Genomic DNA, 576,716 nt, shown 5'->3' with positions numbered 1-576,716 from the left:
TGATTATCGGATGTGGCCTTCTTTTTTTTTTTTTTTTTTTAACTACTAGTGCTATGGAAGGTTTTTTGTGCCGGTGATACCCTTCCTTTTCCATTTTGCAAATCTGGTTGGAATACTAAACAAACAATTGCAGTCATACATATCTTTGTGGTTTAAAATCTGTTGGGGGACTTTGACAAAGGAGCTCTGTAGGGAATGGTAATGCGATTAGGACAGTAACTGGCTGGGGCAGTATGAACACCCAAACCAGGCAGCCCTCCCTCCAGGGTTTCTTTTTTTTTTTTTTTTCTTTTTTAAGATTTTATTTATTTATCAGAGAGAGAGAGGGAGAGCGAGCGAGCACAGGCAGACAGAGTAGCAGGCAGAGGCAGAGGGAGAGGCAGGCTTCCTGCTGAGCAAGGAGCCGGATGTGGGACTCGATTCCAGGACGCTGGGATCATGACCTGAGCCGAAGGCAGCTGCTAACCAACTGAGCCACCCAGGCGTTCCCCCTCCAAGGTTTCTAAGAGATGTGTGTCAGAGGCAGGTTAAGAGCAAGGTGTCTGGCTCGTGTTGCCTGGATTTGAATCCCAGCTCTACTATTTTCTGAGTGACCTTGCAAATGGCTTAACCTCTGAGAACCTGATTTCACATCCATAAAATAGAAACTATAGTACATACCTTATAGGGTTACTGTGGGTAAATATATGTAAAATGCTTATATATAATACAAGTGAGTGCTAAATAAGTATCAACTATTTTTTAAGATTTTATTTGTTTATTTGAGAGAAAGCATGAGTGGGGAAGAAAAGAGGGGGAGGGAGAAAGAACCTAAAACAGACTCTGCATTGAGAGTGGAGCCTGGAGCCCCAAGTGGGACTCTATCCCATGGAGCTGGAGACCATTACTGGGAGACCATGACCTGAGCCGAAACCAGGAGTTGGGAACTTAACCCCCTGAGCCACCCATATGCCCCAGTATTTACTGGTAATACATGCACACAGTCATTGCCAGCAAAGGCATGTCCTTTGGTACTAGATAAGCCTCCCCAGATAGCAGTATACCCCTGGGACAGATGGAGGACTCATTTTGTCTAGGCCAGAGGTTTATAAGTAATATAGGTCTAATTGGTTACTCCTCTCTTTCCCCTTTTCTCTAACGCCATAGCCAAGGCTAAGAAAGGCTAAGAAAGGTAGACCCAGAACTCGCCAACTTGATAAAGATAAAGGCAGTGAGTCTGAGTGCTGCTTGGGTCTGCCACTTGGATCTTCCAGGGCTGGTGGAGTCATTCCCAAAGAATTTGTTCCCTGGCTTATTTTGCCCAGCTGGTAGAGGAGAGGTGGGGAGTAGATGGTAGGAAGGAGAAGGATGAGAGATCCAGCCCAGCAGCATGGGGCTCTGTGCTCAGCAGGGAGGCTGCTTGAGATTCTCTTTCTCCCTCTTCCTCTGCCCCTCTCCCTCACTTCTCTTTCTCCTTCTCTTTTTTGCTCCCTAGAATAAGTAGATCTTCTTAAAAAAATTAAATACATACAGATCCTGATGCCTGAAAAGGCCACTGATGACCTTACAAGCTACTATTTGCTCATGGAAAACACTTTTCACTCATTTAGATTGCTTACTATATGTTAGAACTAGAAGAATAGCAAAATAAAGAATTAATTTTTGTGGAAGATAATAAAAATACTGTGAACCAGAAAGGAACGAAATCTGAATTAATTATTAAGTGCCAGCCATGGAGAGTACCTCATATAATTTTGTTAATAACCTGTATAGTAGGAATGATTATGAAGACTTTACATATAGATGAGGAAACCTAGAGCAGTTAAGTAACCAACCTGAGAGCCAAGATGGAAGCACTTCTCTCCAGGTTCCAAAGCAGGCAGTGCTTATCCTACCTGGCCTGCCTTACTCTAGAATGGCTATTAGCCAAGCTGCAGGAAGTCCATTATTAATGTTCTTAAGAAACCTGCATTTTCGTAACTCCAAAAGAATCTGGGTAGTCAGGCAGAGTAGCAGCTTGACAAACCAGAAAACAATCTTGAGCAAATTTTTTAAAGATTGATTTATTTATTTATTTATTTATTTATTTATTTATTTATTGGAGAGAGAAAGAGAGCGAGCATGTGTGCAAGCAGCAAAGGGAAGGAGAGAGAATCTTAAGCAGACACCCCACTGAATGAGGAGCCTGACCAGGGGCTTGATCTCACAACCGAGATCATGACCTGAGCTGAAATCAAGAGTCGGATGCTTCACTGACTTCACTGACTGAGCCGCCCTGGGGCCCCAAACCTGAGCAATTTAAAACAAATGCAGGGTTTCACATTCCTCACCTCTTCCTTACACCGTACCTTTAAACTTTGAATTCACTCTTAGGTCACCTGGCTATTTGTTGCTCTGAGCCCTATTTGGCTAATATGCTTAGACAAAGGATTTGGTGTTACCACAAAACAAAGTAGCCTCAGTAAGTAACTGCTCCTGATATTGTAGAAAGAAGAACTGAAACTAAAATCTAAAAATTAAAATCTTTGGCATTGACACAATTTCTTAGATATGTGGTTTTGAGCTGATTCATTTAGTGATCTTAAAAGGTGTGAGGTTTTTTTTTTTTTGAATGTCCAAGGGAGCTTTTTGGATAGTTTGGAACAATAAATTTATAGATTCTTGGGTTTCAAATTAACATTCAATTTATTAAAGTCACAATTTTTTTCTCAAGATTTCAAGTCCAATTTTCAGAACTTCTTGGTCAATTTTTAAATCTAGAAGTATTTGAATAAAATAAGAGTACTTTTACTTGATCTCTGATTAGTGCTCTATTAATTTTAAGCACATAAAATTTGTCTAAATAATCTCATATAGGAATTAAATTCATTAAATATTTCAAACCATATTCTTAAATTTACTATCATTAATTCTCATAAGAATTTTATTTTGTTTTAATTTATTTTTCAGATTTTACTTATTTATTTGCTTTTTTTGTTTGTTTGTTTTTAAAGGCTTCTGGCCCAGCAAGGAGCCCAACACAGGGCTTAAACTCAAGACTCTGAGATCAAGCCCTGAGCTGAGATCAAGAGTAGGATACTTAACCAACTGAACTGTGCAGATACCCCAAGATTTTATTTTTAACTTATCTCTACACACAACATGGGGCTTGAACTCAGAACCCCATGATCAAGAGTTATATGCTCCACCAACTGGGCAGCCAGGCAACCCCTTCCAGGCATTTTAAATACTCGAAATTGGCAAATTCACAGCCCTAACATGCAAGTGACATTTATAAAACAGCTATCAATCTTTGGAGCTAAGAAGGGCTTCACTTTCTCTGAGAACCTGGCATTTTTCTCTTTTCTGATGAGAATTATACAACTAATCCTGTTTCTCTATATGCTCGAGCTGCCAGGAAGCTCAACATTAAAATTAAAGCTCTGATTAAGAGATACTTAGTGACACTGCTGGTTATCATATTTGTTTTCTCTTTTTTATTGACCCTGGTTTTTATTTCAACTTATAGTTCACTATTTTATTACATATGACTCAAGTCTTTGTGAAAAGAAAAATGTTATCAATGAAAATAAATAAGGAAATAGAGCTGAATATTATTATTACTAGCTTTTCTTGGGATAGTTGAGAGAATCCATAACCATCATTAAAAAATCAATGCTTGCAGCTACCAGAGAGAGTAAATGCTTATAAAATTTGGGGTGCCCTCAGAGATGTACATATCTCTAACCCCACTCCTGGTGAATTTGATAGTTTGTTTTAATTCAAACCATTCCAGATAGCTTCCAAATTTGGTATAAAACAATTCCAGTTATTTTGCTGTGACAGGGTTACTTTATTTTTACAAACCATGTACTGAAACTTCAAAGTTCACTGAGTGAATAAATTTGTATTGAATACTTAGGACGATCCAGGCATTATTCTGCACATTTAGGCTTATGTGTACTGGACAGGAAAGGGGTGGGTTGTGGAGGTGTAGAGGGTGGGTGAGGAGATAATAATCCAGTCCTACTCTAGAGGAGAAAACAGCTCTACCTAAATAGTACAAAAGGTATCTTAACCATGTATAAAGAATATTTTAATGAACTAGGAAAAGCAATGACTTAGGTTAGTATTATCCTTTCTGAAATTGGTTATAAATAGATTATACAGACTATATGGCAAAGAACCAAAGACAAATATTAGCAATATAAATGATAAGCAAAGGCTTAAAATTATCATATATATTCAGTTCCTAAAAATTGATAACAGAAAAACAATACCACAAGAAATTAAAGAGGCAAGGGTAGGAATAGAATATTTGCTGCAGTGGGAAATGCACGTGGGTACTAAGCAAATGCAAAGAGGCTCAACCTCTCTAGCAGTCAGGTAAATTCACTCTTCACCCATTAGAGGTGTAGTAATTTACAAGGCCGGGAATAATCAGTGCTGAAGAAATTATAGGGAAATGAGTACTCACACTTACCAGGGGCATTTGTGAAATGAAATAACTTTCTGTACAATGATCTTACTGTATGTGATTTAAGTATGCATACACCTAGCGATAGCATTCCCACTGCTGGAAATCTTTCTGCTAAAATGAAAATACTAACCTAAAAGACAATCTTTGCAAGTACCAGTACAAGTAAGTTTATTGCAAATTGTTTTATGGTGGGGTGAAAATAGGAAACAACTTGAGAAGTTATCAGTAGGGGTATTTTTATTGGATATAATATATTCCTATCATAGAGCAGTAAGATCTCTGAAAATAGTGATTTTGATTTCTGTATTTTGAACTGAAGATATGATCATTATATATTAAGATTAAAAAAAGCAAGTTTGTATATGTATATGTATCTATACGTCACATCCATACATGAAATTTTACATTAAAAAACACACATTATACATATGTATAATATATGTGTGTAATATAGAAAATTCATGTAAGCCAGATAAAAGTGAGGAAGCGTTTACCAATTTGTTATTACTGCTTAGTGTTTGGAATGGAGTTAAATGGAAAGAGGGTTTTACTCTGTGTTTGGCTTACTGCAAATAATATCTCTTAGGAATGATATTAATAATGATTAGAAAAATACAGCAAACATTTAATGAGAGTTTAAGTTGTGGCAGAGACTGTCCTAAGAGCTTTTAATCTCTTAAGATGGTAATCTTCACCATTTTCTAGACAAAGGAATGAGGCTCTGAGGGGTTGGTCACCTGTCCAAGGCTGCACTTTTAGGAACAGGCAGACCAGAATTTAAATCCAAGTTGTTTTTTTCCAATGCTTATCTCCTTAAGCCAAAATCCAATGAAAGATTTTTTTATTAATAAAAAATATAAGTAGCACCTGGCTGGCTCAGTTGGTGGACCATGTGACTCTTGATCTTGGGGTTGTGAGTTCAAGCCCTATGTTGGATGTGGAATCTACTGAAAGTAAATAAATAAATAACAATAAAAATATAAGTTGAATATATGAAATTGGCATGCTTTGGAAAGTTACACTTGCAAACACACTGCGCATCTGTGTTTCCATGATGTTTAATCACTAAGTTTATACACAGTGTGAGGAAAATTTATCTATGTCTTAACTACCACACTTATCAAATATCTTTCATTTTGTGGCAACAATGAGCCTCATTATACTCCTTTACACATACAAATTAATATAAAAATTAGATACATGTTTATATTATACCCATTAACTACTAATAGCTATAAGGGAATTATGTTATAGCTATAGGGGAATTATACTATACCCATTAACTACTAATAGCTATAGGGGAATTAATTATGTTCTCATATAAATTAACAATAATTATAACTGGGTTAAAATCACAAATATCACACCTTTAAAAATCAAGTTAAATCTGAAGTTTTACCTGAGTAATCCATGAAACAGCTGTAAGTGTATATGAGGAACAGCAATGCCATCAACTCTTGATAGAGAAAACACAGTCTGAAGATCTATCTTTATTCACTATTTGACAATGTTAGTTACAAATACTGTAATGGCTTTAAAAGGCCTACACATGTATAGTCATCTCTTCAACCCATTCCCCTATAAATGTTCTATATCCATGTCCCAGATACACTACAATTAAAATTTCCAAAACTTTCTCTGCTTCCTGAAAACAATTATTATTGGTACTTAAGGTACTATTTTAAAGGTTTTTTGGTACACTACCAGGGTTTTATTATGGTCTCCTAGATGTACTAACGAAGCTACTTGTTCTCTACAAAATATGCTCATTGCTTCTATGCCTGTTTCATAATTGGCTACCCTCTCAGTTAATACACTTTGAAGCAGAGGTGCATGTTAAACTTTGACCTTTCCCTGATTTGGGGTCTCTTCAGACTTCTGCTTTCTGTTTCCCAAAGACGAAAATGAAGTTGTTTAACAATTATTTCAGTAAGAAGCAGGACATTTGGAATTGGTCTCTTTCATTCAAGTCACCTCTTATGTCTGGCCCTTGGTTTCTTTTCTGGTAAGTATCCTCTGGAGCTGCTTCTATCACATTCATCTGTAAGTATATTTATTGAAATTTTACTAAATGTATCATCTGCATTGTAGGGGATTAAAGCCTTGGCCTTTGCCCTCAATGAGCTAAGGGCCACACTGGGGGCAGTGAGGGAGGGGGGCACAGAGGAGGGTGGTGGTTTCATTGTGATGGTGTGAGCATTCAAGGGTTATTGATTGAATGCTCAGTTGAGAAACCCCCAGTCCTAGAAAGCAGGACCAGGAGATATTTTGTATCTTCTTTTTGTATCTTCTTTGTATATTCTTCCAAATATAGACCAAGAGTTGATTTAGGAATGCAGAGCAATGCACAGGATAGTTACCTAGATTCTAGACTTGTTCTGCAGTATAATTGGAAATATGAACTTTCTGCTCCACAAAGGTGATAGGGAGGGGAAAAAGAAAGTCCATAGGACACTGTTCTTTCAAATTCTGAAATGTTACTAGAATTTTTTTTTAAGGGGCCAGAGTAGGAAGAACTAAGTATTTTTTTTTCTTGAAGCTGTTTCAGTTAATGTAATTAATTGATATTCAACTAATACATATTAATATGGCTCTAAAAGCTATTGCCCCTGGACAAATGAAAAGTGTCTAAGGTGTCTAAGTCACCTCCCCATGCCCAATCTTGTTTCTCCACTCACTGGAGCACTCTACCCAGCAACTATAGGGGTAAGATCTGGCAGGGGGCCTTGAAGATACTGGTTAGATCATGGAGGTAGTGTTTTATCTCAGTAGTCAGTTCTCAGTGTTGTTAAACACTTTTAATAAAAATGTTCATTTTTCTCTGTGTATGTGTGTGTGTGTGTGTACACATTGGGTCATGATAAAAAAAAAAAGTGTGAAAGCCACTGTTCTCTAGGCAATATGAATGTAGAAAGGAACCTTTTTAAACCAACTACTTTTCCAATGAAAAGACTACTCTGACCAGCCTAAGGTGGGGAATTTTGTTGAATTTATATTTATTTTACCTACATAGAGAATGATACTGGCTTTCCATCTATCACGTTGATATCAACTTCTTTAATGACATTAAGACTAAAAGTAAAATGATTTAAAAGAAAATTTAAGTATATCATAGTATAGGTGTTTCATAGCTTTAAATAGGAAGGTGGTATAAGAATAAACTGTACATCTAGCTAAACCTTCAGGTAGATAAAATGATGGTACCTGAGAAGTAATTAATTTCACTCCCTGCCCTAATGACTCAGCCATGGTCTTATGGCTCAGCCATGGATGAGAAGCTTTGGGTTAACTATTGAAGGGTAGCAGAATATGACATATTGATTATTTTAAGCTGTATGCACTTGAAAAACAGCAAAAGCAGAGAGAGGTTCTCTCAACTCACCTTATCTGCCTAAAGACAGATCTCCTAAAAGGAACTCAGTTATCATAAATCTCCCAGGGAGTTTCATCAACCATGGAAAAGACGCATAGGAGAGGAGACTACAAGTTAAAGCATACCCAGAAAACTTTTTCACAAATTATCATGCCTTCCAACTAACTGGCTACTGGCCAGTTTGTCTGCCCTAAAAGTTACTTGCCTTCCCCCTAAAAGGCCTACATCCCCTTTCCCTAGTGAGATATTTAACACTGAAAGAAAAAAAGAAAAGATTTAACCTTGAATTTTAAGCCATTTTGGGGAGTTAGTCATTTTTTCCTGGGTTTCTCCCATGCATACATGAGGTATACATGTTAATAAAATTCTGGTTTTGTTGTTATTGTTGTTGTTGTTGCTGTCAGTTGTTACTTAAGTCTCTACTAAGAAACCAGAGGGGTTTTCCTCCTCTATGGTGTGTTTCATGAATACCAGCAATACCACTAATCCATAGGGTACAGAATATTTAAAACACTTCGTAGATCTATACTAAATGGATAAGCATTCTTTTTTAAATCGGTGGTTCAGAGCCAGTGACACTGTCCCTCTAAAGGAGGTTTTGTAAGGTAAGAAAACTGCCAAGGAATGCCCCAATTCATAAGACTGCAAAATGTCTTCCTTCATTTATCATAGTGAATAGAAAAAAAAAAGATTCAAGAATAGACGGTTTATCTGTAAACGCAAGAAGCACTTTTGAGCTGCTATTTTGCACATAGTATGGGGGGGCAGGTTATTTAAGGATCTTAGTCTCATTTTTTAAAGAAGCGGGTAGACAATACTATGTAATTCTTTATTTGAAATGCTTTGTCTTTCTGCACTGCTGGCTTTGTCATCAGCCAATGTTGCAATTACTTTAACAAGCAAAGGAAATGCCAGTCAAGTGCAGCACCTGGGACCTCCTCACCCTTGCAACATATTAAGCCTCACGCAGGAGACAGAAACCACTCAAGGCTGTGTGTGGAGGAGCCCAGGTGAAAAAGGGAGTGGGTGACTGTGAGCCTGGGTGTGTAAGAGCGCCTTGTCCCCAGGGCCAGTGTTTATATTAGCAATTCACTTCCACCTTTGGTACACTTAATCAGGCGCTTATTGTATTCCATGGTGTTATCCTGACTTCAGGACTTTGAAGGACAGCTTTGAAGACTCCTCAAGTGCATTTGACATGAAAATGCTTTGTGCAGCCAGATGTCAATCCCACCTGTCCAGAAGCTTATGCTGAACTGTGACCGGGGCTGACGCAGACGGAGCTGGATTTTACTTCGCCCCCAGAACCTTGTGAAAACGGTAAGAGCCAGAGGTCCGCCAACCACAGGGGCTACTGGGCAAAACACGGTGAGCCTTAGAAGGTGGGTCATTGCTCTGTTCCAGCAGCGAGCCAGAGACAACAAATAAAATGGAAGATCCTTCTCTGTGGCAGAGCAGGCCTCTTATTTGAAACGGAAGGCCTGAAGGAGGGAGGCGAGCAAAGAAAGGAAAGGCAAAGGCACTGCTCCTGGAAACCGGGTTCATTCAAACCCGGAGGACAGCAAACCCCGCCTCCCCACGCCGCCGCCCGCTCAATCGCCAAGCGCTCCGGGTGTGAGCTCGCCCCGCGGGGAGCGGCTTGGAGCCGAGGAGGCGGTGGCAGAGGTGGTTTGGGCAGCCCCGCGCGGCGGATAGGCCCAGACAAACAACACCCATTCCCCCTCCCCCTCGCTTAGTTCAACTCCCACTCGGCCCCGGCCACGCCCTGCCGCCACCGCCCCCTCGGGCAGCTTTCCGCTCCGCAGCCAGGCCTCGGTCGGGGGCGGGAGAGAAGGCGGTGCCTCGGAGGGGCCGCAGCGGCTGGCGGAAACTACAAGGGCCGAGAGGCTTTGCGGCAGCGAGCCGCCCCTTTTCTCCCACCACTCAGCGCGCGTCACCAGGGGCTCAGCCAATGGGGAGCAAGCCAGGGAAAAAGGGCGCCCGGGTCCGGATGCGCCTCAGGAAAGCCATGCTCCCTGCGCAGGGGCAGCAGGCAGTTCACCCGGCACGGCGAGTCGTCGGTGGTCCGCACGCCCCCTCATCCGACCCACTCGCTTCCCTTGAGCGACAGCCCTCCTTTTTTCTTTAGTGGCAATTCCGAGGATGCTGGAGCCGGTTTTTGAGGGGAGGGCGCTGGGAAATGAGTAGGGGGCGGGATATCCTGAGACAACAAGTTTGGCTGTATGGAGGGCCTACCGGCAGCGAGCCGGAGCTAGAACGCCGAGAGAAAGAGCACCGGAGAATCCAAGGGAGGAAAAGAAAAGCGGCTGAAACGATAACCCCGAGAAAGGGGGTGGAGAGGAGGCGGCCCCAGCGCCCCGGCCCCCGGCAGGTCGGCGGCCAATCCGCTGGGGGAAGGGGTGGAGAGTCGGCGGCTCCGGCGGAGAGAGGCCGAGGGGGGTGGGGAGTCGGCCGGGCTCGCACCGCCCTGGCCCCGCCCCCGGCCCGCGCCGCCGCCCGCGCCGCGCGCCGCCGCTGTCAATCAAGGGCGAGTCAGCCGGGCTCGGGCGGAGAGAGGAGCTGCTACGCCACAGCCCAGCGGCGGCCATTCGCGGAAAAAGAGGCAGAGCCTGTGCCAGCTACAGCCTCCTCCGAGCCACCGCGGGCGGGCGGGACCGGCCTCTCCTCCCGCCTCGCCCCCACCCCCACCCACCTCTATCCCTGTGTCTCCGTCTGAGGGTTTGTCCTGTTAATGCGGGATGAGCGGTACGTATTCTCCACCCCCCTCGGTCTCCTTCACCGCCTCCCTCCCTCCCTCCTTCCCTAGACCCTGCTCGGTTCTCCCCCCTCCCCCGGGGCCGCTGAGATGCTTTAAGGGGAGGAGGAGAGGAAGGGAGGGTATCAGGGGGTGGGAAGGAGGGTTGTGTTTTGTCTTAATGTCTGAGAGAGAACAACCTTCTGGGTGTTGCTCTGGAGCGGATGGGTCGGGTTTCAAACCACGTTTTGTGGTATCCCCCTCCTCCCTTCCCTCCTTCTCCCCCACCCCCTGCCGGTGTGCGTGGATCGCGGGTTTATGGAGATTAATGTTCAGGGGGAGGGGGAGAGGAGTGGGGGGGAAGACGAATAATAATAATCCTAATAACCTGTTGTCGTTGGCCGCGGGGGGGGGGGTTTGTTGCAGATCAGAAGAAGGAGGAGGAGGAGGAGGCGGCGGCGGCAGCGGCAGCAGCAGCGGCGATGGCTACAGAAGGAGGGAAAACCTCTGAGCCAGAGAATAACAATAAAAAACCCAAAACCTCAGGCTCTCAGGTAAAAGCAAACATATAAAAAAAATTCATCACGAAACGTTAGGGGAGAGAGGGAGTTATGTCCTTTAATTGCCCAGAACTGAAGAACAGAATACAAATGTTCATCCACTCAAAGCATCTTTCTGAGAGTGAGGAAGTTAAATTGTAAATTCATAAGATTTCACACGTTTGAGGGATAACGTTGATTAAAATTACACCAGGAACTCAGACTAGTAGAAAAGGGTGTGTATTTTCCCAAGGGCATTTTGAATTTATGGGAATATACTTGAAGAAAGTTTGTTAGAAATTTCCTTTTATTTGAACTTTATATTACAGTATCTGCGTCCTTATTCTTGTCTTACTGCTTTTGTTACTATTTCTTTTTGATTTCTGTCACTTCCTAAGTTCTAAAACATAGAGCTGTCTAAATAAATAAATAAATAAACCCCCTTCCAACTACTAGCTCCACTAAATCCGCCCACTTTTTTTTCCCCCCTCTCCTTTACCATCTCATTTTTGGGTAGGACTCTCAGCCCTCTCCTCTGGCTTTACTGGCAGCTACTTGCAGCAAAATAGGGACTCCTGGTGAAAATCAAGCAACTGGACAACAACAAATAATTATAGATCCAAGCCAAGGATTGGTGCAACTTCAAAATCAACCACAACAGCTAGAACTGGTAACAACACAACTTGCTGGAAACACTTGGCAACTTGTTGCCTCCACTCCTTCTGCTTCAAAAGAAAATAACGTTTCTCAGCCAGCTTCTAGTTCATCTAGTTCTTCCAGCAGTAATAACGGGAGTGCATCTCCTACAAAAACTAAATCAGGTAATTCTTCCACCCCTGGTCAATTTCAAGTCATACAAGTACAAAATCCAAGCGGTAGTGTGCAGTACCAAGTGATTCCACAACTTCAGACTGTGGAAGGCCAGCAAATTCAAATCAATCCAACTAGTAGTTCATCTCTACAGGATTTGCAGGGTCAAATTCAGCTCATTTCTGCAGGTAATAATCAAGCTATACTCACAGCTGCTAACAGGACAGCTTCTGGGAATATTCTTGCTCAAAACCTGGCAAATCAGACCGTTCCAGTCCAAATTAGACCTGGTGTTTCAATACCACTGCAATTACAGACCCTTCCTGGTACTCAGGCTCAAGTTGTAACAACCCTACCAATTAACATTGGAGGTGTGACGTTGGCTTTGCCAGTGATAAACAACGTGACTGCCGGAGGAGGGACTGGACAGGTTGGCCAGCCTGCTACTACTACTGATAGTGGGACTTCCAATGGGAGTCAGTTAGTTTCCACACCCACCACCACCACTGCTTCTGCCAGTACTATGCCGGAATCTCCCTCCTCCTCCACTACCTGCACAACCACTGCTTCAACATCTCTGACGAGCAGTGACACGTTAGTGAGCTCAGCAGACACGGGCCAGTATGCAAGCACATCAGCCAGTAGTTCTGAGCGCACTATTGAAGAATCTCAAACACCTGCTGCTACTGAGTCTGAAGCGCAGAGCTCCAGTCAGCTTCAGTCTAATGGAATACAGAATACACAGGATCAATCAAATTCTCTTCAGCAGGTGCAAATTGTAGGCCAGCCTATCTTACAGCAGATCCAGATCCAACAGCCTCAGCAGCAGATCATTCAGGCTATTCCACCGCAGTCATTTCAACTTCAGTCAGGGCAGACAATTCAGACCATCCAGCAGCAGCCTTTGCAGAATGTTCAACTTCAAGCAGTAAATCCGACTCAGGTGCTTATCAGGGCTCCAACTTTAACACCTTCAGGGCAAATCAGTTGGCAAACTGTACAGGTTCAGAATATTCAGAGTCTTTCAAATTTGCAAGTTCAGAATGCTGGGTTATCCCAACAATTAACCATCACCCCAGTGTCTTCAAGTGGTGGCACAACTCTTGCTCAGATTGCTCCTGTGGCTGTTGCTGGTGCCCCAATAACTTTGAATACTGCCCAGCTTGCATCAGTGCCTAACCTTCAGACAGTGAGTGTTGCCAACCTGGGTGCTGCAGGTGTTCAAGTGCAAGGAGTTCCAGTTACAATCACTAGTGTTGCAGGTAAGCTACTGCTGTCTTTTCTCTATAACATTCTTTCATGCAGTTTTTAATAACAATTAGTTAAACTTTTTCTTTGCTAACTCTTAGGTTTGATATAGACCTCTGAAGTAAACATCGTAAGAAATCTAAAATCACTGGAATATTAATTGCCATAACTTTTGCCATCAGTGTGACCCATTCACATCTGTACGTTTTAATACAAGGTTTTACGTGTGAAATTTGCTAGACACTTTTTTATAAATTTATTCTTCCATGGAGCAAAACTTCCTAATTAGAGTCATAATTATCTTGTGTAATTTAGAGATTATATTTGAATACACTTGAACTCTTCAGAAAGAACTCTAATGAAAATGACGTTTACATCTTCTTTAAAGGAAAGTAGGTTTAAAGCTGAATTAGTGTACAGTTGTAAATCTGTTGAAGTTTTAATTCTACTTGGTAAAAAGGCTAACTTTTTCTTAAATTGGAAGTTCTGCTTCAGTATCTTGTTGTTCGTGCTTTTGGGTTTTATTATACAGTGTTCTTTAAAAGTAGATGTTCATGCAGTTTTGAGATACAATTGTTAAGTTACAAATTGATTAATTTTTATATCTGCTTTTCTGCTAAAACCAGGATTTTCTCAGGATTTTTGAATAATTATTCACATATAAAATTATACTTAAATCTTATGGTGGTTATATTATTTATCGGTATTTTTAGTGTGAAGCTGTTGAAAAGCAATTAAAAATGAAAATAGTAGAATGTGGCTAATTCGAATTAATTGTAGTAAGGTCATTTTAAAACCAATTATAAAGGAGTTATTTGTTATGCATTTGAAGTCATTTCTGAAGTATTTGGAAAAGTAGTCTTACTAAGTATTTTAAATTTTCTTGATTTGTCTTATTTTACCTAATAATACCTTTTGTTTTCAGTAATTAAACATTTTTTACTGATTTTGGTTCGGTGAAAACCTAGTTGTGGTTTTAGCGCCTTTGATACTGTCAGATATGTTTAATCAAATATTTTTATTTTGATAATCTGAAATGAATAAACACATAACTTTTAATGACCTTTCTTGAAACAAGTTTCAGAAGAACTATGCAAGGGCTTTTGTTTTGTAGTTAATACCTGATGTATATATTTATATACAGAGTATATAAGTTCTCTTTGCCATCAAAAATAGATGTATATATTTATAATTGAGTAGATGTATATATTTATAATTGGATGTTGCCAGATAGAGTTCTCTGATAACGAAGAACAGAGATTATGTGTTTTATTTAGATGCCCATTGCCTCTAAACTAGATCTATCCAGTAGACTTTTCTGTGATGTTGAAGTGTTGTATATCTTATCCAGTGTGTTAGCCACTAGCCACGTGCAGCTACTGAGCATTTAAAATGTGGCTCCTGGAACTGAGGAACTGACTTTTAAATTTATTTAATTTTAATTTAAATAGCCGCATGTGATTAGTGGCTTCTGTATTGCTAAAACAGTAACCTAATCAAAGTATTTTGTGTGTGGTGCTTTTCCCCCTAAAGCTATTGCAGCACAATTTTAGAAGTATTTCTCTGGATTACAATCCATAGCTTGCTTTGTTCATTCTCTTTTCCTAAAAATTGACAGTATATTAAGTATTAATGAAAAATGTCTGTTTTTGTTTGGTTGGATGACAGTTTGCATTACCAAAAGTTATTTCACTTATATTTTTGATTTGCCCTTTACGCATTTGTGAATTATGATTAAGAGAATTGAATAATTTGTAATTTAGGTTAGGAATAGTTAATTTTTCTGTACTGTAATTGGTATCAGTTACAACCCAGAGTTTCCCCCCTTAACCATTGTGAGGGTAAGTCATTGATAGGAATGTGGTTTTCTGACTACCTAACTCAGATTTACTTGAATGATGCATTGTTAGGAAGGCAGGATCCACTTTCTGGACCTGTAACTTTTGGGGGTGTGGTCAAGGAATTTGCTTTTCACACAAACTTTCCAGGTCATTCTAAATCTCACTGAAATTTGAGAACCAAGGATCTGGACATCAGTAGTGAAACCTAAAGCAAAATATGGCAGCAGATGGGTGTTGGAGCTAGTTCATGTGTGCCTCATAGAATGGATTTTTGATGGCAAAGAGAACTTAAGAGTTATTATTTCACAAGCATATATTGACTAGCCACATGCTGCGCACTCCCAATAGGTATGTTTAGTCTTCATTTTCAGAGCTAATATTTTTTTATTTTTTTATTTAAGAAGTTTAAATTATTTGGGTGTTACCGAGTATTTCAGGAGATTTAAACTTTACCTAGTTGATTTTTTTTTTCTCCTGAAACCAAAGATTTTAAATTTGGTTGATGTTAAAGAGTTTATGTTCTAATAGGTATGCTCAGTCATTTTAAGAAGATAGCCATGTTATAAAGACCAGAATTGTACTAACTTCTACAAGTCAATGCAATTAATCTGGTCCTAGTTGCTCATAGATTTTTACCTTACTGTTTAGTATAGTAGGTGTTTGACAAATGTTTGTTTGCTGAGTAAGGTGTAGAAGGTGATGGAGAAGATAGCAGTTTGGAATTGGGAGCAGTGCCCTTGGAGTGGTTTTAATGAAGCTGATTAAATGGCTCTATTTTCATTAATTTCTTTTGGCTTTGAGTTTTTCAGACATTAAGAGTGGGATACCAGGTACTTTACTCTCTCTAGAAGAGGGAGAATGAGCAATAAATGTCCATATATCTCTTTTATAAATGAGCCCTGGAAGTTCTGAGCTTTTACTTTATGTCCCCACCTTTTGGTACTTTTTGATTATTTTATGTGTCTATTCCTTCCCCCAAATGATATTATTTAATTTTGTTTAATGGAAGATTTTTGCTTTAAATAGTTATGACAACCATTAACCAGACTTGAAAAAAAATTATTAATAGCTGACTTTGAGAGAATGTAATGACTAGCTCAATAACAGTGGGCTGTAAGTTATCATGCATCCTCATGTCACTCTTCAAGAGATACGGGAAGGGTCTGGATGATATGGACAGGAAAAACAATTTTATATGGTAATCAAATGAAACCAGTTCTTGAAGCTAAGGAGCTTCATACTTGATTTTATGAAATGAGAATGTTAGTGACAACCTAGGGGGAGTCTCTTTCCTTGATAATGAATTCCACATAATGTGTTTTTGTGATTTGGTCTCCTCTCAGAATTCTGACTTCCAGGCTGAGTATCTAGCATTTAATTAGTTGGAATTGTAGTAGGAACTAAGTACATGCTCCCCCTACATACTTAGGGTTTATTCCTTACTGCGATTATGAGTTTGACTGTGACTGAAGGAAAAGCAGAATTCCCTTTTTAAGAACAAAGGTAACATCATACTGCTGGTTTAAGAACATCCTTTGTTTTAATTGATGAAAGATTTTTGCTCTAAAAGAACTACCTGTTTGCACAGTGTACTCGGGTAGCTAACGAGCCCTAAATAAAACGAACTTAAGGAGTTATATCTCCTTAGTTAAAGAATTAGAACATGTAGGGACCATTGATACCTAAATCTGTAATTAACTTGCACTGACTGAGGATTTGATTTGGTTTTGGCTTTAATTGTCATCTGTCGTGACAGATCATGCTTTTGGTTGATGGATGGATATTTCTTTCTTTTCTTTCTTTCTTTTTTTTTTTCCATTTCAGTGGCAGTTCACATTTTTAGGCTAATTCCTATGCAGAGGAAGTTCAAACTCAAATATGTTGCTGGCCCTTGACAAACTTGACTATCTAACCTTCATTTTGGGGGATTTAAAGTATGAAACCTGGGGATGTAGCACAATCAGGAAAGGAAAGCCAATTCTTCATAATTAGGGAAAATGGGGGCCAAACAAAAGAAAATGGGGGCCAAAGAAAATAATTGACATTTGTATTTAATTTAGAAACCTAACAATTTAGTAGAATCAGCTTCTTACACCAGACTTTTACAGAGCTACTAAAAGTAGAAATTGGCTAGAATTTTAGTACTAATATGATTTTTCTTAGCTATATATGTTAATTTGGGTTTTCTTAGTAGGCATCTTAAAATAACATACATGTGTTGTACATATATACAGGTACATAAACATATATGTGTGTTTGTGTTTGTAACGATACAAATACCTCCTTTGGTTGTTACTTCTGTTTTTAAAAAAAGTCAGGTGTGCTCTTATAATTTTATTTCTTTAAAATCTTATAGCACTGTTTGTTACATATGGAATTTGTTATGGAGAACTTGTATCTTGTACCCTAAGTAATTTAGATTCTGAATTAACAAGTTGGTTTTACCCATTAGATGATGTATGGCACGTAACATTTGTTGATGATGTAACAATATCATTACCAATTTTTAAATTTTTCACAGAAGATGAAAACATATCCATTGTAAAGCTACATTAATTTTTAGAAGGGCACCTTTGAGAAGGATTTCAGGATAGAGAGAGGTGCAGAGGAAAATAAGAGTTTTAATTATGTTTTTTGAATCTGAATCAGGGAACAATATAATAAGTAATACTTAAGGATATTGGAACGCACATAAAAGCAAGTTGAAGAGGAAAAAGAAGGAAGCTTGATTAAGAAGGAAGATGGGGAAAAAAAAAGAAGGAAGATGGGGGAAAGCGCTGTACATTCTTATGTGCATTCTTAAATAACATAGATTTACAGGATGACAGAATTTTAGTTTGAAAGTATCGTTGAGTTTACTGCTCACCAGTTGTAGCCTTTTGGTATCGCTGCTAAAGTCTCTTTATAAAGGAATTTTGTATTTTATTTTTCTCTTATTAAGTAAGAGCAGAAATACGGATCAGAGGTTCTACAGCACTACATGAAGTACTTGGGGATGACATAGTAATAATTGAGGGGGTATGGATGGGCTCTTCTGTACTCTTAGTTTTAAGATTGGCTATTCATAAAGCCTGTCAGTTTGCTACCTAATGAATGAGCAGATTGTGGCAAAGGGAAGCCTGTTGAATCACAGATTGCTTATGTATGTTTGTGGTGAGATAAGAACTTAATGAAATTGTAGTTAACTAATATAATTTAAAGGTAATTGAGTGTCTCTTCCCCTCCCTCATTCCTTAATGGTATTTTAGAAATGAAGAAACTGAAGCCCAGAAAAGTTCAATTTCTTGTACTTTTTGGCAGAGTGACGACTAGAATCTTGACTGCTGCTCCAGTTGTCTTTCTGCTATATTGCTGGCTTTGTTAACCAGTCTTTTGCTAGTAAACAAGTAAATGTAGTTGAAGTTTAGGGACCAGAGAGTATCTTGACTTTGTCTTTTCCAGGTGGACTGTGTCTGTTGTCACTGGATATTCAGCTTTAGTAATTTGGATATAGTGTTGGTAAAGGCACAATTCCCTAGATCTCCTTGTTACTGAGCTTAATGGTGGAGTCTTAGTGGTATTATTTCGTCCTTTCTTGAAAGAGCAAATTCAGAACTAATGAGATTAGTAAATTCTATATGTAGGTAAGCACATCCTCAGGCTCTCCAGATACTGAATCTTGTCCCAAACTATATTTGGAAATGGCTTTTTTTTTTTTTTTTTAAATGAGACTTGTGGAGGAAGAAAGCAAACATTTATTATTTACCTTAGAGTGTGTTAGGTGCTAAGATAGGTATTTTATATTATCTCATTAAAACCCACAATATCTTTGTAAGATGGTCTTACTGTGCCTGTTTTACAGATAGCCTCATGAACTTTAATTTCTTTGAGAAAATTTGCCCTCCAGTAAGTGGTAGAACCATGATTTAAAGTCATCTGTGATCCTGAGGTTTTTGTTCAGGAGACATAAGGTAGAAGGATGAGTTCACAGGTAAAAGCTATTTTTTATCCTTTTGTGTCTGATATGTCCTTATATCCCATAAAGGTTGGAAACAGAAATGTTGACTATATGTAGTTAAAGTTTGTTCTAGTCCTAACATTCTGTGGCACTGACAGACAATTATGACTAAAAGTAGTTAAATGGTGAATAGAAACTGTTGTGGCTGCATGGAGAGCTCTGTGTTAAACTGACATTTTAAAATACTATATGTGGAAGGTAGAAGGAAGGACATAGGATTAAGAATGAAAACAAAGAGCAGCTTGACATTTTAAGAATAATGTCAGGAAAGGGGCACCTGGGTGGCTCAGTGGGTTAAGCCTCTGCCTTCAGCTCAGGTTATGATCCCAGGGTCCTGGGTTCGAGCCCCACATTGGGCTCCCTGCTCAGCAGGGGGCCTGCTTCCTCCCCTCTCTCTCTCTCTCTCCTCTCTGCCTGACTCTCTGCCTACTTGTGATCTCTGTCAAATAAATAAATAAAATCTAAAAAAAAATAATAATGTCAGGAAAGCAGAAACTATAATAAAGTAGGCTTTTAAAATAAGTAAGGTTTCAGATCACAGCAAAAGACACTGCTTGAGCAAAATGGTGCAATATGAAGAAAAGACGGAGATGCTCCATTATGCTTCTGTTAACCAGTAAGGAAAATGCACTTCCAGCTGAAATGACTAGACTTGTAACTCACTGAGATTATTTGCCCAAGGTAAGTAAGGAGATAAGGGACATTTAGTTGCTTTTTGGATGTCAGAATGATCCAGATAGATGACATCCTTGGGTCAGAAGGAACTTTCAAATTCAGTTTCAAGCTGGTATACATAACTTAAAAGTTATGCAACATGGAAAAAATGAGCATGAACTAAATACCTCACTTTTTGAAAACAATCTCTATTGCAGACAGATGAATTTGATAACATCTTTAACAAAGTCCCTGAGTGGATTATCCAGCAGTTGGTTTCTGAGCATTTAAAAAAGATTTCAGGGATCACTGGGAACTCTTATGGGTTCACTAAGAAAGTATGTTTATATATTCTTCCTCTAGGGTGTCCAGAGGTGTATAGAAAAGAAATAATAGCACCACAATGTATTTTGATTCCAGCGTTGATAGTCATGATTTCTTTAAAGGCTCATTCATACCTGGTTGCTCAGTTATGTGAAAAATGACTGTCTACTTTAGTAGAAGTCATTGGTGTTACATAAGGTTCTATCATTGATACAGTCCTGTTGAATATTTTTTACAAATACTATAGTGAAAATGACCTATTTAATAGATGAGGCAAAGCTGGGAGACTTTGTTAATAATTATGATGGGGATAGACTTGAGATTTGAAGTGATCCTAATACTTTGGAATGCTGGGTCAGAATTAGCAAGATAAATACAATAGATCCTCTGTTTAAAGGGGTAGGGAAAATCGTATACCCACAAGATGAAAAACCTAGGTTGGCAGCAGGACATGTGAAGGTGATTTAGGATTTATTGGCTTAATATGAACTAAGTAGAGTAAAGCTCCTCCTTTACTTTGTGTTTGTGAGACCATTTTTGCAATATTGTGTTCATTGCTAGGTGTGGCACATTTTAAGTGAGACACTGACAAGCATATCAAGAGAGATTCCTGGAATGCAGAGTGTGGAAAACATTTCATTAGCAATAACTTAAGAGTGAGGGGTTTAATTGTTAAAACAAGAGAAAGTGTGACCACTGTCTGCCTTTTTTTTTTTTTAATCTGTTTTGCTTGGCCTGGGAAACCAATAGAATATGTATATTACACACAAGGAATAGTGCTGAAAATAATGAAAGGGTTTGTTTCACAGAGTAGTGCTTTTCCTGTTTCAGATGCTAGATGTCCATCTATCAGAGACACTGCAGAATATAGAAGAATTTCTTGTATAGAAAGTTTGATTAGGTAAACTGTAAGTCTCCTAATCTAAAATTGAAGATTCCATGAATATTTGATTATATGGTCCTATTCTGGGTATTTCCATCCAGCATATGGTGAGAGGTCTCTGTCTTAGTTAAACTTACATGACTGACCAAATATTTAGGGATTGGGGATGGTGTTAAGGGGCACATTTACAATTTTTCTTCCTATAGAGGGAGTATATTTAAGGTGAATTCTATTAAATAATAAGTATAATTTAATTCATAAGAGTAGATTTCTGTTCTTCACAGTTAGACTTAACTGCATTCTTAGATGCTATTTTTCTATGTCACTTTGCACTTTCATTTGGTCGTGCCAGAGTATTAGTATTTTTAAACATACATTTCATTGTCCAACATTGATTTGTAGTTAAGATATTTTATCTCAGTAGGTCTTGAACCATGTTATGTTTCTGATACTGTCAGTTTAGTATGAATGATGTGATTACTTTTTCTTTAGTGAAATTGGAGAGAGTTTGGAAAATCTAGGATCCTTAACAGTGTTCAAACTCTGGAAGCACTCACAGCTTCGAATTTGTTAATTTACCCTATGAAGTGAACAGATCCAGTATCTCTTACTTTTTGGCTCAGAATATCCAGGACGTAGGTGTTTCTTAAAAAATTATGCAGAAAATACTAAACCCATTAGGCACTGTGTGTTGAAGTATTTTCATATCAAAATAAAATCACAGCATTCTACAATCCATTGCTAAAATAAAAAGGAGAAAGGCTTAAAAACAGTCATTTGAGACTTGAGACCTGTTTAAATAGAAAACGTATTAACTGAGTATGAAGGTTCTCCTTTCCTTAGGTATGGTAGTAAAGTTAGGAATAGGGACTATCTGTTTTATCGGAGAGGTATGGTTCAAGTAGTAGGTTTATTCCTACTGCAGGCATCTGTACTGAGAGGCTGCCTAGAAGACAGGTATTTTGTGTTCTAGGTGATAGTTAGGTGTGGCTGAAAGAGGAAACAGGAGAGGCAGAGGAAAAACAAAGTTTATTATACTCACATATGCTAGAGAGACTGTCACTGTACACTGAGAGGGGATCGCATCAGAGGGAGTGCCAAGGGAGCTGGCTCAGCTAAGCAGGTGGGGAGCAGAGAGGGAGGACCCATGGGCATATGCTTTTTTGGGCCGGGGGAGGTCAGGATGGAGTACACAAGAAAAGGCATGAGGGGATTTCATTTAAATGTTACTAGGTCACAGTCAGGGGAAGGTAAGAATGGAAACCATGTGGCAGGAGGCCCCCTTCCCATGCTGGTGCACGTGATTGCCTGGGCTGGGTGCTTACAGCTTGCTTGAGAAGATGTAAATGCTGCAGTAAAACACTTTAAAATTTATAGTACAACAGGACTAGGACTTAGAACGCCTAAATTTTTGCTCAGGTGCTGCTCCCCATAAGCTTATCCATCCTGGACAAACATGTTAAAATTGGAGTTTTGTCCTTTTCTCATTTGTAAGTTAGTGGTACTAATTCCCTTTTTACCTCATAGAGTTACAAAGATCATTTGACATAGTATGTACAAAAAAGGTTTGAATATTCTAAAGAAAATTGTACAGTTGACCCTTGAGCAGCGTGGAGATTAAGGGTGATGACCATCACATAGCTGAAAATTAGCATGTAACTTTTGACTCCCCCCAAACTTAACTACTAATAGCCTATTGTTGCCTGGAAGCCTTAGCTATAACATAGAGTCACTTAACACTGTTTTTTATGTCGTATGTATTATGTATACTATATTCTTAAACAAAGAGAAAAGTAAACGAAGAAAATTCTTAAAGTAAAAAAGAAAAAATCATAAGGAAGAGAAAATACAGTGGGAGAATGAGTAGTTTTAGATGTGGATATTAGCTTGAGTTAAATATCAGATACAAAAGAGAAGGTTGTATAAATGGACTATCAGAAACCTTTGAAGTTCAGCTAAGGATGGAGAGAAGTGTATCTATAGGTGAAAAAAAATGTGATTCATTGTAGAAGAGCTAAGTGTCTGCTGCATGCTCTGTGTTAGACTCTGAAAGTACTCACTTGTCTTAAAAAGGTGCTCATGTGGGGAGGTGAGGCTTACATGTGTGAAACAATTACAGAGCAGCTACAATTGCATGTGAAAGTTTATACTTAAATACTGGGCTTTGAGATATGGAAAACAAGTTACAAGAATTTGGAGACAGCTGAGATCAGTGGATTGGAGTCAACAAGGAAGGTTTTCTGTGGTGAAGACTTGAAACATGCCTTGAAAATTGTTGTGCAAAGTGGACATTTGAGACTGACGACTGAGAGGTGAAGAGAGGATGTCTTGAGCTAAGCAAGGCTTGAGATAAAAAGCATGAAGTCCTCAGGTGGAAGCACTAACCCAGCAAGTGGCGTTTTCTCATCTGTGCTCCTTAGTGTAGGTCTCAGAGAGTAGCTCAGAGTACCCCGAGTGAGCAGCCTGCCACCTCTGCTTCAGGGAAGTTGTGTGTTTATTGGACTGCTTCCTAACGTTTTGTTTGAAGAAATAAAAATAAGTTTGAAAAACAGTCTAGTGGATGGAAGGGTTTTGAATGGAAAGATTGGCAAAGCAAATGATACTACTAAAGTGTTTCTCTATAGATAAAAATGTGGAACAGTTAAAATCAGGAGGTCAGTTAAAAAAAACACATTTTTGGAGTAATTTAGTTGTTGAATTCACAGTGGCCTTTAGAAACACTGGCAGTGAACTTGCTTAATACAGAAAACAGGTTGTCAAACTTCCCTGTAGTACTGAGAATGTTGACCTGAAATAAGTGGTAAGGGATTAGGCAAAAACATCAGCTTTGCTGGTTCTTTTTTTCTACTCCATACCAAGTATAGTAACAGGCATTCAGGAATTGAAGATGAAGTAAGACATGTTTGCTGCTCTCACAGAATATATTATCTGTTGCAGAGACATACTGTATTTTATTTCTTTGCTTCTAAGACGTACTTTTTTTTTTTAACATTTTAACATCTTTGAAATTGAAATGCATCTTATAGTCAAAGACATGTCATAATTTTATTAGCAGAATTTTTTTGTCCTTACAGTCACTTGCATCTAGGACTCAATGGGATGTGATGAATATATAGTTAATTACAACATAGCATTTGGTTTATGAAGGCTATAGTGAGGTGTTCTAGAAGACCACAGGAAAAAAAAAATGGTTCTGCTTCTAGGGTTCCAGAAATGTTTTCATGGAGAGGGTTATAACTGAGCAAGGCCTTAATGGGTTATTGAAGTTTTGCCAGGTCAGGATGAAGAAGGCCGTTTTACATGGTTATGTTGGATTTTACATAAAGTTTGGAGGTCCGTTTAAGAAGTTCTCTACAAATGTTACAAAATTCAGACTGGGATCAAGAAATATTAACACACATTAAAGGTCAATTGTAAACCGATGGCAGGGGCTGTGTCTTTTAACAGTATTTTTCAACTTGCACATTGATGAATATTGCTTGGTACCTTATAATCCTGATAATTGAACTAGGGGAAAGGACACAGGTAGAGAACTTTGATTTCCTATGAGAATGAGATCAATAGGTCCTTGGAATAGATTCAAGATACATATTTAAAAAAGGAAGGAGAGGGTTTATATTCGTAAAAGGAAAATTGATTAGTAAAATGAAATAGAAGGAACTTATATCTGACTGTTTCATATGTTGTGGTAGATAGTTACAGGTGAGAATCTTAGCAGTGAAGGGAGTTTTGAGGAGAATCCAAAGGTATTTAAAATTTACAGGTTGTTTCTGTCCCTCTGAATTTATTATGTAGGTGCCTCAAAATGTAGCCAGAGAGGTTTTAGAATAGTTCTGTAAATAATGAGTCAAGTCACCATAGCTTTTTGTTCACAGAAGCGGAGCTGCTTTTGCACAGAAGTATAGGAACCAGATAGTGATCTGTGCTGTGGTAAGTTGGTACCTGTCACGGTGTGGGGGTGGGAAAGGGGGTTGGAACATCCTTGTTTGCTTGTAGTTGAGGGTGCCTAGGCCAGGGAGCTGAGAAAGAAGAGGGAAGAAGAGTAGGTACATATGGTAACAAGTACTAACTGAATTTATATAGGAGAAATGATTATACTTAAAGTGGTTTGTAATTCCTATACAGTTTCCCATACATTTAAATCTACATGTGAACCTATTTGAGATGTTAACATTTGACGGATATTTTTCAGAAGTGCCACAAATTATGATAATATGCTTGTTGAAGCAGTAATTTGATTATTTTAATTTTATCACAGTTGTGATTTTATTAATACAGTTTTATAAAATTAAAACACATTTTATTTTTATTTCTAGAATTTCTCTCGTCCTTTGTTCTCATTGGCCAGGATATCAGTACCTAAATTGATTCTTATCGTAGGGCAGATATATGGTTTTTGTAATATCTTGATAAACTTTTATCCATTTCATGAACTCTCAGCTAGGAGACTACATTCATAAATTTAGTAACTGGGTACTCAGCATCTGTATTGTGAGGCTTGATGTGTTCCTTCTATGATCAAATAACATGGGGCTGAACTCCCTTTTCCATAATGTTCTAATGGGGAAAGAAATTAGTTCATTTTTCTTTTATGAATGAAACGAGTAAAAGGGTTCTTTAACTCTTACATTTGGCTCATATTTACTGCATATTTGTAGTGTGCCAGATACTGTATGCAGCACTTGATTTATTAACTCATTTACTCTTCAGAACACTGTATATAGTTAAGCATTGTGGTCATATCCAAAAACTAAGGCCTAGAATGGTAAATAACTAGGTCACATAATCTAAACTCTTTTTGTCTCTTTATGCACAGTGTACTTTGTCCATTACCGCTTAAATTGTCTCTCACTATATACTCCCCATGTTCTACAGTGTGTGTTTCCTGTGATCATTTGTGGAATTAATTCATTGTCTTATATGTCAAACACTGTGCTTAAACATTTTTTTTTTTTAATTTTTTTTTTTTTTTTTATTAAGATTTTTTATTTATTTATCAGAGAGAGAGGTGGGGAGAGAGTAAGCACAGGCAGACGGAGTGGCAGGCAGAGGCAGAGGGAGAAGCAGGCTCCCTGCTGAGCAAGGAGCCCGACGTGGGACTCGATCCCAGGACGCTGGGATCATGACCTGAGCCGAAGGCAGCTGCCCAACCAACTGAGCCACCCAGGCGTCCCTGTGCTTAAACATTTTATGCATATTAACCCGTTTAATTTTTGCAATTCTATGAAGAAGGTAATGATGGTGACTTTAGTTTATATAACAGGAAACCAAGGCTATCAGAGGTTAATACCTTGGCCAAGGTTATGCACCATGTATGTTAGATGGCTACTAAGTGAAAGTACTTTTGATAAGGCTGGTCTGGGTGAACAGCACCATCACCTACCTTTACAGCGAAGCAATACTGTTTTAAGTAATTTACTGTAATTCGTGTAGTATATTCAGTAAGGCATTGATTCCTGTATCTTTAGCTGAGCACTCTACTCTTTAGGGGCACAGGGCATAAATGCCACACAGAGGATTAGGGGGAAAAAAAAGATTTTATTACTTTGTGTGTCCTATATTGATTGGGAATTTGAAGTTAGCAAGAACATTTCCTTTATTAACTATATGTGTACCATAAACAATTTTGAATGAGTTTTTTTTTTTTTAAACATTCTAAGAATATAAACTATAGAGGAGTCTTATATTTCATTTTCACTAATACTTATGATACAGTAATACTAATATTCACTGCAATGTATTAACAATATTTAATATGTAACATCACTATATTAAGCCTTACTAAATACAATTAATATAGAGTAATTATTATATATATTAATTTTATGTTATTATACTGATAGAAAATTTGATAAAATTATCAGCTATGTAAAAAAGTGTATGCTTTATGAGGCCTATATTTTCTGACTTGCTTCCTGATCAGCATGTGACATGTCAGTAGATAGGAATTTAATTTCTGAAGGTAATAATAAGAAATGACTTTAGGAGACCCAAAGACAATAAAAATTTTATGTGTTGAATTTGTGTTCTTCACATAATTCTTTTGTCATTTTTGTGTACCATTAGTTCAATTGACAGGTGCTTTAACTTTATTATTGTTGTCTAGTGGATAAATAATAATAAATAGTTGAATATCTGCTATTGTATACCAGACATTGTTCTAGGTGCTAGGGAAGCAAAACAGACATGTTCTGTAATCATGGGTCCTATTCTTTATTTTAGGTGAATTTTGTTTTATCTCAGTGTTAGATTATTGCTGTTTTTTAATAGATGAGGAAATCACAGCTCGGAAAGGTTAAATGATTTACCCAGTGTTGGAGAATTAGTGCATGGGCATATTGGGAAAAGAACCCAGATTCCATCTGGCTTCAAAACTCTTACTCCAGTTTAATCCTAAATCTTTGCAGCTAGGAAAATTCGTTTTTAGGAAAAGTTAAAAAAATTTTTTTTTCCTCTTTTTTGAAGTAACCACCTGGATGGCTTTGTTGGTTACACTTCTGCTTTCCGCTCAGGTCATGATCCCATGGTCCTGGGATCAAGCCCCACTCTGGGCCCCCTGCCCAGTGGGGAGTCTTGCTTGTCCCTTTCCATCTGCTCCCCCCACCTCCCACTCGTGCTGCTCTCTCTGTCTCTCTTGCAAATAAACGAAATCTTGTTTAAAAACTAAAATGAAGGTGCACCTGGGTGGCTCAGTTGTTAAGCGTCTGCCTTCAGCTCAAGTCATGATCCCAGGGTCCTGGGATTGAGCCCCGCATCGGGCTCCCTGCTTGGCGGGAAGGCTGCTTCTCCCTCTCCTACTCCCCCTGCTTGTGTTCCCTCTCTCACTGTGTCGCTCTTAAATAAAGTCTTAAAAAAAAAAAAAAAAACTAAACTAAAAGTAACTGGCAATGAAAATTAAAGACCAGTTTACGTTTTACAAGAGCTGGATAGATACGAGTGAACTTACAGTCAATGAGAATGGAGTAAATTTAGTTTAGTCTCTTGATTTTGAAAAGATATGATTGAGTTCATTTTGCCTATCTCTAAGTTTGTGTGTGTGTACACATTTACATATATACATTCACTCGTAAACATTGAGTAAAAACTTCAGGAGATTATATTCTATATTTGTGGGCCTATTCTTCACCTTCCTTGTTCTCCCAACACTGTCTTTTATTAAAGATACCAACTCATTTTGGGGTAGTTCTAAAAAATTAATGTGTACTTCCTCACACTCCCACCCCTACCCCAAATCACAAAGAAAACTTGATTGTTGAGATCAAATTATTCACAGCTTTTATGTGCTTTTAAAAAGATTCTCTGGTAGTTCTCTGAACAGGTAGTAATAACTATGTATAATTTTCAAACTGGAAGACAAAGGTGTTTCATTCCATAAGCAGTTTGATGAGCAGAGGTAACCATGATATATTTAAGAAAAGAGTTCTGTTGCTGGGTAGCAGATTAACTCTGCCACTAAATAGTTGTGTAACCTTTGAGAATGGAGGTCTTAGGTTTTTTTTTGTTTGTTTTGTTACAATGAGATGTTTGTTTATGTATTTTGTAAAATAAGATATCTGAGATATTTTTTAGTGTTAAAATTTAAAAATTTTAAGCACAAGCATGTGAAAACCAAATTGAACTTAGATTTCATTTTATTTCAGTGAGCCAAGAGGAAAACAGGAAAAATATCATTTTACTGTGTTTCTAGTTTTTAAGTCAAGTGATTAGTTTTGGGAGTAAAACTGTTAATGAGATAGGTCTGTATTTCTAAATATGTAAGATTTTGTTTTTGTTGTGGCAGATTTTTGAAGCCAAATGTAATATTGAGTCTAATGTTGTTGTCCTTTAAAAAAAGGTCAGTCATTTAAGTTTGAGTCATTATTAAGGATTTGCAGAATATTTAGAAAATGGTAAGCTACCATCCTTTTAAACTAAGCACATGCCTAGCCTTCAGCAACAGCAAAAATGAGGGCCAGGGCTCTATACCCTTGGGCATTCAAATTGCCATCTGGGAGCTCATCTGACTCCTCAAAATGCCCTTGCCAGTAGATATAGACATTAAAGATGCCTGGTCAGAGACCAGCTGCCCTTTAAGCCAGGGAGTATGCTTGCTTAGGACTGAGCTCTTCTGGCCAACAAGCAGAATAGATACCCCTGTGAGAATAAATGTTGTAGCCACAGTTAACTTCACAGAGAGCTCCCTTGCCCAGTATTACCTCCTAACTTTTCCAAAAGCTAGATCCTTATCTTCAGACCAATGATTTTACTGCAGTCCTTGTTACCTCATGACTTAGACTTTCAGTCAGCCTGCCCCAGGGATAATAGAATCCAATCTAGAAATATAGAAGTAGAATAGTTAGGTGGATCTTTATATCTTAGTTTCAAAGGAGAAAACTTTTTACTGCCTGTTCTGGAAAGTGGAGGATATGACAGCTGATTTCTAGTCCCAAGTTGTCTCATAAGAGCAGAAGTATCTTCATCTGCTGGAACATTAAAATTTTAAGCTTAAAAGTGTTAGAGCAAGAAGAACACCATTCTCAGCCCCATTTTCAGCGCAATTGGCATTTAATAACAGATTCCAGTTGTTACCTTGTGAAGAAAGTACTTTAAATGCTGGATCATGCTAATGTCAAAATGCATTTGTAGGATGTCTCCTGTGGAGGTTTTTTTTTTTTTTAAGGGTGGAGGGGCAGAGGCAGAAGGAGAGAGAATCTCAAGCAGACTCTCTGCTGAGCTCAGAGGCTGATGTGGGGCTAGATCTATCTCTTGACCCTGAGACCATGACCTGAGCTGAAATCACGAGTCAGACAGTTAACTGAGTGAGCTACCCAGTGCTTTTTTTTTTAATTAAATAGTGACAATATGGATTTTTCTTAAAAATTAGTTTCAAAGGCACTTATAATATTTGCTTGATTTCATTTGGTAAGTTCATTTAAATTTTATGGAAACACTCAAAAGTATTTAGTTACTCCTGATTACTAAGAAATAAAAGGTACTTTGGAAATTATGTCTTAGGTTATATGGGGTCGAGCACTCTACTATCGTACAGAAGTTTAAAACATACACACACACACACACACACACACACACACAGTACCCTCAAATACTGTTAAAAATACCCCAGTAAGTTATTTATGTTTTCTTTAGTTATTAAGAATCCTGCATGCTTTTCTGTGTATTAGAGGCCATCGAGCAGTCAGTTCTCAATGGTTAGGTTAGCATTTTTTTCTACATGATAATACAGTAGCTTTCACTTAAAATTAAGGAGATGTTGTGAGTGCTGGTGAAAATAGCAATGGATAAGAATCAAGACCCGGCTCTGGTCCCCTGGTCTGCCAGTTACTGCCTGTGAGATGGTGATGTCCTTTAGCTCTCTTGAGCAATTAGTAAGCACCTGTAAAATGAAGACTGTGCCTATTGCACAGGGTTTTTCTGAGGATTAAATGGAATAATATGTGAAAATGTTTTTATAAATACCAAAGCACAAAATAGATGTAAAGTATTATTATTATTATAAATTTACCCTTATTCTTTTCTTCTAAATTAATAGTGTGTGTATTCAGCATTTTGCGGTCTCATTTTCTATTACAAGGTCATTTTTATATCTGTAGCATATAGTACAGTGCTAGTATATATGAGTGTTCAATAAATACCCAGAAGAAATGAGACTTCTCTGTTACCCACCTTAATTGGATATGTTAACTGTGGTTTTATTTTCTGTATTCTCATGTTTTGACATCTGGGGCCTTGCTGCCTCTGGAAAGGACTGCTCCTTCCAGGATTAATCATTTCATAGAGATAGTAAACAACTGCCTCTTGTATGTGCTTTTCAAATACCAACCAACCAGTCCCCGATTTATCCTTTTTCGGCTCTCAGATTTCAGGCTACCCTCTACCTGCCCAGACCACCAGGACTGCCTCAGTGCCCCAGGGCCCTCTGAAATTATTCAAACTAGCCAATTCTAAACCTGTTTTCCCCTGTCTTATCTTGTCCTTCCTGTGGGAATCACAGTTAAGGCTCTTGTCCACTGGTCCCCCACTCCCTGCCTTGTAAATAATTCTGGTGTTTCCCTATGTGGCCCCCTGTGGCATGGCTTGCCCCCTCCTCTTGGGAATTGAACAACTGACTTTTCAAGGCCGCCTTCTCATCTACCAGCCTTACTATACCCACATTTTCTATTAACACATTATATTTTAAAACAGTGAACTCCTGATTTCTTTTATAATGCTTACAGCAAAGAATCTTATTAAGAAAATAGTATTGGGGGAATTGGAAGGGGAGGTGAACCATGAGAGACTATGGACTCTGAAAAACAATCTGAGGGTTTTGAAGGGGTCGGGGGTGGGAGGTTGGGGGAAGCAGGTGGTGGGTATTAGGGCACGGATTGCATGGAGCACTGGGTGTGGTGCAAAAACAATGAATACTGTTACGCTGAAAAGAAATTTAAAAAAGAAAGAAAGAAAAAAAAATAGTATTGGGGTTCCTGGATGGCTCAGTGGGTTAAGCGTCCGACTCTTAAGCGCAGGTCACGGGGCGCCTGGGTGGCTCAGTGGGTTAAGCCGCTGCCTTCGGCTCGGGTCATGATCTCAGGGTCCCGGGATCGAGTCCCGCATCGGGCTCTCTGCTCCGCGGGGAGCCTGCTTCCTCCTCTCTCTCTCTGCCTGCCTCTCTGCCTGCTTGTGATCTCTCTGTGTCAAATAAATAAATAAAATCTAAAAAAAAAAAAAAAAAAAGCGCAGGTCACAATCTCAGGATCATGAGATCTAGCCCTCTGTCAGACTTCTTGCTCAGTGTGGAGCCTGCTTAAGATTCCCTCTCTCCCTCTCTCCCCTTCTCCCTGCTTAAAAAGAAAGAAAGAAAGAAATAGTATTAAAATGGAAGTTTTCTTTAGAAGTAACTTGAATATTCAGGATGATACTGAACTATATGTGCGTGTAGGGAATGTGTGCCTCTGTATATATATATATACACACACACACACACAAATACGTATGTATGTGTATACAACTATTTTTAACCTCATTGGATGATGACAAATTCTCATTTCCAAGCTACCTTTACAGATCATCTTTGGTTCAGCTCGTATTTGTAAGTGAAAAAAAACCAAGGTCCAAAAGAGATACATAGTTTACCCAAATCATACCTTTAGTTGTTGGCAAACCCCAGGTAACTTAGATCTAACTCTTTAAGGCTTAAATAGACATACAAGTTTTTTTTATTAGAAAGAAAATTACAGGCAAATTTTTCTTCCCTTTCTCAGAGGAATAACGCCTTAATTTTGTTTTTCTCTTATCCCAAGTGGCAATGGTTTGGTTGCTAAGTAATTGTTCCTATTGATACAGTATTTTTAATCTAGCAAAAGTAAAACTTAATATATTTATTTAAATTTTATTTCATAAACTATTTTAATAGATATTTTATGTCCAGATCCATACGTTTTATGTCCAAAATTCACCGATTTTTCTATCTCTGCTCTTTTCTCTTTTCTCCCCCCCTTAATTTTACTTTTGGTATTAGAGTCACAAACTTAGAAATTGTAATGGCCTTTACACTAGTAACTACTTTCTTTCTTTCTTTCTTTCTTTTTTGAAGATTTTATTTATTTATTTGTTTGTCAGAGAGAGAGAGAGAGCGAGCACGTGCGAGTGCACAAGCAGGCAGAGCAGCAGGCAGAGACGGAGAGAGAAGCAGGCTTCCTGCCGAGCAAGGAGCCCGATTCTAAGACCTTGCGATCATGACCTGAGCCGAAGACAGCGGCTTAACCAACTGAGCCACTCAGGTGTCCCTAAGAGCTACTTTTTTGTAAATATTTTCCCATTTTCCAGTATTTGTACTTTTATGATACATTTGATTGGGTCAAATGATCATACTATGAATGAGATAATATGGGGAAGAATTGTTGAGAGTGGTGACTTTAACAAAGAATGGGTTAGGGCTTTTCATGGGTTTTTCTCTTAGCAGGGTATTTTGTTTGTTTGTTTCTTTTTTGCTTTTTGGTAAATATAATATTAAGAGGTAAGTCAACAAGATTTGGGATGAAATAGTTTTCTGCTGTGTTCGTTTTGCTGGATCTTTATATAAATACTGTATCAACTTTGGTTTTCCACATCAAAGAAACAGAAAGGAAGGAAAGCGTGAGAGGTGACTTTAAATTGGTTCTCTGTACAGATACTAGTGATAGTTCTCCATATTCTTAGAAAACTGAACAAAATGTAATTATATTGGAAGGTGAAATTGAGGTTAAATTAAGGAAGTATATTAAGTAATTGAACAAGATATAACTTACTGAGGAAGGTTGTTGAATCTGCCCATGGAAATCTCGTATTCTTACTACCTTCTAGCTTGTTCTAGAATTGGATGTCACCTGCTCCACAGGGATCTTCTAATTTTCTGAATAAGAGAAATTATACTTTTTATCCTAGAGTAAAGCACTTAGCAACTTTTTATAGTATGACCTTAAATCATGGAGGAGTGATCTAGAATAATCTGGTTCATTTGGATTTTCAAAAAAATGTTCCATTCCTTGTCAGATTTCCTCTCTACCCTTTTCTTGCCAATCCTTGTACCTGATCTAGAGGCCCTGAGATGCTCTTATTGCCAAAGCTTTTGGTTTTTGTAATGGCAAACAGTTTGGGATGGGAAGGTAACTAAGTTATGGTCCACCATGCTACTTCTGATAGCACTGTGATCATCTTGGCTTCCTCCAGTGTGCATGGATAATGCCTTGCATATAGTTGGTATTTGGTAAATATTTATAATTCTTTTAAAAAAATTGCTTTAATGATTTGATTTCATTTTCCGTAAGTATATGGGCATTCTTTAAAATTTTGTCAGTTATTTCAAGGACTGATACTTATTTTTATTTCACTTGTAATGTACAGAAACTTTGAATTTCACCATTTGGAATGCTTTGCCTTTTTTGTTAGTTGAATAAAAGATAATTATTTGGGGGCGCCTGGGTGGCTTAGTTGTTAAGTGTCTGCCTTCAGTTTGGGTCATGGTCCCAGGGTCCTGGGAGCTAGCCCTGTATCAGGCTCCCTCCTCAGTGGGAAGCCTGCTTCTCCCTCTCCTACTCCCCCTGCTTGTGTTCCCTCTCTTGCTGTGTCTCTCTCTCTGTCAAATAAATAAATAAAATCTTTTTAAAAATAATTATTATATTAATCCTTTGATAGTATTAAAAAATACCAATATTCTGTTACTGTAAAATCCTCTGAATTTATATAATATGTATCAGTTTTAAATTGACCTTGTGTTTTATAACTGCTAATAATAGTTAATGTTAAATAAGTTTTTTCTTGTGTTTTAGCATTATAGTTCCTTTTTGTACTAAGGCATTAGATCCTCAGCTGGACAGCTATACTCCAGATATTGAAATCAGTCAAAATTTACATTTTCTTATTGAGGATTTTAAAATCATTCACAGTTTTTTGTATATTAATTGAAATAAAAAATTTTAATATGGTACAATTCTGGTAGCCTTCAAAAGAACCTAACTTAAAAACTTTTTAGGCTAAGAAATAATTAAATGCTTTTTTCCCCAAGCTGTTCTCTTAGTTTATATGGTGTTTACTAGATCTAGAAATGAATGTGTTCCTTTCCTTTTCAGAATCATCAAGGATATTCTTTTTTTTTTTTTTTTTTAAGATTTTATTTATTTGATAGAGAGATAGCGAGAGAAGGAATACAGGCAGGGGGAGTGGGGGAGGGAGAAGCAGGCTTCCCGCAAAGCAGGGAGCCCGATGCGGGGCTCCATCCCAGGACCCGGGGATCATGACCTGAGCCAAAGGCAGATAATTATGACTGAGCCACCCAGGCACCCCATCAAGGGTATTCTTTGATAATGGCAGAGTATTTTTTGATAATGACTAGATTATTACCTGTCCAGACTGATAGAGCACATTGAATTCTTCTGGGACAGCCAAATAGAAATATAAAATAATAAACTCCCTAATGTGATAAAGGGGAAAAGGATACAAATGTGATGCAATGTTTCTTCTTTTCAGTAGTTCTTTCACTTTATATAGTTTCTGTCTGTTGCCGTATAGCATTAAGCATTAAGTAAGCATGTATGTGGATAGAATCTTGAGATCTAATAATCTTAAATATGAGCAATTACTGAAATAAACCACTCATTGAAAAAACAGTAGTAGAGGTATTATAAATTCATTGTCTTCTGAGCTTTATTGTGATGGAGAAACTGAAAGGATAAAGTAGTTAAACTGAAGAATTCTTATAACTTTTAAAGATTTATTTATTTATTATAAGAGTGACATTGTGGGGGGTGGGGTGAAGAGCAGAGCAGGAGGCACAAGCAGAGCCTATGTGAAGCTTAGTCTCAGGTCTCTGAGACCATGACCTGAGCCACAACCAAGAGTAACTGACTGAGCGACCCAGGCACCCCTGGGTGTATAAGAGTTCTTATACCTTTTGAAGAGAAAATCTAAAGAATATTTGTTAAAAGTATTAGGCTTTGACTATAATTTTATGGGGAAGTGTATTTTTTCCTTGTCATACGTCTTTATTTAAGTTAGTGTCTTCTATCAACTGCACAGTTGTCTTAACTTAAGGTTTATTTCTATAAATGAGGTTTCTTTTAAATCAGATAGTGAATTTATGTAAGTAAATAAAACTTTTTCTTTGTATTCTACCCTCCCCCCAAATGTGCCGAAATTTATACCCAAGAAAGTTAATGTAATTAAAAAAAATCTTTTCCCTACAAAGATGAACTTCTAGTTTTCTCATCTACATGGAAAGTGAAAAGAGATGACTAGAACTGAATTCCCCCACAACCTTAGATGGGTCTGGATTGCATGGCAGACAATGTATGGTTCTTATATGGTTGGAATGATCTGTCCACGTTTTTAGAGATCTTTGGCTTGTTCATTTGCATTTGAAAGTAGAAAACTAGTATTTCCTGATGTTCAGTTTGCTGTTTAGAGATGTAGCTTAAAATAGACGTCTGTGGGGTTAGACTGATCCATGACAGTCTAACAGTATTGGCCCAGTCTCCATTGGCCCTGAATTGCATAACTATTTTAAGCTGTGACCTTAAGAGCTGACAGGGCATACTATACCCTCATAGCGCTGAGTGCCAGTTCTGTATTTCCAGGGCTGGACAGATCAGCTGTAAATTTCTATGCAATTAAGGCTATCATTCTAATATTTTGGGAATTCTCATACCCACTTATATATACAAACTGCTAGCCTGCCTTGATTTATATGATTTCGTTAAAATAAATACCAGTGTAGGAAGAAAAAATAAAACACAAATCCAGTGTTTTACCTATTTATTTTGAGCATTGCTTGTTTGAGTGAAGTGCCTATAAAACAGGAAAACCTGAGTCATTAGATGATGACCATTATAAGATTTTGCTATTTTTAGGTGGTTATTGCAACTGTTGCCTCATTTTCTGATTGTCTTTGCCCGTGTTCTCGGCTCTTGTGTTAGGTTACTTATTTTCCCTCTTATTTCCCATTTTAGCCATTTAGTAGTTAGTGTCCTTGGTTGCTCATTTTCCTTTTGTCTTATTACTTTACAACCTCTCAACATCATATCTGTTTTTTGTGATTATTCCTTAATTCCTACTAAGTGTAGGCACAAGGTTAAGTTCCTAGAACAGAAAGGTGGTATAAGACACAGTATTTGCTTCCAATTTTAGTATATGTGCTGCCGAAGCGAGCACCAGTATTTGCTTCCTAAAAGCTTCTGTTCTAATTGAGGAGAGAATATTCATTAAAATTAAAGATAATCGCGATTCACAGGCCTGTACTCCTGGGGATAAAAATACAATATATGTTTATAAAAAAATTAAAAAAAATTAAAAAAATCAAAGATAGTGCATAGAAGTAATATGCAGTGGTATATGCTAAAAGCAGACTGAATGGTAAAAGGTAGCAGTGTTGAAATTAGGAGCAGGAAAAACGAGAGCCAGGGCAGAAATGAAAGACTTTGAGACGCTTAGGAGGCATGAACTGATTCTTGAGGGAAAGGAAACCACCCCACCCGCCAAAAAAACATGAATAAAGGAGGAAGGTAGTATAGGCTCAAGAAACAACAGGTACAAAAGAGGAAGCTGGAATATGCTTTATGTATGTAAGAAAGAGTTGGTAAGCCATTTGAGTTAGTGGAGACTTTGAGGAAAATAATAGAAAATGAAGTTGGCAAGGTTGATAAAATCTGATTTTAGAATGACAGGTGACAAAGACAGGTGACAAAGCATTGAAGGTATGTGTGACTGTGTATTTGTGGAGGGTTAGGGGAAGGGAAGTTTCATGTTTAAAGTGGTATTTTTGTTTTATTACTTAGCAGACATAGGAGATACAGGAAAGCCAGTTTTGGGGCCATAGAGTTACTTCAGATATGAGAGATAGGAAGTTTGAACTTGGCTGTAAAGCATGTGACTGAAGACTTCACGAAAACAGTTGACAAGATTTAATTTGTGAATATAGAGAGGAAAAACAACTTAAAGGTAATTCTTAAGAATTTGAGCCTACAGTGAGAGTGATTCCACCATTATAAGAAATGACATTGAGAAAAAGAAGGTGATAAACCTGAATTTTTGTTTGTTAAGTTTGACATCCATTAGAGGTGTCCAGTTTGTTTAGAGTGTGAATCTGAGAAGAGGACCCAGACTCAGTATCTGGATTTGGAAGTCTTGTACATATGGGTGGTGTTAGAAATTATGGCAGTATATGAAATTGATGAGGGAGTTAGTTTTGGGTTTGAAGTGCAGAAGGGTGCGACCTAGCTTTAGGGTTACACTCAGTCACTTAGGGACAAAAGGAAAATGTTGAGTCAAGAAAAGTGAAAATAGAGATAGGAGGAGTGCAGGATGGTATGTCAACAGCTAACAGGAGTCTCCGAGAGTGTTGAATGCTGGAAAAATGACTTGGAGAGTGAGCATTGGGAAAAGTTCATGGATTTTGTTTGGATCATTTGATGAGACCCGAGAACAGTGCTGTTCATTATGAAAGCGATCAGCCACGTGTGACTAAGGTAAAATTAATAATAATTAAAAATTCATTTCCTCAGTGGCATTGAGCATCTTTCTTTCTTTCTTTCAATTCTTTCAACACTTTGCTTAACTTTAAGTTAGTTAACATAGAGTGAGTATTCATTTTAGGGGTAAAATTTAGGTTTCATCGCTTGCATGTGACACCCAGTAGTCATTACAGCAAGTGTCCTCATTAATGCCCATCACCCATTTACCCCATCATGCACCCCTGACCCCTCCAGCAACCTTTAGTTTGTTTCTTATAGTTAAGGGTCTCTTACGGTTTACCTCCCTCACTGTTTTTTTTTTTTTTAAATCTTATTTTATTTTTCCTTCCCTTCCCCTATATTCATCTGTTTTGTTTCTTAAATTCCACCTAATGAGGGATGCCTGAAGGGTTTGGTTGATTAGGAATCTGCCTTTGGCTCAGGTCCTGATCCCAGGATCCTGCGATTGAGTCCTGTATCAGGCTCCTTGTTCAGTAGGGAGCCTGCTTCTCCCTCTACCTGCTTCTCCCTTTCCTCCACTCATGCTCTCTTTCTCTCTCTCTGCCTCTCTCAAATGATAAAATCTTTTAAAAAAAAAATTCCATGTATGAGTGAGATCATATGGTATTTGTCTTTCTCTGACTGACTTACGTATAACACATCTTGACACATTCTTCAGTTGGTGGACATTTGTGCTCTCTCCATATTTTGACTATAGTGGGTAATGCTGCTATAAACATTGGGGTGCATGTGCCCACTGTTTTTGTATCCTTTGGATAAATGCCTAGTAGGATAATTACTGCTGGTTCATAGGGTAGTCTGTATTTAACTTTTTGAGGAACCTTCATACTGTTTCCCAGAGTGGCTGTACCAGTTTGCATTTCCACCGAAAGTGTGAGAGAGTTTGCCAGCACTGACCACATTTCAATAGCTAATAGCCATATGTGGCTAGTGGCCACAATATTGGACAGTCCTGATTCAGAATATTTTCATTCTTGTAGAAAGTTTTACAGGATAGAACTACTTTATAAAATTTAGGGAATACTACAGCAAAACTGAAAGCATTTGTGTGAATGAACGGTGAAAATACTGACCTGGCAAGTATAGGATACATTTGGAAAAGATTGATGAAAACAGGAAAAGGATAACTATCATCTTGGGAGCAAATAAAAGCTTTTTAAGAATATGATTTATGTTTATTCATATAATAAGTATTTATTGAGGGCCTATTATTTACCAAGTACTTTGCTAGGTATAGATATCACAAGCTTAAGTTACTAAGGAGTATATGCTCATATAATTGGAGCAGGAATTTGGGGGGTTAGAAATCAGATGAGTTATGATATACTGTGATAATGCTTTAAATGCAGGACCCATCTTCTGTGAAAATCAAGTGTTCTGTTTAATCAGATGAGGGAACTTGTGAGGAAGGTTTCCTCGAGGAGGTGATTGATATAGGTTAGCTAAGGTAAGATGACTAGAAATTAGCCTGGTTGGCAGAGAAAGGATATTCCAGACAAAAGGTTAGAGTCACGTAATAGCAAGATGTGATCAGGGAAGGGAACACAGTTTTATGTGTTCAGACCAAGACTTCATGTGTGGTAGTCATGGTGGCAAGCACCACGTGGTAGGAGATTCTTCCCTTGCCATGATGAGGAATTCAGATGGTATTCTGAAAGCAATGGGAAACCTTCAAAGGACCTTAAGAAGTAGAATATCATGGTCAGATCTACATTTGGATTGCAGTTTGGACATGGGTGAGAGGAGGCTTATCTAGTTTCAAGGAGGTTGATTAATTCAGTAGGAACACAGAAGAGCGGGAAGGACTAGAGAGAGAGTGGAGACTCAGAGAACAACTGAGTATGTTTTCTGAAGCAGCAAGTGATAGGAGATGAAATTGTATTGTTTCCTAAGGCATTTCTGAGGAGAATTGCTACTTGATACGACAAAAGTTCAGAGAGGCAAGGGATTAGCAAAGGATGTCAAATGAAGTCAGGAGGGTTGCTGGATTGAGTGTGTGTCCAGTCAAGTGACAGTGGAACGAAGTGAGGATGAAGTTCAAGAGTATTGGAAGAGAAGATGGTAGAAGGTTAAATGATAGTGGTCAGAGAAGAGGCAGTGCTGAAATTGAGTTCTTGGAGGTGGAGTCTAGCTGGTGACGAAGTTTGGTTGGGGTTCTGCTCGTTGGGAGACATTTTGAGCATAGAACTGATTTTCCTTCCCAACCTGCTTTCGCTCCTTAGTTCTTTTTCTCAGTGGAAGTGCTCATCCTCTTTCTTGTGATCCAGATCAGAATTCTTACAGAGCGATTTGATCTTCTTAACAGTGATTTTAAATGAAATTTTTAGTTTTAGGTCTGAATCCTGCAGTTAGAGTTAGACCTTGATTCAAGTCTTGGTTTTACCACTTAAATCTTGATCACGTGTTTTCTCTAGGTATGAGTGTCATCTGTAAAATGGCAATAATCAGTGTTGCTTCAGTGGGATAATGTATGTAAACACAGTGCTTAGAACAGAGAAAAGTTTATAATAATAATAATAATAACTATCATTATTATTATTTTATCTAGGTCTTTCTCTTGTCAGTGTTCTTTTTCAGGCCCCTATTATCTAGAAGGTAGAATAGCTTCTTACTGGCTTCTCGGCCTCTAGCTTTTCTGTCACATATTTGACATCCCAAAGTTTTCCTAAAACCCAGATATGATCATGTACTCTTTTTCCCTTCCTCAGAATCTTCCTAGGTTTCCAGCTGTAGACTTTACAAGGTATTAAACTTTTACACATTTCATTTTCAAGAAGTGGAAGAGTTAATGTGAAATAGAGGTTGTGATAGAGGCTATTATATCCGTTCAGGATGATCTGTGGTAACTCAATTTACCGCTGAAGAACTGAAAAAAGCTTCAGATCTTTAGAAACTATGAAAGTTCCATGTAGAAGTAGGCAGATTTTCCTTTGATTTTTTTTTTTTTCTTTCACTTTCTTAAGTGGGTATGGTTCAATAAAGAATGAATAGGATGCTAGGAAGTTGGATTTTTTCCTTAATTTGCAGTTTTAAAGGGGATCTTCAGATCCTTCTGGTTAATTTTTTGCCTCTTGGGAAGGGTTTCTGTAACTAAACTTTTCCCTGTGTAGACAAAGAGTTGAGAAGAGTTGACCTTTAATTTGGATTAAGACCAGAATAAATAGAAATAGAAATAGAAATAAGTAGGAGTTGAAGACAAGTGTATGTCTTTGTTTTGATTGAGCTTTTCTCTCCAACTCCTGTGTTACTCATCTGTGTATTCCTCATCTATGAGAGGCACTCAGTAAACACTTACTGTAGTAAATTGAACTGAATACATGGAGTGGAGCTGCTTTTTATGTTGGATTATTTGTGTGTCAACCTTCTAAATTATGAAGAGGGAAAATACAAATTGAGTCCTTTTGTTTGTTTGCCAGTTATTAATTTGTAGCCTAAGAACTGCCTAATATTCTATAATCAAGTAGTGTTAGAGGAAACTGTTTTATTTGAAAATGTGAATTTTTATTACAAAGTAACATCAGATTTTTTTTTTTAAGGAAGAATTTTTTTTTAAGATTTTTATTTATTTATTTATTTGACAGAGATCACAAGTAGGCAGAGAGAGAGGGTGGGGGGTGGGGCGAGGGGGTGAGCAGCTCCCTGCCAAGCAGAGAGCCCAATGCAGGGCTTGATCCCAGGACCCTGGGATCATGACCTGAGCTGAAGGCAGAGGGTTTAACCCACTGAGCCACCCAGGTGCCCCACATCAGATATTTTTATTATTAAAAAATCATTATCTGTGGTAGATCATAGGAACAGTACTGCTACAAGTTAAATATAAGAAAATACATAAGGTGTTCTGTGGAACATGGGCTTTAGGAAATGAGTGGGACACACTTAAATTTATTTAAAAACCAGTGTCATATTTTTAAAATTAGGCATTTAGGGAGGTCTGTTAACTTTCTCATGACACTAGGGTATTAGTAGTTGCTGTGGCATTAATTAGGGGGTCCCTACCATTGTTTTCCCAGAGTTCTTATATAGGTGCATTGAATCCTTATGACTCAAAACGTATTTTGTATGTTTCTGCGTAATTTGAAAACTATTTATACTTGGTCATATAAACTTTTAAAGTTGTCAGCCTGCTTTTAAACTGATTTTTTATTATTGCATCATTGAAGAGTGTATGTATGTGTGTGCGTGCATACGCATGTAATTGTTGGTAGTTAAGATGATTAGGTACTTTTCCTCTTTTAGAGTATGGTTTCCTAAAGTGTTCTGTGATAGAGTCAAAATAATCTATGATTTAGTTTTTGCAGCTTTGAAATTTTAAGACTGGTTTTCAGGTTTAGATCCTAGAGAAATCATTTTATAAAATCAAGATTGACAAGAGACTGACTTATAAAGTAGAATACTGTTTTTTCTTTCTAATATAAGCTAAGAGATAAATCTCTCCAATTACTGGAATGCTGTTAATCTAGTCCTGGTATCAAGGCACCTGAGAGACCAAGTAATAATCAGAATTAATTGGTGAGCATGGAATCAGAGCATTAGGGGGTAGATAGTCTTTTGGAGTAATAACCTGTCTCAGCAGGTTATGTGTGAAATAGTGGAAGTGCTTAACACAGTGCCTGATGTGGTTATGATTTTCCTTGGAATTGAGGCTGTATCCATCTTTCTACATCTAGTAACTAGGATACTGTTTCCTTCCAGTTAGTGTTTTTCCTTAATATGATTGTTAACAATAAATAGTGATAAATTCTTCTTGTTGGGTTTTCCCATATTCTAAACCAGACATTAAAAATGTAATTAGATTCCCTCAAGAAGAACATCTTAAAATTAAACTTTTTAGTAGGGGCGCCTGGGTGGCTCAGTGGGTTAAAGCCTCTGCCTTCGGCTCGGGTCATGATCTCAAGGTTCTGGGATTGAGCCCTACATCGGGCTCTGCTCGGCAGGGAGGCTGCTTCCCCCTCTCTCTCTCTGCCTGCCTCTCTGCCTACTTGTGATCTCTGTCAAATAAATAAAAATCTTTTAAAAAATTAAACTTAAGTTATAATGCTGCTTATGAAATTCTGTAGGAAAAATTATTTTCTCATTGACTATTTTAATGTTTCTTTTTGTCATAAGCAATTTTACATGCTGATTTTATTTTAGCAATGTCCTCAAATTTTGGTGTGACATCTCTGGGAAATATACAGTCTCCTGTGATGACTGGGCTGCTTTTATTACTTAGCTATTTATTCAGGTGTAGTTGACACATGTGTTATATTAGTTTCAGGTATACAACAAGGTGATTCCTACAGCTCTCTAGATAACTCTATACATTAGGGTTTATGCTCACCACAACTAAAGCTACCATCTGTCACCATATGACGCTATTACAGCGCCATTGACCATATTCCCTATCCTCTACCTTTCATCCCCGTGACTTATTCTATAACTGGAAGCCTGTACCTCCCACTCTCCTTCACCCACTTTGCCAGTGTCTTCATCCCCCTCCCTTCTGGCAGCCATCAGTTTGTTCTCCGTATTCATGGATACACTGGTTTTTTTTTTTCCTTAGCATTTTAGATAGATCTCAAAATCAAATCATAACCATCTCAAACCATATCAATACAGTGGGTTTTGAGCAGCCTTAGTGTGAGATTTTAGCAGTTTCCCTGGGTAAACTTTTGCCAGTGTGTGTCTAGTTGGGTTTTATTTGTTTTTTAATACTTCTCTGTTTATATCTTATTCATGTTGTTTGGAAGGACATTGATCTCCAAAACAGGAAGTAGAAAGAAAATATTAGAGTTTATTTTTCTAATCAAATAACTGCAAATGTCTGCTTCTTGTATTATAGTATAATGTTTGCATAGATACGCACTTACTGTATGCATGTAATTAATAAATAGATTGTAAAATTAACATATTTTTACTGTTGGGGTTATATAGTAAAGAAAGTTTAGAGTCCACTGGTGTCTGTTTTCTTAAAATCGGCATTCTCTGTGCTTGCTTCTTAAGTCTGCTTAGATATCCCTCGTAAGTGTATCCATTCTGTTAGGAATATGTTAGTTCTTTAAACTTTCTTGAATTTGATAAGTATCAAAGCACTCATGAAGTTTAGGCTACATTTTCAAAAATGTCCACATCTGCTCTTCATGGACCACATCTGCTCTTCATAAATAATGGCAACTTCTCTGGGACTTGAAATGGGAAGAAAAAAGCTTAAGTACCACCTACCACCCCTCATCAGGAGCAGATTCTAAGTGACTGGAATTGCCTTTCCTTCCTGGTTTGAGGCTCAACAGAGCAGTGTCTAAATGAGTCAGAATTGATAAGCAGGTTTTGCCCACGTATACCTCTGAGATATTTGCTCTAGAAATGCAGCCTACTGTGTATTAGGCATTGTTGAATTTCTGATCCTTAATTTTAAGAGGTGTTTGGCCTGTAAGTCAAGCTTGACCTAGTCACTTTTTTTTTTTTTAAAGATTTTATTTATTTATTTGACAGAGAGAGATCACAAGTAGGCAGAGAGGCAGGCAGAGAGAGAGAGAGAGGAGGAAACAGGCTCCCCGCCGAGCAGAGAGCCCGATGTGGGACTCGATCCCAGGACCCTGAGATCATGACCCAAGCCGAAGGCAGCGGCTTAACCCACTGAGCCACCCAGGCGCCCAGACCTAGTCACTTTTTAAATAAAAGATAATGAAAACCCCACATCTTGAATTTATGCATATTTTTGGTCAAAGCAACTTTCCTATCTAATCTAAGATCATATAACCACACTGATTTAATCATGTCTATAATGTAATGTAGAGGATACAGTAGATCTTCTACAGGTCTTATTTAAAAATGATGAATAGAACTTTATATTCTGTTCCATTCAGAGCAGTTGGCAGTGTTGTATCTATAATGTGGATTTGAATCCATTAATTCCTACTTAAAACCATTTATAACCCAGTTGCCTCCAAAGCCCAAATAATATCTGTGGTTCCTAGGGAGAATGGTATAGCCTATAGATGAGTAGAGGGCTTGGCTTTGCTACGTGACAGTGAAGTTTATATAATCTCTCAAAGCTTTAGGATAGAGCACTAGATAACAAAGTTAAGTGTAAACTAGTTGAGTACAGTTCTGGCCACTTAGTAAATTCAGTAAACACAAGTGATTATTATATGGCAGGTATTGTCTGAATAGTCTGAAGTGGGAGGGATGGGCATGATACCTTAATAAGAACCCACTCCTCAACTTCCCCCAAAAGTCACTGCTTTAAGAAATTGAATAAGATCCTTCTTGATCTCCCTCCAGTTCTGTCTTTAGCGCCTCACTTCTTTGAACTTTAACTCTGTGGGCATGTTGTCTCAAAGTTAGGCCTCTTTTTTTTTTTTTTTAATTTATTTATTTACTTAAAATTTATTTGTCAGAGAGAGAGGGGGAGAACACAAACAGGCAGAGCAGCAGGCAGAGGCAGAGAGAGAAGCAGACCCCCTGCTGAGCAAAGAGCCTGATGCAGGACTCGATCCCAGGACCCCGGGATCATGACCTGAGCCAAAGGCAGCGGCTTAACCAACTGAGCCACCCAGGCGTCCCAGAGTTAGGCCTTTAAATATACTCTTCCTGTGGCCTTCCTACTTGCTTTTACTCTTGATAAGTTAGTGGTTTCTTCTCTTCCATGAAGCCTTCATGTTTCTTCTTGACAGTGAATTGTTTTCTTCTGTACTACTTAAGCATCTTGTGCTTTTTGTTGTTGTTGTACATATTACAATTATTTGCTTGTCTCCCTTACAGGCGAGAGTTTCAGGTCACATCTTATTTACCCAGCGGTGTTAAGCACACAGCAGGTATTCAGGAAATGTTTGTTGAATGAATCAATCTTACTTGTACCCTGAGTTCTCCTTCAAAGATCTAAGACTTACAAAAATCTGAATGGCTCTTATAGTTATTTGTACTTAATAAATTATGTAATTTCAAATGTATTGGAGTTAACATTTCTCTTGAGTGTTCATCTTACTGCAGGCATCACCATAAGTGTGTTACATACATTATCTCAGTTAATTCCCACTACTCGGAGGTCCTCAAAAATGGAACTGTAGAGAGAATTAGAACTCAAAGACAGGCCTGCCTGACTCCAAAGCTTTGTTAAATTTATATGCTTTGCTAAACTGTCTGTTGTGCCTACTCAGAAACTTGATATTAGTTTAAAATATTTATTTTGATATTGGTTTACATGTTCCATGATGTGTAAATAGTCTCGGAAGTCATTGGGTGATATGGTTCATCTTCATTTAAAGAATGCAGACAGCACTAAGTTATTTCTTAATATTCTCAAGTTATAGTTCTTCTGTGGGAAACACTTGTTACAGCTTTTTGAATAAAGAAGTATTTTGTAACTAATGAGCATAATTTCCAAACTTAGGATATTATTTTTTGTATTGACACTGTAATATGCAATCTATCCAAGTCATTTGTCAAAGCTGTCAAAGCCCATTCCCAAATTTATATTACTCTCTTTGTAAAGGCTTTAATTCAGTCATGTAGTTTCTCGGTTTTTTTAGTGGACACTCATAAGGTTTTTTATAGTTTTTATGGGTACCATACAAATGTGCCATATTTTAATTTTTTGTCATTTCAATTTTGGTTATAGTTGTTTATAAAGATATTAATCTATGAGAGCCACAAACGTTAGCTCTTTGGGAGCTTAGTTTAATCAGAGTTTTTTAATCTCAGCACTATTGACATTTTAGGCCAGATATTCTTTGATTTGGGGGTTTGTCCTGTATATGGTAAAATGTTTAGCAGCATCCCTGGCCTCTACTCACTAAATACCAGTAATGATCCACCAAGTTGCAACAACCAAACATGTCTCCAGACATTCCCAAATATCCCCTAAAAGATAAAATTATCTCCCGTTGAAAACCATTATTTTGAAAAGATTCAGAACCAGAAAAAGTACTTTTTTTTTCCTAGTTACCCCTGTTTAGAACAATTTTCTTGAGGTTTGATTCTTATAGAGGACAGCCAGTTAAAACTTACATTCACTGGTTTTTAGTGTATTTACAGAGTTGTGCAACCATCCCCACAGTCTAATTTTAGGACATTTTCCTAGCCTCATAAAGAAACCCCAGTCATATTAGCAGTCACTTCCCATTTCTCCTGCCTGTCCTCTACCCCTAGACATACCTGGTTTTCTTTTTATGTTTAGGAATATACACTCTCCTTGTCTTATAAAGCAAACTAGCTGCTGCTTCTTTTTTTTTTTTAAGATTTTATTTATTTATTTGACAGATAGAGACCAGAAGTGGGCAGAGAGGCAGGCAGGGAAAGAGAGGGGGAAGCAGGCTCCCTGCGTGCGAGCAGAGAGCCCAATGTGGGGCTAGATACCAGGACTCTGACATCATGACCTGAGCAGAAGGCTGAGGATTTAACCCACTGAGCCACCAGGTGCCCCTATACAGAGACTTCTGTTTTTTCCTGTGTATAACTTTAAAGGCCCTTAGATTTGTTTAGGTAGACCCCAAATTAATCTCTAGAGGAGATAAACCTAAATAGGCTGAGTTGAGAATCATTTTAGTATTATTCAGAAAAGTAAGACGTCTAGGGCACCTGGGTGGCTCAGTGGGTTAAGCCTCTGCCTTTGGCTCGGGTCATGGTCTCAGGGTCCTGGGATCGAGCCCCACATTGGGCTCTCTGCTCAGCAGAGAGCCTGCTTCCCCCTCTCTCTCTGCCTGTCAAATTAAAAAAAAAAAAAAAAGAAAAAGAAAAAAGTAAGAAGTCTCCCTGGCCCTCTGTGGCAAGTTTTATGTTATAGAAATAAACAGTTTTGTTTTTTTCTGATTAGTTCTAGTAGATAAACATGATTTCTAGTCTATGTGTAAAAAACACAACTATGAAACACATATACCTAAAGTAGCATCATGAACCTGTTGCTTCATTATTATTAAGTAGATTATTTTCAGAATAATTTAGAATTATTAGTTGAATTGGTAGTTAGCTTAATTTTTTTTTAAAAAGATAGATTTTTCTGTTTTTCAAATTTGTGGGTCTATTTTACCTACACAGAAATGTTACCTGGTGTTCACTCTGAGAAAAAAATATGTAAAATTTTTTTTTTTCTTATAAGAAGTAAGGGCCAGTTGGATTATTTTGAGTCTGATTCTTATCAATAATGTGGAAATATTAATAACTGCCCTGTTTACTTCAAAGGGTTGGTAGGAAATGCTAAAAGAATTAAGTCAGTAATAGTTGAAGGAAGTGGATGGTAAGATTGTACCTTCATTTTGTTATTTCTACTTGCCCCTCATGTTTCTCTTACTTTTAAATGTTATTATGGAGTCATAATTTCTTTAAATGTCATTTATAGCCGACTTCATAGGGATTGACCAAGCCCTCTTTCCTTTGGTTTTCATGTCTGTGGTTACAAATTATATAAAATATTTTCAACAAATAAGACAAAGTTTCCTTAATAAGTAGAGCTATTCAAAAGGAGAATCCAAGTAGACAAATGGCAAAGGACATGAACACTTAATTCAGAAAGAGTATTCAAATAGCAAGTAAACATTTCAGCTCCATTAGGAATTTTTAAAAATGCAGATAAAAGCAATAATGAAATGCCATATTGGGTTTATGAATTACCCACTTTTTTTTCTTTTAAGATAAATCTTTAATTATGTTACTAATACATGGAAACATTGTCTTTGTTTTTAAAAATGTACCTAGGGTAAGTAAAGCTAAAAAAGCTCCTGCTGATTAATTCCATTCTTCAGATACCCTTTTGGAAGTAAGCACTCTTAATCAGTTTGTCACATGTCCTTTCAGAACTTTTCCCTTTTATTTATTACATGTGAATATCATTGTAGGATATCTGTAATGCTTGTAATGTAATCATCAGGAACTTTGATTGTTTAACTCAGTCATATGTTTTAGAGATCTCTCTTAGGTTTGTATGTAAAGATTTTTCGCATTCTTTTTAACTACTACACAACATTGCTGTAGTGTTAACTATTTTACAGTTCCTCAAGTATTCCCCAATTTATAACTATTTAGGTAGTTTCTGATTTTTTTACTGTCCTAAACACGGATACAGTGTATTCATATTTTCGTAGTCTTTGGAAAAAGAAAAGCTAAGCAGAACAGGATTGCTGGAGAGGGAAGGCCATAACTGTTATAAATAGAGCATTCTGGGTATAGAACACATGGAGAAGATGATACGAGAATAAGGACTTGAAAGAAGTAAGAAGGTTGAACATACATGTGCTGAGGCAAAACTGTTCTAGGCCGAAAGAACATGTTCAAGGGCCATAAATTGGGATTATGCCTAGTGTGTTCAAGGAATGGTAAGGAGGAGCCAGAGCGTGAGATTGAAGAGGTGATGGGTGTATGTATAGTTTATGTGTAGGACTTCATAGGTGATTATAAGGCCTTTGGCATTTGCTCTGAATACAGTAGGATGCACTGTAGGATTTTAGGTAGAGAAGCAACACTGTCTTTCTGGGAACTATGTTAAGAGTGAATTTATGGAGTAGGACAGTGGTGGCAGTTAACAATTAGAGTAGTCAAGCAGGAGAAAAGCTTGGATTAACTAGCTTAGAATAAGGTGCAAGTAGTGGAGTGGGGTGGAGAAGTGGTTGGATCCTGGATCTGTTTTGAAGGAGCACTCAACAGGGTAGGGAATAAAGTATGAGAGAAAGACAGGAATCAAGAATAAGGATTATTCAACAGGTTTTGATCTAAGCAAAGATGAAGATACATAGGTAAAGTTGTATCTTTGTCTTAAAAATTACAGAATTCTGATAATGATCAAGTCTATCAATATTTTCCTTTGTTTTAGAATCTTGCTTAAGAAAACCCTGTAGTTTGGGGCACCTGGATGGCTCAGTTGGTTAAGTGACTGCCTTTGGCTCAGGTCATGATCCCGGAGTCCTGGAATTGAGTCCTGCATCAGGCTCCCTGCTGGACAGAGAGTCTGCTTCTCCCTCTAACCCTCCCCCTTCCCATGTGCGTGCGCGCGCTCACTCGCTCGCGCGCTCTCTCTCTCTCATTCTTTCTCTCTCTTACTCTCAAATAAATAAATAAAATATTTTTTTTTAAAGATTTTTATTTATTTATTGAGAGAGAGGTAGTGAGAGAGAGCATGAGCGAGGAGAAATCAAAGGGAGAAGCAGACTCCCCATGGAGCTGGGAGCCCGATGCGGGACTCGATCCCAGGACTCCGGGATCTGACCTGAGCCGCAGGCAGTCGTCCAACCAACTGAGCCACCCAGGCGTCCCTAAAATCTTTTTTTTTTTAAAAAGAAAGAAAGTAAACCCTGTAGTTCTTCTGTATTTTCTTTTAATATTTTTTGTTTGTAGTTTTATTTTGCTTCTACTTTCAGTTTTTTTTTTAAATACCTGTTTGCAGTTTACTTTCGTGAATGGTGTCAGATTGAGATCTGAACTTTCTCACCCCACTCCCATCCGCACAGCACACCAGATAGCCAGTAGTCCCAAGCCAAAATAAATAATTTTCTTCTTTTCCCTCTGATTTAAGACATCATTTTTATCATAAATTGAAATCTCGTATGGACATGAATATATTTTAGAACCTGTATTCTAGTTGCTAATTCTCTTTCTAAGCCATTATTACTTTGTTTTTAATTACTATAGCTTTGTAATACGTTTTTATTCTACTATTTCACTTTTTGAGAATTGTCTTGCCTGATCTTTCACATGTTAAATCACTTAGTAGTGTTTCTTGGAAAATTTATTATTTTAATTTATTATTGTGTTTGTATGAGTTGATTTTAGAAAAATTAACACATTTATAATAAGGAATCTTCCCTGTAAGAACATACATTTCTTTTATTCAGGGCTTACTTTATGTTTTTTATGTCTTCTTCCCCAAGACTTGCACATTTCTTTTTTTTTTTTTAATTTAAATTCAGTTAATTAACATAAGGTATATTATTAGTTTCAGAGACAGAGTTCAGTGATTCACATCTTAAATTCCACATGTGAGTGAAATCATATGGTATTTGTCTTTCTCTGATTTACTTCACTTAGCATAATACCCTTTAGTTCCATCCTGGTCATTGCAAATGACAAGATTCACTCTTTTTAATGGCTGAGTAATATTCCATCTCTCTCTCTCTCTCTCTCTCTCTCTCTCACACACACACACACACACACACACACACACACTCTTTATCCATTCATCTGTTGATGAACATTTGGACTCTATATAAATAGTTCGGCTGTTGTGGACATTGCTGCTATAAACATTGGGGTGCAGGTGCCCCTTTGGATCGCTACATTTTTACCTTTGGGGTAAATACCCAGTAGTACAGTTGCTGGGTAGTACAATTGTTGGGTCATAGGGTAGCTCATTTTTAGCTTTTTGAGGAACCTCCATTCTGTTTTCGAGAGTGGCTGCATTGGCTTTCATTCCCACCAACAGTGTAAGAATGTTCCCCTTTCTCTGCATGAGACTTGCACATTTCTAATTACATTGATTCTTGGGTATTCATGGTTATTGTTGCTATTACAAATGGAATTTTTTTCTTTTTTTTTAATTGAAAATTGCTGTTATAGAGGAAAGCTGTTGATTTTTTATGTTTATCTTGTATTTGGCAGTCTTGCTGAAATGTCTTATTTGTTCTAATAATTTGTCAATTTTCTAGAGTTCCCTTCCTCATTTACTTATTTTATCTTATTGGATTGACTTGCACCTTCATGATATATAGAATATTAAAGGCAGGAATTGGAATCACTTCTGTTAAAAACCATAGTGAGATATCAATTTTTTGTCTATTAAAGGTTTTTTTTTGTTTTCATCTTACTGGAATTTCTCTTGTGCATGAGATGCAAAAGTACTCTTGTATACTTCTAGTGGAAATTCAAATGAATGCAGCTCTTTATATATGCTCCTGTGGTTTTTTAATGGGTATGTAAAGTCTTTTAAGAGTGTTTCCATATCCTTTGACCTAGTAATCTCACTTCCAGGCCTTCATCTCTTGGAAGTAATAAGAACGAATATTTTTGTTCAAGTTGTTTATTATTTATATAGCTCTGGGTTACTTGTGTGTTTCAAAATAACCTTAATGTTGAATACCAGGGTAAGGGTTTTGTATGTTCTGGTATATGTGTATGATGGACTATTATACAATCATTATACTATTTTAAAAGGATTTGTAATAACTTGGAAGCATTTACACTATTAAATAAGTAAAAAAGAACAGAATACAACAGATTGTTTATGCAGTAGTGTTGCATCATTATCAAAATGCAGAATAGATTAGACGCAGATACACCAAAATGGTAATAGTAATAATCTCTGGGTAATAAATATATGCATGATTTTATTTTCTCTTTAATATTTTTCTCTGGTAAGTATGCATTGTTAAAATCAGAAGAAAAAACTTAAAGTGTATGTATCTGTAATACTAAACTGTATTTACCCTCTTCGAAATATGTGGAAAGGAAGAAATCTGGGCCCATTTCATTAAATGTCAAGGTTGGTTATAATTATTTTTTAAAGTATATTCTATTATACAGCAGGTTTTGCTGAATGTCCTAACACCTGTCACAGGCTAAAGAATGAATGTGAGAGAAAAGAAACACAGTAGTTTCAGTGGCAGGTTCTGACTTACACTTTGGGATGTACACTTAAATGATCTGAGCTCCGTATCGATGAAGCAGGAGATAATTGTGGTATATGTCCACCTAACTCTTTTTCTTACTGTCTTGCCACCCATGTTAACGGGTCTTTTGCAAGCTAGATATCATCTAGTAGCTTTGTGACCTGCTGCTGGCCTACTTTAATAAGAAATCTTGTTGTGTTTATATGGATTTTAGATTGCCATTCACTTTATTTAAGAAACATTCATCGAGTACTTCCAGTGTGCCGTGAAGTTTGCTAGCCAAAGGACATAAAACCACACAGAGGCCCTCTGTCCTGAGCAGCTTTGGTTAGAAATAACTTGTGATTAATATTGTGATGGCATGAGAGGGTATCTAATAAGAGAAACCAGGAATACTCAGATTCTAATTCAATCCCTAAGGTCTCTTACGGAGCTAAATATACTGAAACTCAAGTCAGAGTAATACATTTATGGCTTAGGTGTAGGCCCCCTGTCTCAAAATTCAGAGAACTAGGTTACAGTTTATGGAACATGCTGTTTTTCTTTACTAGTTAGATCTACATTCCTTTCTTACTTTAAGCTTAAATTCAAGTCTCTTAGTACTGTTTTGAGGCAAAAGACCACTCTTGCTGTTGCTCAAGGAACATGTGCAAGAAACAGAGTTTCTTCTTCTATTTAGAAGAAACATTCTAGATGTTCCTGAGTATCTAGTGACCTAATATCATGTCACCTACCAAACAACTGGTGCCCGTTACCCTTGGCCCACATTTTGTACTTGGGGAAAAAAAAAAAAAAAAGGAGCAGAACAAATAAGGAAAGGAATAGAAAAGATGGCCTGGTTGTTCCAAGCAGCCTTGGAATGGTTTTTTTGTTTGTTTGTTTTTACCTCTGATAGCATGTAAGGAAAAGATAAGAAGGGTCACTCTCCATTCCATCATGATGCATAGTTTGCATAGTTACAGCACCAAGAAATCTCGAGTTATATGTAAGATTATGTGGTAACAGAAATTTTACAGACTAGAGTTTCAAAAGGGCATTAATTTTTTCTTCAGACATTTTAGTAACTATGTATAGTTTGTTTCTGTAATTACTTGTCTTTCCCATTTTCATCAGCACTATCATTGGCACAGCTTCTTTTATTTTTAAATCTTTATTATTATTAATTTTTCCTTGACAAATTGAACGCAAAGTCATTGCAACAAACCAACTGCTTTTCCTATGTAACAGCTTTTTTGTGTGCTTACTTTTTTTTATAGTCCTAACTTTACAGATTGCATTATAAGTAAAATAGTGGTCTTATTGATACAGATTTCATTGTCTAATTTATAAGTCATCCCGTACCCAGCTTACCCTATAAAAAAAAGTGACACTTGAGGAGAAATTTCTGTACTCATAATTTCAACTCAAAACAGTGACAACATCCACTACCACATGGACCAGTCATTTGTTCTTAAGTCTTAGCATTCTCAGGCAATCCATTTTTAGGAATGGAAAAAACGGGAGTTGTATTTTGCTCCTCAGAGACAAGAGTACATGATCTCTTGGGAAGACAAAACAAACATTTACAGTATATGTTCACCATGTAGTTTGCCCATTGATATAATGAAATTTATGCACAGGATGTTATGAAAAAAGAAAGAAGAGGTTTCTGACCTAGATTCAGGAGGACACCTGTCAGGAAGACTTCCCGAAGGGAATGACACATGAACTGAGTTCTGTAAGATGAATTGAGCTTTTGTCAGACCAACAGAGATAGAGATTTGGAATGGGAAAATATGTTGGATACTGGCTACATAAGTCAAAGGCCCAGAGACAATAAAGCATGGAACATTAGAAGAAGTAGTTTAGTGTAGCTGGTGTTGAGATTGGGGACGGTGGAGGATTCCTGAGCTGAAGCTATAAAAGTAAGCAAAAGCTAGATTATAAAGAGCTTTTTTACATCCTGTGCCAAGAAATGTTGACTTTACTGTGAATGTATTGAAGACTCATTGGGGAACTAGATTTGCATCTGCATTATGAAATTGGAAAGGGCAGAACTGGCATAATGGTGATAAGAACCTGTTCTAATGTATAGGCAATAAGGATGGAGAAAATGGACAAATCTGAGATACCTTGAAGAGGTATACTCAACAAGGACTGCTGATATTATAAGTAATGCATGCAGGGGAAAGAATAGCTTCTGGAGTTCTCTAGACCTGGATTCAAATCCCAGCTCTGTCACTTACCTGTTTTGTGACCTTGGGTGTTTTATGTACCTCTCGGAACGTGAGTTTTCCTTTTTCTTTTCTTTTTTGAAATTTTGTTTATTTGAGAGAGAGTAAGTGAGAGAGAAAGTACAAGTAGGGGAAGAGGGAAAGGGAGAAGCAGGCTCCCCCACTAAGCAGGGAGCCTGATGTTGGGCTTGATCCCAGGACTTCGGGATCATGACCTGAGCCGAAGGCAGACACCCAACCAACTAAGCCACCCAGGTGCCCTCAGAACTTTAGTTTTCTTAACTTAAAATAGGGACAGCAGTACTCAATCTACAGGGATGTGAGGAGTAGGTAAAATAACAGATAGGCATCCAGTAGCTAATTATAAAATTATAGCTCCTATTGTGGGGGTAGAAGGAGATGGAGGAGAGTTAAGAATGGCTTCAAGTTTTCAGTTTGGGCAGTGAGAAGGAACTAGTTTACGAGAGTAGGATAATTGGTCTGATTCCTAGACACATTGCATGTGAGAAATCTGTTGGACACATTCCCTGCCAGATGACAGTAAGAGTATGACACTTGAGAGTGATTTAAGCAGAAGATACAGATTTGAGAGCCATCAGCTCACACATAGTAGTAAAATTTATGAAAGTACATGAGAAAACCCAAGGAGAGAGTAAGAATGGGAAGAAAATTCAGAAAACTGGAAAAAAAAAAAAATCAGTGTGGGGATGGTTAGAGAAATAGGAGGAACACCAGTGGTGAGTAGTTACCAGTGAAGGACAAGGAGAGCATTTCGAGGAGAGTGTAGCATAAACAGCTTCACATGCTCCAGAGAGCTGAAACAAGATCAAAGAGTATCTTTGGGTTTACAAATTATGAATTGTTAATTCTGATTGTCATGATTTTAGTAGAGTGATGGGTTGGCCATACAGTTTTCATAGTTTGAGGAGAGAATGGGAAATGAGGAGTAAAGGCAACAAGTGTGGATAAATCTTTTAAATATATGACACAGGTGCCTGGCAAGCTCAGTCAGTGGAGCATGTGACTCTTGATCTGCAGGTTGTGAATTTGAGTTCCATGTTGGGTATATATAGAGGTTACTTTAAAATCTTTTAAAATATTAAAAATGTCATAAAAGCCTAGATTTAAATGCTTATAATGGCTAACAGAGAGAAAGGGGTTTCTCAGAATGTAAGGAGCTAATAGCTCATTCAGTCAAATTTTAAGGAAAACAGAATGGTTGATTGTGTCAAATGCAGCAGTGAGAAAATACACATTGGATTTGACTGTTAAGGAGGAAGTCTGCGAGCCAGGAGTTAGGTCTTTGTGGTGGAGTCCTTTGAATGCCAGACTTTGTCTGATGGGGAATGACTAAAAGTTAGTGAGCATGGAAGTGATATGATCAGAACGGCATTATAAGATTTTCTGGGAACAGTTTGAAGGATGAGGTAGGAGGTGTGAGTCCCATGTAGGCTAGTAGGGCGTAAAGTAATACCAACCTGGACCAGGGTGATGGTTCTGAGGACAGAAAGATAAAATGAATGTAAGAGCTATTATTATGCTTTTATGTGCCTTTTAACTTGGCTATCATATGGATGTAATTAATGGGTAAAGGAGAACTTTAGTTAAAAGTTGATGTTTTAATGTTTCAAGTGTAGGTATTAAGGAGAGTGATAGTTAACATTTACCAAAACAGAATTATTAGTAGAAGCAAGTTTTTGAAGATGTATTCATTTTTAAACATTCCTTTAGTAAGCTTATGTTATTGAGTGGGTACTGTGTGTTGACTAGTGTTCCATATGCTGGAGACAGCAGTGAACATGACAGGCAAGATCTGTGTTCTCATGGAACTTAACATTCAGAAGTGAGGTGAAGACAAAAAAGTTTAAACAAGGACAAGATAATCTAATCCAAGTAAGATGAAACTTGGTGATGATACAAAAATGGTAGTCCATTTTAGATGATGTGATCAGGAACTTAGAATATTACTAAGGAGTCAGTGGTGCAAAGATTTGGGTGCCTAGGCATTCCCACCCAGACTGGAGAGGATGTGCAGAGGCCCCAAGAAGGGAATGAGCTTGATTTGTTTGAGGGCTAGAAAAAAAGGCCAGTTTGTCAGGAACAGAGTGAACAGGAGAGAGACTGATAATATGTGATGGGGTTTGAGGGTGTGTAGCATTAAACTTGAGTAACCTGGAAGCTTTGGTAAAGAATTTGGTGATTAGGGTCACCTAGGTGGCTCAGTTGGTTAAGTGGCTACCTTTGCCTAAGGTCATGATTTTGGGGTTCTGGGATTGAGCCCTGCTCAGCCAAGGGCCTGCTTCTCCCTCTCTCTGCCACTCTCTCTACTTGTGCTGTATCCCTCTGTCAAATAAATAAATTCTTAAAAATAATAAAATAAAATGAAAGAATTTGGTGATTTATACTTGACTGGTAGCAGTGGAAATGAAAGAAACTAACACTGAGCTATGTTGAACTGATTAGTTCAACATAGGACAGCTAGGTGAAGAAGTCCAGAGAGTTGTCAGGCTTAAATATATAAATTCAAATATGACTGGCTTAGTACTATTCATTGAAATAACTTGCCAGGTTGTTTAGGCGTTGAACAAATAAATGCTCATAATATGAAGGGTTGAGAAATAGATCATGGAAATGGTCTAAGGAATGGGATCTAAGGGATCTAAAGATCTATGGAAGGATCTAAGAATGACCAGGCAGTGATCGGGGGATTCCTAGCACTTCTTTGATGTAGTGACGGACATTTTAAATACCACTGCAGCCTGAAAGGAATGACCTAGTGTTGTATGAACAGCAGGAAAAATTAAGTATTCAGAAGATACATAGAGATATAAAAATTAAACTTTACATGTGTGTATTGTTTTAAAGTTTACAAAGTCTTTACCCTTTAGGAAATCAACTTGATCTTCATAAAGAACTCTGTGAAGTAGATGGGAGACAGAAATTTTAGAGAGGTCAGCATTATTAAGAAGTGAGGAAGCTTGAGGATATTCAAGTGCATATCTTTGAATGGCACATGAATTTACGACATCTGACTTTACTTGCGCTGCTTTACCTATCACAGTATGTTAATTCAAAAATGATCAGAAATTTAAATTTAGTAGAAAAACAAAAAATGTATCCTTACTAAAACAGTACAAAAGACATATATTTTTTATTTGTATTATAGTTATTGGTGCTATCCAAAGGTTTCAGAGTGTTTCGAATACACAGGAGAATGAGACTGACTTTGGCTGAGACAATGAGAGGTTTAATTTTGTTTAGAAAGTGTGTACTCTTTCCTCATGTACTAATTTTTCTTTTCCTGGTTGCTCTGTGTGTTTCAAGTATTACATATGCAGCTTTGAAATAAGCCCTTTTATTTTACACTCAATTCTCACGTGTTTATTTCTGCTACCATATTTTACTCTTGTGTTGCCACCCAATTCAGTGGTAACTCAGCAGTAATGCTTAACAAATGAAGAGTTCTGTGCCAGGCACTGTGGTAAAGGGTTTGTAAAAATTAACTTGTTCAATTCTTACATCAACTCTCAGAGGTGGGAGTTTATAAATTGGGTGTTTCCTGCTATTCCAAACCTAATACAGAGAAAGAACCATGATGAAAGAAAGGATCATTATAAGGCATACTCACTTGCGCTTCAGGGTCAGTTTAAACCATAAAGTAGATGGGGCTTTTTTGGTTATATTATATATTATTTATCATAGTTTGTTTGAAGTGAAAAAGCCAAGTTGGTATATGTACTAACCTGAGAAATAAAGTCCTAAGCTACATGAGTGAATAAAGTAGTAATACCCAAAATGTCTGTTTTATGATTATAGCAATAGTATGTAATAATCATGGATGGTTTTACATTTTAAAAAACTACTTAACTCACTGTGCATAATTAAAAAAAGATTCCTAAATAAAGAGATGTTTGCTTAATTTTAAATTATGGAGGAATGAGAAATATCTATAAAACTTAATCATTTGTTTAGTTAACTTCTCATTCCTATATTTTCTTGGAGTGAATGGGTCTGTTGCTTACTGTGGAAATGGCTACAGCATCTTTCATCTGAGGATCTCAGAGTGCTTTTCAAATAATAACTCATGAATTCCCAGAGCACTTTGGTGAGGTAGGTAGGTGGCAAATATTATTATCTTCATTTTACAGATGGAGAAAGTAAAGCCATCAGGGGGTTAAATGATTTATGTATAGTCCCACCAACCTGATACAGAGGCAGCCTGAGCTACTTAAATGAGAATATTATAATTTAGGAGGATTGGCGTAGTAAAAATCAACCCCTTTGCTGTTGTATTTTACACAGATTAACTATTAGAACAAATATGTTAGCTTAAAAATGTCCACATGGATTTTTTTTTTAATCCTTTCTTTAGAAATAGAAAACATTATAATACTCTTTCCCCCTCCCCCCCAATTTTTAGGTCAGCAGCAAGGACAAGATGGAGTAAAGGTCCAACAAGCCACCATAGCTCCTGTAACTGTAGCAGTTGGAGGAATTGCTAACGCAACGATAGGTGCTGTTAGTCCTGACCAACTCACACAAGTGCATTTGCAGCAAGGCCAGCAAGCTTCTGATCAAGAGGTGCAGCCTGGCAAGAGGCTTCGAAGAGTTGCCTGTTCCTGTCCTAATTGTAGGGAAGGAGAAGGAAGGTAAATGCTCTATTACCAACTTTATCTCTCTGGAAGGCATAAAGTAGTTAAAACGAAGCCATTGGCTGGGTACTTTGATCACTAGAATATCACTAATTTTGTACTATGAAGTTGAGATACAGTGTTGTTATGACAGGGATTAAATTGAGCTAGTCTAGGAGTGGAGTACCTGCCATGTACCTTGTACTTCTTAAAATGGTTTTCTTGTTTCATTTATTGTGTAAAAATTTTAATTTTATTGATATAAAATTCACATACCATACAATTCCCTCAGTCTACATTTCATTAGTTTTTAGTATGTTCACATAGCTGTGCACCCATCATCACAATTTTAGAACATTTTCATTACCTCAAAAAGAAACCCCTGTATTCCTAAGACCTCACCTCCTCATCCTCCAGTCCTCCCAGCTCTAGGCAACCATTGAACAGATTTCTATCATTATACATTTGCCATTTTGGACATGCATACAAATGGAATCACATAGTATGTGATTTTTTCGTGACTGGTTTCATTTACATAACGTAATATTTTTTAAGGTTTATCCATATTATAGCATGTATTAGATATTGGTACTTCATTCTTTTAAATGAACAAATAACAAATACTGTGTATGGATACACAGTATTTTACTTATCTATTTATCAGTTGGTAGACACTTGGAATTCTTCCACCTTTTGGCTGCTGTGCTGCTGTAAATACTACAAATTTTGGTGTGGACATAGGCTTTCATTTCTCTTGGGTATATACCTACAAATGGAATTAATGAGCCATATAGTAACTCTAAGTCTAACCATTTGAGGAACTGCCAGGTTGTTTTCCAAAGTAGCTATACTGTTTTTACATTCCCACCAGCAGTGTATGAGAGTTCCAGTTGTTCCCAACACTTGTTCTAATTTGGCTTTTTGATTACAGCTTTCCTAGCGTGTGTGAAATGGTATCTCAGTGTGGTTTTAGTTTGCATTTTTTGATGACATCGTTTAGTCAAGTATGTTTTCATGTGCTTTGCTTATTGGCCATTTGCATATCTTTGGAGAAATGTCTCTTAAGATCTTTTGCCCATTTTAAGAAAAAAAAAGTGGGACGCCTGCATGGCTCAGTTGGTTGAGTGTCCAACTCTTGTTTCAGCTCAGATCATGATTTCAGGGTCCTGGGATTGAGCCCAGTGAGGAGCTCCACGCTCAGTGGGCAGTTTGCCTGAGGATTTCTCTCCCTCTCCCCCTCCCCCTGCTTGGGTGCTCTTTTTCACTAAAATGAATGAATGAATCTTTATTAGGTTTTTTAAATTAAATTGTAATAGCTCTTTATGTATTTCAGATACAAGTCCCTTATCAGTTATATGATTTGCTGATAGTTTCTCCCGTTCTGAGAGTTGTCTTTTTACTTTCTTGATAGCGAGAGAGACAGTTGTAATTTCCCTGTGAATTTTAGAATCAGCTTGTTAGTTTCTACCAAGAAGGCAGATGGAATTCTGACAGGGGGTGGTATGGAAGCTTTAGATCAGCTTGAGGAATATTGCCAGATCAGCAGTATTGTCCTCTGATACTTTCCATGGTATGTGTTTTTCTGTTTACTTAGATCTCTGATTTCCTTTGACACCGTTTTGTAGTTTACAGTGTATAAGTTCTGTACTTGTTTTGTTAAATTCATTCCTAAGTATTTTATTCTTTTTGAGGCTATTGTAAATGGAACTTTTTTCTTTATTGTTCATTGCAAGTTTATAGAAATACAGTTAATTTTTGTTTACTGATTTGTATCTTACGACCTTACTGAACTCTTTTTATTAGTTCTAATAGTTTTTTAGTGGACTCATTAGGGTTTTTCTGTATGTAAGATCATGTCATCTGCAAATAGAAATAGTTTTACCTTATCCTCTCCACTTTGGATGATATTTATTTCTTTTTCTTACCTAATTGTTTTGTCCAGGCCTATTGTATAATGTTGAAAAGAAGTGGTGAAAATGGACATCTTTGTTTTGTTCCTAATCTTAGGGGGAAAGGGTCTAGTCTTTCACCATTAAGTATGATGTTAGCTCTGAGCTTTCCATATATGCCTTTAATTAAGAACGTTCCCTTCTATTCTTACTTCATTGTGTTTTTGTCATGAAAGGTTGTTGGATTTTGCCAGATGCTTTTCTGCATCAGTTGAGATGATCGTGTAGTTTCTGTGTTTTATTCTGTCAGTATGGCGTGTTATATTGGTTGTCAGATGTTAAATACTTTTGCATTTGTGAAATAAATCCAACTTAGTCGTGGTATATAATTTATATATTGCTATTTTCAGTGTGCTAGTATTTTGTTAAGGATTTTTGTGTTCATGTGTTCATGAGGGGTAATCGGTTTGTTGTTTTCTTAAAATGTCTTTGCTTTTGGTAAGGGTAATACCAAAAGCTTCATAGAATGAGTTGGGAAGTGTTCCCTCCATTTTTTATTTTATTTTTTTTTAATTTGGGGAAGAACTGGTAATAATTCTTTAAATATTTTGCAGAATTCACCAGTGAAACTGTCTAGGTCCTGGGCTTTTTTTTATGGGTATTTATTTGACTACTAATTCAGTCTCTTCACTCTTAAGGGTTTTTTCTGATTGATTGATTTTTCTTACTTAGTGTCTTTTTGGGAATTTAATCTATCTCATCTAAGTTATTTAAGTAATTGCTATACGGTTATTGGTTATTCTTGGTATTCTTTTATAACTCTTTTTATTTCTGTGAGGTTGATGATGAGTTTTCTTTGATTTTTAGATTCTGATTGTGTCTTCTCTTTTTTTCTTGGCCAGTCTACCTAAAGGGTTGTTCAGTTTTGACTTTTTCAAAAAGTCACATCGGCTTTTGGTTTCATTGATTTTTCTCTGTTGTTTCTGCATTCTCAATTTCATTAGTTCCTTCTCTATTCTTTATTATTTCCTTCCTTCCGTTTGCTTTATTTAGATTTAATTTGCTTTTTCCATTGTCTTAAGATGGAAGGTTAGTGATTTAAGATCTTTTTTAATGTAGGCATTTACAGCTAAAAATTTCTCTCTAGGTATTCTTTACATGTATCCCTTGAATTTTGGTATGATGTATCTTCATTCATCTCAAAGTATTTCCTGCTTTCACTTTGGATTTCTTTTTTGACCATTGGTTATTTAGGAGTGTATTGTTTAATTTCTAGATATCTGGGAATTTTCCAGTTTCCCCAATAGTTGATTTCTACTCTCTTGGCAAAGTGGTCATACTTTGCATTATTTCTGTCTTTTATTGAGATTTCATAGCCTAGTGTATGATTTATCTTGGGAGAACATTTTATGTGCACTTGAAAAGAATGTGTATTTTGCTGCTGTTTGGTGGAGTGCTTTGTGCATGTCTGTTAGGTCCAATTTATCAAGTCTTCTGTTTCCTTACTGCTTTTCTGCCTAATTGATTTACTTTAATCTACCTGTATCTTTCTGTCTTTAAGTGTGAACTGTGTCACATGTAGACAGCATGTAGTTGGATCTTGGTTTTTTTTTTGTTTTAAGATTGATTTATTAGAGAGCGAGAGCGGGTGAGAGTGAGGGAAGGGGTAGAGGGAGAGACTCTTCAAGCAGACTCCTGGCTGAGTGTGGAGCTGGATGTAGGCTAAATCCAGTGCCCATGAGACCATGACCTGATCCAAAACCAGGAATCTGATGGGCTCTTACATGACTGAGCCAATCAGATGCCCCTGTTGATTTTTTTTTTTTTTTTTTGTTAATCCAATCTGACCAAATGTGTTTTTTGATTGGATTGTATAATCCATTAGATGTTGTTGTTATGGTTGAATTTATGTCTTTCATTTTGCTTTTTGTTTTTTTGTGTCTCATGTCTTTTTCTCTCTTCCTCCTTTACTGCTCTCTTTTGCATTAAGTGAATATAATATAGCACTTTAATTTGTAGAGTAGTATTTTAATTTTGTTAATAATTTTTTCACTGTATTATTTTAGTTATTTCCACAGTAGTTGCTCTTGACCTCACCATGTATGTCTTGTCATAATCAACTTAAGGTTAATAGTAATTTACTTCCAGTGAATTATAGAAGTTATTTCTTTTAGGTCTGTTCCCTTTTGTTTCTTCTTGTGATGTTATTTTTATATATTATGTACTATTATGTGTATTGTTACAGTATATATTATGTCTATAAGTGTTACCAATTCAATAACAACATTGTTATAAATTGTTACTTAATATAATGTTATGTCTTTAAAAGAAGTTGAGAGGCCAGAGGGTTATCAGGATCACCAAGAATAATTTGGAGGTTGCTAAGGACTTTTTTCCAAGTGTTTTCACATTTGACCAAGAACTCTGACATTTGGGTTGGGGGGCAAGAAGTTGAGAGAAGATTAGCAAGTATATATAACTTTTCCTATGTTTATTTTATCACTAAAATTTTATCACTTTTTCTTTTTTCCTGATGCTTGAGTTCCTTTCTGGCATCATATTCTTAGCCCTCTGCAGTTTTGCTCCCACCTTCCTGCCTTGTGCTGTTACTGGAAAAATATTTAATATATACATTTCTGTAATGTTATGGGTTTGACAATACATTTTACACATATTATTTTATAAAATTACTTTTTAAATCTGCTAAAACAAGAAATAATGCACTTACGCTATCCTCTGTAATTACATAATTACCCTTGCTGGTGCTCTTTTGTTTCTTTGTGTACATTTGAATTACTCTCTAGGTTCAGTTGCTACAACCTGAAGAACCTTAGTTTCTTGCATAGCAGGTCTGCTCAAACTCTCTGTTTATCTGGGAATATCTTTATTTCACCTTCATTTTTTAAAGGTAATTTTTGCTGGGTAGAGTCTTCTTGTTTCAGTTTTTCTTTTTTTTTTTTTCTCTCTTGAGTACTTTGCACATGTTTTCACCCTGCTTTTTGACCTCCATTGTTCTGCTGAGAAGTCAGTTCTTTCTTTTACTGCGGTTCCCTTGTAAGTGAGGAGTTATTTTTCCTTTGCTGCTTTCAAGATTTTATCTTTGGGTTTCAGGATTTTTAGCATATAAAGTATCTCTTTGTGGATCTGTGCATTTACACTACTTGGAGTTTGTTGAGCTTCCTGCATGTGTACATCCATGTTTTTCAGTAATAAGTTTTCAGCCATTATTTCTTTGAATATTTTTTTTGCTGCATTCTCTCTCCCCCTCTCTCCCGCCTCTCGCCGCTCCCTCCTCTCTTCTCTGCTTCCCTCACTCATTACTTGGTGTCCCACATTTCTTAGGTACCCTGTTCATTTTCCTTTGTTCTTTTTCTCGTCTGTTTTTGGATTGCATAATCTCTATTGATCTATGTTGATTTTGGTTATTTCTTCTTTTGAGTTCCTCTAGTAAATTTTTCATTTCACTTGTACTTCTCATCTCCACAGTTTCCCATTTTTTTAATCATTTGTAACTCTTCATTGATATTCTCCATTTGATGTGACATTGTTCTTATTCTTTGCTTCTTTAATCATGGTGTCCTTTAGTTCATTATAGCAACTTAGTACTGCCTCCCCTGCCTTTCCTCATCTCTGGCTTATTGTTATTGTTCACTTGCTTACTTAGTGACTGGCTGGGTTATTTTGGTGAAGACCCCTTCGCCCCCCCATCAAGCATGTTGCTCCTCAGTGGATGCAGAATCAGGTTTGCTTAGTGACCCTTGATGACAGTGGTTTGGGCAAGAATCTTTGACAGTCCTGTCCCTGACCACACCCAGCTATTAAACTCTGCTAATTGTCAACTGATTGCTCTATTGTTTTCAACAGTGCCCTGTAACATATATTACTCTACAGACTGATCTGTTCAGATTCTTTTTTTTTAATTTATTAACATAATTACATATAATATATTATTTGGTCTGGGGTACAGGTCTGTGAATCATCAGTCTCACACAATTCACAGCACTCAACATAGCAAATACCCTTCCCAGTGTCCATAACACAGTTACCCCCTCTCTCCTTCCTTCCCCACCCCCCAGGAACCCTCAGTTTGTTTCCTGAGATTAAGAGTCTCTTATGGTTTCACTCCCACGATTAAGTCTTTTATGGTTTGTCTCCCTCCGTGGTCCCATCTTGTTTCATTTGTTCCCTCCCTGCCCCCCATGACCTCCTGCCCTGCCTCTCAAATTCCTCCTATCAGAGAGATCATAGTAATTGTCTTTCTCTGACTGATATATTTTGCTTAGCATAATACCTCTAGTTCCCATCTACTTCATTGCAAATGGCAAGATTTCATTTTTTTTTTAAAGATTTTATTTATTTATTTGACAGAGAGAGATCACAAGTAGGCAGAGAGGCAGGCAGAGAGAGAGGAAGGGAAGCAGGCTTCCTGCTGAGCAGAGAGCCCGATGCGGGACTCGATCCCAGGACCCTGAGATCATGACCTGAGCCGAAGGCAGCGGCTTAACCCACTGAGCCACCCAGGCGCCCAAGATTTCATTTTTTTTGATGGCTGCCTAGTATTCCATTTTGTGTGTGTGTGTGTGTGTGTGTGTGTGTGTGTGTGTGTGTACACCACATCATCTTTAACCATTCATCTGTTGATGGACATCTAGGTTCTTTGCATAGTTTGGCTGTTGTGAACATTGCTGCTTGTAAACATTCGGGTATATGTGCCCCTTCGGATTCCTGCATTTGCATCTTTAGGGTAAATACCCAGTAGTATGATTGTTGGTCCATAGGGTAGCTCTGTTTTCAACTTTTTGAGGAACCTCCATACTGATCAACAGGTCTGTGTTTGAGATTTATTCTGACTCTAGAGGACTACTCCCAGCTGCCTCTTTTCTCCTTTCTGACAACCTAGCCAGCCTATATAGTTCTGCGTGTTTCTCCAGTGTGTCTATTAGTCTCCTCCCATTTGTGTTTTGCAACAGTCTCCACTATTTTTAAGAGTGCCCTTAGGCTCAAACTTTTTCACACTTTGTTTGCAAATTAATTCAATTCCTTGGGAAGAAATTTGGAGTTCTGTTTTATGCTGTGTTCTCTCTCTGGCTAGGATCTCTTTGTTAAGGCTCCTGAACTTGGGGTTGGGATAGTGGCACATTTTTATCTTGAGAGTCCCTGCTCTAGGAGCTGAGTGTTTGGTGGCAAGGGAGAAGCAGTAGCTCAGGTTTTCTTGGCTTGCTTCTGTTGATTTCACAGTTCTAATGTATACACTAAAAGTGACCTTGGTCAAGGATGATCTGTACTGCACTACTCTCATTGGGCCCTATCTGAGGCAGAGCCAAGGTCTCAGGAGTTGGGTTTGGGCGGGAGAGGAGAGTTCCCTGTTCCCTACCTGTCAGCCATACTTGCCTAGAACTTAGCCTCAGCAACAGGTAACTGGGAGTAGAATGAGAAATTCTGATGTCTTGCCCCTTCCTGGGAGGGAATTCTGATGTCTTGCCCCTTCCAATTGGGAGGTGAGAAGAGGAAACCCTGCTCTTGGTTGTACCAGTCTAGAGTGTTTTATGTCAAAGGAGGTGACAGGGCAGAGGGAGAGAGGGTTGGGTTTTGGTTCAAATACCATAGACCATCACTGTTCTTACTCTTTTTTTCTTGAATATTTATTTGTTTATGTGCTGTATGCTCATGGAACCATTTCCAGAGACTGTACATGGTATTTGTTTTGTTTTTTATAATTTTCACTGGGGAGTAAGCCCATGGAGCTCTTCATCCTCTCTTGCAGGAAGTGAAACTCTGAACCTTACTTTTTTAAATGGGGATTACCATTCTTTTTGGTATTTAGACAAGAATTTTTAAGTGTCTTGAAAAGCTTACAGATTCCCATGCCCCCCCCCCCCCGCCCGCAAGGGAAGAGCCTATTAGGGAAGGAACATGAATTCCATGGTGAACATGAACTCTGTGGGATAAACATGTTTTCACAGCAATTTTGGGTTTAGTACATAACTCTTTTTTTAATTGAAAATTTTCTGATTTTTAACTACAGTTGCAGCATCATGATTTGAAAAACACATTCAGATATGCATCATTTAAAAACCTTGATTCCCTTTTATTTTTCCATAATTACAAGGTTGGTGTTTGGGAGTGTAATTAATGTTTGGTTTTTGTTTTTGTTAGAGGCAGTAATGAACCAGGAAAAAAGAAACAGCATATCTGTCACATTGAAGGATGTGGAAAGGTTTATGGCAAAACATCTCACCTACGAGCACATCTTCGCTGGCATACTGGAGAAAGACCTTTTGTATGCAATTGGATGTTTTGTGGCAAAAGATTCACAAGGAGCGATGAGCTTCAGAGACATAGAAGAACCCATACAGGTTAGTTGGTTTATTTTAGGGCATGTACATTTTACTTATTTTTTAGTGTTTAGATGAAAATTGTAGGATAGTTTAGCTGTCAGTTTTGAAATACACAAATTAAAGAATTCACTTTAGTGATTTTATGAAAAATGTCTAAAATCAAGTTTTTTACCTCATTTCTGAGATATATTTTATTCTGCTTTTTTAGGTTTATCAACATAATGATATAACATGAAGTATATTCATTTCCATTTGCTTATCTTGTGTATTAGCAGGTTGAATTCACATATATTATTTTTTATGAGTATTTAAATAACTGAAGAGAATTAAATTATGATGTTATTGGTGACCTTTTACTTTTGGGTTTTTTTGTGTTTTTTTTTTTAACAATTTAGAAAAGTAAAGTGTCAAGGATAATGTAACAACAAATATATACCTGTCACTTAGAACTGATAGCTGTTAATATATTATTTTTTAATAAGACAAATTATACAAAGTTGACATTATCTTTGTCCCCTCAAAGTCAATAGCTACTATGAATTTATAAGTTTTTAGTACAGTTGTAATACTCTTACATATATTATTTATGGATATATATGTAAAACATTATTTTATGTGTTAAAGTTTACATAAGTGTTACAGTATCATAATTTTATTTATCATTATGTTTTAAGATCTGAGTTCATATATGTGTACATATAAATGTATGTATACATGTTTATAGTACTTTCTAACTGCTATATAGTATGCTGTTACATAACTGTACCATACTGTGTTAATCCATTCCCTCTACTGCTTAAATTGTCATTAGGCTTTTTGCTACCACTTTATTATGTGAACATACAGTGAACATGTATGTGAAGTAGAATTATTGGATCATGGAGAATTTATGTGTTTTGCTACGTAACTGCTAAAGAATCTCTGAAATGGCTGTTAACACCTCTGCCTCACTAGCAGTGACTGAGAGTTTCCCCTTTGCCATGTGTTCATCAGTACTCAGTAGTGTTAGCCTTTGAAAATTGATAGTCTGGGGCACCTGGCTGGCTCACTTGGTAGAGTATGCAACTCTTGGGGTAGTGAGTTCAAGCCTCACATTGGGTGTGGAACCTTCTTTAAAAAATAAATAAAACATGCTTACTGCTTAAAAAAAGGAGAAGAAGAAAAGAAAGTTTTTGTTTATCTAAAATGATTTCTCATTTTTTTAAGTAGCAGCTTTCTTGGTTATCTATGAGATTAAGTATCTTTTCATGTTTATTGGTCAGTTACATATATGTTTTTGTTGATTATTTCTTGCTCATTTTGGGGGGGTGTTTCATTTTTCTTTCTGATGTATATGTTGTCATTTCCCCCTGTATTGCTGGTCTTTTATCTTTTTGCTATTTTTTTGTTACATGAAAGCTTTACATTTTTGTTTAGTCAAATATATATTTTCTTTTGTCCTTTGTTTTCCTTATTTTTAGTGAAATCTTCTCTTATCCCAAGATCATAAAGTTTTTTTTAAGTATTTTATTTATGTATTTGAGAGAGAGAGGGAGCGTTCAAGTGCATGCAAGATGCAAAATTTGTCTCTTTTTCTAAGTCTTACATAGAACAACTACCCTCTCTACTTAGAATGGGTTTGATAGACATTCAAGTTTCAGTATTTAATTATTGAATAAATTAATGCTTTGGATAAATTTTCTAATTAGACCTTAACCTTTAACTAATACCAGGGTACATGTGGGAAAGAAGAGGAACCAGATTTGTTATGTATTGATCAGCTACTAGGCATCACACATTTCAAATAAATTATCTCCTTTGATTCTAACAGTAACACTGAGATAGATAATAGCTCCATTTTACAGATTAGAAAATGGTCTCAGAGAACAAAAAATAGTTGTTAAATTTAGTAAAAGTTTAGTTTGATATGTACATAAATAAGTAGGCAGATGAGTCTTAGTATACTGGCTGAATCCCTGAGTTTGTATAATACTAAAACTAAGAATTTTAGTTTTTTAAAAAAAAAAGCGTTAATAGGTTTCTTGTGGCATTGCATTAATAATGCCACCTCACCATTGATATTGGCAGCCATTGATATTGGTGTGATTAATCCTATAACAGTGTTGATGTCTGTTTTTTAAAAAAAAAAAATACTCTGCTGTTTGTGTCGGTATGATAGGATGCAGTATTTCCACTCTGGATTAGCAGTGGGTCAAGTTAGGGAAGACAAGAAAAATTGCCACTTTCTTTGATTTAGAACCTCACATTGTGATTTCATCGTTTTTTTTTTTTTGAGAAATAAGTGTCTCTAAAGTCTCTCATTGCCTATGCACACTCATAGAGATCCACAAAATAAATTTATCCAAGGATTTATATACACATATACTTAAAAACCAAATTATTAATGGTTTGAAGGCATATTTTCCTCTTTTTAATGATTCACACCATTATAATCTTCTGCAAGCCTAAACAATTCAGAATTAAATGTATTTTAAGCTTACTTTCAGTGTTTCAAACATCTTGAATACATTATACACAAAACTGTGTAAGTAAACATGTTACATTGAAAACAGTTAAGCTTAATATCAGTATACTTAAATTACTTTTAGTGACTAGAATACAGTAACTTCTAAGTATTAAAGTTTTTGAAGAGAATATGAAACAGTATCTTTTGAAACAAATAAGTATCGATTAAGCATATAGTACTTTAGTTGAAAGACTTGGTCATTCATTGCAAGAACGGTGTTTTATTTAAAGGGCAACCACTACACTAAGTAGAAACTCAGTACATACTCTGAATGAATATATGAGTTATTTTTATTCACTGCTGAAAATAATGCCAATATTTTTGCTTTTTAGAAATAAGTGTTTTAATTTCCAAATGATACATGTATATGGTACTTAAAATTCAAATCATAGGGACACCTGGCTGGCTCACTTAGTAGACCACATGACTCTTAATCTCAGGATTGTGAATTCAAGCCCTACGTTAAGCTTACTTCAAAAAAAAAGAAAAGTATAAAAAAAATTAAATCATAAAGAGGTTATAGTATTAAGGGTCTTTTTAAAATTAATTTTTATTTGAAGTATAGTGGACATTATATGTTAGTTTCGGGTGTACAACACAGTGATTTGACATTTGTATACATTATGAAATGCTCACCACAATAAGTAGTTATTGTCTGTCACTGTACAAGGTTATGACTATATTCTCTGTGCTGTACTTTACATCCCTGTGACTGACTTACTTTATAACTGTAAGTTTGTGCCTTTTAATCCCCTTCACCTATTTTGCCCGTTTCTACCCTACTTCCGTGTTGCAAATACCAGTATGATCTCTGGATTTATGAGTCTGTTTCTGTTTTGTTTTGTTCTTTTTTTTTTTTTTTAACATTTTTATTTATTTATTTGCGAGAGAGAGAGAGATCACAAGTAGGCAGGGCAGCAGGCAGAGAGAGAGGGGGAAGCAGGCTCCCTGCTGAACAGAGAGCCTGATGCAGGTTTGATCCCAGGACCCTGAGATCATGACCTAAGCCAAAGGCAGAGACTTAACCCACTGAGCCACCCAGGTGCCCCTTTTTTGTTTGTTCTTTTGTTTTGCTCTTCAGACTGCACCTACAGGTGAAATCCTATGGTATTCATCTTCTGTCTAACTTAGGACATTTCTCTTCAAATAGTGTTCTCTGGTTTCATCCATCTTTTGCAGAAGGCAAGATTTCATTCTTTTTTGGGTTGAGTAATATTCCATTGTCAACCTATACCACATTTTCTTTATTCATTTATCTGTCAGTGAACACTTGGGTTGCTTCCAGATCTTGGCTATTGTAAATAATGCTGTAGTAAATGTAAGGGAGCATACATCTTTTCAAGTTAGTGTTTCTTTTCTTCCCAGAAGAGGAATTACTAAATTGTATGGTATTTCTATTTTTGTTTGTTAAGGAACCTCCATATTATATTCCACTGTGGCTATGAGAATTTATATTTCTGCCAGCAGTGCACAAGGATTCCTTTTTTTCTACATCCTCACCAACAATTATTATTATTATTATTATTATTATTATTATTATTATTATTATTTGATACCAGTCATTCTGACATTTGTGAGGTGATAGCTCATTGGAGTTTTTATTTGCATTTCCTTGATGAATGATGGGTGTTATTGAGCATTTTTTCATATATCTGTTGGCCATTTGTTTGTTGTCTTTGGAAAAATGTCTATTCTTGTCCTCTGCCCATTTTTTAATCAGATTGTTTGGTTTTTTTGGTATTAAATTGTATGAATTCTTTATATATTTTGAATATGTCATTTACAAATATTTAAGGGTACGCTTTGCCCCATCCCTTGTTTAATCCACAGGAGAACCATACTTAATTTTGTAACTGTTTTTGCATTTGTGTTCTTCCTGTGATGATTGTTATATATCTAAATATGCTTATATTGTTACTGATCTATCAATAGTAGACACTAGCTCTTGACTTCTTGCATTGAGAGTTAAGAATTTACTCACTTTAAAAACAATTATCATATCATCTCTCTGATATGAAGAGGCAGGGTGGGGGCGTTTGGGAGGTAGGGAAGGAAAAAGTGAAACAAGATGGGATTGGGAGGGGGACAAACCATAAGAGATTCTTGATCTCACAAAACAAACTAAGGGTTGCTGGGGGTAGTGGGGTGGGGTGAGGATGGTTGGGTTATGGACATTGGGGACAGTATGTGATACGGTGAGTGCTGTGAAAGGCGTAAGCCTGATGATTCACAGACATTACCTCTGGGGCAAATAATACATTTTATATTAATAAAAATAATTTTTTTAAAAAAGAATGTACCTCACTTTACACCATCTGATGATACTCGGATTTTTTACCTGACTGCAGCCTAACACTGTCAAGATCTTGACTCAGCACTCTGGTACAGATTGTGGTACAGATATTAGCATATATGTCTCATTCCTCATTGTTTCACCTCTTAACTTCTCTTACATAGATTTTATTATCTCTCTTCTCTTTCTCTTGATGTTAAAACATTTACTTTCTCTCCAATAAGCACTGTTCCTTTTATTTAGTTGTTTTGTTTTTTTAAGACTATTTGAGAGAGAGAACGAGAGCATGAGCGGGGTTGGGAGGTGGGGTAGGAGGAGAGGAGGGGCAGAGGGAGAGAGAGAAGCAGATTCACTTGCTGAGCAGGGAGCCCTGCCTTGCTTCGGGGGCGGGGGGGGGGGGCTTGATCCCAGATCCCCCCAGAGATTATGACCTGAGCCAAAGGCAGACCCTTAATCGACTTGCCACCCAGGCACCCCAGTAGCTTAGTTCTTAAAGTGGAAAACCAATAAACAATAGTTACGTTATGACTCTGATGTGATGAGTGTGAATACATATCCTTTGGTCGTTTTTCTTGAACTTGCTAATTGCCTATTCCCCCCTTGCATTGGCTAATTTTATTTCTCCCTTTTGCTGTTTTCAAGAATAATAACAGCTCCATCCAATTTTTCCTTTTTTTTGGAAGTTCCAGCTTTATAATCAGCCTGATTCTTCTCTAAGGCTGCTACATAGGTATAATCTTGAGACTTCTGTTCCTGCTCTATTGGTTTTGATCCAGTGTTCTCAAGATTGGCCTTCATTTTTCTTGGTTTATTTGGTTCCTGGAAAACATTCTGAAATGCTTCCTACAATAAAGTTCTAGGAAATGAATTGGTCTAAAAGTGTCTTTATATTGCTTTCCAACTTAACTTAATAGATGGCTAATACAGAATTTTAGGTTGAAAATGATGCTCAGAATATTAGTGGCAGTGTGCTCTCATTTTCTTGCAACTGTTTTACTAACATGAAGTACAGTTATTCCTTTTTTGTAGGTGACTTAATTTTTCCTCCTCAACTTTTAAGAGCTTATTTACTTACTTGTATTTTTACTTTGAAATAATTTTGTATTTACAGAAATTGTGAAGGTAGTATAGGGAGTTCCCTTCATGCAGTTTCCTCTAATACTACATCTCTTGCATAATCCACATAATTTATGAAAACGAAGCTAACTTTGGTATAATACTAGTAATTAAATTATTGACTTTTCCACAAATAATACTTTTTCTGTTCAAGGATTCAGTCCAAAATACCACATTGCATTTATTTATCATGGCTGTTTAGTCTCCTGTAAATCTGAAATTTCCTTACTCTTTTTTTACTTATTCTTTTTGTTGTTGTTATTGTTTTTGTTTTTTCTTACCCTTGGCTGTTTTGAAAGTTAGGTATTTTGTAGAATATCCCCCAGTTTAGGTTTATTTTCTTATAATTAGACTGAGATTATGAATTATGAATTGTTGGTCGGAAGAATATCCCAGATATCATTGCCCTTCTTCCTTTCATCATATCTGCAAGTATGTCAGTGTGTCTTATTGCTGGTGAATTGGTTAAGATAGTGTGTGCCACCTGTCTCTACTGTGAAGTTGTTTTTTTCTTTCCATACACTGTTTTGTAGAAGCAAGTCACTAAGGTCCAGTCTACACTAATGGGGCGGTGAAGTAAGCTCCACTCCTGGAGGGAGGAGTGGCAGAGAATTTATGGATGTACTGTAAAACAACAACTGTAATTAGTAAATGTGTGGGGCAGGATGGGGAGGGCAAATTCTTTGAGTCTATGCAAATATCCTGTTTCTCTGAAAAGAAAATTCTAACGTTTTCCTTTTAGCATTCCACATTGTTTCTTGCCTATAGCAATTACTTTGTTGTTTTAAAGGTCATCTTCTGTTTCCCTCTTTGCTTGTACAGTTTTAGTTTTGATTCTTGTACAAGGAAGAACTTCTTCCCCAGTTATTTGTTTATGTAATCATTTATTTATAATCTAGTAAAGACCCATGAATATTTTATTTGGGGGGTTATAATTCAATATTGTCATTATTTTCTTGCTCAAATTGTTCTGTCTTTGGCCATTTGGAAGTTGTTTTATTTTCTTTTTATTTTTTTAAAAGATTTTATTTATTTATTAGAGAGTGCACAAGCAGGGGGAGTGTCAGGCAGAGGGAGAAACAGGCTACCCATCAAGCAAGGAGCCTGATGTGAAACTCCATCCCAGGACCTGGGAATCATGAAAGGAGCGGAAGGCAGACTCTTAACCTGCTGAGCCCCCCAGGGGCCCCGGTTGTTTTAGATTGCCTCCTCTGTCCTTATGACATACTCCTATTCTGGTTTTTGTTTGTTTGTTTGTTTGTTTTAAGTGAAGAGCTTCTATTAATCTTTATGTTCTGTTAGTTTCATAGATATGTATGTTGCATAGTTTTTCATTTTTTTGTGCAAACTGGTTGGACTCTTCAATTCTCGGTTCTCCCCCATATTATGTCTACCCACTCCCATTTTCCCCTTTTTATTCTCTATTCTTTTTTGCAGTCTTACTTTGTGTAAGTTGAACTCCCTATATTGATCTTTTATATTTTATTTTTTGTGAGATTTCTTAACTTTACATAGTCTTATATTTCTTTTGAATTTTCTCTTGATTTCCAAGAGTGCTTTCTATTGTTTTCTTTTTTATAGCATACTCTTTTCATTGTAGAGATACAGGAGCTCTCTGAAAAATCTCTGAGTTTTCCAATTAGATTTTTTTTTTTTAATGTTTGTTTTTCCTCCAAGGTAAATTTTTCTCTGTACCTTGCTTTTTTCCCAATGTTGTAGGCTTTTCCTGAATTATCCAGTGGTCCTTGGCTTTTATTCAAGTTGATGATGATGATTGATAACTATGTTTAAGTAAAGGAAAAAGCTTCATGAACTGGTGACTTTCATTTAAGGCAACTGGGCAGGAATACTGTGAGTTATACTGCAAGATACCTAATTACCAAAATACAGTAATAAACTGTGGGACCACATTTCTCCGGATACAAATCATCAAAAATTCTGACAAATTTTTTATAGTAGGATAAATAATCAATGCACAGACTTTAATTTACTATTACATGTTGTACATCTCCCCCTCACCATTTTGAGTCAGACTTCTGCATAATTCTACAGAAGACAGATCAGCTCTCTTCTAGATATATCCTCTTTCTTAATAATCTCTACTCTAGTCTGCAGAAATTTGATACAGTTAAAACTTGTAAAACATTGCATAACATGAGTGAGTTTCACTGGATTTTTTCCTCCTTTGTCTCCCAGCATTGACCCTGTGGGCCCTGAATAGTAGTGTAAACACCATATTTATCCAGCCAGAGGACTGAAAAAGAGGCTCCTGTGCTCTAAGGCCAGCTGTCTTCGTATGTTCCACTGTAGTAGTGGCAGCAGGGACACCTAAAAACCCAAGAAAATACTCATATCTCTGACCAAAAGAATCCAGAACCTTCTTTTCCATTGAATGTGAGGGAATCACTATTACTTTTCTCTTGCCATTTTACTCTGAAGGTTGTGGCAGTCGTATGTATATGTGTAGAATGGCATAAGAAGCCCCAAGAATTCTTTATGGCCATAGGAACCAAAAAGAAGGGACACTTCGGGGTTGAGAAAACATGCGGGAGATTCTGCAGAGATCTGTAAAAGGTGATCCCAAATTTCATTAAAGGAACAAAAATTCAGGGCTCACCCCCATGCTGCGTGTAATAGAACAGACCAAACAACAGTAGCAAAGGCTTCAAGAACTCAACTCTCTTACAAACCATCACCTAATTGCTAGCATGTGCTGAGCAAAACAAAGCATAACAGAGTCCTTGAAAATGAATTAATATTGGAACTCATGCCCAAAGAAGACAAGATAGAACTAATCTGAAACTGAATGGGTCAAATACCTGCTAAAACAAAAACTTAACATTTCCCAGAGGATTCTTTAACAGGACCAGAGTTACCGCAACATAATATCCAGAATGTCTAGGATACAACCCCAAATTATTCAACATAATATGAACCCAAGTAAATCTGACAGTGTCAAGATGATCCTCGTGTTGAAATTATCAGACAGTGCCTATAAAGCAACTGTTAAAACCACCAGCCATGGTGTAAAGGTAAATATATTTGAAATAAAAAGAAAGACAGAAATTTTCAGAAGCAAAATTGAAACTCTAAAAATGAACTAAATGATAATTTTGGAAATGAAAAAAATGCATTATACAAAGTTAAAAATTCCTTATATGTATTCAAGAGCAAATAGAAGTAATAGAAGGGTCACTGAAGTTGGAGACACATAACTAGAAGTTATACAGTCTGAAGACCAAAGAAGAAAAAGATCAGGGGGAAAACGTTAATTGGGTCTCAGGCAACTGTGGTACTTACAAAATTAGTGACATTTGAGTCCCAGAAGAAAAGGAGGAAAAGATTGATGTAGAAAAATACTTGACAAAATAATGGCTTAGACGTCCTCTATTAGGTGTAAATTATGGATTTAAGAAGCTTACTGAATCCCAAACAGGAATTGACAGGAAGTCATGCCCAGATACATGAAATCAGTCTGCTGAAAATTAAAGAAGAAGAAAAAATCTGGGAAGTAGCCTAAGGATAATGACACATTATGTATAGAGGAATACAAATTTGAATGATGAATCATTTCTCCTCAGAAACTGTGGAGGACAGAAAAGGAAAAGAATTGCCAGCTCAGCATTTTATATCTAGTGCAAGTGTCCTCAGTAAGAAAGGCAAAACAAAGGGTTTTCAGATGAAGAGAAACAGAATTTCTTGTCATCAGATCTACTCCAAACTGGCTTATGCGGTTAGGTGGCTACCTTCAGCTCAGGTCATGATCCCAGGATCCTGGGATCAAGCCCTGCATCGGGCTCCCTGGTCAGCAGAGAGCCTGCTTCTACCTCTCCCTCTGCCTGCTGCTCTGCCTACTTGGAATCTCTCTCTCTCTCTGTCAAATAAATAAATAACATCTTTAAAAAAAAGAAAAAGAAATGCTAAAAAGTTTTTTAGGATGAAGGGAAATGATACCAGAGGGAAATTGGGAATTTAATATGGAAGAACAAAATAAATGGCAACTACCTGTGTAAATATAGCAGGCTATTATTGCTGTGCTTAAATTTTTATTTTTATTATTATTTTTTAAGATTTTATTTATTTATTTGAGAGAGAGACTGAGAGAGAGCATGAGCGAGGAGAGGGTCAGAGGGAGAAGTAGACTCCCCATGGAGCTGGGTACCTGATGCAGGACTCGATCGTGGGACTCCAGGATCATGACCTGAGCTGAAGGCAGTTGTCCAACCAACTGAGCCACCCAAGCGCTTCTGTGCTTAAATTTTTAAAAAATATATTTAAAGTAGCGGTAGATTTTCAATGTTATGCAAATATAATATATTTGGTAAATATAGAGTAAAGGAGGAAGAGTAATGAAACCTGTATGGTTGAAAAGCTTCTTTATTTTAGTGTAAAAATACAGAACACAGTGTATATGTACTGTGAAAATATATATTACATATATATATTAAAATATAATATAATTACTGTATAATATTGTAATATAATTAAAATATAATTATAATATATATATTGTAATTCCTTTATCAAGTACCAAAAATACAGAGATTCAGGGGGGAAGGGGGAATAAATTAAAACAGAATGCTAAACAATATTCAAATAATCCAAAAGAAAGGAGAGAAGGAAAAAAAACAAAAATGAAAAACAGGACAGGAATGGAAAACAAAATAATAGACTTAAATCTAATCAAATCAGTAATTATATATTAGAAGATAGAGCTTGTTGGATTGCATTTAAAAAGAACAAATTATATATTGTGTACCCAAAAAACCACTTTAAATATTATCATATGGATAAATTTTAAAGGGTAGAAAAAAATACATGACATACAAAGGCTAATTGAAAGAAAACTGAAGTTACTATGTTACTATAACAGGCAAAATAGACTTCATAAGAACAGTGAAAAGTACTAGCTATGACAAGTCATTCTATAATGGAATGGCTCACTTTACATGAAGCTATAACAATTCTAATTATAATAGGTACCTAACCATAGAGCCCTAAAATATATAAAGCAAGAATTGACAGAACTAAAAGGTAAAATAAAACAATCCACAGGTATTCTTGCAGAGTTTGATACTCTTTTCTTAGTAATTGATATGACAAGTAGACAGAAAAGTAGAAAGGGTATAGAACATTATCAGTTTGCCCCATTTGACATTCATGGAGTACTCAAGCCAACTGCAGCAAAGTACTCCACTTTTTCTTTTTATAAGTACATGGAACATTCTCAAAGATAAACCATGTTTATGCTATATGTTACATCTTAACAAAAGAAATCATACAAAGTATATTCTCAGATCATAATAGAATTAAACTAGAAGTCAGTGACAAAAATAACTGAGAGTTCCAAATTTTGGAAATTAACCACCACATTTCTGATTTACCTTGTGGGTCAGAAGAGAATATCTTAAGGGAAATTAGAAAATATTTTCAGCTAAATGAAGATATGTGTCAAAATTTGTGGGCTATAGGTATGACAGTGCTTGGAGGGAGTTTGTGGCAGTGTTTTCATTAGTAACAAAGGTTTTAGTCAATAATTTTTTTATAAGTTTAATTTATTTATTTGCCAGGGATGGGGAGAGAGAGAGTGCACAAGCAGAGGGAGAAGCAGGCTCCCCACTGAGCATGGAGCCCAGTGCAAGACTCGGGATCATGACCTGAGCCTAAGGCAGACACTTAACCAGCTGAGCCACCCAGGCATCCCTTAGTCAGCAGAAACTTACTCTTAAGTAGAATAAGTTTCTATCTTAAGTACTAGAAAACAAACTAAATGCCAAATAGGAAGTTAGGCAGCTATAAATAAGACAAATAAATGAAATTGAAAATAGAAAAATCTAATAGAGAAAATCAAATCAAAAAGATAGAATTAGTCTTTAACTAGACTCTCAAGAGAATTTATCAATCACTGCCAGGAATGGAAGAGGGGAATATCACTAGGGTCTTTAGACTATATAATAATACAAGAATGCTATGAATAACTCTACACTCTGAATTAGGGAACTTAGGTGAAATGGACCAACTCCTTCAAAGACCAAATTAGCCAATAGTACTATATCTATTAAAGAAACTGACTTTCAGTGAAAAACTTTGGATAAAGAAAACCATAGGCTCAGAATGGTTTTATTGAAAAATTCTTTATTAAGTAATAATGATACCCATTTGCACAATCTTTTTTAGAGAATAAATGAAGGGATACCTGTTAACTATTTTATGAGGCCTCATTACCATGATACCAAAGCCAGACAAAGACATTACTAGGGAAAAAGAAAAAATTGATCAGTATTCTCATAAATACAAATGTCAAAATCCTCCACAGAATAGCAAACCAGGTCCAGTAGTAACAGTAAAAAGTAAATAGTTAAAAAAAAAAAAGTAAAAACAGAATAGTAAAAGTAAAATAATAGTTAAAAAAAGTAATAATAGTTAAAGAATAATGTATCATGACTCAGTTTTGTTTATTCCAATAATGAAAGGTTGATTGAAGATTCTAAAATCAATCAGTTGATGTAATTTATCATATGAACAAGAGAAGGAAAGAAATCACATGATTACTTAAATATATATATACAAAAAGTATTTGGGAAAATCTGCATTTAGTTTGATAAAAATTCTCACATACTAAGAATCAAAGATAATAACCTTATAACCAAGTAAAGGTATTTGTTAAAATACTACAGTTAGCATACTTACTGATGAAGGACCTAATACTTATCCATAGGATCAGGAATAAGGCAAAGATGTCTGATTTTTTTTTTTTTTAAATTTGGCATGGAGCCCAATACAGGGCTTGAACTCACAACCATGAGATCAAGACCTGAATTGAGATCAAGAGTTGGACACTTAACTGGCTGAACCACCCAGGTGCCGCAAGATGACGGATTTTTATCACTGTCTTAACCCTGGTCCTGGAAGTCCTACCTAGTACAATAAAGCAGAAAAAAGACTCAACCTAAATTATAATGAAAGAAATAAGTGTCTTAATTTGCAGACACCTTGGTTGTCTATTTAAAAACACCCTGGCATCTACAAGAAAGCTGTTCATAATAATCAGTGTTTGCAATATTGCAAGAATGCAAAATACAAGGTTATTGTACACAATGAATTGTTTTACTCTATACTAGCAGTGAGCAACTGGATACGAGAAGCTTAATAGTGTCATTTTTAATAGGATGAAAAGAATAAAACACTTTGCTGGGACTCTAACAAGATATATGTAAGATGTATACTGAAAACTAAATATTGGTGAGAGAATTAAGGATGACTTACATTCATGTAGACATACACTGTGTTAGTGGATTCCCAGTATTGTTTTGGTATCCCTTCTCCCAGATACATATATAGAGATCCAATATAGTAGTCCTTCTCACAATTATAGCAGTATTTTGTAGAATTAGCAAGCCGATAATAAAATTTATATGAAAGGCAAAACAGGATGTCAAAGGAGTTTTGAAGAAATACAAAAAGTTGATTGACCCTCAATGATTTTAAGATTTCCTATAAAGCTACAGTATTAGAACTAAGAGAGGTTTGGGTGAAAAAAAGGACACATGGATAAGACCAAATAGAGAATTCAGAAATTGACTCACATACATATCATTTAAAAGTAATTCTATGGAGAAACAGTAGTCTCTTCAGTAAATGGCTTGGAAGAATTGCCACATGCAGGAAAAGAACTTTGAGCTACATACCTTGTATCTTTTACAAAGGCTGACTCAAAATTACTCAGACTAAAACCTGAAAGTATAAAACTTTTTGAATAAAATATAAAAATCTTTGTGACCTTGGGTATGCTAGAATATTTAATACAACGCCAAAAGTGCAGTCCAGAAAAGAAAAACTGATAAATTGGACTTGATAAAAACTACAAATACTTGAACTGTTAAAGATCTGTTAAGAAAATGAAAAAATAAGACACAGACTGAGAATGAAAAAATATATCTGACAGTGTACTTTCATCCAGAATATATAAAAAACTCTCAAACTCAGCAATTTGTAAACAACCCAATTTTTAAAAATTGGCAGAGGATATGGACATTTCACTGAAGAGGACAGAAGAGGACATATATCTGACTAGCATGTGAAAAGGTACTTTGTATCACCTTATTTGAGGAATGCAAATTAAAATTGCAATAAAATATCAGTACACATCTATTAAAATGGCCAAAATTAAAAACGACACCAAAATCCTGACAATTAGAAGTACTGGCAAGGGGCACCTGGGTGGTTCAGTGGGTTAAGCCTCTGCCTTTGGTCAGGTCATGATCTCAGGGTCCTAGAATCAAGCCCCACATCGGGCTCTCTGCTCAGCAGGGAGCCTGTTTTCCCTCTCTCTGTCTGCTTGTGATCTCTTTCTCTCCTCTGTCAAATAAAATCTTTAAGGGGGGGGGGGGAAAGTAGTAGTACTGGCAAGAATGCCAAGCTGGTGGGAATGCAAAATAGCACCGCATTTTTGGAAAACGTTTTGGAATTTTCTTAAAAAAGTTGAACATATACTCTGTTTATGATCTAGCAATCCACTCCTGAGTATTCACCCCAAAGAAACAAAAACTATATTCACTCAAAAAGCAATGAATATATATAGCAGATTTTACTTATAATCACCCCAAATTGGAAACAACCCAAATTTTCTTCAACTGGTTGAATGGTTAAGAACTGTGGTATGTTGCTGAAAGAGGTAATCCAGCAGACTTGACTGCTGGTAGAGCTGCAGGTTGGATCTGGATAATCCGAGGCTTCTCACCCCTTCCTCTGTCCCTGGAATATATTTTCTGCTCACTTTTCCCATAATGGGAGCTGTTAGGATGACGCCTTGAGAGAGAATGATGTTGAAACCGTCTAGACAGTGTATGTGACTGAACCCAGTTAAGACCTCTGTTGTAAACTTTTAGATTTGGCAGGTAGATGTAGAGATATATTCATCTGGTGGCTATTCAAAACAAGCCTCTTAAGTAAGTTTCCTTTCTCGTAAGTTAAAATTCCCTTTCTTACAAGTTAAAATTTCCACCTACCAAAAGAGGTGTTTTCTCCTTTCCCTTTGTGTACAGGGCCAGTTGGTGATCTATACAACAGAGTACTGCTCTCCAACTTAGAGGAATTAATTATTAGTATATACAACCACAGTGATGAAATTCAGGTGTGTTGGTGAACAATCCCAGCATCAAAAGGTTACCTATTGTATGATTCCATTCATATATGACAGTTGATGGAAAAATTAAAACCATGGGGCACCTGGGTGGCTCAGTGGGTTAAAGCCTCTGCCGTCGGCCCTGGGATCGAGCCCCACATCGGGCTCTCTGCTCCTCAGGGAGCCTGCTTCCTCCTCTTTCTCTGCCTGCCTCTCTGTCTACTTGTGATCTCTGTCTGTCAAATAAATAAAATCTTAAAAAAAAAAATAAAAACCATAGAGACAGAGAATAATTATTGTCTAAGGCATAAGGGAAAAAGAATTCAGCCATGAAGAGATACCATGAAGGAATTTTTGGAAGTGATAGCACCTTCCATATTTTTATTTTGGTGATGACGAAATGATTTAATACATTTGTTAAAATTCATAGAGCCATGTTCCCAAAATAATAATTTTACTTTGTATAAGTTGTTATTTTAAGTGTTAAAACCTGTTTTAAAGTGAGAGACAAACTCATTTTTGAGACATTCTAATGTGAAAAGGGAGAAAGGGGATTGTTTTTTTTTGTTTTTTGTTTTGTTTTTTGTTTTTTTGAGAATCAAAAACCAGTTTCTTTCCAACCTTCTGCATATGCCTCAGTATCATACAGCACTTCTCTTAACTCTTCCAAGGGTAATAGTATTTAGAGCCAGAGGAATTCCTAAAAATGATTTTGTGCAACACTATCATTTTATAAATAAAGCCTACACTGAAGTCTTAGGAGGCTGATTGATATTTTTACTAAGGCCCAGACTTAGTTCCTTGAGACAAGTTGAGTTATTAGTGATGAGTAAGAATGAGCCATGGGAGCAGTAGAGTGAACAAATTCAGACAGGCAATAACAGTCACAGCTAACATTTCTGAGTCCTTTCATTGTGTAGGGATTTTTCTAAATGCTTTTTTTTTTTTTCATTCATTTTCTCATTTAATCCTTTGAACAGTAACACAACATAAGTATCTCTGTTATTCCTAGTTAAAAATGAAGAAACTGAGAATTGGAGAGAGAAGTTGCCCAAAGTTACATGGCTGGTAGGTAGATCAGAGTCAAAACTTTTATTCTGAGCTAGAATCCAATTCCTACAAAAAGAAGGTATCATATGTCAGGACATGCATGTCCAAACACGTGTTTGGAACCATAGTATTTGTGACAGTAGATTAAAAAAAAAAAAAAAAAAAAGGTAGGTGAGAGTCAGTTACCATTATATGTTATGAACTATTTAATTTTGTTTTTTCCACAGCCTTAAGAAATGGGGAACCACTGACAGTTTTCAGCAGTTAATCAAATTGGTCATCTTTTTATTTTAGACCATTTGGTATTTGTAGGGAGAATAGATTTATAAGGAATAGTTTTGAGACCATTTAGTAAGTTCAACAGTGATTGTTGTCGAGATCCTAACTAGAACAAAAATTGTAAGAATATGTGCAACCAGATCAAGAAATGATGATGTTAATAAAATTGACAGGACTGGTGATTTTTTAAACGGGAGAAAAGAAATAGTAGGTACCAGTGATAACTACTATCAGTTGAAATGGAGATTACAGGAGAAGGATAAGTATATTGTAGAATTGTCTACCTTCCTTCAGTTCTCTCAGTTTTGTTTCTCGTGGTTGTTTTTTGGGTGGCTCTGTTGTTAGGTGCATATATGTTTATAATTGCTATGTTTTCATGATGGAGTGAGTCTTTATCATTGTAAAGTGTTTTTGTCTATAGTAACTATTTTTATCATATTGGTCTGTTAATATATAACTATTTCAGCTCTTTTTTGCATGGTGTTTCTTTTTTCCATCCTGTTATGCCTATTCTTGATGAGTTTAAAGTGAGCCTCTTTTAGACAATGTATAATTGGATCATATTTTTCTATAATTCATTCTAGTAGCCTCTGCTTTTTAATTGGAACATTCAATACATTCACATTTAATGCAGTTACTGATGAGGACTTACACTATTTTCATATTTGTTTTCTAGGTGTTTTCTTTTTATTCGGGTATTTCTCTGTTACTAGCATTTGGTGTTAAATATTCCTTGTGTGTTATTTTAATCCCCTTGTTTTTCTATAATAATAATATAATATTTTCTTACTAGTTGCCTGCTTTGGGGATTACAGTTCACATCTTAATCTAGGTACAAATCTGCTAGCAGTAAATTCTTTCCATTTTTATTAATCTGGGAATGTCTGAATTTCTCATCTTTTTAAAAGATTATTTATTTATTTATTTATTTATGAGAGAGAGAGAGAGCGCGCGAGCAGGCATTGGGTGTAGGGGCAGAAGGAAAGAGAGAATCTCCAGCAGACTCCCTGCCAAGTGAGAAGCCCAATAAAGGCTCAATCCCATGACTCTGAGATCACAACCTGAGCCAAATCAAGAGTTAAACACAGAACTGACTGAACCACTGAGGTACCCCTATTCATTTTTGAAAGATAGTTTTGCTGTATGTAGAATTCTTGGTTGACAAGATTTTCCTTTCATCTTGTATCATCCCACTGCTTCTGGCCTCTATGAGCTCCAGTAAAAAATCAGGTGCTATTCTCTGACAGTCCCTCATAGGTGATGTATCGCTTCTCTTGCTGTTTGTAGATTCTCTTTGGTTTTGACTTTAAGCAGTTTATATGTCTCAGTGTTAATCTCATTGCATTTAACCTACTTGGCGTTTATTGAGCTTCTTAGATGTGTACATTGTTTTTCATCAGTTTGGGATGTATTCAGCTATCCTGTCTGCAAATATTCTTTTTTTTTTTTTTAAATTAATTTATTTATTTGACAGAGAGAGAGAGAGATCACAAGTAGGCAGAGAGGAAGGCAGAGAGAGAGAGAGGAGGAAGCAGGCTCCCCGCTGAGCAGAGAGCCCGATGCGGGACTCGATCCCAGGACCCTGAGATCATGACCCAAGCCGAAGGCAGCGGCTTAACCCACTGAGCCACCCAGGCGCCCATGTCTGCAAATATTCTTAAATATTCTGCAGATGGTCTTAAATATCTTGGATCAGTAAATCTCTCCCTCTTGCTGAGAGGTTTTGTGTGTATGTTGGAATGCCTGGCAGCACTTGGACAATTGTCAACTCTGCCTTAGCCTTCACTTCCTGCCTATGCACACTCTCAACCGTTAAACACACACGAGAGTTTGAGGCTTCTCAAATCTTTCCTGGGCATGTTCATAGCTTTAAAGCATATATGTGGGCATCTAGATTCCAGGGAGTATGCCAGAACTTTGTAAAGCCACTATGGATATTTTATCTCCCAGTTTTTCCTTTTAAGCTTTTTGTTTAGTCTTTTTATTTTTTTGTCCCAAATATTATCCATTGCCCTGGGCATCCATGAAGTTAAACACTTACTACAGTTGTCTTAGACAAACACATATTCCTTTCTGTCCCTGGAAAAAGACTTTCACATTGGGCTGCCTCCAAGTCAGATTCAGTAAAATAGTCTTTTAAGTGAGGTCTTCTGAAGAACCACAAGACAGATCACATAATGATAATTCCTTGGACATGAGGTTTTGAAAGCATTCTAACTCCATTCTGTTATGTTTGGTAGCTGCTAGCCTTCTGGAGAATTTAAAATGGAATTAGGAAAGTTAAAATAGCATAAAATTTGCTGTTCTAATCAAGATTCAGCCATTTTCCTTTAATAAACAGTGATGAATTTTGTTTGTAACATGTTGAATGATGTGTATGGCACACCTAAGGAGTGTGGAATTTGCAGTTGAATTTAGGAATCTGGATCTTGATGCCATTATCCATTTATAGATCATAGTTAAAACTATTAGAGTAGGTGGGATTGCTTTTTTTTTTTTTTTTTTTAAGATTATTTATTTATTTATTTATTTGACAGACAGAGATCACAAGTAGGCAGTGAGGCAGGCAGAGAAAGAGGAGAAGCAGGCTCTCTGCTGAGCAGAGAGCCCGATGTGGGGCTCGATCCCAGGACCCTAGGACCATGACCTGAGCTGAAGGCAGAGGCTTTAACCCACTGAGCCACCCAGGTGCCCCGTGAGATTGCTTTTTAAAAAGGCTTCGTGATAAAATTGATGAAATGATTTCTATATTCAACTAGATAGTGAAGGAAGGAAATGAAAAATTAGTCATTGTGCAAATTGATGTCCCTGTAAAGTCATACTCTCTAATCCAGCCCGTCAATCAGAATAGCATTGTATTTTCCTATTTTTTTGGTCAAATTCCTCATTATTTTAATAATTATCTAAATCTTTTTTTTTCCTTCTTTTTTTTCTTTTTTTTTTTAATTTTTTAAAAATTTATTTATTTTCAGCATAACAGTATCATTATTTTTTCACCACACCCAGTGCTCCATGCAATCCGTGCCCTCTATAATACCCACCACCTGGTACCCCAACCTCCCACCCCCCCGCCACTTCAAACCCCTCAGATTGTTTTTCAGAGTCCATAGTCTCTCATGATTCACCTCCCCTTCCAATTTACCCCAACCCCCTTCTCTCTAACTCCCCATGTCCTCCATGCTTTTTGTTATGCTCCACAAATAAGTGAAACCATATCATAATTAACTCTCTCTGCTTGACTTATTTCACTCAGCATAATCTCTTCCAGTCCCGTCCATGTTGCTACAAAAGTTGGGTATTCGTCCTTTCTGATGGAGGCATAATACTCCATAGTGTATATGGACCACATCTTCCTTATCCATTCATCCGTTGAAGGGCATCTTGGTTCTTTCCACAGTTTGGCGACCGTGGCCATTGCTGCTATAAACATTGGGGTACATATGGCCCTTCTTTTCACTACATCTGTATCTTTGGGGTAAATACCCAGGAGTGCAATTGCAGGGTCATAGGGAAGTTCTATTTTTAATTTCTTGAGGAATCTCCACACTGTTCTCCAAAGAGGCTGCACCAACTTGCATTCCCACCAACAGTGTAAGAGGGTTCCCCTTTCTCCACATCCTCTCCAACACATGTTGTTTCCTGTCTTGCTAATTTTGGCCATTCTAACTGGTGTAAGGTGATATCTCAATGTAGTTTTAATTTTAATCTCCCTGATGGCTAGTGATGATGAACATTTTTTCATGTGTCTGATAGCCATTTGTATGTCTTTATTGGAGAAGTGTCTGTCCATATCTTCTGCCCATTTTTTGATATGATTGCCTGTTTTGTATGTGTTGAGTTTGAGGAGTTCATTATAGATCCTGGATATCAACCTTTTGTCTGTACTGTCATTTGCAAATATCTTCTCCCATTCCATGGGTTGCCTCTTTGTTTTCTTGACTGTTTCCTTTGCTGTGCAGAAGCTTTTGATTTTGATGAAGTCCCAAAAGTTCATCTTCGCCTTTGTTTCCTTTGCCTTTGGAGATCTATCTTGAAAGAAGTTGCTGTGGCTGATATCGAAGAAATTACTGCCTATGTTCTCCTCTAGGATTCTGATGGATTCCTGTCTCACACTGAGGTCTTTTATCCATTTTGAGTTTATCTTTGTGTATGGTGTAAGAGAATGGTGGAGTTTCATTCTTCTACATACAGCTGCCCAGTTTTCCCAGCACCATTTATTGAAGAGACTGTCTTTTTTCCACTGTATATTTTTTCCTGTTTTGTCGAAGATTAATTGACCATAGAGTTGAGGGTCCATATCTGGGCTCTCTACTCTGTTCCACTGGTCTATGTGTCTGTTTTTATGCCAGTACCATGCTGTCTTGGTGATCACAGATTTGTAGTAAAGCTTGAAATCAGGTAACATGATGCTGCCAGTTTTATTTTTGTTTTTTAACATTTCCTTAACGATTCGGGGTCTCTTCTGATTCCATACAAATTTTAGGATTATTTGCTCCAGCTCTTTGAAGAATACCGGTGGAATTTTGATCGGAATAGCATTAAAAGTATAGATTGCTCTAGGCAGTATAGACATTTTAACAATGTTTATTCTTCTGATCCAAGAGCATGGAATGGTCTTCCATCTTTTTGTGTCTTCTTCCATTTCTTTCATGAGTGTTCTGTAGTTCCTCGAGTACAGATCCTTTACCTCTTTGGTTAGGTTTATTCCCAGCTATCTTAATGGTTCTTGGTGCTATAGTAAATGGAATCGATTCTCTAATTTCCCTTTATGTATTTTCATTGTTAGTGTATAAGAAAGCCACTGATTTCTGTATTGACTTTGTATCCTGCCACGTTGCTGAATTGCTGTATGAATTCTAGTAGTTTGGGGTGGAGTCTTTTGTGTTTTCCATATAAAGAATCATGTCATCTGCAAAGAGAGAGAATTTGACTTCTTCATTACCAATTTGGATACCTTTTATTTCCCTTTGTTTTCTGATTGCTGTTGCTAGGACTTCTAATACTATGTTGAACAAGACTGGTGAAAGTGGGCATCCTTATTGTGTTCCTGATCTCAGTGGGAAGGACGCAAGCTTTTCCCCATTGAGGATGATATTTGCTGTGGGTCTTTCATAGATAGATTTGATGAAATTCAGGAATGTTCCCTCTATCCCTATATTTTGAAGCGTTTTATCTTGTTGGGACACCTGGCTAGCTCTGTTGGTGGAATATGTGACTCTTGATCTTGGGGTTCTAAGTTTGAGCCTTGTTTTGGGTGGAGATTACTTAAAAATATTCAACTCTTAATTCCATTGCCCTTCCCACTAAGCCTCCCTTTACTCCCAGTTCTTCCACTTCAAGAAAATTTAAGCCATGTGACTTCTTGGAAATTATCATTGCTCCCCCTTTTAATTTACTTTTATCCACAGGTAAAGATAGAATTGAGGGTACTCATGAAAAGATTCATTTAGATATTCTAAGCTGTGTATGTTAAAACAGGTGTCCAAGATGGACTAATAAGTTGAAAATGTTGGAGGAGAGGGTTTGAGGCACCCAGTAAGTCTCCCAGTTTGAATAACTAGACTTCTCAGAACAAATCAAAAAATTACTCCTTTAATGTGGGTTATGAAAGTTGTTATTGTTACTAAAAATTTGTAAATAGTTGACCCTTGAACGGTACAGGTTTGAACTGTGCAGGTCCATTAATACATGGATTTTTTTTTTTAATACTTAAAGTTCTGCAAATGGATTTTCTCTTCCCTTTTTTCTTAGTTATGTTTTCTTTTCTCTAATTTACTTTATTGTCAGAATACTATATATAATATATATAACACAAATATTTGTTAGTTGACTGTGCTGTTGGTAAGGATTCCACTCAACAATAGGCTATTAGTAGCTAAGTTTGGGGGCAGTGAAAAGTTACACACAAATTTTCAACTGTGCAGATACGAGGGTTCATGCTTCCAACACCTTGTTGTTCCAAGGTCTGCTGTATATGCTACACATGGATATATGGTAAAAGTTATTCATAAGCCAAGGGGTATGTTTTTTACTTAGCTATATCAAATGCTAGACATTTAACAGTATCCCTGTAGTGAGTTAAATTGTCTCTCTTAGAGATGTTCAAATGCTAATCACTGGTGAATAAGACTTTATTTGGAAATAGGTTTTTTGCAGATTAAATTAAAGATGATGTCATACCATGCCTACTGCTTAAGATTTAGAACCCACTTAAGATTTAGGACCTACTGGGTTCTAAATCCAATGACTGGTATCTTTGTGAGAAGGGAAGAATACACAGAAACATAGGGTGAAAGGCCATTTGAAGACACAGGCAGAGATTGGGGAGATCCAGCTGCAAGCCACTGAATGCCAAGGATTGCCAAAAGTCACCAAAACTAGGACAAGGCATGGAAAGACTCTTCTATATAGAGTCTTTGAAGGGAGCATCGTCCTACTGACACCTTCCTTTCGGACATCTAGCATCTAGAACTGTGAGAGAATAAATATCTATTGTTCGAAGCCACCCAGTTTGTGTTACTTTCATACAAAAGCCCAGGGAAACTAACATAGTCACTTAGTCTGCTCCTGAAATCAATTTTAATTTGTGAGTTTTGATTTATAAATATGTTATCATGACAGAAATAACATTAATTCATAAAGTATGTTCTATGCATTTTATTAGCTTGATTTGAGGGCAACATTTTGAAAACAGATTGTGACAGCAAGATAGTTGGCTCTTGATGGTACTTCAAAAAAAATAAAGCTTAAAAGATCTGATTTATTGCATTTATTCAGATCTAAGGTTCCATTGAAAATCTCAGCAGCTTTTTCTGAGAGAAATTACTCTTACTCTAGGAAATAATTGAATATGATTTCTAAATATGAATCTTCTACTTAGGTCCTTTTAAAAGACCACTATATTTTAACAGTCATGTAATATAACAAGGCATTCTCTTAATAACCTAGGTCAAAGTAGCAATTCTTTTTTTAAAAGATAGATTTATTTGTTTGTTTGTTTGTTTATTATTTAAGAGAGAGAGAGAGAGCGTGCGCATGAGTGGGAAGGGTGGAGGGAGAGGGAGAGAGAATCTCAAGCGGACTCCATGCTGAGCATGGAGCCTGACTTGGGACTCAGTCCCACAACCCTGAGATCATGACTTGAGCTGAAACCAAGAGTCAGATGTTTAACCGACTGTGCTACCCAGGCACCCCAAGCAGTTCTTTTTTCTATACTCATTTTGTTAAACCAGAGTTTGGGTTATGTTCTGGGTATTTTCTAATAGAAGTAAAATTTGATATTTTGCTTTGGATACTTGTAATGAAGATACTTCATAGATTTTGGATCATGTAATGAAATCAGTTATCACTTACTATCTTATTAGGCCTTAATTTTTTCAGGATTATAGCTTATATAACATTTAGTTTTCTATTGCTGCCAAAACGAACTATCTCAGATTTAACAGCCTAAAAGAGCACACATTTATTAGATCACAGTTTCTTTAAGTCAAAAGTCTGAGTAGGCTAGCCCTGGGTCCTCCACTTAGCATCTCACAAAGTCAAAATCAAGGTGTCAACTGGCTATTCCTTATCAAAGGCTTTAGGGGAGAATCTGCTTCCAAACTCATCGACTCTGTCAACCAAATTGTTTTTGCTGTTGTAGGACACAGGTCCCTATTTCTGTTCTGGCTTTCTTCTGGGGGCTACTGTTTGTTCCTGGAAACTGTCCGTATTTTTTGTCATATTCTCCATGGGACACCTTCCCAGCAATAGCAGATAAAGTCCCTTCTGATTCTAATCTCTCTGATTTTTCCTGCTGCAACTCTGATTGACTACAGCTGAAGAAAACCCAGCTGTTTGGAGCTCCTGTGATTAGATTGGGCCCACTCAGATAAATCAGAGTAATCTCTCTGTGTTAACATCTGTAATCTTCATTACATCGCTTTTGCCATGTAATAAAACATATTCTTAAATTCCAAGGATTCGGGCATAAACATCTTTGGGGGCCATTCCTGCTTATCATAAGTAACTAATACCAAGTTTCAGTAATTAGTTATACTAATTACAGAATTATTAACCTCCTGAGAATAATTATAAAATAATTAAGATAATTATACAAGGAAGATACTGTAGTCTATTAGCATAAGAATTCTGACCAGTTTGCTAACAGTAAGAAATTTAGAAATTGTCTGACACTACAGAAAACAATACTTCAATATGGAAAAGGGCAGCAAACTGAAATGTCATTTCCCTAATGTTAGTTTAATTGTGCAATGTAATTTACTTAATTTAAGATTCTAGCCAACTTTTATTGCTTAAAATTAACTGACACCCATAGTTTAAGAGTAGGCAGACTAAAAGGTCCACATACAAACCATGTCACAATGATATCCCATACAGTTTGTCATTAGATTGGCTGGGACTTGAATTTTTTTTTTAATTTAATTTAATTTAATTTTGTGTGTGTGTGTTCCAGAATTCGTTGTTTGTGCTCCATGCAGTATGTGCCCTCTTTAATACCCACCACCAGGCTCACCCACCCCCCTAGCCTCTCCCACAAAACCCTCAGTTTGTTTCTTAGAGTCCATAGTCTCTCATGGACTTGAATTTTTTAATTGGTACTGGTAGCCCTGCATGGTTGCAAATGACTATTTCAAGACAATAGAATCTTCTTAAAGTGTCAGACTCTCACTTGTTCATTTTTGTATCACTAGTGACTGGTACATTGTAGATGTTGCAGAAGTATTTGTTCAAAATGATTGAAATCGTGAACATTACAGCTAACGAAGACTTACTTCTATGCTGCTATGTACAGGTTGATCACCCAGTTGATTCAGTGCTTACTAAATGATCTGGTGTCTTCCAGCCATCGCCATCTGAGTTTTTTCTGATTATTCTTGGCTATTGCTGTAATAAAAGAAAAGAGATCTCCAATTGTACTTTGATGATTAGCATAAAAAGCCTAAACCAAAAGTATAGTGCCTTGAATCCTGCTGTGACATTAATAAGTTGTATGATTCCCAAGAAGATTAATTGATTTCTAAGCTTCAGCTTACTCATTTATAAAATGAAAAATGTAAAATAAGATCTTTAAGATTTCTTTTAGCTTTAAAATTTGTAAGCTGTGAATTTTTCTTTGGAAATAAAATGGGAGACTTGAAAGGTCAGAGGACTTCAAGATCAGTCTTAACCTTAAACCAACATTTAATCGTTTTTTGCCCTTGTCTAAGTATCAGCATTCAGAAAATGCAAACATTTTTGAGAATTTTGCCTAAACCATGTATTTATCCTTCCATTTAATTTTTCAAGACTGAAAGAGAGAAGTTTAATCAAATATTGTCAGTGTAATTTTTTTTTAAATAAAAGCAAACAAGATGGTGGGTTATCTGATATGGATAGAGTTGAGCCTACAGATTTTCTGCTGATAAGTCAAAAGCAGGGCGAAGTAAAGAAAAGAAGTCAGCCAAACTGAATTTTCTTATGTTTGGAATTCTAGTGTCAGACTTGGAAAACATTTCTTTCCCTTAAATAACAAGTTTTAGAGGGAAGGACTAAAGAACATAGTTGATCAGTTGTGCACATGATGGTATACCACTTAACCAAATTTTTGTGCACTCGACCTGTTAAACACAGAAGTGAAATGCATTTTTTTCTTTATAGTTAACATTTAGTTTTTATTCTAGAATAGTTCCAGATAGTTCCAGTGGAACTATCTTACATCTTAAGGAGAGCATAGTTAAGGATCACTTTGTATACAAGAACCTAACAGCCTTGTTCAGTGAGACCTCAAAACTCTATTAAATCTGAAGTAGAATATTTGCCTTCTCAAGAAACTCAGTACACTATTACATTATTAACTGATTTTATTTTAAGTAGTTCTAACGTAGTTTATGCCTCTAAGCATTATAATTAAAATGGAGACTTAGTTTTTAAGGAAAAGTGGACTTAAACCTTGAACATTATATATTGTTACACCAGGGATCGTCTATTAGAAATCCTCATATTTCGGGGCGCCTGGGTGGCTCAGTGGGTTAAGCCGCTGCCTTCGGCTCAGGTCATGATCCCAGGGTCCTGGGATCGAGCCCCGCATCGGGCTCTCTGCTCAGCAGGGAGCCTGCTTCCTCCTCTCTCTCTGCCTGCCTCTCTGCCTGCTTGTGATCTCTCTCTGTCAAATAAATAAATAAAATCTTTAAAAAAAAAAAAAAAGAAAAGAAATCCTCATATTTCATAGATGGGGAAACTGAGTGGTTACTTAACTTTCTCCAGCTTTTACTTGTAGGCCTTAGCAGAATGAGGACTTTAACTCAGGTCATTTATTCCCAGTCACATGCTCGTTCTCCTTTACCACACTGCTTGTTCGATAATAAACTGCTTGTTTATTTTTTTGAAGACTTATTTATTAGAGAGAGAGCAAACAGGGAGCAGAGTGAGGAGAGGGAGAGAGAAACTTAAACAGACTCTACGCTGAGCTCAGGACCAGATCAGGTGCTTGATCTCACAACCTGAGCCAAAACCAAGAGTGGATGCTTAACTGACTGTGCCACCCTTTGTTTGATGCCATTTTAAAATAAAAACAGAAAAAGGGTATTTTGTAGTAGTCAAAAGTTAAAAGTATAATATGCTCTGAAGAGATATTATTTAAAATTTTTTCATTTAAGTAAAATGTGTATGACTTCATTTACTATTTTTTTGTTGTTGTTTAGGTGAAAAGAGATTTGAATGCCCAGAATGTTCCAAAAGGTTTATGCGGAGTGATCATCTCTCCAAACATGTCAAAACGCACCAGAATAAGAAAGGTGGTGGGACAGCTCTTGCCATTGTTACCTCGGGAGAACTGGACTCATCTGTTACAGAGGTGCTTGGCTCCCCAAGAATTGTCACAGTTGCAGCCATTTCTCAAGATTCAAATCCAGCAACTCCCAATGTTTCAACCAACATGGAAGAATTCTAAAAAGTTATTTATAACAGAGACCTCTAGTGCTGCACTTAAGTTTACACACCTTTGAAAATCTGGAAATGGGCTGGTCAAGTGGATTACAGAGTAGGAAATCATGTTTTCATTCTTGGCATCTTTAAGTATTCCAGGATTCTGGGTCAACATGTGAAGTGTTGAATTTTTAAAAATACAAAAAGCAAACTGATGTACTGGAAACAGATAGAAAAGTATTTCCTCCATACTATAAGTTGTAGTTACTTGGAAATAGGATCACATAATCCTTAAACTGAATCTTCCCCCTCTTTTAACATCATGTGTTAACATGTTTAAAAAAGACAGACCTCAGTAGTTTGCAGGCTGGACCTTAATTGGACTTGTTTTCTTTGGAAGTACTTTGTTACAAATTCGGTCAGTAATAATCTTATGTATTTTTTTTTCCCCTATAGCACAGAAAACAGATAGCTAACTGATGATAGGGATAATACTTTATTTCCTTAGCTTGTTTTTGGAAAATTAACTGAAAATAGTTTTGGCCGTCTTTTCTAAATGTTAGAAATTCTTCAACAGTTGAATTAGGTAAGTTCCAAAAAAGTAATCTGAGATGCAGCTCAGATCTTTATTACCACTACATTATAGTAGTGTGTATGCAGACAATCAGTGAAGTCCAATTACTTTCTCCTTTTGGAGACCCAAGAAGAACATAGAGCTAAACTTTAGGTTAAATTTTAGATTGAAACCTTAGGAAAATACTGGGGTGGGGAGGGTGGTTAAAACAAAACTCATAATAGCTTCAGAAAAATAAAAGGAGGCAACTTAACATGTAAGGTTTTGAAGTTAGGATTGATTATATTCCTAACCCTAGGTTGAACCACAAAATTCATTTTAAATGTTTATATTGGAAATATTTGCATAGAGTATAAATCATTCTGTAGTTTCATATTCTGTAAATATGAGTTATGTTGACAATGTGCAGAATTCTTTATGCTTTGACTTGGTAGCCAAAGAAGGAATTATCACACCTTTTTTTAAGGCCAGCAGAAAATTATCTTTTAACTACATTACAATTTCCGTTTTCCTCTCTACTAAAATTTAGCCAACCTCATTTATTTCTAGAACTGTGTTAGAAGGCTGGTTACTAATTTATAGCATAGAAATGTATTTATGTTATGCCGATAACTGAGTTCTCCCTAAAAAGACAGCCTAACAAACACATAACAATGTGATATTATGAAGCAAGTTATTTTTTAAAAATCAGAATAATGTTCCAATAAGTGACTAAAGGAAAAAAATGTATTGTTTATGCAAGGGTCTTATAGGAAAGATGGCCAAAAGTCTTGTGAAAAAAATTTGGATTATACCAACAGCTTAAGTATTAGTAAAATATCTCTGACTTTAAAAATGTATTTACGTGGAAGCATAATGGAATTGGAATTGACCATTTGAAAACTAAAATTTTTAACTGCCTGGTTTATTAACATTATTAGTTTGGGGACCGTTTGAATAAAGGTACGTGTTTTCTTGTGCATTCTCTATTATTTCAGGAAAAGTACTACTCATGCGAATTCTCTTCCAAAATTGTGATGTTTCTTGTATTTTTGATGAAGGAGAAATACTGTAATGATCACTGTTTACACTATGTACACTTTAGGCCAGCCCTTTGTAGCGTTATATAAAACTGAAGGTCTTTTGTGCTTTCAGTTTGTATAAAAAGCTTTGAGATTAAAGGAAAAAAATTTTTACACTGTGGTTATAAATTTCAAGTTTCTTAAAGCTTTTGTAGACTTGTAACAAAGTCTTTAAATTTTAGTTGGATTTTGTAAATTGTTTTGTATATTTTATTTAATGTACTCTTAACAACTGATGTATCTGGCTTTAAAACATCAGAATCAGTTTGTTGTTTTGTTTGGTACAGAGGAGCATTTGGTAGTGTTAATTTTAATTTTATTATATAGGAGCTGAAACATCAAATATATATTTTATCTATCATTATGCTACACAATCAGTGCTATAAATTTTTTTATGCAAAGAAACTTTCCTAATGTTCGAATCATGTTTCCTCAAAGTGACACTTTCTGTTGTTGTTAATACCAAGTATGAGCTCTCTGCACCATTATTCCAAGAACCAGTTTTAATGCATACCTGTGTATGCTCATCAAAAATGGAAGTTATTTTTTAATCAACAATGAGGCCTATTATAAATTTAACAAACTGAATCTGGATAGCTTTATAGCATATAAAATATATTAATTTGTGTTAGCAGGTGCACATTTCACCACTGAAATTAGAAATATTTTGACAGTCTGTTCTGCATACCATTCTGAATCCACTTTTCTGTCTTATAAGAATCGTAAATTTCAGTGTCCTTTATTTGACTCAGTGGGATATAGCTGTTATAAGTAATAGGGCACAGATGTGCAGTAGAGTCATATTTAATGGCATTTCACTGTTCATTCCCTTTGCCACCATTATAAAACTTTTCTTTATTGTAATTATCAGTGCAAAGCTATGTATTTATCATGGTAGAACTCCAGTGTTAGAATAGTTTTTTCTTACAGTATACTTTCTTTGGTTAGGTTTGTGTATGTGTTGCTGATTACATTAGAACTCGATGTTAAGTCATTATTTATCACACTCTCATGAGAGCAGTAATAAAAGTGTGTAATCTAGGAGAAAAAGTTAATTTGTCAAACTTAGATAAGCATGATGTTTAGGTCCTATTTTTCAATTTTATAACTGTTTTATTGCAACAATATTTGTATTTAAGTCTTCATTTTAATGCCTTGTGGTGTTTTTTTATGCATGTCACTAAGTTGTCATCCCACATAAATTGATGTGCAGCATAGGGTATTAAATCTACATAATGATTTTAAAACAGAAATAGTTGATGGTAAAATGTAAATGTTTTACAAAAATTCCTTATAAAAAGTTTTGTAGTAACATTTCACTTGTAAATTTTTTTTGTAAAAAAAAAAAAAAAGAAAAAAAAGAAAAAGAAAAAGATGAATCCAGAAAAAACCTGTTTCCCATATCCTAGAATTTAGACAATTATTCTGCCAGCAAAGCCTCTGGGGCTGTAATTGACATTTTTACAGTGCTGATTTGTATAAAATTTGTTTTTTGTGGATTTGGAAATAAAATCATGTACAAGTTGTTGCCTGCAATAACAATTGCAAGTAACTATTAAAAATTCCCTTGAGTTTAACATGTTTCTTCATTTAATTATGTATACTATAAAGCAGCAATAAATTATTTGAAGTATCAATCTTCTTATCACGATGAACACTAGGAAGTAAATGCTTCTCACTAGAAAACGTATTGGCAACTCTTCATAATTCCTGGTATTAAGATCTGGTCACCATTTCTCTGAACATACTGCCAAAGAACACCAATGCAGATTTCGTGTTAATTTGTAGCCATTGCTCTAGACATTTATGGAAATTAAAATTTGATTTAGGGACATTTTTTACTTAAATATTTTTAAGCAATAAATGTTAGGAAATTGTAGGAAGAGCTAAAAATGAAAAGATAATTAAAATATTATTTAGGCTCACAGAAACACTAAGAAGCAGAGTGTACCACATAAATGCCACAAAAATCTGAAAGCAAAAGCTGTTGTCTTTTCCTCAGGGGAGAGCCCAGCAAATCTCATGAAGAACCTTGCTAACATAGTGAATACATTACTGTAACAAGTTCATTTATCAGATTTCCAAGCCCAGGCCAGATTAGATGATACAGCCACATGAGGGGCTGGGGATGTTAGGCAGCAGGGGAAGTACCCCGACTCACAGAAGACCCCACAAATAATCTTTTTTACATTTCTAGTAATTGAGAGCTAAATAGTGTATGGGGAGATTGCCTTGTACAGGAAAGCCCTAAGGTAATGGTATGTTTATGTCACAACTTCGTATAGTGTAGTATGTACTCATAACAATGACTGAATCAACTTAAATGTATGCTGTTCTTCCAAACAATACCAGTAAGAAATTTTTCAAAAAATTTGTATCAAAATGAAAGATGATCAAATTACCAGAAAAGTTCACATTTGGAAGCTAGGATAATACTACATAAAAGAGGTGATAATGGAGAGAGATAAAATTTTACTGTTTTTTTTTTAAATTATTAATATATTACTGGTTTGATTCTTGGGCCTTCTAGGAACTTCAACCATATAACTATGAACAAGACTGAACAGCAGAAAAGACCACGAAGTAATGCTTTTTACTTTCCTAGATTGTGGACATGAAACCATTGGTATTATAAGCTGGGAAAGTGGAAGCAGTGCTAAGAACAAGACTGTACTATAATATGGTATGATTCACAGTGCTGTTGGTGAGGATAACCTCAAGGCAGGGAAAAGATAGTATCATTTGCTTAGTATATTTAAAAATTCAGATGCTTAAGGCGTGCAGGACTTAAGGTGTGTGCAAGAAACACAAAGGAGTTTGAGAGCTAAATAGTGTATTCCTGAATACATGAATCGTGGTAACTGTCTTAATTGCCCAAGCAATAATATCTGTTTAATATACACACAACCAACTTGAAATTGTGTAGCAGGGTTTTAGAGGTATGTATTTTCATTCTTTTCAGATTTGCTAACTAACATCTTCGGCCATGTTCTCCTAGTAGCAGGTGGCAATGAAGTAATTATTTCTGGATACCTACAAGTAATCTCAAGTACAAATAAAAGGAGAGGGGAAGAGAGCAAAGAAGATAGATCTTGTAAACCTCTATTTTTGTCTAAGGTAATAGTTTGGATAAGGCTTGGATAATTTTTCCTGAAAGAAAAAGTATTCCAATTAATCAGGTTACTAGATTTCAGAATTTTAATAATACTCACAAGTTTTCATATATTTAAAAAATATGTATATATGCTGCTTGTAATACTCTGGCCCAGAAAAACAATTTGTGTATGCATGCACATATAGTCAACTATTTACAATAAGGTTTTGAATTAACAGTACATGTATTAGACCATACAGGCATAAAAATCTGTTCTTTTTAAACAGAAAAGCTGCCCACAATCAAGTGCAGATACTGAAGCCTTAAGTACATTGTACATTGCCTAGCTAAGTCAACCAGGAAAATTGGGTAACTGTCAACAAAATTTTCACATTAACTTATATATGAAATATTCTATAAAAAATACAGTAAAAAATTTTATTCAGGGAAACAATAGCTGCATTACCTGCAATTAACAATACTCCCTTTGTATAGCTGGCATTGTTTAAAATTTTTGTTCAATCAATGTAAACATAATTCATAGGGTTTTTTGTTCCCTATATCTATTTTAAGAGATTATTTATTTGAGAGTTGGGGCAGAGGGAGAGGGAGAGAAAAACTTAAGCAGACTCCACACTGAACATGGAGCCCAACCTGGGGTTTAGTCCCACAACCCTGAGAGAATGACCTGAGCCAACTGCTCCACCCAGGTGCCCCGATGTTCCCTATATTTTAATAAAAAATACATTTATATAGATATATATCATAATATTTGGATTGGATTAAGAAGTTAAAACTTAAGGAATGTCTGTGTGGCTTAGTCTGTTACGTGTCTGCCTTCAGCTCAAGTCATGAGCCCAAGGTCCTGGGATGGAGTCTGGCATCAGGCTCCCTGCTTAGCAGCAAGCCTGCTTCTCTGTCTGCCTGCTGCTCCCCCTGCTCTGCATACATGCTCACTCACTCTCTGACAAATAAATAAAATCTTTGAGGAAAAAAAAAGTGTTAAAACTTCAAAATACAACTTTTGTTTTTAAAGATGCTTTAGGAAAAACCATAAGAGATTATAGTGAGGCTTAAATGTATACATATTTAATGCTATATGAAGATTTGTACCAATAGTTTCCATGAAACTACCTTTTTTATTTCTGAACATTAATTTGCTGTAGGACTTAACAATAGCAAAGGCTAATAGGTTGAGTTTTGAGTCTTCACTCATCGAACACCTATTACCTACTTTGTGCCAGGCACTAATGCCAGTGGCAGAGAGAGACCGAGAAAGACCAGAAGCCCTATCACTGACCTCCTAGAGATCATACATATTCCAGAGTGGTAAGGGCGAGGGAGGACAGGAGGAATAAAGGTGAGGAGAGCTAAGGCTGCAGTTGTAATTAGGGTGATCAGGAAAGCCTTCCTGAAGTCATGTCGGAGCAAAATGGAGTGAGGAAGCGAGCCTTGCACAGGAGCATCTGAGAAGTTGGAGGAAGAGGACTCCAGCAGGAGGGATGAGCCCTAAGATTGGACTGTGGCTAAAGCATGATATCCAGAGGAGCCAGAAGGCAGCAGGAGATAAGACACAACAGTACAGCAGTGTCCTACACACTGGAGTGTGAAGACCTGTTGACAATCAAGTGAGTTGATCTCCCTGGTCCTAGCAAAGCTCTGTGACCCAGAGATCACAAACTAGGAGCCAGAGGAGTGTGGGCTTTGTTCCTGGTTTGGCCGCTTACTAGCCACACCACCTTGGGCAAATGAACCTTTCTACATCCCCTCTTCCTCCTTTGCACAATGGGGATAAATACCTCACAGATCTGTTAAAGGATCAAATAAGATAACTACCGAGCTCCTAAGACCATAGTGTTCAGTAGAAGTTATCGTTAATTATAAATTAATCCAAAAGGGAAGGGAAGGGACATGGAATATTTCTCAGTTGGACCAATGCTGAAAAGCTTTGGAAATGGATGATAATACATTGAAAAGTTAATTCTCAGTATCCCATAAAGGAAAGACGGAAAAAACTCATTGAGAATTTGGTTCAATCATATATTTTTCTCAAACTATCTGCTTATGAGCTAGTTTGGGATGCTCTATCTCAAAATTAGAGGATAGTCATGTTTCCTCAGTGTAAACAAAATTGAAGTTTCAAGTCATTTTTTTTCCTGTAATTTTAAGATTGATTTATTTATTTGAGATCGAAGGAGCCGGGGGGTGGGAGGGGCAGAGAGAGAGAGACGCAGACTCCCAGCTGAGCACAGAGCCTGATGTGAGGCTCCATCCCGTGACCCTGAGACTGTGACCTAAGCCGAATAACAGTTAGACACCCCTATTTTTTTTCCTAACTTTAAAATGTTAATTCTAACTACAATTTGCCTACCCCCAAAGTAATAGCAGACAACCAAACAAGTGAACAGAAACAGACCAATTAATGAAAAACAGAAACAGCTGCCCATGTATTCAATAACCTTTTTTTTGGACATGTTTGGAAAATGTTCTATATTTGAAATCATTCCCTATATTTATTAAATAGATGAAATGAATCCGAACTTAAAGGGCAAAAGTACTCCTGTGTTTTCAGCTGCCTACCAAATTCCAGCCACAAAAAGAAAATGTGCAATTTTGTGTCCAAAGGTTTTCTTACACTAGACAACCACTTTTCGGACTTTATTCAGAAAAAGAATAATAGGATGCTTTACATTTATGAGCTCCAAGCTACTTTCACCCAGCTGTCCAGATTATTCGTGGAATAAGATAGGATATAAATAAATAAATTGTCCAAACTGGCTTAGTGTCCTGCCAGGCTCAAGGGCACCTCGGGCTAGTTCCTGCTCTCCACTTCCCCTGCCTTGTCCTTTTACTCTCTTACCTTGACTTCAGATCCTGTTCTTAATTCTGACTTGCCCCTTCCATTCTCAAGCTGACTTTTGGAGATGCTTTTTCCCATCAGCCAATACTTTATTGAGTAACTCTTGTATGCCAGGTTCAGGCACAAAGGGTGCTATTCCTCTTTTCTGCACTAACCCTGATTCCTTGGATCTGTACCTCAGCTAGATTTCTAGAGCACCTCAAGATCTTCTTGCCACAATCCTAGGGACCTGCTGGCCAGCAGTTGCAGAGATGGGAGTATATTAAAATAGTCTGCATCTGCAGAGAGGAGCCAAGGCTTAGATCATGTTAGGCTAAGTTAAGATGAACAGGTTTCATGTCACAGTCAGCCAAGAAACCAGACCCTGGAAGCAAAGATCAGAAAAACAGCAAATTACAGGGAAGAGGAGGAAATTAAATGTAAGCAGTTGTCTCAGTCACCCATTCGTCTTTGAATCATGCATTTCTGGATGGTTGGCTTGGCTCAAATTGTGTTATTTATTATCTTGCTCTGAAATGTGATGTAATAAATATTTTATTGATAGTAGTAGTATTTTTGAGATGTGGGAGCCATAATAAAGGTTATATCTTCTGGTAAAATCATTTCTAGCTTGAATTTTATGCTAGAATTAAATTTTATGCTAGAATTAAATACATCAGTAATTCATTGTGCTATGGAGAGGGTATCATGGCTTCCAAGAGTTTGGTCACCCTAACAAGTTTGGAAAACACTGTTGAGAAAAGTAATTTAAAGGCAAACAATAAGTTAACTGGAAAAAATATTCCAGCTCAGTTCAGTATTGTGAATGGTTACAACTTTTTTTTTTTTTAAAGATTTTTTATTTATTTATTTGAGAGAGAGAGAGAGCATGAGAGGGGAGAAGGTCAGAGGGAGAAGCAGACTCCCCATGGAGCTGAGAGCCCAATGTGGGACTCGATCCCAGGACTCCGGGATCATGACCTGAGCCGAAGGCAGTCGCTTAACCAACTGAGCCACCCAGGCGTCCCTTACAACTTTAACTTAACTATTTGACATCTTTGAAGCTCTCTGTATATCAGCTGCTTCTTTGTCAAATATAGATATGTATATATGAAATGTGTGTGTGTGCATGTTTCTTGAAGCATCATGTCTCTTTCCAAATACAGTCAGAAGTCAAAAGTAAATTTACTAGTTATTGTGGTTTTGTATTATAGTTGCTTCTTCTCGCTTTCTATAATTATGTGGACAACAAGATTGTGAGAAAAATAAGCCCTATTGTGATGATAATATCTAACCTTATTTTAATCCTCATTTTTGTGGAATAAATTATGACTAGAAAGGGGTTTGGGGACCTATGGAAAGAGCCTCAGTTCTTTTTTTTTTTTTTTTAAAGATTTTATTTATTTATTTGACAGAGATCACAAGTAGGCAGAGAGGCAGCTAGAGAGAGGGGGAAGAAGCAGGCTCCCTGCTGAGTGGAGAGCCTGATGTGGGGCTCGATCCCAGCACCCTGGGATCATGACCTGAGCTGAAGGCAGAGGCTTTAACCCACTGAGCCACCCAGGCGCCCCAAGAGCCTCAGTTCTTGATATGTTTTTTTGTTTGTTTTGTTTTTCAGAACACCTGGGATGCCAGTTTGCATTAAAAGTCTTCGTAAGTATATCCACTAAGTCCTTTCATTTTACTTTTTATTCTTGCATCAAATTGTAAAAGTAGACTTTGACATAAAAAAAAGGAGAAGGGAGCATCTGGCCAACTCATTCAATGGAGTGTGCAACTCTTAATCTTACGATTGTGGGTTCAAGCCCCACATTGGATATAGAGATTACTTAGGGATAAAATCCATTTAAAAGGCAGGGGAGGGCAAACCTACCTAAAGATTTTTTATTAAATTGGTCATTTTGCAGATATAAAATATATTTTCTGTATTTTTAGGGGAAATGTTACCTTATTTATAAAATGTTTAGAAAATATTTATTTTCCTTTAAGTATTATCATTATTTAATAAAATCCATGATCTTGAAAAATTCTTGAAGGAATTACTGGTATGAGAAAAGAGCAGAGAATCATCAAAGAATATATTTAAAGAAATTATTTGTCTTCAGTTTATGCTTCACATTCTAAGAGAAACGCTGGTCAGATTTATGATTTAAATACTTAAGTCTCTTATTTAGAAAAATATGTTTTTTAACTCTGGCTTTGTTCAGAATACTTCCAAAACAATTATGATCTGTAAAAACATCAAGTAACCCTCCTGCTTTAATTTTTTGTAGCTGAGCTATAACGACCTAAAAGACATCCAGCTCATGAATCCTGAGGACAGTGCTTTGTTTTGAGGAATCTACAACATCCAATCAAAATTCAGACATATTTAGATGTCAGACTAAGAGTTTTTACCATGTTCCAAGTTCAGTACATTCCTCTTAGGCAAAAATATAAAAGTAATTACTGGTTCTCGTTGCCGTAGATACAGGTTTGATAATCAAAGTATTAATAACAGTCATGGCACAGCATGCCTCCGTCAGAAAAGATACTAGACATAGTAATGGAGGAAGGTCCCAGAGTCCCTCCTACCCCTCCATCCCCACACACCCCTACCCAACCCCTTGTGCCAGGCAGTACTCTTCAGTTCTGGATCCTAGGGAGGTCATGGGATGGTAAGAGAGGGATTAGGAACCACAGTGCCCATATACTTCTTGGTATGCAATCATCTCAATATCTTAATAACCATTATGCTATACTGCTGAATATGAGCCAGGGACAGTGCATTGATACTCTGACCTATAAATATATGGATAGAAAACCCTGTCCCAAAGTTATCCTTTTAATTGCTGAATTCAAGAAAAAGCTCAGGCAGTTACATAAGCATTTTACTAAGACACACAAAAATCAAAAGAAAAATGCAAGTGGAAAAGCCATTTCACTTAAAGATGAGACTGATTTAAAAACTTGCTGGAATATTCGTGTAAGTCCAGTTTCAGGGGGTTATGATAACTTAAATAATTTAAAAAGCAAGTCAGAGAAAGGGCTTGTTATAGCAACAAAGGTGATTGCTTCCTAAACTTTATTTTCACTGGTTTTTAAAAGCCTGTTAACTATATTTATTGAATCTGAGACACAATTGATTATTTTACGTTTATTAATTTATATATTACAAAAAATGTTTGCCAATAACACTACAATACAATGCTTTAATGTTACTTAGAAGTTTTATTTTACACTTATGAAAGAGCTCTAATAGACTATTAAAAGACAGATATTTTCTCATATATCACTCCTGTGCATACTTTAAGAATCCCCGTGAGGGGCTCCTGGCTGGCTGTGTCTGTGGAGCATGTGACTCTTGTTCTTGGGGTTTTGAATTTGAGCCTCACATTGGGCATAGAAATTACTTTAAAAAAGAAGATCTTTAAAAAAAATAAAGTATCTAAAGAGAAGTTTCTTCATATGCAGTGACTCACTTTTCAATCATGTTTGTGCCCAAGAGTAGTAGTTTTAAACTATAAATTCTTTGATATTCCTTCCTTCAATGAGTGAAGCCTAATTCCCTCCCTTGAGTGTCGGCTTGACTTTGTGACTTGCTTCTAATGAACAGAATAAAGTGGATGTCATGGTGTGGGACTCAAGCCTGGGATACAGAAAGTCACTGTGGCTTCCTTCTTAGTTCTTCTCTTGGATTATTCTATTCACTTCAGAGGAAACCAGCTGCCATGTTGTAAGCAGTCCTAGGGAGGGGCTCACACGGTAAGGAACTGAGACCTCCGACAGCCGCCACATACGTGAGCTTGAAGTGGATCTTCCAGCCCAGTCAAGCATTCAGATGACTACGGCTCCCAACGTCACTGTGACTGCAACCTCATGAGGGACTCTGAGCCACAGCACCCAGCTAAATGCCTTTCAGATTCTTGACCAACAGGAACTGTGTGAGCTAACAAAATGTCTGTTTTTTCAGGCTGCTACATTTGGGGAGTTGTTTTGCAGCAATAGATACCTAAGACACCAGGAGTCATGAATTTTCAACCAATATCACTTTCTGTGACATTAACAGCATTACTGATGCAGCATTTATAAAAGAATGCTTCACTTTTATTCTCCAGGAATTTCTCTGCAAGCTTTGCTGTAGATGTGTGGTGGGGACACTGATAACAGACACAGTTCTGTCAGTCCTCAAATGTAAGACATACCTCAATCTCAGAGATGTGAAAATATGTGCACCACACAATTGATGAAATATACTTTCAACTATATTTGTGATTTCCCTTCTGCTCTCACCCACCCTCTTTCTTCTCAAAGCCCTTGTTTTGATCTTGCCAGAGGCAGTTTTATTGACCATTTCAGGAGAAGAGTACTGAGCGTCGCGGTGGGGGGATTGCTGTATTTGCACTGTTGTTTACATGGGAAATGAGAGGCTTGGGTGGCTGAGAAAGGGGCTGCTGGTGTGAACTGAAGAATGCTTTATGAACTCTATCCTGTCACAGCCCAAGCAACCCTTGGAGAGTCACAGAGGATGTGACTCCTCTTTTTGTAGGAGGCAGGAATTGCTGGGAAAGTGGTAGGGGCTTTTTGGTGCTGGCAAAGTTTGGGCATAAAAAGAGAGCATGACCATTCTTGGAGATTCAAGAATATTCTAGTTTTATGAGGATTTCTATCTCCTGGAAAAATTCACTACCAGCCTATTAGGAATGTAAATGTATATTTAGGAAGAAAAGCAAATAATTGCTTACTGGTTTAGAAAAATAACCTTAGCAACATTATAGGGGGCACATCAGCAGTGTAAATATGAAAGGAAAAAGGAGATTTATCTGACCTAAGCACATTGCTCTCCTCCTTAAATCTCTCTGCACTAATTAGGATATCATATATGAGAGGGCTTTGTAAACTGTTGAGTGCTAAACTTGAGCATAAGGCTTAATTACATACGTGTCTGCTGCCTCCAGGCTGGGAGGGATCACTAATCTTCATTTAATTCCCACCTGCACCCTGAGCTGAGCACTTTCTCTAGGCTTTCTCCTTATTTCTGATCTCAAGGAAAGGTTTAACAAACAGTAATAGAAATAATAATGTTTAAGGTGATTCAGAAGATATTCTAAAATAATTATGTTTATACCCCCTACAACTTGACTACCTTTCATATTCTTTTGATGAATTTATTTAATCTCTAAATCTTCCTCCTCTGGAACTTGTGCTCCTAACTTAAAGCTGCTTTCTTGTTCTGATCACCTGTAATTTAATTAATCTCTTTTTACAGGTTTATTTTTTTCTTCTTCAAAGACTCTGACTTTTTTCTGGCTAAAATTTCTTAGAAAACAGAAGTGCTTCCTTTGCTGACATTTTTTTGAAGGGCCTGTTTCAAGTCAACAAATATTTGAACAATAGTAATGCTAGAAGGTCTATCCTAGATGCTGTAGGGGATAAATAAATTAATAAATGGTCCCGTCCCTGATAGTTCCTGTCCTCAAAGGGCTTAGTTGCCAATAAGAAAAAAAATAAGAAATCTCCACCAGTAACTGTAATGTCGAGTGGAGTGCATGACCACTGGAACAGGAAGAGATTATACCAAGTACAGGGTGAGGATTTCCTCTTCTGAGTCTGATGGTTGTTTGCATCCTCACTTGCTTTTGTCAGTCATTTCCAGTACAACTCAGTATTTTCTAAGTATTATGAAATTATTCTTTCTGTAAATCCTTTCGTTTTCTACTGTATTTACACCGTTAGCTCTTACATTCAGGCTTATATTCTGGAAAGCTGACTTAAGTTGCTGTTGTTTTAAATTAAACCCAACAGTGGTTAAGAAAACGGAACTAAACTATTGCTTTAGATCTGCTTTGAATGATTTGACCTTAGGGGTTTCCATTCCTGTCTGATTTGCATATGTCTCTTCGCTGGCGTTTCCACCCTCTCCACGTTACATATATTAGGGCTGAGACAGCAGCTCCCTGTTATAGTTGTCTTTCTCCAACTTTTTTTAATGTCATGATGTCTCTGAAAATCCAGGTAATAAATTTCCTCAAATCGCATGGTTTTCTCAGTTTTACCCTGTTTTTCTTTTCTTCCAAAATCTTAAGATGGCCTCAGTCAAGGGATTCTCTAAGAATAAATTTCCTTAAATGTGTAGCTACACTTAAAGAAAGAATAAGGTGACAACGTCTTTGTGATTCATGGGAAACTGTGTTAGCGTAGGGTCGTATTTTCGATGATGTTTTAGATTATCAGTGGCTTCTGAGGAAAAAACACCTTCAATATGTCTCTTGGTTAACAACCAAATGGACACTTACTTGTTCCCATTTTCCTCACCAGCAGAACCCAGATTTTGCTCAGGCTCCTCCTAGTGGTCATGTCTTTAAGAGGAGGCTGGAGGTGGATCTTAATGAGCTAAACAGAGGAGTTCTCGTGTCCTTTGACAAGTACAGCATTTAGACGTGGGCATGAGATGTAATTCGAGCTGATTTGATGTAAGGGGAAGTAAAGTTTTCTCCATTCAGAAATGAGGATATTCCCGGGCACCTGGGTAGCTCAGGGGGTTAAGCCTCTGCCTTCGGCTCAGGGTCTTGGGATTGAGCCTGACATCCTGCTCTCTGTTCTTCCCCCCCTCTCTCTGCCTGCCTCTCTGCCTACTTGTGATCTCTGTCAAATAAATAAATAAGATCTTTAAAAAAAAAGTGAGAAATGAGGATGTTCTCTTTTCTTCCCTTTGGACATTGTCACCTACACGCAGCACTTAAAAGCACAGTTTCCACTGAACAGCCATGATACAAAGAATCACTGACCTACTGGAGACCACAGAAAAGAGAGATGAACAGTCTCATCCCGGAGTCACTGAACTAACGAACCAATGACCTCACTACAGTGAGACTTCTGTGAGGTTATAAATGTCCTCATTCGATGCCACTATCAGTTGGGGTTTTGGTGAGCTGGAGTTAGAAGTGAAGCATCCTTCTGATGTTCCTTGTGATGAGATTGTTAAGTTATTTTTCATTTTCACTGTTGCTCTCCTCCACTCTTCTCCTCAAGGCACTCCTTCCTCCTTCATTTGTTGGGTATCCTCCTGCTGTTTTAAATACTCTATTCATTACACTTGAAAAAAGTTGTGAAATTGGATCACTTACCCTCACAGAATAATTGTGATTGGAGCAAACGGGTTGAAGGGATTTCGGGCATTTGCAAACAGTAGAGGAGACCTTTTAAGGAAACTGAAAACAGTCATATACTATTACTTATGAGGCTGGTCCTGAAGGCTAAGTTTGAATTCATCCTTGGTGGTATTTAGCAGAAATCCCACTTTCCCAGAGGAGAAATTGAGTATTTACACACTCTAGGCAAGTTACCCACCCTTCTCCCTGTCAGAATCCATTGTTTCTATCACGTTTTTACTGCCCCTTCACCCCTCATTTCTCTCCTTACTCGGCGTAGGTACCACAGTAAAGTATTTTTTCCAGCTTTGTTGACAGGTAACATTGCGTAGTTTTAAGACGTACAATGTCATGATGTGATACATGTATAGATTGTGAAATGATTACCGCAACAAGGTTAGTTAACACCTCCATCATCTCACATAAGTACCTTTTTTGTTGTTGTTTTAGGTGTGGTGAGAACATGTAAGATCTCTCTTAGCCACTTCCAGGATTACAATACAGTTTTGTTAACCATGCTCCTTCCGCCACTCTTCAGAACTCATTCATCCTGTAAGAGTGGGAATTTACACCCTTTGACCATATCTCGTCATTTCTCCCAACCCCCAGCCCTGGTAATCACTATTCTCCTCCTTGTTTCTATGGGTTCAGCATTTTTGGATTCTACATTCAAATGGTATTATACCGTATGTATCTTTCTCTGACTGACTAACTTGCACTCTGCATAATGCCCTCAAGGTCTATTCATGTCTCAGAAGTCAGGATTTCCTTCCCCATATGTGTGTGTATATAAATATACAGATAAATCTCAAATTTTTTTCTATCCACAGATGGACACTGAGATTGTCTCCATGTCTTGGCTACCATGAATAATGCCTCACTGCTCATGGGGGTGCAGATGTCTCTTCAAGATAGTGAGACGGTGCTTGCATTTCCTTCAGATACATACCCAGAAGTAGGATTTCAGGATCATATGCTGGTTCTATTTTTAATTTTCTGAGGAACTTCCATACTTTTTCCATAGTGGCTACATCAATTTACATTCCCACCAGCAGTGCCCAAGGATTCTCTTTCCTGCACCTTCTCCCCAATACTTGTTATCTTCTTCCTTTTTTTTTTTTTTTCTTTACAATAGACTTTTTAACAGGTGTAAGGTGATACTGCATTTGGAGTAAAATAGTAATGGCTAATTTCTGTATACCCTCAACTCCCCTGCCCCAATCTCCCTTCATCAAACTACCCTGGCAAAAAGCAACCGATTAAGAGTAAATCCAGCCAATTTAGCTTCAAAAACCATGTAGCTGAAAACGGCTGAAGAACAACACCCAAATTCATACCAGTTAAACTCAAGTAGGCCTTTAGTGCTGCTCTCCAAACCTACTATTTCTTCTATAGTTTATTCACTTTTCCAGTCTCCCAAGCCACTTTCACACATTCACTGGTCTCAAACCTTGAACCCCTCCTCCCTATTTGGCATTCTCCAATGACAGCTTTGCTCCTACTTCATCAGAAGATAGGCACAATCAATGTCCATCTATAAATTTCCATCCCTATATGTATTAAGCTTCTTCTGCCTCTTCTTCTGCTGTTAATGAAATCTTTGTGTTCCTATTTAAGGCAAACCCCTATTTAAAGCTATATTCCTTCCTCTTCCTACCTGCACAAAGATGGCAACCTCTTCCCTTTCTCTCCAGTGTCAGCAAACTTTCCCTTTCTATTAAACTATTCCTATCAGAAAAAAAATGCATTGATATATTTAGAAAATAAGAAAATATCTAGAAAAAGAAAACTCTTCCCACACCTACTTCCTACTCCATTTCTCTGCTCCTCCTAAACAGAGTTTTCCATACCCACTGTCCAAATGTTCTTCTTCCATTCTCTTTTAAACTCATTCCAACCAGGTTTTGGACTTCACCACTCTTTGACAAGCCTCTTTTCGATGTCGTTAATGACCTTTTGTGTGACTAAGTCCTACAGCTGATTTTCAGTCTTCACTTCCACCTCTCAGAAGCATTTTGTACAGTTGGCTATACTCCTTTTCTGGAAACATATTCTTTTCTGTCTTGGCTCCTAGAACTCTGCTTCCCCTTGATTTCCCTCCTACATAATTAGATTCTCCTTATTCTTCTTTGCTGATTCCTCCTCAGTCCCAGGGTTTGGTCCTCAGATAACCCCAGGTGAGCTCCTCTAGTCTCATAAATTTATTTCTTTTTCAATGAATTGTTTATTTTAGAGAGAAAGAGAGCAGGAGAGTGAATGGGGGAGGGACAGAGGAAGAGAATCTGAAGCAGATTCCCTGCTGAGCTTGGAGCCCTACCCTGGGGCTCAATCCCATGACCCTGAGATCATGACATAAGCCTTAACCAAGAGTTGGACACTAAACGGACTGAGCCACCCAGGTTCCTCTAGTCTCATAACTTTAAATATTACCTCTATGCTGATGATTCTAAAGTTTATTTCTCTAGCTTCACCTCTCCCCCGAACCTAGACTGTATATCCAACTGACATTTCAGTATCTCAAGCTGGACATTTATTAGATATCTCACATTTAACATGTCTAAAACTAGTCTCTTGGTTTCCTTCCTCAAATATTTTTATCTCCATGAGCCTTTATTTCAGCACATCTCAAAGACACCTCTCATCTTATCAGGAAGAAAGAAAATTCTTTTAATTTTTTTCTATAAAATTAATCCATAATTATTTTCTATAAAAAATTAATTAATCCATAATTATTAATCCATAATTATTTTCTATAATTTTTAAATAATTTTTTAATAATTATTTTATATTTATTTTTCCACATCCAAACTTTCAACAAATCCTGTTGGCTTTACCTTGAAAAAATATTCAAAATCTAACCACTTCTCAGAACTTCTTACCACTTCCACTACTAAATATCACCATCAATATCCTTCATCTGGATTATTGTTATAATCCTTGATTTTTTTAAAAAAGAGTTTATTTATTTATTTGCGAGAGAGAGAGAGAGAAAGCTTCAGAAGGGGGAGGGTCTGAGGGAGAAGCAGACTCCCTGCTGAGCAGGGAGCCTGATGCAGGACTTGATGCGGGGACTCCAAGATCATGACCTGAGCTGAAGGCAGTCCCTTAACCAACTGAGCCACCCAGGTGCCCCTATAATCTTTGATTCTTTACAATATCCCTCATCTGGATTATTGCTATAAGCCTTGATTTCTTATTATATGGTCACAGCAAACAGCTAGAATCATCCTTTTATTTTTTTAAGATTTTATTTATTCATCAGAGACACAGAGAGAGGGAGACAGAGGCAGAGGGAGAAGCAGACTCCCCACTGAGCAAGGAGCCTGATGCAGGACTCGATCCCAGAATCCCGGCATCATGACCTGAGACCAAGGGAGACACTTAACTGATTAAGCCACCCAGGCATCCTAAGATCATCCTTTTATAGCTTTAGATCATGTTACTCTTTTGCTTAAAGAGCCCTGACTCTCATCTGCACAAATTAGAATATAGGCTAAAATGTTTTAAGAGAGACCCAAAATACAGTTAAAAAAAAAAAAAGACTGCCCTTCTTTTTTTTTTTTACCCATTGTTAATATTTATTATTTGAGGAGATTATATTAAATTAGAGTTTTCAGGGTTGAGTATTTTTTTTAATCTTTTTTTTTTAATTTTTTATTTTTTATAAACATATTTTTATCCCCAGGGGTATAGGTCTGTGAATCGCCAGGTTTACACACTTCACAGCACTCACCAAAGCACATACCCTCCCCAATGTCCATAACCCCACCCCCTTCTCCCAACGCCCCTCCCCCCAGCAACCCTCAGTTTGTTTCGTGAGATTAAGAGTCACTTATGGTTTGTCTCCCTCCCAATCCCATCTTGTTTCATTGATTCTTCTCCTACCCACTTAAGCCCCCATGTTGCATCACCACATCCTCATATCAGGGAGATCATATGATAGTTGTCTTTCTCTGCTTGACTTATTTCGCTAAGCATGATACACTCTAGTTCCATCCATGTTGTCGCAAATGGCAAGATTTCATTTCTTTTGATGGCTGCATAGTATTCCATTGTGTATATATACCCTATCTTCTTTATCCATTCATCTGTTGATGGATATCTAGGTTCTTTCCATAGTTTGGCTATTGTGGACATTGCTGCACGTGAAGCAAACATTCGGGTGCACGTGCCCCTTTGGATCACTACGTTTGTATCCTTAGGGTAAATACCCAGTAGTGCAATTGCTGGGTCATAGGGCAGTTCTATTTTCAACATTTTGAGGAACCTCCATGCTGTTTTCCACAGTGGCTGCACCAGCTTGCATTCCCACCAACAGTGTAGGAGGGTTCCCCTTTCTCTGCATCCTCGCCAGCATCTGTCATTTCCTGACTTGTTGATTTTAGCCATTCTGACTGGTGTGAGGTGATATCTCACTGTGGTTTTGATTTGTATTTCCCTGATGCCAAGTGATATGGAGCACTTTTTCATGTGTCTGTTGGCCATCTGGATGTCTTCTTTGCAGAAATGTCTGTTCATGTCCTCTGCCCATTTCTTGATTGGATTATTTGTTCTTGGGGTGTTGAGTTTGCTAAGTTCTTTATAGATTTTGGACACTAGTCCTTTATCTGATAGGTCGTTTGCAAATATCTTCTCCCATTCTGCCAGTTGTCTTTTGATTTTGTTAACTGTTTCCTTTGCTGTGCAAAAGCTTTTGATCTTGATGAAATCCCAATAGTTCATTTTTGCCCTTGCTTCCCTTGCCTTTGGCAATGTTCCTAGGAAGATTTTGCTGCAGCTGAGGTCGAAGAGGTTGCTGTCTGTGTTCTCCTCAAGGATTTTGATGGATTCCTTTCGCACATTGAGGTCCTTCATCCATTTTGAGTCTATTTTCCTGTGTGGTGTAAGGAAATGGTCCAATTTCATTTTTCTGCATGTGGCTGTCCAATTTTCCCAACACCATTTATTGAAGAGGCTGTCTTTTTTCCACTGGACATTCTTTCCTGCTTTGTCAAAGATTAGTTGACCATAGAGTTGAGGGTCTATTTCTGGGCTCTCTATTCTGTTCCATTGATCTATGTGTCTGTTTTTGTGCCAGTACCATGCTGTCTTGATGATGACAGCTTTGTAATAGAGCTTGAAGTCTGGAATTGTGATGCCACCAACTTTGGCTTTCTTTTTCAATATCCCTTTGGCTATTCGAGGTCTTTCCTGGTTCCATATAAATTTTAGAATTATTTGTTCCATTTCTTTGAAAAAGATGGATGGTACTTTGATAGGAATTGCATTAAATATGTAGATTGCTTTAGGTAGCATAGACATTTTCACAATATTTATTCTTCCAATCCAGGAGCATGGAACATTTTTCCATTTCTTTGTGTCTTCCTCAATTTTTTTCATGAGTACTTTATAGTTTTCTGAGTATAGATTCTGTGCCTCTTTGGTTAGGATTATTCCTAGGTATCGTATGGTTTGGGGTGCAATTGTAAATGGGATTGACTCCTTAATTTCTCTTTCTTCTGTCTTGTTGTTGGTGTAGAGAAATGCAACTGATTTCTGTGCATTGATTTTATATCCTGACACTTGACTGAATTCCTGTACAAGTTCTTGCAGTTTTGGAGTGGATTCTTTTGGGTTTTCCAAATATAGTATCGTATCATCTGCAAAGAGTGATACTTTGACTTCTTCTTTGCCGATTTGGATGCCTTTAATTTCCTTTTGTTGTCTGATTGCTGAGGCTAGGACTTCTCGTACTATGTTGAATAGCAGTGGTGATAATGGACATCCCTGCTGTGTTCCTGACCTTAGCGGAAAAGCTTTCAGTTTTTCTCCTTTGAGAATGATATTTGCAGTGGGTTTTTCACAGATGGCTTTGATGATATTGAGGTATGTGCCCTCTATCCCTGCACTTTGAAGAGTTTTGATCAGGAAGGGATGCTTTACTTTGTCAAATGCTTTTTCAGCATCTATTGAGAGTATCATATGCTTCTTGTTCTTTCTTTTATTAAAGTGTTGTATCACATTGACTGATTTGCGGATGTTGAACCAACCTTGCAGCCCTGGAATAAATCCCACTTGGTCGTGGTGAATAATCCTTTTAATGTACTGTTGAATCCTATTGGCTAGTATTTTGGTGAGAATTTTCGCATCTCTGTTCATCAAGGATATTGGTCTATAGCTCTCTTTTTTGATGGGATCCTTGTCTGGTTTTGGGATCAAGGTGATGCTGGCCTCATAAAATGAGTTTGGAAGTTTGCCTTCCATTTCTATTTTGGAACAGTTTCAGGAGAATAGGAATTAGTTCTTCTTTAAATGTTTGGTAGAATTCCCCCGGGAAGCTGTCTGGCCCTGCGCTTTTGTTTGTTTGGGGATTTTTAATGACTGTTTCAATCTCCTTACTGGTTATGGGTCTGTTCAGGCTTTCTATTTCTTCCTGGTTCAGTTGTGGTAGTTTATATGTTTCTAGGAATGCATCCATTTCTTCCAGACTGTCAAATTTGTTGGCGTAGAGTTGCTCATAGTATGTTCTTATAATAGTTTGTATTTCTTTGGTGTTAGTTGTGATCTCTGCTCTTTCATTCATGATTTTATTTATTTGGGTCCTTTCTCTTTTCTTTTTGATAAGTCTGGCCAGGGGTTTATCAATTTTATTAATTCTTTCAAAGAACCAGCTCCTAGTTTCGTTGATTTGCTCTATTGTTTTTTTGGTTTCTATTTCATTGATTTCTGCTCTGATCTTTATGATTTCTCTTCTCCTGCTGGGCTTAGGGTTTCTTTCTTGTTCTTTCTCCAGCTCCTTTAGGTGTAGGGTTAGGTTGTGTACCTGAGACCTTTCTTGTTTCTTGAGAAAGGCTTGTACCACTATATATTTTCCTCTCAGGACTGCCTTTGTTGTGTCCCACAGATTTTGAACCATTGTATTTTCATTATCATTTGTTTCCATGATTTTTTTCTATTCTTCTTTAATTTCCTGGTTGACCCATTCATTCTTTAGAAGGATGCTGTTTAGTCTCCATGTATTTGGGTTCTTTCCAAACTTCCTCTTGTGGTTGAGTTCTAGCTTCAGAGCATTGTGGTCTGAAAATATGCAGGGAATGATCCCAATCTTTTGATACCGGTTGAGTCCTGATTTAGGACCGAGGATGTGATCTATTCTGGAGAATGTTCCATGTGCGCTAGAGAAGAATGTGTATTCTGTTGCTTTGGGATGAAATGTTCTGAATATATCTGTGATGTCCATCTGGTCCAGTGTGTCGTTTAAGACCTTTATTTCCTTGCTGATCTTTTGCTTGGATGATCTGTCCATTTCAGTGAGGGGAGTGTTAAAGTCCCCTACTATTATTGTATTATTGTTGATGTGTTTCTTTGATTTTGTTATTAATTGGTTTATATAGTTGGCTGCTCCCACGTTGGGGGCATAGATATTTAAAATTGTTAGATCTTTTTGTTGGACAGACCCTTTGAGTATGATATAGTGTCCTTCCTCATCTCTTATTATAGTCTTTGGCTTAAAATCTAATTGATCTGATATAAGGATTGCCACTCTTGCTTTCTTCTGATGTCCATTAGCATGGTAAATTGTTTTCCACCCCCTCACTTTAAATCTGGAGGTATCTTCGGGCTTAAAATGAGTTTCTTGGAGGCAACATATAGATGGGTTTTGTTTTTTTATCCATTCTGATACCCTGTGTCTTTTGATTGGGGCATTTAGCCCATTAACATTCAGGGTAACTATTGAGAGATATGAATTTAGTGCCATTGTATTGCCTGTAAGGTGACTGTTACTGTATATTGTCTCTGTTTCTTACTGATCTACCACTTGTAGACTCTCTCTTTGCTTAGAGGACCCCTTTCAATATTTCCTGTAAAGCTGTTTGGTGTTTGCAAATTCTTTCAGTTTTTATTTGTCCTGGAAGCTTTTAATCTCTCCTTCTGTTTTCAATGATAGCCTAGCTGGATATAGTATTCTTGGCTGCACGTTTTTCTCGTTTAGTGCTCTGAAAATATCATGCCAGCTCTTTCTGGCCTGCCAGGTCTCTGTGGATAAGTCAGCTGCCAATCTAATATTTTTACCATTGTATGTTATAGACTTCTTTTCCCGGGCTGCTTTCAGGATTTTCTCTTTGTCACTAAGACTTGTAAATTTTACTATTAGGTGACGGGGTGTGGGCCTATTCTTATTGATTTTGAGGGGCGTTCTCTGAACCTCCTGAATTTTGATGCTCATTCCCTTTGCCATATTGGGGAGATTCTCCCCAATAATTCTCTCCAGTATACCTTCTGCTCCCCTCTCTCTTTCTTCTTCTTCTGGAATCCCAATTATTCTAATGTTGTTTCATCTTATGGTGTCACTTATCTCTCGAATTCTCCCCTCGTGGTCCAGTAGCTGTTTGCCCCTCTTTGGTCAGCTTCTTTATTCTCTGTCATTTGGTCTTCTAATCACTAATTCTTTCTTCTGCCTCATTTATCCTAGCAGTGAGAGCCTCCATTTTTTATTGCATCTCATTAATAGCTTTTTTAATTTCAACTTGGTTAGATTTTAGTTCTTTTATTTCTCCAGAACGGGCTTTTATATCTCCCGAGAGGGTTTCTCTAATATCTTCCATGCCTTTTTCGAGCCCGGCTAGAACCTAGATCTGACATATTACCAATGTCTGTATTGATTAGGTCCCTAGCCTTCGGTACTGCCTCTTGTTCTTTTTTTTTTTGTGGTGAATTTTTCCGCCTTGTCATTTTGTCCAGATAAGAGTATATGAAGGAGCAGTAAAATACTAAAAGGGTGGCAACAACCCCAGGAAAATATGCTTTAACCAAATCAGAAGAGATCCCAAATTGTGAGGGGGGAGAAAGGGGATAAAAAGAGGTTCAAAAAGAAAGAAAGAAAAAAAAGAGAAAAAAAATAAAAGAAAAGAATTTAAAAAAAGAAAACGAATAAAGAAAAATATAAAAAGAAAATATATATATATTGGATAAACTAGTTTAAAAACATTAAAAAATAAAAGGGTAAAAGTTAAAAAAAATTTTAGCAGAAGAAGAGAAAAAAAATGAAAAAGAAAAAAATTAAATTAACTGCAAGACTGAAAAAATCACAGGGAGAAAGCCATGAGTTCTGTGCTTTGCTTTCTCCTCCTCTGGAATTCTGCTGCTCTCCTTGGTATTGAAACCGCACTCCTTGGTGGGTGAACTTGGTCTTGGCTGGATTTCTTGTTGATCTTCCGGGGGAGGGGCCTGGTGTAGAGATTTTCAAGTCTCTTTGCCCCAGGCAGAATTGCACTGCCCTTACCAGGGGCTGGGCTGAGTAATCCACTCGGGTTTGCTTTCAGAAGCTTTTGTTCCTGAGCGCTTGCAGTAGAGTTATGGAGGACAGGAATACAAATGATGGCCTCCTGGTCTCTGGCCCGGAGGAGCCGCGAGCCCGGGGCCCCAGTCCTCAGTGCGCCCTCAGAGAACAGCGCCCAGTTACTCCCGTCTGCCTGACCTCCGCCTGCGCTCCGAGCTCACCGAGCCTGCGATGAGCCTGCGACCGGTTTAAGGTAACCCCGAGCTGTGAGCTTACTGTCGGCTCTGTCTCTGTAGCCGGTTTTCCCATTCCAATACCTGCAAGCTCTGCCACACTCAGACACCCCCGATCCTTCTGTGACCCTGCGGGACCTGAGGCCACGCTGACCCCGCGTGGGCTTCACCCCGATTTAGCCTCTGGAGTGATGTCCCTCAGCGGAACAGACTTTTAAAAGTCCTGATTTAGTGCTCCGTTGCTCCACCGCTTGCGGGAGCCAGTCCCTCCCCCTGGGGTCTATCTTCCCGTTGCTTTGGATTCACTTCTCTGCCGGTCCTACCTTTCAAAATGTGGTTGTTGTTTTTTTTTTTAAGATTTTATTTATTTATTTGACAGACAGAGATCACAAGTAGGCAGAGAGGCAGGCAGAGAGAGAGAGGAGGAAGCAGGCTCCCCGCTGAGCAGAGAGCCTGATGTGGGGCTCGATCCCAGGACCGTGGGATCATGACCTGAGCCGAAGGCAGAGGCCTCAACCCACTGAGCCACCCAGGCGCCCCAAAAAGTGGTTGTTTTTCTGTTTCCCGAATTGCTGTTCTTCTCTTCCATCTGCCGATGGATTTGCAGGTGTTTGCCATCTTTAGATAAGCTATCTAGCTGATCTCCTGCTAGCTGATGTAGTCTCAGCCTGCTATTTCTCCGCCATCTTGACTCCTCCCCTGCCCTTCCTTTTTTATGTAGGAGTCAAAGTCATGAGGGAAGTTCAGAAGGATGTGCAGTGCTACTCTATCAGTTGGTCCTGAAAGCCACGTTTTGTGTCTCTTATTCTGCCAGCTTCCTGTAGTTCAAGTCTGCTAACAATGAGTTCTCTTGGTTTTTATCAGAGAAAGTTTTTTTTATTTCTTCTTCATTTTAGAAAGATATTGTTACCAGCTATAGAATTCTGACTTAACTCTTTTTTCTCCCTTGTCCTTTAAAGCTGTCACTCCTGGGGCGCCTGGGTGGCTCAGTGGGTTGGGCCGCTGCCTTCGGCTCAGGTCATGATCTCAGGGTCCTGGGATCGAGCCCTGCATCGGGCTCTCTGCTCAGCGGGGAGCCTGCTTCCTCCTCTCTCTCTGCCTGCCTCTCTGCCTACTTGTGATCTCTCTCTGTCAGATAGATAAATAAAATCTTTAAAAAAAAAAAAAAAAAGCTGTCACTCCACTGTCTTATGGCCTGAAAATTAATCTGTTGTTCTTTCCTTTACACCACTTTTGTTTTTTCCCATTCTGGTTGCCTCTAAGATTTCTCTTTTTATCTTTTGTTTAAAACAGTTTGAATAGAATATGTCTATATGTATATGTGGGATTTTGTTTGTTTCATTTTGCTTGCTTGGTATCTATCCTGCTTGGTGTTCTCTGAGTTCCCTACCACTATGGTTGGTGGTATTCATTAGTTTTGAAAAATAAGTCTCAGCCATGATTTAAAATGTATTTATTTGGCCTCATTCTCTCTCTCTGAGATTCCAACCACATGTTTGAGACTATTTGGTAATGGCCCACAGCTTTTGGATGATCTATCCTGTTTTTGTAGGAGTTAAGATTTATTTATTTGAGATAGAGACAGCGTGCACATGCATGAGAGTAAGAGGGGAAGAGGGAGAGAATCCTTAAGCAGACTCCAGCTGAGTGTCAGGCGTAATGTGGGGCTCGATCGCAGGATCCTGAGATCATGACCTGCACCAAAATCAAGAGCTGGGCGCTTAATCGGCTAAGCCACCCGGGGCCCTGTGCTCCTTTCTATACTCTTTTCTCTTCGTATCTCATTTTGGGTAATTTATATTAACCTGGTTCACTTCATGTTCACTGATTCAGGTTCACCGATGCTTTGCTCGGATGTGTTGAGTCTTCTGATGCACTTACAAGCCTTCTTCATCTCTGTTATGGTATGTGTGATTGACCTAGTTTGAGATTTATTGTTGCTATGGTTATGCTTAGGGCACCCCAAGTTTCAAATTCTTATAACATTAGTTTGTGTTTAGAGTGGAGCTGATTTGCCAGAAAGTATTTTTTAGTGTCTTGGTCACCTTTAGGTCTTTCTACCACATTCTGTTCAATAGAAGAGTCACTAAATCTAGTCAAACCTTCAAGAAAGGGGGAATTAGGCTACATCTTTTGGACAGAAGGGATATTAATTGATCAGTTAATTAGTTAATTAATTGTGGGGTCCACAGAGAGCACTTATTTATTTACTTATTTATTCCATTTATAAAAATCAAAATGTAATTCATGTATAACACTGGGTAAGTTTTAAGTGTATGATTTTTTTTTAAAAGATTTTATTTATTTATTTGACAGAGAGAGATCACGAGTAGGCAGAGAGGCAGGCAGAGAGAGAGAGAGGAGGAAGCAGGCTCCTGCTGAGCAGAGAGCCCGATGCGGGACTCGATCCCAGGACCCTGAGATCATGACCTGAGCTGAAGGCAGCGGCTTAACCCATTGAGCCACCCAGGTGCCCTAAGTGTATGATGATTTATATATTTATATATAATTATGTATTTGTATATTATAATATGATTTTCTTTTGGGGGAGGAGTCTGGTGGAAACTACCATAGAAGAGACAGAAGAGAAGGGTTCAGGTGGGGTCTTACTCCCATTCCCCAGGCCTGATCTGCAAAGGAACTTCTCTCAGGGCTCTCACCAAATTTCTTTAGTAAGAATTCTGCTATGTCCATGGAAGAAAGCCAATGAGTGGGTGGGTACACGTTCTCCTTGTATTTGTGGCCCCAGCGGTCTCTATATTCTCTAAAAAGACCACACACATTATTAATAGTAATTTGTGAAATAAATTGTTGCTCTTTTTTTAAAGATTTATTTAATTTAGAGAAGAGAGAGTGCATACACATGTGTGTGACTGGAGGGGGGAGCAGAGGGAGAGAATCTCAAGAAGACTCCTTGCTGAGCATGGAGCCCAATGAGCATGGAGCTCTATCTTGTGACCCATGAGATCTTGATCTGAGCCAAAATTACATGTTGGATGGTCAACTGACTGAGCCATCAGGCCTCTCAGCTAAATGTTTTCTTACCAATGTCTAGAGGTATCACCTCTAAGTAATCAAGGGCTCAAGACCCATCTCTTCAAAGTCTTCAGAGTCCTTCAGATTGCTTTGCAATCTGCAATCTCAGATCTCTGATGAATGCAAGTGAAGTTGTGATTTTGCAGATTTCTCAACATATTTTGCTATTGTAATAATGGGGGGAGCAAAGCTCTTCTCAAATTTCTATATCAACAGCAGAAGCTGAAAACATACTTCTATCACACATTCATAGACTGCCATATGCTTGAAGTATTTCAAGCTATTGTAGCTTTTATTTTTATTAGGGCTCAAATTTAAGGTGGTGGAAGCCTCTTTAAGGTGGCTCCTAAATGTTTTTTTCACAGTCTCCTAAGTATTTGATAGCTTTTCTGATTTTTGCATGTTCCAAGACCACCCTGCACTTTTTCTGCCTCACAGCTGGAATCAGCCATTTCTCAAAGTTTCTCTGTTTGTATGAGAGGAAAATGGTGTTTAGAAACCAACATCTAAGCACTAGGGGTGCTCATTGCAAAGGGTTACTTCTTGTTTCAGACTCTTAAGTGAGCAAATATTTATTAAAGACAAAAGAGATCATTACTATAATTGAAACTTTAATTTCAAAATCAGATGTAAAGGATTTTTACTTAATCTCATCTATCTTATATCTGTTTCTCTTTTTCACTGGTTTCCAAGGACACCAGCACAATCATTCATTTGCTTAAAGTGCATGTTGCCTAGATCTTTCTCCTCAAGAATAAGGAACCCATTGCCCCCTCTGCTGGAAATATTTCCTGTTGAGGCATCATGCTGAGACTTTCCCCAGGAATTGTCCTCAGCCAGAGGATGATGACTTGGCCAAGATTATATCTCTTCTACCAGTGCAATATGGAGCTACAATGGTGTAGTACTCTTGCCTCAATTTGGAACATATTTAAAGGGCCATCACAGTTTAAGAGTCCCCCAAGGTGGTGGGCCCTGGGTGGCTCTGTTGGTGAAGTGTCTGCCTTCAGCTTAAGTCATGATCTTGGGGTCCTGGGATCAAGCCCTGTGTTGGGCTCCCTGCTCAGTGGGGAGTCTGCATCTCCCTCTGCCACTCCCTGCCACCATTCATGTGCTCTCTCTCACACACACAAATAAATAAAATATTAAAAAAAGAAAAAAAGTCTCCCTATAGGGGGTAACTGGGTGGCTCAGTTGTTTAAGTGTCCAACTCAGTTTTGGCTTAGGTCATGATCTTATACTCATGGGAATGAGCTGCACATTGTGTTCTGCATTCATCAGGGAGTTTGCTTCACTCCCTCTCTCTAATCCCCCACTCCCTGCTCTCTCTCTCTCTTTCAAATAAATAAATAAATCTTTAAAAAGAAAAAAAAGAGCACCCCATGGGATCAACTGAAGCTTCTCTTGCAACTGTCTGACAGTTCAACTTCTCCTTCTGCCCAGTCCTTCACAGGTATTTTTTTTTTTCCTGAGCACACTTCCTAATAAATGATCTGTATGCAAATTCTAGAGTCTTAGAATCTTTTTACCTAAGAATCAAATCTGTGATAGCTTTGTACTCACAATGCATAGTCATTTTTACAATAATATTACCCACAATATTATTAGCAACAATACTTACAGAAAAAAACTTAAAATTATTTGTTTATATCATTTTTATTTTGTGTACTTCTTTTGTTCTTAGATTTTATCTTTTCAGGAATTCACTAATTACCTTTTTGAAATCACTTGAAATAGTTCTTTTCTGTGTGGTTATACCAATAACTCAATATACAGGTGAGTTCTTTTGGTTCATTATGTTTTTTACTTTTAGAGGTTTAAATTTAAACTAATATTTTAATTATGCAAAATAATTACATGGTTCCTATAAAATATAGAAAATGATGTATATTTTCAGGAATCAAACTTCTCTCCTTTTTTCCCCATGCTTTCTCATGTGTAAATATTTTAAAAGCTTTTGGATTATTCTTCCATTGTGATAATTATATTTTCACATAAATGGATACTGTGGGGAGGGTATGGGTACACCATCTCCACTTCATAGATGAATGGTAGCAAAATATACACATTTTTCTTTCCCTTTCATTTTTCACTTGAAAATGAATCTTGGAGGGGCACCTGGGTAGTATAGTTGGTGAAGCCTCTCACTCTTGATTTTAGCTCATGTTATGATCTCAGGATTGTGAGACCAAGCCCCGTGTTGGGCTCCATGCAGAGCGGAGAGTCTGCTTGAGATTCTCTCTCTCCCTATCCCTTTGTCCTTCCCACTCATGTTCTTTCTCTCTCAAATCTTAAAAAAAAAAAAAAAAAAAAGAATGAAAATATGTCTTGGGGACCATTCCACAGAAGCTTATAGAAGTATCCTCCTCCTTTTTGTCGCTGTCTATTCCTCCATTATTTGGGTGTTCTGTACTTTATTTAACCACTCAACTATTCCTGGGCATTTAGGGAGTTTCTAGTCTTTTCTACTTAAAAATGTAGCGCTGTGATGACCCAGCCTTCTGTACAGATTCCCAGAGGAAAGACTGCTGAGTCAAAGAACAAATGCATAGGTAATTTTTCTAGAAATTGACTAATTCACTGGGATTGTATCATTTTGAATTCCCAGCAGTGATGTGAGTGCCTGTTTCCCCACTCATACCAAGAGTATGTCAATCTTAAAGCTAGTAATTAAAAAAAATAGTATTGTACTATGGTTTGAATTTGTATTTTTCTTTTGCGAGGGAAGTTGAGTATCTTTTCATATGCTTAAGGATCATTTGTGTGAATGAATGTGACTCAGCATACCATGTTCATATACTAGCAAGCAAGCTGGAAAGACAAAAGAAATGGAGGGTTGGCAGATTCTTTTTAAGAACATGACATATGAGTTGTACCTCATAACTTTCACTTCCCATTAGTTACAAAAGAAACTAGGGAATGAAATTTCCAGTTGGGTGACCATCAGTTCCATTAATTCCTGGAATGGGGAAAGTGTTCTATTACCTGAAGAAATAAAGGGTGAGTGGACAGGGCTGGGGACAGTTAGCAGTTTCTACCACACCATCTCATTTAAAGAAAAAAACAGCCATCACCATTGTTGTACAAGATTTGGTCATATGTTTTCTTCTTCTTCTTTATTTTGTTTTAATTTTTTTTCTTTTTAGAGAGGGAGAAGGGGTGGGGTAGAAGGTCAGAGGAAGAGAGAGAACCTTAAGCAGGCTCCATGCCCGATGTGGAGCCCCATGTGGGAATGCCATGGGGCTCAATCTCATAACCCTGAGATCATGACCTGAGCTGAAATCAAGAGTCAGACACAACCAACTGAGCCACTCAGGTGCCCCAACATGTTTCTTCTTTATCCTCGTCTCCTATTATTTTCCTTCTTACTGGTCTTCCTGTTTCTCCAAAAACCACGCATCATCTCCATGGGTCTATTTGCTTTTCCATCTACCTGCAATAGTCTTCTCCCAGAATCCATGGCTCACTTCTTCACTTAAATTTCTGCTCAAAAGTGAGGCTTTCTTGAGCATTGATACTGATTAGTATTGTCCTTCCCAACTCTTCACTCTCCTTTGCTTTTCTTCTTAGAACCTGTCATTATCTGATGTAATAAGCATATTTCACCTTTGCATGTTCAGTTTCTCATGTTTTGTACTCTTCAACCAATGAAAAACTCTTTGTAATGCTCCAGTGCATCAGGTACTGGCCTAAGTGTTCATGATTTCTCTATACTTAAACTGAGTTAGTTCTCAGGACAACCCTCTCATTGACTATTGCCATGCTATTGCTACATAACAGATCTACAACAATTATAAGGCATAAAACAATGATCATTTATTATTGTTCCTGTATCTGTAGGTTGACTGAGGGTAGATTGATTTAGAGCAGGTTTAGCGGGACTTGCCTCTGAGCTCAAGTTGGGTCCAGGTTGGTTCCTTTCAGCAGAGAACTAGGTGGGGATGTACTGCCCATGACAATGGCAGGGGCATAAAAGGCCAGGCCCCACCATACAGACACATTTCAAGCCTTTGTGTCATGTCGGCTAACATCTCATTGACCAAAGAAAGTCATATGGCCCAATACAACTTGAAAGGAACAGGAAAGGATACTCACTCATGAAGGCAGGGGAAGGGAATATTTACTGAAAAAATAATCAAATCTGCCATTTTATTATTCCTGTTTTAGATGTTGAAACTGAGACCCCTGGAAGGTAAGTAGCTGTCAAGGTCACATACTCAGGACTGGTAGAAGTGAAGGCATGCCCAGTTGGTATCGTTCTCCTCTTGCCAATATTACTCTAGTTTATACCAGTGATATGAGAGCAAGAACTTAGTCTGTTGTATTTTTCAGCACCTAGAACAGTGTTTAGCACTTAGAAGGCTTTCAGTAAATATTTGTGGTGCAAATAAATGAATTCAGCACAGTACATAGCCCTTGACTGGTTGGTACTTGATAAATGCTGGCTATTTTTTTTTTTTAAGATTTTTTAAAATTTATTTATTTGACAGAGAGAGATCACAAGTAGGCAGAGAGGCAGGCAGAGAGAGAGAGAAGAGGAAGCAGACTCCCTGCTGAGCAGAGAGCCCGATGCGGGACTCGATCCCAGGACCCTGAGATCATGACCTGAGCCGAAGGCAGCGGCTTAACCCACTGAGCCACCCAGGCGCCCAATGCTGGCTATTGTTAAGAAAAATTATTAAAAACTTGAGAAAAAGGTCAAGGAAAAGCAGCCTGTCTTTTCCATGTCACGTTGGAACATCATTTAACCAAGAGATTACTTAATTATCTAGGGAAATGTACCTCTTTTGATTAATTTTTTCTTAAGATTTATTCGTTTATTGAGGGGTGAGGACAGAGGGAGAGAGAGAGAGAGAATCTTAAGCAGACTCTGTGGAATCCAGTGGGGCTTGCTCTCAGGACCCTGTTATCATATACTCATTATTTACTACTGATCTGAACTCTATGAAGTTATATTTTTATTTATAGATTTTTGTTCATTACAGATTTAAATTATTTCTAAAATCAAATTATTTTTAAGAAGAGCTCCCAAACAAAAGTTAATGTTACAGTGTTCTGAAGGACATTAAGGAGTATTGTATGTATCCTAGTATCTATTCTAACAGTCTTCCTCCACGGACAAGAAATCTTTTTCTCTTATTCCCTGTGGAACAACTTCACCATTTTCTTTCCTTAATAATGAGTTGAATATATGTTTGCAATGTCTTCATTCTATATTTTGAGTTATGTATTTAACTTTTGAAAATTGTACTTTAATCTTAACATTATCTAGTTTTGTTTTTTCCCCTGAATGTGAAAGTGGGTGCTCACTATTTTTTTATTTTTTATTTATTTATTTGACAGAGAGAGACAGGGAGAGAGGGAACACAACCAGGGGGAGTGGGAGCGGGAAAAACAGGCTCCCCGCTGAGCAGGGAGCTCTGTGTGGGGCTCCATCCCAGGACTCTGGGATCATGACCTGAGTGGAAGGCAGAGGCTTAACATCCGAGCCACCCAGGCCCAGGTTTTCAATTTTAAGTCAACTCTTATTTACAGAATTTCTATTTCTCTAGGGTAAAGGATGCAAAGCTGGAATGGGGTGGGGGTGAGAGGAGAGATGAAGAAGCCATAGGTGTTTTCCGGGATTCCCAGACTTGCACCCTAGCCACTGGAGGATTGCTGTGGCCCATACCCAGAGCGCTTGACTGTCTGAAGTTGTTACAAAGGCTTTCCAGGAGCCTCTATTAATTCAAGAATCTGATCATGTCACTAGAAAAGCTTACAGATTGTCATCAGACTCAAATCCCCCGAAAGAGAAATTACTGAAGCTCCAGACATTGCTAGAAACAACTATATATCAATAATCACTTATTATAATGGATCATTGAGGGCAACACTCCTTCAGAGCTACTATGACAGAATTGGGGTTTGAAGTTTTTATTTTGACGTGAACAAGTAAAGGGGACCCATTAAAAAAGTTTAGTTCGAGGAACCGTCCTCAAAATTCTGGCTTCTTCAGTCATCAGAATTTCCTTAATAGTCTCAATAGATGTCATTTATTGATAAATACTGAAATCCCATTGCAATATCGTGGAGACTCTTCTTTAATCTGGAACTTTTCTCCCCAGACCTTTTACTCTGGGATTGCGGAATAACTCTAAGTACTGCTTTGCAGTGTACAAAGAGCGCTATGCATTTTCTTATTGGGCGTATTAACATTCTAGTAAGTGGCCAGTGAGGATCAGATTCAAGACTTCTAATACCTAGCTCTCGTATTTCCACAACTAGGAAAGTTGATTGCCGGGTTAGCTCTTTCCTGGTAATATTGGGACAACCTCCAGCAAGGGGAATAAAAGCCTGCAGCGCGGGGCCTGAATTCCTGTTCCACTTGCCCCTCGTTAAGCACCTACTGTGTGACTCAGTTTCCTTGCCCACAGAACAAACTGACCAGTCGGAGCCCTGACTTTTTAAGGATTATATGAAATAATCAAGGTGAAGGATTTAGTATGGAGCTCGGCACGAGACGGCATTGCTTAAACCATGATCAATCAGTGCTGGGCTTTTACTTTCGCTGGCTAGGAGCTACACCAAACATCCCGCAGGCCCAGCAGCGAGAGGGCAGAAGCGGCGGCCCACCCAGGGTCTCGGAACCGTGGCCCTCGCTCCCGCGGAGTTCAGAGCCCAGAGCCCGAAGGCCCCACCCCCGGCGCTGACTCCGCCCCCAGCGGCTGGGGCGGGGACGCCGTCTCCCGGGAAACGGGACGCGCAGCTCTACTCCAGCCGGCGCCTCCGCGGGCGGAACTCGCCCTGCGAGCAACACCCTCCAGCCAAGTAGCCCCAGGTGGGGGCGAGGGACACGCTGCTTGCAATCTCCCGAGGAGGTGGGCGCCTCTCGCGACGCGTGTGGGAGGAGAGAGGAGTCCTCGCCCACCGCAGGCTGGGCAGGGGCGAGCGCCGGGAGCCGACCGGTCCCGCATCCTCTCGGACGCGCGGGATGGCAGCCCGGGAGGCGCGCGGCTTCCCAGAAGGCCCGGCCCTTCGCCTAACCCCGGGCGCTGACCTGGAGGTGGCGGGCCTGATAGACCTGGAGGAGGAAGAGGAGGATGAGGAGGCGGCGGCCGCCAGAAGAGCGCTGAGTTTCGCCCGAGACTCGCGGGTGCGCTTTCTCGGCGGCTGCCTGGAGCTGATGCTGGCGCTCCCGGCGGAGAAGTGGAGCCAGTATTTGGAGAGCGAGGACCACCGGCAGGTGCTGGGGGAGTTTCTGGAGAGCCCTAGTCCCGCCGGCCTTGTGTTCAGCGTCGCCGCCGCGGGGCGGCTCGCGGTCTCCCGGGAGGTAAGGAACGACGGGCAGAGGGACCCGGTCTCGCCGTCGGCTCTGCATAGCGGGGACGGGCCAGTCGCGCCTCCTTGGGTTCCCGTGGAGCACGCACTCGGGCGCTTTAAAAAACTTTCTTTCGAGCTCTTGCTATGGATTCTGCAAAATCCGCACCCCGCCCGGCCCCCACGTGCACCCACTCTGCAGTTAAGCATTAAGCAGCTGTAGTTTAGTTTTCTGGAAGGTCGGCTTGTTCGACCCACCGGGAAAAGCTGTCTGGGCCTTAGGCGAAAGGTGGGTTCTTGAAAGGTGGGTTCTTGGTTTTCCGCAGCTACCGTTTCAGTCGCTCTTGGGTCTGGGGACCTGTCTTTAAAAAATGTTTCGCAGAGCCTGAATGATTTGTCCTGTGCTCAGTCTGACTGCTTGTCAAGTTTCATCTCAAGTAAAATACTTCGTCCTTAAAAAAGGAATGCCCGCGCAATCAGCGCTCACATGGTATTTACCAACCGTGGAGGGGGACAATCCCTTCTTTCTCTCCAACTTTTCCCCCTTTTATTTCCTCTTTTTCTTTCCTTTTTAAAATTAAAAAATTACTGCTCCACTTGAAGAGCTTGAAGATTAAGGTATCACAGCGTGCCTTTTTTTTTAAGTGGGAAAAGTTTGGAACAAGATTTACAGTCTTCAGTGTTGTACAGTGCCTCAGTGGAATGCTGTAGAAGTGTTTTTTGTTGCTGTTGTTGTTGTTCTATTTTTGGTTTGTTTTTGTTATCATCAGTAAAGGTGGTCACTTTAATAGTTGGGAAATGGAATCCCAGTGGAGAAAGAGACTAACAGGAGTTTGCCTTAGGATTTTGAGTGTTGAAATTTTTTGTTCTACTTTCACAGTTATAAATAATTAAAAATGTGTCAGACAAGGAGGTAGGACACTTAACTCCAGTATTCCCCAAGTTAAATGACAATATCTGAAGAAATAACTCAATAGTTGGGGAAATGATAGAATATCTTCATTAAACATTTTATCTTGAGAATAGAAGTAAATATTAACTTTCTGTGCCTGGTCTTCATTTCAGTTTGGCTTATTTCCAAACAACAACAAAAAGATTATAAAAAGGAATAAACCTTTGCTGAGATAGAAAACTTTTAAATTTTCATTATATTTGTTTTTAATTAGGAGATGTTATGGGATGTAATGATCTTGGCTAAATGGCTTGCCCTTTAAAGGTGATATTTCCACACCAATAATGCCATAAAATTAGCATTATAAAAGAACAAAAGTGTATACATTTTGTAGAAAGGGGGAAGAGCAGCGGAACTACTTTATGTATAAAGATAGGCTAGATGCCAGGTTTTTTCTTTTTCTAGCACTCCAGCTTCAAGTAAGATACAGCAAATCCTGTTTTTTTTTTTTTTTTTTTTTTTTAAAGATTTTATTTATTTGACAGGCAGAGATCACAAGTAGGCAGAGAGGCAGGCAGAGAGAGAGGGAAGCAGGCTCCCTGCTGAGCAGAGAGCCCGATGCGGGACTCCATCCCAGAACCCTGAGATCATGACCTGAGCCGAAGGCAGCGGCTTAACCCACTGAGCCACCCAGGCGCCCCGCAAATCCTGTTTGTTAGTGTGGAAACTGTACTGTGAACTTAAACTAATCATCTTGCTCTTGTTTCAGATTCCAAGAGACGCAAAACATAAACTTGTCTATATTGCCAAGAAGATTACCAAAAATATTGGAGTACATGATTTTTCTCAAATGGTTCTATTTGGAGAGTTAACTGCCTCACCATTTGGACATGTAACTGCTTTTTTAGATGAGGTACTAGGCTATCTTTAATATCTGAATCTTTAATTCATCTCTATGACACTTGGAATTATTCAGAAAAACTCTGGCTATTAAAAAAATGTAGAAGCCAGTAATCTTTTTAGCGAGATAGTTGGAATATGATAACAGACTCTTTCTGAAATGAGATGATACTGGTGCTAATATTCAACGGACAGTAATTTGTAGGATTATCCTTTTTGTTTCTAAATAATGGAAGTAAAAAGCAGCTTAAATTGAATAGCCTTTTGTAATTAGCTCTAGTTTAAATTCCACATTGAATGAAGACAAACTGACTCTTTGTAAATGAGTATTACAAGTTTTTCAGATTTCCCTTAGTTTCTGTGTCCCTCAGGTTAGATAAAGGGGAAAAGGCAATGGAAACAAAGTTTTTGAAATGATTGCTTTAAAATTCCTCTTTCTCTCCCCTTAGAGAAGAGCTCTCTAAACCCAGGTTACTTAAACTTTTAAGGTAGGATGTTTTAATGTAGGGTTTTTTAAAGGTTTTTTTTTTTAAGGTTTTTCAAGGTTTTTAAAGTGGGGTTTAATGTGGGATCTGGGGGATTTTATTAAAGGCAGTCTGCTCTAGGAGGTCTGGGGTGGGACCGATATTCTTCCTGTCTAACCTTATACTTTTGGTGGTTGTTCAAAGACCAGCTTTGAGGAAAGATGTACCAAATGACCAGGTTCTCTAGAACTAGAGTAGTGGTTCTTAAACTTTGCTGAACATTAGAATCACCTGGGGAACTTTCTAATCTCCCCTTGCCCTGTCACTCCTAATACCAATAAATGAGAATGGAGTCGGAGCCTGGTGGGAATTGAAGATCCCCAGGTGATTCTAATGTGCCCAAACTTCGGGAAACACTAGATTATATATCAGAGCTCCATGATCAGTTCAGACCTGCCAAAGCCGATGCTTAAGGTAGGAATAATTACTGGCATATGTATCAGGATTTGCCAGTCTCCCTGTAGCATGCCTTTTCTGCTTCCCGAGCGTTGCTCTCTTGGGACCATCCAAGGTCTCACTCCCAACTTCGGTATCCTGCCTCGGTTTCCTGCCTCAGTTTCCCTCTCCTCCTATTGAATTGACTTGCTTTTTGATGATTTCAGGGAGATGCTAAGAGAGTTTTTAATCCCCCAAGCTTCTGGGGCACTTTTTGGTCTGTAGCAGGAGCTCAAGAAATTTTTATTGAACTGAACCTGATGAAAGAATTTCACATGACATGTGAATGGATTTTGGTCATTTGAACCCAAATTGCCATCCACTGGGGCTTGGAAGGGCAAGGTTGCACTCTTCATTGGAGTTTTTCGCTACCATCAGTGTCTTGCAACAGAAGATACACAGCTCTCTCAGGTTCCTCTTTCTTACCTTTTTCTGGATTTGTATCAGTACCAGGGTCTGCATTCTGCTCTGGAAAACGTTAAATGGAAGAGCATATGCCATCAACAAGTATGTTTATTGTAGGTATAAAACATTCAGAACCTCAGAGTTTAAGTGGCTTAGAAGATTGATGTAATTATGCTTGAGAATCTGAGTATTAGGGGAAAAAATGTGAGAATACACTTATGAAGTCACTTGGGTTTGTTTATGAATAAGATTTAAATTCGGTATGAACAAAGCAGTAAGGCATGACAGTATGTTAGGTTAAAAGCATTTACAAGGAGGGCCCCTGGTGGCTCAGTAGGCTGAGCATCTGACTCTTGATTTCAACGGATTTCAGCCTGGGTTGTGATCTCAGGGTCGAGGGATGGAGCCCTGTGTCAGGCTCTGTGCTCAGCGGGGAGTCTGCTTGAGATGCTCTCTCTACCTCTGCCCCTCCCTGGGCACGCTCACTCTCTTTAAAATAGTTTTTAAAAGGATTTTTGTGAGGATTGTCTTTGCTTAGTATCCAGTATAGCTCACAAAACTGGCTGATTGACAGTGGTTTATGCTGGGCAAGGTACTCCCAAACTTCTTTCTAGCTGAGAGTTCTCTCCCAAATTTCAAACTTGGAGATCCACTTCTTTTCCTGAAATTCATGCTTGTTGGATAATAAACATCCCAAACCTACTATTCAACATTGAACTCCTCTTCCCCAACCTGCATTACTGATGGTTACCTCCAGAACAGTGGATGTGAACTCCATCCTTGCAGTTGCTCAAGCCAGAAGACCTCAGAGTCAACCCTGACTCCTTTCTTTGTATCCATTCAGCCACGAAATCATGTAAATTCTACCTTCAAAATACCTTCAGAATCCACCTTTGTACTCTCCTCCACCTCTGTGATTCTGGGCTGGTTCACCTTGGTCTCTCAATAGTCTCATAATGGAGGTCTCTGCTTTTGCATGTTTCCCATCTAGAACCTATTCCCAACAGAGCTGCCGGAGGGATTCTGTTGAAGCATGAGTCATAACATGTCACTTTTCTGCTCAGACCCTGCCCTGCGTCCCCTTTGACTCCCTGTCATGTTCTCTGTGGATCAGAGCTCTCAGTATTAGCTAGACAGTTGTTACCACTCTAGAATCTCAGGACCTTCTTCAGAACTCCTGAATCCTGATTCAGGTCATCAGGTCATTCTTAGCCTTACTATGGAATGAAAACCCTCGTCCAGAATCTGTGATCTGACCTCTCCATGACTTTTTTGCTCTTACTTGTCTTAGGTACATTGTCATTCCTGCTGTTTCTTTATCTTCCCCAGAATTCAGTGAGCACCTTCATGTCCTCCACGTCTTTCTGCTCAAATACTCCTTTTCGTAAAGCCACTCTTTGGGGGGCAGGAACCTTTGCAGGGTGGAGATTAGAGGTAGCAAATGAGGCACTCAGTTCAAGAGTGAAATTTACAGGTGGGCAAGGAGGAAAAACAAGAACCCAGTAATCAAGATGTTTAGTGTAGCATGTTAAAAAAAATTTTTAAAAATCAATACTTTAAATAAAAACTGGATAGTTCAAAGTGCCGTACTAGATCATATTGGAGCCTGGAGCAAAAATAAGTCAGTAATATCGGTTGCTGTCTTTATTTTGAAATGTCGATAATTTGTTCCTCATTACTTTCTTTGCATTGATTTTGATTTAAAAATGCCTTAAGGGGTGCCCTTTTGGCTCAGTCAGTTAAGAGTTGACTCTTGGGGGCACCTGGGTGGCTCAGTGGGTTAAAGCCGCTGCCTTTGGCTCAGGTCATGGTCTCAGGGTCCTGGGATCGAGTCCCATATCGGGCTCTCTGCTCAGCAGGGAGCCTGCTTCCCCCCCCCCCCCCCGCCTGCCTCTCCATCTACTTGTGATCTCTCTCTGTCAAATAAATAAATAAAATCTTAAAAAAAAAAAAAAGAGTTGACTCTTGGTTTTATCTCAGGTTATAATCTTAGGGGTCATAAGATTGGGCCTAGTGTTTGTCTCCATAGTCAAAAGGGAGTGGGCTTGAGATCCTTTCGCTCTGTCTCCCCCCACCCCACCTCTACACTCACGTGTGAGACTGCACACTCATTTGCTCTCTCTCTCAAAGCCTAAAAAAAGCAAAACAAACTTAAAATATTACTCATCTCCATTCCTAAATTTTTGGTACCCTTAGATATTCAGCTCCAATAATATCCAGTAGATATTCAGCTCCATGAAGGCCTCACTTGCCTTACCCTAGCCCCTGCTCTGAGTCTTTGTTTGGCTCCCAATTGTGGCCCAGACACCTAAGACCTTGCCTGACTCATGGTAGGAGCTCAGTACTTGTTCAGCGAATCAAAGTCAGTTAAGGGCTACTTGACATGCTGTTCCCATAAGAGACAAAACACTGAGGCATCAAGGTATTCCTTTAGAGAAGAAGCACTTGGTGTATGATCTCTGATAGTCCATTTTAATCTTTCTGGACATGTGAAAAGGACACTTGGGGAATTTCATGCTAATCTCAGTTAATAACCTATATTTACTGAAGACCTACTTAGTGCTGGTGACAGGACAGACGTGGCAACTAGTGATGTAGTTTGGACCCTCAGGAAGTATGCAGTCTGTTCAGGGAGGTAGACTGCTGGGTCTGCCGTAGGAGGCCACAGTGGTCATGTTGTGGGAGCCTAGGGGCACTTGCCATACCTGGAGGGCTGGCAGGGGTGTGCGGACTCTGGAACAGGATGATCATAGATCTCACTTCACCTGGGATGCTTTGGGTTTCCACCTGTTACAGATCAGTTAAGGTCTGTTAATAATTTTCCTCTCAATGTACCACAGCTGTATGGTGAATTACTTGGTCCCCACAGTGTGGAAGGACAAGGAGGAGAGAGCTAGGTGGAGGAGGAAGGGCATTCTGAGCGGAGGGAGAAACAGTGTGAAGGCACAGAGGTGAGGAAATGAAGGTTGATTTTATTTTTATTTTTTAATTTTTTTAAAGATTTTATTTATTTGACACACAGAGAAAGATCACAAGTAGGCAGAGAGGCAGGCATAGAGAGAGAGAGGGAAGCAGGCTCCCCGCTGAGCAGAGAGCCTGACGAGGGACTGGATCCCAGGATCCTGAGATCATAACCTGAGCCCAAGACAGAGGCTTAACCCACTGAGCCACCCACACGCCCAAAGGTTGATTTTTTAAAAAGGAGTGGATTATTGTAGCTGGACAGGGGAACCAGAGCCAGAAGGTGGTGAGAAACAAAGCTGGAGAAGCTGATTAGAAAAAACCAAATGGACAAAGAGACAAAAACAGCCGTGTATTTCAGGTAGTCGCCAGAAAAGACAATGGCCAAGCCCATACTCGTGTGTTGATTGGAAGATGGTTGTGGTAATGCACATTCTGGGAAGGTTTTTATCAGGGCAGCCTTAATTAGGAAGTTGTGGAGTCGAATGGAATGTCAGTGGTCCTTCATGCCTTTCATTCCAAGCTAATCAACTTCTAACTTTCTGATTTGTACATTAACGATAGCCACACTACATGCAAGGACTAGGAACTGGTGATTCTGTTGAATGAAGGAGAGACTGATACGGTAATTGCTTTGGAAGGTACTGAGGGAGATTTCTGGTGTTTGACTTCTTTAATGGGATAGAATAAGGAAGGAATGGACCAAGTGTTTGAACTGTAGGTAGGGAAAGTCATTTGTGCCTTCATAATTTGTTTTTTCCTCTTTTAAATGATACTCTCGCTTACAGTCAATGGTGAGCAGTTTTTGGAGTTTGACTCCACTCCACAGAGTAATGGGAATTGATGCTGAGGTTCTCGGGGCCTCCCAGACTTCTGTCTCCAGCCTGGCTCTCTCCTAAACTCCAAGCTCAGATGTCCACCTTCCTTGTGGATGTAGCCACTTAGTGTGTAATGTCTCAGATCTAACCTGTCTCAAGTTGAACTCCCAGTCTGCTCAACATCATTACGTGTTGCCATACAGTGTGGTTTGTAGCTGTATTATATTTAGCAAAACTATTTAAAATGTCATGTAGCTCTTTATTATATTGACCCAAATCCTTAAGGAAATAATAATTGTGAATTATCCTCATTACTCATTTGGCTTCAAGCCCAAATGGAAATATGATTTGGTTTTTGAGGTTAGTGTCTAGGTCCTATCCTTGGGCATTCCAATTTAAGAAGTCTGGGAGACTATGGTGAGTGCTGTGAAATGTGTAAGCCTGATGATTCACAGACCTATACCCCTGGGGCAAAGAATACATTATATGTTAATTAAAAAAAAAAAAGTAAAGAGGGAAAAAAAAAAGTCTGGGAGAAGCCCTGTCTCCTGAAAGTACTGCCCAGGTGACAGTCTCTGTTGACTTAAGAACCATTATGAAAAGAAAATCCCCAGTTAAAAAAGGATTAAAGAAGGGGGGACACCTGGGTGGCTCAGTCAGTTGGGTTCTTGACTCTGGATTTCAGCTCAGGTGCTGGTTTCCAAATTGTTGGGTTGAGCCCTGGGTTGGGCTCCGCAGGCATAATGGAGTCTTCCTATCCCACTAGCTCTGCTTCTCCCTCCACTTGTGTTCTCTCTCTCTCAAATGAATAAAATAAAATCTTAAAAAAGATCAAAGAAGGTAAGTAGAGAAAACCATCACTAGGCCCCATAGTTCTTTAATTTGTAGTTACACATGGTACACCTATTGAATATGTAAACAGTCAAATTATTTTAGTTTTCAGGAAAAGCTTGGAATTTTTCCTCTACACCCCAAAAAGTAGGCAAAAAAAACTTCCCAATGGAAACAAAATAAAACCCCAACTAATTGAATTACTCTGTATATAGTATAATAAGACGTACTGTAATTAAATAGCACATCCCAGGTCTATTTGTTTTAAACGAGGTTTATAGTGATGCTCTAGCTCTTTGACTAATCGCTCTGCAAAGCACATGGCTCAGAATTTCACAGTTTTATCTGCAGTGTGTGACAGAAATACTTTAAAAGAAGCTGGCTTTGTCATAGAATCATAAGTGGAGTGAAAGTTTGAAACCGTACCCAGTAAATTAGCTATGCTGAATAACCAGAATTTTCCTCACGCCTGATGTTCAGAAATAGTTGTTGAAATCTGGGATTTAATTGAGAAAGAAGTTTTCCAATAGGTCAGTGCATGTTCCGCCCAACAAGCTTTGACCCTTCAGTGTGATTTCCAAAACTCTTCATGAGCAACTCTGCCTTTCCTGAAGCTAATTCTGGGCAGGCCAGACTGGCAGTTTTCCAGAAGCATTTTGCTTCTGGAGTCCTGAATGATTTTTACAGATCAGTGTGTTTATCCTGTGTTTCCACTTCGCATCCTGAATATGCCTCAAATCATGGCAGTTCTTGGAGCAAAGGACCTAACCCACTGAGCCATTGCAAGCAGAGACTGTTTCTTACTCTGCTCTTCTAGCTTGACACGTAGAAGGCGCTAAGCAGGAAAATGTAATAATGTGATTTGGAAAGACTTGTTTCAACACCGTTAGAAAACAAAAGTGATTGTATTGTCAAAATAGACTTTGAAAAGGGGGAGTAATTATATTCTGAGCATTTTAGCTAATGGAAATTTTATGGTATAATGCTGGTACACCTGGAGGATTATCAGAAAAATGAAAAGTGTTGGAAATTAGTCGATACTAGAAAGGAGTGGGAAAGCAGAAAGAGGCTAGAAACTTCATTCACTCAACAAGATTCTTATTAACGTATGCTAGGCACTGGGAACACAAACACGATTGTTGAAGGCTTTCACATGCTTGGTATCCCATATGTGATGCTTCCATTTCAGTGGTAGAGGGAATTCCAAAAAAGGGCCATATGATTAACAAACATTTTTTTTTTAAGGTTTAAGATTTTTTAAGATTTTTAAGATTTTATTTATTTATTTGACAGATCACAAGTAGGCAGAGAGGCAGGCAGGGTGGCCGGGGAAGCGGGGTCCCTGCCGAGTAGAGAGGCCGATGTGGGACTCTATCCCAGAACCCTGAGATCATGACCTGAGCCGAAGGCAGAGGTTTTAACCCACTGAGCCACCCAGGCACCACATAAACATGTTTTTGACTATGAAACTTGAATGCACTGGTGTGCCCCCAGGGGTTGAGAAGATTTATTCACTTTTGCTTTGATGTGATTCAAAAAGATTTTTTTTTTTCATTTATGTACCTGCCAATGTGCTTGGTTTGCCTGAAGAAAGCTATTTGCCTGCCCGATGTGACTGTGCTTGGTTTATGCAGTGTTTGAGTTATTGGGAACCTCCTCGAATGCTTGATGAATGGGTTAATGAACCAACAGGCCGCGTCGTATTTCCACTTTGAAAGATCTTATCTAATTGATGAAGTCTCAATGGGATACTGATGGTGTCCTGTCTTTGTAAATTTGATATCCTAGGAAGGTATTGAACAAATAGAGTGGTTTTGTGGCTGATTTTGTGTGATAAGAAAATCTTTGAAGGAGTATGTTGTCTGCAAATTAACCTCTTTTTGAAAATGTTTCTCTTTCTGTAGATTTTAGTGCCCATTCTTTCTAATAGGAACAACCATAAATCCTGGTCCTGTTTCATTTCACAAGATGTGGAACGCCATGTAGAAGTCATGAAAAGTAAAATGCATGTTTTTCGGGGCAAAATGCTGAGAAGAACTCTTCTACCAATTCCCACGATAGCAGGGAAAATGGACCTGGATCGGAAATACTCTGAGACCAAGTATATAATGATATGATATACATAGGTTGTTAAAATGGAGATCCCACATACCCGATTAATATAATTTCCCCAGAAAACTATTTGTAAGATAATTATTAGAACTATATAATTTTTTAAAGTTGTGCAGAGCACCTATTACTTACAAAGTATCCTTCTTGGGCTCTTGTGTGGCTCAGTCAGTTAAGTGACTGCTTTCGGCTCAGGTCATGATCCCAGAGTCCCGAGATCGAGTCACACATTGGGCTCCCAGCTCCACGGGGAGTCTGCTTCTCCCTCTGACCTTCTCCCATTTCATACTCTCTCTCTCAAATAGATGAATAAAATCTTAAAAAACAAACAAACAAACAAAAAATCCCACAAAGTATCCTTTGCTGTTACAATTGCAAAAAGCAAGCTGTAACAATTGCAAGATGTCAGCCAAGTTCTTTGGGTAGCAATGGTGTGAGCATATGATCATTTGTTATACAGTGTTGATGCCACAATTAAAATTGAGGCTGTAAAAATAAAAGATCTGATTCTGAAATACTTAAATTTGGAAAGCTAGTTCATGTTAAAAGTACTGCTACCATCCGAGTCCTCTCTTCCTTTGGGCGACGTAATTGGTTTTTGAATTATTCTGTTGATCATTTCAGTGTTGGTACGCTAGACATAAATGAAAGGATGCTACTCCATGCAATTGAGACTGTGGTTATTAAATGGTCACATCAAATCCAAGAGATTGTAGAAAAAGATTTTGTGCAGCCTTTGCTGAGTGGTCTTCACTCGAATCCTCAAACTGAACTGGATTTCTGGATGATGAGGAGAGAGAATCTGTCATGCGTTTATGATCAAGTAAGTAGACAGTTCCTCCACATGGCTTGTCAACTAATTTAGCCAAGTCCGTTGTAGAATCTGGTTTCTGGAACAGTGTTTTTTAATCACTTTAACAGTTTAACATACTGTCTTTGACCTAATAGTCCGTTCTCATTCCGAAGTTCTGTATCATTTAAAAATGAATGGGATGGGGGCTCTTGGGTGGCTTAGTTGGTTAAGTCATTCTACTCCTGATTTCTGCTCAAGTCATGACCTCAGGGCTGTGAGATGGAGCCCCACCTCAGGCTTGAAGCTGGGCATGGAGGCTGCTGGAGATTTCCTCTTTCCTCTCTCTCTGCCTTACCCCCAACTTGTGTGTGTGTTCTCTCTCTATTAAAAAAGAAAAAAAGTAAAAATGAATGGGAATTAAAAGTAATTTTGCCTTTTTGAGACTATTTTGACAGCTTTTGATAATTGGAAACACTGTGGCATAGAGAGTGGTTCCCCCGGGGAAATGTTGAAGATGGTAAAATTTAATTAATCTAGTTGATTGAATTGATTTAAGAAGGAGTGGAGTGTTGCTTGGTGGAGAGATGCGGCTTTGGAAGAGCTAACTTTGCTTCCTCTGGTGTTTGCCTGACGTAGTACTTAATTTAATGTTCGGAAAACTAAGACATTCATTTGCATGTTCACATGTCTCTCAGATTTTCTGAAACATAGCAAGAGATTTTATATGGAAAATTTAACATTTTACACATGAAGTGTAAATTGACACACATTTTGAAAACTCAAGAGTTATAAATGTAAAATAAAATTCAAGCTGAAGGAAGAAATGCTGTTAAAAATTATTTTCAACCTGAAACCATATACGTCTTTGCGTATGAAATGCTGTGTGTATCGTGCATGATTGGAATAGAACTTAAGTATTTCATTACCAAATGCATCTATTTAGACATTATTACAGCTTCTGCTTCATTTTCTTTTTCTATTAGCTTCAAACTCCTGTTGTCCTCAACATGGTTAGGATCCTGGAAATTAAACAGAGCAGCTATTTTCCAACTTTGAAGGACATTTTTACGGCTGTGAAAAATGGTAAGACTCTTGTTTTTTGGTCTGGTGTTGGTGTCCCACTTTATCTTACCCCATCTGCTGCCGCCCAGCCTCATCTACCCTTCACCATTAGCATGTGCATGAGGTGATGGCCCTTGGCTCTTCTAAGGATAAATTAATCTTCATCAGTACTTCGTTCTCCAGTGATATTAAACTACTTTTAGGATAGATTGTAGGGACCTAGCAGACAGGCTCCAGATGGAAGTTCTAATCAGAATGTATGGGAGCAAGGCCTTTGCGGGGGGTGAATGGAAGCCCAACATGGGCGTTTCTTAGTCAATGTGGGACTACGCTTAGTCCAGTAACTCTCTGATAGAGTCTCTGGTACTTGGCATTCACCACACACTTAATTCAAAAGAGCTCAAATTCTTCATCGAAGTTTCTGTGAGGATTAAACAGAGAGGACAGTCTGTTTGCCGAATTTTGGACAAGTGCATGCACATGGTGAAAAACCAGGAGTTTCAATGAAAAGTCTCCTTGTTCCCTCACTGTCCAGTGTTAGCTCCACCCAGGGGTGACAGCCATCTTGTTTCTTGACTTCTCTTCTTGTTTCTTGAGGCATATTTAAGTGAAAAGGAAAACACATGACTGAAGTTTTTAATGTTGCAAATGGAAGATAATTGGAAGATAATAACTTTTTTGGTTTCTAACATTAGAAAATGACTGTTTAATTTTTTAAAATTTATTAATTATTTTTATTAACATATAATGTATTATTTGCCCCAGGAGTACAGGCTTACACATTTCACAGCACTCACCATAGCACATACCCTCCCCAGTGTCCATAACCCAACCACCCTATACCTACTCCCCCACCCCCCAGCAACCCTCAGTTTGTTTTGTGAGATTAAGAGTGTCTTATGGTTTGTCTCCCTCCCATCTTATTTTTTCCTTTCCTTCCACACCAAAGCCCCCACCCTGTCTCTCAAATTCCTCCTATCAGGGAGATCATATGATAATTGTCTTTCTCTGATTGACTTATTTTGCTCAGCATAATACCCTCTAGTTCCATCCATGTTGATGCAAATAGCAAGATTTCATTTCTTTTGATGGTTGCATACTATTAAACTGTATATATATACCACATCTTCCTTATCCATTCATCTGTTGATGGACATTCAGGTTCTTTCCACAGTTTGCCTCTTGTGGACATTGCTGCTATAAACATTCGGGTGCACATGTGCCTTCGGATCACTACATTTGTATCTTTACGATAAATATCTAGTAGTGCGACTACTGGGTCGTAGGGTAGCTCTGCTTTCAACTTTTTGAGGAACCTCCATGCTGTTTTCCAGAGTGGCTGCACCAGCTTGCATTCCCACCAACAGTGTAGGAGGGTTCCATTTCTCCACATCCTTGCCAGCATCTGTTGTTTCCTGACTTGTTAATTTTAGCCATTCTGACTGGTGTGAGGTGGTTTGTCATTGTGGTTTTGAATCAGTATTTCCCTGAGGCCAAGTGTTAGGGAGCACTTTTTCATATGTCTGTTGGCCATCTGGATGTCTTCTTTGCAGAAATGTCTGTTCATGTCCTCTGCCCATTTCTTGATTGGATTATTTGTTCTTTGGGTGTTGAGTTTGATAAGTACTTTATAGATTTTGGATACTAACCCTTTATCTGATATGTCATTTGCAAATATCTTCTCCCATTCTGTCAGTTGTCTTTTGGTTTTGTTGACTGTTTCTTTTGCTGTGCAAAAGCTTTTGATCTTGATGAAGTCCCAGTAGTTCATTTTTGCCCTTGCTTCCCTTGCCTTTGGCGATGTTCCTAGGAAGAAGTTGCTGCAACTGAGGTTGAAGAGATTGCTGCCTGTGTTCTCCTCAAGGATTTTGATGGATTCCTGTCTCTCATTGATGTTTTTCATCCATCTTGAGTCTATTTTGTGTGTGATGTAAGGAAATGGTCCAGTTTCATTCTTCTGTATGTGGCTGTCCAATTTTCCCAATACTATTTGTTAAGGAGACTGTTTTTTTTTTTTTTTTCCATTGGACATTCTTTCCTGCTTTGTTGAAGATTAGTTGACCATGGAGTTGAGGGTCTATTTCTGGGCTCTCTATTCTGTTCCATTGATCTGTGTGTCTGTTTTTGTGCCAGTACCATACTGTCTTGATGATGACAGCTTTGTAGTAGAGCTTGAAGTCTAGAATTGTGATGCCACCAACTTTGGCTTTCTTTTTCAACATTTCTCTGGCCATTAGGGTCTTGTCTGGTTCCATGTAAATTTTAGGATTATTTGTTCCATTTCTTTGAAAAAAATGGATGGTACTTTGATAGGGATTGCATTAAATGTGTAGGTTGCTATAGGTAGCATAGACATTTTCACAATATTTTTTCTTCCAATCCATGAATATGCAATGTTTTTCCATTTCTTTTTGTCTTCCTCAATTTCTTTCATGAGTACTTTATTGCTTTCTGAGTACAGCTTCTTTGCCTCTTTGGTTAGGTTGATTCCTAGGTATCTTGTGGTTTTGGGTGCAGTTGTAAATGGGATCAACTTCTTAATTTCTCTTCTGTCTTGCTGTTGGTGTATAAAAATGCAGCTGATTTCTGTGTGTTGATTTTTATATCTTGACACTTTACTGAATTCCTGTATGAGTTCTAGCAGTCTTGGAGTGGAGTCTTTTGGGTTTTTCACATAAAATATTATATCATCTGTAGAGTGAGAGTTTGACTCCTTTGCTGATTTGGATGCGTTTTATTTCTTTTTGTTGTCTGATTGCCGAGGCTAGGACTTCTAGTACTATGTTGAATGGCAGTGGTCATAGTGGGCATTCCTGCTGTGTTCCTGACCTTAGGGGAAAAGCTCTCAGTTTTTTCCCCATTGAGAATGATATTTGCATTTGCTGTGGATTTTTCATAGATGGCTTTGATGATATTGAGATATGTACTCTCTGTCCCTACACTTGAAGAGTTTTGATCAAGAAAGGATGCTGTGCTTTGTCAAATGCTTTTTCAGCATCTATTGAGAGTATCATATGGTTCTTGTTCTTTCTTTTATTAATGTATCACATTGATTGATTTGTGGATGTTGAACCAACCTTGCAGCCCAGGAATAAATCCCACTTGGTCGTGGTGAATAATCCTTTTAATGTACTGTTGGATTCTATTGGCTAGTATTTTGGTGAGAAATTTTGCTTCTGTCTTCATCAAGGATATTGGTTTGCTTTTTGATGGGGTCTTTGTCTGTTTTTGGGATCAAGGTAATGCTGGCCTCATAAAACGAGTTTGGAAGTTTCCCTTCCATTTCTAATTTTTGGAACAGTTTCAGGAGAATAGGTACTAATTCTTCTTGAAATGTTTGGTAGAATTCCCCTGGGAAGCCATTTGGCCCTGCGCTCTTGTTTGGTGGGAGATTTTTGATGACTGCTTCAATCTCCTTACTGCTTATGGGTCTGTTCAGATTTTCTATTTCTTCCTGGTTCAGTTTTGGTATTTTATACCAAAAAGTATCTAGGAAAACATCCCTTTCTTCTAGATTGTCAAATTTGCTGGCATATAGTTCTCATAATATGTTCTTATAATTGTTTGTATTTCTTTGGCGTTGGTTGTGCTCTCCTCTTTCATTCATGATTTTATTTGGGTCCTTTCTCTTTTCTTTTTGATAAGTCTGGCCAAAGGTTTATCAATCTTACCAATTCTTTCAATGAACCAGCTCCCAGTTTCATTGATCTATTCTACTGGTTTCTGTTTCATTGATTTCTGCTCTGATCTTTATTATTTCTCTTCCCTTGCTGGATTTAGGCTTTCTTTGCTGTTCTTTCTCTAGCTTCTTTAGGTGTAGGATTAGGTTGTGTACTTGAGACCTTTCTTGTTTCTTGAGAAGGGCTTATATCACTATATACTTCCCTTTCAGGACGGCCTTTGTTATGTCCCACAGATTTTGAACAGTTGTGTTTTCATTTTCATTTGTTTCCATGACTTTTTTTTTTCAATTCTTCTTTAATTACCTGGTTAACCCATTCGTTCTTGAATAGGATGCTCTTTGGCCTCCATGTATTTGACCTCTTTCCAATTTTCCTCTTGTGATTGAGTTCTAGCTTCAAAGCAATTGTGGTCTGAAAATATGCAGGGAATGATTGCAGTCTTTTGGTACCAGTTGGGACCTGATTTATGACTGAGGATATGATCTATTCTGGAGAATGTTCCATGTGCACTAGAGAAGAATGTGTGTTCTGTTCCTTTGGGACGGAATGTTCTGAATATATCTGTGATGTCCATCTGGTCCAATGTGTCATTTAAGGCCTTTATTTCCTTGTTGATCTTTTGCTTGGATGATCTGTCCATTTCAGAGAGGGGGTTGTTGAAGTCCCCTACTAATATTGTATTATTGTTGATGTGTTTCTTTGATTTTGTCATTAATTGGTTTATATAGTTGGCTGCTCCCATGTTGGGGCATAGATATTTAAAATTGTTAGTTCTTTTTGTTGGACAGACCCTTTAAATATGATATAGTGTCCTTCCTCATCTCTTTTATAGTCTTTGACTTAAAATCTAATTGATCTAAGGATTGCCACCCCATCTTTCTTTGGATGTCCATTAGCATGGTAAATTATTTTGCACCCCCTCACTTTAAATGTGGTGTCTGGAGGTGTCTTTGGGTCTAAATTAGTTTCTTATAGACAGTATATTGATGGGTCTTTTTTTTTTTTTATATCCATTCTGATACTCTGTGTCTTTTGATTGGGGCATTTAGCCCATTTATTTTCAGGGTAATTGTTGAAAGATATGAATTTAATGCCATTGTATTGCCTGTAAGGTGATTGCTACTGTATATTGTCTCTGTTCCTTTCTGGTCTACTACTTTTAGGCTCTCTCTTTGCTTAGAGGACCCCTTTTATATTTCCTGTAGGGCTGGTTTGGTGCTTGCAAATTCTTTTAATTTTTGTTTGCCCTGGAAGCTTTTTATCTCTCCTTCTATTTTCTTTCTTTCTTTCTTTTTTTTTTTTTTAAAGATTTTATTTATTTATTTGACAGAGAGAAATCACAAGTAGATGGAGAGGCAGGCAGAGAGAGAGAGAGAGGGAAGCAGGCTCCCTGCTGAGCAGAGAGCCTGATGCGGGACTCGATCCCAGGACCCTGAGATCATGACCTGAGCCGAAGGCAGCGGCTTAACCCACTGAGCCACCCAGGCGCCCCCATCTCTCCTTCTATTTTCAATGATAGCCTAGCTGGATATAGTATTCTTGGATGCATATTTTTCTCATTTATTGCTCTGAATATATCATGCCAGTTCTTTCTGGCCTACCAGGTCTCTGTGGATAAGTCAGCTGCCAATCTAATATTTTTACCATTGTATGTTACAGATTTCTTGTCCCAGGCTGCCTTCAGGATTTTCTCTTTGTCACTAAGACTTGTAAGTTTTACTATTAGATGATGGGGTGTGGACCTATTTTTATTGATTTTGAGGTGGGTTCTCTGTGCCTCCTGGATTTTGATGTTTGTTCCCTTTGCCATATTGGGGAAATACTCTCCAATAATTCTCTCCAATATACCTTCTGCCCCCTTCTCTCTTTCTTCTTCTTCTGGAAGCCCAATTACTCTAATATTGTTTCATTTTATGGTATCACTTACCACTCGAATTCTTCCCTTGTTGTCCAGTGTTTGTCTCTCTTTTTGTCAGTTTCTTTATTCTCTGTCATTTGGTCTTCTATATCACTAATTCTCTCCTCTGCCTCATTTTTCCTAACAGTAAGAGCCTCCATTTTTGATTGCACCTCATTAATAGGTTTTTTGGATTTCAACTTGGTTAGATTTTAATTCTTTTATTTCTCCAGAAAGGGATTTTATTTCTCCAAAGGGTTCCTCAAATATCTTCCATGCCTTTCTCAAGCCCAGCTAGCATCCTGAGAATTGTCATTCTAAACTCTAGTTCTGATATATTACCAATGTCCATATTGATTAGGTTCCTAGCCATCAGTACTGTGTCTTGTTCTTTTTTTGTGTGGTGAGTTTTTCTGCCTTGTCATTTTATCCAGATAAGAATATATGAACAAGAGAATAAAATACTGAAAGGGTGGCAAAGACCCAGAAAAGTGTATGCTAACCAAATCAGAAGAGACCCAAAACTGTGGGGAGAAGATAGGGGAAAAAAAGAAATAGATATAAAAAAGTTAAAAATTAAAATATATATGTATATATATATTTTAGACTGGTGAATAAAACAGAGACACCCACTTGATTTTGGATATATTCTTGTCTCTTAGAAGAAACCACCTCCCAACATTTAAAAGAAAAACTTATATATATACACAAAAATAAGGGTAAACACGATGAAGGGATGGAATATGACTGTAAAGATGAAAATTAAGAAAAAATTCTTAAAAAGGAATTGATAGGATAAGTTGGTTGGAAAAAGAAAAAATAAGAGGAGAGAATGTGCTCAGGCTGGAGACTAGAACAAAGGCATGTGCTAGATTTAGGGTATATTTTGATCTAGTAGAAGAAATTGTATTCCAAAATTTTAGAGAAAAAACTATATACAAAAAATAAGGTTAAATACCAATGAAGGGATAAAATATGACTATAACAATGAAGGTTTAGAAGGATTTTTTTAAAAAAGGCATTGTTATGATAAACTAGTTAAATGTTAAAAGAGGAAAGAGGAAAAGTTAAAAAAATAGAATAAGGAAAAAATAAAATTAGAAAAAACATTTATCCAGGACTAAAGGATCATGACTAAAATCCATGAATTTTATGCGTTGCTTTCCCCTAGCTCTGGAGTTCTGCTCTTCTTGATTGGTGAGCTTGATCTTGGCTGGATGTGTTTGCTGATCTTTTGGGGAAGGGGTCTTTTGCAGTGAGTATCAAATGTCTTTGCCTGAGATGGAATTGCACCACTCTTGCCTGGGGCCAGGCTAAGTAATCTGCTCAGGTTTGCTCTTAGGAGCTTTCCATGGAGCTTGAGAGGATGGGAATGAAGATGGTGACCTCCCAATCTCCAGCCCATAGGAGTTGAGAGCTCAGGGCCCCGCTCTTCAGTGTGCCCTCAAAGCAAAACAGTCAATACCTCCCACCTCCCTGGTCTCTGGCTGTGCTCCATGCTCACCTGGCCTGTGACTGAGCATTTCTGTCTCTGGTGCATGGCCCATTTGGAGTCCTCAAACCCAGCAGATTCCTGCCACCTGCTCCCATGCTGTTCCTTCCGGAGGAGGAAGGTGAGTCTCTCTGGATCTGCCACTTATGGAGTCCCTGCTCAGAGAGCACTGGCTCAACTGTGCCTTGGATCACTGTTTAATGTAAACCTGAGCTGATAGCCCACTCTTCAGCCCCATCTCTGCAGCTGGCTTCCTTTCGGATACCTGGAAGCTCTGCCACACTCAGACACCCTGGTCTTTCTGTGACCCCATGGTGCCTGAGACCACACTGTCCCCGTGAGGTCTCCACCCCTGCTTAGCCTCTGGAGTGATGTCCCTTAGTGGAGCAGACTTCTAAAAGTTCTGATTTTGTGCTCTGCTGCTCCACCACTTGCTGGAGAATGGCCCCTCCTGCCTCAGTCTATCTTCCCGTTGTTTTGGATTCACTTCTCCACCCGTCCTACCTTTCAGAAGGTGGTCGATTTTCTGTTCCTAGAATTGCTGCTCCTCTTCTATCTCTTGTTTAGTTTGTAGGTGTTCAGAATGGTTTGATAACTATCTAGCTGGACTCCTGGGTCCTGATGTCATTTTTGGCTGCTACTCCTCCGCCATCTTGATTCTCCTAACGGCTCTTTAATTTCTTCCTATATGATATATGTAAGTTAGGAAATACTTAAAATACACTTCAGAGTTAGATGATCTCTTCAGGGTTTTCCCCAAGAGCTCTCTTGGGAAGAGGACATGAGGGGGAATATTTGGGTTTGAAGGTCTGTCAGATCAGAATTCCTGTCCCAGCTCCACTTAGTACATCTTAAATTTGCTGAACCTCCGGTTTTCATCAGCCAAATTGGCATATTAACACCTTCCCTGCAGAATTGTTCTGAGGATTAGAGCAATATTTCTCAACCTTGTCATTTTTTTAAATTATTCTTTTCATGGTTTATCACCATTGACATTTGGGACAGGATGATTGTTGGTTGTGGGGAGCTGCCCTGTGCTTTGTTGGATGTTGAGTGGCATCCATGGCCTCCGCCCCTCCCACCCCCCACCCCCACCCCATTGCATCTGTGACCATCAAAAATGTCACCAGACATTGCCAAATGAGCCCTGGGAGCAAAACCTTTCTTGGCCAAGAACCTTTGGATTGAAGATAAATTATACAGGGTACATAGTTCTAGGCACACAGTGACATATCTTCAGTGAGCCAAAAGTGCTCAAATTTTTTTCTGTCTTGGTATAAGAGGAAAATTTTCTATGGATAAAGTTTCTGCAGGAACAAATCCCAGGGGGTACTCAGGGCCTTAGGAGCACATGGATTTTGAGATTCAGACATAAACTCAGTAGAACAAGTGGCCCGAAGCCATTGTCAGTTAGATATGCAAGACCCCTTCTCAAGGATGTCCTTGAGGCCTTGTGAAATCACCAGATGTGCATATTGTACTTGAAAGGCACTTATCAGATATGATTATTTAATTTTGAAATTAACATTGATTAAAAACACTAATTTGAAAGCATGAGTACAACCGGGGAAGAAAACAGTTCTTGGATGCTCTCTTTCTTCCAAGGTCTTTATTGTTTAGGTGCACAGAAAAATGGGTTATTGTTAAGTGGAGTAATAGGAGTGGTGCATTCCTGACCCTGACAGCTCAAAAAAGTTGGCAGGTTTGTGTTGCTTTGTTTTTTGCCCCTGACAGGAATCTTTCCTGTCTTATTTTCTGGGGTTATCTCAGGATAACCCCAGAAAATAAGAATTTACTTAATTCCCTACCTTCATAAATAAAGCCTGATTTCAGTTAATCAAAGGTATTTGTAGTCTCAGAAGCAAAATCCAGTTGGTTGGAGATCTATTCAGGGTGCATTAAAATGACTAGTTTGTTTTGTTTTGTTTTAGTGAGCAGTTTGGGTGAGGGGTGGAGGTTAGGGGCAGAGGGAGGGAGGGAGGGAGAGATTCTCCAGCAGGCTTGCTGCCTAGCACAAAGTCTGACTCAGGGCTCGATCTTACAACCCTGAAATCATGACCTGAGCAGAAATCATGATAGGTGCTTAACCAACTGAGGTACCAAGATGCCTGTTTTTGTTTTTGTTTTTTTAAGTTTTTTTTTTTTTTAATTTTATTTATTTGACACAGAGAGAGAGATCACAGGTAAGTAGAGTGGCAGGCAGAGAGAGAGAGAGAAGAGAAGCAGACTTTCCGCCGAGCAGAGAGCCCGATGCGGGGCTCGATCCCAGGACCCTGAGATCATGACCTGAGCTGAAGGCAGAGGCTTAAACCACTGAGCCACCCAGGCGCCCCATGAGATGTCTGGTTTTTTTTGAAATAAACTCTGCACCTAGTGTGGGGTTTGCGCTGCTCATCCCGAGATTGAGTTGCATGCTTTACCAACCGAGCCAGCCAGGAATCCCTGAAATTACTAATTTTAATCAAGAGGAAATTTGGATTACATCAAGCAGTAATTATTTTCTTCATGTATATCACGTTTTGGGGAAATATTCCTTATTCATCCTGCTTAATGATTTTTAAGATGGAGATAAAATTCATCTCACATAAAAATAACCATTTTGAATGTAGTGTTGAATGACACTTACTACATTCACAATGTCCTACAGCCTTCACCTCTCTCTAGTTCTAAATTATTTTTTTATCACTTATATGGGACAATTTTAGTAGTTACATTTTTGAATAATATAAAATTCCACAGTCATTGCCTGAGTTACTCTCATAAGACATTGGGATGAGACACTGAAATTGTCTTGATACCAAGTACCTAAGAGGAATTAACATTGCAGTGATGAGCTTGTAACCCCAACCATAAAGTGACGACAACTTTGCAGACCTGTTTTATTTCTGTAGTTTCGTGCAGTTGGGTAAATATCCTTAGATCTTAAAGGTGTATTTTCCCAGTGAGTGTTGCGTCATGCTTTCCTTGGGCTCTGTAGGTAACGACACCAGGGCTTGCTTGGATGGCTGCTACATGCAGACTGTATATAAGTCTTCCAAATCCATAGTGGCTCAGTTGTGGGGTCCTTATTTAAGTATAGCCATGTTCTTTAGCTTTGTTTGCTTGAACTTGTTAAGTAAATTTAGAAAAAGAGACTGCAGCCCATTGATGGTGGTTTTCGTTCCTCTTAGCTCTCCTGGAAGCCCAAGATGTGGAGCTTTACCTGAGACCCCTGAGAAGACATGTTCGGTGTCTCCAGGAGACAGAATTCCCTCAGATCCGTGTGCTCATCGCCCCGTTATTTCATACCACCTGCCTCATCTGGAGTCATTCCAAGTTTTATAATACTCCTGCTCGGATTATAGTCCTATTGCAAGAGTTTTGTAATCTCTTCATTAACCAGGTATGTGGTATTAAAAAAAAAAAAAAAAAAAAAAAAAAAGAAGAAGAACCATCATTGCTATGTGGTAGGTTTTAATAAACCAATGACGAGCAAATAAATGTAGTCTTTAGTAAGAACACCATTTTCCTTTGTTTTTTTTTCCAGAAAGGATCTTTATGGTAACAAAGACCAGGTGACTTTTTATTCTAAATGGCAGAAAAGCTCTGGAAATACGTCCAGTGCATTCAAATGACAGTTTATTACTGGATTGAATACTCTACCTTTCTTCAAAGAGATTGAAGGCAGCTTCTAATAAAAGGCAGATAGGTAGGGCACCTCGGTGGCTCACGTGGCTAAACATCTGACTCTTGATTTTGGCTCTGGTCATGATCTCAGGGTTGTGGGATTGAGCCCTATTTCGGGCTCCAGCACTGGGCCTGGAGCCTGCTTAAGATTCTCCCTCTCCATCTGCCCCCCTGCAACTCCCCCTTCTCAAAAAATTAAATAAGAAAAGTCAGATAGACCTAGTCCCTTCTTTGCAGCTTTCTCTTTTGTTTCCACAGGAACACTAAATGATGGGAGACTTTTGGAAAATAAAGTAAGAGAACCTGGCTGAGAAAGAATGCTGAAAAGTAGTAATGCAATTTATTAAAAAAACTGATTCGGGGCGCCTGGATTGGTCAGTGGGTTGAGCCTCTGCCTTCTGCTCAGCTCATGATCTCAGAGTCCTAGAATTGAGCCCCATATTGGGCTCTCTACTCAGCAGGGAGCCTTCTTCCCCCTCTTTCTTTGTCTGCCTCTCTGCCTACTTATGATCTCTCTCCCTCTGTTAAATAAATAAATAAAATCTTCAAAAAAATTGATTCATAGTTAACCTTTAACAATCTCTGGTTTATATTTGTTTCTCTATTCTTCACTTGGAAAATGTTTTTAAAAAATTGGACTGCATCCTTAAATATTCTGTATGAATTTTAATTCTTCATGTGCCCATAAAATCAGAGAATATTATATAATTTGAGAGCTAAAAGATAGTTGGAGGGCACATAACCCCGTGGTTCTCATTTGGGGCTGTGTCTGAGTCTGCTCGAGCTGCTGTAATGAAATACCATAGACCGGGGTGGCTTTATTTTCAGAAATGGTTTTCTCACAGTTTCAGAGTTGGGGACTCAGATCAAAGTGTCAATATGGCTGTGTTCTGTTGAGAGTTTTTTTTCCTGGCTTGCAGTCGCTATGTTTTTCTCTGTGTCCTCACATGGGGTGGGGGTGGGAGAGCTCTTTTTCTCTTCTTACAAGTCACAGCCCTATGACATGAGGGTCCTGCTCTTAGGACTCCATGTAACCATAATGATCTCCTAAAGACCCATTTCTAGACAGTCACGTTGGTGAATAGGGCTTCAGCATATGGGCTTGGGAAGAGAGACTGTTCTTGGGGTAGCAAATTCCGTATGCAGGAAGTGTATCTGAACCACTAAGGAGTTCTTATAAAACAAATGCCAGAGAAGCAGGATCTGTGTCTGTATGGCTTGGACTGCGAGTTGTTAAGGTTGCTTTCCATGAGAAGTGGATTGCCTCCAGCTGCCGTGGACAATCTGAAGGAGAAAAAAACAGTATAAATTCATGTTAACTGGAAAGTTAAGAATGCAGTGGCTTCTGGAACAGCTTGTTTCAGAGATCTCAGATGATAATTTCAAAGCTCGCTGCCATCCTCCGCTTTATTTTGGACTTTATTCTCATCACTTGTTAAGTAAGATTAAGATGGCTTTTAGTACTCTAGATATGTCCCCTTTTCATACACTAACTTCCCTGGAAAGGGACTGTCCTTCTTGCTTAGTTCTGGTCCAGTGGGTTCTGATTCCATTCTGGGAGCAATCTTTGTGGCCGAGGAGATAGGCTACTTGGGACAGTTCTGGGTCACTTGCTTAGAGGAGGTTGGATGACTGTGATTGACCTAAATCTCGGATCTAGACCAATGCCTCCCAGTGGTGTTGACGCTGTGACTCACATGGAAAATAAAAATGCTTTACTGTACAGTTGGGTGAGTTGGAGAGCATTTGGAACCCTGGAAGTGTGGTCATAGACCAGGCGAACAGCTTGAAGCTTCTGCTGCCCCAGGCCCTAGAGCCTTGCTGTTACAAGCAGTAGAGAGAACATGGTGGTAGGATGAACAGCAGTGGTTTGGGAACTGTATTTCAATCCAGTCTCTGATATTTTTTTAGACAAATTACCTGAGACTTGAAAAATGACATTATTTCCTGAATTACCCTGAGAATTTAGGGTGAAATCCAGATTAAAGAATGGGTTTCCTAACTTGTGAGATGGAGTTCAGTGGTGTGTGCGTGTGCATGTGTGTGTTTCTCTCTGATTTTAAAGAGGTGGAGAATATGGAGAGGGACTTTGGCCTCAGACCAACCTGAATTCAATTTTAATCGGAATACTTAAGGCAGAGTGAAATTGGTTCTTGAGAACTCAGTTTCCATATCTGTAAGTGAGGGTAATGTCCAGTTCATGGACTGTTTTGAGGATCAAGAGGTAACCTAAATTGAGTGCCCAGTGTGACATTTAACAGGGGCTCAGTCGAAGCTAGTTCTAAGCTATTGACCTTCAAATTAGTTGCAGCTATTGATGGGAGATAACAATGGATCAGTTCCTTGCTATATTCTCTCCTCTGACTTTGTTCTATTTCTTTCTTTGTTGGTCAGCAAGTATGCTAGGTCCTAATGGCTTTGCATCTCCATGTTAAAGACCTTGATCCCTATTGAAAAGTCAGCAATGTATTCTCACAACTTCTGCTATACCCATTTTAAAGGATCCTCATCACATTTTAAGATTTACTAAAACTTAATGCTACAAAGCCCTGCTAATTTATCAACTCCAGAGGTGGTTATCTATTGCAGTAAGTAGCTTTTAGGAAGTCCTTTAAACCTGTGCTCCCTGGCCTCTAGTCTATGGCATGGCCAGTTTGCCAAGCTCCAAGCAAATAATGTAGCTTTCCTTGTTGCTTAGTGTTTCTGGCTCCTGTCCAAATGTTCTGATGACCTGATTTCCTTGATTCTCAAGTGGACTTGGTAGTGAATGTGCCCCAACATGTTACGAATCACAAATCAGTAATGAGCCAACTTTCATACCTGGGTCCACTGAAGAGCTGAATTCTCCCCAAGTCTTCCCCAGTGATCTGCTGTCTAGTTTATTTCTTATGTTAACAAGCAGTATATAGTGCCTTTTATTTTCGAGGAACTCTTCTAAGCCTTTACAAAAACTAAAAATGTAATTCCCTATCAATGCTGTGACATAGAGATGCTATTAGTAATTTGTTTTATAATTTTAAAAAAACCCCTTGAACTTAAGAGAAGATAAATAGCTTTCCTAAGATCACCCAGTTTTTTAAAGTGGCACAGTTTCTTAGCCATTACCCTAGGCCATTACACTACATTAAAATAACAGTTTTGATTTTTAATAACAATGTAATATGTGGTATACTAATGATAATTGTAAAATATTTTCATTGCATACAATTTATAATAATAGAAATAGTCCTGCACATCGATCACCACAAAATTCAGCCTTTTTTATATTTCATACTCTCAAAACTTACTTGTATTTATGCATTTTATCACACATGTAATTATTTTTTTATTAGCTCCTTGAAAAATTATTTTATTGTTGGATATTTAGGCTGCTTCCAGTCTCCTCTGTTATACACAATATGCAGAAAACAACTTTATATGACAGTCCCTTTTTCCTTAACTTGGGTCATCAGTTTAATATAAATTCCTGGTAATGATCAAAGGGCGCAATGTTTTCATGACCCTTGAATAATTTTTGATATTTACAAATTTTTTTAAACGTTGTATCAATTACATTGCTATTACTGATGAGGGAGCATGAGGCTGGCTGAAGACAAAGCAAAACCTGGCGCCTTGTACCTCCCCCCCATCCGCTTCCCCTCTGTCATATGTGTAGCATCCCTCAGGCAGCCCTGACTGCCATGAACAATAAGCAAATAGTTAACTTGCAGAGCTCACAATCCTGCTAGACAGGAGTCTCCCTTGGATTACAAATGTCCTAAATCTCACTAACAAAGACGATTGATAGCAGGATTGTGACACCCCACCAAAAAGTCTCCCAACTATCTTAATGTTAATGGCTGGTCTAAAGACAACATTGATCCAGCTGCAAGGGCAAGGCCTGGGACTTCCTGGCACCTTGTAGGCCCTCTTTAGCATATGAAAACTCCACTGAAACCTCCCTTCCCCTCACCTTCCCCCAACTGCAGGGTACATAACCTGCCATCCCTCACAACCCGGGGCAGCCGCAGCTCTTCCTGCCCACCGGTCCTGTCCCCATGCTTTAATAAACCACCATTTTGCACCAAAGATGTCTCAAGAATTCTTTCTTGGTCATCGGCTCCAGACCTCAGCCCACCGAACCTCACCTAGGTTCTAGAACTTCATCATATGGCGCCCAAACGTGGGGCTGTTGAGTCTTTACATTTGGACTCTGAGCTTCAGTGCAATATGTAAAACATTTTATTATAATTCACCAGCTTTGAACATTACCTTTTTTTTTTTTTAAGATTTTATTTGAGAGCAAGAATGAGTGAGCATGAGTGCGGTGAGGGGCAGAGGGAGAAGCAGACTCCCCTCTGAGCAGGGAGGCCAATGTGGACTCCATCCCAGGAACCCGGATCATGACCTGAGCTGCAGGCAGATGCTTAACCAACTGACCCACCCAGGCACCCTGAGCGCTACAATTTTTTTAAAAAATTGGGGCGATTTATTGGGTATATAGTGGTAGCATCTTGTTTAATTTGTACCTTGCACAATTTTTTTTTAAGATTTTATTTATTTATTTGGCGGAGATCACAAGTAGGCAGAGAGGCAGGCAGAGAGAGAGAGGAGGAAGCAGGCTCCCCGCTGAACAGAGAGCCCGATGTGGGACTCGATCCCAGGACCCTGAGATCATGACCTGAGCCGAAGGCAGAGGCTTTAGCCCACTGAGCCACCCAGGCACCCCAGTACCTTGCACAATTTATGTCATTACACATTTTGTGTTTTTTATAATTTCATAATGTAGCTTTCATGTACTTTGTATATACTTTGAATATACTTTGTATATACTTTGAATCTATTGACCTTTAAGTGTTTATGAAACATTTGAACTCTTGCTGTGTTAAACATCAGAGGTAATAACTTGGCATTCTATCATATGTATTTGACTAATACATCAATGCAATCGTTTTAATTTCTGTGGTATTTTAAAATTTTAGAAAAGTATTGTTTAAATTGAGGAGGTCTCACTTAAATTTTGGTGTTCTACCCTCCACTGAAAAGTTAGAGATCTCACAGCACTGGCTGTGTCATGGCCATTTGCACAGTCTGTTATAGGAGCTTTGGGTACCCCTTTGGAAAGGTCATGTGCTGTCTAGATGACTATGGTCTCCACCATTTGCTGTTATTCCTGGTTGGTTCCATTCATTTTCATTCTATGACCGATCTTTCTAGGCATTCCAATTTCAGATCTTTTTTATTTTAGAAGTAAATACGTTTCTCTTCCCTTGTTTTCTAACAGTGACCATTAACAGTCATTTAGGCTGTATTTATAAAAGGCATCATCTCTTCATCTGGCCACCTGGCCACCTCAGTTGATGGCACACCAGAGTTTTGATAATGGGGTCTTTTTTTTTTTTTTTTTTTTAATGGCTTGCTTCTTTTCTCTGGTAACCTGACTCCATTCCCTATTTTTTGTACCTCATTACTACTCTAGGCCCACCACTCTGTTTCATGGCTCGGTATCTCTTTGTCGATATTGTTCTTAAAGATCCTAGATGAAGAGGCGTGCCCGGGTGGCTCAGTCTGTTAAGCATCTGCCTTTGGCTCAGGTCATGATCCTAGGGTCCTGGGATGGAGCCCCACATCAGGCTCCCTGCTCAGTTGGGAGTCTGCTTCTCTCTTGACCTCTGATGTTCCACCCTGCTTTTGCTCTCTCTCTTTCTCTCTTGGTCAAATAAAATAAAATAAAATAAAATCTTTGTCAAAAAAGATCCTAGGTGAAGAAAAGTTTTAAGTGTGAGAGGTCAGCTTGGAAAAGAGATGTTGTGTTTGAGCAAAAATAAGAATCCATAAAAGCACATTTTAAAAAAGCAGCTGAGAGATAGGCATCCAGCTAACATAGTCTTGCAGATAAATTGCTTAATTAATAATTGATTAATTGGCTTATTGATAAATTGGTTAGCAGTATTTTAGTATAAGGTCTCTGAGTGGGGACCAGTTCATCCTAAATCCCATGGGTTTTTGGTGTGTGCTGAGACCCTTGAGTATGAGAGAATAGAGTACTCATGGTCGGGCGTGCTCCAGAGTGTTGCTGTAGGAAGCAGAAAAGAATTCAGAGTTTAAGAGCTAAGAGGAATTTGGAGATTCACTTAATTCATCTCGCTCCTTTCATAGATAAGGAAACTGAGATCCTCTGAGATAATTTAGCTAATATCACAAAAGCAGTTAGTAGCCCCTAACTGGATCATAACTGCCTCCTGCTGATCGCTTTTACCTCACACACCCTGCTGCCCATTGAAATGATATAGACTAGATTTTCTTAGGGTATTTAGTACTATGAGTACTATATCCTTGTCTTTGGGAGATTAATTGCTGTGATTGTGTCATTTGTGCGAAGGTCCATCAGGAAGAATAAGAATGAAAATAAGAACAGCTTGCCTGGACGTTAAGTTAGACGCAGGTAATTAAGTCACTGGGGGCTTCTGAAACAGAGAAGGCAATTGAGGCATTGCCACAGATTTTTTTTTTTTTTAAGCTTCCTGAAAGGACACAGGGCACATTTTTTTATAAAGCACACATAAAGATAAAGGTCTCTGGAAATCCTAGCTTGTCCCAATATGTTGACTCCTTTATAACACGCATTGCTAAGGGATTACTGGTGGTTCTCTTCAGTGTTCTCTGTGCAGTGTTAGCAGCATACAGGCCATGTATGCTCTTCTGGGCAGCCGCAGTGGGAAGTAAGAGCACAGATGGGCGATCTACAGCTCAAACTCAAAGAATTCTAATCCGTAGGGGTTTTAGAAGCTAAACATGAGTTTCTTACTTACAGATTATGGCACAGTCTATATTACATGTAAAACTGTGACCATTAATGGGGGAAGAATACTATGTCTACATTTAGAAAAAAATCCTTCCATCTGTAGTGAACTCAATGGCTTTCATTACGTACTCGACTGGGATAGGTAACAACGTTCTAAGCAACCACCACATTCAAGGAACAAAATTTAAGCCTATGATTTATGTGAGTTGAAGATGCTTCGGGAAGAAATAGTGTACAAAAGAGCCTATAGAATTTATATTTTCTTGAAGTCCTTAAGGAGGGAAATTCTGAATATTCCTAACAAATATGGGTAGGGAAGGTCTGGAAGGTACCTAGATGTGACTGTCCTATGAGAAATTGACCAGTGTACATGAATCTACTACTAGAGTCTTTTTTTTTTTTTTTTAAATAACTAGTTTCCATGCTGAACATGGGGCTTGAACTTTTGCCTCAGATCAGTGGTCATGTACTCTACTGACTGAGCCAGCCAGGTGCCCCTGCATGGGTCTTTCTTTTAAAAAACCCCTCTTACCTTTCCATTTCCTCTACTTAAAACTCATTTATATAGCATTATTTTCACTAGATTTTATGTCCTGTAATGTTAGTAGAAGAGATGCTTGCTACCATAAGAAAATTGCTGGTGTGACCCTTAACTATATGAGCTCTTTCTCACCTTTACAGATGACCCACTGCTACCAGGTAAGGTGACCGTATTTTTTAAAGCCCATGGTCTTCAAGAGTTCCCCTTCTGGTTTGTGTATTTCTTTATATGAAGGAAAAATTAAGCAGAATATTTGTAGTGAGAATACCCATGCAAATGCTCATTATACAGTTGTCATACCTGCAAAGCTTAGCAAAAACTTAGTCATCGCTAGAAAGTGTATTTGGAAATTGTACAGTCTCCTGTAAATAATTCTAATGTATACAAGTATGTCATTGAAAACCCAGTGTCAAAAAAAAAAAAAAAGAAAGAAAGAAAGAAAGAAAGAAAGAAATCCCAGTGTCTGAATTTTTAGAATTTTTTGTCTCACAGCATTGCTAGCCCAATTCTAAGGATGTATCATTTAAAACATGCGTTGAGGGGCGCCTGAGTGGCTCAATCCACTCCATGTCTCACGCTTGGTTTCTGCTCAGGTCATGACCTCAGGATCATGAGATCCTGCCCCAGGCCAGGCTCAATGTGGAGCATTCTTGTCCCTTTCCCTCTGTCCCTCTATTTCCCCCCAGTGCTTCTCACTCTCTCAAATAAAATCTTAAAAAGCAAAAAAAACCCCAAAAGATTGAGGGGTACCTGGGTGGCTCAGTCTGTTAAGTGTGTCTGCCTTCTGCCTGGTCATGATCCTGGGGTCCTGGAACTGAGCCCCATGTTGGGCTTCTTGCTCAGCGGGGAGCCTGCCTCTACCTCTCTTCTGAGCCTCGCCATATGCTTTCTCTTAAGTAAATAAACACAATCTTAAAAAAAAAAAAAGATTCATTGAAAAAATCCATTGAAACTGGTGTTTTCACTAAAAAACCTTTTTTTTAAAACATATTTTTGATCAGAGTTTCCTTTTATTAAAACCTAGGCAATAGCTTATCTTTCACCTGAAGACCTTTTGAAAGGAGAAGTTGAAGACTCTTTGGAAAAGATTCAGGTGGCCATTAACATCTTAAAGACTTTCAAAAAGTCTTTTTTTGACTACAGAAAAGAATTGGCAAGCTATTTTAAGGGAAACAAGGAGCTAAAACCGTGGGATTTCCAGTCTCAACTGGTGTTTTGTAGATTTGACAAATTTCTGGACCGTTTCATGAAAATAGAGGTATTTATTGACTTGTGATTTATTTGTATTGTGGATGGGTTAAAAAATCTTGTTTTCTGTATCATTTGGGAGATAGTTTATTCTGTTTGGGTGGGAGAGAGGAAGGTCTCCTTTCTGGATTATTATGAAGTGCTGACAAGGCCAGTGCTGTTAAGGTTATTTTTATAAACTTTACTTTGATTTCTTTCTTTCTTTTCTTTTTTAAATTCATTTTTTATTCTTTTAGTATACTGAACATAAGTGAGACTCTCTTATGTATTAGTGATCTTTGACTTCTAACTTAATAAGCTCTTGGAAGACCATTGTAAATCAAAAATCTCTACTATACATGGAAAACCTATTTGATGACCTAAAACGCCACACTATCTTTCAGAATATCAATATATGGACTATAAAAATACTAAAGCCCATCGTAAAAAAAAAAAAGAACATGGAAATATGTGCTGTGTGTAAATAGTTTTTCAGATACTTTAAAAACAAACAGTGAATACACGCATGTACAAACATTCACACACGTAGTTGGAGCCAACTGGCTAAGCGTTTTTTTAAAGCAGGGGATCTAGCGGCAGTGCCTTCAGCTCTTTGTAAAACTCTTTCAAGTTTGGACTTTCTTGTTATCATAAAATTTGTTGTATTTCATCCAAAATTAGAACTGTGTGTTTTGAAAATTCCCATCCCTTAATCAGCCTGAATGCCTCTCAAAGTCTAAGAACTAAATGCCTAACTAGGGGCGACTGGTCCCCTTTCCTTAACAGTCTTATGCCCCCTCTCAGTAAGGGAGGTAATTCACTGCAAAATGGAAGCTGAAGATAGGATTTTAGATATGACCTTGGGATCTGAGGTAGGATTAGAAGGATGTAAAAGTACAAAATCATATGTTTAGCTCTGCTAAAGTAGGTGTTGCCTGGACTGCTGGAAAATTCTCAGGAAATGTGAAAATGGGAATATGATTTTAAAACCAGTAACTTTGTTCATTTAAATCATTTATAATTTTCTGTCATGTAAGTGTCCATTAAATCACTGATTTTTTTTGAATACTTGAAAGTGTTTCATCTTTGCAACTTTAAACTGCTCCCATCCTGTTCGAGGTGGTGGAAAGATCTTTATTATACTGTGTTTTTACCAAGGATATATTTGTCACCATATTGGAATTTGAAAAGCTGGAAAGACTTGAATTTGGTGGTACCAAAGGAGCGATTTTAAATGGACAAATCCATGAGATGATGGAAGAATTTATGGAACTATGTGAAGTTTTTAAACAGAGCACTTATGACCCATCTGATTACAATAATACGGTAATATTATACCTTTGCATTTCATTGCATAGAACCTTATAATTTTAAAGCTAGAAAGGATGGAAGGTCAGAGTGGTAATAGGTTCCGCCTTGTAGAATCTCTCTAGGATGAAAGAGGTTAAATGACTTGCCCGAAGTCTCTCATTTACTTAGTGGTAGATCAGGGACTGGAACTTAGGCCTTTGTATTTAGAAGTTGAGAACATTGACAGCTGTTTCTAATGTAACAGTGGACTCAGTCAGGATTTGTTTCTGGCTTATGTGTACTTTGAAAAGGAAGTTTTCAGATTAACTCATTTCTGTATGACTGATGTCTCTGTAATTTGTGTGTTTTATTTTGTCCTTTTCTTGAATCACCGGATTATTTTTTGGTCTATTTGAACATTCCATTTCAGCCTATTCACTACATATATTATGAAGATGTATATTGTCTCTCACATATTTTTGCTTTCTTCTTTAGTGTTCTTTGTAGTTTCATAATTTCAGGCTCAAGGAAATACGGGGAAGCTTTCAGACGTAGGTGCTTCTGTTTTCTGCCACTCCCAGCGTGTTAGTGGCCAGGGAGTTGCCTGGGAGGCTCCCTGCAGCTCTAGGATAAGAATAGCTTCATTTCAGTTGTCGGCCAAGAGCGGTGAAGTCTGGGTACCAAAAAAAGAAAAGAAAAAAAAGGATTTCACTCTTGTCTTCTTTTTTTTTATACAGAATGTGAATTTCTTCACTGTTGTGCTTATATTTGGTCAAATAATGGGTTATGTGTAATGCACAAGTGCAATGAGTTAGCCTTATTAAAGACAAGGTCAGCAGACTTAATCCTTTTGAACTCTAGTCCGCTTTTGGGGAGTGGAAGTAACGGCAAGAGGATGCAGCCGTTATGTGTCCTATTTTGTGCAAAAGTAGGAGGAACCTAGGACCCTGGTGAGTAAGAGCCTGAGATCATCTCCAGAGCCTGTAAGATGTCTGTCCCACGTGGTGGGCATTCCAGGAATCTGGATGGAATAGAACTCTTGCAGTGCATTGGCTTAGCTCTCCTGAGCAACTTGGCAGAGGAGTGTGAGACCCACCTCGCAGGGAATCCTCGGGTGCACCTGAGTAGCTAAATCTGGATTTCCCCGTGGTGGGAACACCTGGCAGGTTTTCAGAGCACAGGCGTTGGAGAAGGAGGTGAGGTTTAGCTGATGTCACTACCTTGGCAATGCCAGAGGTCCTGAATTTATCCCTCTGTCTTCCCAAAGCCTGGCACAGTCGCAAACAAGGAGGAATACAATATTCATTTGCTCCTAACATACGTATTTACTTAGTATTTGTATTTTGGTATTGAGTATTTTGAAGTCCTATTCATTTTGTGAGTAAAATGGACAAGGCTTACTCCTTTATTTATTTATTTATTTAGAAAGATTTATCTATTTCTATTTAGAGAGAGTGCATGCACAAGCAGAGGGAGGGCCAGAGGGAGGGCCAGAGGGAGATGAAGAGAGAGAATCTCAAGTAGACTCCCTGCTGAGTACAGAGCCCACCACGGGCCCCTTGGTCTCACAACTGCAAGATCATGCCCCAAGCCCAAAACAAAGAGTGAGACCCCCAGCCAGCTGCATCCCCCAGGTGCCCCGGGGCTTACTTCTGATGTCCGTGTCTGGGTTGAGACGTTAATAACCTGCCCTTGAAGTTCTTCATCCTCTTCTCTGGGTATTTCTCTTTAGAAGAGAACCTAGAAGCTCCTTGACTTTGGGCCTTCCTTAAAATTAAAATACTAATTAACTAAAAGTTCATTTAATTGCTTTTTTTATGTTGAAGAGTTTTGCCTTTTGTTTCTTTTGAAGATTTTATTTATTTGTTAGAGAGAGAGACAGAAAGTGCAAAAGCAGGGGCAGTGGAAGGCAGAGGGAGAAGTAGGCTCTCTGCTCAGCAGGGAGCCCGATGTGGGGCTCAATCCCAGGTCGCTGGAATCATGACCTGAGCCGAAGGCAAACCCTTAACCTACTGAGCCACCCAGGTGCCCCAAGCTTTGCCCTGGTTATCAGTGTTGCCTCAGAATGTTGCAATGATTATGTATTTTTAGCTTAATAAGCTTTATCTGGGGCTTTTTAGCTGAATTCATTGTATTGATTTTTATGATGAATTCAGTTGGTAATTTTTAGGAGACATTTTCTGAAATTATTTCCAGCCTAGTATATTCATACAGTCATATCCACATGCCCACCGCATGCCCTTCTCTTCCCACTGCATATACTTTTGCATGTTCCCTGGTCCCCAGTTGATATACACGAGCACTAACATAGCAGTTGATTGTATCATGACTTTAGTATAATAATGGTTCAAATATATTTCAGTAAATTAAAGAAATAATTGCTGATTTGCATTTGGATGTACTAGTATTTGTTTCTTTCAATCACTTTCAAGCCTATAATCAGGCAAAAGAGGTGTGCCACTGTGGTCCATTTATAGAACATAGGGATTTTCTCAGGCATATCCTTAAAAATATTTCTAGGTTTCTCAATTATTTTTGAATAGAAAGATCACTTCAGGCATTTCTTTGGCTTCTTCCTATGGAATTTTGAGATTTAGACAATAAAGGGGAGAGACTTGGATTATTTATTTGTTGTTGAAATTGATTTGACTTTTAACATTGTGTAGATTTAAGGTATACAACTTGTTAATTTCAGACATTTTATATATTGTGATACTGTCATTGTAGTGAAAACCACCACCTCTCTCACACCACGTAATTATATTTTCTTTTTGGTGGTTGGAATCATTATGTTCTAGTCACTCAGCAAGTTTGATATTAAATGAATATAGACACAACAAGTATTGTATTAAAATAACAAACTTGCTAAGAGATTTGCTCTATTAGTTGTATTTAATAGCTAGTCAGATCACTTTCCTTTGCTGACATTTTGAGGTGTTACTTGCGTAGTTATCTGGAGAATTTTCTTTAATCAGGGGTAGTGGCTATTTGTGAGAGGAATGTCCTGGCTCTACTTAGTCTCTGTTAATCAGAGTCCATTAATATTTACTGAGTAATCGCTAGGTACCAGGAGTTATGCCGAATCTTCACACATTGCTGTTTCATTCTCACTATAATCCTGAGAGTGATGTCCAGACGGATAACAAGCAAATTACCTGAGACTCCACGGTCCCCTGGGAGGGGACCCGGCTCCAGCCCCGAACTCTGAAGCCCATGCCAGCGCTCTCCCCTGTGCCACTCTGACTCTTCAGTATTTGCCTCCCTTGTTGTCTCCTCATTGAAATGAAGGGAATAAGTTCATCTGGGCAAGGGGGGTGGTGCTGTGTTTGGAGGAATCAACCTGAGCACCTGTGCCCCAAGGTGAGCTGATCCCAAGATACAGTATCTTTTGCTTCCAGTCTGTCATTATACCAGAATCTAAAATACATTTTCCAAGTTGTTGTTTAGTTAATCCATACTAGGTTGTATTCCAGTTCCTACAGTTCATCCTCTGTTCTGCTCTAGCCTACCGAATGATTAATTCTTCTATTACTGTATGTAACATTTTCTAATTTTAGTGATAAAACTTGTTAGCCATCTACAGGATTTTCCTATGTCTCCCCTGCTTATTTGTCGAGATAAAATTTATTCTTTAAAAGCATGACACTCTTTTGAAAACATATCATGCAAAAAGTCTCCTCCTTCTTATCCTGCTGTCTTACTCCTTAATTTTCCACTTTTTTCTCTCCAAAGGCATCTACCATTAGGAGTTTCTAGTATAATATTCCAGCGATACTTGGTTCATGCACTAGCAAATCCATGGGTGGGTTCTCTTGCATTCTGCTGTTTACACACCACTTACACCTTGCTTTCGTCACTTAATGTACTTCGGCAGTCATTTTGTATCACTACAAAGGCATTGCCTACTTTTTAAAGAATTGCATCTTATTCCATTGTATTTATGACTATTTATTAAAGTAGTAGATAACATTCTTTAAAGATACATTTAGGAACTTCTGCTTCTGGGAAGATGAAATAGACATACTTTTCCATATACCTTTTAGTAAGTAGGGCTAAAGCATTTTTATATAAAATTGTTACCAGAAATTTACCTAGACATGGGACTGGGAACACCAATGAGCACAGACATAACTAGCCCCAGTAAAAGCCTGATCTCTCTTAAGAAGGGAGAAACATAGTAAGAAAACTTGTAGACCTAATCTCTCTAGTTCAGCCAAACCCTACAGAAGAAACTGTATCCTACCCCCATTCATGCCAGCAAAGACCGAGTGGGAAGCCTAGACTTAAAATCAGTCTGGGGATGCCTAGGTGGCTCAGTCAGTTAAGCATCTTCCTTTGGCTTAGGTCCTGATCCTGGGGTCAAGTCCCACTTTGGGCTCCCTGCCCCTTCTTGCCTGCCCCTCCCCCTGCTTGTTCACTTTCTCCCCCTCTTTCTTTCCTTCTCTCTGTCTGTCTCTCTCTCTGGCAAATAAATAAAATCTTAAAGAAGTCTGTAATAGGTGCCTCACCATCATCCCCACCCCCCTCCCGGGATGGTACCAGAGATTGGGTAATTGGAGAGCTGTGATGGTCATCCTGCCTGGACACTAGAGAGCTCCCACTTTGTGGTGTCAGTGGAGACCCCATGAGAATCCTGGACTTTCTTCCTCATCCAGTAACATACTAACCACACTGGGGTAGTGTCAGAGGAATCCTGCTGGAGAGTCAGGACTTTGACCATGGCCAAGTGGTAACCAAGTCACCTGTACTGACATCAGTGGAGACCACATGGGGAACTTGAATACCCAGTTATGGTAAAGAGCTCCCCACACTTCGGTATCAACCAATGCCAAGGGAGAACCTGGATGTCTATCTCTACATGAGGCTGGAGCAGTATTGGAGAAAATCAGCGAAAACAAGTTTCAAGATCCAGTGTCTCATAATATGAAAATGTCCAGAATCAATTGAAAATGACTTATTATACCAAGAGCCAGGAAGGTCTCCTCTGAATAAGAAAGACCACTAATAGATGGCAACATGGAGATGACAGAGATGTTAGAATTCTCTTACAGATTTTAAAGAGCCATACTAAAAATGCTTCAATAAGTAATTATGAACATGCTTGTAACAAATGAAAAAACAGCCTCAGTAAAGAAATACAAAGTTTCAACAAATAGATGATAGAATGAATGAATTTTAGAGCTGAAAACAGAACAAAATATGAAGCACTGGGATTTGGAATTCTGTGGCAGAATGGAGAAATAAAGAATTCATGCACCGGAGGGCGCCTGGGTGGCTCAGTGGGTTAAGCCTCTCCCTTCAGCCCAGGTCATGATCTCAGGGTGCTGGGATCAAGCCCTGCATCGGGCTCTCTGCTCGGCAGGGAGCCTGTTTCTCCCTCTCTCTCTGCCTGTCTCTCTGTCTACTTATGATCTCTCTCTCTCTCTGTCAAATAAATAAAATCTTAAAAAAGAAAACCAAACACACACTGGAAGGTAGAGCAATAGAGACCCCTCAGTCTGAACACTAGGGAGGGCTAGAGAAAGAGAAAGAGCAGAGCCTCCGGGGCTTGTGGGAGTGTACCAGACCTAGCATTTGTGTCACTGGACACGGAGAAAGACCCTGAAGCTGAAGGTCTCAAAGAGATAATGGCTGAGAACTTGCTGACTTTGACGAGATAGAAAACTACAGATTCAAGAGGAAATAAGAACTCAAAAGTAAATCCAAGGAACAACCCAGAGAATTCTGTGCCAAGAGACTTAATTAAACTTTAGAAAACGGAAGACAAAAAAATCTTCAAAGCAACAAGGAAAGTCTTGCCTAAGGGGAAAGATGATTTGAATGACAGGGAATTTCTAATCAGAAATCATGGGGGCCAGAAGGAAATGGCAAAATATTTTTCAAGCCCTGAAAGAAAAAATCCATTAACTCTGAGTTCTCTATCCGGTGAAAAACACCCTTCAGGAATTCAGGACAAATCAAATTCTCAGAAGCACAAAAGACCCAGAGAATTTGTCGTGAGTAGACAACCTAAGAGAACAACTGGAAGAAGTTCTTCTCACAGAGAGGAAATGATAAAATGGGGAGCCGTGGGACCCCCAGGAAGAACATGGTAAGGGAAAATATGTGTAAAGATAAGAGACTTTCCTTGTCCTCTTGCGTTTTCTAAATTGTTTGACAGTGAAAGCAAAAACTAGAACACCGGTTTTAAGTGTATGTGCTGAAAATATTTAAGACAATTGTATTTTAAAAGAGCATGAAGGGATCGAAATGGAGGTGAGGTTTGTTCTGTTTTTGCCTCTTTAAAAATTGTGGTAAGACATGTTTTACATTTTACTTTTGTGTCCATTTTTAACTGTCCGGTTAAATCGCATTAAGTATATTCACAGTGTTGTACAATCATCAGTGTTATCCACTTCTGGCACTTTTTATCATCTCGCATGAAAACTCCACCCATTAAATGACCATTCTCCCTTGCCCCTCCTCTCAGTCTCTGGTGGTCTCTAGACTGCTTTTTGTCTCTGGACATGTTTATTTTATATATCTCATATTAGCGGACTGATACGATGTCTTTTGTGTTTGGCTTATTTCACTTAGCATAATGTCTTCAAGGTTCATCCAGTTACAGCGTGCGTTGAAGTTTCATTTTTTTCAAGGCTAGATAATATATGTAAATGCTGAAATTCATTTATTGATGAACACCTGGGTTGTTTCTATCTTTTGGCTCTTGTGAATAATGGTGCTATACACAATAGTGTATTAAGTATTTGTTAATCCTTTCTCTTCTTTGGGGTATATACCTAGGATTGAGATGATTGGTTGTGGGGCTCCAGGGTGGCTCAGTTGGTTAGGTGTCGGACTCTCAGTTTTGGCTCAGGTCATGATCTCAGGGTCCTAAGCCTGAGCCCTGACTTGGGTGCTTAGTGGGGAGTCTGGTGAGATTCTCTTTCTCCCTTTCCCTCTCTCACTCCCTCTTCACTTCCCCCACGCACTCTCTGTCTCTCAAGTAAATCTTTAAAAAAAAAAAGCTCAATCATGTGGTAATTTTATATTTAACTTTTTTTTTCCTAAAGATTTTATTTGAGAGAATGGGAGTGTGAGCACGGATTTGGAGGGGCAGGAGTAGAGGTAGAGGGAGGAGCAGACCTCCTCCCTGAGCAGGGATCCCAATGCGCAGCTCAATCCTGCAACCCTGGAATCAGGACCTGAGCCAAAGGCAGGAGCTTAACCAACTGAGCCACCTAGGTGCCCCTATGTTTAACTTTTTGAGGAATTTCTAAACTTTTTTCCATAGTGGTCAAACATTTTTGCTTTTCCACCAGCAGTGCAGAAAGATTCCAAGATTACCATGTCCTCACCAACACTTACTGATTTTTTCTTTCTTTTCTTCTTTTTCTTCGCCATCCTAATGGCTCTGAAGTGATAGCTCATTGTGGTTTGATTTGCATTTCCCCAATAACAAGTATTGTTGGTCTTTTTTTTTTTTTAAGTACCTATTGGCCATTTTTATATCTGTGAAGACATGTATGTTAGAGTATTTTGCTCTTTTTTTTTTTTATTGGAGTCTTTGTTGTAGTTTTCCCTATATTTTGGACATTAATCCCTTCTTAGATATAAGATTTGCAAGTAGTTTGTCCCATTCTGTGCATTGTCTTTATACTTTCCTGATAGTGTTTTTTGATGCCAAAAAGTTAACTTTGAAGTCACATTTATCCATTTTTTCTTTTGTTGTTTTCCTTTTGATGTCATATCCAAGAAATGGTGTCCCAATCCAATGTCGTGAAGATTTTCTCCAGTATTTTCTTATAAGAGTTTCATATTTTTAACTCTTACATTTAGGCCTTGATCTACTTTAAGTTTATTTTTGTATATCTTGGGGCACCTGGGTGGCTCAGTTGATTTAATTTCTGCCTTTGGTTCAGGTCGTGATCTCAGCGTCCTGGGATCAAGTCCACATCAGGCTCCCTGCTTTCAGGAAGCCTTTTCTCTTCCCTACCTATGCTCACTCTCTCTCAAGTAAAATCTTAAAAAAGTTTTTTTTAAATATCTTGTAAGGATTGCCTTTATTGTTTGTCAGTAAAGTATGGAAATGCAACTGATTTTTGCATGTTGATTTTGTATTCTATGACTTTGATGAATATATTACTGCTGAAAGTTTTTTTGGAGGAAGGTTGCAGAATCTTAAGGGTTTTCTGCATATAAAATCCTTTAACCTGTTAAGAGATCATTTCACTTCTCGATTTCCACATTTGATAATTTTTTTCTTACCTAATATTTCTAGCTAGTACTTGTTATGTTGAGTAGAATTGGCAAAAGTGGGCATTCTATTCTGTTGCTGATCTTAAGGGAAAAGATTTTAAGGTTTAAGCATTGAGTATGATATTACCTCTGCAGTTTTGATAGATGGCCTTTATCATTTAGATAAAGTTTCCTTCCATTCTTAACTTTGTTGAGTGGTTTTATCATAAAAGGATGTTGAATTTTGTCATGTTTTTTATGCATCAATTGAGATGATTGAGGTTTTTTTCTTACATATGATTAATGTGGTAACTACATTGATTTTCATTTGCCATCCTTGAATTCCAGGAATAAATCTACTTGGTCATTGTGTGTGATTTAATATGCTGATGGATTCTGTTTGCTCATTTTTTTTGTGAGTATGTTCGCATCATTACTTATGAAGAATACCAGTCTAGAGTTTCCTCCTCTTGTAGTATTTTTGTTTGGCTTTGCTATCAGGGAGATGTTTGTCTCACGGAATGAGTTAGGAGTATTTCCTTTTCTACAGTTTTTGGAAGATTTTAAGAAAGATTGTTTTCTTAATTTTCCTTACTGCTGGTTTGTTATTATAATATAGAAGTGCAACAGATTTCTGAATATTAATTTGGTATCCTGGAATTTCACTGAATTCATTTATTCTAATAGTTTTTTGTTTTGTTTTGTTTTTGGTGGCATCCTAAGAGTTTTCTCTATATAGTATCATGTCATCTGCAAATACTGACAGTTTCACTTCTTCCTTACCAATTTGGATGCCTTTTATTTCTTTTTCATATCTGATTGCTGTGGTGAGGGCTTCCAGTACTATGTTGGATACTAGTGGTGAGAGTGGACATAATTGTTTTGTTCCTAGTCTTAGAAGAAAAGCTTTCAGCATTTTACCTTTGAGAATGATGTTATCTGCAGGTTTGTCATATAGACCCTTTATTAATGTGAGGTGTGTTCCCTCTAAAAGAGTGAGTTATGGGGCGCCTGGGTGGCTCAGTGGGTTAAGCCGCTGCCTTCGGCTCAGGTCATGATCTCAGGGTCCTGGGATCGAGTCCCACATCGGGCTCTCTGCTTAGCAGGGAGCCTGCTTCCCTCTCTCTCTGCCTGCCTCTCCATCTACTTGTGATTTCTCTCTGTCAAATAAATAAATAAAATCTTAAAAAAAAATAAAAATAAAAGAGTGAGTTATGTTCCCTCTAAAGCTACTTTGTTGACAGTTTTATCATGAATGGATGTTGGATTTTGTCAGATGCTTTTCCTATATCTATTGAGATGATGATAAAATGATTTTTATCCTTCATTTTGTTAATGTATCCATGATCATGGTGAGTCATCCTTTCAATGTGTTGTTGAATTTGGTTTGCTAATTTTTGCATCTATGTTCATCATGGTTACTGGTCTGTTATTTTCTTTCTTTGTGGTGTCTTTGTCTGGTTTTGGTATCAGTATGCTGACCTCGTAGAAAGAATTGGGAAGCATTTCTTCCTCTTAGATTTTTTTGGAATGGTAAGAAAAGAATAAGTATTAACTCTCCTTTAAATGTTTGGTAGAAAAAAAAAAGTGTTTGGTAGAATTCACCTGTGAAGGTGCCTGCTCCTGGATTTTTGTTTGGGGTTTTTTAGGTTTTTTAGTTACTGATGGATTTTTTGTTACTAGTAATTGGTCTGTTCAGATTTTGTGTTTCTTCCATATTTAGTCTTTGCAGATAGCAGGTTACTAGGAATCTTTCCATTTCTTCCAGGTTGTCCATTTTGTCGGTGTATTGTTTTTCAGAGTAGTCTCTTCTAATTCTTTGTATTTCTGTGCTTTTGATTACTTTTCCTCTTTCACTTCTGATTTTATTTGAGTTTTCTTTTCTTTCTTTTTTTTTTCTTTAAGATTTTATTTATTTATTTGACAGACAGAGATCACAAGTAGGCAGAGAGGCAGGCAGAGAGAGAGGGGGAAGCAGGCTCCCTGCAGAGCAGAGACCTGGACCTGGGGTTCAATCCAGGACCCTGGGATCATGATCTGAGCCAAAGGCAGAGGCTTAACCCACTGAACCACCCAGGCACCCCTTATTTGAGTTTTCTTTTTTCCTTGGTGAGCCTGGCTAGAGGTTTATCATTTTTGTTCATTGTTTCAAAGAACTGCCTCTTAGATTCATTGATCTAATCTTTTTTCATTTTTTTTAGTCTTTATTTTGTTTCTTTCCTCTCTGATCTTTATTTCCTGCTACAAACTTTGGGCTTTTTTCTTTTTTTCCTACTTTCTTTAGGTGGAAGGGTAGATTGTTTGAGATTTCTCTGGTTTCTTGAGGTACGCCTGTATTACTATAAATTTCCCTTTTAGGACTACTTTTATTTGCATTGTCTCAAAGATCTTCAACCATTGTGTTTCTATTGAATTTGTCTTCAGGTATTTTTTCTATTTCCTCTTTGATTACTTATTCACCCATTGGTTGTTGAATAGCACCTTTAGTCTCCATGTGTTTGTAATTTGCAGTTTTCTTGTAATTTCTAGTTTTATACTGTTGTGGTCAGTAAAGATGCTTGATTGGATTTCAGTCCTCTTAAATTTATCAAGACTAGTTTTGTGGCCTAATATGTAATCCATCCTGGAGAATGTTCTGTGTGCGCTTGAAAAGAATGTGTATTTGGCTGTATTTAGATGGAATATTCTGTACATATCTGTTAGGTCCATCTGGCTTACTGTGTTGTTTAAAGCCACTGTTTACTGATTTTGTCTGGATGCTCTATCCATTGATGTGAGCAGGGTGTTAAAATCTTCAAATGTATTACTGTCAGTTTTTCCATTTATGTCAATATTGGCTTTATGTATTTCTATTTATATGTGAAACATATTTAGGTACATAGATATTTATGATTGTTTTATCGTCTTGCTGGATTGATTTCCTTTACCATTATGTAATGCCTTTATCTCTTATTAACAGTCATTGCTATAAATGCTGTTTTGTCTGCTGTAAGTATTGCTACCCCAGCTTTTTTTTTTTTTTAACTTCCATTTTCATGGAATATCTTTCCAGCCCTTCACTTACAGTTTTATATGTCTTTAGGTCTGAAGTGAGTCTCTTGTAAGCAGATTAGTCCCATTTTATTTTCCATTCAGTCACCCTATGTCTTTTGATGGGAGTATTTAGACCATTTACATTTAGAGTAGTTATTGATAGGTATGTAATTAGTGCCATTTTAATTGTTCTTTGCTTGTTTTTGTACTTCTTTATTCTTTTGCTCTCTTCCCTGGTTATTTAATGACTTTCTTTAATGTTATACTTTGGTTCCTTTCTGTAAGTTTTTTGTGTATTATATTTATTTGGTTTGTGGTTGCAATGAGATTCATATTTTATATCTTGTATATTGAGCAGTTTTTATTAAGTTGATGGTCAGTTAAATTTGGACTTTTATTCCCTACCAAATGTTTTATGTATATGATGTTTTATTTTTTGTCTTTTATTCTTTGTATCCCTTAACTAAATTTTGTAGCTATAATTGATTTTACTTTTAATCTTCATGCTAGCTTTTTAAATGATTGGTCTACTACTTTTACTTCTGTTTTTACTGGTGAAATTTTTTCTTTTCATAATTTTCTTCTATTTCTGGTTTTGTCTTTCCTAATTAAATAAAGTCCTGCTAATAATTTTTTAAGGCTGATTTAGTGGTGATGAAAACTGCCTTTGTTTCTCTGGGAAACACTTTCCTTCAGGGTTGAATGATAACCTTGTTGGTTGAATATTCCTGGTTGTAGATTTTTGCCTTTCACCTTGAATATATCTTGCCACTTTCTTCTGGTACAAAGTCTCTGCTGAAAAATTAGTTGATAGCTTTATAGATTTCTCTTGTACATTGTAATTTGTTTCCTCTTTCTGCTTTTAAGATTCCTTTGTCTCCTTTTCCTGATTTTTTCTCAGGAAAAAATCAGTGGTGCTATTTAGAAGGCATCCTGTTCCAGGTAGTCCGGGGATATCCCCTGTGTGGGCTGTATGCACCCTTCTGTTGTAGCTGGGCTGCAGCTGCTGCAGTTGTGCTGGTGGTTGCTGCTGGCCCCCAGCCCCACTGTCTGCAGTAACTGACCATGACTACTGCCCTGCCTGTGAGCTGGTGAGCAGGGCTGGCCCCAGGCGTGGCTGGCTGCGAGGCCTGGCTCTACCTACTGTAGACTTGCTGCTGGGTAGGATTAGCTCCTGGCACTGCTGGCAGAGAGGCTGGACTATAGTTGCTGTGCGTGTGTTCCCCCCTCCAACACCCCCCTCCCCCCACTCCAGGAGCTTCTTGTAGGGGTGCCAGTCCTGGCCAGAACTGCCTGCCAGGTGTGTCAGAGGCAGGAGCTGCTTTGGAGGGATACATGCCTGGGCAGGTGGGTCTGCAGGGGAATGCTCAGATGAAGTGGACAAGGCTAGCAGTGCAGATGGAGAGTGTCAGAACTGGCTCTAGCAAGCAACCAGCCAGCTAGACTGGAGGAGGGCAAGAAAAACGGCACCCACTTGCCATCCATTCTCTGAAAAAGTCCTTGTAGATCCCTGTCATTTCACATATCCTAAAGCAACTCAGTAAATCTTCTTCACTGAAGTACTCACAAACTGCTGCTCTGTGCTGGTCCTTGGACAGGGTGGTACAGCATGCTGGCCCTTTAAGAAAAGTCTCAGTTTCCTGTAATACCCTGGCTCTCCTGAAGTTAAGCCCTGTTAGAGCCTTGTGTTATGGGAACTGGTCTTTAGGTACAGGTTCCCAAGACCTGGGTGCTTCATGTGTGGCTTGATTTCTTCCTTCCTAGCGGAGGACCTTCACACCTGTGATATCCTTCTTTCTTGTGGGTTCCTACACCAGGGTTTTGGTTCCTAAAGTCCATCTCTGCCCCGCTTCTTCCCTTCTCAGTGTGGCTCCTTTTTTGCCTATGGCCATGGGTGATCTGTTCTGTTCATCTTCAGGTCATTTTCAGAATGACTTGCATTATATGTACCTGTTGCCTCTGTGTGTCATGGGAAGAGGTGAGCTCAGGATCCTTCTACTCTGCTGTCTTCCTAGAACTCTTGTGTCAACATAGTTTTCATTTCCTTTTCGATATCTTCCTTGAACCATTGGTTATGGGAGGAAAGATATTACTTGAACTGGTGAAAGATGATGACATTAGACATTAGATAACTGATGTACCTATAATGTAAAAATATATCTATGTATCTAGATATGTAATATCTCGAGCATTACAAAGAGATACATTTAAAACACTATAGATACATCAAATGTAAGTCTAAAAAAATTCCCAGAGAGTTGCAGAAAAAGGCAAGAAATGAAGAAAAACAACTGAAAAGAAAAAAGAAAGGGGCAGAATTAAGCCTTAATGTAGCAATAATTACCTTAAAAGTAAACGCTCAAAATACGCCAATACAAAGAGCTTGCCAGAGTGGATTAAAATATAAGACCCTACTGTATGCTTTTTTTCAAACACTCCAAATATAACCATATATGTAGATTAAAAGTGAAAGGACAGGAAAAGGCATATCATGGGAATGTGAATTGAAAGAAAGCAGTAATGGCTATCTAAATATCAGATAAGGTAGATTTCATAGCAAGAAAAAATTAACAGAGAGAGACATTATATTAATGATAAAAGGGTCAATCCACCAAAGAGATCTAGCAATCCTAAATGGGTGTGCACCAAATAAGATAGCAATAAAATATGTGATTCAAAACAGACAGAACCTAAAAGAAAAATAGACAAATTCACAGTTCAAATTGGAGATTTCATTGCTCCCTTTGAGGAACTGAAAGAACAGGCAGATAGGAAATTAGCAAGGATATGGAAGGGTTCAGTACCATCAGCCAGGAGTATCTAATCAACATTTATAGAACATTCTGTGCAACAATGGCAGAATTCACATTGTTTTCAAATACTCATGAAACATAGACCATGATATGTTATATCCTGGGCCATAGACAACCTTAACAAATATAAGAGATGTGAAATGGTACAGAGTATGTTTTTTTGTTGACAGTGGAATAAAAAAGAAATCAGTAATGGAAATCTAATAGGAAAATTTAAACTACTTAGAAACTGAAATGACATCTTTAAGTAGTGACTTGACTTTTTTGTCTTTTTTTTTTTCCATGAGTCAAAAAAGTAGGGAAATAAAATGTAGAGAACTTAAAAAAAAATGAGCTCCGGAGCCCGCGCTTTCTGAGCGATTCAGCTGATCAAGATGACAACCTCCCAAAAGCACCGAGACTTCGTGGCAGAGCCCATGGGGGAAAAGCCAGTGGGGAGCCTGGCCGGGATTGGTGAAGTCTTGGGCAAGAAGCTGGAGGAAAGGGGCTTTGACAAGGCCTATGTGGTCCTTGGCCAGTTTCTGGTGCTAAAGAAAGATGAAGATCTCTTCTGGGAATGGCTGAAGGACACATGTGGTGCCAATGCCAAGCAGTCCCAGGACTGCTTTGGGTGCCTTCAAGAGTGGTGCGACGCCTTTTTGTGAGGCTCACTTGGGGAGCCCCCAGCCCCTAGCCCCAGCATCGAGTCTCCAGAGTTTGCAGCTGCGTGGGGACTCCTCCCCTGTCCTCTACAAAGGAAGAGATTGCTGTTGTCGTACTCACTTTTGATGTACTTCAAGGTCTTTGGGGAGTTCTCTCCCCCACCATTTCAACTTTTTTGCATGCATCTCCCTTCTCCTTCCCCTGCTAGTTTCATGTCAACAATTATCGGCTTTTCCGAGTGGATTCCTGGCCCTTCCCTCACCCCCACCCCCACTGGTCTGTTTTACGCTATTTGGCTCCTTTTTTGGCGGAATAGTCACTGTCCTTGTAAAGTTTTTTAAATCAATAAAGTCAGTGGCCTTCAAAAAAAAAAAAAAATGAAAATATACCAAAATTTGTGGGAACAGACACAGTAGTTCTGAGAGGGAAATTGATAGCTATAAATAAGCATATATTAAAAAAGGAAAGTCTCAAATTGGTAATCTGAGTTTCCACTCTACGAACCTAGAGAAAAGAAGAGCAAAATAGGCACAAAGCAACTAGAAAGAAAAAATAAAGAGCAAAATCTATGAAATTTAAAACATGGAGAAAATTCAATGAAACTAAGAGTTAATTCTTTGAAAAATAAAAAAGTGAGAAGGCAAGTTACCATATCAAGAATAAAATGGGCTACCACTACATCCTCTGCAGACATTAAAAGAATAACGGGAATATCAAAACAAGAAATAACCTCTAAACACGTAATTTGACACCTAGAAGAAATGGATCAATTCCTCAAAAACCAGAACTATCATAACTCATTCAATAAGAAATAGGTAACTTTTTAAATTGTGATATAATATTGTATTAGTTTTGGTTGTGTATCAGTAGTGAGTTGACATGGGCATATATGGAGAAATGATTATCACAATTTTATTTATTACCCACCACCACACATAGTGATTTTTTTTTCTGTGATAAATGAAGTAGAAAATTTGAATAATACTATAACTATTAAGGAAATTGGACTTGTCATTTAAAAAAAATACTCTCTGAAAGGAAATGTCAAGGCCCAGACTGTTTCACTTGAGAATTTCTCCAAGTATTTAAGTATTAAGATCATTTCTACACAATGTCTTCCAGAAATGCCAGAGGAGGAAACACTTCCTAATTTGTCTTGTGAAGCTAGTAGTTACTGCCCCAAATACCCAAACCAGAGAAGTTAATGCAAAAAAAAAAAAAAAAAAAAAATTTTTGCCTCCCTAATTTTCCCTCCTAAATATAGACATAAGAATTCTCAAAGTATTAGTAAACAGAACTTAAAGTATTAGTAAACAGAATTCAGCAATATGGAACAAGGGCACATTTTATATGTAACTGAGGTTTATTCCAGGGATGTGAGACTGGTTTAATATTTGAAAACCCGCATATTAGCAGGTTAAAGAAGAGAAACATGATTGTGTTAACTGATACATGAAAAACATTTTACCAAATTCAGTGCCCATTTCTGGTAAGAACCCTTGGGAAAAAGAAACAGAGAGTAACATCCTCAAGTTGCGTAAAGAACATATACTGAATGCCTATAACACATGACATGTTATGGTGAAGGGTCTTCCTAAATCCCAAACCCATAGTATATAGTCAGCTGCCCACTCAACGTCTGTGCTTAAATATTTGATAGACATCTCAAACTTGCAAAACTGAAACTCTGGCTTTACTCAAACCCCTTCCCTTTCTTCTCTCCATCTCCTAAAATGGCACACCTAGTGGGCTACATGGTGCACAACCTTGGAGTCATTCATGATCTTGTTCTTTCTCTCATGATAAACATCAGGTTCTGTCAGATAAACCCTGAAAATATATCCAGATCTCCTCTCTGACCTGAATACCTCCATTTGCCCTGAAACTGCCTCCTCAGCCCCTTTCTTGACTCCATCAGGCTCTGTTCTTCCCACAGCAGCACGAGTGCCATTTTGAAGCTAAGTCAAGCCAGCGCATTTCTCTAGCTAAGACTCGTCAGTAATTTCCCACGTCACTAAAAAGGACAATTTTAGAGTTGTCAGGATGAAAAAGAGAAGATGTTTATAATGGTCTTTGAGTAATACCAGCATATCGTTGATGCTTTAATTAGTATTTATTGAGAAGCAGCTCTGTGCCCTAAGAACCCCATTAAATACTGGTACTGTAACTCTGGAAACCAAACCTGTTCATTGGACTCCCAGGGCTGGGAGTCCAGGGGACAATACAGGTAGGCAGTTACCCAGGGTGCTCAGTGCCAGGGTCTCTGAAGTACAGGGCTCTGGGAGAGTATTTGTGAAGGGCCCCTTGCCAAAGGAGGTGCAAGGAAATTCAAAAAGTAACTGAAAGAGACATAGAACTAAAAAATAAATAGAAATTAAGCCAGTGAAAAGTAGGTAGAAAGGGATGAGTGGGAAATTGTATCCTGCCACGCGAGAGAGTATATGACAAGGCAGGTGTGACAAGATCCTAGTGTGGAAAGGGGGGAAGGTGCTGGAATAGTTCAGGGCAGTCAGTACAGCCCAGATCACACAGGGTTTTGTAGAGTATGGTAACAGTTTGAGACCTTATCTTAAAAAATAGGGATTATGAATTGGAGAATTAAAAATTAGAGTGCCGGGCTGCCTGGGTGGCTCTGTTGGTTAAGCGTCTGCCTTTGGCTCAGGTCATGTGGGATTGAGCCTCACGTTGGACTCCCCGCTCAGTGGGGAGCCTGCTTCTCCCTTTCTCCCCTGCTCATGCTGATCTCTCATTCTCTTTCTCTCTCTCTCAATAAATAAAATAAATAAAATCTAAAAAAACTTGAGTGACATAAGACTTATATTTTAGAAAGCTTATTTCAATGATACTTTGAGGAATTATTCAGAGAGATAATAATAGAGACAAAGAAAGTAGTTAGAAAGTGGTTAGCAGAAATCCAGGTGAGTGGTGACGGTGATCTGGACGGAGTGACACCTCGAGTCGGGAAGCGTAGTAGGTGTGTTCATGAGGAGACAAGAGATTCCCGTAGTGGGTGTGTTCATGAGGAGACAAGAGAAGAGATAGACGGCTCCTGACCTTGCAAGATGAGCTTGACTTCGCTGTGGGAAGGAAGGGGGAGAGGTGCCTCTGGCCGTTCTGAATTTGGGTTGGATGAGTAAAACCGTTTGGGAGAGAGGGAGAGAGAAGTGGGATAAAGATTTGCATTTCCCCCTTGCTGAGGTGTTAAGCACTAACTGTTTAAGTAATATTTGAGCATCTTCAGTTGTAAGTTTCTTGTTGCCTTACTGAGAGGAGGGATAAATTGGGCTTGTTACGACTTGTTGGGAGGTTGTGTTTACTTTCACAAGTCAGTGATGCTTGAATGAAGAGACTGTCTCTCATTCAGACCTGGAGACTTCCTCTTGATGCTCAATATAACATTGTGGTGTGTAAGACACTGTGCCCTGGGACGTTGCGTTCTCAGGGCGTGTTTGAGTCCACACAAGGGTCAGTCCTTCGTAGCAACATCAGAACATCAAAACGGTTACCAGGCTTTTAAATTCTGGTTCTGCCAGTTAGCAATGTTGTGGCTGTGGGTAGATGACTAACCTGCTCTGCGTTCGCCTTGTCACCTGTAAAATGGAAGCCGTATGACCTACATCCCGTGTGGTCGTGCACATCAAGTTAACGATGTAAAGCATTTAGAACAGAAAACTGCATGTTCGCTGTCATCATTATGACTGTTACTAACAGACGAGGCTTACTTGACAGAGGAGAGGACTTCATTCCACTAAATGTGTGGCGGGCACTCTCCCCGCGGCCTGACTGGAACGCCCAAGGGGTGTGTGTGTGTGTTTCTGGGACTTCTTCACCGTGACCTGCCCTGCTGTGGAGATGGTAGTTACTCTCTCGTGGTTTTGTTCTTTGTGTTGATGAGAGCTGCAAACTAACACGTGGGGGAAAGGGAAGAGCGTGGTGTCTCATCTGCGTCACTGGAGGACGCTTTCTTACAGACCTGTGATGCTACTTCTCACCTGAAGAAAGAGTGCCACTTGCTAGGTTTTCTGCTCCATGAAAAACAAAACAAAACATGTTCCTACTTAAACGGACACTGACGACGTGATGAGAGTGTGGTGTTTTTTGTTTGTTTGTTTTGTTTGGAAAAGGTTTGCTTTATCATTTATAATCAGAATGGATTGGGAGAGGGCAGAGTGCTGTTGATGGGGTCTGAGCCAATGAAAACACCCGGGCAGACGCGGACTCACAGGGCTCAAGGCTCTGTGCTCCTCTAAGGTTGCCGTTTTGAATGGTTAGTCAGAGCTCTCCATCTTCCCCAGAATCCTGCATTGGGAGAGATGGGGCGGGGGAGGGAGGGAAGGGGTGCAGGGAAGGGTGAGACAAGGAGCCGGGAGGGAGAGAGGAGCCACGTGGCTCTGTGATGGCTGTTTTCAGTGTTGGATACTTTGCTGTAAACTCTTTCACTTTGAATCTTACAGGAATTTGAAAGTGATTATGTTGTGTTTAAGTCCAAAACCGTGGATTTTGACAGAAGGCTTGGGATGATTCTCTGTGAAGCTTTCTTTAACTGCAGTGGTTTAGAAGCTGCATTTAAGGTTGGTTCTGAAGAAGCTATCATTAAAAAATACTTTACTAATGAATAATTTCAACTGTTAGATGAAAGGAGGGGATACATTCCTTTCTGACCCAGGTAAACTATTAACTGGTCACATTCTGTTGGAACTAAATTTTACACACTGCTCTAATGAATGATGTTTACTTAGGGACAAGGTCAATTTTAGGACTTTTGACTATTGATATTTTTTCAGATTCAGTAGTTTAGCTCTCATTACCTTTAGAGTGACTTTGGCCTGGCCTGTGAAATCCTAATTCAAAATTAAGCCACCGTGAAAAGAGAAAAATACCTGTTAATGCAAGATTTTCTCTATAGCATTGTTTGCATGTGTTGGGTTCACCTGCCCACTTCATTACTACGACTGAAACAAATAATAATTTGTATAATACTTTCCATCAGGCATAAGACACCCTTGGTGATCAGACATACCATTATTTTGTATATAAATAAAATGCCCCCAAAATGATGATTCCATTATTATATAACATAGTCCATTTTCAGATGTTAAGACACAAAGAAATGTTGGACAGAGCATTAAAGAAATGCAGTATGGTATTTCTGTATTCTGAGTTGCATAAAAGGAATGCATCTTCTTAGACGTCCCACATGGATAGCTTAGGATGTGGGGAAGAGGGACACCATGTGAAACTTGCTTATCAAAGCAAAGAACTGCAAGTAAGGTATAGAACCAAATGATGTCCCAAAAGAGGAACGGAGACTTCTGTCTCTGAAGAAACACACCTAGGGGATCATGGGCCCAACTCGTTGGAAATGGCAGTGCAGGGGCGCTGCTTGGCTTTAATGCCTTCATAAATAACAGAAGGAAAGCGTGTAGATTGTTCCCTTCACAGAAGCTCCTACTGGGTCTAATTCAAGTCTCTCTTCCCGTAGCACAACTATTGGTAGGGATTCTGTTTGAGTCCATGCCACTTACTTTTTTCTAAACAATCTTATCTTTTTGTCATGTATTTTGTCTTTAACTTTGTAACTGTTTGTATCTTGTCTGTGGAAACATGCAGCACGAGCCCCTGCCTAGTAGCTCTGCAGGGCTGGGACATCATTTCACAGTTTGTGTTCTAGTTAGATCCCCTTCTTCAGTGTCTTCTAGAGCAGACATCTAATAACTGAGGTTGGGGTGATGGACTGGTCAAAGTCCTGGAACGACTCACAGATGAGGGTAAAATGCAGCAAAAGTCATGGTAGAAGAAAAAAAAAATCACAGGATGGCGTGTTAGGGGAAAAATTATTTCTACCCTGGATACAGGGTGATGATCTCTGACCACATGCCGTTGAGTCCCAGGGAATAAATATTTGCAGACCGTTCTCTGGAGACCATGGTTCATGCCTGCCCTCGGCCAAGACATGACCAGGAGGGGCACTGGGACCAAGCACTGTTCTACTCAAACATGAAACTGTAGTTCAGAGCCCACAGTGTTGGCACTCAATAGAAAACAAAACAAAGCAAGACACTAATGGATGTTCCTCTAAACTTAAACAGTATGTCTCCATGAAGGTAGACTGGAGTGTCCCAGATGAAGCATCCAGAGAAGTCTTCAGGCAGTAAAACTGAAAGCTATAAAATTGTAAAGTGCACGAGGTTTCAGACAGCAACAGATTTAAAATGTCTTCATAAGAGGCAAACCCAGAAAAAATATAAATAGGTGATGAACAATGAATTTTGGAACACTGAAAAAGAAATAAAATGGAATGGAAAAAAAAAAAATAGGTACTGCTTGAATAGTGGCAAGGGCATTATCCCAAACCTTGAGGAGTGGAAGAAAAGGTAGACCACACAGATCTCAAAAGGGATGGTTAGGGAAAGAAGCATGTGGTAGGGGCCCACTTTTAATCTTTGGAGGTCGAGATGAAGGAAAACATCTATTCTCTTCCCAAAATAGCTCTCGGTTTCCTGAGGACAAGGAAGCAAGAGGTCCACTTGACCCTTGTTCTCTTCCCAGAGAGTAGTTTTTCTGTAACTATGATGCTGAAAAATTACAACAATGTGTACTACCTGAAAGGTTAAAGGCTATCCTTACTACTATTAGCTGGCTTTACAGCCTCCCCAAAGAATATTTTTTCTGTGTCTTTTTTCTCTTCTACTTGGAGTTCAGTCCCACTAAGCATATCAAGTAGGCAAGATGAGATGCAGCTGGGAAGCTTCGGGTATTTCAGTTGTGGTCAGTACATTAAGTGTTTGAAAAGAACAAATCATGAAGTAAATACATTTCCCTGGTGTTGGTGGCCCGCTCTTTGTTAAATCTGTGAGTCAGTGTTTGCTTTTGACTGTTAACATGAAACCCAGAGTCAACAAAAGAGTGGTTCAAAGAAGAAAGTTAATAAGCATTTTGCTAGGGAGCAGCTAACTAAGCAGGTTTAAAAATATTTAGCAGTTTCTCTACTGCTTATAATTGATATTACCGGGGTGAGAAGCCAAATGTATCTAAACTGACCTCTGAGATATGGTTTGATTTACAATTTTACTTTGTACAATTTTTTCACTGTTTTTTTTTTTTTTTTTTTTTTTAGTGAACATAGTTGATATAAATATTTAGAGAATGTTAATAATAAAGCTGTTTTTAAAGAAACAGGTATTTCCCCTTTATTTTACTTAAATTCCATTATAATTAATATAGTGATAGGTTAGTTTCAGGGGTACAATAATGAATCAGCAGTTGTGTACATTACTCAGTACTCATTGTATAGGTGTACGTCTCTAATCCCCATCACCTGTTTCACTGCTCCCCCCACCCACCTCTCCTCTGGTAGTCCTCAGTTCTCTACAATTAAGAGTTTGGTTTTTTGTTTCTATTTTTCCTTTGCTTTATTTCTTAAATTCCACATATAAATGAAATTGTATAGTATTTGTCTTTCTCTGCATGATTTGTTTCTCTCAGCATTATATGCTCTAGATCCACCCATGCTAAAAATGGCAAGATTGCATTCTTTTTTAGGGCCGAGCAATATTCCATTGAATATACATACACCACTTCATTACCATTCATCTCTTGATGGGCTCCTTCCGTATTTGGCTGTTGTAAATAGTACTACAGTAAGCATGGCGGTGCATATATTTTAAAATTACTGTATTTTGTAAATACCCACGAGTTCAATTACTGGATCATACAGTAGTTCCCTTCTTAATTTTGTGATGAACCTCCATACTATTTTCCACAGTGACTGTGTCAGCTTGCATTCCTTCCAATAGTGCATGAAGGTTCTTTTTCTCTCCCATCCTTGGCAACAGTTGGTATTTAAAGAAAACAAATTGTTAAAGAAAACAAATTTGAGGAACACTTATTTCCTTAAGAGGAGTAACAAAACTTTCTTTTTGGCCATGTTGCTAACAAGGCACAGAGCTTGGTATATGGTTTTCTGCCATCTTGATTACATTTTACTTTGAAGGAGGTATCATTTTTTGTTATTTTTTTAGAAGATTTTATTTATTTGAGAAACAAGCATTTTAATTACACTATTGTGCTTGCAAAGAAAGTTGTCTCACACTGGCACACAGAAGGAGCCACATGGGGCAGAGAATAAGGCAGGAGGCTAATGGAAATCCAAGGTTGGGCTCCACAGGTAGCTGAGCTTTGTGGAAGCTAGTGGTGAAGGTGAGTTTGGATCTGGGTGTGGGGCGGGGCATGGACTGAGTGAGGAGAGCTTCAGGACTTTTACTTTCCTGCTTGCTGGTAGTGTGTCACCGCCCCCCCCCACAACCCCAATACCCGTCTCCCTACTCATTGGCTTCCTCTGCTTGCTAATAGTTGTTGCTCACTCCTAACTTGCTGTCTTAGGTTCAGCCTGCCATGCCCTGGTTCTCTTCCTGGGGAGGAGAGAATGTGATTAGTTCAAAGCATTAGTTTGAGGTAGGACATTCCTGTCAAAGGAGCTGTCTGCCCGTGAAGTGGTTGTTCTTGCAACAGGTCACCGCTACTGCCCCAGGCCATGGTTTTGGGGTGGCTAGTTGGTGTGGCATGGGATGTGGGCTGCCAATCCTAGTAACTGATCCATTTGGTGGATCAGTTTTTTTTTTTAAATCAAAATTTTTTTAACGATTTTATTTATTTATTTGACAGAGAGAGACAGCAAGAGAGGGAACACAAGTGGGGGGTGGGGTGGGAGAGGGAGAAGCAGGCTTCCTCCTGAGCAGGAAGCCTGATGCGGGGCTCGATCCCAGGGCCCTGGGATCATCACCTGAGCCACCCAGGCACCCCCATTCGATGTAATTATTAATGGTGTGACTTGAAGGTCCTTGACGTGGATGTTCTACATTGAAAGAGCACCTGTGGGGCGCCTGGGTGGCTCAGTGGGTTAAGCCGCTGCCTTCAGCTCAGGTCATGATCCCAGGGTCCTGGGATCGAGTCCCGCATCGGGCTCTCTGCTCGGCGGGGAGCCTGCTTTCCTCTCTCTCTCTCTGCCTGCCTCTCTGTCTACTTGTAATCTGTCTGTCAAATAAACAAATAAAATCTTTTAAAAAAAAAAAAAAAGAAAGAGCACCTGTGTAGGAGGGCAGAACAAAGAAAGAAGATGTACATTTTGCTTCTGATTTTCTTTTTCTTTTAATGTTCTGCATATTTTTTAAAAATTTACTTGGATTTTATTTTATTTTTTTCAGTGATCCAAAATCCATTGTTTATACTTCTGATTTTCTATCTGCAGACCATCTTCTCAAACTTTCCCTGGCACCGGGCAGGAGGAAGTGGTGGTATCTGTGAGCAGGGATTGCTGACAGATAGTAGTTAATTTCTGACTCCTCTTATTTTCTGCTGAGGAAGGGAAATTACATTTAGTATTTGTCTTATTGGAAACGTGTCTTAGATTTGGAGCTATTTCAGGATTCCTGCAGGGTTCTAGATTTTTGTTTAAATTCTAGGCACGTAAAAATTCATGGTCCTTAACCTTTTAACTTTTGATTTTTACAGCTTTTGACCATATTTGGGAATTTTCTAGAGAAACCAGTTGTCATGGAAATTTTCAGCCCACATTACAGCACGCTACTGCACATGTTGAATGCAGAGTTGGATATGTGCAAGCAATTGTATAATGAACACGTGAAACAGGTAAGCAGGGGTTGACGCTGAGCACATCCCAGCGTCATTTTTGTGGGTAATGGCCATCGGCTAGAACTTTATTGAATGGTACCTGAAGACTGAAGATAAGGACAGTAAACCTTTCATGCCTTTATTTAACTGGTTTCCTTATGCAGCTGAAGAACCTGCTTTAGGGCCCCAACTCTACTAATCAGGTTACTTAACGCATACATTTTACGTCTTTGTACTGTGAAACTGCCAAACTGAACAGCTGCTTTCAAGGGTTCGGAATGCACTCTGATGAAACATTCCCTTCCTTCCTCTTCACCAAAATACGATTTTTCAGATCGAACATGGAAATGTAGTTCTTCACAGGAATATGCCATTTACCGCCGGCAACATCAAATGGGCTAAAGAGGTCTCCGAACGACTTCAGACATTTTGGTCCAACTTTGCATCTCTCCGGTATTTGTAAGTTATTAGGCCTATTTCATGACAAAATTATCCTCATGAGACAGGCAGTTATTATAGAGGGCAGTGAACTGTTCATTTCAACATTTGACAAGTCATTGCCCTACTTAACGCTTTTCCTAGGCTGGATTCATGGAGAAGGTTTCATCCCCGTGGTTTTAGAATTCATGCACTGGAACTCTTAAAACCTCCATGTTTCCCTGTCACAGGTCCTTAGATGTTTTCTTCTCACTTTTCCTTGGCACCTACAGTATGTTGGTAGTTTTTGGTTCCTTTTCTTCAGTAACTAGCTCTCCTTTTATTTTCCAGATTTGTTTCTGTAGGAATTGTAACTCAACATCAGTAGCAGAAAGTTACCATCTCTGGTAGTTCCATTCATTTCATAACTCTGTCTTTTAAGACAAAGACCATTCATAAGTGTTATTTGGCTTTTCTTGTTTCTATTTCTGTTTTTTATAGAGCATTTTATTATACTTTCTAGTGTATATTTCCTTGTAAAGTAGTTAAGCTGAAATCTAATATGTAGGAAAGTAGAAAAATTCTATTCCTACAGATTCTTGGAAAGTGCTGATGATGCCCTAGTTTATCAGAAGTACATTGAAATGACTGCTCTGCTAGACCAATTTGAAAATCGTATCTATAATGAGTGGAAATGTAATGTGGATGAAATCTGTGAATTCAATTTGAATCAACCCTTGATTAAATTTAGTGCTATAAATGGGCTTCTCAGTGTCAACTTTGACCCAAAGGTAGGGGTGTTATGTTTTTAAATTGTTTTAAAGATGCTATTTTAATTACAAGTATATTCCTATATTTACAGTCATTTATATTTAATTTTGGGAGAATGTCAGTCCTATGAGGATTATAACTGAAAACAACTTCTAATAGCCCTTTGTTTGAAATATTTGTTTTCCAGATGCTATGCCTTACTCTTTTTTTTTTTTTTTTTGCCTTGTAATTATTTACCACTTCTACCTTTAGTAGATAATGAGCTGAGAGTAGGGTGCGTTTTATCTTATCTTTGTGTTCTGTGTTTCTAGCATAGTGTTGGGCACTCGGTAATACTTAATAAACATTAGCTCACTTGAATGTAATCATTAATCTTTTCTAAGAGTTTCCTGGCTGGAATTATATTTGTAGCATATATACCAGTGGTTTTTGTTAATTAAAATTTTATCATGTGAGATTTGGGGAGTCCACAAAATGTATGGAATGAGAATAATCTTCAGAGGGGCAATAAACTGTAGCATGTCCATTAGATTGGTAATTTTTATAAAACAGTTTTCTGAAAAACATAAAACAACATATAAATGCCCCCAAATAATAGGAACAGTTAAATATAACTAGAATGAAAATTACCTTTATTGAAGATACCTTTTTTATCCTATGATAAACCACCTAACAGAGGAATTTCATAGATTCTCTAAACAAGTTTATTTTCTTAAAATGTCATTACATGTTATGTAATAATGAAAGTGGAGGAGCTTTAATAGCAATTATATATGTGCCTGTGTGTGTATTTATAGATAATGTACTATATGTGCATGTATCTGATAAATGATATCCATGCAGGTATGTGGATATTTTAACCTGTCTCCGGCTCTGAGAGTTTGGTAGGGAGCACAAAATAAACTTTCTTCTCTATTGACCTCAAAGAATATGCTTTACAGGAAAGAGCAAACATAGGAAAGTATCTATTTGTAAGTTGCCATTACAAAAAAATTAGTAAACATTTGGCTAATTTTTTGATAGTGAAGATTATGTGCTGTTTTTTAGCAATTGCCCTCTCATGTCAGTTTGAACATATGTCTAGGTAGGAAGTGAGAAAGTTAGCTTCCTGGATCTGTTTGTCATAATCTGCCCCCAAATTCTCATGTATTGTCCTAAAATAGTACAAAGAATAGCATCATTTAATTATATTTACAAACCTTAGCCCACGTTTATGAATATATGACCGAGAGAACTTCGTTTCCTCCCACCTCTGATTTCATGGAACCAACTTAAGGAAACTAAATTCCTAAGGTGTTTTGGGGATAATTCCTGTGATTGTTCCTGAAGGAATTCTAACAGCACCAAAAGTATGGTACCAGCTCACCAGTGGTGTGACAGCCTAAGGAGGTGAACTGGTTTACCTTCTAAACATGTTACGCAGTCTTTTCCTCAGAACCTGTGATTTAGAGATATAGTCCCTTCTGCTACACCGGACATGCGTTCCTAAAATTCACTGTGCTGTGAAAGAATTCACCATAAAAAGTACAGCACTTAGGGGGAAAACAAGGGTTTGGGCTCTCGTACTTAAAAGCTGTCAGCGGTGTATTAGGAAAATAGGAACCTAGGAAAAACAGCATTTTACACATTTCATTCAAATGGCTAAATAATACATAAGTACTGCAGTAAATATGACACTTTGCCCTGACACAGACCGGAAGTTTCCTCACGGAAGTGGGTGTTGGACAGGTGATGACTGTGCGTTAGTGTGCAGTGCCAGAAGGAGGGTTATCTGATACCAGGCAGGAAGCTGTACCCCTTGACGTGAATGCATGTGGCTTGTTGTACTTGAGGGAACTATGGTCATGGTGGCTGCTGGCATGTGAGCATTTTGCTTATTTCTAAGCCTTTCAGTGGAGTTGGGCACAGTTTATGGCATTTACCTAGTGTTTCTTGCTAATGAAAGTGCAGATTAGTACAGACAAAATTTATGATATGCCCACATTACAAGTCTATTAGTTGTATTGGAACAAATTTATCTTTTCAAAACAAACATTGTGACAGAAAGAACAGTCCTGGGAAAGGATTGAGGTCCATGTACACCCTTCCATCTCACAGCTCAGTGTGCATGTGTCTCTGTCTTTTGCCTGAATTCTTTCTCTGAGGGTAGGCCATAGCCGTAAGTAACATTGTTATTCATACTTCTAAGAATGTATGATGACTCCTTTTAAAAGCCGTATGAAGCAACAGTTTCTTCACCTTGACAATTTGGAAATATTGCAATCGTTGACTGAAATTTTAAGTGTTTGGGTTTGACATGTGTTAAAAGAGAATATCATTCTTAAAATACAAATAATCCTTGATTTTCTTTTAATAGCTCATGGCTGTTTTGAGAGAGGTGAGATACCTTTTGATGATGAAGAAATCCGACATACCAGATTCAGCATTTGCCATCTTCAAAAAGAGAAACACTATTTTAAAGGTGAGTGTTTGGGGCTCCTCGGTGGCTCAGTGGGCAAAGCCTCTGCCTTCGACTCAGGTCATGGTTTCAGGGTCCTGGGATCAATCTCTCTCTGTTAAATAAATAAATAAAATCTTTAAAAAAAAAATGAAGGTGAGTCTTTGTAGGTATGAGGGCATTTCTGAAAAAGAAGTATTTTGATTCATAATTAGGAACACGTAGACCTATAACACTTCAGTGCCTCTAAGACAGATAACTTTAACGCGTTTGGCACTTTCTGTTTTGGGATTTCCTTCCACTCAGTACATTGGGAATCTGGAACTTCTTGTGCAAGGATATAACACGCTGAAGCAGACTCTCCTGGAAGTGGAATACCCTCTGGTGGAGGGTGAGCTGAGGGCCGTGGAGGAGCAGCTGCAGGCCGCCGCGACATCGCTGACCTGGCAGCGTGACTGCTGGGCCTACATCGAGAGCGTGAAGGCAGCCACGTTGGAGTTGGCGCGCAGAGTGGAGCGCACGCAGAGCAACGTGAAGGTGATCCAGCAGACCATGAAGGCTTGGGCCGAGTGTACGCTCCTTCCCAGGAGGGAGCCCAGAAGGGAGGCTGCCTTGACTTTGGAGGACAAGGGCCATCTGTTTGCTAAAAAATACAAGCAAATTCAAGAAGATGGCTGCAGGATACATAACTTGGTGGAGGTAATGGCGTTTCAGGTTTGGAAATTGGCAGAGGGTCTTTTCAATTAGTTGAGAAAAGAGCAGGCATACCCAAGCTAATGATGTAGGATTCTTTTATTGGGCCTGAGAGAGCTTTGTGTATGGTTTTATTCAGCATTTTAAAATGGAGGAATTTGCATGACTTGCCTCTAACTTCTGCAGCCCTTCTTGTTTTCATTCCCGAGGGAAGAGATTAGATCCTAGAGATGGGATCCTTGTCTTTGTCCTAGCTCTGTGCTCTCCTGCATGCTGTTCATAGCTCACAGGGTTTGTGGAATGCCTGTAAGTACCAGCTGACTTGTCTGCATCACCTCCTGCAACCCTCCCAACCTTCTCCTGAGGGTGCACAGGAATCACTCTCCTTTTAACAAATATTTGAGTTTTTAAAACAGCAACAAGCACTATTCTAGAGTTCTCAATTGTAGAGGAGACAAAATAAAACAAAGGAAACAAGATAGAAAATGAAAATGGAACCAAACAAAAAGTCACTTATTTCTTGAATCTTACATTCTAGTTGGAAAAGGTAGAGAAAATAACATACACTGAATAGGAGAAACAGTGGAAAATACAGCAGGTAGGATAGGGAATCATTGGTACAGGTGTATTTTATATGAGATGATTTGAAACATTTCCATACTAAGGTAGCTGTTCTGCATAGTACTGGAAGGGAAAGAGAATGAACCACACGGATATCAGGAGAAGGATGCTCTAGGCAGCAAAAAGTACAGAAGTTTGAGGAAAGAGATAACAGAGATAAAAGAGATAACAGATAACGTTGGTATCTGTTAGAGAGCCTACCTTCCAGAAGCAGAATTTGCAAGGGGAATTGTAGTAGTTGAAGAAGCTTGGGAGGGACTGAGGACACATATGTGGGATTGACATTCTGTGAACTTGGGTTTTTACCATGAGGTGAAGTGGCAGCCAGACACTCTCTGCTCAAAGGCCAGCCCTACTGAGTATAAATCAGAGGTGGGCAAGGAGGTGGTAGGAGGTCCAGAGACCTTTGGGACATAGTTTTAATAATTTAGGTGATAATGGCTTGGGTCAGACGGTGGGGATAGACGGCGTCATGCTGGATATATTCTGAAGGCAAATATTCTGGTCGAGCAAACAGGATTTGCTGTGATGAATCAGGGGAGAGAGGGAGGTCAAGGATGAGTTCCAGTTTTTTGGTCTGAGCAGCTGGAAAATTGGAGTTTGCCTTTACTGATATGGGGAGAACTGTGCTAGGTGGATTTTGTATGGAAAAGAGAGGCTTTGGGTGGTTAGGCCATGTTGGTTAGAGATACACGCCCAAGGGAAGATTTCGGGTAGGCTGGCACTGCAGCCAAGGCTGGAGTTTGGGCTAGAAATCCAGGCCAGGGACCTAAACTTGAGAGTCAGGAGTATGTATGTCATATGTGAAGCCATGGACCTTGATGAATTCACATAGGGATTAATTAGAGATCCAAGGACTGACCTTGAAGTCCTCTCTGAAGCCAGGGAGAATGGGAGGGTCCAGCACAGGATGCTGATAAGGAGGCCAGTGAAGCAGAAGGAAAATTCAGAGAGAGGCTGTCCTGGAAAGCAAGCCAAGAAGACATTCCAAGGAGGAGGAAGCATTTGACTTTGTCCCATCCTGATCCAGGACCTGAAAATGAGGGCCAAGGTTGGCAGTCAGATATTGCACCATGGACGCTGTTGGTGACTGTGACAGAGCTAACCTGGTACAAGGGAAGCCAGAATGGAGTGGCTGACGAGAAGGGGAGCGATGGGATCCAAAAGCTACTCAGCTCCTGAGGAGCTCCGAGCTGGCAGAAACTGAAAACTCCACAGTGCCTGGGGCGTGTCAGGAGGGGGAGGATTTTATTTTTAATGTTGGTTGGTCTTTCCCAGTGATGGTATGTTGACCGGAATGATCCAGTAGAGGGGAAATAATTGTTGGAGGAAAGTCCTGGAAGGAAAGGGATTTCATAAATACATGTGGAAGTTGGCTGTAGATAGGAAATTGGAGAGTTCATCTGTAGTAACAGGAGGGAGGGGGGCCAAGGACAGGAATGTGGTGCTCACAGGGGGGTAGCTCCGATTAAGGTGATGTGGGGAAGTTCATTTTTGATTCTTCCTAAGGGAAAAAGGATGGGGAACAAAAGAATACAGTTTGTATTTCTTTCTGAGCATGTTTATTATATGGAATTATTTCTGTAGATCAATGCAGTCCTCAACCATGACACTCTCCTTTGGGCAGAGCACCAACACCCCTCACCCCTACCCCACACCCCCATACCCCCACACCCCTACCCACCCCTACCCACCCACCCACCCCACCATCACAAAGCACCATAGTCAGGGGTTTGCCCATGGTGGAGGTCAAAAACCAGGGTTTTTAGTCTTGTGTCTTCCAGAAACCACGCCTGAATTTCCTCATGTGTAATGTAAAGACACTTTTCTCTAGGCTAACTTTCAGTAACAGAATGAGCAATGGACTTACGGTTTTTCTGCTGAAATAGACTATAACCAATTATGTAGTTTAATGTTCCAGTATCCTTCACTTCCTCAAGAAATACTTCAAGCGAGCCTCTTATGGGCCCAGTACCAATTTAGCTTCTTGAGATACTTGAGTGGACAGAATAGGGACCCTTGCTTCTGTGGTGTTCCCATCCTAGTGAGGAGAGAGATGTCAGAAACAGTGGATGTGAGGCAGAGGTGGTAGAAGTGGTTGAGTGCTGCGGAACAAAGAGGAAACGAGAGCAGGGTGCAGGAGTTTCTGACGCTGGGCTCGGGGTTGGGGGGTGGGGGTTTAAACAGGATGATCAGGATGAGCCTAAAGGAGAAGGTAAGATGAGAGCCAAGTTACAGAGTCAACACAGCGGGCGGGTGGGAAAGGAGTGTTCCAGACAGAGGAAATGGGCATCAGGGAGGAAGGTGCTGGGTGTTTGGTGCGAAGCCTGAAGGCGAATGCAGCCCCTGCTCAGGGGTGTAGGGGGGTGCAGGGGACAAGGAGCTCAAGTCAGATGCTCAGACGCTCATGGGCCATGAGGAGGGGTGGAGTGGCCCGGCACTTCAGGGAAGTCCTCACGGGCCTTTGTACAGACTTTGGCTTTTACTCCGGGCTCCTTGGGGAGCTCGTTGCAGGACTTGGAAGAGAAGAGAGTAAACATGATCTAACTTTGATTTGGAAGAGAGTCCAGCTGTCATGTTGAAACTCAAGCACAGGGGAGGCGGGGGTCTGGGGGGGTTACCATGACTGTAACCTAGGTGACAGAGGCGTGGCATCTGGCTGTAACCTAGGTGACAGATCCCTGGTGTCCGGACTGGGGTCGTGAGGATGGAGGTGATTAGGAATGGTCGGATTCTGGATATATTTTAAGTTGAGTATAACAAATAGAATCTCCTAACAGGCTGGATGTGGAGCTTCATAAAAGGAGGCTTGAAGATTATTCTAAGAATTTGGTCCCCTCAGAGAATAAGGTTGGAGTTTTTCCTGCTAATAAATGGACTCAATTCTTTTTTCCTCAAGCCAGAAACTAAGCACCTCTGGAGTCCTTGTTCTCAGTATGAGAACAGAGGAGAGGTTCCAACTTGAGAGAAGTCAACTTCAAAATAGGGTTGGAATGATTGTTTCTAGAAGTTGTATCTTTGTGATTTCCTCCTGTCCCTGGGATCAGTCCATGATTTTGAGCCTGGCTGTCAGACTTCCTCTGAGGAGTGTTATTTGGGGGAAAGCTGTGGAAATACTGCAGAGGGTAGGTCATTTCTGTCTTTTTAAGCTGCACCCTGTGTGGCTGAGGGGATTCCAAGGGATAGTTTGCAGGCAGAGTCTAAGATGAAGAGAGAAGAATGGAACCCTGAAAGATTAGGTTTGGAAGGGACCTGAGCCATGCCTAAGTGACCCAAAGCTCTTCTTCCCTTTTCCTCTTTATGTTAAATTGTTGAAAATAAAACAATCCCTATAAATGGCACTGCAGTATATAAACTGGATATCTTGGGATGGAAAAGTATAAACAGGGTGCCTGGGCAGCTCATGAGTTAAAGCCTCTGCCTTCGGCTCAGGTCATGGTCCCACGGTCCTGGGATCAAACCCCACATCGGGCTCTCTGCTCAGCAGGAAGCCTGCTTCCTCCTCTCTCTCTGCCTGCCTCTCTGCCTACATGTGATCTCTCTGTCAAATAAATAAAATCTTAAAAAAAAAAAGTATAAACAGTGAGGCAGTCACAGTGATATGTTTAGAAGAGCCCTACCCTGGGCGGGGTGGTGATCAAAAGGTCCTATTTGTAGTCCTAGCTTGGGTGCTAACTTCCTAGCAGTGTGACACTTGGTGTGTTTTAGGTCTTTATTTTTATACCTTTCTTTTTTTTTTTTTTTTAAGATTTTATTTATTTATTTGACATAGAGATCACAAGTAGGCAGAGTGGCAGGCAGAGCGGCAGGCAGAGAGGGAGAGAGGGAGAGGCAGGCTCCCTGCTGAGCAGAGAGCCCGATGTGGGGCTCGATCCCAAGACCCTGAGATCATGACCTGAGCTGAAGGCAGCGGCCTAACCCACTGAGCCACCTAGGTGCCCCATATTTTTTTACCTTTCAAATGAATAAACTTTTCATTTGAATGGTCTTTAAGGATTTTTTTTCCTAGGTGTAAGATCTATACTTCTCCTTTCTAGTGACTACAAAGGATCCAGGTCTGTTCTGTACAGATGACTAGGATATCTACTGTACAACATGCTCCAGGGGTGTGGGCCACATATACTACAGATATATACAGATGTGAATGGTTCCAGCTAGATAGGCAAGACAGCATCCTTAAAGGGAGGGGTCCTTAAATTTGTTGAGGGCAAGATATCCCTCTAAGAACTTTCCAATCTAGGTCCCATTTTATCACCTCTATAGTTGTGGTTCTTGCCTGTAACACATATCTTTTGAATCGTGGATCATACATCCATAGCAGCAAATGATCAAAGAAAAGGCAGAGTATCATCTACCTTATCATCAGCCCTCATCCAAGTGTCTCCTTTGCTCTGTGATCTCGTTTCTGCCTTGGGCATCTGCCCCTTGGACTGGAGGGACTATGTAACCTTTACCACTAAAAAGGTATCTCTGGAATCTACCCTTGCTGCCCACCTGACCTTTTTAAATCTGTGTCCCTAGTCCTGCTACACCATATGCTCAGCCTCCAGCAGTCCTAAACAGTATTCATGTCTGACCTTGTCATGCCCTATCGACCTATTCATTACCCATACTCTTGGGAGATGTCAAGGTAGAAGAACTTAATACTGTTGAAGCACAAAGGGAGCTTTGCCTTCACCAGCCTGGTTTTTCTCAAGCTGAGTTACTGTTCTATAGGCTGCTTATAGGTGGTTTGCACAAAGTGTTTGTCATTTGGTTGCTTGTTTTGGTTCAACCAAGTTAAGCTTTCAATAGTAGCACAGTGAATCTCCCAGAAAGGCCTAGACTACATAGCACTTTGCAGACTATGTGAGTTTGGATATTCCAGAACAGTGTTCTCTGAAAGACCATTTTGGGAAACCTCATTTACACATAAGGCCATGGAAGACAAAGCCCAGGGCCACACAGAGTTCAGATAGAGCAAGAGCTGGAGCCTACATCCAGAACATAGAGAATGCATTAAAAAAAAAACCCAAAAACCCCTCTATCTCTAGTACATACTTGAAGAGAGCATTTTTCATTATGATTTTTCCTTTAAAGGATGACTTTTGAATGTATGTTATAGTTGATCTAGGTGTTACAAAATCCTGCTGAGATAGTTACTGTTCAGCTTCAGGCTCTGTGACCTGGCATTTAAATGTTCCTGTCTCATGCACAGAAATGCAGTCACTTCTTTAACAAAACATTTCAGTGGAAAGCTCTCATTTTTGTAACCACTATAGTTGATACCCCTCTGTTACTATTTATGTTTTAGGAAAATAGGAAGCTCTTCAAAGCCAATCCTTCTCTGGATACCTGGAAGATTTATGTGGAGTTCATCGATGACATGGTGGTAGAAGGCTTTTTTCAAGCCATCATGCATGACTTAGACTTCTTTCTGATGAATACGGAGAAACAACTGAAAGCTGTGCCATTTTTTCAAGTGCAGATGATCTTAATGCCCCCTGAGATTCTCTTCAAACCTTCTCTAGAAAGAGAGGCAGGGGATGGCTTCTACGATCTCGTAGAAGAAATGCTGGGCAGCAGTTGTAGGATGTCTGCCCAGATGGAGCGAGTGGCTGCACATCTGGAAATAGCAACTTATCAGGTATTGTCCCCGAAAAAGCATGTGACCTTTGGTATTAATGATTGAAACATAACTGGAGATAATGGGGAGCACATGGAAAGGAGAAGTGGGAAAAAACCAACAACACAGTTTATGAGTTCACCAAGTACTCTCCCTTTGACAGATGGCCTTCAGTGATGTTACCTTGCTTGTGATTGACAAAGTGAGGTGCGTTCTAATGAATGTTTGATTTTCCTTTCATTTAGAATGACATGGAGAATATGTTGGGCCTGGTAGAGGTCAGGCAGGAGATCATGAAGAGAGTGGCAGATGTCATCAGCAAAGTCCTGGACTTCAGAAACACCCTGGACACGTACGCTTACCTCTGGGTTGATGACCGAGCTGAGTTTATGAAGCATTTTCTCCTGTATGGCCAGGGGGGGTCATCTGAGGAAATGGACACTCACGCACTTGAAGAAGTCCTTGAACAACCACCGAGTCTGGAACAGTTCAAAGAACAGGCAAGGAAAACCCTCAGTGTTCCCTGTAGTTTCTCCTGTCTGACTGAACTGTCCAAGGACTTTTTTTTTTTTCTAATTATAGATTGACATTTACGAAGCCTTGTATGTTCAGATGAGCAAGTTTGATGACTTCAGAGTGTTTGATAGTTGGTTCAAGGTGGACATGAAGCCTTTCAAAGTGAGCTTGCTGAACATTATTAAGAAATGGAGCTGGATGTTTCAGGAGCATCTTTTGAGATTTGTCGTAGACAGGTAACCTTCTCTGCTTTTGGGATTTGGAATTACAACTCTTAACACCTGACTGCTTTCTGAAGCTGAGACATAAATTTTAAGAACATTAAAACTACCACTTTCTTAGAGATAGAGTAATGTTTAGAAAGAATCTTATATTCATTGTTGACTATCAGAAGTCTTCTGAAGGTTTTAATGTGTTTACTTTGGGTTTGTGTGTGTTCATGTACGTATATGTTTGTGTGTATCTATATATGTATGTACTAGTCTGAATGAGCTCCAAGAATTTATAAAGGATACAGATGCTGGACTTCAGAGAGATTTAAGTGAGGGTGATCACGATGGTTTAGTTGATATCATGGGGCATCTTCTGGCAGTAAGAAACCGACAGAGAACTACGGATGAACTCTTTGAACCACTAAAGCAAACCATCATACTCTTGGAGAACTACGGCCAGAAGATGCCTGAGCACGTCTATATTCAGCTGGAAGTAAGTGTCATGGTTAAGTACCCAAATTAACATACATTGGGCACCTCCTTTGGCCAAGTTCTTCATGTGACCTCTCTGAGAACATCCTAGAACAACCTATACTGGAGACAACTGTTGGCATTCTGCAGGTTAAGAATCTGAAACTTAAAGAGATATAATATGTTTTTCAAGGTCACACAAGTCATTTCAGCCTGGATGAACCTAAGTGTGTTTTATGCCAAGATATTCCATCTCAACTGCTGTGCCTGTTGCCTTCTTGCTAGGATGTATTTAGCGAACGGCCTTGGGGCTGCTCCTTGGAGTTCCCCAGCCTTTCCTCCCAGACATGAAACATGCCCCTGTTCTTTTTCATTGAAAGCTGCTTCTCAATTGAGAAGTGTCCTAGTCTTCAGAAACATATCATGGACATTTTAATAAAGAATAAAGAAAGCCCAAGTGACGGAGAAATCACTGTTTTCTAAATAGGAGTTCTGTGTTGTCCTCCTGTTTCTATGCTCTAGAAAGTTGGTGGCTGCTCTGTGCCCAGTGACAAGCGAAGTCTTTTTAGTTTGAACTGGAACCATGAATCAAAATCTCATAGGTTTCTCTCTGCACACCTGTGTGGAAGATGTATAGATCATATATTTCCATTCTCCATCAGCTTCCAGCCTGGGCTTACATTTAACTTGGCAAGTGTGAGCAGTGGACACATTCAATACAAGAAAAACTTGTATTAAATCCTAGTTCAGTGATTCGAACCTGGAACCCAAGTACAGTGTGAGGCCATCCCATCTGCTTGCCTCCGAGCATGCTTCCTCTTCCGTAAACTCTCTCTCCAGACGCCTCGCTTCTAAAATGGGTATGGTCTCCAGCTTCCCACTTCTTTGTTGAGGTGAAATTCACAGTTCACGTGCCATGAAAGTAATCCTTTGAAAGTGTGTGACATTTAGTATGGACTTAATACTGTGTAACCACCACCTCTGATCTCTAAACATGTTCATTGCTGTGACAAGAACCTCTACATCCACTAGCCATCCTTCTGCATTCTTCCCCACTCTTGCCCTGCCACTGGTCCTTGCTGCCCCCAATCTTTGCCTGTATCTATGCATTTACTTACTCTGGACACTGCACATAAATGGAATTATCCAGTCTGGGGTATTTTGTGTCTGGCTTCTTTCACTTGGCCCAGTATATTGGAGGTTCATTGGTCTTGTGGCATGTAAATGCCATGTTCATCTCGTGTTTGAACACCGGCTCATTGTGTTTGCATCAACCACAGCTTGTTAAGCTTTTCATCGGTTGATGGACATTTGGACATCTGGTGGTTGCCATCTTTCGGTGATCATGAATAACGCTGCTGTGAGCAAGGGTTCACAGGTGTTTATTTGGGTATTTGTTTCTTTTTCTTTCTTGCTTTCTTGCTTGCATGCTTGCTTTCTTGCTTTTGTATCAGTTTTCAATTTCTTCTGTAACACAGTAGTGAAATGCAGGGTCTTGGAGTGATTCTAAGTTGCCAAACTTTTCACAACTGCTGCTGCCTTGTGTAACTCCTGTTTTGTTTTGTGAGGATGAAATGCAACAGTGTATTTACAGGTGGAATCTTTTGAATCTGGGGACTATAAAGAATTAATACAGATGAATTACTCAGTTCTCTTTATGAAACTGTCCTTAGATCTGAAATCCACTTAGACACAGAGATGAGTTGTGGATACATAGCTACATAACAAGAGTGAGAGATGAAATGGTATAGGGCACAATGTAAACATTTGTTTTTAGAAAGCTCTGGATATTCTTTGAGCCAGGTCTTGGACCTTAAAATAGAGAAACGAGTAGGAACACAGGTCATGGATACCAGGGATTTTAACTACAGCTAGAATTTGTACTGTAAGAGTTTGGCTACTTACGTGAGGTTAATGAATTATTGAAAGCGTTAGGGTTTTTAATATTTCAAAAGTGGGCCACACTTCTAGCTATGTGTGTGCCTCCATCAGTAATTCAGGCTAGTCAAGAGAAAAAATAAGACTCAGAGGCAATGCACATTTCAGTTGGAGGCTAACAGTGCCCAAATTTTATTTTTATTAAAGCAGTTTGTGATAGTTAGTGTTTCTTCTTCATAATCGTTAGGAGTTAGCAGTTTCATTTCCCTTATACTTGCCTGTGTTGGGTTCTGTGCTAAGAAGCCCCTCGGTGTGGCTGTGTCCTCACTCCCTCTCTACGATACAGTCTGGAAGCAGGATTAAACTTTAGTGTATAGATTTGTATCAAGTCCCTTCTTGTTAGGAAGCCTTCACTGATGGCCTCTAGCCTATGAACCCCAACTCGTTGCCCTCCGAGCACTCTTCTACCCCCAGCCTGCACTGGTCATCTTACCTTGCAGGATCTCAAGGATCTCGCCCTAGTTTCTGCCTTCTAGAACCCAGTCTTGTCTGGGTTCTGTGCTACCTCTTTGGGGGAATCCTATCATTTAACTTCAGAGATTGTCTGATCTGTGGTTTTCAAGGAACATCTGTTTGGATCAAGTGGAGGCTTATTTGGAATCCCTAAACAAGAAGCAGGTAATAGCACGTTTACTGTGTCAGTCAGGATTAAGGGGTGTGACCCAGGGATGTGACCTTTGTACCTGTTACTCCCCAGGGTCCAGGAGATGGTTAGGTTCCTGGGCTCAATTGGAAATGCGAAGTGAGAGTGCAGAGATGAGGGTGTGGAGTTTGGATGAGAAGGGTAGAAAAAGGAGATAAAGGACTAGGAGGGTTTAAAGCCCAGGTCTCTTGGTCTCTGTTCTGTTTCGGTAATTCCATCAGGAATGTCGCCTTCCAAGCATTCTGTCCCATAGAATAGTTCGTGGGTGCTTCTCATTGACTCTGACAAATTGCAAAACAATTTAAGTGGAAGAACGTGTTTTATCTTTCCAGTACCCCTCCCCCACACGGATACAGTTGACACTTAGCACGGCGTACTCTTCATAATTGGCAGCTACTCAATCATTCATCAAATATTTATCGAGGCTTACAAAATAGTCTTTAGAACCTTTGTTTTTGCACTTGAGCTACACAAGTAGAGTCCCCTCACTATGGGTGGTTTTGTATGACAGAACAATTTCAGTGTCCTAGGAGATCACCCAGAGAAACAATGCTTTGTTAGTCTGGGCACAAGGAATGCTTTTCAACAGCATGTATGCACAACGGCTCTTCAAAGAAAATAATTTGCTGTTGTCCTGTTTGCATTGTAGTCAGGCAGTGCAGAGCTGAGTTGCTACCTGAACTATTTATTGCTGCTTTTGTCCTACATCAAGTAGAAATTAACCTTCCCTTCCCTTGGCTTCTCTTCACTTCGGAAATCCTGGTTACTTGCAATGAACCTGACCTAAATGCTCGAATTCTCTGTCAAGACAGAGTACACACAGAGCTTTGGAAGCTAGAGGAAAAGGCAGGAGATTAACTTTACGCCTTCCTCTGTGCCCCCACCAGATTCAAAGCATCTTTCTTCACTTGCTAAATTGCTAAACCCGGCTCCCATTTCCACTTGTTAGACAGCTGGGAAGTCCTTTCTAGAGCCCCTGAATTTCATTCCCTTAACAGCAAAACAGTTTGGAAATTGATGTGTATTTGGAAAAGACTTCCTGTATTCTGCCATAAATCTTACGCCAGAGGACAAATCTGGCTTATGCTTGGAAGAGATGAATCCCATGGTGCCAGTGGGTCAGCCTGGCCGGAGCCTTTAGCCACTTGCATCTTTCTGGGGATAAAATCCTTCTGTTCCAGAGGAATGTGGAGATGTCATGGGTTAATGTATAGAGGTGGGAATAATTAAATCCTGGGGACTTCATTTAATGCAGTCGCTGAAGTATTTTCCCATCTGTACCTTTGTTTCTGTAGGAATTACCCGAAAGATGGGAAACTACCAAAAAGATTGCAGTGACTGTTAGACATGCTGTCTCGCCTCTCCAAAATGCAGAAGTCACCCTCATAAGGAAAAAGTGTACTTCCTTCGATGTAAGCAAGCTACCAAGTTTTAGGGGTGTTAGGTTCGTTTTCTCTTTGTTTTAGAGAGAGTTTTTACAAGGGTGACTGAAGCTGCTGTTGGTAATTCACCTTCAGTGTTTTCTGCCCTCATCAGCGGAAGCAGGCCGAGTTCAGAGAGAGATTCAGACACTACGCTCCTCTCAGTTTTCATGCAGAAAATCCGTACACAGTGCTTGATAAGGTAATGCTGATCTCAGTTGTTTTTTGCTACAATAGCCCTTGTAGAAAGTCGGATTAGACCCTGACTTACTGAGATATTTTGCCTTAGTTTGGCACTTAGGTAGGCAGTTGAGAATTAACTGTTAGAAACCGGGTTATGAACCGTTCACTCCAGTAGTATTTTAAATCATGTCTCTCAAAATGACCATCATTATCAAAGTGATCACGATAGTGAAAGTAACAACTATTTTTAAGTACTTACTATGTAAATGTGCCAAGAACTTTAGATGTATTGCTTAAATATGGTTTTTATAATATTCCTATGATGTAGTTTCTCTTCTTTTCAGATAAATCATCATGTGTAGTTGAGTAACATTGGGGATTACATGGTGGCAGAATAGTATTAAAATGCTAGCTGTCCAAATTTTTTTTAATCAGGAATTTTATCCTCTATTATTGTTGGCCCTGTGATACTTTCCTAGCGACTTTTAACCATAGCGAAGAAAGCCCATAACTTAACTTTTAACTTGGGATACGAATATTATGGAGTCATCCAGCCCTAGTTTCTAATGAACTGCTTTATTGTCGTTGCCTATAAGGATGAACTTAATGGGCATACAACCCAAAATGGTGAGTAGTTCACACGAGGCTTGAAAAAAATGTATTAAAAGATTATTAGAAAAATAACACTTTCATTTCTTTAGGAATTCTTAACCTAGGAGCCAAAAAGAGCAATGACCGTGAAGTTTAGATTCAGGAGCGGTGCAGCTTTCTGAGATCTTCACGGAGGCTGCCATCCTGTTTTTACTCCAGAGAGAGGCTTGACTCCTTAGACTGGTAGAAAACTCAAGCGCAAACAGCTTGTACCTCCCTGTCTCATGTTCTGGGTTGAGTTTAGTTTTATCTGCTTTATGCTCTTTCAGAAAGCACCGTACTGGAGCAGATCTCCTCCTGCACTTGGCTGTAGAAAACTGGTTAATGTATGCATTGTGGGTTAGAATATGCTAATAGAGTTGTGGGGTTTTTAAAGATTCTGTCTAAATTGCAGGTGGTCCGAACAGATTGTGGAAGGGGAGGCATTTTTACTTGAGTAACCAATGTGCTGTATGTAAACATTTACTACAGATATTTATTGAATGCTACCTTTTTTCATGCTGTAATGTAATGGTATAGAGTTAAATATTTAAAAGTCAAGAGATATTTATCTTGATACCTACAGAAAGTGTCAAGGGATGTTCTGAATATAGTAGGACTGGGGTACCTTTATTTTGAAGTTGTTTGTGTGTGTGCGTGTGTGGGTCTGTGTGTGTGTGTGTGTGTGTGTGCGCGCACACATGCACGCACGCGCTCACGTATACACCTAATACTTACTGAAGCAGATTCATCCAGAGGCATGTATCTGCTTGTTCTGGGAGGGTGTGGTAGACCCTTGTACTCAAGGCACCTCACTCCACCAGACAAAAACCTTTGACCCTCCAGAATCAAAGGGAGTAGTATGGTGAATCTCTCCTTTATAACTCGTTCTGTGGTAAACTTAGATTATGTGCTTTTGTTTCCTCAAAGCCAAAGACATAGGACACACTTGAATTAACATAACTAGGTGTGTATATTTAGGAATAAGTTAGTATAAGAAATGGAAAAAATGCTGACTGGAAGGGCTGTTGACTTTGGGGAGCATGGTACTCTAGATGATTCAAAGAATCCTTCATTAAAGCAGTTGCCAAAACACATGCACGTTTGTGCAACCTGAAATGCATTGCTGAGCTCCCCAGAAAAGAAGAGGAAGCTCCTAAAGGGCAGGCAGGGAAAGAAATGGAGGAGCTAAATCGAGGGTGGAAAGCAGCAGCAAGCATAGAAGCCTGCACCGCTGCGGGGGCGCATGCAACGTTTCACACCACAGGGACAGGGAGATGCTTGGGAGCATGAGCACTGGTTACCTGGGGGGCCTAAATGACCATCAGAAGCAGACAACAGTAACTGTGTTATCTATCCAAGGTAATAAATTAAATGTAGTATTTATGCAGGGTAATGCTTACACAGTAGTAGGAATCAATGAATTTCCCACAGCCTCATGAATATATATAAATGTGCCTCAAAAATAAAGATGAATTGGAATGTCTTAATACAGAGTATAAAATTATTCACATAAACTTCAGAAATAAACTTTAATATTTTAGTATTTAGCAGTGCATACATAGGCTATTAAAAAAAAACAGGAATATTAAATAAAAATTAGGTGGTTAATTCTATAGTGGGAAGGAGGGGAATAAAACTGAGGAGTCCATTAAAAGTGATTGATAACATAGCCCTAAGCTGGATGGTGTGCGCACACACCCTTTGATGTTCATGGGATTTTCTTTCCTCCCAGAAAATGGGTGAAACTAAGAGAATTGTGGTTCTTGTTTATAAAGGTGTGACTTACAAAAATGAAATCCGTAACTCCTATAATGAAAGAAGATGAAAGTGCTGATACTCCTCTTGGCATAGTAGGGAATCAAGAGTTAAAAACTGATGAAGCAAAAAGGATTAAGTATGAGTATTTAAATTAAAAAAATCAGAAGAACTAAAGTAATAGTTGGGTATTGAGAGGAAGATGGGAGAAAATATAAGTGGAAAAATAAAGTCAAGTTTTTAGTTTATTTTTTTTTTTTTACAAAGCCGGTAACCTATCGTAGTGGCTCAATTTGGTAAATGAAGAAGGAGTGGCCTGTGCACAGAATCGAGAGTTAGAGAAATGGCGCCCAGAAGAACTGGAGAGAGAGCAAGCTGCTTCTGCCCCACCGCCTCCTCCGTGCTCTTCTAATGTGGACCATGTGAATACACTGCTATGTTCATAAAAACTAAAATTAAGAGTTGGCTTATCGAGAAAGAAAAAAAGACTCCACTTACGTTTGGCACAACAGACTCTCCTCCATCGCTGGGATGATAGACCAGTTGGGGGAAAGATCGTCGTACAGTGAAGCTTCTCCTCATCTGCTGTCTTTAGCTCCAGGGTTATATTTCGTGAATTCTCTTCAGTACAGTTTGTGCGGTTGATAATCTCTAGGATATTTTTTAGATCCGAAACTTTTTTAAAGAAGTGGTTGCTTCTTCAATGGACGCTCTAGAGCCTCACCGTTGGCTCTCTAGGGCCGAGTCTCCAGCTGTACAATGAGAATCGGGAAGACAGTTGTCCCAGACGTCTGTTACCTGAGCAAATTTTGTTGAAGCAGGCGTGGGGACATGATTGCTGGCATGATTGGGTTGCTGACTAGTCTCCTCTCACTTTCTGAGTAGCCGTGAGTTTCCTCATCAGAACCCTACAGTTTACCAATAATTACACTGCCAGCTTCTTTTAATTTTCATTTTAAAGTAGAGGTTGCAAATGTGGACCTAGCCAGAGGTTCACAGAGCTGTGTGGCTTCTCTCTCTATGGCCGTTCACTGAGCGTGAAGGGTGTTGAGGTACGTGTGTGTGTGTGTTTTCTCCTTAGGCAAATCAAGAGCTTGAGGCATTGGAAGAAGAAATGTTACAGATGCAAGAATCGACCCACCTTTTTGAAGTGGCTCTTCCTGAGTACAAACAGATGAAGCAGTGTCGCAAAGAAATAAAATTGCTCAAGGGCCTCTGGGATGTCATTACTTACGTTACAGTAAGACACTGCCTTTCTTTTTTTTTTTAATAGTTCTTTTGTATAAATAGGCAATTGTTAGTATCTATCTCAGTCTTTGGGGGCTTTATACTGTGAAATCTGTGGGCATTATAGTCTCCTCCCCCCCGAATTAGAATTGTCTATCCCTATGAGAAGATTCTTCTCCGAATTATCATTTGTTTTCTTTTTGGATCTGAATGAAACTGTATAGAGAGTTGACTGCTTCAGATTCTTTTCAGGGATTATGTAGGGTATAAATGAAAATAACACGTAACTATATACTACATGTATATGGTGACCTGTGCGTGCAAATTCATGTATACACTCCTACCTACATGTATGTGCGTACGGAACAGACCTGACTGAAGTTAATTTGCATGTTGTTAATTAAGTCCCAAACTTAAGTGAGTGAGTTCTGGGGAACCAGGTATATTGCAACACGTATTATACATAATTTGAAGTTAGTCGAAAGCCATATAGAAATGTGTTCAGGGACATAGAATATGGTCAAGAAGTTAACGAGCATTTTGTCAATAAGGGACGAACACTGTCTTATGGAAGCTGATTTCGTGTTACATGAAGAATTTCAAAACCTGGTATTTAATGATAATACACTTATCAATTCAGAGTCCTCAGGATTAAATGATAATGATAGTATGTAAACGGAATTTGTCACTGCTGCTGGAAATTAATACATCATAATGTTTTCACCTTAAGTTTGACATGTCCTGACAACTTTTTTGTTTTGCTGATAGGGAAGTTTTGACAAGTGCAGTTAATATTTAAATAATTGACTTTTCACTGGATGATGGAATCACTGTGTATCATCAGTTTATGTATTTTGCTGTGGAGACTTGCTTTCACCAAATGTTGTTGACACTTTTATCTGCTTGTGCGTTTTCAGAGAAGCATTGATAATTGGACTAAAACCCAGTGGAGACAGATTAATGTGGAACAGATGGATGTAGAACTCAGAAGGTTTGCCAAGGCAAGTTCCATAACTGTCGATTACAACCATTTCTCTTTCTCAGCCCCACCTCCTTCCATCCTGCCTAGCCGAGGATCTGGTATGTTGGGCTGCGTGTCCTTATTTACTTCAAACAGGATGATAGGAGACAGTACTTTTTTTTTTTTTTTTAAATCCTGAGCCAGTTGCATTTCTAATCAAGCCTGCCTTTTTGTGAATGAGTGGATGAAAGCATATTAGGGCAAATGGATTCATGAGTAGCAGCTATGATCTTGAACTTCCTCTGGCTATCTAGAATGGTGGATGTTAAGATTTAAAGTACTGGGGCTAAGAGGTTAAGATTATGAAAACTTTTGAGTCCTTTCCTTGGCAAACATCATTTTATATTCAAATACAGCTTTTGATTCTGGGATTTGGGGCAATAATTGAAGCATGCCACTTGGGAATATATATGGAATACTGGGATCTTTGTTCTTGTTGACTATTCTGCTATCCCAAAGGGGCTCAACATATACAGAACAGAGCTGATTTGAATATAGTGCTTTGATGTCTAGTCACGTGCCCTCTAAAGAGGGTAGAACCTCTTCGGATAAAGCCAAAATGCACAGAAGTGAAAGCTAAAAATTGGCAGGGCCTTTGCTTTTTTTCTCAGAACATGTTTGCCTCAACTCATGAGGTTTCCTCATGGGATACCGGCGAGAGCCTGTGAGTAAGAAACCAGTGTCTCCAAGTGACTTGTAGGCAGAGGACTTGTGATAGACAGATGAGTGGATCCTTTTCTATTTCTCTGGCTTTAGCCCTTAACCAATGGGCTTAAATTCTTCTACTCTTTCATAATCTAGGGAAAGGTACATTTATTCTTTCCTGGAACACAAATTATGAAATGTACTAATATATATGGGTTTTTTTTTTTTTTAATTTAGGAAATCTGGTCATTAGATAAGGAAGTCCGTGTGTGGGATGCTTATGCTGGCCTGGAAAGCGCGGTGAAGGAATTGGCGGCCTCCCTGAGAGCAGTCATGGAGTTACAGAGCCCTGCACTCAGAGAGAGGCATTGGAACCAGCTGATGAAGGCCACTGGGGTCAGTTTTCTGGGTCTTGTTAATTATTTTTGTGACTGTGAAGTGTTATACCTTGGTTTACATTATTCATCTGGGATGAAGTGAAAAGACTTCAAGTCAAATGGGGGAGGTCAACTCCTCAAGATAGAACCAACAGACTGATCATGCAAAGATCCTCCTGCATCCCCCACTGTGAACTAAATGTCATCCCCTGACCCGTCCCAGCCCACTCCCCACCCCAGTTCATACACTGAAGCCCAGGTCTCTAAGGTGAGGGCATTTGGAGGTGGGGCTTTGGGGAGATCATTAGCTCAGGAGGGTAGAGCTCTCATGAATGGGATTAGTGCCATTAGAACCAGATGGAAAGACTGGAAATTTCTACCCTCAGCCATGTGAGGCTACAGGAAGAAGACAGATATCGATAAACCAAGAGAACCTTCCTCAGGAACCCGTCCACGCTGGCACCCTGGTGCTGGACTTCCAGCCTCTTGAACAGTGAGCAAGTAAATAAATGTTCATTGTTTAAACCACCCCGTGGATGGCATTCTTTACAGCAGCCTGAGCCAAGACACCCTCCTTTGGTCTTTTACAGACTCTGTAACCTCAAAGACTCTTAACCTCTCCCTACTTTGCGTTTTGTTTTTTATTACTACAGTGAGAGGATGCTGTGTGCTCTCATACATCAGAGGATTCTCGTAAGCATCGAGTGAGAGATGTGAAAGCCTTGTATAGAGCACAGCGTGGCCACAAAGAACAGTAGTCGCAGGCTGGGGAGAGCCGGAGAGGCTGCAGTGACCAAGAAGCAGGGACTGGGTATTAGCAGCTGTGGGACAGGAAAGGGCTTTCCTGTAACCACCAAAGCAGAGTCAGCTCCTCAGGGGTGAGGGTTGTGGTTGGATTTGAGCACTTAGGAAGAGTAGAGAGCTTCTTAGCAAATACTGGGGTTGTGGGGGTGGTGAGGGGCAATAGTCAACAAGATGATGAGGAAATAAATGTGAAATATTTTGTCACATGGTAAATATGAATAATGATGCTATGAGTAAGGGTATTTTTTTTGCAAGAAACTCAGATTAAATTAGTGAGAAAACTAAGTTAAATCACGGAAGCAACTGGGAATTATGTCCAGTGAATAGAGTACTTGAGGAAGAAAAGACAAATGAGCTACTCCCTGATTCCTGGGATTTCAACCAAATTAAAATAAATGAACATGTGATTCTCTTTAAAAATGGGTTTTGTGAGCAAAGAGGTAAGAAATGAGCTGACGAAGGATATGAGACAAAAGAAAGTAGTGAAGTATGAACGTGGCCTAAGCCTTAGCTTCTGGTGGGTGATGCCTCAGTAACTCTGAGGTAAAAAACAGTAATCGTTCCCACCTTCTAGAACCAGAGGTTGCTCAGCACCTGACTTGAATATATTTAGCTGTGATTCAGCCTTCTGGCCATCAGGCACAAGAACCATTACTACACGTTTAATGTAAATTCTGCCCTTTTCTCTTCCTAATTAGGTCAGATTTTCAATCAACGAAGCCACAACTTTGGCAGATTTGTTAGCATTGCGGTTACACCAAGTGGAAGATGCCGTCCGAAGCATCGTGGACCAAGCCGTGAAGGAGCTGGGGACAGAAAAGGTGGTGTCTTGGGGCTGTTCCCGGTTACACTGAACTAGTTCTGTGCAGTAGCTCCTGAGACTCAAAAGTCCCCGTGCCATGAGTGTGTGGACACCTGAGGCCCGTTTTCTCCTCTGCTGCTTGTGTGTGTGTGTGTGTGTGTGTGAGAGAGAGAGAGACAGAGAGACAGACAGACAGACTCTGGCGGGGAAACTAAATCCTCCTAAACAGGAGGGTGGGCCCAGTCGTTGGTGACAGCGGGTGCTGGTGGTGGTGGGTGCCCGTGATAGCAGAGAACACGCCCTGTCATTTAGTTTGTTGCAAGCACTGCTCCGAGTGCTTTATATGATTTCATTTGATTCTGAGGTTGGTAATACTCTTGACCCTGTCTTACAGATGAGGAAACTGGGGTGCAGTGTGGTAACTGACTCACCCCAGTTCACATCGCGTCTCCAAGCGCGACCAGGCTCCTGAGGGCTGACACGTACAAGATCTCTGTTAACCCTTTAGATGAGTTTTGGAGTCCCTTTCATCTCTGGCAGTCTGTGTCAGTGAAGGATGTAAAACTCAGATCCAGCAGAAGTTTGATAATAGAGTGATGCTTGTTTTTGTGAGATGGAATTCATTCTCTGAACATCATCACCATGAATTATTTGCAGGAAAATAATGAGGCCAATAATATTGGATAATGGTTTTTATTTATTTATATTTTTTTTTAGAATTTCAGAAGGTTTTTTAAAAATTTCACTTGATAGCCTAGATGTTCATCACAAAATAAACTTCGGTGCACATAACTTAATGCTGTTTATGTCTAGGCTATTACTGAAATCAGTCAGACCTGGACTTCCATGGAGTTCTCTTATGAAATTCACTATCGGACTGGCATTCCATTACTAAAATCCGATGAACAACTTTTTGAGACTCTGGAGCACAACCAAGTAAGATGGGTGTTTTGATTATAGATTTTTTTCTTTTAAGTGGCAATTTTGGGCTTTTTCCAAGTGCCAGTACTCAGTATTTATTCATTCATCAGGTGTCTACTTGTCCCAGACTCTGGGCATGGTACTATTTGGGATCAAAAGGTATGAGCACTTATTCTCAAGGAACTTGGACTTGAGCAGGGAGACAGATGGTAGGGCTCCAAGGGATCTAAGAAGTGACAGAGAGGTTTTGTGTTGGGGAGGGTAAGAGATTCAAGGAGAGCGTTGTGAGTTGGGCTGGTAAATCAGTAAAGAATGATGATCAGAGTCGGGTGTTTGGGGCACTGGGGACAGCAGTGGTTGTCAGGGGCTGGGGAGTGAGGAAATGTGGAGATGTTGGTCAAAGGGCACGCATTTCCAGGGATAAGATGAGTAAGTTCTGGGGATCTAAGGTATAATGTGGTGACTACAGTTAACACTACTGTATTGTCTACTGGAAAGTTATTAGGAGACTAGATCTTATTACCACACCCGCAAAAGTTATTCCATGAGGAATGGAGGTGTTAAGGAACCTATTGTGGTTACCATTTTGCAATATATATATATGTATTCAGTATCACATGGTTCACTTTAAACTTCATGTAACATGTTGATAATAGCTTAATAAAATCAATTCTGGGGGAGAAGAGTCAAATGTACTAAGTAGTTAGAGGTGAAAGAGAATGAAAAGTGTCCTTTCTACTCAGTGACTTTGTGAGATTTCAATGTCAGAGAATGGAGAGAAGTGCTCACCAGACTGCTTGCCATCCATGCTTGGTAGTTGACAGAGAGGGAAGGAAAATGGAAGCCGAGAGCTTAGGAAGCTGCAGAGAAGTTGCTTTTATATTTTCAGTATTGGGGAAAAGGTATTTATAACCTTGCAATGGTTAATAGGCAGGGACCTCAAGGAGAGAATGAGAGAAGGAAAAGGAATAAAATTTAATTCTTAAAGCTGTACCCTGGAGCACAAGGTTTTTTTTCTGCCTGTGAAGAGATATATGGTCTTCTTATAGAAGATACAGGAAATGCAGTTGCTTGTATTTCTCTCTTTTTTTTTTAAACATGTCAATATGAGTATTTAATGCCATCAGTTGATCTCTGTAGCCAATACTGAATGCCTGTTCCAGGTATTGCATGGTAGATCATAGGAATCCGGGAGTCAACAGAAGAGGTATGGTCCCTCCCTCATGGTACTTGCAGTCTACCAACTGACCTAGTACTTCAAGCTCTTTGTCTTTCTCTTAGGTTCAGTTGCAGAGTCTACTTCAGAGCAAGTATGTGGAGTATTTTATTGAGCAAGTGTTAAGCTGGCAAAATAAATTAAACATAGCAGACTTGGTCATCTTCACTTGGATAGAAGTCCAGCGAACTTGGTCTCACCTGGAAAGCATCTTTGTTTGTTCAGAAGATATTCGAATCCAGCTCGTGAAAGATGCTAGAAGATTCGATGGAGTAGATGCTGAATTTAAGGTTCACAGCAGATACTGTTTTGTATCCTAGCAGTTTTCCAAACCATCTGAAAATCTTGTAAAGAACCATGATTTGGGGTATCGTATTTATAAAAATACATGGTTGCATTTTAGGAAGGTGAAGCAGGAAGCTCGCTCTTGTGAAAGCTCAGACAGTAAGTGTTCTAGGCTTTGCAGTTGCGTATGGTTTCTATCACAACTAGTCAGTGCTGCCATTGTAGTGTGAATGAAAACAGACACTATGTAAACAAATGGGTGTGGGTATGCGCCAATAAAACTTTATCAACACTGAAACTTGATTTCTTAGAGTTTTTATGTGAGAGAGAATATTAAGCTGCTTTTAACTCTTTTCCACCAATTAAAAATATAAGAACCAGTTTTAGTTTCTGGCCACACAAAAAGCAGCAGCAGGCCCAATACTTTCCTTAAGCCCTGCACTAAGGTGCGATAACATTAATCTTCATGAAGTAATACTGCGGAGGGGATGCCGGTAACAAAACTATTAGTTACTTGTTTGTTGATTTTATAAGGGCCAAAGAAAACACCCAGAGATGCACGTGTGATCATGATGAATGATTTGAAATCCTTTCAGTGAAGAATAATGGCTATACTTTTTCATATAGAAATGAGGAATAGCCTTTTTTTTTCTTTTCTAAAGAACACCCAGAGGAATCCTATTTTAACTCCAAAGGAAGAAAAAATAGACCATTCAGCGTTCATCCCCTTTTCATATGTCAATGTCCTGCTTAAGATTCTGGGTTCTCTCTCTCCTTATTCTTTTTGTTCGTTTGGACCCAGAATGGTCGGAATTCCCATCGAATTTATTTTGATAAAAACTGTGTGATTCTACTTTGTTTTGGATCTTCATTTAAAAGCTTAAAAGGAGATGTGGCTAGGCCTGGTGTTAGAAGTCCCTTTAACCATACTTTCTTAGAGCTTGTTCTTCATTTTTAAATGCCCCAAAGGATGAAGAATTGAGGAACGTAATTTCTAATACCAATGGTTCCATCTTACATTTTCATACAGGAGTTAATGTTGAAGACAGCTAAAATAAAGAATGTTCTAGAAGCAACATGCAGACCTAATCTCTATGAAAAACTTAAAGATTTACAGTACAGGTAAGAATAAAACTATAAAGTGATCAATTTGTCGTAATTTTATGAGATTGCTTTCAAGTATCTTACAGTATCTAACATCGTGTTATTGTAGGTAGACCTGTATTAAATTACTATACAGTTTTGCTTAGAGCTGTCTAGTTGCCTTGGACATAATAGATGGTGTGTATATAATGTAAACGAAATACATTTCTCTTGGCTGAAAAGACTACCATAGTAGTAAAACTGGAATATTATCAAGAGAACTGATATGATTGATTGATTACTTTTTATTGAAGTATCCTACAAATATTTATTAAGCATCTACTCTATTCCAAGAACTTGGTTTGCTCTTAATGATTGCGAATTGTTTATTTTGTATATAGTTTATACTAGAAATTACCCTTAGAAAGCCTGTTAGTACTTAGGTAATCCTTAAGGGCCATTTGTAATTTCTAACCCAGAAATCTACATAGCTAATGGTGGTTATGATATTCTGGCTTTTGATTAAAAAGAGGCAGTCAGCTACTGAAAGAAGAGGTTTATGCAGAATTCTGATCACTTTTTATTGCAAGGTAGAAAAGAGCTCTAGATAAAAAATATTACATAAGCAAAATTATTGCATCATCTGTAGGCTCTCTAGATATAAAGTTACCCATAAGTTTTAAAGGGTATTTCTATAGAAGTTAATTCTTTCTTTTTTTTTTTTTTTTTAGAAGTTTATTTAAGTTATCTTTATACCCAGTGCAGGGCTTGAACTCATGGCCCTGAGATCAAAATTCACATGCTCTTCAGACTGAGCCAGCCAGGAGCCCCAGAAGTTAATTATTTCTTAGTGATCTTGGGGGCGTGTGGGTTCTGCCTCTGGATCATCTCTGCCAAGAATGATAAAGCAGAAATGATTCTGAGTCCTAGGATGCCTCTGAATACCAGAGAGGGCTGAAGCCATGTGTGTTTTGTAGGCATTCAGTGGGTAAAGGAAGACCTTGAACCAAAGACATCTTAAATAATGCATTTAGTGTTGAGGAGGAGTGATGCCGAGCCTAGTTGACCTTGCTGAGTAAGAGTGTATTTAAGAAAAGTGACGAGTGGGGCACCTGCGTGGCTCAGTTGGTTAGGCATCCGGCTCTTGATTTCACTTCAGTTTGTGGTGTCAGGGTTGGGAGATCGAGCCCCACATGAGGCTCTGTGCTCTGCTGAGAGTCTGCTTGAGATTCTCTCTCTATTCCTCTGTCCCTCCTCCTATGCTTTCCTGCTCACTCTCTCTCAAAATAAATCTTATAAAAAAAAAAAAAAGGGAGTGGTATCAACCTAAGTCTAACCTCTGTTTAGCCTCAGCCCATGGTGTGGTGTCTGTGCGCACCTGTCTCCTACTTGACAATATTTGTAGATTAGTCACGAGCAAGATGATGATCAAAGCGGAGTGAGGCTGCGTGTTAGGCAGTGAGCTTATTATGGTGAGTGGACAGACGGGAGGAGCTGGTGTTAGTTTTGTTGGTGTTTTAACAACTGAATGTGAAAGAGAGGCTTAAAAAGCGTTTCGATTCCCATAGGCTTTCTCTCTGTGAAAAAGCTCTCGCTGAGTACCTGGAGACCAAGCGTGTGGCTTTCCCGCGGTTCTATTTCATCTCTTCTGCGGACTTACTTGACATTCTCTCAAAGGGAGCTCAGCCTAAGCAGGTAATGTATATATTTTTGAAGTGTCATATTTTACTATATCAGCTAAGGAATGCTACAGTTTCTCTGTCGTTGTCAGATGCCACCTACGTAGCTTGTCACATGCGTCAGGAACTAGAAAATCAGCAATAAAAATTCATAATGCAGCAACAGAAGGATGTCAGAGCTGGTGCTAAAGGAACCAAGTCCATGGGGCATCTGGGTGGCTTGTTCAGTTAATCGTCCAACTGTTGATATCAGCTCATGTTTTGATCTCAGGGTCATGAGTTCAAATCCCACACTGGGCTACATGCTAGTTGTGGAACATACTTAAAAACCAAAACCAAAACCAAAACAAAACTATATCCTCAGTAAAGGGAAAGGGTATCAAATGTGCAAGGCTTAGTGACCTGCAGGAAGTTAGTAGAAGAAACATTGGCTCTAAATCCCCAGAATTCCGAGACAAGGGCTGGAGCAGCTCTTGCCTGGTTAGCGGCTTTCCTAGCACAGAATATCTCCCTTGGAACAAGGGATGTCACAATGATGATGTCAAACTGGTCCTCAGTGGTGCCAGAGGTGGACAGGCGCCCAGTTGTGCACCTCATCAACCTAACCCTCTCATGAAACCCTACTTGTGCAGGAACAACAGCCCACCCATGACAGTATTTAAAGCAAACAAAAGCAGTTGCCATCTGCAGTCATCTGAATGCTCAGATCACAGAACAGACGTGGTTCCATCCCAAAACCCTCCTTCCTGCAAACTTTGAGAGGCTGTCGCCTTTGACTTGTGTCTCTTCAGTTTCTGACATTCACTGAGGTAGTTCTGGGGTGACAGCTGACAGGGGCTCTTCCTTCTAGAACAGACCGTATAGAAGAGGATGATAATCCCTGAAGCTGTGCTTTATTGTTGAGGATTTCTCTTCATGATCTTTCTCGAGATGTTTTTATGCATAGTCTTGGGACCCAGTAGTTTTGCTGAATTCTGCTCTTCTTTGGACACAATATCTTGATTCTTTCTCTCCCATTCATCATTTCTCTTGGAACCTAACTTTGGTGGGATGGCTTTGCTGTCCAAGTGCAATCATGCTATTGATGACAGACTTGTTCATCAAACTTGGGCAACATTTTTGGGGTCAACCCTCAGTCATGGTTTCCTATATCCATGCTAACTTCCAGATGGCCTTGTGAATAAAATCCCTCCGATTTCATTGACTAACAACCTGATATATCCATCTCCCATTATGTATCACACAACTGGTTGTTTGGGGTGTTTTTTTTTCCTTGAATTAGTCTCAGAGCTGTCATAACATTTGCATGACCAGCAGCTGGACCCTTGAGCATGATAGTGAGGTAGAAGGTATCATATTCCATTACAGGTCTATGTTCCTGAAGATTTGGAAATCCAAAATACTTACAATTCTGAATTCTCAGTGTGAAAATTAGAAGGGCTGGATAAATCTGTAACTGGGATAACATTGTTTTGCCTTTAATTACATTCTTTAAACATAATAAATGTTTGTATGATTGGTTTATCGAACGGCGTTAATTACAGAGAGTATAGACATGAAGTTTTATTTTCTATGACTATTAATTGCAAACGTACCCTGTCGAATCTCCTTGAACTGAGTAGCAAACCACTTAAGAACACTTGGGGTAGGTATCCTACATCCCGGTCTCTTTTCCTTATTTTAAAAATAAAACAACAGCAGCAGCAGCAACAGAAAACAGCTCAGCAAGGTCTAGTTACAAATCCAGTCTTACCTCTGTATGGAGGCTAGGCTTTCACGGAATAAATTTGGAGGTGGCAAGGAGATACCGATTATTTTATTAGCTATCCCCTTCCCACCCATTTGTCTTGGAGAGGAAGTGGAGCTACCATCTGTCAGTCACTTGCATTTCTTAGTACTCACTCTTGATTCCTTCACCAGCAGTGATGGACTTTTCTCTGCCCTCAACAGCAAGCATCTACGTGTTGGGTCTCTTGTGGAAAATGGGTGTCGGGCCTCAGGGGACAGAGAGGAACCTCCTAGGGGATGTATACTACACAGTCAACTCTGTCTTGGCACTTCCAGTTATTGCTCTGGGCAGTGAAATCCGCCATTGGCTTACATCTTCTCTTTCTTTTCTACCTCAGCAGGCGGCCAGCAAGGGACATCTCACAGATGGACCTCTGGCAGTCACCTGTAGCTTCTATGAGGGATTCTCCCACACCTCTCTCACTTGATGACTCAAGGATGGGGGCTGAGCAAAGCAGTCCTTCACCTGCCCCATAAGGAGTGAGGAAAAGCCACAGCTTCCCCTCATGGGCTGAGAACTTGCAGCTGTGAGAGGGTCACCTCTTGTCCCCTCCATTCTGCGGTCCTGGCTATAGAAAGGGCGGATGGCAGTAGACGATGGTAAGGGGCTGAGCTGTGGTTTACAGGCCCTGGAGGGACTAAGCTGTCCCGACCCGTTTGCTGTCCTCAGAAGATGTGCCTACGCGGTGCCGCTCGGTCCTTACTGGAAGCCCTAGGCTGCTGCTGGGGGCACAGTCACTACCGTACTTCTCACTTTATTTCCAAAGAATCAAGCAGTGCTTTGTGCCTTAGCCGGATGACATGTTGGGTTGCCGGTACCTGCGTCCGCCGTGCCAACTTTGTTTTTTTCCACTATCCTTTCTAAGTCCTAGGACGAGTTGTTTTTTATGTATATAAACTTCAAAAGTGTACCTTTGAGATCATTCTTTGTATGTTTTCAGTGTCCCTTTAATACTGGAGTGTCCTCTGACATGGCTGGCACTCACCCTCTCACCCTTCCTTCCGAGCTCTGTAGTCAGAAGTTGGACATCTCCAGTTCGGGAACATGGCTCGGTCCTAGTACTGCTACCGCTCCTTAGTGAATGACTAGATAGTATAACACGGTAAAAAGATTTTAAATTAGAATGAAACCGAATATTTAGGCTCCTGCACAGAAGTCTCCAGAACTGCTCACAGCCGGGCTGATCAGTGCCACCGGCAGCATTGTCCACCGCGTGCTTCTGCTCGCCAGGAGAAGGGTCCAGTGAACGGCACCTGGGTGGTGCAGTGAGTTAAGTAAGCATCCAGCTCTTGATTTTGACTTAGAGCAGAGCCCTGTGTCCAGCTGCACACTCAGCATGGAGTCTTCTTGGGAGACTGTCTCTCTCTGCCTTTTACTGTACCCTGCCCTGCTCCCGCCAAGTAAATGAATCTTTAAAAAAGGGGGGAGGGGAGTCCAGCCATGTGGTTACAATGTAAACATGGTTTATAGATGTCCTGACCTGCCAGCTTTTGGAAGCGTTAGGTTATTTTTTTTACCCTGTGGTTTTCACCTTAATTCCATAGTACTTTTATAATTTAAATTCAATTAATTCACCTCTAGTGTATTAATAGTTTCAGAAGTAGAGTTCATTGATTCACCAGTTTTGCCTAACACCCAGTGCTCATTGCATCACATGTCCTCCTTAATGTCCATCACCCCGTTACCCCATCTCCCCAGCCCCCTCCCTCCCATCCAGCAACCCTCAGTTTGTTTCCTAAGATTAAAAGTCTCTTACAGTTTGTCTCTGTGATTTCATCTTCTTTTATTTCTCCCTCCCCCATGTTCATCTGTTTTGTTGCTTAAATTCTACATGTGAGTGAGATCATATAATAGTCTTTCCTTGATTGACTTATTTTGCTTTGTATAATACCCTCTAGTTCCATCCACATTGCAAATGGCAAGATTTCATTCTTTTTGATCGCTGAGTAGTATTCCATTGTATATATACACCACATTTTCTTTATCTGTTCATCTGTTGATGGACATCTGGGCTCTTTCCATAGTTTGGCTTTGGTAGACATTGCTGCTATAAACATTGGGGTGCATGTGCCCCTTTGGATTCCTACATTTGTATCTTTAGGGTAAATACCCAGTAGTATGATTGCTGGGTCATAGGGTAGCTCAATTTTCAACTTTCTGTGGAACCTCCATGCTGTTTTCCAGAGTGGCTGCACCAGCTTGCATTCCCGCCAATGGTGTAGGAGGGTTCCCCTTTCTCCGCATCCTCGCCAGCATCTGTCATTCCCTGACTTGTTCATTGTAGCCATTCTGACTGGTGTGAGGTGGTGTCTCATCGTGGTTTTGATCTTTACTTCCCTGATCCCAGTGATGTTGAACATTTTGAAAGGATTAGATTTTTGCTATTTTTTGAAATTGGTATTTTAAATCCTACTCAAAATGTGATCCCACTGAGTTTTTGTAGTTACATTAATGAAACTTCTGACAATTCACATTCACATAAAATGGTATCCTACTGTTAGTAAAGGTGCATTATTAGAAAAGGTGTTTCACTTACTCTGTGGTGCAGATAACCACTCGGGAGTGACTAAGGTGGGCAGGGAAGTGAGGAGGAGGTAAGGGCAGCCTGAGATGGCTAGCACCACGGTCAGCGTCTTTCCCTCAAGCAGTTCTACAGAGTGAAGGTGCTTTCAGAGTTCTTGGTCACTTACTAGGGAATAGTTAGTTGATGGTTTTGGCAATTACACCAAAGAGCCTGACCTTGCTACACTCTTACCTGCTTTTCAATATCAGAATCTGTTTTGGACCACCAGACACAGCTTTTCCGTCTTTGCCTTTTGTCCTTAGAATACTGAATGTGCTCCCTGCAGTGTGACCAAAATAACAAGGCCACCACGGCCTGTGGAGTAACAATGCAGTTTGGCCAGGAAAGAAACCCTTTGTGGGGAGATAACTCATGTTGACATCTTGTGAATGACTTGAATTCTTTAACACCCCTCCCCTCTGACCGTCACACTCGATTTGACAGCGTTAGCCAAAGTGGGAGTTTCTGCAGTTCATTATGGAATTCTATGAGCCTGTACCCCTTAGCCAGGGAGGTCTGATGGCACTACGACCTCCGTCTCGTAAGCAGAAATTCCCTAGTAAGTTGGAATGCTAGAGGGATGAAATCAGTGTGTCTGTTGTGCCTTCAGTGAGGATTAGCTGCTGGGAAGTTGGTTAAAATCAAGCTGTAAAGATGTCCTCCTTCAGAATTCACCCTGCTCGCCCAGAGGCCTGACCGCTCTAAAGGGGCCCTGTGTGGGCCCTGCCTACCTGCAGAATCAGAATCTCTGGGAGCTAGTTATGGAAATACACACCTAGGGGGGCACTTGCAGGATCCACTGACATGGTGCCGTAGTTATGGGCAACTGGTTTGAAGTTACACATTCATTACTAACATTCTCTGATTCCGCCCTTTAGAAAAACATCTTTTTGTGGGTTTTTTTTTTTTTTCCAAGTGTATGGTGTAGTGGTTACAGGCAGACAGAATAACGGTCCTTTGTTACGCGGCGCCTTCACATAGCAGACAATTTCATGTAGTCCAAATGTGTTTAGCCCCTGATTCCTAATAACTTGAAAGATCCTTTTGTGGTAGAAGAGTTTCACATTTTTTTCCTCCCTTGTCCACGGCCTGATGAGTGACAGCTTCTCCATGATGGAGCTGAGCTAACGAGAGACAAGCTTGCGATGGGAAGAGCAGCATTTGTATCGCGTAAGGTGGGGTAGCCCTGAGCTGACCGCAACCAGGGAGCGCTTTAAAGGCAGAACCGAGGAAATGAAATTTTTATTTTTTATTTTAACATTTGTTTGTTTGTTTTTAGGGAGAGAGAGAGCATTGTGAAAGCATGGGGGTAGAGGGGCAGAGGAAGGGGAGGGAGGAAATCTTAAGCAGGGGCTCGATCTCACAACCCTGAGATCACAGCCTAAGTCAAAATCAAGAGTTGGACACTTAACCAACTGACCCACCCAGGTGCCCCTGAGTAACTGAGTTTTTAACTTTAATAAATTTTAATGGATTTAAATGTAAATACTGATATTTGATTTCGTTATTGGAAAACAGAAGTATGTTTGAATCAACTTAAGCATGTAAATCTACCTGTACCACAGTATATTTTATGAAATTGAAATACAGATCAAGTATCTCTGATGAGGAATCCAAATTGAGATATGCTGTAAATATATACTCCTGACTTGAAAGATTAACTATGAAGAAAAAAATGTAAAATGTCGGAAGCATTTCAGATATGCTAGGTTAAATAAGATACATTAAAGTTAGTTTTGCCTGCGTCTTTTGACTTCTTTCAGCATGGCCACTAGGAATCCACTGTTTGGAAATCGAGGTCACAGTGCAGTCTCTAAAATGAGAAGATCGGGGGTGCCTGGCTGGCTCAGTTGGTAGAGCATGTGACTCTGTATTTTGGGGTTGTGAGTTCAAGCACCATGTTGGGTATAGAAATTACTTAAAAATGATTTTTTTTTAAAAGTGAAAAGAGGTGGTCAGAAATACATATATACTCAGAAATGTTAAAAGTTTCCATCAAGAATTCTTCAGCGATGTCAACCCAAACCTACCTGAGAGGAAATCTGCCTACTTGTCTATTAAAAAAATCCCCAAATTTGTGGTGATTGCACAGATGGCACTAAACTGGTAGCCTTACTGGGCTGTAAATATAGGCATCTGGAAAAGTGCATGTCAGGAATGGGCTTCGTATTTGGTGACAAAAAGCCCTGCTGGATCTTTGGGGTACATAGGTAAGACACCACGTTTCTACAAGCACGGTGTGTTTCTGTAGGGTGCTAGCATTCGGTTGTCTCCACACTGTGGGGAGACACAATCTCTTTTCTCACAGAAATGAGTCTTCCTTCAATGACTATGGTGAAAAAGGCTCAGAATTTAAGTGGTTAGTTGAGGGCATGCAAGAGTGAATATGTTTTATTTGAAACACAATCAGTGAACAACTGCAGCTTCTTAGAAGAAGTAGAAGGCTGAAGGGCTGTTAGGTACATAAAGTGGAGGAAGGGGTTGCCCTTGAGTTTGGGCTGGGACTGAGGATGGACTGAGGAAGAGGCAGTAGAAGGAAACAAGCACAGAAGATGCTCATGGTTTCAAACATCTTGCTTTCATCTCCACCGACCTTCCAGTCAGCAGGGAGGCATAGAAGCTGCTCACCTAAGTGTCATTTGTCCTAGAAGTGGCCGCGTGAGAGCAGAATCACATGACGTAGGTGGCGAATATGTCATGTTGGACATGGGTGCCTTCCTGCAAAGGTAGCCTCGTACTCAAAGGACTGAGGTATTCACGTGTGTGACAAGAAAATAGACCATCTCACTTTACATATGTCATAAATTATATATCTCCTAGGGATTATCCTTGATTATCCTCACAAAATACCTAATAGATGGTTAACCACAAATTGTGTAACAGTAGATCCACTTTTTGGGGGTTCATTTTGCAAGTGTATTGCCACTGATAAGATTTTTGTTCCCATTCTGTTATAGGAATCCTCTCCACAACCAAGTTATAACTTACACAACAAAATCAGGGGTATTACAATGTGGGATTAAAACAAAATATCACCTTAATATTATGAGATCCAAAAATTAAGCCTTATAAATTCTGGATCCTGCCACCAAGGAGTTGTCGGCCTTGCTGTGGCATCTAGAATTCCTGGTCCTCACAGAGGTCATTTGGCTTCAGTTTAGCATCAGAGAGCAGGGCTTCTGGCCAAAAGAGATGAGCTTTTCACAGAGTACTGAGCATTCTGGGAACCACTAGAAAGGCTGGATAAAATGGTCAACTAAATCTGCTTAAATGCGTCACAGAGTTCTTAAAGAACATTGAAGAAAAGTCCACAGCTCAGGGCCTAAGATATGAGCAGAAAGACACCATAGATTTGCCTGATGTTTGCTACTGATGTTTCCTTGGCAACATTTGACTATTTGTAAGATACGACAAAGAGCATAAAAAGCTGATCAGAACTTTGATCAGTATCATGGACCTTAAAAGGAGGAGAAAGAAAGAACTAGAATCAGGCACCATCAAGGAAGATGTTCTTCAGAGAATCAAACAATGTAAATGGTTCTGAGGTGATTTGGGTATAAATGTGCAGGGATGGGGGAAAGGGGCATCTGCCACATACTGTCTAAAAAATCAATTCCAGTGAATGTAGTTAGAAATTTGGAAGGTACAACAATAAAATATATAATATAGGAGAAAGAATGATATTTGAGCAAAAATTTCTCAAGTTGGACATGAAAGTATTGAGTGTAGGGGAAAGGTTGATGGATTTGACTGTATTTAAGTTGAAAACATTTCCTTATTAAAGGATACTGTTAAGGTACTAACAGTGTAAGCCACAAAGTAGGGAAAGATGTTGGCAGTGCCTCAAACAAGCAAAAGGCTCATATGCAGAATATACAGTGAACTCCTACATTCAGAGAAGAATGGACAGATCGATAATTGGGTGTGAAAGTAGGCAGAATACACAAGGAGGCTGTTCACAAAAGAAGTCTTTGTAATGGCCAATAAATAGGAAAAGTTGCGTAACTCTGTAAGTTATCAGAGAAATGCAAATTAAAGCCACAAAGAAATCTACAGGAGTGCTTCTGGCCAGGATGGAGTAGGAGGAGCTGGGTTTACCCACCTGCTTGAAAGAACCCAACACTTTGACAAAATATGTGAAGCGGGATCTTTTTAGACACGGGACCTAGGACACCAAAGGACAGCAGTTCATGAGAGACTTGAAACAAAAGAGGTGAGCTCTGTGCTGGTTCCTGTTGTTTCCTCGAGTGAGTTTCCAGGCATCGTACAGGGAGGGAGAACTAAGCAGGATTTGGTGGGCTCCTGGAGTTGAGGGCTCAGAGCTGAGAGTCTGAGGAGGAGAAGGCAGCAAGAGTTAGCAGAGCTGAGTACCAGAGGAGAGAACTGTAGAGAGAGAACTGCAGAAAATGCTAGAGGGGCTTCTTAGAGTCTTCAGCAGGGAGAAGAATTAGCCCTGGTTACACACTATCCCATTTCTGCCAAACTAATATTAAAAGTAAGATCCGAAAGGATCACATTGTTTCCAAGTAATTTAACTGTATCCCAGAACAGAGCTCAAGAAGATAGGAATAAAAATATATTTAGTTCCAAGCAGGGTAACTTTGTGACGTGTGACATACCATTAAAGATACAGAGCATCTGAGGAGGAGTATGCAACCCTCAGAAAAAAGAAAGGGGGGATATTCAACTTTTATAAAGAGGAAACTTACCCATCAAAATGGATACAAATGTTAGGATTAACAGACCAAATCATTAAAAGTTATAGCTGCATTTGTACGTTCAGAAAATGAAGTGGAGATATGGAAAAGATAAGAAAGTTCCATATGTGTGTATATCAGATATCCTTAAGTGGAGGAAGGGAGCCAGAAAAAATACTTGTGGATAACAGCCAAAAGATTTCTCACTTGATGAAAAGTAGACATCCGTAGATTTCAGCTCAGTGAACCGAAGCACAAGCTACAAAGAAACCTAGATCAGATCACTCCTATTGGTCATAGCCAGTGATAAAGAGATCCAGAGATCTTCCATAAAGTCACATTATGTACAAAGGAGTAAACATAAGCATGGTGAAAGGCTTTGCAAGGCAAATGAGGAAATAGGGAATCAATAGCTCTAAGGAACAGAAAGAAAAAAAATCCACCTATAATTCTTTATGCAGGGAAAACATCTTTTAAAAGTAAAGTCAAAATAAAGAGGTTTCCAGACTCAAAAGCTGAAATATTTCCTCATCAGCAGACTGGCAATACAAGAAATGTTAAAGGAAGTGCTTCAGGCAGAAAGAAGATGGTACCAGATGGAAACCTGGATCTACACAAAAAATTGTCAGCATTGAAATGTTAACTGTGTGGCACGAGACAAGACAGACACATCAGCCATCCATCAGAAGGCAGAAGGATAAGAAAGAACAGAGTCTTTGAAATGCTACCTGCACTCAAGCCCTCATTCTGTAGATGAGTGACTAGGTTACTGCTTTACTTTTCTGAACATCAGTTTCTTTGTATACCAAGCGGAGAAAACCGTAGATACTATCTCTTTGATTTCTGGGCAAGAAATGAAACGAAGTAGGTAAAGAAACACAAAAAGGACTTATAATAATGTAAAAATAAGAACAGCCCCAAATTCTTGCCCTCCATGCATCTGTGCCCTCGTAGTAGTGTGATGGTGCCTTTTTATCCACGCTAGAGCTTGTATCTCTGTCTGGACTGTGATGGGACTTGTTTGAGCCCAGCGGATCATTAGCAAGAGGTTTGACAAGCTCCCGCCTGCTAGGGCGTACCCTCTTGCCCCTTCTTGGAAACCTCAGACTACCGCATCATGAGGGAGCCCCGGCCAGCCTGCTCGAGGAACAGCACACGCCGTCGCACGCTAGGAGCTGGGGAACCAGCCTCTCTGTGAGCAAAGCTACTGATGACCAGCCGACCACAGACATGAGGGCACCGGGTGACGCAACCCAAAGGCTCACACGCAGAGTTAGAAGGAAAGAAAGTGTTGCTGTTTTAAGCCCCTGGACTTTGGGGTAGTTAGTCACACTGCAGAAGCAAATTCAAACACATTAGTGAGGTATTTACATTTACGGGCCTAAGTACTTGAATAGGCATTCACCAGTCTCAAGGACTTACACGTGCTACTGATTTTTGACGTTAGAGATTTTACTTGAGGGGCGCCTGGGTGGCTCAGTGGGCTAAAGTCTCTGCCTTCGGCTCAGGTCATGATGCCAGGGTCCTGGGATTGAGCCCCACATCAGGCTCTCTGCTCAGCAGGGAGCCTGCTTCCCTGCCTTCCTCTCTGCCTACTTACGATCTCTATCTGTCAAATAAATAAGTAAAATCTTAAAAAAAAAAAAAGAAAGAAAAAAAGATTTTACTTGAAATTGAGAAACAAAACAAAATATTGAATACTAAGCCACAGAACTGGGTTTGTCTGGCTTCTCTCCATTTTGTTTTATTTTGTTTTCCTTTGTTTTGTTGCTTTTTCTGGCTGAAGACACTTTGATAAGAGCTGTGGCATTGTTTTGACATCACTGAGGATGGGAGGACTGGTGAGAATATCATGAATTGGCATATTTCCCCCTCTTGTCTGTTTGTCCATGGAGTTCCTCAGGCTTTGACCTGACTTGGCATTAGAAAAACACATAGGCTCACACAAAGAGATGCCAAGATCAACCCCACCAAAAGACTAACTAACATTAAAGAGACAAGATGAAGTAATGGTAAGAATGTGGACCCAGGAACACATTCTACTCTAGCCACTGAGACCATAAATTGAGAACGACCTCTCAGGAAATCTATTTAACTGTGTCTTATTAGTATGAAAGTCAGAAAACGTAATTTTCCAGCATTTTCTTTTTTCCTTGTGTGCTCAGAAGAAGTGTATACATATGTGGACCAAAAAACGTATACAAGAATTTTCCTACCTACTTCATCATTATTTATCATAGTTCCAACTGCAAACATCCAAATGTCCCTTAACAGTAGAATGGATAAAAATGCTGTGTTATGTTGCTGCAATGGAATACCACTTAGCAATGGAAAAAACCAAACTAGTGCTGTACCTAATACCATAAATAAGCCTCATGAACATAATGTTGAATTAGAGAAGGCAGACACAAAAGAGTACTTATTGTATGAAGCTACATTATGTAGAGATAGTGTCCATTTTTGAGAGGAGGGACTAGTGGCTGCCATGGGATATTAGGGGTTTTCTGGGTTCAGGTATATTCTGTTTCTTAATTCTTGGTGCTTATAAGAGTCGTGTTCACTTTATTAAAATCTATTAAGATGTACACACTTGATTTTTTTTTTTACTTCTCTCAATTTTCAGAAGGTTATTTAAAAATAGCATTTGTGTTGTGTCTATATTTATGTAAGTTTATGTGTGCATGCTAAAGATGTTAAGAAACAGAATCAGCCCTGCTCTATAGATCCAAGTTATATTTATAAGTAGAAGGTCAAATTGCAAAGTATATGTATTTTATTTTTAGTAAAAATAGATTAAGCTTTACCTGTTACCTAGTATTGGCTATAATGATTTACAAAATCTGTAACAAGCTAATTTAGTCTTTTGGGGGTTATATAAGTAATTGCATCTTCATTATTGAAAATGTGAAAAATATGGAAATAAACAGATAAAAGATCGGAATAATATACTGCTAGATACTGTTTTTGAGTGATTATAGTTTTTAATGTGTCTATGTCATATATACTTATTCAAAATTGGAATGTTCTTCTACAATATGTTTAGAATCTGTAAAATGTTTCATTATAAGAATATGCCATAGTTGATTTAAACAATATCTAGAAAGTTTTTGCACATCTAGATTTTCAACAAAGTTGAATGTTCATTTCCCTGCACTGTCACCAATACTGAGTAATATTATTAAAAAGAAAAGGAACATTTTGGCAGATTGGCTTAAATTTTTGCTCATGTAGAAGTAACAAACTCATTTTCACCTTATTCTGGAGGATAATATCCATAATAGACAGGACTAACTTTTGGACATTACTTAATCATACATACATATCATACATAATCATTATGGCTGTTACCATTATTATGAATTAATGAGTTAATGACTACAGAGGAATACATCTTGAGGTGCTCGCCATGCCAGAAGTGGTACTAGGCTTTTCTGTTTTTCTCTGTTAATCAGCAGAGGCATCTTTCATAGATGGATCAAATATGAAATTAGATATGGGCAAAAGGCAAGTGGTAAGCTTTGAGAACATAATAAGAAGCTCTAGTGATTTTATTTTCCTTTGCCTTTGTTTTCTAAGTGAACATAGGGTAGACCAGCTGATGTGATTGATGGCTGGATTGGTTTGCATGTTATGTTATAATATTATGTAAATGAGTTAATATTTTTTACTTTATTTACACATAGGTAAATAAACACTGTTAAATAGGGAGCTCTTCCTAGGCACAGTTGCCACATATAGGAATTCAGTTACTAAGGATTGGTTAAGCACCAATCCTTAGTAACAAAACCAAACCCAGCAACACGGTCCAAAGTTAAGATACTGCAGTACATTTGATGTGAATAAGAGCAAAAGACAGACTTCACAAAAATCACCGGGTGAATAATAAAGGAGCATCATGCCTCATGGACAGTTTAGACCATCTGAAGTCTGTCCACGATTGGCCATCATGCAGCTGTTACTCTTCACACAGAGACAGCAAAGCATGTAGTGTGTTACCTCCTTATCCCCAGCAACGAACCATGTAACATTTTACAGACAAACATAACTGAAGGAGGGAATTTGTGGTAAAATTGGAAACCTAGTGAAGAAAGAACATTGATCATGCTAAATGTTAAATTTGGTACTTAGATGTAGTTATAGAATGCTCACTGGGAATGATGGCTCTGTACCATTTTAAAAATTCTTTTTTTTTTTTTTAAAGATTTTATTTATTTATTTGAGAGAGAGACAGTGAGAGAGAGCATGAGCAAGGAGAAGGTCAGAGGGAGAAGCAGACTCCCCATGGAGCTGGGAGCCTGATGTGGGACTCGATCCTGGGACTCTGGGATCATGACCTGAGCAGAAGGCAGTCGTCCAACCAACTGAGCCACCCAGGCGTCCCCATTTTAAAAATTCTAAATTTGCAGCCAGAGGATTTCGGTGAAAATGAACTTGCTGATACAAATGAAAACAGTTATTGTGCCAAAATGGAAGAAAATGTCCCAAGGGCAATGAAGGAAATACCCCCCCCCCCCGAAAGATAGCTTCACATTAAAGAAACTCTAAAAGAAATTTGACGACGTTGAAAACTCAAAGGATAAAATGCTGGTAGATGATCCAGATTTTGAAAGGAGTGTGGCAATTCTTGAAGGCAGAGGAAAGATGCTCACTCTGTGTCTTAAGTTCTAAGATAAGAAGAAAAACACTAATCAAACTACCCCTGATAAGTTTTCTATGAAGAAATAAAAATCATCAATATTTTTAATATTTTAAATTATACTGTCCTAAATATTTGTAGTTTTTATTTTATTTCCTTGTACTTCTGTAACCAAGAGTGAGAAGGATTTTAATGTTTTAATAAAGACTTTTAGAAGTCTGAGGACAATCATAAGTTTCCCATCAGTTATTCAGATTGTGCAGTCATTGTTATGATCCCACACTACTGTGTGAAGCAAGGACTGCCTGTGTATCTACTCATTAATGGGTGGATGTACCTGATTGCTATAAACGGTAAACTGAGAGAATAATCTTTTTTTTTTTTTTTGCTGCTGAACTTTTAGAAACCCATCTGAGATATGATGACATTATTGATTTGTGATTTAAAGTGTTCAAATCCTTTCTTTTTTTTTTTTAAAGATTTTATTTATTTATTTGACAGAGAGAGATCACAAGTAGGCAGAGAGGCAGGCAGAGAGAGAGAGGAGGAAGCAGGCTCCCGGCTGAGCAGAGAGCCCGATGCGGGACTCGATCCCAGGACCCTGAGATCATGACCTGAGCCGAAGGCAGAGGCTTTAACCCATTGAGCCACCCAGGCGCCCCAAAGTATTCAAATCTTTTCTATTTCTTTAGTGAGATAAAAACAGGGGCCTCTAAGGCACTCATTTTTCTTTTTAATCATATAAAGGCATTCTCAAGATCACACTAACAAGGAATTTTATTTTAGTGTTAAGAAACACAGAGATCTTCATAGAAATAGAACAGATTTGAGGACACCGGGTCCACATTCGTTAAGAAACAAAGAGAAACAAAATAAGAAAAAATCCAGTTCTGTTGTCTCAGAAGCTTTAAGTGGAAGACTGTACATGAAAACGCCCAACTTCAAACGTGTCAGGGGTGACGACGCTGCAGCCCATGGGGTTTGCATTTCCCGGTCACTGACTGAGAGACTCTGAGAGTAGAAGTTGTTTGGAAACTGTTTTCTCACCAAAGCAATAATGTCTGAGAGTGTCTACTAGTTGAGGTCTCATTTATCCTGCAGCTTTCACCTGAATATTATTTAGGCCCATTACACAGTAGAAGCCATTAAACATCTGTGCACTTCCTGGCCACTTCAGCTGTGACAGTGAATTGTTAGATTATTGGAGATACTTTCTGTGTGTAAATGTCCACTGGGTAATGTACGGGGATGGAGGAGAATATGATAACCGAAGCTGTGATCATCCGCTCTTGCTCTGTCTACCTTCAAAGTAAGTGAGAGTCTCAAAAACTCATCTATTTTCAACTCTGATTTCTAGCTGCGATTTTCTCTAGTACTAAAACTGCAAATACAGCACAAATGGTGAGGCCCACAGCTTCAAAGATTAAATCAACCTTAAGGAGTTCCTTACCAATATTGGTTTTGGCCTTGTCATGCGGGAAATTGAGGCAAGTTGGTGTTGTTCCTAGAAGCTGCTATTGGGGTAGTTCTGAAGTCCGGTTAAACTGTATTTCAAGAAAAACTCATTATGGGGACGGCATCTGTACGCTGCTAGTAAATGCTGTGTAGCTTTCAACCATCTTCTGGCTCTCAGCACCTTTCTTTTCCATTGAGGCGCACAGTTTACACAACCTAGAATTAAACATTGTAAAGGACACAGTTCATTGTATGTATGGACCACATCATCTTTATCCATTCCTCTGTTGAAGGGCATCTTGGCTCCTTCCACAGTTTGGCCACTGTGGACATTGCCGCTATGAACATTGGGGTGCAGGTGCCCTTTTCTGTATCTTTGGGGTAAATACCTGGTAGTGCAATTGCTGGGCTGTAGGGTAGCTCTATTTTTAATGTCCTGAGGAACCCCGTACTGTTTTCCAAAATGGCTGCACCAACCTGCATTCCCACCCACAGTGTAGGAGGGTTTCCCTTTCTCTACATCCTCTCCAACACTTGTTGTTTCCTGTCTTGTTAATTATAGCCATTCTGACTGGTGTAAGGTGGTATCTCACTATGGTTTTTGATTTGTATTTCCCTGATGGGTACTGATGTTGAACAATTATTCATGTGTCTGTTGGCCATTTTATGCCTTCTTTGGAGGGGTGTCTGTTCATGTGCTCTGCCCATTTATTGATTAGGTGTGATTGCTCATCTAGGTATTTCAGTATTTATTGACAGAAAAAAAAATCATTGTATGCCATTCGTTTATAAGTTAATTGGAGATGAAATTGCTAAAAAAAATTAAGTATACAATTCAGTGGCATTTGTGCACTCATGGTGTTGTGCAAACATCGTCTCTATCTAGTTCCAAAATATTTCCGTCACTCCAAAATAAAACCCCATGCCCATCAGACAGTCACTTGGCATTCCCTCCTCCCTCTAGCCCCCAGCAACCACCAATGTGCTTTCTGCCTCTAGGGATTTCCCTGTTCTGGACATTTCATCTAAATGGAATCATATAATATTTGGTCTTTCATTTAGCGTCATGTTTCCCAGGTTCATCTGTGTCCCGTGTATCAGTACTTCATTTTTGTGTCTGGACAACTTCCCATTGTCTGTATGTGCCTCATTGTGTCCAGTTATATACATCATTGGACATTGGGGTTGGTTCCACCTTTTGGCTCTTGGGAATAAGACTGCCATAAACGCTTGTGTACACGGATGTGAACACTTGTGTACAAGGTACCTGTTTTAAAATATTTTGAGTATATACCTAGGAGGGGAATTGCTGGGTCTTAATTGTATGTTTAACTTTTTGAGGAAAACTCAAGTGTTTTCCACTCACAGTGTTTATTTGTACTTTTTGTAAGGAGGGACCTCTTCTTCCCATTCTTTTTTTTTTTTTTTTTAAAGATTTTATTTATTTGACACAGAGAGAGAGATCACAAGTAGGCAGAGAGGCAGGCAGAGAGAAAGAGGGGAGGAAGCAGGCTCCCTGCGGAGCAGAGAGCCAGACATGGGGCTCAATCCCAGGACCCTGGGATCATGACCCGAGCCGAAGGCAGAGGCTTTAACCCACTGAGCCACCCAGGCACCCCTCTTCTTCCCATTCTTGATACTGCCTCAGGTTCACGCTCTGCCACTCACTATACCCCAGGAGAGGCCAAGTGGCTCACCCGATTGTTGTCCTTGTGAGTCTACTTTCAGAATGCACGCTTTCCTCCTCTAACAGCACCTCTAGGTGGGGAGCCCTGTTCTGGTCTGTGCTGATAGGCCTACATGGACAAGTATGGTTCTTCCGGTACTCCGAATTCCAGTTAGGCTTTAGTCTCCAAATCAGCCTCTGGCTGAACAAATGCTGATCTGTGTCTTTTAATTTGGTTTTATTTTTCAAATAGTCTGGCACCTATAGTAGAGTTCAGTATGTTATTGGGGGTTCCTTTGGAGATACCACGATCTAAGGTATCAAAGTTAATGATGGCAGAAGAATTTGAATTTCATATATAGGGCCTGGATTTGGAGACCTAACATCTAAAAGCCACTTAGTTTGAGCATTGTCAGCCTGACAAAGTCATCTAGCATTTTAGCTTCAGTTTCCTTGTCAATAAAGTTGGGGGAATCTTTTGTAATAGATATGTCATAGAGTACACTTAAGTATCAAGGCAAGCGTGCACCAACATAAGACCCAACACGAGACAAAGGTTGTATGTAACGTAAATTTCCCTTTCAAATATTTGAACACAGCTTTCCTGTAGTAAACGATTTCTATAGTTTAAGAATATATCTGAACTTTAGAAACTCGACCATAAAATTCCCAGCAGGGTGATTGCTACAGGTATATGGCACAGACAGGGAAGTTGGTAAGTGTCTAATCTCCGAGTAAAAGATAGGTAACTTTTTATGGTAAGCATTGACCACCTAACATCTGATAATCCAGCCAGAGTGCCTGGCCACTTCTCCATCAAGGCCCATTCATTCATTCATCCATTTTTAAAGATTTTTTTATTTAGTGTGACCCAGGGGGGATCAAGGGGCAGAGGGAAAGAATCTCCAGCAAACTCAGTGCTGAGCATGAAATCTCACATGAGGCTTCATCTCTGAGCACTGAGATGGTGACCTGAGCTGAAATTAAGAGTTGGTTACCCAACCGACTAAGCCACCCAGGTGCCCCCATCAAGGTCATTTTAAACTCTGGAATTTAAGAAGTAATGGCTGTTTTGAAGAAAAACATTTTGAGACAACTTTTATTACGTAAAGAAAATTGCATGAACTCATCCTTACTAGGTTACCCAAATAGATCTCCAGTAAAAAAAATGCTCTTATTTTTCCAAATGATCATAGGTGACACGTCACCTTGCCAAACTCTTCGACAGCATTACAGATCTGCAGTTTGAAGAGGGTCACGATGAGTCCACCCATAGAGCGATTGGAATGTACAGCAAAGAAAAGGAATACGTCCCGTTCCAAGCCGAGTGCGAATGCACAGGCCACGTAAGATTTGATGATGAGGTTTTCTGGGCTGTGAGAGTATTTTCAGGGTAATTTTTAAAGGATGAATTGAACAAGAAAAAAATCAGCTGCGGTCACACCAGGCCCTGGTTGGTTTGGAGATCACAGCTTCCTGTTTGGCCTTGACCGGTGTGACCCCTCTGCTTCCTGGTTCCTGCTCACATGGCTTCAGCGCCCCACAGACTGTCAGAAAGGCTAATGGCTGAGCTTGTTAGGAAGGATCATCACGGGTTGAGCGAGTGGACCCCAGAAGGAGAAGCAGGTGCAAGCCCAGTGACAGGGTCTCGTGCAAAGCTTGCTGGTTCCACCACTGAGAGTTGGGGTGAAGTAGTGCCTTGCAGGAACGCACGTTTTAAAGAGTCATGTGGTTCAGGAATGTGATGTGAATGTTTAGAATGGCTGCTCATAAATAAGTGGTTGGAGTCTTCCACACTGATGTCCCGTTCCCTAACTACCACGTGCTCCGACAGTTAGGTTAGCGTATTTGCTCCTCGCCCAGCTGGATACCTCAAAAATATGCTGAACGGTCACCAGCGAGAGTGTCTCATGAGCTCTTGGTGTTTGCAGATGATGTAGAGGAATCGCATCTTTTTATGATGATGCTTGTGCAGCTCGAGTTAATCCATGGAGTCACTGAGACAGTGGCCTCCGTTCTAGAGCTGTTTGGGTTGTGGCGGGGTTCCTTAAAATTTCCCTTGCAGAAATGCAATGCCAAGCTTCTTCATTTTTTTTTTTTTTTTAAACAGGGGTTTTCTTCATTTCTCTCTGCTGCTTTTTAATATTGTACCAAGAAATCCTGCCAAATGAAGGGAAAGCAGATGGCGGAATACTTTGATTAAAATATATTTTTTGATCTCTTGGGCTCTTTAGGATATTATTACAGTGATTAGAAAAAGTCACCATAAACTATCTTGACAAAAGTGTGCTGCTGCCTGCTCCCTGCCCGGCAGGCTGCGAGCTGATTGGCATAGTGCCCAGAAGGAGGACAGTCCACTTGACGGATGTGGTTGTCACTCGCGGGAACCCTTGGTACTGAGCGTTTTCACAGAGCTCTCATTAGTTCTCTGTAAGCAGTTTCGGCCAGAGACTCGAGCATACACTACGCTGATCCTCTAATTGCCTTTGTTTGATAAAAGATTCTTTTCCTTAAGGTCTTTTCTTCCCCATCACTTTGATGATTGGTTTCTCCCAATGTAGACTATTTGTATTTTGTTTGATGAATGTTGATTGAATACCCACCATGTGCCAGATGCTGGGTTAATCTTCTGGGGATCCAGAGATAAGTAAGACATGGTCCCTGTCTTTGAGGAGCTCGTGGGCTCCCTGAAGAAATGGATAGTTGGCAATAATGGGAAGTGGTAATCGTTGTTAAAGAGGGTTGGGCAGAAGCTGAAGAAACACCAACAGAGGAAGGGATCAAACGACATCTCATCAGAGTTTAGTTCTCAGATCACACTGAGCTAAGTAGCCATTGTTGGCACAGTCATTTGAACATGAGATGATCCATGAGTCTATATGTGTGTTTGGTCTTCCCAGATGGACTGGAAGGTTCTGGAGAGAAGGCGGCTATATTGAGGGTAGGAATCCCAGAGTATTTGGGAAATGCTCAAATGATGTATGATTTCCTGAAGGAACTAGTTGCTGGGTGACGCCAAGGGTTGTGACTTAGTGACTTAAAGTAGTGATGGGACTAAAGTAGTGATGGGATCACAGACCTTGAATTTAGACACGCGAACAAAACCCAGTTACAGTGTCAGAAGTGAAAGCTTTGGGGAAGATGGAGCCCATTGCCAGGGCAGTGCCACCTCTTTCATGCAGTGGGGAAGACTGTCAGCTCATTAACGACACAGTACTCCTTCCCAGTTCTCCAGAGAAAGATCCTAGGAATGAATGTTTCTGCCATTTTCACAGACGGAGGGGGAAAAAGTATTTTGCTTTTTTTTTTTTTTTAAGATTTTATTATTTATTTGAAAGAGAGAGAATGAGAGTGAACGTGAGCGGGGGTGAGGAGCAGAGGAAGAAGGAAAGTGGGGGAAAGAATTTCAAGCAGAGCCCGTGCTAAGAACAGAACTGGATGAGGGACTCCATCTCACGATCCCTGAGACCATGACCTGAGCTGAAACCAAGAGTTGGACACTGAAATCACTGAACCACCCAGGCACCCCCCGACTAAACAGTTTCAACATCTTCACGATCTCTTATGGTCCTTGGAATTGATTTATTATAGTCATTTTTTATTGCTTAGGTCATCTATTTGTGAATATTGTACATATCCTTTTTATTAGATAGTATCATTCCATGGCAACAGATATATGGGTAAATACAATAAAGCATATTTGAATAGGTTAGAAAATGGGTTAAGATAAATTTGTGGGGGCAAAATAAACTTGCATTTTAAAAAAAAGATTAACTTTCACAAGTCAGCAGTTGTCCTATCTCTTATACTCTCCTGCTGTCTAATTTTTGACAAGTGTGAAGACGAGAACCAGTAGGGAATATAATTAAGACACTTGCTGGAAACACTTTGTCTTAAGACTAAGAACTAGGGAGATTTCTGAGAAGAGTTTTCAGTATATTTAAAAATTATCCAAAAAACCATATTTTTAAAACAATCTACCATTATCCCCAGAGCTCTAGAATATTATTCTAGCATATGCCTCTATCTAGTAGATGGCTGTGATGGTTGGTTTCTCAGAACACTGTGCATTACCACAGGGGATCTTAGTCCAGAACCCTCTTGTCTTCGGATGTGAAAAATCAGTAATTGAGAATATCTCCTCTGTTGAGGCTGCAAAAATTTATTAGTCATCCTGTAGGTGGAGTAACTTGAGCGCTATCCTGGGAGAAGACACGTTCAATGGGCTTCATCCACTGTTGTTCTGATCCTCTGAGTTCAACTTCCTCTAGTTTTCTACCTGGATTTAAAATAAATCCGGAACCCCTGGGTGGCTCAGTTGGTTAAGCGTCTGACTCTTGATTTTGGCTCAGGTCGTGATTTCAGGGTGGTGAGATCGAGCCCTGCATCCAGCTTGAGATTCTTGTCCTCTCCCCGTCCCCCCATTCATGCTCATGTGTGCTCTCTCCATCTCAAAATAAATAAATCAATCTTGAAAAGAAATCCATGTAAGGCCTCTCTCTCTGCCTGGCTTTTAAGCCCATGGAGGGATGGAGTTCTTTCTCTTCCACAGTTAAGCCTGTGTTAAATCATTTCAATTTGCTTCAAAAGGTGGAAACATGGCTCCTGCGACTTGAAGAGACCATGCAAGGAACAGTGCGACATTCCATCACAGAAGCCATAGCAGCCTACGAGGAAAAACCTAGGGAGTTGTGGATCTTGGATTTCCCGGCACAAGTTGCCCTGACAGGCTCACAGATCTGGTGGGCGACAGATGTTGTAATAGCCTTCAGTAGACTGGAGGAAGGCTATGAAACGGCCCTCAAGGATTTCCATAAAAAACAGGTATTTTATAGGTGCGGGCTTTTGAGGCTTGAGGGCACTTAAAGAGGTAAGCATTCATTCCTCCATCATTTAGGGAGTGTTGTCTGTGTGCCAGGCACTATGCTGGAACTATTTCAGCAATCAGTGGTTTGATTTTTCTTTTTCTAGCTTTGTGTCATCCTTCTGGTTGGCTACACGGGTTTAAAAAAAAAAAATCACGTCACTCATCTCTCAAGTCTCTAGTGTATCACATGTACTCAGATACTGTGCCTATTTCTGTCCTTCTGTGTAAGACTCTCCATCTAGGCTAATGGAGTATTTATTACAAAATATGTACATGATTTGCATGACTCAGAGAGATGGAGGGCTCTTCGGCAAAGACAGATGTTTTCATGTATTTTGGGTTTTGGTTAATTACAGATCACAGATGAGCAGTTTTGGGAAATGGTCTATTTCGAGTTCCATTTTATTCACCCCGCTTCCTCTGGGACCGCTCTGTGAGCCTCCCGTCTTAAGGTGTGCTCCTTGTTGTGGAATTGTTTAGAGATTCGGCCTTTTTATTGGCTTTTAGATTACGAGGATATTAAGCTGGAAAGATTATTTAAATATTAGTGTTTACTTTTCTTGGTTTCAGCGGCTTAAGTGTGAATCCAGAGACATTAAGCAGTTTTCCCAATGTTGTACAATTTGTAAGTAGCACTGGCAGGACTAGCAGGATTCCGAATGCTCTCCACTGCTTTCTATTGCTTGTCCTCTTAGCACTACTTTAAATTCAGTCCCTGAAAAATCAAATAGGTGCAGAGGGTCAAGGATACTTGGATCATTAACATATTCAGCAATTTAACGTTTTAGAGTGTTTTGATTATTTCTTTTAATTTTGCTTGAATCTTGAGTGGAGATCACCTGACTTACTGATGTTACTAAAGAAGTCTTTATATTACTTACTTTTGGAGAGAAATGGATCCTTGATGCGCGTCTTTAGGAAAAGGGGACGTTGGTTTATATTGAGTAGTCTTTAGGTTACTGGGTTGGATTTTCAAAAGTGACTGGTTTCTTCCTAGGGCAGTGGCTCTACAATTCTAGTCAGTGCCACTTGGGTGAGGAAACTAAGTAGGTGATTTTTTTTTTTTTCATGGACATTACCAGTTAATTAAATTGCAATTATATTACAGTTTTATAAAAATAAGTTTCTGGTTAGTTAATTTATTGATATTTCTGCCTTTATTAAAAGTACTTTCATTATCTATTGAAGAAAGGATTCTTTAAAAAAAAAGTTTTAACATCCTCTCTTAAATTTCAGGTATTATCAATCATTGCTGAAACTTAAATTTTTCAGCCTACATATGCCTACTTTATTTTTCCCTGACTTCAATCAATTATCTCTTTGCTTACAAGATACCGTTTTGTGTGATAATTAAATACTTAATTGCTTAAAACAGTAAATTATATGTTGTGGGTATTTCTTCTATCAATTTTATTTTCAGTGTCATGATTTCTTTATTAATGTGTGTTATGAAAGATTTAGAAAAAGAAAGTACAGATTGAGAAAGAAAAAAGGGAAAATAATTTTTAGAAAACACCCATAGCCCTATAGCTTTTCTTCCCACAGGTGACCATTGATGACATTTTGGCATATAGGTGTCAAAAATTTTTCCTCTTTTTTTATAAATGTGTAGACACATCAGTCTGTCTGTCTCTAAATATATGTCAGTGTGTAGCTATTGACATAAATGTGTACTTGTGCTGTTATCTGTCGATGTATCTATATATACATAGAAAAAATATTTCTTTATATTTAATACATTTTGTTACTTTTTTTCACTCAATGTTATCTACCATTTTTCTTGCTATAAATATATATCAAGTTGGCAAATAGAGTGATCGAATATGGGTATGCCAGAATTTATTTCCTCCCTTCTCTAGGTTTGCTCTGATCATCTGAGGGCTCGTCAGCCTTTTTGTAGGTTCTGTACGTCCAGCAACAAAGTTCTTGATTTCACAGTGCTTACGTTCTGGTCAGCTGTTACTAGATCATCCTCTTCCTCACAAGGACTGTGGAAATTCTTATTCTGATCTCCACTTCCTATTTTACATGCTGCTGTTTAATGTTCTTTTTTTTTTTTTTTTTTTTTTTTTTTTTAAGATTTTGTGTATTTACTTTTAGAGAGAAAGTGTCTACAGGGGAAGGGGTGGAGGCAGGGGATCTCAAGCAGACTCTGTGCTGAGCATGGAGCTCAATTTGGGGCTCGATCTCACCACCCTGAGATCATGACCTGAGTGAAACCGAGAGTGAAACACTTAGCTGACTGAGCCACCCAGGCATCCCTAATTTAATTGTTTTTAAATCAACCATTAATTGGGTTATCTAAATCTTCAATGTACCAACATATTAAGCTATGACTTTGCTTTTTTTTCTTTTACTCCATTTCTTATTTTAAAATCCAATTCCCTTTTTCCTGTAGTGTATCTTTTAGTGATTTGTTCAGTGACGATAATGTCCTACTTATGGAGGACATTTTCTGATTCCTTGTCTTTTGACTTCCTTCTTGACAGTTAAGGCCTAAAATTCTAAGTTGAGAATAATTTTCTTTCAGAACTTTAAAAAATATTCTGTTACCTTATGGCCTTCATTGTTGCTATAAACTTTTGGGTCATATTATTTTTCCTTCATGTTAATTGCAGGAACATTTGGTCTTTGGTCTTTGGCTGCTTTTATGATTTTTTTGTTTCTGTGGTTGTGATGTTTTCTTCTAATGTATCTACCTGTACATTTTTTTTTCTCCTGCTATTAAAATTTAACCTGCTTAGGACTCTGAGAACTTCTTGAATCTTTGGTTACATGTCTGTCTTCAATTTTGGAAAATTCCCCTCCATTTTTTCTTTAATTGATGCCTTTCCTCCATTTGCTCTAATTTCTTCATTTAGAATTTTATCTGCTCTATGTTGAACCTTCTCATGCTCTTTGTCTTTCAACCTCTATCTCATATTTTCAAACTCTCCATTTTTTTGTGCTGTAATTTAGGTAGTTTTTTGAATAGTTTATTTATTATTGAATAATCTCTACACCCAACATGGGGCTCGAACGCACAACCGTAAGAGCTAGATTTGCATGTTCTACTGACTGAGCCAGCCAGGCGCCCCTTACTTGACTTGTTGAATACATTTTCCACGTCACTAACTTGTGTTTCATAGAGGATAGTGATTAAGAAAGAAGTATCGAGGTCCATATTATATAGGTTCAGATGTCAACTCTACCATTGGTTTATTAGCTGTGCTGCCTTGGGCAACTTATTTAATAATTTTGTGCTTTGGTGTTAAAATCTGTAAAGCAGTAATATTAATAGTACCTGTATTGTAATATTAGGATTAAATTAGTTAATATATTTAAAACACGATTTTAGAGTGCTTGACCCAGGGATGCCTGGGTGGCTCAGTTGGTTAAGTGGCCAACTCTTGATTTTGTGTTAGTCATTGTTGCTCTCACCAAAATGACATAACATTGGTGTCTAATGTGATGCATAATTAATTTATTCCCCCCCATAATTTATTGTAACATTTTAATACAGACAACGAAATCAAATTGTACAATGATGTGCAAACCTAACACCAGGATTCTACGATTAACATTTTATTTTCTTTATCACATTATCTGTGCTTTATCCTCTGCTCTATAGTTCCCTTAGTCCACCTTATATTTACAATGAATTGCAGATGAGTTGTAATTGCAGATGCCAGTAATCTTTACCTGTAAATATTTCAGTATAAATACTAATTTCATCAGTTTTGATTATTGTATCTCTAATTTCCCAAAGTTCTTTTTGGTTTTTGAAAAATCAGTTTATGTTGACTTACCTATCTCTCTTTATGATGACTCATCTCTTCATTATGGTTTTTATTTTTTATCTCAATTCTTTGAAAGAGATATTTTTTCTTTAAAGATTTTACTTATTTAACAGAGATCACAAGTAGGCAGAGAGGCAGAGCAGAGAGCCTGATGCGGAGCTTGATCCCAGGACACTGAGATCGTGACCTGAGCCCAGGGCAGAGGCTTAACCCACTGAGCCACCCAGGTGCCCCGAAAGAGACATTTTTAATAATCTCATCTAGACTGTTCTAATGCTAGTTCTTTTAAGGCTGGTTCTTCTGTTAAACTGAATCTGTTTTTTTGTGTGTTCATTTTAAAATTTGAACTAGGGGCTTCTCTGTAGGCATTCTATGTGCCCTGGAGAAAGCGTGCATGCCTATAGTGTGTTTCTCTTCTTTGCTTCTTCAAGGTCTCCACAGATTTTGTGGATGCTAGATTAATTTTGTGGTTGATAACTCAGTTGAGGATTTCCAGATCACGTGACATGGGCTTAAGGTTTTGTTATCTCTGAAGGGACTTTTTTTTCCCTCTCCAAGGGCTTTCATCTTGCCTCTCTGAGCGGGTGGGTAGAATTTTTCTAGAGCTCTGTATTAGGCTGTGTAAGACTCAGAGAATCTCAGCTATATATCAGCATCTCAGTTCCAACTCACGGGCTTGCTCAGGGAGTGCGAGAGGCAGGAGACAGAAATGTTGTGTTTCCGTGTGGCAGTTTGAATCTCAGTCTCCAGATGTTTGAATCTGTCCCCAAATCCTACGTTAGGTTGTCATGACATTTGCTACTGATGAGGTACACTGCTGGCATCGGGGACTATCACACACTCCCTCCCACGCACCCCCCCCCATTCCCTCTCTCCTTCCACCTCTCTCGTTTTTGCCATGGACTTTGCACATGGGTATATGTTTGCTTTGTGTGTGTTTTAATGAAGGAGTTGCCCATTTGGCTTAATCTAGTACATTGCAGAATGTCGTTTATTATTTCTGCTTAATACTGGTGATTAGGTTGGTTTTTGATTTTTGGCTGTCCTTAATAGAACTGCAGCAAACAGCCGTGTATATACATACATACAGATTGTACATATTTTTCTTTATTTTTTCAGGATAAACTTCCAGAAGTAAGATTGCTAGGTCGAAGAGTGTACCTCTTTTAAGCCTTGTGGAACATTGTGGAAATTCATCTTCCCATTCTCAGTATATGAAACATACCTACTCTCTCCCCTGTTGGCAACAATGGATTGTTTTTATTCTTACAGCTAAAGTTCTTCATATCCCAAGAGCTTCCACATATTCCACTAATTAACAGAATTTAGGGGTTTTTATTTTTCTCCCTTAAAATAAAGTTTTCCATTCTGTTCAAGAGTTATGTAATGCTTCCTTTTCATGTTGGATGAGAAGCAGGCAATGAGGAAGGTTTATGGAGAAGGCATTTATCTGCTTAATTATGAAACACTTTTAGCACAAATTGAAATGTTTGACAGACCACCCAACAGATGCCTTCAGTACAGTGTTTCAATTTTGTAACTGATACTAATATGCATATTAGAGAATCTAACATTTGAATACTGTTGAAGCCTTGGTGTGGTTCATGAGAAGTGTGTGCATCTAAGTTGAAACCCCTTTAGTGTGCTCTCTTCGAAAATGGATGTAACCATCTGCTGGAGTTTGTTTTTAATTAAAATTACTCACGCTAATACTGTGAGCAGTTTTTAAAGTGAAACGTTAGTCCTTTAAAATTGCTCCATTTTAAACTGAGATCAGAATTGGCTATAATTGATGATCTACCTGCCCAAGTTATTATTTTAAATTCTTAGTTTCCTTTTATGTGAGATAATGTTGGGATTAAAGGCAAAGATACTCTATTTTGGTTGTATTTCCCTACTACCAATGTAATAAATTCAGTCATTCAGATTTGAGGGATCTTTGGCAAAATACTTTGTTCTGGAGGCTTGGGATCGGGTAAGAAGGATTTTCTACTCTTCCTTTATTTTTAATCTGTGTGAAGATCATAAAAAAAGAGATGGGAACATTTTGGACTTGAAAAGCTTAGTTGCTACTGTGTGGGGACATGACCCAGAGCACTCTCAGTAACTCAAGATAAGCAATATAAAATCATTCATCACCCCTCCCAGGATGAAGAAATACATATAAGAAAGAGACTCTAATTTTGCTTCTTAGGGCCAGTGTATGGCCTCACTTTTAGTCATTGAGAGATTCTTTCAAAACCAGTTGGATCCAATGTTGATAATGTTCCTTATCCCAACTTTATTGCATGAGTAGGAGAACCTATGAAGCCTGAAGCTACCCAGTGTATGCTGAACACACGAGTTATTCTTCTTGCCTCTCTAGAAAAGCATGATCTGATAACCTCTTTTTTTGTAATGTAGCAGGAACCCATATGAGTGGAACACATACTGTTTACCTCCCCTCTCATCTATTAAAAGAAAAATTTCCATAATTTACCAATTTAGCAGGCTTTTACTGAGTGATTCATGAATCAGGCATCATCTAGTCTAACAGAGGCACCAAAATGCTGATAAAGCAAGGGATTTTTATAGTCCAAGTGAGCAGGCACAAGGAAATTATATTGGGCATCTGCTGATTGGTTAAATCAGGTTTCCCTTCCTCAAATGGAGCAAAGGGACATCTTGGAGCTGCGGCAGGTCTCTTGTATGGAGCAGGCAGGTGCTGGCTGGTTGCCTTTGGCCTGCTTTCTGGGGAAGCTGAGCCCAGAAATTAAGTTCTGGTGTGCTGACGCAGGACGAGGCCTGAGTGACTTCATCTTGTGTTTCGTCTGGTTACTTTCACGCAGCCAGAATTTTACTGAATAGCCAGCAAGCAATAAAAAAATAATAAAAAAAAATCGTATTGTATCTGGATACACTAAACCAGTTACTTTGAGGAATGCCTAGAAGTGGACAGCAGATGAGATTGGTTATTGAGAGCGGAGAAAACCTCAGGTGAAACAAGAGACTATTACAACAGGAAGCCTGTTTGATCCAATGAAGTTGGAACTTGTCATTGGAAATGACAAACTCAGGTTCAATAACTAAAAGATAAGTGGGGTCCATGGCAGCCTTAAAGAGTAAGTGTGGAAGAGACAGACAGTTGGAACCACTTCTGCCTTCTGTATATCCCAAGAGATTGTCAGTGGGTGTGTTTGCTCCCAGGATGAAGTCCTGAGAAGTGCTTCATAAATACTGTGAGATGTCTGTTGAGGACTTTTGCTATGACTACATCTTGACCCTAGATTTCTAGTTAGGCAACATTTTCTTTGAAGGATGGGATAGAAATACTTTAGTTTCTTTGGGCTGTATATAGTTTCTTTCACATCTGCTCATTTCTGCTGTTGCAGTAGGGAAGAAGCCATAGGCAAATTTTTAAATAAAGAGCTATGGCAAGGTTCCAATAAAACTTTATTTATAAAAACCAGTAGGGATCCACATTTGTCTGGTGGCCTGCGGTTTGCCAATCCCTGTTCTAGAGAAAGCAGCGGAACAGATCCTGAGGTAACTCAAGAACTCCACAGTGACAGATGTAAGAGCAGATTTATTGCCCATATATGCCATGTGGGTCCAGTCTGAGCCATAAATCCAAGAACTGTTTCCTTAAACAGACCATAACAGCAAAACTTTTTAAAAGATTTTATTTATTGGTCAGAGAGAAAGCACCCAAGCAGGGGGAGCAGGAGGCAGGGGGAGAAGCTGACTCTCTGCTGAGTAGGGAGCCCAGGATCCAGGGATCATCGCCCGAGCCCAAGGCAGATGCTTGACTGACTGAGCCACCTAGGGATCCACATAACAACAAATTTTTGTAGTTAAGAGGAGAAATAAAAAGAAAGTCGAGTTTGGGGAGAGAAGGAAAAAGATCACGAAAGGACCCATAACTTCCTATGAGAAGAGATTTTAAAAAGATCCTGTAATACTATGTGTGACTTAATGTTTAGCATAAAAATTTAAAATAAAATTTTAAAACAAATGGATGATTTTCCATGAACATTGTTTCTGAGATAGATTCAAAATGAGGTAGAAATTTGAGTAGACCCATAACCACAGAAATAATTGAAATGGTAATCAAGGCAGTTGAGTTGGCCAATCTCATGAATTTATCCTCTTTTTTGGTCTGGATTTTTCACTTCACACTGTTGGGTGACCATCTTCTGTGGGTCTCAAGTTTTGTACATTTTTTGAGCAGAGGAACTTAATGCCTTTGTTTATTATATAAACACCCTTGGAAGATAGTCTCTCTCACATTTCTCTCCAGGGCAAAGGGTAGATTGGCTTACTGTCCAGTATAATAAAGAAAAAAATCTCCTTCCAGGGCTAAGTTCAGACATGGTTTTGCTTTAGAAAAGATTTGGGTTCCCTAAATTCAAGATACTTGTCCTATAACACACCTCACTACATATATAAGCATTATGTGGCTCTTTTGGGGTTATCCCTTAAAAGTCGGGAATCGGGGATGGGTGCAAATGCTTATATGTACATACTAATCAGTGCTATTGGTGTGACTAATGACCTGTCCTTTATCTGTGACCCAGAGGCTCTGTGTCTTCTGCCAGGATCCCTTAATCTGAGCCAGGCTGACTTGAGAATACAAGGAGAGTAAAATCTCACACTGTTCTCATTTCTTAACAAGTGTGTTATTGCATGTGTTAGAAGTTCATTCTTTTTCATTGCTTACCATTCCATTGTGTAACCATAGCACACTTTGTGTATCCATTCTGTTGACTGATATTGGGGTTTCCAATTTGAGGCTACTGTTTCTAAAGCTGCTTGAAACATTCTTGTCCAAGTCTTTTGATAGACAAGATCTTCCTTTCTCCTGCATAAAATATCTAAAAGTGAAATTGCCGAATCATAGGGAAGGTATATGTTTACTCATTTAGAAAAACTGCCAGACAGATCTCCATTGTTACATTCCCATTAACAAGGTGACACAATTCTAGTTGCTTCATATACTGGCCAGTATTGAGTGTCATCAGTTTGTACAATTGCAGACATTCTAGTGGGTGTGACATAGTAGTAGCTCGTTGTGGTTTTAATTGGCTTATCTCTAATGTCTAGAGATGTTGAGTAACTTTTCACATGTTTATTGGCATTCTTGTATCTTTTATTGTGAAGAATCTGTTCAAAAAAACTTGCCCAGTTTTTTTGTTTGTTTTTAATTGGGATGTTTTTCTTTTTATTGTTGGTTAGAGGATTTCTTTATTTGGTAGCAGTTCCTTTGAAAGAAATGAACAGACTGCTCATTTTATTAATGGTATGTTTTGTGAGTGAAATGTTTTCATTTTGATGTGTAGTGTATCAAATTTTTCTTCTTTGATTGATAATTATTGTGTCAGGCATAAGAAATTCTTACTGTCTCAATGTCATGAAAAGATTCTCCTGTTTCCTTCTAGGAGCTTTATAGTTCTGGGTTTTTCATTTAGATCTGTTATTCATACATATTTTTTTTTTTTTGCTTTTCCATTGTATTAACTTGGCACCTTGATCAGAGTCATATAGAAAGAGATCTATTGCCAGACTCTCCTGTTGTATTAATCTCTTTATGTATTTTCATGCAAAATCCACACTGTATTAATTATGATAGCTTTATAGTAAGCTTTGAAATCAGGTTAAATATAGCCTCCAACTTAGTTCTATTTTTAAATTTTTTTCCACAATTGTTTGGGCCATTCTAGGTTCTGTTCATATCTACAGAAGTTATCATACTGTTTATTTTTAGAAGCCTAATCTTTTAGCCTAATTAATTTTAACTAGGATGACATCAAATAGAAATAAGAATGTTGGGAGGGTGGATATCTCAACCATGATGCATCTTATCTAAGAACATGGTGTATATCTTGACATAGGTTGTGTTTAATTTCTCTCAAAATATTTTCCTGTTGTTTTCTTTTTTTTTTTTTTTTAAAGATTTTATTTATTTACCTGACAGACAGAGATTACAAGTAAGCAGAGAGGCAGGCAGAGAGAGAGGAGGAAGCAGGCTCCCTGCTGAGCAGAGAGCCCAATGCGGGGCTCGATCCCAGGACGCTGGGATCATGACCTGAGCCGAAGGCAAAGGCTTTAACCCACTGAGCCACCCAGGCACCCCTCCTGTTGTTTTCAATGTCAGGGTCTTGCACATTTCTTGTTAGACATAATTTTAAATAGTTAATATATTTTGATGCTTGAAAATTTGTTTCCCGATTTTTGTGGCTGGCATATAAAATAGATTTTTTAATCTTAGGACTTTGCCAAATTTGTCTTAGGACTTTGCCAAACTTTGCTTAATTGTTTTAGTAAGTGTTTTTATAGTTTCAAAGACTTGCTGTGTCCATGAACATGTCCCTCTGTCAATAATGACAGTTTGACTTCTGGTCTCGTATTCTTCTTTGCCCTTTATTCCCTCTTCCTGAATTTCTGACTCAGCTAGAACCTCCAGTGCCATGTTGAATGGAAGTAGTTAGAGCAGACCTGCCGGCTTATTTCTAAGGGAAGAATAATTTAAATTTTCACCATTAAGTATGATTGTTGCTACAGATTTCTGGAGATGCCCTTTCTGAATTTGAGGGAGAGCCCTTCCATTGCTATATACTGAGAGTTTTTATCTTGAAGAGACATTGAACTTGTTCAAATCTGTTAAGAGTTTTCATGTGTCTGCCTCTTTTATTCTGTTACTGTGGTGAATTTTTGAATGCTAAGCCAACTTTGCATGCCTGAAATAAATGCCACTTGGTTAATGATGTATTATCATTTATATATGTATATATGTATTTTTGCTGGGTTTCATTTGCAAATATTCTGTCCAGGAATTCTCTATATATGTTCACAAGGAACTTTTATCTGTAGTTTCCTTTTAATATCTCTGCCAGTTTGGGCATCAGCATTATGTTCTTTAAAAGGAATTGGAAAATATTGTATTCTCATGTATTTTGTGAAAGAGTTTACGATAGAAATCACTGGAGATACCATCTGGGCCTGGAGTTTTCTTTTGGATCATTTTGTTAATTATAAATCAATTTCTTTTTATATATATATATGATGTTCTATAGCTTTTTCTTTTTCTTTTTTTTCTTGTATCACTTATGAAAATGTGTGTTTTTCAAGGTACTTATCCATTTCATCGAAGTCAGGTGTTGGCACATTACAACCCTCTGGCCACCTCTGGCCCAGTGCCTGTCTTTGGATGCTTCAACGCTGCCATAGCTACATGGAGTCATTTCAGTGGGGACTTTGTAGACCTCAGTGCCTCTGATGTTGACCATCTGGACCTTTACAGGACCTTGACTTTCAGCCTTGATCTAAATTTTCAAATGTATTGACGTGAATTGGTCTTCAGTCCTTAACATTATCCTTAGCACACCTGGAGGATCTCATACCTAGTGTGGGTGGTTTGTGTTCTTGCTCTCTCTCTCTCTCTCTCTCTTTGAAATCAGACTTTCTCTGTGTTTATCCTTTTTACTTACATTTTCATAGAACTGATCTTTGACTTTGCTGATTTCTGTCACTTGTTTGATAGTTCTCGGATTTCCGCTTTATCTTGATTACTTCCGACTATTTCAATTTCCTCCTCTTTTTCAGTTTTCTTAAGGTGGCAGCAGACTGATTTTACACCCTTTTTCTTTTCTAATACAAGCATTGAAAGGAAACATTATAACTTGAGGAATATCCACTAGAAACCTGCAGAGAAAATCATGCTTAATGGTGAAACTTTGGAATCCTTTCCATTAGTGTCAAGAATGAGGTAATTAGGCGCACTGTCGCTGACATTGCTCAGTACTGTGCTGGGTTTAGCAGTGTGATTAATGGAGAGGTAGGAAATGCACAGCGGAAAGGAAGGCCGCAGTGGAAAGGAAGGCCATGCCCTGATGGTGTCAAGAGAATGTGGGACCTGGTTTCTTTGCCACTTTGCTTTGTTCCAGCTGAAAAGAAAATCCATTGCTCCTGATACTGCTGAAGCGGAAACATGGGTGGTTTTCAGGATTCGAGATCCTTGTTGGTATTGTTCTAAACCAAAAGGAACAGGACTTCCTTGTTAGGTCCCGTCGGGAAGGGATCGAGGGTTCTGGTAGCTGACCCCTAAGCGCTATACTCATTACTTTACGGTGCTCGCTCAGGTCTGTGAGCTCAGATCTTAACATTTAAACAGAGGGCCCCTTCCAGCTTCTCGGCCACTGTGGCTCAGGTGTGCCTCAGTTGGGAAAGGACTTGCCCGATGCGGAGGAAATTGCACACTTCTGCTGCAAAGATGATGATGTTCTGCGTTGTCTTATTGAAGCCTGTAGGATTGAGAGGCATAGTTCTTTAGGTTCACATATATGGTCTCTTCCTGCCGCCCCATGACAAGAGCTGGGTGGGTCAGGACAGAACTGACAATCAGCCACCTCCGTGGATCAAGAACCAGCCCTTTTCTCTGACCTTGAATCTGTGATGCCCTGTGCCTGATACCTTACTTCATGGTGAGCTCACCATCATCCCACCAAGCAAATGGCCCTCTTTTTGGACCTTAGACATCTCTAACCTATAAGCCTATTATATGTTTAAGATGTGTCTTAGATGTCTCTAACATATAAACCTCAGTGGTGGTCATGAGTCACGTGGCTCTTTTGGGAAGTGTTTCCATTTTTATGCAAACAAGAGAATTCATGGGTAGTGGATACCTAGTTATTTCCATTCATTGCCAGAATCATTACAGGTCAGTTCTTGCCTGGCCAGCATGACCTGGTAGTGGATAATAGGTTGTCTACTTGGAAAAGTTTTATGTTTTTAAATAGGCAATAAAATCCTAGAATCCGGTCCTAAATCCTGGTTCCACTGTTTAGAACTGTGTGATCTTGAGCAGATTTTCTTATATAAAATTGGAATCATGGTGGTACCTTCCCCATAGGGTTATTGTGATGATTAACTTAGACTTACATACCTATATTCTTTTTTTTTTTAATATTTTATTTGTTTATTTAACAGAGAGCTAGAGAGAGAGCCCGAGTAAGCAGAGCGGCAGGGAGAGGGGGAGAGAGAGAGAAGCAGGCTCTCTGCTGAGCAGGGAGCCCGATGCGGGGCTCAATCCCAGGACCCTGGAATCATGACCTGAGCCAAAGGCAGCCACTTAACCAACTGAGCCACCCAGGTGCCCCTACCTATATTCTTTATGTATGCAGATACATATGGACACACACACAATGCTTATTAGATAGTAAGAGTTCATTAAATAGCAACTCTCCTTATCTGTTGATACCATCAGAGAGAACTAGATCAGCCACGAGGAACTAGTGTTCATCCCTCGGCACTACCTCCTGTCTTGTTCGAACACAAGCAGAGCCTCTGACTATTGCGAGCCCTTCCTCCACCTGTGCTCAGGTCTCTTCTGAAAGGGACTCTCAGGATTCCCTGGCTGCCTTTTCTCTTGTGTCTTCCGAGTCTCATTTTTGCTCCTCGCTGTGCTCATTTAAACATTCCCAAGTGTCTCATTGCTTACAAACAAAACAACCGGCAGATGTCACATCTCCCATTGCCTGCTCTCACCCTGTAACTTTTATTATAATGAAACTGTCTGAGCGAAATATCGACACTTGACTTTTATCTTCTCTTTCTCACTCCTCTCCACGACCCAGTTCCACCACTCGACTGAGTCTCTCTCTGTGTTGTTGTTAGAAACGCTTCCTCCTCCTTCAGTACTCTCTTCCCTTATGTCCCGTCTGTTTGAAACCTGCTTTATCATCAGTGCCTCGGGCTCTTCGCTGCCTTTCCTTGCTCCTCTCCCTCTCCTCGTCTGTTCTGGCTCTGACTTCGGTGCCTTGTCCTCTCACCATAACGACATCCCTGCTAGTCACGTCTGCTTTTACGGCTCTTTCCTTCCTTTTGTAAGATGCTCGCGATGATGACCTTCAGCTCAGACCTCTCTCCTGAAGCATGTGTCCTGGGCTTTTCCACTGGACATCTGACAGGCACCTCCAACCCAGAATGTGGGAAATCTATTCACTCTTCTCAAACCAGCTTCTCCAGTGTTCCCAAGGTCAGAAAGAAACACCCAATGTCCTTCGCTCGTTGCCCACCTAGTAGCCTGTTTGACCGCTCTTTTACCCGCTGTCCAGTCAGCCACCACGTCTCTTCAGTTACCCTAAATATACCTGTTCTCATGGTTTCCTCCACCGCTTTGTTAATAACCTGGTCCCAGGCACCCTTCTTTCTTACCTGGACCATGAAAGCATTCTGCTGTCAGGTCTTTCTCCAGTAGTTTGGTTTCCCTTCCAATTCATCATCACACAGGCAGAGAAATCTTTTAAAAACACACCTAATTACTCACACTTTTTAAAATTCTTCAGCAACATCTCATTGCCGTTGAAGTTCTGAGTCCTCAGTAAGCTGGCTGAGCCCTACACGGTTGCAGGCTCCAGTCTCCAGTGTCTTCAAGCGTGTGGTCCACCTGGCCCCGCCCCTCTCCCGGGCGAGACGTGTGTCAGTTCCCTGACAGGGTTACCTGGCTGTCTCCTGGCTGTGTGCACCGGCTGCCTCGGGTGGCTTCCACTCCTCCTCCGTAAGGGGCCAACCTCTGAGTTTTTTTACAACCTAAATGATAATCATCCTGAATGTCTTAGTATAAATACCCCTTTCTCCAAATGTCTTTCCAAGCCCTCGATGAGGCCAGACCCTTTTTCTGTGTGTGATCATGGCACTTTCTTCTTACTCTAGCAGAAGGATTCTGCATTCTGCATTCTGCTTTGACCTGTAATCTCTGGAAACAGTCATCACATTTGCGTTACCCTATGACTGAGAGAATAAAATACTGATGCCGTGTGGTTTGTTGCTGCCCACGCTTCCTTCCTTCCTTCCTTCCTTCCTTCCTATGATGTGTGTGTAATGAGATCATACCTACGACAGGTAAGGGCCTTGTTCCTTTAAAGCTTAGAGTCAGGTGGAGGAGGCAAGTCGTAAACAAGGAAATAAGTAAGTGAATGATAGGCTACTAGGAAGTACCATGAGGAAAATAAAATAGGAGCCTATAGAATAATTGGGTGGGGGTAATACAAAACGGGTTGGCCAGAGGAGTCCGATCTGAGGAGGTAATTTTGAACTAAGACATGAATGATGAGGGCAAGTCAGCCGTGTAAAGAACAGAGAGGAAATGCCTCCAGGAAGATGAAGCCATTTCTCTGGCCCTGAAACAGCCATGATGGAAGAACATCAGGGCCAGTACGGGTGGAGGGAGGTGAGGTAGGAAGCAGGCATCGGACGCCTTGGAGGACTTTGTGCTCATGAAGAGTTTGGATTGTATGCGAAGGTAGGCTTCTTTCCGGCACAGGATCTGTGCTGTGCCAAAGGCGAGGTGTACAAGGAAAACAGTCCCTTGGGTTTCAAGGTGGGGCGAGGCTGTTGACTTGAGGCAGACATCCATGATCCTCTGAGAACATCCCGTAACACTGCTTTGATCAAGGGTAAGAATGAGTGCCGACTGCATGAGAGGGTATTTGTTTTTTAAAGCTGCTCCGCTGTGTTTCAGATGTCACAGGCCCAGAACGTGTATGCGTTGGTAGTCTGACCAGACAGTGATCGCGCCTAATGCTGCTGCCCCAGTGATAGACATTTTATAACTGTCTTGTTGTGGGTATGGAATTTTATTGCCCGTGGGAGAGCATTGCCAGGAATGTGGAATCCTGAGACACAACATCAGATCCCCAGCATAGGAAGCTGAGCAGATGATGTTGACGAGTTATATTTTTAATTCTCTTCCTCTTGACTGTAGGTCAGTGGCAAGTGAATCAATAATGGAGAAATCACAGGGTGAAGGAGCCTCAGACAAGACAATGCATGCGAAAGCATTGCATTTATAATTGGAATTATAAATGTTCTTACAAGGCATAAGATACTATTATTGCCACTATAACCCACTCTTGTTAAGCAAATGCCAGAACTGGTGTAAGATTTGAGACTGGAAAGCCTGTATATCTTGACCCAAATGAGAAAACAGCCAATGCCAAAACATCTCTTTTCTAACCAACATATATATGAACTTTGGTGCTAAACTTGGATGCGCATAAGTTCGTGACATACATTCATTAGTGTATGTGGCAAACACCGAGGACCTGCTGTTTGACAGGTAGCTCTTTAGGAGGCTATGCGGATGAAATAGTGTCCTAGACAGACACAGATGTGCCTTCGTGGAACCTAAAACCTCAGGAACCCCGAATGTGGCATATGTGAAACCGTGATCACCTCTGTTGCTGTATCACGTGGCTTAATTTTATAGACAAAGTTTTAAAAACAGATAAATGCTTATAAGGGTGTTGTATATTCTAAAGGTCTAAAGTCCATGCTTTTCATTCCTCTGAACTAACCTTCCATTGTATGGAAGTCTGTCCGGAATGCCTCTTGGACAGTGGGTTTCTCTACCTCAAAGGTGATGGGACCAGTAAGAGCTCAGGCTCGGAAGGCAGACCATCTGCCTTTGAATGGCCCCTTTCCTGCTAATACGCTCGTGACTCAGTTTCCTCATCTGCAAAGTTGGGATAGTGATTGGGTTCGTGCAGATTGAATGGAAAGATACAGACAACCTGGTTAGTGCCTGGCACCTTGCATATTCTAGGGTAATGTGAGCCGTGCGTGTTATGGTTACTGTCTTTCTGCCTGCCTTCTGCCTCCTTACTGGAGTTACAGCAGCTTCTCCGGGTCACCTGCCCCAAAGGCTCAGGGGAGTCTGCAGTGCTGGCTGTTCTCTGGGATGCGATAAGAGTGCTGTGGGGAGCATGATTTTGATAATAGGCCACAAAGGTTTGAGAGTCTCTGCTAATGTGTCATATTCACTCTTTACCAATTCTCTCAGGAGCTAACAGTTTGCAAAGGACTGTCCTTTGCAGAGTAAAAAAAGAGAAAAGGCAGTATTGTTTTACTCTGTGTTACCCTGAAATGGCAGAATTGTGGGGGGTGGCAGGGGAAGGCATGGAGTGACTAAGAAGCCTTGAATAAAGCAGGCATGCTTTCAATAAATAACCATGCTAACAAAATGATCACCTATGGGAGCATCTTAAAAGCTTTCTGGCTATTAATAGTAAGACATATTTTGTATCAGATTTAGTTTACATATACATATATGTATACATACTCAAGAGTCTGAGACCAAAAGCTTCACAAAACAATACATATTCTTCTGTATGCAACATTTTCTATTCCCTATCATTCTACTTCGTTCCCTTGCATTCTGTGAAAAGAGACTGGTAGTTTGGAAAAATACTGATATAAGAAGTCAGTGGACCTAAGAATAGGGATATGGCTAAGAAAAATTAGTGCAATAGTCTATAACTATACATTGTAAATATTTTCCTGCTAACCTGGCTGCTCTATAAAAACAAACAAACAAACAAAAAACCCCTAAATAATGGGGCACCTGGTTGGCTCAGTTTTTTAAACATCCAAAGCTTGGTTTCAGCTCCGCTCAAGTCCCACATCAGGGTCCAAGCCCAGCGAGGGTCTGCTTAAGGATTCTCTCACTCCCTCTCTCTGCCTATCTCCAGCTCTCTTTCTCTTTCTCTCTCTCTCAAATGAATATGTAAATCCTAAAGAACAAAACAAACAAACAAAAAAGAATGACAAATAAAAAAACCAAAACAAAAAAAAACAAAAAATACGACTTGATACTTAGTTCCTAAGGTACTTTTATGGAGGTTAGCTCAATCTGACCTTTTAAAAGTTATCATTTTTTCCATCCCAGCAAAGTTGTGGACTCATTGTCTTGAGGATGGAGAGTCAGTTCACTGCAGCCAGCAAACGTTGCTGGCAGCCCCCACCTCTGTCATTATTTGGGCACTTGCCTGCTGTCCTGAGACTCAGCTCAAGGGGTTGTGGGTGGAAGTTATAATATTTATTGTCAATTAATTAATGAAATGTCATTAATTTAATAACATCCCTTCCTTTCTCTCCAACCTCCGGGTTGTTCGAGGGCTACCTGAAATACATATTTGAAATGGATTTGTAAGCTAGAGGGCTGTTCACAAATAAGAAGACTGTTGGTCTGTAAGACTCAATATTTGTAATCTTTACCTTTTTACACAATTTCTTCTAGATTTCTCAGTTGAATACCCTCATTGCACTTTTGCTGGGAGAACTCCTACCTGGAGACAGGCAGAAGATCATGACAATTTGTACCATTGACGTCCATGCCCGAGATGTGGTGGCCAAACTGATTTCTCAGAAGGCAAGTTCTTCTTAGAAATTCTATGTCTTTTTGTTGTTATTTCCTAAAAGTGGTTTTTATTATCAAGAGTACTTCTGAGGAAGTCTTTTTTTTTTTTTAATGTGTATTTTTAATTAGTCCTGGGACATTAGTTATGGTGACTTAAGAGTGACTTTGATTTCAGTTAGCTGATCATCTTCATGAGAGTTAGCCCAAGTGGTATCCCACAAAGTTTCTCCAAGTCAAAAACTTCTAATACTTATCATCCAAATAATTATCACAGGATAGGAGAACCTCGTGAAGTCGCCATTTCCCCATCTTCAGGCTTTTCCGCATGCTCTTGGTCCTTTGGCCTGGGATCATCACCTGTGTGATTGTCATTTACCATCTCTGTGTGCCTTTGTTTTGAAGAAAGAAATACTGGCCATCCTTGTCTTTTCTTTTTAAGGCTAAATGACAGAGTTTAGAGAAGTCATATTCTAATCCTTTCAGGGCATTAATAGCCTTCTTATCTCTTTACTAAGACTTTGTATCTCTTAAATACTGGCGATGTTTAACGGGAAAGAAGAATTTCCTCAGCTTTTTTCTAAAATACGTTCCTACTTAGAAATGTCACAAGTGTGCTTGTCTCCTGAACAATGTTGGTTATCATGCTTATCAGCTACTTTCTCCTCACCCCTTTTGTTATCTCAGGGGGGTGGGGCTCTAAAGCAAGACCTTTCCTTTCTCAGTTTGAATCCATGTATGTGTCTTGAGATGCTTCTTGTTGTTTTGGTAGTTCTTTTTCAATTTATTAAAATCAAATGAATTTTCATTCTCTCCAAAAGGTACAAGCAGTGCTTTATGGTGTAAGCCATAAATGGAAAAAGCAATTCTTTATCCAAATTCTGGACCTTTAGTGAATGATGTTGTTTAATCGCTAATCCTAAACTGATCCTTGCAAAATGCCCCTTACTGTGTATTCTCATTTTGATAATGAACCATTGATAACAACTCTTTGAATACGTATGATCTTGTACCTTCTTACATATTATGTTTTATCAGTGGTGATTACTTGAAGTAGGGTAAGTTATGATTTAAAACATGTCCTTTGTACTCAAAGAGGTAAATTACACTTCACCTAATTTCTGATAATTTAATATGCACAAGTGTGCGGTGTTGACATTTATGTAGATGTCAGAATGTTAGTAGATAATAACTTTGGTAACTTCAATGGTCCCTGAGAAATCATAGGATCACAAATATATAAGACTGGAATAATTTTTTCAAAATGGAAAAAGAATGGATAGGCTTGAGTAAGATAAAGAATAGCCATGAAAACAACAACAAAAAAAAACCAACCTATAATTTGATTGAATGAAAAATGAAGTGGGAGATCACTGTCCTAAAAGTAAAACTGGTTTTAGAATGGTCTTTGTTGAAAGTACAGTTTGCATCTCTGACACATGGAAATTACAGGTTATGTGTTTGACTATGGAGTGTGTTTTTCCATCTGATTTCAGTGATATGAGTATAAAGTTAGAAAAGTGATCAGATCCCGTAGGCTGATTCATAAAAGGGGGAAAAAACTTACTTGAAAAAACCGATGTTGCTTTACAGGAAAAGTCTTCTTAAAATGGAGACTTTTATGACACGTATTTCTGATTAAGTACGGACTCATCTCTTTGCAATTGCAACTTGTAGGAGCAAAGAAGAGATGGCCCTTTTGTGAGAGTTTTAGAAACGGGAAACAGCAGGATTGATTAGATTAATAAAGTTTGTTGCCTCAAAATTATCATTGTCTCAGGTGTAACAATCATGTGATGTTTTCAGGTGGTCAGTCCCCAAGCCTTTGCTTGGCTGTCTCAACTTCGTCATCAGTGGGAGGACATCCAGAAGCACTGCTTTGTTCATATTTGTGATGCCCAGTTCCAGTACTTCTATGAATATTTAGGAAATGGTCCTCGGCTAGTGATCACTCCTCTAACTGACAGGTAAGTGTGACAAGTTGGAGTCCGATGGGAGAAAGTGAGCCAGAAAAGTCCCTGAGTGTGGGTAAAGCTATGTGACATGCAGCAGAACGGAGTAAGAGAAAATGCTGAATGAACTTGGAAGGTGTGAAAGCTGTGTGTAAGTGTACTAATGAAGAGACAGAGTAGATGCTGACTTCAGTTAGAGATAAGGTCAAGAGGACCAAATGAGAGAAGCAGGAGTATAGGCAATATGCAATCCTGACAATATGCAAATCATGAAATCACGAGCAGATTAATATGGTGGAAGACAGGGCTCTTGATCTCCGCGTCCATTCCCTCCGATTGTCCATGGCTAACATCTTCAGACCAGGGTCTGTAGCCATCCCCCACCCCCGAGTCCCTTTATCAAAAGTGTAAACATAGGAGTTGCCTACGTGCAGATTCATTTTTGAAGGGATACCTACAGTGAAAGGAAGAAAAGACTGGGAACGTAGGTCTGTTAAATGATTTAACAAACATTTAGGAAGCCTGGTGCTGAGTACTCCTCCAGACTTAAACACGCAGGGTTCCTGGTCTCACACAAAGTACTTTCTAGTTGACTGGCACGTGAGTGGCTGGGAATGAAGAGGAATAATAAGTAAGTTAACAAAGTTATTTTAGTAGTATATGCTATGACAAAAATAAAACAGGATGATACGTTACAAGGTATCTTGGATGGAGAGTCTGCTGTAGATGGTGCGAGTTAGGACCCAAACGATACCGAGGGAGCTATGCAGACATCCTGGGGCAGAAAGTGACAGGCATAGACAAGTGCAGAGTTGCTAAAACAGGGAGGTGTTTGGCCAGTTCAAGAGGTAGATATAGAGCCAGTGTGATTCAAGTATGTCAAAGGACTGGGGTTACCATTATTAGAAGTTCATTGCCACTTGATTCTATATACACATGGTCAGAATGCTGTAGAAGCAAGGATATGTCACATTAGTAAGGAATTCCCTATCAGTGTTCCAGCCTCTGCTGGATTACTTGGTGTGTGTGTGGAAGGGAAGTGCATTAATCTGTTGGCATTCCTGGAAGAAAGAACATCTCAAAATCACAGGAGTGTTCCCAATTATGTGGTATCATCATTCCATACAATTTATCTGGGAATGAAAGTATGGACTTTCATAGACACTACAGAAAGCATGACTTTAGATAAGTTAGTAAAGCTGGCTTGTATTGATGATCTTGGGACATCTGTGAAATTCTCCCACTACCTTTGTGATTGTTCTTGCTTGAATTAATCTCATGAGTCCATCACCAATAAATGCAATTCTATTTTTTTTTTTTAATGATTTGAGAGAGAGCACGTGTGTGTGAGAACGGGAACACAAGGGGAGGGTCAGGGAGAGGGAGAAAGAGAATCCTTAGCGTATTCCCTGCAGAGGGCAGAACAAGATGTGAGGCTCCATCCCATGACCGTGGGACCATGACCTGAGTGGAAACCAAGAGTCGGACGCTTAACCAACTGAGCCACCCAGGTGCCCCTGTAATTCTTTCTTCAATTCAGTTCTCTTTAACTTGTTCCTAACTGAAATTCCGTGTTTCCTATCTTAATTGGTTAATTTATGCACATTTTTCAGTGTGAGAAATTAAAACTTGGACCTTGACAAAATCACTTGAGAATCGTCCAGACTGCAAATAGTGAGAGTCTGCTGCAGATGCGCCATGATCCGTAAAGCTGAGAAGAAGGAAAGTCCGGGGTGTAGGAGGAAAAGGGAGGAGACACTTGAAAGTGGGCCAGTATGTGGGACCAATAGCGTATTGGCTTTTTAATCTAAACAAACAAACAAAAAAATCACCGTGTGCTTTATTTGCAAGTTGAAAGGAAGCTGAATATTCCTTTAGATGGAGTGAGCGGCGCTGCAGGAGACATTCACTTTGCATACATTTCTTTTCCATTTCACTTTATTGTTGTTTACTAGTTGTTTACCTTCACACAGAAATGCCTTTTAGACACACTCGTTGTATCTCATTTGGTGTTGACCTTCCCTTTGTGTGGTAGGCGGGCTGCTTCCCTGTGTGGACAGGTTGAGAGACACAGGTCAGCAGCGCGTAACTGAGAGTTACCCGCGAGAGCGCCAGGGGGACAGGTTAGGAGCAGAAGGCTAAGCCGTCACCCAGAGACCCAGAATAGAATGGCTGCCGTTACACAGACGCTGGTGTGTCCCTTGTGTCACAGTCTAGAGGCGAGCGGTTCCGCCGTATAGCCCAGCACGTGGCCAGCGTGCCAGATGTGACTTCCACCTTTGTGTCAACCAGGGAACAAGAGTAAAGCATCTAGAAGGGGGTGCTGTGGGATTTGTACATGGCCATTTCAATGCATAGTATGTTGGTTGGAGCTTGGCTACTGAGGGGTTCCTGCCTGAAAGGTGGTCTATGTCCACATGTCCAGCCAAAAGTTGAACCGTGAGAAAAGATGATGGGGGGATAGTCCACCCTATAAAAAAATGTTATAATTCCTACGTTAGAGGTCAGTCTTTCCATTCCATATGCATTGAAAGGTGCAATTAAAGATGGGCTGGCTGTAAAATCTAGAAACACTTTACATTTTCCTAAGGAACTGCTTCTGTTTGCATTGTACTCTGACTTTCTTCAGGCATTTGCCTTGGGCATTCTTAATAGAGCCCTACAATATACCTCGTATTACAGAGGAGAAATCAGAGGCATGTTGATGTCGAAAGACTTGTTTAAGATTAACATCTGATGGAGGCGCCTGGGTGGCTCAGTGGATTAAGCCTCTGCCTTTGGCTCAGGTCATGATCCCTGGGTCCTGGGATCAAGCCCTGCATCGGGCTGTCTGCTCCGAGGGGAGCCTGCTTCCTCCTCTCTCTCGGCCTGCCTCTCTGTCTACTTGTGATCTCTGTCTGTCAAATGAGTAAATAAAAATCTTTAAAAAAAAAAATAAATAAAGATTAACATCTGATGATTGGCAAAGTAGAACCTGGTCCCCAGTTTTCAGATCTCCATGCAAATGTCTTCTTATTAGGTCCACTGTCCATACTGAGATAGAATTCATTTATGGAAACCTCATAGTGGATCCTTGCCATGTGTTCATTTTTTCTTCTTTTACACATATCAAATTGGGTCTTTGCATAGTTCTCCTCAGTCTGAGAACCTCTGAATCTTTCCTGCAAAAATAGGTATATTTTCATAATCTAAATGCATGTGGCAACACATGCAGAATGAATTCCTGACATACATTTTAATGTAGCAAATTGTCTTTTGTGTATTTGCTTTATGCATTGAAATATGTATATATTTGCATACTCTGCATGTATATGTATTTACATATCTCTTAATGTATTCATTAAATAGCAATTTAATGAAGTCAATGTTTAATTCATTCAACATTGAAGATTTCTGTTTTTCTTTTATAAACAATGGTTGGGGATGTTGTCTGCCATATTAATAGTGTCTTTACCTGGACGCATCAGAAATTCAGTAGCATTGGGAATCAGGTGTTACTCGTATCAATGCATAGTTCTTAGGAAATGAGACAAAGCAGTACATGCTTTATTCTTTTTAAGTAGCCTACCTAAAATTCTGTATAAAACATTATTCTGACTCTTATTATTGCTATGAACAAATCATGGGTTTATCAGTATTTTGTGTTAGTACCACATTCTAGACCCTGACTTCTTAAGCTAAAGAAAAAGTTAGATGGCTCCTCATGTTCTCTAAAAATCTCACGTCAGACTGTAATATTTGTGCTGTCAATGATTTAAAGGTGTTACATCACTTTAACTCAGTCACTTCATTTAACCATGAGTGGAGCTCCAGCTGGCCCAGCCGGTACTGGGAAAACAGAAACCACCAAAGATCTTGGACGTGCCCTTGGCATGATGGTTTATGTATTCAACTGCTCAGAGCAAATGGACTACAAAGTGAGTGAGTTAGAAAATGCTACATTCTAACAATATTATCCCGGATTTGGGGTGATGGAAACTAAGCTCAGAACCCTCGTCTGTGAAATTCTTAATGCCTTGCTCTGTGATTTAGTCCATAGGAAATATCTATAAGGGATTGGTGCAGACAGGGGCCTGGGGCTGCTTTGATGAGTTCAATCGAATTTCTGTGGAAGTCCTATCAGTGGTGGCCGTCCAGGTGAAACTGATACACAATGCCATCAGAAACAGGAGAAAGAGGTGAGTAGTGCCTGGCTTCCTTCTGTTGTTACCGAGAGGAAGGGGAACATAAAGGAAGACAGTCAGCCTCATCTTGCCCTTTTCTTGCTGCCTCTCCCCGTCTCAGGAAATGCATTAAAGAAGAGAGACTGGCTTATTTTGAAGGATGAGTTTGAATAACCTCCCATTTGTTAGTGTTTTTTTTTAAATTGTTGACTACACCAAAAGTGTATACATTAACACCAGAAAAAACTAACACCCTCAACAGTGCTGAATCCACTTACCGGTTCTCAGTCATGATTGGACTTGACCTTCTGGTGGCATTGGACACACCGGATCCTTCCCTTCTGCAGGGGCACACTTCTTCTCGTAGGTTCCAGGCCACCACCATCCTCTTGGTTTTCTCCCACCCTCAGGAATGCTGGAGGGCTGATTTCTTCTCCTTTTCAAAATTGGAAAACAGGGGCTACCATATGAATGACGATGAGGGCTAAATACAGAGCACTTGGACAAGTGTCTGACACCTAGTAAGCACTGTGTCAGTGTTTGCTTTTATTTTTTCTTGGTAGTATTTCCCGACCTTATTAATAGTGGATGCCACAGGCCTCAATCTTCAGGTCTAGAGCCCTTCATGATTTCACCCTGTGACATGGCTTTGGGAAGCATCTGTTTGCTTCTGGCTGCCAGATACCCAGACTTTGTTTCTCTGATACCTAGACCTCCAAAGACCATGCTTCTAGGGCATCTCAAGACTACCTGATGTCCTGTGGGCCTGTTAGATTTAATAGATCTGAAATCAGATCTGGTCTGATCTGGTCTCTCCAGCAGCACCTGCGCCATCCCACCCACACACTCTGCTGGTTCCTCCATTACTTCAGAAACCTCCCAAATATCTCCAGAGCCTAAGAACTTCTAATGTGATGCCATACTCTAAAAGAGAAAACATGACTGGCACTTGGGGTCTGATGGCTTAATTTGAGAAATAAGTATTATAGGGGTGCTTGGGTGGCTCCGTTGGTTAAGCACCTGTCTCTTGGTTTGGCTCAGGTCATGATCTCAGGGTCCTGAGGTTGAGCTCTGTGTCAGGCTCCATGCTCAGTAGGACATGTTTGTCCCTCTCCCTCCCCCTCTCTTCCTCCCTACGCTGGCTCCATCTCTGTGAAAAAATAAAAAATAAAAAAATAAAAAAAATAAGTATTATAGCACTCAATTGTGGTTTTCCTTATAACATCGAGGCAATCTCATTTTTCTGGCCTTCCCACTTACCCCCCCACTTCTTAGGGTATTTTGCTGAGCTAGTTGTCTTGTCCACAGGAACACCTCAGTCTCCCAGTGAGGGACGGCTTAGCTAGCCCCTTGAAACAGTGACTCTGTTACAGAGGTTTCCAGGTTTTGTTGATCACATCTGGATATTTCCTCCTCGTAGAAAACTCTCAGTCCTTCTGCGACATGGCTCTGGGATACCAGTTCCCTGTGACCATGTGGCTGCTCCCTTACCTGCCCCCACTCTGAGGCCACGTGAGAGAGGGTAGATTCTTTCCTTTTTGACTGCCCCTGCCTGCATATTTTTAGTTTTTAGTCAAAATCTTAGCATTTAATGTAACTCAGATGTCATTTGAGACCGTCCTTTCTAATGGAGACTTATATAGCTGACCCATACAAGGGTTCCTGGACACTCCCAACCCCACTTACGAGTCATTTGCTCTCTGTCCATGTCTGTGTGTATGAGTTGTACCTGTTGATTGCATGCTAGCCCATGGACAGAGGCCCAGGCTTCTTCGTGGTTTCATGCATTTCATTACATGCTCTTTACATCCGAGGACTGAATCAGTAGGGCCGTGCCTCAGTGAAGCCCACAGGCATCTTGCTGGCTCTGCCCCCTCAAGGTCCATACTCTTGACTGTGGCTGTTCCTACTGTGTCTCACTGGAGAGCAGTCAGGGACCCTGTTAGACTAGTTTCCTCTCTGTGAGCAGCTCTGCCAGGCCTGTCTGCCTTCCCTGGCCGGATCGGCTAGGAATGAAGGTTTCTCCACTCCTACCTTGGCTACACAAAATCCATCTTCCCTTAACTGTCTAGTACCTAAGAAACTCTTTGTCCTAAAAATTGTGCTTGTGTCTTCACTCTCTACGCTCTGACATCAGCCCATCTCCTTGACCACTTCAGCCCTTCTCTGTAGCCCTTTTCTCTCTCTCTAAGAGAAGATCTTACACTTTGTCCTTAACTGTCATTTGAAAGTTTCCTTCTATTTGTCCCTCACTTTGGCTCCTCCATCCATTGCCCAGTCCATTGCCCGGGCTGTCGACAGTCTAACTGGGCCCTTGCAGATGTTCCTACAAATCTTTCCCTGCTTCCCCAGTGCCTTTAAGTGATGAGAATAGTAATAGTCATAGCTAACATCTCGAGTATTTACCATATTCTAGGCATTGTCCTCTTAGCCATTTATATGTATAAACTCTTTTATAAATTTTTTTATTAACAGAGAGAGAGAGAGTGCAGAAGTAGGCAGAGAGGCAGGCAGAGAGAGGGGAAAGCAGGCTCCCTGCTGAGCAGAGAGCCTGATACAGGCCTCAATCCCAGGGATTATGACCTGAGATTATGACCTGAGTGGAAGGCAGAGGCTTAACCCACTGAGCCACCCAGGTGCCCTGCATAAACTCTTTTAATCCTCATTTAATTTAACAAGGTGGGTAATATTCTTATCCACCCCCTCCTTTCCTTCTTACGAGGGAATTAGCATGTGTCTAAAGTGATAGAGCTGGTTTCAAACACTCACAGGCTGGTAGTCAGCAGGGACTTGCTGCATAAACGGGAGGAAAGGTAGGAGGGAGTGAGCGGGGACGGTGAGCAGAGTGAACAAAGAAGCCGCTCTCACCTCTCACCATGGGTATTTTCTGTCTTCACAGTATCCCATTCAAGGGGTCGCAGCCCACATTGAAGGCACAAATGACATCACCTTTCAGTTAACTGTCAACATAGTAAAGTCCTCCTTTCTCTATTCCAGCCTGTATGGTTGTGCTCAAATAGAAAAGAGTTCTTGCCATATTTGTAACTCTTGGTGGGGAAGGGAGTGCGTTTTTAATACACATGCTTCAAAACATCTTCAGAATATGTATGCACAGGAGTTTCAAAGAAAATCCCCGGGAATCAACAGCTCCCTAATAATACTTTGCATTTTGCCACGGTCTGCATTTGTCAATGTGTTGTCACATTCAAGGAGCTCGTTTAATTCCGCCAACATTCTTCTTACGGTAGATTTGTATTTCTCGGGGAAGCCATCACACTGAAGCCATCCGTTGGAATATTTATTACTATGAACCCAGGATATGCTGGTCGAACCGAATTACCGGAAAATCTCAAAGCTCTTTTCAGGCAAGTGTTAAGCTGGGCGGTTTAGCATCTGGAACACTCATGCCACCTAACGTTGCTGGTTTGCACTGTTAAATGATTTGTTTTTCCTTGAGAATCCCTATGGAGAACCTCTTATTATATCTTTGGATTCCCTGATAGCAAGAACTTTGGTCATGATGAATGAACTCTTTTGAAATATGAAGCCAGAACTTAAAATCATTACTTAAAAGTTACAGGGTACATTTGAACACTTAATACCAGCTCTGTGTTATATTATACATAATACTATTTAAAGTTTTTAGCAATTATGGAATATTTAGAAAATATAGGAAAGAATAAAGAAAAGGTGATAGCTTTACCACCCAGAAATGATGATTGTTGTATTTTTTTCTGGTCTCTTTACAATGTAGATTTTATGGAGTTAAGATACGAGGTTAGGTACGATTTTTATTTATTTATGGTTTAATATTTTGATATAAGTAGTTTATCGTCTTATCAGAAGTTCCTTAGAAATGCTCCTTTATGTAACTTCAAAATAGTGTCTCTCATGGTTTGTCCATAATTTTCTAAACTGTTCCCTGTTTTCTGTCATGAAGGGTTTGTGTTTTTCTTTTCGGTTTTTTTATGATCATAAAAGAGCAGGCTATAAACATCTCTTCACCGGAAGAGTTACTTTTTTCAGATTATTACCCAGAACAGATTCCTACCTCTGGAACTACCTGGTGAAAGATTAAAATATCTACTGACGACCTGCTTTCCAAAAATATTTCATGAACAGACACACTTATTAACAGCCCGTCAGAGAAGCTGTGCTGTGTCTGAACCAGTTATGTTTAACTCCGATTGTAAATCAGCGCTGCTCAGGTATACTTTCCTGTAAGAAGACGCGCGCATCTCAGGTTACAGTTTGTGAAAACGTCACCGCAGTCACAGTGCGGAATATTTCTGGCACAGCCAGAAGTTGTCTTGTGCCTCTCTGAAGTGAATCCCCCCACACCATGGGATGTGTTTTCTGGGCCTTGAGGTTGTGGGTGTCTTTCCTAGAGCTAATGTCCAGTGGAACCATCCAGTGTTGACTTGTTTGTTATTAGCCTCTTTCCTGGAACACCAAAGTTGGGGGATTCCTTCCAGTTGAGTGTCGCAGGAGTTCCTCTTGGTAGGTGGTTAACACTCTGTCATGGAGACACACTACCGTCTGTGTCTTTTTGCCAGTTGGTGGATGCTTGGGTTGTTTCCAGTTTGGGGCTCTTAGGAATCAAGCTGCTGTGAACATTCATCTACGATCTTTGTGTGAACATACATTTTCTTTTGGGTAAATATCTATGAATGATGGTCGCATGGTAAATGTGTGTTTGACGTCATCAGAGTCTGCCAATCTGGTTTCTGAGGGGGTTGTACTGTGTTACACACCTTCTCACCATCAGTGTATAAGAATTCCACTTGCTCTGCGTTCTCATCAAAACTTCGTACATGCAGTCTTGTCGGTTTTAGCCAACCCAATAGATAAGTAGTGGTGGGTCATTGTGGGTGTCGTCTGCTGCATTTCCATGATGGCTAATGATGTTGAACATTTTCTTGCATAATATACCGGCCATTCCCACACTTCAGTTCTGTGAAGGGCTGTCTTCTGTGGGCTTCCTTAAATTCTTGTGTCACAAATATTTTTTTTCTCTTCACTTGTGGCTTGTCTTAATTTTCTTAATGGTGTCCATCAAAGGTAGCAGTTTTAAATTAGATGAAGTGCAGTTTACCTGTTTGCTCTTTAAAATAGGCTAGTGAAGAAAGTTTGAATAATCCCATGTTGCAAAATTTTTCGAGTATGTATTCTTCCAGAAGTGTTGTTTTATAGTTTTCGTGTGTTTTCTCCTTTTTTCTGTTGAGGTGCTGGATGATACTGACTGATTTTTCAAATGCTAAACAATTCTTCAATGTTATATTCCTGGGATAAACTCCACTTGGTCAGGAGATGCTATTTTTATATTTGTTGCTGGGTTCCATAGGCTACTACTTTGTTAAGAATTTTGAAATCTATGCCAGGAGGGATGTTGGTCTGTAGTGTACTTTACATATTATCTTTATCTGGTTTTGGCATTAGGGTGACACTGACCTTGTGTAATGAGTTGGCCATTTTCTGATCTATTTTCTTGAGTTTGTGTAGGGTTGGTATTATTTACCCCTTAAATACCCGATAGAATTAGTAAATGAAGCCATCTGGGCCTAGATTTTCCTTTGCGGCAGTTTTTTTCAGTGCTAAACTCAATTTTTTTAGTAGATACGGAGTCATTCAGATTTCTTTTCCGTCTTGAATTAGTTTTGATAATTTGCATCTTTTAAGAAATCTCTCCACATGATCTAGATTATTGAATGCATTGGCATTCATTTATGATATTCCCTTGTTATCGGTTGTGAGGTTCTGTGGTCCATGTGTGTCGTGGGTCATTTGTGTCTTCTCTCCTTCCCTTTCCTTGTTGAGCTAGAGGCTTGTCTGTTACATTTTTAAAGAGCTCTCTGCTGTTCACAGTATATATTGTTGTTCACTGTCTGCCTTAAAAAGGATACACTGCCTAACCTATAATGTAAGAACCTCTAGTTTTTAGTGGGATTTCTTTTGAGTTTAAAATTTGCTTGTCCATCCATCTGTTTAACCATGTTTCATTTGTATTTTCTTCTCATTTTTATACTTTAAAAATGTGCTTTATTTATTAAGAACTTCTTTTGGCAGATAATGGGAATATTTAAACTGAATTCTTTTTCCAGTTTCCTACTCTAGCGTGCTTTACTGAATGTTTTCCTTTCCTCCTAGATGCTTTGTCAAGCATGGCAGCTCTGTGATGTCTGTTTTTCTTGAAAAATGATTTCAGAGAATAATATCGTAGCAATGTCATGATTGTAGAATACTTTGATTTGAAACTTAAACCTCTATGCAGTATTTTTCCATTTGCCTCCTGGTTCATCTCCTGCCTGTTTTCACTTGGGTCTTTAAGCTTAAGCTTGAAATTGTTTGACGACATTTTCCGGAACTTGGTCTAACTAAGGACGCATCACTGATGTTGGGATGCTAGTACTTGCATCCGCAAAGGTTGAAGGACAATTTGGATGATGCTAGTAGCGTTTGTGAGTGGAGGCAGTGTGCCTGAGCCTTAAGAGCCCCATGATTCCACCCCTGACCTGCCATGGGGCCTGGGGCGTGTGCTTACCTGGCTCAGAACCTTGGCCTGCACCTTGGCAAAATACAGGTGAGAAGAGTAGCCACTTCCTGGAGTCGTGTGAATTAAGGGAGACAGTGCGTGAAAAGCCTGTAGAACCTGTACAGCAGGAAGAAAGTGCTCAGTAAATTCAAGTTACAATAGTAATGTACGTACTGGGCCAGACAACTTACTACCTTTTCTGTCCCCTACTTCCTGTTGATCTTTACTGCTTCTATTGTATGATAGAGTACAAAACGTGGAGGAAATGCGGGCTTAGTTTAAATAGAAGGACTTGGCGCAGATGCCAAGAAACAGGCATGTTCAGCGTGAAAATTAGATATGCATGAAGCCGAGTGTAATTTTATCTACAAGAGCAGGTGGATGAATATTACTGGGCTATGCACTTCACGGTGTCTAAAATCCCAGGCTTGCTTACTTACTTGGTTCCTCCTTTGCACTTCAGTTGAATGGAATTTTTGTCAGATGTCGCTTTAAATGGCAGTGGTCTTTGGGAAAGACTTTCTGGAAGTCTCCCTCCAAAAAGGGGATTTAAACGTGACATTTCAGTAAATTTTTATCTTAAAAGTCTAACCATGGGGTGCTTGGGTGGCTCAGAGGATTAAGCCTCTGCCTTCAGCTCAGGTCATGGTCTCAGGGTCCTGGGATCGAGCCCCGCATTGGGCTCTCTGCTTGGCAGGGAGCCTGCTTTCCCCCCACCCCCCACCTGCTTCTCTGCCTACTTGTGATCTCTCTCTCTGTGTCAAATAAATACATAAAATCTTTAAAAAACAAACAAAAAAAAGGTTAACCATGCTGGCCTCAGGAGGCGGCACACCAGAACTGGCCCGTACTACCTGGAAAGAGCCCATGGTTAAATTTTCATTGGAACTTAAATTTTGGAGTTTGTGGTTAAGCATGGCTGCTGATAGAAACTAAATTATATGGCCTTATGGTTGTACTCAAAACGCATCGCTGCCTAATTGAATTTCTGTGTTTAGTATTGTTGCTCTCAGGTCCTTTCTATTTTGTCTGCGTGGTGGTGTGCTACTGTGCCTCTCTTCCCAAGCCCTTGTTGCTAGATGGAGGTTAGCCATGCTGGAGGTATTTATTGCATGGAAACCAGCAGACGTTCTATTTTGGAGAGCTGGTCATTAAACATTGACAAGCCTAGCGCTGGCCACGGGTAAAGGTGGCCTCTATCACCGGATACCACATCCCTTTCTGCAGGGACAACTTGTAGGAGTGGACTGGGTATACTTAGAGATTTCCCTTAAACTCCTACACCCATTCTTCTGCCTTTTTCACACATTCCATAGTTGCCTACATTATCTAGTAACAAATGGGACATTTTTTTAGTTGAAATGAAGGGTCTCGTTAACTGTGACGGACAGAGGTAATTGTGAGTTGCTTGGGAACGGTGAGAATATGCATACAAATTAATCACTTGATTTCAGCAATTTGTACTTACTACCTTATAACATTAGAAAGCTGATTCTCTTACTCACTTTTTAGGCCCTGTGCCATGGTGGCCCCTGACATCGAGCTAATCTGTGAAATCATGTTAGTGGCTGAAGGGTTTGCAGATGCTCGTTCATTAGCCCACAAGTTCGTCACGTTGTACACGCTCTGCAGGGGGCTCCTCTCCAAGCAGGTGAGTGGTTTTTCCCTTTGGCTTGGTTTTTACGTCCCATTAAAACTGCTTTGGAAATACAGATGCTGGGTAGTCTGTCACTCACAGGACGGTTAGATGTTTTAGAGTAATTTTTTTTATTTTCTGTAAAATTTTGAAAATCTTTATTGTACAGTTCTAAATTTTTTTCTAAAATTAAATTTGAGACATTTTAAGTTGACCATTTTTTTAAAAGATTTTGTTTATTTGAGAGAGAGTACAGGAAGTTGAAGGGGGGCGGTGGCGAGGGGCGTGGGGAGAAGCAGACTCCCTACTGAGCAGGTAGCCAATTTTGGGATGGGCTTGATCCCAGGACCCCAGAATCATGACCTGAGCTGGAACCCAGGATCGTGACCTGAGCTGCAGTCAGACACTTACCTAGCTGAGCCATCCAGGTACACCTTAAGTTGATTGTTTTATTGGAACTACGTACAGTTTTTAATCGATGGGCTCTGTGATTTTCTTTAACCTTCAGCAGTGCTGTAATTATACATGGAATTTTATGACGTGTCCTTTTCTTGGTGAGAACATTATTTTCTAGTAAGGGATGGCAAGACTGTCCATAGAGTCAAAAGAAGTAAAAGCTGATTTTCCGAAGAACCCCTCAATAAATTTTAAATGAAAAATTCTTTTGTTTTGGTGGTCATGTTTTATTTGCAGGTGGGGTTGGCTTCTTTGTTTTTTGTTTTTACTTTGGCTCTGTAAGTCCCTAGTCTCTGAAGTGGGTCAAACTTACTCTTTACTCTCCTCACTAGCTTGGATTTCTTTTCTTTTCTTTTTTTTTTTTTTTTTAGTATAGTTGAAAATGATGCTACATTCATTTTAGGTCTGCAGCATAATGATGCGATATCTCTATATGTTATATCGTGGTCACCACAAGTGTGCCTGCGCCTGTCACCCTACAAGGCTCTGCCAGTACCACTGACTGTATTCCCTGCAATGTGCCTTTATTCCTGTGCGGTCCCTAGCTTCTTGATCTTTCACGGAAGCTGCTGACGTGCTACAGAAATGACATCAGTATCAGCCTCATTATTTTTAAATTCTGCTTCGTGGCCACCTTTGACTTTAGTCTTTTTTTTTTTTTTTTAAGATTTTATTGTTATTATTATTATTGTTGTTGACAGAAACAGAGATCACAAGTAGGCAGAGAGGCAGAGAGAGAGGAGGAAGCAGGCTCCCTGCTGAGCAGAGAGCCCGATGCGGGGCTCAATCCCAGGACCCTGGGATCATGACCTGAGCCAAAGGCAGAGGCTTTAACCCACTGAGACACGCAGGCACCCCTTTTGATGACCTTTCATTAATTCCTGGTGACATTATTTTGCAACTCTTCCAGCATGAAAGTATTAAAATGCCACAGTTAGAGCCACATAGTTACCTGTACTGACAGAGGTACTCATTCTAAATTACCTGTTGCTGAGGCAGAATTTGGGATGTGAGAGAGAAATTCATGTTGTCATTTTAGATTTACATGGTGGGGGAAATCATAGTGAATTTAATAATACAGAAAAATGTTTATGACAGTGTTGCATGCAGAAAACAGCATACCAAACTAGATGTGATATACAACTTACATGTGCTTTCTATTTTAGACTCTGTGCATTGTATACATGCTTACACACACACACACCCACACACACCCACACATATATGTATGTATATACATATACATATGTTTGTGCTTTTTAATTTTTGTCTCTGGGTATTAAGACTAAGTATTTTTTATTTTTCTCCCTGTTTGTAATTTCCTTTTTATTTTTATTTTTTTAAAGATTCTGTTTATTATTTATTTGACAGACAGAGATCACAAGTAGGCAGAGAGGCAGACAGAGAGAGAGGAAGGGAAGCAGGCTCCCTGCTGAGCAGAGAGCCCAATATGGGGCTCGATCCCAGGACCCCGGGATCATGACCTGAGCCGAAAGCAGAGGCTTTAACCCAGGTGCCCCAATTTCCTTTTTATTTTTGCAAGGAGCTCGTTTTAATTTTACTATGGGCAGGAGTCAGAAGAAAGGGATGTCATTGAACCCAAACAACACAGAGTTGCAACCACATCTATTCCCTGTGGTCCTGTTTAAACATTTAGTGAGCATTTCCTATATCCACGTAATATGTCTGTTGCCAGTGATGAAGAAGGTAAACCAGAGCAAATGAAGCAAAGCCCTCAGATTCCTGAGTTCGGAGGACTTGGGAGATTCGGTTTATGTGACATAAAATCACGAGAAGTTGATCATAGGTAGAAGAGGGAGGTGTTGTTGGGAGTAAAAGAACAGTTGCAAGAAGTGCTCTCCGACTGGGCCAGTGTCATGGATGAGATGAGGGAAGGCAGAGAGACCAGGACAGAAGGGCCGAATTAGGAATACTCGCTGGTACTTTTCTAAGCTGGAGGGATGGATTTAAGAAGAACCAGTGGATGTCTTTTTAAAAATTATTTATTTATTTAAGAGAGCGTGCCCATGTTGAGGGGGACGGGGCAGAGGGACAGGGAGAGAGAGAATCTCAGGCAGACTCCCCGTTGAGGGCAGAGCCTGATGTGGGGCTTTGTCTCATGACCCTGAGGTCAAGCCATGAGCTGAAATCAAGAGTTGGACGCTTAACTCCTGAGCCACCCAGGGGCCCCACCCGTGGACATTTTTAAAATTCAAGTTAATTTTTATTTAAATTCAATTAGTCAACGTGCAGTACGTTACTAGTTTCCAATGTAGAGTTCAGTGATTCATCAGTTGCGTGTAACCCCTAGTGCTCGTCACATCACGTGCCCGGCTTAATGCCCATCACCCAGTTACTGCATCCCCGACCCCCCACCCCTCCAGCAGCCCTCAGTTTGTTTCCTGTAGTGACCAGTGGACATTTTTGGCCGATGGAGTGAAGCAATGAAGATGGTGAAGATTATTGTAGTGCTTGTTGCATTCACATGCTTAGGAGAGTCCCCAGATCCTCTTAAACCTGGATCCGGAATTTCTTCTACCTCCTCTCCTTTAATGTTCTTACTGCACTGACTCAGCACCTCTCTGGCCTCCACACTCCTGGCTTTCCCCCTTCCCTCCTCACCACAAGCCCTAGTCTCCTTCTGCACCAGTGGCTCTCCACTGATTATTTTTACCATGACCCACGGCAAATACTGCTTATTCTGTTGAGCTCAGGAATGCAGCCATGTGTGTTATATGCATAGCTGTGAAACAAGAATTTTCACCCAACACTCCTTACCTTTCCTATTTGTAGTACATTCTGGTATTTTTCATTCTATTCTGTTCTGTTTTATTACCAGCAGAAATGATGGTCAAGACCTACTAAATTGAATTTACTAATGCACTAATGGATTGAAGAACATATTTATACATGGATATATTGTTTCACTGCCCACAAAGCATTAACTCGTTTCATTCCTACAATAGTCCTGTGAAGTGGTTAGATTGTTTTATGTGCCTTTTTATAGACGATGATACTTGGAGAGGGCAGTGATTTTCCCACAGGCATTGTTGGAAGATATCTGAAGAAGAACCCAACTCTGCGGGTTGTAGATAAAAGGCAAAAGACAGTAGGCCTATTTTATGTGATCAGCCCGTTAACTCGTTGTCCCCTTCCTGAGCACGTGCCCTGGGCAGTGCCCAGTGCTGGGACCTAGAAGACAAAAGAGAATAGATCTGGGGTCTGTTCTTCAGGAGCTCTGAGCCTGTGAAAGGCATCTTCCATCGGGATTATGTGAAAGTCTCAAAGGAGAGGTACTATTTTATCACCAAGTTTCAATACTATAGCTTGGACTGTGTTCAACACCAACATCAGTGCTAGAGCATCCGAGTGATGAAGAGGTAGAGTAGGGGCGCCTGGTGGCTCAGTGGGTTGAGCCTTTGCCTTAGGCTCAGGTCACGATCTCAGAGTCCTGGGATCGAGCCCCACATTGGGCTCTCTGCCCAGCAGGGAGCCTGCTTCTCCCTCTCTCTCTGCCTACTTGTGATCTCTGTCAAATAAATAAAATCTTAAAAAAAAAAAAAAAAAAAAAGAGGTAGAGTACTTAGGCCAAGTAGAGATCTGGGCCTGGGAGGGGCGGACTCACAGGACTATCCACTGAACTGAAGAAGTGGGCCATGTTTGGAGGTGAAAACGCACAGGTAGTTCAACTCCTGAGTTAGCAGGTTTCTGGGGAGAAGAGCCGGGAAGGCAACTGGAGCCTGGGGCACATGCTGCAGCTCCGTGCTGTGGGCAGAGATCTGCTGACAGAGGCAGAGAGCCAGAGGGAAGAGGCAGGAGGAAGCTGAAGGCACATGGTTTCCACAGTTGCAAAGAGGAGAGGAAAACACTACTCCACACCCTTAAAGCGTGTATTTATCTGAACTCTTTTCTTAGAGCTTTGGCTTCTACCTCTGGAATGAGAATCTTACTCCCTCACAAAATTTTTGAGAAAATATAACCTATGTTTTGATTTTTAGGATCATTATGACTGGGGACTTCGCGCTATTAAATCTGTGTTGGTTGTAGCTGGCTCTCTGAAACGAGGAGATAAAAATAGACCCGAAGATCAGGTACCGCAGTGCTGACTTGGTTCTGGGGCGTGAGTGGCTCAACAGCTTCACAGAAATGAGAGTGTATACCTGGATGAGGGCCGTGCCTAGAGCAACTTTGAACAAACATTATCTCTGTTTCTGTAGAACATCCCGAGGACGGGCATTTCTTACGTTATTAAGGATATGACTACAGGAAGGAAAAGGGGGCTTTCTAGGCGCTTCTGAGGTAGCAGCTACAGAAAATATTTTAGCCATCATAATCACATAATTCAGCAATCACTGGTTGATTTCCTCTGAGGAACATTTAGAAAATCTGATTAATTGATTTGGGAAATTAATCCTGAAAAGTCAGTGAACACATAATCACACGGGGCGAAGTGCATCTCTTCCGTGGGCGTAAGATGAGCGTGAGGAATGGAACGGGAAGAGTGGTCGCCTGACACCAGTGAAGTGCTCAGGTGGTTAGTCACAGCGGCTGGGGCGGTGTTCCATCCCAGCTGGGGGATAGAACAATAAGTGCTGCCTTCTCTAATTTTTTTGGAAGCGTTTTTCCTTTATTAAAGAGTGAGAACAGTGGCTCTGAAGCACTGTATATATTCTGTATGGCTTCAGAAGTTGAAAACAATCTATTCCTGTGAGTTTCTTTCCGTGTTAAAGGACACTTACATAATTTCTACTTCCAAAATGCTTTCGTCTTCCTCTCAGTCATAATTCACCGCGGGGTAGGGATTTTCTTGCCTTTCTTTGCTATGTTATCAGTGTTTTTGCATCGCTTATCTCTTTCTGTAAAAGTCATGCTGATGTTCAAGTTACTGCTTTTAAAATCTAAAGCCCTCTTTGGTTTTCAGCCAATACAAGAACAAATACCCACACTAAAAAGGGTTTGGTTCGCAGAGATTCTTTTTGAAGACAATGAGCTGATAGGCCTGGTTAATTATATCCTGGAGTTTGAGGATTAAAGAGGGAAGAGCCTTAGACTCTTTGTCAAGACCAAAACAGTTGCCGGAACAGAGCTTGCTCCCTGACTTGAGTCTGAGGTTTGGGATACCAGCAGAGCCTTCTGGTGTTCTGATACATGAGCCTGGCAGCATTTACCCTTCCTGTAGATAGGGCGCCATCCTAAGGGAGGACCAGTATCAATAGCCTGTGCTTTGGGTACAAGGTTTGAAAATAACGTGTCTGGTACACCCTGTATTGGCTTCCTCAATAAAGTGTTTACTTTCTAGGTACTCATGAGAGCACTGAGGGACTTCAATTTGCCTAAAATAGTGACAGACGACCTTCCTGTGTTTCTGGGCCTGGTTGGTGACCTTTTTCCCGCCCTGGACGTGGCCCGGAGGAGGACGCCACACTTGGAACAGACGGTCAGGCAGGCCACCTTGGAGCTCCACCTGCAGCCCGAGGAGAGCTTCATTCTTAAGGTAAAAGCAGCGTGTACTTCTCATAGCAGCTCTAGGGATTTGCCGTGAGAACGACTGCATTTCAGTGGTCTTTAACCAAAACATGAACTTACGTATTCCGCGGACCTTTATGCAATCTTAATATTTTCTCTAAAGCATTCTAAATTGACAGGCTTTACGCCAGTTAAATAGAAATAATTATTTTAGAGTTCCATTCTTGAGTAGGGATACGATTCAGTCATGCTTCTAAGTGTGAGCATACTTTTCTTCAGGCCACAAAAATTTCTTTGCTGCTCCTGGTGACATGCACCAGAAATCCCTTTTGCTCTTTTTTCTCTCCACCTTTGAGAAACTTACAAGTAAATCCTTAGTACTTGCTTTTAGTGGGGAAAGAAATGTCGACACGTATGACATCTGACTTAAGGGCTTGTGCCCACGCATGCTCAGTTTGGGGGTAGTGAATACGCAGATGTTAAAATACGCTTAGAGAGTATCTACTTTAGATATCATGAAGGAGCTAAGTCGTTGCCCAGGTGTAGGTCAGTAGCCTCGTACTGTTTTGGTTCAACACTTTGTGAAGAGGCAGTGGTTTTGTAAGTCATGCCTTCCATGTGCCGAGGACTAGTGTACCTCGCCCCGCCTGTAGCAGTGACTCGCCAAGGAATGGTTTCTCTCGGTTCATCCCCCCATGTTGCACTTGGGGAGATTCAGGAGAAACTGCGGTTGGCACGGGTCATCTCTTTGAACTCTTCTGGAACGTCATTTTGTTGGTGGGAGCTGGCTTGAGTTGTCAGCCAAGAATTAAGCCAGAAAACGGGTGGGGTTTTGTTTTTGTTTTCAGGGCTGGGGGGTGAGGTTCTTGATTGTGTTTTTTTGCTTTCTTTTGAAATGACCAACTCACTGAAGGAACTGGTGACTGTTTGGTCACAGGTCGTCCAGCTGGAGGAGCTGTTGGCTGTGCGGCACTCGGTCTTTGTGGTTGGAAATGCAGGCACGGGCAAGAGTAAGGTATGGTAAATTGCCTGTTTGTTTTCACCCCTGGAAGGAACACGTTTTGGTCGGGCATATTTTCATTTCTATTTAAGCATTCCCTTTGCCGAAGTCCCCCATAATTTTGAGTTAGAATCTGAGACTCTAATACAGCTTTTTTGATCCAGGCATGCTATTTTTTTTTTTTTTCCCATATTAGTGGCAGGGAGAGTGCAACACATAGAGCCTTGTGCTGAAATAGGAAGAGTAAGCTGAGAGAATATTGGGCTTTCCATATTCATCAAAACTACTTTTTTCTCTCTCCCAAGTTATTTTAGATTCTCCTTCCCGTATCAGTAAGAAAAACCCAAATATTTTCCTTCAGTACTTTCTCAGAAAGAGAGCCCTCTATAGGGGCAAAAGAAATGTTGAAAAACAAGGGAGACAGCAAAACCCACATTTTGGGGGTACCTGTTATGAGCTATGCTGGATGCCTCATGTGTGTTTTATTGTGCACGGTGATGGTATGCTCTGGGTACTATTATCTCCATTTTTACCTCACTGCTTGATTTTGTTTGATCTTACCAATAATCCTGGCAACATACTTATTTTCTTGGTTGGCAGACAGTCTATGCAGAACTGCCTGCATTTTAATTCAGGGTGCTTGGGTATAAACATACTGAGTAGCCAAGGACTAAAAATAATCAGACTGGGCATATGAGACTTTAGAGCATGGGTGTGTATAGAACTTGCCAGGATTTAGATCTGAACCCAAAGTGGAAACAATTGCAAAAGGAGGCCTGGTATCAGAATTTTCTAGTGAAAAATGTAATAATTGAAATATTGAAGTGGATAACTGATAGACCTGTAATTATTTTGTTAGAGGAAGTTTCAGATGTGGGCCATGGTTCAGGGAAGGATAAAATTAAATTCTATAATTTCCAGTAGATTAATGGTTTCTAAAAATACAAGCTTAATATTCCTAAGGCATTCAATTTCTTTCATCTAGTCTCCACTGATTGTGTCCCAGCCAACCTTTACTTAAGCTGATAGAACTAGAACACTGGGGCTCAGGGCCGGGTTACATAGCCACTTACTCTTCCAAAGTACTTGGCGGTTGTTGATCAGTCCTCTGGAGACCTGTGGGTCGATTAGGATGATGCAGCTCTAAAATAGTAGCCGTGGCTTTTCAGAGAAGGCAAAAAGGATATTTGGGGGAGATGACGGAGCTAGGGTGTCAATTACTTAAACAGACCTAGAAAAAGCGTCTACCCAGTGAATCTTACTCAAGCCTTCTTCTTCTCAGGCATCTCGACCAGAGTTTCTCAGCTGTGCTCATGGTTGCCGTGCTGGCTCAGATTACTCTTGGTCATGGAGGCCACCCCGTACATTCACTGCAGGCTCTTGAGTAGCACCCGTGGCCTCTGTTGAGTAGCACGCCCTCTTCCTCAAGTGCAGACCATCTCCATCTGAGAACCTCGGCTCTAGGTCACCGGGTATTGGAACATCACGGGCATCACCTGGGACATTATTAGCCATCCACATCCTTAGTCCCACCCTAGACCTGCTGCCTTAGACTCTCCGGGATTAGGCCCAGCCATCTCTGTCTTAACATCCTCTAAGCCATTCTCCTGCACCTACGTACAAGCAGCGTGGATTCCCCCACATGCATGGGAACACTTGTTGACTTATTTGCCCATGTGGCTAAAAATATTAAATGATAGAGTGACTTCCTTTAGTCTACATGGTTCCAAGAATCCAGTGAAGAGATCCTTAGAGACGGTAGGATTACATTTTTCAAGATGGGAACGAAAATGTGCACATGCCCGTTTTCCCCCATACTGATGATACTCAGGATGTCTAGGAACGTACCATGAAGAAGAAAAATCCTTTAGAAATGATTTGCTTTCCATTTGCCTTACGGGAGTATTAATTTTCTTAGCTTTTTCCTTCTTCCCTTCAGATTTTGAGAACATTGAACCGAACATATGTTAACACAAAACAGAAACCTACTTGGACTGACTTAAACCCCAAAGCTGTGACAACAGATGAACTCTTTGGTTTCATACATCACGCTACTCGAGAATGGAAAGATGGCAAGTAGTAGTTCCCCTTTACAAGTGCTAACGTTTTTCTTACCCAGAAAACCATTTCTCAGTTCAGGCCAATTTCAGTCAGAGTTGTAGATTTATTGTTTATGTGTCAGCATTATCGGAAATGGAGCAGCTCACAGCAGCATTTATAACCGATAAATTAAAACCAGATTTGAATAAGTGGTCAATTTGTATTCGGCAAGTTTGCACACAGCTGTGTATTTTATCCCATGTCACTTATGTCGGGGCCCCCTTGTGAAGCAGGCAAGAAGTGAACTTGAACGCCTCAAGAGAATCTGTGAAGTATGGGATGCAAGACACAGACTCTGAGTTTCAGACAGACACTATTGTAGGCGCCAGAGACAGAAGTTAATGGGACATGTTCCTTGTCCTGAAAGTGTTTGCAGACAAACAGATCCTCTTGTTAAAATCTTACTTCCCGTTTCAGGAAATGCACTAACCTGGGCACCATCTTTGAGTCCTTTCTCCCTTTCAAGCTGTGCATTTAGCCTCATAGCAAATCCTATAGGCTTTACCTTTACTCTGTTGTCTTCCAGTACCATTTGCCTTCTCTGCCGCTCGCGTCAGCCTGGACTGTCATCACCTATTGTCTGTATTTGTGCGGTCGTCCCAGCTCTTGTCTCCTTGCAGTTCATTTCCCACACAACAGAGGGCGCTCCTGAAAATACAAATTCTCTGCTTGCAGTTTCCGGTGGGTTCCATCTCCCTTAGAATCCAGCCTTAATCCCAGGTTTAGGAGGTTCTGTGTGATTAGATCCCTCCTCCCTCAGCTCTGGTCTCGTTTCCTATGCTCTGCTCCTCACCTACCATCATCCATGCACTCTGGCCTCCTTGCTCCTCCTTGAACATGCCAAGCGTCTTCCCATTGCGGGGCCCCTGCGCTTGATGGTCCTACTGTTGGCAGCATGATAGGTAATGTGCGTGTCTTAAGGTAAGGAAGTATCTGGTGTTGGTGCCACCTTAGAGAAGGCTTCACTGAGGATTCTGTCTATAGGAGCACGCCTCACCCTTCTTGGTTTTCTTACCATGTGTGTGCCTATTTCTATAATTTGGGGACAATCGAAACTGGTTCTTGGCCTTTCTGTCATTTTTTTTTTTTAAAGGATTGTGGCATGAAAGGACTAATACCAGTTTATGCTGAAAACCTGTGTAAGCCATTCAGATCTGTGATCATTAGGAAAGGTGGCCGTTTTTTGTTTGTTTGTTTGTTTTTAATGAGACATAGTAGTAGGTTTTGCATACTGTCATTTATTTTTGGACAAAATGCTTCACAGGAAACGAAACATTCCACGTATGTGCATCAAAACAGTTTTTCTTACAATATTATATACTTGAGTTTTTGAAAAAGCAGTGATTATTACATACATCACGTAATATACATAATACCTGAAAAAGTCGGGACAGCAAAAAGGACTGTGGGTTTAAAATATTTTTATCAGGGTGACTAGGTGGCTTAGTCGGTTGGCCATCCAACTCTTGGTTTCAGCTCAGGTCATGATCTCAGGGTCCTGGGATCGAGCCCCATGTCTGTCTCCATGCTCTTTGGGGAGTCTGCTTAAGGATTCTCTCTCTCTCTCTCTCTCTGCTCCTTCCGCCCACTGTAAGATAAATAAATCTTAAATGTTTTTGTCTTCTCATCTTATAAACTACTAAGCCAATGACCAAATTTCTCAAAAAAATGTAAAACACCTCTGAATTAGTTTCAGAATTCTATCCCATGAATATTGTTGTAGAAAAACAGAGAAAGGTAAAATAAACTAGTATTTGGCCTAAAATAGATAATGTATGTACATGGAAAAGGATAATGTCTTTCTTTGGTGTAACATACATGTATGTTAGCCCCTATAAGTCCCCACACCTGTTCTTTGAGGAAGCTACTATCTTTATTTGACATGTGGGAAAGCCTCAGAGAAGGTCAGGCACATCCTCACGGGAGTGAAACTTGTTCATTGGTCTGCAGTCCAGGCGTAGCTCAAAAGGTATCCCACATTGCCCATCAGAAAGAGGAAGCCAATGTACAGCAAATTTATTTACCCTTTTTAAAGACTTTATTTATTTATTTGAGAGAGAGAGTGTGTAAGCAGGCAGAGCGGCAGGGAGAGGGAGAAGTAGGCTCTCTGCTGAGCAGGGAGCCCCACACAGGGCTCGATCCCAGACCCTGGGATGGTGACCTGAGCCGAAGGCAGACATTTAACTGACTGAGCCACCAGAAGCCCCAGCAAATTTATTTACTTAATAAAAGAGCTTCCTATAGAAATAATGGTTTATTTTAGAAATAAAGAGCATGTAACTCCATACTCTATTAGCTTTTTAAAAATTCAATTAGCCAACATATAGTACATCATTAGTTTTTGATGTAGGGTTTAGCGATGCATTAGTTGAGTATAAGACCCAGTGTTCATCACATCACGTGCCCTCTTTAATGTCTATCACCCTATTACCGCATCCGCCTCCCACTACCCCTTCTGCAACTCTCATTTTGTTTCCCAGAGTCAGGAGTCTCTGATGCTTTCCCTCCTTCTCTGATTTCTTCCCATTCAGTTTTCCCTCCCTTCTCCTGTGATCCTCTGTACTATTCCTTATATTCTGAATATGAGCGAAGCCATATGATAATTGTCTTTCTCTGACTGACTTATTTCACTTAGCATAATTCCCTTCTGGTTCCATCCATGTCATTGTAAATGGTAGGTATTCATGCTTTCTGATGGCTGAGTAATATTCCATTGTGTATATGGACCACATCTTCTTTTCTCTTTTCTTTTCTTTTCTTTTCTTTTTTTTTTTTAATTTTATTTATTTATTTGACCGACAGAGATCACAAGTAGACAGAGAGAGGAAGGGAAGCAGGCTCCCAGCCAAGCAGAGAGCCGGATGCTGGGCTCGATCCCAGGACCCTGGGATCATGACCTGAGCCGAAAGCAGAGGCTTTAACACACTGAGCCACCCAGGCGCCCCTGGACCACATCTTCTTTATCCACTCATCTGTTGAAAGGCATCTCGGCTCCTTCCACAGTTTGGTGACTGTGGACATGGCTGCTTTGAACATTGGGGTGCAGGTGCCCCTTCATTTCACTACATCTGTATGTTTGGGGTGAATACCCAGTAATGCAATTGCTGGGTCATGGGGTAGCTCTAGTTTTGACTTCTTGAAAAAACCTCTATACTGTTTTCCAGAGTAGCTGTACCAGCTTGCATTCCCACCAAAAGTGTAGGAGGGTTCCCCTTTCACTGCATCCTCGCCAACATTTGTTTTTCCATGACTTGTTAATTTTAGCCTTTCTAACTGGCATAAAGTAGTGTCTCATTGTGGTTTTGATTTGTAGTTCCCTGATGGGGAATGGTATGGAGCATTTTTTCTTGTGGATCATTTACTCTGAATGTGTAGGTCTCTTCTCATCCATTCTGCGAGAACAAGCGAATCTTAAGCACGAAGGACCAAAATGGATCATCCTGGATGGAGATATTGATCCCATGTGGATTGAGTCACTAAATACCGTCATGGATGACAACAAGGTGAATAATACCTTAGTGCTAAACAAATGCCACACCCGGAGTGTAAGAAGATCTGTTCACTTGTTCATTGGAATACCAGTTTTTAATCATTAGCCCAATGTTCTTCATGTAATTGCTATTTTGATAAGTGGCACTATCCTGATAATGCTCTTAATTTCGTTGTTAAAGAGTTGAAGGGAAATAACGTTTTTCTTGTCTGCATAAATTTAACCACCTTTAAAGAAGGATGGATACCTGAGAATTGAGTTCATACACGCTTCACCATATTCTAATGGTGTCTAACCATTAGAACTCTAATCTGTCTGACCAGACAAATTATTATCTTTGGTTATATATGCAGTACTTGGATAATAAAAGGGTGAGTTTGTACCCGTGTAAATTGATGAAATTTAGCTATTAGAATTAAGTAATTCCTATGGCTATAGAATGAGTGTAAATGCATTTCTAAGCATTTTTGCTGTGGCTAATCCAGCATTCCCAGCAAAGACAAAACGTGATAGTCCAGGCCCGTGAGACACCACTTAAAGCAACACAGGGTCTATGGTTAGGGTTAGGAGAAAGAAATAGGCAATCATCCTTGCTACAGAACAGAATTACGAATCCCCTTAAATTAGCGGTAATTACCGCTTTCCGCTTTAAGACACTGTTCATCATAAAATGTAGGTCTGAGATCTTTATACTTGCATGAGTTTCTCTAGCACAATTGATAATTGTGGTATTTCAGATTCTAAAGAAAGTTTGTTTTTTTTGTGGTATTCAGGCCTTTTCATGTAATCAACTCTTAGAACAAATATCTTCTGTTCAGTAGTAATTACTGCAGACACTTAGTGTTTGGCATGAATGAGTCCGTGTTGGTGAGTTTGTTCCTCAGGGGTCAGTGAGCTCCTGTCTGGGATAAACTGAGATCTTTATTCACACCACTTTTCCAACTCGGGAGAGCGAGCTCATCACTTTTGGCACTTGTACTGAGGGGGGTGGCCATGGAGAGGGAGTACTTGGTGTTCTGAGTTCACTGCATAGCCTTTGCCCCCCAGTGGCAGCACCTCTTTCACACTGTGCTGCTCTGTCCAGGTGCTGACCTTGGCCAGCAATGAGCGCATAGCCCTCACCTCCTCCATGAGGCTGCTCTTTGAGATCCACCACTTGCGGACTGCAACCCCAGCTACTGTTTCCAGAGCAGGGATTCTGTATGTGAACCCACAGGATTTGGGCTGGAATCCGTGAGTACTGCTTTTTTTTTTTTTTTTTAAATTGTGGTAAAATATACGTAACAGAAAACATTTTCACCATGTTTAAGTGAACAGTTCAGTGGCAGTAAGTACATCACATTGTGAAACAACCATCACCCCCTAACTGTCTCCGTAACTTTCTCCATCCTCCCCAGTGGAAGCCCCATACCCGTTAAACAGTAAGCACCCAATACGCCCTGCCCTCTGTCCCTTTCTCCTTTCTCCCTCTCTGAATCTGATCCTGCTGCATACCTCTTGTAACTGGAATCATATGGTAATTGTCTTTTGTGGTGGCCTTATTTCACTTAGCATAATGCCTTCAGACTTCATCCATGTTCTAGCATGTTCCAGAATTCCCTTCCTTTTTAAGGCTGAATGATGTTCCCTTGTACATATGCAGCACGTCTTGCTTATCCGTTCATCCGCTGGTAGATACTTGGGCTCCTTCTACCTTTTGATAGTTGCAAATAATGCTTTTTTGGACATGGGCATACAGGTGTATCTTTGAGTCCTCCCAGTTATTTTGGATATATACCCACAAGTGGACTTTCAAGATCGTATGGTAATTCTATTTTTAATTTTCACTGGATCCACCATACTGTTTTCCATAGTGGCTGCACCATTTTGCATTCCCTCCAGCCGTGTACAAGATTCTAATTTCTGCACATTCTCACCAATGCCTGTAATTTTCTCTATTTTTTTATGACAGCCATCCTAATGGGTGTGAAAATGTATGTCACTCTGGTTTTGATTTACATTTCCCTAATAATTAGTCATATCAAGCATCTTTTCATGTGCTTATTGGCCATTTACATATTTTCTCTGGAGAAACGCTTATTTCAGTTTTAAATCTATTTTTTTTTAAAGATTTTATTTATTTATTTGACAGAGAGAGATTACAAGTAGGCAGAGAGGCAGGCAGAGAGAGAGAGGAGGAAGCAGGCTCCCTGCTGAGCAGAGAACCAAAATAGATTTGGGGCGCCTGGGTGGCTCAGTGGGTTAAGCCTCTGCCTTCGGCTTGGGTCATGATCTCAGGGTCCTGGGATCGAGCCCCGCATCAGGCTTTCTGCTCAGCAGAGAGCCTGCTTCCCACCCCCCGCCCCTCTGTGCCCGCCTCTCTGCCTACTTGTGACCTCTGTCAAATAAACAAAATCTTAAAAAAAAAATAATAAATAAAATCTGAAATTTTATGTGATCACTTGAAGATACGGTATTAGTAAATAAATTGAAAGCTAATTGAGCAGGCTAATATAATGAAATTAGCACCTGTATGCCTTTGTCAGTTTTACAGGAACATTACCCTATTCACACCTTGTACATGTTAAGAACTCAGTGTTTGTTGAATAAGTGAAAAACAATACTAGTTCATATGGAGCACTGAGATATAAATAAATCATTTCTATAAATATATTAATATGTCATATAAATGCATGTATGTTTGTATATACCCATAGAAGAGCCATACACGAATAGCGGTAATGCTTTGATTCAGAGCAGGTTGACTGTGCCCACCTGCTTACTCTTCAGATGCTTGCACTTTCCAGAATTCATCCTGGAGGTCATGTGTTGGCGCCTCTAGCTTTCCCACTGTGAGCTGCGGAAATGATGTCTGACCTCCGCAAGTGACACATGCTTGGGCCTGGTGTGCTACTGGGATCAGAATCTTCTGTTGACCCTCCACCCTACTCTGTGACCCACTCTGTGACCCGGAGGCTGTCTAGGCTGTCCAGGCTAACCCCAGAGCCACTTCCCTGGGCTCCTTGCCCTCTAGCTTCTGGTTGGTTTGGCCCATGAGGAGCCCTGGCAGGAAATGAGAGGGAGAGAGAGGAGAGTGAGGTCAGGCTACTGAGTTCCCTGGCTCCCTCCCCGCGGTGTCACATCAGGATAACTATGTCCTTCAATGGCAGGTCACTCTCCTCTAAAATGTCTCTGTAAGATCAGTCCCTTCCACATTGTGACAGTCCTTCATTCCCTTGTCCCTGCAGGCACAGGTCCACTGACCATTCCTCAGTTAATACCTGTGGCATAGCTTTCTCCCTTCGGTTCCCTGCTCCATACCCACCTTTGCCAATATCCTTCTAGATTCTTCCCTGTTACCCTGATTTAAGGATAACTGCTGTTCCCTGCCAGGTGCTTGGCTGATGCACTTCTCTAGGCTGCTTTCTCTGGTTCCTGATTTGTTCCTACAGGTCTCATTCCTTGAGTCCACAGCAAAGTAGAGCCATGCCCAGGCTTCTGTGTTTAACAGCGTTTTATTGGATCTCTCTGGGGGCAGGGTCATTTTCAAAAGCCTAAAATGGAGAGCTCTTGTTGAGCTAATAGGTCCTTTCCCCAGCTAGGATTTGGATTGTCCTCTAGGATGTTTCTATGCGTTTGGGGCTGGCTAACAGAGTATCTCTAGTACCCCTTGATCCCCTACCGTAAAGAGAGCACAGGCATCTCCACACCCCATTTCCTTCAAGGGACCCCTCATCTCTCTGGGTGTGCTCTGACTTCAGTCATGAACCTCACAATTCCCATGGTCTCAGCAACATCACATGGAGAGTCGTGCTAATAAAAGCTATCTAAATCCTTATTTCAAGAAGGACTTTTATCTAGTAAGTCAGAGTCTAACTCGATTAGAAAAAAACCGTTTGCATTCTTACAAAAGTTACACAACTCTGTCTTCACCATTACACTTTATTTTTATGGAGGGTTTTTGCTTGATCTAAGGTCAGTGGTTAAGTTTTAATTTTCATGTGTGTGACTACAGAAACATTAACCAAAACAATGGAAATCTTCTCTAAAGGATATTTTTATACTTATACCTCCTACCACCAGAATCTCTATTTTTTTTTTAATTATTTATTTATTTGAAAGAGACAGAGATAGTGAGAAGAGACCATGAGCGGGGAGAGGAGGGAGAAGCAGGCTGAGCAGGGAGCCGGGTGTGGGGCTCGGTCGCAGAGCCCTGGGATCACAACCCAAGCTTAAGGCAACCAACTGAGCCACCGAGGTGCCCCCAGAATCTTTAAACGAACTACAAAAAAAAAAAAAACTGGACTTTTTGGATTAGGGGATATGTTTTCACTCCGTATTTATTGGATACATTGCTACCTTACTTTAATGTCATAATTTTAATTATGGGATAGCTTTGCATGTATTGACTCATTGAATCCTTAATTACCTTCTGAGGTAAAATTATCAACCCAGTTTTCCAAACCAGTATCTTCAGTCTCAGTTTCCCCCAACTTTTTAATTTGAAAGTGTTGAAAAGTATAGAAAATTTGAAATGGTACTAGTACACTATACACTTTTTCCCTGCAGTACCACTTGTTAGTGTCTTACTACATGTACTTTCTCTCTGAATGTGCACATACTCTCTCTCTCTCTCTCATGGCTGTAGAGGCATATTTTCTCCTTTTACTTACTTTTGCAAAATTATCTGAAGACATTAAGCCTCTTTACCACTGAGTACTTGAGTATCTATTCCCTAAGAACTAGGAAATTGTCCTATGTGAAGCCAGTACAATTAACATACCTAAGATATTTGTTCTGGATACAGTAGTATCTGATAAACAATAATTTTTCAAATTTTCTCAGTTAACTGAGAAATTTCCTTGGTAGGCTTTTTCTTTTCTTTTCTTTTTAATCCACTGTCACAATAAAGATCATGCATTGCATCTACTTGTCTATATTTTCTCCCTTAGTGCGGAATATCCCCCCACATTTTTCTTTCATGACATTGACAGTTTTGAGGGTAATCAGTCAGATGCCTAGAAGAGTGACCCAATGGTGGTTGCAAGTGGTGACTCCCTAATTCATTCCTTTCTATTTACATAGATGAGGTGACGTTTTCCTATAAAAAGTGCCTCCTCCTCTTTCCTCCTAATCCCCTCCCTCACCCCTCCTCCTCCCCTTCTTTTTCTCTCGCTTTCTCAGTCCCACTCCCCCTTTCTTTCTTAATGGACATCATTTTCTGTTCATGGTTTCTTTTCTTTTAGTTCAGTGGGTTATAATGCATTAGCAACATGATCATACTGAACGCTAGCTTTGTTCCAAATGTGCCAACAAGAGCCCTTTCCAGGCAGCCCCTTACTTGTTCTTTTTCACTTTTCATCCTCAGTCAGTCTTGTAGCGCTTGACTTTCAGGCTAACCAGCATGATTCAGGCCCCTTTCATTCTTTCTTTCCTTCACCCAATTCAGTCATTGCTCCAAGGAGCCAGAAGGAGCAACTTTTCGTGTAAGGAATGGTATTTAGAATCCAAGACAGTGATGCTAGGTGTGCTCATTGCTACTGATAGGTCATTGGTTTTAGGCTCTTTCAGTGACCAGAATTAGGAAATCCATTTTCTTAATTCATATTGTGGGAAACCCTAAGTTATTGTGGATAGTAGAGATGATAAAATATTTTGTTTATAGTGTCTCTGCACGATTCGTTTAAGAACTAAAGGTAGTGTCATTATCATGTAAACTTCTTAGATATTTTGTTGAAATTCACTGAGCTACTCTCAAAAAAATTTTTATATCCACACTTAACAGACACAGAACATACCAAGTCACACAAACATCCTTAAAATCACATGAACATGGGACTGGCTGTCAAAACCAAATACTATTCTACTTCTCAGTCCTAAGTAAATTTACTAGATGAATGCTGGACAGTTCACATGTGTCTGTTGAGATCTTGAGAAACAGAGAAAGAATGGGAAATAGAAGAAAATTTCTAAAAAATAATCAAGACCTTTTTCTTATTAGAAAGGGATGAGGGGCGCCTGGGTGGCTCAGTGGGTTAAGCCGCTGCCTTCGGCTCAGGTCATGATCTCAGGGTCCTGGGATCGAGTCCCGCATCGGGCTCTCTGCTCAGCGGGGAGCCTGCTTCCCTCTCTCTCTCTCTGCCTGCCTCTCCGTCTACTTGTGATTTCTCTCTGTCAAATAAATAAATAAAATCTTTAAAAAAAAAAAAAAGAAAGGGATGAAATGCATAAAAATGAATGAAGTGCATAGAAAAGGAAAAAGCAAACAGGAAATGAATTAAATTTATTCAGAATTAATTTATTTAAATCACTTAAAATTACTTAAGTCGCTTAGCTTAAAATTATTTAAAGTGAACATCATTGAAAATGAGATCTACCAAACAGTATATTACTCAACTTCTAGAAAATGATAGGAAAATGTGGGACTATCTCCGAAATTTAGTCTGATTCCCAGAGATTACTGGAAGGTAACTTTTGACAACCCACCTTTAGATCATACTTATTCCTTTATCACTTTAATGGATAAAATCCTTTCGATTTTCTCTCTCTCATCCTCTCACTTGCATTGGATGAGCTTGTTGTCTTTTTTTACTTTTTTAAGGTTTTATTTATTTGAGAGAGAGCGTGAGTCTGGGGGGTGGAAGGCAGAGGCAGAAGGAGAAGCAGGATCCCCGCCGGGCAGGGAGCCCGATGCGCAGCTGAATCCCAGGACCCTGGGACCATGACCCGAGCTGAAGGTAGAAGCTTAACAGACTGAGCCACCCATGTGCCCCGAGCTTGTTGTCTTCCACCCTGCAATCCCATCCTTGCATCTTGGCAGTCTGTATATATTTGCAAACATACGGATTCAGAAACCATCCACATTCGCTGTGGGCCATTTTTCCGGGCCACCTGTGAATGACGAGAGAGGCTATATCTTGATTTGAGGGGCCAGTATATAACCAGAGCTCTGGTGAGTTCCTGCTCTTCTCCAGGACACTATTCCAGTCCCAGACTCTCGAAGAATAAAGAGTCCTCAGGGGCCTGAAAACTTGGGCTACTAAGTTTCCAAACTAGAGGGTCTTAGATTCCTGTGATCATGCAAACAGCCCATCTGAAGAAGGGCCGGGCAACACAGCTGACGGTAGGGAACACATTTGCAAAGGCCGAAGAGCCAAAGATCCTTTGTTTGTGAGCTGGATGTTGGTGTGAAGATGGTGCTTCAAGGTGTCATGGTGTGGCCCCTTCCTGAGGCAGGGGCCCCAGTAATCTCTCATGTAAGTAAGAAATAAATATGCCCTTTTAGCATGTCATTTGCCATGGTGTGTTGTACAACAGCACTGAGTTTCATCTGGTCATGTTCAAACATACAGCATCTCTTAGAAACCCTAAGGGACTTTTTAATGAAGTACGGTGGAAAGAATTTTCAGCAAAGATCTGGACCTTCCGTTTCTGCCATTGCCGAGGAATTCACTGTGTTTTAACATCTATTTTTAACCCAAGCTATGAAGATGTATACATAATTTATATGTGAAATTTTAAACTGTTTATATTTGACAATATAGACTTTGTTTTTTTTTTTTAACTCCCTGTGCTATGTGGTGTGGTTGACCCCTAGCAGAAATTTTTGGGGGCTTTTGGGGGGCAGGGGCTGCAGGATCCTATCTCCTGGTTTGGTCATACTCAAGTCCTGCCCTGTGGAGCTAGTTTGTACAAGGGCAGCATTTGCTGGTGGACCAGGTGGGTGTTCTTTCCAAGACTTGTGCTCCTGCCTCTGTGGGTCCATGAAGCAGCTCTCACCTGCCACCTCGGGCAGACCCCTTTTCCCCTTCTCTGGCTCTCTGGAGGCTTTAGCCCCTGGTCATCCCCGCATAGGCCTCTGCTCCACTGACACCAAAGGCCAGGGGGTGGAGGCAGAATTTGTTTTACCCAGCAGAGCACTGGCCGCCAGCCCTTGGTCCCTGCAGGACTCTACTGCCTTGAGGAAATGCACAGATCAGCGGAGCCAGGATCTGACCCCAATTCTCGGGCTTCAACCAACTCTGTGCTGGCTAGCATTTATTGAGAAGTTGTTGTAGGTCAGATAATAATCCAAACACTTTCTGCAGGAGAAATCATCTCATCCTCAACAATCCTAGGAGGTTTGTGAGAAACTTAAAGCACAGAGAAGTGAAGCAACTCACCCTAGGCAGCAGTTAAAAAATGGTGTGGCTGGATAGCCAAACTATGGAAAGAACCTAGATGTCCATCAACAGATGAATGGATAAAGAAGATGTGGTAGGGGGCACCTGTGTGGCTCAGTGGGTTGAGCCTCTGCCTTCAGCTCAGGTCATGATCTCAGGGTCCTGGGATCAAGCCCTGCATCAGGCTCCCTGCTCAGCAGGGAGCTTGCTTCCTCCTCTCTCTCTCTCTCTCTCTCTCTGCCTGCCTGTCTGCCTACTTGTGATCTCTCTCTCTCTCTCTGTCAAATAAACAAATAAAATCTTAAAAAAAAAAAGATGTGGTGTATATATATACAATGGAATACTATGCAGCCATCAAAAGAAATGAAATCTTGCCATTTGCAACAACGTAGATGGAACTACGGGTATTACGGGTATTGTGCTTAGCAAAATAAGTCAATCAGAGAAAGACAGCTATCATATGATCTCCCTGATTTGAGGAAGTGGAGAGGCAACGGGGGGGGGGGGGGTAAGGGGTAGGAAAAGAATAAGTGAAACAAGATGGGATCGGGAGGGAGACAAACCATTAGAGACTCTTAATGTCACAAAACAAACTGAGGGTGGCTGGTGGGAAGGGGGTCAGGAGAGAGTGGTGGGGTTATGGACATTGGAAAGGGTATGTGCTATGGTGAGTGCTGTGAAATCTGTAAACCTGGTGATTCACAGACCTGTATCCCTGGGGCTAATAACACATTATATGTTTATAAAAAAATTAAAAATTAAAAAAAAATGGTGTAGCTGGGCTACAGATCCGGGCTGTCAGCCTTGAGAGCTCAGTCTCTCCCCTCACTACCCCTCACCACCCCCACTGCCCCAGTGAGCTCCGGACGCTAAGATTCTGCTTCTGGCAGCTGCCTTGTGGTTGAACAAGCAGCTCAGAGGTAGCTGAGGTCCTTGTGCCTTCAATTCCAGTAACTCACACTTGTTTACCATCGAGCCCTAGTGCCCGCTGTCCCCACCGCCTGGAGATGCTCTCTCAAGTTCCCGTCCTATACCTGGACTTCACCGAAAACCATTTCTCTTGGACCTGGAGAAGTTTTGACAGTTGATATCCTATAAATCTCAGTGTAGTGTAAATGTGATTGAATAGTTAATAGAGCTCTATTGTGGCGCTTTGTAAAAATCAAAGGGAGCCTTTTATAGGATAATTATCTTGCCTTAATTTCTTCCAATAGTGGAAATGTGAAATCTGATTTGCTTATAGCAAGGTACAGCAGTAGCTGTATAGCTCTGCCGCTCATGCCTGGATGTATTTATCACTGCGTCCCGTTTGATGAGAACTTTTTGAGCAATTATTTTTCATTTAGCATCACACAGTGTCTCCCCAGAGACAACTGTGGGAGCAGCTAGGCTATGTTTCATTTCATTGATAAGTATGACTTTATTAATATGTTAGGGTTATTTATATATCAAAACTGATAACCTTTTGTAAGCTCCAGATTAATACACATGTACCCAAGCACGAGATACCATTTCAGAGCGACTTATCGGAAACGCATTATCTGCTTCTCAGGTTGGCGTTCCCTCCAAGCCAGTAGAAAAGGAGAGATTCTGAAATAGCCCCTGTGGAATTTTCACCTTTTTATATGTAACTGATTTGTCATTACTAAGTAATTGATGCCAAGATTAATCAAGAAAAATCCCAAGCTGTTTTCATAAATAAAGCCTACCCTATGAAACTAGTTTCAGTCCCTTAGGAAATGACATGCTACACCTCCTTATAAAGGCTCAGTAATGGCCTACTTAGACTCCATTATGTTTGCCTTCTAAGTGCTAGTAGGAGTTTCTTCTACAGTTTTTTCATTAGGGTAAAAATGGCCATTAGAATAAGTTTTTAAGGGGTCATTTAAAAATATTTGCAGTTTGAGAAATAGAATGAACTCACTACACATGTCCCCGGAGGGTGGCATCAAGCTGTGTTGGGTGGAGGGGTGGCGGGGGGGAGTTCGGAGTTGGTGAAATTCAGCTTTTCAAGCCTCATGTTCAATAAAAGCTTTTCTGTGTTCTTTTTCAGGTATGTGGCCAGTTGGATAGATAGAAGGCAGCATCAATCAGAAAAGGCCAATTTAACTATTCTTTTCGATAAATACGTTCCTGCCTGCTTGGATAAGCTGAGAACAAGCTTGAAAACCATCACTTCAATTCCGGAGAACAGCCTGGTGCAGGTCTGGCTCTGGTTTCACCATCATACGCTCTGGTCCTGATGGTGTGGCCTGACAGAGGCAGCAGGAGCTTTTGTTTGCTTGAGGAAGGAGACTCAAAGAGGGGTGCCTGGGTGACTCCGTCGGTTGGGCGTCCGACTCTTGATCTCAGCTCTGGTCTCGGTCTCAGGGTCATGAGTTCAGGACCTGTGTTGGGCTCCATGCTGGGTGTGGAGCCTACTTGAAAAAATGAAAAATAAAAGATACAGCAGTCAGTGTAATAGCTGTTCTGCTGAAAAATGAAAAATACGAGAAATGAAAAATAAAAAATGAGGCAAAGATTGCGGGGGTCGTCAGGTGGCTCCACTTCTCTTTCCCCAGCTCCTTGTTCCCCGGGGCTTTCCGCAAACCTCTGTGACACACCTATCAACTTCTGTTATCACTCGGGCTTACAGACCGGTTGTTTTCATGAGACTGTGAACTAGAGGCCAGAAGGCACCTTGTATTTATTTTTATGTCCCCAGAAATGTACATAGTTCCCTCGCACAGAGCAGGGGCCAAGTATGTGTTTACTCAATCATTGTGTTCCTCCAAGTATATTGGAATAGACTAAGAAGAACAAGGTAGTAACAGGCATATTTATTTTTCTGTCTCCTAAGTAACTGGCCCAGAGAAGGGGCTCAGTATGTTTTTGACTACAGTAAATCCAGCATCTAAGCTGGGCGGTAGGAGAAAGCTTCCGAGCTGACCATCCTCGGCCCTCCCATGCTCTTCTTCTTTCCTGTGCACCCCCTTCCCCAGATACTCCTGAAGTCAGGTCAGTCTCCGGGGGGAGTTCCTAATACTCCAGGAACAGGTCTATTCTGACCCTTGGTCTGAGACCCCTGGTAAGACTGAAGGGTATGTGTATGATAGGTTGTCATGGAAGCAAATGAAAATAATTCGCAACACACAGAAATGAAGGTTGTGATCTTAATCTCAGCATGAAGAAAAACAGCCCCCAGCCTTTACAAGTAGAAAACTTCACAAAAGATTTTCAATTAGAAATCCTTTTTTTTTTTTTTTTATTCTCTAGGAACAAAATTGGTGTGAGAGTACTTTGATACCTTTAAGTTCCTGTTACCAGATTTGTTTGAAGCTAAATTAGAAAGAGTCACAAGCATAATAAGAAGAGAAAGTTCAGGTTTTTAGATAATTCACACACCAATTAAGTAAACGATAGTCTTCAACAGTAATTATCTGAGGTATAATTTATTTCTGAAAGCAGGTCTGAATTTATTCATAATGAATTAATTATGTGGTTAGCCTAATTAGACTTCCTCTGGTGTAGTACTTGCAAAAGCATGACTGTGTTCTTTCTCGAGTTGACTTATGTATTTGTGTGATTCTCTGTAGTGTGAATTTTTTCATTCAGGACTAGTGTGAAAATAGGTCAGTAGGAATTAATATGACTTTCCCTCTCACTTCCTCCTTTTGTAGTATTCAGAAATGCCATTTTGTCCTCAGCTCCTTTCTAGCAGTTGTTTATAGAGTAGTCTCTCTTCTGGGATTACTTGCAAGGACAAAATTTGAGATGAACATGAGTACAAAGGGGAACACCTTCAAATGCCTACTTTAAGAAATTAATGTGCTCTGTTTTCCAATAAATGACATGTATTTGCTTTTTTTTTTTTAATATTTATTTATTTGACAGACAGAGATCACAAGTAGGCAGAGAGGCAGGCAGAGAGAGAAGAGGAAGTAGGCTCCCTGCGGAGCGGAGAGCCCGATGAGGGACTTGATTCCAGGACCCTGAGATCATGACCTGAGCCGAAGGCAGAGGCTTAACCCACTGAGCTACCCATATATTTGCTGCCCGACATATATTTGCTTTAAGTTTGGTTAATCATATTAATTCCTTCATAATATACACCAGAGTCTGACGTTACTAATTGCTGACACAGAGCTCCAAGTGTTTTCCAAGTACTGCTCTGGGGAGAAAACAGAGAAATGATGAGTTAGTCAAGTCCCCAGATCAGCAGATGAGGACCCCCTGAAATCTTCCAGTCCCTGTTTTGGTTTTGGTTTTAACAGTCCTTTACAGCATGAAGCCTTCTCAGAAGTAGCAAAGCCTCACAGTCTTACATTATTTTTCTCGACACGAAATGGGTGATTTTATATCTTTGGGGGGATTAAATTGGCAGATATGGAACTATATAATATAATAGAAATCAAGACAGAAGGTTGAAAAATACAACAGGCGATCAACTTTTCAAATTGAAAACCTTTGTAAATTACTTCCAGGAGCTCTTTCCTGTGTTACCATGGCTTTTCCCCAGTTTCCGGTGCTGGTAAAGAAAGACACAACATGTAGTTCTGACTTGTTCTGTAGTGGCTTGTGTTGCTGTCTGTGTGATAGTGATCAGATCTCAGGCTGCCCCTAGAAGCCAGGAGAAAGGTTCCAGGAGTTCTGAGAGTCTGGGACACCACTGCTGTGTGACCCCTACACCTGTGCTTCAGAGAAGTAGCTCGAAAACATGTTCACGATGGTTATTGTTCCCTTTGGGAAAGACCTTTGCAAGCAGCCATGTTCCCCTCCTCACTGACCTGATTATCCTCAACTCAGGCTGTGTTTCTGACCAACAGCACGTTGCCATCTCACACGGAGGGAGTAAAGGACAAGTTCCTGAATAGTGTGTCTTCCAAGGTTAAATTTAGTTCGGTGTTCCAAAAAAAAAAAAAAAAAGTCACAGGCGAAGGCTGCCAGTCTGTCTTTCTAAGTCTATACAACAGGTGGGAAAAACCTGCTGCCAAAGCACTAAGGGAAAGTGGGTTACCTAAATGTCCAGCAGGAAGGAAACGAATAAATGCCTCTGTCAAGTGGAGTCCTACGCGTCCACTCCCACTGGTATGTTAGAGCAACGCTTACTGGGAAGGCAGGGTATCTGCAGTTTGTTACTGAGTGAAAATGTGAGCTCTAGACAACTCTGTAGTGCTGTGACTCCCTGTTAATAAAAAAGAGCTTAGATATATTCCCCATTATCTTTACTTTGTGCCTGTATGTACCCATGTTTATTATAGTGATTACAAATTGGATAAAATAGTCCTTTTTTAAAAATAGTTGATTACTTAGAAGTTCGGTTTCATTAAAAGTGGCAGAGGTGGCAGTGCCTGGGTGGCTCAGTGGGTTAAAGCTTCTGCCTTCGGCTCAGGTCATGATCCCAGGGTCCTGGAATCGAGCCCCGCATCGGCTCTCTGCTCAGCGGGGAGCCTGCTTCCCTTCCTCTCTCTCTGCCTGCCTCTCTGCCTACTTGTGATCGCTGTCAAATAAATAAAATCTTTAAAAAAAAAAAAAAAAGAAGTGGCAGATATTTTTCCACTGTTGACCTAGAAAACCAATGCAGTGATTTTTGTCTGTCTCAACGTCACAGATTAGGGAAAATTCTATAATCTCTTAAGGAGCAAGTGGATTGATTAGTATGTCCTGTGACCTGACTCTGCTATTAAGGAGCTATTGCCCTGAGTGAATAGCTATTTCTTTTTCTTTAGACAATTTGTACCCTTCTGGAATGCTTGTTGACTCCTGACAACGTACCTTTGGACAGCCCAAAAGAGGTTTATGAAGTCTACTTTGTCTTTGCTTGTATCTGGGCGTTTGGAGGCACTCTGTTGCAAGATCAGGTATGTTTTGAGATGGTACACAGAAATAATTTATAGAACCAGTTTTACTTGGGGTGCAGGTTGTAATGTGATCCCTGTTGGTTTTTTTTTTTTTCTTTTTTAATATCATCATAAATCTCTGCCGTCGGCCCTGTTCTCTTATAAGCCAGTATGTTTAGGCAAGCTCGTCCAGGCTGGTAGCTCTAACTTGGGCTGACGCTGCCCCATATCTTCTTGGGAGCTCAGGGGTCAGTGATTCTACTTGCCTGGGGGAGCAGCGCCAACAGTGTGCTCTTCCAGAGGCCAGTCCCGCTCCCTGAGCCAGAGACAGAGCTCTGTCTTTGCCACACCCCCAAACTGGCTCTTCGTCTTCACTCTTTCTTATCCTCGGGAATACTCACATTCCTTCCAGTTGCTCGAGTTAAAAACCCAGGAGACCCCATTCTTCTTTACTTCTGTATCCAGTGGTCAGCAGATCCTTTTAGTCACACAACAGCTGTCAGGTCTGTCCCCACCTCCCCGTCCCTACAGCCTTCATTCAGGAATGTATCATCTTTAGGTTGTCCTGGGCTGTCACAGAGTCTTTGCTCCGGCTGCCGTAACGAAATGCCGTACCTTGGATGGCTTAACTGACGGAAATTCACTTTTGTTTCTGGAGGCTCAAGTCCAAGGTCAGGGTGCCAGCATGGTCAAGTTCTGGCAAGGGCTCTCTTCCTGGCTTACAGAGAGCTGCTTTTTTGCTGTGTCCTCACATGACAGAAAACAATAAAAAGCTTTCCGATGTCTTTTTTATAAAGACACTAATCCCATCACAAAGGCCCAAGCCTCATGACCTCATCTAAACCGAATTACCTCCCAAGGCCCCATCTCCAAATATCATCACATTGGGGGATAGAGCTTCAAAATAGGAATGTCGGGGAGGGGGGTGGGGGTGGACACATTCAGTATACAGCCTGTAAGAACCTTGGGATCAGTTTCCCTGTGTCTGGTCTCTTGCCTCTAATCAGTCTCTTACGTGATCCCTGGGGTAGTTATTGGGGAACCAGACTCAACTCAGGCGAGATCCTTTCCATGGGTCTTGCCTTCAGCTGAGCATGAGGCTCCCATGCCTGCCCAGCACTCCTAGAGGAGCTCGTCCATGGCTGCTCATTTCTTTTGGACAAACACTTGAGCTTGCTCGAGTGCGTGTATATGTGCATATTCACACATGAGACTTACTCAGGTGCAAAGTGGGAGTGTTTCAGTGCTAGAAGATGGCACATCTCATCTCCACCAGGCTCCTCCTCTGTATGTAGATTTTGCCATGTAACATTTCCAGTAGCTGCGTAAGCTATCTTCATGGTGTGCATAAAGCTCAGAGGGACAAAGGGACTTGACCAAGGTTATGCTGATAGGAAATGACTGCACCAGGATTTACGCCTGTGTATATCTCCAAAGGCCACCTGTTCGAGGGTACCTTAGGATCTCTCACGGTCATAACTGATCCCACATGTAGCCCTGAATCTTTGCCTTAAAAATAGATGGTACCCGTCTTCCTGACTTTGCCAGATATTTCCACTTAAATTGGAAGGCATCACAGCCAAAAGGGCCCCATATTTCCACTGGTTGACTTGTTGTAGGCCCTCAGATACAAGGTTGCTTAAACCTGTGGGCCAGTTCTGCTTCTTGTCACTAGGTCACTGTAAATCATGTCTATAAACAGGCGTGGAATTCACTTGGCCTGCTTGACCTGATGTTGATCCCACATTTCCTTCTGTAATATCCAAGGGCTTTCTAAAGCAAAGCTGCCTGTGTTGCTTTGAGTAAGAGTCAAGAGTTGGCATTGGGTAACTTCGTGTGGTCTTTCTCAGGTGCAGTTTACAGCATGTGTGAGCTTCTCCTTCATGGAGGGTGTGGGCAGAATCTCCCTCCTCTTATCCCACCCCCCATGGTTTTTTATGTTTTTTCTAGGGTTCTCCCCAAGGTTTTTCCTTCACTAGGATATAAACCAGGTAAAATTGTGTGAGTAGAATGTGGACAGTGGAAATCTCTGTTCCTGACGACTTCCCTCCCAGCTGATTGCCTTCTTGTCTTTCCAGTTTTCAAACATGGCTGCCTTCCTCACAGTCCGTCAGGCCGGGCCCTGGGCCACCGCAGTGGCCCGCTCACTCCTCCAGACACTCTTCTCCCTGAATGAGGGTCTTCTCCTTCATCCTCCTCCTCCTCCTCACCACCACCTTCACATCTTCAGAAGGGCTCTAAACTAACTACGAAGCATTCAAAGCAGAGGCCATTAAGTTGTAAACATGAAGGAAAGCTGAAAGAAATACTCTTAAAATCGCCTTTTATTACTTGAACAAATCTGAGTGCCAGCTGGATGTCCGAGAATGCGCTTACGCCTCTGAGTTTGCTACTTTCCTGAATTTTCAAAAAAAATAAAACCTCTATGTATAAGTACAACCATCCTCCTCCCCTTTTACAAAAGAGCCAAAACTTAGATAGCCTGCTTGAGGATGCCCAGGTGATGTCTGAGCCACTCTCCAACTGCAGCATGCTGGCTCGGCTCCTGTGTTCTTAAGCCAGGCCATCGCAGGCAGCTTCCAAAATAAGTCTTGATCAGCTCTCCCCAAGCTCCCGTCAACTGCTATTATCACTTCTCACTTGGCTTCTAAGGTAACAGCCTCACTGGTCTGCTTCTGTACCTCCCCCATAATCCATTATCCTCTCAGCAGCCAGAGCGATTTTTTAAAATGTAAATTGAATTATAGGATACACTTGAGAGTTTAAAACACTTTAATGGATTCCATTTGCTTTTAGGATAAAGTGAAAAATTTAATACTATTTACAAGGCCCCTGGATCTTTGGTCCTGGATCTTTTCCTGCTTCTTCAGCCACCCCTTCTCCCCGCCACCCCCGACATCCCACATGCTTCCGCCAGCTTTGGTGCCCATTTCTGGAACCCAAGGTCTTTCACACCACCGGATCTTCACCCGTGGTGACCTCTTCCTTCTTCTTGGAATTGTCTTCTCCCTAATCTGTACCAGTTCTCAAAGAAAGCCCACCTGAACGTCCAATTAAAATAGATTCACCCCTTTTTGGTGAGGAGGCGGAGAAATGGCTTAACCCACTGAGCCACCCAGGTGCCCCCATGGAGACTCTTAGAACACCCTGAGGGTTCATGGAGGGAGGCGGGTGGAGGATGGGCTGGATAGGAGGTGGGTTTTGGGAGGAAACTCGTTCTGATGACCACTGGGCGTCCTACATAAGTGATGAATCACTGAATTCTACTCCTGAAACCAGTATTGCCCTGTACGTTAACGAACTAGAACTGAAATAACAATAGATTCACCCCTGTTACTCTCCATTAGAGCAAACTCTGCTTTCACAGCACTTGCTTTTTTCTGCGTTTATCGGCTTAGCCTCTACTTCCTCCGGTCTCTGCTTCTATCTCCCCGTAAGTTCTGTGATGGCAGACACTCTGTTGGCTTTCCTCCCCAGTCTAGAACAAATGCACTGTAGTTGAGTGCACTGAAGAGTCAAAGATGTCTTACCAAAATGATCTTGCTGATGTAGTGTTTAGAAATTTTGATGTCAAGTCCCCGTCCTAGATCTTCTGCCTACAGGGAATCTTGCCAGGTGTTTTGCCTTTGGAACTGATTTGATTTAAGACAAACTTTTGTAGGGAGATAAAGTAGCCATGCCACCAGCTTGAAAACAACTCACACGAGCCTGGACTCATGAACACGTGAGTGGTGGTGAGCAGGAGCGTGAGCTCAGCGTGTTTGGCAGATGGAGGCAAGCTCTGCCTGTGAAGACTCCTCAGCCTTCTCTGCCCTCAGCACACACCCCTGCTCTCCAGCCCTCCTGTCTCTGCTCATGTGTGCAATCAGCCCAGTGCAAGAAGTCAGCCATAGTCCAAGGACGTAGGATACCAAAGAAAAAGCAGTTTTAAGAATGTGACTGGAGAAAAACGGGAGTTAAGGTCTTGAAAAGTCTAAGACTGCTGAGTGCCATGGCCACTCCCACACACTGTTCTTAGAGATCCCCCAAGCTCAGGGTGGTCATGGATCCTGCAGGTAAAGAAGTCCCTCTGCCAGGTTGTTCTGTGACTTAAAGGGATGAAATAGGGTTACCCAATGTTTGCTTTTCAAAATAAGGGCATTTATAAATAATGACCATAAGGAATACCATAATTTTATAAAAGAAAAGCTATTTCAACAGCAAAAGTTCCAAGAAGCCTGTAAGCTCAAATAGAGGTTAGTATTTAAATCAAATAATGTTACCAGTTTTTTAAAAAAGTGTTCCTTTGTTCTTATCTTTCCTACTTTATCGAGAATTGATGTGAATATTGGTAGAAATCAACACCAGTGTTTGAGAAACACTATCTTACTGGAGCTAGATGGTAATTTGCCTGAGAGCTCATTGTTAAATTAAATAACCCAGGGGTAGTCGAAGGTTCACCTAACCTTACTTTGCTTTTTAAGTTAATAATTGTTCCAGAAAATTTGTACCTTTTGGATGTATGGCAATTATAGCTTTCTGCCTCTCTGATATTATCACTCATTATAAGTTACTTCTAGTTATTTATTTTTCTTGGGTCAGTTACTCTAGCCCATTTGTAATTATAACTGTGTTATAACTGCAAATAACTGTGTTCAGCGGGATTTGGAGGGGCTTCGTATGTGTTCAGAATTACCTCTAGGTCTGCCTAAGGATTTCTCTTGTTGTTCTTAGCTTTCTGACTCTCAAGCTGAATTCAGTCGGTGGTGGCATAAAGAGATGAAAGCAGTGAAGTTTCCATCCCAGGGGACCATCTTCGATTATTATCTGGACCACAAAACTAAGAAGTTCTTGCCTTGGGCTGAGAAGGTCCCCACATTTACTATGGATCCAGAGGTCCCTCTGAAGGTAGGTGGATGGAACCTAGAAATTTTCAAGCCACACTGTGCTGCTTTGAGCCTTTTTGTTTCATGTTTGAGCAGTCCTTCTGCTCACCAGTCCTGCCTTTTGAGACATTTTTATTGATATGGTCGAGCATATAGCATATTGCCTGGGAGAGAAGAATCTTAGTTCTAGGAACAACTACTGAGATGGCCCTTAAGTTTATGCAAACTTTTTAAAAAAATGTCTACCTAAGTCTATTATAACTGTTTTAATAAGACACAAAAGCAATTTTGTGTCTTATTAAAAATCAAAGACCTATTTCTGTTAGCTCCAATGATTCTTTTATCTGACCATATTGTGAATTTATTAGCACTTTTCCTGTGGAACTTCTTTAACTGCCCTCCCCCCCCAAGCCATAAAATAGTGTTTAAGCTCCTCAACTCAAAGGTTTGAAATCCTCATGGCTGATGGCAAATCAAAGTGAATCTTTTTTTTTTTTTTCATTATTTCTCTTCATAAATCGTTGTTTTACATTTCTCTGATGTTGACTGATTCTTCGGTCATCTTCTTCTGCCCCAATCTCATTTCCTTTTCATTAGACTTCTTAAAATCTCAACATTTGGATTCACATGGAAGCTTAGTGCTTCCGGTAGCAGTGTGTGAATAGAATATACAGGGTTTCTATGGTATTAACTAAGCAGCTAGTGTGGAACAAGACCCAGTGTATTCACTTTCTGGAGCTGGCGGCTAGACGGTGAAAGACCAAGTGTTCACAGGAATGGTTCCTCCTGAGGGTCTCCAGGAGACTGCATTCCAGGCCTCTGTCTGGAGTTTGCTCTTGATCTTGAGGTGCCTTGGCTTGTGGCAGCACAGCTCCAGTCCTAACATGGCATTTGCCCCAAGTGTGTCTCTGGGTGTGCAAATTCCCCTTTGCATGAGGACACCAGGCTTCGCTTTGGGGGCCTACTCTACTTGTCTTAGTGTGCTGGGACTGCCCTAACACGATACTGCACACTGGATGGCTTAAACACCAGAAATGCATTTCCTTGCAGTTCTTTCTGGAGGCAAGAAATCCAGGATTGAGGCGTTGGAAGGCTTGGTTACTCCTGAGAGCTCTCTCCCTGGCTTGAGGATGGCCGCCTTCTTGCTGTGTCCTCACATGGCCTTTGTGTGTGCCTCCCTGAGCACTGTCTTCAAGTCTGCCCAAATTTCCTCCTCTCAGAAGGACAACAGTCAGATAGGGGTAGAGCCCACCCTAATAGCCTCATTTTGACCTAATCATCTCTTTAAAGAGCCTGTTTTCAAATACAGTCACTTTCTGGGGCACTAGGATTTTGGGCATTATTATGCGGATTTGGGGAAGACACAGTTCAACCCATTAAACCTAACCCCAAGGAGACTTCATGAACAAGAAATCAGATGTAGGATGGCCCCAAGACTGATTAATTCTGTGACTTGGTGATAATGATATCACCAAGAATTTGGATCTTTCCAGCTCCCTGCTCTTAACACCAGCATCATTTTTAAGACTAGTATCCTTCCTGGTCTGAAGTGGGCTCCAGTTGCCCCAGGAGTTTCCTTCAGAGGGAAAAGCCACATTGTCATATAGTTTTCATTAAGAGTGAGGATACTTCTCAGAAGCACCAGAGCAGACCGCCCCTTGAGCATCTAATACTCCAGGGCTCACATGCCACCCTTAACCTGTCTCAGGCTAGACTACTGGGCTACCCTGATTGGCCTTGATGACTCTTCACAGTACCATGGGAGCCAGGTTGAGCTTCCCTTGGAGCACGTGTGTATGGAGGAAGCATGGAGACTTGAACAAAGTGGGAGCTCTGACAGGAAGGGGAGATGGAGAAATGGGTGCTAGGAGGCAGCCAACCATGCCTATTCCAATTGCCTGAAGAATTGTGAAATCTGCTTTTGCTTAATTGACCTGCACTTCACCTACCTGGCAGTATTACCTAGCTGGTTGAAAGCTGAGAGTTTGTTAACCAAAGACCAAGAACTGGTATGGTGAGGCTGATGCATCTGGTCAGCAATGCCTTTTATTCCACGGGGAACCTATTAGGACTTTATAGTCTTACTCTACACACAGTGGTACCAAGCGTGGTTAGTCCACTAACCACTGCTTAACATATTGGAAGGGAACCATACTGAGTCAGTAGTAATAGTTAATGCTAATATTATAGAAGTCTATCTCAGACCTTTTTCTAATTGCTCTATGTAGATTAACTAATCCTTAAAACAACTTTCTTTTCTTTTTTTTTTTTTTAAAGATTTTATTTATTTATTTGACAGAGAGAGATCACAAGTAGGCAGAGAGTCAGGCAGAGAGAGAAGGGGAAGCAGGCTCCCCGCTGAGCAGAGAACCCGACTCGGGGCTCGATCCCAGGACACTGAGATCATGACCTGAGCCGAAGGCAGCGGCTTAATCCACTGAGCCACCCAGGTGCCCCTTAAAACAACTTTCTAAGGCATAGTCTATGGATAACCCTTTTACATATGAAAAATGGGAGTGCCAAGCGATGGAGTAACGTGTGGCCAATCCATGTCCTGACGTGCCTTCTTGCTGGCTCTGGACAGGCTTGGGCTTTAATCCAAATACCACCACTTACTACTTCGCTGTGACCTTCGTCAAGTTATTGGTGTTCTCTAAGCTTCAGTTTCATCATCTCTGAAATGAAAATCACGACACAACCCCAGTCGTAGATGAGTTATGAGTATCAGATGACCTAGTGTATGAAATGCTTAACATCATGCCTGTCACATACTCAGCTGTCAGGAAGTGTGAATTATTGGTATTAATGTATAGAGAGCAGAGCTAATAGCCAAATTAAGAGGCACCTGAAGACAAGGAAGAGCCAAAAAGGAGAAAAAAAAAATGTATTGTGAAATGTAACTCTGATGAAAAGCAGTCATCTGGTTCTGATTGGTGTAGTATAGAACAGTCTGTGCCTTTCAGTAGGCCCCAAGATTACCACCAAATTAAAACAGAATTCTAGGGGTGCCTGGGTGGCTCAGTGGGTTAAAGCCTTTGCCTTCAGCTCAGGTCATGATCTCAGGGTCCTGGGATCTAGCCCCGCATCAGGCTCTCCGCTCCGTGGGGAGCCTGCTTCCTCCTCACCCTGCCTGCTTCTCTGCCTACTTGTGATCTCTGTCTGTCAAATAAATAAATAAAAATCTTAAAATAAAAGTAAAATAAAACAGAATTCTAGTTTAAATATTCATAATCATGAAAATGATCCTGAATGATCTATAAAATATTCAATTGTATTCAGTATATGCTAACCAAACAGGGGAGAATATATTGTAGAATTTAGGTGTTCATTGTTTTTTAAGAACAGTCTGAATCTTGCAAGTGTCTTTTTACCTCCTTTTTAATTTGGCCTCCAAAAATGCAAGAAATGTCAACTCTGTTTTAATCACCATGCAGGATTCTATTTCTTGCATGTCTATGCCTGCTACCTCTCTACCTGGCGTTATGTATTAGTCTGTATTCCCTGAACCTGCTGTTTATTTCCATTCTTCATTTTCTTATATTCCCCTAAGCCACCTCACATTTGTTGTGAAACAATGAAGTGTATAAATAAGTAATCAATTTTCAAAACATAAGGATTTCTTATTAAGATATTTTTAACAAAACAATACATAATGTGTTCAACATGTACTTTGGATTTAGGAATATTTCACTTAACATCACTGTTTCCCGCCAGTGGGTCTCTCCCCATGCTGAACTCCTTTAGTGTAAGTTCTGCCCTGATCATTAGGCTACTTAATCTTACCCGGCCAAGGCATTGCTCCCAACTTTGATTTATGTGCGACTTATCTTCTCGAATGTTCTCTCAGCTCCTAGAGAGTGGTGGACAGTTTCCTAAACCTTTATTGGATTCCCTTGTATGCCTAACACGAGGTCTGTGATTGGGGGCTTTGGCTAACACTTAAGTTGGAAAAGATAGATCTGTTGCTTATACTACTGCATTTTGATGGCACTACCCAGTTGCTCTCCTCAAGCTACGATGTCTGAACTCTGATAATGCAAAACTGAGTATCAGGTTAAGATCTCCCCTACTGAGTGTGAACTTGACTTAAGAATTCATTGGGTCTCAATTCTCCAGTGACTGTGTCTGTTAAGATAGAAAATTTTGGAATGCCTCTCTTTCTGACTTCTCTCATTCTGTTCCCTCCACCCTACCCCAGAGAGTTGTGGTTCCCACATCAGAAACAACTCGTCTCCGATATTTCGTAGAGTTGCTGCTTGAGAAAGGACGACCCCTCATGCTAGTAGGAAATTCTGGGGTGGGAAAAACAGCCTTTGTAAGCGACACGCTGGCAAGTCTCTCTGAGGATTACATCGTGTCCCGTGTGCCTTTCAACTACTACACAACGTCTGCAGCTCTGCAAAGTGAGTCTTCTTCCTGCTTATATTTTTGGAACAAGGCATCAGAAATGGTCAAGGCTGGGGCACGTAGCTGGAGGGGGAGACTGCTTTTCTTTAGGCTTTAGACATTTGGCTTTGGCCTCAGATGAATTTTTGCTTACCACTAATCGGGGTAAAATATACTTTGTTTCAATATTATGATTTTTGGCTTTTTATATCACAAATGGCTTTATGTGGGTTACTACTCTTTTTTCTTTATTAACCTATGGTGTGTTACTTGTTTAAGGGATACAGGCCTATGATTCATCAGTCTTACACAACACTCAGTGCTCACCACAACACATACCCTCCCCAGTGTCCATCACCCACCCATCTCACCCCTCCCCTCCCGCAACCCTCAGTTTATTTCCTAAGATTAAGAGTCTGTTATGGTTTGTCTTCCTCTCTGGTTTCATCTTGTTTCATATTTTTTCCCCTCTTCCCCTATGATCCTCTGTCTTGTTTCTCAAAGTCCACATATCAGTGAGATCCTATCAGATAAAGGGTTATTACTTTTAAGAACAGCAAGAATTGGCATCAACAGTGTTCACTGCTTTGCCACTATACACTTGGTCACTTTTAATCAGTTTTCTGGAGCCCTAGCAACATAGGACTGTCCACAAGGGAGAGTGCCCTGGTTACCTTTTCAAGTAAGGGATTGATTTAGGAGAACTTCCTTAAAACCATGTTGATGAAATGCCAGGCCATGTACTGTTAATTAAATCTTAGGAAAATTGTAAGAATAAATTTTAGCCTTTGAATAAATGTATCGGTGTAAACAAAAGAACCACACAGCGCTGGGGCACTCTGAGTTAGGAAGGGTAAGCTAAGTAGACACGGGAAGTGGAGAGAGTGTAGAAAGAGCTGATACTGGCAGAGCGGTCACTGCCCAGGAGAGTGTGAGGATTGTGTTGGTGGTGGGGGCAGTGAAACTCCCTATTATCCAGTAGTTGATTAAACCTGTTGAGTTGCCCTGACTGTGGTGTGTGTGTGTGCACATGCATGCATCCGTGCACACGCATGGGCGTGAATATATGTTGTTACTGTTTTCCTAGCTTTATCAGTAGAGAGTATTAATACATTTTCTTACTGACTGACACCATTAGTTACTCAGCCAAGAGTTAGTTTTGTAATCTCTTAGTGAGGTTTGTCTTCCTTGACCTCATGAGTGAAGCAGGGAAAAAATCCAACTTGGCGATGTTTCATTTAATTCTTTAGCAAATCTATATTATTTATCTATTTTTTCCAAGGTGTTGTGTCCTGTGCATGTTTTTCATTCACAGATGCAGAAGGAGGGATCACTTTATCCCTTGTAAATGGAAGTTGAAGGTTACAATACCATAACTGAACAAAGTACTTGACTGTGCGATGAGTTCATCTTGATAATAGCTGAAAGGGTGAAGGCATTGGTGTAAGGTTTAGACATGGCCTATTAGCACAGAAAAGAGACCAGTGTATTTGAAAGAAGGTTTGGGTTTCAGACCATCACAGTGGGGTAGTATGCAGGCAAAGATGGGATTTGGGAAAGAAAAATCAGTGTAAGCAAACATAGGGAAGAAAATTACAGAAGACATTCAATTAATTGAATTGAATTAATTGCAAAGGGATGGAGTAGAAGATAGGGAAAGGCTACGGTGGTGCGTTGGAGCTAAACTGCCAAGTCCGCTGCTTGGAAGATGGCTTTGCTAACTTATTCATGATACACTTCTTTGTTCTTTGATTCACTTAACAAATGGCTTGTTGTGGTCGTCATCAGGAATATAGTCATGAACCCGTCCTTGTCCTCCAGTTATTCATAGTCTTTTGGAGAGTCAGCAGCTATGAGACACTGTATCTTACACACTCGGTTCAGGATTTCCTACCCCCCATGGTTTTCTCTCAAGTCCATACAAGTCACTGCGGCACACGAAGAAATGTAAGTTAATGTGTGCACAGGATAGAGTCTACGTCCAGCCTTCCTTACACTTGTGCCGTTGGATGGCCCAAGAAGACAGGTTTGGGAACTCTCTTTGTGCATAGACGGTCCTGTAGAGGGGATAGGGAAGGACTGAGGGAGCGGGCGGTGGATTAGAGTGCGTTCGGGGAGCAAAGCGTACAGACCAACATGACATGTCCTCAGATTGCTGGCCAGTGTGATGTCCTATGGCAGATGTTGACTATCCAGGAAAGGAGAGGCGAGGTGAGCTCTGCCAGTAGGAGGGAGGTTGGCAGAAAAGCATGACATAGAGTCAGTGACCAGAGGGTCATCACTGATACCAGCCTGCGCAGTCAATACTTGAAGACTTAGGAGTGAATGAAATGGACAGAAGATGAAAAATGAGGGAAAAGAAAGACAAAGGACAGAAAGTGACATTTTGTCTGATAGGTGGGCAAAATGGTGCATTTTGTTCCAGGAATTCTTGAGAAACCTCTAGAGAAAAAAGCTGGTCGTATCTATGGTCCAGGAGGAAATAAAAAATTAGTTTATTTCATTGACGACATGAATATGCCCGAAGTGGACCCCTATGGCACAGTGCAGCCCCATGCTCTGATTCGGCAGCACATCGATTACGGACACTGGTAAGCAGTCCTCTGTGTCTTACTCTCTCCTGAAATCTAATTATTGATTTTATGGGTGAGTTCTGAAGAAGAAAATTACCCCAATCTCTTCCTCTTTTGAGGAACATTTTCTGGGATAACTTTTGGGTTTCACTTTAGATTACCTTTTCATCATCATAAATGCAGTAGGTTCCCTTTGTATCTTGGGACAAATTGGATTGAAAAGTGTCTTAGAAACATGACTGTCTAGTTGAAGCATTGACTTCACAGATTTGTTAACTCGCACTAAGGTACTTAAACACCTGACCTTACTCTGCGAGATGTCACTGTTAGGTAATGTCTGGGTGTTGCCGTGTGTCCATTCCTTCCGTTACCTAGAAGGAGGGCCCCCAACCTCACCGGAAACAGGGTCCCGTGGGAATCCATAGGCAGGAACAGCACGTATTGATTGAGCTCGCTGTGTTGATTCTGGCATCAGAGGAGCTGTGAAGACTTCCGTTTCCTCAGCTTTGGTCTGTGTCTCTGAGTTGAGGCTAACATGCCCAACGTCACAGAGTGATTATAAAGATCGAAGGAGACCATGTATGAGGAAGTCCTGCATAAACGGGGGGGTTTTGTTGTGTTGTCCTCTTCAGGTTTTGGGCCTACGGTCCTGTTGGCTGTCTTTCAGGTACGACAGACAGAAGGTGATGCTTCGAGAAGTGCACAGCTGTCAGTATGTTGCCTGCATGAATCTGAGGGTGGGCAGCTCCACAATCAATCCTCGACTCCAGGTAGGGGTGGAGTCCTGCCGGCTCCTAACTGGCCCAAAGAAAAACCTCACACATTGTAGACTGTGGTTCCTGATGCTTTTCCTACAGACTAAGGCTCCTACCAGAATTTTGGTGAAGTGCATAAGCTTTTTTAAATTTAATTTTATTTATGTTTTTGTTTCTTTTAATTATGTTCAGTAGCTTTTGCCTTTTCCAATAGACCATTTTTAAAGAGCAGGTACAGGTTTACAGACTGTTTGAGCAGTTTTAGTTGAAAGGCCTGCAGAGAGTTCCCATAATACCCTCTCCCCCTCCTCCTACCTCACTCTACCCTATTATGGGCATCTTGCATGAGTGTCCTGCCTTTATTACAGTTGATGAACCAATTTCAATCCATTATTACTGACCAAAGGCCAAAGTTTACACGAGAGTTCATTCTTTGTGTTGTATATTCTGTGGGTTTTGGCAAATGCAGAATGCCAGGTATCGCCATGAAAATAGCAGACTGAGTACTTTCACTGTGCCGAAACTCCCCTGGACTCCTCCTGATCATCCCTCCCTCCCTCCGGACCCCCCGTCTACCAGTTGGTCCTTTCATTGTCTCCATAGTGTAGCCTTTTCCAGAATGTCACATAGTTGAAATCCCATAGGATGAGGTCCTTTCAGATTGGCTTCTTCCACTTGGCTTAAATAGACATTTAAGCTTTCTCCATATCTTTTCTTTGCTTGATAGGTCATTTTTTTTTAACCACTATGTAATAATATCCATCATATTTGTGTACCAGTTTGTTGACCCATTCACCTGTTGAAGGATGCCTCGCTCGTTTTCACATCTTGGAATAAGGAATAAAGCTGATAAAAATATTAACGTACATGTTTTGTATGTGCATATAACCTTTTAATAACAACACCCCCCACCACCTGTAACATACATAAAACAACAGTATACGACAGTAAGTGTTGCTTACTCCCTCATCTGGAATCAGCTGGGGGTCCACTGGGTGACTCTCCATCAGCGAAGCTGTGGTGGCTTTGACTAAAGTGGTAAGGACAGGGTGGCTCAACTTCGTGGGTCTCTCACCCATTAATAGGCTTGCACAATTCATGGCGAAGGTAGGGCCTTAAGGGAGCAAGTGGAAACACACAGGCTTCTGACAGTGACTGGCGCGGTGTCAGTTCCGCCTCACTCTGGGGGCTCAATCCTATAGCCAGGCCCAGAGTCAGAGAGGAAGGTACCACTCTGACACGGCAGGGAGCATGGAATGTGGGAAGGGATTACAAAAAATAGGAGGGGAGAGAGGCTTTTTTTGTTTGTTTGTTTGCAATCTAATAGTACCATTATAAACCCTATTATACGTAACTCTTAGATTTCTTTTGTTTTTCAGAGACATTTCACTGTGTTTGCATTCAACTTTCCATCTTTGGAGGCGCTGCAAACCATCTATAGCCAAATTCTTAACTTCCATTTTCAGCAGCAAGCCTTTGGCCCATCAGTTCTCAGGAGTGGGCCCTCTTTGATACAGGCAACAATCAGGTTCCATCAGATGATGGCGCATAACTTTTTACCCACGGCTGTTAAATTCCACTACCTCTTTAATCTGAGAGACCTATCGAACGTCTTCCAGGTACCTGGTGGCTCTGGGTTCTTGGTGGCATCTTGGGTGGAGGAATGATTCTGGTAATATTAATGTTGTTCAGTTATGGAACTTACTTCAAGGTGATGCTGTGTACTGTGGCATCATAAACTCCTCTGAGAAGTCTGTATGGCAGGTTTATTCCCATTTTACCGATGGGACTAGTGGGTTCCCTCGGGTTGTGCAGAGACTTAACTGCAGAAGCAAGGGCAGGAGTCTGACTCCCTTTCTGTGTAAACATCAGAGTGCCTCCTTTTGGGCCAAGGGAGGGGGATCATTTGTTATTTTTTCTTATTTATACAATATCATTTTAAAACATACCTCAAGAGAAACCACCATTTCTTACACCATTAGGTTGTTTTGACTTGACCTTGACTCTTAATAGACTGAGCTGGTAAAAGGACGATGTTTCTGTATTTGGTTTAGAAAGGAGATTCCAAAGAGGGAATTGAAACCAGAATTTTAAAAAAATAAAAAGTGAACTGGTGTGATCTACCCTCTACAGTGAAAGCAGTTGGAGGGCTATTTATGACCTGAGGTTCTTTGTGAGAGAGGTAGTGGAGAATTTCAGGAGACTTCTTTAGATTTGGTGATTTTTGCTTCTTTATATTTTTGTAAGCGTCTTTTCTAAATCACTGCAAATGCCTTAAAACCATAACACTGTGTCAGACAGCAGGTTCCTGAGAACATGGACCACTCACTCATTCTCATTGCTGTTTCTAGCACCCCTGCAACAACTCTGCTCGTTACAGTGTTGTTTAAAAGCCGATTTAAAAAAAAAAATTTATTTATCAGCGTGAGAGAGCAGGCAGGGGGAGGGGCAGAGGAAGAATCCAATCTCAAGTAGATGCTGGGCTGAGCACGGAGGCCGACATGGGGCTCCATCACTTGGCCCCGAGATCCTGACCTGAGCTGAAAGAGTCTGATGCTTAACTGACTGAGCCCCCCCAGACACCCCGAAGCTGATTTTGGGAAGGAAAGCAATAGGTGACAAGGGATCAGAGGCTTGTTCATGGCCTCTGGCAGCTACTCCTCACACCAGCAGCTGATGAAACTTTGTAACTACTCGCCTGCACCTTGCTGTGCTCTCCTCAGAGTCCAGAGCCAGCTGACTCTCTCCAGAAGGAGTGGGTCCCTATGAATCCGAGATACTGACCCTCTGTGTGGGCGGGGGGTGGGGAGTGAGAATGGTTCAGGGGCTAGTTCTGGATCTACCCACAAAACGTGATTTCAGTCAGTTTACTTTTGGTCTCATATTCTTCATCTGCTAAATGGAAGGGTTAGATTGACAGATACCAAAGGGTTTTAGGATTAAAAAATGTTGATCCTCTAACATTCATGTTCGCTCTTTGTACTTCGATTTGGGAAGCTTCATCGGCTGTGAGACTTGATAGATGCAAGTCCTCCGATGAGCTACTTATTTCCTTAGTGGCTTGTGAGATACAGTCTTACCTACTTTCCGAAACTGGGTCTAATGGTAGTCAGTTTTTAAGATGTTACTTATCAGAGAGTAAAACTACTATTATAATAATTCTATTTAGAGTACTTCTTCTAACTTAAGTTGCTGAATTTAGTATACAGTTAAAGTGTTAAAGGAGACGAATATTGTGGAATGTCATCAGTTTCCGAATTTTTAATTCTTCCCATTCTTGTCTTGTAGGGGATTTTATTTGCTTCCCCTGAATGTTTAAAATGTCCGAATGATTTAATCCGCCTGTGGCTGCACGAATCTTCTCGCGTGTATGGAGACAAACTGGTAGACCCAAAGGACTGTGATTTGTTTCAGAAAAAAATGCTGGAAATGGCTTGTAAATATTTTGAAGTAAGTGTGTGGGATGTCAGCGGTCACTGTGGTTGGACCACTCTGGTCAGTCTGGCGTTGGGGCAGAGTCAGCTAAGGATGTGAAGGAACTGTGCACGTGCTGACCCTGCCGGAGCAGGCAGGATTCCAGAATGTACCCCATCTGTACTTGGGAACGTTCCGCCCAGCAACTCAGACTGACCTGCAGGTCCTTCCTCTGATGGGCCACTGTGCTTCCATATGAAGCGCTCTGGATGGCTGACGTGACCGGATCTTTGTCTCCCTTCTCCTGCAGGGTGTAGACAGTCCCGTGCTGCTTCAGCCGCCCCTCGTCTATTGCCACTTTGCTCACAGCGACCCCGATCCGTGCTACCTGCCGGTGAGGGACTGGGAGGTGCTGAAGACGGTGCTCACGGAGGCCTTAGACAGCTACAATGAGCTGAATGCTGTCATGCCCCTGGTGTTCTTTGAAGATGCCATGCAGCATGTGTGAGTTGACAAGTCATGATGCTTTTTCACAGAGTAAAAATGGCGAGGTCTCCACAGTGATCGAGCTTCTGCGGATTGTACTCAGTACTCCAAGCTGGTTGTCGCCTGTCTCTTGTTTGCCATATAGTATGAAACCGCAAGTGTCTCTCTCAGTTACGTCCTCATCTTAATCATGTCTGAGGCCAGTGCACTATTTTCTGAAACATCACACAGCCAAAAATTTATTCTATTTCACTGTAGCCCTGATAGGTAAGAATATTGAGAAAGAGAAAGGCATGTGACTCCCTCAAAGCCATAAGGTTCCTACCCAACAGAAACAGGATGAACTGAAACTGCTGGTCATTGAGGAAGCATGTTTATTGAGTGCCTACTGAGTGCTAAGCAGGTTTGCTTAGGAGCGCCAGCCAGTTTGCTACTCTGATACAAATTTAAAAAAGAAGGGGGCATGTTTTCTTGGCAGATAATGAGACAGATGCCACTATCCTGATGTAGAGCTTGGCTGACAAGGCTCAGTCTCACCTCCTAGACTGGGTGCTTTGTGCAGTGCACAGATCTTGCAACCATCCACAGCCCCCTTGCTGTCAGACATTGTTCTATGTACTGATGATACAACAGCAAACAAGATAGTCTAGTCCTTACTCTAGCTGAGCTTAGATTTTAGTGATGTCGATGAACATTTATAAAGACACAAGCAAGCAGGATGGCAGAAAGTGATGTGTCTCGCTGAGAAATAGATTCTGAGAAATAAATATGGGTATTCCCATAAAAGATCTGGGTATCTCAATGAGGAGGTGACATTTGAGGTAATATCAAATGGTAAGCAGGAGCTAAGCCTGGAAAGATCTGGAGGAAGAACATTCTAGGCAGGGGCATATTTTATGTGGCCCCAAGGCTGAATGTTCAAAAACAGAAAAGGGGGTCATCATGGCTGGGGAATGGTGAAAAAGTAAAGAGCAATATTCGACAAGCATGGAAATGCCGGAATGGGTCTTACTGACATGGTATTTCCCTGTAACCAGAGGAAGGAGCTTCCATTTTATTTTAAGTGCAGTGAGAAGCTTTTCAACAGATGTTAGCATGGGAATGACTTCATTTGTGGAAGAGTCTTAGCAGCTGGCCGTTGTTGCTGCCGCTGGGTGGACAGCTGGGTGCGTCCTCATGTCCTTCTCTTTGTCACCATGATTCGTCACTGGCTGTATTAGTTTACTGGAGTTGCCATACCAAACTACCACGTATGGGTGGTTTAGAAAAACAGCGATTTATTGTCGCACAGTGGAGGAAGAAGTCTGAAAAGGAGATGACCGAGAGCCATGCTCCCTCTGCAGGTGCTGGGAAGAATCTTTTCCAGAATTCTCTGCCAGCGTGAGGCAGCGTAACTCCTGCCCTCACATGCCCTCCCCCGCTGTGTGTGCCTGGGTCCGCATTTTTCCTGTTTATCAGGACACGGGTTGTAGTGGATAAGGGGCCCACCATACTCCAGAATGATACTGTCTTGTCTTCACCAAGTACTTCCTCAGTGACCCTATTTCCAGATACGCTTATATTCAGAGGTATTGGAGGTTAGGACTTTGATATGTGAATTTGGGGGGATGCCATATTCAGAAAGCAGAGCTGGCCTTACCCACAAGTGATATTTGGGCAAAGATTAAAATAATGAAATCATGGTTAAAAATGAGTCAAGAAGGGTGGAAGTATGGGAGGAAGGAAATTCGAAGAGACACCAGAAAGGCAGAAAGTTCCATTTTCATGAGTGGCAAAGAAAAAGTTGGGAGGCCTCCCCACTGTGAGTTATCGGAAGCATGCTAAGTATTGATTGCTTCGCCAATCCCTTTCCAGCGGCAGTCCGCCAATGGCACACATACAGCTTGTAGTTAGAATCTATGACTGTGGTGCTGATTGAAGTATTAGTGACCCTGCTTCTGCTTGGGTTAGGACACTGACTGTGAACGCAAGTCATGGGGCGGGAGAACGAGTTGGCCCCAAGGGCAAGAGTCTTCCCACTGATCTTTCCTCATGGGCTTCTCAGGGGCCTTCGAGCAGAAGGCCGTTGCCTTGATCAGGGATCGTGAGCTCTCAGCTGATTGACTCAGGGTTAGAGATGTGCTCTCAGAACATGCCCTTGAAGTCTCGTAGAAAGGAACTTTGCTGCTTCGAGAAGCTGGTGAGACCCAAACCTCAAAGCATCCATTAAATCCAAAGGAAAACTCTGCCTGGTAACTTCGGGGTTCATTTGCCTCATAGTATTTTATGGCTTTCCTGAGGTGGTTTCCTTGTGTGGTGACGGGAAGTCCCCCTCACGGACCAGCTCAGCCTCTCACGATGACCCACCTCTAGTTATTGATGGTTTGCAGCTGAGATGTGTGGGTCCTGGTGTAAGTGACCCCAACCTTGCTTTTTCACAAAGCTCTTTTGTGAAGAGTCATCTAGGCCTATCAGTCAAGGCCGGAAATTTACATTCACTTGAGGAAAGCAACCTGGACCTAATAGCCTGGTGTCTCCTTTGTTGTGTTTGGGTATCTGTATGCTTATATTTCAGTTGTTTTCTTTTCTCATTATTTATAACATAATTATGACCTATTTCTTCAACCGAGATGGTAAGATCAACTTACTCCTAACTGTAAAATGTAGCAATAATATCAGTAGCTCAGTCATTCAGAATCTCTTCAATAACAGAACAAGGGATTAGTGGGCCTTGCTGGATTCTGAAGGTTTCAGTAAATTTTCTAGAGGGCTTGAGGACAGACAAAGCTTTGGTGCAAAGGAAAGAAGAATCCTACAGGCAAGAGCTAAAACTGCATCAAGTAAGTCACATGTAAGATGTTCATTGACCTAAAAAACTCCAGTCTTTCCAAAGTAATTCTGCAGCCCAAGTTTCCAGCATGAAGACATTTTCCCTTTGATGTTTGCTGCACAGGCTGCCTGGGTAAAGTTCGGGTCTCTCTTGCTAGTCACCCTCGAAGCCTTGCAGACGGGCCTTGTCTACAAGTAGGAAGCAGTGAGAGTCCCCGAAGTGATTTCCACCGGGACAGCTGCTTAGGCGTCCAGTGTGAGGGGCCTCTTTGCTTCATGGGGAAGCAGATGAACGAGGACTAAAGGTATAAAATAAATACTCAGATTTCGTGTCAAAAATTTGTAAGCAAATAAACAAAACCTAGATGCAGTCCCCGGGCCCTTCAGTCTTCTGCTCCCACCGGCGTGCTGTCTCTGAGCAGGTGTCGCATCAGCCGAATCCTTCGGGCCCCTGAGGGTCACGCGCTCTTGATTGGCGTGGGCGGCAGCGGCAAGCAGAGCCTGTCCCGGCTGGCGGCTTACATTTGCGGCCTCGACGTCTTCCAGATCACTCTGACGGAAGGCTTGGGAATCCAAGAACTTCGGGTGAGTGGAGCGGGAGCAACTCTTCCCTCCTCCTGCCTGGTGGATAAAGCCAGAGCTGGTAGCGTTCCCGCGTCAGCTCCGACTCCCAGATTGGGCCAAGGCTTCCCCAACCAAGAGGGAAAACTTTTGGGGGATTTAGTTACATTTATCTGTTTCTCCTTCATGGTAAATAAAGTAATCATGAAATTCGTAAATGTTTATAGGTATAGAAACCTGTAAGCAAAGAAAAAGTTGGGAGACCTCCCCACTATGAGTTATCAGAAGCATGTTAAATATTGACCCAACTCGGAAAATATTTTATTGCATACTTGTTTACAACAGGGGGCACCTGGGTGGTGCAGGGAGTTGAGAGTCCGATTCTTGGTTTCAGCTCAGGTTGTGATCTCAGGGTGGTGGGATTGAGCCCCACCTTGGGCTCTGCTCTTAGTGTGAAGTCTGCTTGGGTTTCTCTCTGCCTCTCCCTCTTCCCCACCTCCCTGTGTGCTCTTTCTCTCTCAAATAAATGAATAAATCTTTTTTTAAAAAAATAGTTTAAATACTTGCTTACAACAGATGTAGTTTTTCCTTTGTATCGACCACGCCTGCTGTCCCGCACTGTAAGTACTCCCCTACATTGGAGGGGGAGAGAAAGATACCACCTTTACAGGTCCACTTTAGATGAATCACGAAAATAAAACGTGATGAGAATCTATTCAGGTAACGCTTTTGGGCTATTAAAAGTCGGCTTTTTCATCACAACAGTACTTATAAAATAGTATTCAGAGTTTGTGGCAAGGGAAATGTAGGTGAGATGCGACCACTTTTCAACCCCAAAAGCAAACAAATCTCGTGCTTTCAGTATTATAAAACAAAGCTAAATAATAAAACCGTTTTCAATGAAATGGTTGTGGAAATGAGCAGAGTCTTCTTTTTACTGCATTGCTCGGCAAGGACGTCACCAAATTCATTTTCAGTCTCTCAGGAGGGAGCTGTCCGTCAGCCGCCCATTGTCATCCCTATGCTTCATTAAGCCATGAACATGGCGTTCATCACTAAATGCCAGAAAAGGAGGTGATGTCATGCTGTTTGCCCCCCATGCGGGATCACGGAGAGGGAAGGATGTGTGAACAGGGAAAGCTCCTGCATTATAGTTACTGAGCTCTTCCCAGCCCTCACACACATCCACCCCACGTCGCATCAGCACTTTAACAGCGCATGAATGATGGCCTCCCTTCCTTACAGGTAGATCTTGCCAATTTGTACATCAGAACTGGAGCCAAGAACATGCCCACTGTGTTCCTGCTGACAGATGCCCAGGTTCTAGATGAGAGCTTCCTCGTGCTGATTAATGACTTGCTGGCATCAGGTGATTAAACCAACACATTCCTTGAAAGATCTTCCCCAATGACAAATTATCTGCAGTTGCAGTGAACTTTAAAGAGAGATAATTTGTCTTTGAGAGTTTGCTGGGGCAGTCTTTGGGGAGAAACCTATAAACCTAACTAATTTGAGGTGTATCGCTTTCTTAGTTTGCTTACGGATGTGAGGTGCCTTAGAGGAGCCTTCAGTGAAGTAAATGTTATTCCTACAAGGACAAGCTTGGTGGGCGTGTCCAAGAGAGCTGGTTCTCGGTGGGGGGTGTGTCTCGTAAATGCAAAAAAAACAAAAACAAAAACAAAAAAAACACCTTTCTGGTTCTAAATTCTTTATCCTTTAAATTGAACTTTGTATGATAAAACATTCGAAGCACCGAAAAGTCCTATCTAAAATTCGAATTGTGAATGTCTCTCAGTAATTTTCCTCATTCCTTTGGGGGCAGGAGAAATCCCTGATCTGTTCAGTGATGAAGATGCAGACAACATAATTTCTGGGATTCGTAATGAAGTTCGTGGTCTAGGCATGGTGGACTCCAGAGAAAACTGCTGGAAATTCTTTCTGGCCAGGGTGCAGCTACAGCTCAAAGTAAGAAACCCTAGTTTACTTGCATAGTATTTAAAACCTGCTCTTGGAATCATGACATGGTTCTGTTTCCGGATCCATACAAGGGGCCTGAATCGCAGCCTTTCGTTTTAAAAGGACATTTGCCCACATCTGGAGTAGACCTTCCCGAAGTGTCCCGTGATGCTGGGCACCTGCAAAACATGGGTCCAAGCAGACAGCGCAGTGCTCGCTCCAGCTGGGCGTGGTCTCTGTCCGGGAGGAGCTGACGCTGCTCCTGCAGAGAAGGGCCCTCACCAGCAATGATCGTGCAGGACAGTTGGGGTAGTGACTCGGGTTACAGAGGAAGGCGGCATCCCTCTCTGCACCGGGCTCTGCTGGAGGAGGCGTTCTGCCTGTGTCAGGCATGGGCCGGAATCCATGGAGAAGCAGTTGGCGGCGGGGGGAAACTTCAGGGAGAGAAAATAGCATTTATGTACGAGGAAGGTTGGACTGGACAGGATGCCTTCAGAGAAACCCAAGATGGCTCCCAATGACTGCAACCCAGGGAGAAGGAGGGGGATCAGGCTGGAAAGTAAATTAGGATGAGCAGGGCGCTGAAAATCATGAAGGGTGCGGTGGAAAAGGTTTAAGTTACAGACCTGAGTTATGTCAGAACTTTAAGGCAAGCCAGATGCTCGAGGCTGGAAGTTCTTCCCTCCAGATGACTAGGTAAGTCAGTGGAGCGCTCAGGGCTATAATGTAACCAAATACTAGAAGCGCCTCTCACCTCCCGGCAGGAAGCCAACTGAAGGCAAAATCCAGCTTCCTGGTATAGAAATGGGTAGTAACTTAGACAAATGTCCCCTTCCCTGCTACTTCTAGTATTCTGGGTCCATCAAGCCCAGGCTGCAGGGGAGCCTGGAGCCCCCAGGAAAAGAGGATGGGGCAGCGTGTTAGCCGGGAATACACCTCTCCCTGGAGGTAGGAGTGTTGGTAAGCTGCTCGGCTGCTCTATTCTTAAATTCCACATTAATCTTCCTGAGCAGTTCTGGGCTGATGTGAGATCAGAATTTATGGTTCAGTTGCCCAAAGAGTTTTATCCCCATCAACATGTTACTAAGAATACTTTCGCCGGGTCGTAACAAGACCAGAGTTTTCTCCCTGTTCCGGGGCGGTACATTTAGATCACATTGTCTTTATGAAATACAAAAACAAGTACAATAAGAAAACATGAGATGGTAATGCTCTACATCACTGACTATCGAGGTCTGTTCCTCAGTGCAACAAAATCAACATCACCTAGAAACTGTTTTTAAAATGCAGGTCTTGGGGCGCCTGGGTGGCTAGTGGGTTAAAGCCTCTGCTTTCAGCTCAGGTCATGATCTCAGGGTTCTGGGATCAAGCCCCGCATCGGGCTCTCTGCTCAGCAGGGAGCCTGCTTCCCTTCCTCTCTCTCTGCCTGCCTCTCTGCCTACTTGTGATCTCTGTCTGTCAAATGAATAAAATCTAAAAAAAAAACCCCAAAAAACATTCTGCTTAAAAAAAATAAAAATAAAAATAAAAATAAAATGCAGGTCTTGGGGTGCCTAGGTGGCTCAGTGGGTTAAGCCTCTGCATGGTCTCAGGTCCTGGGATTGAGTCTTGCATCGGGCTCTCTGCTCAGCAGGGAGACTGCTTCTCCCTCTCTCTCTGCCTGCTGCTTTGCCCATTTGTGATCTCTCTCTCTCTGTCAAATAAATAAATAAATAAAATCTTTTAAAAAATGTATTAAAAATGCGGGTCCTGCAGTCCCACCCCTGACCTGTGGAATCAGAAACTCTGCACGGCATGCACAATGTATGTTGTAGTGAGCCCTCCAGGCAATGCCGAGGCCTGCTAAAATTTTGAGAGCTATTGTTTGAAATAATGCAAGGCTGCCTGGGTGGCTCAGTCAGTTAAGCATTGACTCTTGATTTCAGCTCAGGTCATGACCTCAGGGTCGTGAGGTCAAACCCCGTGTCAGGCTCCCAGCCGGGTGTGGAGCCTGCTTTGGGATTCTCTCTCTCCCTCTGCTCCTACCCATCTGCTCAATCTCACACTCTCTGTCACTTTGGGTGGGGGGGAGCTAAAGTAAGCGCCCTTTACAATGTCTTTTATACACACCTTTGCTTGCTTCTTGTGGGATAAATTCCTAGGAAGGGTATTGCTAGGTTCAAGAGATGTAGCCGGTAGTGGTTTTAAAATGCGTCTGACAGTTCTTCGATGTGCTTCTTACTCACAGGCAGGGTCTCAGCCCTCTCTTGTTGAATCAGGGTGGGCTTGTGAGTGTGGGACTACAGGCAGGACACTGAGGAACTTGGGAGGCTCAGCTCCGAAGGGCCACTTTTGCATTGACTTACACATGGTTTCATTTATCAGAGTTCACTGTATACCATGCAGTTCATCTTAACATATGTGCTACGTGTATTTTGCCTATCATCATTTAATCTTTTAAGTATATATATGGTTCGAATTTGTTTATAACTTGAAGTTTTTTATTAGTTGGATCAGTGTTTTCCTTTATGGATTCAGAGGGGCTTGTGAATTCTTAGCAGAGTCTTCCTCTCCAGGATGATAAAACTTGTCATTAGCAGCATTTAGAGCTCAATTGGGCAGCAGATAAAATATCAACAATTAAAAGACCCGTGCTTTCTGGTCTGCCCCTTCTGCCAGTGCTCTTCCCGGTGCTGCCTGCCTCTTGAGCGCCACACGCATGCAGTGGGGTCTGTATTCGCAGGAAGGAGGGGGTGGGCAACCTTGGGGCGCTCTGGTAGGAAACCAAGGCTTCCTCCGCAGACCCTAAACTGGCCCTGTGTATCACCTGCCACCTCTGCCTCCCAAGGAGTCAGAGGAAGTGGATTTGCTTATCTCATCACATGACTTTATGAATAAAATTAGAAATGTATTTTGAGATAGCCACAGAACCCATCATGCCAGTACCTCTGTGCTTTCCGTTGAAAACTTGACTACATCTAGAATATATCTATTATCATATATGGTATAGAGGGAGTAGAGAGGTTTCAGGTTATTTTTTTTCCAAAATAGTGACTTTTCATCTTAACACCATGTTTTCTTATGTACTGATTTAGAGTAATAAACTTTTATTATACGTCCTATCTGGTCTATTTTTAGATCCTCTGTTTTCTTGTTAAGTCTCTGTACTACCAGTCCCAGCCTTGTACTGTGTAAATTATTAAGGTTTTATTACACATTCTTATATTAAATATCCCACTGTTCTTGTTTAGTTTTTCTTTGTTCTCACATGTCTACACATCTAGAAAAATATCACGGTCATTTTTTTTCCAATTCTAAATACATTCCATTTTAATTTTGATTGAAATTATGCTGATGGCTTATTTCATATTTGGGAGAACTTAATCTTCATTATATAAAGTTTTCTCTAGAAGGAAAGTTTCTTTCATAAGGTTTTCTGATGGTGTATTTTTTTGTATATAGGCGAGCTATTGATTTTTAATTTTAAACCCACTACGTTTATAACCAGCCTCTCTGGTAGTTTCTGTTAGTTGGTTGCTATCACATAGCCTGCAGGTAATATTTTGTCTTTTTTAATATTCTATTTATCTACTTTCCTCCCTCATTGCATTGGTAAATCTACTGAACATTAAATAATTATGGTCATGGAAATTTTGTCTTCATTTTTACATTAATAAGGATGTTTCTGATATTTCACTACTAGGTCTTATACATCGGCTATATCTTGTCAAGGAAAGTATCTTTTAAATTCCTTTTCAGCATCTATTGAGATAATTATATGGTTTTGCTCCCGGAACTTACTAATATTCATGCAGTACAGATGGATGTACAGAAATTTTACATTTTTGTACTGTTTGAAGTCCATCAGTCTTGGGATGCCTGGGTGTCTCCATTGGTTAAGCGTCCGACTCTTGGTTTCTGTTCAGGTCATGATCTCAGGATCCTGGGATGGAGCTCTGCACTCAGCAGGGAGTCTGTTTGACATTCTCTCGCTCTGCCTCACCCCCTACTTGCGTTCCCTCTCTCTCTTTCTCAAATAAATAAGTCTTTAAAAGATAAGTAAATCCATCAGTCTTTCCCCTCACCCATTTTTTTTTTGACTCCAGTCCAGGAAGCCTTCCCAAAGCTGGGACCAGTTTTAAGTTCATCTCATTTCTGAGGCCCCTTTTCTGTATTTATGTCTGTACATGCTAGACTTTATTTTGGAGTTCAATATGGATCATTTTCCCTACCTTGTCACAGGATTACTGACTGAATAATCTCTTTTCTACTAGAGGTTTTGGGGGTTTTGTATTGTTTTTGCTTGTTTCCTGCTAAGGAGAAGTAAGACATCTCCCTCAAACAGTCCCCATCCTTCTTGGCCTTGTCATTCAGGTTGCTGCATCATGAGAAGGGGTGGTAGTCAGCATCTTACCCTGAGGGAGAACCACCATGGCATAAAAGTGGGTCATCTCTTTGCTAGAAAATGGCGATGTCTTTCTCTTCAATACATAAATATTACCCTCACATCTCTGGGTTTTTAAAGAATTCTGGCTTGCTCTGTGTTCGTTTCATATACTGTGATACTCAGCAGTGTGCACTAAGGACTCCGAATTCCTGATGAGTGGATCCTTCCCTTGCATACGTTCCTAGCTGGGCAACATGGGAAGCTAAATGCATTATGGGGTTGGTGAGCACACCTGGCAGGTCGAGTTCAATGATGTGTAGTTGCCACCCCATTACCCATGCTCACCACCCAAAGCCACATCCCATTTGGAATGCAAGGCCAGTAAGAACCTGTTGGCATGAAAATGTGACCTCTGAATCCCACAGAGCAGTTCCCATTAATGATCAGATGTGAGCCCTTGGATTTCCTGAAATAAACCAATGAATAAATGCCAAATGCCTTCTCTCCTTCACGTTTGTATACGTAATTAACCCAAGAACTTTTCTTTCTTGCCTTCCTTTCTTGGCCATCTGATGCCATGGGGAAAGGAACACTTAATGTATGTAGTAGCCTGTGATTGCTGGAGACAGATACCCATCTGTCTTGTTATGTCTATGTCTACTGAGGGAGCATGTGTGTGTGTGTGTGCTTGTACACATACATACTCATACGATTTTTTAATTTTAGAGAATGAAAGCATGCTTTCTGATGATGTAAGATATATGTGTTCATTGTAGAGAATTTAAAAATATAGAACCATATGAGGAAAAGAAATTAGGCTTTAATTATATTGCCTGGAGGTAACTACCAAAAGCGTATTAGTATATCTTTCCAGTTTTCTGTAGGTATATAAATGCATGCAAAGTATATATTCCAAACTGAAGTGTATTTCCACATCTCTCACATTTTTCTTCATACTTCTCTTGGTCTTTTTATTAGAAGCCTCCCCCAGGGTGGGGATAGAGGACCAAAAAATGAAACGATTCCAAGAATTTGGTGTATGGAGTGAAATATTTCACTCCCATGTACTTTATTCTAGTTACCTACTTGTAGAACACCTTCATTCATGTATACCCTTTACCAAATTTCCTACTGGTTCATTACAGTTTTTGTTGATTTATAGGAACTCTGTATATCTGGATAATATTCCTGTGCCCATAATGTTCTTGTCTACTTTACATGTTGCCAGTGTTTGTCAAAGTTCATCACAATCCTAACTTTGTTGACAATGACTTCTTTTTTATATTTATATTACCAAACAATATCTATTTTTTCTTCCATGGATTTTATGTCTTACACATACACATTTTTTTAAGGAAACATTTCTATACTTCATGGTTATTGAAAATATTATTCTGAATTCTATTTAATTTAACTTAAATAAACTTAAAATACTTTGAATGGTTAGTTCTGGATTGTGGTGTATAGTACAAGGTGACTTTTCTATTCTCCCCACCCCTGGATTCTCAAAACACCATTTATTATATAATATTTCACCACTGATTTGAAATGCTCCCTGTCTCATAATTATAAACTAAATGTCTAAATATATGGTATTCTATTTTTTGACTCTTAATGTTTATAAATCTGTTTATCTCAGCCCACATGAATACCATACCGCTTTTCTTATTGTACCTTTATAATTATATTCTGGAATCTAGTAGAATAATATCTTCCTCCTTGTCCGCATTTACTTAGCTACTACCTTTACTAGATGAACTATGGAATCAGCTTAACATTAAAAAAAAATCCTGTGAGGGGCACCTGGGTGGCTCAGTAGGTTAAATGTCTTGATTTGGGGTCGGGTCATGCCGTCAGGGTCATGGGATTGAGCCCCATGTTGGGCTCCAAGCTGAGTGTGCAGCCCGCTTGAAATTCTCTCTCTCCTTCAGCCCTAACCCTCTGCCCACGCTAGCACATGGGATTTCTCCCACTCTCTCTCACATTAAAATTTTTTTTTCAAATCCTATGAGAATATATAGACTAAACTGAAGGTGATGCATGTATCTACAATATCAAATGTTTCCATACTGCTTTATTAATAGCTTAAAACTTAAGTTTTGTTCCTCAACAGTGTAAATTATGAATATTCTCTTTTTATGAGAGTCCTTAGCCTTTTTTACTCAGTCTGAACTTTAGAATCATTTTGAGAAGCTCCACTCATCTCGTTAGGAATTTATGAGAATTGCCCATGATTTGTTAATGAATATGAGAGGAATAAATACCTTTTTAACAGATGATCTTCTCCAGGAATGTGGCACCTCTTGTCGTTTGGTCAGAATGTCTTCACTGACCTTCAGTAAAGCGGCTAGCTATCTTCTCATGTTCTACACATTTCTGAAGTTCTTTCTCAATATTTTACATTATTTTTTTGATCTTGCCAAATTTTCTGACAGGTCATGGTGGACAATAAGAGTGCCATTGGATGGAGGGAGAGAGGGAAGGGTAGATGTTTGTTTGTTTTACCAGCCAGTCCATTGAACACTCCAGTAGGTTTTGCATTTTGTACTTTAGAGTTTGCTGAGTAGGTAGTCACATAATCTTTGAATTTTTTTACTCTTCCTTTCTAAAAATTAATTTTCTGTGTATTAAAATAGCCATAATTTTTGCATATCAAATTTAGTACCAAATAAAACAGCATCTCTGTTTTATTTTTTATTTTAATGGGAATGCCTATAGCTTTCCATCATTAAGATTTCTATTGTTACATTGGATTATATATAGGCCTAAGATATTTTTGGTATTTTTAGGAAGAGCTGTTGTACTTTATCATATATGTCCTTTCATAAATCCCCTTATTTTATTTTCTTTTTCTCCTAAGTCTTGGACTGTTTCCTTATTATGGGGTTTTTATAACATTTCTTCTAGCCTTTTGAGAGTGTGAAGTAAGTTTTCTTTTTTAGGTTCTTAGATACCTCAGTGGAATTACCTTCCTTTAAATCTACTGGATGTTTTTTAAATTTTTTCTTGTTTTCATAATATTTTTCCTCAGGCCCTAGTTGAGCTTTCCTTACTATTCTGGCTTGTGTTCTTTCTCCCTCTTCCTTCTTCTCAGACAGAAAATCAGATGTTGCAAAACCCTCTTACCCTTGCATGGTGGTCAAGTCTAATGTCCTAGATCTTCATGGGTTAACAAGCAAAGACCCCAGCTTCCTTTCCTTCATGTGAATGACCACCCAGTATGGCTTTATCATGGAGGAGTGCTGTCTTCCATCCCTCCTGCCCTTCATCCTCATACTCGAGTTGCTGGAAGACAGTACCCACTCTCACGGACAGCTCGTCCAGTCCCAATCCCAGGCCCTGTCAGGCTCTGCCCTTCTGAGTTTTGCTGCTCAGGACCACACCTCTCTGAACATAGTACCCTAGCTCCTCCCTTTGCATTTTTTGATATTATTTACATGAAAGGAATGGAAATAACATCAGAGAGACGAAAGGCATGACCTTGTATTTTGTATCTGAGGTTCACTGCTCTTGAAATTTCATAAAACAGCAAAACATTTTTGTCTTTTGGAGGTAGGGCCGAAGAAAAGAGGCAGGGATGATTTCAGGGTCTTTGGCCTGAATAAACAGGATAAAGGACATATCATTTATTGAAATAGGGAACCTGAGGGGAGGTGTGCCTTATACTTGTTTGGTGGATGAGGATAAATAAAAAGTTCTGCCTAAAGTTAACTTAACATGCCCATGATGCATTCAAATAGAGACGAACAGGATATAGTTGAACATAGCCATCGGAGTCTGGAGAAGAGGGTGGGACCAGAGATGGAGTTTAAAGCCACCTTTGACCACCACCCATGGCTTAGATGAGGAAGTTGTGACCTGTGAGAAGAGAAGTGGTCCAGGTGCTGGTTCAGAGCAAATTAGGATGCAGATGTCAAAATTTCGTCTTGCTCTGAAGAATATTTCACATTGCTGTCTGTTGACTCCTTGATCTGTCTGCCGGGCCTCAGCAAGTATTTGCTGATTGCCTGTGGTGTGCTGGTCCCTGGGCATAGGATAGTAAGCAGGAGACGGCCCCTGCCCACTGCATTGTTGGAAAGACCAGCCTGAACCTCCAAATCTCACAAACTGAGTATACATTCACACCTCTCTGTATGAGAAGGAAGGGATATGTGGGATAACAAAAGACCGGACGAGAAAGGTTTCAATGGGGTGGAAAAAGGATTGGGAAGTATCTCTAAGATGTCTGTTCTCATAGATATCATCTCCCTTATTTTATACTATAAAAGAAATTTTTAACACCAAAAGTGAAGGGCTTAATCCAAGACTAAAGGATTTATCCATTTCAATTGAAGAAACTTCTCATTCCAAGGAGCATGGTCCATTTTTTTCACATTCTGCTTCCAGTTGGGTGTGGGGTTTTCCAGCACGGTATGGGGCTCGTGCTCGTACGTGCACATGCGTGTGGCCTTACCACCTCATGCCAGCAGAAATGCCGACCACTAGCAGAGCAGCGCAGATCACAGGCCAAAAACTTTGCATCCCGTGGTTCAGCTCTGGGCCTCTTGGGTAGATCGTTAGGCACCAAATAGCTGTTTGAGAAAATAAAAACAGAACACTGTTATACAAGTGTACGGAGCTGCAGACCGGTCTGGAAAGTAGTATGGGGGCACTTGAGTCACTGGCATCAAGCAGGGCAGCTGAGACCAGGGAATACATTCCCCCTGTAGACAGGAACCTATAATAGGGGGTACCTAGTGGGGAACAGAACTCCTACTGTCTTTACTCCCCAGGAATGGACTTGCTTCTGGCTCTCTTTTAGGATTACACATACAGTTTCTTTATGAATTGAAGAGTTTTGTTGAAAGAAAGAAAGAAAGAAAGAAAGAAAGAAAGAAAGGAAGGAAGGAAGGAAGAAAGGAAGAAAGAAAGAAAACTCCCTGACGTAGGGGTGCCTGGGTGGCTCAGTCAATTGAGCAACCGGTTCTTGATTTCGGCTCAGGTCACAGTCTCAGAGTCATGAGATCGAGTCCACAACTGGGCATGGATCCTGCTTAAGATTTTCTCCCTGCTTCTGCCTCTGCCTCTGTCTCTTCCTCCCTTCTAAAAAACAAAAACTCCCCAATGTAAAATACTATCTCTTAGAAAAATTAGTACTGATCAATAGACATAAGTAAAAGGTAGTGTGAATTATGTCTTTGTGTGTTACCTAAAAAGAAAATAAAATATAAAAATGTATTGAATGTGTATATGTTGAAGGTGCTGTTGGAGTTCATGAAAAATAACTGAAATTAAAAGATTATTGGATGGTGGTTGATAAGGGAAATTAAAAGGCTGATAAAATGATACTAAAACAGTCAAACAAGGGAAGAGTTTTTCTGCTAAACTTCCCAAGAGGGTTCTCTCTAGAAGACTCAGATCTTATCACTCTTGAAAAATACTTAGACTTTAGAGGATAAATGCAAACCTAAGTTATGGACAGAAGCTTCTGAAGTAAATATGTGGGAGGGTTACTTCTATCTGAGAATATATCAACTGGAAAAAAATACAGAGTGACAGTAGCAATTCAAATTTCCATTACAAGAGGAAATGGACTGAGTCCTGTTAGTGATATACAAATAAATATGTACTTACAATGGAATCTTACCCAAAAGAAATTGAAACATATTACAAAGCACAATGAAAAATGGGTTATTGCAAATGAGTCCTAATACCTGTGTTAAGGGGGGAAAAGGGTAGAAAATTCTATGGTGTGGATTCCGAAAGCAAGATGCTGACATCCAAATATTAGAGCTGTAGAAGTACATAGATGGTGATTTCAGGGTTTGCTTCTTACTTGTGAGAATTTGCTTTTAGAAGAGAGCACAGCTGTCTGAGGCATCTTTAACTTTATTTTCTTAGCAGTCTTTTCTCTGAGTCCACTGTCAGGAGCTAACTTAAGCCAATTTGGTTATCTGCAGTTGTCGGGGATTATTTGGGAGGAGGTGTATGTTTCAATGATCTTCAGTACTTACAGGTAGATGGCACCTGTTCCGGAGTTGGGGAGCTCTTGTGCCCCAGTATCCCAACTCAGGAGTGTCTCAAGGAGAGGAAGTCTCAGACCGAACTCAGGCACACAGAGTTTGTGTGTAGCACCTAATTTAAAATGGTTCTTAAAGGTTCAAAACCAGCTCTGAGAGCTTACTGCAGTCTTAGCTCTGTTCTTGTAGGAAACTGAATAGCTCTTACTGGGAGGATCCTTTGGGGCAGTGGTGGCAATATTCTCATGGTAGGATCCAGCTGATTTTCTCACTGGAATCACATAAAAACAATTTTTCTGTAAGCTGTTTTCCACAGGACTGGTCAAAATCCAAGTCTAAAAAGCCAAGGGTGTAATTGTTAGGATACTTCGATATCTAGACTTTCCTCTTTGGTTTATACAGCAGTGGAGGTAGAAGTATAATATTTCCATTTTCCTCAGATATCTGGAGCACTCTTCCTTTCATCAACAAGAAAGTCAGATCCTGTGTTCATGATGCCAACTAAATCAATCATTTATGTTGATGAAAGAGGCTAGCTAAGAGCTCAGATAGCTGACTCTGCATGTGTGGGTTTCCATTAGAAATGGGAAGTGCTGGTTAAGCCTCCCTGGCCTCTGTGGTTTCTCTTGGTACTTCAGATTCTAACCAGTGGCCTCCTAAAATATAAAATGAGAATTTACATGCCTGTCATACAAGAGTGAAGTTATTTCAAAAGTAAGTTATACAGGACCAGATAGATGGCTCTCACTGGTGAAGTCTATCAAATACTTAAATTAGAATGAATATTAATCCTTCAAATTCTTCCAAACAATTGAAGAAGTAGAAACATTTTACAAGGCCAACATTACCCTCCTACCAAAGCAGACAAGGATGTCACCAGAAAAGAAATTACCAAGGCCAATATCCTTGATCGAAAGATAAGAAAATCCTCAACAAACTAGGAACAAACTGAATTTAATAGTATATTAAAGCAACCCTACCCCATGACGAAGTGGGATTTATTCCAGGGATTCGAGGATGGCTCAACATTGACAAACCAATCCACATGATGCACCATATTAACGAAACGAAGGATAAAAATCTTATCATCTCAATAGACATAGAAAAAGCATTTGAGAAAACAGAACATTCATTTGTGATGAAAACTCAACAAACCGAGAATACACCTCAGACAACAAACTCAAACTCAGAACATACCTCAATGTAATTAAGGCCATATAAGACAAGCACACAGCCAACACCATAGTGAACAGTGGAAAACTGACAGTTTTTCCTCTACGATCTGGAACAAGGCAAGGTTACCTACCTACTCTTACCACTTTTATTCATCACAGTACTAGTACTAGAAGTCTCAATCAGAACAGTTAGGTAAGAAAAAGAAATGAAAGGCATCCAAATCAGAAAAGAAAAAAATATGTCTCTACTTGTAGATGACATGATTTATGGAAAACTCTAAAGACTTGACCAAAAAAACTGTTAGAACTAATAAATGAAATCAGCAATGTTCAGGATACTAAATCAACACAAAAAAATTTTCTTTTCATTACACTTATAATGAACTATCAGAGAAATTTAAAGCAATGTTATTTACAGTGGAATTAAAAAAGCAGGGACAAATTTAAGGGGATGAAAGATCTCTGCACTAAAAACTAAGATGATATAGCAAGAAATTGAAGACAGAAACTGAAAAATATCCTATGCTTGTGGATTGGAACAATTAATATTGTTAAAGTATCAATATTATCCAAAATGATCTACAGATTCATTGCATCTTTACCATGATTCCAGTGTATTATTTGCAGAAATAGAAATGAAAATCCTAAAATTTGTGTGGAACCAAAAAAGGTCTCACCTAGCTAAAGCAGTCTTGAGAAAGAGCAAAGCTGGAGGCATCATATTCCCTGATTTCAAGCTACATTATAAAGCCATGATAATCAAAACAGTATGGTATGGGCATAAAAACAGACACATGTATCAGTGGGGCAGAATAGAGAACCCAGAAATAAGCCTATACTTCTATGGCTAATTAATATTTGACAAAGAAGCCAAAACTATACAGTGAGAAAAGAATAGTCTTTTGAGTAAATGGTGTTGGGAAATTGGGCGGCGACATGCTGGGCCCCTATCTTAAACATAACAAAAATCAACCCAAATGGAAAGAAGACTTGAATGTAAGACAATCTATAACTCCTAGAAGAAAACATAGGGGGCAGTCTCCTTCGCAGGAGGTCTTGATGGTGATTTTTTAGATTTGACACCAAAAGCAAAGGCAACAAAAATAAGCAAGTAGAACTGTATCAAACTAAAAAGTTTCTTTAAAAAAAAAAAAGATTTTATTTATCTGAGAGAGAAAGAAAGCTTGAGCAGGGGGAGAAGCAGAGGGAGCAGGGGAAGCAGACTCCACACTGAGTGTGGAGTCCCATGTCGACCTCAATCACAGGATCTTGGGATCATTACCTGAGCGGAATGCAGAGGCTTAGCCAACTGAGCCATTCCATTCCCCCGAATTAAAAAGCTTCTCTTCAGCAGAGGAAACCATCAGCAAAATGAAAAGGCAACCTAATGAATGGAAGAAGATATTTGCCAACTACACATTCAGTAGGAGGTTAATATCCAAAATATACAAGGACCTCATAAAACTCAATAGCAAGAAACCAAATAGCCCAATTGAAAAATGGGCAAAGAACCTGAATACTCCTTATTTCAAAGAAGGTACACAGATGGCCAACACATGTGTGAAAAGGTACTCAACATTACTCATAACCAAGAGATGCAAATCAAAACCACCATGGATAACACCTCAAACCTTTTGTTGTTTTCTGTTTGTTTTTTAACGTTTTTTTAAATTTAAATTCTAGTTAACATCCAGTGTAGAAATAGTTTCCAGTGTACAGTATAATGATTCAGTGCTTCCATACATCAACACCTGGTGATCAGGATAATAAATGCCCTCCTTAACCCCTATCATCTATTTAACCCATCCCCCCACCACCGCCCCTTGGGTAACCATCACTTCTCCAGTTAAGAGTCTGTTTCTTGCTTTGCTCTCTTTTTTTTCCTCCTTCACTCATTTGTTTTGTTTCTTAAATTCCACCTTTGAATGAAATCATATATTTGTCTTTCTCTGTTGGACTTATTTCATTTAGCATTATATGCTCTAGCTCCATCCGTGTCATTGCAAATGGCAAGATTTCATCCTTTTCTATGGCTGAGTAATATTCCAGGGTGTGTGTGTGTGTGCACGCGTGTGCACGTGTGTGCATGTATATCACATTCTCTTTACCCATTCAGCAGTTAATGGACACGGGATATTTCTATTTGGATGTTGTCGATAATGCTGCTGTAAACATGAGGGTGTATGTATCCCTTCAAATCTTTTTTTTGTATCCTTTGGGTAAATACCAGTAGTGTGATTATTGGGCCATAGGGTAGTTCTATTTTTAACTTTCTAAGGAATCTCCATACTGTTTTCCAGAGTGTCTGTACCCGTTTGCATTCCCACCAGCAGTGTGAAAGATTGCCTTCTCCACATCCTCCTGAACACCCGTTGTTTCTTTTTTTTTTTTTTTTTTAATTTATTTGACAGAGAGAGAGATCACAAGTAGGCAGAGAGAGAGGAGGAAGCAGGCTCCCTGCTGAGCAGAGAGCCCGAGATCACGACCTGAGCCAAAGGCAGCGGCTTAACCAACTGAGCCACCCAGGTGCCCCCAACACCTGTTGTTTCTTGTGTAGTTGATTGTAGCCATTCTGACAGGCTTCAGGTGCTATCTCATTTTAATTTTGATATGTATTTCCCTGATGATGAATGACATTGAGCATCTTTTCATGTGTCTGTTGGCCATTTGGGTATCGTTGGGAAAATGTCCATTCATGTTTTCTGCCCCTGTTTTAATTGGATTATTTGGGTTTTTTGGGTGCTGAGTTGATCAGTTCTTGATGTATTTTGGATACTAACCCTTCACTGGATAAATCATTTGAAGATATGTTCTCCCATTTCATAGCTTACCTTTTTTTTTTTTTTAAGTAAAGTTTTGTTGGTTGTTTCCTTCTCTGTACAGAAGCTTTTTATTTTGATGAAGTCCCAGTAGTTTCTTTTTGCTTCTCTTCCCCTTGCCTCAGGAGTCATATCTAGAAAGAAGTTGCTACCTGTGTTTGCTTATAGAATTTTTACGGTTTCAGGTCTCACATTTAGGTTTTTAATCCGTTTTGAACTTACTTTTTGTATGGGGTGAGAAAGTGGTCCAGTTTCACTTGTTTGTACGCTGCTGGCCAGTTTTCCCAGCACCATTTGTTGAAGAGCTGCTTTTTTCCTATTACATCTTCTTCCCTGTTTTGTCAAAGAATAATTGACCATATCATTGTGGAATCATTTCTGGATCTTCTGTTCTGTTCTCCTGATCCGAGTCTCTTTTTATACCAGTTACATACAGTTTTGATCATCACAGCTTTGTAATATAACTTGAAGTCCAGAACTGTGATGCCTCCAGCTTTGTGCTTTTCTTTTTAAAGATTGCTTTGGCTATTCAGGGTCTTCTGTGGTTCTGTACCAACTTTAGGATTGTTTGTTCTAGCTCTGTGAAAGATGCTTCTGGTAGTTTTCACCTCACACCTTTTAGAATGGCTGTCACCAAAAATGAGAAGTAACAAATGCTGGCAAGGGTGTAGAGAAAAGGGAGCCCCGGTACAGTGTTAGCAGGAATGTCAGCTGGTGCAGCCACTCTGGAGAACAGTAGCGGGGTCCATAAGAAACTGACGGTTGCAGTACCCTGTGATCCGGTAATCCCACTTCAAGGGATCCAACTAAAGGAAACAAAACCGTTATCTCATAGAGGTACCTGCCTTCCTGTATTCACAACACCATTATTCACAGTAGCCAAGGTACCAAAACAGCCCAAGGGCCGGTCAGTGGACAAGGGATATAAGAAGATGAGAGATACGCACACGTGCACCCACACACCTGGACACAAATAGAAAGGAGTATTTTCAACCTTAAAAAAGAAGGATATCTTGGGGCGCCTGGGTGGCTCAGTGGGTTAAGCCTCTGTCTTCGGCTCAGGTCATGATCTCAGGGTCCTGGGATTGAGTCCCGCATCAAGCTCTCTACTCAGTGGGGAGCCTGCTCCCCACCCCCCACTTGTGATGTCTGTCAAATAAATAAATAAAATCTTAAAAAAAAAAAAAAAAGAAGGATATCTTGTCATTTGGAACAGCATGGGTAAATCTCGAGGCATTACACAAAGCGAAATAAGCCAGGCACGGAAAGTGAAAAACTATATGGCATCCCCTCCATGTGGGATATTGCCCAGGAGTGGGGGAAATAAGCACCAGTGGGTAAACGGGCATAAATTTTCAGTTACAAGATGAGTAAGATCTAGGGATCTACCGCATAATGTGGTGACTACAGTTGAAAGCACTGTATTGTGTCACTGAAATTTATTAGGAAAGTAGAACTTAAATGTCCTCAACAACAGTGATAACAGAGAATAAACATATGGGTTGATGGATGTGTAAATTGACGTGATGGGAGAGTTCTTTTACACTGTCTAGGTATATAAAATCATCACGTTGTACACTTGAACTACCTTAGAATTTTGTCAGTTATACCACGGTAAACCTGAAAAAGTGAATAAGAGATAACCAAACACCCTTTTTTAAAATCTCTGTTTTTATTTCTTAAAAATCCTCTGCTATTTTAATCTCCTGAAATTAAGAGAAATACAATAGCAAAATTATCCAGGATGATTTTTCCCCATTGTAACATTCCTCGAGGTAACCACTCAAGTTTATTTACCTGTAATTGTGGAAACTTTTTTTTTTTTTTTTTAAGTAACACAGCATGGAGTTGATGGAGCTCTATTCATGCTTCAGCAGGTGTGAGGAGGGCTTTCATATATATCAGTATGTTTTCCTGGGGACGCAGGGAGGTAACTGATCATTTTTGGAGATGAGGGCAGTTCAGTATAATTAAGAAATGTGCCTGTTCTTACATTACCTGTGAACAGGTTGCAGGGTTGGCATTCCATCCCATGATCACCATAAACGTGGAGACCATTTTAGAAAAGAACAGAATAACCACCAATCTCCAGACATTAGGATGGGCTCTCAGAAAAATCTCACATAGGACTACTATCAGGGAAGCTGGATGGCAGGAGAAAATCTGTGCTAGATTTCTAGCAAAACTAGAAATTACTGAGTAATGCATTGGGTCAGTACTTGCACAACTCAAGTTTGGTGTGGTTTTGGCCTTTCCCTTCTTAGGAAGTACTAATAACTGAGCATTTCCTGTAAATTAGTTCCCAAGGCCTGTTTTAAAGGATAGAATTTAGGTTATCCATGATTATCTAATTTATTTAAAATCCTCTCAGTTTTTCATTTTCACTCTCTGTATAGAAAGAGACTAAAATTCTATAGTATTCACCCACTACAGGAGCACTGAAAATGGTGTTTCATTAAAATATTCCCATAGAAAATTTTCAACTAGAAGGTTGTAATGGCGGGTGTCTGAGTCACCTGGAGGTCTTGTTGAAAACAGACTGCCAAGCCCCATCCAGAGTTTCTGATTCCTTAAGTCTAGATTGGATCCAAGAATTTGCTTTTCTAACCGGCGCCTCATAATCCTTTGAGAATCATTGATGTCCTGCCAACCGCCCTCTGCGTAAAATGTAGCTGGCATTACGAGGATCCTTATTTAAGCCATAATAAATAACACAGGGAAAGATGTCTTCAGCTGTAAAATTGTAGGGAAGAAAAATAATTCTTTCAATGAGGAATCTGTATTCTCTTTCAGTAATGAAGTTATGTCACTATATTAACTCAAAGTATTTTTCCTTGAGGCTTAAACACACATGGTTCAGATACTTTGTTTTCTAACAATTTCCACAGACCTGATAGTGTGCCAGTAACAAGAAGGGAAATGCAGTAAGTTTAGAAGAGATGGAAATATTTAAGATCTCAAAGGATGCTTTTTTTCCCCCCTTTGCCTTGGCTGTAATTATCTATAAATGAAGCTTCTAAAATTGCCAGGAATGAGAGAGAAATTAGGTGTGGAAACCAAACCTCTAGGACAGAAAGAAATATTTAAGTCCGGGGAGAAAGGAAAGCTGGTGGGGCAAACCTAAGAACTGTGATGGAAGTGAAAAGTCTACATTGTAACTAAAGTTCATTAACCCAGTACATGCACTCTTAGAGCAAGTATGTAGTTTGTAACTAGACTGGCGTATAATGAATACATGATCGGTCAGCTTATGTATTGTTAAACATTTCAAATATTAGGATTTAGCTGTCAAGTTTTTAAGAGCCATAGTATATAATATAAACATAGTGAAAACACATGTTAAATAAGATATTATATGGCTTCCTATATGCTGGAGATTTTTAGGATGTGCATTTTTAAAATGTTCTAAGAAAAAAATACCATGCCTTTTGAAAAATCATTTCATTGGTTGCCCCATCTCAAAGGGTTAGAGACTGAGTTGAGAGACTTCCAAGCTTTGTTTTCTCTCAAGTCTGTGCCATTTCTAAAGAAGAGGAAAGCAGGACGGTTGGCACTCTCACACCTTAGCCCAGCTGGTGTCACTATTAGCCCCAGTGTTGTGGAGTCCATGGGAACCTAGGAAGGAAGGGAGAGGAGGAAAGGAGTGCTTCCTGGGCCCCTCCTTGTGCTGCCTCTTCACATAGGGCGTCTCATCTGAGAGCCGTGTGACCCTCAGAGATGCCCAGACAGGACCCTCAGACCCCCACAGCCCTTCATCACCCCACCCTCAGCTTGTGAACCCCGCCACAGCCCAGCTCAGGCGCTCCTGCCAGATAGAACCCTTGCATCACGACAGAGAGTATGGAAACATAATCAGATGTAAACTAACTCTTAAATCATCAAATGCACTGAACTTCACTTTGAAACCAGAAACTTAAAATGTTCTCGCTGGAAGCATGTATAAACTGCATCTCTTATTCCCTTGAAAAAGGGAAGAATGCAAGTGGATTTATTTTAAATAAAAACAAAGTAAACCTTCAGGATGATACAAATTGTTTTTAAGTAAACAACAAAGTTTTACTGGACCTGATAAATTACAGAATGGAAGGAGACAGAAAGTGAAAGTATTGGTATTACTGTATCATGGTGATTTGGTTTGGATATTGGTTTGGATATTTGTTGTCTATCGCTATTCTGTTCCTTGGGTAATAGAAAAGAATACGTTTCTAACTCTTAATGATGATCCAAAATGTTTTTTAAAAAAGGAGAGGGACCAGCTGGAAGGAAAGTACTCGGCTGTGTTTCTGAGTGTTCGAGAGGGGCAGCCACCTGCGGCAGATTTATCCTTTGGTTAGCAAGGAGGGCGCTTCCCCCTCTCTAGGGCTTTAGGATAGCTCCATGTCATGCTTAGCTACGCTCCTTGCTTTCATTGTCTAGGACTGCGATGTAATTCTTGGCTCACTCCTCACCCTCCCCTTTCTGCCCTGCCCCCGTGTCTCCACAGATCATTCTGTGTTTCTCTCCCGTTGGTCACACGCTGAGAGGGAGAGCTCGGAAGTTCCCAGCCATAGTTAACTGCACGGCTATTGACTGGTTTCATGCGTGGCCGCAGGAGGCTCTGGTCTCAGTCAGCAGGAGGTTCATTGAGGAAACCAAGGGAATTGAGGTATGCCGAGTCAGCCTCTGAATCTCTCTGTCTCTCTGTCTCCCACACGTGTGTGTGCGCGTGTGCGCACACATACACACACGCATACTCACTTGGACCAAAGGTCCTCAAGAAAGAAGTAACTTCCACAATACATCTCCTATCCCTTTTATTAGAGATAAGATCATCTTGGTTTTCATTCTATGGAATGTGGTGGTTGAACTTTTTGTACCAGGTTGAGATGTCTGTGCCCACAGGCAGCACACGCAGCACACCAGCGGTCTATAGACTAAATCACCTGAAAGCCAGGATCATTACTTCCTTGAATCATAATAGGATTTGCTGAATACGAATCCTTCAAAATCTACAAACAAAAAAGCAGCCACCCATAGTCATGCTGGGCTTGATCTTAACAAAGCAAGGCAATGGATTGTGATATTTTTTCTCATTATGGTATGGATGGGTGAAAAATCAGCAGTAACTAAGTCAAATAATGCATCTGCTTCTTTGTTTTATGGATTTATGTTCTATAAATTAGGTTTGTCATTTGACTGTAATGAAATTTGCACATCCAATTACATTTTAAAATGGTTGCCTGAGGTTTAAAAAAGCACTTCCAGTGCACTTCCCAACTCAGACGGGAAAGGAATGCAAATATAAAGGTATCATTGAGGCTTCCTGGAAATGAAAATTTATTGGTATCTCGCGCCTCATGACTAGATAGCTTGGAAAGGTGGTGGTTGCGGACATTGCCCAGAGTGGTTTGTCTTCCGAGTGCACTGAACGATACAGCTAGCATGGGTCAGACATGAAAAGTGATTCTCGGAGCCAAAAATAGAATCGGGGCTATGTAAGGAATGAGGACTGCTTCCCGTTGAAAGTGTCTTGTTAGCAGAGACAACCCCCTCTGGCCTCCCTTCATCCCAAGAGCATAACTGTCACTTCTCCAAAGAATCCTTTCACATTTTGTTGAATATCTGTTGGTGGCCAGATAGTTAGAAATCTGGGCATGGGGGCCTGGGTGGCTCAGTGAGTTAAAGCCTCTGCCTTAGACTCAGGTCATGATCCCAGGGTCCTGGGATATACTTGCGATCTCTCTGTCAAAAAAACAAATAAAATCTTGAAAAAAAAAATCTGGGCATGTTTGCACACTTACCTAATTATTTGTGGGCAACTAGTGTTATTGCTTATTTCTTATTTTTATGGATAGCTGTATTGTAATGAGGTTTATTGTCTTTTCTGAAATGTCCATTAATCTACTTAGATGCCGAACTGATATGCGGCACCTAAAACCTGTATATATCATAAAGCCTTTATGACATTCAAATACTTCTACTTCTTGTCTCCTTTTTTCACACACCTAAAACATTTCTGTAAAGAAATGAAAAAAAGGGGCGCCTGGGTGGCTCAGGCAGCTGAGCATCTGCCTTCAGCCTGGGTCATGATCCCAGGGTCCTGGGATTGAGCCCCACAGCTCATCTCCCTGCTCAGCGGGGAGCCTGCTTCTCCCTCTCCCTCAGCCTGCCACTCCCCCTGCTATGCTTGCTCTCTCTTTCTGTCAGATAAGTACAATCTTTTTTAAAAATGGAAAAAAAAAAAAAAAGATTGCTTCTGTTTCTGGATGTTTTTTCACATCCAGAAAGTTTTTCTTTTGCCCGTCTCAATACTCAACATTGGATGCACTTCCCTGGACCTTTAAAACAATGGCTTTCTGGCTAAAGAGTGAAAAATAGGAATGTATCATTTGATTTTTTTTAAGTGATTTTCACGTTTTCCCGCTGGTCAGGAGGCACTGCAAAATTTTGCTTCTTGAATTGGGGGAAAGGGGTATAAATTTGTGCTCATGAGTAGGTAAGTGGAATCATAGACACTCCCAGAAGAGGTTAATTTCTGTGTGAGCCCCTGCTTTCCCCCTTCACTGCGTTTTCCTGAAGAGCCAAAGGAGCCCCACTTAAATGGAGACTTACCACTAGCATCAGATAAAGTCTGCCAGAAATACTTTGTACTTCAAAATCTGAAAATACATTAAATATGACAATTAACAGTGACAGTTATTTAAACCACACATTTCTCAAGCTCTCTCCAGGGTCACTGCGTTACTGGAATTATATAGGACCTTGTTTTTTTCTCCTCCTCATTGTGAGAAGGGTGCAAAATACCAATTTATTACAGAATCAGTATGTTCCCTTCATAATTATGTTTTAAACAGTTCATTTGAACCCATGAGGGGTTTGCTGAAGACCAGTGTGCTTCTCAGCTTAATATTAATTTCTCAAAGGGGAGGAACCCAAGGCTAGGAAGTAGCATGGTTTTTCTTAGTGTGTTTGGCATGGTGCTTCTTTAAGTTTCTTGTCTTTGCTTCCCCGGTGCAGACTTTGTCCTGCCAAGTCAGGTGCCACCTGACGAACAGCTAGTGAAGCAGACGGAGCTTTGATCCGCCAGTGACCATTGACATCTGCTGGATGAGGCAGGACTTGCATCCTTTTAGGTCCAGAGCCGTCCTGGCAGGTGCTAGGCTCTATCTCACGGTGTCATGACGCCTCCTATAGGATGCCGATTGTCAAAGACGAATTTTAAAAGTGCTTAAGCCCCCTGTCTGTTGAGCGGAATGGTGCCTGCAAACAGCTCAGCCAGATGATTTCGTCTCAGTGCCCTGTGCTTATTTAACTTTCCCACCTTCCCGAATTATCATTCAGAGTGCAATGTGTCTGTCTTCTTCTAAAAATGTGTGGTGCCTCGTCTGCAGAGGTCACAAAAAGCTTTTACATTTTTTTTGAATGGGCACTAACTCAATTGTTTCCTTAGTTAGAATTTTCAACATCAGGACTGAATGGTGGCTGCATCATTTAGGCCCTTCTCAGTTCTTGACCTTATTTGCTGAAGGTGAGGTAGTTTTCCAAGGTGACCCCCTTTCGCCCCCGAGGAAAGGATTCGTGAAAGGCAAGCAGTGCCGTGTGTGTGGACATACGCTCTTCCAGCAGGACGCAACTGGCCCCCAGGGGTGCGCGCTGCCTGTGTGTGAGGAAAGCTTTGCACTACTTTCCTGCTACCTGGTGTTGAACTAAATGACAGCTGGCTGGTGACTACACCCGTTTGTTAAGTATCACCTTGGTGTCAGCATACGCTCCTCACGCCTCAGGTTTGGGAGTGCAGATGGGGGCATGTGGGGTGAGGAGGGAGAGAAGGAAAGGCGCCCTGGGTATCCCTGGAAAAGTTGGGAGAGACGGGTGTTGCAAGATCGGTGGTGGTATTGGTTCTTGACTCAAAGTGAGTAACAGACACCCAGGGGAGCTGGGGCTGAGGAAAGCAGAAATCACAGAAGGGACGTGAAAAGGTGAGACTCTGACTGCAGAGCGAGATTTGCACTGGGAGCCGAGCGAGGCGGAGGACCCGTTCTTTCTGAGCATATTGGCCGCCTGACAAGCTAAAGTTCTCTCTCCTTTGGATACGGCACAACTGAATAATTCCGTAAGGTGAATAGCATCAGCTTTTTTCCGTGAAATTCATTAACTTCCCGATGCCTCCACTTCTTCAATCCAGAGCTTGCGGCAAGATCTGGTAACAGATGAATGGCGTATTTTACTAGCATTTGCCGATCCAATCAGGAAAAATGCCCCTTCAAAGGGGAAAGTTACTTACTTTACGGCTGTACGTGAAGACTGATCCCTTCAGTGAGTCCCTGGGTTTTAGAAATGGTGGGGACAGTGTGAAGAGTAATAAGCAACCCTTTGCTAGGGATAGGTATGTTGGCATTGTTTTTCCTACTGACTTTGAGCACTGTTTTGTTTTTGAAATACAAATGAGGATTGCTCAATATGAATTTTAAAAGTAGAAAGCCTTGTGCAGTAGAAATTCTGCAAATTTGGGGGGAATCTCCTCCTCCTGAAAAGTACTGTAGTCATTTTAAAAGTCAGGACAGAAGCAAATCCAATCAAATTTATCCTGAAACTGCCTACACCTCTAACCGGCTTAAGGCTCTATTCCGACAGGAGGAGAGACCCCCGCGGCTGTTAACATCCTCTCCTGTTCTTCAGCCCACCCTTCCGTGCATGCACACTAATACACCGTTCATCATGCATTTCTTTCCCTGTGTAGATTAATCAGATGAAGAGCAGAATTGCAAAAAGCGGTAGAATTCCGTTTTCCAGAATTTTTGCGGTTAGATAAACTTTAGGAATCCCCTTCACCTTGAAAGAAGGTGCCAGTTACAATAGCTGCCTATAAACCTGGACTTGGTGTTAAGCCCAAAGTTGAAGTCAGTCAAACAGAGGCATCACTCCCTCCAAATCACAGCTTTGTGGCTTTTCTGGCCTCTCCAGAACCAGCTACAACATCTGCCTTGTCCCACTGGCTCTGGGAGGCGGAGCTGGGTTGCCTTTCACCTCTTCACCCCCCACACCCCCCACCCCTCACCCCCCACCCCCCTCCCCCGTCCTCAGTTGCTCCTTTCTCTGGACGTTGTGTCAGAGACCAGGGAGGCTACCTTTTCAGCGACTGGAAACTCTTCTTGAAGATGGCTGGCTTAGGCTCGGTTTGATATTGCCTTTCGCCTTGGAGAGTAGCCTCTCCAATTAGAGATAAAACTTTAAAAACATGAGCAACCTAACAAAATGCACTCACCAGGCAAAGTAAAAAACAAACAAACAAAACAAAACGGAGACACCAGTATGTGGTTCAGGAAACTGCTGGGTGCTGCATTTAACACTCCTGGCATTTAACACTTCCTGTCTAGCGGAAGTCATCTTCCTGGGACCAGCACCAGTGCAGAGGGGCTCATCGACTCTACTCACCACCCACTCAAGCCCAGGAAGGGATCCCGGGCTTCCCAGGTAAGGGGATGGGGGACTGATATCATGGCACAGGATCACTGAGCAGGTAAGGGCCCCCTCAGCCCTTGGACGCCAGAACCCACAGTCTTAAATCCTGCTCGGAACTGGTGAAGAGTAGTTGGACTGTTCTGGAAGAAAGAATACAAGGAAAAGAAGAAAAGAGACAGACTCAAAGGAGAGAATACAAGAAGAAAAGAGACAAACTCAAAGGAGCGCCAAAAATCGAATCTTGGATTAGATAGGGCGGGACACAGTGCAGGGAGTGCCGTCCTTTGCCCAGCTCTACAGAACTGGGAAGGTACCCCACGTCCCAGGATTCAAACCCAGGATCCCCAGCGGCCTCCAGAATCTTTTTTTTTCTCGGAGGGAATCAGCATTATGAGGAACTTACGAGAAGTGCTCAAATGCAGCACTGCTCATTTCACGTATCATTACATTTTCTTTAATAAACCAATTTTACAACCACAGTATCTAATTAGTCTCCATTATTGAGCACCCCCAAAGGAGCTAAAAAGTACAAATAATGGATTCTTAAACCCAGCAGTTTGGAATTACTATAAAATAACAGATATTAAATATGTGTGGGTTTTTGTATATCACTTAGGCTTCAATAGAGCTGTAGAAAACAAACATAGAAATAATTCCCGAAAACAACTTTCAAGGAAAGGGTATGGGACATCCTATATTACAACATGATCCCAAGTTAAACTTAAAAAAGAGTTTTCCTTTCATCTCCATCCTCTCTGGTCCCTCCTTCTCTTTCCTGGAATACAGAGCTCCTGAAAGTCCGAATTTAAAAGTACGGACCAATGTAGTCTTGAGACCAGCCTCCCGAAGGCAGGTGTGAGATCCTGCAGAACCCAGGGTGTTTGATCTGATTCTGTATCGGCCTCTGGTATTGGTTTTTGTTTGAATTTTGTGGTCTGTTATTTTCAACACCGGGGCCACACTGGGCACTTGCTTTAAGAGTCAGGTGCCAGGGTGGTAGTGGGGGAGCTTGCTGAGGCGACTGCTGCCACTGCTTGAGAACTGTCACCCCAAATAGCAGACTTGTCTCTGTGTTTACAGGGAGCCCAGCAAGAGAGTCAAAATGAAACTTCATTCTAACTGTGAGGGAATAAGCCACTTCATGCGTGTATCCATTGACGCATCGGCTGCAACATTGTTTTCCCGGGCATTTCAGTGGAGAAATCTTGGATTTATAACCGTGTGATACTGGCACTTTGCTTATTTATATTTTTGCTCTCACCATGATTGGCTGCTGAATGACGACAGAATCAGACCCCCTGGTTTTCCTTAGGGGACCCAATGTAGCAGGAGGGACAGTCTCCGCCTGCATCTCTGAAAACAAAAAATACAGCCTTGCCTTCCCTTCTCTGCAGCAGCACCAGCAGCCATATCCTCCCTGCACAATGCCCCCCCCCTCAAAAAAAGAAAACTGGAGATAAATGAATGGCAGAATAAATAATTTATGCTAATGAAATTACTGCAATTAGTAGTTCTACAATGACCCTTTTAAAAGCCACAGCTGTTAATGTCAGGAAGTGCTGTCACTACTGACCTTATCATAAGAGAAAGTGACAAATTGAGAATGCAGGGAAGACCAGTCATCAAAGAGGTCTGTTCTGGAACGATTAGAGTTTTCTGAAAAACAGTGTGAATTACAACCAGCTGCTCCCTGGCTCTGCAAGTCTCCCATGCTGTGCCATTTTGTTAAGCCCGATAACAATAGTTATTTTGCCCCATTGAGACAAGTTGTCTCGGGCCACTTCCAGCTCTCCCGGAAACCATTTCTTCCATCCCAGATTTACAAATGAAACTGTTGTTGGAGAGAGCTTTTCAGGGCAGCCTAGGAGCCTCCTCATAAGGATCATGGTTGGGTAGAGGCCAGGTCCTCCCCCACCGGCCCCCGCCCCACTCGAGGAAGGTCGTTCTTGGCCAGGGAAGTATTTACATGGAGAAAGACATGTGCTCGCTTTTGGTTCATTAAAGCAAGCTAGGACAGGAATGCATTTCTATCCATGTTTATGTCGCAGGGAAGTCTTTTAAAAAATCCCGCAGGGGATCTCATTTCTATGGAGTTCTAGAACTTCTTAGAAGTTTACATTCTGAGTCCCCTATTAGGTAACATAAACACGTCTCAGATCTGGAGAACAAAGACTACTCAGGATTTGCATCATTCTATATATACCTTTGGCTTTAAAAACATTATTTCAGTTACTGGCGAGGTGGATTTCTGGGACGCAGGATGATCCTATATATATGTACTGGAAACCCTCTCCCAGATTTTTCATGAGGTGGGAAAGCTAATGTTTGGACATTGCTCGGGAGCGGTTGCTTTTCACCAACAAGAACTGGCCTGTCTCCTCTCGAACCCTGTTTGTAATATTAATGGTGCAGGTTGGAAAGCTGCATCCCCAGCCGCTTGTGTGCAATTTTCCCAAAGACGTCTGAACGTTATTGACAACACTTTGGTAAATTATGTGTGACTTTCCTAAGAGTTGGTGTAGCTCATTTAATTCATATTAATTGATTTTTAGGCTTCCCTTGATTAATTGAACCTGGTTCATCTTGTACAGAATGCAATAAATAATCATTAAAATGAGGGAGATGTGACTCCACAAATTAAAAAGTTAACTACTTCAGAAGTCATAGAGGACAAAACAGAAAGAATGGTATAGTAGGGGGTTCTCTAGTAAACCTTATAAGGGAAGTTACTCGTTTTTTTTGTTTGTTTGTTTTCTGTTTTGTTTTGTTCTGTTTTGTTTTCCAAATGAGAATAGAAATGGTATTTTTCTCTTATGCCTTACAATCCTGTTTGTTTTTTTCTCTTATGCCTTACCATCCTGTTTGTTTCTATATGGGTTCTTATAAAACTGTATTTTTCAGTTTCAGCTGTGTGTGTGTGTCTATCTGTCTGCTACAGTTTAGTTTGAAAGCAACACCAAAAATCCTTGTTAGCGTACTGTGTCTCAATTTCTCCATTTTTTTTCTTTCACACACTTGATAGATAAAAATCATGTTGTGAAAGCTGTGTTTGTGTTATATGTTGGCTTTTGGGTTTGGTATGTCGAGCGCATAAAAATCCTTTGCCCTACTTGGCAAAGCTGAATGCTTTATTGTTATCTCTCTAATCCTGTGGCTATCTCTTAAAGAGTAACAAGTCTTCCCAGATCCTCCTGTAATTTGTTCTGCTTAAAAACAACAACAACAACAACAACAAAACTACATAATTTTTCCGATTATTCTTTTTTAAAATTGCATTCTTGTCTTAATTTGGGAGAATTACTTGTGAACTACAGTGTTTATATTTTCAGCCACTGGACAAAGATGCTATTAGCCTCTTCATGGCCCACGTTCACACCAGCGTGAATGAAATGAGTACCAGGTATTACCAGAATGAAAGAAGACACAACTATACCACCCCAAAGAGTTTTCTAGAACAAATATCACTGTTTAAGAATCTGTTGAAGAAGAAACGAAAAGAGGTATCCCAGAAGAAAGAGCACTTGATGAATGGCATCCAAAAGCTAAAGACCACAGCCTCTCAGGTATTATCAGGATGTGTTATTACTGACTAAAATGTATGCTCTTAAAGTGAAAAAATAGGTAGTTACTTGGAAAGCAGCATTTCAACCCATTTGTATAAGATGCTCAATACTAAAATGTGCAGTTCAGTGACACCAAAACAACACTCCTCATGCTTTCATAATCCAGAAGGGGATTGACCTGTTCCTCTCTCATGCTGGTTTGGAAAGAACACTTCACTTGTTGGCCTGACTCAGTGCATAGCTCACTCCCATCTTCTGTCTGCCTGTTTTGGTGCCCTGTGCTCACTGTTAGGAATTCTGTCACACAGCAGTGGAAGGGGGATCCCTTTTGGCCTCAGATTCTCAAGAGAGTTATTTTCTGTCTGGTGACGTAATACGGTTTGCTCTGCTTGAGGTTCCTAAGTGTAGCCATTTTGTCCCATCTTGGTGTCTCATCTCCTTTGGTCATCATTTCTCTTTGAACAAAGTGTCCAGTGTGATCTTTGTCCTCGATTGTAAGGCCCCTGCTACCTTGAAGGACAGTAGGAAGGAGGAAGTCAGAAGAGAATCCGCAAACCGTGTGTGGGTCTCTACATCTGTCATTTCATTATAGAAATTATAAACATTTTTATGAAGTTAGTGTTGCTTCTACACTTTTTTTTTTTAAAGATTTTATTTATTTATTTGACAGACAGAGATCATAGTAGGCAGACAGGAAGGCAGGCAGAGAGAGAGGAGGAAGCAAGCTCCCCGCTGAGCAGAGAGCCCGATGCAGGGCTCAATCCCAGGACCCTGAGATCATGACCCGAGCCAAAGGCAGAGGCTTTAACCCACTGAGCTACCCAGGCGCCCAGCTACTACACTTTTTTAGATGAAATTTAGGGAGTTAAAGGCCATGGAACCTATGAGATAGGAGTTCGAACCCAGATTTGTATTATTCTAAAGCTGTTGTCCATAGCCCAATGCTGCCTCTGTGACCAGGGGAGAAAAAAATGAGAAAAAGAAAACATGGAGACTTTGGAGACTGGCTTGGCTTGCCCTGAGGCATCTGGGCTCTAGGGATGGAGAAGGAAAAATTCTCCCTGGTGGTCCCTTCCAGGCTAGGAATTCTAGCGGGCTTCTTCAAAGGATTGTCACTTGGTCATAGTCCTCCCCATACCCCATTTGAAGAGATTGGGCCGGTTTCCTTCCCAGCTGTGTCACGTGGCCTGTCTGTACTCAGGCTACAAATAAGCACACGGTGGTGCCTTTCACTCTGAAGGCCTGCCTGGCCACGTCTTCCACACAGTCTGTGGCCAAAGCACCTCCTGCATCCTGTGCCCTTCGTTTCAGAAGCCGGGAATGGCTCTTGGGGAACCACTCACCTATGCTCCATAGTGGATAGGGGGACCACGACAGGGGAAGAGGAGCCAGAGTAAGGAGGTTTCCAGGACAGTTCCTAGAATCAAGTGATGCAAAGAATAGTTGTTGGGAAGCCCCCGAAGAATATATCTGTATCTGTGGATCTTTCCCTTTTCTTTCAAAAGAAAAAAGAGGGGGTACTTTTACTCTGTGTGTGCATATTACCTTACTCTTTGACTCTGCCATCTATCACTTTCCTTTTTCTTCTCTCTACTGATCCTTCCACTTCCATTTCACTTAAATCAAGACTCTTTTTCCTAGTGAAGACTTGCCTATGAGTCCAGCTGACCTAGAAGACATTGTGTGCAGATCATCCTTGTCCCAGAGCATTAATGTCCCTTTGGATAATTTCCCCTGCTGGACCTGTTGACTTTGCCCCAGGAAATGATAGTGTTGACTAAACTGAACTGTCATACTGGTGGGGCAGGCCTTGGCAAGGGGAAAAATGGCCTGTGCCGCACTTCAAGTCCCCTTCCCGAACACCAGAGCTGAGTCTGAAAACAGAGTGACACCATGACCAGCCGCTGGGGGAGACAAAGAGGCGGTGGAGAGGAACAAAGAAAGGGATAGACTCTCCGTGGTGTCTGCCGGGCCCGGGGCTGCTGGAGTCTCCTTAGTTCCCCTTGGCTAGAAGGCAGAAAGTCTAAGAAGAAGAGATGTAAAGTTGTAATTGGAGGACTACTGGTGATTTCTTTTCATTAAGTATTTGTGCAGGGAATGCTCTTAATATCAGAGGAGTGATTAGAAGATTGAATATCTCCCTAAGCCTTTTTAAAATTCCTACTGATTATGGAGGCGCCTGATTATGGTGGCTCCATTGGTTAAGCGACGGCCTTCGGCTCAGGTCATGATCCCAGGGTCCTGGGATTGAGCCCTGCATCGGGCTCCCTGTTCACAGGAAGCCTGCTTCTCTCCCCATCCCACTCCCCCTGCTTGTGTTCCCTCTCTTGCTGTCTCTCTCTGTGTGTCAATAAATACATAAAATCTTTAAAAAAATTATACTGATTATGGGGAAAAAAAAGCATAGTTTCTTATGTAGACAATTGGGAAGACTTACAGCATGAGATCAGGTTATGTGGGGAACAAAATGCCTTCATATTGGAACATGTGTCCTCTACAGACCTGCCTTAAGTCATTCCCCAGAGGGGAATATCCAGGCCATTTGAAATATGTGTCTAAACCTGAGCCCTGTTTATTCACTGCAATAAAGCCATAAATTCCTGTTAGAGCCCCATATCCCCTCTCTGGATGTCAGCTTAGGTCATCATAGATAGCCTCACGGCCTTTCTTCATAGATAAGGCTTTGCTTCCCGAACTTGAGTCACTGGTTATTTCAGACCTAACAGCTTCCTAGAAACTGAAATCAGGGCTTGAAATCACCATTTCCTCCTAGTGTCTTGGATGACTCTTGATTTTAGTCTAATATAGGGCGAGTTTCACATGGATAAAAAGAACAGACAAGCAAATGTCACTATACATGATCACCCTGAGTTCTCAGAGAGGCTTAAAAAACATCAGTCTTAGCTTAATCTGCAGTAAATCATACAGGTAACAGTAATAGTAGTGATCATGTCATTTAGGCAGAGGGCAAGTGGACTCTGTTGAGGTGGGGGTCACAAGAGTTCTGGGCTGCGGTAGTGAGATGTTGTTCCTCAAGAGGAAACCACTGACAGGCCTTGAGCCGTTGTGTCAACATAAGTGATGATGGTTATTCTTGGCTTCTATGAATTTTTAAACATAACAACCTACTTCTGGAAAATAAGTAGAATGAAGAGGTGGTTATCATGGTCTATAAAGCTGCTCTCGTGTGTCTCTGAGAGCTGCATCACGTTTGTTTTCCAGCACTTCTGCTTTTCTTTACACAATCCACCCAGTTAGGAACCTTGTGGTACCTTCTGAACCTCGTGAACTCCCAACTGAAAGGGCAAAATTATTCTTTAGAGCAGATTAGTTTGTTGGTGCCTCAGAAAGAGCTGAGTTCCTCAGGAGCTGAGGGAGGCGGTTGAGTTGGGGAGCCGAGAGGAGGAATGCCCATCAAGGATGCTCACTGGGCTTTGCACACCCATCCTGGTCCCCACGGGCTGCCCGTGGTTTGCCTTTCAGTAGTAGGTACTAAGTTGAATGTTGTATGAGGTGGGAGAAGCTAAGAGGACCGTTTCTTATTTTGTGGGAAGAGATGAGACCTGTCTGTGGGCATTTCCATCAAAGTAACGTTAAATAAATGCAAAGTAAACTAACCGCCAGGGCGTACTGATGCCTTCACCTTATCTGAGCCTTTAGTGACGTTCCGGGGAGAGAGCAGCTGGGAGCTCCTCCAGCTTGTCTTCCCATCAGGTCTCCCTGTGGCCTCTGCTGCCTTGAGCCTGGGCTTCCCAGGACCGGAAAACCAGGGTTGTGAGTGACATGTGCTCAGGGGACATGTGCTCCAGTGGGGATGGCTGTTGGCACTTTCCTGACTACAGAGACTGAGTGGAGAGGATAAATGCCAAGATGGTGCTGACAGAAATGACATTTTTTCAGAAAAACCCCTGGAAAGCATGATTCTTGATGTTCCTCTATGGGAGGGAAATACGGCTGCATTTTTGCACATGGAACTTAAGTCATAGGAGGGAAAGAAAGAGGGAAAGGAGGCAAACTGGTAGGGATCCGCTCCTTTCACAGAAAGTAAGCCGTGTCTGCTGTTTGCTGTTACTGAGGGGAACTGCTCCCACATGCCGACTTTGCCTTCAGGTGGCAGATCTGAAAGCCCGCCTGGCCTCCCAGGAAGCCGAGCTGCGAGTGAGGAGTCAGGATGCCGAAGCTCTGATCACAAAGATGGGGCTCCAGACGGAGAAAGTGAGCCGGGAAAAGGCCATTGCCGACGCGGAGGAGCGAAAGGTCAGGCTAATGCCACCATTAGAGTGCTGAGCTATATTTAGCACAAAATAAACCTTTGTAGGTGAACAATTTTGAACAACTTCCTCTCCAGGGAGCATAAAATCTGAGGAATTATTATAGTTACACATGTAACAGCATCTCACACCATGATTACCACTTGACCTTTCTTTACATTATGCATTTTCCCACCCTTTTAGCTCTTTTAATGATACGAAAGAACAATAAATACTGAGCTCATTCAAGCATATAATGGATGTGGATCTTGAACATCAGGCCTATTTGTAATACAGTAAAGGTCATGAAGTCACCTCTGAGGTTTCTAAAGGTTTCCAGTTTTTAGGCAAATTGAACAACTCAATTGTTAACAAAGCCCATTCCATCACTTTGCAGGATGGTTTTTCAAATTTTTTCATTTTAATAGTATAACTTGAGTTTATTATGAAATCCTAAACCAAATTTGTTCTTTTTGATTCGATTGAGGTCCTGGTGTTTTGTATTTCATTTTACTGTTGGAAACAATGACTTCTAAGATGATATAGGTTCTGCTTTCTTTATGCCTGGGTTACTGGCAATTCTGAAATAAATATAACTTCTTTGTCCTCTTCTTTTACCAGGACTTTGGCCACAAAAGGGAGGTATTTCTTTTTTAGGTGTCTTATTTGTTTGAAAATTGAATACATTTGTTTGAGACATATTCTTTCATTTTAAACAGAAGATTATAGCTGGGACTTAGTTGATGAAAAAATATAAATTATGACCACACTTAGAGCCATTGAATCAGTAGGCTTTATAGCATTATTCTTCTGTTTTTATGATGCCAGAAAGACTTGAGCTTTCCAGTACCGTTGCCATTCATTCTTAGACAATTAAGTTGTTCTTCCCTTTTTTCTAATAGGTATGAAGCATGTTGATGTCTTGCTTCCACAACTAAAGGGTTGAAATGTGCATTGAAAATCAAAATGCTGAATGATTGTTTTCTGTTTTTTTTTTTTAAAACCTTATTTTTAAGTTGAAGATAAGCTACATTTGACATGGCTGATGGGCCTATAATTCCTAATTCTGGCAATAACTGTTTCCATTGAGTTTCAAATAAGCAGAGGATGTCCTTAAAAGTGTATTGTGTTAAGCGATTATGTATCACATTATGATGTGATTACCATGAGCCATTTCCACCCAAGGGATATTTTTCAAGCATTACATATATGATGATCTAGTAATTGTTCTATTACAGCCTATCTCTACAAATACCTTTTAGAGATCTTGAAATGCTCCAGAGGTATTTTCACATCTTGCATGCAAATTTCTAAGGCAAAATCATCCTTGCAAAGAAGGAGAAAAAAATGTTTTAGCAAATGTTTTGGCATACTCATCTAACTGGTTGTTTTATGAAGTTCTTCAAACATGAAAAGACACGTACTGTTTTTTTAAAGATTTAATTTGTTTGACGGATAGAGAGCATAAGCATAGGGAGTGGAAGGCAGAGGGAGAAGGAGAAGCAGGTTCCCTGCTGAGTGGGGAGCCTCATGTGGTGCTTGATTCCAAGACCCCGGGATCATGACCTGAGCTCATGGCAGGTGCTTAACTGACTGAGCCACCCAATTGCCCCAGCACATACTATATTTATATCTAATCTATACCAAGAAATAAAAATACTTTCACTTTACCCATGATGCCCAATTTAATTATCAATAACAAATACTAAGCAGCTTTTTTTGCCCAGCAGTCTTCTAGGCCCTTGAGCGTATATGACAAACCAGACACCCTCTCGTAGCTTCCATTATAACGGAAAAGACTGGCAGGAGACAAAGTGACAAGATAATTTGGGTTAGTGATAAGGGGTTAGATAAAAATCAAATGGAGGCCATGGTGGAATGAATTTTTAAAATTGATTGTTCATGGAAGGAGTATATCGAGTATATCGAGTCAAGGAACTAATCAATATCGAATATGTGCTATGGTTTCACATTTTTCTTATGTTCAGCAATGTACCAGATTGGATGCAATTATTAAATGGGTATATGGGACCACTGTGACCCTATGAAGTTGGGATCTCAAGGCTTAATGCACGAGAAGTTATTAAGAAGTACGTTGCCATATTTAACATGACGAAGCAGATAGCGACTGCCTCTTGCCATCCCCTGTAGAGTGGCAGCTTGAAATTGTTCCTTCGGATTCGTGAAACAGTCAAGAGCCATTCAAACCCCTGACATGACCAGCAGGGACCAAGCAACACGAGCACCATGAAACCTATGAAATCTAGTTCTTGCAGCTTTGTTTGACTTACCCGTTCCAAGTTCGGATCCCTTTCATGCTGCTTCCTTTGTTGAGTTGAGTGTAAGCCTCATGAGTTAAAGTACCTGCCACATCGCAAGGCTAATATAATCTCCTCAAAAGCTGCACATCCTCCTTGATTTCGAGAGGTCTTCTGTTGTTTGGTCTGTCTTTTCGAAAGGTGGGAATGGCTGGATTTGGAAGGCTCCTCTGGGATTTCCTAGGGTGTGAAGGCAGATGAGAGCAGTGTGTTAGCTTGCTCGGGCTTCCACAACAAAATGCCGCAGACTGCGTGGCTTCAACAGTAGGAATTTATTTTCTCACAATTCTGGAGGCTGGAAGTCCGAGATTAAGAGGCAGGTTTGTTTCTCCCTCTCCCCTTGGAGAACCTCTCAAGGACAGGCCCCATCTACAAGCGTAGACGGTCACCTTCTCGCTGGCTTCACAGGGTCTTTGCTCCGTGCACACATCACAGCGTCCCTCGAACCTGTCCAGAGCACCTCCTCTTAAAAGGACACCCACTAGACTGGACTGGGGCCCATTCTCATAGGCTCATTTGAACTTAATCACCACTTTAAACGGCCTGTCTCCAAATACAGTCATATTCTGAGGTGCTGGGGTGAGGGCTTTACCATATGCGTTTTTAGGTGAACACCCTTCAGCTCATAATTAAGTCATTATTGGTACTTAATTCTCTGTCTGTGAGCATCGCTAAATTTCACGAACCATTTGCAAGGAGCTTTTGACAAATAGCAAAAAAGTACTGTGTATCCAAGAATGGGAGTATCTCCAATACTCTGCTTTAACAGACAGCGGTCAAGAAAAGACATTCCAGGGTACCTGGATGGCTCAGTTGGTTAAGTAACTGCCTTCGGCTCAGGTCACGGTCCCGGAGTCCCGGGATCGAGTCCCGCACCAGGCTCCCAGCTCCATGGGGAGTGTGCTGCTTCTCCCTCTGACCTTCTCTCCTCTCATGCTCTCTCTCACTGTCTCTCTCTCTCAAATAAATAAATAAAATCTTTAAAAAGAAAAGAAAAGAAAAGAAAAGACATTCCAAGTGATCTGTGTTGCTCTTCCCTACTGCCCCAAGTTGACCTTGCTGACCACTCACTACCCAGGAGCCACAGGGCAGAGGAAACTGCACAGAGACTTACCAGGTCACTAAGATACACAGCGTTTTCCCCACTCCCCTGTCATCGCCCCTGAAATACATAAATGATCGTACCTTAGAATTTGAATAGGTAGAAGGAGTTAAATGTTAGTCCTTCGTAGAACTCCAAGCGTCCTAGCTTTGGCCCTGGGTGCAGTTCCCCATGGTGATTGTGGTATAGGATCTGTGAACAAAAGTGTGCGGAGGGGATTGGAAATAAAGAAGTTGACTGACCTAGGGTTTTTTTTTTTTTTTTCATTTTCATTTGTGGGGTTTTGTTAATGTTCAAGACCACTCTGGTTAAAAAGATTAGCCCAAAGAATAATACTCCAGGTACAGTAAGGGAGTCAGATGGAGAACAGCAACACCCAGTCTCATCGAAACAGCCCTCAAAAGAAATGCTGTCCTAGTACTAATACTCTGTGATCTTGAGACCAACTTAAAATGAGGCTATTATAAATAGTAGCCAATAGCATTTATAGATTGTATGCGTCCTTATGGAAGGTAAGTAACCCTGCGGTATGAGCTCACTCACTCCCCTCTCCGCTCCCTTTTGTTGGTGGCGGTGGCCTCTAGCATACCAACAGTGTCCTGGTCTGACAGTTTTTGTGGTCCATTCTTGGCAGTTCTGAGGGGTTTGGAGTGATTCTCATTAAGCATGCAGGGTTTTCTTATTTACTTAACGGTAGCTGTGCACAGATTGGCAGGAGATCACATCTCTACCCTGAACCAATTATGTTCATAAAAGCTACAGTACACAGTATACAGCAAAATAATGGTTAATCAGAAGAATGGTAATTACCGCTAATAAAGCTGTACTAGACAACGTAATTTGTTGTAAGCACTGTTAAATTTATGGTAGAGTTAAACCTGTTCATTCCAAACACAGCTGAGGAAATGCCCTTTTGTTCACACGTTACCTGCCCTGGTCACCACTCCTGAAAGCTGGGCCCCCTGGAGACTGGACCCTGGTGCCTGGTGCCGTAGCTTTGAAACTCCAGTTTCTGCCAAGGATCAAAATTGACTCTTCCTGGCCATTTGATTTGTATACATGTCTTACGAGGAAGGGGAGGGTAAAAACTCCAAAGCTTCTCATTCGGTCCCGGTTGAGGTTTACCAGCATGGCTTCCCTCCAGGCAAACCATCAGTGCTCACCTCGGGAGGCTGATGCTGCCCCCTCTCTGGAGTGTGAAGGGAGCTGCTGGTTCCTCACCAGTGGGGTGCACATCAGTGTGGTTGTTGCCTTGCCAAAGACAGAACTGGGCTCTCCTAGCTTTCATTTCTTGCCAGGTCCTCAGAGACACCAGTACTTAGTCTTTACAAAGATTAGATCTGTGGTTAAGAACACACAGAAAAGGACACCTGGGTGGCTTAGTGGGTTAAAGCCTCTGCCTTTGGCTCAGGTCATGATCCCAGGGTCCTGGGATCAAGCCCCACGTTGGGCTCTCTGCCCGGCAGGGAGCCTGCTTCCTCCTCTCTCTCTGCCTGCCTCTCTGCCTACTTGTGATCTCTGTCTGTCAAATAAATAAATAATCTTTAAAACACACACACACACACAGAAAGAACAGTACCTTCTAGTCAGTTGAACCAAAAAATCCTCCCCTCTTTGCCTAAAGAAAAACCAATGTGGCTTTCGGGCAAATGTAAACAAAAATCAGATAGAGATTTCTAGCAATAATATTTTCTGCCTATGTTACTGATCCAACTTGGATTTCCCCTTGTCCAGGACACTCCCAAAAAGAAAATGGAAGAGCACAGGAATCGCTCCATCTTGAAATTATTATTAGCACCTTAAAAGTGGAGCCCTTCTTGGGGCACTTCAGTGTTTGAGTCCATTTGAGTTGGGGTGTGTGACTGTATTCGGCGCATATACAAAGCTTCGTGTGTACACGGTGCCTGAGAGAAATTGGTCCTTAGGACAAACTCCTCGCCTGTTGAAAATAGAGACAAAAGGATTACTGAGTCAGTGCCTCTGCGTCAGCCTGTGGTGTTCAGTAGCGAGATCCAAGGTGACAATGTGTGTTTGTGGGTTTGTGTGCTTTTTCCTCTCTGTTTAGGTGACAACCATTCAGACGGAAGTGTCCCAGAAACAGAGAGAGTGTGAGGCTGACGTGCTCAAGGCTGAGCCTGCGCTCGTGGCGGCAACAGCTGCACTCAACACGCTCAACAGGGTAAAGACCGTTACCTGGCTCATGGGATTCCACCACATGGTATTTAAACGTTCTCAGAATCTGGATAACTGAACTCAGAGTGGATTCCGTGCAACCAAGGTTTTTTGTTTTTGTTTTTGTTTTCTGTTTTTTGAAAGGAACGTGAGTCCCCTAAAATATTAAAGTGGGAACAAGCATTTGAGGTCATCCTTAATAGTGTGGCTTCCTTTGCCATCCGGGGCTCTGTCCTTCTGCACCCCAACAAGCAGTCTCCTGAATACTTCCAATCCCGTGGGATTTCTGCTTTCATGAGAGGCAGCTCTATTGTTAGCAGCTGGATTTGTACCAAATGCGGTTGTTCACATTGTGTGTTAAGAACTGAGTGCGTACTCTTTATTTCCTGTGGATGCAAGAAGGGGGCATTAATGAGAGATCCTCATGAAAAGAACAATGTGCTAGAGGTGGAGATACCTAGGTTTGGCCCACATCATTTTTCCTGGCTTCAGCTTGTTAGCAAAACCTCATTGAGCATTCGAACTCCCCTAAGAGAAAATAATGTGTAGTAGTCAGAAGGGTATTGTAAGGAAAAATGGAATTGTGGGCACTGTTATTTCAGGAATCCGCAGCTCGTTTTGTACTCGGGTTCCACTAGGCCTCTGGGGAGAGTCCTGGGGAATTACCAGGCCTGAGGTTCTTAAGATTCAATCTCAAAGAGTAAAGGATCCAGACTGCAGCTGCCCTTCACAGAAATCATTCAAGTCCTTTTTCTTTTTCTTTCCTTTTTTTTTTTTTTTTTAAAGATTTTGTTTGAGAAAGAGAAAGCAAGAAACAGAGCATGCACAGAGGGGGAGGGACAAAGGGAGAAGCACCGGGTTGAACATTTGGTAGGTTTTATAAGCAAGAGTATATTAGGTAGCTCATGACATGTTACAGGAAGTATCTAGTTTTGTAAATCCTGTCTCATGAAGTTACATCTACTGCTCATAGATAGTAATTCCCGCCTCAAAGTATTTGCCTTAACACCAGTAGTTCATATCAACATTAATACCAATGGCGGGTAAATCAAGATTTTAACCAGAGGAGTTTAGGGAGTCGTGCAGAGAGTAGGTTCAGCCTATATGGGCACATTCTCAGTTGAGAGTCAAGACAGTGTAATCAAAGAGGTTTTTTGTGCAGGAAAACAAAACCAAGAGACTCAACCAAGGGATGATGTTTCTGGGAGGGGCCTGGTTAAAATGCAGATATATTACATAGGTAGGATATAACCCATAAACACGTTAAAGACTTTGTGTATAAAAATTCCCTGGTCTCAGCGAACCAGGCTCTTCAGATAGAGTGGTGTATCAGATGGAGAATTTTTTGGAAGCGAAAAAAGACCAGTGCAATTTCCAGAGTATCAGAAAAGTGTCTGGTGAGAACCTAACCTCCTGGGGTCCCAAGATGGCATCACTGGGCCGCAAAGACTGCCAAACCAAGACTGGTGGGACAAGGAGAGGGAGGAGGCCCTGACGACCAGCTTGCTAACTTCACGGCTCTTCCCCAGTCCTGCCCCACTCTTCAGTGTGGCTCTGCTTTTCTTCAGGTCAATCTCACTGAGCTGAAAGCCTTTCCCAACCCACCGAATGCCGTTACCAACGTTACCGCGGCCGTGATGGTCCTCCTGGCTCCCTGGGGCAGAGTGCCTAAAGACCGGAGCTGGAAAGCAGCTAAAGTCTTCATGGGAAAGGTATCAGATAGCCTGGCAAGAGGAACATCCTGCAGTTTCTCTTCTTAGTCCCATGGTTCTACTTGACAGCAAACGATGTTCAAACCAAAGGAGATCATCATTGCATTTGTCAGTGTAATCGACCACGTATGCTCTAGACTTACAGTTTTTCTTTGCCAGGTTGGAGGTTAGCTTGGGCTCCCAGCATACCTAAGTCAACACTAGCAGCACTCGGAAGGTTGCTAATTATTTGCAAAATTATGAAAGCGGTTAAGTGTGGGAGGGAGAAAATTACATGGATTTCTTATGCTGGAAAAATGGTACTAATGCACAAGAAGGTGAGGCGGAGGGGCTTTTGGTAGGTGTTTTTCCTTTTCTTTTCTGTCTTTTCTTCAAAATGTGAATGCCTCCTGTGCGGGGACTGAATATTTTACCCTGGGATAGAAGAGATTTTGAAAGTGTCCATTGCTAATTCTCACTTCATACCATAAAGACTGAACAAGTCAAACAGTAGGATAAATGCAGCTTGCCAATTTTGCCTTTGTGTGATGTGAGTCCTAAAAGCTGGTTTTAACTTTTGATCTTGGAATTTTCTCTGCAGCCAAAATGGGTTCATTGCAATCAGTCTTTTTGCTTTACAGGTTGATGATTTTTTGCAAGCATTAATTAACTATGACAAAGAGCACATTCCAGAGAACTGTCTAAAAGTAGTAAAAGAGCAGTACTTGAAAGACCCAGAGTTCAATCCAAGCCTGATTCGGACCAAATCCTTTGCAGCAGCTGGTCTATGTGCCTGGGTCATCAACATCGTGAAGTTCTATGAGGTATCAGTCTTACTCCACTGGGCTACAGCCGTTACTCACAAAGACCATCAGGATACTAATTTTTATGGTGGCAAAAAAAAGGAAAATAGTGTGAAGTTTAATTGCCTGGGTAAGATGAAGTTCTCAGAGTGAGATCTGAAAATGTCAGACTAAACAAGAGGTCTATACAGGAAGATATTTGAAATGTTTGAAACTATCTTTCTTTTAGGATAGAGTGATCAGCTATTGTAGATCAAATAGCAGTTAATTTGATTTGATTTGATTAAAAACTTGCTGGTAGATTAATTATATTTCTTCATGTTAAAATATTAATTTTGTGGGGTGCCTGAGTGGCCCATCAGTTAAGCATCTGCCTTCAGCTCAGATCATGATCTCTGGGTCCTGGGATTAAGCCCCATATCAGGCTCTGCACTCAGCAGGGAGTCTGTTTCTCTCTCTCACTCTACCTCTGTGTGCTCTCTTGCTCTCTCTCAAATAAATCTTTTTAAAAAAATTTCTTTAAAGATTTTATTTATTTATTTGACAGATAGAGATCACAAGTAGGCAGAGAGGCAGGCAGAGAGAGAGGAGGAAGCACGTTCCCTGCTGAGCAGAGAGCTGGATGTGGGGCTCAATCCCAGGACCCTGGGATCATGACCTGAGCCAAAGGCAGAGGCTTTAACCCGCTGAGCCAACCAGGCGCTCCTAAAATTTTTAAAAATAAAATAGATACTAATTTTACATTGACTCACACAACCGCAGGTCTTAATTCATGTTTCAATTTGGTGCCTATGCTCAATGCAGAAATTGACACCATCTATTGTAGACTTAATGAGATGAGGAAATAGATTCCCCCCACTTTTTTTTTGCTTTAGTATTTTAACGACAAATACACTTGTGACCATATTACGGTCTAATCCAAAAGTTTGTATTTTCAGACAGCATAGAGAGCAATGATCATTTCAATTATCAGGTACTTAGCACCTGCCGCTTGTCTTGCCAGCACTTTGCAGAAGGCTGGATGTAAAAAGGGAACAGTGCATGGCCCTTGACTCGGAAGAACCATCTCTTTTTTTTTTTTTTTCTTGGAAGGTTGTATGTTATATTCAAAAATAGAATTACAGAGGAAATACCAAGTGTAATCAACGGCAGTCCCAAAATGATTTTTGTAAAACCAGGTTATATAGCCTTTATGTCAGGGCCCTATGAAGGGGACTCACAGGAATAGGACCCCATTGGTCTGTCTCTTCAGGGGAAGCATCTATCGAGCAAGCTTTTGGACAGATGGTAGTTGACATATCGCCTCTCTCCCTGAGAAAACGTCTGACCCCTGTGCTCTCTTTGCACCATAGGTGGAAAAATGAGCACGGAGCTAGACTGTGGCTGTGCTCTGTGTGGTTTTACTTTAAAAGAGTAAAGAAAACGTCACTTCCTTCCTCTCTTGCTAACAGGGAAGAAAGTGGGTACCCCACGTTCTCAAACCACCTGTTGAAGTAACGTACCCTGACACTGGCAGGGACTTGGAGAGTGGAAGCGCACTTAACACTGGGAGGCTGTCTCCCACGGTCCTTCCTGGGTTCAGAGAATTTCTCCACATGTGTTTTCTGCCTTAAAATCAAAACTTGGTCCCTGCTTGAACTATAGTTTCTGCCTCCTGCAATTCCTAATGATAGGAAGATTGTCTTCAAATTTTAGGACATACTTACAGTACCATCTGAATGTTGTTTATTGGCTATAGCACTTTAGGCAAGGATGTGTGACTCTCCTGTCTGGAAACAATGACTCAGTCAGGAACAACCAGACAGAACTAGGAAGGCCGTGTCACTTTTGGCTCTGCCATTGAGCAGGGCCATGGCTAAGAAGTAAAACCCAAGTAGCCAGGTGAGATGGGAGTTTTAATGACAAAGCTTCGCTGAGATGTAAGGTTGAATGATTGTGTGTCCTCTTTGCCTCTCCCTACCCCATGAGTTAAACCCCATATGGATTTTCAGGTCTACTGTGACGTGGAGCCCAAACGGCAAGCGTTAGCCCAAGCCAACTTCGAATTGGCTGCAGCTACTGAAAAACTCGAGGCTATCAGGAAAAAGCTTGAGGTGAGTGCAAAACGCATCACTGAAGAAGAGATGGTACCCCACCCCCAGACGGGGTCATGTCTGAGTCCACGCAAGCATAAAGGAGCCTGAGCTTTCCTCCATACACTCATTTACCTACTCGTTCAGCAGATACTCCTTGTCTGCTACGTGCTAGACCCTGACCTGAAAAAGTAGAAATGTGGATGGTTTCTGCCCATTAAAAATCCTTCCTGGCCTGGGGGCAGAAGGAGCAGCATAGCACAAGGTGATTCAAGGCAAGGACCCTGGAGCCAGACTGCCTGGGCAGATATCCCGGCTCCAGGATGTACGATTTCACCCCTCGAGACTTAGCTCCCCTCTCCGAGCCTCTGTAGGCTCATCTGTGTAATCAGCATTATAACAGTATATACTTTTTAGGTAGGACTCTAAGGATTAAATGAGAGCAATTCCTATTCAGAATTTAGCATGGAACGGGGCACATGGTACGTGCTTAGAGAACATCAGCTACAAATATAGTCATTGTTACTCTTCTACAACTATGCACCTGGTCGTTCCAGCCCGGTGTTGTAAGTACACTTGTGACTGTGTGTCTCTGTGAGGGGGCACCAAAAGAAGATTGTTTCTGGAAAAATTAGAGAAAATTTCATAAGGAAGCTGTACTTGGCACGGGCTTTAAAAGTTTCCTAGGAATCCCGGGGATAACTAGGCTGAGAAAGGTATTCCTAGAAAAGAATAAAGAAAAAGAAGGAAATGGAGTTGGTGTACTTGAGGAAACTCAATAGGCCAGAACCCGACGGAACACGAGCATTGGGGGGAAGGTCGGGAATCGCACGGAGTGACCAGGATTGAACGTGCACAGGGGAGCAAAGGCCTTCTTAGACTTCTCTGTTACAGAATTTAAATGTTACCAGACAGGTGAAATTGGACATTTTGAAAGATTTTAATAGGCTAGTGATGTGATCAAACTACCTTTTAAACAACTGAGTAGGGCAGGAGGGTGGGAAGTGCCTGGATGCAGGAAGACAAGTCTGAGGCCCACAGTGGGTCCCTGGAGGGTCTCCGCTAAGGCAGGAGCAATGGCGAGGGAGAGAGCGAGGTGGCCGGCTGGCTGGCTGGCTGATGGCAGGTGGAGAGGGGGCAGGGACCTGAAGAGGGCTACTGAGCCCACGGAGCCCTGCACAGAGATGATGAGACTGTCCAACTCTGGCAACCTGGGTAATGCCCGGAGCTTCACTTCTGTTTCTGTGACACGGTGATTGTAATAGCTGCCTTTCAAGGTGGGCGTTTGTGATCTGTGGCGACCTAGGATCCAGTCTCCCTTCTGGGGGTGATAACAGGCTGAAGTATCTTGGGGGAAATGATCCCTCCTCATTGGAAACACTCAGGTGGGGCTTTTCCCAGAGGTGTCCTTCTGTTCTCCAGCTAAAGGCTGGATCCACGACCCAAGCTTTGCCATTTTTCACCTCAGTCTCTAGAATTTGAACCATGAGCACAAGAATAAAGACAGCTGACAGAGGTCATGCATTCTAGAGACAGGGTCCAGGTGAGACTTGGGAGGAATTCCTATTCCTAAGACCCTCAGGAGCTCCTGGGTGCCTATTATGTGGTTCTGTGCCCTTTTTCCTCCCTAATAGCCTCCTCAGTCTCCATTCCCTTCCCATAAATTCCCTGTAGCTTAAATTAGCTGGGCATGGTTCCTGTCACCCACCCCACTCCGTCTATGACTCGTGCTGCACTGAGATACTGCTCAGTGTGTAGTACACAGTGCCGCATACGTGTTCGTTTCCGGTCATCCTGTAGAAAACCCAGGTGTTAGGTGTTGAGCTGTCAGAGCTGGAGTTTGAGGCAGGCCTGGCTCAGGAATGTAGAGTTGAGAACGTGGCTGTGAAGGTCACGGATGTAGGGAGTTGGTCCAGTGGGAGGGTAAAGCATAAGGAGTGGGAGCCGAGGCTAGACCTCGGGGAGGATGTTCCCGTCGCAGAGTGAATCCTGCCATGGGTCCCTGAGCAGGTAAACTCAGCGGCCATGGTAGTCCTAGAGTCTGGGGCTCACAGCAGCCAGGCAGCGCGTAAGCCCAGCTTCTTACAGACTGAGGCCAGAATTAGACCTGCTTGTGTCTGAGGCCACTACTTGTCACTTTGGCATGGAAAAAAAGTCTGTGCAGTGTGTAGGGGGGAGGTGCACTTGCTAACAGAGAGCACCTCCCAGATATAATGACAGGTTCTCCAAAGACAAGGGAGATCATCTTTCCAGAGCAGAGCTGGAGGTATTGACTTTTAGAAAATAACAGAAAGGGATTAAATTGGGTCCTCAATTTTATTATTCAGTCATTAAAAGATGTCTTCTTTCGGGTCGCTACTTTGATACGATGGCTAATAGCCCCAAAAGTGTTCCTAAGGTGTGGAACATTTCAGCACCTCTGCCAGTCATCCACACCTCGTCCCTGCCCAGCGTGCTGCCCTGCCTACACTTCCCGACCGGCCGTCGCTCTGGCCGTCACGCCCTGCCCACGTGACTCGGCCACCCTCTCCTCTCCACGCCATCCACACGTATCTCCTGTTACTGTGCGGTCCGTGCTATTCAGTAAATACCCGGTGACTACTGAGATAAAAACAGGCAAACTGTTGATAAACTTAGAGCAAGCGTACTCATTTTAGAAAAACCACCTTCATTGGTCAAAACTTTGTCAACTTGACCAAAGCCTTTAAAAAAAAAAAGCTGCCGTCTGCTGTGAATGGCTTCATGCCAATTGTAAGCAATTTAATGTTCATAGATAAAGGCTGAGGGTGCCAGCCCCATGTGATCCTACACGGAAGACTCTCCTGGGTTGTAGAATTAGTAATCCTTTGGGCACAGCCTGTAACTCGCTGAATGAATTGTCCACGTCAGTTGTTTTCAGAAACCCACAGAAGAGCAGAGGTTCACGTCCCCGTAAGCCTCACAGCTAAGCTTGCGGACGCGGAGAAAAGAAGACAGAGTAGTAATTGAAATGTCTTGATGAAGAATGGCTCCCCTCTACCCCTGTACCACAAATGGATTTCCAAACAGAAGTTACTAATGCCGTTCCCACCAAGGACAGAGAACCTCAGCGTAGTTGCTATCTGTTGGCACAGGTTAGACGGATGCGGGAGCCCAAGTGAAATTACAGTTTCTCTTAGCATTGCCTTTGTTTCCCGCCGCCTCTGATTTTGCCTCCCTCCTGGCCTCTCCTCCTGATTTGCCATCTCCTGTTGCCTGCCTCCCTCGCACAGGAGGGACATATCTGATACTGGCATCTGTGTGGCAACTCTTTCAAACCAGAGTCGCTCTGCATGTTTTTGTTCCTTTTACTCCGATCTCTAGTTTAAGACTAAAAGGTGACCTTTTAGGGAAGGTTGAGCCGAAAAGAATGGGCTGAGTTGGAGTGGAAGCAAAGTGGCGTGTCTCTCAAACATCCAGGAGCTAAGGGGAGCCATAAAGAACATCTGAAGTTGTTCTCATCGGGGCCCTAATTCTCTGGGTATGTTCCCTAGACCAGCAGCAGCAGCAGCAGCGGGGTCCCCTGTGAACTCCTTAGAAGGATGGATTCTCAGACCCCACCCCAGACAGACTGAATGAGACACTGTGGTGGGGGACTTCTGGATCTGGGTTTATCAACCCCCCCCAGGTGGTCCTGATACACACACAGGTGTGCCAAGCCCTGATTTAGGATAGCTGATAGGCTGCATCCCTTTTTTTCCTCACTCCATTTACTTCTGGAAGCTGAGAGGCCAGGGCCTGTCAAGAACTGTGAAGGAGCCGACATTTGACCCTACTTACAAGCTAACAAGTTAGCCTGCCACAGTTTTATGGAGGCGGGCGGGAGACCCGACCCATGGGGGTGAGAGAGCGGAGGACCCCTTGAAGGACAGGGCAGCGAGCAGCACGGACATCGTGTGTTTGTTCTCTGGGCCCCCAGTCCCCGTGGGAGCTGATGCCGTCCACCATGTTAGTATCACAGCCTAGAGACATGGCAGGTGCAGGAGTCCCGGTCTAAAGAGCACAGTGACTGAACTGGCTCAGGCTTTCCCCCGGAATGAAACCCATCATCATCCTTCTTCCCGCGAGACAGTTCTGTCTTGTGCCCAGGGAGGAACACCGTCTCTGCCTCCCACGCCTATTCGCTATGCAGGTGTCTTAGGAAAGAGAACAAAAGCAGTCAGAGCTTCCTCACAAGAGACCTAGAAACCACTCTAAGAGACTGTGGTCTCTCGACACCCCGCTCCCTTCCCCAACCTTAGGCGGGCATGGATATAACCATTTTATGTCATAGTTGTGTGTATATTTGGGTCAGCCCTATGAGCTGGGTAACATGACTTCCGTTCTGCAGATGGTGAGACCGAGGTGCAGAGAGGTTGTGCAAGCCGTCCGTGTTGACGGGTCTTCGCTGCTAGCGGAGTCTGTGTGAGCACAGGTGTCGGACGCCACAGCTCCCACACGCTCCCGTATTTTATAAAACCATGAACACTTTGAAAAACCTAAAATGGACACTTAAATATTATTTGTTTTAGTCTGATTTCTTTTTTTTTTTTTTATTTGACAGAGAGATCACAAGTAGGCAGAGAGGCAGGCAGAGAAAGGGGGGGAAAGCAGGCTCCCCGCTGAGTAGAAAGCCCGATGCAGGCTCGATCCCAGGACCCTGATACCAAAGGCAGAGGCCTAACCCACTGAGCCACCCAGGCGCCCCTGTTTTAGTCTGATTTCTAACTGGTTCACCTGTTCTCATATATCTGACCTTATTTTGCACCTTAATCTTAAGTCGGACCCGTACATCTTTTTCTTTTAGAGGGGCTGCTTTAATGGCCTAAACTAAATAGTGATACAATAATTGGGCCATTGACACATATAAGCCATCTCTTCATTATGAATAGTGTACGTTTGACAGGTTTGCTTACTAAAGTCTCTGAGATTTTGGCACTCACTTATCAAAACCGTGTTATAATTCTCTGATATTGTTAGAATTTGGCAGATAGCAAGAGGCAGTAGTAAGGAGTTCCCGTAGGACTGTACTCTTAGTCAAGGGGGTTTTTTTGGCTATCAGTAACAGAAACCTACTTAGAAAACCTTAAGCCAAAAAAGGAGCTGAGGATGAGTCACAGACTCTGAGGGAAAGAAGTGTGAGCTGGTCTCGGGAGCAGAGAGATCCAGGAAACGGGAGGCTGCCGTGAATGTCTGTTAGTGTCTCTCCAGAGCCTTGTGACTTCTATTGCTGCCCTTTCTTTCTACAGCTTGGTTTTCCCCTGCTTTTTTGTGTCCCTAGTGGAACAAGGTCCCTCTCCAAATGAAACCCTCCAAAATGTGCACCTCTTTCCTTGTCTTTTGATGCTAAAGGCAGTGACATACCTCTGAGTTTCAGTGGCCTATTTCCAGATACAATCTGATTCATGGCCCAGGCTGGGTCAGGTTGCTGAGGTCTGGAGGGGCTCAGTCATTAACACCCTTTTTCATTGCCTGAGTTATGGATCATTGAAAAATAAGAAAAGAGTCAGGAGGTGGAGAACCAAAAAATGACCATTATTATGAATAAAGGTGTTACCAGAGGATGAGGCTTCGGTACAAGGGAGAGGAGACATGCACTCAGGGTGTGTGTGAGTCCGGAGGGCTCGTCCACCACCCCGCACTCCCCACCCCCAACCCTCGCCGGTGGCTGTGTGCACTCTGCTTAGTGTAGAAGGCAGGCAAAATATGTATGCTTACAGGGGCAAAGGTCAAGGAGGAGGGAGGCTGGCTTCATGGACCTGAAGGTAGTAGATGCTTCACGATGATTATATTATTTCCATTTTACCTAACAGTGGCTCACAAGCTAATTTTCACTCTTACCTAGGATTTGGATCGACATCTGAGCAGACTTACAGCTTCATTTGAAAAAGCAATTGCCAAGAAAGTCCAATGTCAAGAAGAGGTGAACCAAACTCACAAAACTATTGAACTAGCCAATAGACTTGTGAAGGAACTCGAGGCAAGTTGACCTTTTCTTCCAAATTTCCAACTAAAATATCGAGATCACCCTTTTTTTGGGGGGGGGATTTTATCTTTACTTGCTATCAATAATAAGTAAATAGACCCAGAATCAATAGTGAAAGGAAATAATCAGCCTTTGTACCGTAGTTACTGCTGACCGAAAGGGAGAAGTGATGGGTTCTTTGCATTTTTAGTAGGGAGCCAGGAACTCAGTGGTTTTCTGAGATATGTTAGAAACCGAGGACAGGTGTTGGGTAGCTGTGGGACTGAACTGTTGTCTGATCCTTTTAATAGACATTTGCAACCGAGTGGTAACTTCAAAACGTTTTTTAACACCGAGTCTGCTTTGTTGGTTGACTTTTTCCTCCTGTGACATGCTTTGACAAGTGACTGACATATTAATGTTAATAGTTATCCTATTAAATAAAGATTTTTTAAAAGATTTTTATTATTTTAGATAGAGGGTATAGCCGGCGGTGGGGGGGGTGGGGGAGCCGGACAGAGGGAGAAGGAGAAAGACCAGCAGCCTCTGCATGGGCCCGACGCGGGGCTTGATCTCACAAGCCTGAGATCGTGACCTGAGCTGAAATCAAGAGTCGGATGCTCAACTGAGCCACCCAGGGGCCACTATTCAATAAAGGTTTTTGAGAAAATTCTTATTAAATTTCTCCTGTTTGAACACACGTGGTAGAAGAACATACAGCCTTTGTCCTCAGGAAGTCCAGATTTTATTGACTCTCCAATGTATAGTATCTTCATATAATAGATTATTATTTGACCATAGAAAGGATTGAGGTCTTGATACGTATTACAACATGGATGAACCTTGAAAATATAAAATAAGTGGAAATGGGTGAAAGAAGAGACAAAATGCCACAGGTTGCACGATTCCATGTATAGGAAATGTCCAGAAGGGACAAAGCTACTGAGACAGCAGATGAGCTGTTGCTGGGGGCTGGAGTAACTGCCAGCAGGTATAGAGGTCGTCCATTGTGTGAGAGAAACATGCTCAAATTAATGAGAATTATCATACAAGTCTGTGAATACGTGAAAAACCACTCAGTGATGTACTTTACAGGGTGAATATCACAATATGTGAATTAAGTCTCAGTAAAGCTGCTGTTTTTATTTGAGTGCTACCTAAGAGTATATAACTAAACTATTAGAAATGCATTGAACTGAAAGGGTTAGAAAAGTTAAGATTTATAGTGGCTTGAACAAATGGGAATTTATTTTTCACATACTGCAAAAAAAAAAAAAAAATTGCATGGGTAGACCGTTACCATTGCTGATTTGGGGAGTTGGTGGTCAGACAATGAATCTCTTTTTACCCTTCTGCTTCTCCGTGCTTAGCACGCAGTCCTTCGCTGTCTCGCTTTCTGCAGCCCTACAGATGTCCCTACATCCCGAGGGTGTACCTCCAGATTCAAGGGGGAGAGAAAATAATCTGTAACAGCTGGCTTCTTCTCGTTTTCCTGGAGACTTGTCTAGCAGACAGCCATTTACGCCTCTTTAGCCAGAACTAGATTAACCACATCTGCTTCAGAGAAGCAGGGAAGATGGGAAATGGGGTTATCATCCTCGGCTTAGCCAGTCACAGTTCATCTCGTGGGGCTGGACCCATCACCACTCTTGAAATTCAGGTTTCTCTTATCCACAAAGGAAGGAGGATTTGTATTAGGACGAGTTGTGTGGGCGATAGCCTAACCTTTAAAGTAGACTTCAAAAAATATATAATTAAAATTTCCTACAAATTTGGGGCGCCTGGGTGGCTCAGTGGGTTAGGCCTCTGCCTTCGGCTCAGGTCGTGGTCTCAGGGTCCTGGGATCGAGCCCCACATCAGGCTCTCTGTTCAGCGGGGAGCCTGCTTCTCCCTCTCTTTCTGCCTACTTGTGATCTCTCTCTCTGTCAAGTAAGTAAGTAAGTAAAATCTTTAAAAAAAAAAAATTTCTTACAAACTTGAACTCAACACCTCTCTGGCGTTCATGGATCGTGGTGTATCAGCTCAGGGTCCGTCCTGCAAAATCCACTCTTTGCGTTCCAACTCAGTACTTACAAGTCTGTTCTTCCAGGAGTCACAGAACAAAGCTGTGGACTCGCTCTTGAGGTTTTATTCTCTTTCTCATGACCCACACCCATTCCATCAGCATAAGGGCTGTGCCTTCGAAGTCCATTCCACATCCCAGCCTTGTCCCCCACACTGGTCCAGGCCACCCACTCCTTAGCTCTGGAGGATTGCCCCCCAAAGTCCATGCCCCTTGTCGCAGCTGAGTAATTAAAAAAAATTAAGTTCATCCATGTCTTCCCTCTAATAATTCAGAGAAGTCACCAATAATTCATTGCCTAAATCAAGTTATAGTCCAAAGGCTTTCACTGGTCAGCATGATCCAGCTCCCAGATGCCCCTCTGTCCCTACATCTGTCACCTTCCCTCTAGCTTCTCCTTCACTGGTCTCCTTGCTTGTCCTCACACTCTTAGTCACTCCTATACTTGTGACCTTTGCCTTTTTCCTTCACATGGCTTACACATTTCCAAATAATGACATCAGTAGCTCCCTCACTTCTTTTCAGTGGCTGCTGAAAGTTCTCCTTATTACATGGTTTTGCTCTGCCCATGCCTGCGCGCGCACACACACACACACACACACACACCCATGGCTCTCTCTATGCTAGGTCGGCTTTATTTTCTTCACAGCATCTCTCATAACATGACACACTTACGGATGAACGTATGTGAGTACATATTCTTGCGGGGAGGTCTTTTTTCCCCTGACTAGAATATAAGCTCCACAGGAACAGAAACTCCATCTGTTTTCTGCCCCACTTGATCCCAAGTAGAGAGAATAATCCTTGGCACGTCACAGGCACCCATAGATACTTGTTGAATGAGTGAGTGGTTGAGTCTGGGGAGTTCAGAAACAAAAAAATTCTGTAGCCCCTGAAGACTTACTCTTCTGAGATCACTTGAGAAATTCCACTGCTCCTAGTGGAATTTACACCCGTTCCCATTGAAAGCGATGTGATTTAAGTAGTTTGCCATTTGTGAGGTACCTAAGAAAACGAAAAAGTGCCATTTGATTAGACTGTTTGCTTGTAGTAGGTTTAAGATGTCCAAAACTTCTCTGAAGGAAAGAACAGTCTCTACCATGTGTCTCTGACACACGGCAGTGTTTTCCAAAGGCTTGGCTTACGCATGATGATTTAGGCGAGGAGAGGAAAGAAGGTGAAATCATGTTAATCAGCCAAAAAACAAATCACAAATATATTTATATACACACACGCACCTTCTTTTAAGGATTAATTGAAGATGTCATACCTTTTCCTTTGAGGATAAATTCTTTCTGACTAGAACAGGAGACAGTTAACTTCTGAAAAGCATCAAGACTGATGATTTTGTCTATATAGCATTGACCTGGAAGCTATAGTCTCAACCATTCAGACTAATAAATCAGGCAATTTATATTTAATCATTAACTAACTCCTGAGCTGAACAGCTGTTCAAAATTAGAAATGGGTCACCCCAGCCAGGATGACATTACAGGCAATCTATAATGCATTAGAATAAAATTATAGTGATTTTTAACTGTCTAGAAATTTATTACAGGACATGTTCCAACTCTTAAACCCTTGTTAGCCAATGTCAGTAATGATTTATGTTGTGTGGGTGGTATAGTGAAATTATTGACGATTTCAATAGCCAATAAGTCTGTGTTTAGTAAATCTTCAAATTTCAAAGCTGTTTTGGAGAATGAGGTGGGTGCACTTTATTGTTTATCATTTACTATCCAAAGACAACAAAGATGGAGGAAAGGCAAATGAGAAATTTCTCTTCAAAATTAATGGATATACGGTCGGTAGCTGAGGAGGGAAAGTAATGAATTCTCTAATGAAGGCTAAAGAGTTGAAGTTCCTTGGTGTTTGTATGGCTAACTTGGGGCGATCTTTATCAAGCACAGCAAAGAGACAATCTTAAAATAGCTTTGATAACCATTCTCACTTGCTAATTTGACAACCTCCGTGTTGTGCGTATTATGGTGGCTCGCCGGGGAGCTGGCATTCCAGTCTCTTCTGACATAGATCATTTTTGCTCTCTGGGTGCTGTCTCTCCTCTTTCACAAGCAGAGCTAAATTCCATAGAGTTCTTCTTTGCTTGGACTATCAGGTTGCTTACTTTTTTCAGTACCTATTAATTTGCATGTTCTCAGGATGTGATGCTCATTTTAGTATGCACTGAAACGGTGGGTTAGTGAGCTCTCCTACAGTCAATCCATAGACATTTACTGCAGTTTTATTTAAATCCAATATTAAGGCATCTTCATATTTAACTTAGAAATCTGATTAAAGGACCATCCAGCTAGGTAAAAGGACTTCAACAGCATTCTTTGAGTGTATTGTCTTCAGGACTGGTGAAACCCTCCTGATTTCTTTCATATATATATATATATATATATATATGTATATATATATATATATATATACATATATATATATATATATTTTTTTTTGCATAGACTATAGGCTCTTCCACAAAGAGAGTGATTATATTAGAGAAATAACCCAAGTTTAGAAACTACCAGCATTATTCTTTAGTTAATAGCATCTAGGATAGGTGGCTCTTAAAGCTTTGCATTTAAATTAATGAATACAAGTGGTGTTGGTCATTTTTCGTTTACCTCTAATCAGCTGACAGCCAGTATGTTTAAAACAATGTTTGCTCAGGGCAGTGGAGTACCACTGGTGCAAAGCAGGAGGAAGGCAGAGCTGCTAAGCTGCCATCAAAAATTCTAATGTCACTTGGGATTGGCCAAAGCTCTTGGTCCTCCATGCTCAGAGGGATAGGGAAGTGACTGTCAGCTTTGAAGAAAGAGTTAGAGCATCTGACAGGAGATGGGAAAGACCTAATGCCATATTGCAGGAAACTGCACTAAAAGGGAGTATGAGAGTCCCCTTCCTTCCTAATGATGGCTTTCAGACATGAGGAAGATGATGATAGTCATGAAATCCACTTCTGTTCCTTCTCAAGGCTTTGCAGAAGGACGTAGACTAAAACAGAGCTGTAAGGTGGTCACGGTAAACATTTGTTGAGTTGGTGTTCACTCTACAATTACATCTGAGTAATTTTACCTTTCAGTCTGAGAAGATTCGCTGGGGTCAGTCTGTTAAATCATTTGAAGCTCAGGAGAAGACCCTCTGTGGAGATGTCCTCCTGACGGCAGCCTTTGTGTCTTATGTTGGACCCTTTACAAAACCGTATCGCCAGGAACTGGTAGACGTCAAGTGGGTTCCCTTTCTCCAGCACAAGGTAAGCTCACTTTCTTACCTTGGCAGCATTTGGAAGCATTATCTTGGCACTTCAGCAGACAAATCAGTATGCATACCAGGCTCTTTTGTACCCCTATAATGACCCTCTGACTGACGGGAAATTCCCATATGACAAAGACATTCCTTGTGTGTCGCAGTGTTTCTTGTTTAAATGATGGTTTCAAAAGAGAGATGAAGAAGAGTAAATTACTTTTTATAAACTCTAACGATACAGTTGCAAAGCTGCTTTTAACAAAACTGATAACGGAAATCAAATTGGGGTTATTCTGATGGAATAACAAGCAGTTTTTCTTTCTTCTTCCTGCCATGATGGGTTATTTGTTAAAGACTCTCTTTTCACACCTACCTTAAGATAAAAAGTTAGCATTTTGGTTTCACTTATTTGTGGAACATAACAAGTATCATGGAGGACAAGGGGTGTTAGAGAGGAGAAAGGAGTTGGGGGAAATTGGAAGGGGAGGTGAATCATGAGAGACTATGCACTCTGAAAAACAATCTGAGGGGTTTGAAGTGGCGGGGGGGTGGGTGGGAGGGTGGGGTACCAGGTGGTGGATATTAGAGAGGGCCCAGATTGCATGGAGCGCTGGGTGTGGTGAAAAAATAATGAATACTGTTTTTCTGAAAATAAATAAATCAATTTAATTTTTTAAAAAAAGCATTTTGTATGCACGTATAAAAATAACGCCTTCTAAATCTAAAAATCCCAAACCACAAGCAAAGTGAAATCACAGATTTGGAAGATGTGAAATCATCTGGTTCATGATTGTCCTTGTACAAAAGAGGAAAGTGAGTCACAGAAGTATAAGTGACTAAGGTCGTGTAGAAGAGGAGGTTAGTCCTCCTGAATCCATGCCCATGTTTGCTCTGCAACATTGTGTCAGCTCAGTTGACAAAAGCCCTTAAGATATCCTTACATCTCTCTGAATATTAACATTCTGCATTGGTAATAATAATAATAATAATTCTGCCTCACTCTTCACAATAGTTGTTTCTGTGACATAAAGACACAGGTGGCACTTGCATAGATGAAATGATGGAGGGGAAGTTCACTATTAAAGGCATTCCGTAATTGATAATTTTAGAGGAATAGTTCTTTTGTAATGATTTAATATACCTGTGGTATCAAACAGCTGTAATGTCGAAGACTTTTAGAAGGAGTTTGTCTCTACTACTCCCCAAAAGTGCAAGGCTTCTCTTTAAGTATTTCTGCCCTGACATGGGCTTTTACATAAGAACACAGAGCCTCCTGCTGAGACTGTACATCTCTGACTGTGCTGTGGGCTTCAGAGGATCAGCTGCCTGACTCCGCTCGTGCCCTTTTTCTCGGGTTCGTCTTCACCAGTCTTGGATCCTCTGTACGGGTGTCTTGGCCCGCATCATCCCATGACTAATTCCGAGTGACAGTTGTCCTCTTACGTGGTCCTCTCTGCATTCTCCTTCATTCACAGAGCTTTCTCATTCTTTCCAAAGCTGTAGGGAAATTCACCTTCATATCGAGCCGTCCAAACCTTGAACTTCACCTTGTCTTCTTACTGTCACGATTCCTCTTCGCTTTGGGGGCATGTCGTAGTCCTGGCAGTTGGAACTTAAGCTCCCAGTCATTTTACAGTGTTTAAGTTGGAAATGTGCCTTCTCAAGTTTAACTTTATAATAGGTCTTAAGTCGCTAGTAGAGCATCCTTTAGTGTGTGTGTTTCTAGGAAGTTTCCTGTCAACCCATGTGTATTTTCGCACTTAGTTAAAAGCCCAAATGTTACATAAAGTCTTGTTTTGAAGAAGTCATACAAATAAAACAAGAGAATTGATTGACTTACCCAAAATGTCTCAAGCATGCTAAACCTAGCCCCAAAGCAGAACAGCAGTTTTCTTATGCTGTACGCTGTACACATACTCATTTTAACCGTGGGCCTATGATGCCCATGGCCCCACAAGCCTCCGCAGGGAGCCTCACGCCCGTTTCCCATCCTCTCCACGCTCTCTCTTGCCCTCCTGAGCGCACAGGCACCGTGCAGACTGAGAAGCGGGCCCTGAGATGTGACCAGCTCACGCTTGCACCTATCTCCGGGCACAACTATGCTAAAGGAAGAAGATGCTTCCAAATTATATGAATGATGTTCCTTTGGAAGAGTCCTCTCTGTCGCTAAGACAGCTGGCACAAAGTGCCCCCTAAAACCTAACAAAGGTCTGTCCATCTGGAAAGAGGGTTCCAGTTTCTGAGCTAGTTAACCCTGCCTCCTTCTAGATCCAGTCACAGCAAGGTGGGAAGATCATCACATCTGTGTAAAACCTGTGCCGGGGCCAAGAGGAGCTAAAATCGCTTAAGAATGTGCATTTTTAAATTACTTTTCCTCCAAAAGTATTTCTTCATCCTCTTCTCTCAAGAAGCCAGTGTTGTTATTTCTTTTCATTACGTTAGGGTGGCTTCTGGAGCTCCACTTGCCTGTAGGGAACTGTCCCCTAAGTGTCTCTGACTTGTCAGTTTGGTTTGGCTATCCTGGGGATTCAGAGGGTTCATAAGTTAACCTGTCAGCAAGTGACTATGGTTGTGATTTTTAAAACCTACAAACTAAGCATGGCATTTATTAATGACCTGTTGAAATAGGTAAGGTGACCTTGGAAGGAACCCTTTTTTTTTTTTTTTTTAAGATTTATTTATTTATTTGACAGAGAGAGATCACAAGTAGGCAGAGAGGCAGGCAGAGAGAGAGGGGGAAGCAGGCTCCCTGCTGAGCAGAGAGCCCAATGTGGGGCTCGATCCCAGGACCCTGGGATGATGACCTGAGCCGAAAGCAGAGGCTTTAACCCACTGAGCCACCCAGGCGCCCTGGAAGGAACCCTTTTATAAAGCAGGTCAGCCATCCTTAATCCTTCCTAGAAATGAAGACTTCATATTCTAAACGATTGATTCTCCCCGATTTCATAAATACATTTAATTCCATTTGAGTCAAAACTCCAGGGGTGGGGAGAATTATATTTTTACTTGACCTAGTGGTTCCAAAGTTTGTTGAAAGAATATGTTCTTGAAAACACCAAGGTAATTTGGGGATAGAACAGTAAGAAAGCACTTGTCCTTCGAGATAGTAAAATATGTTCTAAATCGACAATAATTACAAGGTAGTTCTGCAGGGGAACTAGAAAAGTAGAATCAAGTTCAGAACTGATCAGGATGTCAAGAGACATCCTACAAACAGATGTCCCCTGTGATACCTATGCTCATACCGTGTCTTCGCTTCTGATGCTGTAAGAGGAACAGCTGACACTTCTATCTAAGAGGGATCCTCTGGGTTTCTCCTAGTTTCCGTCTCCTTTCCCTTCCCCAAGGATAATGCCAGAGCAGTTTTCCCCTCTCCTCAGTTTTTCCCTCCCTGCTAATTCATGACTAGATCATTGCCACAGGCGTGCACATACGTGGTTATTTCTCCCATCAAACAAGATACACCCAACAACACGTTTCTCTTGACCCCCTCCCTGCCCTTCCAGCTACTCTTCCATTTTTCTGCTCATTTACAGCAGTCACTTCAGAAGGGTCATCTGCAGTCGCCGTCTCCAAGTCCTCCCTCCATTTTCTGAATCACTCCGGACAGGCTTTTGTCCCTACCACTCCACCAAGCCTCCTCTGGGGTAGTTTTGCTTCCACGTTGCTAAGCCCAGTGGTTTGTTTTCCATTCTCATCATACTTGCCTCTTGGCTGCCCCTGATGTAATCGACCACTGCCCCCCACCCCCGCCCCGTCCTTCCATCAGTACCTTCTCTACTTGGTTCCAAGACCTCCCCTTTCCCCGTCTCCCTCCTACCTCACTGACCAATCCTTCTTGGGCTTCATTATGTTTTTCCTCTTCTCCCCACCTTTAATGGTGAAATTCCCAGCCTTTACTCTTTGAGCTGCTTTTCACCAGGTTCCTGGCTTTAAATGTTTCTGATATATCAGTAATTCGCAAAAGTGTATCTGTGGCCCGGACCTGGCATCTTCACGCCTGTGCCTGAAAGATGTCCACGTACAGCGCATCCCAACTGAAATCCCACCTTCCCCCCCAACAAACCCTTCTACCCAAGTACTCCCAACTTGTTGAACAGCAGCTCAAGCCCCACATGATCACCTTCATGTGACTCTTCCCTGTAGCACTCGTGTCCAGTCCACCTAGGAAATTCTGTAGGCTACGCCTTCAGTGTCTGTTCAGAATCTGACCAGTTTTCCCCACCTTCTCTGCTCCCATCCTGGGCCAAGCGACCATCCCTCTCTTGAGTAACTGCAGAAATGTCCTCATCTCCTAGACTGCTTCTCCTGTTGCTACATGTGTTGCTCTCCTCCAAACCTGATCTCAGTGTATCAGCCAGGGTGGTCAGCTACAAGGGCAAGTCAGAGAAAGTGAATTTTCTTTGAAAATCCCTCTGATGACCCCACCCCACCACTGCACTTCAAACAAAAGCTAGAAATCCTAGGAAGTGTTATAAAACCCTCTAGAAATTTGCCCCGTACTCTCGTTGTCTTGCTTTCTATTATTCTTTTCCTCACTGCCCTGCTGCAGTCACACGGGCCACCTTTCTTGAATACACAGTTGTGTTCCGACAACTGCAGGCCCTTTGCACCAGCTGTCAACTCTGCTTAAAGTCTTCTCTCGGGACATACAAGTATCTCTTTCCCATCCATCAGGGCTTTGTTCAAATAACATCCTCAGATCCCTGGATAGGATTATAACCTCCATCCCTCAGCATGCCTCCTCCCACTCCATTTTTTTCACCATAACATTTGTCACTTTCTAATATGTTGTTTCATTTATTCATTTGCTGTGGTTAATAGCTTTCCTCTCCCTCAAGTATGGTGTAAGATCCACAGAAGCAAGGATTTTGTATGTTTTTTTTTAACTACTCTATGCTGAAATGGCACCTGGAACGTCGTAAATGCTCGGTATATCTCTTCGTTGAGATGTGAGTTACATACCATACAGTTACCCATTTAAAGTATACACTTCAGTAGTGTTAGGGTATTCACAGAGTTGTACAACCGTCATCACAGTCCATTCTAGAACATTTTCATCACCCCCAGAATAAACCCCATATCCGTTAGCTCCAGTCACCCCTTCCTCTCCAGGCTTAGACAGTCACGAACCTAATTTAGGTCTCCACAGATTTGCCTGTTCTGAACACTTCCTAAGGATGAACTCACAGAACGTGTGGTATTTGTTGCCTAACTTCTTTTACTTCGCATGTTTTCCAGGTTCATCCATGATATATGTAGCCTGTATCAGGGCATTGCTTGTTAAGCCTGAATTATATCCTATTATATGAATGTACCACATTTTACTTACACATTCATCAGTTAGTGGGCATTTGGGTTGCTTCTATTTTTTGATTATTATGAAAAATACTGCTGTGAACATTAGGGTTATTTGTGTGAGTTTTTTTGCATAGACATGTTTATTTCTCTTTGGTACATAGGCAAGAGTGAGGTTGTTGTTGTTGTTTTTAATAGGCTGCATGGTAGCTCTTTGTTTGATCCTTTGAGGACCTACCAGACCATCAATATGTATTTTTAAAATAAAGAAATGTATGCTTACATGTACGTTGCATATCAGTGGGGGGAGCAATGGAGTTTTCAGTGAATGGTGATTGTACAACTGACCAATTTTTTGGGCAGAATGACAGTTAGCACTTTCCTTCATAGCTTCAAGGCAAACAGAAAGAGTTCCAAGTGACTTAGAATGTTAAGTAAGCTTCAGATAATGTAAATACACTGGCATGTCATTAAAGACGGGAAAATACAGCTGAACAAGACAAATTCGTAAGGAGCCATATTGTAATCCCCATGTTATAAACGAAGAAACAGAATTTGGATTTTATCATAAGCATCAGGAGTCATTGAAGGATTTTGAGTAGGTCTTTGGTCAGAATTACACATTCAAAAGCTCACACTGGGCACAGAAAGAACAGTGACTTGGAAGGGGAAGAGACCGTTGTTCCTGAGGCCATATGTTACGATGGCGGTCCAGAAGACTGTGAGCTGAACAAAGTGCTGACAGCAGACATGGCCAGCAGCGGGGTGATGCCAGACGAGACAAGGAGGAAGCACTAGTAAAACAAAGCCCTGAATTGCCGATGGGCGCGGTGGCGAGATAGGCAGTAGGCGCGGGTGCCATTGCCAGAGATTAAAATTGGTTTGGGAGAAAAGATGAAGGTAACAGAAAGATGACTGCATGGTATCTCTGAAGCATTCAAGTGTCCGTAACTGGTAGGAGCTAGATAAGAACATTATTGGGTGGAGAGTCAGATTTGGGAGCCATCAATGTGTAGGGAGTTGCTGGAAGTGCACTTGGGTGAGATCACGTCAGAGGAGCTTTAGAGTAAAGGGAACTGCCTCAGTGCTGGGCAGTAGAGAAAGATGAAGAAGGAGCAGAGACTGGAGAACAGCTCTGGCCATCGTGGTGCTGGGAGGCAAGAGTATAAACATGGGGACGGTCAGTAATGCTGGAGCCACCGGGACAATGTGGGAGGAGAGCTAAGAACTGAAGGTGTCCTCACCTATGGAAATGTGAAGGTCTTCTGTGACCACGAAGGTCTGACAAGCCAGAAGCCAGATTGCACTGAGTTACACAGAAAGTGGGAGATGAAGGAGTAGAAGGAAAACACCCTATTCTTGGAGGAATTTGCCTGTGATGGGAAGGAGGTAAGCAGAGTGTCTAGTTAGAGACATGGAGTATGGGTAGGGTTGGTTTTTCAGTGTGAATGAGATGGGAGCATGTTTTCTTGCTTCAGGAGAAGAAAGGGAGAAGGAATTGTGAAGGATGAAACGGTGAGGCGGGATGAGGCCCCGGAAGTGGGGAGGGTCAGGCTCTAGAATAGAGGGAGTAGAAGGACCTTCAGATTGGAGAAGCAAGACTCTTTGAACTTAGGTGGGAGGGAAGCAGACAAAAGTTGTGAGAGGTAGAGATCTAGAGAGAAAGTTGACACATCCACACGTACTGGTCTCTCTCCTCTCAGGAAGCCGGGGAAATGCAGTACCCCCCCCCCCCCCGCCAAAGATGAGCAAGCTGGCACCAGGAGGACATGTGTGAGGGGAGTGAAAACATCAAAAATGCCTGTTGAGGGCAACAGGAGGGTAGATGTTAATTGTTGCCAAGCAGCTTAAAGAAACCAAAGATGAGTTTGGAAAAGATAAATGCATAGTCACAGTAATAAAACTTTCATCAGCAATAAGTGTAAGAGGAAAAAGAAAGGACAAAAGATGTTGAACCCAGCCAGGACAGATAAGCCAGAAGGAAACGAAGGCAGAGAAGGTCATGGGGCAGGCAGAGGAACCGTTAAGGGATGGAAGGGGCTAATTAGGCTGGAGGAGATGCGGGTGTAGCCAGAAATGTGTGGCTAAAAATATGATAGAGTTTTTCAAAAAATTAAATACAGAATTACTACATGATTCAACAATTCTACTTATGGGTATATGCCCAAAGAAGTTAAAGCCAGGACTCAAATAGTTGTGTATTTGTTCATAGCAGCGTGATTCACAGTAGCCATAAGGTAGAAGCAATCCCTGTATCCCTCAGTAGATGAGTGGATAAACAAAAGGTGGTGTATACAGACAACGGATTATTATTCAGTGTGAGGAAGGAACTTCTGTCACATGCTACAACATGGATGAACCTTGTAGACAGTATGCTGAGTGAAATAAACCAGTCATGAAAGGACAAGGATTGTATGATTCTACTTACATGAAGTATCTGAAGTAGTCAGATTCATAGAGACAGAAAGGACAATGGTAGTCACCCGGAGCTGTGGGAAGAGGGGGCTGGGGAGTTACCAGTTGATGGGCATGGAGTTTCAGTTTGGGAAGATGGAAAATTTGTGGAGAGGAATGGTTAGGATGGTCGTACGGCAGTGTGAATGTACTTACTGCCACTGAACTGGACACAGAAAAATGGTTAAAATGGCAAATTTTGTGTTATAAAGATTTTACTGTAATAAAAAAATATATGGCAGGTAAGAGACTAAGTATCTTAGTACCGTTGGTTAGAGTAAGTATTGTGTTTAAAGGTGAGAGATATAGACAGTCATGTTTAATCAAGTGGGGATTAGACATTTAGATTTCAGTGACATGATTTCAGATTATTACAAGGTCTGGGACGGTGGTTGTCATCTAAGGAAGGAGATAGGGTAACACCTGATCAGAAACATGTCACGCTCATTGGAGGTGGAGCGTGTGGAGAATCCAGGGATGGGGATATGGTGTCATCCTTCTCGGTGGTCCTGTTACTTTCCTCTCCCTCCGCCTTTTCATTCAGAAAAGGACAAAGGATGCCAAGGCCAGAGATTAGATTCATCATCTGTATGGGAATTGATGTTGTCACAGATTGATAGCAAAACTTAGAAAGGCGAGAAAGACTAGTAGCTACGTCCTTAATAATTAATATGAGGAGACACATAGAAGATTGTTTATCTGGACTCCATGAGCCTCAGAGGTGGCATTTTTTATTAAAGATTGGGAGCAGTGGTCTTGGAATGACCTGTAGGGAAGTAAGAAGAATGACAACTATTTTCCTACACATGTGTTGAGTCTGAGAGTATTAAGAAAACAGTCTACTTGAGAAAGCCCTGAAGTGAAGTAAGACCTAAGGGAAGCCATTCTGGCCCCCCAGCCTCATGCTGAGATTATGTGGGTGTGAACTTACAAAATATAGTGATGTTGGTTAAAGTTGAGTCATTAGAGATGGGAGACTACACGTTGGCAGCGTTTGAAAGCTCTGGCACATTCTAAAATGCAGCGTGGGGTTGAGAACCACTGCCTTAGGTGAGAGCTGGTATTTTGGTGAAAATGAGTGGGTAGTGGGAGCAAGGTAATTTGGTCCAAATGGGATCAGGCTACTAAAGGGCCTGTGGGAAGGGTTGTCAGAATGTGCAGCGTCAGGAGCGTGAGTCTGGAGAATGGATGGGGAAAACCAGAGCAGCATAGCAGGGACTGAAAGGACAGGGGCAGTGGGCATATGTGGCCTGGAGGGTCCAAATTAAACTGTTACTCAAAATTGCTTTCTTCCAAAGAGTAGCTCAGAGAGCGGTGGCCCAACAAGACAGGGGTAGTAGTCATACATGGCCTGTGGGTCTAAGAAAAATGTTACCCAGAATTGTTTCCACCCAGAGCTGTTATCCTCTGGCACATGCCACAGAGAACCTGGACATGTTGATGGAGGCATTTACAATCTGCTCATCAGTCTGACCTAGCAGTTAACAGACAGAACAAAACATGGAGTCGTTAGCGCTCTTAGCCTCTCTACGCCTCAGTGTCCCAAGCAAAAACAGACAACCAAAGAGGTCTACTTGCCGGAACTTCTCTAAGTTAAATGAGACATTGAAAAGAGTGAATGGATGTGATAACTTTTGTAAACACTTAAAGCCTTATAAATATTAGTAGTTTTGTCACTGTCTTTTTCAAAGAAATGTGTTTTATTTCATTGTTTCAATTCAGCAGCCTCATGGTGGTTTTACTGTAATCCCAGTGTAATTGGTGTACAGTGTGATTAGTTTCTGGTGTCCGCGTAGTGATTCAACCGTTCTATACGTACCCAGTGCTCATCACGATGACTGTGCTCTTTAACCCCCTCACCTATTTCACTCATCTCCCCACTTCCCCTCCAGTAACTATCAGTTGGTTCTCTGTATTGAAGAGTTTCTTTCTTTTTCTTTTTTTTTTTTTTTTTTTTTGGCTTGCTTTTTTTTCCTTTGTTCAATTGTTTTATTTCTTAAATTCCACGTAGGAGTGAAATCATATGGTATTTATCCTTCTCTGACTGACTTCTTTCACTCAGCAATACACTGTCTACCCCTATAAATTGAGGTTTATTTTCCCCTGCCTAAGCCTAGGTTAAAGTTGATTGTGAGAACGATTCCTATGCTATAAATATCTAAAAAAAAAAAAAATTCCAATGAAAACATTTCTTGATGTATTCCTGCAACTATCTGAACACAGTGCTATCAAGAAAATATCCTGAAATTTGTGTCTAAAAATTTCAGTGTCAAAGTCTCACACAGCAGTCAGGATCCTCTTTGGTGGGAGCTACCTGCTCTCTTTCCCCTAGTAGATGAAAATGATCATTTAAAAAGGGAGAGGGAAGGTTCTCTTTGATCCCCTGCACTCAACTGTGCGCCCAGTAGGTGCTCAAGCAATTCAAACTGTGGAATTTGGACACAAGATCTACATGTGTACTGTCTCCTATTCCTTGTAGCATCAGAAATTCAAGTTATTTAAAGCCTCCGGTTGTTACAAGTTGTTTCCCTTAAGTCGAAGTTAAGAAGTTAAAGCTGCAGACTCCTTGCTAATAGAAGGATGCTTATTCTAAAAGCGATTTTCTCATGTCTTTGAGAAAACTGTGTGTCAGTCCCAAGGTTTGTTGGTAGGAGATGGAGTTTATTGCTAAGATAACATTGTGGTCAGAGACTGTAGGACTATTGTGCCACCTTCTCTAGAGATAGTGACATGAATTGCATCACAGCTCTACTGTAAGAATCCTGCTGCCATTTTCTTTGCTGCAGAACCCTGGCCAACCAGTAAGTCTTGATTCCGACTGCTGCTACACCCCAGCCACCCACCCCCCGCCCCTGGCCCACTCTATGTAGGGCTCTTACTGCCCTCTCTACTGAAGGCATGTTTCCATGTTAGCCCCTCACCCAGCCACCACATGGGGTTTAGTACATAGGCGGTGTTCCATAAATATTTGGTGTTGGATGACTGATTGAAGAAAGTCTTTAATAAATTCCCTTCTATAGTCTTGTGTATTTTTGTAAAGTCCACTTTTGTAAAGAATGATCCTTATTCTTTAAACAGATGTTGGGGACACCTGGGTGGCTCAGTCAGTTCTGAGCGTCTAACTTTTAATTTCAGGTCAGGTCATGATCTTAGAGTTGTGAGATCAACACCCCTCCCCACCCCCCGCCGCCTCTGCAGGACTCTGCACTCAGCTGGGAGTTTGCTTCTCTTTCTCTGCCCTCTGCCCCTCCCCTCCCCTCCCAACCTCCCTCATGCTAGATACATGAGGCTGCCATCTCAGCCCCTGGGCAGAGAATACATCCCGTCAACCTGCCCACAGAAGAGAAGTCATCTCTTGGTAATGTTGGCCTGTGCTACAGGATGAATTGCCTGAACAAGATACTGTGTTTGAGCCTTGCTCATGTGGGATGATGACCCCCAGAGCAAGTACATTTCTGTTCTCCTGTGGTTCTTTCTGGTGTCTAAGCCTCCCTCCCCTTGGGGGAACAGCCAATGTCTCCTAGGGCCACGTTTCTTTCTCTTGAAGTCAGATGCAATAATAAACCACATGTTGAATATTGAATTTGACAGATTTCAGAACGGTCAGTACCGTGTCTATAGGGTCAAATTGTGTTCCACGGCAAGAGCTGCATTTGGCTTCCAAGAGCCCAGAGAGAATTGGCAGGTGTTGTCTTGGCTTTCATCTCTCGTTTCCTTGTCTGTCGCACGGAGTCTTTTCTCTGCTACCCTGGCAGTTGACTGCATTCAACTCTGATTCTCAAGGTTTCCATCCCCATAACCGAAGGCCTGGACTTGGTTGCCATGTTGACAGACGATGCTACCATTGCCACCTGGAATAATGAGGGGCTGCCCAGTGACAGAATGTCGACAGAAAACGCCACTATCCTGACACATTGTGAGCGCTGGCCCCTGATGATCGATCCCCAGCAGCAGGGAATTAAGTGGATCAAGAATAAGTACGGAGCAGACCTGAAGGTCACACATTTGGGCCAGAAAGGGTACGTGAAATCGGCAGGATTGGATTTTTGTTGAACGGCCATGAAATGGGTCTGATTTTTGCCAAGTCCCAGTGTTGCCTGCCCTCTCTGCTACTGTGAAATGGGGCAGTATTGTTTATCTGCTTGCTCACGCTTCACATAAAGCATCTTTGTAGATAGGGCCTCTCTGTTAGGTGGGCATCCACTTACCTGAAGATGAAATTAAGCTGAAGGTAAGAACAAATCCTGCACCAGAGTGGAAAGATAGGTGGGTTTCCTGAGGCCAAGAATGGAACAGGATGGACCGTTTTCCCTGAGGACATTTGGCATGTGGCAACACAGCAATGGTCAGTGGGTGAGAAATCTATTCCCAAACATACACCTGGCCTGTTATAGGATTTTAGGGTGCCTACAACCCCAACGCTGCCTGAAGAGAATTTCCTAGTCAAGTTTTGTATATTGCCTTGGAGGACTGAATCTATTCTGAGACTTTCTGTCATTGGCGCCTCATGACATTACTGTTTGATAAATTTGTCTTGGATGAAGTTGGTCTTCAGTTAATATTGAATAATTTAGACTTACTGGTATTTGATTTGACCCTTTCATCATCTTTTCACATAGAACACGAAATAAGGAATTTCTGCCGTTGTGCAGATAAATGTACTCCTTGCTTATCTGAAAACTTGAAGAAATTATTTTTGAGGGGGAGAGCCTATGTTTGGAGAGGGAGGATGAAATATAGTGATAATTTACCACTTGCCAAGACAGAACTTAAAGGTTTAAAAAAAAAAAAAAAATCAATGCTTGACTAAACCACAAGGCATTTAATATATTTTGGATTTTTTTTTTCCCTCAAAAAAGGGACCTATTAAATGAATTTAAATTTATGGTGTTTGGGTAAGTTACATTTGTCTCAACCATAGTTATTGTCAAAAGAACTAATTTACACATGGACTTATTCATACTGTTGAATTTACTTGGAAAATATCACTGTGTAATTCATCTCAAAATCTAATCATGAATTTCTGTGTAATCTAGTTGAATACTTTATGAAACAGTTTTCTCTAAGTTAGTCTGTCTCATTTTTAAAAATCTACATTAAATCAAATATAATTTAATATAAATAATTTTGAACATTTTTCCTGTGCTTATTTACATGCTATTATCTCAATTCTGATGGAATTTTCAGGTTTTTGAATGCCATTGAAACTGCTTTGGCCTTTGGAGATGTCATCCTAGTTGAAAATCTGGAGGAAACACTAGATCCAGTGCTTGGTCCCCTGCTTGGCAGAAACACCATTAGAAAAGGAAAGTAAGTTTTCTTGAATTTTTCACCTCTAATTTTGTGCTACATATGAATGCACTCAGCAGCTTCTGTTTGCCTCAAAATCAGCACGGTCCATTGGAATCTTGTTGGTGATGTTTCTGAGTTTCCATTCTGTGGCACCTCCATTCTAAGAAGCAACCTCAACACGATCCAGATTTGAAGACAATGTCGTTGGTAGATTTAGACTCCAGTTATCCAGTCCCTGATTTATAAACCAAAAAAAAAGCATTGTCACAAATCTGCAAGTAGTTGCTGCTTGATCAGTTCATACCATAGAAGCTTAAGACTTTGCAAAACACCTTTAGTGTGTTTACCTAAACTGCCTGTCTTCTGTATCCTTATTTACTTAATGTTTTTCTAAAGGACACTTCTAAGTCCACTCACTGTTTTTGGTTTAACTCAGCTTCATCCAAAGTAAGGACATCCACAAAATGAGGGGTTTATTGGGCTAGTTCTCTTTTTTCTAATATACTTATAATATGTGGAAAAATGTAATTTGAAAAAATTCATTAGTGGGCCCTTAAAATCATTCCCATACTGGCAGAGGTGCCACCAACAACTTGAGAACATGCCCTGTGAGCTCTGTGTGATGTTCCGGATAGCTGCCATTTCCCTGGACACCTGACTGTCCAGGACATTGTCCCAGAGGCAGGGAAGCCATCTGCAAGGAGTCATCATAGCACGGTCTATAAATGTGTGAAAAGTCACATGCAGCCAGCATGTCTCTGACCGGGTCTTCGTGGGCTCGTGGGAGTGGTGGCATTCCATATGCTCTCTGTGCCCCTTCATGCAGGAAACCGACACTCCCTAGACAATTCACTGGGCTTCCTTCTCATGTGTTTTTTTTTTTTTTTTTTCCTTCAAAGAGCTATGATTTCAAAATTTCTCCCCCACCCTTCTTTGACACCCAGCCTCTGCCTCAAAGTTAACAGTCTCCTTTCTATCACCAGTTTATTCCTGTCAGTTTTAAGTGAAAATAGGTCTACTTAAGGATAACTAACTTCTGTTTTTTAAATAGTCCCTAACGGATTAGTCGAGTATTTATTATACAAGTAAATCCATTTACAGTGAGTGACAACTTATAATTGTTTAATAAGCCAAGATTTACCCAGCCAAGCATTTAGAAAAATTTAATAAGCTACTTGACAAGCTGCAACTCTGACATAAATATAATTGTAGCTGCGTCTGATGTGTTAAAAATACAGTGTAGAATCTTGAATGTCACTGAAGTGAAATCTTCGTTATTAAGATTTTGGCTCTATTAGTAAAGACCTAAAATTTTTTGTTTGTGAAATACACATTCTCTAGCTTCAACTCGGACCTTTTTTTTAAACTTGGACCTTTAATAACACAATTTAGGTATAAGAAATTTAACAATTTTCTCTCTCTCTCTCTCATTCTCCCTCTCTCTTTCTCTAATTATATTATTAAATATGTTATAAATATATGATATGATTCTATATTTTTATTTCTTTTTATATATTATATATGTATTTAAATATATAAGAATATATAATAAATATACATAAATATACATAATAAAACAAATATAAAATATGTAATACATAAAATAATCATTATAAATTCATATTTTCTTTATATTTTACCTATTATATATGTATTTTAATATATAAGTAATGCATAATATAAATATAATAAATATAAATATATAATTTTATGTATTACATAAATAAGTAGTATATTACATATATAAGTAGTATATAATGAATATAAATAAAATATACAATATATTTTATATGTAAATTTTAAATTTTTATATGTATATTATATATTATACATGTATATACACAGATGTATTATATACATATAAATTTAAATTTTCCAGGGACTAAAAAATTTGAGTCACAGTTTTTCTTCAGAATGGCTATAGTTTCTTATTATTGTGAATCCCAGAAGTCTTATATTTCAGAAACAAATTATTTTATGTAGAGCATCAAGGCTTTATCACAGTCTAGAATATCTTATTCCAAATTATGTTATTTCCTGAATATGTACTCTTTATTAGGTTTTATGGAACTGATCTTATCATTCCAGCATTTTTTTAAAGACCAAGAGAATTTAAAATGATACATAAGAATATAACAAATGGTGTTTACCACATGTAGTTATTATGTTAATAATCCTAGTTCCTAAACCCTCACATGTGGGGACGATGACTTACTTGAGTGTAAATTCTTATCTGTATCTCCAGTTTTTCCCCCTTCCCTCTCTCCTTGCAGATATTTTTAGTATCTTTTTCCAGAGAATCTGAGTGCTGGTGGACTCCTTACATACTATTATCAGTCACTAATAAAACTTCTCTGAGCACTGTTGACCAGGCGCTGTACCGGGGCCTGCAGATCCAAAGTATGATAGGGGAGAGAGCCATCTTTTAAGGAAGCTCCATTTCCATAGGGGAAAGGCAGACCTGTAAACAGAAGAAATACCGTGCTGTTGGTGTGACGATAGAAGTATTCATGGCAGGGGTTCATCATTGCCAGAGTGGAGACTTGGAAAGACTTTGTGGAAAAAATGACATGAGATTACATTGACATTTAATATGAGTCTAGGAAGATGAGTGGGCCTTTGTCAGACAGACAAGTGAAAGAGGGGAATTTTGGAATGAGAGAACTAAAACCAAATAGCAGAACACAGAACAGCCTCACAGCATCGGGCAGGACTGCAAATGGGATCCACATCAGTGGAGAGTCTTGGGTTGGAAGGAATAAAGGACAGGAAGGCCTGAGTGAAGGGAAGCCTGAGAGATGGGCAGGGCCTCCAGAGTGTGAAGGTCCTGGGTACCCACAGATCACTTCTAAGTTGGCCCTTTTTCTATAGGTTGATAATTTTTTTTCTTTTCCCCAAACACACTAAAGGGGCCCATTCTTCTCAGTAACATTAGTTGACAAGAGCAGTGGTCCTTATCCAAAGGACCTTCTCTGAGCACTGTTGACCAGGCACTGTACTGGGGCCTGCAGATCCAAAGTATGAAGTCTCCATACTTTCTGGAGTATGGAGTCTCCATATTTTCACTTGAGAATCATGAGAAGGTCAGTGGGGAAGCTAGTGAAGACTCGTAAGCATGCTGGGAGGAATATAGTCAGATTTATTTCTGAAAGGGCATGCTGCTGGCATCATATTTTTTTTTAAAGATTCTATTTATTTATTTGACAGCAAGAGAGGGAGAACAGCAAGGGAAGTGGGAGAGGGAGAAGCAGGCTCCCCACTGAGCAAGGAACCGGCTGCAGGGCTCGATCCCAGGACTCTTGGATCATGACCTGAGCTGAAGGCAGAGGCTTAGCACAGCTACCCAGGCACCCCAGCGTTGTAAAGTATTGATTGAAGGGAAATGGACCAGAACCCATAGGGCCAGGATCTAATTAGCAAACAATGGCAGTCATCCCGTCGAGGCATGATATGACCCTAAATAAGGCAGTGATACTAGAAAAGCAGGAGAGGACAAATGAAAGAATTCTCAGGGAGTTAATTTCTTTTTTCTTTTTTAAGATTCTATTTATTTACTTGCCAGAAAGAGAGCAAGAGCAAGAGAGCGCACAGTCAGGGGGAGTGGCAGGCAAAAGGAGAAGCGGACTCCCCACTGATCAGGGATCCCAGCGCAGGCCTTGATCCTAGGACCCTGGGATCATGGCCTGAGCTGAAGTCAGATGCTCAACGACTGAGCCACCCAGGCATCCCTCAAGGAGTTAATTTTATCAGTTCGTGGTTGTTAATGGGATTTTGTTGGTAGGGAAAAAACGGAAGGTTCAGGTGTGATTTCCAGTCTTCTGCCAGGTTAAATGATGGTGTGACTTATGGGGAGTTGTGGTACAGCAATAGGAGTAAGTATAGGGAAAGAGGTAATGGTTTTTTTTATTAGACTTTCAAAGATGAAGGTCCTACTTTAAGATTCTCAGAAAGGAAGTCTAAGAAGCCATGGGCATGTGAGTATGGAGCTTGATAAGGAGATCTTGGGGAATATGTACATGGAGAGGTAGTTAAACCAGCTTAGTAGATGTGATTTTTTTTTTTTGAAGATGTATGTATTTTTGAGAGAGCGCACACATGTATGTGAGCAGGGGCAGGGGCAGAGGGAAAGAATCTTGAAGCCGACTCCACACTGAGAGAGGAGGTTGATACGGGCTTGATCCCAAGACCCATGAAATCATGACCTGAGCTGAAACCAAGAGTCAGACACTTAACCCTGAGCCACCCAGGAGCCCCTGTAGGTGTGATTTATTTGAGCGCATCTTCTCCAGTCAGAAGATCAGAGGTCACAATCACTTCACAGATGAGAAAAGCTAAATGTCGTCTTGAATGTCCTATGATCATATAAAGTTTAATACATAGGTGGAAACATGGTTTCTTAAGTTTTTCCAAATAAATAGACACTACCTTCTTTCAGTAGAATTCCTGTGAGTGCCACTTGGACATCATACCTCTCCCTACTCTTTTTTTCCCCTAAACCTTGTTTATTTTCTCATCAGTGTTTTGGAATTCATGTTTCTTTCTTTCTTTTTTTTTTTTTTATCTACATCTTACAGTATAGTTCAGACCTTTCATTTCTTTACGCTGAATGAAGTAACGTCTTTACATTCTCACTCTGCTCGTTCCTCTCCAACCCAGAGAGGGGTTAAAATAATCTTTCCCTAATATTGTTTCCATTGCTGGTCTGTTGAAGAATCTGTTAAGAATTCTCTGTTGCCTGTTACATTAAATTGAAATGAAGCTCTTCTCTGAGGCCTTGAAATGCTTTACCTGTTTGATACTTCTTATTCCCTTCATTCACACAGATTAATTGCCTCCTCCTGTGATATGCTATTTTACTTACCTTGTCTTTCTACAGATCCCAAATTCACTTAATTCAGAGTTCAACTGCTATTTAATTAATTAAATGGGAATTTTACGTTTCCACTTTCATTGCTTCCCACTCACAGTCCGTTCTGTACTGGGCCACTGTGACATCCTGCCTTTATCTGTCCCTCTTAGGATTTTTTTTTTTTTCCAGTGCTGTATCTGTATTAAATTGCAAGTTCTCCATGGATAAGAAACATCTATGTCTTTAGAAAGATGGTTAACCAAAGTAAAAATAATCAAAACATAGACTTATTTCGGGCATTATGGCAGATTAGATGTGTGAGTGCTGAAAAACAACAAAATATGGAAAAATAGTCACACCTTCTGGCACTTGGTGGACAAAGTACAACCAAAAAGTGGGAATAGGATAGACAAGGAACACCAAAGCTGATTTTCTTCTTGAGGTTTCTGCTAAAACCTGATGACCGTGGATTTCTGTTGTGATGGACGCCTAGAGCCTGGACCAAGTCCGTTGAAGGTGTGAAGTCTGACTAGAGATTGCTGTGCCTCACGGGGGCCATCCCTTCAATTTAAGGGTAAATTTGTCAAAAACTAAAACAAAACCCAGCCCTGCAGTAAGGAGTGCTTTTCTTTCTGTACCTTGGCACTGAGAGGAAGTGGGAAAATGTCCCCTGAGAATTCCTAATCAGAAACTGTCTCTCTCAAAAATGTTTAAGACAGATTTTTACTCAAGCCAATAACCTCAAGCCAATAACTTATTTTTAAGCAGGACTGGATTGGTCCCACCCCAATGTACTTGACAGACACAAACAAAAGTCCTGTCTGTAATTATGTTCATAAACCCAGATTTCAGAGGATTGTACAGGTTATAATTCCAAGGTATATGAGTTCATGGGCAAAAAATCACAGAGCATAGGAAATAAGGCATCGTGAGTGAGTGCCAATAGTAACATCAGATAACAGAATCCTTATCTCATTGCTGCTTTGTTTCATATTTCCTTGATTGTTAATAAGGATATGTTTATTAGTCTTCTAAGATTGTTTATTGGTAACTTTTGCTAATGATTTCCATGATATTTATCATCAATTTCTTTCATTCCTCATTTTTTTTTTTTGCTTCCACTCATTGTTCTCTTTCCAACATGATGTTGAATTTATTCTTTTTAACATATATTTTCTCATCTTTTCCATAGGACTTGGCATGGGAGGGAAAGTAAATACAATGATCAGTCCATGGTCTTGAACTAGCTGCGTGAGCATTTATTTTCAAGGGAGACTTCAAGCTCTGGGTTGGGGCTTACGTGCTAGCACATGGTTGTTAGAAGTTAGCACTGGAGTAGAAGAAGGAAGATGAAATTCGGTTCAAGTCTTGGCTCACTGCCCTCTAGTTTGGTGAATTGGATTAAGTCATGTAGGCCATTTTTTTCTGTTTATGTTTTCTTACCTGGTGATGAAAAAAACAATACAATGTAGCAAAAATAGGTAGTCTTTTATTTTATTTACTTCAAATCTTGAACCAGTGAGAAGGACAGTATGTGGGTGATTGGGAGCTTGAATCAGATGCTAAGCCAGAGATCCTGAAGTAAGACATTGTTTTTTTGGATAGGGGATGTGTAAACAGGGAATCGGTCCTAGCCGTTGATGTTTTAAGTTGACTTCTAAAAACAGGAGAGAGTTTTGGTTGTTTAAATTGTACTATGTAGGGAGCCTGGGTGGCTCAGTGGGTTAAGCCGCTGCCTTCGGCTCAGGTCATGATCTCAGGGTCCTGGGATCGAGTCCCACATTGGGCTCTCTGCTCAGCAGGGAGCCTGCTTCCCTCTCTCTCTCTCTGCCTGCTTCTCTATCTACTTGTGATTTCTCTCTGTCAAATAAATAAATAAAATCTTTAAAAAAAAATTGTACTATGTAGTGATGGTACATATAAAATACATAATACACAAAAGAATGTATATATTCTAATATTAGAATATATATATTCTAATTTAATAATGAATTAGGTATAAATCTTCCATTCAAACTATGAGCGGAAACATGACCAATATTCTTTAAGCCGCATTTGTGCTCCTCTCGTTCCCCATTGGGTCTCCTCTCCCAAAGGTAGTATCCTAAACTTTGTTCTCATTTCAAAATTTTATTTAAAGTACATTGGTTTATTTTTGTTTGAGCTGGGGCTTTACAAAGGTGTCCTCATCATGTATATAAAGGGACTCGAATTTTCTACTGTTCCATATCTAAGATTTCCCTGAATTCTTGTTTTTAGCTCCAGTTGTTTGGTTTTCATCATCATCATTATCAGTGCTGTAACTGTTCCTCGATGTATCTGATACTGTTATTGAAGGACATTTCGGTTATTACAGGCCATGGTGCTGTGCATACGAATACGCTGAATGTTTGCATATTTGTACATGTATCTCCTGGTGCACATGGCAAGGGGGTCCTCAAGGTTTATATTCTGGAGAAGAAGAGTTGGGCTGTAGAGTACGTGCACAAATCAGCTTTAAAACCTAATGCCAGATTGTTTTCCAAAGTGTTGGTGCAAATTCATATGCTCACCACTAGTGTAGAAGATCTAGGGAGGGTTTCAGAGAACCAAGGTAGTGACTCACGCCCTTCTGCTGTTTTCTGGAATACAGACAAGCTGTGTTTTCAGTCCTATTAGCCGCCTCTTCCTAGAAGGGACTATTCTACATCCTTTTTTTCTTTCTTTCTTTTTTTTTTTTTGGCCACCTCTTATTTTTCATTGGAAAAAGTTGAGGACGCTCCATGTTTTGATATTAGTTTTGTTTACAAGAGCTTTAAAAGTACTTTGGAATAATGTTTGATATTTTAATGATAGTATTTCCACCTGATAAAATGTCTGTTTAACAAAGCAAATGCTTCCCTGCGACTTCATGTAACTCTAAAAAAAAAAAAAAGAAAATTTTTTTTAAAAATTCACACACACACTAGGAGGGGATATGCAAAATTAAACTGGTCAATGTAAGAATTATTTTCCTTTCTTTGGGTGAAGTAAATAAGGAGGAGAAAACAATGGAAGAGAAAAATGATGGGAAAAGGTCAGTTGGGCTTTTATAATAGAGATACCTTTTTGTAGTATCAGAACAGGAACAGAAAAACTTTGACTTTGCCTTGATCACATCCCAAACTGACCTACGTGGTTGTAAATTTTCTAATAGACATCCCATTCTCATGTCCAGCAATGAACATTTTACTTAATTTTTTTTTCCTGCTCCCTTCCGTCTTTACATGTCTATGTTGTTCTCTCTCTACCTTTGTGGCTGCAGATGTTTCCCTTCGCATTGTAAAGGCAAGGTAGCATTGAAACCCAGGAAAGGAGGTGGGGGGACACAACCCACAAGGATTGCAGCGACCCTGTGTTCACCCAGCATGTCCTCACTGCCTCTCAGTCCTCCCACACAGGTGGGATATCATTTGCATTTTTTTTGCAAGTCCAATCCTTCACAGAGTTTTCTGATATTAATAGTGCTTTTGTTTATTTTAGTTCTGTTTGTGTTCGGGGCCTTTTTAAAACCAATATTAGTTGATTCTTCCTAATAATGAATGTCTGAGAAGATGCTTGTGATAGATACAGCAGAGTCCAAAAGTTGAAGTTCATTAATAATTGGAATGTTGCGGAGTATGAAGTAATGAATACTAATTACTCCTTTCATGTCTGACAGGTCCCTGTGGACCAATACATCAGCCCAGACTTTAATTTGGTTCTAGTAATGGTTTCATCAATAGCACATTAAATCTGCGTTTGAGAAGATATACAGTTGAACCTGACCCACATAGTAGATACCACTGTCATAAAATGGCCACAGGCTGACAACAGCTGGGTAATTACAAATAATTAAATTCACCAAACTCCAGATAATCCTAATTTTAACTAAAATACATCTTATCATATCAATCGACAGAAAACATATCGGAGAAGATTTATCAACGTGTACTTTTTGCAAAGCAAATTTACTGGCTTACATGTTAGGAAAGCTGCTGATCTGTGAAGCATCTTCATAAAATTCTATCTCTTCAATCTTTCAAATCCCCCCAAATATTATTGAAGTCGTTTTTTAACTTTAATCTTAGCTGGAGCAACCTTACTGTGAGATGTATTTCAGATGGTTTCTGAGCATATAAATATTTTTTAAAAAACACTTTATACTTTCCCTATATTTTTCATGTAATTGTCCTTTTAATGAATCCTTAAGTAGCATGTCATATAAAGAAACTTACAACTAACAAATATTAACTATATGATTATAAATTTATTTTATAGAACTATTATAATGAAAGATATTTTACAGATATTTATCATGACTGTGTTTCCTAAAAGTGCTATTAAGATTAATTGGGAGACTTGCTTACAGTTAGCAAGGTTTCAGTTTATTCGGTAATATTATTCAGTAAAATTATTAACCCATGGGGTTGATGCCACATGATTGTACAACAGTTGATATTAGATCCATTTAAATAGATGAGGGCTTAGGTTGGACTTAAGATAGAGAAACATGTTAAATTAAATCCCACATTGTGGCAAAATGTGCTCTCTTGAACTAGGAGCTTCTTTTTAAATAAACTCAGGAGGTATATAGTCTTATCGTTATAATACTTGTGGATAGGAATTGCTTAATTTTCAAGTTAATTCATGCCCTGATATAGTTGAATTCAGCATTCTAGTCCCTCCTAATTTCTAAATGCAACATAAGATTTAATTACAGGAAAGACCTTTCTGTTAAATTCGGTCAAGTTGTTTTTTGTTGTTGTTGTTGTTGTTTTTAAGAATAACATTCAGGGGTACCTGGGTGGCTCAGTGGGTTAAGCATCTGCCTTTGGCCTGGTCATGATCTCAGGGTCCTGGGATCGAGCCCCACATCTGCCTCCCTGCTTGGTGGGGACTCTGCTCGCCCTCTCCCACTCATGCTTGCAATCTCTCTCTCTTTCAAATAAATCAAAATAATTAAAAACAAAACATTCACGGTCTATAGATAATCCACACACACTCATAGTCATCCTGGGTAGTAGTTTTTTGACTTGACGTGAAGGCAAATTCCAAATAGGTCACAGATAAAGAATCTTTACTTTCTTGAAAAAAGCAAATTTCTGGGACGCCTGCGTGACTCAGTCGGTTAAGCTGCTGCCTTCAGCTCAGGTCATGATCCCAGGGTCCTGGGATAGAGTCCCGCATTGGGCTCCTTACTCAGAAAGGAGCCTGCTTTTCTCTCCGCCTCTGCCTGTGCACTCTCCCTCTCCCTGACAAATAAATAAATAAATAAATAAAATCTTTAGAAAAAAGCAAATTTCCTTTAAAAAAAAAAAAAAGCAAAAGAACCAGAATTTCTTTATCATGATATATTATAATATTTAAATATGGCTATATTGAAATATGAAAGAGATACACATATACATATGTCATCATATTGAACACAATATGTGTAAAAGGTGTACATATTCTGTTTCCCAGAAGGGAAATAATCTGCTCGGATTTTCTTTTTTAGCTTCCTTATTTCTTTCTGCATGAGGGTACCTGGAGTCCCTGCACAAGCAGTCTTTTTTTTTTTTTTTTAAATTGAAGTTTGCTTTTATCTGAGAAGGACATGTTGGTTATATTAACTATATGAAGCAGCAAGACAATTAACTCATTTCTATTCAGCACTTCTTTCCTCCTTTACCTGGGCCATCTTGCCAGCTGTGCGGCTTTCAGCCCAAACCTTTCCCCAGGAGCAGGGGTTTGACCAACTCCATGGGGGCTCCCCCAATGGGGTTGCTAAGTAACACAGCCGCATGGCGAGGGCCACCCGCCACTGTGCTCCAGGCTGGAGCCATCGGGGCTCCCAAGCCTCATTGAGAAGCATTTAATTTGAAGCAGCAGGACATGTAGTAAAGCTTTTAGATGTCCATTGAAAAGTTTGGGTTTTTTTCCTTTTCTTTTCCTAAGTGTGTTTTTTCTGCAACGACTATATTATTTTCTTATCTCAAAACCTACCCGCCATCTCTCTACCTTGACAAGCAGGACCTGGTGAGAGGCCTGGAGAATTCCTCCAGCCCAGGGAACTTGTGAGCTCTCTGAATTGCCCATCATAGAGGGAGGCCCTTCAGGGTGCGAATACAGTGTCGCAGGAAATTTCTCTCTCCATGGCACCGTGAGAAAGGTTTTGCAAATCTTTCTTAAAACAGTCCTCCTGCAGCCGGGTCCTTTTTCTAAATTGAATATGCTGCTTTTCCAAGTTTTGTTTTAGATGGCAATAAAAAATAATGATGGTGTTTGTTCATGTACTCAGAATATCTAATCACTAGAGAAAAGTCGTTTCGGTTTTTATGATCCAGGACTGATGGCATTTTCAGCAGCAGCTACACTAAATCTTGAGAACAGTTCCAACAAAAGGAGAAGATACTTCCTCCGTTTCCAGGTAGATATCTTGAATATAAGATCTCCACCTTGAAAGTCTCATCTTGATTATGTTGAGATAATGGTGCCTCAACTCACAGAGATTCTGGTTTTCAGAATCATTTCAGAATCTCACAGTCACATTTCTGGGAGAAATGTTTCCCCACGTCTGTCACAGATGTGCTGTGACTATTAAGCCATGAATTCATTTCACATGTATTTATATCGGTCCTCTACAGTAGAAATGACCTATGACTTGAAGAAATTAGGAATCTTTTCATCCCAAAGCCCCTTTTGGCTGGATTTTGAATAATCTCTGAAAGAACTTTGAAGTTCCCAATGTACCTGATTTTTATGTAAACCTGACCTATGAAAAAAATTGAATTAATAGTTACTTTGTAGTTGATAGTCTTTTATACAATAATTTATGCAGCTGACTAGTGAGCATTTGGCATATTTAAAAGACTACTTTTTTCCCTTAAAGCCAGAAGATAGAAAATTTTTCTGTATGTTGAGTGATTTATTTTTAAATTTTATAAATTAATTCATTTGATGAATTCAGCTACCAGAAATTCAGCTCTTTGGTTAGACCTGGACACCTCAACAATCAGTGCTATTCTCCTTCATAAGCAAGGACAGAATGTCAAAGCAAAGATCAGCAGGGGATGTTCTCTGGGTTTCATCTCTATCTTCTTTTCTCTGGTGGCCACAGATTGTACTGAGTCGGTCATAAGCTCTCAGTAGCCTCTTGTGATCGACGGTCAGGTCGACGGCGGCTGGGGTCACCAGCTGTCCCCATCATACAGAGCAAATTAACTTGCAGTATGGTGCAGTGAAATGAAATTTATACTAGGAGTCTAGAGACCCAGGTTCTAGTCCCAGTTCTGCCACTAAGCTCTGTGACCTTGGGCAAGTCATAAACTCTTTGGGTCCATAAAAGGGAATCAGTTGAATGATCTCTAGAGGAACTTCCTGCTCTAAAAGTACAAGTCTACCAGGTGAAACAATGTTTTTGATTCACCCTCTGTCCAATCCGGTAAAACCATACTGTTTGTACTCGGGAAAAAAATTTTATATCTGATCTGAAGTCGTATAATTGGTCTCTAACCTCCACACCAGGCATTCTGAGAAAAAGGGGCAGGAATTGGTCACTCCCTTGGAGAGATGGGAAAAAACCATATGGGAGCAACCCCATCCAGCTTCAGAGATTCCTGGCCCACATGATTCTCCGTGGGATCCAGTGTCAGGGTCAAGTCCTGCTTGGTGGGGGCATGGGGCTGGAAAATGTGTTGTGAATGACTACTTGAAGATAATAGCCATACTTGCAAGTGTTACGTTGTTCTTCACACCTGTTCTTCACACTTGTTCTCTTTGGAGTTCAAGTTCAAGAGCTGTTGCTGGTTACCGTATTCTAGAAGTCATAACCTCTGGGCTCGTGTCTTTCACAGAAACAACAAAGTGATTGTTTGCTTTTCCACCCCTCTGGTTAGCTCGGTTGTTTTTTGGATCCTTCAAATCATAAGAGAGCACTAGCTGTGTGTTTAATTTTCCCAGATAGGAGATTAACCAAAAATTAACCTAGCAGCAATGATAAAACCCACTGAGTCATTATGCAGTTTTTGCCTTTCATAGATCATAAACACCCCAACTGAGGATAATTTACTTTCGCTGGGAAATTTGAACCTATGAAATAATGAAATAATGTTTCCAAGCCAAATGTAAAACCCAGTTTTATAGGTAGACATCCTTCTATTTTCCTCTAACTGTCTCTTCGGTGAGAAAATCTGACCTGTTCCTCAAGCCGACCGATTCCCCATTCTCAAACTGGGGTATGTGAACACTCCAGGGTACATGTAGGTGTAGAAGGGGGGTGTGCAAGGGAAATTGGGAGCCACAGAGTCATCTCTGAGCTCTTTTCTAGAGCATAATACTAACTCAGGTATCTGCGGAGTATTTACCCCGTTGAACACGTTTGCCACCTACACCCAGAAGCAAAGTTGTTCAAATCTCATGCTTCATATTGGCCAGTCTCACACTTTTTCTTTTTCTTGAAAGCCCAGGGAGGGGAGCAATGTTAGGTGTAGTAGCTGATTGGAAAAATTATAACTTGATGGTACTAGGAAATGGAGTGTGATTAGCTGCTGTTTACTTACAAGGAGATGACATTCATACCAGTAACCATGGGGTCTTCTGGAGTGGAGACAGGCAAACAAACTGTCTCGATGCAACCCGTGAGCTGAAAGTGGTTTCTAAAGGGTTGTCAACAAAGAAGAATATTTGGGAAAGATGTATGCAGCCCACAAAATCTGAAGTATGGGTTCTCTGGCCCCTTATGGAAATAGTTCTCCAACCCCTCTCTAGAGAGATTTCTCCCTGAGGCCTGAACAGCTAGGACTTCCAGAAATAAGGTAGTCATCTTGTGGGGCTTGTTCTAATTCTTATGTGTACACACACACACACACACACACCTTCACATGCAAACATCGAAATTAAACTTCTTACCTCAGTTCCTCAGGCCGCCACACGGACCTGGCCCAGTGGATAACAATGAGGAAAACTGTGAAGTTGGTTCATTCGGTATTCTTCATTAAAGTGCACATTTTTAAGTGGTAAAATATTTACATTTTCTTCTCATCTGGGGATATAGGTTAGTGATTAAAACAAAGTTTATGAGGTGTGAACTCAAATCCAGTAAAAATTCATAAGCAAATTAGGGAATATTGAATCTGAGGTCATGAAAGGTGGTGATAGATAGCATATCCGAGATACTGCCCTGAGGAGGAAAGAATTCAAACCAAGATGGAGCAGTTAATCACAAGATCACAAGACATACCAGAGGTTTTATTTTAAGTTTGGATTTTATCACTGCGGTGGTAGAAATGAGTATCAGCTTTGGTATCACTTATGTTTGGGAGCCCCAAGCACAGTAATGAAACCTTCACTCTTGACAGTTCCTTTAGAAGCCAGTCAGTGAATAGTGCTAGCAAAGAAAGATCTTTCTCAAAGCTACCTTTGAGATTAACTTTGGAAACCCTTGGAAGAGAAGCTCAAGCAATGGGAGAAATTTTGATCACGCTTCAAGTGAAGGTGTGATCAAATATGTCTTCATCAAAAAGAATTGGGCTAACCAACAGAGACATGACATAGGATGGTCTTATGTGACGAGATTATCTTTCTTTGGGGTACATACCCAGGATCAGAATATTTGGATTAAATAGTAGCTTTGTGTATAAGATTTTGAGAAACTCAAGTTGCCTTCTAAAGTGGTTGTACCATTTTCCATGCCCACCAGCAATGTATAGGGGTTATGATCTCTCTCTCTCCTTGTCAGCCCTTGTTACTACTGTCTTTGGGGGTTGGTTTGGTTGTCATCTAGTGAGTGTGACGTGGCACCTTTTATTTGCATTTCCCTGATGACTCGTACTGTTAAACATCTTTTCAGATGCTTATTGGCCATTTGTATATATTCTTTGGAGAGATGTCGTTTCACATTCTTCACCTCTCTTTGATCTTGATATGACTGTCATGTTATATCAGGATATGTCAGAGGCATATCTTTGATCTTGATAGGACTGTCATGTTGTAGGCAATTAATGTGTTTTCATTTCTTGAACAGACTAAACAGAAGAATGGCTACATCAGTATGTAAGATCTTATGGTCACAATGCCTGTTAGGAGGGAGTTAAGTAATAATGTTTGTGAGAGCAGAGACTGCCTATTAGATGCCCCGTGCCTACAGGACTCTCCGACAGCCTGGCGTGGTGTAGGTGTTCAATCACTGCCTTTTGAGTGAATGAATGTTTGGTTGTAACATGTTTTTCTATAAAAACAAAGAACTGAAGAAATTATCAATAAGGTATGTGATGATTTTAAGGAGCATAATATCAGCTGGAAGGTATTTGCAAACCTGTAAACAGATGGTATTATTTCCATGACCTGTGAAACAAGGGCTTAGGGCCACTGTACTCTTTGGATACACCAATAGCTGCTCTCTGTTTCATTCATAACATTTGGCCTGTGGTTCATTCATCTCTTTTTTTTTTTTGCCCCCCTCAGTGTTTCCCTTTAACGATGATATGAATACTCATTTTATTTTATTATTATTTTTTTTAAGACTTTATTTATTTACTTGAGAGAGAGCACAAGCAAAGGGAGGGGCAGAGGGCAGGGAGAAGTAGACTTCCCACTGTGCAGGGAGCCTGATGCGAGGTCATGACCTGAGCTGAAGGCAGATGCTTAACTGATTGAGCCACTGAGATGCCCCTATTTTTTTTTTTTAAAGATTTTATTTATTTATTTGACAGACAGAGATCACAAGTAGGCAGAGACGCAGGCAGAGAGAGAGGAGGAAACAGGATCCCTGCTGAGCAGAGAGCCCAATGCGGGGCTTGATCCCAGGACCCTGAGATCATGACCTGAGCCGAAGGCAGAGGCTTTAACCCACTGAGCCACCCAGGGGTCCCTATTTTTCATTTTTTTAAAAGGGAAGCATATTATACAAATACTATACCAGTTTAGAAGAAAGTTGCTACCTGAATTGCTCTTCATCCTTCTAGGAAAAAAATATTAAAGTGTAGAAACACAGTAAAAACAACCCAAAACTAGATCACATGAATGGATTGACCATTCAACTTAATAAAGAATGCTTCCAATGGTTTGTTTAGCAGATCTTTTTCAAGCTTAGAATCCTGTAAAAGTTTTTGCTGAAAATCTAAGATCATTACAATGCAAACAAAATTTGAGAGCTGGATGAAGAGGTAATGAGTCTTATCTGTCTTTTAACTTAGCTATAGTGACTAAAGCTTTAGTGATTAAGAGGGATTCTGTGCTAAAAGCTTTAGTGATTTAAGAAAACTGACTTTTTAAATAATCATTACACACTACCATTGTTTTACAGAATTCTTCCTTGTCAGATAAAATGGCCAGTGGTTCAGAAGGCCTTTCTTCACTAAGAGGCCCAAGAGACTAACCTCAGAGTAAGATAAAATTACGAAACATCCACGAGCAGCGTCCTAAAATATTGCCACATCACAAATTTGGGGCATCTCACCTCAAGTTTAAAAAACGTTGTTGCAAGTATTGTGGCATTTTAATAAAAAGAAATGTTGCCTGAATGCTAAACTTGTTTTTCAATGTCCTTCTTTTGAATTCATCCAGTTTTCCAAAATTGATAAATTTTGTGAAATAACATTTTGTCTGTAAGTCAGTGAGTTAAGTAGTATTTAAAAAAAATACTTTATTTACATAAAAATAATCTGGCCTTTGGATAACTTTCTGTCACATTAGAATTCCTCTACAATTAAAATACTGTATACACTGACTATGAAAGAATGCAGAAGTTTTGTATTTAATGTAAAATAGGAGACTGAGAAGACACTGTTTCAGGCTCACTTGTAGGCTTCTTACATGTAATTTTCCTCCTACGCAGTTAAGACCTCTTTGGTGGAAGAGTCTGAAAAATGTCAGTATTTGTCATTTGTTTGTTGCATGAATTTTAAAACCCTTCTACGGAATCCTTGTAGCAGGTTCCTGGCAGAAAAACAAGACCGCAAAGTAGGCCGGAAATTTTAATAGAATTAACAGAGTGACTGTTGACAGAAAGAATGTTCAGAGGGAAGCTTAAAGGAGCCCAGGAGTCCAGGCAACCAGGGATTTACATCAGGAAGCCATTACCACCTCTAAGCCCAAAGCTGTTCTTTGGTCCTGTGAGTGGAGCTGTGGGAAGAGGCCCATCCCAAACCCGGAATACCGTCATGGCAGGGCACAGCCTCCCCCAGACCACAGCTCGGAGGCAGGGAAGATCGGCCTCGAACTCCCCCTCCTGTACTGCCGTGTCTTGCTAGTGCTCCCATTGGCCAACGCCCTTCCAGAACCCAGAGCCTGGGTGATGAGGTCCTTACAAGTTAGACCTCAGTATCTGAGAAAGAAAAAAATGAGACCCTCCCCCGAGGGTGAGGCTGTGTCCTTGCAGAGCTTTGCTTGCAATTCAAGAAACCACCTCCATCTAGCTGAAGCCAAACAAAGACTGAACCCGAACGTCACAAGGCTGCAGGGTGTCATGGCAACTGTGTTTAAAAGGCAATCAGGGACCTGGAAGCCCATAGAATCCAGAACCTGCTCCCTTTGTATGACTCTGCAACATGAATATTGGTTGACTCTTCCCTGGGGAAACCAGGAATGTCTTTCTCTGCTGTGTGGTTTACAGAAGGAAAGGGTGACATCAGCATGAACCTAAAGGTTCCATTTCCAATTCTCCCTTCTCTTTGTTCCAATCCCAAGTCCCAGGAGAGCTCACTCTGGGGTGTTTTGAAGTACCTGCTTCTGGTCCCTATGACCGAGATAACTGGAACGTAGGATAGAAGCATGGTTGTCAAGATCCTGCCCATGTGCATTCCATACAGGAGGCTGCTTAAACTTTGCTTATGAGCCGGTACCAAAAATCCTGAAATAGTAATTTAAAGTGTAGTTGCATTTCTAATATGTATATAAATTTTAAGTATATATACGCTTAATACACACACACAGCTACATGCAAACACATACTCATCCTTTCAGAATAGCAGCATTTAGGGATGTCTAGGTGGCTCAGTTGGTTAAGCATCTGCCTTCAGCTCAGGGTACAATGCCAGGGTCCTGGGATCGAGACCCACATCAGGCTCCCTGCTCAACGGGGAGCCTGCTTCTCCCTCTGCCTGCCACTCCCCCTGCTTGTGCTCTGTCTCTCTCTCTCTCTCTCTGACAAAAAAATAAGATCTTTAAAAAAAAAAAATAGAAATGTTTAATAGAAGCTTATTCACAGAAGTATAATAGAAGCTAATGTTTGTTGTTATACAACCTTCGTATGAAGTACTGCATTTTCTTATTATGGTGACATTATGAGACGAGTACTGTTAACACCATTTTGCATGTAAACAGTCCTATAGAAGTTTAGTGGATAATTCCTATTTCTTCTGTACTTTTAGGGAGACATGGTAGCTGAAAAATCCTGAATTACCTGGTCTTACAGCCTGGATATGTTATCGGAATAGAGGAAATGGAATGCCCCCTACATATCAGTTATGGTTCATGGGAATCTCCTGAATGTTTGTGTTGTCCCCCTTTAGATACATCAGGATTGGAGACAAAGAATGTGAATTTAACAAGAACTTTCGCCTTATCCTTCACACAAAACTGGCAAATCCTCACTATAAGCCGGAATTGCAGGCTCAAACAACGCTCCTCAATTTCACAGTCACAGAAGATGGTCTAGAAGCCCAGCTCCTGGCAGAGGTGGTCAATATGGAAAGGCCAGATCTGGAGAAACTTAAGGTAAAAATTACAAAACCATCCATCAACATTTAACCTGGTATCTGCTTTGCCCAAGTTAGAGTGCTTCACCCTCGGACTGTAAGATAGGATACTTGCCGACCTGGGGTTTACACTCTAACTGAGAAAAATGAGGATGTATGTGAACAGTTAACACTTCGAGGGCTCTCCTGTTAAAGCAGGTAGTTAGCAGCATGCTCCCAGTAGGAGATGGGCTTGCTGTAGTTTGATGCAGGTGACAAGGACAAGCAAGGAGATGTAGGAGTCATGAGAAACAGAAGGAGAGAAGCAGGAGCATGTCCCGATAGGTTCAGTGATGATAGTCCAAATCAGCCAGGGCAAAAGAACGAAAAAGAAGAGTAATGGAATAAAGCTGGAAAAATTGAGGGGCTCGTAGCTGATGATGACTAGCACTTAAAGGAAAATGTATGGCTTTAAGTACAGTGATTAAGGAAAAAAATAATAAAAATGAGTGTTGAATTAAAAAAAAAAAAACACCACGAAGAAAGCCCCCAAACAATAAATGAAGCCTGAAAATGTAGAAGGAAGTCAGTAGCCGAGGTGAGTCGTTGCAGCAGAGATTGTACGTCCTGCCAAACCAAAGATACTGGCCATCTCGCTTTTATGGCAAGTGTTTGTCACTCCAGGTATAAATCAGTGCTTCTCAGATGGTGTTCCTAGAACATCAGCATCAGCTGGGAACCTTAAATGAAGAATCTCAGGCCCCAGACCAGATCCTGCTGAATGTGACCTTCTGGGGCAGGCCCAGCCGTCTGTTTTAGCAGAGTCTCTGCAAAGGATTCGCACCCATTTTCAGAGTCCATTGGAGGCAGCATTCCATTGGATTTACTTCTGCACCAGTCACCAACCAGAGCAGAGACAACCCTGGGACAGAGGCTGAGAGTGAGTGGGCTCGGTCCCCTCCGGTCTCCTCGTGCGTGTGTTCCCATGCGGTGACATCACAACCTGCCCGTAATGAGTGATCCAAGGCCAGGGTTTAGAGGACCATGGGCTGCTGGGTGTATCACTGCCAAGTTGGACATGGAACATGTCCATATTTGAAACACCATATGACCGTATAAGAAAATCGTCTTGTTGTGGTCGGCCATTCATGTACACATGCTTTTCTTTTTTGCAAAAGCTTTGACAGTTCAACTAATTTCTTTATTTGTTTTTATTTTTGATAGCAAAATTTTTCAAACATAGGAATGTAAAGAAAATAGTTCTAAGTTTCCATGTGATCATCATTTAGCTTCAGCCATGAGGAACATTTTGCCTCTCTCCCCCTTTTTTTTTTTTTTTAAATCAGAAACAAGCTTTTAAAATAAATGTTAACTTTGGAATAGATTTAGATTTATTTACACAAAAGTTACAAGATACTACAGGGTTCCTGTACATCACTAGCCCAACTTCAGTTTCTCCTAATGTTATCCTTCCTTTTTGCAGTACAAAATAATAAAATGTATTTAAAATACTATTCTACTTCAGTAAAACATGTCCATTCATTGTTGTTCAGTAAAGCATAGTAATCTTTCTCCCTGTTTTTTATAAGTTTGGGATATCATTCACATATCCTTTTTAATTGTATAATTCCTTGGTTTTTAGGTCATTCACAAAGTATCGATTTTACAACACTTTCAGCACCTCAGAAAGAAAATCCATGCTTACGGCTGTTACTCCCTGGCCCATGTCCCCACTTACCTAGCTCCTAAAAATCATTAATCTCTTTCTATCCCTATAGATTTGCCTGTTCTGGACATATCATGTAAATGGAATCTTAAAACAGCTGGCCTTTGTACCTGGCTTCTCTCACTTAGCCTAATATTTTTCCTAATATGATATTTCCACATCATATGGATTTTGCATCCATATGATAGCATCTATCAATTCTTCCTTTCTTATGACTGAATGATATTCTATTATAGATACTATAGACCATATTTTATTTATGCCCTCATCAGCTGATGGACATTCAGGTGGTTCCCACTTCTTGGCTGTAATGTTCAGTGCTTCTCGGAATGTTCACTGTAAGTTGTGTGCACATAGATTTTTCATTTCTCCTCGATATGTACCTCGGAGCAGAACTTCTGGGTCATATAGTAAGTCTGTGTTTAATATTTGAGGAACAGCCAGACTGTTTTCAAAGCAACTGCACCATTTTACATTTCTACCAGCTATGTGGAAAGGATGCAGTTTCTTCACATCCTACCCTATCTTTGTCTCTCTTTTTGATAATGGTCGTAGTAGTGGGTGTGAAGTGGTATCTCACTGTGGTTTGAACTTTCTTTTCCCTATGGACTAATGAGGTTAAGCATATTCTCATATATTTATTGGCCTTTTATATGTCTTCTTTAGAGGAGCTTCTGTTTCAAATCCTTTGCCCATTTTAAAAATTGGGTTATTTTTATTGTTGTATGATCTCTTCATATACATTGGGTATTATACTCTTACTGGGCATATAATATATAAATATTTTTTCCCGTTCTGATTGTCTTCACTTTCGTGATGGTGTGTTCTGAAGCACTCAAGTTTTCAATGTTGATGAAATCCAGTTTACATCTTTTTTCTTTGTTGCTTGTGCTTTTGATGTTGTATCTAAGAAACCATTGCCTCACACAAGTTTACTCCTATGTTTTCTTCTAGGAGTTTTAGAGTTTTAGCTCTTACATTTAGGTCTATAATCCACTTTGAGTTAGATTTTGTTTTTAGTGTGAGGTAGGAATCCAGCTCCATTCTTTTGCATGTGGGTACCCAGTTGTCCCGCAACATTTGTTGAAAATACTGTCCTTTCTCCCTTGCTTTTGCTACTTGTCCAAGACGAATTGACCATATTTCTGTGGATCTATTGTCTAATGTGAAAACTATACCTTCCTTATTAGTGGTAGCTTTATAGCAAGTCTTTTTTTTCTTTTTTAAAGATTTTATTTATTTATTTATTTGACACACAGAGAGAGAAATCACAAGTAGTCAGAGAGGCAGGCAGAGAGAGAGGGGGAAGCAGGCTCTCCGATGAGCAGAGAGCCCGATGCAGGGCTCGATCCCAGGACCCCGAGATCATGACTTGAACCTAAGGCAGAGGCTTAACCCACTGAGCCACCCAGGCGCCTTATAGCAAGTCTTTAAGCTGGGTATTGTCAGTCTTTCAACTTCTTCTGTACATTGACTGTTGGCTCTTCTAGATCTTAAGCCTTTCCATGTAAACTCTAAGATCAGGTTGTCAATATTTGCAAAATAATGTGCTGGAATTTTGATTGATACTATGTTGAATCACAGAAAGGAAGACACGATACCTTAACAATGTTGAGTTTTCTTATCATGAATATGGATTCTCTCTACATTTTAAAATCTTTGGTTCCTTTTATCAGAAAATGGTAGATTTCTTCATATATATCTTCAGTATAATTTTCTTTGATTGTTACCTAAGCACTTTAGTTTTTTGGTGCTAATGTAAATGTGTTGTATTATAAACTTCAAATTTCATTTGTTCATTGTTAGTGTATAGAAAAGCAATTGTCTTTCATATATTAACCTTGTATCTTGCAGCTTTGTTATAATCTCATATTTGTTAGGAGTCCTTTTGTTTATTTAGGAATTTCTACAAAGACAACCTTGTCATATGTGAACATAGATTGTTTATTTCAGCCTTCCCATTCTGTATACCTTTTCTTTATTTTTCTTGTCTTTCTGCATTTGTTAAGACTTTCAGTACAATGTTGAATAGAAGAGGTAAAAGGAGATATTTGTATCGTGTTTCCAGTTTTGGAAAAAAGCAAATAACTTCTCACCATTAAGTGAGGTATTAGCTAGGTGTTTCATTTTTAGATGTTCTCTATCAAGTTGAAGTTGTTCTATATTTCTAGTTTGCTGAGAATTTTTATCATAAATGAATGTTAGATTTTCTCAAACGTTTTTTCTTCATCTATTTTATTTATTTATTTTTTAAGATTTTATCTATTTATTTGACAGACAGAGATCACAAGTAGGCAGAGAGGTAGACAGAGGGGGGGGGGAAACAGGCTCCCTGCTGAGCAGAGAGCCCAATGTGGGACTCGATTCCAGGACCCTGGGATCATGACCTGAACTGAAGGCAGAGGCTTTAACCCACTAAGCCACCCAGGTGCCCCTTCATCTATTTTATACCATATACTTTTTCTTCAGCCTTTTGATGAGATGAATTATGTTACTTCTCAATGTTGACTTGGACTTGCATACTTGGGATAAATCCTACTTAGTATGGTATATAATTCTTTTTACACACATATTTGATTTGGTTTGCTCATATTTTGTTGAGGATTTTCATATCTATGCTCATGAAAGATATTGGTATATCATTTTGGGGTTTTTCTGTAATGGCTTTATCTGATTTTGATATTAGACTATAATGCTGCCCTCTTAAAACTGGTAAGGAAGTAATCCCTTTGCTTCTATTTTCTGGAAGAAATTGTAGAGAATGGATAACATTACTTTACATCCTTGGCAAACTCATCAGCAAAATCACCTGGACCCAGGTGCTTACTATTTTGGAAGATTATTGTCAATTCAGTTTTTTAATTAGATGTAGGCCTATTCAGATTATATGGTTTCCATTGTAAGAGTTTTTGGTAGATGTGTCTTTCAAGGAATTAGCCTACTGCATCTAAATTACCAAATTTATGAGCATACCATTGTTCATTATAGTCTTTTATTGTCCTGTAACCTATAGAATCAATAGTGATGGTCCTTCCTTAATTATTAACATTATAATCTGTGCTTTCTCCTTTTTTTTTCTTGATTGGCCAGGCTACAGGGTTATAAATTTTATTGACTTTTGTATAGAAATGATGTTTGGTTGATGATTTTTTTTCCCCATTGGTTTCCTGTTTTATATTTTATTGATTTCTCCTCTAATTTTTATTGTTTATTTTCATTTCCTTGCTCTTTGTTTATATTGCTCTTCTTTCCGTAGTTTCTTAGGGTAAAAGCTTAGGTAATTAATTTTAGAATCTTCCTCCATTTCTAATAAATGTGTTCTATGCTATAAATTTTCCTCCAAGCACTGCTTTTGCTACATCTCACACATTTCATTAAGTTGTGTTTTAATTTTTGTTTATTTCAATATATTTTTCATTTCTTTTGAAATTTCTTTTTTTTTTTCTGTCTGTTACATAGAAGTATAGTGTTTAATCTCCAAATATTTGGGGATTTTTTCAGCTGTCTTTCCATTACTGATTCCTTATTTAATTTCATTGTGGTTTGAGTGCATACTTTGTATTTCTGGGGTTTTTTTAACTCTTTCAGATGTGTTTTCCGGCCCAGAGTTTGGTTTATCTTTTGAATGACCTATGTGAGCTTGAAAAAATTGCATACTCTCCTATTTGTTGAGAAAGTATCCCATAAATGTTAATTCCATCCTGTGATTTTTCCTATTTCGTTCAATTATACTGTTACTGAATCTCTGCCACTAGATATATTAGCTAGAGTTTTGAATGCTCCAGCATGTGGCTTTGTCTACATCTAGAAATTTTATCAGTTTGTCTCATGTATTTTGACACTCTGTTGTCAGAGACATGCTCAATACGGATTCTTATGTTTTCTTAGAGAATGGACCTCTTTATCCTTATGTAATTTCCCTTTTAGCTTTTGATACTTTTCCTTGTTTTTGTGTCTGCTTTGCCTGAAATTAATATAGTGCTTCAGCTTTCTTTTGTTTAGTGTTACATGGTACATCTTTCTCCATTCCTTTGCCTTTGAGCAAAGCAGATTTCTTGTAGACAACGGACAGTTGGGTCTTGTTTTGCTTTTATGTTTTTATTTTTGTTGTTTGTTTTTGTATCCACAGTGTCAGTGTCTGTCTTTTAATTGATATACTTAGAAAATTCACAAAGTGATTATTGTTGACACAGTTGAATGAAAATCTACCATATTTGTCACTATTTTTTTTATTTACTGCACTCCTCCTTATCCTTTTTTTTTCTTTACTTTCTGCCTTCTCTGATTTTAATCAAGCATTTCATAGGATTCTATTACTTGTCCTATCTCAGCATGTAAGTTATACTTCTTTTTAAAAACATACAGCCCTTTCTTGGGGCACCTGGGTGCTCAATGGGTTGAGCCTCTGCCTTCGGCTCAGGTCATGATCTCAGGGTCCTGGGATGGAGCCCCGTGTTGGGCTCTCTGCTCGGCAGGGAGCCTGCTTCCCTCCCTCCCTCTCTGCCTGCTTCTCTGCCTGCTTATGATCTCTCTCTCTCTCTCTCTGTCAAATAAATAAATAAAATCTTAAAAAATAAATACATAAAAAATAAAAGCATATAGTCCTTTCTTTAGCATTTAGTATATATGTTTACAAGTAACCTAAGTCCACTTTCAAGTCACATTGTTATACTTCCTACTGGGACATGTGGGTTCTCTTTTAAAAGCTTTCCCGTTTCCTCCCTCCAGTCTCTCATCACATTGTTGTCATTCATTTCATTTATCATAAGTTATAATCAAATACATTGTTGTCTGTATTATTTTGAACAGTTCTGTCCTGAATAAGAAAAAAAGGGGGGCACCTGGGTGGCTCAGTTGGTTAAGCCATTGCCTTTAGCTCAGGTCATGATCCCAAGTCCCGGGATTGAGCCCCACATTGAGCTCCCAGCTCCACGGGGAGTCTGCTTCTCTCTCTGGCCTTCTCCCCTTTCATGCTCTCTCTCACTCTCTCTCTCAAATAAGTAAATAAAATCTTTAAAAGAAAATGCTTCTCTCTCTGGCCTTCTCCCCTTTCATGCTCTCTCTCACTCTCTCTCTCAAATAAATAAATAAAATCTTTAAAAGAAAATAAGAAAAAAAAATTTTACCTCCATTTATTCTTTCTCTGACATTCTTCCTTTCTTTATGGAGCTCTGAGTTCTGACCTATAACATTTTTTTCTCTATGACAAAAAATTTTAACACTTCTTGTAAGACATGTCTCCTCGTGACAGATTCTTTCAGTTTTTGTGTGTCTGAAAGGTTTTTATTTTTCCTCCATTTTGGAGGAGTGATTTGGCAAGATAGAAATTTCTAGACTGATGGTTTGTTTCTTCAGTATTTTAAATATTTACTCTTTTTACCTGCATGGTTTCTCAAAAGTTCTAGGAAATTCTTGTCCTCTTTCTTCTGTGGGTGAGGTGGGTTGGTTTGTTTGTTTTCCTTGTAGCTTTTTCTAAGATTTTTTCTTTGTTTGATTATGGTCTGATATATTTGTTTGTTTCTTACTCTGCTTAGTATGCTGTGAGCTCCCTGGATCTATGGTTTGGTGAATGTCATTAATTTTGGAAAATTCTTTGTCATTATTACCTCCAATATTTCTTCTCCTTTTTCTCCTTCAGGATTTCCCATGATATGCGTGTTAAACTTTTTGTAATTTTCCTACATTTACTGACTATTCTTTTCCCTTTTTTTCCATTCCTTTTCTCTTTCCTTTTCACTTTGAAAAGTTTCTGTTGACTTACCTTTGAGTTGGCTGATGATTCCCTTGATGTGTCCAGCCTACTGAGGAGTCCATCAAAGACATCCTTCTTTCTGTCATAGAGTTTATTTCTAGCATTTCCTTTCTTAGAGTTTCTCTCTCTCTACTTGAAGTGTCCATATAGACTTTCATGTTTTCCACTTTACCCATTAGAGCCCTTAGCACATTAAGCTTAGTTATTTTTAATTCCCAGTTTGATAATTTTAAAATCTCTGCCATTTCTGACTCTTGTTCTAGGGTTTGCTTTATCTCTTCAGCCTATGTTGCCTATGTGCCTTGTACTTTTTTGTTAAAAGCTAGATGTGATGTATTAGATAATTTGAAGTGGGGTAAGTAGAGCTTTAGTGTTAGGTTTTATATTTATGTGGTTAGGAGTTAGGCTGCATGTCACATTTGCTGAAACTGTTAGTGTTACAGGCTTCACTTTCCTCTCAGATCCCTGTTATTGTCTTGCTGTGTCCTTGGACTATTCTAGAAGCTCCTTCTTAAATGGAGTCAGTACCTTGCACTCTGTTGTAATCCAGTGTTATCATACTGGAGTCTCTTAATGTGATATGATGGTAAGGTATTTTGGATGGGAAGTATTCTATAATCCCATCATTAAATCCAAGGGTTTTCTAATAGGCCTGAGTCACTGAAGTTTGAACTTCAGACAAGTTTATCATTTATTTTTATATTCCCTATGCAAGAAAGGACATCCAGGGGAAACAAGAGTTGTCTAATCATCCTCCTGCCTAAGGTCAGATAAGGCTCTGACAATAAAATTTCCCTTGAGGGCAGGCATTTGTTAAGAGAACAGAAGGCTCCTGCATGCTTTAAATAGTTGCTTTCCTCTGGACATATTTCTTTCTTTTTTTTTTTTTTTTTAATTTATCTATTTGACAGATCACAAGTAGGCAGCGAGGCAGGCAGAGAGAGAGGAGGAAGCAGGCTCCCCACTGAGCAGAGAGCCCGACGTGGGGCTCCATCCCAGGACCCTGGGATCATGACCCAAGCTGAAGGCAGAGGCTTTAACCCACTGAGCCACCCAGGTGCCCCTGGACATATTTCAAAATGGTTTTTTTACCCCCTTCCATTGCCCAAAGCAGTAGATTTTTCTTTTTTCCCCTGATCTTCACTGTAATGAACCTGGTAAGTCTCCTAGAGGCAAATTCACAAAAGTATGAAGGGCTTCCCAAGACCACACCCCCCGAGGTTTTGAACCCTCAAGCTCTGCCTTCAACAATTAGCCAATGACTATAGTGAATTTGGCAGCAGCTGTGATGGTCTGTATTCACCCACTTCTCTGATTTTGAGAGTAACCGTTGGCCCTGTGACTTCAGTTCTTTGACGAATGTAGAAAGACTTGAGGATTCGCTTTCTTCCTGTTACGAGGTTGGAAATGACTTCCATCTCTTTAGATAGGAAGCAGAAACCAGAAGTTTCTTCCTATAGAGTAGATTCTTCCTGTAGGTTCCCAATGTTAAATGTTCAGGACAAATATGCATTCTCTGGACCCTGGTGTGCAAGCATTTCTTACCACATTTCCCGACTTGTTTTAAAGTAACTTTTTAAAGAGGATTAGTATGTTTTTAATTGTAAGTGCGATTTACTATATATGATCTGTGAAATTGGTGATTAAAGGATCCGCTTTCAAACCTGAATTGAACCACCATGTCTCACCCCTTTTCCTGGTTTGTGTTAGTTGGTTTTGACGAAGCATCAAAATGACTTTAAGATCCAGCTAAAGTACCTGGAGGACGACCTCCTTCTGCGCCTTTCTGCGGCAGAGGGGAGCTTTCTGGATGACACGGAGCTGGTGGAGAGACTAGAGATGACGAAAGCAACCGCGGCAGAGATAGAGAGCAAGGTAAGAAGACATGAGGGGCCCCCAGAGGGCACAACGCTCCTTTTGATTCAAGTGATTGGCGTAAAAATGTGATCCAGCCTGACAACTTCTCTAAGAGCGCTGACTTGTTGTGGATTTCGGTTCACTTAATAAACCGTCCTTAAAAATGTACGGGGCTCTGTGTGGAGGAGGAGGTGGTTGGACTTGTACTTATCCTAATTCAGCATAGATCCAGTCATTCACAGGAGACTCTGTCAGGCTATTATTTTTCCTGAGTGGCCAAATCGGAAGAAAATTGGAGCCTGCTGGCTTATATGGTCTAAAATCGAAAAAGGCTCAGCGTCCAGCTCTGGCAGACTGACATCCTACAGTCCCACCACAGGCTTCCTAGGCTGTTGTGCCTTTCAGGGAAATATTAGAGCTGATGGTTTGTTTGCAGGCCTTCACTGGTGGGAGACCGAGCAAGGGACGGTCTCCTGCTGTACTCAGATGCATTATTCACCCTGGGAAACAATGACATTTCCTGAATGCCAGTAAAAACTTTCATTGAGTAGATTTCCTGCTGAACGTCCAGCCTATGTCTCAATCTGCCTTGCGCATGATGTACACTTTGGACTCATACAACTGGCCATGAACTTTAAAAGTCTATTGTTTCAGAAGGAGAGGAACCTCATTTCCTTTCTGTAATATCCTCATTACTAAGTAATCTATTAATTACCCAGTTGAGGCTGTGTCACCACACATCCTATATGTTTGTCTTAATTTTAGCTAAGAAATGGAATCCCAAATTAGTCTTTCCTTTTAACTAAGTGAATTCTAGGTAGCTCCTAAGATGGTAAAGATTGGGGCAATTAAGTAAATTAGGTCTTAGCTTTGACGTTAGCTTCTAATTGTCTCTTAAAATGTCTCTTCCTATCTTCTTAGTATATTGCTATGTAGGGATTTCCCCCCTGCCCTGCTCTACATTTTATTTCCATTTATACACAAGAATGAGGAATCAACTTTGTTTAAAAAAAAAAAAAAAAGACTATCTTAAAAAGCTATAGGACCAGCAGTAGTCCTAGATTTAAAAAAAAAAAAAAAAAAAAGATATTTGAGCCTTGAGTAAAAATGAGTATGTTGGTTGTAGGTGGTGCTGCTGTTATTGTTGTTTTAATTATCTCTCTGACTGTGCCCAGGGGCTAATACATAAAGATAAACTAAATGAAAAATATGGGCATATGGATCATCTGGTACAAAGTCAAACAGTCATGAGAGTCTTCATATAAAGGCTTTTTAGTAAGCCTGGCTATTGGATATATTATTGACCTTGACTGCTTTTGTATACCTTGTTGACTAATAAAGTTATGGGCATTGAATTGACCCAGCAGACTTTTAAGAGCTATCCCTGGGAGGTGATAGAGCTGGGTTATTAAACCTGAAAAAGAGAGAGGAGGCAGGGGAAGGTGACATTACTCAGAACAAATTCTATAAAACCAAAACCAATCAGGTTTGTTTAATCTGTAACCGTAAAGCAGCTAACATTATGTCCATTCTCACTGAAAACTCAGTTTATGAAAAAAAAAAGTCATTTAAAATATGAATCTAATAATTTTAGAAAAATTGAAGCACATAGATGCCACACATGTTATCTATTTTAATGCAAATACTTTTCATTTCAGATACATCCCTTCCATCAGTTGGGTAGGTATAAAGAACATGAAGAGTAAGTTACTAGTTACTTACGTTGTTTGATCTCACCATAGGTGATTGAAGCTAAAGAAAATGAAAGAAAAATCAATGAGGCCCGAGAATGTTACAGACCAGTGGCGGCCAGAGCATCTCTTCTTTATTTTGTTATTAATGACCTCAGAAAAATTAACCCCATCTATCAATTCTCTTTGAAGGTAATGCTGAATAGGCTAAGAAAAATTTTTAATTTCGTGCATTCAACTTGTTTCTGGAAGTTTAGAATTTATTTTTAAGCAATCTCAGTATATCAGGACTCAGTAAGGAGTCCTGAGGATCTAGTGAGGAAAAAAAACCCTCATTTTCTCAGGAACTTTTATTTAAGGTTTTCATTAAGGCTTTAAGATAATTAAATTATGCGGCATCATAATACATTTTTTTTTGTTCTTAAACTAAATGTTCTTAAACTGAGTCTTGAGTTTATTATATATAAGGGAATTTTCCTTGTGATTCTTTTACTCTGTGAAAATGTAGGTGTCTTATATAAAGATTTCTCATGTTATTTTGGTAGAGCAGGAGAAAGACTGAGAACAAATCACTCTATTCCATACCAGGCATTTTTCATACTTTGTTTCATTCTTATGCCTGAAACATCCCAATATATTATTATACCCCTATTTAAAAAAAAAAAAGAAAGAAAGAAAGAAAGAAAAGAAAAGAAAAATCTAACATTTTCACATTTTAAAGCAGTTGCCCAAGAATTCACATTATAATGGTAAAGGCAGGATTTGAACTCGTGGTTGTGATCCCAAAGGCCATGCTTTTTACTTTGCCACATTGTGCCTCTAGGCAGTATTTATTCATTCTGTCACTCAGTTTTTAAACAAATTGCTGTTGACATCAATCATCATGCCAGATGTTGTGCTGAGTATCCAATTTAAAAGAAAAAAAAGGTATGAGTGGAGATACATCGGTGTGTGTGTATTTGATGTGTAAAAGTGATAAGTACAGTGAGAGAGAATAATAACTGTGGGAAGGATTCTTTCACTCTTACCTCAGGGAAGGCCTCTCAGAGGAAGTGACATAGTTGATTTCTATAGAGTTTAGCCACCTCTGGAGTGCTTGGGGAAAACAAGGATGTGTGAGGGCATGAAAGAGTTTGAGATTCAGGTGGTGAATGAATCTGTGTGGCTGGAGGGTAATTAATGAGTGAGGGAAAAGAAGACAAGACAGGAGTCTAGAGAGGTGAGAAAATGGAGATCATGGAGACTTCATTGCCAGATGGGGGATTATGGGTTATAGTTTGTCTACAAAAAGTAGCCATTGAATGGTTCGAAGCAGATGACAAAAGACTCAAAAAAAAACTTGACCCGTGGTTTGAAGCTAGAATAATCAGCCCTTGGAAATGGATTGGGTATGGACAATAACGAAAAGTGTCAAGAATAACTAGCAGGTTCCTAGTAGTTTGGAGCTAGTGTACAGAAGCTCTGAGAAGCACAGAGTGGTTGGATTTTGGAAAAACCACAGTGTATAAAGAGTAATAAAATTAAATCAGTAATATCAACCCAGCATTATCCAAATACGAAAACCAGACTAAGACATCACAAGGGAAAAAACCACAAAGCAGACCTCTTCATGGACACTGTTGCCAGTCTACTCAAGGAAAGACTAGCAAATTGATCCAGCCACATATAAAAAGAACAGTATATTATGTCCAAGTGGAATTTATGCCAGGAATGCAAGCTAGTTAAATATTTTTAAAAAATAACACAAGTCTTCATATAAATAAAACAAAAGAGAAAAGCCACATAATCACTTCGTTGGATGCAGACAAAGAATCTGACAAATTTCAACACCTGGTCAAAAAAAGAAAAAAAAAAAAAAACTGAGCCAACTAAGAATAAATGGTAACTTCTCAAAATGAAAATGGCCATCTATAAAAATCTATAGCTAATATTATACTTAATGTTGGAAAATTGAATGCTTTCCCCTAAGATCAGGAACAATGTCTTCTCGCAACACTTCTATTCACAACCTCCCTGTAGGTTATTGCCAATGCAATAATAAAACAAAAGGCACAGGCATTTTAAAAAAAGAAGAAAAGGTGTCTCTTTTTTTCCCCCACAAATGACCTAATCATGTATGTAGAAAATCTTAAGAAATCTACCCAAAAAACCTACTAGGACTAAGAAGTGAGTTTTTAGCAAGATGGCAGGATATACAAAGTCAATTGTTTTTATATATGAGTTACAAACAATTGGAAAATAAAATTAATAACTCAGTACTATTTATAATAGCTTCCAAAATCACAAAACTCTTAGGGATAATTTTAACAAAACAAGACCCATGTGCTGTAAGCTATAAAACATTGTTGAGATAGACCATGGAGGAGGTATACTGTGTTTATGGATTAGAACATTCAATATTACTACGATGCCAGTTCTTTCCAAATTGATCTGTAGGTTTGATATCTCAGTCAAATCTCTAAAGGCTTTTTTAATAGAAATCAGCAAGGTAATTCTAAAATTTGTATAGAAATTCAAAGCGTTTAAAATGACGGAACAATTTTGAAGAAGAACAAGAAATGTAGGGAATTTACAGTACATGATTTCAGGACTTTTTATAAACCTATACCAATTGGCCTAAAGAAAAATATGTAGATAACATAGAGTCCAGAGATAGTCCTGCAGATGTTTGATCAGTTGATTCTTGGCAGTGATACCAAGTCAGTGAAGAAGGGATAGTTTTTACAACAAATGGTGCTGAGGAAACAGGATATCCCCAAAGAATAAAATGAACCTGAACCATTACATTACACTTTATACAAAATTAGCTCAAAATAATTAAGCAAAACTATAAAATTTCTAGGAAAAAATGGGAGAGAGTCTTTGGGCTTTAGGTTAGACAAAGATTTCTTAGCATATAAGAGAAAGAAAAAAATTAAATCCTTTTTTTTAAAAAGATTTTATTTATTTATTTGACAGAGATCACAAACAGGCAGAGAGAGAAGAAGGGAAGCAGGCTCCCCGCTGAGCAGAGAGCTCTATGCGGGGCTCGATCCCAGGACCCTGGGATCATGACCTAAGCCGAAGGCAGAGGCTTTAACCCACTGAGCCACCCAGGCACCCCATAAGTGAAATCTTATCAAACTAAAAATATATGGTCTTCAGAAGACATTAAGAAAATGAAAAGGCAAGCCACATACTATAAAAATCTTCCAATACATGTATCTAATAATGAACTTCAACCAAACTATGTAAAGAACTTGGACAACTCAATAAGACAACTCAATGCAAGATTTGAACAGACATGTCCTATTATGCTAAGTTATGTGTACTGCCCTGAGCACGTATTTAAATGCTCAATGTTCCTCAGAAAAATATGAGGAAAAAGGAAAAGCAGAATGAAGTATTATTGTATACCAAAAAGAATAGCCACATTTGTACAAGCCCGGCGGTAACAAGTATCAGCACAGTTGCTGGACTGCAGCTCCTTCATGTTGCTGATGAAAAGGCAAAGTGGTAAAACCATGTTTGGAAAACAGGTTGGCAGTTTCATGTACAGTTCAACATAAACTTACAAAGTGATTCCACATTTCTACTGTGTGTCTGGGGGTAGCTAGACATCGGTCTTACCAGTCACTTTGAATTCCCCAGGCTTTCAACATGCTGTTCCTCAGGGCAATCGAACAGGCTGACAAGGTGGAGGACGTGCAGGGGCGCGTCTCGATCCTAATGGAAAATGTCACGCATGCCGTCTTCCTCTATACCAGCCAGGCGCTGTTTGAGAGGGACAAGCTCACCTTCCTATCCCAGATGGCTTTTCAGGTAAGGAATTCGGTCATTTGAAAGCATCCCCAGAGCCACACAGTCCCCTACCTCTGTTTATTACATGCTTTATTTCCACTAAAGGAAGACACGACACCTTTCTTGGAAGCCCTTGGTGGTGTGAAGTAAGTTTGAATTTCCCAGGGTAAACTTGGACATGTCCCAGCCTTTGAGTAGGTTCTGAAGTGTTGGTTTGGGGGAGGGGTACGCACTTTAAGTGACCCACATTAGCCGTCACCCTGAAAAACAGATCAGTGAGACCTCCCCCTCGCTTCTCAGGTCCTGTGCAGAGCCTGCCAGGTACTACCAGGGAGATGGCTTGAGATCAGAATTACGAGTCTAGATCTGGATGGTCCTAGGAGCCTCTCTGTCCCTTTAGAAATCAGTAAATGTGTAAAAGAGCTCCAGGTTTCACACTGCCACCTTTAGTGAGATCTACTCTCCTTTTATTCCTTTTCCTTTTCTTGATATGGACTTCAGCAGAAGATGTGATGTATGTATTTGAGAGAGAGCAAGCTGGGGGAGGGGTAAAGGGAGAGAGAGTCTCAAGCAGACCCTCACTGAGCAGGGAGCCTGACGCAGGGCTCCGTATCACAGCCCTGAGATCATCCCCCAAGTCAAAATCAAGAGATAGATGCTTAACGGACTGAGCCCTCCAGGTGCCCCAGCAAAGATTGCTTTTAAATAAAGATGCCCATGATGGGAAGAAAACATTGAGGACTGGACGCTAGGTGGAATAAGCATGTGTCCTTTCATTAGTGTTATTGCTGTCTAACTTTTTCTTATCAGCCTACATCTTGACAAAAGGTCAATGCCTCTTCTGTGCTGTGCCCTCCAAAGTGCCTTGCCCAAAGAAGGCATTTTATAAGCCCCTGCTATTAGCAGTGACAGACTATTACATTCGATATTTTCAGTGCTTGTAGATTTCATTGGGTTATTTAAGAATATGTAGGTATAGGTGCTTCATAATGTAAGTGAGGACTAGGAGCAAGATACTACAAAACGAAATTTTTGTTCTTACACGTATTATTCATTAACGGTAAAAAGCCAGGATTGAGAATAAATGATATGCACGCACGTGTATGCACATTGTCTATTTAAAACTGTCTTCCTGGGCCATGTGGGTGACGCAGTCCATTAGGCATCCAACTCTAGATTTCAGCTCTGGTCATCAACTCGGTGGTGAGATCGAGCCCCAAACAGGACTCTGTGCTCAGCAGAGAGTCTGTTTGAGTTTCTCTCTCTCTCTCTCTTTCTCTCAATCTCTCTTGCTTTTCCTTTCGCTCTGTTCTCCCTCCCCAACCACTCCCCCCACCACTCACACTCTCTGTCTAAAAAAAAAAAAAAATTCCTCCTTGGAAGCCAGAAATAAAAAATAAATTATAGCTTATCACAAATCCTGACGATTTTTGTAAATCAAAACTTCGTGTATGTATATACATATGGCAATTATTTGTTGAAATAAATCGAATTATGAAAAAAGCAATTAATAAATTATTCTTTTTTAATAAAATATTTTTAATGTGTTACTACTCATAATGCATTTTGAAGATACCTAAGAGTTTTGTTTTGTTTTTAAAGATTTTATTTATTTATTTGAGAGAGAGAGAGAATGAGAGAGAGAGAATAGGAGTGGAGAAAAGTCAGCAGGAGAAGCAGACTCCCTGTGGAGCAGGGAACCCAAAGTGGGAGTCGATCCTGGGACTCCAGGATCACAACCTGAGCTGAAGGCAGTTGCTTAACCAACTGAGCCACCCAGGAGCCAAGTACCTAAGAGTTTTAAAATAGCATAAAGCTCCAACACTTTACCTGTTTAACTTTATATGGTATTATAATTTTTATGTTTGTTTAGTTGTATCTATAAAATAATAATCTCTTATTTTTCTTAATCTCACATTTAAGAAAAATTTTTCAGGATGCCTGGGTGACTAAGTGTTAAGCGTCCACCTCTTTTTTTTTTTTTTTTTCAGTGTTCCAAGAGTTATTATTTATGCACCACACCCAGTGCTCCATGCAATACGTGCCATCCTTAATACCACCACCAGGCTCACCCATCCCCCGACCCCCTTCCCCTCCGACACCCTCAGTTTGTTTCTCCGAGTCCACAGTCTCTCAAGCATCCGCCTCTTGATTTCAGCTCCGATCATGATCTCAGGGTTGTTAGATCAAGCCCAAGCTCCTCATCAGGCTTTAAACTGGGAGATTCTCTCTCTCCTTCTCCCTCTGCTCCTCCCCACCTCTCTTTTTAAAAAATCTTTCTTATATCTCATAGTTTATTCAGTGTAACTTCCGTATTAGCTCTAAATTATAATACTGGTTCTACCTTTTGTTTAGTAATTTGATCCATTACCACCTAAGGCTTTCTCAATTCATGCAACCAGTTTTTTTTTGGTTTTTTTGTTTTTAAAGATTTTATTTATTTATTTGACAGACAGAGATCACAAGTAGGCAGAGAGGCAGGCAGAGAGAGAGGGAGAGAAGCAGGCTCCCTGCTCAGCAGAGAGCCCGATGCGGGGCTCGATCCCAGGACTCTGGGATGATGACCTGAGCCAAAGGCAGAGGCTTTAACCCACTGAGCCACCCAGGCGCCCCCATGGAACCAGTTTTAAGACAAGTTTGATCTAAGAGCAAAAGACTAAATATGAATGTATATTTCAAATAATTTGCTAATAGTCATGTGTTAAAATTGGGGAAAAAAATAGTCTTCATAATTATTTGTTACTAGATTTTCAAGCAGGGTTTTGAGATCATGAGCATAATCTGAGATTTATTATTTCAGCTTTAGAACAGCTAGGTGAAGGTTGGTGGACTTGGTTCTGCCTTTTCAGTCCTGTCTGTTAAATGGTGACTACCTCTTATGTCCTGATTTTGATATAAACTAAATGACCCTTTTCAATTTCATGTACCCTCAAGATTTTGTTGCGAAAGAAGGAGATAGACCCTCTTGAATTGAATTTCCTGCTCCGGTTCACAGTTGAACACACTTACCTGAGTCCTGTTGACTTCCTAACTACTCAGTCATGGAGTGCTCTCAAGGTATGTGAGGAAGGGGGCTTTTCACTTTCTAAAACTTATTCCAAGTATCAGTTCTGCCAAATGTAGAAATGTTTTAAAAATACAAATGATGGATTATATCCCATTTCATTTGTAGAAATACGCTATGTAATTTCAAATTGTCTTTTTATTACTAAAGTATACAGTGATTAATTTCTTATTTGAAAGTAAAGAAACTTTGACCTACTTATGGGTGGAAAAGTTACTGAATATGTATATTCTGCAAGACCTTTGGCAAAAGTCAAGAAACATTTTTGTCAATTTACCTAAATCAGGCTTGTTTTCTTTTTTATAATACTTCTCCACTTTTTCCGAATTTGTGTGTTAATTATATAACAACACAGTAGTTTATTCTCATTTTAAAGTGTTGAAGCAGAACAGAATATTGTGGAGAAAAAAGTTATTCATCAACCTCAGGTGGGATTCTTACCTCGTTTTTCAGTCAGAAGATCCTACTGTTAAGTTTATTCTCTTAGACTTTGGAATCCTTGAAGAGCCTTGTATGCTAACATACACATGGTATTTGCTTCATTCTTTTTCTAAGAAGGAAAATTTCTGTCTATTGAAAATAACCATCATCCCTTAGTTTTAAAGTATGTTTAGATTTGTTTGTAGTAGAATTTTTAACTAGGTTATGTAGAATTATAAATTCAAGTCTATTTGTTGATCAGTCAGGGTCTCAGCAGAAAACAGATGGCTCATTCAAAGGGGTGATAAAAAAAAAACTTTAACAAAGAGTGTATTTGCATCCTATGGAAAGAAGACTAAAGGCATCAGCCAGGAATGGGGATGGAAAACGGAAGAAAGGAGTAATTATTGAAACTGTGGAGAAATGAAGTAAGGGGAGGGCGGCCAACCTATGGGAGCTGTGACCTTCTGTAGATGAACATAGTCACTGCCAGCCTATGTCACCACAGCTGAGGAGGAAATACCCCTGCAACCCTCTCCTCTAGCCCTCCAGTCTCTGGTCAGTGCCCCCTCCTGGCCAAACCCAACCCAGCCAGAGAACCAGGGAGTTTAGTGCCAATAGTCCAGTAACCCTCATAGCAGGGGAGGCCAGGGTGTAGAGCACATCTGGCAAGAAACGAAGACTGCCCAGCCCAACCTGTTGACAGAGGATTCGGTACTTCCATTGGTCCCTGTCTCAGACTCTAAGCTATTTACCCCCCATCTTGTGTCTTCCCTCTTGTATGACAGGCAGTAGCCCTCCTGGAAGAATTTCGAGGCATAGACCGAGATGTGGAAGGATCGGCCAAACAGTGGAGGAGATGGGCTGAATCCGAGTGCCCAGAGAAAGAGAAGTTGCCGCAAGAATGGAAGAAGAAAAGTTTGATACAGAAGCTGATTATTTTGAGAGCAGTACGCCCTGACAGAATGACATACGCTCTCAGGTGGGGCCGTTAGCATTTTTGGAAATACAGTGACCTAGAAGAGACTTAGTCTTAGGGGCAAGGAGCTTTTGGGGGAGGCATTTGTGGTCCCTGTTGATGAGCCATGATGCTGCCGGAAAATCTGATACTTTCATCATTACTATTGATACTGAAATAAGCTGAACGCTAACCAGTGTGCTGGTCTGTCATCAGGCTGAGACTGCCCTTCCTGAATACCTTGCTTCTGACACCAGGAGGGGAGACGGGGAACCACTGGAAATATTCTAGCTGGAGAGATGGGTGTCAGCAGAGTTCAGAGGCCAGGAGCATGCATTTTCCCAGGGCAATTTCCACTGTCTTTATTTAGCTGGAGCATTTGGGCTCCGAAGATTTTACACATCAAACAAAAATGAGTTCCTTTCATGGAGACACTGATAGTCCTATAACTTTACAACCAATGCAATTTAAAGCAGGAACCCCTGTCTGCATCTTGGTCCATGTGTCGTTTTTCTTTGCCCTTTCGGCTCCTCGATGGTAATATGCTGCCTAATTCACACAAGTCGTGTTCTTATTTGAATTCACCAACCGAAGAGTTCTCAAGTTCCTTCCTTTTCTGCTCCTCGTTCAACAGCAGTGACACACCTCCGGTCTTTTCCTCTGCTCTGGCCAACTAATTTCCCCTTTGCAGATGCCTCTGCGTGCCCTACTTTACAAGTTAATTCTGCTTAGTAGTACTTACTTTCTGCTAAATCTGATACTGCGGGAAAATAATCCTGCTTAATTGAGCTTCCCTATATTAGAAACACCCCAAAAAGCATTTGTATATTCATGAGAAACCCAGCAGGCTGGAAAATTGCACTGTGGCAAATCTAATGAACTGTTAATAAGTAATGGGGGATCTGGCAGGAGATTTGGGGGGGATACAAAGCCATACACAGGCAGCTGGTGGGACTCGGTCGGGGGGGGGATCTCAGTAGCCCCCAAAACGGAATATAGGCTTCTGATTTTCAGAGCTTCTGAAGCGGGGAGGGACTTCACTGACACTGATGCATAAATCTAGCTGGATTCGTATTGTTCCGCAAAAATATCCCATGTAATGAACATGGTTTGCTTCCTTCCTGTGCCTGTGATTTAAGCTGATCCAAGTTGTGGCACTTTTCAAGGTTATGAGCACTGATGCTGTCTTTTGCCTTATCCTTTTCTATTAGGAATTTTGTGGAGGAAAAGCTGGGTGCCAAGTATGTGGGGAGGATCAGAGTGGATTTAGTTAAAGCATTTGAAGATAGCAGCCCGGACACGCCCATCTTCTTCATCCTGTCTCCAGGGGTGGATGCCCTTAAAGACCTGGAGATCCTCGGTGAGGGGCCCGGAGCCTTGCCTTCCCGCCCTCCCTATCGCCCAGCACGCGCCCGGCCTGCCTCTTGGTTCACAGCCAGTTACTTTCATTCTCTCTCTTTCCTTCTTTCTTTTTCATTTGTGGGAGATGGAGTATATGGAACACGTAAGGCTAATAACACTGTGGCCTGAAGAACTGTTCAAATGGAACATTCCTCTGGTTGGCATAATGCAAGTTTCTTTTGTACTGTTTTCCACCTTTTGACTATGTAAGGGCCAGAGGGCAATTTTCTCCATTCTAGTGTAATCTTGTGCCCCCTGTGACTAAATAGTGGTCATTAGAGCAAGCCTATTCGATTGTGCAAGGTACTGTCGCTTTGTGCCGTGGATTACTATTCCCCACAGCCCGCACCGAGAACACCAGGTTAATAGAGCGGTGACCTGACTGTGCTCGATTCAAGCATGGCCACAAGGTGAGAGGCTCCTGCATTTACCCAATGAGCCAATTTGTTCAAAAAATGATGTGATAGCTACCACACGTTGCTCCTTTTTTATGAAGGAAATGCTTTGCTACTCCGGCAAGAGTTAATAAAGCTCAATAACAATACTTGCCATCTATCAAAATGTCAAAAGCTTCATTACCATAAAACCAGAGGAACTGATTTCCACAGGCTCTGCTAATGCGCCCCAGGAGGCAGCCGTTGAGAGAGCTCAAAATGCTGCTTGCTGAAATGACAGGAGTTGGGATTGGATTCTTGAGGCGAGCGACCTAGAAGGTGGCAGCCGTAACCACAGGTGGACATGAGACAGAAAGTTCCAGACTCCTCTTACCTCTCCTGAGTCACTCTTCCTCTTATCCTGTTGTGTGCTCCCACAGGCAAAAGACTGGGGTTTACAATTGACTCGGGAAAACTCCACAATGTGTCTTTAGGACAAGGTCAGGAGACTGTGGCAGAAAAGGCCCTGGAGAAAGCCTCCAAAGGAGGACACTGGGTCATCCTCCAAGTGAGTATGGCATTTGCTTGGACAACACTGGGAATGATCATGAGGGATGGACGGTGCAGAGTTGTCCAGGCCCATGGGAATGATCCGTCCTCCTGACAGACAGTGATTTGCAGGGTCCTTGGGGTTCTCTCAGGACTAGTGACCTCTCCAAAGGTGTTGAGGGACTCAGCTGGCAAGGATAGCGATCATCTTTTGAGAGATTTTCAGGCCATCATGCTTTGAAATTTAAAAATATTAGAGGAAACCCCCTCATTCTCCTGACTTACAGATATCTGGAACATTCTAAGAGTGCTAAAGATAAACAGGCTTGTATATAGATTGCCAAAGCCATTGTCATAATATCTCACATTTGAAAGTTGCTTTTTTTTTTGTTTTTTTTTGTTTAAGATTTCATTTATTTATTTGACAGAGAGAAAGCACGAGCAGCAGGTGGGGGTAGATGGAGCCTGAGGGACTTGACCGCAGTCCTGTGGCTATCTCAGTTTCTTGAGGTTTTTAGTACCTTGTTGCCATATAAAAGAGAAGCAGGACTTTGAATAAAGGGGAGACCAGCATAATGGGAACTTGTTATGTTGTTTGCAATGTACGTTAAATTATATCCACATAGGCATATGATAAGTATGCTCATGCGAATGAGCTCTTAACCAGACCCTACAGTGGTCAGTTCCTGTGGTCAGATAGAGCCCTTCAAGGGATGTTCGACTAGCATTTTATCAGAAGCCCACACACCAGGGAAAATGTGTGCACAGGTAGCAGGATGGCATCTATCTTTGTCTCAGATATACACCAGATGGTTTGTGAAGTGACATAACTGGATTTTTAAAATCTATTTTCACCGGCAAAATGGGTCCAAGATACATGGATTCGCTACAAATGTTGCCCAGGCATTGCTGCCCCTGGGCAAGTGGGCCTAAGAATCTAGCCAACGTCAAAGCCAAGACCCTCAGGAAGACCCTCAAAGATCAAGAATGCCGAGACTGGAGTCCAGAATGTGCCTGTGTCTGGGGATGGCTCACTTGGAGATTCTTCTGTTCCTTGACCGCAAAGTCACTGCCTATAGTACCCTTGTATTTGTTTCAAGTGAACTTCTCAAGGAAGGTCTTGTAGGCCATAAGATAGAGGAGTCGTATTTGAGCTTGCAAAACAGTTTTTATTGTCATTGTTGTTTCTGCTTGCTTGTGTGAGGTTCACAGTCAGGTGTGAGAAGTACTTTGGCTATAATCTAATAGTGAGCATGGAGGGCGGGAAACTCAGAGCCCTTACTTACTATAGAAGGTTGCTAGGGTTGCCAGTCCAAAGTGTCCCAGATGGGGTGGCTTAATCAGCAGAAATGCAATTTCTTATAGTTCTGGAGGCCAAAAGTCTGAGATCAAGTTGTCAATAGGCTTGGTTTCTTCTGAAAGGCTCTCTCCTTGGTGTGTCAATGGTTGTCTCCTCCCAGTGTCTTCACATGGTCTCCCCTCTGTGTGTGTGTGTGTGTGTGTGTGTGTGTGTGTGTGTGTCCTGATCACCTCTTCTTATAAGGATGCCATACTGGATTGAGACCCAGTCTAATTGTTATGTTTACTCTTAATTACCTTTTTAAAGACCTATTCCAAATACAGTCACTCAGCACTGAGGTACTGAGGGTTAAGACTTCCAACATTTGAGTTTGTGGGCACACAGTTCAGCCATAACACCTGCCAGTATATGTTCAGTATTAGCCAAAGGAAGAAAAAGCCTCATAATGTGAACAACTAAATTGGCATTAGATCTTCTTACAACAGAACTGTTGCAAAGATAGATATCTATATTATTATTCCATTCCCTATTTGCCTTTATTCTTTGGGTTTTTGTAGCTTTTATAATATCAAATGTTTTTCTTTACTGGAAATAACTACATATTCCTAGATGTGATGTTGCAGTCACTACATTAAGGACATCGCCAGAGGGAGAGAGCCTGTTCATTCTGTTCTCACAAGGCCAACTACCATGTACTCCATGGGTGGGAGGGCTGGAGGATTATGAATCATAAAACTGAAAATCATGAAGGGATGGTGGTGACATTGGTTTCTCTCATGATTTTTGAAAGTTCTAGGATTTAAGGAATTTAACCTGTCAGGGACCTGCAGAGCATATGAACAAAGAGAGATTTCTTTTTCGGCTACCCCTTTACCTGTCTCATCCTTTGGAGTTCATCTACTAAGGATAGACGCTGAGTAGAGGCAGTTAGTATCAGAAACAATGAAATGAGTGAGGTACATTTCTGGCTTTTAATTTTTGTACTTGATTAAACTACCCAAGTAAGTCTTCATAACTGAATTTGAACTGTAATGAAAAAAAGTGTCAGAAACTCCACCTTCAAGGTGATGGGTGGGTATTGGAAGTGGCTGAGTATGTTGGAAGGAGATTGTGGTTTGCACCGCTAAGTTGTGGTGATTTGGAACCCGCCACGTGTTCACTGTGCAGTAGTGTTTTGGTGCTTGGTTTTGTTCCCTAACGTGATAATACAGGAAAAATTGGTTCTCTGAGTTTTTCTGGTTCTCTGGTTTTCTACCCATTGATATATAGGAAAATGTTGTGATCCCATCATTTAAACAACATACTTCAGTTTCACCAGAATTATAAGCCATACTGTGTTTTCAGAATGTCCATTTGGTAGCCAGGTGGCTAGGCACCTTGGAGAAACTCCTCGAAAGATTCAGCCAAGGAAGCCACAGAGATTACCGGGTTTTCATGAGTGCTGAACCTGCACCTACACCTCGTGAACACATCATCCCTCAAGGACTGCTGGAGAATTCCATTAAAATTACTAATGAACCCCCCACAGGAATGCTGGCCAATTTGCATGCCGCCCTCTACAACTTTGATCAGGTAAGAAAGCAGAAGAAGCCTGGTCTGATGGCAGAGTCAGAGTTTTCTTACAAAACCGGGGTGGGGGGCGGGGGGGGGGGGATTAGCTACTACACATATGTCTTGTGCAGAGGGATGAAGTGAAATCCCAATGTGTAGTTCAATGTCTTGAAAGGATCCCCCTGTCGTTCCCTGTTCCAATGACTAGAAAATCTATGTTTTTGCCTTAAAAATAGAGCCACATGCTCAGTTGGTGAAGCATCCTACTTTTGGTTTCAGCTTGGGTCATGGTCTTAGGGCCATGAGATGGAGCCCCATGTCAGGCTCTGCACTGGACATGGGGCTGGCTTAAGCCTCTCTCTCTCCCCTTCCCTCACCTTCACTCAGGCTCGCACATGAGCTCCTTCTCTCTCAAATGATAAAATCTTTAAAAAAAAAAAAATACTGCAGCCACATGTTTAAGGAGAATAAATTACATTCCTTTTCTGAAGAACCCACTTATTGAAGACAAACATGGTAGACCAGTATCTCTTCGCACAGGAAGAGAAGCCACTATTATTCTGGTTGCTGTTCCTGAGGACGGCAGCAACAGTAAAGGTATGGGAAGAGTTCCAGTATAAAATTCAGTGTGTCAGATCCGCTTTTTTTTTTTTTTTTAAGATTTTATTTATTTATTTGACAAAGAGAGATCACAAGTAGATGGAGAGGCAGGCAGAGAGAGAGAGAGAGGGAAGCAGGCTCCCTGCTGAGCAGAGAGCCCGATGTGGGACTCGATCCCAGGACCCCGAGACCATGACCCGAGCCAAAGGCAGCGGCTCAACCCACTGAGCCACCCAGGCGCCCCCTCAGATCCGCTTTTGATGTTAGCAGACTTAAATCATCTTCTCCCCGTATATCCATGTTGCCACCTTATTTACACTTTGATTTCCTTCCAAAATAAAACAAATGCCTTAACACAAGCACAAATGCTCCTATGATTCTCCTTGGGCAAATTATCACAACTACCTGTATAGTAATCACGTGTTTCAAACAAGTTTCCTTTGTTGTTGTTTCTCTGAGTTGCCATTCCCTCTGATTTTTTACACATCCTTGGGAAACAGTATTTTGTTTGTTTTGGAGAAAGAGAGTGCAAGCAAGGGGTTTGGGGTAGGGGAGAGGGAGAGAATCTCAAGCAGGCTTCATGCCCGGCACAGAGCCCGGCACAGGGCTCCACCTCACATCCCTGAGATCATGAGCCCAGCCGAAATCCACAGTGGTATGCTTCACCAGCTGAGACGCCCAGGTACCCCGGGAAACAGTACTCTTATTAGGAGAAGTAGGACGAAACCTAAAGAGAAAATGCACATGGTTTGGTATAAATACTAAGACTCCTGTTAGAAATATTATCATTTCTGTCTAGTATCTTCTGGACCAATACTCAAGTCAACATTATGAAGGAATTATAATAATTGGCCATCTAAGATTATAGTTTCAAAAAATACAGTTAATTGTCTAGTTAATTAATTTATAGGCTATATAAAAACTGTAGAGTGTAGAAAGAGGCACTCAGGAAACCTTTCAAAGAATACAGTTAATTGTCTAGTTAATTAATTTATAGGCTATATAAACACTGTAGAGTGTAGAAAGAGGCACTCAGGAAACCTTGTTGAATGTATTATATAGTTGCAGTACTTTTTCTTTTGGGAACCATGGCAGCCATGAATTTATTTTTTATTCCTTGGTTGATAATTTCTGACCACTTAGAACATTCTCAACCTCTTTCCCAAAATACAAAATAGGAATTTAATATATTTAAATAGGATTTATCCAGCCCCCATAGGACAGTTATCTGTATTTGGGGAAAGTGAGTATGTCATGATCAAATATGCCTCAGCCCAATCGTCCATCAGTGTTTTTTCTTTTTTTGTTGGTTTTTTTGTTGTTGTTTTTTGTTTGTTTGTTTTGGTAAGGACCTCTCTGATCATCTGATAAAACCACGGACACTCTCCCCAGGGAAATGCCCATTGAAAAATATGTTGCATATCATGGCAGGGATGAACCAATGCCCCAAAGTTTATACATGAGTCCCTACCCCCCGTTCCAGTTTATTTATGAAAGTATTCATTCTTCTGACTTATCTAGAAAGCCACTTAGACTAACTAAAGATGACAACTATTGGAAAGACTCAAGTACTTAAAAGGGGCAGGAGGTCATTGGGGGTAGGGAGGGAAAAAATGAAACAAGATGGGATTGGGAGGGAGACAAACCATAAGAAACTCAATCTCAGGAAACAAACTGAGGGTTGCTGGGGGTGGGGAGAGGGATAGCGTGGCTGGGTTATGGACACTGGGGAGGGTATGTGCTATGGTGAGTGCTGTGAAAGGTGTAAGCCTGATGATTCACAGACCTGTTCCCCTGAAACAAATAATGCATTATGTGTTAATAGGAGAAAAAAAAAAAAGACTGATGAATCACAGACCTGTATCTCTGAAGCCAATGCAGTATATATTGATTAATTGAATTTAAATTTAAAAAATTTAAAAAAAATGGGGATGCCTAGGTGGCTCAGTTGGTTAAGCAGCTGCCTTCGACTCAGGTCATGATCCCAGCGTCCTGGGATCGAGTCCCACATCGGGCTCCTTGCTCGGCGGGGAACCTGCTCCTCCCTCTGCCTCTGCTGCCACTCTGCCTGCCTGTGCACGCGCTCTCTCTCTCTCTCTCTCTCTCTGGCAAATAAATAAATAAAATCTTTAAAAAAATTTTTTTTAAGAACGAAAGAAGAAGGAAGGAAGGAGTCATAAGGGAATACTATTTAGGCTCCTTTCATATAAACATAATAACCACATTTTTAAAATAAGATACTTTTTTTTTTTTTTTTTTTTTTTTTTTTGAGAGAGAGAGAGAACATCCTGGGGAGGGAGGGGGGAGCAGAAGGAGAGAGAGGATCTCAAGCTGGCCCTATGCTCAGTGTGGAGCCCAAGCACAGGGCCCAATTCCAAGACCCTGAGATCATGACCCCAGCCAAAATCAAAAGTTGAATGTTTAGGGCGCCTGGGTGGCTCAGTTGGTTGAGTGCCTTCAGCTCAGGTCATGATCCTGGAGTCCGGGGATCGAGTCCTGCATCGGGCTCCCGGCTCTGCAGGGAGTCCGCTTCTCTCTCTGACCTTCTCCTTGCTCATACTCACTGTCTCTCTCTCTCTCAAATAAATAAATAAAATATTTTTTTTTAAAAAGTTGAATGTTTAACCGACTGAGCCTCACAGGTGCACCTAGATTTCTTTTTCTGTAAGATCTGCAGCAGAAACAGATAACTGGTAATTGCACACGTGAAACTGGCATTTGTGTGCATACCACCTGCTATTATGTGAGTGTGGATGCCTGTCCTCTGGTCTCTGAGCTGTTTGTGTATTTTCTGATGGTAAATTGCTCATCTCTTGGTTTGTAAAAATACAACTGACCTGATATGTAGAATGTTAGGTAGACTCATACTTTTTCCTAATTTGAAAAACTTGATTCATATTTTTTTCATTTGGAATTCATATTTGGCATTTATATTATCAGGGCATAATGAAATGGCATTAAGTTGTAATTTTTTTGAGGAGAGGTGGTAGGGTGGAGGAGGAGCAGAAAGAGAGAGAGGAGAAAAAGAGAATCTTAAATGGGTTCCCAGCTTAAGCAGGCTCTCATAGCCAGTACAGAGCCCAGTGGTGGGGCTAGATCTCACAACCCTGAGATCATGACCTTAGCTGAAATTAAGAGTCAGACACTTAACCAGCTGAGCCACCAAGGTGCCCACATTGTAATTTTTTTTTTTTTTTAGTGCTGAGGATAAAACTAAATCTATTATATGAAATATTTATGGAATTAATGTACTTAGTTATTGTAGTACATTGGTTTTCTGTGGACTATGTTATTCAGGAAGATGGTAGGTGAGTTGTTAGATCATAATTCCTAAGTAAAAGTTTCATATTTCTATTTCGTCTCCTAGAAACTTCTTACATTTAAAACTAATACATTTTTTATATTCTTCAAGATTAATTCCAATTATATGTTTTTTTTATTTTCTTCCTTCATGAGCTTGTCTTTCATTTTATGTTTGTAGAAATGTTACATTTAATGATTATGTATCTTTAAGCCCCATAAACTACCTAGAAACAGCCTAGTGTTTTAGAATGACCTAGTGATTTAGTTGGGTCTGCACTGTGGATGGCCTGGCCAGTTCTAGAATGACATTTGGTAGTAACATTGGATTCTTATTAGAGTAAGTCATAAAGAAACTGAAAAGCTTCTTCTAGTCCTAGAACAAGGGAACAAGTCTAGTCTTGGTTTGGTTTAGACTTTTACTAGAAGTTGCCTGGGAGACCAGATCTGAACTCGCACCTGAAAGGTGCTAAATGCACTTTGTAGATGGTCCAAGTTATCAGATTCATTTTAAATGTAGACTGGCTATAATTGGGCCATTTTAAAGGAGAAGGGAAGAAGGTACAGCTTTGGCCTTATCGTCCTCTAGTGCCCAGCATCAGTTGAAGTTGTCCTTTTTTGCCTCACAGAACTGCCGAAACTGAGAATAAAGTACTACCACCTTTAAGACAGAGATTGGATGGTGGTGGTTTACCTTTTAATTTTATGGCTGTGGGAGCCATAACCATACAACATGCTAGGATTTAATTTTCCCTCTGCAATTTCAAAAAAATGTTACAGATCTAGTCTACAGGGTGTGTTTTCCCGTCTTCCATATGCCATTCTCTCCACCCAGCAATGAATTCTAACCTAAGTTCATTGGAAGGATAACATTTGTCAGGATGATTGTATGAGCTCGGGGACACTAAAGAATTAGAGTGTTCCCAACAAGATGACTTCTTGCACATATAACTGGCAGCTGTGTTTCATGAGCTCAGCCACACACCCAGGCTGGTAGGTGTCTCCCCTGAAACTCACTGACGGCTTCCCCGGTGGTCTGGTCAACCTCATGTCTAGCGCACAGAGAAAGGAAAAGAGTGACTACCAGGGCAAGCAATTTTCTTTTAACTAAATGACATGAAAATTGTACACATCACTTCTACTCACATTCTTTTGGCAAGAACTTGGTCATATGGCATATCTGGCTTCAAGGGAAGATGGGAAATGGTTTTTTGATGGGTGGCCACGTGCCCAGGTAACCTGTGTGACTGGGAAACCAGAGGGAATGAAGGGCTGGGGTTTAAGTGGTATTCTGCTATGCTTATGATACAAAGGTGGGGTCCTTTGGTCAGCTAGATTTCTCAAGGAGAATTTTGCAGGGGAAAATGACCTCAAGCAGTATCACCACTGCTCAGATGTCAAGCAATACCATCACTGCTCAGAATGAATTGCGTCATTTTCTAGCGAACTTAGAAGCATTCGGTAAAATAACTGAAACGAAGTGAAAACATTCCTCTGAAATTAACAGACTGGCAAGGGCCAAATGGTCAGTCTCCTATTATGCGCTGATAGGATAGACAGCCGGGCTTAGAACTGCATGGTAGCCCTTGTCCTAGATCTCCCTCAAAGTTATCTACAAGGTCATTGAACTTGCAACCCCTTGCCCTTGGAAGGGGTGCAGAAGGGTAATCAACTATTGTCCTTTCTTCCCAGGATACACTTGAGTCGTGCTCCAAGGAGCAGGAGTTTAAAAGCGTCCTCTTTTCTCTGTGCTACTTCCACGCTTGTGTGGCTGGGAGGCTGAGGTTTGGCCCCCGGGGCTGGAGCCGCAGCTATCCCTTCAGTCCTGGAGACCTCACCATTTGCGCCAACGTCCTCTACAACTACTTAGAGGCAAACCCTCATGTAAGTGCTAGTGGTCAGATAACCTCTTCCAAAGAGTGTACTGAATCTGTCAGTCTTTGGCCACTATCAAATGGGCCATAATTTCTCTTTTGAAGCTATTATTGAAATAGCTGACACTGTATATGCATCTTCTGCCAAGTGTGAAAATACACCAGATCAAAGGTTTTCCAGCAGTGGAAGCTCAAACTTCACAAGATAGGTCAAACCAGTTCTACATCAGCAGCTTAGTGCCAAAAAAAAAAAAAAAAAATGTCCTTCATTATGTTAACAAAAACAGTGGTTTACATGTGCATATATGCCAGATTCATTAGGCAGGTAATGAAGCATTTGCACAAATGTAATTACATACAGCAATTCTGACAGTTCATAACACTGCATTAATAATCACTACAATTAGTTCTTATGATGGAAGCAATTTACAGCGCGTCACATGTATAAATAATGGTGCATTTCCTGCATATGTCATTATTATGTATTAAGGATGCCACCTTGTTGTGACTTTCTCAGTAATGTTCCCCTTGATTGGAAGTTAAAGGTAGATGAATGATTTTATTTCATGGCTAAAATGCGTTTTACAGATGGGCACGGGAATGCTTCATCAAGAACATTTGTGTAAACTCTTAAAAACCCCGTGATTGGATTACAAAAAGGAAGAGCCATTTGTAGGAATTTTCTGGCTTAGTCTTCATAAAGGAAACTTTTTCCCTTCCGTTAAATCTGTTACAATTGAGATACATTTGTCCAACCAACTGTTGTGCCCTGGGCCACACTTTCTGTAAAGGGCCTTTAAAATGACTCATCTGTGTTTCTGTGGGTAGAGTCGCTATGTGTTCTTTTGGTAACCATTGTTACAATTTTTGTTACCAAATAAGTCTTCTCAAGCTTCAAAGGTGAGGTGACCGCTATCAGAATAGGTACACTCAGTGTATAACGTGGCCGTGTTCTCCCAAGGAACATATTTTGAGTAAGTTGTATCTAAAATAGTGGCTTTAATACTGTATGTGATGATCAACATTCCATATCTGTCATGTTCTAAATTTTTTCCTTGATTTTTATTTATTTATTAGAGAGCATGAGCAGGATGAGGGGCAGAGGGAGAAGCGCACTCCCCACTGAGCAGGGAGCCTGATGCGGGACTTGATCCCGGAGTCCCGAAGGCAGGTGCTTAACCAGCTGAGCCCTCCAGGTGCTCGCATAGCTATCGCTTTTTAAATAGACAAAATTTGAGCATATTTTGATCCTCGTAATGGATAATATTTTGAGTTGCTCTTAACACATTTTGTGTAAAATGTTGCAGGTAAAATCGACTATTATAATAGTTTTGGAGAAAGTGAAACAGATCACTTAATCCTCTTATACGAGTCCTTCACAACTGTCCCCTGACGCTGAAACAAGGACTGTTGTCCACTTCAGCTGACTCCTGTACGCAGCCGAGGCAGAAATGATGGGGAGAAAGAGAGGAGCGGACTCCTGTTTGTCCCTGGCTCTCATGTCCCGAGACCTAGCAGCCCTGCGGTGGCCCTAGTGACTCCCGTTGTGCTGCTGCCCCCACTGGCATCCCAGGAACAGCACAGCTTGCAGTTCTGAATGCTCTGTCTTCCCTCGGATGTCTACACCCAAGGCATTCACTGCACGTGGCCAAGCCAGTGACCAAGATTTGGAAGTAAGGTTATATTCACAGTTTGGTGATACAAAATGCCCTTTTCAAGAAGGCATATGATCAAAACAAGGATCAGGATTTGGGGGAAGAGCGTCAGTTATTGATAATAGATAATAATAGAGCCCTAGCTGATGAAAATCTTGAGGGTGGTGCATATCCGCTGGTAGAACGCACAGCCAGTACTAATGGACTGCCCTCAGGGAAATGAAACAGAGAAGTCTCTGTCGCCCATCCACTTCATGAGGGTGACGTGGAAGGTTCCGCCGGGGTGGTTCCGGGAGCCTGCTTCAGTCCGCTCGCTTCTCCCGTATTCCTCACCCACCTCAGAGCAGCTTTAAAGAAAGACCTCTTTGAGGTTCATTTATTCAAATTCAAATAAACTTGTAACCAGTACATTTGGAATAGTTGAAGCAATTTTACTTGTTCTGTCACATCGTGCAACCCACGAAGGCTATAATTAAGTTTTTAGTTGAACTGTTGGGAGGCAATCTACTGCCCCTGAGGGTATAAAGGTTCCTGTCTGGAAAGGCTTCATCACAGACTGGCATGTTTTGCAAACCCTGAGGAAGCTAAAGGGTAGCAGAGAGAGGCTTCAAATCCTGCTAAGCCAAATAGAGAGGAGATACTGGTATTTCCTGAAGACCACATGGTCCAGTCATTAGTCAGAACCCTTAGAACAGTCAAGGAGTAGGCCAGTCGTGCCATGAACCAAACCCTCAAATCAGTCTGCAGCAGGGGGTTTGGTTTGCTGGGATTTTTACAAGGAGAGGGCATCCTAAACATCCCCCAAATGCAGATTGTATAAGGTTTTCTTCATTTGCCTAAATGGATCCTAAAACCTGCTATCACATCCTAAAAACGTGACGTACCACAAAGGCCCTGTGAACTAATACCTTTTCCTAATTTTTGGATGAGATTTTGAATTTATCAAGTTTCCCTGAGTGGCATGTTCTAGGAATAATTGCTTTAAAATCTGCATTCAGTGTTCGTGAATTTTCACTGAATGTATTTAAACACCCCGAATGTAATTCTGTCAAGAAATTCTGTGGAGAAACCCAGACCATTTCTGAACCTCTTTTAAATGCTCCCGTTGGTGGGGATTTGGGGAAACATGGTGTTAGAGGTACTTGGAGAGAGGCGTGTACTGCTGATTGGCGTCTCTGAGGCAGATGCTGGGGGTCTGGTGGTGAACATCTGTGTGCCGTCCTTCCCAGGTCCCATGGGAAGACCTCCGTTACCTCTTTGGTGAGATCATGTATGGAGGCCACATCACAGATAACTGGGATCGCAAACTGTGTCGGGCATACTTGGAAGAATTCATGAATCCATCTCTGGTAAGACATTTTATATGTCATTTACAGAAGAGAAAGTCCTAGTAAGGATTTAAAAATTTTTAAGTTTTATTTATTTAATCTCTGCACCCAACATGGGGCTCAAACTCACAATTCCAAGATCCAGAATCACATGCTTCACCAGCTGAGCTAGCCGGGGGCTCCTTGATTAAGAATCCTTTAAAATAATATCACTGTATAAATGCTTCTTAAATATTACTGAGGAATCTTGACCTTTTGCAAGTATATACTTGCTACTGTCACAGAGTTTGGAAGTTTGTTAGAAATGAAGAGTGTTGTTTTTGTTTTGTTTTGTTTTGTTTTTTTAAGATTTATTATTTATTTGAGAGAAAGAGAGCATGCAGGCATGTGAGTCGGGGGAGGGGCAGAGAGTGAGACTCTTCAAGCAGACTCTCCACTAAGCATGAATCTCCATACAGAGCTCCATCTCTGGACCCATGAGATCATGTCCTGAGCCGAAACTGAGAGTCAAAGGCGTAACCCAATGAGCCACCCACATGCCCCAGAAATGCAGAGTTTGGGGCACCATCTCAGATCTGTGAAATCCAAATCTGTTTCAGTAAGACCTCCTCGCTGATTTATCTGTGAGTCCTCATGTTCCACACCCAGGCAAAGGACCCTCACAGAAACTGGCTGAATCTTAGGAGTAACCCTTGGAGATCATAGGCATTGCCTATTTCATGGAAACACAGGGCGCCCTACATCTCTTTTCACACTTGAACAGGATACCAACTATTTTTAAAGTTGTGCCATGTCATTTCTTTGACATCAGCCAGAGCACCATCTTTCTAATAAGCATCCTGAGGCAAGGGAAACAAAAGCAAAAATAAACTATTGAGACTTTATCAAAACAAAAAGCTCCTGCACAGGAAGGAAACATTCAATAAAACTAAAAGCCTATAGAATAGGAGAAGATATTTGCAAGTGATGTGTCTGGTTAAGGGTTAGTGGTTACCAGAATATATAAAGAATTTCTAAAACTCAACACTCAAAAAACAAATAATCCAACTGAAAATTGGGCAGAAGACATGAATCGACATTTTTCCAAAGAAGACCTACCAATGGCCAACAGACATATGGAAAGATGCTCAACATTATTCCTCATCAGGGAGACACAAATCAAAACTACAATGAGCTACCACCTCACACCAGTCAGAATGGCTAAAATCAGCAACACAAGAAACAACAGATGTCGGTGAGGATGGGGAGAAAGGGGAACCCTCCAGTATGGTTGGTGGGAATGCAAGCTGGTACAGCCACTCTGGAAAACAGTAGGAAGTTTTCCCAAAAAGTTAAAAATAGAACTACCCCATGGGGGACACCTGGGTGGCCCGACTTCAGGTCTAGTTGTGATCTCGAGGTCTTGGGATCGAGCCCCATATTAGGCTCCCTGCTCAGCAGGGAGTCTTCTTGTCCCTCTCCTTCTCCCTCTCCCCCTCTCCCCTGCTCATGTACTCTCTCTCAAATAAATAAAATGTTGGGGCCGGGGGAAGAACTACCCTATGATCAAGCAATTGCACTGCTAGGAATCTACCCAGAAAATACAAAAACTAATTCAGAGGAACACATGCACCCCGATGTTTATAGCAGCATTATCTACAATTGCCACATTGTGGAAACAGTCCAAGTGTCCATCCAGTGGATAAAGAAGCAGTGGTGTCTATATGACAGTGGGCTGTTAACCATAAAAATGAAGGGATCTTGCCATGTGCAAGGACACGGTTGGAGCTAGAGCGTATAAATGCCAAAGGAAGTAAGTCAGAGAAAGACAAGTGATTCCACATGATTTCACGCGTGTGGAATTTAACAAAAGGAAGGCGCAAAGGAAGAAAAGAAGCAAACCAAGAAACAGCCTCTTCACTACAGAGAACAAACTGATGGTTTAGGTGGATGGGGGATGGGTGAAATAGGTGATGGGGATTGGGGGGGCACTTGGGAGGAGCACGGTGGATGTATGGAAGTGTTGAATCTGTATTGTACACTTAAAACTCATACTACATGATATGTTAACTAACCAGAATTTAAATATAAGCTTGGTTTTTTTTTAAAAGATTTTATTTATTTATTTGACAGACAGAGATCACAAGTAGGCAGAGGGCAGGTAGAGAGAGGGGGTGGGGAAGCAGGCTCCACACTGAGCAGAGAGCCTGATGTGGGGCTCGATCCCAGGACCCCGAGATCATGACCTGAGCTGAAGGCAGAGGCTTTTACCCACTGAGCCACCCAAGTGCCCCTAAATATAAGCTTTAAAAAGCAAATATGCTAAGGACTATAAAAAATAACAAAGTAATGCATATTTTTTCATTGTTTGAGCCACCTCCTGTTGATAATTTCTCTGAGAACTTCATCTCATAAAAGTATTACGTAGTTTTTGATCCCCTTCCTCGAGTCCATTTTGAGAAGTAAATAATCATGTAATAGAAAATGTGTATTATCTGGGGGCGCCTGGTTGGCTCAGTGGGTTAAGCCGCTGCCTTCGGCTCAGGTCATGATCTCAGGGTCCTGGAATCGAGTCCCGCATCGGGCTCTCTGCTCAGCAGGGAGCCTGCTTCCCCCTCTCTCTCTGCCTGTCTCTCTGCCTACTTGTGATCTCTGTCAAATAAATAAATAAAATCTTTAAAAAAAAAAAAGAAAATGTGTACTATCTGTTGTCTAATATAGAAAACTGAGGACAGATTTTGTTTTTTACTACTTTTAGTAATGTTAAAGAATTTGGGGACAGTGCCAAAAAAACCAAAACCAACCACCTTTCCTGCCACGTGATCATTATTTGTTTCCGTTGCCGTGAGTCTCCCAAGTGTTTCCTTAGTTCTAATGAGCAGGATTTCACAGGTCAGAGAGACACTGTCAATTTACTCCAATTCAAAGTCCCTCCTCAGAAGAGGTCTGGGAGCAGGTTACCATGGAGATGGGAAAGCTATAAACAGTTTCAGGCGTGCGACCTTTACAGAGGTTGATTTCTCCAAGCGGTGGTGGAGGTCGCGGGGCAGAGTGAGAAGCTCATGCTGGTGTTCCCTCTCTGGCTCAGGCCTGAGGACAGGGAGCGAATGACTGTTGCCAAACTAGACAGTCCATTAACCTTGCCAAGTCTGAACTACCGTTAGAACAGCGGTACAATGAACACAGAGGGGCAGCAGCGGAGTGTGGGTGAGCCCTTTAGAAATGTAGGTATCCACCCTCCGTGCAGATCTGCTGATGTTTTCAAGCTCAAAATGTTTCCTTTGCTGTCTGGCTTCCTCCCCGGACAGTACCACTTCTCAGCTCAACAGAGGAAGTTCAAACCCTTGCTACTTGGTGGCAGAAAAACACTGCAACATCCCAGTTACTCTGTTCTCTTGCAGATGTGTCTCACTCTTGCTGTTTATTTCAGGAGCTTGATCTAACACCTGTGCATCTGCAGGACGTCTTTTCACCACTTCTCATGTTGGGTTTTGTTGGGTTTGGGGTTTTTTTTTTTTAAGATTTTATTTATTTATTTGACAGAGACACAGTGAGGAGAAAGAGAACATAAGAGGGGGAGTGGGAGAGGGAGAAGCAGGCTTCCCGCTGAGCGGGAGCCAGATGCTGGGCTCAACCCAAGGACCCTGGGATCATGACCTGAGCCAAAGGCAGATGCTTAATGATGGAGCCACCCAGGCGCCCCTCACGTTGGTTTACTTATTTAGAAATTAGTACCTCTGGTTGCACTGAACCATAATCAGAAAAGCAACTCATTAATGGTGTGGAATTTAAAGCTCCGCTTTAAATGCCTTCATGGTGTTGTCCTGTGAGGGGGTGGGTTTCTTGCTGGATAAGTGACAGAGACCCTGGGAGAGGGTTCCCTGATGGCAGTGTGCCTCCCAGGTCTCTAGCAAGAGGTAGGGAATTATTTATTAATATTATTCTCTCACCTAAAGCATGCACATGGCAATGCTAAATGAGTAACACAGAAAATTACTTTTAGAAAATAAGGTATCAGGTCACCTGAAGGTTGTCATATATTAAAAACTCTTCTGGTAATACAAAGTAACCATTAGGAGGCTGGGCTTTGAGATAAAAAACAATACTAGGGGGCGCCTGGGTGGCTCAGTGGGTTAAGCCCCTGCCTTTGGCTCAGGTCATGATCTCAGGGTCCTGGGATCGAGTCCCGCATCGGGCTCTCTGCTCACCAGGGAGCCTACTTCTCCCTCTCTCTCTGCCTGCCTCTCTGCCTGCTTGTGATCTCTCTGTCTCCCTCTCTCTCTCTCTGTCAAATAAATAAATAAAATCTTTAAAAAAAAAAATACTAGTGTTCGCACTCAATTCTCCCTGTATTTGCTTTTATTGTAGGCCCCTCCCCTGAGCCTCAGTTTCGTCTACTGAATAAGAATGGCCCATTTCATAGGTTTGGTGTTAGGTTTAAACATTGGTGCAGTGTTAGAACAACATGCTTAATAATTGGAAGGTCTTTTACTATTAAGTGTAAGTTTCCATGCTATCTCTTGCATACTTGGCTAGATTTAATCTGTGATTATAACAATGGAAACAATTTATTTAACACTTGCTCTGTGCCGGGGGTCAGCACTCCACATCTCATGTGTGTTATTTCCGGGCTGCACCATCATCCTGCCAAGTTGGTATTAATATCCCACATAATCAGAGAAGAAACCCAGATTCCCACAGGTCAGACAGTTGGTAAGTAGCTAAACCAGGATTCGAGCTCGCAGTCAGACTGCACGGACCGCAGGCTATGTCTGCCCCACGCTGCATCGGTTGGAATGCTGATCTGTGTGCAGTATCTGGAGCTCGGGGCACCGATCCACTGACTCGTGTCTGTGCTTTGCGCAGTGGGCGCCCAGGGGGCTGCTGTGAACAAAACCGGGCAATCCGGGAGCTCTAGGTTCTGGTTCTGCCACTAACTTGCTGTCCAGCTTTGTGCAGGACATCCTTGTGCCTCAGTTAATTGATTTACAAAATGAGGGTACTGTCTAGAAAATCACTCCGGTACCTGTCAGCTCTGAAGACCTCATGATGATAGAATTTACCCTTGAGTAATTTCTGAAAATCCCTTACAGCACTTTGGGGTCATGGCATTTTTTACTCAAAAGGCAAAGGGCAAATGCATGTGTTTAGGTTCAGACTGAGCTGGGGGCTAAACTAGGCAGGACTCCTTGGAGAGGCAGCAGAAGAGGTGGGGCTTTTATTAAATGCCAGAAAGCAAAATGTAAGAAGGACCATAGTCCTCCAGAGTCAGGCGAGATGCTGGCTTTCCCAGTGCCTAATAATTGCGCCTGACACTGATTTCTGTAAAATTGACTTCAAATCCTTGATGATTTGGGGGGGGGGGTGGATCATGCAGAGTCTCATTCTCTTTGAGCACAATGCCATTAATTTTTTCAAATAACTTTATTGAGACAAATTCAAACAGAAGTTTACCAATTCCACTTGGACAATCCAAAGGCTTTAGGCATATTCACAGCTGTGCCGTCGCCACAGTCTGTTTTAGACACCTCGTCACCCCCCACAGAAAACCCTGTACCCATTAGGAGTCACTCGCCATGCTCGCCCCGACTCCCCAGCCCCAGGCAACTACTTACTCATCTACTTTTTGTCTCTGGGTTTGCCTGTTCTGGATATTTTATGTAAATAGAATGATACACAGCCTTCTGTATTTGCTACCTTTCTCTTAACGTAATGTTTTCAAGGTTCACCTATGCTATAGTATATGTCATTGTTTCCTTTTTATGGCCAAATCATATTCCATTGTATGCACCATTTTCTTTATGCATTCATCAGCTGATGGGCATTTGGGTTGTTTCTGTTTTTTGGCTATTAGCAGTAATGCTGCTAATGAACATTTATGAACAGGCGTTTGTGTGGACATACATTTGCATTTCCTTTGGGTGTATACCTAGGAATGAAATTGTTGGATCATAAGGTAACTCTGTTTAACATTTCAAGGAACTGTCATGTGATTTTTCCAAAGTGGATGCACCATTTTATATCCCCACCAGCAGCGTATCAGGTTCTACACTCTCCACTTCTCTGCTGACACTCTTGTTATCCTTTTTTTTTTTCCTTAAGCCATCCTGGTAGGTGTGAAGTGGTACCTCGTTGTGGTTTTGGTTGGCATTCCTCTAGACACTAACCATGCTGAGCATCTTTTCATGTGCTTATTGGCAATTCATTAGTCTTCTTTGGAGAAATGTCTCTTTAGAATTATTGACTCTTTGAGGAGTAACAATAACGTCCTCAAATAAACTCCCCCAAAGGTCCATATGCAGAGCACTCTACTCTTCTGGCCTCATCACCAAGCAGCAGATTTTCATAAAAGCCTTGGGTAGGAAAGGATTCAGAACCAGGATTCACAGAGCTCCTTGAGCACACGGAAACCTTTACAGTTTTCTTTTTTTTTTTTAATTTAATTTTTTTCAGTGTTCCAAGATTCATTGTTTATGCACCACACCCAGTGCTCCATGCAATACATGTCCTCCTTAATACCCACCACCAGGCTCACCCTAACCCCCAACCCTCACCCCTCCCCTCCAAAACTCTGTTTGTTTCTCAGAGTCCACAGTCTCTCATGGTTTGTTTCCCCCTCCAATTTCTCCCAACTCACTTTTCCTTTCCTTCTCCTAATGTCCTCCATGTTATTCCTTATCCTCCACTATGAGTGAAACCATATGATAATTGACTGTCTCTGCTTGACTTACTTACTCAGCATAATCTCCTCCAGTCCCATCCATGTTGATAGAAAAGTTGGGTATTCATCCTTTCTGATGGAGGCATAATACTCCATTGCATATATGGACCACATCTTCCTTAGTCATTTGTCTGTTGAAGGGCATCTTGGCTCTTTCCACAGTTTGGCAACTGTGGCCATTGCTGCTATGAATATTTGGATACAGATGGCCCTTCTTTTCACTATGTCCCTTTACAGTTTTCTTAAAGGAGAAAGAGAACAGGTAAACACCTACATGAACAAAGACTCATTTTTGGAACTTTGCCTGTTTGACATCACAGTAGGAATATACAGTGGAACATTCCTCAGGTTGTGTTTCCTCCCAGAAAATCAGAATATGTTTGAAATAATCATGTCTATTCCCAGGACACAGAAAAGACCCAAACTAACATCAAAGCCTGCTTGTATGCTTAGCTATTTGCATATATGGTCTTTAAATTCCCAGTCATGATCATTAGGTCGCTAGTAAGAGTGATATTTCACTGATGAGACTGAAACTCAGATAAACTGTCATATTTTAAGGCCTCCAGCCACCAACTCACTCAGGGATGGGAACTGCACCATGTCTGGCTGACCAGAAACCTCAAGCCTTTGCCTTTCCATTGTGGTTTTCTTGTGTTTTGCTCATTAACGAACATATAAAAGCACTCTTCCCGTGTTTGTAAAAAGACTGCTTAACGGTCTCTCCAGAAAGTACAGACCATTGGCGTTCCCACCAGCACTATAGGAGCAGGCCCTCCTTGCTCCTTCTAGTCCCCATGGCGTTTTAACATTTCTAAGCAGTTCCACTTCTTGGTTTCTTTGCTTGAAACTCTGTTTCTAACTTTCTGTCTTTCATGGAAGGACAATTTAACTGGCTTTTAAGATTTCTTTCAACAGTCTAGTGAGCCCTTACAGGGAAGATCAAGTCCTTGTTTGCAGGGACCAAAGTCTGGTTTGTATATATGTATTCTAATTTCTGGTTTCATTATTTGTATTTTGTGCCCATATCTCTGTTTTGAATAAATTATCTCATAGACTAATAATACAAGTTAAAATCTCCCCCATGGTTTTGTTTCGGTCACCTTGAACAGATGAGATTGAAATGGATTATTCTTAGAGACCCTGGTGGCTCAGGCAGTTAAGCATCTGCCTTAAGGTCATGATCCCAGGGTCCTGGAAACAAGCCCCGCATCGGGCCCTCTGCTCAGCAGGGAGCCCATTTCTCCCTCTCTCTCCCTCTGCCCTTCCCTCTGCTTGTGCGTGTGTGCACTGCCTCTCAAATAAATACATGAAATATTTAAAGAAAAAAGAAATGGATTAGTCTGATTTCTAAAAATGAAGTGCTAGAAAGTGCAGATAAATGAGTGAAATAAACCATGCTAACAGATACTGGCGGGGAGATGGTCCAAGTTGCTCCTGTTTCTCACGAAATGAAAGAGTAGCTTAACTTGGAACTCTTCCTAGTGCAGAACAAGTGCCAACTCCAATATTTAAAACGCCTTCTGGAGTTCACAGCCACCAGTGAGCATCATCAGTAAGGACACAGGCCCTCTGGGAAACCGGCGATGGCAGGTCTGAGAAGGAACAAGCTGTCAGTACTCACAGCTGACCTGGTTGTGTAGAAAATCACTTCCTTTGTCCCCATCAGACTTGGAGTTTCTTAAGAACTAGGATAGATGAAACTTTTACACTCCAGAGGCTTGTTAGGCTACATTAGGTGGTGAGTACCTAGTATCCAGTAACAATCTGCGAATATCTACTTTGTCTCCGGGTGAGAGAGAGGGGACCAGTGGCATAACATACACAATTAGAGGAACCCCAATTTCAGAAAATGATTTCGAAAATCCAGGCATAAAGGAGCTACATTCGGTAAGTGATTTTTAAAGTATCCCACTGGGGGGGCCTGGGTGGCTCAGTGGGTTAAGCCGCTGCCTTCGGCTCAGGTCATGATCTCAGGGTCCTGGGATCGAGCCCCGCATCGTGCTCTCTGCTCAGTAGGGAGTCTGCTTCCCTCTCTCTCTCTCTGCCTGCCTCTCCGTCTACTTGTGATTTCTCTCTGTCAAATAAATAAATAAAATCTTAAAAAAAAATTGTTAAAGTATCCCACTGTCCAGTTAAGCACACCGAGACAGAATTTATAGCAAGAAAGATTGGGAAAATGAAAACAGAGGTGGTTATGGCCCCTGGAAACTAAAAAACAATTGAGAAAAGATTTGAGATGATGCTGAGTGATCCAGAAAATTCAAAGCATTTGACTGAGTTTATGTTTGGTGAGAAGACCAGGTGCATAAATTGTTTTGCTATGTTTTGAGGAACGTGTTCACATGTCCAGGTTTGGTGCTGCTCTTCATTGCCTTTGTTAAGAACCTTCCTCTACATGGAATGTCTACTCACTGCCCCAGCCTTAATGAAGTAGATGGGCATGATCAATGCCTCATCATGCCAGCCTTCTGTTCGTTAGGCACCTGTGCCTCATTCAGTGAGCACCAGTATGTGCCAGCAGCGGCCCCAGGGTCTGTGGATCTTGAGATGAGCAACACGGGCTCTGTCCCGAGTAGCTCAAAGGTAAGGAGGCAGCACTGATAGGATTCTCTATATATTCTGCCCTGTACAATATTCATACGCACAGTCCTGTTTTTCAGTATGTGTACACAGAACTGTGTTTATAACATGTGTATGTATCACATATCAAATAATTTGAAGCCCTATTGTGGAAAAGTATGTACATTTGGAAAGTAAAGCCTAGAGTCATAGAAAGTGCATGCAGAATGAAGATGTAAATCAGGCCTCTTGCCTGTGGGGCAGCAGTGGGGGATTACTCTGAGTCTCAGTTTCTCTCTGCAGAATGTTTGCAGAGGTTTGGGACAGTCACTGACAGGGAGCACGTGATGGGGTGATCACGCAGTAGATGGGTCAGAACCCAGTTGGCCTTTCGTGTGCGTGGATCCTGTTGCCCCAAGCAAACTGCAGACTCCATCTTCTGGGGGCAAGGATTCACATGTGTTCCTTGGACTACCCCCTTCCCCCCCTGCCCCCACCAGAGGTCAGCCTGGTGCCCTCCATGGGGCAAAAAAGATGGGTTACAAAAGCATCATGAAACATTTTAGAGAGCCTGCTCCCCATGCAGCATTGCGCCGGACATTCCTACCCAGCATGTTCTCAAAGTGTCTTAGGATGCTAAGAGTGATTTCCTTTTAGACTTGTCATAACGGACTTTTTCCCTTTGTGGCTGAAGATTGAAGAGGAATTCATGCTGGCACCGGGATTTGCAGCCCCACCTAACCTAGATTACTCAGGCTACCATCAGTACATAGAGGAGAAGCTGCCTCCAGAAAGCCCGGCACTGTACGGCCTCCATGCAAACGCTGAGCTAGAACTCCTGACGGTGATGTCCAACACGCTCTTCAGAACGTTGCTGGAGCTACAGCCGAGGAATGCGCTCGTCAGTGAGGAGCTGGGGCAGTCCGCGGAAGAGAAGGTAGGCAGTCTCTGTTTTCTGTTGCGCTGTAACATGTTCACAGTGAGTGTACTGATCTAAGTGGTCCACTCGATGGCTTTTTCCCTTTCCATAGACCCATATAATCACCACCCAGGTGAAAATTCTTAACATTTCCAACACTTGGGTTCAGTCTATCCCTCTGCCTCTGCCCAAACCTGACCTCTATCAGCATAGATGAGCTTTGCCTCTGTTTCTTTGTCAAATGGATGCGTTCCTTCAGTACGTCCTGGTGCACATGCAGCCCCTCTCACTCCATGTTACATTTACAAGATTTGTCTGTATTGTTGCGTGGACCAGTGACTCAATTTTGTCTAGTATTCTATTGTATGTGTATATAGTTCATGCTTTAATTCATTCTATAGTAGATGGATGTTTGGGTTATTTCTAGTCTTTCACTGTTTTGACTTATCACAGCCATGAACATTCTTGGAGTCTTTTGTCAACCGGTACAGGCAACTCCCAGAGGTGTTCTCCAATATTCCTCACCCCCTTTCCTCGGAAGTGGAGTGGCTAGATTGTGGGATGTAATGTGTAGCTTCAGTAGATATTCCCAAACAGTTTTGAGAAGTGTTTGTACCACTTACACTCCCGCCAGCAGTGTGCACATTTCATTTGCTCTCCATCCTTGGGATGTGTTAGCAGTACTAATTCATTCTGGTTTTAACTCTGCATTCCTAGTCAAGGACTAAGGCTGAGCATTTTTTCCTATGACCTTGGTCATCTAGATGTAATCTTATATGAAGTGCCTGTTCCAGCTGCTCGCCCATTTCTTTGTTGTCAGTGTTTTTCTCACAGATTTGTAAGGACTCTATTCTCATTGTACATTCTTTGTCAGATGGCTGTATTGCAAACATCTCCAAATCTGGGACTTGCCTTACACGCTGTGTTTTTGGCTCTGTCATTTTGTTATGGTGTCTTTTTTACATTATCTTGGGAGATTGGCATTATTTCTTTTTTCTTTTGGCATTATTCTTTTGAAGGTATGTATTATCCTAGAACAACAGGGATGAGAAACAGACATCAAGTCTTATTTGGTTTTACATTTAGTTTATTTTCCCCCCAGATAAATTAGCCCTCATTTCCCTCACAATTTAATCAGGATTCGACTGACAAGGATTCAGGTTGTTGGAACACACTAACCATCAGATTTAATTATAGTGAGATCTGAGGAATTTTCATATTATTTCTTGAAATAGGGCCATTTGCTGAGGCCCTTGGTTGTCATTTAGAGGCTTTAGAATTTGTTGTGGGGTGTTTTATTCTATATACTAACATTTTCCTTGTATGATTGTTAGACCTCTTTGTTTGTTTGTTTTAAGATTTTGTTTATTTATTTGATAGAGATCACAGGCAAAGAGGCAGGCAGGTGGCAGGGGGAAGTGGGGGAAGGGGGAAGCAGGCTCCCTGCTGAGCAGAGAGCCTGATGTGGGGCTCGATCCCAGGACCCTGGGATCATGACCCGAGCTGAAGGCAGAGGCTTTAATCCACTGAGCCACCCAGGCGCCCCTGTCATTATGGTTTGTTTTTTAAGATAAAAAAGGAAACGTTCATCCATTTGGAAAAAGCTTTCTATTTTTTCTATTAATAGAAGCAGAGAGATGGATGAAGTCTTCATTTAGTTTTGGGGCTTTGATCTTTCCAACAAAGAAGCCGTCTATTAAACCAGAAACTGCGAAGCAAATAATCTGTAGATGCCTCAACACAGTGAACAGGCAAACAGATTGTGGCAATGACTCTTGATGCTTACTATATGCTAGGCAGTAAAGGACGTGCTTTACAAATAAGCCACTTAATAGCTTCAAGTAGTATCAGGATCCCTATTCCAGATTTAAGTTTAGGGGACTTGTCAGACTGCTAGAAAGGGACAATGAAGGAAACCAAACTCTAGCTAATTCCAAAAGCCATTCTTTTACCTAACCTGCCTACTATACTGTTTCATTCTTTCTAAAGATGCTGCAGGTGAGTTTAAGATTTCAGGACCTGAAAAATAACCTGCCAGGGTGCTAAAGCCATTTGGGATTAGGCTTCCAGAACCACAGTCAGTAGTGCAAGAAAGCAAGGAAAGAGTGAAAGCTGCCTGAGGATGAAGACACGCAGTATTCGTAAATCTTTTGTCCATTTTAGGTATTCATTGGTTTTCCCCAGTCCAGTAAAAGATGAGAAAAAATATGTACATTGAAGTACTACATACATTTTCACATCTTTAATTTATAAATCTTTTATTTCTTCAAGGCAGTAATTAAAGAAGACAGAGAGGCTCCCTTGGTATTAGAAATGTGGATCCAAATTGCTCCTAAAATTTTAGGCTATGTCAGTTGGGAGGGCCACATCATAGACTCACCAGAATTAGCTCAAGCCTAAAGGGCATTTTTGGTTCATGTGACTTTTCAAATGTTTTTTTTTTTCTTTTTTAATTAGCAGAACATTACCAAATATAGTACCTAAATGTTGGGATTCTACTTCCTCTGATTCCATCTTTGCATACAAGTGAAACGTAGATGATGATGACAGTTCTTCGATTCCCTAAACGCTGACAGCAAATAAACTGCAGACAAAGAGTAGCTCCTTTCCGGTGGGATCTGCAGAAGGGGAGGGGCTGCCTTGATGCAGAAGTAGTTGAGCTCGTCCACAGTGCATGTCCGCCCATATCCAGGGAGTAGTGGGCCTCTCTTAAATGCGTTAGCAGGCATCTTTGGGAGTGGTGGAATATATTCTGGGACTACTTTGAAATGTCAAGGGCATGGTTCCTGTGACTAAAAATGAAACACAGAGGAGCTAAATCTTGTGTGTTAATGATTTAAGGTTAGGAATATCTTGGATGACATTTTGGAGAAACTTCCAGAAGAGTTCAACATGGCGGAGATAATGCAAAAAAGCGCCAACAGAAGCCCCTATGTTCTTGTTTGCTTCCAAGAGTGTGAAAGGATGAATATTCTCCTGCAGGAAATCCGTGTGTCGCTTCAACAGTTAGACCTTGGTTGCAAGGTAAGTTTACAAGTTTAAAAGTGGTCAGTTTGAAATCTAACCCACGTCCGAGGACACTGACTATGTGGCCTCTCTTCTCCATGCCAGGGGGAGCTGCCATTCTCTCCTGAGATGGAAGCCCAGCAGTCCCAGCTGAGTTACGACACCGTCCCAGACACTTGGAGCAGACTGGCTTATCCATCCACGTATGGCCTGGCGCAGTGGTGAGTTGCCCCTCCCAGGCCCCCCGCCAGTATCTGCCTGGCTGCTGGCTCGGTGTTCTCAGTTCCTGTCGCATTGGAGCAGCTATGAAGAGTGTACTTAGTGAATTTACTGGCCTGTGGTTGTGCAAACAGAGCGCCACCACTTTCACTGGAGTCTTTTCCATGTGTTGCTTTAAAGGCAAAGATCAGTGAAAAGTTAGGGTCAAAGCAAGTCACATGCTGCCCCTTCCTTAGTTGTTGTTTGATCTTGGACAAAATACCTGATCTTCCTAGTGTCTGTTTATCATCAGGAAAATGCAGGTAACCATTCCTTCATTATTATTTAAATTGCCATGGGAGGCAACTTGAGTTTGCTTTCCTGTTATTTCATATGCTTATTTTCAAAGGTAGTGATTACCAATGCCATCTCATAGCTGACTTTGAAAAGATTATAGTAGAGGGGCGCCTGGGTGGCTCAGTAGGTTCAGTGGCTGCCTTTGGCTCAGGTCAAGATCCCAGTGTCATGGGATCCAGTCCCACATCGGGCTTCTTGCTTCTCCACCTGTTCTGCCTGCTGCTCTCCCTGCTTATGTTCTCTCTCTCTGGCATATAAGTGAATGAAATCTTTTAAAAACAACAACAATGAAAAAGATTCTGGTTGAGTATACAGGAAAGCTGACCGCTTGGGTGTATGGTTGTTGAGTGCAGAGCTGTTCCAGATTCCAGGACCAAAATTCACAGTTCCCTGATGGCCAGTGCTCTCTCCAACTGCTCCTTGGCTTTTGTAGTCAACATAGGAAGTTTCAAAGATTCTCTCTATTCCTGTATTCTCCAGTACCAGAATTTTTTTTCTTCCTTTCCCATCTTTTTTCCATGAACCAGAATGCTACTCCGAGCCTTAAACTGGAAAGTTCCATCAGAATTCCACATGAGGGGCACCTGACTGGCTTGGATGATAGAGCATGCAACTCTCGGATTGTGAGTTCAAGCCCCATGTTGGGCATAGAGATTACTTAAAAAAAAACAGAATCTTTAGAAAAATTTTCAAATGACTGCACCTTAGAACTGCCATCCAGGCAGCCAGGTGTTGGCTGTGTGGGCTGTGTGCAAACATAACGGAAGGGGCAATGTGGAAGGGACACAGATAACAGCAAATAACCATGGTGGGGGAAGAGTGAACAGAGCGATTCACTGGATTTCTGTGAACATGATGGATGTCCAAAATCAGATTTTGTATTTCCAATTAAAAATATTTATATTGCACTTAAGTTTTATAATAATGGTAATTTTTGGAGTCACTTCCATCTTGTTTTGTGCTTTCTGATTTCTGTGTTTTTCATTTATTCCAATTTTTTTCCAGCTTCTGTCAATTTGTCTGGGTTCCTTTCCCCTCCCCTGACTTTTCCTTTATTAAAGTAGGCTCCATGCCCAGTGTGGAGCCCGATGTGGGTCTTGAACTCAGGACCCTGAGATAAAGACCAGAGCAGGTATCGAGAGTCAGATGTCCAACTGAGTCACCCAGGCGCCCCCTAATAGTTTTATTTCATATTTATCCCTATACAGTTCCTGTTATTTTAGCAGAGACACTTTACACTGTAACCTACACACTTGATTTTTCTAACACAATGTAAAGTCAACACTTTTAACCTCCCTCTGAACATCAGCCTCTTCTGGTCTGCAACTGTAATTCAACCTAACTTTAAACCATAGTATTTTTGTTTTGTTTTTAGTCAATTATTTTCACTTTAGCAACATACATTGATTTCTTTGTTCATTGTTGCTTTTTATATCTCATTCTGGGCTCCTTTGTTCTGGGTCCTCTTACCTGCTAAAGGACAAGATATACAACAGGGCTTTCAGCTTATGTGGTGGGGAGTAAACAGGGCTCTTTGTGTGTCTGAATTTTCTTCACTCTTGCTCCATAGTTTACCTACATGTACAATTCTAGGATACCATGATTTTCTCTCAGCCCTGTGGTTTAGTAACTCCATTGTTTGCTGGCATTTATTGTAACCAATGAGACTGTAAATGTACCTGTCATCACTTCACAGCTGATCTCTTTTCTCTGGGACATTTTTAACATTTTTCTCTTCATCTTTGACGTTCTGCAACTCTACTCCTTTAGTTAGGTGTGGACTTTTTAAAACATAACCCCATTAGTACCGAATGGTTGTAAATGTGTAAGTCTGTCTGCCTGTTGCCTCCACTCTGAAAAATTCTTAGCACTCTCCCAACTCTGCCTTCCCCCATTGTCTTCATTGTATTTACCTACCTGAAATCTTCTATTTTCAATCTGTTGTCTTGTTCTGCTGTACCCTGGTTGATTTCATTGGGCCGGCGGGGTGGGGAGGACTCCATTTTTTCCAGTTTATTGTGTTTCCCCTTGCCCTTTAACATTTCATTGTCCAAAATCAATTTTCAATTCCATGTTCTTTATATGGGGGCAGGGGAAGTATCAGTCTTGGTTTCATAAATCCCTGTTTTTGTGACTATTACTCTAGTTTCTTAGGAGTTTAAACCTATCAAAGAGTCTTTCCCCCCCCCCCCCCCAGATTCTTCTTATGTTTATTTGCTAGGTTATCAACCTTCTTGTTTGTTGGATTTGGTACAAGTTTTTTATGCCATATAATCAGTTGTCTTTATATTCAAATGACAGGCTGGCTGGTTATAAAAAAAAATTAACCTTATTATTGTGGGGTGGCTTTATAGGCAGCACAGCATTCTCTGATCAAATGCTGCTGTGGGGGTGTCTGCTGGGAGGATTCCGTCTTCAGTCAGTATTAAGCTGTATCTTAGTATTGATTATTCATTGCCTAATTTTCCTGAAACACGGCATGTCCAACTTCAGAGTCAAATTTGTAATTGAGAAAAACTCAAATTTCCTAGAACTGTTTCCAATCTTTTTCCCATTTCATTTAAAAATGCTTACTCTGAACTCTTTCTACTTAATGTCCTTTTTCTACCTTCCAAACCTTAATCCTACTTGAACAAGCAATCATTTTTGTTTAAAAACCTACTGGAAATTGGCTACAATGCCTATCCCCTTGTGGCAACATTTTTAGATGGAAAGTCTTTTCTTTTCCTATCTCTTCCTGTTCTTCACCCTCCTGTCTTCAAGTAGGTTTTCCCTACAGCAGCTATTTGAAAGAATTTAAATTGGGCAGGACAAGGGCCATGTTCTAAGAGCAGGGATTTTCCTGGCAGTGACCCAGGTTTCTCCGTGAACATCATCCCTGCTGCTTTTGCAACCCTTAACCCAACCAGGTCCCAGAAAACTTGGGAGCTAGCCTGGGTGCCCCGCGCCCTTGGGAACTGCCTGCTGGCTTTGATCTTGGCGCTGTCTTCCATCTCATACCCCTGCTCCATCTTCCCTTTCTTTCGGACAGCCCTCAATTTTACGTTTTAAAGCTTGATGTGTTTGATTTTATCAGAGTCATTTTCCTGTAGCCTCCCTTGCGTAATTGTTGTGCTGATGAATTCAGAACCTGGGTAAAACCAGCCCTTTCTCACACCACAGGCAGGGAGAGGCTGGGAGGTGCTGTTTCTCTTCATTACCTGTCTTCCCTTCTTCGGGCAACAACTGTTAGTGGGAAGACCACAGCCACAGCGGTACTGTCCCTGCGCTTCCCAGCAGCCTTCCCCTGCCTTCTCGAATCCTGTACACAGTCTACCTATGTGAGATCACCACCCATCCCTAAAGTCACTCAGTAGGTTGACCTGAATTTTCCACATTCCCATGTTTCCTGTCCCTAATGGTAATAGTTACAAAATTTCAACAGGAAACAAAATCGAGCTTTTTATAGGAACAGTGTTTTGCAAATCTAAGGATGTTTTTGGTTATCAGTGGTGCGTCTGTCCCATCTTCCCTTGAACCTACCTCAGCTGATTGGAAAACTCATACTAAAGAACACGTCTGTGTCTCCCTGCCTGCGCTTACCAGGTTTAATGACCTCCTTTCACGGTGCCGGGAACTCGAAACCTGGACCCACGATCTTGCCCTCCCAGCTGTGGTGTGGCTTTCGGGCTTCTTCAACCCGGAGTCCTTCCTAACTGGTAAGAGCTGCCGGGCCCTCTTGCCCTGCTCCCCAGGGATCACGCAGGGGCCAGCAAAGGAGCCCAGAGAGGGAGAATGCCAAGTGGAAGGGCCACGTGAAATGGGACGGAGTGCACGTTAGTAAACATTTTCTGTGAAGGGCCACATGGGCTGCGTCCCAGTGGCTCCACTCTGCCCCGCCAGCGCCAAACCAGGTGACAGGGAACTACGGCACATGGCTGTCCCAGTAAAGTTCTTCCACAAGAGCAGGGCCGGTGTCCTGCAGGCATTTGCCGGCACTGGTCTAGCACAGCCCCATGCCCCACTGAGGGCCGGGAGCGTGTCGCAGGGCGGTGGCCGTGGCCGGCTCACCAGCGGCTCCTGTGAACCTTCACACCACCTCCTCCTTGTCCTCCCACAGCAATCATGCAGACCATGGCCCGAAAAAATGGGTGGCCACTGGATAAAATGAGCTTGACTGTTGATGTCACCAAGAAAACGAAGGAAGACTATGGCCATCCTCCACGGGAAGGTGCCTATCTCCACGGGCTCGTCCTGGAAGGTACGCTCCCCCGAGGAGCCCATGTAGGGCTAGTACCTGGAGGCCCGTTCTTAAATTTGGCTTGGCATTTGCCCTTGTTCACTCCACTCCTCAGCAGTCACTTTTCTCTAGTGCTTGCTGACCTCATTTCCTAGTTTCACAGAATTTTATACCAGGTTCTGTGTTTAAGGTCAGCCCAAGCTTAAGGCATTTAGGGTGATGGCTGTCAATTCAGCACAGGCCTTAACTTACTCTGCGGTGTTAACACGAGATGTAGATGCAGATTTAATTCAAAAATCTTAATTAAAAAAACCAACTTCACTGCTATTTTCCTACAAGACTTCTTTAAGCCCTTCGAATCTCTAAAGGGGGTTAAGAGGGAATGTGCTGAATTAGAGACAGTCACACTGTTTTGAGAACAAATTCATTAGCTCTACTGTGCCTGGATTCCTGTAGAATCTGTTTTCATGCAAATTTTAGACCTTTTGAATTTCAGTGTAGTTTTTTCACAGGAAAGCTGAGGTGTGGAGCCCTGCTTACCACCACTCCCCACCCCCCTCTGTGGCAAGAAAGCTCCTGACAAGAAGTAACTGCCAAACCAAACATTTATTGCCTCCAACAGGAGAGGAGTAGTACCCACATGGCACATTCTTGCAACTCTTGTGTTTTCTCGGTAGGTGCCCGATGGGACACACAGTCAGGAACCATTGCAGAAGCCTGCCTCCAGGAGGTCACATCGGTGATGCCCGTCATCTTTGCCAAAGCCATCCCCGCGGACAGACAGGAAACCAAACACACGTATGAATGTCCCGTGTATAAAACCAAAATGAGGGGCTCTAACTATGTGTGGACCTTCCGGCTAAAAAGCCAAGATAAGACCACCAAGTGGGTCCTGGCCGGTGTGGCTCTGCTGCTTGAAGCATGAAAACGGGCCACAGCCAGGATGGTCACTGGGGTTCATACACGTTAATTTACTTTACTGAGAGCTACCAAACCTCCCTCCCACTTAGATAACTTTGAAGTAATGTACATGTGCCTTAATTTTGTTTAAACACCATCCTTAATAAAGTCTCCCCATCAGTGAAGGGGAATTTTAGCTCTTGCAAACATTAAACAAAATCTTTTTAAATTAAAAATGAGCCCTGACATTCTTAGTCTGGCAGCAGGTGACTCCTGAATGAAGGGGCAGCCGTTCCCGCCGGCCAGCAGGGCCCCATGGCCTCCAGTGTCGTGAAGGTGACAGTCTACTTTCTGTTCATTCAAGTTTTCATAAAAATAAAACTCTAGTACTCACAAGATCTACGAATAATTGCACTTTGTAATTTAGGGGAATATTCTTTCACAAATTCCAATGACCCAGAGAAGGGTTAACTGTGTGGTCCTGGACTAGAGGTAAAGATCAAGGCCACACAGTTAAACAGTGTCAAAGGCAAGAGCTGCTTATACAATGTTTTCTCTGGAACTTACCTGGACTTTAACTCCACCCCATTTAAACTGCTTTTTTTTTCAATCATAAGCAGGTTCTTTTAAACAATTCAATATATGTAGGGGCCTGCGGATACATGTATAGAGATTCCTCTGCTGAGCCGTCTTCCTGAGAAATCTTTTTAGACAATCTTAAAAAAAAATAGCATTTAGGTCTACAAAGAATTTCTGTATAAAAACACAATGGTAAGAAATCTTAGGCACAAGTGGCATGGCAGGGCCGGCCGGCGTGCTCTACGGTCAGCGGGCTGGCTCTTCTCTTAATGGTCTTCCACCAGCTGCTTCTGTAAGCTGAAAGACAGAGGGGATGGAGGCATATACAAGGTGCATCCTAGGCTCAACCCCTCATGGAGAGTGGGGAGCCCAAGCCTGGATCTTCGATGCAAGGTTGGTCCTGCCTCGTCCTGCTTCCGAGAGAGGAGACCCTGCAGGCAGGCCCCAGGAGCCCCCGGCCTCACTCCAGAACGGAGCTCTGGACTTCGGGGCTGTTTCCTCAGCACCAGAAGGTGAGCACAGCCTCCCTGGAGCACACCACCCACCGCACCCTGCTCGGCCTGCACCGTCTCTGCCGCTCCCCATTTTACACAATGAGGGGGAAACAGGCAGTTCCCAGATGAAAATTCTAGCAAAGGAGGGAACGTTCTAACAAGGCAAACAACAGTCCTGAGCTGCTGCCACGTGAGCAGACAGGGAATGGGTGGCACTCAAGCCTCTGCCGGCGCTGGGATCTCAGCCTCTGTCGTGGGACACTCACCTCTCCAGGTATTCCTTAACGTTATTGTAGCCGTAGAACTTGGCCAGGTGGATGAGGATCCCCGTGGCACAGCGGCCGTCCCGCTTCCGGCAGTAGCTGCAGTTGCAGATCCCGCGGCAGGGAGGGCACACCCAGTCCTGGAAGAACGGTGTCCCCGTGACCTCTGCGCGGGGGCCCAGCCCCCCACCGCCGCCCCTCCAGCCTAGAGTCCCATGTGCCTTCTAGGAAAGAGCACACAGTGACCCCATGGGTCTCCCTCCTCCACCTGTTTCAAGGCCCAGACAGGCTGACCACCCAGGGTGCCGCATGGGCAGAAACCCAACCAGCAATTGTGCAGAATCTGAGGAGGACAAAAGAGCAGTGAGACTGAGGTGTGAATTCGAGCTCTTCTACTTCCTAAACCACTTCTTCACCGGAGTTGTTTAGATTCGTCTGCCCACTGGGGACAGGACCTGTTTACCCCACATCCATAGGCCAGGGGCAAACTGAGGGCAGAGGCTCCGGAGCCAGACTGCCCAGGTTCAAGTGTATGGATCTTAACCATACTATTATCTCATTTTACAGAAGGACCTGAGGAACAGGGAGGGTATATACCTTCTTCGCTAGGTAAACGAACTAGCCAACCACAACAGAGAAAAAAAACCTTAGACCAGGGCCCGGCATGCCAGAAGCACTCTCCACAGTGACCTCCCTGCCCCCGAGCTTTGCCCGAGCTAACCCCGCTGCTGCAGGAGAGCACACAGGTCCACCTTCGAAATCAGAACTGTAAAAAAGCGTGGCTCTGACCCCTGCAGACATCGCCTCTGTCATACCGGCCAGCGTGCTCATTCCAGAAGGAAGCTGTACTTTTCATTTCCTCCCGCGTGCTGGGTCGTGGGGATGGCGCACTGCAGCTACCGGTCCCCAATAGGGCCAAGGAGCCCCTCGTTCCACCTGCTTCTCTCTGCCAGTACAGTTCATCACAAGCGAACACGACTCCTACCGGGTCCAGCAGCGCGGATCTCACATCCTCCCCGTAGCGATTCCTCAGGCACGGCCCGCAGAACTGTCCTCGCACACCGCCGCAGCTCTGGTTCCGACACACGGTCTTGGTGTCGATGGTCTTCTGCCTACACTGGTGGCAGGTGTTGCCCTGAGGGAGGAAGACGGGATTTAGAGGGTGATACCCACAAGGCCACATGGGGCCATGTACGCCCATCGGGGCATGAAGCAGCACGGCCTCTTTGGCACAAACCACAGCCCTGTCTAGAAGCCCGGAAGGAAGGACATGATCAGAGGGACCAGCAGAAAGCCGTGAGGCAGGGGAGGAAGAGCCCAAAGACGGTGTCAGGGGCCCAGTGGCCCTAAGTCTCAGGCAGCAACACGGGGCTCTGGCCTCGCTTCCGGGAATCCCGGTCTTTTCAGAATACAATTTGTTGGTGTTAAAATACTGACAAGTAAAAACCTCTTACTACCTTAATAGAACACTGCCTCATCTAAAAAAAAAAAAAAAAATGCATACCACCATGAAGCCTCCCTCCGAATCACTGTTTAATAAAAAATATTTAACCCATTTCCTACTGACTGAAGATACTCTGTCAAACTAGTTCCTATGGCTGTATGAATCAAAAAGCACACACACACAAAAACCCCCAGTCACCCGACAGTGTGTTTTTCCACTGTTTAAAACAGGAACACTCTAAAGATTATTTAAAATGTGACTATTCTAAATGCGCTTTTCCAAACTGTATGCCTGCCTTCCCAAAGATCATATGCATCCCCCAGAGACCTTTCCCGAGAATTCCTACACCAAGGGGCTTCCCCTTCCCAGTCACAGCTGACCCTTCCTGTCAGAGGGGAGAAGGCCTGGGGGTATGAGCCCAGCTATAGTTTAAAGACAATGCAAGATTTCAAATACCACTGCCTCAGACTCCCCATTAGAATCACAATCATGTGAATTATTTGTTATATATAATTTACCAGAACTTTATCATAGATTTTATCTCGAACAGTTATGGCAACATTTTCTAAGTCCTCTTCAGTGATATCCTCCACTGGCCGAAAAGATGATATTCGGTGACGCCGTCTGTACCCCTGGCATTTCCCCTGTAAAACAAACCAAAGCAGAACCTGGCATAAGCTGTTTTGACTGGTTAAAAAACACATAAAAATTTCACACTCTGAGGGCGCCTAGGTGGCTCAGGCGGTTAAGCCTCTGCCTTTAGCTCAGGTCCTCACCTCAGGGTCCTGGGATCAAGTCCCGTATGAGGCTCCCTGCTCGGTGAGGAGTCTGCTTCTCCCTCTCTGTGCCAACTCCCCGCCCCCCAGCTCATGTTTTCTCTATTAAATAAAATCTTTAAAAAAAAAAAAAATCATTTCTCACTCACAAAGCTCTAGACCATAATGTTAACCATGTTCCGCTTCTACTCCTTCTACTCCCCTGGCATCACTCATTACGGAGCTCCTGCCACAGGCACGGGGCCAGCTGCCTTCACGGTACGGTGATACAACAGTAAATGAGCAGCCCAGGTTTGCCCTGGCCAAGAAATCGTCAGCAGCAGCTATAAACTCTGTGAGGACGGGAGTGAACCACAGTGAATGGCCACACCTGCAAATGGGAAGGACCTAGTTTCTCGCTCCAGACTCTGAAAACACTTAACACACCCTGTCCTAAAACTGAAAAGTGAGGAGGAATCACTGCCCTTTCCCACCAGCAAAACCACAAGGCAGACTGGATGGGATTCTGTTGCCTCCCCGGCAGATTAAGCTGAGGGTCTTAACCCTGAGCAGCTCCTCTGCTCGGCTGAGGTGGAGGGCGCTCTCCAGCCTACAGCTCAGGTGGGAGTGGGGGGTTTCGTCCCTGAGCGTGGTCCCGGGAACACCAGCGCTGCCTGGGAATGTGATAAAGATGCCCACCCAGCAGCACGCCTGCCGGGTCAAAACCACAGCACAGGCTTAGACCAAGAATAACCTGTTTATGGTGCTCAGAAAATACCCCACTCATCGTCTTCCTTCTCCTGAAACTGTAGAACTCTTCTGCAAATTTGGCAGCTGAGACGGTGAAGTTCTCCAGGGCAAACTTCTCGGGAGGCCGTGCGCTCCGGGTTGGGTTGGTGCGCCGGGTGACCTGTCCCTCGGAGAAAGCCCGCCTCGAGGCCCTCTTCTTCTGCAAGCAAGAAGAGCACAGACCGCTGCAAGGGGAGCTGCCTTGAATAAAAGCCGTCTGGCAACAGATTCCATCTGTCAGTGCTGGCATCAGGAATTATAAAGGAGTTCTACTTACAGAAGCTGAGTTCGGGGTTCGTACTGGGAAGAAATCTGGCATAGAGTTCAGTTCCGCCAGTAGCTGAGCGAGCTGAGGGTCGGAACAAAACAGAGGACCTCACATCAGTACTGCCACGCCTCGTTCATGAACACCTTATTCCCATGTCCCCAGTTTTGCCAACATGAGAAACGTGACTCAAGTAGTTCAAGTACAGTCTCAACAGTTGCTGTGTTTTTGACCTCGTATGTAAAGATTTCTACCTCCAGAGGGAAGGTGCTGGATCATCATTCATAGGAATAAAATCTATACCCATTCTTTATATATAAAGGTCGTCACAGCACATGATGAACGGGCGCCTGGAATGAGGTGGCTGGCTGAGGAGGTGGGACTCCTGACGGGGCCCCTGACGAGCAGCGTGACCCCTGGAACAGATCATCGTGCACAGGTCTAAGTCAAGTTTTGTCAGTTTCAAAACAAGAGGTTCAACTTGACTGTTCGGACAGTTACTTAGAGCTCAAAAAAACCTGTTTAGATTATTTTTCAATAGAAAAATAACTTGTGAAAATAATCCCATTTTCATAAGAACCTCAGAACACCGAATAACAGGCATTAATATTCCAATCAATTCAGATTTTTAATTTTAGATTTAAACAAATGTACAGGTGTCATTAAAAATTCAAAATTATAGTTATTTTAAAAATGCAGATACAGTGCTAAAAATTTCCCTTAGCTAATCACAAATATGTCTTAGGATAAGCTACACTCAAAAGGAGGCTCTTTATTTTCTTACTAGACATCTAAGGCTGCATATATACGGTATCATATTATGCTTTTTAAAAAGAAAATATTAGAAATATTCCAAAATACTAAAAGTAACTGAATGGCAGAATTCTAACTCTGTATATACAAAATTAAGAAGCCAACAAGTTAGTGACCAAATACAGAAAAACCAAATACACAAAACGATTTCCCCTTGTGTCATCATTCATTCCAGGGAAGACATGTTAACGCGATTCACAACTGCTCAGTGTAATACGGAGGCCTCCTGCATTCCCTCATCTGAGGTCCTGAAGCCCCAGGGGGTCATCAAAGGATTTCTCGCTGCAAGCTGCTCACCACAGCCCTTACGTGGGCTCCTCCACACCCAGTCCGCATCTGCTCCTCTCTGCTGGGAGCTGCCAGCTGTTCAGGCCTCCCCTCTCCAATACCACCACCTAGTGGAAACTTAAACTTTCTAATAGACAGGAAGTAGCAAGAGGTCACCGCACCAGAACAAGGAGCTGAAAATCGTCCCGAGGGCTGGCTTTCTATTTCCAAGCCACAGCTGATCCAGTGTCAACTGGCTGGGGGTTCAGGAAGAGAGGAAGGACACCCAATACCCAGGGGACACTTCCTGACGGCAGCCAGGGCTGCCGCGGCTCCCAGGACAGCCCCGGAGCCCCAGAGCCCCAGAGCCCCGGACCACCCACCACGGGGCCTTACCATGGCTTTGTTCTCCCTGATGTTCATGGTCCTCTTCAGCAGAGCATCCGAGCCCTCCTGGCCCTCATCCCTGGACTCGTCCTCGGACTCCGAGACCGAATCCTCTCTTTCCTTCCCCTGTCTGCAGCTTCTCTTTCTTCCAAGAATGGCTTTTTTACTGTCCTGTAAGCGTGTGCTAGAAAACGGCGGCTCCGAAGAATTGTCGTCTGACTTTTTTGCCAGTTTCTTGGTGGGGAACTGAAAGGCTACTCGAAGACCGATACCGCTCCTCCTGGGTCTGCTTCTTCTAGGTGTAGCCTTGGCTCCTTCGTCGTCCTCCTCTTCCTCACTCACTGAAGATGCCTTACCCGCATCACTCAGATCTGGCGCATCACTCAGATCTGACTCCACAAGCTAACAAAACCAAAGAGCAGAGACCATGTTTCGTGACAGGCCCCCCAGAACATGTCATTTAAAAGCACTCCGTCATTACTGCAGAGAAAAGACGAGAAGCAAGCTCCCCCTTCCTCTTGTGAGCTCCGGCTGAACTCTCAGTGAGGTGCTCTGCTGAGGCATGTGGTGGAGAGCAGGCATTCTCCTGCTGCCCTCTGGCCCGGCCCCGGGGACTGCCGCCTTCAGAGCACGGGCTGCAAGCGGGGCGCTCACAAAGGAGGGCTCTTCCACTGCGCAACAGCGGAGTATTTGGAGGACAGGCCAAAGAAAAGGCTGTGCGTGGTGTAAGCATTAGCGTCAGGTAACAATGGAGCGCTCGGGGAAGACAAATACTCTTCTGCCCTGAACAGGAGGGACAGGGCTTCTAGAGGGGACAGGAGAGCTGACCTCACCTCAGCCAAGGACAGAGGAGCAAGCAGATGATGGGGTCAGTGGGGCAGCCTTATCCCCAGGACATGACAGGTCCTCCCTGCCAGGGTCGTCCTCTCCCTGTCCTGCAACCCGTGGAGCTGCAGGGAGACATCAAGGCAGACAGCTCTTGGGCTGTTGTGAGGCACCTGTTCTGTCAGCTCAAGAAACTTTCACCCCCAATTATCTGATTCTGCTGGATATGGGTTTCTGGCATTAAAATGGATCTCAGTCTTACACATGAGAACACAAAAGGCAGTGGCAGGTTCACGTTACCCAGGTGCGACATGTGACATCTCAGATGCCAGGGGACTCTTAACAATGGCAGACACAGGCTTGACTATGGAGATCAAGGCCCCCTCTTGGGCATCTTTCCTTTACCACATGCAAAGACCCTCTCTCAGGGACTCTGGACAACAGGGCCGCTGTCAGCAGAACAAGGAGCAGCACCACAATGGGCCCAGGTAAAACCCTTTACTGAGGTAAATGACAGCTTCCTCCTCAGTGACTCCCCTACACCCCAAATTCCAGCTGGACTCAAGTTAAAAATAACGCAGAGGACAGGCACCTGGCTGGCTCAGTTGGCAGAGCGTGTAATCTCAGGGTGGTGACTTAAAAGCCCCACACTGGGCATGGACCCTACTTTAAGAAGGAAAAAAAAAAAGCTAAAAAATGTTTTGGGGCACCTGGGTGGCTCAGTCGGTTAAGTGTCCAACTCGATCTCAGCTCAGGTCTTGATCTCCATGTCATAAGTTCAAGAACACTGGGCTGGAGCCTACTTAGAAAATGAATAAATAAGGAAAGCGGGGGGCAACGTGCAGATAGCTTCCAAATCTTGGGATATGTATCAATCCACAGCATGCCAAGGAGAGAAATAAGACCACAGTGTACTGATTTTTTTTTTTTTTTTTTTTTGGTATCCTGAACTTTCTACATCAGTAGCTTTAGAATCCAAATGTTGGGACTGGAGGAATCCAATGTTAGGAAGACAGTGTTGGAGAACTTCAGAGGAAATCTCTCTCAGATTGGCTTTATTTATCTGCATCATCCTCAAACCCGTACCCCTTTACTAAGGACCCTGTAAGGGACTAAAGTAGACAAGGGCAAACTGTAACCAGCAATGGGGACCGAAGGCAAAGCGCACGAGGCCCAGCACCACCGCTGTGGGGGCTTCACATACAGCTGAAAGACCACGAGACACCAGGGGATAACATCCTACCGTCAGAGAATGTGGTCTCGCCAGTCCTCACTACGGTGGGTGGGAGGTCGGGGAGGGAGACAGTGACACGTGTTGGCTCGCTGCCTGGGGAAACCAAACTTGTAGGTAGACCTGCTCTAAGCTATGAGTTCTAATCAATCAGCAGGTCACAGTTCATACCCCAAATGTATAGACCATGAATAAGGGGGGAAAGAAACCTTTGGAGTAGTTTTCCAGTGCTAGGAACACAGATTCTCTGAATCACCTGAACTCACTTAGCCAAAAATCAGAGGACAAGTCAGTCACTAAGAGTAGACAATACCCATTAGGGTCTGGAAGGATTTTAGTTAAGTGTCTTGCTGGCAAAAAACCAGAGGCTGGCCAGCCAGACCTCCAAAGTAGGTTTGGTACTGGTAGGTTTTGGTTGGCCAGTACCAAACCTACTTGGTACAGCTTATTTAAACTTCTACCCAAGTTCCATGCCAGCTCGCCAGCCAAGGTTCCTCAGGAGCTTCTGAATGGGAAGAGGTTTAACCTCCATCCTTTATCTTGATACCAAAGAAGAAACAGTGGGCTGATTTGGAGGGATACATGGGTGTTATTTTTCAGTTAGCAGAAGACCCTGTGACGCCTGGAAAAAACCCAAAGTTTCTTTAAAGGTACCCGGAGAGTCCAATACTAATTGGCAGTACACTGGCCCCAACATGGGGAGTGAAGGAAGAAATCATCAAGTCTCCTGAAGGTCAAGTGCTGAGAGCAGACCTCCCTCAGCAGTCAGACAAGGTCATCTTTATCACTGAAAGAGCATTTCTGCATCCAAACCAAAAATACACAGGGAAAACTCTAAGTTTGTACCATATCTACATTTTGGCCAAATTAACTCCAAACCCAAGAGCATGACTTTACAAACAACAAGAAATGACTTTAAGGAACTTGCTACTCCTAGACAGACTGTCCTCTTTCCAGATAAAAGATGTTCCCGAAAGTCTAAAATAAATCCTTTCAGAAGGACAATAAGGGACACCTGAGACATGTCCCCCCAAACCCCTAAGGTACCAGGAAAAGACAAGTGGATTTCCTGTAGGAGAATAATGGACTGGTGGGCCAGGAATTAGCCTTAGAATAGCCAATTCTATATTTTGTTAACCAGCTTAGAAGATAAACATGTAAGAAAAAGTCATTCATCTACAAAGTGACTTCTTACAAGAAAATACAATTCAGAAACAGGACAGAAAATATGACAACCCACACTCTCCCGTGTCGATAATTCTTACCATGACTTCTGGGTTACTATTTCCATTCAGGTCGTTCTGCGTAAATCCTTCAAATTCTTCCGTCTCTGAGTCAGTGTCCTCTATAAAAATTCTTCTTAGCTCTTCTGAGAAGTATTTGGAATGGAAACGTACATCTTGCTAAATTAAAAACACAAATGTCATAAAGAAAGAAGAACAGAGGTGACAAGGGGGCTAAGCGGAAGTGAAGAGTTGTTTAATGGGGAGTTTCTGTTCGAGGGGATGAAAACGTTCTGGGTCACGGGGACAGCTGTGCAACCCCGTGCATGTCCTTGATGCCACCGAGCTTCTCCCTGGCAAGAACCTCAGCACTCGCCCACACTTAAAAAATGGTGAAATGGGAAATTTTATGCTATGTATATTCTACCGCAATAACCGAACATACACCCATAGACACACACATCTTTCTATAGATTAGAGAAACAGAACTGAACAATTTGAAACAACTACACCATTTCCAAGAATCAGCATGGCCACGGGCTCGGCCAGCTGCTTCTGTGGCTGGTGAGTGGCAATGGACTTCAGCTCCTTCCGCCAGGGCTGGCCATCAGGAAGATGTGCTCTCACACAGAACCGAACTCACATGGGAAGGAGTCATGGGGAGCAGCCCTGGCTCCCTGCCATAGGCCGACTCTCCCTCCTAGCAGCTGTCCAGAGCCGGCTCCCCCAAGTCAGGGAGCACAGCCTGCCTCGCTTCCAAGACAGCAAGTTGTTGTGCAGAAAAGGGCCAGAGCCCTACACACCCCTCCATGCCCCCTGCTGAGAAAGCCGCCTCTGCACCCTGACTGCCCAGGGCAAGGGAGGATGGGAGCGTCAACCCCCCCAGCCCCCAGGAGAGCCTGTCCTGCAGGAGGTGGGAGGCCAGCAACCACCGACAGGTAGCAAGTGAGCAGAAAGAAAGATGCTCTAGGATGCTTAAAAAAGAAAGACATTTTCTTGCCATTTGCGACAACATGGATGGAACTAGAGCGTATCATGCTTAGCGAAATAAGTCAAGCGAAGAAAGGCAACTATCATATGATCTCCCTGATATGAGGAAGTGGTGATGCAACATGGGAGGTTAAGTGGGTAGGAGAAGAATCAATGGAACAAGATAGGATTGGGAGAGAGACAAACCATAAGTGACTCTTAATCTCACAAAACAAACTGAGGGTTGCTGGGGGGAGGGGGTTTGGGAGAAGGGGGGTGGGGTTATGGACATTGGGGAGGGTATGTGCTTTGGTGAGTGCTGTGAAGTGTGTAAGCCTGACGATTCACAGACCTGTACCCCTGGGGATAAAAATATATGCTTATAAAAAATTAAAAATTTAAAAAAAAAAGAATATTCACTTTAAAAAAAAAAGACATTTTCAAATGACTTTTTCTGTCTTTTGAACCAGTAAAAGGCAAGGAACGGGGCTCTCTAAATGGCTCTCTTGACAGAAAGGAGGGAACAGACAGACCTGCACTGCGGAAAGGAGACCCCCAGACCGGCCTCCTCCAAGCTGGCAACCAAGGCTGGAGTCAGTGTCCCCAGCTGCCTCTGACGTCTCTTCCTCCCGCACCCGATATAGCAATGACCCCTCCTCGCACCACATTTGGTTGGAGAATCTGTATCTCCCCCACTGCCTCTCCCTGACTTTAATTATATACTTCCTCAAGCTCACATCATCTCTGGAGAAAAATAGATATAATAGATGAGTGGGAAAATTTACAGGGGATAGAGAAAGAAATGTCTGCATCTAGCATTTTTTTAAGCTTAAATGTCTCCTATGAATTATTATGGGTAATTGGAATGAGTGTGCTTGGAGCTAAATTACTTTGTTTCTTTGTTGATAGCTGTGGTGCAGCTGCTTGGGAAAAAAAAAAAATACAAACACAAAAGGGAAGTTTCTTTAAAGTGAAATTCAAATGATGTTTAAGAAAGACCAAAGTCAACCCTGCTGCATGCTGTGTGCAAGTCCGTGTGGCTTCTCTTGGCTGGTTAACATGCATCATGCGTGTATGGGGTCAGGGAGGAGAAGCCACAGGGCCGGGCTGATTCTTAAGGAATACCGGGACATGGCTGGCTGCCACAGAAAGCCACCAGGAAACTGCTACGTGCCGGGGCAGGAAATATCCGGCTCACGGAGCCCGGAGCTGGCCTCTGCAGGCGGCTCTAGGGCAATGGGGTCTCTGTGTCCATTCTGTCATACACCCACTGTCCTTGCCTCGGGCCCAGAGAGAACAAGTCACATCACAGAGGAGCAAGCCCCAGCCTTCCGTCCTCCGGCTTGCTTCACTCGCTGAGCTGGCCTCACAGGGAAGTGGTCGGCCTGGGAGAAACTGGTATCCTTGGTGACCAGATCAAACCCAGAAAGAACTCAGCCACCGTCCTAAACCAAGGCCCCTGCTCTTCTCCTCCTCATTCCACAAGCTATGAAAACTGTTCTGGGGGCACCTGCGTGGCACAGTCAGTTAACCGACTGCTTCTCATCTCGGTCTTAATCTCAGGGTTGTGAGTTCAAGCCCCGCTCTGGGCTCCACGCTAGGCATGGAGCCAACTTAAAAGACAAAACAAACAAAAAACGAAAAAATGATTCTTAATGCGAGTGTGTATAAAGCAAAATATCCACTCCATGGTCTCACTGCTGTCTTGGTTACAACGCTCACACAGCTCTCTGCTCTTCAGAATTTGTGACCCTTTCAAGTCAGTAGCAGGCAGTATGGTCTGGCCCAGGTCCCCTGCATCCATCTCCCATGATCAAGAACGTAAAGCAAGTAACAGATGAGAAGAGCTGCAGACAGAGCACTTACACTTTTTATTTTGAAGCTCATGGGACAGGAAGAAACCGACTGGAAAATGATGGTGAGCTGAGCCCGTCAGTCCGGCATCCCATCTCAATTCCACCCCGAGGGGGCTCCTTCACCAATGGGCGCTGAACGCATGGAACATGAGGAAAGGGACAGCATGCGGAAGCTGTGCAACCCAGGAAAGCTGGGAGGCATCGGTCACGTATGGGGCGCCTCCCCCCGAGGAGGTTAACGGTTTAGTGGGGCAGTGGGACAGAGGTGAGCATCAGTGTGATAAAGGCGACACGAGCAATATGGCACAGAAAGAGGAGAAAAGAAAAAAAGAACAGAAAAGAATGAAAAAAAGAAAAGAAAACAGGAAGAAAAAGAAAAGAGAAAAGAAAAAAAAGGAAGAAAATCTAGTAAAACTTCAAGCAGCAGCAGCAGCAACAGCATTTGAACTGCATCAGACTCTAGAAAAATAAGAAGACACATAAGCAGAATGAACAGCACAGCCCAGTGCCTACGGCAGGTGGACTGGTGCCCCTGTGGCTTCGGGTCCCCTGCAGCAAAGGGGAGCAGTGAGAGGGACGAGGCTGCCAAGTCATGCTCCCAGATCTCCAACATCCCGACCTGGACATTTCTCAGACATGGGAGCCTAGACACGTCACCTCACTGCCCTGAGCTTTAGTTTCATCCCCTGTGAAACAGGGATGACGACAACACCTCCACTGTCCCCGGGAGGTGCATGCGTTCAGGGCGAGCTGTATGAAAGCACAAGGTCATGGGCCATCTCAGACACACCGGAGTCCCCATCTATGGCTCCCCACCCCCAGCAGGGGGAGCAGGAAAGGCAGGTCTGACTGCACAGAAGGAACAGTGCCCAGAGCAGCAAAAGCAGCTGCTTTGGCTTTTTTGTTTTAAATTTCCATATTTGAATCTAGTTGACCCAGAGTGTTAATTAGTTCCCAGTGTACAACACAGTGTTCCACATTCTTTGTACCTTATGCTGTGCTCAGTAGTGTAGCTCCCATCTGTCACCACACACCTCTGTTCAGTATCATTGACTAGAGTCCCTGTGTTGTGCCTTTGTGCCTTTTCCGCCCCATGACTTATTCGCTATATCACTGGAGGCCTGTACCTCCCACTCCCCTTTCCCACCTTGCCCATCTCCCTACCCCGCTCCCTGCTGGCAACCAACAGTTTGTTCTCTGAATTTATAGGTCTTATTCTGCTTTTTATTTTTGAGATTCCACAAGAGTGAAATCATATGGTATTTGTCCTCCTCAGTGTGACTTAGTTCACATAGTATAATACCCTCTAGACCCATCCACGTTGCCGCAAATGGCAAAAACCTCATCCTTTTTATGGCTGTATAATATTCCATTGTACACATACTCAGCATCTTCCTTATCCATTCTTCCACTGACAGACACTTAGGTTGCTCCCCTATTTAATCATCAGGAAAACACTAATCAAAACCACACTGAGATATCACCCCATGCCTGTCAGAATGGTTAAAATCAAAGAGACAAGAAGTCAGTGTTGAGGACGTGGAGAAAAAGGATTTACTCGTGCAGCACTGACGGGAATGTCCATTGGTGTAGCCACTATGGAAAACAGTACGGAGATTCCTCAAAAAATTAAAAATAGAGCTACCCTACGATCCAGTAATTTCACTACTGGGTATACACCTCCCCCTCCCCCCCCAAACCCCCCAAACACTACTTTTAACAGCCCTGTGTTTATTGCAGCATTATTTACATTATTTACAAGAGCCAAGGTAGGGACGCTGCGTTGTTTCATGATGCCAGGGCGCCACTCTCCCTCATGCCTCGCCATGCTCGAACAGCTTCTCAATAAGGCAAGGAGCATGACCGGAGCTCAGTTTCGACACGGAGGTAAGGGTTAGGAGGACCAGGGGAACAGAGGAAGGGAGGGAGAGGAAGGGACGGAGACGAGCAGCATGGCAGAAGGGTCGCAGGTGCCTGCGAGGGAGTTGGCAGATGGGAGAGGCGGGGGAGGGGTCACGAATACCAAAGACGGAGATAAAAATGAGGAAGACAAACGGACAACCAGGGAAGGAAAACGGTGAGTTTTCCTGATCGAGACTGGTCGGACTGGCAGTCAGACTATATCCCCGTGTGTGGGGCCTGAGAGGGAAGTCAAGCCATCAAGAACGGGCAGGTAGTGGCTGAAAGCAGGCCGGTCCCCAGAGCACTAAGAGAAAAAGGTCTGAAGACACAATCTTGAACCACATCCACAAATGGGGACGGGAGACCAAAGAGAGGACGGCAAAGTAGGAAACACGTAAGAAAGAGGAAGAGACCAAGCAGAGAAGCAGCAGGGGGCGAGTGGGTCAAATGAGACAGCACGTCAAGTGCGGAGGACAGAGACGGGGGAGGCCCCGAACACGGGCCAGACCAGCTCCCACAGAGGCCAGAACACACACAGGCAGCCCGGCCAGCAGGCCGGCACCTCCCTATACAATCAATTGCTTCTCCTCCTGCACCTGCCCAGTCAAAGCCAGGTGGGCTTAATTTACAGTCTTTTAAGAGAAGCCGAGGTCAAGGGAGAATGAAGAATTTTGACAGCCACAATGACAGCGAAGAAAAGGCCACCAAAGGCTGGTGATTCTGACTGGCCATGCTCCCGCTGAGGCACAAGAGAAACCTTCAGGAAACTAACTCTCAGAGAAATGTCTCTTGTGTTTGCCAGAGAGCCAGGTAATCCAAGAAAGAGTATCGCCCTCCCTGGCAATTCCAAGAGTGAGGTGCCAAGAGAATCACGCTCCAGGAGCTTAGGGACTGGCTCAGGGTAACTCCGAGGTCCCGCTCCAGACTGCGGTATGGACTAGTGTTGTGCAGGCCCAGCCTCTCCTGTCGGCCCGCCCGGAACTCTATGAGTGCAGCCTCCACACAGGCTGCAACCCTGAGGTTGCAAAGAAAATGCATCTGATCATGTGAGGCCCCCTTTAAAAAAATATGTGTGTGTATGTGTGTGTGTGTGTGTGTGTGTGTGTGTGTGTGTGTGTGTACATATATATGTGTGTGTATACGTATATATATGTCTTGCACAGAAAGGGCTGGAACAGTAAAATGATCTAGGTACTCTCCCTGGTTCTTGAAACATGAAGGCAAAACACATAAAACAAATGCTCGACAGTTAACCACGATCACCAATCTCAGACCAAATTCAAATAAAAGAGTATCGGAACCAAGATCCAGGTTTCCCTCGGACCAGGCCTTCCATGAAAGGAACCATCCGTACCTGTTTCCCTGACTCCAGTGAGTCGAAACTATCACAGCTCTCCTCTGATGAGAGGGTTTCCATGGGAACATCATCTCGGAAACCAACAAACTCTTCATCATCACTGGGGGCGTTAAAGATGTCAGCCACTTCTTTAGGGACCTGTTTCGGATTCAAAAAAGAAGAAGGATCAAACCAGAGGCTGTTATCATCACTTAAATTTTCTAGATAGCAGGAGGAATTAGCATCTCCTAGCTCTATCGATCTGCCCAGTAACCCCGGAGCAGAATGTGTTTCAGCAGATTCCTCGTGGCAACAAAAGCAGGTGGGGTAGGGAAGGACAAGAGTGTTTTCAAACCCCAGAGACGTATCCCATGCTACAGACAATGTCAAGGCCAGACCCAGACAGAATGTCAAGGCCAGACCTAACACAAGCCATGTGTCACCCCTTCACAAAAAATAAACAGTCATCGGGTTTTGAGAAACCAACAATCTATTTTTCTCCTACAGTGGATGTCTTTAAATCATCACCTATGTCAACATAAGATATTACTAAGTTTTTTTTTTTTCATTTCCACCTGTAGCTCTTTAATTTTTCTGCTCTTCATCATCTGCTGATTCAGACATGGAAATCCATACAGTGAAATATTTTGCTCCTTGTCTATATTCTCAATCAGTAGTTTCAGAATTTCAAGAGAATATAAACGCTATTATAGGCAAATATTCCAAGAATGTTGTCAGCACACATCATCTAACAACTGTGTATCTGTTCAGAGTTCATTGTCATATGCTGACTACCCACTTGTTCCCAACTCTTTATTTTGAAAAAGTTGGAACCCAGAGTAAGGTGAAGGAATGGTACACACATCTCTATGTTCTTCACAGGAGTCCCCCATATGTCACCACATTTGTTTTCTTTCAACAAACATTAAGTGGAATCATAGGCATTTGCTAGTATTTCACAGTTTGTGACCTAGAGAAACAGCCAGTTAGTATGAGCCAACTTAATCCACGTATATTTATTTTTTTAAATGTTTTATTTATTTGAGAGAGAGAATGAATGCACACAAGCAAGGGGAAAGGGCAAACAGAAGAGCGAGAAGCCAACTCCCCATGGAGCAGGGAGCCCCACGTGGGGCTCGATCCCAGAACCCTGAGATTATAACCTGAGCTGAAGGCAGCTGCTTAACCAACTGAGCCACCCAGGCACAACCTGTGTATATCTGAAGTGCAGACATCATACTAATTCACCCTAAAATACTTAAGCACCCTTCTCCTGAGAATAAAAACATTCCCTTACAGAGCCACAAAACTATAATCATACCTAAAAGAATTAGCATTAATAATATCATTTACTACAAGTTTATATTTAAATGTCTGCAACCGTCCCCAAGATGTGAAGATCGTGCACTGTATTTTTTTATGACAGTATTTTTTATTTATTTTTTTTTTTAAAGATTTTTTATTTATTTATTTTGACAGAGAGAAATCACAAGTAGACGGAGAGGCAGGCAGAGAGAGAGGGAAGCAGGCTCCCTGCTGAGCAGAGAGCCCGATGCGGGACTCGATCCCAGGACCCTGAGATCATGACCTGAGCTGAAGGCAGCGGCTTAACCCACTGAGCCACCCAGGCGCCCAAGACAGTATTTTTTATTGCTTTTCATGACATGACATCATTTGAATAGCCCAAAATATCATAGCCTTGAATAGCCTTATCAAATATCATACATTCTGAGCTTATCTGATTGATTCCAGATACATTTAAGTAAAATATTTCTGGCAATAATTCTATACAAATGACATGTGATTCTCAATGCAATGCATAAAGAGACACAAAATATTAGATTATCTCCTATTAATTAGTGTTAACGTAATTATGTAATTTTCAAATCAAACCCTACGTAGGCAGGACAGTACAAGGAACACACACATGGACCCCGAAGCAGTTCTGTGCCCATGGCTAATCTTTCCCCATCTGTAGCCTTACCCAACTGCCCTCCTTCCAAATTATTTTGAAGCAAATGAAGATACAGTATCATTTCACCCTGTATCACCAGCAAATACACAGTCTGTGTTCACAGTTCTGTTAACTTATATTTTTTAACTCATTTGTATCATGATCTGAATAAGCTGTGTACACCAGTCAATAGCTCTATAAAGTCTTTTCTCATATGTCCCTTTTTTTCCCCTTTGGCAACTTATTTTTGAAGAAACTGGGTCATCTGTGGAGTTTGCAAAAGTCTGGAAGTTTGTGTTTGGGGTTTGTGTCTGTTTGTTGCAGCTGCAAGATGGTATTTAATAAACTCCTATGTCCCCACAGATTTCCTAGGATTTGGTAGTTGAAGTTACAGGCTCAGTCAGATTCAAGTTCTTTCTGACAAAATGATGACTACTTCATAGGTAGTACCACATTCTTCACTTAGAGAGCACATAATGGGGCGCCTGGGTGGCTCCGTGGGTTAGGCCTCTGCCTTCCGCTCAGGTCATGATCTCAGGGCCCTGGGATCAAGCCCTAGAATCAGGCTCTCTGCTCAGCGAGGAGCCTGCTTCCCTCCCTCTCTCTGCGTACTTGTGATCTCTGTCAAGTAAATAAACAAAATCTTCAAAAAAAAAAAAAAGAAAAGAAAAGAAAAAAAGAAAGCACATAATGTCTGGCTATCTCTGGTTTTTAGTGGGGATGCTCTCTGATCAACACGTTAAGGTGGGATGTGCCCTATTTCTCCTTAGCAAAAATACCTTTTCCTCTGTATTTAGCATGAAGTAAGTGGGGTGATGTTTGAAATCCTGTGACTACCCTTCCCCCGATAACAATTCACTCAGTGGTTTCAGCATCCATTGACAGCTCTCACCTGAATCAACTACTACACGAGAGGTTCCAAAATGGTCATTTTCACATTCTATTCGTTCTTCATGTATTAGTTGGCATTCTTCTATAATACAATACACACTCTCTCTTGCTATGCCCCTCCCTCTCTCTGCTTCTCTTGCTCCCATGTATTTCATGGTATTTTTTTTTTTTAATTCAATGTGCTATATAATCCATTACTGTCACCATTCTTTCTGATGCTTAAATTATCCTAAATTTGGCCAATGGGAGCTCCTTCAAGCCAACTGCTATGTCCTTTTGACATAACCCTAACAGTCTTTGTGTAACTCTTTGCTTTCTGGCACAAGTATACCAAGCTAGCCTTATACTTCACCTGCCCCAGACCCTGGATCAGCCATTTTCCCAAAATGCACAGGCATTGAGAAATAAGAGGTGAGGACTTGGTACACTCCTTGCTAGTTAAGTATCATTGCTTCTACGCTCTGACTGAACAGGGTAAAGATACTTTGTATGTCTTAATCACACATTCACAGTGACACCTTGAATTCAAATCCAAAATCAGGATTCTTCCTCACTCCCTCAATCCCAGATTATTTCCCTTTTCCCACAATGAAAGCTCCAACTCTCAGTATTTTGCATACACTTACCCCACTTACCCATTTGCTTTACCTATAAGACACACAAAACAGTTTCAAACTTTACCATCAACACCACTACCAACAATAACCATCAATGACAATCAAGTTTAAGATTCTTTCATAGTTTTTTTTTTTTTTTTAAAGATTTTATTTATTTGACAGAGCAGGCAGAGAGAGAGGGGGAAGCAGGCTCCCTGCTGAGCAGAGAGCCCGATGCAGGGCTCTATCCCAGGACCCTGATATCATGACCTGAGCTGAAGGCAGAGGCTTTAACCCACTGAGCCACCCAGGCGCCCCTCTTTCATAGTTCTTATCAAATTCAACACCCAAAGAACAAATAATCCAATCAAGAAATGGGCAGGGGACGCCTGGGTGGCTCAGTGGGTTAGGCCACTGCCTTCGGCTCAGGTCATGATCTTGGGGTCTTGGGATTGAGCCCCACATCGGGCTCTCTGCTCAGTGGGGAGCCTGCTTCCCTCTCTCTCTCTCTCTGCCTGCCTCTCTGCCTACTTGTGATCTCTACCTGTCAAATAAATAAATAAAATCTTTAAAAAAAAAAAAAAAGAAATGGGCAGAAGACACCAACAGACATTTCAGCAAAGAAGACATCCAAGTAGCCAAGAGACACATGAAAAAGTGCTCCACATCACTCAGCATCAGGGAAAAACAAATCAAAACCACAATGAAATACCACCTCACACCAGTCAGAATGACTAAAATTAACCCATCAGGAAACAACAGATGTTGGCGAGGATGCGGAGAAAGGGGAACCCTCCTACACTGTTGGTGGGAATGCAAGCTGGTGCAGCCACTCTGGAAAACAGTATGGAGGTTCCTTGGGGCGCCTGGGTGGCTCAGTGGGTTAAGCCGCTGCCTTCGGCTCAGGTCATGATCTCAGGGTCCTGGGATCGAGCCCCGCATCGGGCTCTCTGCTCAGCAGGGAGTCTGCTTCTCCCTCTCTCTGCCTCTCTCTCTACCTGCCTCTCTGCCTGCCTCTGCCTGCTTGTCATCTCTCTCTGTCAAATAAATAAATTAAAAAATCTTTAAAAAAAAAAAAAAAACAGTATGGAGGTTCCTCAAAAAGTTGAAAACAGAGCTACCCTATGACCCAGCAATTGCACTACTGGGTATTTACTCTAAAGATACGAACATAGTGATCCGAAGGGGCACATGCACCCAAATGTTTATAGAAGCCATGCCCACAATAGCCAAACTATGGAAAGAACCTAGGTGTCCGTAAGAGACTCTTAATCTCACAAAACAAACAGGGTTGCTGGGGTGTGGGGGGTTGGGATAGGGTGGCTGAGTTATGGACACTGGATAGGGTATGTGCTATGATGAGTGCTGTGAATTGTGTAACCCTGATGATTCACAGATCTGTACCCCTGGGGCAAATAATACATGTTAATTAAAAAACAAACAGTGGCAGAAAGCACCAAAACACATGAATGCACATTTTTCCTGGTACATTCACACACATAAAGGCACAAATGACGTCTGTGCCCAACTGTTAACAGAAATCACTTCCACAAAAGGAATTAAAGAGGACTCAGTGGGGGGAGTTCTTTTGTAGTTCTTTCTATCCTTGGGATATAGTCCCATTATTTCCTAGCTCTTTGCCCTGCGATAACCTGACAATCACTTTCTCGGGGATGTACAGGTACTCTATCTATACTTCCCATTTCATCATGTGAATATTAAAGAGGTGTCCTCAAGGGCTGAGATTTTAATATAATAATTTTTACTGCTACGAGACATTTTTTTTTTTTAAGAGAGAGGAAGATGAGGGGCAGGGGAAGAGGGAGAGAGAGAACCATAAGCAGGCTCAGTCTCACGACCCTGAGATCATGACTGAGCTAAAATGAAGAGCTGGACGCTGAACTGACTGAGCCACCCAGATGCCTCGACTACAATAAGACATTTTTATGTGAAACTGCCACCTAGAATTATTACAACAATAATTCTGTCCTCGTGGAACCCTTGGGGGTCCCTAGACCACACCGTATCGCACTAGCACACAGAGCAGTACATTCGGAAGTTACTTCAAGTCCTTGAATTTTTTTCTGTGCATTGAATTAATTTTACAGTTAGGTTCATTGAAGAAATCACCATTCTCTAATCTTATTTTTGTCATAATTTTAATCTTCTTGTTCAAAAAATGATGAGGAGGTCAATGGCTTAATTGAAGGAAGTTTCACATTCAGTATGCAGAGAACACAAATCCAGAAGTTGAATATGCCAAATTTAATGGTGTCAGAGGATTTACACACATGCTTTCCCACCATCTAATGAAGTCACCTCTTGGGAAAAAAGGTCAGACACAGAAGTAGAGTTCCAGTAACAGTAAGGAAAAACAAACAAACAAAACAAAACACAAAACAAAACAAAACCCTGCCCCATTTATGCTGAGAAGCTCCTAATGAATCCTTAAATGGTTTAAACTTTTCATAAGGAAGTCAATTTGCAGTATTTCACATCCCTTATCTTTTCAAAGATACTTTCTAGTTGTTTCATCATAAAACCAACACACCAAAATGATACTCCTAACAAGAGAAACCTAGATAGTCCTTGTCTAAGGGTGTGTTCCAGTGTACGTGATCGTGCTGGAGTCCCATCCCCGCAGTGGCAGCGAGAGACACGGGCCCAGATTGGTTTCTGTCATCTTCTTTTCGACTTAACCACCATTATATGAATCAGAAAGCTCCGCTGGCCCAGAAGCTTGCTTTAACCTAAAACGGTTAAAGGAGGATGAGCACACCCTGTCATGATTTAATGAAGCACCTGGAAGGACGGAGAGTTTGGCACCATGAAGAAACCATGTCCAGGGACGCCTGGGTGGCTCAGTTGGTTGGACGACTGCCTTCGGCTCAGGTCATGATCCCGGAGTCCCGGGATCGAGTCCCGCATCAGGCTCCCAGCTCCATGGGGAGTCTGCTTCGCTCTCTGACCTTCTCCTCGCTCATGCTCTCTCTCACTGTTTCTCTCTCAAATAAATAAATAAAATCTTTAAAAAAAAAAAAAAAAAAGAAACCATGTCCAGTGGCAAATACATCAGCATGGGTACAGCTGCAGCAGGCCTGTCCTCACCCCCGTACCCGTCCCCCCAAGTCATCCGAGACTTCTGCGTCTGCTCCGGAGTCTGCGCCACAGGTACCAAGGCAGGGGCGGGGGTGGGGGGGGTGGGGAGGGCGGTCAGCTGTGATTACCAATGAGGAACAAAAGCAAGGAACACACTCTGGAAAAAAGCAAAAATGAGTATGCATTCTCGGGGCACACAGGGCTCTGTTTCTTGCTGTCTAACTTCCTTCACGAGGCATTAAGAGAAGAGTTTCAGGCACAAGCCCCAAGATTCAGAAAAATCTCCATAAGATATTCAAGGGTCTTCAATGCAAGACACTGTTCAACAGAGCTGACAAATCAAGATTTCCACACAACGCATCTGCTAAAAGATTCATGGGGGCATCCTCCTCATGCGTGAGCAGTTCAGAACATGACAATACATTACACCCCAGGAGTTGGCATTTCCCTATGCAGATCACTGGGGATCCACTGAGCAACTCCCTTCTGAAAGTGCAAAGACTGTTTAAGGAGTCATAATTTTTTCAAGTACACACATTTATTCTATTTCCTTCACATACACTTGCTACATCTGTCCACTCTATCCTTGTCCACTCACCAAGAGTCAAGGAGGGACCAGGAGCCAAATCTCCTCCAAGGACACAGGAACGAGGATGGAGTCCCCAGCATCTAACACGGGGCCTGGCCTAAAGCAGGTTCTCAATAACCCAGGCTGAAGGTATCGACATGCATCTGCCCTTGTCATCCGTTTCCTAGGGAAGGTGTGCGGGGGGAAGAGGGGCACGTTATACCATCCCTGTACGGGAGAGATGGCCCATATCTGAACATTCATGAACAAAGCAGTCCCCAAAAGCTCCTCCTTCGCAGAGGACCACAGATCACCTGCAGGCCCTAAACACGACCTCAGAGCTTATCTCAGGAGCAAAGATGGAAGGTCAGCAGTTCTGAGGGCTAAACAGGAAGATGGAAAGGCAGCAGCTCAGGGTAAGCCACCATGGGCCGGGGCGCACTGGTGAGCTCAAGACACAGGTCCAGAAGTGGCGGCCACTCTCCAGGACAGTAGATCATGACATGTAGAAATGGGGGTCCCGTGGGCTCCCCCTTCACTCCCTCCCCCCCGAGAAGCCAGATGTCTTGCTGAGACATCTTCCAGTCGTAGAACGTCGGCTTCATCCCCACTGGACCTCACACTCATCCAGCGACAGTGCACAGCAGCAGTCCTGGGGCCATGCAAAACCCAGAGGACGTTTTAAATGCCAGATTTCAAATATGACCAACAGTCTATCTGCTCGTGTCTGGTACAAACAGCAGTAGACACTGGAGTGCTAAGAAAACTAAGTAAAAAGAAAAACTTCACATTAAAAGGAGCGCGGCCACCCTGTTGTTCTCTACAAGGCAGCTGAGCAACCGGTTTGGCAATGGCATAGACCCCACAGACAAAGAGAGGCAGAACCTGGTGGAGACCCTGATGGACAAGACCCTCACCCTGAGGCTGAGCCCAGGGACACATGTCAAAAGGAGAATGTCAAAACGAAGACCAAGGTCAAGGAGGGCCTTCTGCCTAACCAGCAGCATCTGATTTCTGCAGGCAAACAGCTGGAAGGTGTCCACAATGTCCAGAGAAAGCCCCCACCCACACTTGGCACTATGACTGCAGGGTGGTGAAGGTCTGCCGCCAAGTGCCCTGCTCACCTGCACCCCTGCACAGCCAGCAGCTGCAGGAAGTGCACAACCCCAGCAACTGTGCCCCAAGAAGGTCACATAAGGCCATGCCCCAGGCTCTGCCTTTGCCCCACGGCCCTGGCACCTCAATAAAGTTTCCCTTCCACGGACTGGAACAGAAAAATCAATTCATTAATTAAAAAACGGCCCTTCTGTTGTTCACAGAAGCACTATATTCAACAGCCACAAAGGGGAGGCAACCCATGTGTCCATCCATGGAAGAATGGACGGACAAAATTCATAGACATGTATGATGAAGTATTATTCAGTCTCAGGAAGCAAATTCTAAAAATATTGAATCCCGCATCTAATATGTCAGAGGTCAATTACACAGCCACAACATTAAAACAAACAGATAAACAAAAAAACTGGTGTGAAACAGTCTGTTGGGGGGAGAGCCTGAGGTTCTACAGCTGTAGCAAGCTCCCCGATGAGACGCTGACACCCCGTCTGCAGAACATACACTCACACAGGTAGGGGTGTAGGCCCACTTTCTGCTCCTGTCCTGCACGGTGTGACCTTTTTCCTGCTTGACACCAGCTCTTCAAGGGCTTATCTGAACCTCCTAAATGGACACTTAACTCTCAGAGCAGACTCTCGAGCTCTCTGGCATCTCCCCACCCCCCCCAACCATACTAGGCCCTCAAGCACCAAGAAGAGTCTTATGTACTTAGAAGTACTTAATCAACATCTGATTAATTGATGAGCAGTGTTAACTAACTCAAAAAGAAAAGGAAGGAAATCCCATCACACGCTATAACATGAATGAAACTTGAGGGCGTTATGCTAGTAAAGTAAGCCAGTCACAAAAAGACAAATATTTTGATTCCACTCATAGGAGAAACCTCATGGGACTGGTCCAAGTCACAAATACAGGAAGTAAAGGGGAGGCTGCCAGGGTGGGGGAGGGGAGCGGTTGTTTCATGGGTACAGGATTTCAGTTTTACAAAATGAAAACCTTCTGGAGATTACTTGCCCAACAACAATTTAAATGTTTTTAACGCTACTTAAAGATTATTAAAAGAATAAATTTCACGTTATGTGTACCTTATCACATTTTTTTAAAATTCAGCAATAAAAGACCAACTTAGGAAGATAATCTAAAAGTGCAGAGAAAACCTTCCTTTTTTAAAAAATTTTTATTTAAATTCAAGTTAGTTAACATACGGTGTATTATGAAGTTTTAGGGGTAGAATTCAGTGACTCACAGTTATATATCTCACTCAGTGCTCATGACATCCGGGCCCTCCTTAATGCCCAATTACCCCATGCCCCCCCGCCACCCCCCTCCAGCAGCCCTTGGTTTGTTCCCTATAGTTAAGCATCTCTTATGGTTTGCCTCCCTTTCTGTTTTTGTCTTATTTTTTCTTCCCTTTCCCTGTGTTCATCTGTTTTGTTTCTTAAATTCCACATAGGATTGAAATCATAGGGTATTTGTTTTCTCTGACTTACTCCATGCTTAGCAAAATACCCTCTAGTTCCACCCACAGCAATGCCAACAGTAAGATTTCATTCTTTTTGATGGTTGAGTAACAGTCCACTCTTTCTGTGTGTGTGTGTGTGTGTGTACAGAGAAAATATGTGAATATATATATATGTTGAATATTCCACTGTATGTATGTGTGTGTGTATGTGTGTGTACATGTACACACACATACACACACACATACATCACTTCTTCCTTATCCATCCACCTGTCAATGAACATCTGGACTCTTAGCGTATTTTGGCTACTGCTGCTATAAACAAGTGGGATTTATTCCTGGGCTGCCAAGGTGGTTCAACATCCACAAATCAATCAATGTGATTCACCACATTAATAAAAGAAAGCACAAGAACCGTATGATCCTCTTAATAGACCCCAAAAACGCATTTGACAAAATACAGCATCCTTTCTTGATAAAAACGCTCCACAGTGTAGGGGTAGAGGGAACATACCTCAACATCATAAAGGCCATATACAAAATATCATTCTCAACAGGGGGATAAACTGAGAGCTCTTCCCCTAAGGTCAGGAACATGGCAGGGATGTCCACTATCACCACTGCTGTTCAACACAGTTCTACAAGTCCTAGCCTCAGCAATCACACAACGAAAAGAAATAAAAGGCATCCAAATTGGCAAAAAAGAAGTCAAACTTTCACTCTTCACAGATGACATGACATGACTCTGTGGAAAACCCAAAAGACTCCACCCCAAAATTGTTAGAACTCATACAGGAATTCAGCAAAGTGGCAGGCTAAGAAGTCAATGCACAGAAATTTGTTGCATTTGTACACACTAACAAAGAAAATCTTCTCTCCTTAAATGAATGCAATCTGTTCTCAAACTCCAGAGCACCTCTAGACCTCCTCCATCCACTTCTACCTGAGGGGTATGTGGTTTAAGAACCCAGCGCTTCATCCTAAGGCAGGTTCAAAAACATCACTCCCCCCGCCCCTGCAAGTCTAGGCTTCAGCCTTCATGCCTGGCAGCACCGCACCCTGAACCCCAGAACCTGGGCTCCGAAGCCCAGAAATTAACTGCAAGTCTGGGAGACAAAGCTGTCTGCACAACCTTAATTGGTTTAAAATCCAGCTCTGTTCTCTCCCAACTAAGCTCCACTAATAAAAATCAATCCTGCCCAACTGCTGCTTGCTTTGTAGTTATTCGGTGCCCTTCTAGCATTTCTTGAGGAACACTAAGCCATGCTCTGGAGCTCTCTTTAACGACCTCAGCCTAACCCTAATTGAAATTCAATTAAAAAAGAAAAAAACACAACTAATAAGCCATAAAAAGCCTCAAACCGCCAGCTGCTTTTCAATCAAGTATACACTCTTGAAAACAAATGAGCATATCGGTAATCTAAAACTTTGTATTTTTAAAATTAAGTATATTTTTTTAATTAAGGCTTTTCTGTATCTCAATGATGTACAAATGTATTCTTCCTAGACTGAGAAATACCACCTCCCAGCTGGAAGGCACATATTTATCAGCTACTAGTTTTTGAAGGAAAGCGACAGATTCTTCTTAAAGGCGGATTCCAGAGCTGATTTTGATAAAGCTTCAGGAAATGTTTCTTATTCCAGCAACACTGTGTATGTTTCACCTGGAAACAAGTTCCATTTGTAGTCCTAAGGAACTGCACAAAAGAAATCTGTGCACACTACTGCATTTTCCATAGTAAGTGTTTTGAAAGCAATTTTGATAGCAAGGAAAGCAGAATTTGCAGGGTGTACTCTCTTGCATCTGCAAAAGAACATTTTACACACAGGAAAGCATTCCTTCAACCCTCCACAAACACCGCTGTTTTGCATAATTTTCTATCACAAACACTGTCATTTCTTTAAATCGCTTACGGTTAAACTGCTAGATCCACAGGACACACCCATACCTTACACCATTTACAAAAACTAACTCAGAAGAGAGCAGACCTAAATATAAAACCTAAAAATCTAAAACTTCTAGGAGAAAATCTTTGTGACCTTAGGTTCACAACACCAGAAGCAGAATACAGATTTTAAAAATTTATAAATTAGACAATCAAAATTTTAAAATTCTGCCTTTCAAAAAATACTTCAAATAGAATGACAAGAAAAAACAACAGACTGGGAGAAAACATCCACAAACCATACACCTGATAAAGAACCTATACCCAAAATATATAAAGAACCTCAAAACTCCTTAAGACAAGAACACAATTTAAACACGGGCAAAAGATGCAGGCAGACAATTTGCCAAAGACCTAGGACTAGCAGATAAGCACATGAACAGAGGTCTGACATCCACAGCCCTTAGGGAAATGCAAATTTTAAACTACAATGAGACGCAATTATCTACCTATCAGCATGGCTTAAGAAAACAGGACAATACCAAGTGCTGCCTGGCAAAGATCTGGAGCAACTGACGCTCTCCTAAACGGTTGGTGGAAACGCAAAATGGTAGGACCACACTAGAAAACAATTTGGGAGCTTTTCATCAGGTTAAACATACTCTTACCACATGATCCAGGATGAAATGAAAACTTAGGTTCACAAAAAAAAAACACTATCATTAGCAATTTTATTCCCAAACCCAGAAATGATCCAAATCAGCTAGGGAATGCATAAACAAAACCTGGTTCATCCACATCACTGACTCCTGCCGGCAATAAAAAAGACTAAATTACTGACAGACACACTTACATGGATATATCACAAATGCATGAGGCCTAGTGAAAAAAGGCTACATGTTATCTGATTCCACTTCAGGACATGTCAGAAAAGGCAAAACTAGAGAGACAGAACACGTCAATGGTTGCCTGACACTTGAGGTCAGAGGGAATTTTGGAGCAGTGATAAAATCAACTGTGACAGTGATTACACAAAAAGCTCATAGGACTGAACACTAAAAAGGATGACTTCTACCGTATGTAAATTAAGCCTTAGTCAAAAAGAAAATGACGTAGAAACAGTGGAACATACAAACTGCCTAGAAATGGATCCTAGTACGTATCATGAAAATCTGATAGGACAAACACCACAAATCTATGGGAAAGAGATGTCGGTAAGTCAATAAAGGATGCCGGCAAAACTGCCTATTTGAAGTGAATTCAAGAGTCCATTTTTCTTCTCACCTGATACTATCTATGAATCAGAAGAGAATCAGAAGATGAAAGAGTTCAAAGGTAAACAAACCACAGGACAAATTATAATTGATGTGAATATACAGCAGGTCCTGGCATGAGGAAGACTTTAAGCACCCACATAAAGGAGATCAGAATGGAAAACAGTAGTATCACGGACCGCTTACCAGTTCTAAACACCTTAAAAGAAGACAAATTTAGGGGAGGAAAAAAAAACCTTGGGAAAAAAGATATGCCACAAATAGGCAAATTACTGGTACTGAAAAGCTCTTGCAAAATGAAGTATTCCAAGTCACACAGATAAAATAGGTAAAACAAAGAAAAGTCACTAAAAAGGGAACACATAAAAGGCTTAAAACGTATTTTAAGTCTTCAGTCTGCCTAAGTAATGAAAGACAAGGTTGCTTCTCCGCTAGTAGCTTAGCTGTCCATTACGGGGACGCTCAGCAATGGCGGCACGTGACAAGACAAGCACCCTGATACAGAACCGGGGAGCAGACAAGTGGGCCTGAAGTCTCAAAACACCAACATGGTCATGTACATCTAAAGCAGGGGAGTTACTTTTTTAGAAGTATATGCAGTGAGATTTGAAAACCTCCAGAAAATATAGTTCAACTCAGAGTGATGGAGCATATGAGCTTTTATTTATAGCTAAGAGGACCCAGGGTCCAGGAGGACCAGAGTACGACGAGACTGCAGGACACCTAAGTGTTAAGGACCCAGCACTCCGAATATACGAAGATCCCCTATGATGCAACAACAGACACCATCCAATCAAAAAATGCATGAAGAACTTGACACATATTTCTCCCCCCACCAAAAACTATATATACAAATGAACAGCAATACAAGAGAAAATGTTCAACATCATCAGTCATTAGGGAAGTACAAACCAAAAATACAAAATACCACTTCACATCCTCTAGAGTCCAAAAATCATAGAGAAGTGTTGGAGAAGATGTAGCGAAGCCAGAACACTCATACATAGGTAGCGGGAATGTAATGGTTCAGTCACGATGGGAAACATTTTGATGATTCTTCAACAAGTCAAACACAGAATTCCTATCTGACCCAGCACTTTCATTCTTAGGTAACTAAAAGAACTGCAAAAACAGGTGTTTCAGATACATGTACATGCATGTTAACAGCAGGACAGCCAAAAGATCCATCACGAATGGGTGGATAAGAAGCTGTAGTATATACAATATACAGTGGGTTCTTATTCAGCTATTAAAAGGATGAAGTACTACTCATTCATGCTATGATGTAGCTCAACCTGCAAAGCATTATACTAATAAGCAAGCAGAGCCAGACCCAAAAGTCCCATGAATTGTTCACTTTAAAATGATTAATTTGGGGAGACTGGGTGGCTCAGTCGGTTGAGCACCTGCCTTTGGCTCAGGTCACGATCGTGGGGTCCTGAGCTCAAGCCCCACATCAGGCTCCCTGCTAATGGGGAGCCTGCTTCTCCCTCTGCCACTTCCACTGCTTGTACTCTCTCTCACTCTCTCATTCTCTGTCAAATAAATAATCTTTTTAAAAAATAAATAAGGGGTACCTGGGTGGCTCAGTGGATTAGGCCACTGCCTTCAGCTCAGGTCATGATCCCAGAGTCCTGGGATCGAGTCCTACGTTGGGCTATCTGCTCAGCAGGGAGCCTGCTTCTCCCCCTCTCCCTCTCTCTCTGCCTGCCTGCCTACTTGTGATCTCTGCCAAATGAATAGATAAAATCTTTAAAAATAAATAAATAAATAAATAATAAAAAGGTTAATTTTATGTTACGTGAATTTCACCTAAATTTTTTTAAAAAACACCTAAACTCATTATAACAATTAAAAAACTTACTATCCTACTATTCAAATTGGCCTATAAATATGTAAAAGTATGCAAGTGACTTACTAAACACTGCAAATCGTAGGCAGAATGCAGCTCCTTACAACACTCACCACAACATTGTACCCAATCAGGGACTGCCTGAAGGACTCAGTCTCCTGCCAGGAAAAGCTCCAGCCATTGCTCATGAAAGCTGCAGGTGACTACGGACCTGCAGGTGACTACGGACCTGATGAAGAGTTTATGCATGGGGAAGTACGGTAGACCACCCAAAGCCCCAAGGAAAAGCTTGGGTAACACTCTGTGGGAAACCAAGGCATTCCAAAGCAGCTGTGTCCCATCAGGGAACTAGGCAACCCTCACACCAGGCCAGGCCAGGCCAGACACCTGTTCAGCAAAGATCTGACAAGACTTTAAGCTTCCAGGCTCAGAGCATGCCCAGCTAATCAATGAATGACTTCCCTGGCACAGAGCCAGTCTATGAAGACTAGAAAAGGTGGCTGTTTCCTCCAACACCCGCTCTTCCACAGAAGATCAAGACAAAGAAATAGAAAAAACTGGCCCACTCAAAGGAACAAAACAAACTGACAGAGAACGAGCATGAGGTAGCACAGACTGTGGATTTACTAGACAGAGGACAACTGCCTTCAATATGCTCAGAGAACAAAAGGAAAACACAAGAAAACTAAAGTAAATTGGGAAAAGGATACACAGTTAATCCTTAACACCACGGGTTGGGGGCACTGACCACCCCTCCATATAGCTGAAAACCCACATGTAACTTTTGACTCCCCAAAACTTAACTAATTAGCTTACTGTTGACTAGAAGCCTTACCAATAACACAAACAGTCCATTAACAGTTTGATAAGTTGTATGTTTTATATGTTGTATTCTTACAACAAAGCAAGCTAGGAAAAGGAAAATATTAAGAAAATCGTAAAGACACTATATGTATAGTACTGGACTATAAGAAAAAAATGCATGTATGCTGGACCCACACAGTTCCAATCTGTGCTATTCAGGGTAAACTGTATAAGCAAAATGATGTCAACAAGGAGAAATTATAAAAAGGAACAAGAATTCTAGAAGTGAAAAAATACAACAGCCAAATTGAAAATATCATGAGACAAGTTCAAAATCAAACTGAGGAAGCCGAACAAAGAATCAGAGAGGCTATTTGACAAAGTAACGACCAAAACCTTCCCAAGTTTGACGGAAGACTTGAAGCTCAATAAACCCCAAGTAGTATAAACCCAAGAGACCCACACTGAGACTTATTTAAATCAAACCCATGAAAGAAAAAGAAAAAGAGAATACTGAAAGCAGCCCCCCAAAAAGCAACTTATCACACATAAGAACTCCTCTAAAGGAATATCAGCTGATTGCTCAGAAGAAACCTTGGAGGCCAGAAAGCAGTGGAATGATATATTTAAAGCACTGAAAGAAAAAATTGTCAACTGAGAACTCTACCTGGCAAAACTGTCCTTAGACATTACCAGATAAAAAGCTGAGGGTTCATTAGCACCAGACCTGCCGAACAAGAAATCCTAAAGGGAATTCTTCAAGAGGAAATGAAAGGTCACTAGAAAGTAACTCAAAGCCATATGAAATATAAAGTTTTGAAGTAAAATACAAATACTGGTAGTAATATGAACTCACTTTTTTGTTTTCTCCAATTAAAAAATGCACCTATGATTCCACATTTTGTACTGCACGATGCATAAAGATAGAATTGCTGACATTGATAACAAGAGGAGGGGAGGAGCTGTATACCAGTAGAGTTTTTGTATGCCACTGACAAACCGGTATCATTCAAATCAGATTATTTCAATCGCAGAGTATTCTATGTAATCCCCATACTAACCACAGAGGGAAAAAAAATCTATAGATTACACAGAAAAGACAATGAGGGTATCAAAACATGCCATTAATCAACAGAACACCAAGGTAGACAGTAATGGAGGAAATAAGGATCAAAAATGCTAAGAAGCGCCCGCTCCCCTTTTCCCCTCAGTCGCCTCGCGCCTGCAGTTTTTGGCTTTCACCCCCACCAGTGACCAAAGACTTGACCACTCAAAGTCCAGCTCCCCAGAACACTGCTCGACATGGACACCGGTGTGATTGAAGGTGGATTAAATGTCACTCTCACCATCCGGCTACTTATGCATGGAAAGGAAGTTGGCAGTATCATCGGAAAGAAAGGAGAATCAGTTAAGAAGATGCGTGAGGAGAGTGGTGCACGTATCAACATCTCAGAAGGGAATTGTCCTGAGAGAATTATCACTTTGGCTGGACCCACTAACGCGATCTTCAAAGCCTTTGCTATGATCATTGACAAACTGGAAGAGGACATCAGCAGCTCTATGACCAATAGCACAGCTGCCAGTAGACCCCCAGTTACCCTGAGGCTGGTGGTCCCTGCTAGTCAGTGTGGCTCTCTCATTGGGAAAGGTGGTTGCAAGATCAAGGAAATACGAGAGAGTACAGGGGCTCAGGTCAAGGTGGCAGGGGATATGCTCCCCAACTCAACTGAGCGGGCCATCACTATTGCTGGCATTCCGCAATCCATCATTGAGTGTGTGAAACAGATCTGCGTGGTCATGTTGGAGTCCCCCCCGAAGGGCGTGACCATCCCGTACCGGCCCAAGCCGTCCAGTTCTCCAGTCATCTTTGCAGGTGGTCAGGCCTATACCATTCAAGGACAGTATGCCATTCCACAGCCAGATTTGACCAAGCTGCACCAGTTGGCAATGCAACAGTCTCATTTTCCCATGACGCATGGCAACACCGGATTCAGTGGCATTGAATCCAGCTCTCCAGAGGTGAAAGGCTATTGGGGTTTGGATGCATCTGCTCAGACTACTTCTCATGAACTCACCATTCCAAATGATTTGATTGGCTGCATAATCGGGCGTCAGGGCGCCAAAATCAATGAGATCCGTCAGATGTCTGGGGCGCAGATCAAAATTGCGAACCCAGTGGAAGGATCTACTGATAGGCAGGTTACCATCACTGGATCTGCTGCCAGCATTAGCCTGGCTCAATACCTAATCAATGTCAGGCTTTCCTCGGAGACGGGTGGCATGGGGAGCAACTAGAACAATGCAGATTCATCCATAATCCCTTTCTGCTGTTCACCACCACCCATGATCCATCTGTGTAGTTTCTGAACAGTCAGCGATTCCAGGTTTTAAATAGTTTGTAAATTTTCAGTTTCTACACACTTTATCATCCACTCGTGATTTTTTAATTAAAGCGTTTTAATTCCTTTCTCTGTTCAGCTGTTAATGCTGAGATCCATATTTAGTTTTATAAGCTTCTCCCCCCCCCCTTTTTTTGGCTCATGAATTTTTTTTTTCTGTTTGTCATGGAAATGTAAGAGTGGAATATTAATACATTTCAGTTTAGTTCTGTAATGTCAGGAATTTTTCAAAAAAATTAAAAGATGGACTGGAGCTTTTTCTTTGTGGAAAAAAAAAAAAATGCTAAGAAGAATACAGAGAACAAAACTAAACAAAAATGTCAAAAGTCCTTCCCTACCAGTAACCACTTGAAATGCAAATGGATTAGACTCTGCAATTAAAAGACACAGATTGGCAGTAAGAATTTTAAAAAAAAGGTGGGGGGGGACCAACTATACCCTGTTTACAGAAAACTCACTTCATACCTAAAAAAGACAGTGAAAAGTGAAAGGACAGAAAAGATATGCAAATGTAAACAGTAATCCAAAGAGAGATGTAATGACTATAGTGGTATCAGAGTAGACATTATATCAAAAAAAAAAAATTACAAGGACACTGCATATGGATAAAAGGGTCAATTCACCAAGAAGCCATAACAATTAAAAATATGCATGCACAAAACTTCAGAGCTCCAAAACATATGAAGCAAGTGCTGACAGAAATGAAAGAAATAGTTCTACAATAGTAGTTGAAGACTTCAATATCCCACTTTCAATAATGTAAAGAATAAGACAGAAGATCAACAAGGAAACAGGAACTGAGCAATACTATAAACCAATTCTAACTAACAGACATAACACTCCAACCAACACAGTAGGATACATTTTCTTTAAGGTTGCATGAAAAACTCCCCAGGACAGACCTTATGTAGGCCACAAAATAAGCCAGAATAAATTTAAAACAGTTAAGGGGCGCATGGGTGGCTCAGTGAGTTAAAGCCTCTGCCTTCGGCTCAGGTCATGATCCCAGGGTCCTGGATTGAGCCCCACATGGGGCTCTCAGCTCAGCAGGGAGCCGGCTTCCCTTAGTCTCTCTCTCTCTGCCTGCCTCTCTGCCTACTTGTGATCTCTCTCTCTCTGTCAAATAAATAAATAAATCTTTTTACAAAAATTTTAAATAGTTAAAATTATACAAACTATCTTTTCTGATCAGAATGAAATGGAACTAGAAATCAGTAACAGAAGACTAGCAAATTCAAAAATATGTGAAAATGAAACACCACTGTCAAATAACCAAGGGGTTGCTCCAAAGGAGAAATCATCACAAGAGAAATTAGAAAATACTTCCAAACAAGTGAAAATGAGAACAAAATGTACCAAAACTTATACTATGCAGAGGAAAGCAATGCTAAAAGGGACATTTAAAGCTGTATACACTTGCATTAAAAAAGATCTCGAACCAACAAGCTAATTTTACACCATGAAAGGAAAGAGGAAAAGTATAGCAAACTAAACCCAAAGATAACAGAAGGCGGAAATTATAAAGATCATAGTAGATATAAATAGAGAACAGAAAACCAACAGAGAAATATCAACAAAACCAAAAGTTGGTTCCCTCAAAATATCAATATTGACCAACTGTTAGCTAAACCAACTATGAAAAAGAGATACAAACTACTAAAATAAAAAGGAGTCATCACTACCAATTTTACAGAAATAAAAAGGATAATCAATCAAAGAGTGCTATGAGCATTTGAATGCCAACAAATTAGGGTTAGCTAGATGAAATGGAGAGACTCCTAGAAACACATAACCTTCCAAGACTGCATGAATAGAAAACCTGAATAGATGTCTCACTAAGGACACCCAGATGGCTTCACTAGTGAATTCTATTTAACTTTTAAAGAAGAATTAACATCAACCCTTCTCAAACTCTTTCAACAAATGAAGAGAGCACTTTCTTTACCTCATCCCACGGGGCCAGTAGGCTCCCATGATGCTGAAGACAGATAAAGACAAGGAAAGCACAGAGCAATATCCCTTTTAATGATCAACAAAAAAATCCTCAACAAAATGCTAGCAAGCCAAATTCAGTAGCATAGTAAAAAGATTACACAAGATGTCTCAGTGAGATTTCATTTTGGTACGGAAGATGGTTCAACATAGAAAACAAAACACGTGATCATCTCCACAGATGCAGAAAAAGCATGTGACAAACTTCAACACCTTTTCATGATCAAACCAAACCAAACCAAACCAAAAAACAATCAAAGAATGGAAGGAAACTTCAACATAATAAAGGTCACATATGAAAAACAGGTAACCCCATACTCCACAAAGATTAAAAGCTTTCGCTTAAGATCAGCAACAATACATGGATCCCACTTTCACTACTTCTATTCAACACAGTATTTGATGATCCAGCCAGAACTACTACACAAGAAATAAAAGGCATCCAAATTGGAAAGGAAGCAGTAAAATTATGTTTGCAAGTGACATGTTCATACACATAGGAAAGCCTAAAGATTCCACAGAACCTGTGAGCAGTAATTAGCCAAGTCAATAATGCTGCAAGGTACAAAATCAACACAGAAAAATCAGTTGCATTTCTACACGCTAACAACGAGCAATTTGCTAAGGAAATTAAGAAAACAATTCCATTTACCATAGCATCAAAAAGCATAAAACACTTAGAAATTAACTGAGGCAATAAGCAGAAAAACTACACGGAAAACTACAAAACATCACTGAGAGAAATTCAAGAGGGGCGCCAGAGTGGCTCAGTGTGTTAAAGCCTCAGCCTTCCGCTCAGGTCATGATCTCAGGGTCCTGGGATTAAGCCCTGCATGGGGCTCTTTGCTCAGTGGGGAGCCTGCTTCCTCCTCTCTCTCTGCACGCCTCTCTGCCTACTTGTGATTTCTGTCAAATAAATAAATAAAATCTTTTAAAAAAAAAAATTCAAGATGACAGAAAGAGATGAAAAAGCACCACATATTCATGGATCAGAACACCGGATATCGTGAACACGACAATACTACCCCCCAAGCTATCTACGGGTCCAGTGCAATTCTATCAAAATCCCAGCAACATTTTTTTTGCAGAAAGAGAAAGGCCCTTCCTAAAACTTGTGTGGAATCTAAAGGGACTCAGAATAACCCCCCCAAAAATAAATAAATAAACAAACAAACAAACATCTGTAAAAAGAAGAACCAGGGGAGCCCAGCAAGCTGTCAGTGGAGCGTGCAACCCTTGACCTCATGGGTTGTGAGTTCAAGCCCGATGTTGGTTGTAGATATTATTTAAAAATAAAATCTTTCAAAGATAAATAAACAAACAAATAAATAAATAAAAAGAACCATGATGGAAGGCTCACACTTACTAATTTCAATGCTTATTACAAAGCTACAGTAATCCAAACAGAGATGTCCTAGTATAAGGACAGCCATATAGGGGCACTTGGGTGGCTCAGTCAGTTCAGCATCTGCCTTTGGCTCAGGTCATGATCTCAGGGTCCTGGGATGGAGCCCCATGTTGGGCTCCCTGCTCAGCAGGGAGTTTGCTTCTCCTTCTCCCTCTCCCCCGTGCTCTCCCTCTCTCCTTCATTCTCTCTCTTAAATAAATAAAATCTTAAAAAAAAAGACATACAGACTAGTGCAACAGAATGACGAGCTTGAAGACCAACCTTCACACACATGTGGGTCAAATAATTTTTGACCAAATGCCAAGACTATTCAAGGGGGGAAAGGGCGGCCTTTTCAAGAAATGATGCTGGGAAAACTGGATATCCACACTGAAAAGAATGAAGCTGGATCCTTAACACAAACACCTCCCCAAAAAAACCCAAAAATGTAACCAAGACCTAAAACTAGAAGCTAAAACTACTAACTCTTAGAAGAAAACATAAAGGAAAAGTTCATGACATTAGACTTGGTAATGATTTCTTTTATAGGATATCAAAGGCGCAGGCAACAATAGAAACAGACAGATAAATTGGACTTCAGCAAAATCAGGACCAGTTAAGACATCAAAGCACACGATCAAGAGACTGACAAAGTATCTGCATATCATACATCTGATAAAGATTTAATATCCAGAATAGAGCACTCTTAGAGCTCAACACCAACAGCAAAACCCAATTCAAAAAAGCCAAAGACTTAAAGACATTTCTCCAAGAATAAAAGGATGGCCAGTAACCGTGTGGAAAGATGTTCAACACTAATCATGAGGAAAATGCAAATCAAAACCACAATGAGATACCACTCCACAACCACGGGGGGAGAAGGGGAGGACTATTATTTTTTAAAAAAACCACCACCACCACCACTACCACCACCACCAAAAAACCAAATTACGTGGGGGTGAATATGTGAAGGAACGGGAGGCTCTGGGCAGTGTCCGTGGGGAGGTGAAACAAGGCAGCTGCTATGGCAAAAAATATGGTAGCTCCTCAAAAACACACACACAGAATTACCACATAATTCAGTAATTCCACTTTAGGTATATGGCCAAAAACACTATAATCCAAGATTCAAATAGTTATTTTATACCAATGTTCACAGTAGAATTACTCACCATACCCAAAAGGTGGAAACAGCCCAACTGGCATGGATGGATGAATGGATAAAGAAAATGTGGTATATACATGCAATGCATCATCATTCAGCCTTAGAAAGGAAGGAAATTCTGATCTAGATAAACATGGATGAACCTTGAGATCATTAGCTGAGTGAAATAAGACCCGACAGGATGAATAGTCCATGACTCCCCTTCTGTGTGGTACCTAGCACCAAATTCAGAGAGACAGGAAAGGAGAAGGGTGGTGATGACCACTGGTAGTGGGATCAGTGATTAATGGGTACAGAGTTTCCGTTCAGGATCATGAAGAAGTTCTGGAGATGGTCAGAGGTGATGGCCACACAACAATGTGACTACACCTAATGCCAGTAGATTTTATGCTATGCATATTTTACCACAATAAAAGAAAAGGCAAAACAAATAAACAGTGCTATTTAAAAAAGAGATCATGTAAATGCGGAGAACCTTACAGACAGGTATGTGCAGAGGGCTTAGAAGAGCTATCCAGGTGAGTCACAGAAGAAACTGGAGTTTTGGCAGAGGTTCTAGGAGGAAAGTGAGCCAAACCACTTGGGATACGCTGGGTGGTTTCCTTTTCCAGAAAGGTCAGCAGACAGGAAATAGGAAGCCAGTGTCAAGATTTCACTGGTCCCTAACATACTGATTATCAAACTGACTGCTCTCTATGTTTTTCAAGAAGGTGCTATTGGCATTCTGGACAAGAATGACTACTGTTTCCAGTGAGACTTTCCTGCTCGCCCCAAGGCACTTACCATCTCTAACTCTGAACCCTTTCACAACCACGACAACCCACCACCAACCCCAGCTCACTGAGAAGAACAGCAGAGTGAATCCAACAACTGAAGTGTGAGAACCTTTAGTGTGTCAGGACATGTCAGGTTATAAAGCAGGAACAAGCAACTCCAAGTCTTAAAGGGCTGAAACAAAACGAGGTTTCTCTCTTGTTTGTGACCTTTCATCCCGGGCCAGCCCGGTGAAACATTCCACACTCCTCCCCACTGTCCTCACACGGGACTGGGGCTGCCACAGAGACCAATACCTGGAACGCTGGCAGAAGCAGCAGGACAGGGAAGGACACACAGCAAATGACCTAGTGGCATTTGAAAATTCCACTTAGGGAGGCGCCTGGAGGGCTGTCAGGGAAGCACGTGACTCTTGATTTCGGCTCAGGTCACGATCTCAGGGTCATGAGATGGGAATCCTGTGCTGGGCTCTGCACTGGGCATGGAGGCTGCTTGAGATTCTCTCTCCTCCCTGCCAACCAGTCTCTCTCTCCCCCTTTATTTAAAAAAAAAAAAGGCTTTCTTCTAAAATAAAAATAAAAATTCCACCTAGAAGTGACACACACCACTTCTTACACTTCATTGGCAAAAGCAGATCAAACAGTCTTGCTTATTACGAGGACTAGGCAATTGCATTCCTCCCATTTACCCTGAAGGAAAAGAACCAGAGATCACTTGTTCTGAGCCCTGACAGCTTCCCGCCTGTGACTTAAGAGCATTCTGCAAGAACGGTCTGTCCCTGTCCATGACTGAAAGTTACAGAAGAGCACGTGACCACTTCGTGTGATTCCTAAGAGGGTGTGACCCCGGCACCAGGCCAGGGAGTCCCAGGAGAGATGAGCCAGGGGCTGGAGGAGGGAACGATTGCTACACACTGTCAGTGCGGGGTGGGACACAGGATCATTAGGGCAGTAAATGCAGGAGGTCAACTAACCCCGCAGGGAGGGGTACTGGTCCCAGAGCCTGAGCCCAGCCTCCAGGTGGCCCCGTGTCCGCAGCCACAGGGTGGGATCAGCCTGAAGGAGGGCTCGCAGCAGACAGGCCGGTGAGAGCCACAGAGTGGAGAACAGGGGCATCTGTGGGAGTGGGAGAAGTCGGTCAGGGTCGGCCTTCCTTCAGCTCAGGTCATCGCTTCAGGCTCCTGGGATAGAGCCCTGTGTCCTGTTGGGCTCTCTGCTTGCTTTTGCCTCTGCCATTCCCCCTGCCTAAGCCAGCAGGCCTGCTCTGTCAAATAAATAAAATCTTTTTAAAAAAAAATTTTTTTTTTTTTAAAAAAAGGACGTGGAGAACAGGCACGCAGGGGGTGCCTCTCTTTCAGAGGAGACAAGTGTCCCTGTGCTCGTCCCAGCAAGTGCTGAAGAGACCCTCACAGGGACAGGAGTGTGGGGGAGGGATCTTCATCCGGCAACCCGCCCCAAGAGCCTTGAGACAGGGATCCTCTGGACACAGAGCACCCTGCTGGGGCAGGCGGTGGGGACCAACAGTCCCAAACAGTCCCTGAAGCGAGGCCCGCGCAGGCTGCTGACAGCACTGAGCTCCGGGCATTGTGCCACAGTGGACGTCCCACTCCCCTAGTGCGGCCTTTCTCGGGTCCCCACTGCAGCCAGGGAAGACAATACACTTCCTGCAATGAAGGTCACGGAGACCAGGTGCTCTCAGTGACATGCTGAAGCCAGCAGTGTGGTCAGACAGAATGAGGAGGGCTTGGTTGTCTGAGGTCGGTGGGGGCAGCCTGATGTAGGAGGCCCGTGTGAGTGAGCGGATGGCTAGATGCGGCCCCACTGCCTTCAGTTATTTTAATTAAAAAAAAAAAAAAAAACTCCCCCAATAAAAAAAATGCCTTGAACCAAGGATCAGGAAAAAAAAAAAGAGAATTAAGAATAACCAGTCATTTTAAATGCACTTTTATTTTTCTTAGCTTCCCATTTTAAACCAGTGTTAATAGTGAGCAAAATAAAAGCTCCATGTTAAAAAAAATATGCCCGCTAAAATATTTTGTTGTTGTATTTTTTTTTTTTTTCCATTTAACTACGCTCAGTCGTGGAGCTTTCCATACAAAGATATTATGGGGTGGAGGAGGAGGCAGGGAGGTATCTTTTCTATTTCAGGATTTATTACAGGTATGCTCTCTGAATGCTACACTCAGCAAGCAGTTCCACACTTCTCAAAATGAGGAGCTCGGTGACAGCCCCAAGGTTTCAAGACCATGGGTGGCACAGGGGAGGCGAATTTTCCTCCCAGGAGGGTAATTTTATAAAAATCCTTTTTGTGTTAAAATAAATAAAAATGTATTATGGAATAGAATGCAAAATAAGTGCAATGTGCCTCACTTTTGAAGATAAAACTGCAGATGGATGAAAAAAATCCCCTACACAGATGGTGGGGCTGCTGCCCCTCTGGGCCTCTGGGGCAGGCTGGGACTGGCCTCTGCCATCAGTCTGAAAGCAGAATCTGATAAGCCCCACAGAAGGATGCTGCAGGCCGTCATAACTCCTACTTCCTCTCACTACACAGTGACAGCCAGAAAAGCCATCTTTTTTTTTTTTAAACAATTCAACAAATATTTAACACCTGTTAATATGCCAGGCCCTGCACCCTCAGGGTAATTATCATTTGGCCTGCCGTGTGATTTAGGGTCACCACACACTACCTTGGGGTAAACCCTTGGGCCCTTCTAACAGAGGGTGAGGTGTGCCAGCAGGCAGCCGAGGGGGGCCACACCAGGCTCTGTGCCAAAAAACCCAGATGCCAGAGCTCAGAGGTGTGGGGGTCCTGCCCAACAGCTGTGCTGCTGCTCTGGAGGGCTTGGGGGAACAGCAGAGGGGGTCTGTGGAAGGGATCCCTGGACTACACCCGGTGCGGAGGATACCCGAAAAACTGCATGGGCGCAAGACACCTGGGAAGTTGTCCCCCACGTGCCTGGGGCAGGTTAGGCAGTCTGAAAGCACAGACTTTAGGACTCACTCATAGGAACTGTACACACTATTTTTTAAAACATTTTAAGTGCAACAGAAAGCGCATATCGCTTCCACGCACAGCCTGGTCAAGTTTTATGAACTGCACCAAACCATGACAACCAGCACCCAGATCCAGAAGGACATTCTTCTCAGCTCTCAGAAACTCATTAGGAGCCTATGGTTTTACCTCTAGACATTCAAGTGTCGATGAACACTTATTTTCAGACATCTAGGAGATGATTTATAGTTGAAATAAGCAATACAAAAGAAGGCAAAGTGATTCAGTGCCACCCAGGGGAGGAGCCCAGAGCAGGGTATCTCCCCCCACCCCCACATCCACGTGACCAACTTGCAGAATTCCAGGCCAGCCCAATCCAGAGGCACTGCCAGTATGCTCCCATCTTCACCGTTTCCCAGCTGGTAAAGAAGAACACACCTCTACTACTCTCCACATTTCCCCAAACTAAAAACACATGGCTAGGTGCTCCATGTTCAGGAAGAAAACAATGTTTCAGTCTAGTTGGTTCTAACCTGAGTAAACACTGCTTTCTCTTAGCTAGCACAGCACAATGAAGGGGAAAAAACATTGTGTCAGAGACTCCCATCCACTGCAAAGCAGGCACACTCCTTTTGGGAAACAGGAAGGACTCAATAAAGAAATCATCATTAAAAACAGCGTGGGGACACCTGGGTGGCTCAGTGGGTTAAGCCACTACCTTCAGCTCAGGTCATGATCCCAGGGTCCTGGGATCGAGTCCCGCATCTGGCTCCCAGCTCCACAGGAAGTCTGCTTCTTCCTCTGACCTTCCCCCTCTCATGCTCTCTCTCACTCAAATAAAAAAAAAAAAAAAAATCTTAAGAAAAATAAGAAATAAAAAAAAAATAAAAACAGCGTGGACTCCAACACAGGGCACAAGGCATATACCAGCTCAAGACATTTATTGAAAAGTTCTAATAAAGAAAAAAAATTTCAACAGAGAAGTACATAAAATACACACCAAGGTGAAAGGCCACAGTCATTAAAAATGAAAACTGTGAAGACCTCCGAGCTACTCAGAAATAGCACTGGCAGGGCTAAAGACAGCGGAATTCAAACTGCCATCATACCGTAAAATTAGGCAAAAATGGTGACTAAACACAGGCAAACACCGGATGGGAACGATCAAGAAAACGACACCCAGGGAGTAGGGGAGGTAGAACAGTAGTTCCAACTTCGTTTTTATTTCAGCTTCTGTGAACCTGATATTACTTGTACAATACAAAATTCATCTAAATATCGTTCCTATGTAAAAGCCTTCTGAATCTGATTCATATTCCAATGCTAACTGTTACAGTTAGTATCAAGGAATCCTGTCCAAAGCCTCATCTGGCCAGTCTCTAAAAAAGAACCAGACCAGCTGCTCTTAATGCCCCCGCTCTTCCAGTTAAAGGGAAGAGCAAAAGTGTTAGGAGAAAACCCCAACGTGCTGACAACCTCTTATATTTAAATAATACATTATACTTAGCATGCCCTTGCTTAAGCAAGGATTTCAGATAGAGTTGTGACTTGCCAAGATCCCGTGAGTCTACTGGCCAAGTCAGGCATTGGCTCTGAGGACAGAATCCTGGCTCAGGCCCTTCCTGGCTGGGCTGCCCAGAGCAAATGGCTCTAGTTCACCTTATCTTTTTTTTTTTTTAAGATTTTTTTTATTTATTTGAGAGAGAGAGAGCGTGAGCATGAAAGGGGCAAGGGGCAGAGGGAGAAGCCGGCTCCCTGATGAGCAGAGGGCCCGATGTGGGACTTGATCCTGGGACTACCAGGATCATGACCTGAGCCGAAGGCAGTTGCTTAACCAACTGAGCCACCCAGGTGCCCTAGTTCACCTTATCTTTAAAAATATAGATAATACAAGCCATTTTGGAACTACAGTGAGAACTAAATCTGATAAAAGGAAATGAGTTTCCATAGGCGGGGGATGGGGGAGATGGGGGGGGCAGTAGGGCTCTTCAGATCTTCTTCCATTCCCAAAACCTAGGGCCTTGTAGGTCCCCAAAGCACAGCAGGGGCCAGCTGAGTTCTGGCAAAGGCGGAAGACGCAAGGCGTTCCAGACCGACCTTAGTACCCAGCACACAGTAAGTGCTCAAAGAATATCTGAAAACGGAATCAGGGAGCCCTCTGTCATGAGCTGATGATTAAGAACAGGCAGGAAGCCATCAGCTCTGTGAACTAACTCTGGCCCCTTTTAACTGTGAGACTCCACATGGTGCTTCTGCACTGCATACCAATGGCAGCATTTACCACTGTGGGAGACAAAGTCTTCTGCACGTTATCTTCAGCTATAGTTACCAAATATGCCTCTGCGTGATCCTACTTACAAACATTCAAAGAGAGAACAAACTGATGGTTTGTTCATCAGTTCATCCATCAAAGGGGAGCTGGGTGAGGAATGGGTCAAAGAGGTGACCGCGGTTCAGAGCGCAGCTCTCATGATGAGCCCTGGGTGGTGTACACAATTGTTGGTTCACTGTATTGCACACCTGAAACTAACAAACACTGTGTGTTAACTGCACTGGAATTCAAATTAAAAACCTAAAAAATAAAATATTCAGAAACCACTGCTTTCCCAAAAGAAAAGAAAACAGCCCTACTAATGCTGTCTTACTCTGTCAATCCTACTTTGGTGAATAAAGCTATCTTCTATGAAACAAAATCGTGTCTTGGAGGTAAAAATTGCAAACCGTAGCTCAGACAAGTGCTGATGGGTAAAACAGAACTCTCAAGCACAGTTTAAATGAATATGCCTGTTCTATTTCAATGGCTTTATTGATCTTTTTCATTAATTTACTGTAATATACATAAACTGTTTTAAGTCACATCATTATCTCGTGGATTTCTGTCCCATGTGCCCGACCAGATCAGAATTGATGTGATCTCTGAAATTTTTCATTACTGAGAATTCAGTGCATGGCAAATCACTGTGCTGTCCTTCCAAGAAGTGACAAACCATCCCCCTCTGTGAGCAGCTTTCTGTGGGCACAAACTTTAAGACAGTGAATCAAGAGGACTCTTTGTAGCTATGAGGTCAGCACCAGAGAAATTCCTCTTTACCACGCCAGCAGCATGCACCAGACCCTTTCCTGAGACCATCTGCTTCACTCCTTCTGAGACTCCAGCCTGCACCCTAGAGCAAGAAGAGAGTCACAGGACAACACTGACAGCCAGGACTTGCTGGTTCCTCTGCTGGGAGGCGGAGGCAGTCTCATCCTCCAGAAATTCTTAGCTGCACTGCCAAGTGCTCTCAGAAAGGGACCATACCCTCCCCTTCACGGGAGTATTACTCTGGTCATTCGACAGAAAGACACAAAGACACAGTGGTCAGCCCAACAAGGACTACACCCATAGAAGCTGTGGTCTGAGTCAGTGGACAGCAAATCCGACACATGGGTGAGGCTGCAAAAAAGCAGAAGCTAAAAAGGACTTTGGTTTAAATCTCGGTCTTCTCATAACATAGGCTGCTTTGCTGGAAGCCCTTCCCACTCTGTCCTTTCCAAGGGATGGAAATTCTATTGATTGTATGTGTGAGAGTAAAAGGCACTGTGCACTAAGTTCACCCCAGGCGGTTCATCACACTGCTTTATTCATAAGGCTGGGGGACAGGGGAGGACCGCACAAATTTAACATCTTGCTGTGCCTGAAATGTTCGTTAGTGTTCCTATTGGCAGTCACCTGCCTACCCCACGAACCTCTCCGCTAATTTAGAGAGACTATAATCTGCTCACATTTGAATTATAATGAACAGGAACATTTCCACTGGAAAAATCGTCATGCATCTCAATTTGTGCTGCAAATTAGGTCTTTGGAAAAGGGTGGGAAAAAAACAAACCCGATCCTCTTACATATAGTAATTTGCCCTAATTGGTGTATAATGGGTCAGATGTAATTTGTGGATTACCCCCACATGGTAAATAGTTTATTTAACATTTTAGAAGTACCAAAAATTAGCCTTATTATTTGATGGTAAAAGGTTCACTCCCGACCATACATTCTGGGGACATTTTGAAACTAAACATAGACTGTATATTTAAGTGGTGGGAGTACAGTTGGAGCAGAACAGGTTTCCGGAGTCCTATGTCATCCAGATACATTGTCTGATGAAATTCATAGGGAGCTCCAAGCTCCTTGCAGAAAGGGTTAATTCCTAGAGAATATTCATTATATGGTAAAGGTCAGTGGAAAATAAAACACAAAGCGACTCAGTTCTTACTCTTGTTTCTTTTCCTTCCTTTTAATACCTCCCCCCTCATTGGGGACATTCGAAAACAGTACTCTTTTCTCATCAACATCCACAACAATTTTTTCTCAAATCTCTACTTTCAGGAAGCCTTTCGGACATCACTATATGGCCAAAACGACCAACCATTGGTAGTTTTGTCTTTAATTGGCGCCAGGACCCAGGCAGGTGATAGCGGTCTGGGCTCAGGCACGACTGACTTGCTGGGTCGCTTCCATTTCCCAAGGATACGCCCACAGCCCCGCCTTTCTCCCAGCACCCAGGTGGAGAAGGAGGAAGACACTACTAGTACAAGGTAAAGTGGAAGCGGTGAGTTAATGGCACTCACAAAAGCAAGAAAAAAATCCAACCGTCACAAACCTCTCTCGGGCTCCCACAAGCTATTTCCTTCCCTTTCTAAAAGTTTTATATTTAGTTCATTTGAAAAAAAAAAAAAAAGTCGGTATTGCTTACCTCTGAAAATACTAGGTATATTCGTTACTAGAAAGTAAGGAAAAGCTCTTTTAAAGAAGTAGAATACAACACCGAAGTCACGTTCACATTTCCACCACCCCCGGAAACATTTGGAGGAGGGGTACTCTCAAGTGTTTGTGAATGAGATTTTTAAAACCCAGTGTGGACCATAAAGCGTAATTGGGGTCCCGCTGGGTTTACGGCTTGCGATCTCTTGCGATCTCCGGGCTTTTTGTTTTTTAACTTGGCCTCATGACGTTGCCATTTCCCCTTCCAAGTGCTTACAAATTCCTTGCAAACACTTAGAAAAGTTCTAGAACAAATACAAGAGCAATTAACACTCCCTCATCCAAGTTGAACTGGACCCCCAGCTATTTTTTAAGAATAATTACACTTTTCTGAAACTTCCTCATCTCTGTGCCAATTCCCGGAGAAAGTGGTGGGAGCGCACCAGAAAAGCTCCCCGCACACCGCCCACCCCTCCACGCCAGATCCACCAGCGCTGCAAACGCAGGCGCTACGCCCCTGCCGCTCCCCGCCTGCGCTTCCCTCGAAACGCGTCCACTCCAGGGGCTTGCGGCTCCACCGGCCCGGCCAGCGACCCCCGGGCTCCCACCGGGGACGGAGGCCACCGCCGCGCGGGAAACGCCCAGACTCTTCCATCCCGGCCCCCACCGCGCTGACCCACAGCGCACACCTGCAGGGCGCGCCCGCTCCGGCATTCCCGGGGCGAGGCTGGCCAGGTCCGCAACGCGGTGGCCAAGGGCCACGTTTCCAGCCCCAAGCAGGGAGGAGGGCCGGACGCAAAAGGCAGGCCGGCCGGGAGGCGTCCGGACTGGGGCGGGCGCCGAGACCCTCACCTGGGAGCGAGACGCCAACTCCATTCTTCCCACCCGGGCTCCGGCCTCCTCCTAGTACGCGGCTACGGGAGCCTGGCTCGCCACGGGCCCGGTGCACGCAGAACACCCGCGGCCGCGCAGCCCGCGCGCTGCGCCCAGAGCTGCGGCGGGCCAGGGGGAGGGGCGCACTTGGCGCCCGGGACAGGGGGGGAGAGCGCCGCGCCGCTCCCTCGGCGCCGCTGCGCCCGGCTGCCGGGCTCGGGTCTCGGACCAAACTTCGCCACCGGGACACTTGGCTTCGCCCGCGGCGTGAAAGGGGGCTGCCGATGGGGGCGGCCCGTGGCGCTGCCAGTGCGGGGGCGCCGGGCTCCCCCCTGCAGCGGAGGGAGGGAGTGGAGCCGTCCGGCCGGGTTTCGCGCGGGAGAATTGAGGGGGCAGTCCCCGCGCAGCCTCCAGCTGGCACGCCCGGCTACGCGCGCCGGATATTTGCAGGGTTTGTTCCAGCTCCTGCCCTGAAGCACATGCCTCTGCTGCAATCCGTGTCTCCGCTCCGGGAGAGTATTTTCGAGCTACTTCGGAGCTCATTTTGTTTAGTTGTTGTAAAGGGGCGGGGTTCCGCCGCCTCCCAAATATTGCTACAGTGTTCACTTTGCACCACAAGCAACCCGGGTTTCCTTACGGAGGCCCTGGGGTTGGGAAGCTTCAAAATCCCCTCCAACTTTCCAGAGGTTAGAAATACCGATTAACAAATACTGGCTGAACAACTACCATGCGTCAAGCACTGTGTCAGACCTGGAAACACGAGATGGAACAAAAAAGAAAAAAAAACAGGTCCCTGCTCTCTTGGGAGCTTACAGTCAGGGAGCCAGCCACCAGCAAGATGATATATAAGTGCAATCATGATACAAGTAAGTGTAATAATAATGTAGCAACGAATTTCATTCATAATTTAATGATTCAAATACCGTTAATGTGATAGTAAGCTCAATTATAATGATGCAAATAAAAGTAAATTTGGAGCTATGATCGATGCCATGAGGGCAAAGGTAAATGGTACTATGGTGGCTTAAAATAGGGAGACTTAATTTGGCACATGTCAGGGAAGACTTCTTAAAGGTTCAGGTAAGCAGAGTGAAGAAGTAAGTGGGTGGAGAGTGTGGAAGGCTTGAAGAAGGGATTGGGGAAGCTGGTAGGGAAGTTGTCCTGGAATCAGAGCAGGTTTGCGGAGCAGTATCGAAAGCTTTTAGCACTGTGGTCACGAGTTCAGAGTGGACCACCGTATGCACGAGACCTTCTGTAGCCCTTCTTGGCTGCTTGGGATCTGAAATTCATCTTTTCTTTGTTGAAGCAGTGAATGAAGTTGGCCAAACATTTGCTCAAGCTTGAGGAGAGAACATCTGGACACTTCCTCCTTTCATTGGTTCAGCAAATACATGTGCTACGTCCTCTCCATGTTCCAGACTGTGGGGGAAGAAAGATCAATAAAACATAACATGATTTTTAAAAATTTTTTCTCTTTATTGGGTAACATAAACTTCATTAAAGCCACTTTCATTTTGATCATGCTTTAGAGTTCTCCTTCATATATATAGTATCTTTTTGGATCTTCCTAACATTCTTCCAGATTCTTACTATCCACATTTTTTAAATGTGGAGATGGAATCTAAGACGATGCATTATGAGAAAGATCCCTGTCCCCCTGCTAGTGAATGACAACTGCAGACTGCCAAACTGGAAAACACTCCTTATGCCTCCAAATTCAAAATTTATCTTTTCCTTTTGGCTGTTGGGAAACTCAAGAGTGAAATGTGTTCCACTGGAATTTTTTTCCTTTTCGGTGAATTTGCTTTCCCATGAACCAGTGATGTTTTCACTTAACTTCCTTTCAGTGTAGGATGCATCAAATCCCTTTTGCAAAAGGGAGTATAAATTTGAAATAGGTCAGAGTGTGCAAATTTGCAGATTTTGAAGTAACCTAGTTCCTATTTGGAAACCTGTATGTAGCTGCGCCTTCTTGCTTTAGAAATTTGCTATAACTAGTACTAAGTCTTCAAATGGCAACATGGAAACTTTCTTCCTTTGTCCTGAAAAGCCCATGCACTTGAATAGTACTTAGTAATTGATTCTATAGTGCTGTTTTTTGTTGTCAGATTTTGGCTCCATGCTGTCTATTTGACCCTTGAACAACCTAGCAGTGAGGGGGGCCAAGCCCCAGCACAGTCAAAAACCTATACAGAACTTTTGACTCCCCCAACACTAAACTGCTAATAGCCTATTGTTAACACATATTTATTTGTTCACATACTTTATTACAATAAAGTAAGTGAGAGAAAAGAAAATCATACAAAGAGGGGCGCCTGGGTGGCTCAGTCTTTAAGCATCTGCCTTCTGCTCAGGTCATGATCCCAGAGTCCTGGGATGGAGCCCCACATGGATTCCCTGCTCAGCCAGGAGTCTGCTTCTCCCTCTCCCACTCCCCCTGCTTGTGTTCCTTCTCTCAGTGTCTGTCAAATAAATAAATAAAATCTTTTTTTAAAAAAAGAAGAATCATACAAAGAGAAAATACATTTACAGGGCTGTACTCTATTCATCTAGAAAAATCTACATGTAAGTAGACCTGCAGTTCAAACCCATGTAGTTCAAGGGTCTACTGTATCTCCTAATCGTGGTTATGGATGGGAGCATGGTTGTGAGTGTTGGGTTTCAGCACGGCACTGCAAGAATGAGTGTCCCTTCTCAGGAGCAGTATATTGCATCAGAGGAAAAGGAGATGGCAAGTGTTGCAAAATTTCTTAAAGAATCTCTGTCTAGAAATCTATGGTTGCTTTTTAAATGTGCCTGAGATTTAAAACCAGGTCCATAATACCTTCAACAAGATAAGAAATTTGGGATTAAATGCCACTGCACATGCCTCAAATGACATGAAATAGTTATGATGATCGTTTATCATTCCTGGCCCACAACTTTTTCCTCCATAAAAGGAGTCCAAATATTTCTCCTCTGCTCTGAAGTAGTCGCTTTGCCCGCTCCATGGAGCTCAGCTGTGGGCAAATCCTCAGTGCACACTTTATAACAGAGAAGTGTGCCAGGTTGGAATTCTAAACGCCCAGCAAAGAATTCACCTTTGGCAGAGGGTTGGAAGCAATGTGAGTAATATCTGAATACCACTTAGCATTACATTTGATTGTGAATAAATGAAATGACAGTTACACAAGATAACATCCACACTTGTTCTCTTTCTCAGTATCTTGAAACTCCCATCTCATCGAGATTAGATAACACCTCACCCAAATGGGGAGACGTCTCTAAATTTGAGACGCTCCAAGATAACATTTCCAAGTTGTCGCAGAATAAAAGATCTAAAATCAAGTCTCTTACAGCAAAGTCGTCACCTAACAGTGACTGGGTGCTGATCTGGGACGTTTCCTTTAATTCCAAGTTGGTAGTCTGTCTTGCTGACTTAGCTTGCCAAGAAACTGCTGTCATAGCCAATTTAAATACATTCGGATAATAACCACTTGAACAGCTATGGAGAAAAAGACAGAATGACCAATAATCGATGCCTTCATATATTGGCTGCAGAAGAGTATACATCATGGTGAAACTGTAATGCCCATGGTTCCAGCAAAAAGCCAATAGTCATCATGGTATCAGTAATAGCAGTAGCTAAATGAGCACTGGCTGGGCACCAAAGCCTGTGCTGAGTTCTCTTCGCAAGCATTCTCTCATCTAATCTTTCAACTGTGACAGTTACCCATCTGCTCCTCAAAAATAGTGCTGGGAAAATAAATGAAAGAATATTTTCAAAGCATTTGAGATTTCTTAGCGACGGTATATAAACTCAAAATATGATGAGTGTGATCCATATTTCATAGGCTTTTTGGAAAATATATAGTATTAATCATTTAGTCTCTAAACATAAAATATAATTATGACCAGGCACTGACAATAAAGGGATGAAAATGAAAAGATTATTCACAGCACTTACCTTTCTAAGAACTTAAGGTATTAAAAAAGGAAAAGATAATGATCTATTTCTACATCAGTGGTACCGATAAAGGCACTGTGGTACACAGTTTTTAAAGAACTAAGTTTTTTCACTATGTATTATATATGCAGCATTTTTTTATTGAAGATTTTATTTATTTATTTGAGACAGAGAGCCAAGGGGAGAGGGAGAGAGAATCTGAAGCAGACTCCACACTGAGCACAGGGCCTGCCCAGGGCTCAAGCTCACCACGGTGATACCATGACCTGAGTCACAACGAAATGGAAAATTGGGAATCAGAAATGTAAAATTTCTCTAAGTAGTCGGCTCTACAAATATTCTGTATTAATTCTACATGTACTTTTTATAACAACTTTCCAGACTTTGTAGAATTTCTGGTTATTACAGATTTATTCTTTTTTTACTTGGAATAATAAAGTATTTATACTGGTAATAAGGCTAAATCACATTTGTGATAGAAAATCCACAGGCTTGGGCAATTGTGGGTTCATTTATTGTTCCTTTATTCCCTTAAGCCTCCAGGCGATTTTACGAGCATGGATGTTTGAGAACCATTGCCCTAGCCTAGCTTGGTGTTTTGCCAAGTAGGATCCTCAGCCCAGCAATATCAGCATCACCTGGTTTTAAAAAAAGTTCCAATTCTTGGGTCCCACCCTAAACCTACTGAATTGGAAACTTTGGAAGGGGAGCTCAGCAATCTGGGTTTCTTAATCACCGTCCAGGTGATTCTGATTTTTGCTTAAATTTAAGAACCACTTTGGTGGTCCTCCAAGGTCTACTGTTCACCAGCTGGGTGACCTTGGGACTAAACACTGAGCTTCATTTTTCTCATCTGGAAAATGGGGATCTCGCATGGCTGCCGAATCCCTGCAACAGTATTCCTACAAAGAAGAACGTGTCACGTTAGATGTGATTGTACTCCGAGAAGGCTAGAGTGGTGAACACTTGTAAAGTGGTATTAATAGTAATGACCTTTCCATTTTTTGAACACTGACCACATTCCAGGACCTGCGTATGCATAATTATACTCAGTCACCACCACTGATGTGGGATGAACGTAACATATTCCTCATTTCTCAGATGAGGAAACTGATGCTCTGAGTTTAAGAAACTTGCTCATGATGAGCCAGCGAAGCCAAGAGGGAACCCAGATCCATCCTGCCACAAAGGGGTACTCTCGCTTTTTGCCTTGATTCGGTAGCGTGAGAGGGTGGGGGTAGGGGGCGTGTAGAAATTTAACCTTTAATTTTAAAAATGAGAATGAGGTTCTTTATGTTCTATCATTCCAACCTACTTATTTACCATACTAGGAATTCTGGTATCTTCTTTCCTTGTTTCTGAAAGTAGTGATTTCTCCATCTACAGGGTACCTTTAGCAGGTGTCTCTACATTCTTTTCAAGAGCCTCCCCCACCACCACACATTCCCATCTCTTTTTTCCAAAATCTACATATTCCAAACTCTCAAGTGGTTCAGCTGTCCCAGATAAGATTACTCTCCACTGATAATCTGATCACCCTGCCTTCTGTAGCTTTGGGCTCTGACCTGCTTATCATGCCTGGATTTGTTTATAGCTTTGAGTCCAAATGAGCTCCTGACCTTGCTAACTGTAGCCCAGTACCAGGAAATTTCTGACAGCATAAAACTCAAGGTCTCATCTTAAGACTATGTAATGAAACCGATAACCATAAATTCCCAGGTGGGCTCAGGAAACGGAATGCAACGGGACTTGGGCATTTCCAACTGTTACTTCCAAAGCAAATCATATCTGTTTATGAAATATGGACTAGAAGTCATGCACTCGGAAAGCATGTTAAACATGGCTTGTTACAGAATGTAATTTTGCAGGCACAGCCTTATCATCCTCCTCTTATAAACAGGAGGTGGACTGTTTCAGACACTGACCGAGTGAACTGAAATGTTTTCAGTCTTCTTGTTTTTTTTCAGAAAAGCAACATACCAGCTCCCCTGCCTCTTCCCGCCCATTGCTCCCCTTCCCATCTTCCCTCGTCACTTTCTTCAAACACTCTAAAACCACCAAGCATTTTCTATCCCAGAGCTTGCAGCTCTCCACAGGGCCCAGGAAAGTCGGAGAGGATTTCTTAGTAAGAAGTTTCTGCCACTGTTTAGAAAAGCTGGGGTATGTGATGGCCCAGACAGAATCTACTGTACTTGAAAACTGAAACATGCCTCCCAAAATAGGAAGAAAAGCAAAACAAACAGAAACCAAGACAATAATAACTGTAACATAGGGAGTTGTCCTTTTCCAGAAACTTCTCATGCTCTATGGATGATTAGTGCCTGGGATAATAGTCATAGCCTAAAATACATGTTTTGAGAGAAGGTAAGTAAAGCAGTGCCGACCTTACAACCAAAAGGGAATTCACCCACAATGCTGAAAGAAAAAACGAGGCAAGCAAATCATTTATTTGACCTCATAAATGTAACGTTTGCTTTCTGCTCTTTCTTAAAATAAATAAATAAATAAATAATAAATGAGGCAAACTAAACTACTGAAATAGATTAGGCAAAAGCCACACCTAAAATCAGCAGTCTCTGAAGTTTATTAACTTCTGAGTGAAACTGTAACTGCTTAAAAGTGTTCACGTACCTTTAATCCTCACGAAATCGGTTCACCCGAATCCTTGGAGATGAACAAACATGGTTGGGCTGACAGCTTCTGCTTCAGCATCTGGGCTCCGTTCCCTCCAGCAATGTAACTGCTGCGCACCCTCGCCAGATCACATTTCAGCAGTGTTTGATCCTCCTTGTAGACCCCCAAGCTGTAGACGTTCCCCTGCATCCCTGAGAGCTTCACATAAAGACATAGTTGTGGTCTTGTGGCAAACACCCCATCTTTAAGCAGACTACTTCTTTGTTTTTTAAAAAGTAGATTGTTTCTTTCTCTCCAGGGACCCACACAGTGATGAAATAACACCTCCAAAAGGGTCATTTTTATTTGCAACTTTTTTTGAGATCATGGTAGATTCTCAGGCAGTTACAAGCAATAGGACAAAATTCTGAGTGCATTTTGCCCCGCTTCCCCCATAGTGACATTTTGGGAAATTATAGTATAGTCTCATCCAGGATATTGACACTGATACAATTTACCATTCCAATTTAGATTTCCCTTATCTGACCTGCAAGTGTGTGTGCATGTGTGTGTTTAGTTCCATACATTTGTATCATATATGTAATTTTGTGCCTACACCCCAAGAGTCAAGATACTGAACATTCCAACCTTACAAGGATCCCTCTTGTTGCCCTTTTAGAACTGCATCCACTTCCTCTTACTGACCCAACTCCCCTCCTTAAATTATCCTCTGGTAAATTATCCCCTGGTAAAATGTTATAAATCTGTTGTCGATTTATAACATTTTATAATTTTATGTTAGGGGAGCCTGACTAGCTCAGACTGGGCAACTCTTGATCTCGGGGGTTGTGAGTTTCAACTCCATGTTGGGTGTGGAGCCTACTTCTTCTTCTTCGTCTTCTTCTTCTTCTTCTTTTTTTAAGATTTTATTTATTTATTTGACAGACAGAGATCACAAGTAGGCAGAGAGGCAGGCAGAGAGAGGAGGAAGCAGGCTCTCCACAGAGCAGAGAGCCCGATGCGGGGATCCATCCCAGGACCCTAGGATCATGAACTGAGTGGAAGGCAGAGGCTTTAACCCGCTAAACCACCCAGGCACTCCGTGGAGCCTACTTCTTAAAAAAAAGTTACATAACCTCTTAGAGAACAGTATGTGACCTTTTGGTATTGGCTTTTTAAACTGAGCATAATTCTCTAGAGATTTGTCCAAATAGTTGTATCAATCAAATAGTTCACTTCTGGGTGCCTAGGTGGCTTAGTCCATTAAGCCACTGCCTTCAGCTCTGGTCATGATCTCAGCATCTTGGGATCAAGTCCCGCATTGGGCTCCATGGTCAGCAAGGAGCCTGCTTCTCCCTCTGCCTGGAACTCCCCCTGCTTATACTCTTGTACTGTCTGTCAAATAAATGAATAAAATCTGAAAAAAAAAAAAATTGCTCACTCCTGTTTCTTGCTGACTAGTATTCCATGATATGTATGGATATACCACAGGTTTTAACCATCACCTGTGGAAGGACACCTGGGTTGATTTTAGTCTGGGAGTGTTACAGGTAAGACTGCTATGAACATTTGTGTGAAGGTAATCTTCATTTCTCTGGAACAGATGCCCAAGAGCAAGCCTACCCGGTCATGTCACATGGTAGTTGTCAGTTGGAGATGAAACTGCTGACTGTTCCCAGACTGGCTATACCATTTCACACTCCCACCAGCAACTTGTGAGTGACCCCATCTCTTATCCTGGGTCCAGGACCCTCTCCAAATGCACCCTCTCCCGTATTTGGTGTTGTTACTTTTTTTTATTTTAACCATTCTGAGCAGTGAGTAGTGTTTTTAAAAGCTCAGGGTGCTTTTAATTTGCATTTGCCTGATGGCTAATAATGTAGAACATCTTTTCATATGCTTATTTACCATCTTTGATAAAATGTCTGCCTTTTCTTTTTTTTTTTCTTAAGATTTTATTTATTTATTTGACAGAGATCACAAGTAGGCAGAGAGGCAGGCAGAGAGGCAGGCAGAGAGCGAGGAGGAAGCAGGCTCCCCGCCAAGCAGAGAGCCCGATGTGGGGCTCGATCCCAGGAACCCAGGATCATGACCCAAGCTGAAGGCAGAGGCTTTAACCCACTAAGCCACCAGGCGCCCCTGTCTTTTCTCTTTTTGCCCATTTTCTAATTGGACTGTTTCTTTATTGTTGAATTTTGAGAATTTTTTGTGTGTGTTCTCAATAGGAGTTCTCTGTCAGATATGTGGTTTGCAAATACTTTCTGCCAATCCGCAGTTTGTGCTTTCATCCTCTTCACGGGGGACCTTACGGAGCAAAAGTTTTTAGTTTTGATGCAATTCAATTTCCCACTTTTTATTTCCAGACATAGTCATAGTTTTATATTTTATATTTAAGTCCATGATCTATTTTGTATTTTTTTAAGATTTTATTTATTCATTTCACAGAGAGAGAGGGGGGCGGAATACAAGCAGGGGGAGTGGGAGAGGGAAAAGCAGGCCCCCCACCAAGCAGGGAGCCTGACGCGGGGATCCATCCCAGGACCCCAGGACCATGACCCGAGCCGAAGGCAGATGCCCAACGACCGAGCCACCCAGGCAACCCCTGTATTCCTTTTTTAATAAGGTGTGAGATTTAGGTCAAGTTTCGTCTTTTCCCCCTATATCCAGTTGCTTTTAGCACCATCTGATGAAAAGTCTGTCCCTTTTGCATTCTCTAACTTGTGCACCTTTGTTGAAAGTCAGTTGAACACGTTTGTGTGGGCCTATGATTGGGTTCTCTATTTTGTTCCATTGATAGCCCTCAGCCCATATCACACTGTCTTCATTACTACAGCTGGATAGTTAAGACTTTAGTATCAGATGGAGTAATTCTTCCCACTTTATTTATCTTTGTAAAGATTATTTTAGCTACTCTCAGGTCTGTGCTTTTCTATATAAATTTAAGAATCAGCTTGCCTATAGACTACATAAAGATTGCTGGAATTTTGATAGGAAATGCATTAAGCCTAGAGTTTAATTGGGATAGAACTGATGTCTTTACTATATTGATTCTTCCAATCCATGATCAAGTTATGTCTCTCCATTTATTTATATCTCTTTTCATTTCTTCCATCAGCATTTTGTAATTTTCAGCATACAGATGATACATATGTGTTTAAGTGCATACCTAAATATTCATTTTCTTTGGAACAACTTAAATAGTAGTTTTACAATGGCACTATAAATAGTTTTTAACTTCAGCCCCTATATGTTCACTGTTACCATACAGAAATGTAATCCATTTTGTTCTTTTATCCTGTGACCTTGCTGAACTTGCTTATCACTCCTAGGAGGTTTGGGGAAATTCTTAGAGATTTTCTATATAGACAATCATGTCGCTTGCAAATAGAGACAGTTTTATAGCCTTCTTTCTAAATGACATGCCTTCTATTTCTTTTTCTTGCTTTACTGCAGTGGCTAGATCTCCCAGTACAATACTGAATGAGAGTAAAAGAACCATTTTAAATGTTTGGATTTTCTAAATTTTTATCTGTTTTGCTATAGGTTCTGGCAAATGGCAACATTCCTCTGCAGCCCTTTCTTTGTACCCTCTCCCTCTTCTTCATGACTAGAACATCTGGCCCATGCACATTATTCAAAATGTCAGATAGTAGTCAACAGATGTGGTTGTTAAAAAAAAAAAAGAGGAAAAGTTTAGCATTTCCTGTGGGGATTAATGAGTACACACATATTTTTTACCATGACAGCATCATGTGGGGCAGCTGCAAAATGATACATTTTTTATTTTGTTGAATATTATGGACTTAATTGTACCCCTCTGTATTTATATGTTGAAGCCCTAACCTTCAATGTGATCCAAACGTAAGGTCTTTAGCAGGTAATTAAGGCTGAACAATGTCATAAGAGTGGGGCCCTAACTCCACAGGACTATGGGCTTTATAAAAGAGGAAGACATCTCTCCCTCTCCTTCTCCCTGCTATGTGTGCACATGGGAAAAAGGCAGCTGTCTACAAGCCAGGAGAGCTCTCAGAAGACACTGAATCGGCTGGCACCTTGATCTCATACTTCCCAACCTCTAAAATTCTGAGAAAATAAATTTCTGTTGCTTAACCCACCCAGTCTATGGTATTTTGTTTTGTCAGCCCAAGCTACCTGATACACTGGCTATGTGCCAGCAGTACCCTGGCACAGAAGCCCTCAACTACACTTGGCCAGGCCCTGAACTACACTTGGCCAGGCCACACTCCCATGAGAAAGCATTGGTGGTGCATCCTGTCCTACGGACCAAGGGAAAAAAGAAAACAAAGTGTGATTCACTTTTTAGGCTAAGATCCCATTATCAGCAGCAGGAGAAATTGCTAGGATTTCCACAATGTGCCAGGACAAGTCACTGAAACACTTTACTTCAATCAAGGAACACTTCCCAATAAGGAGGCAGCATGAAGCTTGGACAAAAAGAGGTCCAGGTGTACGTCAAGCCCTGGGATACCTAGAGTGGTGGTTCTCACATTAGCATGCCCAAGAAGTAGCTGAGGTGCTTGTTCAAACTGCAGATATATGCCCTTCCCTTTAAGATGTGGATTCAGTAAGGACATCTGGATGGCTCAGTTGGTTAAGCATCTGCCTTTGGCTCAGGTCATGATCCCAGCGTCCTGGGATGGAGCCCCAGGCTCCAGGCTCCCTGCTCAGCAAAGAGCCTGCTTCTCCCCCTCCCTCTGCTTGTTGCCCTGCCTACTTGTGCTTTCTCTCTGTTTCTCTAATAAATAAATAAAATCTTAAAAAAAAAAAGATGTGGATTCAGTAGGTCCAGCATTAAGATGACCGACTATCCCAATTTGCCCAGGACTGTCCTGGTTTTATGGAATCATGGTATTCTGGAAAGCCCTCAGTTCTGGGTCTTTCTGCTGGAAACTGCACATTTAACAAGCATTCTGGTAAACATCTGTGTGGATAATCTCCAGACCATATTTTGAGAAATGCCAACCTGCACAGTTGAAGTTGACTTAATAATTCTTACCAGGTGGAAGAGAAGACGAGATTAAGTACACCCATGAAAAGAACTGGGTGGATTTTAAGTATAGTCACTTTTGAGCCTTAATTGTTGATGGGAAGATGACAAGTTAAATATTTAAGTATACCAAATCCATCAGACTTTAGCACCTAATGTCCCCCTTCTTGCAGTGCTCAATTGGTCACATTCATGGTCACTTTCCCCCTTGAATCATGGTCTTACTTTTCACCCTTACTCCCAGCATCATTCTTGCTGACTTTGACATCGGGGTGTCCTGTTTCTTTCTGGACCTCCTCACGCTCCCTGTCAGTCAGAGTCCAGTTAGGAACAAGAACCACGTCAGTTATTTGCACAGAAAGAACTTAATATGAAGACTTGTTAGCTAGGTACAAAATTCTCAACAAGGTAACTGAAAGGGTAAACAGAGAACACTAAGGTACTACTGCGGTCGGCAGCTCCCATCCTAGGGCTGGGTGGGGGGCAGGGAGGAGTCCAGGATTAGCAAAAATTAGACACTAAGAAGAGGGCCAGCAGAGCTGACATGCAGAACTCTGAAGGGCAGCATGCTGGACTGGTGCTGGTGTCTCTGAGATGGGCTCCGTAAGACCGTCCTACACGTGGTGGGAAAACATGAACTGGACTCTTTGGGCTGCTCCAGGAAGGAACTGCTGCCTGGGTGAAGAAACATGGCTGGAGTAACAGTGATAGAAATGGGAAGCAAGAAGGAGCAATCCCCTTCTTCCTTCCCCAGCCCTGCAGTCTTGCTCTGCACGCCCCCACCGGCACAGTGTAACAGGGAGCCATCTGGTAAAGCACAGCGAGCTGCGAAGTTGAGACCCCAGTATCACAAGGGGGAGCACAGAAGGTGAGTTCGCAGCACAGGGATAAGGATGTAACAGTGGGCATATCTCCTATGACATTTTCTCTCACCTCACCTTCGGCAGACTTTTTTTTTCTTTAAAGATTTACTTATTCATGAGAGACAGAGAGAGAGAGGCAGAGGTAGAAGTAGGCTCCCCCTGAGCAGGGAACCCAATGTGGGACTCAATCCTAGGACCCAGGACCACAACCCAAGCCACAAGGCAGATGCTCACCGACTGAGCCACCCAGGCGCCCTCACCTTTGTCACTCTTTCCAAGATCATGCAGTTGAGCTTGTATCTGTGTCACCTCTGATATAATAATCTCCAGCCTCTAAGTGATGACTACTGCCATACACCTAAGGCTCACCCGCTCAAACACTCCTATTTCAGCATCACTTTGACCTCATTAAAACCTCCAATCCATTGACACTTGACATTTACCATCTCTCTTTTTCTGCCTATACTCTCCTTCTTACACAGCTTGGATTCCATGTCATGATAGGTAATTTCCTTACTTTTAACTCCCTGCATTTTCTCCCCTAGTGTCCTACTTGCCCATCAGAATGTCACCTCTAGTTAAGCCCAAACAATCCAACTGCTTCATCCCTGCAGCAAAGCAGCTGATCGTTGACTGGTCTCACTTTAATTCCATGATCATACATTTCAAACAGATCCTCAGTATTCCTCAACAATTTGACCATATCTTCCTGGTATGTTTTCTTCCCTCCTTTCCCAAATACTATTTCACATTTTACATCTTCTCTTTCTCCTCTAGTCTCATTCACTCTACCCTTCTCCCCATCACTGCCAGCTAATTAACTTTTCTCTCATTTAATGGCAAAAACAGAAACCATCTTACGGTAGGCTTCTTCAACTTCCTGTCATCAGAGAGACCAAGCTAACTGCATCGGAACCTAGACATTTTGCTTTCCTTCCTGCAGAATGGGTGATGGGAGCCTGTTTCTACGAAAGGTCAGCCCCCTTGTTTTGGCCCTCTCTTCTTCCTAAGGACTTCACTTCTTTTTTTTTCTTTTTTTCTTTAAGATTTATTTATTTATTTATTGGACAGAGAGAAAGAGCAGAGTAGGCAGAGCGGTAGGCAGAGGGAGAGGGAGAAGCAGGATCTCCGCTGAGCAGGGAGCCTGATGTGGAGCTTGGTCCCCGGATGCTGAGATCATGACCTGAGCCAGAGGCAGAGGCTTAACTGACTGAGCCACCCAGGTGCCCTAAGGACTTCACTTCTGCAACTATCACCCCCTTACCTCCTGTAATCAGTTTCTCCCTCTCCACTGGATTATTCCTTATGCCTATGAGAAGTCTCAAAAACTTGAAAGAAAGAAATAAAAAGTGGGGAGGAGCGACAAAGAGAAGAAAAAAGAAAAAAAAGAAAAAACTTCCCTTGATTTCACAATCTCCTTTCAGCTACTAATCCATAGCTGTCCTCCATTGACAACAAAAACACTCTGAAAGAGTTGCCTACAGTAGCTGTCTTGATTTCCTTATATACAATTCTCTCCAGCACCCTAATTAATTGGTCTTCAGTCAGCATTACAACGACGTCCATGTTGCCAATAACAATGGTCATTTCTCTGTCTTTATCACTCCTGAACACTCAGCAGGAACTGATTCAGTTGGCCACAGGACGTCTCAGTTTCTGAAATACCAAGTCCTCCGGTTCCTCCATCTAAGCGGCAACTCCTGCTCAGTATCCTTTGCTGATCCCCTCTGCAGTTTCCCACATAAACGCTGGGATACCCAGAGCTAGATCCTGGGACCACTTCCCCGATCTATTTCAACTCTTTCTCTAATCAGTCTTATCCCATGACTCCTGACTTGATTATTCAGTGGTCTGTTTTTTCAACTGCAGTTGGTTTGGGTTTTTTTTTTTTTTCCCAAATTTCATTTTCCAATTGTTTGTTGCTAGTATATACAACTACGATTGATTTTTATATATTGACTCTGTTTCCTGAGATCTTGCTAAATTCACCTTTTCTAGGAATTTTTGTAAGATTCCATAGGATTTTCTATCAGGAAAATCATGGCATCTATAAATAACCACACATTTGTTCCTTTTTACCAATCTTTATGATACCTGACAATAACAAATAGGAAACTGGCATAGCACTATTAATAAAAGATAAAAAGCATTATATTAGTCAGCTAGGGCTTCCATAACCAAATACCATGGATTGGGTGACTCAACAGATACTTATTTTTTCATAGTTCTGGAGATCACAAGTCTAAAATCAAGTTTTTGGCAACTTGGCTTTTTTTCTGAGCCGTTCGCAGAGGGCTATCTTCTATGTCTTCACTTGGTCTTTGCTTTGTATATGTAAATGTCTGTGCCTTAATCTCTTCTTTTCATAAGGACACCTGCCATGTTGGATTAGGGCCCACCCACGTGACCTCATTTTACTTTAATTACCTCTTTATAAGCTCTATCTCCAAATACAGTTACAGTTTGAGGTAATAGGATGGGGTTAGGATTTTAATACATGAATCTTGGGGATGGAGGGCTGAGTTCAGTCCATAACAAGCACTATAGGAATTAAGAGAGAATATATAATAATAAATGGAATAATCCCTTAAGAATGGGATTATGTGTTTTTGCATACCTACCAAAATAATCTCAAATGTAAAAAAAATTAAGAATTATAAGAAGAAATTGACAAATCCGTAACATTGATGTGAGAGACTTTAAACACAGCTATCTCCTTGAAAATTTTTAATGCAGTTTACCAAATATTAGGAAAGATATAGAACATACACATGTACAATTTATGGGATGCATAAATCCTGAAACACATTAAAAAATGGACTATGAGCAGGCAATAAGAAAATATTAGATACTTGCAGAGTCAAAATCACATCTGTCATGTTCTTTAATCTCAATGCAAAATAAAGTAGAAATAAAAAACAGAAAGAAACTCAAAACAGACAGAAATCAAATTTGCTTCTGAGTAACTTGTGGGTTCAAGGAAATAAAATACAAAATAGTACTGAGAAATATTCAAAGTGATTCCAATCGCAACATGAGGATACAGATAAAAAACTGGGGGGAAATGTATAGCCTCAAATTAAAATGCATTAGAATAGAAGACATACTGAACATAAATGAGCTAAACATTCAGCTGAGAGTTCAAAAAAGAGAAAGGGTACACTGAACTCGAAGAAAACAGAAGAAAATAATAATGATAAAAATAACAACAAAGAAAATGAACAAGGATGGCAACATAGAAAAACCAAGCTGGTTCTTAGAAAAGACAACTAACATAGTCGTCTTACTAGAAAGGAATGGCATCCACACACACTGGACATGGAAAGAACAGATGCAAGGAAATGGCTTGTGCTGAGCATCGGGAAGGTAGAGGGAAAATCAAATGAAGAATATCCCAGGCACTCTAGTGGGACAGACAGGAAAGCCTCTGTTCCCCTGAAGGAGTGAGTTGGGGGAATTTTCCCAGACTTCCCATGATGACCAATTGGCTTTGCCCAGCAGTTACTTAAACCTGAGCTGAGGGCCAGGTGTCCTCAGACATGGCTGACTGGTTTCTCAGAACCACCCAGCCATGGTGGTCTGGCCAACAGAGAATCCCTGAAGTGGGGTGCCTGAAGTTTTTTGGGTCCTGGACCAATCTCTGACACCTAGAGCCCCAACAGTAGTAAAGTAGGAGAAGTTGAGGTGAGGCACTCAGAGCCCCTCGCACCCCTACCGGACTCGTGACTGGAGACCACCTACCGGCAGAAATTGGAACATCGCTGATTTTTGTTTGTTGGGGGGAAGGAGCGAGAATGAACCTGGGAACTATTAACTGAAGGCAGTTCTACCTGTATAATGACTGATTTTAAAAAGCAGGGGTGGGTGGTACCTGGTCAGTTGTTAAGCATCTGCCTTTGATAGGATCATGATCCCAGGGTCCTGGGATCAAGTCCCACATAAGGCTCCCTGTTCCACAGGAAGCCTGCTTCTCCCTCTCCTGCTCCCCTTGCTTGTGTTCCCTCTCTCGCTCTGTCTCTTTGTCAAATAAATAAAATCTTTTAAAAAAGGGGGGGGGGAGGGAAGTAGATTATAAAGAAAAAAATAAAAGACTTCCTGAGTATTATTATTCTATATACATGAATACATTCTCACATAACAAATTATATAGACAAATAAAAAGTCAAATCTTAGTTCCTCTTTATTCCTGTCCCCGCCCCCGCCCACCCACAGCACATCAACTCCCAGAGGGGACCTCCAGTCAGTGGTGTCCGCCCCATTCTTTTCAGTGCAACCACATATGTGTTATCTGATCACTTTCAAGTAGAGTTTCTGTTTTCATGCTTGTGACGCTATCATCCCCCTCTTTTCAGATCAGAACCCCCAGCTTCAGAGTGAAGAGGAGAGTCCTTGGAACAGAGCGGGGGGCTCGAGCTAATGGGATTTCAAAAACAAAGTTTCTGAGTTCAGGGTCTCAGGAGCACTTCTTTTCATTTATTTGACAGACAGAGATGACAAGTAGAGGCAGACAGAGAGAGAGGAGGAAGCAGGCTCTCTGAGGAACAGAGAGCCCAATGTGGTGCTCAATCCCAGAGAGCAGGACCCTGGGATCATGACCTGAGCCGAAGGCAGAGGCTTAACCCACGGAGCCACCCAGGTGCCTCTGAAGCACTTCTTTTCTTTGGAAGAGATGCTTGTTTTCTAAGTGGACAATTAAAAATTCAGTACTGTTTCTGCGACTTCCTGTGAGTCTGTCATTCTTTCAAATCATAAAAACAATAACTGTTTAAACGCCAGCATGCGGTTCGACATATTTTCTATTCCTTGGCTCGGCAATTCTAGAAGCGTTGTGTCCAGATGGAACGTTCATCAGCCCGGGTCTCTGGTAACCGTGATGAGCAGACCTCCTCGCCCACCCACGGTAGACGGGTAGCAGATGTGTGAAATATGCTTTGCTGGGTTAAGCGAAAATAAACAACAACAACAAACAAACAAAAATACAGACCTGTGGCTTTTGTCATGGTGCCTCGCGCGCTCGAGCTCTCTGTGAGCACTCATTGTGAGTGGCATCCTGCCACTCTGTGAGGACACCCCGAAGCTCATGAAGAGGCACAAGGGGTGCAGAGCTGAGGTACCCAGCCCACGGCCACCGTGGAAGAGAGAGCTGTCGACAAACCAGGACTGAACCAAGAGGGAGAACTTTCCCGGTGCAGCCCTCAGTGATGGGGTCTAAGCCGCTCCCTGACTCCTGACCCCAGAAACCGCACAACATAATAAAGGTTTGCCATTTGAGGCTGCGAAGTTGAAGGGTGTGAGGCAGCAAAAATAACTAATACCCACAGGCAGGACCACATTCCGCCTCCTGAGGGCCCCATTCTGGCCTTCGTAGATGCTTTCCTCTCCGTAAATGTCAACAATTCTATTCTGTGATCGTGCTGGTATGCAGACAAAGATAACCCAGGCTGGATTCAGGATTATATATTCATTTTTATGATGTTCATGTTTCTTTTCTGATTGTATTTAATTTTTATTTTTTAGGCTTTTATTTTATTTATTTGCAGAGAGAGAGAGATCACAAGTAGGCAGAGAGGCAGGCAGAGAGAGAGAGGGAAGCAGGCTCCCTGCTGAGCAGAGAGCCCGATGCGGGGCTTGATCCCAGGACCCTGAGATCATGACCTGAGCGAAAGGCAGAGGCTTAACCCACTGGGCCACCAGGCGCTCCTCTCTTCTGATTTGAAAAGAAATCAATTTTGGAGGCCTTCAAGTATCATGTGCCCCCAGGCACTGTGCCCTCTGAGTCGAACGATTGTCAGTCCTGCCCATGGGAACAGCACAAGAGGGGCACGCAGTCATGGAACAATACCAAATACTGAAGGGTAAGGGACTAGCCCAACAGTCCTCAAAGCCAAGCAAGAAGTCTAACCCCGGCAGAACTATTAGGATTTGGGCAAAAATCCCAACCCCCAACGCTTGTGGATCCTATTGGGTCCTACATCTCCGGTGACCCGGAAGAAGACAGATTGACTGTGTGGGGAGCCAAGCACCTGCGGCACTAAGTGATTACCAAAAGGCAAATGATGTGAGCTGCACGTGTGAGGTCCACTGAAATTTGGTGTACTGGCTGCAGCTACTCAAGGCTGACACTGGGGCCACGTAACACTGTGTTCTAGACTCGGTGTCTTTCTGGAACTGTTATCAGCCCCAATTTGAGTTAAAATCTGAGGCAGTGAAGTATGTGGTCTCACAGACACAGGAGTAAGCTGGCTGGAGCACCTCTGGTCCTTATCTGCTGTGTTACCTCTGCAAATTTCTTAACCTTCCCGTGCCTCAGTTTTATGATCTATAAAGTGGGGAATAAAGAAACAAAAAAAAAAACCCAAAAACCTACCTCATAGGATAGTTTCTGAGGACTACATGAGTTCACACGTGTATAACACTTAGAAGAGTACCGGGGACAGAGTAAAGCCCTCAACATTATTATTATCATCATCAAAGCCATTTTGTTATTAGTACTGAGCATCACTGGCACTCACCTACCTACCAACGGGCATTTTTATGACTCTCCTCATGGGGTGTGCAATTACGTCTCGGGTATGTGAGAGCGGCCATCTCATAAAAAGATGCTGCAGAGTGTCTTCATCGAATGCAAGGCAGTAGTCAGGAACAGGCCAAATGGAAAGATCCAGGTGGAGAGCTGGGTTCTTGAACAAGGCCAGCAGAGCACAAAGACTGATGACTCCTCAGTGTCTCTGGATGAACAGTCTCCATCTGGGGCTCAATGGGCTCTAGTTTTGAGATCCTTTCCAAATAATTACAAGCCACAGCTTGGTTCACCAACAGTAATTAGTTCATGGTTATTGGTGGTAAACTGCCATTCCGTGGCCAATGTTTAGAGCATGTAAGTGGAAAGAACAGAGAATAAGCAGTCTGTTAGGCCAGGTCTGGTTGGCATCATTGCTGGCCACCTGGTACATACTCAATATGAGCTCCTAGATAACTGCCACAAAGTCCACGAAGGCCAAGTGGACAGTGGAGAGTTGGGTCGTGTAAGACAGGCCATGCTTTGGCTCAACAGATGCCGAAAAAATTGGGCCCATCGGGATCAAATTGGAATGGTACATGGTGAAGAGAGTTTTATTGACCTGCAGAATATCGAGTGGGTTCACAGAGTATCAGGACATGGTAGTCTGCACATCCTGCTTGGGTATGTCTCATTGTCTCTCTAAAAACCAAATATTGTTGCAAAATGGGAACAAGCGAACACAACCAGGCACAAGCTCAGATAAGCACAAACCCTCCACTGCTGGCAGGTGGACTGAGTCAGAGCCTGGTCCAGGGGCGAGAGGCACCTGCTTGTGTAGTGAAAGGAAGTTGGGATCTCTTTGGATTTAGAATTTATGTTCCTTATCCCAGAAGCTTTGGCAGCCAACACTATATAAGTGCAAAAACTTCATCAGCTAGGACCTCAAGCCTAAATTGCCCCATCTAGAATATCCACCCCACTAGTCAATAATGTAAGACAATGGTCTAAAATAATGGCAAGCGGTTATGTCACATAGACTAACTTCAAAGTCAAAACAGCTGTTGGAAAATTGGCATGGGTGGCTAGATGGCTCCACTTGATAAAACCATTACAGAAATATGAAGCCTACGAAAGAAAGCTGTAACCTATTACTGAAAAGACATAGAGAGTTGAATAAAAGGACAGCTGAATAAAAGAAAGAGCTGAATAAAAGGACTGGGTTAGTGAATGAAAACATTCACTGGTGAAAAATTCTCCATAATATAATATACAAGTTAATCACATTCAAAAGGCCAACACACAATTTTTGTGCAATGTGACAAACTTTAAAATTCTGAAATTTATATTTAAGATGAGGCTTCAAGAAGAGTAAAGACTGGGTAGCGCAGTTGGTTGAGCTCCTGATTTTGGCTCAGGTCACAATCTCAGGGTCATAAAGGTCGAGTCCTGCACTGGGCTCCACATTCAGTGCAGAATCTGCTCAAGACTTTCTCTCCCTCTCCCTCTGCCCTCCTGTGCTTGAGCCTCTCTCTCTCAAAACAAATAACTCTTAAAAAAAAAAAAAAAAATAGTAAAGCTAATTCTGCACAAGAAACTAAGATGAAATATGCCTTAGCAGATAGGCAAAAATGTATTAGGAAGACAGAATAATTACTATACGTGGTTTAATTCAGAAAAAAATAGAATAGAAAGTTGAGGAGGAGATTGATATACACACAGAACTTTAGTCCTTTAGTACAGGATACAATCAACACTTAAAGTTTACAGGGAAATGAAAGACTATCAGTAAATACTGTTGGGATAATTGGTGAGTCTTCTGGGAGAAATATTTTGCATTAAATTGACAAATTTAACTACATCCAAAAATTTTTGGCACAGCTAAAAAGGTAGGAACCTTTTGGTTAAACAAGCTAGACTCACTGTTTTTACCTTTCCTCCTTCTCCAGGCTCCACTAGAAGAAATGTGAAATCATAATCAAATATATAAAACCACAAGGGCAAAGAGAGGGGAATAGGAAATATCAGTGGAAGACACGTCTACCTATTTTGGGAGAAGCACGGTGAATGGATGACCGCTAGTGGACTCAGCAGAGTGGAAGAATTTGAATCCATAGGGGGATGGGGGATGGGGGATGGCGGCAGAGGGGGTCCACTTGCTTCCACAGCCTGGAGGTGTTAAGCATGGCTGTTGGCCAGGACTCTGAAAACACACAGATTGGTTCAAAATCTGCTGAGTGTGTGGTCCCACGGACCTCCAGACTGCTTCCCTTACTCCTTATGAAACCTAGTAGTCAAGCTTCGGGCGCAAAATCAACAATTTCTTCTCAGAGAGACTGGACAGCCAGGAGGGAAACCCCACGTACTAACTTCTGAGGGTCCCCAAGTCAATGTTCAGTGCTCTGTTCTGTCGTCCTAACATGAAGGCAACAAGTCAACAAGCCCACTGGCCACCAGAGCTTCCAAATCAGCCTTGCACGGACCCCTTTATTATTTATAAATAGTAAAACAAGGAACACCAGGCATTTTAGATATGGCTCCAGCATGAAAGAAACTCAAAGAAGCCAAAAGGAAAAATAAACCTGGCAAAAAAGATATAATTCACACAGAAGAAATATTTTAAAAATCTTCTTTGTGTCCTCAAGAAGATACTAGAAGATATTATACTTATTCTGTTGGAACAGGATACCGCTGAGAAGGAAACACTAATAAAGACTTCTCATAAATTAAAAATAAGGTCATCAAAATAAAACATTCAATGAAAGGTTCTGAAGATCAAGTTTAGGAAATCTCCTGGCCTGGAAAATAAAGCAAAATGAAAAAGGAAAGGGACACCTGGGTGGCTCAGTGGGTTAAGCTGCTGCCTTCAGCTCGGGTCATGATCCTAGGGTCCTGGGATCGAGTCCCGCATCGGGCTCCTTGCTCAGCGGGGAGCCTGCTTCTGTCTCTGCCTCTTTCTCACTCTGCTCTTTCTCACTCTGACAAATAAATAAAATCTTTTTTAAAAAAGGGGGCGGGGAATATTAGAGAAAAGCGGAAACACATAGAGAGTTAAGGCAGAAGTTTCAGTATTTGATGAAGGTGAGTTTCGGAATGTGAGAACAGAGAAAATAGAGTGGAGAATAAAGCAGAGAGAGAGGGAGAAAGAAGGGAGAGAGAAAGAGAGGAGGGAGGAGGCAAGAATGGGAGCAGGAGGAGGGAGAGAGAGAGAAGGAGAGGGAGAGAAGAGAGAAGACGGAGGAGGAAGAGCAGGGCAGAGGGAGAGGAGGGGGCGGGTAAAAGATCCAGACCCAGAAAATGAAGGTCTTGAATATCCTTCCTGAAAGAACACTGAGCAGCTAAGGTCAGGGGAGAACGCATCCTCGTCTTCATGCAATTCCAAATTACCATGAGAATTCAGGAATGCTGGGCATGAAAAGAAGATCCCTAAAATTTACAGAAAGTACAGACCACAAGTATCAATGCCACCAGGCTTCTCAGGTGGTCTGGCTCTAGAAATAAGTGGAGAATTATTACCAAAATACAGCAAGGAAACGATTTTTAACGACAACTAATCACCCGGCGGAACTAGTAATTCAGTGTAAGCATAAAAATAAGCCATTGATTTGCAGGAGGAAAGACGGGAGAGGATGGACTTAGGAGTGTGCAGAGGGCAGCACTCAACGGTAACCACAGAGAGGGCTGAGCAAGAAAGCACCAGCCGGGGGACCGGACTGGAGCAGAGCAGGGAGCTGTAAAGGCAGGTCCCCCCCCACCCAACCCCCGTGTAGGGGTGGGGAGGAGGGGGATGAGTGGGTGGAAGGGAGGGGTGGGAGGGAGAAAGGAAGAAATACAGCATCAGATGGAGCATTTGGGGAAAACACAGGAGAACAGATTAGACCAGGGAAGAGGTGATTTGAGACTTGAATGAAAACACAGAGCTGCACTATAAACTGTAATTTTGATGTACATCTTGGCTCTAGAATGTATGGGAAGGCAGAGTTCTGACATAAATACTGATTATTACATTAAAGATAGTTATAAAAAGTATCTTGGCAAGGTGAAAGGGGGGTAGGAAATGTAATATAAAGAGGAGCACATTTTTATATGTCAGGAAGAAGCCACCGGATAGTATCTAAAATTAAATCATCAAGAATAGCAATGTTAGTATATTATTTAAGAATATGAAAATCCCTAATAGAATCACAGCTTTTTAAAAAAAAAAAAAAAAAAGCCAAATACAGAAGACTCTGGGGATTAGGAGGAAAGGAAAAACAATAGTAGGGACTTCTTGTTTCTATTATAAGCTTTTAAAAATATTACCAAGGGCAGATGTAGGTTGTGTGTCCCTGGAAGCTCACATAATTGTTGGGGGGGGGGGCAGTTATACCCTTGAAGCAAAATAATAAAATTTGTAAAATTAGTTTCAAAAGTGAATTATTTGGGATGCCTGGGTAGCTCAGTCGATTAATCGTCTGTCTTTGGCTCAGGTCATGATCCCAGGGTCCTGGGATCGAGTCTAAGATCTAAGAAGTCTAAGTTCTCCTTCTGCCTGCTGCTCCCCCTGTTTGTGCTCTCTCTCTCTCTCTCTCTGACAAATAAAATGAATAAAATCTTTTTGAGAAAAAGTGAATATTTACAATGAAAAAATGCCACAAAAATGACAAATTTTAAAAGAATGTAAATACCAAAGATTGTATCAGTCCTTTCGCATGGGTGGTTGAAACTGTTCTTTATTATTGACAGTTTAGAAAAGTTCCTTTAAGCTTCACAACTTAATTCTGATAATGTCACTTAAATTATTAGAATGTATGACAAATTTGGGAAAAGCTCTATTTACTTTTCTTAACGTATGAGCAGTAAAATTTCAAGGCATTTAAAATTTTCTTGTGCAAAGACTAATCTTAAATACTCTTTAAAAAAACCTTTAATTTTAAGATACTGCGAAACCCATTTGTCACCCATGTTCTTGCAGTGATATAAGACGTTATGGAGGCAGTGATTTATTATGAGAAATAAGAACTTCTAGGCATAGGATGAGAACCTAATTCTCTGTTTATAATTCACATATCTGATCATTGGAAGAATGTTCCATAGACTGGTTTCTGGCTTTGTAAATTTCAAATTTTGTTTCTCCTCTCTCACACACACTTCTAGTGCTGGGAGAACAGAATGCATTCATCTTGCTGTGTGACGTCTGGCCCCAGGACCTTGTGTCATGATACTAGGTAAGTTGACAGGATAAGCAAAGTATTCCTGAAAGCCACCCCTCCACCACGATGGCCAACAGTAACCTCGCTTAATGTGGAGGTGACTGTGAACCACATAAATATATCCCACCCCAAGCAAACAATGTCTTCAAGTCAACATCCTATCAGATCCCTATAATTCCAGCACCTGCTCCCAACATGAAGGCAAGTAGGAGTGGAAAGAGGCAACAGTCTCAACAGATTGTCACTAATGTATTCCACTTTTATAAATTTTGTGGAAACCCATGACTGTGTGCATACTTTCCTAGCACTTCTTGCAGGGTTCTACAAAGAACCCATGGAAGTGAAAGCTCTAAAGGTTAAGTTTCATTAGCTTCCAGAAAAATCCACTGTGTATGTGAATTTGTTATTTTTTAACTATGTGCATATATTATCTTGATAAAAACAGAATAGAAAGAAAAAATACGTTCCATAACTGGGAAAATACTGGGGTTATATATAATCAATAAAAGATTAATATCCAGCATATATTTCTTAAAACCTCATCCACATTGGAAAAAGACAAGCCAACAGAAGAATGGTTAAAATGTTACGACTTGTGTCACAACCAAAGGGATATGAAAAGAGATACACAAATTCTAGAAAACAAAAGAACAATGATTTTAGTGAACAAAAAAAATGCCAATTTATAATAAGATAATAACCTGGGTAAGTATTACTAAAAATCACCATATTATGGGATCTTGTACCAGATATATGGCAGGCCTAGGAAGATAAAGGCATTATAAACATAACATTAAAAACCATAAAGTCTCAAAAGTAACATGCTAAAAAAGTAATTAAAATAAAACAAACTGCCCTCCCCCTCGAATATTATCACAGTTTTAAACATCTTAAATTCCTAGTAAGAATTAACAGCATCCTTTGCCTGGGTGAAAGATGTGAAATGTGGTTTGTGAAAACAGATCTGGTCATGTGCCACAGCACGTCCCAACAGAGGAGAGGCAGCGTGGTGAATGGGGTCATCGTATTTGCAGACAAATGTTGTGACTCATGGTCCCAACTTTCTTTCTTCCAGTCTGGATGCAGAAAGAAGCCTGCTTTTGTTGTTGACTTCAGTATCAGAAGGACAGAAGCGGCCTGTCTGGTTCCAAATCAGACCAGATTCCAGGAAATGCTAGCCTGCTGCACTTGGCACTATCGTTGGGAGTTTTAGTCCACAGCAAGTGCTATTTGACGCCACTGAACGCAGAGAAAACGGATGTGTTACGCTCTTCTTTTTGCTGGATTTGCGATCTTGGCTCAGAAGGTAAAATGCATATGCCTTTAGGCCTGTTGCTCTTGTGGTATCACATTCGTTTTTTATCATTTCTTTCAAAAATCATATATTATTTCAAGATCCTCCTCCATAATTAAGGCTTTCCCTATTTGTTTATTATGTGGGCTCTGAAAACCAGTAGGCTTACTCATGTTTGGGATTCTGTATTAAACACTTTTTTTAACTTTTAATTTCAAAATAATTATAGACTAACAAGTTGCAAAAACAGTAGGCGTGCCTTCACTCAGCTTCCCCAGTAATAACTTCTTACATAACTATAGGACTTTCTCAAAAGCGGGAAAGTGACATTGGCACATTTGTTAAACATTTTCGTCAGGAAAATTACACAAACTTGGGACGGTGTGGTTTCACCACAGAGAAGGTAAACTGGGGTAAGAGAAAGAAGATGAGGGTGTGTGTGTGTGTGTGTGTGTGTGTGTGTGTGTGTGTGTGTGTGTGTGTGTCTATTCTTCCAAGGGCACTATTTTCAGCTAGATGGCATTTTTTTGTGTGTCTTTGCTAGCAAAAAGCATAGTCCTCTTCTTATCCCTTCTCTTTCTGTGAGAGACACAGAGCGCGTGAACTTCTGGAAGACATGGCAGTCTCCATCAGGTGTCTGGCTAGAGGACTCCCTGATGGCAGTGCCAAGCTTTCCTTGAGCTACACTGTAATACTCCCATCACACCTCCTTTCTCTCCTTCCCTCCTCTCCTGCACCTGAGGCTCGACCTGCAGTGAGGTCCTCCCGACTCCCTCCGCATTTTCTGTCACAGATGTTTTTCCAAATACATTCTTGCATGTTTCACCCCGTCTAGGCATCTCCTCAGAGGATTCCAACTAACACACACAATCTCGACGGTTTAATCTCCCTACTTATCTTCTGTGTATAAACAAATTCAAACATCGCACTCACATGACATAATGGAAAGAGGACTGAACCATTTCCATCCTCCTCTTACTTTTTGCAAACCCAGGCTTTATTTCCTCCTAATCGCCTCTACTTCACAACTTAAGTCTGTGACGGCCATCATGGTTCAGACTTCACTGATGTGGATACTCCACTGTCCGCTTTATAGGAAACCCAAGTGCACTTAAGCCTAGCATGAATCTGGAGGCTTCTGGAGTGTGCAATGAATCACAGGACATGAGTCACATCATAGGGAGCACGTCTCAGCCATTTCAGTGGTTTTAATCCCATGGCCTCTTTCCCTACACAGATCTCTTTAGCTCCTAGCAGATGACATCCAAGCACAGACTCTTGTGAAGTCTAGTCTGCCCTATCTTTTCTCCCTCATCCTGTCCCAGCCCAGTGGCCTTCCCTAAAAATGGCAAAACCAAGCACATAGATGAATAAATGAATGAATGTTGTAGAAGAGTAGAGTAGCCTGTCCAGGAAAAAAATGCCCAGAAATAAGAATAATAGGAGTTCTGGGTACTGTATCAGCATGAGGCATTCTCTGCCCCTCATTCCCATCTGTTCTTTCTGCATCGAGATGCTTCCCTCATGTCACAAAGGTATCTCCCAGAATCAGGGAGATGATAAGAGAGCTAGTGTTGCTCCACTCTTTATAGATGCCTCTAGTGAGTTATTATTGTAGGATATTTTTAACTGTTTCACAGATAGGAAGTGGGGGACTCAGAGAGGGTGAGGAACTTGCCCAGATTACACGGCAAATAAGAGGTAGAGGCATGATTAGAAATCAGGTTTCCTGAATCCAAAGTCTTTATTTTTGCATTGTATCACCACATTCCCCCAACAGTCAACAACCCATCATAGGAAGGGTCTAGAAATAGAGGGGTGGTTGAAATGAGTCGGATATGGTCAGGACCCACCCCATAGCCTCTTGCATTCAACCACAAAACTCAAGGTTCTCCTACAGGCCAATAGCTTCTTGTCCCTCTCAGTTGAGGGCATTTTTAGACTACGACAGAGAGCTCAGTAAGCATGTGGATGGCTAAAAGTACTCAGAGTTCATGTCCTCGGAACATATCTTAGATTCTCCTAGATATATACCTCCCTCCATTTCTCCCTTCTCAAGTGGGACAGTTCCCAGTAATGATCTGCATAGTTCCTCCAAGGGTGCCTGGTGGGACTGAGCCCTGATGCCTGCAGCAATAACCTACTCATGACCTTACCCTCACTGCTCTCCCTCTCTTCCCTGTCATGCACTACGCCCTGCGATCACCTCCCAAAAAACTTACTTTCATTAAGTCCTCCCTCGGAGGCTACTTTGGGGGAAAATCCAAACAAAACCACCCCACATCATGGCTCTGAACGTCTTTTCTAGGCAACACTGCTATACGCTCTATCATACATAACATAGGCTATAGCTCTCCTTCCTTAAGCAGCTCACCGTTGTTAACTGGATACCCTCCAAGTCCTTAACCCAGTATTTGGGGCCCTCTACCATGTGACCGCACCCTCCCTTCTTACCTTACCAATACCTGGTCTCCTCCAGGACACCTGTCCTCCAGCCACACTGCGTTACTGTTTCAAACACACCCTAGCCATTTGTTTACATAAGCGGTTCCCATCCCTAGCAGTTTCCTTTCTGGCAGGTCTAAACACCACTTAACATTCACATCTCAACTGCCCCACAATGGGCTAAATTCCTGATATGTTATATTAGTTAGGGTATGATTCACTAGCTGCTGTAACCCATTAGCCCAAATCTCAGTGGCTTACCACAGAGAAGTTTCTTTCTCACATGAAGTTCGATGAGTGTTTGGAAAGGTTCCTTCCATTGGGCAATCTCATCATCTCCTAGAACCTTAGAATCCTCTGCTGGTTCTTCTGCAGGTGAAAAGAGAGCCATAGTGAATCACTTGGGAAGTCTTTATGGGCCCGGTTTAAAACAGCACACATCAGTCTTTCCCCTATATACCATTGACCAGAACCCAGTCACATGGCCTTTAAAAGCTTCAAGGGATGCTGGGAAATGTAGTCTAGCCTTAGTTCCCAGAGAAGCAAGTGAATCCATTCTGGTAAGCACACAATGTATTAATTAACTTCTGCCACAATATAGTAATTCACTTATTTCTCACAACAATCTTTTAGGGTAGGTAGTGTTATTATAGATAGGTAAGCTGGGCACAGAACAATGGAGCAATTTGCCCAGAATGATACAATAAGTACATGTCAGAGTCAGGATCTGAACCCACGTAGTCAGGCTCTGTCTTTAAACATCTGTATGGATACTGCCTCCTTCTTCAGTAAGTGGTGGTTTAAATGGACTAATAAACTAATCAACTAAATCTGATTTTGTTTTGGTTTTTTTTTTTTTTCTTTTTTCAGAAAGACTTTGAGCTTTCAAAACCAACTGAGAATCACACAGCTTCATTTGGAAAAGACAACTTCAACACTATCTCTCCTACCTACCAATTTAGAGACGTGGAAACTGAGGTCAGAGAGCTGACTTGTCCTGCAGCATCAGGACTGGGAACACATTCTAGCGCTTTCCCCCACCACCTCCTGCTTCCTCCCAAAGCTCTATTTGTATTGTCGCCTTTTTTGGCACCAATGGACAAGGTCATACTCAGTTAAGTACAAAGGCAAAGAGCTCTGCCCTCTTCTCTCTTGCTATCTTGCAGTGAATTTTCCTGTCACTTTCCAAATCTCCTCTAAATACCACATACTTTAGTGTTGACAGCTCATGCACCTGGTGGCCAGAAATATTTCTCATTTGTGGTAAAGTACGCACACGAAGGGAAGGAGGAATTTCACTCCAGTCTTGGTAGTGTTTGCACAGCAGCAAACAATGGGGTTTTTTTCCCGACGCAGGTAGCAATTATTCTCATTTTTTGGTTCCACTTTTTAATATCTGACTTCCTAGACTCTCTTCCTGAGCCAGGGCTCATTTGTTTTGTGTGCATGTCTGAGCTTACTGACCTGTGTGTTAAAAATCCTCGTTTCTTGTCCTCTGAGGGGCATAATGCTCTGTGTGGTTTGCAACACTTCCTAGAAGATTAAGCTCTAGTTCCCACTAAGACATTGGACTTAACAGTAGTGCTTTTAATGCCCACCTTCCCATCTCTGGAGAAGTTCTCTACTTCCTTAGGAACGGTCCCTAAACTTTCTCAAATAAATTCTTTGCATACAATGCTTCAGGTCAGGGTCTGCTTCTGGGAAAACCATGATGTTGGTCATGAGTGACTAAACTAAGCAGTTCAAACAATCATGTGCAGGACTGTAATTTTTTGATGTCGTGATACACAGAGTCCAAACTAGAACTGATCTTCCTGTTGCTTCCGCATCTGACAGAACCATCATGTATACATTTCCCTCTGAGTGTGTGTTCCTGGATGAGGAACACATCATGCTCTGTCCTGCTTTAAACTCTCTGGGAGGGTTTGGGCCTTGTTCTTCTGAAAAATTATGTGGTTCAACAAGGTGTTAGATGTTCCTTAAAGTTCCATGCATTGAGTCTATGGTTTTCCAAGTTTTTTTTTGCTTGTTTTTTTTTTTTTCTTTTGAGGGTTTCCTCCTTTCTTACATCATACAAAATTATAAAACAACCCAAATGCCTATCAACAGATGAAGGAGTAAACACACTGTGGTATATTCATACAATGGAATATTATTCAAGCATAAAAAGGAGTGAAGTACTGATACATGCTATAACATGGATGAACCTTGAAAACATGTATGAGAAAGCAGCCAGGTGCAAAAGGTCAATATTGTATGACCTTTACTTACTCTGGATGTTACCAGTAACATCCAGAGTAAGTAAATGTAGACATAGAGGGCATACTGGTGGTTGTCAGGGATTAAGGAGAGGAAGAACAATTGCTTAATGGGTACATGGTTTCCTTTGGGATGACAACAATGTTTTGGAGCTAGAGGTGGTAGATGCAAGAAATCTTGAATGTCCTCAGTGCCACTGAATTGTTCATTTATTGTTTTTCAAAAATATTTTATTTATTTATTTGAGAGAGAGAGTATGAGAAGAGGGAGGGTCAGAGGGAGAAGCAGACTCCCCACCAAGCAGGGAGCCCAATACAGGACCAGATCCTGATCCCGGGACTCCAGGATCACGACCCGAGCTGAAAGCAGTCACCCAACCAACTAAGCCACCCAGGCGCCCCTGGATCGTTCATTTAAAAATGGTTGATTTTGTGTTATATGCATTTTACCTCAAAAAAAAAAAAGTTTAATGATTTATAGAATGCTGCTGAACTATTTTTTCAGGCTAGAGCTAAAGACCTTTACCATAAAATTGGCTATAGAGAGTTAGAAAGCTGGTGTGGCTTTCTTCATATCAAAGTCAACTTTAGGACAAGGAGTAGTAACAGAGAAAGACAGTAACTTCATAATGATAAAATGAATTTAAGTTAGACACTTGAAACTATTTAATCTCGTCACATTTTTTTTTTTTTTTTATCCCTGACATCTCTGTTCAACCACTCCTAATTTGGGCCCCTACCATCAGCTGTTTTTTCCACATCCCTCTATCACTCTGAGTCTGTTTACCCATGACTCATACTTCTAAACCTCTTCACTCTTCCTTCTGGAACTCTGGTTTACGGAAGTGAATTTCTTTAAGTCTAAATCTCCTTACTGATTTTCCATCAACAGCCAGTAGTCATGATGTAGTCTGTCACTACGCTCAGAACCATTCTCATCCTCATCCCTTCCAAAACTTCAATATTCCTTGGGGACGTCAGTGGCCTCGTAGTCCTTTGCCCTTCTCAATACAGCGAGCTTTATCTCCATGCCACATAGTCTACTCATCCTCATAGACAAATATCAGTCTCTGTCATCACCTAGAAATGCTATACTCTGAACTTCTAGATTGAGAAAAGTTACCCTCTGTTCTCCTTGCATTTGTTTATTCCACATTATTACTGACTGTCTGCTATGTGCCAGGTACAGTTGCAGGTGTTGGAGATACGTCAGTTCATCAAACAGGTACGATTCCTGTATTTCTAGAAATTATAGTCAGTGTCCCTCTAGTTCTCTTGTTCCATTGCCACAGCTCTTCTCCTGCCTCCCTGAAGAAATGGGCTGCTTTGTGTCAACGCCCTTCTTTCTTACTATTTTCCTAGCCAGCTGAACTCCTGGAACTCTATACCTTCTGTAGCCTGCAACCATCTTGTCTTCTTCTCTCTTTAAAAACAGCTGCTTGGGGACACCTGGGTGGCTTAGTCTGTTGGGGCCGCTGCCTTCACCTCAGTTCATGATCCAGGGTCCTGGATGGTGTCCCGCATCAGGCTCCTTGCTTGGCGGGGGCACCTGCTTCTCTCTCTGCCTCTGCCTGCCACTCTGCTGCTTGTGTGCTCGCTCTCTCTCTCAATCTCTCTCTGACAAATAAATAAATAAATAAATAAAATCTTAAAACAGCTGCTTTGTAAATCCCTTGTATTAAATTTCCACTTTCAGGCAAGATAGAGTCACAGAGATCAGGTTTACTCTTTCACCTTCAGCAAGAGACAAAATATATGGAGCAGTTTTTAAACAATGGACAACAGGCAGGTCGGAGAGTGTTCACTGAGAGAAGCGATGATAATAAAATGGCCTCATGACTGTCCCAGCTCACTGCGTGGCAGCCATAATTCAGGAAAGGAGAAACCAGGTAGAACCTGGAAGTCTCCCTGAATTGATGAGATGGAACTGGGAGTTTGGGGGCCCAAGTAGCTAGAGTCTGCAGGGCACAGAAGTGAGAACTACACAGAGAGGGAGGATTTCCCCTTGAGTCTTCAGCTGAGAATGATTGATCCGTGCATGCTTAAGACAATACTATCCAGAGCCGTTAAAGAACTACCCCAAGATCTCAGAGACAGTCCTTGTAACTCATATGGAGCTAAGAATAAGTCATAATCCCACCAGCTAGAGTAGCAAAGCCTTATAAAGCCCATGGGTTTTGGATAGAGTTCTCTGAATGGATGTGCCTTAGCAGTGATGAAAAATAAGCCCTAGACTCAAAGCTGTTCTGATCCTACTGAATAAAGCTTAAATGCAAGCCTCAAAAAGATTGAAGTGGGGCTGCCTGGGTGGCTCAGTTGGTTAAGCATCTGTCTTGGGCTCAGGTCATGATCAAGTCCTGGGATCAAGCCCCACATCTGGGGCCCTGCTCAGTGGGGAATCTGCCTCTCCCTGTGTGTGTGCTCTCTCTCTCTCGCAAACAAACAAATAAGTAAATAAATGAATAAAGCTTAAAAAAATAAATCAAAGTGTTACCTTGTAACTTAACTATATCTCAGAGCTAGGGTCAAGATTACTTTTAAAATTAAAAAAAAAAAAAATCCGGCACCTCACGAAGTAAAATCCACCATGCCTAGTATCAGATAAAAAATTACCAGGCCTGCAAAGAAGCAGCAAACATGGGCCATCATGAGGAGAAAGAAATCAATCGACAGAAACTGATACAGGTATGACATTTACGGTAGAATCAGCAGACAGGGACAGTCAAACATTATGTTCAAGAAGACAGACAAAAGCACATGCATATTACGCATAGACATGAAAGTAATTTTTTAAGAAGACCCAAAAAGAACTTCTAAAAATGAAAAATAGGATGTCTGAGGTGAAAACCCTTACCCCAATTCAATCCAACAGCCTGGCTTCTTCATTCTCCACCTGAGCTATGAGAGCCTGTAGGATGGTACCATGTGGCTGGTACCAGTCAGGGCACGCCCATCAAGGAACTGCTCTGCAGGCCTTCTAACGTGTTTACCTCCCGCCCCTCCCCCACCTCCTCAGCAGTTTCTCCAAGTCTTCACCATCTACCATCCCCTGCTCTTTCCTCTCATGAAATGATATGGGGACAGCTTCACAGAGAAAATGGAAACCATCTGACAGGAGACCTTGCCCTGCTCCTCTCTTGGGACCTCCGGATATCACCGCTCTCCACCTGCCCGCCCCCACAACACACCTCAGTGATCTCTGAGAACTTGATCCACCCATCATGCCCTTCTTCCGTGTTTCAAACTCCACAGCAATGCTGGCATTTTTCCTCCTACCTTATAAGCACGAGCTTCCTCTACTTATCTCAAAATAATCTTCCTGTGGCTTTAGGTTCTCTCTTCTCCTTTCCTACTCTAGCGTCTTAAAAAACAGTGTCTATAAAACAATAAAACTCTTAGAAGAAAACACAAGGGTCAAGAGTCATCAAATTAGATACGACAAGGATTTTCTACATCTGACACCAAAAGTACAAGCAAGAAATGTAAAAACAGGCAAACTGTACTACATTAAACCCAAAAACTTCCATTCACCAAAGGATACATTTAACATAGTAAAAAGACAACCTGTGTAATAAGAGGAAATATTTGCAACCAAATGCCTCATAAGACGTTAAATCCAAATACAGGGAACTTTTTTTTACAACTCGACAGCAAAAAAAAAACTGATTAAAAAATGGATTTGAATAATTTCCAAAAATGAGATACAATGGCCAAGAAGCCTCTGAAAAGATGCTCAACATCACTACTCATTAGTGAAATGTAAATCAAAACCACGTGAGATAGCAGCTCGTATCCATTAGGATGCCTACTACAAAAAGATAAACAAAAAATAACAAGTTTGGGCAAGGATGTAGAGAGATCAGAACGCTTACACTCCCTTGGGGGGAATGTATAATGATCCAGCCGCTATCGAATGGGGCAAAGTTTAATAGTCTCAAAAATTAAAAATAGAATTACCATGTGATCCGGTGGTTCTGCTTCTGGGTATACACCCAAAAGAACGGAAAGCAAGATCTCAGCGAGACCCCTGCACATCCAGGTCTGTAACAGCACTATTCACAATAGCCCGGAGGTGGGAGCAAGCCAAGTAGCCACCAGCAGATGACTGGATAAATGAAAGGGGGGTACATGTATATAACGGACTGTTACTCAGCCTTAAAAAGGAAGAAAATTCTGATCCAAACAACAAAGATGAACCTGAGTGCTGTATTAGTTTGCTAGAGCTGCCGTAACAAAATGCTACAGATTATAGGGCTTAAATGACAGAACTTTACTCCTCACAGTTCCGAAGACCGGCAGTCCAAAGCGTCAGCAGGTTCAAATTCTCCTGTGTGTGGCCTTCTCTATTCCCTGGTTTGCAAATGGCTACTTTCTTGCTCTGTGCCCAAACAGCCTCTTTTAAATACACCAGTTACGTTGGATTAGGGCTCACTTGAATAGAATCACCTCTTTAAAGACCTGATCTGAAAATAGGGTTGCATTCTGAGGTCCGGGGGTGAGGGAGGGGAGTTAGGGCTTCAACATAGGAATCTGGGGTGCGGGGATGCTATTCCGTCCACAACAAGGACATTCCGCTAAGCTACATAAGCCAGTCAGAGAGAGACAAATCCTGTATAATCTACCTATATGAGGAGGCTACAGTAGTCCCATCCCCAGAAACGGAAAGTGGAACGATGGTGGCCAGGGCTGGGAAGAGGGGGACATGGAGAGTTGCCTACTGGGTACAGAGTTTTGGTTTTGCAAGATGAAAACATCTGAAGATTGGTTGCACAACAATGTAAATAAGTAATACTTAACACTGCTGAGTTGTATACCTGGAAATGGTTAAGATAACAGGTTTTAAATGACCCATTTTTTACCATAATAAAAAACAAAAAAGAAAAAAGAAGCGATTGTATGTGATTGCTCCACATGTTCTTCTCCACCTCAGCACAGGACCATCACCGCCTTCCTCCACACCTTTACTACCATCGGCTAGGAGAGTCAATGACCACGGAATCTTCCAGAAAAATACCACAGAGGCTTCCATACAGCATGACGAGACTCTTCAGTTTTCCCCAACCGGCGCTTCTTTCTACTCAGCCTGCCTTGGTGAAGTTGATCATCCTCTTTCCCCCCCAAACCTCAGTCATCCTCATGGCCTCTGCTCTGCCCACCTGCTCCCACTTCTGGTCATTGAACAAATCTACCTCTTCAACGTCTCTGAGCTCTGACCCTGTCTCCACAGCCACTGGCTTGGCCACATCCAGTCCTTGCCTGGACAACTGAACAGTAGTCTCTCTACCCCTAGTTACTCTCTTAATTCACTGCCTTCATCCCTTTGGGCTGCTACCACAGAACACTAGCGACTGGCTGGCTTACAAACAGCAGAAATTGACTTCCTCCCGTTCTGGAAGCTGGGAAGTCCACCATCGAGTCACCAACAGATTCTGGGTCTGGTGCACCTCCACGTTCTGGTTCTCAGACGGCCGTCTTTTCTCCGTAACCTCACATCAGGGGAAGGAGGCGAGCAGTCTCCCCAAGGCCTTACTTCTAAGGGCATGAATCCTATCCATAAGGGTTCCATGTTCATGACCTAATCACCTCCCAAAGGCCCACCTCCTAATACCACCCCTGTGGGAGATAGGATTTAACATATCAATTTTGGGGGGGGTCACACACATTCAACCTGCAGCATCCCCCTTCCACACTGTGGCCAGAAACCTGACCATTCACTCTAAATCACAAACCTGATCATTCACTCCCCCACGTGAAAGGTGGAAGCCTCCCCAGGAGAAAATGCAAATGAGATCACCCCGGGCTGCCGCACCCCCCCCCACAGCCTCTTCTCTCACCTTCCCCCACCACTCAATCATCCTCCTTCCTTTCAGCCCTAAGAAAGACTCTAAGAAGGCACCCGCTGTGCACCCCCACATCCCAGGCCACATTCGCCTTCCCTGTTCCTGGGACTTGGCTCCTGCTTGTCAGGCCTCTGTATGGGCACCGCCTCATATCTGAGCAAGAATCGCTTACCTCTTTCCACAATACAAGACGTTCCGCTCTGGGCAGCAGGCACCCTGAACTGTCTACATTTCCCATCAGATGCTGAGCCCTGTGAGCAGAGACCATGTTCTTCCTTCACGTTACACATACTCCCTGAGCTGACATTTACTGTACACCCCCGTACTAGATCCTTCTGTCCTCGTCTCCAGGGTTCAAAGAGTACCTGGCATGCGGGCAACTTGATACATGTTTCTGGGAATGAACTGTACGTCTCTTCAGCTTAAGTAGCCTGGATTAATTCACTATCTGTGAAGTGAGCGGAGGCATGGCCACGCACTGGGGTGTGTGACCTAATGAAGAAAAGAGAGAGAGGAAGCAAACAGTTAACATTGTCCACGGGCAAGCAGAATTTACCACCCAAAATATGTCCCTTTGGGCATGAGGATTATTTTGAACAAAAGGTAATCAAAACGCAGCGGATTCAGGAAAAGCTCTTCACCTCCCCTCACAACGGCCCACATTTACTTTGGAAAGAGACCTGTACCAGGAAGAAAGACAACCAGAGACAATGACCTGAGGTAACTTTGCCCTAAGAAATGCCTCTGCCTTCCTGCCGGTTGCCTTCCTCCCCTGTTCTGTCCCCCAACCCTACCCCTGGGCGGGGCTCCTTCCCTGGCACCTGGCTTCCTAAGCTGGGATGTTCCATACGCCTCCGTGCCCTGGCTCCCCACTGAGTCTCCATATCTTTATGTTGGTTCTCCTGTTAATCTGTCTCATATCAATTTCATTATTAGCTCACCCCAAGAACCACAGAAGAGAAGCGGGGAGTATTTTTCTGTCGCACACCAGGAACGCCCCAGGGCATGGAGGCTAGTAGAGCAGCGGTCTTGGTAAAGGCCAAGCAGGAGGCTAAGAGCTCCTCCTGCAGTTAATGAGAATTCAAACAGCAAATTTGTGTTTCCTCTCCCTTATCTCACTGGGAGACAAATCAAAAATGCAATCAGTGTCAGTGGAAGTTACCAGAGGAGAGTTACCAAAGAAGGGCTTGCCAGCAGGCCCCCAATAGGCCTGGGGAGACCATTCTCTGATGCTTCAATATTTTGCTCTGGGCTCTCAGGCATGAATCTCAGACATAGAAAGGATCATTTGCTTTGATTTTAGAATTGCTTGAATACTGACCAGCATCTACTACATTTCTAGGTCCTGATATCATTCAGGACCTTCTAATGGATAGCCCTGAGGAGTGCCTCTCTCCCCCCGAGAAGTAAGCAGCGCAGTCCACACACCGATCCCTACGGGACAGGACTCTGTAAGAGGCCGCCCCACTGGTGAGTCTTAACACTGTCTCAGGGAGGTGGGGACCAGCATGGGTTTTAAAACTCCGGGCTCCTCTACTCATGGATGAAAGAAACTAGCCAGTCCCTTCTACTTTCCATGCTTCTGTTTCCTCCTTTTAAATGGGGCTAGAATTAGTATTTATAATCGGTATGAGGATTAAATGAATGAACATGATGTCAAGGTCTCAGAATTGCAGCAGGCTCATAGTAAACGCCATGTAAGCATTAGCTAACGGCATCACTTGGCAAGAGTACAAAAACGATTCCGGCATCATCCTGGGCTCTTTGGATGGCTAATTCTCTTCACCACACACATGCCACATGCGTCCGTATGACACTCTCTGGGACACATGAAAAAGAGAACTGCACGTGGGAATCACCCACAGAGGCTTCAAAAAAATTCCAGAAAGCCAGGCCACACTTTGTACTAAAATTGCCACCTCTGGAGGCAGTTCAGAAGCACCAGGATTTTTTTTAAAGCTCCCGGGTGATTTCAGGGGCACCTGGGTGGCTCAGTGGGTTAAGCTGCTGCCTTCGGCTCAGGTCATGATCTCAGGGTCCTGGGATGGAGTCCCGCATCGGGCTCTCTGCTCAGCAGGGAGCCTGCTTCCTCCTCTCTCTCTCTCTCTGCCTGCCTCTCTGCCTACTTGTGATCTCTCTCTGTCAATAAATAAATAAAATCTTTAAAAAAAAAAAAAAAAAAAAGCTCCCGGGTGATTTCAACGTGCAGCCAGGTCTGAGGATCGTGGGGTTAGACTGTACGCCCAGGGTCGTTCTGCACAGGCCGTCCTGGCTCCAAAGCTGCAATGGGGTCCTCAAGGCCCGGGTATTTTGTTTTAATTATGTGGTCTTTCAATTCCTGAATGGATTCAGTCAATGAGCGAAACAAATTCAAGACCCCCAAATTAATCAGGTTTCCAGTGAGATAACTGATGGCTCATACTAGAAAACTTTGCATTTAACTTTACCCTCTATTGCTTGTTATTGCCTCCCATTTATTCAAGAGCTGCTTTCCTGATTAGACCGGTAGGTCCCGGAGGGCAGAGAGCACAGCAGTCCTTGCAAGACACTTGGAGGGACACCTGAGTTGATGGCAGTGTGGCTGCCTGACGGACCTGCTCTTCCGTGTGCTGTCCTGCGGCTTTCTTGATACAGTTCTCTCTGTCACATGGCTACACGCTGGAGAAAGACCTTAGGTTCTCAGAGCTGAATGTCCGCTTCTCTCTTTATCCTTTATGTTGTGCCATCTTCTGAAAGGATCTGACGCAAGGGACAGAAATTTAAATGCATGTGACGGAAGGTCATCGCAAAATTGCAGGAGTAAATAGTTAGCTGCATATAACTATCAAAATTAATTTTAAAATGTGAAACAGTTGCAACTAGTTTGAGGTTTTTTTTTTTTCTAAGATTTTATTTATTTGTCAGAGAGAGAGAGTGAGCACAGGAGACAGAATGGCAGGCAGAAGCAGAGGGAGAAACAGGCTCCCCTGCAAGGAGCCAGATGTGGGACTCGATCCCAGGACGCCGGGATCATGACCTGAGCCGAAGGCAGCCACTTAACCAACTGAGCCACTCAAGCATCCCACTAGTTTGAGTTTTTATGCATGAAGTGTTAAAGTGCTTGAGATTCAGGAATTGAGGGACTTTATCAGTAGACTCAGTGGGTCATCAACATCTCAACAAGTACGGTTACAATGCCTGCCTCCTCTGATCTTTAAAGCAACTTGCGCAAAACGGGCAACTCCAAACACACACAATGTCCTCATTCCACAGTAACTTACATTAAGCATTCCTCAAAGTCTACATGAGCATCATTCTGCCTCCTCCAGAACTTACACCGTGACCTTATGTCATCTGTTATCCACTACGTGATCAGTATGTTCTAATAAACAGGGCTTTCCTAGAAATCCACAAAGCACTCAGAGACAACACAGCACAAGGCTTCACACATCCGTGGATAAGCGCTCGCTCCCAAGTCTCCCAGATGCCATTTTGGGGAATTCCTCTTCTCCCTTTGATCTCAGTTACTTTTCTCTTGATCTCTGTTACTCTTCTACCAGTCTTTTTAAAAAATTAATCTTGAAAATGACCAGGTATTTTTCATAGGGAGCATAATTTATTAAGAATAAGTATACAATAAAGTTTAATACTAGACACATACCCCATTGAGAGTAGCATTTACTGTTGACTTAATCTTTGTTTCTCCCTAGAGTGCTCTGAATGGTGTCTAACCCACAACAAGTCCTCAATAAATATTGAAGAAACGAATGAGTGCATGAATGAACGCATAAGGTATGACTTAAAGCTCCTGGTATTTTTTAGCCAATTACATTTCTCATTACTGTTCTATATCAAGACGCAGCAGTGTTATTCAAAGGAGCCAAAATGTGATAGCAACCCTTGTCTCTTAATGAATGAACAAAATATGGATACAGGGGTGCCTGCATGGCTCAGTGGGTCAAAGCCTCTGCCTTTGGCTCAGGTCATGATCCCAGGGTCCTGGAATCAAGTCCCACAACGGGCTCTCTGCTCAGTGGGGAGCCTGCTTCCCCCCAACCCCCTGCCTGCCTCTCTGCCTACTTGTGAACTCTGTCTGAAAAATAAATAAATAAAATCTTCTTTAAAAATGTGGATATACACAATGGATTATGTGTCCTTACGAAGGAAGGAAATTCTAACACCCACTACAACACACATGAACCTTGGGAAAATATCATGGCAGGTGAAGTCAGTTGGTCAGGAAAGACTGGATGATTCCACTGATACGAGGTACCTAAAACAGTGGAATTCGTAGAAACAGAAAATAGAACTGCAGATGCGGGACTGAGGGAGGAGGACATGGGGAGTTATTGTTTGGTGGGTGGAGTTTTCAGATGGGGAGAGCGGTTGCATGACAACGTGAACATACTTAACCCTACCGGACTATACCTTTAAAAGTGGTTAAGATAGTAAATTTTATGATGCATGTATTTTTAGCTCAATAAAAATTGGGGATCAACCTGACCCCCAACTGGCAAGGTTTCATGTGCGGTATTGGCCAAAAAAGTGACTTCAGTTTCTAGTTTCTGCTAACAAGAGCACACAGGATGGGCAGGTGAAAAGCACGGCCTGGGGGACCGGTGAATGGAATGGGAGATACCTAGTCTGGAGACAGAAGATATGGTTGGGAGGTTATTGAGTTCTTCAAATACCGTAAGGGTTGTTTTGTGAGGAAGGATTAGATCTGGCCCAGTTGCCCCCCAAAATGCAAGCCAACTGAGAGAAAGCTTTAGATACACAGATTTCCGCTCAAACCTTCTGTAAGAATGCTCTTTCTATGTGAAATGAACTGTCTTTTTTTTTTTTTTTTAAGATTTTCTTTATTTGACAGAGAGAGATCACAGTAGACAGAGAGGCAGGCAGAGAGAGAGAGAGAGGGAAGCATGCTCCCTGCTGAGCAGAGAGCCCAATGCTGGACTCGATCCCAGGACCCCGAGATCATGACCTGAGCTGAAGGCAGTGGCTTAACCCACTGAGCCACCCAGGCGCCCCTGAAATGAACTGTCTTAAGCGGATGTTCCCAACAAAGCAGGGCACCTGGGTACAGTCTGCAGGGCGCCTGGGTGACTTGGTTGGTTGAGTGTCTGCCTTCAGCTCAGGTTATGATCTCGGGGTCCTGAGATGGAGTCCCGCATCAGGCTCCCTGCTCAGTGCGGAGTCTGCTTCTCCCTCTATCCTGCCCCCCCGCCAACCTGCTCGTGATCTCTCTCTCTCAAATAAAGAAAATTAAAAAAAAAAAAAAAAAAGAATAGTCTCCAAAGTTGCTTATCTGGATGTTATATAGAAGAAATTCTTCCAAAAAATACTTGCTTCTGTAAAATCCCAGGTCCTCTTCCTTTCCTTTGAGATGTCCTACACTACTGAAGGTTATCTCTAATGCTATATAGTCTAAATAAAACCATCTCCTTAGTTTTGGGTGCATTTCATCCTGGCCCATTTTTATTCTGTGACTTGTGTAGGAGTTGAAATACATCAACTCCATGTGAGTAACGAGGCCCCGGGAGCCATCTGTGCTCTGTTCCTGACTGGTGATCTGGAAACCAGTGTTGAGTCCAACTTCTTAACCTGTTGCAGACTTTGGCCCATTGCTTATGTGGATTTAAACTGGATTCTTTTTGAGTTCTTTCTTCATTTCTGGTACCTCCTTCTTTTGGTTTTGTGGTCTGACCATTTGGGGATCTTTGCAAACGGACTGAGGGTTCACAAAGTTCTTGTCTCAACTGGGTGAACAATGAGATAGAATCTTATTTGTTAGTTTCTCCTGTTGTTTTGTCTATTGGTCCGCTTTGAGCTCAAATCACTTAAGTCATTCCTGCGAGGAAGAACAGTCCTTTGATATGGTTCAGTGAATTCTGCAATTCTCTACTCACACTTCATCCGTGGCTCAAATTTTAGAATTGAAACGAGAAGCTCTTTGTGCCTGTCTGTGTTAATGTAATTTGGAAAGGTCTTTACTTCTCATGATGTCAATGTATAGTATTTTCTTCCTCTGAATAGTGTTATCCAGGCCCTCTTCCTTTTCTTGAGACTTTCCTCTTAATCAATATTTTCCCTATTGTAATAACCTGAATAAAATCATCTTCTTAATTGTCTGTTGCATTTTGTCATTTGCAGGTGAGATGATCTTTAAGTAGGATACAGGATAACCATATATAACCTCATGTTTTACCATCTAGGATAGTTTGGAGCATGAAGACGATACGAACAAAGAAAACATATAATTTCAAAGACATTTAATTTTTTCTAAGAACTATTTTTATGGGGCGCCTAGGTGGCTCAGTCAGTTAAGCGCCTGCCTTCATCTCAGGTCATGATCTCGGGGTTCTGTGATTGAGTCCCACATCAGGCTTCCTGCTCAGTGGGGAGTTCGCTTCTCCCTATTCCCTGTGCCCATCCTCCACCCCCAACCCCCAGTGCCTGTGCTCTCTCTCCCTCTCTCTCAAATAAATGAATAAAATCTTAAAAAAAAAAGAACTCTTTTATGAAATGTTAACATATATAATGGTTCTATTCAGATATTTTATTCAAAATAAAATTCTAAAAACAAAAATTACATACATTGAAGCAATCTTTTTTATACTGATCATCAAAACAATCCTTCAGGATGATACCCAGAACAATACTGAAAATAATGTAAGGCATTGTGAAAAATTATTCTGGGTACATATTCCTTCATTTTAATCCATTTCCTGGCTGCATCTGTCTGCACAATCATTACTATCTTTCAGGGAGAATATGTGGTCCTATTTTTAACTTTTCATAAAACTGCCATCAGTCTTCTTCACTTTATATTTTATGGTTGAGGTATTTGAAACTGACCTTTCTCAGTAGGCCATATTTTCATTGAGAAAATACTCCCTCTACAAGTATTGCTGTACCTGGTAAGTTCAGAGCAAACCGCTGCTCAATGGAGGTTATCCACAATTCTAATTATTTCATATTAAAGTATGAAAATCTCTTAGTCCAAAGAGCCTCATGTGTCCTGTTTCATCCCATTCTGAATATTTTTCTTAAAACATATATTTTTCTTAGATAACAATGATCAAATAACTTACTTACTTAGGATTCTCTTGAATATTAAGCCAAATTAACATGCTACTCAATATTCTATTCTAGCAGTGAAAATAAATTTATCCAAGTAAAATTAGGTGCACCCATCAAAAAGTGTTTTCTAGGGCGCCTGGCTGGCTCCAGTCGGTAAGTGTCTGCCCTTGGCTCAGGTCATGATCCCAGGGTCCTGGGATCTAGCCCCACATCGGGCTCTCTGCTCGGTGGGAAGGCTGCTTCTCCCTCTCCCACTCCTCTGCGTTTGTTCCCTCTCTAGCTGTGTTTCTCTATGTCAATTAATAAATAAAATCTTTAAAAATATGCTTTCTACATGTGGAGATACTCCAAAAAACACCTGGAGGATTTAAAAATTGTATCTTGTGTTTATTGGCTTACTAGCTTAGGTCCTTCCTTGCTTTTGTAGAAATACATTTCAATCTCTTCCTGTTTGCAAACTCTATTTTTAGTAATGGAAATTTACTAACGTGTCAAAAGCTGAAATTTTCTGGCGCTCTTTTTTTGTGTATTGAAGATTGTGTATTGAAAACTGTCCAACTGATTCGGACAAAATACAACTACGATGTGGAAGACTAACTTATTTAAAAGTTCTACACATCAGAGAATACTTACATTGGTTTACAAAGCAGTTAACTGCTAAAAGTTTTCTGACTTTATTTTATTAAGTGATCTGTACACCCAATGTGGGGCTCACACTCACAATCACGAGATCAAGAGTCGCATGCTCTACCAGCTGAGCCTGCCAGGCTCCCTGACTGCTAAAAGCTTCTGAAAGCCACCTGATGGCAGGCAGGAGAGAGAGAGCGAATGCTGCAACACTCCACTGTTTCTCTTTACATCGACAGCTTCATGACAAAAATTTCGAGTTTCAGTTACTCTGTTCATATTGAAAAATCTATTTATTAGACAACTACTGTTTTCATATTGATTAGAATATTATAATGTGTATGAATGAAATTATACACATAAATGTAGCATAAATCCAAGTACATTCCTGTGCCTTCAGGATTTTTTTCCCATAAGAATATCGTTTATAAGTAGACAATATGGTGGTTTGATACATGCACACATTTGATACATGACCACCCTCAGGTTAGGTAACATACCCACCATCTCACACAGTTAGCTTTCTCTCAGGTTTGGTGAGAGTGCTTAAGAGCACCTCTCAGGGGATGCTCAGTCAGTCAGTGTCCAGCTCTTGATTTTGGCTCAGATCATGATCTCAGGGTCCTGGCATCGAACCCCACATCAGGCTCCACGCTCTGTTGGGAGCCTGCTTGATATTCTCTCTCTCTCTCTCTCTCCCTCTATCTCTACCCCCTCAGATAAATTAAAAAATCTTAAAAAAAAAAAAAAAGAACTTATGCTCTTGGCCAATTTCAAGTATATAATACAGTATTCTCAACTATAGTCACCAGACTGTACAAAGGCTCTCCAGAACTTATTCCTCTTGTAACTGAGAGTTTGTTGTCTCTGACCACAATCTACCCACTCTCCCCACGCTCAGTCCCTGGTAACTACCTCAGTTTCCCCCACTACCTCAGTCCCTGGTAGAACATTCTTCTCTCCCTTTCCAGGAGTTCAACTTTTTTTACATTCTACATAAAGATGATACGGTATGTTTGTGACTTATATCCCAGTAAAGCTGGGGGAGAGAAAATGAATTTTATAACATGATTCTGAGGTCCTCAAGGTTTTGTGAAGAAACCCCCTTGGTAAGAAACCTGATACTCACTGGAAGCAAACGTCATTTGAGCTTCCTTCTTGCTTTATTATTTATGAGTTTAAGCTAAGGCACGCTGTGTTTTTACCACAAATATTATGACCACAAATACTGAATTTGCTGTGGCTACAGTTTCACTTTAATAATAAGATGATTTTGGATTTTAAATATTGACTAGCTAGGAAGTTTCCTCTCTCCTACATGTCGTCAGCCTTTTCAGCATTATGTAAGGGGATACAGGACAGTAATGTTAACGTCTATTTTTGGCAGCACATTAGCACGTTTGAGCTTCCGTTTCTCGTGGAGTGAGGGGTGGAAGGTCTCCTCTGAACTTCTGTGCATCGAGAAGAAAAGGCATTATTTGAACTGCCGGAACTTAAAGCCCCATGTTAAGCATCTGGGGAAGCAGCAAATCTCTGTTGTAAGAAAATAAGTAAACACGTAAGTCTGGATTTTCCAAAGGCCACAATTCTTCCACTTAAGAGCAATGAACTAGTCTTTGGGTGTGATTTCTGCTCTTTTTTGGTGTAAAGTATAAATAGCAATTCCATGTTTCTAATGCTCTAATAATGGCCTGGAATAAGACCAAGAAGGACAATTAATAAGTTGAAAACCAGTGAACTTATTATAGGAGCAGTAACTGCTGCTCCGAATAATCGGACGATTATTTGAATTAACTGTTTTGTTTTTTTTTTTTTTTTGACACCACTGATAGAAAAGTTATCCTCTAATTATTTTTTAAGTTCTTCTGATAATGGAATTAACACATGAAGTGCTATTGCTTTATTTTTAAAAAAAATATTTTATTTACTGACAGAGAGACAGAGCACACACAGGCAGGGGGAGCAGCAGAGGGAGAGGGAGAAGCAGACTCCCTCTTGAGCAAGGAACCTGATGCGGAACTCGATCCCAAGACCCTGAGATCCTGACCTGAGCTGAAGGCAGATAGCAACCCAGGTGACCCTATTGCTTTATTTTTGAACAAGCAAAGGAAAACCTGGAATCGAAACAAGTGACATTATTTTAGAACGGGGTGGGCAAACTGCAGACAAGGTAAAGATCATGTTTTATGTTATTCAAGGGTTGAAAACCAAAGTCAAAACCCAAACCAAAGAAGAATATGTGACAGAGACCACATGGGGCCTTCAAAACCAAAAATATTTACTATCTGGACTTACACAGAAAACTGGTTTTCTGTAAAGGTTTGTGAACTCCTGATTTAGAACAATAATCTTTTGAAAAGTTGTTCTCCAAAGATTGGCCATATATATGCATCTTTGAAGATCTATGTTAAGTTCAGGCAAACTTTTCCTATAACACAATAACATTCAAAGAGGATGTTGGCTCTTTAAGTGGATTTAAGTCTTCTGGTTTTCTTGCTCAGGGATATGACATCATTATGAGACCATAGCAGATGGTAAGTATTGACAATTGGGCAAGGTACAAGTTCACTGTCAACTTCCATGAGGAACAGAACTTCTGATTTAAGTAAAGATGCACTTAGATTTTTTTTAGCTCATAGTAGCTAAAATGCTTTAACTGATTGCTCAGCGGGTTGGGGCCTCTGCCTTCGGCTCGGGCTCGGGTCGTGGTCCCAGGGTTCTGGGGTCGAGCCCCGTGTCGGGCTCTCTGCTCGGCGGGGAGCCTGCTTCCTGCTCTCTGCCTGCCTCTCTGCCTGCCTGTCCGCCTGCTGGTGATTTCTGTCAAATAAATAAATAAAATCTTAAAAAAAAAAAAAAAAGACTTTTCTATTTTATTTATTTTATTTTTTAAGGTAGGCTCCACAGTCAATGTGGAGCCCAGTGAGGGGCTTGAACTCACAGCCCTGAGATCAAGACCTGCATTGAGACCAAGGTTCAGACACCTAACCAACTGAGCCACCCAGGTACACCCCATAAAGATTTTTAAAGTATTACAAAAAAGTATTCTCAAATAGTAAAATAATTAGCTATAATGTATATCATGGTAGAGCAAACTCACTTATAAAATACCAAAAAGATAAAATACTTAGGAATAAATTAAATTAAAAAATGTGCAAGCCTACATGAGAAAAAAATTTAAAACACTCCTCAAAGACACAGAAGCAGACATGAACAATTGGAAGGATATAGTCTATTATTAGATAGAAAAGCTGCAGCACATAACATAGTTCTCCCTTAAGTTAATGTATAAATATTAATATAATCCTAATAGAAATATTAAGCATTGATGGGCAGTATGATAATGGTACATGCATATACAGAACAGAGGAACAGAGTGCAAGCCCAGAAAAAAAAACCTAAGTACATATGGAAATCAAATATATGATAAGGGTGGCATCTCAAATTATTGCTGAAATGATGGACATTTTAATAAATGGTGCCATCAAAACTGGGAAACTACCTGGGAAAAAAGATAAAATTAGGCCTGTATCTCTCAAAACCCGTAAGAATAAATCAGGGAGTCTAAGTGTAAAAATTTAAACCATACAGGGGACCCTGGGTGGCTCAGTGGGTTAAAGCCTCTACCTTCAGCTCAGGTCATGATCCCAGGGTCCTGGGATCGAGCCCTGCTTCGGTCTCTCTGCTCAGCAGGGAGCCTGCTTCGCCCCCCACCCTGCCTGCCTCTCTGCCTACTTATCTTCTCTGTCTGTTAAATAAAATAAAATAAAATAAAATAAAATGAATACAAATACAAGAAGAACATATTGTGAATCATTCTTCAACCTCAGGGTGGGGGGAAAGCTTTTAAAGTATGACTCAAAAATAAAAGGGCAATATAAGAAAAAAATCAGTAAATTTTACTACATCAAATTAAAAAATCTATATGGCAAAAGCATTATAGTTAAAATAAAAAGACCACTGGCAAACTTGAAGAAAATATTTGTTACATGTACTACAGATTAAAAGTTAATATCCCTCATGAGTATGTATATATGTGCGTGCACATAAATCTTAAAAATGGAGGAGCAAAGGACCAAAAATCCACTAGAAAAATGAAGAAAAAAATATAAGCATACAATTTACCGAAAAGGACATAAAATAGCCCTCAGCGATCTGAAAATATATTCAGATTCCCATACAATTAGAGAAATGCAAATTAAAACAATACTGAGATGCCATTTCTTGCCTATCAGATTCACAATAATTGAAAAACTGATAATACCTTCTGTGGATGAGGCTGTGGGGAAAAACACACTGAAAAATGGATACAATCCGGGCGCCTGGGTGGCTCAGTGGGTTAAGCCGCTGCCTTCGGCTCAGGTCATGATCTCGGGGTCCTGGGATCGAGTCCTGCATCAGGCTCTCTGCTCAGCAGGAGCCTGCTTCCTCCTCTCTCTCTCTCTCTGCCTGCCTCTCTGCCTACTCGTGATCTCTCTCTGTCAAATAAATAAATAAAATCTTAAAAAAAAATGGATACAATCCTGGGGTGTGTGAGGATTTGCAATACCTAACAAAGCTACATATGTATGCATTTATTTAAGTTGTCTTTTATTGTGATAAAATATGTATCACAGAATTGACCACTTTACCATTTTTTTTAAAGATTTTATTTATTTATTTATTTGACAGAGAGAAATCACAAGTAGATAGAGAGGCAGGCAGAGAGAGACAGAGGGAAGCAGGCTCCCCGCTGAGCAGAGAGCCCGATGCGGGACTCGATCCCAGCACCCTGAGATCATGACCTGAGCCGAAGGCAGCGGCTTAACCCACTGAGCCACCCAGGCGCCCCACCACTTTACCATTTTTAAGTGTACAATTTAAATGTACAATTCAGGAGCACATGTGCATTGTATAACCATGACCCCTATCCATTTTTGGAACTTTTTCATCATCCCAAACAAAAACTCTTTGTTCTTTGAACTCCCAAATCCCTCCCCCCGACCCCGATAACCTTTATTCTGTTTGCTGTCTTTATGAATTCAATCACTCTAAGTACCTCATATATATGAAATCATATTTTTCATTATGGATATGGTTTATCTCACTAAGGACTATGTTTCTGATGCATATTATGGCATGAACCAGAAGTTCATTCAATTTTATGGCTACATACTATGCCACTGTATGTGTATACCACATTTTGCTTGTCTATTCATCTGTTGGTGGACACTTGGGTTGCTCCCACCTTTAGCTATGGTGAATCATGCTGCTATGAAAACAGGTATACAAGTATCAGCTTGAGTCCTGTTTTTAACTCTTTTAGAGTGAAAATGCTAGGTCTCTGGTAAGTATATGTTCAACTTTCCAAGAAACTACCAAAAATAATTTTTTACAACTGTAATTATCTTTTGTTTCAGCAATCCTACCTTTAGGACTCTACCCTGAAGACATACATCCAACAATGCAAAATATATACGTATGAAGTTATTTGCTGCAGTGCTGTTTCTAACTGACAATATGAGAAACAACTTCAATGCTCACATGGAGGAAAGTGGGTTGAATAAACCATAGCACATCGACCCAGTGGAAAAATTCACAGTGTGTATTAAAAAAAAAAAAAAAAAAAGGACGGTTTCTGTGAACCAGTATGGAGTAATTTCCAGGATACATTGTTAGGTATAAAAAGCAAAGTTCAAAAACCTATTTACAATATGATCTCTTTCATAAGAGAAAGGACACAAGAAAGCATAGACGTATCTGCTTCCTTGGGAAAGAGAATCATAGGGACGATAACATCAGAAATTAAACTCTGTAGGTTACCAGAGAGAAGGGGTGGGGATGGGCCGGAAGGGATGGGAGAACGGAAATGGGGGAGCGAGACCCGGGGGAAGCCACCTTCTCTCAGAACGTGTCTTTTATAGCTCTGACTCTCAGAAGGAGGTAATATTTCACATCACCTCAAAACAGAATGAAAATCAGCAGGAACACAGAGAAAACCCCAAATGGAACATGAACAGTAACAAATAAACCTACGTGAAGAGCACAGGAGTAACGCAACCGTGCTGAAGGGAGTGGGGAGAAGAGGAACTGTGACCGAAGTAAACAGCGAAAACGTGATTTTGACCTGACGCTGCAAGGCTAAAAGCTGAAGACCCTGCATACAAACGCCTTTACGGGTCACTTCTCTTCCAACAGGGACGGGGGCTAGCTCTTCGGAAACGATCTTCTGTGCGTCCTAGAGTTGAAAAAAGAAGCAAATATGAGGAGAGTAGGGGGTTCTCACCATGAAAGAAAGAGGTTACAGATAAAGAAAGAAGAAAGACAACCTCAACGAGAACGAACATGGTGCTACTGGATTCGACTCAGAGGGTCAGTGTAAAATCACATGTGCAAGTATGCGCGTGTACACACGTGTGGAGGCAGACAGAGAAATAAATAGAGATGTACGTGTATGTATGGGTTAGTATACATATATGACATTCCAGAAGTAATGATGCCCAGAAGTAGTTAGTTAATAGCACTGAACCAAAGTTTAACTTCCTTACATAACCTACTGTTGTTAAAACCCCCAAAGCCTTGGGGGAACCTGAGGTTTCCTACTGAAAAATGAGGGCTTTGCACCATGTGTTCTATAAGATCCATCTTGGATAGGAAGTCACGAGTTAGCAATTACCACGTGGAACGAACATCACCCCTCCACCACCAATGTGCTTGAGCAGCAAGGAGCATCTCGATTTACCCAAATAGTATTTTGTTTCTGGTAAGGTGCACTGCCGTGTACCCTCATCACTCTGAAGTAGCTGCTGGGTCTGTATTTCTTGAAGAAAGGACTGATCCCACCGAAAGGGTAGCCGGTCTCTGACCTCAACTTTCTTACCTGTAAGTCAACATTCGACCTTTGAATCAGACCAGAAATTAATCACTGAATAATCGAATCAATTACTCAGATCTGGTGGCAATATCAGTTTTAATATCAACAGCCACCATTTATTGAGGACCTGCTTTGTGCCGGGTACGTTGCCAGGCTGTGTATCTGGAGACCTCGAATCCCTCAGAGCTGCACTGCTGGAACTCGTCATTGACTCATTCCATCCAGACAAGGACCATGGGGCTAGACTGAGCAAGTGGAAAAGCCAAGATGTGAACTCTTTTGGGTTCAAAGCATATGATCTTTCTACCATGCAATTCTATAAACGTGAACAAGCCGTGGAAAACGTGAACCACCTCCACAACAAAAGTTGGGTCAATCCATCACTCCTCACTGTTGCCTCAGAATGGTAATAACAGGTAAAGAATCAAAATACAGCTCAGGTTTCTTGGTCTCTTTATTTTATTTTTTTTTTAAGATTTTATTTATTTATCTGACAGAGAGAGAGACCACAAGTAGGTTGAGAGGCAGGCAGAGAGTCAGGAGGAAGCAGGCTCCTTGTGCGGGGCTCAATCCCAGGACCCTGGGATCATGACCTGAGCCGAAGGCAGAGGCTTAACCCACTGAGCCACCCAGAAGCCCTTGGTCTCTTTTTTAAAAAACAAAACAAAACAAAAACAAAAACAAAATGCAAAAAACCCCACAAATATTTGTTAAACTTGGGGATGGGGAGGGATGCCTGGGTGGCTCAGTTGGTTAAGCGGCTGCCTCCAGCTCAGATCATGACCCCAGGGTGCTGGGATCAAATCCCTTATCCATCTTCTCAGCAGGGATCCTGCTTCTCCCTCTGCCTGCTGCTTCCCCTGCTTGGGCACCCGTGCACTCTCTCTTTCTCTGACAAATAAATAAAATCTTAAAACAAAACAAAAACAATCTTGGGATTGAGGCATGGGAAGAGAGAGGGTTAACTGTGCAAACTCCATTAATATAAAAGTGTACAGTCCCTGGAATTACCTAACATACATACATTTGAATACGACCTTCTCCTTAGCGCCATCCATAATGTACCACAGGGGGAAAAACCATTATTTTCGTTATTCACCTCTTTCCTATGATTTGTCCAATGGGGGAGAGAGGGTTCTTTTAGAAGGACAGCAAAAACCTTCCTTAGTCTCTTAACCCCAGGCGTCGGGTTGTTTTTATACAACAGTGTCATCTACTGGAAAAACTTGGAATTACATGACACTCTAGAGAAATTTTCAGCTTCCCTTACTTTTATTTTCTTTCATTTTTTAAGGATTTTATTTATTTATCTGACAGAGAGCGAGAGAGCACTAGCAGGGGGGACAATGGGGAGAGAGAGGGAGAAGCAGACTCCCCGCCTGAGCAGGGAGCCAGATGCGAGATGCGAGGCTCGATCCCAGGACCATGGGATCATCACCTGAGCCGAAGGCAGATGCCTCTGAAGTCTCAGAGCCACCCAGGCGCCCCAGCTTCCCTTACTTTTAAAATGAGCTAAAAAAATAATATTTCCATTTTCAGTTACTGTTATTAATAGCTCTATTTTATTAATAAACATGTTTTCATAGGCCAAAGACCTGGCTGATTTCTGGGTATGCACTAAAACCACACAACAGCCTACAAATGTCACTCAAGGATTTCATATTGGAATAAAGAAAAATAGATGTGTATCTGGGAGTCCATATTTTTCTTTTGAAATTGAAAAAACACATTTTTTCAAATAAATTGTTCCTTGTAGAAAGATAAGAACATTTAGAGGGGCCAAAGGAAAACATAATCATTAAGCTCTGCTAAAAAATAGCGATCCTTTGGATTTCTTTGTACTTTTATTATTTGTAATTGTGAAATCCCATCTATTGTCCTGTAAACTCTTTCTTCCATTTAGTAATAATAACATCATTATTATAATCATCATTGTTCTGAATATTATATATATAATCATTGTTTCAAAATTTTTAATCTTCATGGTCTAAGTCAGTGCATGTAACTATTTTATTTCAGTTCCATTTGGACAACAGGGTCTCAGGACATCTCTGAGGAGGGGCTTGGCTCTCTTGTGGGTATGTGTTTGTGTAACCAGCCCTAAAACGCCACCTATTAATAAGAATGCATAGGAACAAGAAGCTAAATATTCCCCAACTCTGTCAGTCTCCCCCTCTTTCCTGCTGTCCTTCAAATGGACAAGGGGAAGTGAGGTGGCGGGGAGGTTGAATCACAAAACAGAAAATAAATTAAAAGACCAGTTTCAAAAAGCTTCTGAGCCACGAGTCCTCCGTGATCCTTTAAATATTTAGAAGCTGTAGTGACTAAATTGGAAAAGACTAATTCTAAGAACAACGTGAAGGTCACTGGAATTATTTTGAATGCCTCTGCCTTCCCAGAGAAATCTGGAAGCCACAGCCATAGAATGATTTCCTTCGAAATGATTCTAACCTGTAAACAGAGCAATATTATCATAAATTAGGGGTTACTGGAAGCAAGGACACTCAATTCCCATGCGTTGAGTTTGGAGTGGTGCTTTCCTCTTTTACATATTTGCTTGATCTGGGTATCATACTGTGTGCCAATTGTGCAGAACCTGGAAGATGATTTTATTTGTTAAAACCTGCTATAGGTTTATGGCTGTTTTATATCTCCTTCTTTGACACATTTTGGCTCATATGAATGATTTACTTGATTCCGAGGCCTTGTTCGGGAATACAACCACCAATTAGAACATCATTCCTATGGGAAAATATGCAGCACTTGGCAATGAATCACTTCGCAGTGTGGTTTCCAGGAGACCCTTGTGGAAATCAAAAGTAGTATGTTTGTACTTGACGTTGGAGTTCCGTGAGGACAAACACGAAAGCTCATATATTATAGAAGGAAAATGAAGTCTCAGACTCAGAGGGATTTTGTCTCTGAAGAAGCTGAGAGAGGCTACCATCTCAGTCTTCCTGCCTCCATGCACTTGGCTGAAGTGACATTCTTGGTCTGCCCTTGATGACAGCGACAGCCAAGGATGTGGACCCGCACCTCATGCTGGGTGTGAGTCTATGGTCTGTACATTACTTAACTGTGCATTAGGAAATCTGCTGATCTCTCTGTATTTGGTATTCTTATCTGTGAAATGGGCCATGATAATGGCACATTATTATAGAGTTATGATGACTAATAAATCAATAAAGCATTTAAAACTGTGCCTGGCAAATAAAAAATCCTTTGATAAATATTAGTTACTATTAAGTACGTAGTCAATAAAATCATACTCTAATAGGTATTCCAAGTACTCAGAAACATCAGCAAAAGTAGTAACAATTTAAATAACATTAATAGGGATGCCTGGGTGGCTCAGTGGGTTAAAGCCTCTGCCTTCGGCTCAGGTCATGATTCCAGGGTCCTGGGATGGAGCCCCGTAGCCTGCTTCCTCCTGTCTCTCTGCCTGCCTCTCTGCCTACTTGTGATCTCTGTCTGTCAAATACGTAAATAAAATCTTTAAAAAAATGACATTAATAGGGGCACCTGGGTGACTCATTTGTTAAGCATCTGCCTTTGATTCGGGTCAAGATCCCAGGGTTCTGGGATCAAGCCCCACATTGGGCTCCCTGCTCAGCGGGAAGCCTGCTCCTCCCTCTCCCACTCCCCCTGCTTGTGTTCCCTCTCTTTCTGTCTCCCTCTCTGTCAAATAAATAAATAAAATCTTTAAAAATAAAATAAAATGAATGACATTAATAAAATCAGCAATTTCCATTGGTGGGAGCCTACTATGTATCTGGCACACCCCTTCCATATTTTCTCTCATTTGTTGTCTTATCCCCATTTTAAAGATGGCAATTTGGAGTCTCAGAGAAATAATTAACTTTCCTAAGTGGAAAAACCTGGTTTAAAATCCAGGTTCCCTCTCTGCTAAAGCCTGCTGACATTCCAGCTTTACATCAGGGGACAGCATCCTAAATGCCGTGAAACTTCGTGCTTTATTTGATATAATAACAGCAGTTTGGCTCAGAGTGAAAAAGATGCATTTCTGATTGCGATAGACTTCTTTTTAACCAGAGCTTATTTTAAGAGAAGCCATTCTCTAAGAATTCGAGTGCACCCAGTGGCAGACACGGTGCCAAGACCTGGAAAGTCAATGATGAACAAGACACGATCCGTGGGTTCAGGGTTCTCACAGGCTAGTGAGTGACTGTTCTGCATCACGGACGTGTTCCCCAGGAATGGCAGAATCAGATGCTAGGGGGAACGTATTTCTTACTAGGGGCACCAGCCCAGCCTCGTGGGGGTAAAGGATAGGTGGGAAACATTAACAATTTTTCTAGGAGCAATTAATGGAGTTGCTAAGACCCTACTTATCCCATGAGGTTTAAGACAGCATCTTCGAACATATGGCCATTACCTGGTCAGCAGCACGCAGGCACCTAAGACATGTTATCTCATTTAATCCTCTAGTTCTCTAGGGGGTGGTACCATTGTTCCCATTTGGCAAATAAGAAAACTGAGGCTTCGAGAAACCTATAGTAAGTTATCTGTGGTCACCAACTAGTAAGTGGCATGCTCAGGATTTTAAACTTAGTCTGTCTGACCACTATGCCCAGGTTAGTAACCAGTAGATCAGACTGCTTCTGTTCTTACATTGTTTTCTTGCATTTCATGCAGATGAGTATGAATTATAATTTTGCCTTCAGGGGTATCTATCTTTTGCTGCTTCACTTCATTCAACAAGCATTATTCCATAAAATTTTAAAATATTAAAAAAAATTTTAATTGTTATTATAATATTAAATTTTAAAAAACATTTTATTATATAAATTTAAATATTTAAAATATTAAATATAAAATTCAATATTTAAAATAGTGAAAAAATTTATTTATTTATTTAAAAATAAATAAATTTAACATTTTATTATATATACATATATAAATATTTAGTGTAAAATTTTAATATTTTTATAATATAAACATTTTAAATGTTATTAAAAAGAATTCTTACTTTCAACCATTATGTTCATAGGCTGACCCTCTGCACTTTCCCTGCTCCTCACAAACACAGACATCTCCTGTACGGGTTCCCATCTGCAGTGCAGTAACTCGGTAGACTTGGGGAAAGACCATTCAGCTTTCAATTGATGTGGTGGGGCAGGTCTCCAGTTTCCTGTCCTAAACCCTGTTTGACAGATTTGCAGCTCTTTGGTTAGACAGTTGTACAAGGCAACACCAGGTTTCCGGAAAAGAGGTTTAACCTTGCTCTGATTCCTTGAGACATCTACCCGAGGAGGAAGATCACGTAAGGGCCTCTTGACATTCTCCTGTAACAGCACAAATCAAGACCAACCAAACATCTGTCCCAGCCAGAGGATACTGGAATATTTAGCAAGACGTAGTTAGCTGCAAGGTAGGATATGAGCAAAGCATGGTTAGCGTGACATTCAGTACCCAGCAAACTCTCCTTTGGTGAAATTCTGTCCTGGGGCTCCATAGCGGGGATGATCTGGCCCTTGACTCCCCTTCTGTCGTGTCCTGCACCCTCCCCCATCCTACCATCTCCCCACCAACCTCGAGATGCCAGCATATACTTGCCATCCGGCCATGGCAAACTTCCTGCAGCTCCCTGAACAGGCTGTGAGCTCTCTTCCCTCCCAGCCCCTGGGCCAGTATTTGCCTCTTGCTCTTCCCCTCTCATAGCTTCGCCCACATAACCTTGACCTCTGGCTTCTTACTCTTTCTTCAAGGTTAATTCCCATTCAGATCCTCTCCAGACATTTCTTTGCATCTGCATCAAGAGAATCAGGAGTTTTCTCTTTGGCCTGCCCAAGAAGCCCCGTGAGAGCCTTTATTCTTTTTCTTAACCACAGCTCTAATTATGTACTGCATGTCCGATTTCCCAATAAACCATAAAATCACCTTGTATTCTCTTCACCTCAAACAGTGCCTACTGCAAGTTACACATTTCCTAATGCAGTGGGTGGTATTCACTCGAGCCAAGGAACATCACATACTCTCAGATCAACTCAGAAGGGAGACTCCTCAGTACAGACACCATTAATCACTCAAAAATGAAGGACAGAGGAATTTCAGATGTCACGAAGAAAACGTTTAAGAAGGAGCCTATAATTACAGGAACAAAGGGTATGGCCCAGTGACTCCCCCAGCTTAGACCAGTTGTTGGAGTTTACTGACCTAGGCTAAAAATGGAAAAAAAAAAAATTACGGAAGGCATTTAAATAAAATAGCATGTATGGATTTCCCGGAAGTAACACAAGACCACCTGAAAGAGGCAAGAGACCCTCAACAAGGAAATGGCAGATACTCAAGATAGGACAGGCTCTGGATAGGGTGAACACAAACAGGTCACTCCACTCTCCCGTCAGCTTCTGAATCCTCGCGCTTTCCCTGTGGGAGCAGAGCGGTGAGGAGGGCAAAGGGGTTTAACCATCTGATCTGCACTGCTGGCAACACTCCCTAAGTGGGAAGAAGGAAAAGATACTTCTATCTTCGCTTATGGGAATGAAGTCCTCCAGCAAGATAGAATTGAAGACCGTGGTAGAGTGAGGACATCTCCTATTTCCTTCCCATTTCAACACTGTGAAATGGTCCTCAGGCCCCAGCAAAATGCACCCACAGGGTGTCTGCCAGGCGGGCAGGCTCTGTGACAAGACCCCCGCCCTACCTTTTAGCAACTCTTGTTAGCACACATCGGGCTTTGTGTCTTTAAATTCTACCAGTCCCTGCTGGTGGTGCCTTTTCTGCCTGCCTCTGGGGAAGTGATTACTGCCAATGTGCAGGATTTTATCCACAATACACAGTATCGTGTGAAGCTTGCTTTTATTGCCTTCAGCCTTTTCTTTCTTACAATTTATTTTAATACGTGTGGAATTATTATCCCAAACATTAGCCAGTTGGCCCGCTGGGGTTTCCTTTGCTGGGTCCCAGGTCTCTCTTTTTCTAATCCTCTCTTCATGGATAATCCACTCTAATGCTTTCTTGGCTGTTGAGGGGGTTTTGCTATTACTACCTGTTGATTAGAAATTCACTTTGTCCTGTGTAGGTGGTTCTAATCGTTTGGTAATGAACACCTTATTTGAGTCAGCTGAGGTCAGAGTTATATGCATGAGATTTTCTTTCTTCTTTCTAGGTTTCTGGATGCTTACTTGTCTTTTCAAAAAAATTTTTTTTCTCCTGAGGTACAATTCAGCTGGTCTTTCAAAACAGCCTCTTAGACCAAAAGAGAAGGAAAAAAAAAAGAACTATAAGAAAAAGAAACTATATGGCAAGGTCTGAGAAAGAGCAAGCTTTCCTGTTCTCCTACAGTTCAGGCACCGGCATAAATGGCTTTTGTCTTTGCCAGCGGGTGGGCCTTCAGAGTCCCTGCGGAGGGGTCCCCTGGGAGAGAGCTGGGGACTCTGTCCCTCAGACGTTAAGAAGGGAGTCCCGGAGAGCAGGCAGCATTATCGAAAGAGGCCTCTGCGCTGCAGAGGGTCCAAAGAACCCCACGGGCTGCCTTGCTGTCTCCCTCTTGAATCCCGGAAATCCTCCCACAAGGCACTAAGTCAGAAGCAGGTGTGTGACAAGTGGCAGATGCACCAAAGCGGAGCTGCTCCCTGTGGCAGTCGCCCACCACTGAGCCTTCGCAGCTGCAGACGGTCCCCGTATCTTCTGGGGAGAACCCCAGATGACTCCTGCTTCTTCACACCCATGTCAGGAGATCAGTGTCTGCGTCTCTAGTTCACGCCTTTTTCTATTCTTTTTTAAAGATTTTATTTATTTATTTGTCAGAGAAAAAGATAGCATGAGCAGGGGAAGCAGCAGAGGAAGAAGCAGACTCCCTGCTGAGCAGGGAGCCCCCCCGATGAGGGACTCGATCCCAGGACCAGGGCCAAAGGGATCATGACCTGGGCCAAAGGCAGACGCTTAGCTGACTGAAATACCCAGGTATCCCTTGTTTTGTGCGTTTCTGTCTGGAAAAATCTATAGTCTGTATTTGTCCAAAGGTGTCCGCAAGTTACAACAACCACCAGGTACATCTCACTTGAAAATACAAAGAAGTTTTTAAAAAAAATTATTTTGTCGTTATGACATGTTTCAGAATGACACTCTCTGCCCCCATTTATGACAACCCCAGGGTAGGAATCGCACCCTCAATCCATCTGTAGCCATTCTGGAAGCTTCGAGGCTTCTCGGGGGTCTTCTAGTTCCTCAGGGGACACTGTTGTTTGTAGCCGGTTCTGCTCTGTGTCCAGACATTGCCTGCACTTGGCAGGTAACCAATCCAAAGAGGGAAGCAGAAAGAGAGGAAGGGTGGTGAGGAGGAGGAGGAGGAAAGGAAAGGGGAGAGAAGGAATTTGTACAAAAGATACAAAAAAGAAAGCAAGAATTACTCAAAATCCCACTGAGAAATAACCTCAGGGAACAGACCCTTCTCTTGACTCTTCCAGCCTTCTATGCTCACTTCTTTTCCTTCATTGTTTACCAGACTCGGACTGAGACTGTCAGGCACTTGGGGACCGGAACAAGCCTCTGTACACCTGGAACGTTCCCAGCAGCCAGTTACCGCTTTTCTTGCAGAGCAAAGCACGAGCTGAGAAGCAAGCCCAGACAGGTCTGAAGCAGTTTGCGTCGAGATGGACCCCCGAGCTGAACTCTTGACTTTCCCCCTCGTGATGATACTAAAAATCACGGGGGGGGGGGTAGTTTTAACAGGTAAAGAAGCATGACCTTGAAGTGCACAGGCACTAATAATTCCCCCCACCTCATGGGCTCACTGTTCCCTGGCTGTTGTTGGGTGAGCCGGTCCGACACCTCTGCCATGACTGGGTCTCCCTTCCACGGTAGCCGTTGCCTCAATAAAGCCTTGCTTGTGCCTTTAAATGTGGGGTTCCTGGCTGGGTCCAAGGACCAGAGTCTGGTAACAAGTTCACGCTACATACTCAGTTTGTATTCTGCCTTTTAAGATTTTATTTACTTGAGAGAGAGAGCAGGAGCAGGGGAGAGTGGCAATGGGAGAGAGAGAAGCAGAAACCCGCTGAGTGGGGAGACCCCGGCCCACGCGGGTTCGATCCCAGGACCCTGGGATCATGACCCAAGCCGAAGGCAGACACCCAACCCACTGCGCCACCCCGGTGGCCCTGTATCCTGCCTTTTCTACCACCAGTATTTTCGCAAGCTCGAAATGCTGTAAAGAACATCTTTCTGGCTAAGTAACAGTTTACTCTTTGAACACACCATTGCTTCTTGAACCATTTTCCTACTGTTAAGTTCATGACTGTTTTCATGCATCTATTTAAAACAGATATTCTTCTTTGAGGTGTTATTCTTTCAGTGATTTTTCAAAAGTTATAACGTGTGGAACTTACTATTAGCACTTGAAATTATATTGTGTTTAGTATAAAATGGCACAGAACTTACAAACTAGAATTGGTTTCAATATTCAAATATACTCATATAAACGAGGCTATTACCTTCCATGGAAATAAAGACAGAAGCTTAATGCAATTTTTGGAAATAAGAGGTTTTCTTTTTAAATATTTTATATCCTTTTGGCTACTGGTCAATCTGAGCCACATTTTTGGTCCGCTTCCCCACTATATGATATTTAAGATAACGACTGTAATAGGATTTTGACAACACTCATCAAAAATCAGTGTAAAAAAAAATCAGTGTACTTTATTGTGTCCATAAATGTAATAATGTCAAAATTCTTTACTGAGGCTACAGCTCTCCAAATATGGATTCCTTTGCATTTACTACTCCATAGTCAACCCTTTTTGGTAGCATGGTAGCCACCTAATTGCTTTGGGAAATTTTTTATAGCTAAAAAGTTAAAGTTAAATATTGAAAATATGTCCTTATTTATTAAGATTTTTTTATTTGAGAGAGAGAAAGCAAGCAAGGGGGAAGGGCTGAGGGAGAGAATATCCAAGCAGTCTCCCACTGAGCACAGAGCTGGACGTGAGGCTCGATCTCACAACCCATGAGATCATGACCTGAGCCGAAGTGAAGACTCACTTAACTGAGTCATCAGCGAGCCCTAGATATATGCTTATTTAACGCTGATTTTGCTGCTGCCTCTATCCTGATGAGGTTTTAAAGAGATCACTAACAAAATACCACATAGATATATTTAATAATGGTAAGCAGTGGGACGCCTGGGTGGCTCAGTTGGTTAAGCAGCTGCCTTCGGCTCAGGTCATGATCCCAGCGTCCTGGGGTCGAGTCCCACATCGGGCTCCTTGCTCAGCAGGGAGCCTGCTTCTCCCTCTGCCTCTGCCTGCCATTCTGTCTGCCTGTGCTTGCTCGCTCTCCCTCTCTCCCTCTGATAAATAAATAAAATCTTTAAAAAAAAAATAATGGTAAGCAGAAAGATACACAAAGCTAGTCCTAAAATTAATTAAGCAAATTATATTTTCTAAAAACTACCAAGTTAACTGAGCTTTTTGGTTTTTTCTTAGGGAACTGAGAAAGTTCACCTTTCCTACAATGGTGGGCCACCAGTCCAGAAGAAAGAGACATTGATTAACTAGATTGCCTATATTTCAATTTTATATATTTTGGCATTTTATAATGTGTTTGACGAACATCTCCCCGACAAGCAGCCACTCTTTCCCAGCCTTCCCTCTCGAGAGACTCATGCAGATGCACACACAATGGTTGGGTACCAAGAGGGAGACAAGACAGGGCAGCTCTGAAAAGCTCTGTCCTTTGAGTAAGGCCCAAGAGCGCCCATATCATGGCTGCTCGGTACCTCTAGGATTCTGCCCGTTGCATTTTTTATTCTTTACAGGGGTGATTCATTATTTATAGGGGTGAGTGTTTTCCACTCTGATGGGCACCCCTGGGGTTATTTATCCCTATATTCCGAAAAGCTAGCAGAATGCCTGGCATGATGAACGCTCCATTTTATTTTATTTTATTTTATTTTAAAGATTGTATTTATTTATTTGACAGACAGAGATCACAGGTAGGCAGAACAGCAGGCAGAGAGAGAGGAAGCAGGCTCCCCATGGAGCAGAGCCCTATGTGGGGCTCCATCCCAGGACCCCGGGATCATGACCTGAGTTGAAGGCAGAGGCTTTAACCCACTGAGCCACTCAGGCACCCCTGAATGCTCCATTTTAGTATTTATCCTAAGAAGCAACAGGTGAACAAGAGAACACTAATTTAGCATCTTTTTTTTTTTTTTAATTTATCTAACAGAGAGAGAGATTAAGAGTAGGCAGACAGGCAGGTGGAGTGTGGGAGGGGGGAGAAGCAGGCTCCCCGCTGAGCAGAGAGCCTGCTATGGGGCTCGATCCCAGGACCCTGGGATCATGACCTGAGCCAAAGGCGGACTTAACCCACTGAGCCACCCAGTCACCCCCTAATTTAGCATCTTAAAAAAATTATTTAAAAAACCAAAGCACTTTAAATATGGGAGGGTTTTTTTTTTTTTAAGATTTTATTTATTTATTTGACAGAAAGAGACGCAGTGAGAGAGGGAACACAAGCAGGGGGAGTGGGAAGGGAGAAGCAGGCTTCCCGCTGAGCAGGGAGCCCGATGAGGGGCTCATTCCAGGACCCTGGGATCAGGACCTGAGCTGAAGGCAGACTCTTAACGACTGAGCCACCCAGGTGCCCTGGGAGTTATTTCAAGACAAAATGATTTGATGAAAAACATTTACATCTTTCTGGGGATTTGGTAAAAAGGTTAGTGCTGATCAGTGTGGTGCAGATCACGGTGAAATTTAAATGACACAGTTGAGCAACAGGCTTCAAAAGCACAAGTTTGCTCAGATGCCGGAGTCATTCCACAGGAAGTGCTAAATTGCAGTAATGGTTATTTTTTCTAGGCGTTAATGATCTGATGAATGTTCTGCATTCAGTATCCTGAACAAATTCTCCCCTTCCTGTACATAAGCATTTGGGGATTGAGGAAGAATAAAATCTTTCTGAAATACATCTTATTGACTTCCTCCTGGCCCGACCTCCCTCTGCAGCCAGGATGCTGTTTTACCAATCTGAATTATCCATGGGGTTTGGCGTGCCTGGTGTAATGTGTTGGATTGAAATAGAATTGGATTGTAATCCTAGGTTTGCTACTTTCTAGCTGTGTTACTTTGGGGAAAACTTTCAGCTCCCTGTGCCTTGAGAGGGAGAGTATCTATCAAATTGGATTGTTGGGCAAATTAACTGCTCTGATCCTTTAATGTGCTCAACACATAACGGTGGTTGCTATCGTTTTTCCCTTTTAACTTGTCCCTGTGCAGATTTTCTTAGTACTTTGGCATTCCATTTTCATCATGTTGTTCATCTGATTGCAGCATTAGCTGGACTCACTGTAGGTGTTTCCGGCGGAAAGGCCCTCAGTGAGACAAATGGAAGCAAATGGGCGGGAGAAGGTACAGTGGCGGTCCTCCAGAGGAAGAACTGATTCTGGTTCACTATTTGCTACATACTGTTCCTCTACCCAACTAAGTAATAATAGCTTAAATAGCATAGATATAAGTTATTTCTCATGGAATCACTGAGAGTAAAAAGTTCAGGAAGAATTGTTGACTCTGTGGTCTTGGAGACCTGCAGTCTTGGACGCACCATCTTTTAAGCCATTTTTTTTTTTTTTTAATCTCATCTGAGTCTACCTGTCCACCTGGGGAAAAGGGCGTAGAGCGCCTGAGCATAGTCTTTCCTTTTAATGTCAAGACCTGGAACTTCTGTACATCACTTCCATGTATGTTTCTTCTGCCAGGACGCAGTCATAGGGCTACAAGGCACAGGGACTCTGGAAATACAATCTTTATTTTGTGAGGTCATGTATCTAGCTGAAGTTCAGAAGTTCTGCTACTCACAGAAGAGAGAATCAGTTTCAGGAAAAATAAATCCTGGGCTCTGTCCTAGGTATGAAGTTTGGCCATCAGCTGTATAAAACCTCGGAGGAATCGAACCTTTTCAATGTCCCAGAATTGATCATGCTCAGGGAGGCTGACTCACATTGGAAATTTCACAAGAGCCTGATGTGTGAAATCGGAACACAATAACAATGATGGTGAAAAATATTCTTTCCAAGGAGACTAGCTGGATTGTCTTAGACACAATTGTTTCATGTATGTAAGCTGGACCAGAAAAAGAGGCGGGGTGCAAACTGTTGGAGAGCTGCTTGGTGAGCAAACAATCAGAACCTCTGGGTGCAGGATAGCATCTGGCTCTGCTAGCCTGTTGCTTCCATCTTCACAGCAGCCTGGTTACTCGCACTGGTTTCTCTCCCCGGCAGTGAGCCAGTGGACCCTGCCAGCCATTGTCTCATGGACTCTCCACGAGCTGCTACCTCCTTTTTGACCAACAGCTTTATTTTGTTAGATAAGCCCACTAGCTTTAATCCCTTCCTATTCAACCCTGGAGTCCTTTTGGCCTCTCCTGCTCTCTGCTCTGATCTATATGTGTTAATGGTTTTAATCCCACCTACCACTCCACTTCTACTAACGCTTTGAACTTTCCATTATCATTGTAAGTATTTATAGCTGCTTTAGAGCAAGACCCTCACCTCATACTTCCTGGGACCAAGCTCTTCACTGTGGCCCACCAGGGCACTCCCAGATGTAGGGCGTGTTGAGGAATGACACCAGGATGAGAGCTATCTCTGCTGGCACAGGAGAGATGTGGTCAGGTGAGAGACATCAAAATGTGTTAGCTGTCATCTGAGCAGGAACGGGTTAAAAGTGCCCTAACAAAAGTCAGACTGAGACCAGGAATAAAAACTTAATACAAATGTAATGAGCCAGGATAGTCAGTAAATTTAAATACAGAAGCTGTGGCTTTTGTATTTTGCGATTATAGTAGGAAAAATGAAAACACACGATGTGCTTTCGGAAACCTGAGCGTGACCCTGCTTCATTTCCTCTGTATTGTATTAAGACTTCTAACCTGAGGTTACTTCCCCACAGTAGCTGTGTGTGCGCACACACACACACCTCTATGCGTGTGTGCACATGTGCACATACACGCATGCCTACTCTGCTTCTGGCTTTAGCGAATGATGTGAGGAACGCATGACTGGCTTGGTGAAATTGGGTACTTAGCAATACTAAGACCAGATGCCCACTGAACAGAATGCCAAAGAAAAATGTTGGCATCCAGTTCTTTTGGAGAGGTGACTGAATCTGATGGTTTCATGACAAGCTGGTTCAAGTCCGGGTGAAGTCACAGTCCATAAGCCCTCTGAACCTAGCAGACCAGGCAGAGCTATTAAATGTGAACAGTCAGAACTCGCAGCCTTGCTATCCCTGCGCCAAGGACATGGGAATGGAAGTTTTGATGAGGAAAAGTGATGGGAAACTTCAAGCCATAGGCCCTGGAGGGGTTTACGGGAGAGAAAGAGGGCATGACTGAGGGCCCAAGGACAGATATGGAAGGGGTGACCTCGGGGTAGACAAAGGGGAAGCTGGGAAAAACACACGGTCAGAAGGGTGCTAGAGAGCAAGAGGGAAATGGTAGTTTAGGCCAAAGCCAGTCTTGGAAACTAAGGGAATGGGAGCGGCAGTTGTTGACCGTTTCGAGGAATTTATCAGGAAATAAAGGGAACCAGAAAGGCAGATGGACTGAGCAGTCAGGTCAGGTGAGACTGCCCCTCTCCTCCACTACCCTTCCTTGGCACCCAGCGCTGTGGGACGGGGGCCTTGTGGCAAGGTCACACATCCATGCTGCGAGATGGGAGGCCATCCAGGCTGGCAGTAGGGCTGGGACGGTGTTGAAGGTGCTCCCTGTTGAAGGATATGGGGATCCAGACAAATGGGAGCTGCGGGCCAAGATCCACTAAGCCCCAAAGGATGGAAAGGCTTGGAGTATCCACCTGGAGGGTAAAGGGATGATGTATGGAGACTCGGGGAGAGAGTTTCTTGATACCCATGGCCAGTGGCCTATTCTGGGCTGAAAGGTTCAGTAGCGGAAGGTGTACACTGTGCTCTGGCCCCAGGTGCATACATATGTGACAGCCGGGAAGGGGGCCCTAATTTGTGATGCAATGAGTCTGTTTTCAGGGCGTTAAGAGCCATAAAGGTGAGGTTACAATGTTGGTATGTTTTTTTGTTTTGTTTTATTATTGCTTTGTTTTTTCATTTATTCAGTAGGTTGGTTGGGTTTTGTTGTTGTTATTGTGGGTACGGCAAACTGATTTTTAAAAAATTTTTATTTATTTTTTAAATTTCTTTTCAGTGTTCCAGAATTCATTGTTTATGCACCACATCCAGTGCTCCATGAAATACATGCCCTCCTTAATACCCACCATCAGGCTCACCCAACCTCTCACCTACCTCCCCTCCAAAATTAACAAGACAGTAAACAACAAGTGTTGGAGAGGATGTGGAGAAAGGGGAACCCTCTTATACTGTTGGTGAGAATGCCAAGTTGGTACAGCCACTTTGGAAAACAGTGTGGAGATTCCTTAAGAAATTAAAATAGAGCTTCCCTATGACCCTGCAATTGCACTCCTGGGTATTTACCCCAAAGATACAGATGTAGTGAAAAGAAGAGCCACTTGTACCCCAATGTCCATAGCAGCAATGGCCACAGTTGCCAAACCATGGGAAGAAACAAGATGCCCTTCAACAGACGAATGGATAAAGAAGATGTGGTCCATATACACTATGGAATATTATGCCTCCATCAGAAAGGATGAATACCCAACTTTTGTGTCAACATGGATGGGACTGGAGGAGATTATGCTGAGTGAAGTAAGTCAAGCAGAGAGAGTCAATTATCATACGGTTTCACTTACTTGTGGAGCATTAGGAATAACACGGAGGACATTGATGGAGAGGAGAAGTGAGTTGGGGGAAATCGGACAGGGAGACAAACCATGAGAGACTGTGGACTCTGAGAAACAAACTGAGGGTTGGTTGGTTTTTGATGTCATTGTTGCTATGTGATTGTTTTGAAAATCAGTTTTTTGTTCTTTTTTTTGGCAACATATTAGGAGGCTACAAGGGAGCAGTTAGGAAAGAGAGAAGCTGAGAAGGTAGAAAAGATGCAAGTGTGGGGTTGTGCGCGGAGTGTCTGGCTGGCTTAGTAGGTGGAACGTGTGATTCTTGATCTTGGGATCCTGAGCTGGAGCCCCACCTTGGGTAAAGAGATTATCTAAAAAAAAAAAAAAAATTTAGGGATGCCTGGGTGGCTCAGTTGGCAGTATCTGCCTTCAGTTCAGGTCATGATCTCAGGGTCCTGGAATCAAGCCCAGCACTGAACCCCAAATCAGGCTCCCTGCTCACAGGGAGGTTGCTTCATCCTCTCCCTCTGTCCCTCCCCCCATCACTTGTGTGTGTGTGTGTGTGTGTGTGTGTGTGTGTGTGTGTGTATGTGCTCTCTAATAATAAATAAAATCTTTTTAAAAAATCTTAAAAGAAAAAAAAGATGCAGGTGTGGGGCAGAAGGTCTCCCCGGAACCAGAGAGTGGTGAAACTGAGGTCAGAGCATTAAGGGAAGCCTAAGTGTAGACAGACAGACACTGGGTGGGAGGTCCCTCCACAAATGCCTATTAAGTGCTTACTAGGTGCCAGGTCCCTTGATACTTCTCATAAACTCGATACAGTGGTGCTTAGAGGTCAGCCTCTAAGCCTCTTTATTAGGGGAATAAAAAAAGTAAAATATTTAGAATAGCTTTTGTGGTTGCAATTTGACTTTTTTTTTTTTTTAAGATTTTATTTATTTATCTGACAGAGAGAGAAGAGATCACAAGTGGGCAGAGGGAGGCAGAGACAAGGGGAAAGTAGGCTCCCTGCTGAGCAGAAAGCCCGATGCAGAGCTTAATCCTAGGACTCTAAGACTATGACCTGAACAGAGGCTTAACCCACTGAGCTACCCAGGTGCCCTGCAATTTGACTTTTAATGAACAAGGAACCAAAGAGGAGATGAGCAGAAATTGGCCATTAGGAAATGTGTAGTGGGACTCAAATGTCTGCAGGGCTAGCTAATCCGTATTAAGAAGTGAAGAGAAATGACTATATTCCATTCATCTTTCAAACAAAACCAGAACGAAACCCAGAAATGCTTTATAAAAATAGCAGGGTCTGGGAAAGAAGGACAAAGCACCCAGACAGATGCGACACATTTCCAGGCTCCCCTTTTTGCCCTGGTGTTTCCTCATGGTTGTTAATAAGAACCCGGTTTCGATTTCACAGGAAAAATGGAAGAGAAATGCCAGATCTGCAGTTGAGTGAAACCAGTGGCCCAGTACAATACAGGGGCCTATTTCCAGCAATAAAGGCTGATGCATATTAATTCATTCAGCCGGCCCCTTTGTTTATAATTCTTGCTTACATTTGCTGTCATGCATCAGAGTTAAAATTTACACCCTTTTCTGGATGCAAGAAGTTATTTTTATTTATCTTTCTTTGTTAGCTGTTTCACTTCACAATAATTAATCAAATCACCAAAGCAGCATCAAATTGGGGAGTGACGATTTATTTGCATTACTTGGCTTTTCTAACCAGGACTCTCAGAGGGCGAGGACTCTGCTATAATATGGCCCTCTTCCTTTATGACAGGTTGCAATTTTCTTGTAATGTTAGATGTGGTTCATCTTGATAATTATGCTAAATTAAGTAGTCCTACACATTATAGAAATGTATGTTAAGATACATTAACTGAGATTAAGAATTTTAATTGGGTTCTACATATCACAGAATACATATTAAACAAGACATCATCTTAAGTTCAGATTTTGAATGTAATTCTATACAACTCAAGTGAATTATTAATGGAAGGACTGGGGGTGTCCCCAGCCTCCCAGCCTTTTCCCTGGTATGAAAAACGGTAGTGGCTATTAAGGTCAGTGTAAAAGTGAAAACACCCATCTAGTTAGCAGCTCATTGCAGATTTTCTCCTTTTCCTGGCCTGTTCCATGGCTTTCTCTTTTGCTGTTCCCTTATCAGGAACAGAGAAACGGGTCTGACAAGCAAGGCGACATGTCCTGTGAAATCTGGGTGTGAAGGGCTGAGGAGAGAAAGACATAAATAGAGTGTGTGGGGGTGGGGGAGTTGAGGGAGAGCAGGTCTCTGGCTCTGTTCTGCCTCCGGGAAAGGGGCTGTGTATACACATCAGCTCTGAGATCCTAGTGACGATACAAGAGGGAGGCTCCGGAGGGCAGCGAACTTCATCAAGGTGCAGGAGCTGCCTGCACAGAGGGAGCTGCTGCTACAAAGGCCTGGGGCCCCTCCCAGAGGGAGGCAACAATTAGCAAACCCGGGACTGAATTCAAAAGGGCCACCGTTTAGGTAAAATGCCTACAGAGTTTCCAACATGTGGGTTCCCTATATTAGTTCACCTCTTAGTTTTGTTCTTTTTGTCAGCAGTTAAAACCAATTTTGACTGCTTGCCATGGGCCATGTTAGGTCAAACTGCATCCCCTCAAAATTCGTATGTTGAGGTCCTAACCCCCAGTACCTTAGGACAGGGCTGTATTTAGAGACCCTGCCTTGAGAGAGGTTGTCAGGGTAAAGAAGTCATACAGGTGGGCCCCGATCCACTATGACTGGTGTCCTTATAAGAAGAAAATAAGTCAATGTACAGAAATCAGTGGCTTTCTTATACACTAATAATGAAAATACAGAAAAGGAAATTAGAGAATCGATTCCATTTACTATAGCACCAAGAACCGTAAGATACCTGGGAATAAACCTAACCAAAGAGGTAAAGGATCTGTACTCGAGGAACTACAGAACACTCATGAAAGAAATTGAAGAAGACACAAAAAGATGGAAGACCATTCCATGCTCTTGGATCGGAAGAATAAACATTGTTAAAATGTCTATACTGCCTAGAGCAATCTATACTTTTAATGCTATTCCAATCAAAATTCCACCAGTATTCTTCCGAGAGCTGGAAGAAATAATCCTAAAATTTGTATGGAATCAGAAGAGACCCCGAATTGCTAAGGAAATGTTGAAAAACAAAAATAAAACATGGGGCATCAGGTTACCTGATTTCAAGCTTTACTACAAAGCTGTGATCACCAAGACAGCATAGTACTGGCATAAAAACAGACACATAGACCAGTGGAACAGAGTAGAGCGCCCAGATATGGACCCTCAACTCTATGGTCAAATAATCTTCGACAAAACAGGAAAAAATATACAGTGGAAAAAAGACAGTCTCTTCAATAAATGGTGCTGGGAAAACTGGGCAGCTGTATGTAGAAGAATGAAACTCGACCATTCTCTTACACTGTACACAAAGATAAACTCAAAATGGATAAAAGACCTCAACGTGAGACAGGAATCCATCAGAATCCTAGAGGAGACCATAGGCAGTAATCTCTTCGATATTAGCCACAGCAACTTCTTTCAAGATATGTCTCCAAAGGCAAAGGAAACAAAAGCGAAGATGAACTTTTGGGACTTCATCAAAATCAAAAGCTTCTGCACAGCAAAGGAAACAGTCAAGAAAACAAAGAGGCAACCCACGGAATGGGAGAAAATATTTGCAAATGATAGTACAGACAAAAGGTTGATATCCAGGATCTATAATGAACTCCTCAAACTAAACACACACAAAACAGACAATCATATCAAAAAATGGGCAGAAGATATGGAGAGACACTTCTCCAATAAAGACATACAAATGGCTATCAGACACATGAAAAAATGTTCATCATCACTAGCCATCAGGGAGATTCAAATTAAAACTACATTGAGATATCACCTTACACCAGTTAGAATGGCCAAAATTAGCAAGACAGGAAACAACATGTGTTGGAGAGGATGTGGAGAAAGGGGAACCCTCTTACACTGTTGGTGGGAATGCAAGTTGGTGCAGCCTCTTTGGAGAACAGTGTGGAGATTCCTCAAGAAATTAAAAATAGAACTTCCCTATGATCCTGCCACTGCACTCCTGGGTATTTACCCCAAAGATACAGATGTCGTGAAAAGAAGGGCCATCTGTACCCCAATGTTTATAGCAGCAATGGCCACGGTCGCCAAAGTGTGGAAAGAACCAAGATGCCCTTCAACGGATGAATGGATAAGGAAGATGTGGTCCATATACACTATGGAGTATTATGCCTCCATCAGAAAGGACAAATACCCAACTTTTGTAGCAACATGGACGGGACTGGAAAAGATTATGCTGAGTGAAATAAGTCAAGCAGAGAGAGTCAATTATCATATGGTTTCACTTATTTGTGGAGCATAACAAATAGCATGGAGGACATGGGGAGTTAGAGGGGAGAAGGGAGTTGGGGGAAATTGGAAGGGGAGGTGAATCATGAGAGACTATGGACTCTGAAAAACAATCTGAGGGGTTTGAAGGGGCAAGGGGTGGGAGGTTGGGGTACCAGGTGGTGGGTATTATAGAGGGCACGGATTGCATGGAGCACTGGGTGTGGTGCAAAAACAATGAATACTGTTATGCTGAAAATAAAAAATAAATTAAAAAAAAAAGAAAAAGAAATGAGGACACGGGCATGCACAGAAGCAAAACCATATGAAGATGAAGATGGCCATCTACAAACCAAGGAGAGGGGCCTCAGAAGAAACAACACACCTACACCCTGACTTTGGACTTCTAGTCTCTAGGACTGTTAACAACAACAAACCTGTGGTTTAAGCCGCCCAGTCCACAGTACTTCGCTAGGCAGGGTCCACTAGCAAGCTCTCGTTACCATATCCTGTTGTAAATCAGCATTTTCCTGGTCACTGAAATTGTTCTTTTGTTTTCAGTCTGGGGGTGGAAGCAGAGAGATACGAGGAGGAGGAACCGGAGGGTGGGATAGGCTGTACCCTGAAAGGAGACGGAGGAACTGCTCATTGTGTCCTTCCTTTCCTATTTCTCAGGACTTAGAATAAGTCGTTTTTGATTACAGATTATGAAAAATACAAAGGAGTATTGGAAGGGAAGCCCAATTACTGACCTTGCCTTGGGCGCTGCTACGAGGTGGAGTGCGTCACACAAAAGTTCGTATGCAGAAGTTCCCAGTACCGCAGAACACGACCTTACTGGGAAACAGGGTTGCTGCAGATGTAATTATTTAAGGTAGAGAATGAGGCAGCCTGCACTAGGAGGGGCCCCTGATCCCAGATGACTGGTGTCCTTACAAAAAGGGGGAATTTGGGCACAGGTGCTCCAACAGGGAGAACACTACGTGAACACGAATATGGCAACTGTCAAGCCAAGGAGAGAGGCCTGGACCGGACCCATGCCGCACAGGCTTCACAAAGAACCAAGCCTGCCACATGCTGACTTCAGTCTTAGGCCTCCAGAATTGTGAGATGATAAATTTCCGTTGTTCTAGTCACTCCCTTTGTGGAACCTCATTACTAAAGCCCTAGAAAACTAGTACAGATACTTATTTACCTTGGTCCAGTGCTTGGGTGGCTAGTTTCTTGATTCTTAGAACTTCCGGGTCAACCAGCACTGTGTTCCTCCAACTGTAAGGTGTGCCCGAAACACATGGGGATCTTGATGAAAGGTGTATTCTGATGCAGGTCTGGGTGAGACCCCAGAGTCTCTGATTCTTTTTTTTTTTTTTTTTAAAGATTTTATTTATTTGACAGAGATCACAAGTAGGCAGAGAGAGAGGAGGAAGCAGGTTCCCTGCCAAGCAGAGAGCCCGATGAGGGGCTCGATCCCAGGACCCTGAGATCATGACCTGAGCCAAAGGCAGAGGCTTAACCCACTGAGCCACCCAGGTGCCCCCCGCAGAGTCTCCGATTCTAACAGGCTCCTTCCTGGGTAACACTGATGTTGCCGGTCCACAAGCCACACTTGGAGAAGCAAGACTGTAGCATTCTTGAGTAGCAAGAGCAGCCCTCTGGCAAGAGTGGCTTCGTATCTGTGACATGAAGGTAATTCTGGAGTGTCATATACTGGAATCTCAGTGGAGGGACCCAAGCATGGGGATGTTTTTTAAGAGGTCCCCGGTGATTCCAATCTGCAGATTGGTTTCTCCCCCGAATAAATAAATAAAATCTTTAAAAAAAAAACCAAAAAACCAAAACCACTGAGCTGGGGCATGATACACTGGAGATTTATACTCTATCATTAGGTTACTCACTTGATAATATCAGAAAGTAGAACAACAGAGGATATCCCTGTGTTTAACTTCTGGGAGGAAATATTTTAAATGATGACCCTTTCCCCAAGTTTGTATGTTTGTCTAAAAACAGGTTGGGGTGGGGCACCTGGGTGGCTGAGTGTGCGACTCTTGGTTTTGGCTCAGGTCGTGATCTCAGGGTCATGAGATCAAGCCCAGCATCAGACTCTGAATTCAGCATGGTATCTGCTTGAGATTCTCTTTCTTTTTCCCTCCCCCTACTCACTCATTCACTCCATAAATAAATAAATACATAATTAAATAAATAAAATCTTTTAAAAAAATCATTAAAACAGCTTGGCATGATCGACAGTGTTTTTCTCATCAGAAGGCAGAAAACCCCCACTTAATGGGGCCTAGCACTAAGTATAGCCCCCCAACAAGGCAATTTTTCAAACTCCTGTTCTTTCTTCCTTCTAGCAGCAGTCCCTCATCCTCAGAACACACCTCTCACTCCTCCTTGGTCTTCTTTTCAGTTTTCAGTTTCCTGTTTTTGTTTTTGTTTTTTTTTAAAGATTTTATTTATTTATTTGACAGACAGAGATCACAAATAGGCAGAGAGGCAGGCAGAGAGAGAGGAAGGGAAGCCGGCTCCCTGCTGAGCAGAGAGCCAGATGCAGGGCTCTATCTCAGGACCATGAGATCATGACCTGAGCCGAAGGCAGAGGCTTTAACCCACTGAGCCACCCCGGCGCCCCTTTTCTGGGTTTTTTATTTGCCTCCGTATCTTTGGTTCTGCCCACTGACCGACCCCTTGCAGCACATGGCTTCCACAGCCCAAGTCCCTCCTGGGCTCAGCTCCAGACAGGCCAGCCCAGAGCAGAGCCCTGGATCTCTAGTTCTAAAACGGAGGCCAGGATAGACAAATCCATCAATCCATCTACTCATCCATCCCACCATCCATGCATATCCCTCAACCCATCGAACGACCCATCACTCAGTGTCCAACGTCTGCTATGTTAAGTTATTTACTTGGGAGTAAATGGAGGGCATGACAGCCACAGTCCCTTCCCTCTCAGCAAATTTAAATACATCAGTAAGATCTCAGCAAATCTAAAATACTTTATATAGTAAATACAAATGAAAAGTGCTCAGCTATAAAAAGCATCCCTGGAGTGCCTGAGTGGCTCAGTCATTAAGCATCTGCCTTTGCCTCAGGTCAACGATCCCAGGGTCCTGGGTTCGAGCCCCACATTGGGCTCCCTGCTTGGCGGGGAGCCTGCTTCTCCCTCTCCCAGTCCCCCTGCTTGTGTTCCCTCTTCTGCTGTCTCTCTCTGTCAAATAAATAAAATCTTAAAAAAAAAAATAAAATAAAAAGCATCCCCCAATTGAACACGGGTATTTTGCTAATTTGGGCGGCTAGATTTGGGGAGGAGTTTTGGTTCTGCCGTGAGGACTCAACAGGGCGCCTTCATGTCCTTTCACTCATGGTCTAGACAACCTTCTTCTGCAACCCACTTAGGACAGAAGAGCAACTCTTCAACTCTTGAGCAGTCAGTTTTACCAGAGGAAAAAATGGATTAATAGGTTCTGTAAAAAATGAAATAAAGGTACATGAACGAATGTTTAGCATCCAGGAACTTCAGTCAAAGATGAAGGAACCATTAGGGCTAAATTATAGTGGAGGCCTAAACTTTGCTTTTATTTATTCCTTGCCTGCCGGGCCCTATATAGTGAAAGAAATTATTATGTTTTTCTTCCATAAAATTTTAGCGTGCGAATTCAGACAGCTCTACAGGGGCCCAACTACAGCATGGGTGGGGGGGAGGTTAACGCCATACAATCTGTCTAAGCCGCAAGAACTGAGAGGCTGATTATTTAACTCCATTTCCTGTAAGGCTTTTTTTTCTTAGTGGGATGACTCAGTCCCACAGAAATCCACAGTAGGGGGACCTAACTTGGGACAATTACATTGAATCACGCGCCTTCCCCAGACAATTTACTCTGTGGGGAAGTCCCCAACTTGCGCCTGCCACTCTTTCATAGAAGCCTTATTTTATTTTCTTTGCCTCAGTGGGAGAGGAAATAGATGTTATCATGTTGTACCCAGAAGAGCAATATATGCTAGATACACATTTTATAAACATCATTCTAAGCAGGTTAAGGGATTTTTCCCCCCTCTTAAAAGTCAGAAGACTGCATGGAAATGTGTGTATTGCCACATTGGTGTTAAAAAGAAGTAAATAAAACTGGGATGAAGTACCTCAAGGAGAACTGGGGTTGGGGGGGGCAGGGCTGGGCAGTGGGGAGAGGGGAGGCGATTGGGGAGACCTGGATGAGCTCTGCTGCCAAGACCAAGCCTCTGATGTACAACCCCAGGAATACCAATCGCTGTATACCTTGCGACCAGAAATTAATTGATATACATGCAACACTCATTTAATTTGCCTAATTACAATTTGTTCACACCCGCACCACAGGGCTTTGTTACAAATGATGCCCCAGCCCAGTCCACTGGGTGGGGGGTGGGATGTCACTCTGCAGTGGTTTGTGGGGGAAATCTGCCGAGAACATCTCCCCCACCAAATTATTAATTGGCTCCCGGGGAGGCGCCGGTTTCCAAGGTTCCGCTTAATTACCGTTCATGTCAAGGTTAAACATCTGCCCCGCGGTTAAGCGCCGGTACCTGCTAACTGGTCTGCACACGCTGCTGTCAGCACCGTGTTTATGTTCACAGCTAGGTAGCTCGTGTCAACACATCCTCTCCATGAAAACAGCAGCGAATGTTGTCGCCACATTGTTTATGCTGATGGAAGAAGGTTGTGTGCGTAGAATGTAAACAGGGAGAGAGAGGCAGCGCCTCACACAGCGGCGGGCGTGGGGTCCTTCCCCGCCACGCGCCCTCTTCCCACCCCTCCCTGCTGAGGGTGCGCCACGGCTGCCCAGGGTCGACAAATATTCTCCACGTGCCTCCTGAGTGTTGCGGGAAATTTGTGATGCCTTGTAGGTTTCGTGGAAATAAAAGGAGTCCCTCCTCCTCCTTGTCCGCGGGTCCCATCAGATTGAAAGATCCTGTTTTGGAAATGGGCGATTAGGCCAGTTAGGTTAATGAGCAGACCCGTTTCCCGGGCTTCCCCTCTCCGAGGCTGACAATACACATTGCACGCATGAAGCTGTCTTTGCAACTGGAAAACCCCATTTCGATTTTCATCGCCCCTGTTCCGTTCAGCCTGCTGGGGAGAGACCAATTTTAACAGCAAGGAGAGATGGAAAGAAAGAAACTGACCTCAACGTACTGTTTTGAAATAAATCAAAACGTACAGTTTTTGAAATGATCTAGAACAGCAGTCACCAGTATACAGCAGACAGGCCAAGTCCAGCCCACACTGCCTAATTTCATAAATGAAGATTTACTGAAATACTGTTAATGCTCATTCACTTCCATACTGTCCGCTGTGAACTGAATTGTCTCTTCAACGCTTCGTCAGGAAGAAATCATTTGCTGAAGCCCTAAATCCCCTTGACTGTATTAGAGGCAAAGCTTTGAATTAAGATTCAATGAGGTCCTAAGGGTGGTGTCCCAGTCTGATAGGAATGGTGGCCTTTAGAGGAAGAGACGGAGAGTTCTCTTTCCAGCAACACACAGAGGATGTGGCCACGTGAGGACCCAGGGCGGAGGCAACCATCTGCAAGGTATTAAGGGAGGTCTCACCAGAATCTGTTCACGCCAGCACCCTGATCTCAGAGGACAGCCTCCAAAACTGTGAGAAGATAAAGGCCAGTCTGTGGGGTTTTGTTAGAGTGACCTGAGCAGGCTCGAACATCCTCTCTGGCTGCTTTTGATCTATGGCAGACTTGAGGGGTTGGATAGAAAGTGCATGACATGCAAAGCCAGAAACACTGACCGTCTGGTCC

General features: G+C 41.2%; 5 protein-coding genes and 1 long non-coding RNA gene across 14 annotated transcripts; 4 read left to right on the top strand and 2 right to left on the bottom strand.

The window, feature by feature from the left end:
* The first annotated feature begins 10,355 nt into the window (after window positions 1-10,355).
* On the top strand, window positions 10,356-96,777 carry SP4 (Sp4 transcription factor). Of its 4 annotated transcripts, XM_032304695.1 has the most exons (8): window positions 10,356-10,556; window positions 10,972-11,099; window positions 11,602-13,156; window positions 59,027-59,255; window positions 67,283-67,482; window positions 82,424-82,512; window positions 83,516-83,571; window positions 94,515-94,599. In XM_032304695.1, the coding sequence occupies exons 1-8, from the start codon at window positions 10,550-10,552 to the stop codon at window positions 94,516-94,518; spliced, it is 2,268 nt and encodes a 755-aa protein (XP_032160586.1). In that variant the 5' UTR covers window positions 10,356-10,549; the 3' UTR covers window positions 94,519-94,599. The 4 variants fall into 4 exon arrangements, with proteins under 4 accessions (XP_032160586.1, XP_032160584.1, XP_032160583.1 ...); XM_032304693.1 differs by lacking the exon at window positions 83,516-83,571 and having other exon boundaries at window positions 10,357-10,556; window positions 10,977-11,099; window positions 94,515-96,777; XM_032304692.1 differs by lacking the exon at window positions 83,516-83,571 and having other exon boundaries at window positions 10,357-10,556; window positions 94,515-96,777.
* LOC116568900 lies at window positions 50,024-70,747 on the bottom strand. The gene is made up of 3 exons (XR_004276775.1): window positions 70,684-70,747; window positions 65,632-65,634; window positions 50,024-50,044 (listed from the first exon to the last, which is right to left on the bottom strand). It is a non-coding gene; the product is annotated as an uncharacterized LOC116568900 (long non-coding RNA).
* A 31,927-nt stretch (window positions 96,778-128,704) lies between the features above and the next one.
* DNAH11 (dynein axonemal heavy chain 11) lies at window positions 128,705-453,169 on the top strand. Of its 2 annotated transcripts, XM_032305983.1 has the most exons (82): window positions 128,705-129,275; window positions 130,924-131,067; window positions 138,933-139,129; window positions 139,762-139,960; window positions 140,914-141,013; window positions 151,235-151,446; window positions 160,080-160,313; window positions 161,441-161,608; window positions 180,732-180,848; window positions 185,788-185,925; window positions 186,242-186,366; window positions 186,920-187,115; window positions 189,452-189,556; window positions 189,839-190,231; window positions 196,140-196,472; window positions 196,697-196,951; window positions 197,034-197,203; window positions 197,450-197,672; window positions 201,527-201,643; window positions 201,768-201,854; window positions 205,305-205,463; window positions 206,368-206,451; window positions 207,354-207,512; window positions 208,996-209,118; window positions 209,913-210,035; window positions 211,302-211,526; window positions 212,552-212,643; window positions 214,173-214,299; window positions 232,286-232,435; window positions 235,680-235,913; window positions 253,789-253,920; window positions 255,712-255,872; window positions 259,618-259,774; window positions 259,890-260,035; window positions 263,269-263,385; window positions 268,065-268,203; window positions 272,643-272,735; window positions 273,944-274,138; window positions 275,048-275,125; window positions 277,050-277,182; window positions 280,586-280,713; window positions 281,785-281,933; window positions 290,895-291,045; window positions 294,550-294,681; window positions 299,374-299,547; window positions 303,724-303,928; window positions 306,337-306,502; window positions 307,152-307,254; window positions 308,619-308,858; window positions 310,528-310,689; window positions 310,964-311,157; window positions 314,370-314,532; window positions 315,754-315,877; window positions 316,331-316,473; window positions 335,307-335,468; window positions 343,594-343,827; window positions 347,938-348,084; window positions 353,563-353,676; window positions 355,238-355,381; window positions 356,002-356,184; window positions 358,155-358,256; window positions 364,078-364,212; window positions 369,345-369,515; window positions 381,044-381,279; window positions 382,448-382,570; window positions 400,892-401,096; window positions 410,245-410,409; window positions 412,134-412,274; window positions 415,713-415,883; window positions 418,797-418,919; window positions 420,135-420,328; window positions 421,516-421,664; window positions 422,520-422,647; window positions 425,273-425,500; window positions 431,072-431,263; window positions 434,138-434,257; window positions 444,193-444,435; window positions 447,259-447,441; window positions 447,529-447,644; window positions 451,564-451,676; window positions 452,078-452,218; window positions 452,875-453,169. In XM_032305983.1, the coding sequence occupies exons 1-82, from the start codon at window positions 128,937-128,939 to the stop codon at window positions 453,120-453,122; spliced, it is 13,524 nt and encodes a 4,507-aa protein (XP_032161874.1). In that variant the 5' UTR covers window positions 128,705-128,936; the 3' UTR covers window positions 453,123-453,169. The 2 variants fall into 2 exon arrangements, with proteins under 2 accessions (XP_032161874.1, XP_032161875.1); XM_032305984.1 differs by lacking the exons at window positions 128,705-129,275; window positions 130,924-131,067; window positions 138,933-139,129; ... (23 more) ...; window positions 212,552-212,643; window positions 214,173-214,299 and adding an exon at window positions 230,644-230,686.
* Window positions 175,976-176,655, top strand: LOC116569621 (barrier-to-autointegration factor-like). Its single transcript, XM_032305991.1, has one exon. The coding sequence runs from the start codon at window positions 176,010-176,012 to the stop codon at window positions 176,277-176,279; it is 270 nt and encodes an 89-aa protein (XP_032161882.1). The 5' UTR covers window positions 175,976-176,009; the 3' UTR covers window positions 176,280-176,655.
* Window positions 453,170-453,180: 11 nt separating the features above from the next.
* CDCA7L (cell division cycle associated 7 like) lies at window positions 453,181-500,446 on the bottom strand. Of its 5 annotated transcripts, none has more exons than XM_032305987.1 (9): window positions 468,514-468,654; window positions 462,475-462,612; window positions 459,163-459,555; window positions 457,699-457,770; window positions 457,387-457,581; window positions 456,396-456,521; window positions 455,419-455,568; window positions 454,437-454,573; window positions 453,181-453,973 (listed from the first exon to the last, which is right to left on the bottom strand). In XM_032305987.1, exons 1-9 carry the CDS (start codon window positions 468,574-468,576, stop codon window positions 453,943-453,945), a joined length of 1,305 nt encoding a protein of 434 aa, XP_032161878.1. In that variant the 5' UTR covers window positions 468,577-468,654; the 3' UTR covers window positions 453,181-453,942. The 5 variants fall into 5 exon arrangements, with proteins under 5 accessions (XP_032161878.1, XP_032161879.1, XP_032161876.1 ...); XM_032305988.1 differs by having other exon boundaries at window positions 457,411-457,581; XM_032305985.1 differs by lacking the exons at window positions 453,181-453,973; window positions 454,437-454,573 and adding an exon at window positions 500,296-500,446 and having other exon boundaries at window positions 454,607-455,568.
* LOC116569619 (poly(rC)-binding protein 2-like) lies at window positions 485,190-486,649 on the top strand. Its single transcript, XM_032305990.1, has one exon. It carries the CDS (start codon window positions 485,300-485,302, stop codon window positions 486,290-486,292), a length of 993 nt encoding a protein of 330 aa, XP_032161881.1. The 5' UTR covers window positions 485,190-485,299; the 3' UTR covers window positions 486,293-486,649.
* Window positions 500,447-576,716: the final 76,270 nt, after the last annotated feature.

The sequence above is a fragment of the Mustela erminea genome, chromosome 11 (genome assembly GCF_009829155.1).
Source record: "Mustela erminea isolate mMusErm1 chromosome 11, mMusErm1.Pri, whole genome shotgun sequence".
NCBI classification, from domain to species: Eukaryota; Metazoa; Chordata; class Mammalia; order Carnivora; family Mustelidae; genus Mustela; species Mustela erminea.
Note: the sequence above shows the minus strand (reverse complement) of the source record. Positions and strands in the feature narration are given on the sequence as shown.

Excerpts from the sequence above, each read along its gene's own strand:
- SP4 (XM_032304692.1), top strand. Across the intron at positions 13,157-59,026 it reads TACAATCACTAGTGTTGCAG|GTCAGCAGCAAGGACAAGAT; the intron begins GTAAGCTACTGC and ends CCCAATTTTTAG. Across the intron at positions 59,256-67,282 it reads TGTAGGGAAGGAGAAGGAAG|AGGCAGTAATGAACCAGGAA; the intron begins GTAAATGCTCTA and ends TGTTTTTGTTAG.
- DNAH11 (XM_032305983.1), top strand. The coding sequence starts at position 128,937 with ATGGCAGCCCGGGAGGCGCGCGGCTTCCCAGAAGGCCCGGCCCTTCGC. Across the intron at positions 253,921-255,711 it reads CCAAACTGATTTCTCAGAAG|GTGGTCAGTCCCCAAGCCTT; the intron begins GCAAGTTCTTCT and ends TGATGTTTTCAG. Across the intron at positions 358,257-364,077 it reads CTATCAGGAAAAAGCTTGAG|GATTTGGATCGACATCTGAG; the intron begins GTGAGTGCAAAA and ends ACTCTTACCTAG.
- LOC116569621 (XM_032305991.1), top strand. The coding sequence starts at position 176,010 with ATGACAACCTCCCAAAAGCACCGAGACTTCGTGGCAGAGCCCATGGGG.
- LOC116569619 (XM_032305990.1), top strand. The coding sequence starts at position 485,300 with ATGGACACCGGTGTGATTGAAGGTGGATTAAATGTCACTCTCACCATC.
- CDCA7L (XM_032305985.1), bottom strand. The coding sequence starts at position 500,319 with ATGGAGTTGGCGTCTCGCTCCCAG. Across the intron at positions 468,655-500,295 it reads AGTTGGCGTCTCGCTCCCAG|GTCCCTAAAGAAGTGGCTGA; the intron begins GTGAGGGTCTCG and ends AATCCGAAACAG. Across the intron at positions 456,522-457,386 it reads TTTCTGAGCACCATAAACAG|GGGAAATGCCAGGGGTACAG; the intron begins GTTATTCTTGGT and ends TTTGTTTTACAG.